General features: G+C 43.9%; 2 protein-coding genes and 3 non-coding genes across 5 annotated transcripts; 1 reads left to right on the top strand and 4 right to left on the bottom strand.

Moving 5' to 3' along the window:
- Positions 1 to 49,044: 49,044 nt before the first annotated feature.
- Positions 49,045 to 49,116, bottom strand: TRNAH-GUG (transfer RNA histidin (anticodon GUG)). Its single transcript has one exon. It is a non-coding gene; the product is annotated as a tRNA-His (tRNA).
- Positions 49,117 to 49,457: 341 nt separating this feature from the next.
- On the bottom strand, positions 49,458 to 49,529 carry TRNAH-GUG (transfer RNA histidin (anticodon GUG)). Its single transcript has one exon. It is a non-coding gene; the product is annotated as a tRNA-His (tRNA).
- Positions 49,530 to 50,062: 533 nt separating this feature from the next.
- TRNAH-GUG (transfer RNA histidin (anticodon GUG)) lies at positions 50,063 to 50,134 on the bottom strand. Its single transcript has one exon. It is a non-coding gene; the product is annotated as a tRNA-His (tRNA).
- Positions 50,135 to 104,228: 54,094 nt separating this feature from the next.
- SLC28A1 (solute carrier family 28 member 1) lies at positions 104,229 to 304,945 on the top strand. The gene is made up of 18 exons (XM_069765557.1): positions 104,229 to 104,466; positions 174,034 to 174,095; positions 176,799 to 176,911; positions 189,724 to 189,815; positions 206,742 to 206,931; positions 208,227 to 208,368; positions 250,168 to 250,281; positions 250,527 to 250,604; positions 252,964 to 253,044; positions 256,639 to 256,719; positions 256,820 to 256,945; positions 257,512 to 257,642; positions 259,317 to 259,485; positions 295,542 to 295,739; positions 301,294 to 301,375; positions 301,605 to 301,703; positions 302,273 to 302,387; positions 304,388 to 304,945. The coding sequence occupies exons 2-18, from the start codon at positions 174,039 to 174,041 to the stop codon at positions 304,515 to 304,517; spliced, it is 1,998 nt and encodes a 665-aa protein (XP_069621658.1). The 5' UTR covers positions 104,229 to 104,466; positions 174,034 to 174,038; the 3' UTR covers positions 304,518 to 304,945.
- A 9,123-nt stretch (positions 304,946 to 314,068) lies between these two features.
- On the bottom strand, positions 314,069 to 497,470 carry ALPK3 (alpha kinase 3). The gene is made up of 15 exons (XM_069765556.1): positions 497,331 to 497,470; positions 476,551 to 476,807; positions 468,586 to 468,707; positions 455,665 to 455,782; positions 454,139 to 455,579; positions 412,335 to 412,463; positions 406,444 to 408,517; positions 392,522 to 392,669; positions 368,996 to 369,123; positions 326,533 to 326,568; positions 324,188 to 324,462; positions 322,100 to 322,188; positions 321,464 to 321,681; positions 321,328 to 321,376; positions 314,069 to 318,812 (listed from the first exon to the last, which is right to left on the bottom strand). Exons 2-15 carry the CDS (start codon positions 476,721 to 476,723, stop codon positions 318,464 to 318,466), a joined length of 5,349 nt encoding a protein of 1,782 aa, XP_069621657.1. The 5' UTR covers positions 476,724 to 476,807; positions 497,331 to 497,470; the 3' UTR covers positions 314,069 to 318,463.
- Between the last annotated feature and the right edge of the window lie 16,126 nt (positions 497,471 to 513,596).

The following is a 513,596-nucleotide window of genomic DNA, read 5'->3' as shown; positions in this document are numbered from 1 at the left end:
AGAGCCCGGCGTTGCCTGGGAATAGTAAATATCTGTGGCTAGTTATAGCACCTCACGTCTCTTATTTTCCCATCATGCCTCTCATTTTCTCCCTTACACCTCTCATTTTCTCCCTTACATCTCTCATTTTCCCCCTCACTCCTCTTATTTTCCCCCTCACTCCTCTCATTCCCCCCTAATACTTGTCATTTCGACCTCACATCTGTCATTTTCCGATCACTCCACTATTTTCCCTCACTCCTCTCATTTTGCACTCACACCTTTTCATTTTCACCTCACACCCCTCATTTTCACCTCAGTATATACATGTTTGTCATCTCCCTTATATATAGTATACACCTGTATGTCTTCTCTTGTATATAGTATATACCTGTATGTCATCTCCCCTGTAAATAGTATATACCTGCTGTATGTCATATCCTCCTGTATATTGTATATACCCATGTGTCATTTCCTCCTGTATATTATACCTGTATGTCCTCTCTTCTGTATATACGATATACCTGTATGTCATCTCCTCCTATATATAGTATATACCTGTATATCATCTCCTGTATATAGTATATACCTGTATGTCTTCTCCCCTGTATATAGTATATACCTGCTGTATGTCATCTCCTCCTCTATATACCTATGTGTCATCTCCTCTTTTATATAGTATATACCTGTATGTCATCTCCTCCTGTATATAGTATATACGTGTGTCATCTCCTCCTGTATATAGTATGTACCTGTAAGTCATCTCCTCCTGTATATAGTATATACCTGTGTATCATCTGCTCCTGTATATAGTATATACCTGTGTGTCATCTCCTCCACTATATAGTATATACCTGTATGTCATCTCCTCCTGTATATAGTATATACCTGTGTGTCATCTCCACTGTATATATTATATACCTGTGTGTCATCGCCCCTGTATATAGTATGTACCTGTATGTCATCTCCCCTGTATATAGTATATACCAGGTTGTCATCTCCTCCTGTATATAGTATATACCTGTGTGTCATCTCCCCTGTATATAGTATATATGTGTGTGTCATCTCCCCTGTATATAGTGTATACCTATGTGTCATCTCCCCTGTATATAGTATATACCTGTGTGTCATCTCCCCTGTATATAGTATATATCTGTATGTCATCTCTTCCTGTATTAGACCGCGTTCACACGTTATTTGGTCAGTATTTTTACCTCAGTATTTGTAAGCTAAATTGGCAGCCTGATAAATCCCCAGCCAACAGGAAGCCCTCCCCCCAGGCAGTATATATTAGCTCACACATACACATAATAGACAGGTCATGTGACTGACAGCTGCCGTATTTCCTATACGGTACATTTGTTGCTCTTGTAGTTTGTCTGCTTATTATTCAGATTTTTATTTTTGAAGGATAATACCAGATTTGTGTGTGTTTTAGGGCGAGTTTCATGAGTCAAGTTGTGTGTGTTGAGTTGCATGTGGCGACATGCATGTAGCGACTTTTGTGAGATGAGTTTTGTGTGGCGACATGCGTGTAGCAACTTTTTGTGTTTCGAGCTGCATGTGACAGGTTAGTGTAGCAAGTTGTGTGCAGCAAGTTTTGCGCATGGCGAGTTTTGCGTGTGGCGAGTTTTATGTGTGGTGCGTTTTGAGTATGTGCAAGTTTTGTGTGAGGCAACTTTTGCATGTGTTGCAACTTTTGTGCATGTAGCAATTTTTCCGCGTGTGCAAGTTTTGCGTGTGGCGAGTTTTCCATGAGGTGAGTTTTGCACGTGTGGCGAGTTTAGCGTGAGCCTAGTTTTGCATGTGGCGAGTTTTGCGCGGTGACTTTTGTGTTTCGACTTTTATGTGGTGAGGTTGGTGTATGTGTGGTGAAATGTGTGCTGAGGGTAGTATATGTGTTCAAGCACGTGGTAGTGTGTGGTGCATTTTGTGTGTGTGTGTTCATATCCCCATGTGTGGTGAGTATCCCATGTCGGGGCCCCACCTTAGCAACTGTATGGTATATACTCTTTGGCGCCATTGCTCTCACTCTTTAAGTCCCCCTTGTTCACATCTGGCAGCTGTCAATTTGCCTCCAACACTTGTCCTTTCATTTTTCCCCCATTATGTAGATAGGGGCAAAATTGTTTGGTGACTTGGAAAGCGCGGGGTTAAAATTTCACGTCACAACATAGCCTATGACCCTCTCGGGGTCCAGATGTGTGACTGTGCAAAATTTTGTGGCTGTAGCTGCGACGGTGCAGATGCCAATCCCGGACATACATACATACATACATACACACATACACACACACATTCAGCTTTATATATTAGATATATATATACTAGCTGAAGAGCCCGGCGTTGCCTGGGCATAGTAAATATCTGTGGTTAATTATAGCACCTCACTTCTCTTATTTTCCCATCACACCTCTCATTTTCCCAATCACATCTTTCATTTTCCCCCTCACACCTCTCATTTTCTCCCTCACTCCTCTCATTCCCCCCTAACACTTGTCATTTCGACCTCACATCTGTAATTTTCCAATCACTCCACTATTTTCCCTCACTCCTCTCATTTTGCAGTCACACTTTTTCATTTTCACCTCACACCTCTCATTTTCACCTCAGTATATACATGTTTGTCATCTCCCTCATACAGTGGGGCAAAAAAGTATTTAGTCAGTCAGCAATAGTGCAAGTTCCACCACTTAAAAAGATGAGAGGCGTCTGTAATTTACATCATAGGTAGACCTCAACTATGGGAGACAAACTGAGAAAAAAAAATCCAGAAAATCACATTGTCTGTTTTTTTATCATTTTTTTTTGCATATTATGGTTGAAAATAAGTATTTGGTCAGAAACAAACAATCAAGATTTCTGGCTCTCACAGACCTGTAACTTCTTCTTTAAGAGTCTCCTCTTTCCTCCACTCATTACCTGTAGTAATGGCACCTGTTTAAACTTATTATCAGTATAAAAAGACACCTGTGCACACCCTCAAACACTCTGACTCCAAACTCCTCTATGGTGAAGACCAAAGAGCTGTCAAAGGACACCAGAAACAAAATTGTAGCCCTGCACCAGGCTGGGAAGACTGAATCTGCAATAGCCAACCAGCTTGGAGTGAAGAAATCAACAGTGGGAGCAATAGTTAGAAAATGGAAGACATACAAGACCACTGATAATCTCCCTCGATCTGGGGCTCCATGCAAAATCCCACCCCGTGGGGTCAGAATGATCACAAGAACGGTGAGCAAAAATCCCAGAACCACGCGGGGGGACTTAGTGAATGAACTGCAGAGAGCTGGGACCAATGTAACAAGGCCTACCATAAGTAACACACTACACCACCATGGACTCAGATCCTGCACTGCCAGACGTGTCCCACTGCTTAAGCCAGTACATGTCCGGGCCAGTCTGAAGTTTGCTAGAGAGCATTTGGATGATCCAGAGGAGTTTTGGGAGAATGTCCTATGGTCTGATGAAACCAAACTAGAACTGCTTGGTAGAAACACAACTTGTCGTGTTTGGAGGAAAAAGAATACTGAGTTGCATCCATCAAACACCATACCTACTGTAAAGCATGGTGGTGGAAACATCATGCTTTGGGGCTGTTTCTCTGCAAAGGGGCCAGGACGACTGATCCGGGTACATGAAAGAATGAATGGGGCCATGTATCGTGAGATTTTGAGTGCAAACCTCCTTCCATCAGCAAGGGCATTGAAGATGAAACGTGGCTGGGTCTTTCAACATGACAATGATCCAAAGCACACAGCCAGGGCAACGAAGGAGTGGCTTCGTAAGAAGCATTTCAAGGTCCTGGAGTGGCCTAGCCAGTCTCCAGATCTCAACCCTATAGAAAACCTTTGGAGGGAGTGTTGCCAAGCAAAAAGCCAAAAACATCACTGCTCTAGGGAGATCTGCATGAAGGAATGGGCCAACATACCAACAACAGTGTGTGGCAACCTTGTGAAGACTTACAGAAAACGTTTGACCTCTGTCATTGCCAACAAAGGATATATTACAAAGTATTGAGATGAAATTTTGTTTCTGACCAAATACTTATTTTCCACCATAATATGCAAATAAAATGTTAAAAAAAACAGACAATGTGATTTTCTGGATTTTTTTTCTCAGTTTGTCTCCCATAGTTGAGGTCTACCTATGTTGTAAATTACAGACGCCTCTCATCTTTTTAAGTGGTGGAACTTGCACTATTGCTGACTGACTAAATACTTTTTTGCCCCACTGTATATAGTATACACCTGTATGTCATCTCCTGTATATAGTATATACCTGTATGTAATTTCCCCTGTATATAGTATATACCTGCTGTGTGTAATCTCCCCTGTATATAGTATATACCTGTATGTCATCTCCTATATATAGTATATACCTGTATGTCATCTCCTATATATAGTATATACCTGTATGTCATCTCCTCCTGTATATAGTGTATACCTGTGTGTCATCTCCCCTGTATATAGTATATATCTGTGTGTAATCTCCTCCTGTATATAGTATATACCTATATGTCATCTTCTATATATAGCATATACCTGTATGTCATCTCCTCCTGTATATAGTATATACCTGTAGGTCATCTGCTCCTGTATATAGTATATACCTGTGTGTCATCTCCTCCTGTATATAGTATATACCTGTATGTCATCTCCTCCTGTATATAGTATGTACCTGTATGTCATCTCCTCCTCTATAGAGTATATACTTGTGTGTCATCTCCCCTGTATATAGTATATACCTGTGTGTCATCTCCTCCTGTATTAGACCTCGTTCACACGTTATTTGCTCAGTATTTTTACTTCAGTATTTGTAAGCTAAATTGGCAGCCTGATGAATCCCCAGCCAACAGGAAGCCCTCCCCCTGGCAGTATATATTTGCTCACACATACACATAATAGACAGGTCATGTGACTGACAGCTGCCGTATTTCCTATATGGTACATTTGTTGCTCTTGTAGTTTGTCTGCTTATTAATCAGATTTTTATTTTTGAAGGATAATACCAGACTTGTGTGTGTTTTAGGGCGAGTTTCGTTTGTCAAGTTGTGCGTGTTGAGTTGCGTGTGGCAACGTGTGTAGCAACTTTTTGTGTCGAGTTGCATGTGACAGGTTAGTGTAGCAAGTTGTGTGCAGCAAGTTTTGCGCATCGCGAGTTTTGCGCGTGGCGAGTTTTATGTGTGGTGCCTTTTGAGTATGTGCAAGTTTTGTGTGAGGCAACTTTTGCATGTGTTGCAACTTTTGTGCATGTGGCAATTTTTCCGCGTGTGCAAGTTTTGCGTGTGGCGAGTTTTCCATGAGGTGAGTTTTGCACTTGTGGCGAGTTTTGCAAGAGCCTAGTTTTTGCATGTGGCGAGTTCTGCGCGTGGCGAGTTTTGAGCGGCGACTTTTGTGTTTCGACTTTTATGTGGCGAGGTTGGTGTATTTGTGGTGAAATGTATGCTGAGGGTAATATGTGTTCAAGCACGTGGTAGTGTGTGGCGCATTTTGTGTGTGTGTTCATATCCCCGTGTGTGGTGAGTATCCCATGTCGGGGCCCCACCTTAGCAACTGTACAGTATATACTCTTTGGCGCCATCGCTCTCATTCTTTAAGTCCCCCTTGTTCACATCTGGCAGCTGTCAATTTGCCTCCTACACTTTTCCTTTCACTTTTTCCCCATTATGTAGATAGGGGAAAAATTGTTTGGTGAATTGGAAAGCGCGGGGTTAAAATTTCACCTCACAACATAGCCTATGACGCTCTCGGGGTCCAGACGTGCGACTGTGCAAAATTTTGTGGCTGTAGCTGCGACGGATCAGATGCCAATCCCGGACATACACACATACATACACACACATACACACACACATTCAGCTTTATATATTATATATATATATATATATACTAGCTATTGAACCCGTTCTACGCCTAGGTGGCGAGGATTTATATTGGTATATGGTCTCCATCCTGGTATTTGCTGCTCCCTCCTGCGTTCCCATCCTGTCATGTGCTGCTCCCATCCTGCTCCCCCATTATGTCATGTGCTGCTGCCATCCTGCGCCCCCATTCTGACATGTGCTGCTCCATCCTGCGCCCCCATTCTGTCATGTGCTGCTCCCATCCTGTGCCCCCGTTCTGTCATGTGCTGCTCCCATCCTGCGCCTCCATTCTGTCATTTGCTGCTCCCATCCTGCTCCTCCATTCTGTCATTTGCTGCTCCCATCCTGCGCCCCCTTCCTGTCATGTGCTGCTTCCATCCTGCGCCCCCATCCTGTCATGTGCTGCTCCCATCCTGCGCCTCGGTTCTGTCATGTGCTGCTCCCATCCTGCGCCACCGTTCTGTCATGTGCTGCTCCCATCCTGCGCCCCTGTTCTGTCATGTGCTGCTCCCATCCTGCGCCTCCATCCTGTCATGTGCTGCTCCCATCCTGCGCCCCCGTTCTGTCATGTGCTTCTCCCATCCTGCGCCTCCGTTCTGTCATGTGCTGCTTCCATCTTGCACCCCCGTTCTGTCATGTGCTGCCCTATTCTGTCATGTGCTGCTCCCATCCTGCGCCCCCGTTCTGCCATGTGCTGCTCCCATCCTGCGCCACGTTCTTTAATTTGCTGCTCCCATCCATATGCCCCATACGCTGCTCCATAATATATGCCCCGTATCAGGTGGCGTAAGTAACAAATAGCTGTGGCATGAAGTGCCACAGCCTCATGCCACAGCAATTTGTTACTTGCGCCACCTGATTTCTTTCCGCCGCCATTTTCTTGGTCCTCCTGCTGGCGGAATCGGCGCCTGCGCAGTCCGCGCTTTCCGGCGCCATTTTCTTGAAGACACACTGCAGGGCGCAGGCGCCGATTCCGGCAGCAGGACAAAGGAATCAGGCGGCGTAAGTAACAAATTGCTGTGGCATGAAGTGCCACAGCTTCATGCCACAGCAATTTGTTACTTACGCCATTCCTTTCCACCCATTTTCTTCGTCCTCCTGCTGGCGGAATCGGCGCCCACGGAGTCCGCGCTTTCCGGCGCCATTTTCTTGAAGACACACTGCAGGGCGCAGGCGCCGATTCCGGCAGCAGGACAAAGGAATCAGGCGGCGTAAGTAACAAATTGCTGTGGCATGAAGTGCCACAGCTTCATGCCACAGCAATTTGTTACTTACACCATTCCTTTTCGCCCATTTTCTTCGTCCTCCTGCTGCCGGAATCGGCGCCTGCGCAGTCCGCGCTTTCCGGCGCCATTTTCTTGAAGACACACCTGCAGTGGAAAGCGCGGACTGCGCAGGCGCCGATTCCGGCAGCAGGAGGACGAAGAAAATGGGCAGGGCGGAAAGGAATGGCGTAAGTAACAAATTGCTGTGGCATGAAGTGCCATAGCATAATCAGGGCGCAAATATGTGCACAGTGTCCCCCTGCTCCCGACCCCCTGCTCCCGGCAGTCCGCGCCTTCCGGCGCCATTTTTTTTCCTGACACTATAATGTAACGCTAGGAGCGTCGCGCCTGCGCAGTCTATAAAGGCTTCAGACAGAGTGACGCTCCCAGTGTTATATTATATATATATATATATATATATATATAGATATATATATATATATATATATATATCTATATCTATATATATATCTATATATAGATATATATAGAGATATATATATATATCTATATATATATCTATATATAGATATATATATATATATATATATATATATATATATATATATATATATATATATATATATATATATATATATATATATATATATATATATATATATACACACACACACACAGTGTATATGAATTTGAGGCCCCTGTATCAAAAATTTGCTTTTGCCCTTGCCGGTCCCGAAGAGGCCTTGGACACATATCTCTATGGATTTTATTTCAGATCTTCCCGTCTCTCAAAAGATGTCAGTCATTTGGGTGGTTTGTGATCGCTTCTCTAAGATGGTCCATTTGGTACCCTTGTCTAAATTACCTTCCTCCTCTGATTTGGTGCCATTGTTCTTCCAGCATGTGGTTCGTTTACATGGCATTCCAGAGAATATCGTGTCTGACAGAGGTTCCCAGTTTGTTTCGAGGTTTTGGCGAGCCTTTTGTGCTAGGATGGGCATTGACTTGTCTTTTTCCTCGGCTTTCCATCCCCAGACTAATGGCCAGACCGAACGAACCAATCAGACCTTGGAAACATATCTGAGATGCTTTGTTTCTGCTGATCAGGATGACTGGGTGTCCTTTTTGCCTTTGGCTGAGTTCGCCCTTAATAATCGGGCCAGCTCGGCTACCTTGGTTTCGCCGTTTTTCTGCAACTCTGGGTTCCATCCTCGTTTTTCTTCAGGGCAGGTTGAGTCTTCGGACTGTCCTGGTGTGGATACTGTGGTGGACAGGTTGCAGCAGATTTGGACTCATGTAGTGGACAATTTGACCTTGTCCCAGGAGAAGGCTCAACGTTTCGCTAATCGCAGACGCTGTGTGGGTCCCCGACTTCGTGTTGGGGATTTGGTTTGGTTATCTTCTCGTCATATTCCTATGAAGGTTTCCTCTCCTAAATTTAAACCTCGTTTCATTGGTCCGTATAGGATTTCTGAGGTTCTTAATCCTGTGTCTTTTCGTCTGACCCTTCCAGATTCTTTTTCCATTCATAACGTATTCCATAGGTCATTGTTGCGGAGATACGTGGCACCTATGGTTCCATCTGTTGATCCTCCTGCCCCGGTTTTGGTGGAGGGGGAGTTGGAGTATATTGTGGAGAAGATTTTGGATTCTCGTGTTTCAAGACGGAAACTCCAGTATCTGGTTAAGTGGAAGGGTTATGCTCAGGAAGATAATTCCTGGGTCTTTGCCTCTGATGTCCATGCTCCCGATCTTGTTCGTGCCTTTCATATGGCTCATCCTGGTCGTCCTGGGGGCTCTGGTGAGGGTTCGGTGACCCCTCCTCAAGGGGGGTACTGTTGTGAATTCTGTGGCAGAGCTCCCTCCTGTGGTCACAAGTGGTACTTCGGCTGATTCTCTCTGTGAGCTTCCGTTGGTGGAGGAGAGTGGTACTGCGGCTTCTGAGTTTCCTTCCTCAGGTAATGTGGTGAAGTCGTTAGGTGCTGCTCTATTTAACTCCACCCAGTGCTTTGATCCTGGCCTCCAGTCAATGTTCTAGTATTGTATCTGTTTCCTCCTGGATCGTTCCTGTGTCCTGCTGCTCTGCATAGCTGAGTTCCGCTTTTGTTATTTTGTTGCTGCTTTTTTCTGTCCAGCTTGCTTATTTTGTTTTTTTCTTGCTTGCTGGAAGCTCTGGGACGCAGAGGGTGTACCTCCGTGCCGTTAGTTCGGTACGGAGGGTCTTTTTGCCCCTTTGCATGGTTGTTTGTAGGGTTTTGTGTTGACCGCAAAGTTACCTTTCCTTTCCTCGCTCTGTTTAGTAAGTCGGGCCTCACTTTGCTAAATCTATTTAATCTCTACGTTTGTATTTTAATCTTAACTCACAGTCATTATATGTGGGGGCTGCCTTTTCCTTTGGGGTATTTCTCTGAGGCAAGGTAGGCTTATTTTCTATCTTCAGACTAGCTAGTTTCTCAGGCTGTGCCGAGTTGCATAGGGAGCGTTAGGCGCAATCCACGGCTGTCTCTAGTGTGGTTGGAGAGGATTAGGGATTGCGGTCTGCAGAGTTCCCACGTCTCAGAGCTCGTTCTATGTTTTTGGGTTATTGTCAGATCACTGTATGTGCTCTGACTTCTATGTCCATTGTGGTACTGAATTACCTCATCATAACACAGGGCTGCAGGCTTACCAGCGCTTGCTCTGAGCAGGCGCTGGTAAGCCACCTCCCTACAGGACCCGGATGCAGCCCCGCGGCCATTTTGGATCCGGGGCCTGCAGGGAGAAGAAGGTAGGAGACCCTCGGAGCAACGCGAGCACAGTGTGCCGGGGGTTAATGTGCCAGGGGCGGTCCGTGACTGCTCCTGGCACATAGTGCTGGATGTCAGCTGCGATAGTCATCTGACACCCGGCCGCGATCGGCCGCGCTCCCCCCGTGAGCGCGGCCGATCGCATATGACGTACTATCCCGTCACTGGGAATTGAGTCCCAGGTCACCTCGACGGGATAGTATGTCATATGGGCTTAAAGGGTTAAGTATTTGTTAAAATATGCAATACAATTTAGGTATATTTTTATTTATTTTTCAATTTTTAAAATGACCAATAATATCACATACAAGAGACTAATACCACTGTACCATGTCCAGACCACATGTTACCACCATATGGTGGCCAATAATACCTTATAAAAGGAACAAATACCACCACACCATAACCAGACCACATATTACCACCACATAGTGACCGAATAATAGCACATACAAGGGACAAATACCACCACACCATAACCAGACCACACATTACTACCACATGGTGACTGAATTCTACAATACTAATCATTAATAAAAAAAACACAATACTAATATCACCATAAGTGCCATTATACACAGGAGATATGTACTTAGTATGCAGTGTCTGTGAACAGGTAATACAGTGATCACCGGTGACATTATACACAGGTGCTCTGTATACAGTATCAGTGTACAGGTAATATAGTGATCAACAGTGACATTATACACCATGTGATTACATACTGCCACCGTGTCTCCCATCCTGCACCATGTGTTTACATCCTGCCCCCGTGTCTCCCATTCTGCACTGTGTGTTTACGTCTTGCCCCTGAGTCCCCCATCCTGCCCCCGTGTCTCCCATCCTTCCCTGTGTCTCCCATCCCGCCCCCGTATCTCCCATCCTGCCCTCGCATCTCCCATCTTGCTCCGTGCCTCCCATCCTCCCCCAGTGTCTCCCATCCTGCCCTTGTGTCTCCCATCCTGCCCCCATGTCTCCGTTCTGCCCCATATCTCCATTCTGCACCATGTATTTATATCCTGCCCCGTGTCTCCCATCCTGCACCATGTGTTTACATCCTGCCCCTGAGTCGCCCGCCAGGGCAGTGGGGTACCTGGTACTGGGTCCGGTGTTCACAGGAGGATGTCATAGTGGCAACCTGGTCCGTGGCCCTGGGCGCCCATGTAAAGGGGAAATTTAAATAAAATTTATGTTCGTGATGCCACCTGTGGTATTCGGTCAGTGGGGACCAATGCTGCATTAAGGGGTCCTCTGGGGTGATGTTATGGCAGCTAGATGTTATAACTTACCACAGGTGAAGTATATCCCCAGGGCTCCCGGTGTGTAGATGGTAGATGGTGAATGGCGCAGTGAAGAACGAGGACACAGGTTTGCAGTCTCTTTACCTGGTTTACTGAAGACTTCAGGCAGCCACAGTCCAGGGTACCGGATCACAGAGCAGACAGGGTCCAGCCGGCTGGAAGCGAATCCAGAGTCCCCTTTACCAGGTGGAGTTAAAAGCCTTCCTCTAGTGCGGTGGTGTTGTAGTCCCTTACTGCCTATGGCTTCAGATAAGTTCCTCACAGTTCTTCTCTCTGTCCCCCATATAGGATAGGACAATACCTGCATGACAGGTAACTCAAGCCTTTTTACAGGGACTCCAGCACGCCCCGGGCCCTATATGTTACTGTGTCTCAGGTGTGTGTGGCGGATAGGTAACTTGCAGTTCAGCTGTCCTGCCGGTTTCTGATGTAAATCTTAGAGTCCCTTACAACCTCAGTGGTCTGGCTACCAGTTATCTGCGCTTTTTCAGGGAGACAGTCTGCTCGCTGCTGTCCTCCCCCTGGTGTCACTCTCCTGAGCTTTGCTCTCCTGCAACAATGTTCGGCTTTCTGTATGTCCCTTTCCAGTGGCTGTAGTACTTCAGACTACACGGCCCCTTCAGACCTTCTGACACTTTGTGTCCATCTGCTCTCTCTTCTGTCTCTCACAGTCATCTAGAAATAAGATCAAAAGCTCCCCCTTGTGGCCTGGAGTGTGAATATGTTGTATATATATTGTGGTTACCTGATAAAAGATATCCTTCATCGCTTCCAAGCGTAACATCACTATCCCTGTGAGGAAAGCAATGCTACTGTGACGACCAGGACCCTGGGGCGCCACACCCTCATGTCTCCCATCCTGCACCATGTGTTTACATCCTGCACCATGTGTTTACATGTCTTTCATCATGTCCCCATGTCTCCCTTCCTGCCCCGTATCTCCATTCTGCACCATGTGTTTACATCCTGCACCTGTGTCTCCATTCTGCCCCGTATCTCCATTCTGCCCCCGTGTCTCCATGCTGCCCCCGTGTCTCCATTCTGCCCCCGTGTCTCCATTCTGCCCCCGTGTCTCAATCCTGCCCCGTGTTTCCATTCTACCCCATGTCTCCATTCTGCTCCATGTCTCCATTCTTCCAAAAAATGTGTCTCCATCATACTGTCAAAACACATTGAGGCTTGCAGCTTTCAATAAAAACAAAAACTTACTCCTTACCTGGCTGCATTCCTGCGGCGATGTTCCCTCCAGACATTTCAAGTGCGGACTCGCCGGTGAATGACAATGACGTCATACGCCGGCGACGTGCTCGCTAACATCAGCTGCCAGCCTCCGATTGGCTGGTGGATTTTAACTATTGCCCTGCGGGCCTGCATGGCAATGGAGTTTAACTGATCCTATGTCTCGGACGCAGGTTCAGTTTCTGCACTGGCAGAATCTTGCCGCTGTGGCCCGATGAGCAGAAGAGACGGGGCCCGATGCGGGCCCCGTACGCCAGTCAGGCAGTAATTGAAATGAAGATTGTTGGTCTGGCTTCTCTTAGTTCCCCAATGATATATTTTATTTATCAACCTCTGATGCCAAATAGTCTGGAACCAACAATGGTCTATCCATATATTTCTTCGTGATTATTCAGATATGTGGCTTTGGTTGATGGAGACACATTGTAGGTTCTCTTGTTTGATGTTAAGTCTAAATTTTCTATAACCAATAGAGAGTTCTTTCAGTTTATGTAGATTAAGCAAATTGCGTCTTCATTATGTGGCTCAATGAGTGTTTCTCAACCGAGTTTGAGAGGCTATGCAAAAAGGGCTCATCATCAACTATAGGGTTTTAAATTCTTACTAGGTGCATCCTCCGTTGAAACAGCTCTATATGATTAGATGAGAGTCTCTCCTTGGGAAGGAACTGTCCCCTCAATGTTGCTAAAGCATATGGGACAAAGCGGCCAAATCTTATATTTGCACTCTTTATAATTAGAATTAGTACAAGATTTTGATGTTTTGCTATCACACTCCTGAGCTCCTTCACAGATTGAACCATCAGTTCTTGAATATATGCTGGCGCTGCCTCTCAGCCAGGGTTCTCAATACCAAATTTTATGGTCCTGTCCGAAGTTGGCTGGATTCTGTGAAGAGGTGAAAGTCTTACACAAAAGGTTCATTTTGTGGAGGTTGGGCTGGATTCTGCTAACTACCTACTAAATGTCTCTCCCAGAGGGATTGGGAAGAACTCAGCCAAATTATTATTGCACATATTAACCGCAGCTATGTGTTTGCTTGCTCTCCAATTGAAACAGACCACTCCTCCCTCTTACCAAAATGTATTAAATAGAATAGCTGATATTCACAGGATGGACTATATGACTTTAATGGACACGAAAGCTTTAATGGACACGAAAGTGGAATGATTTGATGTTGTCTGGCCCGCCTGGGATTATTTTTTAACTCAAAACAATAGCTAGGATTTTTGGGGGGATTCCTGTACTCCTTTTCCTACCCCTTATTGTGTGTGTCTTGTCTTATTTTGTGTTCTTTATTAGTTAAGAACTCTGATATGAATATATGGAAGGGGTTTGTTTATTATGGCATCAAAGTATAACAATTACAAAGACTTATTGGAACTTTTGTCTTTTATTGCTTTAACATACCACTAGAGGGAAATGTTTCCCAACATTTTATCTTTAATGTACTTAACCTTTACTGACTTCCTATTTTGTTTGTCAAAATGTGATTACTTCATTTTTATTTTAATAGTTAAAAATGTTATAAAATTCATTAAAAATTACCATTATAAAAAAAAAGTCCCCGTAGCTCCAACGCAATTCATGGCGCTCCCATGACGTCAACTGATTCTGTACTGCAACCTATGGAGAGCTTTTCTAAGAATGACCCTTCATAGGTCACTACAGGTCATGTGTCACACGTGATGGCGTCCGTAACTCAGTAACGTTATCAATCGAGAAACATGATCGGGAGTTACCTATGGTTGCAATACAAATTCAAGGTTGCCGGTAGAGATGAGCGGTGTTCGAGTCGAACTGTTCGCCAATCTCAAATTCGAGCTGTTTTGGGTGGTGTTCGAGTCGTTCGACGAACCCGAACAATTTGCTTAAAATTCGGCTGTTTGAGTTTCTGTTCGATAACTGTTTGTTCAGCAAAAGCCTCGCTTGATTTGCACATTAAAATTGTTTATCATTGTTTATAGACTGTTTCAGTGTATAGTGGGCAGGGGATAGATCTGTGCTGAAATAATGCCGATCTCCATTTTTTTTTCTTTTCCGCATTTACAGTGGGGCGGTGCAGTCTCTCAGCCTATCAGCAGTGCACACACACACAGCAATGTGCATGTGATGCACACATGCAAGGACATGTCATTGGCTGTGTATGTCACATGTCCTTGCCCTATAAGAACCAGCCATTTGCCCCGTCGCCACCATTTCCTCACTGAAGCAGCTTAGTGTTAGACAGCACCGCTGCTGCTGTGGGCGCTATACAGACTAATAGTGTTTTTGTGGAGCGAATTGTCAGAGAGATAGGTTTAGGGAGTCGGGAGGAGTCGGGACTAGTTGTAATATCAGCCCTTTTCAGGGTAGGTTACAGCAGTTCATAGCACTAATTGCCCGGCAGGTCTGTGCCAGTGCTGTGCAAGTGCTTGTCACAGCATATGGTGCAATCTAACTCAGCCAATCCTTTTGGGCTAGTAGCATTGTCTGATAGTCATCTGAGTAGCCCGCCTGTGAAGCTAGCTACACTGCCTGTGTATCTCAATTTTCACTGCATCTAATCCAGTTGATAGTTTAGGGCCTAGGAGCAGTGTCTGCACGTCAGCAGAGTAGCCTGCCTGTGAAACAAACTATACCGCCTGTGTATCTCAATTTTCACTGCATCTAATCCAGTTGATGGTTTAGGGCCTAGGAGCAATGTCTGCACGTCAGCAGAGTAGCCTGCTTGTGAAACAAACTACACCGCCTGTGTATCTCAATTTTCTCTGCATCTAATGCAGTTGATAGTTTAGGGCCTAGGAGCAGTGTCTGCATGTCAGCAGAGTAGCCTGCCTGTGAAACAAACTATACCGCCTGTGTATCTCAATTTTCACTGCATCTAATCCAGTTATTAGTTTTGGACCTAGTACCACAGTTTGGCCACTCAGTTCTGCTCTGTTTTCATCCATCGGTTGTTGTGCCAACAACTACAGATACAGAGTTGCCAATTAGTTAAGCACTAAAATGAGTGGCAAAAGGCCTGCTGCTGGTGGAAAGGGGAATAGGCGTGTTGGAAAGGGAAAAAAAGGTTGTCAAGCAACAGTAACATCTGAAGAAGAAAGACCATCTTCCAGCCAAAGTAAGATGTCTACTTCTTTTCGTGGACAATCTGATATGATACCTTTCTTACGACCAAAAATTCCAGATGAGGCACAAAAACAGCAGGTGCTTGAACGGATATCAAGTGCTCGTTCAAGTGGGCTCTCCTCCATGTCAACTTCAACATCACAACTACTCAAGTCCTCAGAGTTGTCACCCCAATCGCACTTGCTTCCTCACAGCTCCCAAGTATCCAGCTGCCCGTCTGAGCATGGGGTAACACACATGGTTGAGTCTGTAGAGCTGTTTACGCATACTATAGCCTGGGAATCAGAGGTCTGCTCCAGAGCTTCTGTGAATCCAGACGAGGAAATGATCTGCACTGATGCCCAGAATCTTTGTGAGTCGGATCCAGGCCCAGATGAAGAAGGTTCTGAGCATAATGTAGACCCTCGTTCCCAAACTGTAACTCCTGTTGGTGGAGACAATGAGGAAGATGATGATGAGACTGAGATACCTGATTGGAACAAAAACTTGACTTTTCGGTCGGGGCAGGAAGAGGTTGGCTCTGAGGACAACGGGCGTGAGAACACACAGGATGATGAAGACGAGTTTGTAGACCCCACTTACTGTCAACCCCCAGTCCGCCAGTCCATGAGGTCAGCAGAGGAGGTGGAGGAGGATTCTAGTGACGAGTCTGACGACGAGGTAACGGTGCGCCTTCCTGGACAGAGACGGAGTACTGGAAGCATGTCAACAACTGCATCTTCAACCCCAATTGTGCCTCAGACCAGAAGTCGTGATGGCTCTTCAGGTCATACGGGCTCTAAGCCTTGCATAGCCTGGGCGTTTTTTGACATCGCAAAGGATGACCCAACTCATGTTGTCTGTAAGATTTGTCAACAAAATCTCAGTAGAGGCCAAAAAATCACTAGCTTGAGTACTTCCAGCATGAACCGTCACATGGATATGAGCCATAAGTTGCAGTGGGAAGCTCACTGTGCTACAATGCGGCCTAGTGGGCCGGATCAACCACCATCTGCCCCATTAAGTGCATCCGCGTCCTCTTCATCCTCTGTGACTGTGGGGACAGCAGTCGCACATGGTTTTGGATGCAGACCTTCCACCTCTTTACCTGCAACAGCCAGTGTGATTGGCAGGTCGTCAGGACATTTGCACGTGGAAACACCTGCTGGTGTTGAGCGCTCTCCGACATCGACACCACATTTTGATCAAGGCAACATAACATCTCCACCTGCACCTTCCTCACAGACCAGCAGTTTGCCGGGGACACCCTACTCAACTCCGTCTAAGCACGGCAGCCAGCCCTCAGTCCTTCAGATATGGACAAGTAAAAGACCATTTCCTCCTAGCCATGACAAAGCTAAGAGGTTGAATTTCTCCATCTGTAAGCTGTTGGCTACAAAAATGCTGCCTTTCCGCCTGGTGGACACAGAGGATTTTCGAGACCTTATGTCCGTCGCAGTGCCCCAGTACCAGATGCCCAGTCGCCACTACTTCTCAAAGAAAGCTGTGCCTGCGCTACACCAGCATGTCGCACACAACATCACCACTTCCTTGAGAAACTCTGTGTGTGACAGGGTGCATTTCACCACAGACACTTGGACGAGTAGACATGGACAGGGGCGTTACATGTCGGTGACTGGGCACTGGGTAACTACGGCGACATCAGAAGGGGCTGCTGTCCGAGTCTTGCTCATTGATCCTCTGTATCTAGAAGTTCCTCCACTGCTTCTGCCTCCTCAACCTCCTCTCGGTCCTCCACCTGCACACAAAGCCTGTCTGGTAATGCCACCCACGTTGTAACTGGGCAGAAGGAATCCTGCACACTTCACTATACTGTCACCAGGGCTCAACGGCATCAGGCAGTGTTTACATTGAAATGTCTGGGAAATGTGAGTCACACAGCTCAGGAGTTGTGGTCAGCTCTAGAGACTGAGTTCCATCAATGGTTGTCTCCACTCAACCTGCAGCCAGGGAAGGCTGTGTGCGACAATGTTGCAAACCTGGGTGCGGCCCTTCGCCGAGGCAATGTCACACACGTGTCTTGTATGGCTCACGTTTTGAACCTGGTTGTCCAGCAATTTTTATCCCACTATCCCGGACTAGATGGGCTTCTGCAGAGGGCACGGTCACTGTGTGCTCACTTCCGCCGTTCGCATCCCGCAGCTCGACGACTTGCATCTCTACAGAAGTCATTGGGCCTGCCAGTTCACCGGCTGAAATGCGATGTGCCCACACGGTGGAATTCAACTCTGCACATGTTGCAGCGACTGTGACAGCACCGACGAGCCCTGGTGCAATACGTTATGATGTATAGCCTGGGCCAACGAGATCAAGAGGTGGGGCAAATCACGCTGCAGGAGTGGTCTCAGATCAGGGACCTATGCACCCTTCTGCACAGTTTTGAAATAGCATGAAGATGTTTAGTGCTGACGATGCCATTATCAGCATGACCATTCCGGTGATTTACATGCTGGAGCACAGCTTACACAGTGTTCGGAGTCAGGTGGTGGAAAAAGAGGAGGAGGAGGAGGAACAGGAGGAGTCGTATAGGGAGGGGATCATATCTCCAAGGCCAAGAAGGTTGGCAGCACCAAGGCGGCTGGCATTGGAGGCTGGGGGAGAGGGATTACCGAGGGCGCATGGTAGCAGCCAAACTGTTGAGGAAGGTGCAGGAGGCGAGGAAGAAGTGGAGGACGAACTGGCGCTGGGCATGGAAGACTCATCAGATGAGGGGGACCTTGATCAAATTTCTGTTGTGCGAGGTTGGGGGGAGAGGGCAGACGAAGGAAGCATGATTCTCACCTCACCACCACCAAGACAACAAGGACTTGGTCCTCCTGGATGCGCAAGACACATGAGTGCCTTCTTGCTGCACTACCTGCAACATGACCCTCGGATTGTTAGAATCCGAAGTAATGCCGACTACTGGGTTGCGACACTCTTAGATCCCCGGTACAAAAGCAAATTTGGTGAAATAATTCCTGCCATAGAAAGGGATTCACGCATGCAGGAGTATCAGCAGAGACTGTTACAGAATCTAACATCTGCTTTTCTACAAAACACCAGTGGTGCACAAAGTGAATCTCTGAGTTCTAACTTGCCAACCGTGGGACTATCGAGTCATCACTCAAACCGTAACAGTAACATCGTATCTAGTGGTAACAGCAATTTTTTCCAATCGTTTCAAGATTTTTTTAGACCATTCTTTGCAAGGCCACAGGAGACAAGAAGTCTGATGCGACAGCCAACGCCTAGAGAGGATGGTACAAGGGTATTTCCAAGTTAACATCGATGCCATGACTGTGGAACTGGACCCTTGCTCATTTTGGGCTTTCAATCTTGAAAAATGGCCTGAGCTTGCCACTCACGCCTTGGAGATCTTGTCGTGCCCCGCAGCCAGCGTTCTCTCTGAACGTGTGTTCAGCGCTGCTGGTGGTGTGCTGACAGATAACGTGCACGCGGCTGTCCAGTGACAATGTAGACAGGCTAACGTTCATCAAGATGAACAAATCCTGGATCCACAAGGACTTTTCTACTTCTGTGTCATCTTGGGGAGACTAAAAGCTTGATAATTTTTGAAAATCACCTCACCAACTGTTTTAAAAAAACTCTGGTGAAATTGATGCTACTTAAGTGGTGTCTGTGGCCAATTTTTTTGAAAAAATAGAGACTCTTTATTTAGTCCCCTTGCTGAGTTTTACATGACGTTGCAATCGTCAATTCCAGGTGGGTGGGGTCGTCTGCAGAGTTGTTTCCTCATACTATGGCCTGGGATTCAGAGGTCTGCTCCAAAGTAGCCCAGCCACCCACCGCCTGTTTACCTAAGTGCTGTTTGTAACTGGCCCAAGAAATCCTTTTGGGTCTAGTAGAATTTAGTGCTACTCAGCAGCGTACCCCAACCATGAAGCAAGCTACACCACCTGTTTACCTAACTACTATTTTGTAACGGCATCTAGCCCAGGAAATCCTTTTGGGCCTTGTAGAATTTGGTGCTACTCAGCAGAATACCCCACCCATGAAGCAAGCTACACCGCCTGTTTACCTAACTACTATTTTGTAACGGCATCTAGCACAGGAAATCCTTTTGGGCCTAGTAGAATTTAGAGCTACTCAGCAGCGTACCCCACCCATGAAACAAGCTACACCGCCTGTTTACCTAACTACTATTTTGTAACGGCATCTAGCCCAGGAAATCCTTTTGGGCCTTGTAGAATTTGGTGCTACTCAGCGTACCCCACCCATGAAGCAAGCTACACCGCCTGTTTACCTAAGTACTATTTTTTAACGGCATCTAGCCCAGGAAATCCTTTTGGGCCTAGTAGCAATTTCTGCTACTCAGCAGAGTACCCCACCCATGAAGCAAGCTACACCACCTTCTTCCTTTCTCAATCTAACCCCTCGGCTCTGGGGTGTCCACTCTCCCTCCAGCTCTCTCCTTCTCACAGGTGGACTACCACGTGTTTTCACACTGTGGCGAATCTTTTTGGCCCAGGCATAAGAAGTCGTCGAGGTAATGGATAATATGTGCCGCCTTACAAACGTCCATGACGACACATTCGAGGAAGGAACTAAATGCCAAATACAGTATGGAGCACCCCATGGGCAAACAGCGATCTATGTAGTATGCCCTCTGGAGGGCGGTTCCTTCTTCGTCCTCCACCATCCCAGACCAGGAGGCGGACCTTTTTCGTTGATGGGCATATCTCCCGGACATAGTAGTATCTGTGAAGGGCTGGCTCCACTTTCGTGCCGTTCTTCCAGGCTACGCCCACGATGACACGCCCCACTCCTCCAGCACGCCACATGGTGCTGTAATGGCGGCGGTTTTGACGGGAATTTTGGCGGTAAAGAGCAATACACAGTCTTTAAGCACAAGCAGTTCAAATACGATTCTGGCACAGTCCTTAGGTGCACATGACCCGATTTTCAGGCTTAAGTAGATCCTGTTCGTGACGCCAAAAGATTGCAGCGCCCCCAAGGGCCGTTTGGTACTCGGATCGGGGCCCTTCTGTTCTCAGTGGGGATGTCACAGTGGCTGACCCGGTCCGTGGCCCTAGGGGACGTCCATTAATAAATGGGGAAAGGTCTTTAAAGGTATAATGTTCGTGACGCCACCTGTGATATTCAGACAGGGTGACCGACGCTGCTTAGGGGTCCGCTGGGGTGATGTTATGGCAGCTAGATGGTATAGCTTCCCACAGGTGAAGTATATCCCCAGGGCTTCCCAGAGTGTAGATGGTGGATGATGTAAGGCGCAGTGAATAACGAGGACACAAGGTTGCAGTCTCTTTACCTTTACTGAAGGCTTCAGCATCCACAGTCCAGGGTAGGGACCACAGGGTAGGCAGAGTCCGGCCGGTCTGAAGGCAAATCCAGAGTCCCCTTATCCAGGTGGAATTCAATAGCCTTCCTCTAGTGCCTGGGCGTTGTCGTACCTCCTCGCTGAGCAACTCGGTAAGGTCCTCACAACGATTGTAGATGTTAAGTCTCTTCTCTCTGTCCCCGTTACGGATAGGACAAACCCGTATGACTGGTGGCCTGAGGCTTTTTACAGGGACCCTAGTGATGCCCCGGCCCCTACAAGTTGCCACCCTGCCTCCTGGGTAAGTGGTCGGGCAGCTAACGTGGAATTAACTGTCCTGCCAGTCTCTGAAGTAACAGCATAGAGATCCTTACTCCCTCGGTGTTCTGGCTACCGGTAGTGCGCTTCAGAAGTAGGCAGCCTGCTTCTAGCTGTTCTCCCTCTGATATTCCTCTCCTTTTGCTATGACTTCGTTGCTCACTCACTGCAACACAATTCCTTTCGTGTCCTTTCTTAGGATGCTGCCGCATGGGATGCAGGCGCAGCTCTGTGTACCTTCCTCTTCCACAGGCCGCAGTCTGGAGCTGGCTGGAACCCACTCCAACCAGCCTCTGCCAAACTCGGTCAGGACTCACTGACTATCTCCTACTCCCTCCAGTCAGCTTCTGTCTGGGCCGATGCCCTGTCAGCGTCTGTCTAACTTCCTAACCAACCCACCAGTTTTACCTAAGTGTGAGGAGTGCCCTAATAGATAGAAGCATGGCTCCCCCTGGCGGACTGGAGTGTGAAGTGTGTTTAGTGGTTGTGATACCTGGACAGAAGATCTCCTTCATTGCCCTCAGACGTAACATCACTCCCCCTGGTGGAGGAATAACATTACTGCAACGAACCAGGACTCTGGGGCGCTGCACTCCTTCACAGAAGCAGCCCAATGGGAGGACACTATTCGGAGGCACAGGTAGTAACCGGAACGCCCCCTCAATGTCTGTTTTGGCCATTAGGGTGCCCCTTACCAACTTACTGACCCGCCTGATTGCCTCGTCAAAGGAGGTACAGCACATAGTACTGTACTTGGTTCCGCGTCGATGTTGTTGTTTACTGACCTGCCCCTTGGATATGACAAATGGTGGATTAGTCTGAATGTATTGGGTTCATTTTTTGGCAGAACTCCCAACGGGGGTACCACTACGTCTTCTAAGGAAAGTGTTCTGAATGGACCCGCCGCCATTCTACCTAAAGATATTTATTTTTTTATTTTTTTTGTCAAGACGTCTGGGTGTTGGTAGAGTAATTTTAGATTTTTACTCCAGCCTTTCTTGATTTTAGAAGGGCATGACATGCCTATATTTGTGTCTCCTCCTCCTTTTACTCCTCCACCTCTTTTCTTTTCACATGACTATATGTAGTTGTGACTTTTCCATGTGTTTGTTGTGTCTTCTGAGCAGTTTGTCAGCTTTTGGACACCTTTTAAGGTGTTTTCTATGTGTTTTCCATGTGATTGTATGTGTTTGTGTTTGCCTGCCATTGGTTTCAATGGGGTTTGACGGTGTTCGACGTACAGTTCGGCGAACACCTCCCTGTTCGACGAACTGAACCGAACCCGAACACTAGGGAGATGGCTCAACACTAGTTGCCGACTCCCGCGAGACCGGAGACTCAGAACAGCAGTGAAGTCAGGAACTACACAGCTCATCAAAGTCGCTGAGTCACACTGACTTCATTGCTTGTGAGACATGACCAGGAGTGACCTATGAAGCATCATTCTCTGAACAACGCTACATAGGTTGCAGTGCAGAATCAGTGAACATCGTGGGAAAGCCATGGATTGCGTCGGAGCTGCAGGGATTTTTTTTTTTTATAATAAATTGGTGAATTAGTGACTGTTTCTAGTTTTTATTTCTTTACCTCACTTTTTGTGTTTTAGGTTCCCATGTGTGGTCTACTTCAGATTCGGTGGACTACGTCAGAATCATTAAACTGGATTTTTTTTATTAATAAAATGGTGAAGCAGGGCTAGAGTAGGGGGTGTTTTTGAAATAAATTATTTGTTTGTAGCTTTTTTTAACTTACTGAGTTAGAAATGGAGGTATCTGATAGAGGCCTCTCCATTACTAAGCCCAGGTGTTGATGCCAGCGGACATTATACTGCTGACATCAACCCTGTGAACAGTTACCTTGATTGCCACCGCACCAGGGCAATCGGGAACAGCCAGGCAAAACACCAGAATTGGTGCATCTCATGTGATGCGCAAATTCTGGGGCATATGTGGGCTTGTATTTTTAGTCTGGGAAGGGCCCAATAACCAGGGACCTTCTCAGACTGATAATATAAGCCCACAGCTGTCTGCTTTACCTTGGCTGGTTATCAAAAATAGGGGGGACACCTGGCCAATTTTTTAAAATGTGTTTAATAAGTAAAATAAAGCTAAAAACACCTTGCCATAGGGTTACCACGGCAGAGAAGAGCCAGAAGACCACAGCATCTGATTGCTCCTACTCCTACGATGAATAAAAGCAATTCACCTTCTTTTTAAATGCCGTAAATTTATTTTGGCAGTGAGAGCTCTGTAAGCTAGGGCTCTCAGCTGAGCACAGTTATCCCCTCCTATCCCCTATATAATCTGGTTCCTGACTGACACACATTGTCAGATCTAGTTTATGCTGTATGGCTGGGAGGATAGATGGTGGTTATAAAAGTAGGTGTTTGGTGGATTAATCTGTGACTGTTGCTTGGTTTAGTGAGTGTGATAATTCCTTTTCCTCTTCTACTTTGGTTTTACCCCTATCCTCCACTCCCCAGTGCATTCCTCTGTTATATGTGAGTGTATATTTGTATGCCTGTTTAGTTTTCGTTTCCCCTGTTCATGTTACCTTGTTTGTCTGGTTGGTGTACTACAGTTACTTCTGTTGTAGCGGTTTGCATTCTGACCCAATGTCAGACATGCCAGATCACCAGTGAGGCCAAATCAGGAGGTTACACCCTTCATTTACAAGCGCTTGGAGAAAAAAAGAAATCACACATGTTCTGTGAGCAAAGTCACTTTTATCTGATGTAATGGAGCAAGAGGCAGTATTTTACACCATTTACAACAAATGTAACTCAATGTAATTAATGTAGCCCTCCCACGTTACCCCGGGGTCATACTGACTTTTATTTTTGACATACCCAGAAAATGCTATTTGCTGACTATTGAAAACACGTAAGATAAGAAGTATAAAATCCTTGAATCTTAGACTACAAGACTACTGCATCATAAGAACAAATTCTAAACACATTCTAGCAATTAAAGGCCAAAGGCAATTAAAGGCAAAACATTAACCCTTCTATATCAATTTCCGCTCTTTTGTAAATGGTATAACCTCTGCCACAGGGTCAGCTGATGTCCACAAAGGAGCTATTGTGGTCTAGTACCCATAAGGGGGCTTTCTACCTGCTTCGCCCATCCACCCTCAGTGTGGACACTCACTTTCCTAGTCAGCAGTGGTTATCCGAGGTCTATATACTTTGGATGACACAGCCTTATATTCCTTCCTTAAACATACACTCTTCAATAACTTATGTAATGCATATATTAGTGCTTTTTCAGCTACATAAAGCAATAAACAAAATAAAACAATAAAAATTGCATGCAAGTCTGTAAAATACCAAAAATAATCCATCCCACAAGGCCGCTAAGCCAATTGGCTGGATTTAAAAAGGAGTCTCTATATTGCATTAGTCTAATTAAGAGCCTTAAGGAACCTAGAAAATCTGAGTCTATGTCTCATTGTAAATGCACTGTGGTGTTAATACCTTCCTTGGCTCCTGGGGTAAGGCTAAGTACAGCATAGTCCTTGCAGATACTGGGCTGTGTATACAGATCCAACAGTCCAACAGTTTTTGTCCTTCCGCGTCTTTTATAAGAAAAGCAAGATGTTGAATAAGTTTGTTGTCCATGTCAACATTTAAAAGTTTATCCAGTGTCTCTGTAAGGTGCAATAATCTTGCCACTGCCAGCACGGTGATTAGGAGAACAGTCGTTCTGCTGGTGAAAAGATCTTTTTGCAATGACTGGCATGGATCCAGCTGGGCTTTCCCTCAAATTTCACTGCGGTGAATGTGGTCAGCTGGATTTTAAATCGGGCCGTCAAACTTTGGATATAGGCTCCTTCTCACGTGTCTGTGTATGACCACCCAATCACCTGGATTCAGCTAATGTACGTCTGCACTGGCATTAGGATCTGGAATGGATGAAAACACATTTTTATGCACCACATTAAGTCTTTTCTGTAAGGCCTGGGCATGGGCTGTCATGGCACCGTGCAGCATTTGTAGCACCTGTGGGAGCGATTTACCTGTGGTATAATGTGCACGTGGAGGACCCTGGCATTCCTCTGCCCCAAGTGTTTATATGAAAGGGGACTTGTGATTGTAATACCCTCAGGAGAGTACTCTATGGTGGCCTAGACAGCACCCAACACATCTTCTCCCAGCAAATTCATAGGGGTATTGTCACTAACAATAAGTTTTGTAAGCACCTCTTGGCTGTCTCGTAATTTTAGTCTTATTTGTTTAGTCATAGGGGCTTCAGTCCCTTGCCCCTCTACCCCCACACATTCTACAGTCTCCTCAGTAATCATGTCTGGCATTATCAAGTCTTTGTGTACCATAGTCCCGGCTGCCCCAATGTCAATCAAGAACTCTGCCTCCTTCGCCCCGCCATTGTTATGGTGGTCATCAAGGCAAGACCAAGTCCGGAGGGCACAAGAACAGGGCACACATTTGTCACTGTGTTGCCAGTTTCCTAGTCTGAAGGTGAAGGAGGTGGGGATTGGTCTGCTTAGTCTACTCTGTAGGGTTTTTGCAGTGGTTGGCTTAGTATCCATTTTCGCCACAATTCCAGCACTTCACTGTTTCTAAGTCCTTAGGTCCCTTACAACGTCTCTACTGTTTTCCTTGTGTTCCAGCATACATGACATTGTCCTAGTTTGTTCAACTCCTTTAGCAACCTCCAGGAAGTCTTTTGGATCTACATTTCTCCATTCAGTTCTGGCTGTCTGAACTGCATCTCGTAAGTCTTTGTTCATACCGTCGATAAATGCATTTACCAATATTTTAACATCAAGTGGGTTTATTGGACTGTACCCCATGTCTGCCCATCTCAACTGTAACCGTCCAAAGTACATCTCTACAATCTCTCCTTTTGTCACATCTGTGAAAGACTTAATTTTGCGTCCTAGTACGTCACCTGCCTTTGTGCTCACCAAGTTCTCTAGGTCTGCCCAGGTGCACTTATACGTCCATCATAGTGTCTTTATTTGTCTGTAAAATGGAAAGGTTGGTTCTCAGGGTCAGCCAATTGTTTTAGCGTAGCTAGCTAGTCAGAAGGCCTCCAGGGATAATACTCCTGTATCTGTCTTACGCTACCCACCCTTCTTGGTCCTGATGTGGTTGGTTCTCTGGTAGTGGGTCTAGTGGTGGAGATGATTGGATGATCAGTGGAGGTGACATGCTGTTCTACAGCTTCCTTCCCAAAAGGATTACTGTCAGCTTACTCCCAAAAAGTCAATGTCCCCACTACCCACTAACCACACTCCTGTGTCAGCTTCTTATGTCACTACATGTGATTTTGTCTGGGCAGGATTCAGTGCAATTCACTTAGGTTGGGTTGCAGCACAGGACATACAAGTATTTCTCCCGTCTGGGTTTCTCTGACCACAGTGTTTCAGTCTCTGGTCCTACAAAGGTATGATGGTAGCAGTAATGTGTCGGTTACAGTCGGACTTTTGAGCATGAAAACATTCATAATACACTGTTGTGAATTCTGTTGTCAAGCTCCCTCCTGTGGTCATGAATGGTACTTCGGCTGGTTCTGTCCATGGGCTTCCTTTGGTGGTTGTGAGTGGGGCTGCGGCTTCTGAGTTTCCTTCCACAGGTGACGAGGTTAATTCGTTAGCTGGCTGCTCTATTTAACTCCACTTAGATCATTGCTCCATGCCACCTGTCAATGTTCCAGTATTGGTCTAGTTCACTCCTGGATCGTTTTGGTGACCTGTCTGCTCCAGCAGAAGCTAAGTTCCTGCTTGTTTTTCTCTTGTTTGCTATTTTTCTGTCCAGCTTGCTATTTTGATTTTTGTCTTGATTGCTGGAAGCTCTGGGATGCAGAGGGGCGCCTCCGCACCGTGAGTCGGTGCGAAGGGTCTTTTTGCGCCCTCTGCGTGGTTTTTTGTAGCTTTTGTGCTGACCGCAAAGTTACCTTTCCTATCCTCTGTCTGTTCAGTAAGTCGGGCCTCTCTTTGCTAAAATCTATTTCATCTCTGTGTTTGTGATTTTCATCTTAACTCACAGTCATTATATGTGGGGGGCTGCCTTTTCCTTTGGGGAATTTCTCTGAGGCAAGGTAGGCTTAATTTTTCTATCTTTAGGGCTAGCTAGTTCCTTAGGCTGTGACGAGTTGCATAGGGAGCGTTAGGAGCAATCCACGGCTATTTCTAATGTGTGTGATAGGATTAGGGATTGCGGTCAGCAGAGTTCCCACATCCCAGAGCTTGTCCTGTATTATTAATAACTATCAGGTCTTTCCGTGTGCTCTTAAACCACCAGGTCCATTATTGTCCTAATCACCAGGTCATAACAGTACAGGTGGCCCAAAGTATTAATGCATCTCAATAGAGGGATAAGAGAAGTTCTGAGACCATTTTTTTTTCTTTGCACTGTGTTTTGCCTTTCTTTTCCCCTAGACCTCTGGGTGGTTCAGGATACAGGTGTAGATATGGACATTCAAGGTCTGTCCTCTTGGATGGATAATCTCACTGCAAGGGTACAAAACATTCAAGATTTTGTGGTTCAGAATCCGATGTCAGAGCCTAGGATTCCAATTCCTGATTTGTTTTTTGGGGATAGATCTAAGTTTCTGAATTTCAAAAATAATTGTAAATTGTTTCTTGCTTTGAAACCTCGCTCCTCAGGTGACCCTGTTCAACAAGTGAAAATCATTATTTCTTTGTTACGTGGTGACCCTCAAGACTGGGCATTTTCCCTTGCGCCAGGAGATCCGGCATTGCGTGATGTTGATGCGTTTTTTCTGGCGCTTGGATTGCTTTATGATGAACCAAATTCAGTGGATCAGGCAGAGAAAATCTTGCTGGCTCTGTGTCAGGGTCAGGATGAGGTAGAGATATATTGTCAGAAGTTTAGGAAGTGGTCTGTACTCACTCAGTGGAATGAATGTGCCCTGGCAGCAATTTTCAAAAAGGGTCTCTCTGAAGCCCTTAAGGATGTCATGGTGGGATTTCCCATGCCTGCTGGTCTGAATGAGTCTATGTCTTTGGCCATTCAGATCGATCGACGCTTGCGTGAGCGTAAAGCTGTGCACCATTTGGCGGTATTATCTGAGCATAGACCTGAGCCTATGTAATGTGATAGGACTTTGACCAGAGCTGAACGGCAAGAACACAGACGTCGGAATGGGCTGTGTTTTTACTGTGGTGATTCCACTCATGCTATCTCCGATTGTCCTAAGCGCACTAAGCGGTTCGCTAGGTCTGCCACCATTGGTACGGTACAGTCGAAATTTCTTTTGTCCGTTACTCTGATTTGCTCTTTGTCATCCTATTCTGTTATGGCATTTGTGGATTCAGGCGCTGCCCTGAATTTGATGGACTTGGAGTTTGCTAGGCGCTGTGGTTTTTTCTTGGAGCCCTTGCAGTATCCTATTCCATTGAGAGGAATTGATGCTACGCCTTTGGCCAAGAATAAGCCTCAGTACTGGACCCAATTGACCATGTGCATGGCTCCTGCACATCAGGAGGATATTCGCTTTTTGGTGTTGCATAATCTGCATGATGTGGTCGTTTTGGGGTTGCCATGGCTACAAGTCCATAATCCAGTATTGGATTGGAAATCTATGTCTGTATCCAGCTGGGGTTGTCAGGGGGTACATGGTGATGTTCCATTTTTGTCTATTTCGTCATCCACACTTTCTGAAGTCCCGGAGTTTTTGTCGGATTACCGGGATGTATTTGATGAGCCCAAATCCAGTGCCCTACCTCCTCATAGGGATTGCGATTGTGCTATTAATTTGATTCCTGGTAGTAAGTTTCCTAAGGGCCGACTGTTCAATTTATCTGTGCTAGAACACGCCGCTATGCGGAGTTATATAAAGGAATCCTTGGAGAAAGGTCATATTCGCCCGTCGTCATCACCGTTAGGAGCAGGATTCTTTTTTGTGGCCAAGAAGTATGGTTCTTTGAGACCTTGTATTGATTACCGCCTTCTTAATAAAATTACTGTCAGGTTTCAGTATCCTTTGCCGCTGCTGTCTGATTTGTTTGCTCGTATTAAAGGGGCTAGTTGGTTCACCAAGATAGATCTTCGAGGGGTGTATAATCTTGTGCGTATTAAACAGGGCGATGAATGGAAAACAGCATTTAATACGCCTGAGGCCCATTTTGAGTACCTGGTTATGCCATTCAGGCTTTCCAATGCTCCATCAGTATTTCAGTCCTTTATGCATGACATCTTCCGAGAGTACCTGGATAAATTCCTGATTGTATATTTGGATGATATTTTGGTCTTCTCGGATGATTGGGAGTCTCACGTGAAGCAGGTCAGAATGGTGTTCCAGGTCCTTCGTGCGAATTCTTTGTTTGTGAAGGGGTCAAAGTGTCTCTTTGGAGTTTAGAAGGTTTCATTTTTGGGTTTCATTTTTTCCCCTTCTACTATCGAGATGGACCCTGTTAAAGTCCAGGCCATTTATGATTGGACTCAGCCGACATCTGTGAAGAGTCTGCAAAAGTTCCTGGGCTTTGCTAATTTTTATCGTCGCTTCATCAGTAATTTTTCTAGTGTTGCTAAACCGTTGACTGATTTGACCAAGAAGGGTGCTGATGTGGTCAATTGGTCTTCTGCGGCTGTGGAAGCTTTTCAGGAGTTGAAGCGTCGTTTTTCTTCTGCCCCTGTGTTGTGCCAGCCAGATGTTTCGCTCCCGTTTCAGGTCAAGGTTGATGCTTCTGAGATTGGAGCAGGGGCTGTTTTGTCGCAAAGAAGTTCTGATGGCTCGGTGATGAAACCATGTGCCTTCTTTTCTAGAAAGTTTTCACCTGCTGAGCGCAATTATGATGTTGGCAATCGAGAGTTGTTGGCCATGAAGTGGGCATTCGAGGAGTGGCGTCATTGGCTTGAAGGAGCCAAGCATCGCGTGGTGGTCTTGACGGATCACAAGAATTTGACTTATCTCGAGTCTGCCAAACGGTTGAATCCTAGACAGGCTCGTTGGTCGCTATTTTTCTTCCGTTTTGATTTTGTGGTTTCGTACCTTCCGGGCTCTAAGAATGTGAAGGCTGATGCCCTGTCAAGGAGTTTTGTGCCTGACTCTCCGGGTGTTCCTGAGCCGGCGGGTATTCTCAGAGAGGGGGTAATTTTGTCTGGCATCTCCCCTGATTTGCGGCGGGTGCTGTAAAAATTTCAGGCTCACAGACCTGACCGTAGCCCAGCGGAGAAACTGTTTGTCCCTGATAAATGGACTAGTAGAGTTATCTCTGAGGTTCATTGTTCGGTGTTGGCTGGTCATCCTGGAATCTTTGGTACCAGAGATTTAGTGGCTAGATCCTTTTGGTGGCCGTCTTTGTCACGGGATGTGCATTCTTTTGTGCAGTCCTGTGGGACTTGTGCTCGGGCTAAGCCCTGCTGTTCTCGTGCCAGTGGGTTGCTTTTGCCCTTGCCGGTCCCGAAGAGGCCCTGGACGCATATTTCTATGGATTTTATTTCGGATCTCCCTGTCTCTCAAAAGATGTCGGTCATTTGGGTGGTTTGTGATCGCTTCTCTAAGATGGTCCATTTGGTGCCCTTGTCTAAATTGCCTTCCTCCTCTGATTTGGTGCCATTGTTTTTCCTGCATGTGGTTCGTTTACATGGCATTCCGGAGAACATAGTTTCGGACAGAGGTTCCCAGTTTGTTTCGAGGTTTTGGCGATCCTTTTGTGCTAGGATGGGCATTGATTTGTCTTTTTCCTCGGCTTTCCATCCTCAGACAAATGGCCAAACCCGAACGAACTAATCAGACTTTGGAAACATATCTGAGATGCTTTGTTTCTGCTGATCAGGATGATTGGGTGTCCTTTTTGCCTTTGGCTGAGTTCGCCCTTAATAATCGGGCCAGCTCGGCTACTTTGGTTTCGCCGTTTTTCTGCAATTCTGGTTTCCATCCTCGTTTCTCTTCAGGGCAGGTTGAGTCTTCGGACTGTCCTGGTGTAGATACTGTGGTGGATAGGTTGCAGCAGATTTGGACTCATGTGGTGGACAATCTGACATTGTCCCAGGAGAAGGCTCAACGTTTCGCTAACCGCCGGCGCTGTGTGGGTCCCCGACTTCGTGTTGGGGATTTGGTTTGGTTGTCATCTCGTTATGTTCCTATGAAGGTTTCCTCTCCTAAGTTTAAGCCTCGTTTCATTGGTCCGTATAAGATTTCTGAGGTTCTCAATCCTGTGTCATTTCGTTTGACCCTTCCAGCTTCTTTTGCCATCCATAATGTGTTCCATAGGTCGTTGTTGTGGAGATACGTGGTGCCTGTGGTTCCATCCGTTGATCCTCCTGCCCCAGTGTTGGTTGAGGGGGAGTTGGAGTATGTGGTGGAGAAGATTTTGGATTCTCGTATTTCGAGACGGAAACTCCAGTACCTGGTCAAGTGGAAGGGTTATGGTCAGGAAGATAATTCCTGGGTCTTTGCCTCTGGTGTTCATGCTGCCGATCTGGTTCATGCCTCTCATTTGGCTCGTCCTGGTCGGCCTGGGGGCTCTGGTGAGGGTTCGGTGACCCCTCCTCAAGGTGGGGGGTACTGTTGTGAATTCTGTTGCCAAGCTCCCTCCTGTGGTCATGAATGGTACTTCAGCTGGTTCTGTCCATGGGCTTCCTCTGGTGGTTGTGAGTGGGGCTGCGGCTTCTGAGTTTCCTTCCACAGGTGACGAGGTTAATTCGTTAGCTGGCTGCTCTATTTAACTCCACTTAGATCATTGCTCCATGCCACCTGTCAATGTTCCAGTATTGGTCTAGTTCACTCCTGGATCGTTTTGGTGACCTGTCTGCTCCAGCAGAAGCTAAGTTCCTGCTTGTTTTTCTCTTGTTTGCTATTTTTCTGTCCAGCTTGCTATTTTGATTTTTGTCTTGCTTGCTGGAAGCTCTGGGATGCAGAGGGGCGCCTCCGCACCGTTAGTCGGTGCGGAGGGTCTTTTTGCGCCCTCTGCGTGGTTTTTTGTAGTTTTTGTGCTGACCGCAAAGTTACCTGTCCTATCCTCTGTCTGTTCAGTAAGTCGGGCCTCTCTTTGCTAAAATCTATTTCATCTCTGTGTTTGTGATTTTCATCTTAACTCACAGTCATTATATGTGGGGGGCTGCCTTTTCCTTTGGGGAATTTCTCTGAGGCAAGGTAGGCTTAATTTTTCTATCTTTAGGGCTAGCTAGTTCCTTAGGCTGTGACGAGTTGCATAGGGAGCGTTAGGAGCAATCCACGGCTATTTCTAATGTGTGTGATAGGATTAGGGATTGCGGTCAGCAGAGTTCCCACGTCCCAGAGCTTGTCCTGTATTATTAATAACTATCAGGTCTTTCCATGTGCTCTTAAACCACCAGGTCCATTATTGTCCTAACCACCAGGTCATAACAATACACCTTACTTCCGTACTGCTGCACTCTCTCAGACACCATTTACTCACTTGCTATTTTCCTCCCTTGTCTGTACCTTTTTGTACATCCAAACATCTACACTCTGGCACGTTTGCCTTTTTCAATATTGGTCCCACATCTTTCACTGCTTCCTTTTCTTCTCTGTCTTTTACAATCTGCATAGCGGTTCTGGATCCCATTGGGGCCCTGATTGCACACAGAACAAGTTGCCCATGGCTTCAACTTATTCTTCCAACAGCTCACCTTTGTTCTGCAAATTTCCTTTTTAGTGTGCCTTACCTTATTTACGGGCGGCCACACGTAGCAAGTCAGAGCGAGTGTCAAGATTTAGCGGTAGACCTAAAGGATGTAACGGGAAGGCTTTCTGCCTCTCACCCGTTAGATCAGCTGGCTAGAAAAGGAAGGCCCAGATGTGTTAGGCCTCTAACCCTCTAGCTCAGCTCCATGGAGCGGGAAGGCTTTCTGCCTCTCATTGCAACAAAAACCAGCTGACTGTAGCAAGAAGGCCCTCTCACCTAGTACATCAGCAGTGCCGTTGGCTACCTCCTCCGTTGATCCTCAATTTGCTATATATCAATCACTCAACTTGAAGCAGGTGAATCTTTTTACCAATCTTTCAATCACACTGATAAACAAACAATCTTTCACAAATTTGCTCTAAAGTAGCCACAGTTCTTCTACTTTCAACGTCCAACCTCAACTTACAATATTTCTATTCTACTTCAATACAGTACTATTGTTTTAAACACAAATCTCCCAGCGGGTACTACACCAAGGACTGAATATTCAGAGAATCTTGAGCGCAGCTACATGCTCCCCCCCCCCCCCTTCCTCTGGCACTCAGCGGAGATAAGGGCTCACAGCATCACTCCACACAGAAGGAGAAAGCAATCGCACAGCTGCCCCTCCCATCAGAATTTTAGAAGTTAAGTGTCTTTCACACAGAAACAGAATACAGCAGTTTTTAGACTTAATCTCTACAAAACATTCATCCTCTCGGAATCAAAAACAGTTTCTCTATACAAGCAAATTACTGCACAATTTGAATAAGCTGATTCTGACCGCGTCCGGTCAAAACACATATAGAAACCAATCTAATGTCAAACCATATATAACACGGGTTTCACTGAATCTCAGATGTAAATTAAATGTACATTAAAAAATATCCACAACTCATCCATCCTGGACCCTCAGCAACAATTAGGTAAGTAATGATACTTAATGATTCATTTATACATGCTCATTCAGGGATTGTTTTTTTTTTTTTTCCTTTCACTTTTCAGTTGATTTTTACAAGAAGAAAATCCCTTATCTCAATCACTCCCCTCTCATCTCATTCAGAGGTTCTCGTAGACATACATACAAGGATTCGCACAGCCTGCCTATTTTACATTTTGGAATTAACACAACTTATAAAAAACTGCAGCAGTGTCCACTGACACTCTGAAAGCACTTAAGGCTAAACAACAAAACCACAGCCCTTTACAAAATACTGCTTCGTATGATGTACGGCCAATCCAAAATGACCAAAATAATTTGTGCCAATACGCCAAATATATAGATCAAGTCCACAGAAAAGTAACCACAATACCAACCAGTATCAGGACGCCACTGCCCTGCACACACTAATCCAACGCACGTTTTGCTTTCATCTTCGTCAGGGAGTCCCTATCTATATATTTGGCATATTGGCATAAATTATATTGGTTATGATATTAATTATTGTGGTTTGAGGCAATAATAATCATCCATTATATATGGTTGCACTTTGCAGAAAAAAAACTTTTTATATATATTTTTTGCACTCAATCTTTGTTGGAGAGATTTATTCACTGTATTGTATGAATTTGTGGTTTTATTTTATTTATTAGCACTTTGCACTTTTATTATGGTTATGTAATGAATGTTTGCTAATAGATTATATGTGATTCACAGTATAATTTGTATACATTATTGGCACATTTTATTTTGTGCCAATCAGTTTCAGTATGCCCTGCCCTGTGCATACATAGGTTTTGTGGTGGACCCCCATATTCGGTCATATTTATTTTAATTATTTATGTTATTAATTTTTAATAATAAATGTAATAAAAAAATATTTTAATATATATCAACATCAATCAAGGGAAATTGAGTCTGAGTCATCTGAGGAACCCATGCAGTTGGGTGTGGCATCTCATCATGGAAAGTAGTTTTTTGTTCAGCGCAAAGGGGGATTGTATTTTTACTGTGGTAAAAAGGGACATTTCGTGGGCGCGTGTCCTTCCCTATGTCATGATAAACAGCCTCTGGAAAACTAAGAGTTTTCTGGGTTGCAGGGAGGTTAGCAACCTGGGTTTCCTTATCACCATCATGGGTAGTACACAATTTTTTCTGCCAGCTGAGATTCATCTGGGTGAAATTAAGGTGGTTGTGTCTGCATTTTTTTACAGTGAGGTGGGGTTTAAGTTGATTAACGATAGGTTCGTCCAGTTCCAGGACCTCAATCCTCATACACTGTCTAGACCCATAACCATAATCGCCATCGACTCTGCCCCCTTGAGACAGGGATATTTTACTCAAGCTGTCCAAGGGTTACATCTTCACGTGGGGGCCATACACTCTGAAGTTATTGACTGTTATGTGCTAGAGGGTCTCCACTCTCCTGTGGTTCTTGGACTTCCTTGGCTCACTCTGCACAATCCTGTGGTAGATTGGCAGACTCTGGAAGTGGTAAAGTCGAGTGAGTATTTTCAAGGACACTGCTTGGGTACCCGGCTTGCTAGGGTGGATACCCAGTCTGTGCCTAAATACCTGTCTGACTTTGGGGATGTGTTCTTGAGTAAGTAAGAAAAAAATCCAGCTCCGGAGTAAAAGTCATCAAATTTTATTTCCACAAATTGAAATTAGGAAAAAGCTGCTTGCAAGTAGCTGCACAACTATTCCAGAAAAGAAGCCATAAATTAGCTGAACGCGTTTCGAGCACGCATGGTGCTCTTTGTCCACAGCACCGCATGTGTTCTTGAAGCAGGAGTGCTAAGAACTTGCTCCCCATCGTCCTTATGACTGTGCTGTTAATCTTGTTCCTGGAGCCAAGCTGCCTAACAGCAGACTGTATAATATCCCTGGTCCAGAGAGGCAAGCCATTAAGGACTATATCACGGAAAGTTTGGCAAAGGGTCAAATCAGGCCATCCTTATCCCCTACTTCTGAGGAGTTTTTCTTTGTAAACAAGAAACAGCAGCGTAGCTACCAGGGGGCAGAGGATACAGTCGCCCCGAGCCCTCCGCTCACAAGGGCCCACCTGGCGATACACTACCCTTTATAATATAAGCGTGCACAGCCCACTGATATAGTTAAGCTGCATGGTAGAGCGGGGAGACACGATCTCCCTGCACTACCATGGGCAGTGGCCAGGAAAAGGCAGAGGACGCTTGGTGCTGGCACTGTACTTGTGATGGCTGCCTCCAGGATACTGAAGACACGCCCACATTGCACGCTGTGTGAGCGTGTCTGCTGCAGAGAAGTCAGGACGCACAATGCTTCTTCACAGGGGCTGGCTGGGCCAGGTGCCAGAGAAGCAAATGCCCTCCGGGCCGCTCACCCAGCACACTATTACTCTATTTAACGAAGTGCAAAAAAAATCAACATTCATTTAAAAGTGCAGTTAATATTCAAGTCACTTAATGACATTTTAAACAGCAGCAACAATGTGGGGGACGCGTCATAAACCCCCAACGTTGGGCTTGGGCGGGCTACAAGGCATAGCATCCAGACCTGGTCTTCAGCCACGCCAGACGGTTTTTCTTCAGGTCACTTTAAGATAAACATACTTTAGCACAAACATAAATAGTTTCTTTTGCTCTTAAATTTCTTTCTTCTATGGCCCTGCATCAGAGGTCTTGCTCTCTGTCCTCCTGCTCCTGTTTGAGTGCTTACTACCAGCAGTATTCCTTCTGTCTGATGACCTCTAGACATTCTTCCTTAGCCTGGGCCTCCCAGGGGAACCCCATCAGGTTGGTGCCAGAGTGCTTCCACCGCAAGGTTACCCATTCTCCGTGTGCCTCTTGAGTCCTCCTCGTCGGCTGCAATGGGGAAGTGGAGGCATGTGCGATCTGCCAGGGCTGCTCCCAATCAATTATTCTGCATACTCGGCCGGGTGGTAGGGGTGGCAGAGCATCTACGGACCCTATCAGGGAGTCCTCGGCTACCGGGGCTGGGTCGGTTTTCTTACCTGCCACTGCGGTGTCTCCAGTGCCGGATGTCTCCGGTACAGGCTGGGATCCCGGAAGCTGGCTCCGTCACTGCTCTCAAGTGGCTCCAAACTGCTTTTGCAGCTGCGCGGAACCAGGACTGCCAGAGCTGACAGCACAGGTCTTCCACTTCGGCTCCAAGAACCTCCAGGTTCATGTCTGACGGCAGGTCTTCTTCTTTCTCCCATTGGCAGGGGCAGATTCCTGCTTCCTCCTCTTTCTCTGGGTGACCTCTGCTCACCATCTTGCCGGCTGGGTTCTGGGCTGCACCTTCTTGCAGTTCCTTCCATGTCATCTTCCATCGGTGGTCCCTTCTCCGATTCCCGCCTTCCCAGATCAGGAGGTGGGCTTCTCTTGAGGATGGACAGATCTCTCGGACATAGTAGCATCTATGAGGGGCAGCCATAACTTTCGCGCCGTTCTTCCAAGCTCCGCTCACGACAACACGGCCCACTCCTCCTGCACGCCACATGGTGAGGTAATGGCGGCAGTTTTGGCGGTAATTCACAGTTCACAGTCCTTCAACAAATCACAGTCTCTTAGGCGCACATGACCCACTTCACTGGGTCGGTCCATCCTGTTTGTGATGTCAAAGCTGTGCCCGCCAGGGTCGTGGGGTACTCTGTATCGGGTCAGGTACTTAAAGGGATGTATCATAGCAGCTGTGACCCGGTCCGTGGCCCTGGGCGCCCATGTTAAGGGAAAAGTCTTTAAAGGGGTTTTGAATAAAATTTGTGTTCGTGACGCCACCTGTGGTTCTCGGTCAGAGGTGACCGATGCTGCTTAAAGGGGGTCCACTGGGGTGATGTTATGGCAGCTAAGATGGTATAACTTCCCACAGGTGAAGCTGGGTCTCCAGGGCTCCCGGTGTGTAGATGGAGATGGTGGGTAGAGTAGAAAAAAACGGAGGACACAGGTTTGCAGTCTCTTTACATGGTTTACTGAAGACTTCAGGCAACCACAGTCCATGGCACCAGATCACAGGTACAGGCAGGGTCCGTCCAGCTTGAAAGCGAGTTCAGAGTCCCCTTTACCAGGTGGCGTTAGAAGCCTTCCTACTAGCACTGTGGTGTAGTCCCTTGCTGCCTGTGGCTTCTATCAAGGTCCTCACTGTTCTCTGTCCTCCTTAAAGGTGGGAGACTAACCCGCATGACAGGTGGCTCGAGCCTTTTAACAGGGTCTCTATCATGACCCGGCTCTGCGTCACTGTGTCTCCAGGTGTTGGGGTGGACAGGTGACGTGTAGTCCATCTGTCCTGCCGGTTTCTGCTGTAATTCTTGGAGTCCCTCACAACCTCGGTCTTCCTGCTACCGCTGTCTGCGCTCTGTAAGGAGGTAGCCCAGTCGCAGCTGTCCTCCCTAGTTCTCACTTTCCTGCGCTTCACTTCTCCAACACGCTCTCTGCAATCCATTCGTCTTTCTCTTTCACTAGGAGCTGCAGTAGTTCTCATGGCTGCACGGCTCCTCAACTTCCTTCTCCTCTGTCTCTCTGACAGGATCTCTCTCTCAGACTGGCTGACTTTTCCTCCAGACCAGAATATATATAGGGGAGCCACCCACAAGCTGGATCAGAGCTCCCCCTTCTGGCCTGGCATGTTGCATGCTTGTGATACCTGATAGAGAAGATCTTCCGTCGCTTCCAAGCGTGACATCACTCTCCCGCTGAGGAAAGCAATGCCACTGTAACAACGAGGAACCTGGGGTGTCACACACACGTTTGTGCCGGGACTGTACATGGCTGTCTAACCTTGATGTCTGCACAGCTCCCACTTCCTCCATGTTCTCTGTATTTCTGGGTCATGCAAGTGAGGGTAACTGCAAGTGAAGAAGTGGGGTGTAAGGAGGACTGCACATTATGGAGTTTGGGGGATAAGGGGGACTGCACATGGTGAAGTGGGGGGGAGTAAGGGGGACTGCACATGATGAAGTGGGGGGAGTAAGGGAGACTGCACAGGATGAAGGGGGAGTGGGGATGCACACGATGGAGTTTGGGGGAGTGGGGCTGTACATGATGGAGAGGGGCCGCACATGATGACGTGCGGGGTAAGAGTGATTGCACATGATGAAAGGGGAGTGGGGCTGCACATGAAGTGGGGGATAAGGGGGACTGCACATGATGAAGTGGGGGGAGTAAGGGGGACTGCACATGATGAAGGGGGAGTGGGGCTGCACATGATGAAGTGGGGGGAGTAAGGGAGACTGCACATGATGAAGTGGGAGTGGGGCTGCACATGATGAAGTGGGGGGAGAGGGCCTGCACATGATGAAGTGAGGGGTAAGGGGGACTGCACATGAAGTGGGAGGTAAGGGGGACTGCATATATTGAATTGGGGGTTAAGGGGGACTGCATATGATGAAATGGGGGGTAAGGGGGACTGCACATGATGAAGTGGGGGGTATGAGGGACTGCGCATAATGAATTGGGGGTTATGGGAGACTGCACATGATGAAATGGGGGTAAGGGGGACTGCACATGATGAAGTGGTGGGTTAAGGGGGACTGCGCATGATGAATTGGGGGTAAAGGGGGACTGCACGTGATGAAGTGGGGGGTAAGGGAGACTGGACATGATTATTATTATTATTTATTTATGTAGCACCATTAATTCCATGGTGTTGTACATGAGAAGGGGTTACATCAAAATACAAATATCACTTACAGTAAACAAAACTAACAATGACAGACTGGTACAGAGGGAAGAGAACCATGCCCTTGCGGACATACATTCTACAGGATTATGGGAAAGAGGATGAAGAGGGGGGTTAAGGGGGATGGCACATGATGAAGTGGGTGGGTTAGGGGACTGCACATGATGAAGTGTGTCTGAGGTGGGAATGCACATGTTGAAATGGAAGGTGGATAGGGGGATGCAAATGATGAAGGGGCACTGCAGATGAAGTGAGGGGGTGATAGGGGACTGCAACGAATGAAGTAAGAGGACATCAAATTAATGTATTGGGACTGCAAATGATGAAGTGGGGAGAGGACGGGCAAATGATGAATTCAGTGTTAAGGACGGGTCGGACAGCAATTTAATTGAAGGTGGGGGTGGGGAGAGCAAATAATCAATTGAAGGGGGGAGAGCAAATGATGATCTAGGGAGACAACAAATAATGAATTTTGAGGGTGGGAAATTAAATGATGTATTGAATGTGGGGTAGAGCAATTGACCATGAATAAAGGGTGGATGAGAAAGACATGACAATGAATTGGGGCGGGAGGAGCATGTGAATATAATGAATCGGGGTTAGGGTTAGAGCAGGAGGTACATAGTAGGGGGCATTGAGGATGAAGTGACTGGTAATGAATTGGGGGAAAGAGTACAGATGCTAATTAATTTATATAATGAATGGGGAAAGTGACTATAGTTAGTGGGTGCACAGTGGTAGATTATATTTTACAAATATACGGTTACTGTAAGTTTGTAATTTTGCTCTTTTTAGGTAGCATTTTTTTTAAATTTAGTAGCAGCTTAATGTAACTCTGTCATTATAGTAAAAGGTGTATGGTGGTGTCATTGGTCTTTGTATAGAATGTAGTTTCATGTAGAGGTAATGGAGATATTATAATATGTATTCGCTGTGTAGTGCTGATAGTAGTAGGCACTGTGTAACCGTATTATTGTATGTATGTTTGTAAGTAAGCTCCGTTATGGCACAATATCTAAGCAGTAAGCTTGGTTCCGGTACTGTATTAATGTAGTAATCTAGATTATGGTACAGTATGAATGCTGTAAGCTCGGTTCTGCTCCAGTTTCTATGTAGCAGGCTTGGTTCCATGTAGTAGACTTATTAAGCTCGGTTCTGCTCCCATATCTCTGCAGTAAGCTCAGTTCTGCTCCTATATCTCTGTAGTAAGCTCGGTTCTGCGCCCATATTTCTGTAGTAAGCTCTGTTATGTTCTCATATCTTTGTAGTAAGCTCAGTTGTGCGCCCATATCTCTGTAGTAAGCTCCGTTCAGCTCCCATATCTCCGGAGTAAGCTCGGTCCTGCTCCCATATCTCTGTAGTAAGCTCTTTTCTGCTCCCATATCTCTGTAGTAAGCTCCATTCTGCTCCCATATTTCAGGAGTAAGCTCTTTTCTGCTCCCATATCTCTGTACTAAGCTCTGCTGTGTTCTCATGCCTCTATAGTAAGCTCAGTTCTGCGCCCATATCTCTGTAGTAAGCTCCGTTCTGCTCCCATATCTCCAGAGTAAGCTCGGTTCTGCTCCCATATCTCTGTAGTAAGCTCTGTTGTATTTTCATATCTCTGTAGTGAGCTCAGTTCTGCGCCCATATCTCTGTAGTAAGCTCCGTTCTGCTCCCATATCTCCGGAGTAAGCTCAGTTCTGCTCCCATATCTCTGTAGTAAGCTCTGTTGTGTTCTCATATCTCTGTAGTAAGCTCCGTTCTGCTCCTATATCTCTGTAGTAAGCTCCATTCTGCTCCCATATCTCCGGTGGAAGCTCGGTTCTGCTCCCATATCTCTGCAGTAAGCTCAGTTCTGCTCCCATATCTCTCTAGTAAGCTTGGTTCTGGCCCCATATCTCTGTAGTAACCTCCGTTCTGTTCCCATATCTCTGTAGTAAGCTCGGTTCTATTCCTATATCTGTGTAGTAAGCTCGGATCGGCTCCCATATCTCTGTAATAAGCTCGGTTCTGCTCCCATATCTCCGTAGTAAGCTCGGTTCTGCTCCCATATCTCTGTAGTAAGCTTGGTTATGCACCCATATCTCCAAAGTAAACTCAGTTCTGTTCCCTTATCTCTGTAGTAAGCTCTATTCTGCTCTCATATTTCTGTAGTAAGCTTGGTTCTGCTCCCATATCTCCGGAGTAAGCTCTGTTCTGCTCCCATATCTCTGTAGCAAGTTCCTTTCTGCTCCCATATCTCTGTAGTAAGCTCTGTTCTGTTCTCATATCTCTGTAGTAAGCCTCAGTTCTGCGCCCATATCTCTGTAGCAAGCTCTGTTCTGCTCCCATATCTTTGTAGTAAGCTCCAGTCTGCTCCCATATCTCCGTAGTAAGCTCTGTTGTGTTCTCATATCTCTGTAGTAAGCTCAGTTCTGCACCCATATCTCTGTAGTAAGCTCCGTTCTGCTCCCATATCTTCAGATTAAACTCGGTTCTGCTCCCATATCTCTGTAGTAAGCTCTGTTGTGTTCTCATATCTGTGTAGTAAGCTCAGTTCTGTGCCCATATCTCTTTAGTAAGCTCCGTTCTGCTCCCATATCTCCAGATTAAACTCGGTTCTGCTCCCATATCTCTGTAGTAAGCTCTGTTGTGTTCTCATATCTGTGTAGTAAGCTCAGTTCTGTGCCCATATCTCTTTAGTAAGCTCTGTTGTGTTCTCATATCTCTGTAGTAAGCTCAGTTCTGCTGCCATATCTCTGGAGAAAGCTTGGTTCTGCTCCCATATTTCTGTAGTAAGCTCTGTTCTGCGCCCATATCTCTGGAGTAAGCTCAGTTCTGCTCCCATATCTCTGGAGTAAGCTCGGTTCTGCTCCCATATTTCTGTAGTAAGCTCTGTCCTGCTCCCATATCTATGCAGCAAGCTCCATTCTGTCCTCATATCTATGTACCAGCCTGTTTTTAAAGCTTGTTATCTCTGCTGCTTTAATGCAATTGTAAGGGGGTTACCTTCTCTTCTACGTGCCTGGAACCACTTAGCTGTGCAGCAGGTTTCCCTTGGGGCAGACATAGAGACCGGGACAGGAAGGAAGCCGCATTCCAGGGCTAGAGCAGCATGTACTGGAGAGAGAGAGCAGCATGTGCAGCACAGAGAGCAGCAGGAACAGCGGGAAGAGCAGTGGATGCAGTAGCCAGAACAGCACGCAGCTGCGCTCTGGGGAAGAGAGAGCTCCCGCTCGGAGGACTGATACAGGAAGATTGTCCAGAAAGACTGCATCTTGTGAGTATGTGAAAACGGACTCTGATTTGACTGGAGAGGAGCACCCTGATGTCCGTGCAGAGACAGTGACCCGTGCAGAGACAGTGGCCCTAGTACCCACGGTATTAGTGCAGAGCCCCTGATTGCTGTTGAGAGACCCAATAATAGACTGAGCATCGTTCTCCCGGGATAGGCTGCACTGTTGAAGCAAAGGACTCAGAGCACAGGTGACCCCATTTGCCTAGCATCCTCTCTGCCCACCACAGTAACCCCTTAAACCCCAGGTTGCGGGCTCCTAGAGACTACACAGCACACGGATAACAGAGGGATGAGAAGTGCCGCTGTTTCTCGGTGCCTACATTGGAGAAGATGACCCTACAAGCAAGTTCTCATCAGACTGATGTGTTTTCCCAAGAAATTCCATTTACTACTGTTATACTGTTTGACTGTCTGGGAACTTATACTGCTTCCCATATATTTGCAATATATTTGCACAGTTATTTTATCAGTTTATATTCTACCCCCCTCAACAGTTGGTCTGTCTGTTCTGTGGTGACATACTCTACCCTGCACTCTATTACACTTGGCGTAGTCGGCAGGATGTCACTCGGTAGCGCAGAAAGGGCAGACCAAGCAGTTGGGGAAGCTCCCAAGTCTAGCATTTCCCTGGAAGCCATGTTGAATAATTTGCATGGTTCACTGGGAGCAATGTGATGCTGTGGAGCTTCACAGAACGTATCCGGGGAATGATGCGGATGCACCCCATGACACCAGCCCTGGAGGCAGAAATTGCATTGATGGGAGGGAGGGAGGGCACGGGATTCTGTCAAGCATAGGTCTCCCTGGGAGAGAGATACCCTAGGCAAAGTGCTGCGCATACTGGAGGAGAAGCATGGGGACCCCACTGACTTAGGCGAACTTTGCATGCGACTGTTTCACCGGGTACAAAGAGAGGGGGAGACCATGACCCAATTCATGAATGCCCTACAAGAGCTTCACATTGCTATTAGACGGAAAGACGGTGTAGATGTAGGGTCAGTTGATGTGGTGCTCAGGGATCAGCTGGTGATGGGACTGCGTGACGCAATGATGAAACAGGCACTGCGAGAGCGCATGCAGGTGAAGCCAGACATGACTTTCTCCAAAGTTGGCAGTGAGGCACGTGTGCGAAAACAAGAACAGGGAGTGACAGGGTCAGTGGGGAGGGTATGGAGCGGGGAGGTAACCACCACCGCAGACAATATCCCTCAATGGGTGGAGGACCTGAGAATGGAGATTAAGCAGATCCGTGAAGAAATGGCGGTCTCAAGAAGAACTCTGGCAGTAGGGCCTGGCCCTTTGGTGCGAGGTGGAGAAGCTGCCCACCGAAGGGAGGGTGAAGCTACCAGTAGGAGAAGCCCTCTTAAATGCTACACCTGTGGAGAGCCCGGCCACATCGCACGATGGTGTGCCCGGCGGAGCCGACCATCCCCGCACCCTCCTTAAAACTAGGTGGCTCCGAGCCCGAGGGACGCCGCTCGGAGCGTGGAGAGCAGAAGAGGAGTAGTAAAAGTCCCCCCAGCCTTGTTTCCACATGCCCCCTGGTCTGGGCAGAAATTAATGGAAGAGCGGTGTGGTGCCTGGTGGACACAGGCTCACAAGTGACCACCATGCCTGAGGGATATTTCCGCTGTCACTTCAAGGAGGTGCTACAACCCCAATGGGGCCCTGTGATCAAAGTTATGGTGGCCAATCACTTGCCCATCCCAGTCGCAGGGGTGGTATGAATGAACATAGAGGTCTGCTGTAAAGATGTCGGAGTAGTATTGGTGGATGGAGAAGTAGCTAAAGACCATACCATGACCCTTGGCATGAATGTGTTAAAAGACCTCGGGATTTTTCTTTTCAACGAGTCCCAGGAACAGTTCCTACAACAATGGAGCGACCAAACACCCCAGAAAAGGGTTTTTCAACAACTGTTACGGACAGCCCAGGTCCAGAAAGCATACAGCGACGGAAAGGAACTCGGCAAAATCATCGTCCCCACCTCTGTCAATCGAGTGTTGCCCCCCTGGACAGACAGTCCTTTCCCTGCCTATATGGCAGCATACCCATTGCAAATTAGCAGTATTTATTGGCTGATTATCAAAAAGGGCTGGATCTTTGTAAAATTACAGCATTTGTCCTGCACCTGACTTTTTTTTGCTGATTTCATTATATTGTGTTTTTGAATTTTTTTTTACCATTTTTTTGCTTTTTTCATCTCTGTTCTTATATTATTGTTTTCCCACCTGCATTGTAGGGTGAGATAGGGCAGTGAGGGTTAGTCCACGTTGAGTGGGGGCGCCAAAAAATCGTTATTAGGCTGCCAACCTCCACAGCCAGGCAGGTGACAGGAAAGGTTATTGCAGGGTATGCGCTAGACCTTGATCAATTTTTAGGCAGACTTTTTTGCTGCCATATAGCACTGGATTCGTGTGTGTTTTTAGATATATTGTTATAATAAAGTTTGTTTTAAGGGGATTCATGTTCACTAAGCTTGATTCTAGTTCCCAGTATGATACGTATTTTTTCTAGTACAAGTTCTGAGTGAGCTACAGAAGTACGGCTTGAAAGTGAAACCTCAGAAATGTCACCTCTTCCGGACTGAGATTGAATACTTGGGGCATGTTGTCTCCGCTGAGGGGGTGAGGCCTTCAAAGGAGAAGATCGCTGCGGTACAAGAGTGGCCAACTCAAAAAACTGTGAAGGATGTACGTGCATTCCTGGGACTCACAGGATACTTCAAACGCTTCGTAAAAGACTTTGCTTGCCTTGCTAATCCACTCCAGGAGTTGTTGAGGGGAGTGCCCTCTTGCGCCAAAAACAGGAACATACAGTGGGGGAAGCGTCAGGAAGAGGCATTCTTAGCTCTGAAGAAGGCTCTGACAGAGGCCCCTGTGCTGGCCTACGCCGATTTCACACAGTCGTTCATCTTGCACACTGATGGGAACCTGCAGGGCCTTGGGGCAGTACTATCGCAGATGCAGGACGGAAAAGAGCGCGTCATCGCATATGCCAGTCGGTCTTTGCATGACTCGGAAAGGAATCCAGAAAACTACGGTTCATTTAAGCTGGAGTTGTTGGCACTGGTGTGGGCAATGACTGAGAAGTTCGCGGAATATCTGGCTGTCTCAGAAGTTCATGTACGCACCGATAACAATCCGCTGGCCCATCTCGAGACTGCCAAGTTAGGGGCCCTAGAACAACATTGGGTAGCCTGAATGGCCAAGTTTCGATACAGAATTTTTATAAAAGAGGAGCCGAGAATGTTCATGCAGATGCCCTCTCTTGAGTGGACTATCGCAAACCAGCACCCAGCCAGGATGAAGAACTGGAGGATGTGGAGGTTCCAAGTTTTGGAGAGACTGCCAGGACGGTGGCAGCGGCGCGGGAAATTGAACAGGAAGAGGCCTGTGTGAATTTGCTGGAGCAGCCCCGCGATGAGTGGGTCCGAGTGCAGCAGGAGGAACCAGAGCTTGCTCAGTTGAGAAGGTGGGTCGTGTCTGAACAAATGCCCAATCGGCACGAGAGGAGGTCCATGTCACCTGAAAGACTGAAGATGCTACGCCAGTGGGAGAGGCTCCAGTTGTGGGATGGTATCCTGTACCAGAAGCTATTCCTGCAAACAGAACTCGGTCCTGTATGGCAGACAGTTATTCCCTCATCCCTGATAGATCAGGTGGCTAAGAAAGCGCATGAGAAAGGAGCACACTTTGGTCCGGAAAAGACTTTCCAGTGGTTGCAGCGCCTATTTTATCATCCCCACCTGAGGAACATTGTGGAGAAAGTATGCCAGCAATCCAGGAGTTGTGAGCTGGTCAAACCACCAGAACAGAGACGGTGAGGTCTTCTGGCCCCATGGACCTCCTGGCCATAGATTACTTGACAATTGGACCAGCGCACCAAGGCTATGAGCATTGTTTAGTGATGATAGACCACTTTACTAAATTTGCCGTAGTGACACCCACACGGGACCAGACTGCTGAGTTTGCTGCTCACACAATCTGCAAGCACTTCATACAGGTGTACCGGTGTCCTAAGCGCATTCATTCTAAACAGGGGGCCTTCTTCCTCAGGAGAGTGATGGAGGAGTTGCACCAGCTGTACAAGATTGATAAGTCACGGACCACCCCTTACCATCCACAGGGGAACGGGGCTTGTGAAAGGTTTAACCGCACTCTGATTCAAATGCTGAGGACACTGGAAGAGGACCAGAAGGCAAGGTGGACTGAGTCGGTCCCTTAATTGGTGTGGGCATATAACAATCAGAAACACAGCACCACCGGATTTACTCCCTACTCTTTGTTCTTCGGCCGACCCAGGAAGGGGCTGGCAGAGCTGGAGCCTGAGGAGGACTACCCATGGACGACGGTGTACTCCTGGGTTCAAGACCACCGTCGTCGGCTGCGGACCATTCAATGCCTAGTGCAGAAATGTCTAGAAGAATTGGAACACCCCCAGGTGGCTCCTCAAAGGGGTACCGGTGGGAGAAGAGGCCTTACTGAGTGAAGCGCGGCTCGGCAACGGGAGTCCCGTTTATGAGGTTCAGCCCGAAACGGAAGAGGGGACCCCCACCAGCACACTGCACAGGAATATGTTGCATCCATGTTTGTCTCGAGATCCTGAATCGGTTCAATTGGCCCCAGCGCCGTCACGGCTGCGCCAGTGATCACTGTTGATGAGGAAGACAAGGAAGACTCCCAATTTCGCCTAGGGAACCCGGAAACAGAGCTGGTGCCTGGAATTACCAACGTATCAGAGGAGACCTCGACCCCCACTCCTCCTACAGCAGTTGACATCACCGCCCCTGCTGATTCAACGGCTGGTGTACCCCCCGTTCGCTACAATCAGGACGAGTTCATCTGGCAGCAGATTGTGCAAGGACTGGAAGATTGCCAACAGGAACTTCGGGAACTCTCGCCCATGGAAAAAGAGGGGGGAATGTAAGGGGGTTACCTTCTCTGCTACGTGCCTGGAACCACTTAGCTGTGCAGCAGGTTTCCCTGGGGGCAGACTTAGAGACCGGGACAGGAAGGAAGCCGGGCTGGGGGAGAAAAAGGGCGTGCGTTCCAGGGCTAGAGCAGCGTGTACTGGAGAGAGAGCAGCGTGTGCAGCAGAGAGAGCAGCGGGAACAGCGGGGAGAGCAGCGGATACAGTGGCCAGAACAGCATGCAGCTGCGCTCCGGGGAAGAGAGAGAGAGCTCCCGGTCGGAGGACTGATACAGGGAGATTGTCCAGAAACACTGCATCTTGTGAGTACGTGAAAACGGACTCTGCTGTGACTGGAGAGGTGCACCCTGATGCCCGTGCAGAGACAGTGACCCATAGTACCCACGGTATTATGGAAGAGCCCCTGATTCCTGTTGAGAGACCCAATAATAGACTGAGCATCGTTTTCCCGGGATAGGCTGCATTGTTGAAGCAAAAGACTCAGAGCACAGGGGACCCCGTTTGCCTAGCATTCTCTCTGCCCACCACAGTAACCCCTTAAACCCCAGGTTGCGGGTTCCTAGAGACTACACGGCCCACGGATAACAGAGGGATGACAAGTGCCGCTGTTTCTCGGCGCCTACATTGGTGAAGACGACCCTACAAGCAAGTCCTCATCAGACTGATAAGTGTTTTCCCAAGAGATTCCGTTTACTACTGTTATACTGTTTGACTGTCTGGGAACTTATACTATTTCCCATATATTTGCACAGTTATTTTATCAGTTTATATTCTACTGTTTTCTCCCTGCAAGGGGAATATTGCCCCCGTTAATAAACCCCCCTCAACAGTTGGTCTGTCTGTTCCGTGGTGACATACTCTACCCTGCACTCTATTACACAATGTCCAGAGATAAGCCGGGAAAAGGAGGGCCACCTCAACTCGAGGGCCACTGCCTTGTGATTGCCCCCCAGACTGAAAAGTGCCAGCCAGCCCCTGGGTGCGCCAAACTGAATTCTGGCCCCGGATGGTGGAAAGCCTAGATCCATCTCTGTCGCAATGCTTGGGCCTGCATCCCTATTCCGATGGTCCTTTAGTTTCTTCTTGCACTGTGAGCATGCAGTGTTTACTACTGGACTGTGCGGCGCATGTAATGAAGGACAACTTCCCGACACTGGCCAATGCCAATAGGTAGATGTACTCTGTGGACGGTGCTAGTGTGCAATGCGCATCAGAGCATCAGGAAGGCTGCGTGCCTTGGGATTAGCGCTGACGATGGTGGCGTACAAAATATAATGATGGCAGTTTGGCTTTGCTCCCAACACTGCTCTTCGTGCCCTATGCAGTAGTCCAGATTGCCCTTATTAGCATCTGTCTATGGATCATAGTTGATTGTGTTATTACCAGAATTCTTCTTTATAAAATAGCAAAAGTATAAAGATTCACATATAAATTAACATGAAAACATTTTATTAACATTAAGATGTGAACTCCTTTAAAATTTAAAAAAAAGATGAGCCCACTTGCCGTGCCATTGCTATTACACAATGCCGTGACTCGGATTCGAACCGAGGTTGCTGCGGCCACAACGCAGAGTACTAACCACTATACGATCACGGCGAGCTACTTAGGCTCTTGACTCCTGCCCCTGTCATGCTATTATTAAGCTTCACAAAAATGTGACGTCACCACATTTTTATGGTGCTTCTTATATTTTGATTATTGTCACTCGGATCCCGTTTGAGTGGTGTTTTAGAAGCCATTGCTGATTGCCAAACAGTTAGAAACTCAACAGCTACAGAGTCAGCTGTGCTAGCCTGCAGCAGCATCATATGATAGAGATACATGTGACATCACATACACTTCTTGGTAAAATAATACAGTTAGCAATAATACTATAAAAGTATTCAATATTAAAAAAAAATTAAGAGCCCACCTGCCGTGCCATTGTTATTACACAATGCCGTGACTCGGATTCGAACCGAGGTTGCTGCGGCCACAACGCAGAGTACTAACCACTATACGATCACGGCGAGCTACCGAGGCTCCCATGCCCAGCCCCCTGCAGCACTGCTTGTTACACACAGAACCGAATGACGTCACAATGGGAATCATTCTATTGGCACCGCAGTATCTCTGCTACAGAATTTGCCCTATGTATCTAGTGCTGAGGTTCCCGCACATGCGCACAGCAGTGTCTCATCCAGCAGCTGACTGCCCCTGATGTTACTGCACAGACACACAGCCTGCAACCACACGTATACACAGTATATATATATATATATATATATATATATATATATATACACTGTGAGCATTATCTGTGTATAGATTGCACATACTATATATATACACTTTAGCTCCTTAGCTCTGTCTGTAAGAAGAACTATATGTGGATAACAGATACGTGCCATGCCACTTGAATATATATAATACATATGTCACTTGCAGATATGTCTATACACACATGTATGATTAAGCTGGGAATTAAAAAACAATGAATGCATTTGAATAAAAAAAATATAAAAATACAGAGCCCACCTGCCGTGCCATTGCTATTACACAATGCCGTGACTCGGATTCGAACCGAGGTTGCTGCGGCCACAACGCAGAGTACTAACCACTATACGATCACGGCGAGCTACTCAGGCTCCTGTGCTCAGCTGCTGCCTCTAGGTCTTTTCTGCACACTGCAAAATGACGTCACAGTACGTCTAACACGCATGCGTGAGCTTTCAGCGTCCAGTGTCCTGACCAGGGTTATCAACCTGCCGCCGTGTTCGTGCTCTTTGTTCACCAAACGCGTATTCAGAAAGAATAGAAACAGCAACAAAGAGTCCTAGCGCAAAGCGTCACAGGACTACTGCAGAGCGTCTGGAGCAGTGATCAGTGCAACTGAGCATGCGCCAACATCCTCGGGGTGACAGGAATCCGCGTGCAAGTGAGAGTCTTGTACCAAGGCGCGTATGGCTGTGGTAAATGCTGCGCCCGGCTCGGTGCCCTGCAGTCATGTGTCACTCACCCCGTAATGCCAGGACATTGTCGGCGCCATAGATGGAAGGTTTTTTTTTTGCTTCCGCACTGCAGTTGGTGTTTAGTCTGCTGCACGCGGTTTCTTGTGCGGTTTGTCTGCACTCTGGCTGTGAGAACACTAATGTGCGGTATTATCATGTACATACTTGCTGAGGAATTGGGAGTGGGTGGGTGACAGCACCCCAATGTGCCAGGAACCCCTATTTAAAGGGGATGTCCACGAAATCTGTAGTCACTATGAATTCTCACAGTCTGTCAGGATTTCTGGGGCTGGCGCCTAGACCGGACCGTCGTGTCACCGTAAGTGCCCTGTGTATACATATATCTCTCACCACAGCCCTACATATATCTCTCACCACAGCCCTACATATATCTCTCACCACAGCCCTACATATATCTCTCACCACAGCCCTACATATATCTCTCACCACAGCCCTACATATATCTCTCACCACAGCCCGACTAGACATGTGAGGCCTTTCTCCATACACTTGTATGGTGGGAGGAGACGCGCATGTGAGTCGCCCGCCAGGGCCGTGGGGTACTCGGTATCGGGTCCTGAGTTCACAGGGGGATGTCACGGTGGCCGCGACCCGGTCCGTGGCCCAGGGCGCCCATGTAAAAGGGGAAAGGTCTTTAAAAGGAATAAAGTTTATGTTCGTGACGCCACCTGTGATATTCGGTCAGGGTGACTGACGCTGCTTTAAGGGGTCCTCTGGGGTGATGTTATGGCAGCTAGATGGTATAACTTCCCACAGGTGAAGTATATCCCCAGGGCTCCCGGTGTGTAGATGGTAGATGGTGAATGGCGCAGTAAAGAACGAGGACGCAGGTTTGCAGTCTCTTTACCTGGTTTACTGAAGACTGTAGTCAGCCACAGTCCAGGGTACCAGATCACAGGACAGGCAGGGTCCGGCCGGCTTGTAGGCAAGTTAGGAGTCCCTTCCTCTAGCGCCGTGGTGGTGTAGTCCCTTACTGCCTATGGCTTCAGATATTCTCTCTCTCTGTGGCCAGGAGTATACATATATCTCTCACTACAGCCGACTAGACATGTGAGGCCTTTCTCAATACACTTGTATGGTGCGAGGTCATGCATGTCTAGTGGAAATGTGGCCAGGAGGATACATATATCTCACTACAGACCGACTAGACATGTGAAGCCTTTCTCAATACACTTGTATGGTGCGAGGCCGCGTATGTCTAGTGGGAATGTGGCTAGGAGTAAGGCCGTATTTGCCACTAGGCACGTGCCTAGGGCGCCAGGATGCAGGGGGCGGCAGCAGCAGAGCAAGGGTTTTTTTTTAAGGTCTGGGGTCAACAGCTTGCCTACCTCCGCCGGCCCGCCCATACTCACCCTCCTCCAGCGGTGCCTGCAGCTCCCATGGTCTCAGCGCCGGCAGCTCGTCCTGTTCTCAGCGGTCACATGGTACCGCTCATTAAGGTAATGAATATGGACGCATAATCATGACCTTAATGAGCGGTACCATGTGACCGCTCAGACAGGAAGAAGCTGCCGCGCCGAGAGTCGGGACATAGAATCTGATGCAGGGAGTTCAGCGTGCTGTGAGGAGGGTGAGTATGACGGCCTGCCGCCCGGGGGAGTATGCAGGAGGACGGGGGAATATGCAGGAGGACGGGGGAGTATGCAGAAGGACGGGGGAGTATGCAGGAGGACGGGGGAGTATGCAGGAGGACGGGGGAGGATGCAGGAGTATTCAGGAGAACGGGGGAGTATTCAGGAGGACGGGGGAGTATTCAGGAGGACAGGGGAGTATTCAGGAGGACGGTGGAGGATGCAGGAGGACCGGTGGAGGATACAGGAGGACCGGGGAGGATACAGGAGAACAGGGGAGAATGAAGGAGGACGGGGGAGTATGCAGGAGGACGGGGGAGTATGCAGGAGGACGGGGGAGTATGCAGGAGGAGGGGGGAGTATGAAGGAGGACGGGGGAGGATGCAGGAGGACGGGGGAGTATGAAGGAGGAGGGGGGAGTATGAAGGAGGAGGGGGGAGTATGAAGGAGGACAGGGAGGATGAAGGAGGACGGGGAGGATGAAGGAGGACGGGGGAGGATGCAGGAGGACGGGGGAGTATGAAGGAGGACAGGAGTATGAAGGGGGACGGGGGAGTATGCAGGAGGAGATGGGAGTATTCAGGAGGACGGGGGAGTATTCAGGAGGACGAGGGAGTATTCAGGAGGACTGGTGGAGGATGCAGGAGGACCGGGCAGGATACAGGAGAACGGGGGAGTATGAAGGAGGACGGGGGAGCATGAAGGAGGACGGGGGAGCATGAAGGAGGACGGGGGAGAATGCAGGAGGACGGGGAGAATGAAGGAGGACGGGGGAGTATACAGGAGGACGGGGGAGTATGCAGGAGGATGGGGGAGTATGCCGGAGGATGGGGAGTATGCAGGAGGACGGGGGAGTATGAAGGAGGATGGGGGAGGATGCAGGAGGACGGGGGAGTATGAAGGGGGACGGGAGAGTATGAAGGAGGACGGGGGAGTATGCAGGAGGAGGGTGGAGTATGAAGGAGGCGGGTGGAGTATGAAGGAGGACTGGGAGGATGAAGGAAGACGAGGATGCAGGAGGATGGGGGAGTATGCAGGAGCACGGGGTAGTATGCAGGAGGATGGGGAAGGGTGAAGGAGGACAGGGGAGCCACGCATATAAGGATGGCAGGGGGGAGCAGAGCCACGCATATAAGGATGGGAGGGGGGAGCAGAGCCGCGCATATAAGGGTGGGAGGGGGGAGCAGAGCTACGCATATAAGGATGGGAGGGGGGGAGCAGAGCCACGCATATAAGGATGGGAGGGGGAGCAGAGCCACGCATACAAGATGGGAGGGGGGAGCAGAGCCACGCATACAAGATGGGAGGGGGGAGCCATGCATATAACGGGGAGCCACAAAGAGCAGGACAAGAGGGAGCCACACATGATTGACGGTAATGAGGGAACAATACATACCCGGCTTATACTTGAGTTGATAAGCTTACCCAGTTTTTTGTGGCAAAATTAGGTGCCTCGGCTTATACTCGAGTATATACGGTGTGTAATATATACACATGTATGTGTGTGTGGCTGTATCTATATAGCTTTGTCTCCATAAAAAGAGGGGGGCTTAGGCACAGTTCTTGCACAGGAGCCCCAAGATGTCAGTGTCCGCCCCTGCCCAGGTAACAATTGTACTCGCAACTTACAGAAGTGAGTACAATTGAGGCTCTGACTGCCGTGTCAGAGCGATGTGATCAGATCATGTGATCACGCTGCTGACGTCGCTCACTCGCGCTGCAGAGGCAAACAATGGTGGTTAGTGCTCCAGTGGAGCAGAAGACACCGAAGATTAAGTGCATGGGAGGGGGGGACAATTTGAGTGGGGATGGGGGGATTTATTATGTGTGGGGAGAATTGGAGTGGGGATGGGGGTGCTTAATGTGTGGGGTGAGATTTAAGGGTACAAAATGAAGAGCAAAGAGGGAGATGGGGAAACAGTACTGGGGGAATAAGGGCATATATGAGGAAACAGTATGGGGAGATGGGTGTAGTCAGTATGAGGAGCGACGGGGGAATGTATGCGGACACAGTATGAGTAGCGATGTGAAAAATGTATGTGGAGAGAGTATGGGGAGTGAGGGTGATGGGATGTGTGCAGACACAGTATGGGGAGTCAGGTGAGCAGGCAGTATAGGAAGTGAAGGGTTAAATATATGAGGAGACAGTATGTTGAACAGGGGGATGTGAAAGGAGACAGTATAAGGAGGGAGGGGAATAGTGTGAGGAGAAAATATGGAGAAGAAAAGTGAGTGGGCACAGAATAGAAACTGAGTAGTGGGGGTGTAGCATGAGGGGACAGTGTAAGGGCACAGCCAGGAGGCGACAGTATATCAAGGAGAGGGAGTGTGATGAGAGAGTACAGTATAAATACTGGGCCCTATAGGGGGACACAGTATGAGAGGACAGTGTGAAGAGGGGGCCGGTATGGAAAGGAGAGGTCAGTGTGAAGAACATGTACCATAAGAGTGACAATGTGGGGTCATATTTTGTGCAGACAATATAGTGAGGGGTAATTTTTTATACAGGAGCATTATAATGACACTTGTATCTTTACCCCCAAGGGTGGTTTGCACTTTAATGACCGGGCCAATTTTTACAATTCTGACCACTGTCCCTTTATGAGGTTATAACTCTGGAACGCTTCAACGGATCCCGGTGATTCTGACATAGTTTTCTCGTGACATATTGTACTTCATGATAGTGGTAAAATTTCTTTGATATTACCTGCGTTTATTTGTGAAAAAAACGGAAATTTGGGGAAGATTTTGAAAATTTCGAAATTTTCCAACTTTGAATTTATATGCAATTAAATCACAGAGATATGTCACACAAAATACTTAATAAGTAACATTTCCCACATGTCCACTTTACATCAGCACAATTTTGGAACCAAATTTTTTTTTTGTTAGGGAGTTAAAAGGGTTAAAAGTTGACCAGCAATTTCTCATTTTTACAACACCATTTTTTTTAGGGACCACATCTCATTTGAAATAATTTTTAGGGGTTTATATGATAGAAAATAACCAAGTATGACACCATTCTAAAAACTGCACCCATCAAGGTGCTCAAAACCACAGGAATTTTTGGAATGTTTAAATAAAAATGAACATTTAACTTTTTTTCACAAAAAATTTACTTCAGCTCCAATTTGTTTTATTTTACCAAGGGTAACAGGAGAAAATGGACCCCAAAAGTTGTACAATTTGTCCTGAGTACGCTGATACCCCATATGTGGGGGTAAACCACTGATTGGGCACAAGGGAGAGCTCGGAAGGGAAGGAGCGCCGTTTGACTTTTCAATGCAAAATTGACAGGAATTGAGATGGGATGCCAATTGCGTTTGGAGAGCCACTGATGTGCCTAAACATTGAAACCCCCTTCAAGTGACACCATTTTGGAAAGTAGACCCCCTAAGGAACTTATCTAGATGTGTGGTGAGCACTTTGACCCACCAAGTCCTTCACAGAAGTTTATAATGCAGAGCCGTAAAAATAAAAAATCATATTTTTTCACAAAAATGATCTTTTCGCCCCCAATTTTTTATTTTCCCAAGGGTAAAAGAAGAAACTGGACCCCAAACGTTGTTGTACAATTTGTCCTGAGTACGCTGATACCCCATATGTGGAGGTAAACCACTGTTTGGGCGCATGGCAGAGCTCGGAAGGGAAGGAGCGGCATTTGTCTTTTCAATGCAAAATTTACTGGAATTGAGATGGGACGCCATGTTGCGTTTGGAGAGCCACTGATGTGCCTAAACAATTGAAATCCCCCACAATTGACACCATTTTGGAAAGTAGACCCCTAAGGAACTCATCTAGATGTGTTGTGAGAGCTTTGAACCCCCAAGTGTTTCACGACAGTTTATAACGCAGAGCCGTGAAAATAAAAAATAAAAATTTTTCCCACAAAAATTATTTTTTAGCCCCCAGTTTTGTATTTTCCCAAGGGTAACAGGAGAAATTGGACCCCAAAAGTTGTTGTCCAATTTGTCCTGAGTACGCTGATACCCCATATGTGAGGGGAACCACCGTTTGGGCGCATGGGAGAGTGTTGTGAATTCTGTGGCAGAGCTCCCTCCTGTGGTACAAGTGGTACTTCGGCTGATTCTCTCTGTAAGCTTCCGTTGGTGGAGGGAAGTGGTACTGCGGCTTCTGAGTTTCCTCCCTCAGGTGATGTGGTGAGGTCGTTAGGTGCTGCTCTACTTAAATCCACCTAGAGCTTTGATCCTGGCTTCCTGTCAATGTTCCAGTATTGGACTTGTTTTCCTCCTGGATCGTTCCTGTGGCCTGCTGCTCTGCATAGCTAAGTTTTCCTTTGCTATTTTGTTTGCTTTTCTTCTGTCCAGCTTATCTATTTGTTTGCTGGAAGTTCTGGGACGCAGAGGGTGTACCTCCGTGCCGTTAGTTCGGTACGGAGGGTCTTTTTGCCCCCTTTGCGTGGTTTTTAGGGTTTTGTGTTGACCGCAAAGTTACCTTTCCTATCCTCGCTCTGTTCAGAAAGTCGGGCCTCACTTTGCTAAATCTATTTGTAACACCCCTTTAGGGCTACCACGGTACACTGGGTGTTATGGGGGGTCTCACCTCTCCAGGACGCAGTGCCTCCACCCGAATCTTGATTGGAGTTCTCTCTCTGGGACTGCAGAAGGGCTATTATCTTCTGCCAGGGGCTGATTCGGGAAACCCCTGCCACTCTCAGTACACACTCACAGGGATCAGGAGTAAAACAGTTTAACAGGTTTATTGCTATGCAGCATAAATTAGATGGATTTAAAAGAATAACATGAAATACAAATAACTGTGCTCTGTCAAGGTCATATACACATCTCACTCTAATTCTACTTCAACCCTGCAAGTATAACGTAGTAGGGTTTTTTGTTTGTTTCTTCTAGTTTAACTCAGTCCAAACGTTGGGGCCCAGTTGCCGCAGGTGCAGGCGCGCAAATTAAAACAGTTGGTGCACTTAGACGAATATAACTGGCAATAGTCTGAGCTGTAATGTACTCACTGTAAATAACGCTGGTAGGACCACAAGTCTCAGAAAGTCACTCACGGCACGTCTCTAACGGTCGGATGGTTCTCTGGACACCAGCTGGGGGCGGCCGGATTCAGTCCTTTATACGGTGGGAGTGCAGGCAGAAATCTCCAAGTTTTTGATGCAACTTGCTCCAGAGGGTAACACAAAGTCGCACTCTCTCCAGCAACACGAGTATATCCGGGAGGACAGCAACCCTGCAGCATGGGGCCAGGCAAGTCCCCCGTGCTCCGTCTCTCCCAACAAGATACCACGCTCTTTTCTTCCTGTGAATTCTTAGTTTCACTTTCTCCCCAGCTCCTGCCTCCAAGTCCCTCCTCCAATCCAAGCTGTGTCATCTGACTCAAACAAGGATCCCTGGGAATTGTAGTCCAGGGGTCCTTGGGAATTGTAGTCCACTGCAGCTCAGAGGAAAATCTGCTAATGTCTGTAGGTCCTGGTATAACAGCAGCTGCAAAGCTCTTCTTAGTGTCTGTAAATCCCAGTATACCAGTAGCTGCCCTAACAGTTCCCAGTGCAGGTGTTACACTCTCCCCCTGGTGAGTCATTGAAAGTGTCCCATCACGACATGAGGACTCACCACCTGAAACATGAATGGGGGTTAAAGCATCCTGACTAACACCAAATTTACATGCACGCAAACCACCTCCTGGACACATAGGAGATACTGGGAAATAAGGCCAAACAGATTTTAAATTAAAGTGTATCAGCCGGGGGACCTCAGTGGTATGTCCCATTCTATCATAGGTCAGCATCATGGGTGGCCTAGTGTCCCGTTTGGGACGAGTGTGTACTGAGGGGGCCCCCTCCTCAGCTCCCGACTCTTGTCGGTCAAGAACGGGCTCCTCCAGGTGGATCTCTTCATTTAATAAATGTCCCTCTTCTGAACTCTCCCCCAATGGTGGGCAGAGCGCACTCGCCTCCTGACGAATGTCCTTTTTTTGTGCTTCCACGTCAGAAGTCTGGTTTTCAGGGCCCCCCCCCTATGGGGCATGGGTCCTCAGTCCACCTGTAGCTCCATTGACCTTCAGATCCCCATTCATCCCCAGACTCGCTGTCACTTCCTCCTGAAGCAACTCCAGGCTGGGGTGGTTGTTGACACCTACAACTTCTCCTATTGCATGGAAGGTTTGTATGACCTCCTTGGGTTGGCAATGGCGGTAACAGGATGTTTTTTCCCACAGGCAACAAATGGTGTCGATGATAGGTTTTGACAGCTCCACTCCCTTTCTCGGGCTTCACTCTGTAGGCCGGGACACCAGGCAGCTTCTCCATCACCACATAAGGGTCAGTACACCACCGATCAGCAAGCTTATGCTTCCCAGGAAGACCTAGAAGTTGGATAAGAACTCTATCTCCAGGCAGTAAAACTTGTTCCCGAACTCTACAGTCGTAGCGAGTCTTATTGCGCTTCCCTGACCGACCAGAGGCCTGCTCTGCCAATCTCTACGCTTTTTCCAAATCTTCTTTTAGCTGGGACACATATTTTAAATAGGTCTTCCCATTAGAATTTTCAAAGGATGTCCCAAAACTAATATCCACTGGTAGCCGAGCTTTTCTTCCAAACATGAGAAAATAGGGCGAGTATCCCGTTGACTCATTTGTGGTGCAATTGTAGGCATGAACCAACTGACTCACATGCCTGCTCCATTGTCCCTTCTTCCTGGGATCCAAAGTGCCTAACATGTTCAGAAGGGTACGGTTGAACCTCTCAGGTTGAGGGTCCCCTTGGGGGTGATACGGGGTGGTTCTGGATTTCTTGATCCCACAGATAGCGCATAGCTCCTTGATTATTCTACTTTCGAAATCTCTTCCTTGATCGGTATGGATGCAGGCAGGCAGCCCGTAATGCACGAAGAACTTTTCCCATAGTGTTTTTGCTACAGTAGTTGCCCTTTGATCTTTGGTGGGGTAGGCTTGGGCATATCGGGTGAAATGGTCAGTGACCACTAACACATTACTGACATTGCTTTCATCAGGCTCGATGGAGAGGAAATCAATGCACACTAGCTCAAGTGGGCCATCACTGGTAATGTTCACAAGGGGGGCTGTTCTCAAAGGCAAGGTTTTTCTCAACACACATCGGGAGCATGATTTGCAGTAGTCTTCAATATCCGCTTCCATCCGAGGCCAGTAAAATCGGTCAGCCACAAGACTCGTGGTCTTTTCGATGCCAAGATGTCCATGGTCATCATGCAGGGACTTCATGACCATCCTCCGGAATCGGGTGGGTAACACCAGCTGTCGGTGGACTCCTTCCTTCTGGCGCTTTGCCTCCCGGTATAGTAGTCCATTTCTTACTACCAGAGACTCTAGCTGCCGCGTCAGCAGGACAGATTCCTCTGTTCGTAATGCATTCTTTTCGGGCCTCCAGCCCCTCTTAACCCACCATCTGACCACCCCCACTGATCGATCCTCCTGCTGCGCCTTTTGGACTTGATTACGAGTCAGTTGAGGGAGAAAGTCTGGGGTTACATTTGTCACTTGGCAGTACAACAACGGGAGCGCTTCACTGGATACTCCTAGGAATTCAGCACAACCCTGCATAGGGAGAGCATTAGTTTGATGTCTATGGCACAGAGTCTTCACCTCAGGGGCAGGGACCTCTATCCATCCTCCTTCATTTAAGGGTTCCCTAGGCAGGCGAGAGAGTGTGTCTGCATCGATGTTACTGATCCCCGGTCGATATTTTAAGCTGAAATCGTACAAAGAGAGTGCGGCAAGCCACCGGTACCCCGTGGCATCCAGTTTTGCCGTGGTTCTCACGTAGGTTAATGGATTGTTGTCGGTATGAACCACAAAGGGTACCCCATAGAGGTAGTCATGCAGCGTGTCCTGTTGTGAATTCTGTGGCTGAATTCACTCCTGTGGTCACAAGTGGTACTGCAGCTTCTGAGCTTCCTCCCTCAGGTGTTCTGGTGAGCTTGTTAACTGCTTCATTACTTAACTCCGCCTGATGCTGCTATCCTTGCTCCTTGTCAATGTTTCAGTGTTGGATCTGAGCTTCTGATTGTTCCTGTGACCTGCTGCTCTGTATAGCTAAGTGCTTTTTGCTTTTTTGTTGCTTTTTTTCTGTCCAGCTTGTCTTTTGTTTTGCTGGAAGCTCTGAGACGCAAAGGGTGTACCGCCGTGCCGTTAGTTCGGCACGGTGGTTTTTTTTTACCCCCTTTGCGTGGTTTTGCTTTAGGGTTTTTTGTAGACTGCAAAGTTCGCTTTACTGTCCTCGCTCTGTCCTAGAATATCGGGCCCCACTTTGCTGAATCTATTTCATCCCTACGTTTTGTCTTTTCATCTTACTCACAGTCATTATATGTGGGGGGCTGCCTTTTCCTTTGGGGAATTTCTCTGGGGCAAGTCAGGCCTATTTTTCTATCTTCAGGCTAGCTAGTTTCTTAGGCTGTGCCGAGTTGCCTAGGTAGTTGTTAGGCGCAATCCACAGCCGCTTTTAGTTGTGTTTAGGATAGGATCAGGTGTGCAGTCTACAGAGTTTCCACGTCTCAGAGCTCGTTCTTGTATTTTTGGGTATTTGTCAGATCACTGTGTGCGCTCTGATCGCTAAGCACACTGTGTTTCTGGATTGCCTTCATAACACCTGTCATTAGCAAACATAACAGTACAAGGAGCCAACTAATGATTCTCAATAGAGGGAAAAAAAAAGTTCTGACATCATTTTTTTTTTTTTCTGCTCTGTGTTCATTTTTTTTTTTTTTCCCCCTAGACATTTGGGTGATTCTGGACACAGGTGTGGACATGGATATTCAGGGTCTGTGCTCTTCAATGGATAATCTCGTTATAAATGTACAAAAAATTCAAGATACTATTGATCAGAAATCTATGTTAGAACCAAGAATTCCTATTCCTGATTTGTTTTTTGGAGATAGAACTAAGTTTTTAAGTTTCAAAAATAATTGTAAGCTATTTCTGGCCTTGAAACCTCATTCTTCTGGTAATCCTATTCAACAGGTTTTGATTATTATTTCTTTTTTGCGCGGCGACCCTCAAGACTGGGCATTTTCTCTTGCGCCAGGAGACCCTGCACTGAGTAGTGTCGATGCGTTTTTCCTGGCGCTCGGATTGCTGTACGATGAGCCTAATTCAGTGGATCAGGCTGAGAAAAATTTGCTGGCTTTGTGCCAGGGTCAGGATGATATAGAAGTATATTGTCAGAAATTTAGGAAATGGTCAGTACTCACTCAGTGGAATGAATCTGCGCTGGCAGCTTTGTTCAGAAAGGGTCTCTCTGAGGCTCTTAAGGATGTCATGGTGGGATTTCCTATGCCTGCTGGTTTGAATGAGTCTTTGTCTTTGGCCATTCAGATCGGTCGACGCTTGCGCGAGCGTAAATCTGTGCACCATTTGGCGGTACTGCCTGAGGTTAAACCTGAGCCTATGCAGTGCGATAGGACTATGACTAAAGTTGAACGGCAGGAATACAGACGTCTGAATGGTCTGTGTTTCTACTGTGGTGATTCCACTCATGCTATTTCTGATTGTCCTAAGCGCACTAAGCGGTCCGCTAGGTCTGCCGTCATTGGTACTGTACAGTCCAAATTCCTTCTGTCCATTACCTTGATATGCTCTTTGTCGTCGTTTTCTGTCATGGCGTTTGTGGATTCGGGCGCTGCCCTGAATCTGATGGATTTGGATTATGCTAAACGTTGTGGGTTTTTCTTGGAGCCTTTGCGGTGTCCTATTCCATTGAGAGGAATTGATGCTACACCTTTGGCCAAGAATAAACCTCAATACTGGGCCCAGCTGACCATGTGCATGGCTCCTGCACATCAGGAAGTTATTCGCTTTCTGGTGTTGCATAATCTGCATGATGTGGTCGTGTTGGGGTTGCCATGGCTACAAACCCATAATCCAGTATTGGATTGGAATTCCATGTCGGTATCCAGCTGGGGTTGTCAGGGGGTACATGGTGATGTTCCATTTTTGTCGATTTCGTCATCCACCCCTTCTGAGGTCCCAGAGTTCTTGTCTGATTATCAGGATGTATTTGAAGAGCCCAAGTCCGATGCCCTACCTCCGCATAGGGATTGTGATTGTGCTATCAATTTGATTCCTGGTAGTAAATTCCCTAAAGGTCGATTATTTAATTTATCCGTGCCCGAACACGCCGCTATGCGCAGTTATGTGAAGGAATCCCTGGAGAAGGGACATATTCGCCCATCGTCATCACCACTGGGAGCAGGGTTCTTCTTTGTAGCCAAGAAGGATGGTTCGCTGAGACCGTGTATTGATTACCGCCTTCTTAATAAGATCACTGTTAAATTTCAGTATCCCTTGCCATTGTTATCTGACTTGTTTGCTCGGATTAAGGGAGCTAGTTGGTTCACTAAGATAGATCTTCGTGGTGCGTATCATCTGGTGAGAATCAGGCAAGGAGATGAATGGAAAACTGCATTCAATACGCCCGAGGGTCATTTTGAGTATCTAGTGATGCCGTTCGGACTTGCCAATGCTCCATCTGTGTTTCAGTCTTTTATGCATGACATCTTCCGTGAGTATCTGGATAAATTCCTGATTGTTTACTTGGATGACATTTTGATCTTCTCAGATGATTGGGAGTCTCATGTGAAGCAGGTCAGAATGGTTTTTCAGGTCCTGTGTGCTAACTCTTTGTTTGTGAAGGGATCAAAGTGTCTCTTCGGTGTGCAGAAAGTTTCATTTTTGGGGTTCATCTTTACCCCTTCTACTATCGAGATGGATCCAGTTAAGGTCCAAGCCATCCAGGATTGGATTCAGCCGACATCTCTGAAAAGTCTGCAAAAGTTCCTGGGCTTTGCTAATTTTTATCGTCGCTTCATCTGTAATTTTTCTAGCATTGCCAAACCATTGACCGATTTGACCAAGAAGGGTGCTGATTTGGTTAATTGGTCTTCTGCTGCTGTGGAAGCTTTTCAGGAGTTGAAGCGTCGTTTTTGTTCTGCCCCTGTGTTGTGTCAGCCAGATGTTTCTCTTCCGTTCCAGGTCGAGGTTGATGCTTCTGAGATTGGAGCAGGGGCGGTTTTGTCACAGAGAGGTTGTGATTGCTCAGTGATGAAACCATGTGCTTTCTTTTCCAGGAAGTTTTCGCCCGCTGAGCGTAATTATGATGTGGGCAATCGAGAGTTGCTGGCCATGAAGTGGGCATTCGAGGAGTGGCGTCATTGGCTTGAAGGAGCTAAGCATCGCGTGGTGGTATTGACTGATCATAAGAACTTGACTTATCTCAAGTCTGCCAAGCGCTTGAATCCTAGACAGGCCCGTTGGTCGTTATTTTTTGCCCGCTTCGACTTTGTGATTTCGTACCTTCCGGGCTCTAAAAATGTGAAGGCGGATGCTCTGTCTAGGAGTTTTGTGCCCGACTCTCCGGGTTTATCTGAGCCAGCGGGTATCCTCAAGGAAGGAGTCATTGTGTCTGCCATCTCCCCTGATTTGCGGCGGGTGCTGCAAAAATTTCAGGCTAATAAACCTGATCGTTGTCCAGCAGAGAAACTGTTCGTCCCTGATAGGTGGACTAATAAACTTATCTCTGAACTTCATTGTTCGGTGTTGGCTGGTCATCCTGGAATCTTTGGTACCAGAGAGTTAGTGGCTAGATCCTTCTGGTGGCCATCTCTGTCACGGGATGTACGTACTTTTGTGCAGTCCTGTGGAATTTGTGCTAGGGCAAAGCCCTGCTGTTCTCGTGCCAGTGGGTTGCTTTTGCCCTTGCCGGTCCCAAAGAGGCCTTGGACACATATTTCGATGGATTTCATTTCTGACCTTCCCGTTTCTCAAAAGATGTCAGTCATTTGGGTGGTCTGTGATCGCTTTTCTAAAATGGTCCATCTGGTGCCCATGGCTAAATTGCCTTCCTCCTCTGATTTGGTACCTTTGTTCTTTCAGCATGTGGTTCGGTTGCATGGCATTCCTGAGAATATTGTTTCTGACAGAGGTTCCCAGTTTGTTTCAAGGTTTTGGCGAGCCTTTTGTGGTAGGATGGGCATTGACCTATCCTTTTCCTCGGCTTTCCATCCTCAGACTAATGGCCAGACCGAACGAACCAATCAGACCTTGGAAACATATCTGAGATGTTTTGTTTCTGCAGACCAGGATGATTGGGTGTCCTTTTTGCCGTTGGCTGAGTTCGCCCTTAATAATCGGGCCAGCTCGGCTACCTTGGTTTCTCCATTTTTTTTGCAATTCTGGGTTCCATCCTCGTTTCTCTTCAGAACAGGTTGAGTCTTCGGACTGTCCTGGTGTGGATTCTGTGGTGGATAGGTTGCAGCAGATCTGGACTCAGGTAGTGGACAATTTGATTTTGTCCCAGGAGAAAGCTCAACTTTTCGCTAATCGCAGACGCCGTGTGGGTCCCCGACTTCGTGTTGGGGATCTGGTTTGGTTATCTTCTCGTCATATTCCTATGAAGGTTTCCTCTCCTAAATTTAAACCTCGTTTTATTGGTCCGTATAGGATTTCTGAGTTTCTCAATCCTGTGTCTTTTCGTTTGACCCTCCCAGACTCCTTTTCCATACATAATGTATTCCATAGGTCGTTGTTGCGGAGATACGTGGCACCTATGGTTCCATCTGTTGAGCCTCCTGCCCCGGTTTTGGTGGAGGGGGAATTGGAGTATATTGTGGAGAAGATTTTGGATTCTCGTGTTTCTAGACGGAAACTCCAGTATCTGGTTAAATGGAAGGGTTATGCTCAGGAAGATAATTCCTGGGTTTTTGCCTCTGATGTTCATGCTTCCGATCTTGTTCGTGCCTTTCATGCGGCTCATCCTGGTCGGCCTGGGGGCTCTGGTGAGGGTTCGGTGACCCCTCCTCAAGGGGGGGGTACTGTTGTGAATTCTGTGGCTGAATTCACTCCTGTGGTCACAAGTGGTACTGCAGCTTCTGAGCTTCCTCCCTCAGGTGTTCTGGTGAGCTCGTTAACTGCTTCATTACTTAACTCCGCCTGATGCTGCTATCCTTGCTCCTTGTCAATGTTTCAGTGTTGGATCTGAGCTTCTCCTGATTGTTCCTGTGACCTGCTGCTCTGTATAGCTAAGTGCTTTTTGCTTTTTTGTTGCTTTTTTTCTGTTCAGCTTGTCTTTTGTTTTGCTGGAAGCTCTGAGACGCAAAGGGTGTACCGCCGTGCCGTTAGTTCGGCACGGTGGGTTTTTTTTACCCCCTTTGCGTGGTTTTGCTTTAGGGTTTTTTGTAGACTGCAAAGTTCGCTTTACTGTCCTCGCTCTGTCCTAGAATATCGGGCCCCACTTTGCTGAATCTATTTCATCCCTACGTTTTGTCTTTTCATCTTACTCACAGTCATTATATGTGGGGGGCTGCCTTTTCCTTTGGGGAATTTCTCTGGGGCAAGTCAGGCCTATTTTTCTATCTTCAGGCTAGCTAGTTTCTTAGGCTGTGCCGAGTTGCCTAGGTAGTTGTTAGGCGCAATCCACAGCCGCTTTTAGTTGTGTTTAGGATAGGATCAGGTGTGCAGTCTACAGAGTTTCCACGTCTCAGAGCTCGTTCTTGTATTTTTGGGTATTTGTCAGATCACTGTGTGCGCTCTGATCGCTAAGCACACTGTGTTTCTGGATTGCCTTCATAACACCTGTCATTAGCAAACATAACAGTGTCCACTACAGCCCATTTCAAGGCCAGAAACTCCAGTTTGTGGGCTGGGTAGTTGCGTTCACTGGGAGTCAATCCTCGACTAATGTAGTAGACGGGACGCAGACAGCCTTCATGGTCTTGATAAAGAATCCCTCCTAGCCTGTCAAGAGAAGCATCTACATGTAACACATATGGTTTGCTGGGGTCTGCATAGGCCAACACTGGGGTTTGGGTCAAGCATGACTTCAATTTCTCGAATGCCTCATCGCATGCCGGTGTCCATCTATCCCCAAAAAGTTCATTAACTTTGAAGTAGACCTTCTTTCCTGACCTTGAGGAATGGGCTGTCCTCCCGGAAGGGGGATACCCCTGAGTAAGGGCAGTTAATGGCTTCGCAATCCGAGAGTACTGGGGTACAAATCTTCGGTAGTATCCGCAAAATCCTAAAAAGGACCTAAGCTCCTTCAGTTTGGTGGGTTTTGGCCAGTTTACAACAGCCTCCACTTTGGCGGGGTCGGTGGAAATTCCTTCTCTGCTGACTATGTGCCCCACATATTTCACAGTCGTCTGGCAAATCCGGCACTTATCAAGGGACAACTTCAACCCAGCCTCCTTCAACCGATCCAGCACCTTGAACAACCGCTGGTTGTGTTCTTCCAGAGTCTTCCCAAAAACAATTAGATCATCGAGATAAACCAGGACCTCACGTAAGTGCATGTCCCCCACTACTTTGTCCATACATCTCTGAAAAGTGGCCGGAGCACCTGTCAGTCCTTGAGGCAGTCTCTGAAACTCGAAGAACCCAATGGGGCAGATAAAAGCAGTCTTCTCTTGATCTTCTTTTGACATGGGTATCTGATAGTAGCCACTCCGGAGATCTAACACAGAAAACCATTGGCTCCCTTGCAAGCAATCCAAAGCTTCATCGATTCTGGGCACAGTGTACTGGTCGGGGATCGTACGCTTATTCAAGGTTCGATAATCCACACACATCCGAATAGCTCCATTTTTCTTTCGAGCTATCACAATGGGGGAAGCATAAGGGCTACTAGATTCTATGATGACTCCTGTGTCTAACATACCGCGTAGATGCTGCTTGACATCTTCGATATCTGCTGGAGCCAATCTTCGGGACCTCTCTCGAAAAGGCTTTTGATCCTTCAACCGAATGCGATGCTCCACTCCATGAGCGAGGCCCATGTCCCATTCACCTAGAGAAAAAACTGCACCTCGCATCATCAGGCCATCAATGACTAACCCCCTCTCTTCTCCTTTTAAATCGCTTCCTTCAAAACAAGGGTCAAAGCTTTCAGGCCGTAGTTCCCTCTTCTCCTCCTCCGTTCTCACATAGGCCTCCAGGCAGACTGGGTGGATGGATAGGGTCTGCGAGTAATTTTCTCCCCCAACTTCCCGACACCACTGAGCTAACGTATGGAAGATGTTGGCATTTGTTCCCACTATGACAGGTGTTTGTCTCTCATCTGCCTCGGCCTCTGGGCAGATTAACGCTATGATGGGTATCTCTTTATCCACTCCAACAACAGTCTCTGAGAATCGTAGCGTCACGGACACGTATCCTCTGTAGGGGTAGCTGTGCTCACTCAGTCCCCACACCACGAGTCCAGACAACGGTTTCAGAGGCACTTTGGATAAATATCTCTTATACCATCCTTCAAAGATGATAGATACTTGAGACATGCTATCCAGTAATACTGTGCAAGGTTGACCATTGATATATGCGGGGACATGTGGGGATGGTCCCACTAAACCTTCAGGCAGGGTTTTCGATGATGCACTATTAGATGGGGGGGCGGTAGAGTAGGTCCTAGTTGCTGATGGGGGCTCAGTATGGGGTTCTACTGGCCCCCTTTCCCGTTTCCCGACTGCCTCTGAGGGTGATGGGGAAGCTGTGAAGAGTTCTTTGAGCTCCACCTCTTTGGACACTGACGAGCTATATGGCCTGGACTCCCACAGACGAAGCACCCTTCTGGTTTCCTACTCTCCACTCTACCGAGATCTTCTTTCTCTCTTCCTGAAACCAGTGTTTTCTGCTCGGCTACCTCCACAACACTTTGAAGTTGCTGTATTGTCTTGGCCTGAGCACTTAACAGTTGTGTAATCTGCTCCCCGTTTCTCGATGACTTTCAACAGTTCTATGTGTCGGCATTCGGCTTCTGGCTTCAAGGCAACAGTAGTCACCTGAGGGGATGCCTTCTCTCTTGCGGCCAAAATAACCTCCTCCTTCCGAACTTCCTTAAGCAACTCATGAAAAGATCCAGGAATCTTCTCTCTATCACAAGACCTCATCCGCTGGGCAATTGGATCATGAGTGAGAGCTCCTCTGAGTACTTGTTCCAGGCGACACTGATCAACTTCTTGAGGGCTGATGCCACCTTTAGCTACTATTCTATGAACCAGCTTATCTAGTCGGTATAAATAGTCGGACATCTTCTCATCTGGCTGTTGGTAGGTGGTACGGAGTTTAAAGAGTAGATCAGTAGCATCTTCAGGGGATCCAAAAGCATCTTCTAAAGCACTCATATAATCTTGATAAGTTGCCAGAGGCTTGCTCCGCCAAGCAGCCTGCACCACCTCCATAGCAGTACCCTTCAAGCTCTCTACTATTCTCTGCCTCTTTACAGCATCAGTGCACTGCCACTCTTCTAGGCACTGTAAAGTGACATCCCTCCAAGTATCATATCCTTCTTCTCCAGTAGGGGTGGGGAGGGCACCCTAGAAAATTCTTAGACGACGGTAGTTCCCTTCTGGCTGCATCTTGGCAAACTGACTGACTAACTTTTCCATAGCTGTCATAAGCACATCAGCAGGGGCCGCTGTCTCTTCAGGATGGAATCTAGGTGGAGTAGAAGGTGGAGATATACTAGTCTTTCTAGGCTGAGTGGTTGATTCCTGTTGCCGGGTCTCAACTTCGGACTCAGTAGGCCAAGTGATCTGCCATTGTCGACCATACTCTGAAGACACAACTACCATAGAGGGGAAGTATTCTTTCCTCAAGATCTGCCCGGTTGAAATCAGGGCTGTGGGTAACTGTCCCCCCTTTTCCTTCCGGCGATCAACCACTTTAGGGTGGGCAAGTTCAGTGAGTCAGTTAACTATTTCCAGTATCTCTTCATCAGACGCATCACAGAGCTCACCACTCACTGCAAAGCTTTGTTTGGCGGGAACATCCATCTCTTCACACCATAAATACACTTCTTGTTCTGTTAAAGTCTCCATAGTAAATACTCCTGTGTTAGTTCTAGATCTCAGCAGTGCCTCCACTGTAACACCCCTTTAAGGCTACCACGGTACACTGGGTGTTATGGGGGGTCTCACCTCTCCAGGGCGCAGTGCCTCCACCCGAAACTTGATTGGAGTTCTCTCTCTGGGACTGCAGAAGGGCTATTATCTTCTGCCAGGGGCTGATTCGGGAAACCCCTGCCACTCTCAGTACACACTCACAGGGATCAGGAGTAAAACAGTTTAACAGGTTTATTGCTATGCAGCATAAATTAGATGGATTTAAAAGAATAACATGAAATACAAATAACTGTGCTCTGTCAAGGTCATATACACATCTCACTCTAATTCTACTTCAACCCTGCAAGTATAACGTAGTATGGTTTTTTGTTTGTTTCTTCTAGTTTAACTCAGTTCAAACGTTGGGGCCCAGTTGCCGCGGGTGCAGGCGCGCAAATTAAAACAGTTGGTGCACTTAGACGAATATAACTGGCAATAGTCTGAGCTGTAATGTACTCACTGTAAATAACGCTGGTAGGACCACAAGTCTCAGAAAGTCACTCACGGCACGTCTCTAGACACCAGCTGGGGGCGGCCGGATTCAGTCCTTTATACGGTGGGAGTGCAGGCAGAAATCTCCAAGTTTTTGATGCAACTTGCTCCAGAGGGTAACACAAAGTCGCACTCTCTCCAGCAACACGAGTATATCCGGGAGGACAGCAACCCTGCAGCATGGGGCCAGGCAAGTCCCCCGTGCTCCGTCTCTCCCAACAAGATACCACGCTCTTTTCTTCCTGTGAATTCTTAGTTTTACTTTCTCCCCAGCTCCTGCCTCCAAGTCCCTCCTCCTCCAATCCAAGCTGTGTCATCTGACTCAAACAAGGATCCCTGGGAATTGTAGTCCAGGGGTCCTTGGGAATTGTAGTCCACTGCAGCTCAGAGGAAAATCTGCTAATGTCTGTAGATCCTGGTATAACAGCAGCTGCAAAGCTCTTCTTAGTGTCTGTAAATCCCAGTATACCAGTAGCTGCCCTAACAGTTCCCAGTGCAGGTGTTACATATTTCATCTCTACGTTTGTCTTTTCATCTTACTCACAGTCATTATATGTGGGGGGCTGCCTTTTCCTTTGGGGTATTTCTCTGAGGCAAGGTAGGCTTATTTTCTATCTTCAGGCTAGCTAGTTTCTCAGGCTGTGCCGAGTTGCATAGGTAGCGTTAGGCGCAATCCACGGCTGCCTCTAGTGTTGTTGGATAGGATTAGGGATTGCGGTCAACAGAGTTCCCACGTCTCAGAGCTCGTTCTATGTTTTTGGATTATTGTCAGATCACTGTATGTGCTCTGACCTCTATGTTCACCGTGGTACTGAGTTGCCTAATCATAACAGTACAGGAAGCCAAAGTACTAATGATTCTCAATAGAGGGAAAAACGAAGTTCTGAGACCATTTTTTTTTCTCTGCACTGTGTTTTGCCTTTTTTTTCCCCTAGACATTTGGGTGGTTCAGGACACAGGTGTAGCAATGGACATTAGAAGTCTGTCTTCATGTGTGGATCAGCTCTCGGCAAGAGTACAAAAGATTCAAGACACTATTGATCAGAAATCTATGTTAGAACCAAGAATTCCTGTTCCTGATTTGTTTTTTGGTGATAGAACTAAGTTTCTGAGTTTCAAAAATAATTGTAAACTATTTCTGGCCTTGAAACCTCGCTCCTCTGGTGATCCAGTTCAACAGGTTTTGATCATTATTTCTTTTTTGCGTGGCGACCCTCAGGACTGGGCATTTTCTCTTGCGCCAGGAGATCCTGCATTAAGTAATATCGATGCGTTTTTCCTGGCGCTCGGATTGCTGTACGATGAGCCTAATTCAGTGGATCAGGCAGAAAAAAATTTGCTGGCTCTTTGTCAGGGTCAGGATGAGATAGAGTTATATTGTCAGAAATTTAGAAAGTGGTCCGTGCTCACTCAATGAAATGAATCTGCGCTGGCAGCTATGTTCAGAAAGGGTCTCTCTGAAGCCCTTAAGGATGTCATGGTGGGATTTCCTATGCCTGCTGGTTTGAATGAGTCTATGTCTTTGGCCATTCAGATTGGTCGACGCTTGCGTGAGCGCAAATCTGTGCACCATTTGGCGGTATTACCTGAGCTTAAACCTGAGCCTATGCAGTGCGATAGGACTTTGACCAGAGTTGAACGGCAAGAACACAGACGTCTGAATGGGCTGTGTTTCTACTGTGGTGATTCCACTCATGCTATCTCTGATTGTCTTAAGCGCACTAGGCGGTTCGCTAGGTCTGCCACCATTGTTAACCCCTTCATGACCAGGGGATTTTTTGTTTTTCCGTGTTCGTTTTTCGCTCCCCTCCTTCCCAGAGCCATAACTTTTTTATTTTTCCGTCAATTTGGCCATGTGAGGGCTTATTTTTTGCGAGACGAGTTGTACTTTTGAACGACATCATTGGTTTTAGCATGTCGTGTACTAGAAAACGGGAAAAAAATTCCAAGTGCGGTGAAATTGCAAAAAAAGTGCAATCCCACATTGGTTTTTTGTTTGGCTTTTTTGCTAGGTTCACTAAATGCTAAAAATGACCTGCCATTATGATTCTCCAGGTCATTACGAGTTCATAGACACCAAACATGACAAGGTTATTTTTTATCTAAGTGGTGAAAAAAAATTCCAAACTTTGCTAAAAAAAAAAAAAAAAAAAAATTGCGCCATTTTCCGATACTCGTAGCGTCTCCATTTTTCGTGATCTGGGGTCGGTTGAGGGCTTATTTTTTGCGTGCCGAGATGACGTTTTTAATGATAGCATTTCGGTGCAGATACGTTCTTTTGATCGCCCGTTATTGCATTTTAATGCAATGTCGAGGCGACCAAAAAAACGTAATTATGGCGTTTCGAGTTTTTTTCCCGCTACGCTGTTTAGCGATCAGGTTAATACTTTTTTTTATTTGATAGATCGGGCAATTCTGAGCGCGGCGATACCAAATATGCGTAGATTTGATATTTTTTTTATTGATTTATTTTGATTGGGGCGAAAGGGGGGTGATTTAAACTTTTATGTTTTTTTTATTTTTTTCACATTTTTTTAAACTTTTTTTTTTAACTTTTGCCATGCTTCAATAGCCTCCATGGGAGGCTAGAAGCAGGCACAGCACGATCGGCTCTGCTACATAGCAGCGATCTGCTGATCGCTGCTATGTAGCAGAATTGCACGTGTGCTGTGAGCGCCGACCACAGGGTGGCGCTCACAGCGACGGGCAATCAGTAACCATAGAGGTCTCAAGGACCTCTATGGCTACAATGGAGACGCATCGCCGACCCCCGGACATGTGACGGGGGTCGGCGATGACGTCATTTCCGGCCGCCCGGCCGGAAGCGGTAGTTAAATGCCGCTGTCTGCGTTTGACAGCGGCATTTAACTAGTTAATAGGTGCGGGCAGATCGCGATCGAAGCCTCAGTACTGGACCCAGCTGACCATGTGCATGGCTCCTGCACATCAGGAGGTTATTCGCTTTCTGGTGTGGCATAATCTGCATGATGTGGTCGTGTTGGGGTTGCCATGGCTACAAGTCCATAATCCAGTATTAGATTGGAAATCCATGTCGGTGTCCAGCTGGGGTTGTCAGGGGGTACATGGTGATGTTCCATTTCTGTCAATTTCGTCATCCACCCCTTCTGAGGTTCCAGAGTTCTTGTCTGATTACCGGGATGTATTTGATGAGCCCAAGTCCGATGCCCTACCTCCGCATAGGGATTGTGATTGTGCTATTAATTTGATTCCTGGTAGTAAGTTCCCAAAAGGCCGATTGTTTAATTTATCTGTGCCTGAGCACGCCGCTATGCGCAGTTATGTGAAGGAGTCCCTGGAGAAGGGGCATATTCGCCCGTCATCGTCGCCATTAGGAGCAGGGTTCTTTTTTGTAGCCAAGAAGGATGGTTCACTGAGACCTTGTATAGATTACCGCCTTCTAAATAAGATCACGGTTAAATTTCAGTACCCCTTGCCGTTGTTATGTGATTTGTTTGCTCGGATTAAGGGGGCTAGTTGGTTCACCAAGGTAGATCTTCGTGGTGCGTATAATCTTGTGCGAATTAAGCGAGGCGATGAATGGAAAACTGCATTTAATACGCCCGAGGGTCATTTTGAGTATCTAGTAATGCCATTCGGACTTGCCAATGCTCCATCAGTGTTTCAGTCCTTTATGCATGACATCTTCCGAGAGTACCTGGATAAATTCCTGATTGTGTACTTGGATGACATTTTGATCTTCTCGGATGATTGGGAGTCTCATGTGAAGCAGGTCAGAACGGTTTTTCAGGTCCTGCGTGCTAATTCTTTGTTTGTGAAGGGATCAAAGTGTCTCTTTGGTGTGCAGAAGGTTTCATTTTTGGGGTTCATCTTTTCCCCTTCTACTATCGAGATGGATCCTGTTAAGGTCCAAGCCATCCATGATTGGACTCAGCCGACATCTCTGAAAAGTCTGCAAAAGTTCCTGGGCTTTGCTAATTTTTATCGTCGCTTCATCTGCAATTTTTCTAGTATTGCTAAACCATTGACCGATTTGACCAAGAAGGGTGCTGATGTGGTCAATTGGTCTTCTGCTGCTGTGGAAGCTTTTCAAGAGTTGAAGCGTCATTTTTCTTCTGCCCCTGTGTTGTGTCAACCAGATGTTTCGCTTCCGTTCCAGGTCGAGGTTGATGCTTCTGAGATTGGAGCAGGGGCTGTTTTGTCACAGAGAGGTTCTGATTGCTCAGTGATGAAACCGTGCACCTTCTTTTCCAGGAAGTTTTCGCCTGCTGAGCGAAATTATGATGTGGGCAACCGAGAGTTGCTGGCCATGAAGTGGGCATTCGAGGAGTGGCGTCATTGGCTTGAAGGAGCTAAGCATCGCGTGGTGGTCTTGACTGATCGTAAGAACTTGACTTATCTCGAGTCCGCCAAGCGGTTGAATCCTAGACAAGCTGGTTGGTCGTTGTTTTTTGTCCGTTTTGACTTTGTGATTTCATACCTTCCGGGCTCTAAAAATGTGAAGGCGGATGCTCTGTCTAGGAGTTTTGTGCCCGACTCTCCGGGTGTATCTGAGCCGGCGGGTATCCTCAAAGAGGGATTAAATGTGTCTGCCATCTCCCCTGATTTGCGGCGAGTGCTGCAAAAATTTCAGGCTAATAAACCTGATCGTTGTCCAGCGGAGAAACTGTTTGTCCCTGATAGGTGGACAAATAAAGTTATCTCTGAGGTTCATTGTTCGGTCTTGGCTGGTCATCCTGGAATCTTTGGTACCAGAGAGTTAGTGGCTAGATCCTTTTGGTGGCGATCTCTGTCGCGGGATGTGCGTACTTTTGTGCAGTCCTGTGGGATTTGTGCTAGGGCTAAGCCCTGCTGTTCTTGTGCCAGTGGGTTGCTTTTGCCCTTGCCAGTCCCGAAGAGGCCTTGGACACATATCTCTATGGATTTTATTTCAGATCTTCCCGTTTCTCAAAAGATGTCAGTCATTTGGGTGGTCTGTGATCGCTTTTCTAAGATAGTCCATTTGGTACCCTTGTCTAAATTGCCTTCCTCCTCTGATTTGGTGCCATTGTTCTTCCAGCATGTGGTTCGTTTACATGGCATTCCAGAGAATATAGTTTCTGACAGAGGTTCCCAGTTTGTTTCGAGGTTTTGGCGAGCCTTTTGTGGTAGGATGGGCATTGACTTGTCTTTTTCCTCGGCTTTCCATCCTCAGACTAATGGCCAGACCGAACGAACCAATCAGACCTTGGAAACATATCTGAGATGTTTTGTTTCTGCTGATCAGGATGACTGGGTGTCCTTTTTGCCTTTGGCTGAGTTCGCCCTTAATAATCGGGCTAGCTCGGCTACCTTGGTTTCGCCATTTTTCTGCAACTCTGGGTTCCATCCTCGTTTCTCGTCAGGACAGGTTGAGTCTTCGGACTGTCCTGGTGTGGATACTGTGGTGGACAGGTTGCAGCAGATTTGGACTCAGGTAGTGGACAATTTGACCTTGTCCCAGGAGAAGGCTCAACGTTTCGCTAATCGCAGACGCTGTGTGGGTCCCCGACTTCGTGTTGGGGATTTGGTTTGGTTATCTTCTCGTCATATTCCTATGAAGGTTTCCTCTCCTAAGTTTAAACCTCGTTTCATTGGTCCGTATAGGATTTCTGAGGTTCTTAATCCTGTGTCTTTTCGTCTGACCCTTCCAGATTCTTTTTCCATACATAACGTATTCCATAGGTCATTGTTGCGGAGATACGTGGCACCTATGGTTCCTTCTGTTGACCCTCCTGCCCCGGTTTTGGTGGAGGGGGAGTTGGAGTATATTGTGGAGAAGATTTTGGATTCTCGTGTTTCTAGTCGGAAACTCCAGTATCTGGTTAAGTGGAAGGGTTATGCTCAGGAAGATAATTCCTGGGTCTTTGCCTCTGATGTCCATGCTCCCGATCTTGTTCGTGCCTTTCATGTGGCTCATCCTGGTCGGCCTGGGGGCTCTGGTGAGGGTTTGGTGACCCCTCCTCAAGGGGGGGGGGTTCTGTTGTGAATTCTGTGGCAGAGCTCCCTCCTGTGGTCACAAGTGGTACTTCGGCTGATTCTCTCTGTAAGCTTCCGTTGGTGGAGGGAAGTGGTACTGCGGCTTCTGAGTTTCCTCCCTCAGGTGATGTGGTGAGGTCGTTAGGTGCTGCTCTACTTAACTCCACCTAGTGCTTTGATCCTGGCTTCCTGTCAATGTTCCAGTATTGGACTTGTTTTCCTCCTGGATCATTCCTGTGGCCTGCTGCTCTGCATAGCTAAGTTTTCCTTTGCTATTTTGTTTGCTTTTCTTCTGTCCAGCTTATCTATTTGTTTGCTGGAAGCTCTGGGACGCAGAGGGTGTACCTCCATGCCGTTAGTTCGGTACGGAGGGTCTTTTTGCCCCCTTTGCGTGGTTTTTAGGGTTTTGTGTTGACCGCAAAGTTACCTTTCCTATCCTCGCTCTGTTCAGAAAGTCGGGCCTCACTTTGCTAAATCTATTTCATCTCTACGTTTGTCTTTTCATCTTACTCACAGTCATTATATGTGGGGGGCTGCCTTTTCCTTTGGGGTATTTCTCTGAGGCAAGGTAGGCTTATTTTCTATCTTCAGGCTAGCTAGTTTCTCAGGCTGTGCCGAGTTGCATAGGTAGCGTTAGGCGCAATCCACGGCTGCCTCTAGTGTTGTTGGATAGGATTAGGGATTGCGGTCAACAGAGTTCCCACGTCTCAGAGCTCGTTCTATGTTTTTGGATTATTGTCAGATCACTGTATGTGCTCTGACCTCTATGTTCACTGTGGTACTGAGTTGCCTAATCATAACAGGAGAGCTCGGAAGGGAAGGAGCGCCATTTGGAATGCATACTTAGATGGAATGGTCTGCAGGCATCACATTGCATTTGCAGAGCCCCTAATGTACCTAAACAGTAGAAACCCCCCACAAGTGACCCCATATTGGAAACTAGACCCCCAAGGAACTTATCTAGATGTGTTGTGAGAACTTTGAACCCCCAAGTGTTTCCCTACAGTTTATAACGCAGAGCCGTGAAAATAAAAAATCCTTTTTTTTTCCACAAAAATTATTTTTTAGCCCCCAGTTTTGTATTTTCCCAAGGGTATCAAGAGACATTGGACCCCCCAAAGTTGTTGTCCAATCTGTCCTGATTACGCTTACACCCCATATGTTGAGGTAAACCCCTGTTTGGGCGCACGGGAGAGCTCAGAAGGGAAGGAGCACTGTTTTACTTTTTCAACGCAGAATTGGCTGGAATTGAGATCGGACGCCATGTCGCGTTTGGAGAGCCCCTGATGTGCCTAAACAGTGGAAACCCCCAATTATAACTGAAACCCTTATCCAAACACACCCCTAACCGTAATCTCAACGGTAACCCTAACACACCCCTTACCCTTATCCCAACCCTATTCCCAACCATAAATATAATCCAAACCCTAACTTTAGCCCCAACCCTAACTGTAGCCCTAACCCTAGCCCTAACTCTAACCCTAGCCCTCATCCTAGCCCTAACCCTTTTTATGTCTGGCAGCCATCACACACTAAAAGACGCTTTTTATTGCAAAAAATATTTTTTGCGTTACCACATTTTGAGAGCTATAATTTTTCCATATTTTGGTCCACAGAGTCATGTGAGGTCTTGTTTTTTGCGGGACGAGTTGACGTTTTTATTGGTAACATTTTCGGGCACGTGACATTTTTTGATCGCTTTTTATTCCGATTTTTGTGAGGCAGAATGACCAAAAACCAGCTATTCATGAATTTCTTTTGGGGGGGGGGGGAGTTTATACTGTTCCGCGTTTGGTAAAATGGATAAAGCAGTTTTATTCTTCGGGTCAGTACGATTACAGCGATACCTCATTTATATCTTTTTTTATGTTTTGGTGCATTTATACGATAAAAACTATTTTATAGAGAAAAATAATTATTTTTGCATCGCTTTATTCTGAGGACTATAACTTTTTTATTTTTTCGCTGATCATGCTGTATGGTGGCTCGTTTTTTGCAGGACAAGATGATGTTTTCAGTGGTACCATGGTTATTTATATCCGTCTTTTTGATCGCGTGTTATTCCACTTTTTGTTTGGCGGTATGATAATAAATTGTTGTTTTTTGCCTTTTTTTTAATTTTTTTATGGTGTTCACTGAAGGGGTTAACTAGTGGGACAGTTTTATAGGACGGGTCGTTATGTGTACTTTTATTTTTTTTTTTTTAGATAAAGGAATGTATTTATTGGAACAATATATATTTTTTTATTATTTATTTAGAAAAATTTTTTTTCACACGTTAAAATTTTTTTTTTACTTTGCCCCGGGGTGGGGGGCATCACATTTTATTGACAGATCGCTGATCTGACACTTTGCTGTGCACTGTCAGATCAGCGATCACACAGGCACAGCAGGGAAGTGGCTTACCAGCGCTTGCTCTGAGCAGGCGCTGGTAAGCCACCTCCCTGCAGGACCCAGATGCAGCCTTGCGGCCATTTTGGATCCGGGCCTGCAGGGAGGAGGAGGTAAGAGACCCTCGCAGCAACGCGATCACATCACGTTGCTCCGAGGGTCTCAGAGAAGCACGCAGGGAGCCCCCTCCCTGCGCAATGCTTCCTTATACCACCAAAACACTGCGATCATGTTTGATCGCAGTGTTTCGGGGGTTAATGTGCCAGGGGCTGTCCGTGACCGCTCCTGGCGCATAGTGCCGGATGTCAGCTGCGATAGTCAGCTGACACCCGGCCACGATCGGGACCTCCCCTGGGTGAGTATAATATAACATGTTTTTCTTACCTTTCAGGATACATCGGGGGCTTATCTACAGCATTACAGAATGCATTACAAAATGCTGTAGATAAGCCCCTGATGCTGGTAGCCTTATCTCATATACGATTTTTGGGATGACAGACTCCCTTTAATTGTTTTTCTAAAGCTTTATAGTGTAGTTTTAGGTCAGGGAGGAATAGTTAGGGATGAGCTAGCAAGGTGCAGGGACAGGTAGTGATGGCTACTTGCGGACATGTGCGGCACTTGCGGTGAGACAAAAACACTGCTGGCAGCGTTTTTTCCCATTGCTGCAAGTACCGCATTTGCCGGATCGCGGCAAAACCGCAAGTGCCGCACATGTCCGCAAGTTCCATAGGAAATGAATGGGGCCGAACGCAGTGTTGCCGTAAGTGATCCATTATGCGGCAGATGCAGAAAAACTGCTGGATCTGCTGCAGAAGGCTACTGTGACAACAGCGATTTTTGCCAAAGTCACTGCCTATAGTGTCATACTCAACAATGGGGGAGGCAGCACTAAAAGTGCCTAGGGCAGCAGAAACTTTAAATACGGCCCTGGCCAGGAGTATACATATACCTTTTAATAAAGTCGACTAGACATGGCGAGGCCTTTCTCAATACACTTGTATGGTGTGAGGCCACGCTCTCTCGTGGGAATGTGGCCAGGAGTATGCATATATCTCTCACTGCAGACTGACTAGACTTGCGAGGCCTTTCTCAATACACTTGTATGGTGGGAGGAGACACGCATGTCTAGTGGAAATGTGACCAGGAGCATACATATCGCATACGTGCGGTCACAAGATGGCCCGCTGCTGGCACGGTACAATTCTGTGACAACTCACAAATCTGTTTACTCCTGGACCGATGCCTCCTCTTCACTCTTGCCCGTACCCCCATGTCCCCTGCCAATCTCCTGATATAACCAATGTCATGTCTCCACTGCAGAGGACCAGCAGACAGTTGTCGTGATGCGGCGGCTCCTTGATATCCGTGCCTCGTTAATGAAGGCTATAATGATCGGAGGTGCTGTCAGTGTGCAGGGTTGGAGGCTGGTAAATCTGATGAATTTACCCTCCCACAATCACATACATGTAGATATTGCAAGATTTAAGGCTACATTCCCACAGTGAGTTTTTGATGTTGCAGATTTTACACACCTATCAAGTAGATTAGGTTACTTGCATTTTCCATTGTGTTTTTGAGGAGGTTTTTCTTACATGCAATGTTATCGCAATTTTTACTCTGTTTTTGTCTCTTGTTTGTTTGTCATGTTTTAAGCCCTTTACCACCTTGGGATCTTCTGTTTTTGCACTGTTGTTTTTTGTTCCCCTTTTTTTTTATTTTCCCGTCAATATAGCCGCATGAGGGCTTGTTTTTTTTGCAGGACTAGTAGAACTTTTGAATGACACCATATAGGGTACTAGAAAACAGGAAAAAAATTCAAAGTGTGGTGAAATTGTTAAAAAGTGCAAATCCACAATAGTTTTTTTTTCTACTATGTTCACTAAATGCTAAAACTGACGTGCCATTATGATTCTCCACATCATTACGAATCCACAGACACTAGACACGTATAGGTTTTTTTTCTATTTTTAAGTGGTGAAAAAAAATCCCAAGTTTGTAAAAAAAAAAAAAAAAAATTTTTAAACAATGGCGTTGTTTTCCGAGACCCATAGTGCCTCCATTTTTTGGGATCTGGGGCGGGATGAGGGCTTATTTTTTACCTGCCGAGTTGATATTTTTATCAATACCATTTGGGTGTTGATGATCAGATCAACTGTCATGTGTCTGAATACTTGCATGCTCAGCGCCAGAACCCGCATCAATGAGTGGGAGGTGTCCTATGACGTACCTATACGTCATAGGTCATAAAGGAGTTAAATAAAGCTGCTTTGTTTACGATACTTCCTGGTTTTTGGCTTTGGAAACAGTTTATTGATTTAGTCAGATGCGTATTACATGTGTTTTTGATGTCTTTCTGCCACGGAAGCAAACTAAAATGGATGTCTGTTTTTTACCTGACGATTTTCTGCATCTAATGCAAGTCTATTGGAAATATCTGCCCAGAGCTAAGCGTACTCACAAGAGAAATTGACATGTCGGATTTATAACACTGTAGGTCAGTTTACAGTGATTAAAAAAAAAAGCGCAGTGGACGGGATTTCTATAAATCCCATCCACTTTGCAGAAACTGTAAGCCGAAGCGTTTTTCATGCAACGAAAATACTCAGCGTCAAAAATGCACCAAAAACTCACTCATTGCGGGCACTCATCCTTACAGTATTTTTTAAACTCTAGTAAAGCTTAGGTTATGTGCACACGTTGCGGATTTAGAGCGGATCTGCACTGTTTTTTTTCCATGCAGAAACGCTGCAGATCCGAAGGTGATCTATGCAGCATCTTTGTGTCATTTTTTTCAGTCGTTTCCGGAGCATTTTTCCTTACAGATATGGCCACCAGCTTTATGTGTTTTCCCATGGTTTTAGTGACTTCTTTTATAATTTTGTATTCCAGTCATTTTATTTTCACTCCATTGAATGATAAAGAAACCACTACTTTTTTTTCAGCTAAAACAATGAAAAAAATACTCCTAAAAGACGCACAAGCGTCTTTTGAACTTTCCAATTGATTTGTATTGTAAAGTGAGGTCACTTTTTTTTAACTCCTTGGCGTTTTTTTAGAAACCTGAAGCTGTTAAAAAATATTCAGATGCCTGATGATTTGCAGGTAGTTTTTAAGCAGAAATGCAAATGTTCATTCTTTTGAGAGTTTTCAAACAGGTTTTTCATACAGTTTCCACCTGAAAGAAGCATTGTGTGCAGATCCCTTAAACTTTTGCACATATACTGGTTTGTTTTACATGTGTCTCTTTACTCCTGGTTTCCATATGTGTTCCTTCATGGTTATGCTGCCTTCAGTCTGAATCTACAATGTCCACATTCCAATAACAAGGAAAACAACTGCATGAGTAGGTGTGTCCATACTTTTCACTGGTACTGTATATGAAAACCTACTACGGTACTTCCACTTACCGTATATACTCAAATATAAGCCGAGATTTTCACCCATTTTTTTTAGGCTGAAAGTGCCCCTCTTGTCTTATACTCGAGTCATTGTCCCAGGGGGTCAGCGGGGGAGGGGGGATGGCAGGAGTCGTTAGCTGTCACATCATTCTCACCCCGTGCGTGGTCTCTGCACTTCCCTGCTTTTCAGATGGTGTCCGGCCGGCAGCTCTTCCTGTGTTCAACGGTCACGTGGTACCGCTCATTAAAGTAATGAATATGCACGTGACTCCACTCCCATAAGCGGGGAGAGCATATTCATTTCTATAATGAGCGGTACCATGTGACCGCTCAGCACTGGAAGGAGCTGCCGCCCCAGGACAACGGAGAAGCAAGGAAGTGCAGAGACCGTGCCAGGAGGGTGAGTATGATGGGGGAGGGTGAACCATGCGATATTCACCTGTCCACGTTCCCCCGCCGCTCTGTGTCTTTCGCGTCCTCTGGCTATGACATTCAGGTCAGAGGGCGTGATGACGTGATTAGTGCGCGCCCTTTGCCTGAACAGTCACTGCAGAGAGACAGAAGACACAGTAGTGCGCGGCAGCGGAACGGGACAGGTGAATATCGCAATTGCCGGGGGCCTGAGCCAGCGGCGACACCTCCACCTGGCCCCCATAGCGTGTCGGTGTCCCCGCCTGCTCAGGACACCGGCACCTGGCCCCCAGTGACAAGAGGTATGTTTTTTTTTTTTAATAGCAGCAGCATATGGGGCACATTATTCTATGGAGCAGTATTATACGGGGCATATTATTCTATGGAGCATCTTATGGGGCCATCAACCTTTATGGAGCATTATATGCGGTATATTATTCTATAGAGCATCTTATCGGGCCAACGTTAACCTTTTGTGGAGCATTATATGGGGTATATTTTAATATGGAGCATCTTATGGGGGCCATCATTAACCTTTTGTGCAGCATTATATGGAGCATCTTATGGGTCCATTATTAGCCTTTGTGCAGCATTATATTGGGCATATTTTGTATGGAGCATCTTATGGGGGAGCATCTTAATTTTACGTTCATTGATATCTATTTTTATTTTGGACATTTACCAGTAGCTGCTGCATTTCCCACCCTAGGCTTATACTCGAGTCAATAAGTTTTCCCAGTTTTTTGTGGAAAAATTAGGGGCCTTGGCTTATACTCGGGTCGGCTTATACTCGAGTATATATGGTATTTGCAATATATGAGAAACGCGCATCGGTGTGGTGAACGCCCGGACTTTCTTAACTTAAGGTTATGAATATGTAGCTACTTTATTTATTAGGCATGATACAGGTGTATATATATTTACTTCTATAAGGCTTACCCTTTATTATGGGATCTCTTACATCAGCTTGTATTCTTTAGGGTATAAGTGAGTGGTGTATTATAAAACATTTTGCTGTTACCAGACTTCTCATTATACCTTATGATATATACATAAATTACTGTGTAATGATTTGCTATCTAATTGTTACACCTGAGATATATGCTAATAAGCTAATATTTTGTTTGCCTCTGTATGCTGCTCTTGCCCTTCTATGTTTTTAAAGACAATTTGTATTGTTTAGATCACGATAATTATGTAGTTCACTTTTATACATATTGTCCGTTTTTTTCACCAATTTGCCTCATCTGTGGTCTTTTGCTTTCTTACATGTTTGTATGTTATGCCATTTTATGGCTTGGTTTTATGATTTGTTTAAATAAAATGTTTTATACTTTCCTTGATCTCCATATAAAGTATTCTTTCTTTGGTGTCCCTACATAATATATACTTTATGGCCTAATTTATAGGATTCAGTGATAGGTGTTTCAGAACAATATAGTGGTAAAAAGCTTATCTCACTCATTATTATGTAAAGAAAACATTACTGTGTGGTGAAGTTATATTTGTTTATTATGAGTGTAAAAGAAGCTTCAGCGTAAAATGATCAGGAGTATTATACAAGACACAGGCATGGGCATAAACCCGCAGACTTCTGATTGATGACTGACGAGCCTGAAATGCTCCTTTACAACAGGTGGAAAAATGAATTTTGAACTACTGATAGGCTAGAATATGTATATTGATAAGCAGAAGCAGAGAAACAGCTGATTTCATATAGCATTAGAAAGATAGTACTGTAATAATATGTTTAAAGTTCATTACTGCAATGCTTTATTACTATGTAAACACTACATAACAAGGGCACACATATCTCTATAAGATGTATCTTGTGTAGTTTTGTGACCTTTTCTGTAATATATCACTGTTCACATTTCCAGTGGATGTCAGGTATTTCAGAGTATACACTAGTTTAAAACGTACAGAAAATGGGGGAGCATGATGGGAGGGCAGCACAAAATGCAGCATTTAGCTGCAAGAATGTGTATTTTTAGGTTGTTTTACTCGGGAGTTTAAAGCAAAAATGTCTCCTCCCCAGTTTCATATAGAAAGAACAGGGCTTAAAGGGGATCTGTCATCTCATGGGTTTGCTACCCCATCTGGATGATGTAAGGGCAGAGACCCTGATTAAAGCGACGTGACACTTACTGGCGCATTACTGCAGTTTTGTCACCATGTTTTTGCTACTCCCATTTGAGACCAGCATGATGTTGGCGCAGAGACCTTGATTAAAGGGATGTGGCACTTACTGGGCGGCTTGCTGCAGTTTTGATAAAATCACTGTTTTATCTGAAGCAGATTTACAAGTTCTCTGAATGTTGAGCTCTGTATAACCTCATCCACAATGCTGATTGGCAGCTTTGTGTGTACACTGTTCATAGGCAGAAATCTGCCAATTAGTGGTATGGGAAGGGTTATAGAGAATTCATGAATATGTAGGACTACATGGCAGCAGGTTTACTAGTCCTCTAGTGATAATCTCTTGCTGATAAAACAGTTTTATCAAAACTACAAGCAACCCAGTAACGCGTGAATCAAGGTCTCTGCCTGTACATTATGCTGCTCTCACATTAGGTGGCAAAAACTTGATGAAAGACTTTTTATGGTAGGTGCACATGGTCAGTAATCGCTGCAGGTTGGACACTGTGTACTTCTGCAGCATCCAGATGTTATAGCATAGTGGATGGGATTTCACGAAATCCCATGTCCACTATGCGTGCACAGACGCCTGCAGCTCATCCACGGAGACGGACATGCAGCGCATCTCTCCAGACCACAGCATGTCTATTTATCCTCTACAAGATAAATCTCACCCGTACAATATATTGGATGCAGTGATTTCGCACGGTTCAGTGAACACATACGGATTCACCAGACATGTGCTGCGCCCAAAGCGCTGCCAATTACTGACCGTGTGCACCTACCCTTGAAGGGGGGTCCGAAGGCAGAGACGATGATGTCAGCGCTTATTGGAAAATAGTGTTTCTTGAGTTGACAGGTTCACTTTCAGCGTTAGGATCTTCATAAAATTCTCATTTTTTTAGGTAAGTATAGAAACAGCTTTTTGTGACAGCTTTTGTATGTTTCTTTTGTATGTCCATTGATATTTTCAACGTTTTTATACTTGCCTAATAAACTGAGAATTTTATGAAGATCCTGAGTCTGGAATTCCTGTTCTTCGTTCATTTCTCGTGCGGCACTGTGGGCCTCCGTGCATTGGACTTATGTGGGTGAGATGACTCTTTTACACATTTCTTCACATTTGTTCAGTCTATGTTTCCTGTAATGTAGCATACCAAACTCAGATAGTAATACTAGATATGAAATCCAGGTACTGGGTGCTCCCAAATAATGAGGATCCAAATGATCACCTTGAATGAAGAAAAAAGATTACAATTCATTAAAACTACAACCCGCTTCAGCTAGAAACAGTCTTCTTCAGGTGTCAGCCTTCTTTAGATGGTAAGCACATTCCCGGTCCACCTCCCTGGTCCAGCACTGGTTCTCCAGAGCTGCTCCCAGTGTTTTGGCTGCAATGGTGACATCATGTTGACAGCATGAGCCATTGAGCTCAGTAATTGGCTGGATTAGTGATGTGATCTGTCAACGTGATGTTAGTGTTGCATTCAAAACACTGAGACCGGAGCAGCGATGGACAGCCTGAACTTAACCCAAGGAGGGTGAGTAATACCCGATTTTTCTGTTACTTGACTAGAAATGTTTGCGGCCCACTCTTCTAAAAGTGGTAAACACCTTTAAGTTGAAAAAAAAGCCTACAAAAGTGATCGGTCGCGCACACGGGGGTGTGCGGCCGATTGGGGCCGGGTGTCAGCTGATTCTCACAGCTGACACCCGCCAATAAGTGTCAGGAGCGGTCACGGACCGCTCCCAGCATATTACCCTGGAACACTGCGATCAAACAAGATATTTATATTATTTTTAATGTTTTGCTGATTTAACACAAGAAAAACCATTTTAAAGAAAAAATATATATTTTTGCATGGCCCTATTCTGACAGCTATAGCTTTTTTTATTTTTCAGCATATAGGGGCTTGTTTTTTGTTGAACAAGATAACATTTTTGTCTATACCACTTCTATTTACATATGACTTTTTGATTGCATTTTATTCCACTTTTTTTGGCGGTATGATGAATAACCATAGTTTTTTGTCAAGAACTGCTTTCATTTTGGGAGAGAATTTGTTTTGATCCAGAGGACGTAATAGGGATACATGAAGAGCATTAGAAATTTTTAGCATAGCAGATAGTTTTAGAAAACTGAACGGATTAATTTGCGGAACAATGAACTTTGGAGCCAACTTTTTGCAATGAGTCTTTAAACGGATGTTTTTGGTGGAAAGCCAAAACGTATCTCGAGTAAAGTTGTTGGGAACAAGTCAACGATATCTATCAGCACTCTTTTTTGCTTTAGACTCATCTGCAGTCAAATTGGATTGCACTTCAGTCTAGATGTTATGTATGACACTGTTCACAGCAAGGCTATTTTCACACGTCCTGATATTTCCGGTACCGGAATAAAACGGTATCGGAGATGACAGTGTCCGTGTGTTTAATACCATGTGCCACATTGGTACCACACGGACGGGTGCCAAGGGAAGAACCGCTACAGTAAGCGCTGTTCCCCAGAGACGCGTGCTGAAGATGCTCTTATCATTCTCCCCTGCTCTGCTGGCGATCAGCGTGAGCAGGGGAGACTGATGAGAGTTGTATTCAAGAGATAACAATGACAGCAGGCGGTGGCTGATGTGACTATTAAGGTACTGTCACACTAGACGATATCGCTAGCGATCCGTGACGTTGCAGCGTCCTCGCTAGCGATATCGTCCAGTGTGACAGGCAGCAGCGATCAGGCCCCTGCTGTGCTGTCGCTGGTCGGGGAAGAAAGTCCAGAACTTTATTTCGTCGCTGGACTCCCCGCAGACATCGCTGAATCGGTGTGTGTGACACCGATTCAGCGATGTCTTCACTGGTAACCAGGGTAAACATCGGGTAACTAAGCGCAGGGCCGCGCTTAGTAACCCGATGTTTACCCTGGTTACCATCGTAAAAAAACAAACAGTACATACTTACATTCAGCTGTCTGTCCCTTGCCGTCTATTTCCTGCACTGACTGCTGGCCGCAAAGTGAAAGTGAAAGCACAGCACAGCGGTGAGTCACACAGCGGTGACTCACCGCTGTGGCTGTGCTCTGCTTTCACTTTGCGGCCAGCAGTCAGTGCAGCAAACAGACGGCAAGGGACAGACAGCTGAATGTAAGTATGTACTGTTTGTTTTTTACGATGGTAACCAGGGTAAACATCGGGTTACTAAGCGCGGCCCTGCACTTAGTTACCCGATGTTTACCCTGGTTACCGGGGACCTCGGGATCGTTGGTCGCTGGAGAGCGGTCTGTGTGACAGCTCTCCAGCGACCAAACAGCGACGCTGCAGCGATCCGGATCGTTGTCGGTATCGCTGCAGCGTCGCTAAGTGTGACGGTACCTTTACTCCCGTCAGCCTACACCTGCTGCCGCTAATAACAGCGACAGCAGGAGTCGTTGATGAGAGTATTCCTCACCGGCCACCTGTGCTGTAAATAAATAAATGAAAAATGATCTGTAGATGGGTCTGAATCCCAGAGCTTGGACCAAGCATTTATCCGGGATTTATGGCATACAGTCGTGCATGAACGATTATGAACCCTTCAGAATTTTTTCACATTTCTGCACAAATGTGATCTAAAACCTCATCAGAGTTTCACACAAATCCTAAAATTAAATAATGGAAAACCAAATAAAATAAAATAAATTAGATTTTGTAACTTTTTTGTTGTTGAGGAAAATGATCCAGCATCACATGTCTGTGAGTGGTAAAAGTATATTAACCTTTAGGATTAGCAGATAATTTGAAGGTAGAATTAGAATCTTGTATTTTCAATCAATGTAATGACAATCAGATATGACTGGGTGATCTGTTTTTGAAAGAACAGGGATCTATCAAAGTCAGATTTTCACAACACGTTTGTGGAAGTGTATCATGGCATGAAGAAAGGAAATTTATAAGGACCTCAGAAGAAGAGTTGTTGATTATCATCTGGCTGGAGAAGGTTACAAAACGGTCTCTAAAGGGTTTGTACTTCAGCAATCCACAGTTAGCCCTTCTTCACACGTTCATATTTTTTAATTCAAATAAAGAACTTTATTCGGGCAGTGTGTTTATTTCAGTATTTACTATGGGGTTAGTAATAGGGGCATCTTGTAGCTGCCTGTCCGTTTCTAACCCCTAGGCTTGATGTCATCTGCCAATAAAAATGTGACATCAACCCCAACCCTATTACCCCACTTGCCACCCCCACAGGGCAAGAGAGAAGAGCGAGGCTAAGTGCCAGATTTGGCGCATCTTATGGATGTGCCATTTCTGAGGCGGTTGAGGGCTAATGTTGGTAGCCTGGGGGGCGGCAACACCTTTGACCCCTTCCCAGGCTATTCATATCAACCCACAGCTGTCTGTTTAGCTTTGCAGTGTTGAATTTATAGGGGTACCCTACATCATTTTTTTTCTGAGGTCCCTCATAAATTCACCAGGAAAGAATAAGCAAACAGCTCTGAGCTATTACTAATAGCCTGGTAACCTTATGGTATTTTCCTTTTTCCCAGATTATTAACATCAGCCCCCAGTCATGGGCTTTTCCTCTGCTGGCTATGAGAATTGTATTTTTTTATTAGCTATTTAACACAGGGGTTACACAGCTGCTGCTAAATGCAACTCTCATCCTTGTCTCTTGGTCGCGCTAATCTCAGTACAAGCAGGAGACAATGATGAGAACTGCCTTAAGCAGCTGGCATCTGGGATCCGGGCAAACTGTAATGTTTTTCCCAGGAACTGGTACGTATTGTACGGATGGCACACGGACATGAAATATGGACACATGGACAGCACACGGATGTCATATATGTACATACGGATGGCACATAAACACAGTCCCACGCATCTCACCATACTGTTTTTTCCTGTACAGGAATCACCAGGACTAGTGAAGGAGGCCTTACACAGATTGTGTGCAATATTATATAAGTATATGAGGTTCTTCTCCTGCCCTTATTAGAGTAGCCTAGCTCACAGACTTCAGATATTTGCTTTTGGAACTTGATTTTATGTAGATTTTTGGTTCCTGCTATCCTATTTTGCAAAGGCACATAACCATGGTTGCTTTTCACCTTTCATATAACACTGTTCTGCATATTTACCGATTTTTTTTTTTTTGTTTCAATAGATTTTATTTAGAGATTGATATCATAATCTCCCAACATAGGAGTTTTGAAAGTACAAAAGACAAATAAAAACAACAACTGTACTTATATCAACAGATACATGGTATAACATATGGGGGACTTTTACGAACATTCGTTTAGGACAAGACCAAAACAAGACTGATACAAAAGAGAAAGTGTATTAAGATATGAGCATTACAAATCCACTTTACAGTATTATTTCTCACAGTACTACGCGTCAGGTCGATACCAACATAGATTAGTTTTTGGGTCGTCAACTCACATTGTGTGGAAAAAAAACAAAAAAAAAAAAACATTCAATATCTGCTGCCATTTATACTATCAAGGAGCCACCAATTTGCATCTCACGGAGAGAGTGTTAGTGGTAGCGTCATTTGATTCTCGGGGTTCAAGTCCAGCCACGGGGTCCAGACCTGAAAGAAAGAGCTCCAGCTGTCAGTCCTTGTTGCCTGAATACATTCATACAGCATAATAGTGTTTATTCTTTCCTTGACTTAGGATATCGAGAGCGACGATGTCCTCCATTTTTACGCTATATGTATTTTGGTCGCCATTCCCAACAAGATCACCAGTCTAAATAGGTTTTTGGAAACCCCTGGCAGTTTTAATCCGAGCAGGAATGTCAGTGGGTCTAGTGTTATCTCCCCTCCATACATCCTATCAATCAAAAGTTTTACTTCCTGCCACAGACCAGCAACCACAGGGCATGTCCACCAAATGTGTCTCATATCTCCAGGCGCATTGCAGCCTCTAAAACATATAACAGATATCTGAGGGTAAATGTGCAATTTTGTGGGTACCTGATATGTTCTGTGGAGAACTCTGAGGGAAGATTCTACCATAGATACCTGGTGGGAGCCCCTTGATAGTGCTTCACAACAGCGCTGCCATTCCTCTAGAGAAATTTCGCACTCTAAATCTTCCTCCCATTGACGCATAAATCTAAGTTTTTCCTCCTCTCGCGCTGAAGCAAAAGAAGAGTACAGCAAAGAGATCACTCCCCTCCCCAAGGGATCGCTTGAACACTTCTGATCGAATCCCGTTAGTCTAAAAGAATCTCTGCCTGGTACGCATTTCCTAACAAAATCAAAGATCTGATTCATTCGAAACGCTTCTCTAACTGGGGGTTCATGTTTTTGGATAAACTCTTGTCTAGATAAGGCGATATTAAACGGGGAGCAGAGGTGTTTTAGGGTATGTGTCCACGTTCAGGATTGCATCAGGATTTGGTCAGGATTTTATGTCAGTATTTGTAAGCCAAAACCAGGAGTGGGTGATAAATGCAGAAGTGGTGCATATGTTTCTATTATACTTTTCCTCTAATTGTTCCTCTCCTGGTTTTGGCTTACAAATACTGACATAAAATCCTGACCAAATCCTGATGCAATCCTGAACGTGGACACATACCCTTATTGTAGTTAGTCCTTTCAGGATCCACCAAGAAAAGGGCTGGGGGTCAAGTCCTGGAGGAAACATTGGGTTATTGAATAGCGAATTTAACGGTGTACCTTTTGGTCTGTAGCTTATTCTTGAACCTCTCCTTTCTCCATAGGAGCAGGGACTGTGCTGTGAAGGGCGCTATAATAGAGATTTGTTGTGGAAGTTTTGCCTCGGCCCATAAAAGACCTGCTATACAGTAAGGTTTAAGTAGAAACGACTCTAATTGGACCCATCTTGGCCTATCTATTGTTGAGCAGATTCTGGTCAGCTGGGCAATCTGGGCAGATTTGAAATAGTTAATAAAGTTAGGCAAAGAAAATCCCCCTTTTTTTCTGTGCATGAACATGATTTGTTGTTTAATCCTTGGCTTTCTCCCTTGCCAAATAAATTTGGAGACCATAGAATGTATGTTGCGTAATGCTCCAGAGGGTACTGATATGGGAAGGGAACGGAATAGATATAGGAACCTTGGGAGAGTGACCATTTTTATAGCATTTATTCTGCCTAACCAGGACAGTGTTAGCGACGACCATTTGGACAGGTCCTTTTGGAGGTTCTTTATCAGAGGAGCATAGTTCCATTTATATAGAGTCGATCTGTTAGTCGTAAGATTAATTCCTAGATAGGTTAAGTAGTGCTCCTTTTTTTCAAAGCCAAATTGTGACACTAAGTGTGACTGTACCTTCTCCGGTGTGTTTAAGAATAGGGCTTCCGATTTTTCAATGTTTATTTTAAGCCCTGATATTAATTCGAAGTCATGAAGTAGTGAAAATAAGTTAGGGAGGGTGGTATGGGGATTAGTGAGGGACAAAAGCAAGTCGTCAGCAAATAAACTGACTTTGTATTGCTCTCCTAAATTGGTTGGTCCTAATATATTGGGGGCGCTTCTTATGGCTTCCGCCAGAGGCTCCATCGCTAGTGCAAATAGAGCTGGTGAAAGCTGGTGAGCTTGTCTAGTTCCTCTCATTATATTTATCGGCGTGGGATGTAAAGATGGGAGTTTAAGATATGCAGTTGGTTTATCGTATAATAAGGACAAACAGTTAATTAGTTTATGGGGAAGGCCTAATACTGATAATATCTCCAAGAGATATGGCCAGGAGACTGAATCAAAGGCTTTCTCTATGTCTAAAGCCAGAAGCATAGTGGGTTGTTGGGAGTTGGTTGCTGCATGTATTATATTTAGGTTTCGTCTTATATTATCTGGCCCCTGTCTTCTTGGTATAAAACCTACTTGGTCTCTGTGTATAAGAGAAGGGAGTACCCTATTGACTCTGTCTGTAATGATGGATGTGAATATTTTGAGGTCAACATTGAGTAACGAGATAGGTCTGTAATTATATTTACAGATTTTGACCTCCAAAATTAAAATCTGATAATTAAAATTTTTAGTTGCCACTTGTTTTTGTGATATCAAAGAGATTTCTTTTACTGCTAAATATAATTAACGCATAGAAGTTTCAGTACTTTGAAACATTATTATTTCAATATTATTACTCCAATCTGCTGCAGCCAGGATCATATTCCACGCCAACTATTACACCGATGCCTCTACCTTGTACCAGTCATTGCACTGGCTACCCATCCACTCTAGAGTTCAATATAAACTTATCATTCTAACCCACAAAGCACTCCACGGTTCAGCACCACCCTACATCTCTTCCCTCATCTCAGTACACCACCCTACCCATGCCTTCTGTTCTGCTAATGACCTGTGGTTAACATCCTCAATAATCAGAACCTCCCACTCCCGTCTCCAAGACTTCTCACATGCTGCATCAATTCTTTGGAATGCACTACCCAGGATAATTCAATTAATCCTCAATACCCACAGTTTTAAGCGTGCCCTAAAAATGCATTTCTTCAGACTGGCCTACCACCTCAACACTTTTATCTAACTACCCCTGTGTTGCCCATTCAAAATTTTCACCATAACCAGGTTCCTCGTATCATGTTCTCACACGTTTTATGCATTTAATAACCCTCTGTGTCTGTACTTTTACATATTCTGGCTGATAACTGGATCATGCAGCATTACATGAACACCTGATATCTTACATTATGTCTGGTCAGAACAATGAAAGCAATTGTTACCATCCACCTTTCGTGTGCCCCCTTTTCCTCATAGATTGTAGCTTGTGAGAACAGCCCTCCATCCTCTTGGTATCTGGTGATTTATGTGATTATTTTTATGCTGTAATGTCTTTTAATGTCTGTACAAGTCCCCTCTAAAATGTAAAGTGCTGCAGAATATGTTGGTGCTATAGAAATAAAATTATTATTTTAGCAAATATAAAATATGCAGAATACTTTGTTGTGCCAATTTTCTTATATTTATTTTGAGAAAATGTAGCAACAATTCAAATAACTAAAACATGTCTAAACACTATTGCGAATTGTAAACAGTTACAGAAATTACACAACAAAATCTGGTCCTCATTCAGTGACAACTCTTTTTTTGCTTGTCTCTTGTACTCCTGCATCAGATCATCTTTTACCATTGTCTAACAGTAATTTGCAAGTGTTGATGGATTCCAGTTTCCTATGTATCTTTTTCTACAGCCCCAATATCTTGGTGAAATCTCTCACCCTGCTCTTCCGTCTCAGCTCTGCAGTTTGGTGGAAAAAAAGTCTCTAGATGTGAATATAAGCAATGAATCTACTATATAATTGTCTAAGGGTCACTTCCGTCTTTCTGTCCTTCTGTCACGGTTATTCATTCGCTGATTGGTCTCGCCAGCTGCCTGTCATGGCTGCCGCGACCAATCAGCGACAGGCACAGTCCGACAGAAAATGGCCGCTCCTTACTCCCCGCAGTCAGTGCCTGTCGCCCGCATACTCCCCTCCGGTCACCGCTAACACAGGGTTAATGCCGGCGGTAACGGACCGCGTTATGCCGCGGGTAACGCACTCCGTTACCGCGGGTATTAACCCTGTCTGTCCCCAACTTTTTACTATTGACGCTGCCTACGCGGCATCAATAGTAAAAAAATGTAATATTAAAAATAATAAAAAAAAACCTGCTATACTCACCCTCTGTAGTCCGCTGAGCCGCTCGCCATCTTCCGTTGCAGGTTCCGGTGGCAAAGATGGTATGGGAGAAGGACCTGCCATGACGTCACGGTCATGTGACCGCGACGTCATCACAGGTCCTGCGCTCATATCAACCCTGGGACCGGAAGCTACCGTGGACTACAAGGGGCCCTCGGAAAGGTGAGTATATGTTTATTTTTTATTTTTTAAACTGTGACAAACCTGGCTGGGCAATATACTATGTAGCTGGGCAATGTACTACGTGACTGGGTAATATACTACGTGGCTCTGTGCTGTATACTACTTCGCTGTGCAATATACTGCGTGGCTCTGTGCTGTATACTACGTAACTGGGCAATATACTATGTAACTGGCCAATATACTACGTGGCTCTGTGCTGTATACTACGTCGCTGTGCAATATACTACGTGGCTCTGTGCTGTATACTACGTCACTGGGCAATATACTACGTCACTGGGCAATATACTACATCACTGGGCAATATACTACATCACTGGGCAATATACTACGTGACTGTACAATATACTACGTGACTGGGCAATATACTACGTCGCTGGGCAATATACTACGTGACTGGGCCATATACTACGCAACTGGGCAATATACTACGTGGCTCTGTGCTGTATACTACGTCACTGTGCAATATACTACGTCACTGGGCAATATACTACATGGCTGCGCAATATACTACATCACTGGGCAATATACTACGTGGTTGGGCAATATACTACGTGGCTGGGCAATATACTATGTGACTGCAATATACTACGTGACTGCAATATACTACGTGGCTGGGCAATATACTACGTGGTTGGGCAATATACTACGTTGCTGGGCAATATACTACGTCACTGGGCAATATACTACGTCACTGGGCAATATACTACGTGGCTGGGCAATATACTACGTGGTTGGGCAATATACGTAGCTGGGCAATATATTACGTGGCTGGGCAATATACCACGTCACTGGGCAATATACTACATGGCTGGGCAATATACTACGTGGTTGGGCAATATACTACGTGGCTGGGCAATATACTATGTCACTGGGTAATATACTACGTGGCTGGGCAATATACTGCGTGGCTGGGCAATATACTATGTGGGCTGTGCAATATACTACGTGGACATGCATATTCTGGAATACCCAATGCGTTAGAATCGGGCCACCATCTAGTCTGTAATAACACTTTACAGCCACGATCCTTATATGTTTTGAGGAGATTTTCCACCATTTCTTCATAGTTATCTGCTCTTGACTGTCCCAAAAAATTAGTTGCCACTAATGCAAATGCTAACCCATGCAGCCTTTTCTTTGCCCTGCAACAAATGGAGAAATTCTTCATCTTGAAGAAGCTTACAAATCTGAGGTACAATAAAGACTCCTTCCTTTATGTTTGTTTTACTCAACCTTGGAAATTTATCAATGAGATACTTGAATTCTTTTGCATTTTTATCCATTGCCTTTACAAAGTTCTTCATTAAGCCCAACTTAATATGCAATGGTGGTAACAAAATCTTATGTGGGTCAACAAGTGCTGGATGCAGGCAGGCAGGGTTGGTTTTAGACAAAGTGGATCCCTGGGCAAAAATTTAAAGTGGGGTCCTAAATGCTAACATATTGCACTATCACACAGAAACATTTCAGTTGTATTTACCTGCGCTGAGTTCAAGCCGTTAAATGTGCGTGATCGACAATATTGAAGTTGTTTGATGCTTGTTCCCGAATTTCTTTACACCGGCTGAGGAAAAATGATGGGGACAGATAGTCCTCAATACAGTATAATGCAAGTCCCATATAGTATAATGCACTTCCCATGGTCCTTGATAGAGTATAATGCAGCGCCCGTCAGAGTATAAGCCCCATCAGAGTATAATACTGCGCCCCTCAGAGTATACTGCAGCGTCCATCAGAGTATACAACAGCCCCCTCAGAGTATAATGCAGCCCAATCACAGTATAATACAGCCCCCCTCAGAGTATAATGCAGCTCCCTCAGAGTATAATGCAGCCCCCTCACAGTATACTGCAGCTCCACAGAGACAGTATAATGTAGCCCCCACATAGAGTATAATGCAGCCACGCACACACAGTATAATGCAGTCCCCACACACACAGCATAGTGCAGCCCCCACATAGTGTGACAGTATTAAGCAGCCCCCCGACATACAGTATAATGCAGTCACTCCACACATAGTATAGTGCAGTCCCCCCACACACAGCATAGTGCAGTCCCCGAACACAGTGCGACAGTATTATGCAGCTCCCAACACAGCATAGTGCAGCCTCCCCAGACACACAGTATAGTGCAGCCCGCACACAATATAATGCAGCCCCCCAGACACACACGGTATAGCACAGCCCCTGCACTCACAGTGTAATGCAGCCCCCCCACACACTATAAGGCAGCCCACACACATAATATCATGCAGAGACATACATACTATAATGCAGACACACAGTGTAGGGCAGCTCACACAGTACGCACATATACAGACACACACAATACTCACCTCTCCTCACTGTGCTGCTGCAGGTTCTGCTCCGATCTCAGCACCTCCAAAACTGGCACAGCATGGCGCACGATGATGTGACATCATTGGGTGCCCGCTGACTCACAAGAGGAGCAGCAGTGATAGAAGAGAGAGCTTCAGCTGATGCTCTCTCCTCCATCAGTGCTTTCAACTGTATTGGTGTCTATAATGCTGATAATTTGAATGTGCAATGGGGGAGTGCGGCGCCGGATCCCTCTTATGGACCCCATAGTGGCCATGTGGTGTGCCGCTATTAGCGGCACGCCACTGGCTGGGTGCCCCTGCAGGAGCGGAGGCCCTAGGCAGCTGCTTGGTCTGACTGCCCCTAACACCGGCCCTGGATGTAGGACATTTTCACTCCCTGGCTGAAGTGATTGTCGTAGAGGCCAGTTTATTTTATTGTAGTGATATCTTCTTGCACAACTATCCCATTCACACAGAAAGCAGCAATACTTTGTGTATCCACCCTGGAGACCAACTAAGAGGGCAACCACCTTTAAGTCTACAGAGGAGCCACAAATGTTGGTCATAGTTCATGCATCTCAACAGTGTTTTTCTCACGGTGCTAGTGAAGGTGTCACCGAGTTCACAGCAGTTCAGCCCGGCTGGGAACAGAGCCTCAGTGACCGGAGGTAACCTCGATGACATCACCGCCAGTCACTGACGCTCAGCTGGCAGCAGCTCATTTACCGGTGGTTCTCAGCCCAGACGGTCGCATTTTGGCAACATCCAGGTTGAAAACTGTTTTTCCTCCAGACATGGATTACGGCATGGGACAGAACAACAGACAGGTATGGTATATTGTTGTTTTTTTACTTTAGTTTTATTGCAGGAGAACGAGGGCTTCGGTGGAATTAGGCAAGGTTGTAAGTATGGTTTAATTGAGATTATTAAAGGAGTCTGTGTCATTTTTTCAATTAAAGGACTTTATTCTTGGTGTCTGTGGTTTCATACAGTGTGACTATGGGGTTAGTGGTGAGGAAGTCTTATTGATGCCTCTCCATTACTAACCTCGGGGCTTGATGTCACTGGACAATACAAAGGTGCCATCAACCCCTCCCAGCTATCAACCCACTTGCCACAGCAGTGGGAAGAGCCGGGCAAAACGCCAGAATTGGCACATCTAATAGATGTGTCTTTTCTGGGCAGCTGCGGGTTACTATTTTTAGACCGGGGGGCCAATATTCATGGCCCCTTACCAGCCGGACCCAAACATCCAGTTGTCCGCCCATCTCTAGCAGTGACACAAGAAAATTCAACTTAAATATCTTTATTTTCAAAACTCACAAAATAATCCCAGACCAATTTTCTTCTTCCCTTTTCATCAATTTTTGAGGGACATCTAGATGCAGGTCATGTCACTGTTGGTTAAAGTCACTTGCTGATGACAGTCTTCAAGTGTTTCATGGTATATCTAATGCTTTGTAATTCTGTTATACCCTCCTCACTGTAAAATGCAAATGAAAAACATCAGGAAAGCAGAATCACTGAAAATGAAGACAACTGTGTACTCACTACTATTTAACATGAGTTTAAAAGGGATTAGCTAATTCTGAACACAACCACACCCCCAACTATAAGAGGCTGTTCACACTCATGCATCCACATTATTTTGTTTTGTTATTTTTATTTTTCCCCTGACTAAAAAGATTATGGGTTACATTAAAAGTGAAAAATCTGGGATGATTCTTAGTATAATTTTTTTACATGAGAAAAACCTGGCATTTTAACAGGTGTGTGTAGACTTTTTATCTTTTTATATCCATTGTATGTGTCGTGCTTTATGCTGGTTTACAGCCTACTGGTCATTCACATACTATTAGATTAGACATGTTGTCCAGCATTTATTTAAGTACACCCCACAAGTACAAAGATCCTATTTCCCGCCTCCAACATTACAGGACTTGGCTACATCCTGTTGGGATGAAAACCACATAAGGTATTAATTTGTACATTTTTTTTAATACAGAGTAGGTAATGTGTAACTGTCAGGCATAGAAAGTTATGGATGATTATGTTGCTTTTAATGAGGTGATAGGATATGAGGTTTGAGTAAAGTTTATGTAAACTCTGCAAACATGGGTAATGGTTGAGAGAAGACATAGCGGTCTGCTACAATGGAGGATAAAAGATGCAGCAAATTACCCCAGTTACTTATTTTGGCTGCAGAGCACCTGTGGACAACCACTACCTACTATTATACAGGTACAGGATTTATCACATATGTATTGCAAACCCACAAGTTATGCCCATGTATAAATGATAGATATGGCTTCCTAGTCCCGCATCCTGGATTTGCATCTATTATATCTTTAATACAAGATATTTTAAAGTTGAATATATTTTATTTACTACTGAAACATACTGGTGATGTCAATTCTACAGTAGATGTGATCTCTTTAGGTACCAACATACAGTGCCATTGGATTGTTAACCCCTTCCCGACCTGTGACACAGCGTATGCGTCATGAAAGTCGGTGCCAATCCGACCTGTGACGCATATGCTGTGTCACAGAAAGATCGCGTCCCTGCAGATCGGGTGAAAGGGTTAACTCCCATTTCACCCGATCTGCAGGGACAGGGGGAGTGGTAGTTTAGCCCAGGGGGGGTGGCTTCACCCCCTCGTGGCTACGATCGCTCTGATTGGCTGTTGAAAGTGAAACTGCCAATCAGAGCGATTTGTAATATTTCACCTAAAAAAATGGTGAAATATTACAATCCAGCCATGGCCGATGCTGCAATATCATCGGCCATGGCTGGAAATACTAATGTGCCCCCACCCCACCCCACCGATCGCCCCCCCAGCCCCCTGATCTGTGGCCCGCTCCCCTCCGTCCTGTGCTCCGCTCCCCCGTCCTCCTGTCCGCTCCCCCCGTGCTCCAATCACACCCCCCCGTGCTCCAATCAAACCCCCCCGCACTCCGATCCCCCCCCGTGCTCCGAACCACCCCCCCTGCACACCGATCCACCCCCCCTGCACACCGATCCACCCCCCCGCACAGCGATCCACCCGCCCGCACACCGATCACTCTCCCCCATGCTCCGATCCCTCCCCCCCCGTGCTCCGACGCCCCCCCGTGCCCTGATCTCCCCCCCCTGTGCCCTGATCTCCCCCCCTTATACTTACCGATCCTGGCGGGGTCCGTCCGTCTTCTTCCCCGAGCGCCGCCATGTTCCAAAATGGCGGGCGCATGCGCAGTGCGCCCGCCGAATCTGCCGGCCGGCAGATTCGTTCCAATGTGAATTTTGATCACTGTGATATAATCTATCACAGTGGTCAAAATAAAAAAACAGTAAATGACCCCCCCCATTTGTCCCCCATAGATAGGGACAATAATAAAATAAAGAATTTTTTTTTTTTTCACTAAGGTTGGAGTTAGAACTAGGGTTAGGGTTAGGGTTAGGGGTAGGGGTAGGGTTAGGGGTAGGGTTAGGGTTAGGGGTAGGGGTAGGGGTAGGGTTAGGGTTAGGGTTAGGGCTAGGGTTAGGGTTAGGGTTTCGGTATGTGCACACGTATTCTGGTCCTCTACGGATTTTTCCGCAGCGGATTTGATAAATCCGCAGTGCTAAACCGCTGCGGATTTATGGCAGATTTACCGCGGTTTTTCTGCGCATTTCACTGCGGTTTTACAACTGCGATTTTCTATTGGAGCAGTTGTAAAACCGCTGTGGAATCCGCAGAAAGAAGTGACATGCTGCGGAATGTAAACCGCTGCGTTTCCGTGCAGTTTTTCCACAGCATGTGTACAGCGATTTTTGTTTCCCATAGGTTTACATTGAAATGTAAGCTCATGGGAAACTGCTGCGGATCCGCAGCGTTTTCCGAAGCGTGTGCACATACCTTTAGAATTAGGCTATGTGCACACGGTGCGGATTTGGCTGCGGATCCGCAGCGGATTGGCCGCTGCGGATCCGCAGCAGTGTTCCATCAGGTTTACAGTACCATGTAAACCTATGGAAAACCAAATCCGCTGTGCCCATGGTGCGGAAAATACCGCACGGAAACGCTGCGTTGTATTTTCCGCAGCATGTCAATTCTTTGTGCGGATTCCGCAGCGTTTTACACCTATTCCTCAATAGGAATCCGCAGGTGAAATCCGCAGTAAATCCGCAGGTAAAACGCAGTGCCTTTTACCCGCGGATTTTTCAAAAATGGTGCGGAAAAATCTCACACGAATCCGCAACGTGGGTACATAGCCTTAGGGTTAGGGTTGGGTTGGAATTAGGGTTGTGGTTAGGGTTAGGGGTGTGTTGGGGTTAGGGTTGTGGTTAGGGGTGTGATTAGGGTTACGGCTACAGTTGGGATAAGGGTTAGGGGTGTGTTGGCGTTAGAATTGAGGGGTTTCCACTGTTTAGGCACATCAGGGGGTCTCCAAACGCAACATGGCGCCACCATTGATTCCAGCCAATCTTTTATTCAAAAAGTCAAATGGTGCTCCTTCCCTTCCGAGCCCCGACGTGTGCCCAAACAGTGGTTTACCCCCACATATGGGGTATCAGTGTACTCAGGACAAACTGGGCAACAATTACTGGGGTCCAATTTCTCCTGTTACCCTTGAGAAAATAAAAAATTGCTTGCTAAAACATCATTTTTGAGGAAAGTAAAATGATTTTTTATTTTCACGGCTCTGCGTTGTAAACGTCTGTGAAGCACTTGGGGGTTCAAAGTGCTCACCACATATCTAGATAAGTTCCTTGGGGGGTCTAGTTTCCAAAATGGGGTCACTTGTGGGGGGTTTCTACTGTTTAGGCACACCAGGGGCTCTGCAAACGCAACGTGACGCCCGCAGACCATTCCATCAAAGTCTGCATTTCAAAACGTCACTACTTGACTTCCGAGCCCCGACATGTGCCCAAACAGTGGTTTACCCCCACATATGGGGTATCAGCGTACTCAGGACAAACTGGGCAACAATTACTGGGGTCCAATTTCTCCTGTTACCCTTGAGAAAATAAAAAATTGCTTGCTAAAACATCATTTTTGAGGAAAGAAAAATGATTTTTTATTTTCACGGCTCTGCGTTGTAAACGTCTGTGAAGCACTTGGGGGTTCAAAGTGCTCACCACATATCTAGATAAGTTCCTTGGGGGGTCTAGTTTCCAAAATGGGGTCACTTGTGGGGGGTTTCTACTGTTTAGGCACACCAGGGGCTCTGCAAACGCAACGTGACGCCCGCAGACCATTCCATCAAAGTCTGCATTTCAAAAGTCACTACTTCCCTTCTGAGCCCCGACGTGTGCCCAAACAGTGGTTTACCCCCACATATGGGGTATCAGCGTACTCAGGAGAAACTGGACAACAACTTTTGGGGTCCAATTTCTCCTGTAACCCTTGGGAAAATAAAAAATTCTGGGCTAAAAAATTATTTTTGAGGAAAGAAAACGTATTTATTATTTTCACTGCTCTGTGTTATAAACTTCTGTGAAGCACTTGGGGGTTCAAAGTGCTCACCTCACATCTAGATAAGTTCCTTTCGGGGTCTAGTTTCTAAAATGGGGTCACTTGTGGGGGGTTTCTACTGTTTAGCCACATCAGGGGCTCTGCAAACGCAACGTAACGCCCGCAGAGCATTCCATCAAAGTCTGCATTTCAAAATGTCACTACTTGACTTCCGAGCCCCGACATGTGCCCAAACTGTGGTTTACCCCCACATATGGGGTATCAGCGTACTCAGGAGAAACTGTACAACAACTTTTGGGGTCAAATTTCTCCTTTTACCCTTGGGAAAATAATAAATTGCAGGCTAAAAAATCATTTTAGAGAAAATAAAATTTTTATTTTATTTTCATGGCTCTGCGTTATAAACTTCTGTGAAGCACTTGGAAGTTCAAAGTCCTCACCACACATCTAGATTAGTTCCTTTGGGGGTCTAGTTTCCAAAATGGGGTCATATGTGGGGGATCTCCAATGTTTAGGCACACAGGGGCTCTCCAAACGTGACATGGTGTCCGCTAATGATTGGAGCTAATTTTCCATTTAAAAAGCCAATTGGCGTGCCTTCCCTTCCGAGCCCTGCCGTGCGCCCAAACAGTGGTTTACCCCCACATATGGGGTATCAGCGTACTCAGGACAAACTGGACAACAACATTTGCGGTCCAATTTCTCCTATTACCCTTGGCAAAATAGGAAATTCCAGGCTAAAAATCATTTTTGAGGAAAGAAAAATTATTTTTTATTTTCATGGCTCTGCATTATAAACTTCTGTGAAGCACCTGGGGGTTTAAAGTGCTCAATATGCATCTAGATAAGTTCCTTGGGGGGTCTAGTTTCCAAAATGGGGTCACTTGTGGGGGAGCTCCAATGCATAGGCACACAGGGGCTCTCTAAACGCGACATGGTGTCCGCTAACAATTGGAGCTAATTTTCCATTCAAAAAGTCAAATGGCGCGCCTTCCCTTCCGAGCCCTGCCGTGTGCCCAAACAGTGGTTTACCCCCACATATGAGGTATCGGCGTACTCGGGAGAAATTGCCCAACAAATTTTAGGATTCATTTTATCCTATTGCCCATGTGAAAATGAAAACTGAGGCGAAAAGAATTTTTTTGTGAAAAAAAAAGTACTTTTTCATTTTTACAGATCAATTTGTGAAGCACCTGAGGGTTTAAAGTGCTCAATATGCATCTAGATAAGTTCCTTGGGGGGTCTAGTTTCCAAAATGGGGTCATTTGTGGGGGAGCTCCAATGTTTAGGCACACGGGGGCTCTCCAAACACGACATGGTGTCCGCTAACGATGGAGATAATTTTTCATTCAAAAAGTCAAATGGCGCTCCTTCCCTTCCGAACCTTACCATGTGCCCAAACAGTGGTTTACCCCCACATGTGAGGTATCGGTGTACTCATGAGAAATTGCCCAACAAATTTTAGGATCCATTTTATCCTGTTGCCCATGTGAAAATGAAAAAAATTGAGGCTAAAAGAATTTTTTTGTGAAAAAAAAGTACTTTTTCATTTTTACGGATCAATTTGTGACGCCCCCGGGGGTTCAAAGTTCTCACTATGCATCTAGATAAGTTCCTTGGGGCGTCTAGTTTCCAAAATGGGGTCACGTGTGGGGGAGCTCCAATTTTTAGGCACACGGGGGCTCTCCAAACGTGACATGGTGTCCGCTAAAGAGTGGAGCCAATTTTTCATTCAAAAAATCAAATGGCGCTCCTTCCCTTCCAAGCCCTGCCGTGCGCCCAAACAGTGGTTTACCCCCACATATGAGGTATCAGCGTACTCAGGACAAATTGCACAACAACTTTCGTGGTTCAGTTTCTCCTTGTACCATTGGGAAAATAAAAAAAATGTTGCTAAAAGATAATTTTTGTGACTAAAAAGTTAAATGTTCATTTTTTCCTTCCATGTTGCTTCTGCTGCTGTGAAGCACCTGAAGGGTTAAAAAACTTCTTGAATGTGGTTTTGAGCACCTTGAGGGGTGCATTTTTTAGAATGGTGTCACTTTTGGGTATTTTCAGCCATATAGACCCCTCAAACTGACTTCAAATGTGAGGTGGTCCCTAAAAAAAATGGTTTTGTAAATTTCGTTGTAAAAATGAGAAATCGCTGGTCAAATTTTAACTCTTATAACTTCCTAGCAAAAAAAAATTTTGTTTCCAAAATTGTGCTGGTGTAAAGTAGACATGTGGGAAATGTTATTTATTAACTATTTTGTGTCACATAACTCTCTGGTTTAACAGAATAAAAATTCAAAATGTGAAAATTGCGAAATTTTCAAAATTTTCGCCAAATTTCCGTTTTTATCACAAATAAACGCAGAATTTATTGACCTAAATTTACCACTAACATGAAGCCCAATATGTCACGAAAAAACAATCTCAGAACCGCTAGGATCCGTTGAAGCGTTCCTGAGTTATTACCTCATAAAGGGACACTGGTCAGAATTGCAAAAAACGGCCAGGTCATTAAGGTCAAAATAGGCTGGGTCATGAAGGGGTTAATGGTTATGGTACATCTGTAGAAAAAGAAAATTATTAAGCAAGCTTTATCTGGACGTTTATGGACAACAATTTGAAAATAAGATCAATGATCAACTGGGGTGTGGTTTTACAATTCACAAGAAAGAGTAGATTACATGCAGAAGAGGCTGTTATCTGAGATATTGGTTGCGTAGAACAGTCACAAGAAATTGCTGCTGTAAGAGTGGTTGATAAGCAATTTTAATCATTAGTAGTTATACATAATAAACTAAATAATTAAAACCATCTAGATAATATATGACATTCATTGACAGATAATGTCAGTTATAGAGAAGGTGGCCCCTGTAGTTGGAATGACGGCTTAGTGACTATATATTACTTTATTAAACAAAGTGACCCAATACAGGGAAGTGGGAATCACTAAGGGTTCTTCCCGATCGCTGACACAGCTTTGGACTTTGGTGCTATTTGATATGTGTTCTTCTTCGCTCAACATAAGGCCAAGGAAATAAGTAACTGAAAAGACACATAGCCCAGAGCTCCCGAAGGACAAAAGAAAAACGTGTAAGTAAATATTTTTGCTAATGTATCTTTAAAACCTCAAGAATTCACCTATTTGGCAATGGTAGCAATGCTCTTCATAAGTACAGTACCTATGAACGACTAACATTGACATTTTAATACAATTGCATTTTTAGAATTGGGGTTAACCAATAGCAAGTTTTACTTATTTATTACAACGTTTTTCAATGTGAGACCTCAACAGATCCTAGATCACTCAGCGGAACCTTTCAACGAGACCATGTTTTCTTTTGGGCACTACATGGTGTTACCTTACTAAATGCTAAAATAGTAGATATTATTGCGATGCCATAATGATGTGCATTTTTGCCAGAAAAGATGCCAAAATGACATTTGCAAGTACTTGCCATAATTGGTTGAAGACAAACAGGAAAATGTAGTTAGTTGTTATTGTGATGTTGTTGTACAGTTCCCTAAGTTTCTGGAATTCACACAATAAACATTGTATGCTTTGTCTGTAATTATGCATTGTGACATGAAAATGTACAAGGTGCATAATGTTTTATTTTGATTTTACAGCAAATTACCAGTAGTTATGCACATGACTATAAAATGTGTCTGGGGGGTTCCTATTGTGTGATGTAAAACCATACTTAGTATGTAATTTTTAGGTCCAAGCAGTCCAAACATTAGCTGTTACTTACAGGAAAGGGATCTGTTACCCTCTAGATGCTGTGGAATGTATTTAGAGCATTAAGGCTATGTGCACACGTATTTTTGAGGTCTGCGGATTTTTCCACAGTGGATTTGAGAAATCTGCAGGTAAAAGGCACTGCGTTTTACCTGCAGATTTACCGTGGATTTTATGCGGATTTTGTGCAGATTTTGTGCAGATTTCACCTGAGGTTTTACACCTGCGGATTCCTATTGAAGAGCAGGTGTAAACCGCTTTGGAATCCGCACAAAGAATTAACATGCTGCGGAATGTAAACAGCTGCGTTTCCGTGCGTTTTTTCCGCAGCATGGGCTCAGCGGTTTCTGTTTTCCATAGGTTTACATGGTACTGTAAACTCATGGATGCGCTGTGGATCCACAGCAAAATCCGCAACGTGTGCACATAGCCTTAGGGTATGTTTCCATGGTCAGGAACCGGCAGCACTTTGGTCGCAATGGACTTGTGCTGCGTCCAAAGCTTCTGGCTTTTGAACACAGGTGATTCTGCATGTGTTCACTGAACTGAGCAGAATCACCGCTCCCATTACATTGGACGGGAAATTTAAATTGACATGCTGCGGTCTTGAAAGACTCGCCGCATGTCCGTTTCTGCGGTGAAGCTGGAGGTGTTCCGACACGCATAGTGGAGATGGGATTTCTTCAAATCCCATCCATTATGCTGTAACATCTGGCCGCTGGGGGTTTGGCACTGCGGACGAACGCAGCATCAAACCCGCAGCGTTTACTGACTGTGGAAACACATCCTTATAGAGCAGAAAGAGCTGAAGAAACTGATACATTGTTTGTAAGAAAATATTAAGTATAATTTGCATCTTATTCATTGAAATCCCAGCTCAGTCTGGGGTTTAAGCACCAAATAAGCAATTCTAGTCCGTGACAGACAGCTATTTCGGTATTCACACTGGTACAGAGAACACTGATAACCTCTGTTTAGGACTGCCCTCGTGACTATTAAGTCCAAAATAAGCAGAGATTCAATAAATAAAATACAAATTATACTGAATATTTTCCCTCAAAACTAAACATTTAATCTGTTTAGCATTTGCAATTTAACATGCCTGCCTGTAGATCAGACTGTATTTTCGTTCCATGTGATAGATTCTTTTTAATACGAAAAGTTGAAAAATCTGAGATACTCTCTTGTTAATTTTTCTTTTAAATTCATCTATTTTTAAGTTTAAATCTGTCATGCAAGATTGCTTTTTAGGGGCCTATCAAGATCTGGAGAGATTCCTTTCTCTGGAAGATACTAATGGTGATAGAGGGGGATGATAATATAATATAACGCATCCGAATGGAAAATTGACTCTTTCGCTCAGATCTGTGAGGAATTGGGCAGTTTTGCTATTTTACAAAGTTGCTGTTCTGTTGAATATAATTTGAAATTCAGTTTACTAATCTTTACCTTAGACTCACAAAAAAATCACAAACATGGTGAATTAATTTATGCAGGCCAGATAGTAGGAAAGAATACAGCTGCATAAAAAGGGTTAATCTGCAAGAGGGGAATTTAGTTGCTTATAAAACCTTAATCTGCCTGAGGAGGACATAGCTGCATGTAAAGGGTTAACTTTCTAGAAAAGTATAAAGTTGGAGTTCATCTGGGTCTACCACCATATACTATACATAGAAGTCACAACCACAACACATTGTGGAAAAGGTTGTGACACAGTTTACCACTGCTGCCTTTTCTAGCCTGCTCCTCTGTTCCTGCCGCTGCTGCATAATAGAAAGGAATTCCATCTTACATTTATAACTAAATCCAGCGTGAAGACACCAGCACAGATTTTCTCTGTGTTTCCAAATTGCAGACTATTATCCACACAATGGTATCTATCATCTGTGAAGTAGGACGTCTTACACAGCTGTCAAAATAGTGATACAGTGAAGAGTGCCACTGGAATGTTCTTCAGTCTCCCTTTCTTAAAGGACCAAAGCCTTTTTCACTAAATTGGACAAGTTTTTTTTTAGCTTTTCTAGTTAAATATAGTTGAGAAAAGTTTTACATTTCAGTCTTTCAGTCTCCTTGTGCCTCATGAAGATGTTCAGGTGATGGGTCCACTTTAACCCCTTAACGACAGCCGATATCCCTTTTAACGGTGGCAGTTAAGGGTACTTAAACCACAGCGCCGTTAATTAACGGCGCTGCAGAAAAAGTAAATAGCGCCCCCCAGAGTCCGATTTTTCTCCCGGGTCTCGGCTGCCGGGGGTAGCCGAGACTCCAGAGAACATGATTCGGGTCGGTTTTTACCGACACCGCTTTTGCCATCGCCGGTAATTAACCGTTTACCGGCGATCGCAAAAAAAAAAAATAAAAAACCGCAATTTCCCTTTTAATTTCCCTGTCCTTCGATGTGATCGCACATCAGAGGACAGAGAAAATGGGTCCCAGAAAGCCCCCCGATACTCATCTGTCTCCCTCGGTGCTCCTCGTGGCTCCCAATGGGCGCCACCATCTTTTTCCGGCAAAAAAATGGCGGGCGCATGCGCAGTGCGCCGGCCGGCAGCGGGAGGATCTTTGGGGTCTCGGCTGTCGGGGGTAGCCGAGATGCCAAAGAACATGATCGGGGTCGGTTTTACCAACCCCTGTTTTGCGATCGCCGGTAATTAACTGTTTACCGGCGACCTAAAAAAAAAAAAGCGATGTGTAATTCTCTGTCCTCTGATGTGATCACACATCAGAGGACAGAGAAATAGGGGGATTCAGGGACCCTATTATACTCACCGGTGTCCCTGGGTCCTCCTGCTTCTTCTCCTGGCCGCCGGCGTCTTCTTTGGGAAACAAAATGGCCGGCGCATGCTTAGTGCGCCCGCCATCTGTCGCCATCTGCCGGCCGGCAGGAGAAAGCAGTTGGGGCTAAAGTTAGGGTTAGGGCTTGGGTTAGGGTTAGGGTTGGGGCTAAATTTAGGGTTAAGGTTAGGGCTAGGGTTAGGGTTGGGGCTAATTTTAGGGTTAGGGTTGGGGCTAAATTTAGGGTTAGGGTTGGGGCTAAATTTAGGGTTAGGGTTGGGGCTAAATTTAGGGTTAGGCTTCTTTCACACTTACGTCGGTACGGGGCCGTCGCAATGCGTCGGCCCAACATACCGACGCACGTTGTGAAAATTGTGGACAACGTGGGCAGCGGATGTAGTTTTTCAACGCATCCGCTGCCCAGTCTATGTCCTGGGGAGGAGGGGGCAGAGTTACGGCCACGCATGCTCGGTCGGAAATGGCGGACGCAAACGTACAAAAAAAGTTACATTGAACATTTTTTTGTGCCGATGGTCTGCCAAAACACAACTGATCCAGTGCACGACGGACGCGATGTGTGGCCATCCGTCGCGATCCGTCGGCAATACAAGTCTATGGGCAAAAAACGCATCCATTTGCAGCATCCGTTTTTTGTCCAAAATGACGGATTGCGACGGATGCCAAACGACGCACGTGTGAAAGTAGCCTTAGGGCTAGGGTTAGGGTTGGGGCTAAAGTTAGGGCTAGGGTTAGGGTTGGCGCTAAATTTAGGGTTAGGGCTAGGGTTGGGGCTAAAGTTAGGGCTAGGGTTGCGGCTAAAGTTAGGGTTAGAGTTGGGATTAGGGTTAGGGTTTGGATTAGGGTTAGCATTAGGGTTACGCTTGGGATTAGGGTTAGGTTTGGGATTAGGGTTAAGGTTAGGGTTGGGATTAGGGGTGTATTGGGATTAGGGTTAGGTTTCAGGTTAGGGTTGAGATTAGGATTAGGGTTGTGTTAGATTTAGGGTTTTGATTAGGGTTATGGTTAGGGTTGACATTAGGGTTGTTTTGGGGTAATGGTTGTTATTATCGTTAGGGTTGTGATTAGGATTATGGGTCGGGTTGGGATTAGGGTTAGGGGTGTGTTGGGGTTAGGGTTGGAGCTAGAATTGGGGGGTTTCCACTGTTTAGGTACATGAGGGGGTCTCCAAACACGACAGCCAATTTTGCGCTCAAAAAGTCAAATGGTGCTCCCTCCCTTCTGAGCTCTGCCGTGCGCCCAAACAGTGGGTTACCCCCACATATGGGGCATCAGCGTACTCGGGATAAATTGGACAACAACTTTTGGAGTCCAATTTCTCCTATTACCCTTGTGAAAATAAAAACTTGGGGGCTACAAAATCTTTTTTGTGGAAAAAAAAATATTTTTTATTTTCATGACTCTGCATTATAAACTTCTGTGAAGCACTTGGGCATTCAAAGTTCTCAACACACATCTATATAAGTTCCTTGGGGGGTCTAGTTTCCAAAATGCGGTCACTTGTGGGGGGTTACTACTGTTTAGGTACATCAGAGGCTCTGCAAATGCAACATAACGCCCACAGACCATTCTATCTAAGTCTGCATTCCAAAACGGCGCTCCTTCCCTTCCGAGCTCTGCCGTGCGCCCAAACAGTGGTTTACCCCCAAATATGGTGCATCAGCATACTTGGGATAAATTGGACAACAACTATTGAGGTCCAATTTCTCTTGTTACCCTTGTGAAAATAAAAACTTGGGGGCTACAATATATTTTTTGTGGAAATTTTTTTTTTTTTCACGACTCTGCATTCTAAACTTCTGTGAAGCACTTGGGCATTCAAAGTTCTCACCACACATCTAGATAAGTTCCTTGGGGGGTCTAGTTTCTAAAATGGGGTCACTTGTGGAGGGTTTCTACTGTTTAGGTACATCAGGGGCTCTGCAAACGCAACATAACGCCCACAGACCATTATATCTAAGTCTGCATTCCAAAACGGCGCTCCTTCACCTCCGAGCTCTGCCATGCGCCGAAACAGTGGTGTACCCCCACATATGGGGTATCAGCATACTCAGGACAAATTGGACATCAACTTTTGGGGTCCAATTTCTCTTGTTACCCTTGTCAAAATAAAAACTTAAGGGCTAAAAAATCTTTTTTGTGGAAAAAAAAATATTTTTTCTTTTCACGACTCTGCATCATAAACTTCTGTGAAGCACTTGGGCATTCAAAGTTCTCACCACACATCTAGATAAGTTCCATTGGGGGTCTAGTTTCCAAAATGGGGTCACTTGTGGAGGGTTTCTACTGATTAGGCACATCAGGTGCTCTCCAAACGCGACATGGCATCCGATCTCAATTCCAGCCAATTCTACATTGAAAAAATAAAACGGCACTTCTCTTCCAAGCTCTGCGGTGCGCCCAAACACTGGTTTACCCCCACATATGGGGTATTGACGTACTCAGGAGAAATTGCACAAAAACTTTTGTGGTCTAATTTCTCATGTTACCCTTGTGTAAATAAAAATTTGGGGGCAAAAAGATCATTTTTGTAGAAAAAATGTGATTTTTTTTTTTATTTTCACGGCTCTACGTTATAAACTTCTGTGAAGCACCTGGGGGTTTCAAGTGCTCACCACACATCTAAATAAGTTCCTTAAGGGGTCTAGTTTCCAAAATGGTGTCACTTGTGGGGAGTTTCCACTGTTTAGGCACATCAGGGGCTCTCCAAACGCGACATGGCGTCTGATCTCAATTCCAGCCAATTCTACATTGAAAAAGTAAAACGGCACTCCTTCTCTTCCAAGCTCTGCGGTGCGCCCAAACAGTGGTGTACCCCCACATATTGGGTATTGACGTACTCAGGAGAAATTGCACAACAACTTTTGTGGTCTAATTTCTCCTGTTACCCTTGTGAAAATAAGAATTTGTGGGCGAAAAGATCATTTTTGTGTAAACAAATGCGATTTTTTTATTTTCACGGCTCTACGTTATAAACTTCTGTGAAGCACTTGGGGGTTCAAAGTGCTCACCACACATCTAGATAAGTTCCTTTAGGGGTCTAGTTTCCAAAATGGTGTCACTTGTGGAGAGTTTCCACTGTTTAGGCACATCAGGGGCTCTCTAAACGTGACATGGTGTCCGATCTCAATTCCAGCCAATTCTGCGTTGAAAAAGTCAAACGGCGCTCCTTCACTTCCAAGTTCTGCGGTGCGCCCAAAAAGTGGTTTACCCCTACATATGGGGTATTGGCGTGTTCAGTAGAAATTGCATAACAACATTTATGGTTACATTTCTGTTTTTACACATGTGAAAATAAAAAAATGGTTCTGAATTACAATGTTTGCAAAAAAAAGTTAAATGTTCATTTTTTCCTTCCACATTGTTTCAGTTCCTGTGAAGCACGTAAAGGGTTAATAAACTTCTTGAATGTGGTTTTGAGCACCTTGAGGGGTGCAGTTTTTAGAATGGTGTCACACTTCATTATTTTATATCATATAGACCCCTTAAAATGACTTCAAATGTGATGTGGTCCCTAAAAAAAAATGGTGTTGTAAAAATGAGAAATTGATGGTCAACTTTTAACCCTTTTAACTCCCTAACAAAAAAAAATTTTGTTTCCAAAATTGTGCTGATGTAAAGTAGACATGTGGGAAATGTTATTTATTAACTATTTTTCGTGACACATCTCTCTGATTTAAGGGCATAAAAATACAAAGTTTGAAAATTGTAAAATTTTAAACATTTTCGCCATATTTCCGTTTTTTTCATAAATAATCGCAAGTAATATCAAAGAAATGTTACCACTAACATTAAGTACAATATGTCATGAAAAATCAAACCCAGAATCAGCGGGACCCGTTGAAGCGTTCCAGAGTTATAACCTCATAAAGTGACAGTGGTCAGAATTGTAAAAATTGGCTCGGTCATTAAGTACCAAATTGGCTCTGTCACTAAGGGGTTAATCATATTCACCAATGTATATGTGTGTGTGTATATATATATGTGTATATATATATATATATATATATATATATATATATATATATACTGAATATCTAGATAGATAGATAGATAGATAATACAATGGGTGAAGAAAGTATTCAGACCCCTTTAAATTTTTCACTATTTGTTTCATTGCAGCCATTTGGTAAATTGAAAAAAAATAATTTTTTCACATTAATGTACACTCTGCACCACATGTTGACTGAAAAAAACAGAAATGTAATAATTTTTGCAAATTTAATAAAAAATAAAAACTGAAATATCACATGGTCATAAATATTCAGACCCTTTGCTCAGACGCTCATATTTAAGTCACATGCTGTCCATTTCCTTGTGATCCTCCTTGAGATGGTTCTACTCCTTCATTGGAGCCAGCTGTGTTTAATTAAACTAATAGGACTTGATTTGGAAAGGCACACACCTGTCTATATAAGACCTCACAGCTCACAGTGCATGTCTGACCAAATGAGAATCAGGAAGTCAAAGGAACTGGCCAAGGAGCTCAGAGACAGAATTGTGGCAAGGCACAGATCTGGCCAAGGTTACAACAGAATTTCTGCAGTACTCAAGGTCTTTAAAAGCGCAGTCGCCTCCATAATCCTTAAATGGAAGAAGTTTGGGACCACCAGAAGTCTTCCTAGACCTGACCGTCCAGCCAAACTGAGCAATCGTTGGAGAAGAGCCTTGGTGAGAGAGTTAAAGAAGAACACTAAGATCACTGTGGCTAGGTTCCAGAGATGCAGTAGGAAGATGGGAGAAAGTTCCACAAAGTCAACTATCACTGCAGCCCTCCACTATTTGGGCTTTTATGGCAGAGTGGCCCAAAGGAAGCCTCTCCTCAGTGCAAGGCATATGAAAGCCGCATAGAATTTGCTAAGAAACACATGAAGGACTCTCAGACTATGACAAATAAGATTCTCTGGCCTGATGAAATTAAGATATACCTTTTTGGTGATAATTCTAAGCGGTATGTGTGGAGAATACCAGACACTGCTCATCACCTGCCGAATACAATCCCAACAGCGAAACATGGTGGTGGCAGCATCATGCTATGAGGGTGTTTTTGAGCTGCTGGGACAGGTTGGCTTGTTGTCGTTGAAGGAAAAATGAATGCGGCCAAGTACAGAGATATTCTGAATGAAAACCTCTTCCAGAGTGCTCTGGACCTCAAACTTGGCCGAATGTTCACCTTCCAACAAGACAATGACCCTAAGCACACAGCTAAAATAACAAAGAAGTGGCTTCAGAACAACTCTGTGACCATTCTTGACTGGCCCAGTCAGAGCCCTGACCTAAACCCGTATTGAGCATCTCTGGAGAAACCTGAAAATGGCTGTCCACCAAGTTCACCATCCAACCTGACAGAACAGGAGAGGATCTGCAAGGAAGAATGGCAGAGGATCCCCAAATCCAGGTGTGAAAAACTTGTTGCATCATTCCCAAGAAGACTCATGGCTGTACTAGCTCAAAAGGGTGCTTCTACTCAATACTGAGCAAAGGGTCTGAATACTTATGACCATGTGATATTTCAGTTTTTCTTTTTCAATACATTTGCAAAAATTATTACATTTCTGTTTTTTTCAGTCCAGATGGGGTGCAGAGTGTACATTAATGAGAAAAAAATGAACTTTTTGGAATTCACCAAATGGCTGCAATGAAACAAGGAATGAAAAATTTAAGGGGCTATGAATACGTTCTCTACCCACTGTGTGTGTGTGTATATATATATACAATAATATAATCATGTTGCTCAGGAAGTAGACCATCATGCAGGCGTAGACCTTATTTTCTTGTCCCCACTGCCAAAGACCTGGAGGTTGCATGCCGAAAAATGCGAAAGGATGCATTCCAACAATTATTAGGCCTATTAATACTATATATACAGTATATATATGTTTTCTTTTCCCACTGAGTTCACACTCTTCTAAATCTTTAATTTTTTTATTTATTTTATTCTATTTTTGTGGTAAATTTTTTCAGATTTTGTCAATTTAATCATTGTCCTAAACCAGCGCACAACATTTTTTTGTCCAAGGACTACATTGTCATATGCAATCAATCCCACGGGCCACTAAGAGATTTAAATAGGCACTTAAATGAATATGGAGCGCCCCCAGACGCAGGGCCGCGGGTTACTCGATACCGGTCCTCTCTGTCTCGGTTCTGAGGTTGTCACGGTGGCTGAACCCGGTCCGTGGCCCTGCTAAGTGGCATCCAATGAAAGGTGATGAAAGTCGGCCAAGGTTTCGTGACGCCACCTGTGGTATTCGGTCAGGATGACCGACGCTGCTTGGGGCTCACTGGGGTGGTGTTCTGGCAGCTAGATGGTATACCTTCCCACAGGTGAAGTATATCCCCAGGGCTTCCCAGTGGTGTAGGTGGTGATGATGTGAAGCGTGGTTAATAACGAAGACACAGGGTTGCAGTCTCTTTACCTTTTACTGAAGGCTTCGGGATCCGCAATCCAGAGCACTGCTAACAGGGCTGGCTGAGGCCGGCCGGTCCGAAGGCACATCCAGAGTTCCCTTTGCAGGTGGAAATCAGTGCCTACCACTAGCGCCTGTGTGTTGTAGTTCTTCCCTGCTGAGCATTCGGGATAGTCCTCACAACTTTCGTATTCGTTCTTTCTCTCTCTCTCTCTCCGTCCCCCAAGTTTATCTGGATAGGACGCACCCGTTTGACGGGAAGGCTTGGAGCTATTCTGGGACCCTAGAGATGCCCCTCTCCACGCTTGCCTCCTATGTCTTCTTAGGTGATGTATGGTAGACAGCCAACCTATAATCAACTGTCCTGCCGCTGTTTGAAGTAATGCTTGGAGTCAGTTACCTTCTCTTTGTGTCCTTTCTTAGGATGCCACCACAAGGTAGTGCAGGCGCGGCTCCGTCACTTTCTACTCTTTCTGCTAGGTACCTGCCAGGAACCCACCCCTGACAGGTCCTCCCTGGAGCTCTCCCATGCTGCGTTCTGTCCTAACTTCCTATCCGACCCCCAGTTTTACCAGTGTGAGGAGTGGCCTAATACATAGTGCATTTTGCTCCCCCTGGTGGCCGGAGTGTGAAGTGTAATGTGTGACTATGATACCTGGTCAGGTGAACTCCTTTAGTGCAATCAGACATAACATCACTCCCTTTACTGGCAGAGCGACATTACTGCAACGACCAGGACTCTGGGGCGCTGCACTCTCCCCCGGTTAAATCCAGTACTCCCGGACTGGGAAAAGAAGAACAACAATAGATATTAGAAAAAGACATACAAAATTTTTGAAATGCTTTGAACAATGTAAACATTACAATACTTCCCTTTATGGGAGGTGAGGTCGCTTGAACGTTACAAACAGAAACATGTTTGAGTATCTTAAATAACATTCTAATCTTCTACTATAAGTAATTTCTATTACCCAACCGGGTATTCTACTAAGTGCAAATCTTTGAACAATAATTTAACTTTTCCTTTAAGGGCGTATGAGCTGAACCCAATAAAGGCTTACTATAAAACGTTACAGTACAAATCTAACTTTTTCTTTATTTCTTCTGACGTCACACATATGCAGGACTGCCTGGCTATTCGTCCGGGCCTACTGCCTCTCTTCTTCTAGGTTCACAGCAATGATCTATCAACCATCTCTCTATGGTTCTCAGACTCACTAACCCCTACGGGTTCACTTTCTAGCTCTCTAGCTACATGTCATCTACTATGTAAACATTATTACTATCTTACTACTTAAAGCAACACTATCAAAAGGCAACAAGTAACATTCTCTTTAAGAGGAAAAATCAGTCTTCTTTGAGGTAGTGCAAACAATCGCCAAGTCACTAAGGAACTGCAAGACACAAGAAACTTCCACGTCGTCATCAGGGATCGTTTCTTCGCAAAGTCTTCTTTCCTTGTAAAACCAGTAGAGGGCACCTTAAAGAAGGTGCGAACTATTTACAAAACCAGTTCGTGAATCATTCACCGTCCATGATTCGGCAGTCTTTGGAACACTGATGAACTTGTGCAAAGAAAAATGTAAAACAATAGGGATCCCGGGTCAACAAAGGGATCCACTTAAGAAATAACCCAGGACGGGTTTAACAGCAAAAGAGCAGGAAACAGTTAACTATATACATGTTTGTGGTTTCGGGGTTCATCCTTGCTCTGGTGGTTTCCACCAGGGCCTGACCGGGCAGGAAGGCCTCTGTGGTTTGGGAAGGCCTGCATCAAAGTCTGCTCCCGGCGCCAGGTGCGCCTGGTGAGTCCAGTGGACGATTCCAGGGACGACAGCGGCGGCTGCTGCCGCTTCAGCAAGTTTCTCCTCTAAGGTCTTGACGACGGCTAAGACGGCGGCCCACTAGCCGTGGCCCTTTTGGTATCGGCGGTAGCTTACTGCATCCCCCAGCATCAGGACGGGACCTTTACTGTCACCACGCAGGCAGGACTCCACCTCCTCCCGGGTGATGTGGACCCTTATTGACGACCCGATCTCCTGGACAAAACCCTTTCCCCTCTGGGGCTGGTAGACAATCACCACTCCCCATTTCGGTAGGGACCCATCCAACAGCTCACCGTGGACCTCCCGCTCCACCTCTCCGGCATATTCTGCAATCAGATGCTTCCGATTGACACCCCAGGGGAAGGGACCAAGATCTCACTCACGTGATCCTGGGCCTGATGATGAGGACTCCGGGGCTCCGCCAGCCATGATGAAGGTCGGGTCCAGGGTCGGCGGAATACCGACTCCCTATCGGTCGGGACACCGAGCTCTCTCACAGGTGGGGACTCTGTCGGGGCCACGCCATTCCTCCGGGGTTGCCGCCAGATCTGGTGCAGGCAGCGGAGGCTCCGCGGACAGCCCCCAGGGCTCGATCTGTTCCAACGGCGGCATGCCGGTATAATCCTCCGGTGATGGGGATCTAGGCAGGGCCATCCTCTTTTGTAGGCCTTCTCTGCTCTCCCGTTCCGCTCCATCTGAGTCATAGTTTCGTTTCTTTGGTCTCCGCCCGCCGTACAGAATTAGGTGGCGGACCTCGGCCGCTGACAGACACGTCCTCAAGACAAAAGAATATTTAGACTGGGCGACCATTACTTTTCTTGCTTCTCAGCTCGTTCACGCCCACAACTCCACGCCCTTCTTCTTCTCCTGCGCTCATCGTGGCGCTGTAATGGCGGCGGTTTTGGCGGGAATCTTTGCGGCAATTAGCAATGCACAGTCTTTGCAATAAATCACAGTTCAAGCACAATTCCAACACAGTTCCAAGGCACACATAACCTGATTCCTCAGGCTTAAGTACGATCCTGTTCGTGACGCCAAGTTGGAGCGCCCCCAGACGCAGGGCTGCGGGTTTCTCGATACCGGTCCTCTCTGTCTCGGTTCTGAGGTTGTCACGGTGGCTGAACCCGGTCCGTGACCCTGCTAAGTGGCGTCCAATGAAAAGTGATGAAAGTCGGCCAAGGTTTCGTGACACCACCTGTGGTATTCGGTCAGGATGACCGACGCTGCTTGGGGCTCACTGGGGTGGTGTTATGGCAGCTAGATGGTATACCTTCCCACAGGTGAAGTATATCCCCAGGGCTTCCCAGTGGTGTAGGTGGTGATGATGTGAAGCGCGGTTAATAACGAAGACACAGGGTTGCAGTCTCTTTACCTTTTACTGAAGGCTTCGGGATCCGCAATCCAGAGCACCGCTAACAGGGCTGGCTGAGACTGGCCGGTCCGAAGGCACATCCAGAGTTCCCTTTGCAGGTGGAAATCAGTGCCTACCACTAGCGCCTGTGTGTTGTAGTTCTTCCCTGCTGAGCATTCGGGATAGTCCTCACAACTTTCGTATTCGTTCTTTCTCTCTCTCTCCGTCCCCCAAGTTTATCTGGATAGGACGCACCCGTTTGACGGGAAGGCTCTGAGCTATTCTGGGACCCTAGAGACGCCCCTCTCCACGCTTGCCCCTATGTCTTCTTAGTTGATATATGGTAGACAGCCAACCTATAATTAACTGTCCTGCCGCTGTTTGAAGTAATGCTTGGAGTCAGTTACTTCCTCGGTGTTCCGGCCACCGGCTACGCGCCTCAGTAGGATGTTTGGAGAAAGGGCATATTCGACCATCTTCTTCACCTTTGGGAGCGGGGTTCTTTTTTGTTGCTAAAAAAGATGGTTCCTTGAGACCCTGTATTGATTATCGCCTCTTGAATAAGCTCACGGTCAAGTTTCAATACCCTTTACCTTTGCTTTCCGATTTGTTTGCTAGGATTAGTGGAGCTAGTTGGTTTACGAAGATTGACCTTCGGGGGGCATATAATCTTGTTCGTATTAAGCAGTAGATCTACCTGCATGTGTTGTTCCAGCGTTCTTGATAATAAATCTGTTGAATCATCCCTCGGCCCGTTGTCCCTTCTTGCTCTGCCGTACACCCCGTCACAAACTCGTTGGCAGCAGAGGGATCAGAGCAGAAGGAATGGAGGACAATGGCCCAACATCGGGAACCAACACCGCAGAGTACAAGAACTGGTCTTTGGGGAGCCTACAATCAAAGGCCCGTGAAGTAGGAGTCCGTTTTAAAGGACTCTCCAAGGAGCAGCTAATTGAGGCTTTGGAAGGAGTTCGCCTGCAAGATGACACTGAGGAAGGATCCTCACATCAAATGGAGGAAAGACTGCAGCCGGAGGTAAATACCCCAAAAAGTCAGTGGGTTGTGTGGTACGAGGAGGAGTTGGCATTGCTGGGAGAAGAGGCCACCATAGACGATAAGAGGGAGGCCATTCACAGAGTTCAGGAGAGGGAGGCCATTCACAGAGCCGAGGAGAGGGAGGCCATTCACAGAGCCGAGGAGAGGGAAGCCATTCAAAGAGCCGAGGAGAGGGAGAGGGAGGCCAATCACAGAGCTCAGGAGATGGCACTGCTGGAGAGGCAGATCGCTTTGGAAGCAGCTAGAAGCTCCAGACAGACTCTAACCCCAGCACCCACCATGAGGGAACTCCCTAGAGTGTCCCGCAAAGACTTCAAGCCCTTTAATGAGGCTGCAGGCGACATTGAAGGCTTCTTCCAGGACTTTGAGCATCTGTGTCGATTAATGGAAGTCCCGGAAAGGGACCGAGTCCGACATCTTGTGGGGCTCTTAGAGGGTGGAGCTGCCGCAGCCTATAGAGCTATGGACCCTCAGGGGAACTGTGAGTATGCAGAGATTAAACGGACTATTCTAGAACATTATGCTGTTACCCCAGACACTTACAGAACTCAGTTCCGTACTTTAGCCTGTGATGAGGAAGTGTCTTTCAAGATGTATGCCCACAGACTCAAACAAATATGTCATCGCTGGCTGGAGGCAGAGAAGGCCTTAACCTGGGAGACCTTCCTCCAGGTTATCCTAAAAAAGCAGTTTTACTTCAAGTGCCCTGCTGAGATCCGGGAATGGGTGCGTGAGAGGAGACCAGCCACTGTGGAGGAAGCTGCAGCTCTAGCTGATGAGGCTCTCACCATCAAGCCTCAGTGGAGGGTTCTGTTGGAGGATGGAGAGAGGCCTACCAGCTCCACAACACCGGTGGCCCCCTGTTCTTCTGTCCCTATTGTTCCCCGTTCCTCTAAGCCACCACCTCATGCTGATACCCATGTAAATGTGCCTCCAGTTGCTTCTACTGCGTTTTCTGGAATACGACGAGGAGAGGAAGTAGCAGAGCGCAAGTGTTATGGTTGTGGGCATCCGGGGCATCTGCAGGCCTCATGCCCAGCCAGCCCATGGAGGAGTCGTCCTCAAAACCCTACAGCACCTTCAGGTGGGGACCGGCCTCCAGGTTCCCTTACCCCTCGCCCAAGAGGACGCCTTGGATGGAGTGAGACCCAGCACAGATGCTATCGATGTGGACAGCCGGGGCATCTGCAAGCCTCCTGCCCAGCTGTTCAAATGAGGATTAATCCTGTACCCAGTCGTATTATTAATTATGTACAGCCAAGTGCCATGGAGGACGACGTGTCACCACTACGTGAGGACTGGCCTAGTGCCTCACCCACCCATGTTGCACCACTAGGAGTTTATGGTGTGCGACCCGCAGCTATGACGACTTCTGCTCATCGAGGTAAGCACTTGCAGGAGGTCGTGCTGGATGGACAGAGACTTATTGGATTTTGTGACTCAGGGGCTTTCCTCGCACTGGCTGATCCCCGAGTGGTTCGGCCTGAGGCAATCCATCGAGGACCTGGGATTGTCATTGAACTGGCTGGTGGACAATGGAGGACTATTCCCACAGCCACTGTGGATCTGAACTTTGGTTTTGGGGTCAGGCGATGTGTGGTTGGGTTGATGGGTGGTCTGCCTGCAGATGTTCTCCTGGGCAATGATGTGGGAGAGCTACGATGCCAATTCGTGGCTGCATGAAGCCACATGTAAGTTACGCTCTGCCTGTGTGTACTTAACCAGCGACCTGTAGAGGTCCCTAGTACGTACACAAATTGGGAGGGGAAGGGATTGTCATGATATGTACTTTTGCCCTGTCCTGTATTCGAATAATATGCCATTTGATGTATTTAACTGTTCTCTGGTTTCTATTAGCTGTAATTTATGTATTTTCTTGTGCTGGGAGTTCACCTGTAACAATATGTCTCCTTCCCCCAATACTTGCAGCTCTAAGCTATAATGTAATTAAGCTTTGTCAACATCACTAGTGAAAGAATAGCCATTCTTCATCACAGCAGGTGGCTAGTCAAATGTACATACTACATAGACTATGTGGAGCCCACCAGTCTAGAATCTTCTGGTGGACCCAACCATTGAATAGAAGGTGTGACCCCTACCCCCCTTCATGGGCGGATCCCAGGAGCGCAGACAATCCATTCTTATTTTGAGATCAGATGTGAGTTGATCCTTGAAGGAGAAGGAGTGGGGATTCTTAGCTGAGGCAAGACCCCACGCCCATCTGGGACTGCGGAAGCGAACGGGGCGAGACTTGAGCTGAGGACATATCTCGTCGTTCGTGAGATTGTTTTGGGATCCCTTGGACTCGTGTGGACTATTGCTTTGTTAGCTGGCACAAGGATTATTGGGAGGTGCCCCCGAATCTGTTCTGTTTGACTCGTGGAAGGACTATTGTTTTGTTTATCGGGTGCGGGATTACTGGAAAGCACCTCCAGATCTGTTTCTTTACTTGGACTTATTGTGGACTTCTGGTGGACTTGAAGGACATTATGGATATTTGATGTTGTATGCTCCCTGCTTTAATAAATCTTGTTGGATCGTCCCTCGGCCTGTTGTCCCTTCCTGCTCTGCCGTACACCCCGTCACAGGGTGATGAATGGAAAACTGCGTTTAACACGCCTGAAGGCCATTTTGAATACCTTGTGATGCCATTCGGACTCTCTAATGCTCCATCTGTTTTTCAGTCCTTCATGCATGATATCTTCCGGACTTATCTTGATAAATTCTTGATTGTATATTTGGACGATATTTTGATTTTTTCTGGTGATTGGGACTCTCATATGCAACAGGTCAGGATGGTATTTCAGATCCTTCGTGACAATGCTTTGTTTGTGAAAGGATCTAAGTGTCTCTTTGGGGTGCAGAAGGTTTCTTTTTTGGGCTTTATTTTTTCTCCCTCGTCTATAGAGATGGATCCGGTTAAGGTTCAGGCCATTCATGATTGGATTCAGCCCACATCCGTGAAGAGCCTTCAGAAATTTTTGGGTTTTGCAAATTTTTATCGCCATTTCATTGCTAATTTTTTTTTTTTGCGTGGTTAAACCCTTGACCGATTTGACGAAGAAAGGCGCTGATGTGGCGAATTGGTCCTCTGCGGCTGTCTCTGCCTTTCAGGAGCTTAAACGTCGATTTACTTCTGCTCCGGTGTTGCGCCAACCGGATGTTTCTCTTCCGTTTCAGGTTGAGGTTGATGCTTCTGAGATTGGAGCAGGGGCAGTTTTGTCTGAGAGGGATCCTGTTGGTTCCTTGATGAAACCGTGTGCCTTCTTTTCCCGTAAGTTTTCGCCTGCTGAACCCAATTATGATGTCGGCAATCGGGAGTTGTTGGCTATGAAGTGGGCATTTGAGGAGTGGCGACATTGGCTTGAGGGAGCTAAGCACCGTATTGTGGTCTTGACCGATCATAAGAATTTGATTTACCTCGAGTCTGCCAAATGGCTGAATCCTAGACAGGCTCGATGGTCCTTGTTATTTTCCCATTTTGATTTCGTGGTCTCGTACCATCCGGGTTCTAAGAATATTAAGGCTGATGCCCTCTCTAGGAGTTTTTTGCCTGATTCTCCTGAGGTCTTAGAACCGGTCGGTATTCTGAAAGAAGAGGTGGTCCTTTCTGCCATTTCCCCTGATTTACGACGGGTTCTTCAGGAATTTCAGGCTGACAAACCTGACCGCTGTCCTGTGGGGAAACTGTTTGTTCCTGACAGATGGACTAGTAGAGTGATTTCTGAGGTTCACTGTTCCGTGTTGGCTGGTCATCCTGGCATTTTTGGTACCAGAGACTTGGTTGGTAGGTCCTTTTGGTGGCCTTCTTTGTCATGTGATGTGCGTTCTTTTGTGCAGTCCTGTGGGACTTGTGCGCGGGCCAAGCCTTGTTGTTCCCGTGCTAGTGGGTTGCTTTTGCCATTGCCAGTCCCTGAGAGGCCCTGGACGCATATTTCAATGGATTTTATTTCTGATCTTCCGGTCTCCCAGAAGATGTCTGTTATCTGGGTTGTTTGTGATCGGTTCTCTAAGATGGTTCATTTGGTGCCTTTGCCTAAATTGCCTTCCTCTTCAGATTTGGTTCCGTTGTTTTTTCAGCATGTGGTTCGTTTGCATGGTATTCCGGAGAATATTGTGTCCGACAGAGGTTCCCAGTTTGTTTCTAGGTTTTGGCGGGCCTTTTGTGCTAGGCTGGGCATTGATTTGTCTTTTTCTTCTGCATTTCATCCTCAGACAAATGGCCAGACCGAGCGAACTAATCAGACTTTGGAGACTTATTTGAGATGCTTTGTGTCTGCTGATCAGGATGATTGGGTGGCCTTCTTACCATTGGCCGAGTTTGCCCTTAATAATCGGGCTAGTTCAGCTACTTTGGTTTTGCCTTTCTTTTGTAATTTTGATTTTCATCCTCGTTTTTCTTCTGGGCAGGTTGAGCCTTCTGACTGTCCTGGTGTGGATTCTGTGGTTGACAGGTTGCAGCAGATTTGGGCTCATCTGGTGGACAATTTGGTGTTGTCTCAGGAGGAGGCTCAACGTTTTGCTAACCGTCGTTGGTGTGTTGGTTCCCGGCTTCGGGTTGGGGATCTGGTCTGGTTGTCTTCCCGTCATGTTCCTATGAAGGTTTCTTCCCCTAAGTTTAAGCCTCGGTTTATTGGTCCTTATAAGATTTCTGAGATTATTAATCCGGTGTCTTTTCGTTTGGCGCTTCCGGACCCTTTTGCTATCCATAATGTCTTCCATAGATCTTTATTGCGGAAATATGTGGTGCCCGTTGTTGCCTGTCTTGATCCTCCGGCCCCTGTGTTGGTTGATGGAGGGTTGGAGTATGTGGTTGAGAAGATTTTGGATTCTCGTTTTTCGGAGGCTTCAGTACCTTGTCAAATGGAAGGGTTATGGCCAGGAGGATAATTCTTGGGTTTTTACCTTTGATGTCCATGCTGCTGATTTGGTCCGTGCCTTTCATCTGGCTCATCCTGATCGTCCTGGGGGCCCTGGTGAGGGTTCGGTGACCCCTCCTCAAGGGGGGGGGGTACTGTTGTGAATTCTGCTTTTGGGTTCCCTCCAGTGGTTGTAGGTGGGAATGCAGTTGTCTCTGAGTCGCAGTCCTGGCCAGGTGTATCTGCTAATTGCAGTTCTGACTGGGATATTTAGGTGTGCAGGATTCATTAGTCCTTTCCAGTTGTCAATGTTTCTTGTGAAGTGTTGGATCTCTGTCTGGCTTCTCCTGCTTAGCTGACAATTCAGCAAAGATAAGTGTCTGTTTCTTTTTCTGTGGCACACATGCAGTGTGCTTATATTCTGTGCTATTCATTTGTTTTCTCTTGTCCAGCTTAGACTGTGTCAGTGTTTTCTCAGTCTTGTTGGATTCTCTGGAGTTGCAGATATACGCTCCACATCTTTAGTTAGATGGTGGAGTTTTGTATTTTCTGCTGTGGATATTTTTGGAAGGATTTTAATACTGACCACTTCGTATCCTGTCCTATCCTTTCCTATTTTAGCTAGTGTGGCCTCTTTTGCTAAATCCTGTTTCCTGCCTGCGTGTGTCTTTTCCTCTACTACTCACAGTCATTATTTGTGGGGGGCTGCCTATTCTTTGGGGTTCTGCTCTGAGGCAAGGTAGAATTCCTATTTCCATCTATAGGGGTATATAGTCCTCCGGCTGTGTCGAGGTGTCTAGGTTTTGTTAGGCACTCCCCATGGTTACTTCTAGTTGCGGTGTTAAGATCAGGGTTTGCGGTCAGTATAGTTACCACCTACTCCAGTGAAAGTTTCATGCTGCTCCAAGGTTACCGGATCATAACAGTTGTTGCCGTTCTCGGGGCACGACTCCTACTGGCTCTCCTTTGTGCTTTGTGTTGTGAATTCTGTGGCAGAGCTCCCTCCTGTGGTCACAAGTGGTACTTCGGCTGATTCTCTCTGTGAGCTTCCGTTGGTGGAGGAGAGTGGTACTGCAGCTTCTGAGTTTCCTTCCTCAGGTGATGTGGTGAAGTCGTTAGGTGCTGCTCTATTTAACTCCACCTAGTGCTTTGATCCTGGCCTCCAGGCAATGTTCTAGTATAGGACTTGCTTCCTCCTGGATCGTTCCTGTGGCCTGCTGCTCTGCATAGCTAAGTTCCGCTTTTGTTATTTTGTTTGCTGTTTTTTTCTGTCCAGCTTGCTTATTTGTTTTTTTTCTTGCTTGCTGGAAGCTCTGGGACGCAGAGGGTGTACCTCCGTGCCGTTAGTTCGGTACGGAGGGTCTTTTTCCCCCCTTTGCGTGGTTGTTTGTAGGGTTTTGTGTTGACCGCAAAGTTACCTTTCCTATCCTCGCTCTGTTCAGAAAGTCGGGCCTCACTTTGCTAAATCTATTTCATCTCTACGTTTGTCTTTTCATCTTAACTCACAGTCATTATATGTGGGGGCTGCCTTTTCCTTTGGGGTATTTCTCTGAGGCAAGGTAGGCTTATTTTCTACCTTCAGGCTACCTAGTTTCTCAGGCTGTGCCGAGTTGCATAGGGAGCGTTAGGCGCAATCCACGGCTGCCTCTAGTGTGGTTGGAGAGGATTAGGGATTGCGGTCAGCAGAGTTCCCACGTCTCAGAGCTCGTTCTATGTTTTTGGGTTATTGTCAGGTCACTGTATGTGCTCTGACTTCTATGTCCATTGTGGTACTGAATTACCAGATCATAACAGTACTGGAGGCCCAAAGTACTAATGATTCTCAATAGAGGGAAAAAAGAAGTTCTGAGACCATTTTTTTTCCTCTGCACTGTGTTTTGCCTTTTTTTCCCCTAGACATTTGGGTGGTTCAGGACACAGGTGTAGCGATGGACATTAAAGGTCTGTCTTCATGTGTGGATCAGCTCACGGCAAGAGTTCAAAATATTCAAGACTTTGTGGTTCAGAATTCTATGTTAGAACCAAGAATTCCTATTCCTGATTTGTTTTTGGAGATAGAACTAAATTTCTGAGTTTCAAAAATAATTGTAAACTATTTTTGGCTTTGAAACCTCGCTCCTCTGGTGACCCAGTTCAACAAGTTAGGATCATTATTTCTTTTTTACGTGGTGACCCTCAGGACTGGGCATTTTCTCTTGCGTCAGGAGATCCTGCATTAAGTAATATCGATGCGTTTTTCCTGGCGCTCGGATTGCTGTACGATGAACCTAATTCAGTGGATCAGGCAGAGAAAAATTTGCTAGCTCTGTGTCAGGGTCAGGATGAGATAGAGGTATATTGTCAGAAATTTAGAAAGTGGTCCGTACTCACTCAATGGAATGAAGGTGCGCTCGCAGCTATTTTCAGAAAGGGTCTCTCTGAAGCCCTTAAAGATGTCATGGTGGGATTTCCTATGCCTGCTGGTCTGAATGAGTCTATGTCTTTGGCCATTCAGATCGGTCGCCGCTTGCGTGAGCGTAAATCTGTGCACCATTTGGCGGTATTATCTGAGCATAAACCTGAGCCTATGCAGTGCGATAGGACTTTGACCAGAGTTGAACGGCAAGAACACAGACGTCTGAATGGGCTGTGTTTCTACTGTGGTGATTCCACTCATGCTATCTCTGATTGTCCTAAGCGCACTAAGCGGTTCGCTAGGTCTGCCACCATTGGTACGGTACAGTCAAAATTTCTTTTGTCCGTTACCTTGATCTGCTCTTTGTCATCTTATTCTGTTATGGCATTTGTGGATTCAGGCGCTGCCCTGAATTTTATGGACTTGGAGTATGCTAGGCGTTGTGGGTTTTTCTTGGAGCCCTTGCAGTGTCCTATTCCATTGAGAGGAATTGATGCTACGCCTTTGGCCAAGAATAAGCCTCAGTACTGGGCCCAGCTGACCATGTGCATGGCTCCTGCACATCAGGAGGTTATTCGCTTTCTGGTGTTGCATAATCTGCATGATGTGGTCGTGTTGGGGTTGCCATGGCTACAAGTCCATAATCCAGTATTAGATTGGAAATCCATGTCTGAGTCCAGCTGGGGTTGTCAGGGGGTACATGGTGATGTCCCATTTCTGTCTATTTCGTCATCCACCCCTTCTGAGGTTCCAGAGTTCTTGTCTGATTACCGGGATGTATTTGATGAGCCCAAGTCCGATACCCTACCTCCGCATAGGGATTGTGATTGTGCTATCGATTTGATTCCAGGTAGTAAGTTCCCAAAGGGTCGACTGTTTAATTTGTCTGTGCCTGAGCACGCCGCTATGCGGAGTTACGTGAAGGAGTCCTTGGAGAAGGGGCATATTCGCCCGTCATCGTCGCCATTAGGAGCAGGGTTCTTTTTTGTGGCCAAGAAGGATGGTTCGCTGAGACCTTGTATAGATTACCGCCTTCTAAATAAGATCACGGTTAAATTTCAGTACCCCTTGCCGTTGTTATCTGATTTGTTTGCTCGGATTAAGGGGGCTAGTTGGTTCACCAAGATAGATCTTCGTGGTGCGTATAATCTTGTGCGTATTAAGCGAGGCGATGAATAGAAAACTGCATTTAATATGCCCGAGGGCCATTTTGAGTATCTAGTAATGCCATTCGGACTTGCCAATGCTCCATCAGTGTTTCAGTCCTTTATGCATAACATCTTCCGAGAGTACCTGGATAAATTCCTGATTGTGTACTTGGATGACATTTTGATCTTCTCGGATGATTGGGAGTCTCATGTGAAGCAGGTCAGAACGGTGTTTCAGGTCCTGCGTGCTAATTCTTTGTTTGTGAAGGGATCAAAGTGTCTCTTTGGTGTTCAGAAGGTTTCATTTTTGGGGTTCATCTTTTCCCCTTCTACTATCGAGATGGACCCTGTTAAGGTCCAAGCCATCCATGATTGGACTCAGCCGACATCTCTGAAAAGTCTGCAAAAGTTCCTGGGCTTTGCCAATTTTTATCGTCGCGTCATCTGCAATTTTTCTAGTATTGCTAAACCATTGACCGATTTGACCAAGAAGGGTGCTGATGTGGTCAATTGGTCTTCTGCTGCTGTGGAAGCTTTTCAAGAGTTGAAGCGTCGTTTTTCTTCTGCCCCTGTGTTGTGTCAACCAGATGTTTCGCTTCCATTCCAGGTCGAGGTTGATGCTTCTGAGATTGGAGCAGGGGCTGTTTTGTCGCAGAGAAGTTCTGATTGCTCGGTAATGAAACCATGCGCCTTCTTTTCCAGGAAGTTTTCGCCTGCTGAGCGAAATTATGATGTGGGCAATCGAGAGTTGCTGGCCATGAAGTGGGCATTCGAGGAGTGGCGTCATTGGCTTGAAGGAGCTAAGCATCGCGTGGTGGTCTTGACTGATCATAAGAACTTGACTTATCTCGAGTCTGCCAAGCGGTTGAATCCCAGACAGGCTCGTTGGTCGCTGTTTTTTGCTCGTTTTGATTTTGTGATCTCGTACCTTCCGGGCTCTAAAAATGTGAAGGCGGATGCTCTGTCTAGGAGTTTTGTGCCCAACTCTCCGGGTTTATCTGAGCCGGTGGGTATTCTCAAAGAGGGAGTAATTGTGTCTGCCATCTCCCCTGATTTGCGGCGGGTGCTGCAAAAATTTCAGGCTAATAAACCTGATTGTTGCCCAGCGGAGAAACTGTTTGTCCCTGATAGGTGGACGAATAAAGTTATCTCTGAGGTTCATTGTTCAGTGTTGGCTGGTCATCCTGGAATCTTTGGTACCAGAGAGTTAGTGGCTAGATCCTTTTGGTGGCCATCTCTGTCGCGGGATGTGCGTTCTTTTGTGCAGTCCTGTGGGATTTGTGCTCGGGCTAAGCCCTGCTGTTCTCGTGCCAGTGGGTTGCTTTTGCCCTTGCCGGTCCCGAAGAGGCCTTGGACACATATCTCTATGGATTTTATTTCAGATCTTCCCGTCTCTCAAAAAATGTCAGTCATTTGGGTGGTTTGGGATCGCTTCTCTAAGATGGTCCATTTGGTACCCTTGTCTAAATTACCTTCCTCCTCTGATTTCGTGCCATTGTTCTTCCAGCATGTGGTTCGTTTCCATGGCATTCCAGAGAATATCGTTTCTGACAGAGGTTCCCAGTTTGTTTCGAGGTTTTGGCGAGCCTTTTGTGCTAGGATGGGCATTGACTTGTCTTTTTCCTCGGCTTTCCATCCTCAGACTAATGGCCAGACCGAACGAACCAATCAGACCTTGGAAACATATCTGAGATGTTTTGTTTCTGCTGATCAGGATGACTGGGTGTCCTTTTTGCCTTTGGCTGAGTTCGCCCTTAATAATCGGGCCAGCTCGGCTACCTTGGTTTCGCCGTTTTTCTGCAACTCTGGGTTCCATCCTCGTTTCTCTTCAGGGCAGGTTGAGTCTTCGGACTGTCCTGGTGTGGATACTGTGGTGGATAGGTTGCAGCAGATTTGGACTCATGTAGTGGACAATTTGACCTTGTCCCAGGAGAAGGCTCAACGTTTCGCTAATCGCAGACGCTGTGTGGGTCCCCGACTTCGTGTTGGGGATTTGGTTTGGTTATCTTCTCGTCATATTCCTATGAAGGTTTCCTCTCCTAAGTTTAAACCTCGTTTCATTGGTCCGTATAGGATTTCTAAGTTTCTTAATCCTGTGTCTTTTCGTCTGACCCTTCCAGATTCTTTTTCCATTCATAACGTATTCCATAGGTCATTGTTGCGGAGATACGTGGCACCTATGGTTCCATCTGTTGATCCTCCTGCCCCGGTTTTGGTGGAGGGGGAGTTGGAGTATATTGTGGAGAAGATTTTGGATTCTCGTGTTTCAAGACGGAAACTCCAGTATCTGGTTAAGTGGAAGGGTTATGCTCAGGAAGATAATTCCTGGGTCTTTGCCTCTGATGTCCATGCTCCCGATCTTGTTCGTGCCTTTCATATGGCTCATCCTGGGGGCTCTGGTGAGGGTTCGGTGACCCCTCCTCAAGGGGGGGTACTGTTGTGAATTCTGTGGCAGAGCTCCCTCCTGTGGTCACAAGTGGTACTTCGGCTGATTCTCTCTGTGAGCTTCCGTTGGTGGAGGAGAGTGGTACTGCGGCTTCTGAGTTTCCTTCCTCAGGTGATGTGGTGAAGTCGTTAGGTGCTGCTCTATTTAACTCCACCTAGTGCTTTGATCCTGGCCTCCAGGCAATGTTCTAGTATAGGACTTGCTTCCTCCTGGATCGTTCCTGTGGCCTGCTGCTCTGCATAGCTAAGTTCCGCTTTTGTTATTTTGTTTGCTGTTTTTTTTCTGTCCAGCTTGCTTATTTGTTTTTTTCTTGCTTGCTGGAAGCTCTGGGACGCAGAGGGTGTACCTCCGTGCCGTTAGTTCGGTACGGAGGGTCTTTTTGCCCCCTTTGCGTGGTTGTTTGTAGGGTTTTGTGTTGACCGCAAAGTTACCTTTCCTATCCTCGCTCTGTTCAGAAAGTCGGGCCTCACTTTGCTAAATCTATTTCATCTCTACGTTTGTCTTTTCATCTTAACTCACAGTCATTATATGTGGGGGCTGCCTTTTCCTTTGGGGTATTTCTCTGAGGCAAGGTAGGCTTATTTTCTACCTTCAGGCTAGCTAGTTTCTCAGGCTGTGCCGAGTTGCATAGGGAGCGTTAGGCGCAATCCACGGCTGCCTCTAGTGTGGTTGGAGAGGATTAGGGATTGCGGTCAGCAGAGTTCCCACGTCTCAGAGCTCGTTCTATGTTTTTGGGTTATTGTCAGGTCACTGTATGTGCTCTGACTTCTATGTCCATTGTGGTACTGAATTACCAGATCATAACAGCTTTGATCTCGTTTCTCACTTCTCCACAATATCCTTCTCTTTGTGTCCTTTCTTAGGATGCCGCCGCAAGGTAGTGCAGGCGCGGCTCCGTCACTTTCTACTCTTTCTGCTAGGTACCTGCCAGGAACCCACCCCTGACAGGTCCTCCCTGGAGCTCTCCCAGGCTGTGTTCTTTCCTAACTTCCTATCCGACCCCCAGTTTTACCAGTGTGAGGAGTGGCCTAATACATAGTGCCTTTTGCTCCCCCTGGTGGCCGGAGTGTGAAGTAACATAGTAACATAGTAACATAGTTAGTAAGGCCGAAAAAAGACATTTGTCCATCCAGTTCAGCCTATATTCCACCATAATAAATCCCCAGATCTACGTCCTTCTACAGAACCTAATAATTGTATGATACAATATTGTTCTGCTCCAGGAAGACATACAGGCCTCTCTTGAACCCCTCGACTGAGTTTGCCATCACCACCTCCTCAGGCAAGCAATTCCAGATTCTTACTGCCCTAACAGTAAAGAATCCTCTTCTATGTTGGTGGAAAAACCTTCTCTCCTCCAGACGCAAAGAATGCCCCCTTGTGCCCGTCACCTTCCTTGGTATAAACAGATCCTCAGCGAGATATTTGTATTGTCCCCTTATATACTTATACATGGTTATTAGATCGCCCCTCAGTCGTCTTTTTTCTAGACTAAATAATCCTAATTTCGCTAATCTATCTGGGTATTGTAGTTCTCCCATCCCCTTTATTAATTTTGTTGCCCTCCTTTGTACTCTCTCTAGTTCCATTATATCCTTCCTGAGCACCGGTGCCCAAAACTGGACACAGTACTCCATGTGCGGTCTAACTAGGGATTTGTACAGAGGCAGTATAATGCTCTCATCATGTGTATCCAGACCTCTTTTAATGCACCCCATGATCCTGTTTGCCTTGGCAGCTGCTGCCTGGCACTGGCTGCTCCAGGTAAGTTTATCATTAACTAGGATCCCCAAGTCCTTCTCCCTGTCAGATTTACCCAGGGGTTTCCCATTCAGTGTGTAATGGTGATATTGATTCCTTCTTCCCATGTGTATAACCTTACATTTATCATTGTTAAACCTCATCTGCCACCTTTCAGCCCAAGTTTCCAACTTATCCAGATCCATCTGTAGCAGAATACTATCTTCTCTTGTATTAACTGCTTTACATAGTTTTGTATCATCTGCAAATATCAATATTTTACTGTGTAAACCTTCTACCAGATCATTAATGAATATGTTGAAGAGAACAGGTCCCAATACTGACCCCTGCGGTACCCCACTGGTCACAGCGACCCAGTTAGAGACTATACCATTTATAACCACCCCCTGCTTTCTATCACTTGTAAGTGTAATGTGTGACTGTGATACCTGGTCAGGTGAACTCCTTTAGTGCAATCAGACATAACATCACTCCCTTTACTGGCAGAGCGACATTACTGCAACGACCAGGACTCTGGGGCACTGCATATACATCACCAAAACTGCCATCAGTATATGAATACATCACCAGAACCAAGTTTTGAGAAGTTCTGAAATTATGAAGAAGATTTGGAGAGCTTCTGTTCACCTTCTGCTCCAAAAACTGAGTGTGAAGACACCTTAACTTTTACTAAATTTTTAGAGCAGAAACTGTGCAGAAACTCACCAAATCCTCCTCATAATATTAAAACTCCAAGTTTTGAGATTTAACATGGCCATGCAGAACTACATCTGACCAGTTATGGATTGCTACATATGTATAACATCAGAACCATCATCAGTACATGAATGCAGAACCACAATCAGTACTTTATTGCAGCACCACAACCAAAATCAGTACATGAATACAGAACCAGAACCATCATCAGTATATTAATGCAACCACCATCAGTACATGGATGCAGATTCACAATTAGTGCACGAATAAAAAAAGTACAAAACCATCATCAGTACATGATTGCAGCACTTGTATAGTATGATCTTTCAACTCCCAGTTTGTCCTTAAGAGTAGTGAGGAGATACTGGCCATTTTTGTAAGGGTATGTTTCCATGGTCAGTAAACGCTGCAAATTGGATGCTTCGTACAGCCGCAGTGGCCAGATGTTACAGCACAGTGGATGGGATTTTATGAAATCCCATCTCCACTATGCATGCAGGGATGCCTCCGGTTTCCCTGCATAACCGGACATGCGGTGCGTCTTTGTAGACTGCAGCATGCCTATTTATTTTGCGAAGATAAAGATCCTGTCCAATGTATAGGATGCAGCGATTCCGCATGGTTCAATGAACACATGCGGAATCACCGTGTGTACAAAAGCCGGAAGCGCTTTGGACTGAGCGGGCATGTGCTACGCCCAAAGCGCTGCCTAATACCGACATTTACTGATTGACGTAATTCCAATCCCTTTTGTGTCCTTATAGTACAGATGTTATTATATGTCTTCTACAGCACACACCAAAACGGTGCCCTGAAACATCAATGTCATTATAATGCCCCATGAATAAAAATTTCTGTCTTATGCTTTGCCCCTGAATATATAATTGCCCCCGCACCCATACACACCCACTGCCCCACTCCACAATATCCCCATACACTGACACTCTCTATTATATATATCCAACACTGCCCCTCTTAATAATATCATACCACACTGCCCCTCTGCACATCTCCCTACATTGCCCCTCGCCATAATATCTCCTCACAATGCCCTTCTTCGTAATATTCTCACACTGCCCCTCTCCATAATGTATCCCACACTGTCCCTTTCCATAATATCTCCCCACACTGTCCCTTTCCATAATATCCTCCTACACTACCCCTCTCCATAATGTCCCCCCAAACTTCCCCTCTCCATAATATTCTTCCACAACTGCCATTCTCTATAATATCCTTACACACTGCCATCTCTATAATATCCCCTCACCTTGCCCCTTTCCATAATACCCCTCCACACTTTACCTCTCCATAATATCTTCCCCATAATGTGTCCAAATAGCTGCACCCTCCCTCTTTTATACAATAATAATCCGTACATTGAATCTTCGGCTTCTACATGGAGCGCTTACTGTTCTCTGCTATATCTGCTGCATCCTCATGACTTTTGCGATGACAGCAGCAGTGTGATAAGATCAGCAGCCTGACGACCTCATCATGCCGCAACACGTTGGGGTGGGAGCTGCTCTGCTCCGGTTCCAGTGTTGAAGTGTTCTAGTGTATTCACTTCTGAAAGAATACAATTGATTACAAAAGAAGAGATCTGGATTCTACCCGTTCTCTGCGAGCCTTCAGAAACACTTTGGTGGGCAGCATGGTCCTCATGGGCTATATGTTGTGAAGGCCTTTCCTAACCTAAGGCTAGGGTCACATTGCGTTAGGGCAGTCCGTTTAGCGCATAGCGCTACGGACTGCGCTAACGCAATGTCCCAAAAGGGATCGCGTTAGCCGATCCCGCTAGCGCAGATCCCCGATCTGCGCTAGCGAGGAACAGACCACGAACGCTGCAAGCACTCAAATGTGGGCGTGCACTAGCGATGCGTTCACCATTACAGGCTATGGCGGCGTTAACGGACTATGTTACACCGCGTTATGCCGCGGTGTAACGTAGTCCATTAAATGCGGTCACATAACGCAATGTGACCCCAGCCTAAGCATCAAACCTGGGTGCAACCTCAATGGCTTTTTGTCTTCTCAGTACATTTTTTTGCATACCATCATTCAACCATACTATTGTCTTTATTGGATCAAATGGAATAAAGTACTCAAAATGAGTATTAATATCTTCCACTTTTTCCCAAAAGATTTGAAGCTTAGGATAACGCCATATCACATGTTCTATATCTGCATTTTGAAAATTGGGGGTAAATGTGTTCAATATTTTCAGAAGGGAAGGGAATAAACCTTGTGCGCTCAAGAACTTATTACAGGCTATCCATACAAACCATGTGTTTCTGTGAGAAATATGAACAACTGTCAGCTAAGTAGACTATTATTTTTTTTCTATATTGAATTACCATTTCTCATCACTCCTTATAAACCTTAGATACAATGGGAATGTATGGGAGTGTTATAGTAATAGAGTGTTTTGATAATAAGTTCCAAGTGTTTGATGCTATGGATTGTTTTTGATAAGTTTTATTGTCATTTGCCATAAATTATTTTTTGGGGATAAGAAGCTATATATAAATTTTTAACTTTGTGCTGACAATCTGACTTGTCTTGGTCAGACAGACACTTGCTGAATCAGAATATTATGGTTTCTTACACGTGCATTTTGTACCATTACTCATGAAATCTATGGGAGAATATTTTTCGGTTGCATTTAGCACTTTATCCATTTTGGAAACGTAACTGTGATATCAATTTGTAGTACTTCAAATGGTCCTTTGATTCCACCGACTAGGGTCTAATAGGGCCACAGGGTCAACCATCAGTGAGCACGGGTGCCACTTGAGCAATTGTAGGGGTCAACCTCCGCCGCCAGGCAGCGATATGATAGTGGTTGAGTAGGGCGAGGCACCCCTTCTTCTTTTATTCTGAGTGGTTATTATTAGGGTTGAGCGAAACGGGTCGAACATTTTCAAAAGTCGCCGACTTTTGGCGAAGTCGAGTTTCATGAAACCCGATCCGACCCCTGTGCGTGGTCGGCCATGCGGTACGCGACTTTCGCGCCAAAGTCGCGTTTCAATGACGTGAAAAGCGCCATTTCTCAGCCAATGAAGGTAAACGCAGAGTGTGGGCAGCGTGATGACATAGGTCCTGGTCCCCACCATCTTAGAGAAGGGCATTGCAGTGATTGGCTTGCTGTCTGCGGCGTCACAGGGGCTATAAAGGGGAGTTCCCGCCGACCGCCATGTTACTGCTGCTGATCTGAGCTTAGGGAGAGGTTGCTGCCGCTTCGTCAGAAGCAGGGATAGCGTTAGGCAGGGTCCATTAACCACAAAACCGCTTGTGCTGTAGCGATTTCCACTGCCCAACACCACCTTCGGTGTGCAGGGACAGTGGAAGCTCCTTTTTTTTTTTTTTTCCTCAGCGCTGTAGCTCATTGGGCTGCCCTAGAAGGCTCCCTGATAGCTGCATTGCTGTGTGTACGCCGCTGTGCAAACCAACTGCTTTTTTCAAAGCACAAATCCTCTTGTTCCTTCCTTTCTGCACAGCTATCTTGTTTGTTTGTCCACACTTTTTATTTAATTTGTGCATCAGTCCACTCCTTATTGCTGCCTGCCATACCTGGCTGAGATTACTGCAGGGAGATAGTAATTGAAGGACAGTTCCTTTTTTTTTTTTTGTGGGAGATTAAGATTGACATTTCTGCTAGAGTGCCATCTCTGTCTGTGTCATCTCTCACTCAGTGGGCCATAGAAAGCCTATTTATTTTTTTGCTTGATTTGGGTTCCAAAATCTACCAGAAAAAATCACAACATCAATCAGTGGGAGAAAAATATTGGCCCCAGGGCTTGTGTGCCACTCCTTACTCCTGTGTGTGCCATCTCTCACTCAGTGGGCCATAGAAAGCCTATTAATTTTTTTGCTTGATTTGGGTTCTAAATTCTACCTGAAAAAATCAATAAATCAATCAGTGGGAGATTAATATTGGCCTTTGGGCTTGTGTGCCAGTCCTAAGCGTGCCATCTCTCTCTCTCTCAGATAGTGGGCCATAGAAAGCCTATTTTTTTATTATTTTATTGGGTTTATAAATTTTCCCTGGAAAAAAAAAAAAGTGGGAGATTAATATTGGCCTCTGGGCTTGTGTGCCAGTCCTGAGCGTGCCATCTCTCTCACAAATAGTGGGCCATAGAAAGCCTATTTATTTTTTTGGTTGATTTGGGTTCATAATTCTACCTGAAAAAATCAATCAATCAATCAGTGGGAGATTAATATTGGCCTTTGGGCTTGTGTGCCAGTCCTAAGCGTGCCATCTCTCTCACAAATAGTGGGCCATAGAAAGCCTATTAATTTTTTTGCTTGATTTGGGTTCCAAAATCTACCAAAAAAAATCACTAAATCAATCAGTGGGAGATTAATATTGGCCTCTGGGCTTGTGTGTCACTCCTGACTCCTGTGAGCGTCATCTGTCACTCAGTGGGCCCTAGAAAGCCTATTTTTTGTTTTATTTGTTTTCTAAATTCTCCCTGAAAAAATCATTTTATTTTCTTTGGTTTCTAAATTATTCCTGAAAAAAATCATTTTTTTTTCTCTAAAGTCTCCCTGAAAAAAAAAAAAAAAAAAAAATCTGTGGGAGATTCATATTGCACCTTCTGCTTGTGTGCCAGTCTTGACTCCTGGGTGTGCCATCTCTCTCTCTCTCCCCAATTGTGGGCCATAGAAAGCCTATTAATTTTTTTGCTTGATTTGGGTTCCAAAATCTACCAAAAAAAATAACTAAATCAATCAGTGGGAGATTAATATTGGCCTCTGGGCTTGTGTGCCACTCCTGACTCCTGTGTGCGTCATCTGTCACTCAGTGGGCCCTAGAAAGCCTATTTTTTGTTTTATTTGTTTTCTAAATTCTCCCTGAAAAAATCATTTTATTTTCTTTGGTTTCTAAATTATTCCTGAAAAAAATCATTTTTTTTGTATTTTTTTTTTCTCTAAAGTCTCCCTGAAAAAAAAAAAAAAAATCTGTGGGAGATTCATATTGCCCCTTCTGCTTGTGTGCCAGTCTTGACTCCTGGGTGTGCCATCTCTCTCTCTCTCCCCAATTGTGGGCCATAGAAAGCCTATACATTTTTTTGCTTGATTTGGGTTCCAAAATCTACCAAAAAAAATAACTAAATCAATCAGTGGGAGATTAATATTGGCCTCTGGGCTTGTGTGCCACTCCTGACTCCTGTGTGCGTCAACTGTCACTCAGTGGGCCCTAGAAAGCCTATTTTTTGTTTTATTTGTTTTCTAAATTCTCCCTGAAACAATCATTTTATTTTCTTTGGTTTCTAAATTATTCCTGAAAAAAATCATTTTTTTTGTATTTTTTTTTCTCTCAAGTCTCCCTGAAAAAAAAAAAAAAAAAAAAAATCTGTGGGAGATTCATATTGCCCCTTCTGCTTGTGTGCCAGTCTTGACTCCTGGGTGTGCCATCTCTCTCTCTCTCCCCAATTGTGGGCCATAGAAAGCCTATTAATTTTTTTGCTTGATTTGGGTTCCAAAATCTACCAAAAAAAATAACTAAATCAATCGGTGGGAGATTAATATTGGCCTCTGGGCTTGTGTGCCACTCCTGACTCCTGTGTGCATCCTCTCTCACTCAGTGGGCCCTACAAAGCCTTTTTTTTTTTTTTTTTCCTAAATTCTCCCTGAAACAATCATTTCATTTTATTTGTTTTATAAATTCTTCTGTAAAAAATAATTTTTTTTAAATTTTTTTTTTTCTGAAGTCTCCCTTTTAAAAAAAACAAACACAAATCAGTGGGAGATAAATATTTACATTTGCGCTTCAGTGACAGTCCTGCGTGTGTGCCATCTCATTTGTTGCCAACAACAACAGAGTGTGTAACATTGTGGCTGATTTTCGTTGTGGTCTCACCCACCTGTAAAGGGGTAGCTAAATCATACTGAAGTTATAGCTCACCGTGTAAGTTGTGTGACAGCAACAAATACCGTTCGTTTGGTAACGTTTTTAAAACAATGAGGTAGTCTGGTGGAAGAGGTCGTGGCCAGGGGCGTTCATTGTCAGCTGGTAATGAGGGTAGTGGTAGTGGTGGAGCATCAAGTGGTCGTGGGAAAAAAAAATTGCACCTAAGTCTGGAGCTGTGGAGCCAGGTTCGTCGTCTGGCTACACAAGGCCTCGAACCCTCCCTTTTCTGGGAGTAGGAAAACCGCTTTTAAAGCCGGAGCATCAAGAGCAAGTTTTGGCTTATCTTGCTGACTCAGCCTCTAGCTCTTTTGCCTCCTCTCGTGAAACTGGTAAAAGTAAAAGCAGCGCGTCGTTAGTGGATGTTCACGGTCAGGGACAAGTCGCTTCCTTGTCCTCTTCAGCAAAAACAACAACAGAGAAGAATGCAGCAGGCGACACAACGGGTTACTCCATGGAGCTCTTTACACATACCGTCCCTGGCTTAGAAAGTGAAGCAGTTAACAGTCCATGCCCATTACAAGTTGAATCTGACATGGAGTGCACTGATGCACAGCCACAGCCAGACTACTATGCTGGTCCTTTGACTCAGACCACAACATTGCCCTCGCAGGGTGCTGATCAAGAATCAGACCCTGATGAGACTATGTTGCCCCATCACGAACGCTATACCACCGACCGACACGGTGACACAGACGAAGTTGCACACGAGCTACAAGAAGAGGTAATAGATGACCCAGTTCTTGACCCCGATTGGCAGCCATTGGGGGAACAGGGTGCAGGCGGCAGCAGTTCTGAAGCGGAGGAGGAGGGGCCGCAGCAGGCATCAACATCGCAACAGGTTCCATCTGCCGGGCCTGTATCTTGGCCAAAACGCGTGGCAAAGTCAAAACCTGTTGGAGGACAGCGTGGCCATCCGGTTAAAGCTCAGTCTGCAATGCCTGAAAAGGTATCCGATGCTAGAAAGAGTGCAGTCTGGCATTTTTTTAAACAACATCCAATTGATCAGCACAAAGTAATCTGTCAAAAATGTTCAACTACCTTAAGCAGAGGGCAGAATCTGAAAAGTCTCAATACAAGTTGCATGCATAGACATTTAACCACCATGCATTTGCAAGCTTGGACTAACTACCAAACGTCCCTTAAGGTTGTAGCACCCTCGGCCAATGAAGCTACTCATCAACGCAACATCCCTTCCGGCAGTGTAGGGCCACCATTTTCTGCACCACCTGCAGTATCTGTGCAGGTTTCTTTGCCAGGCCAAAGCAGTCAGGGTCAGGGAATCTCCAGTTTCGTAGTAGGAAACACTGCATCTAGGGCACCGGCGGCAACAATACCATCTCCCACCGTCTCTCAGTCTGCCATGTCCACCGGCACCCCCGCTAGTTCCACGATCTCCAGCTCTCCAGTCCAGCTCACCCTACATGAGACTATGGTTAGAAAAAGGAAGTACTTAGCCTCGCATCCGCGTACACAGGGTTTGAACGCCCACATAGCTAGACTAATCTCGTTAGAGATGATGCCCTACCGGTTAGTTGAAAGCGAAGCTTTCAAAGACCTGATGGACTACGCTGTACCACGCTACGAGCTACCCAGTCGACACTTTTTTTCCAGAAAAGCCATCCCAGCCCTCCACCAGCATGTTAAAGAGCGCATCATCCATGCACTCAGGCAATCTGTGAGCACAAAGGTGCACCTGACAACAGATGCATGGACCAGTAGGCATGGCCAGGGACGTTACGTGTCCATCACGGCTCACTGGGTAAATGTGGTGGATTCAGGGTCCACAGGGGACAGCAAGTTTGGGACAGTTCTGCCTAGCCCACGGTCTAGGAAACAGTTGGCTGTAGCCGTTCACACCCCCTCCTCCTCCTCCTCGTCCTCCTGCAGAAGCGAGAGCTCGTCCACAGACCGCAGTCGCACAACCACTCCATCCGCAGCTGCCACTGTTGCACACCAGGTCTCCCATTATGGGGCAGCTACTGGCAAACGTCAGCAGGCTGTATTGGCTATGAAGTGTTTGGGCGACAACAGACACACCGCGGAAGTTCTGTCCGAGTTCTTGCAGCAAGAAACGCAGTCGTAGCTGGGCACTGTAGATCTTGAGGCAGGCAAGGTAGTGAGTGATAACGGAAGGAATTTCATGGCTGCCATCTCCCTTTCCCAACTGAAACACATTCCTTGCCTGGCTCACACCTTAAACCTGGTGGTGCAGTGCTTCCTGAAAAGTTATCCGGGGTTATCCGACCTGCTCCTCAAAGTGCGTGGACTTTGCGCACATATCCGCCGTTCGCCTGTACACTCCAGCCGTATGCAGACCTATCAGCGTTCTTTGAACCTTCCCCAGCATCGCCTAATCATAGACGTTGTTACAAGGTGAAACTCAACACTGCACATGCTTCAGAGACTGTGCGAACAGAGGCGGGCTGTTATGTTTTTGTGGGAGGATACACATACACGGGCAGGCAGTAGGATGGCAGACATGGAGTTGTCAGGTGTGCAGTGGTCGAAGATTCAAGACATGTGTCAAGTCCTTCAGTGTTTTGAGGAATGCACACGGCTGGTTAGTGCAGACAACGCCATAATAAGCATGAGCATCCCCCTAATGTGTCTGCTGATGCAAAGTTTGACGCACATAAAGGATCAGGCGTCTGCACCAGAGGAAGAGGAAAGCCTTGATGACAGTCAGCCATTGTCTGGTCAGGGCAGTGTACAGGACGAGGTAGCGGGCGAAGAGGAGGTGGAGGATGAGGAGGATGATGGGGATGAGTATATTTTTAATGAGGAAGCTTTCCCGGGGTCATTGGAAATTGGTGGCGTGGCAAGGGCGGGTTCTGGTTTTTTGAGGGACACAAGTGACGTAGATTTGCCTGCAACTGCCCCTCAACCAAGCACAACCGCAGATTTGACAACTGGAACTTTGGCCCACATGGCAGATTATGCCTTGCGTATCCTCAAAAGGGACACATGCATTACAAAAATGATGAACGATGACGATTACTGGTTGGCCTGCCTCCTTGATCCTCGCTATAAAGGCAAATTGCAAAATATTATGCCACATGAGAACTTGGAACTAATATTAGCAACAAAACAATCAACTCTTGTTGACCGTTTGCTTCTGGCATTCCCTGCACACAGCGCCCGTGATCGTTCTCACACGAGCTCCAGGGACCAGCAGACCAGAGGTGTTAGAGGGGCAGAAATCAGAAGTGGCGTTGGCCAGAGGGGTTTTCTGACCAGGTTGTGGAGTGATTTTGCTATGACCGCAGACAGGACAGGTACTGCAGCATCAATTCAAAGTGACAGGAGACAACATTTGTCCAGTATGGTTACAAACTATTTTTCATCCCTTATCGACGTTCTCCCTCAACCGTCATTCCCATTTGATTACTGGGCATCCAAATTAGACACCTGGCCAGAATTGGCAGAATATGCATTGCAGGAGCTTGCTTGCCCGGCAGCTAGTGTCCTATCAGAAAGAGTATTCAGTGCTGCAGGTTCAATACTAACTGAAAAAAGGACTCGTCTGGCTACCCAAAATGTAGATGATCTAACCTTCATTAAAATGAACCACAACTGGATTTCGAAATCTTTTGCCCCACCTTGCCCGGCTGACACCTAACTTTCCTATGAAAAGATCTTGCCTGTGGACTCTTCTGAATGACTTTTCCAATCTCGTAATTTTCTGCACCTGATTGTCCAGCATACGACATATTTACTCCTAACAAAATGGCCAAACTCCCCACACGGGGCCGTGGTATCGCCACTTTGCGCCAGCACCCGTGAGAGTGCTGTTTGTCTGAAGAGGTGGGTGTGCCCGCTTTTGGTCGACGGCACTGCCACTGGGTCCCTCATAGTATAATAAAGTGTCTCTGGCGGTGGTGGTGCGCACCCAACGTCAGACACACCATTGTAATATGAGGGGCCCTGGGCCTGTACCGCCGGCCACAAGACAGTTCCCCCCCCCCAGCTCAAACAGTGCTCTACCACTAGCAAAATTATCTCTCACAGCTTCACCAATGTTTAGTCTATGCGCTGACATCCTTCAATGCCTGGCACTGACAATACCATTGTTTTGACATTTTTGTTATGTTAGGCCTTCGAAGCCTGTCTGCGGTCCGTTCTTTCTACAACTACTACACTGACCAGGCCACTGCTGGCCGTGTTCCCCTGGAACCAATTTAAACTTGCCTACAGCCAGCCCAATTTTGTTATGTTAGGCCTTTTTAGCCTGTCTGCCGTCACTCCTTCCACTAGACTTCCACTGACCAGACCACTGTTGCCCGTGTACCCCTGGAACCAATTTTAAATTGCCAACAGCCAAATGTTATTATGTTAGGCCTTTGATGCCTGTCTGCCGTCACTCCTTCCACTAGACTTCCACTGACCAGACCACTGTTGCCCGTGTACCCCTGGAACCAATTTTAAATTGCCAACAGCCCAATGTTATGATGTTAGGCCTTTGATGCCTGTCTGCCGTCACTCCTTCCACTAGGCCTCCACTGACCTGTCTACTGCTGCCCGTGTTCCCATGGAACCAATTGTAAATTGCCTACAGCCAGCCCATTTTATTACGTTAGGCCTTCGAAGCCTGTCTGCGGTCCCTCCTTCCACTAGGCCTCCACTTACCTGTCTACTGCTGCCCGTGTTCCCCTGGAACCAATTTTAAATTGCCTACAGGCAGCCCAATTTATTATGTTAGGCCTTCGAAGCCTGTCTGCGGTCCCTCCTTCCACTAGGCCTCCACTTACCTGTCTACTGCTGCCCGTGTTCCCCTGGAACCAATTTTAAATTGCCTACAGCCAGCCCATTTTATTATGTTAGGCCTTCGAAGCCTGTCTGCGGTCCCTCCTTCCACTAGGCCTCCACTGACCTGTCTACTGCTGCCCGTGTTCCCCTGGAACCAATTTTAAATTGCCTACAGCCAGCCCATTTTATTATGTTAGGCCTTCGAAGCCTGTCTGCGGTCCCTCCTTCTACTAGGCCTCCACTTACCTGTCTACTGCTGCCCGTGTTGCCCTGGAACCAATTTTAAATTGCCTACAGGCAGCCCAATTTATTATGTTAGGCCTTCGAAGCCTGTCTGCGGTCCCTCCTTCCACTAGGCCTCCACTTACCTGTCTACTGCTGCCCGTGTTCCCCTGGAACCAATTTTAAATTGCCTACAGCCAGCCCATTTTATTATGTTAGGCCTTCGAAGCCTGTCTGCGGTCCCTCCTTCCACTAGGCCTCCACTGACCTGTCTACTGCTGCCCGTGTTCCCCTGGAACCAATTTTAAATTGCCTACAGCCAGCCCATTTTATTATGTTAGGCCTTCGAAGCCTGTCTGCGGTCCCTCCTTCCACTAGGCCTCCACTTACCTGTCTACTGCTGCCCGTGTTGCCCTGGAACCAATTTTAGATTGCCTACAGGCAGCCCAATTTATTATGTTAGGGCTTCGAAGCCTGTCTGCGGTCCCTCCTTCCACTAGGCCTCCACTGACCTGTCTACTGCTGCCCGTGTTCCCCTGGAACCAATTTTAAACTGCCTACAGGCAGCCCAATTTATTATGTTAGGGCTTCGAAGCCTGTCTGCGGTCCCTCCTTCCACTAGGCCTACACTGACCTGTCTACTGCTGCCCGTGTACCCCTTGAACCAACATCATAAAATAAAAAAAAAAGTATTTTGCTTATAAAAAAGAAAATACTGGTGAGATATCAAATGCAGACATTTTAACATTAAAAACAAACACACAACTAAAATCTGGTACAGTACTAAAAATGGCCACCAGCTACAATTACTTTATCCTGCAAGTATTTAACTGAAAGGTTTTTTAAATTGAAAACACAGATATGGCATCCACCGAGTGTTGTCCTGTCGCGTCTTCTTTATATTATTGCCGAGAAGATGCAAAACAATGAAAATAATAAAATCATTAATTACCAAAATAATAGAGAAAGTCAACACCACATTGCAAATAAACATTCATTCCAAATAAAGAAGCAGGGCGCGTCCGAGGGTGAGTATATACCTAATAAGAATATAATCACCCTCGGGGCCATAGAAAGCCTATTAATTTTTTTGCTTGATTTGGGTTCCAAAATCTACCAAAAAAAATAACTAAATCAATCGGTGGGAGATTAATATTGGCCTCTGGGCTTGTGTGCCACTCCTGACTCCTGTGTGCATCCTCTCTCACTCAGTGGGCCCTACAAAGCCTTTTTTTTTTTTTTTTTCCTAAATTCTCCCTGAAACAATCATTTCATTTTATTTGTTTTATAAATTCTTCTGTAAAAAATAATTTTTTTTAAATTTTTTTTTTTTCTGAAGTCTCCCTTTTAAAAAAAACAAACACAAATCAGTGGGAGATAAATATTTACATTTGCGCTTCAGTGACAGTCCTGCGTGTGTGCCATCTCATTTGTTGCCAACAACAACAGAGTGTGTAACATTGTGGCTGATTTTCGTTGTGGTCTCACCCACCTGTAAAGGGGTAGCTAAATCATACTGAAGTTATAGCTCACCGTGTAAGTTGTGTGACAGCAACAAATACCGTTCGTTTGGTAACGTTTTTAAAACAATGAGGTAGTCTGGTGGAAGAGGTCGTGGCCAGGGGCGTTCATTGTCAGCTGGTAATGAGGGTAGTGGTAGTGGTGGAGCATCAGGTGGTCGTGGGAAAAAAAATTGCACCTAAGTCTGGAGCTGTGGAGCCAGGTTCGTCGTCTGGCTACACAAGGCCTCGAACCCTCCCTTTTCTGGGAGTAGGAAAACCGCTTTTAAAGCCGGAGCATCAAGAGCAAGTTTTGGCTTATCTTGCTGACTCAGCCTCTAGCTCTTTTGCCTCCTCTCGTGAAACTGGTAAAAGTAAAAGCAGCGCGTCGTTAGTGGATGTTCACGGTCAGGGACAAGTCGCTTCCTTGTCCTCTTCAGCAAAAACAACAACAGAGAAGAATGCAGCAGGCGACACAACGGGTTACTCCATGGAGCTCTTTACACATACCGTCCCTGGCTTAGAAAGTGAAGCAGTTAACAGTCCATGCCCATTACAAGTTGAATCTGACATGGAGTGCACTGATGCACAGCCACAGCCAGACTACTATGCTGGTCCTTTGACTCAGACCACAACATTGCCCTCGCAGGGTGCTGATCAAGAATCAGACCCTGATGAGACTATGTTGCCCCATCACGAACGCTATACCACCGACCGACACGGTGACACAGACGAAGTTGCACACGAGCTACAAGAAGAGGTAATAGATGACCCAGTTCTTGACCCCGATTGGCAGCCATTGGGGGAACAGGGTGCAGGCGGCAGCAGTTCTGAAGCGGAGGAGGAGGGGCCGCAGCAGGCATCAACATCGCAACAGGTTCCATCTGCCGGGCCCGTATCTTGGCCAAAACGCGTGGCAAAGTCAAAACCTGTTGGAGGACAGCGTGGCCATCCGGTTAAAGCTCAGTCTGCAATGCCTGAAAAGGTATCCGATGCTAGAAAGAGTGCAGTCTGGCATTTTTTTAAACAACATCCAATTGATCAGCACAAAGTAATCTGTCAAAAATGTTCAACTACCTTAAGCAGAGGGCAGAATCTGAAAAGTCTCAATACAAGTTGCATGCATAGACATTTAACCACCATGCATTTGCAAGCTTGGACTAACTACCAAACGTCCCTTAAGGTTGTAGCACCCTCGGCCAATGAAGCTACTCATCAACGCAACATCCCTTCCGGCAGTGTAGGGCCACCATTTTCTGCACCACCTGCAGTATCTGTGCAGGTTTCTTTGCCAGGCCAAAGCAGTCAGGGTCAGGGAATCTCCAGTTTCGTAGTAGGAAACACTGCATCTAGGGCACCGGCGGCAACAATACCATCTCCCACCGTCTCTCAGTCTGCCATGTCCACCGGCACCCCCGCTAGTTCCACGATCTCCAGCTCTCCAGTCCAGCTCACCCTACATGAGACTATGGTTAGAAAAAGGAAGTACTTAGCCTCGCATCCGCGTACACAGGGTTTGAACGCCCACATAGCTAGACTAATCTCGTTAGAGATGATGCCCTACCGGTTAGTTGAAAGCGAAGCTTTCAAAGACCTGATGGACTACGCTGTACCACGCTACGAGCTACCCAGTCGACACTTTTTTTCCAGAAAAGCCATCCCAGCCCTCCACCAGCATGTTAAAGAGCGCATCATCCATGCACTCAGGCAATCTGTGAGCACAAAGGTGCACCTGACAACAGATGCATGGACCAGTAGGCATGGCCAGGGACGTTACGTGTCCATCACGGCTCACTGGGTAAATGTGGTGGATTCAGGGTCCACAGGGGACAGCAAGTTTGGGACAGTTCTGCCTAGCCCACGGTCTAGGAAACAGTTGGCTGTAGCCGTTCGCACCCCCTCCTCCTCCTCCTCGTCCTCCTGCAGAAGCGAGAGCTCGTCCACAGACCGCAGTCGCACAACCACTCCATCCGCAGCTGCCACTGTTGCACACCAGGTCTCCCATTATGGGGCAGCTACTGGCAAACGTCAGCAGGCTGTATTGGCTATGAAGTGTTTGGGCGACAACAGACACACCGCGGAAGTTCTGTCCGAGTTCTTGCAGCAAGAAACGCAGTCGTAGCTGGGCACTGTAGATCTTGAGGCAGGCAAGGTAGTGAGTGATAACGGAAGGAATTTCATGGCTGCCATCTCCCTTTCCCAACTGAAACACATTCCTTGCCTGGCTCACACCTTAAACCTGGTGGTGCAGTGCTTCCTGAAAAGTTATCCGGGGTTATCCGACCTGCTCCTCAAAGTGCGTGGACTTTGCGCACATATCCGCCGTTCGCCTGTACACTCCAGCCGTATGCAGACCTATCAGCGTTCTTTGAACCTTCCCCAGCATCGCCTAATCATAGACGTTGTTACAAGGTGGAACTCAACACTGCACATGCTTCAGAGACTGTGCGAACAGAGGCGGGCTGTTATGTTTTTGTGGGAGGATACACATACACGGGCAGGCAGTAGGATGGCAGACATGGAGTTGTCAGGTGTGCAGTGGTCGAAGATTCAAGACATGTGTCAAGTCCTTCAGTGTTTTGAGGAATGCACACGGCTGGTTAGTGCAGACAACGCCATAATAAGCATGAGCATCCCCCTAATGTGTCTGCTGATGCAAAGTTTGACGCACATAAAGGATCAGGCGTCTGCACCAGAGGAAGAGGAAAGCCTTGATGACAGTCAGCCATTGTCTGGTCAGGGCAGTGTACAGGACGAGGTAGCGGGCGAAGAGGAGGTGGAGGATGAGGAGGATGATGGGGATGAGTATATTTTTAATGAGGAAGCTTTCCCGGGGTCATTGGAAATTGGTGGCGTGGCAAGGGCGGGTTCTGGTTTTTTGAGGGACACAAGTGACGTAGATTTGCCTGCAACTGCCCCTCAACCAAGCACAACCGCAGATTTGACAACTGGAACTTTGGCCCACATGGCAGATTATGCCTTGCGTATCCTCAAAAGGGACACATGCATTACAAAAATGATGAACGATGACGATTACTGGTTGGCCTGCCTCCTTGATCCTCGCTATAAAGGCAAATTGCAAAATATTATGCCACATGAGAACTTGGAACTAATATTAGCAACAAAACAATCAACTCTTGTTGACCGTTTGCTTCTGGCATTCCCTGCACACAGCGCCCGTGATCGTTCTCACACGAGCTCCAGGGACCAGCAGACCAGAGGTGTTAGAGGGGCAGAAATCAGAAGTGGCGTTGGCCAGAGGGGTTTTCTGACCAGGTTGTGGAGTGATTTTGCTATGACCGCAGACAGGACAGGTACTGCAGCATCAATTCAAAGTGACAGGAGACAACATTTGTCCAGTATGGTTACAAACTATTTTTCATCCCTTATCGACGTTCTCCCTCAACCGTCATTCCCATTTGATTACTGGGCATCCAAATTAGACACCTGGCCAGAATTGGCAGAATATGCATTGCAGGAGCTTGCTTGCCCGGCAGCTAGTGTCCTATCAGAAAGAGTATTCAGTGCTGCAGGTTCAATACTAACTGAAAAAAGGACTCGTCTGGCTACCCAAAATGTAGATGATCTAACCTTCATTAAAATGAACCACAACTGGATTTCGAAATCTTTTGCCCCACCTTGCCCGGCTGACACCTAACTTTCCTATGAAAAGATCTTGCCTGTGGACTCTTCTGAATGACTTTTCCAATCTCGTAATTTTCTGCACCTGATTGTCCAGCATACGACATGTTTACTCCTAACAAAATGGCCAAACTCCCCACACGGGGCCGTGGTATCGCCACTTTGCGCCAGCACCCGTGAGAGTGCTGTTTGTCTGAAGAGGTGGGTGTGCCCGCTTTTGGTCGACGGCACTGCCACTGGGTCCCTCATAGTATAATAAAGTGTCTCTGGCGGTGGTGGTGCGCACCCAACGTCAGACACACCATTGTAATATGAGGGGCCCTGGGCCTGTACCGCCGGCCACAAGACAGTTCCCCCCCCCAGCTCAAACAGTGCTCTACCACTAGCAAAATTATCTCTCACAGCTTCACCAATGTTTAGTCTATGCGCTGACATCCTTCAATGCCTGGCACTGACAATACCATTGTTTTGACATTTTTGTTATGTTAGGCCTTCGAAGCCTGTCTGCGGTCCGTTCTTTCTACAACTACTACACTGACCAGGCCACTGCTGGCCGTGTTCCCCTGGAACCAATTTAAACTTGCCTACAGCCAGCCCAATTTTGTTATGTTAGGCCTTCTTAGCCTGTCTGCCGTCACTCCTTCCACTAGACTTCCACTGACCAGACCACTGTTGCCCGTGTACCCCTGGAACCAATTTTAAATTGCCAACAGCCAAATGTTATTATGTTAGGCCTTTGATGCCTGTCTGCCGTCACTCCTTCCACTAGACTTCCACTGACCAGACCACTGTTGCCCGTGTACCCCTGGAACCAATTTTAAATTGCCAACAGCCCAATGTTATGATGTTAGGCCTTTGATGCCTGTCTGCCGTCACTCCTTCCACTAGGCCTCCACTGACCTGTCTACTGCTGCCCGTGTTCCCATGGAACCAATTGTAAATTGCCTACAGCCAGCCCATTTTATTACGTTAGGCCTTCGAAGCCTGTCTGCGGTCCCTCCTTCCACTAGGCCTCCACTTACCTGTCTACTGCTGCCCGTGTTCCCCTGGAACCAATTTTAAATTGCCTACAGGCAGCCCAATTTATTATGTTAGGCCTTCGAAGCCTGTCTGCGGTCCCTCCTTCCACTAGGCCTCCACTTACCTGTCTACTGCTGCCCGTGTTCCCCTGGAACCAATTTTAAATTGCCTACAGCCAGCCCATTTTATTATGTTAGGCCTTCGAAGCCTGTCTGCGGTCCCTCCTTCCACTAGGCCTCCACTGACCTGTCTACTGCTGCCCGTGTTCCCCTGGAACCAATTTTAAATTGCCTACAGCCAGCCCATTTTATTATGTTAGGCCTTCGAAGCCTGTCTGCGGTCCCTCCTTCCACTAGGCCTCCACTTACCTGTCTAATGCTGCCCGTGTTGCCCTGGAACCAATTTTAAATTGCCTACAGGCAGCCCAATTTATTATGTTAGGCCTTCGAAGCCTGTCTGCGGTCCCTCCTTCCACTAGGCCTCCACTTACCTGTCTACTGCTGCCCGTGTTCCCCTGGAACCAATTTTAAATTGCCTACAGGCAGCCCAATTTATTATGTTAGGCCTTCGAAGCCTGTCTGCGGTCCCTCCTTCCACTAGGCCTCCACTTACCTGTCTACTGCTGCCCGTGTTCCCCTGGAACCAATTTTAAATTGCCTACAGCCAGCCCATTTTATTATGTTAGGCCTTCGAAGCCTGTCTGCGGTCCCTCCTTCCACTAGGCCTCCACTGACCTGTCTACTGCTGCCCGTGTTCCCCTGGAACCAATTTTAAATTGCCTACAGCCAGCCCATTTTATTATGTTAGGCCTTCGAAGCCTGTCTGCGGTCCCTCCTTCCACTAGGCCTCCACTTACCTGTCTACTGCTGCCCGTGTTGCCCTGGAACCAATTTTAGATTGCCTACAGGCAGCCCAATTTATTATGTTAGGGCTTCGAAGCCTGTCTGCGGTCCCTCCTTCCACTAGGCCTCCACTGACCTGTCTACTGCTGCCCGTGTTCCCCTGGAACCAATTTTAAACTGCCTACAGGCAGCCCAATTTATTATGTTAGGGCTTCGAAGCCTGTCTGCGGTCCCTCCTTCCACTAGGCCTACACTGACCTGTCTACTGCTGCCCGTGTACCCCTTGAACCAACATCATAAAATAAAAAAAAAAGTATTTTGCTTATAAAAAAGAAAATACTGGTGAGATATCAAATGCAGACATTTTAACATTAAAAACAAACACACAACTAAAATCTGGTACAGTACTAAAAATGGCCACCAGCTACAATTACTTTATCCTGCAAGTATTTAACTGAAAGGTTTTTTAAATTGAAAACACAGATATGGCATCCACCGAGTGTTGTCCTGTCGCGTCTTCTTTATATTATTGCCGAGAAGATGCAAAACAATGAAAATAATAAAATCATTAATTACCAAAATAATAGAGAAAGTCAACACCACATTGCAAATAAACATTCATTCCAAATAAAGAAGCAGGGCGCGTCCGAGGGTGAGTATATACCTAATAAGAATATAATCACCCTCGGACGCGCAATGCTTATTTCCAACAGCCTTCCTTCCTAAGAATCAGCCCTTCCGTGGTGTAGAGAGACGTTGTGTTACACTCCAAGGTGTTCCCCAGGTTGCCTTTCCTGAGCTTCGATCTTCCGGCTCTCGTTTAGTAGTTGTTGGAAACTACGCTGCATTAGGCCTTCAAATTGGGTATGGGGTGTAGAGAGATGGTGTGTTCCACTCCAAGGTGTTCCCCAGGTTGCCTTTCCTGAGCTTCGATCTTCCGCCTCTCGTTTAGTAGTTCTTGGAAACTACACTGCATTAGGCCTTCAAATTGGGTATGGGGTGTAGAGAGAGGGTGTGTTACACTCCAAGGTGTTCCCCAGGTTGCCTTTCCTGAGCTTCGATCTTCATGCTCTCGTTTAGTAGTTGTCGGAAACTACGCTGCATTAGGCCTACAAATTGGGTATGGGGTGTAGAGAGAGGGTTTGTTACACTCCAAGGTGTTCCCCAGGTTGCCTTTCCTGAGCTTCGATCTTCCGGCTCTCGTTTAGTAGTTGTTGGAAACTACGCTGCATTAGGCCTTCAAATTGGGTATGGGGTGTAGAGAGAGGGTGTGTTACACTCCAAGGTGTTCCCCAGGTTGCCTTTCCTGAGCTTCGATCTTCCGGCTCTCGTTTAGTAGTTCTTGGAAACTACACTGCATTAGGCCTTCAAATTGGGTATGGGGTGTAGAGAGAGGGTGTGTTACACTCCAAGGTGTTCCCCAGGTTGCCTTTCCTGAGCTTCGATCTTCCGGCTCTCGTTTAGTAGTTCTTGGAAACTACACTGCATTAGGCCTACAAATTGGGTATGGGGTGGAGAGAGATGGTGTGTTACACTCCAAGGTGTTCCCTGTTATGCTGTGCTATCAGGCAACATAGTGTGCAGTAATCAGCGCACATACAGTGATATGGCAATAACCCAAAAAACAATAGAACAAGCTCTGAGACGTGGAATCTCTGCAGACTGCAATACCTGAACCTATCCTCACACAACTAAAAGCAGCAGTGGATTGCGCCTAACACTACCTATGCAACTCGGCACTGCCTGAGGAGCTGACTAGCCTGAAGATAGAAATACAAGCCTGACTTGCCTCAGAGAAATACCCCAAAGGAATAGGCAGCCCCCCACATATAATGACTGTTAGCAAGATGAAAAGACAAAACGTAGGAATGAAATAGATTCAGCAAAGTGAGGCCCGATATTCTAGACAGAGCGAGGATAGCAAAGAGAACTATGCAGTCTACAAAAAACCCTAAAGCAGAACCACGCAAAGGGGAGCAAAAAGACCCACCGTGCCGAACTAACGGCACGGCGGTGCACCCTTTGCGTCTCAGAGCTTCCAGCAAAAGAGAATAGCACAGCTGGACAGAAAAAACGGAAACAAAAACAAAGTAACACTTATCTAGCAGAGCAGCAGGCCACAGGAAAGATGCAGTAGCTCAGATCCAACACTGGAACATTGACAAGGAGCAAGGAAGACAGACTCAGGTGGAGTTAAATAGCAAGGCAGCCAACGAGCTCACCAAAACACCTGAGGGAGGAAGCCCAGAGGCTGCAATACCACTTGTGACCACAGGAGTGAATTCAGCCACAGAATTCACAACAGTACTTCCCCCTTGAGGAGGGGTCACTGAACCCTCACCAGAACCCCCAGGCCGACCAGGATGAGCCACATGAAAGGCACGAACAAGATCTGGGGCATGGACATCAGAGGCAAAAATCCAGGAATTATCCTCCTGAGCATAACCCTTCCATTTGACCAGATACTGGAGTTTCCGTCTAGAGACACGAGAATCCAAAATTTTCTCCACAATATACTCCAATTCCCCCTCCACCAAAACAGGGGCAGGAGGCTCCACAGATGGAACCATAGGTGCCACGTATCTTCTCAACAACGACCTATGGAATACATTATGTATGGAAAAGGAGTCTGGGAGGGTCAGACGAAAAGACACCGGATTGAGAATCTCAGAAATCCTATACGGACCAATAAAACGAGGTTTAAATTTAGGAGAGGAAACCTTCATAGGAATATGACGAGAAGATAACCAAACCAGATCCCCAACACGAAGTCGGGGACCCACACGGCGTCTACGATTAGCGAAAAGCTGAGCCTTCTCCTGGGACAAGGTCAAATTGTCCACTACCTGAGTCCAGATCTGCTGCAACCTGTCCACCACAGAATCCACACCAGGACAGTCCGAAGACTCAACCTGTCCTGAAGAAAAACGAGGATGGAACCCAGAATTGCAGAAAAATGGAGAGACCAAGGTAGCCGAGCTGGCCCGATTATTAAGGGCGAACTCAGCCAACGGCAAAAATGACACCCAATCATCCTGGTCAGCAGAAACAAAACATCTCAGATATGTTTCCAAGGTCTGATTGGTTCGTTCGGTCTGGCCATTAGTCTGAGGATGGAAGGCCGAGGAAAAAGATAGGTCAATGCCCATCCTACCACAAAAGGCTCGCCAGAACCTCGAGACAAACTGGGAACCTCTGTCAGAAACAATATTCTCAGGAATGCCATGCAAACGAACCACATGCTGGAAGAACAAAGGCACCAAATCAGAGGAGGAAGGCAATTTAACCAAGGGCACCAGATGGACCATTTTAGAAAAGCGATCACAGACCACCCAAATGACCGACATCTTTTGAGAAACGGGAAGGTCAGAAATGAAATCCATCGAAATATGTGTCCAAGGCCTCTTCGGGACCGGCAAGGGCAAAAGCAACCCACTGGCACGTGAACAGCAGGGCTTAGCCCTAGCACAAATCCCACAGGACTGCACAAAAGCACGCACATCCCGTGACAGAGATGGCCACCAGAAGGATCTAGCCACTAACTCTCTGGTACCAAAGATTCCTGGATGACCAGCCAGCACCGAACAATGAAGTTCAGAGATAACTTTACTAGTCCACCTATCAGGGACGAACAGTTTCTCGGCCGGACAACGATCAGGTTTATTAGCCTGAAATTTCTGCAACACTCTCCGCAAATCAGGAGAGATGGCAGACACAATGACTCCTTCCTTGAGGATACTCGCCGGCTCAGATAACCCCGGAGAGTCGGGCACAAAACTCCTAGACAGAGCATCCGCCTTCACATTTTTAGAGCCCGGAAGGTACGAAATCACAAAATCAAAACGAGCAAAAAATAACGACCAACGGGCCTGTCTAGGATTCAAGCGCTTGGCAGACTCGAGATAAGTAAGATTCTTATGATCAGTCAATACCACCACGCGATGCTTAGCTCCCTCAAGCCAATGACGCCACTCCTCGAATGCCCACTTCATGGCCAGCAACTCTCGGTTGCCCACATCATAATTACGCTCAGCAGCAGAAAATTTCCTGGAAAAGAAAGCACATGGTTTCAACACTGAGCAACCAGAACCTCTCTGTGACAAAACCGCCCCTGCTCCAATCTCAGAAGCATCAACCTCGACCTGGAACGGAAGAGAAACATCTGGTTGACACAACACAGGGGCACAGCAAAAACGACGCTTCAACTCCTGAAAAGCTTCCACGGCAGCAGAAGACCAATTAACCAAATCAGCACCCTTCTTGGTCAAATCGGTCAATGGTCTGGCAATGCTAGAAAAATTACAGATGAAGCGACGATAAAAATTAGCAAAGCCCAGGAATTTCTGCAGACTTTTCAGAGATGTCGGCTGAGTCCAATCCTGGATGGCCTGGACCTTAACCGGATCCATCTCGATAGTAGAAGGGGAAAAGATGAACCCCAAAAATGAAACTTTCTGCACACCGAAGAGACACTTTGATCCCTTCACGAACAAGGAATTAGCACGCAGTACCTGGAAAACCATTCTGACTTGCTTCACATGAGACTCCCAATCATCAGAGAAGATCAAAATGTCATCCAAGTAAACAATCAGGAATTTATCCAGATACTCACGGAAAATGTCATGCATAAAGACTGAAAAACAGATGGAGCATTGGCAAGTCCGAACGGCATCACCAGATACTCAAAATGACCCTCGGGCGTATTAAATGCCGTTTTCCATTCATCTCCCTGCCTGATTCTCACCAGATTATACGCACCACGAAGATCAATCTTAGTAAACCAACTAGCCCCCTTAATCCGAGCAAACAAGTCAGATATCAATGGCAAGGGATACTGAAACTTAACAGTGATCTTATTAAGAAGGCGGTAATCAATACACGGTCTTAGCGAACCATCCTTTTTGGCTACAAAAAAGAACCCTGCTCCCAATGGTGATGACGATGGGCGAATATGTCCCTTCTCCAGGGATTCTTTCACATAACTGCGCATAGCGGTGTGTTCAGGCACGGACAAATTAAATAAACGACCCTTAGGGAATTTACTACCAGGAATCAAATTGATAGCACAATCACAATTCCTATGCGGAGGTAGGGCATCAGACTTGGGCTCTTCAAATACATCCTGAAAGTCAGACAAGAACTCTGGGATGTCAGAAGGAATGGATGACGAAATAGACAAAAATGGAACATCACCATGTACTCCCTGACAACCCCAGCTGGTTACCGACATAGAGTTCCAATCTAATACTGGATTATGGGTTTGTAGCCATGGCAACCCCAACACGACCACATCATGCAGATTATGCAGTACCAGAAAGCGAATAACTTCCTGATGTGCAGGAGCCATGCACATTGTCAGCTGGGCCCAGTACTGAGGCTTATTCTTGGCCAAAGGTGTAGCATCAATTCCTCTCAACGGAATAGGACACCGCAAAGGCTCCAAGAAAAATCCACAACGTTTAGCATAATCCAAATCCATCAGATTCAGGGCAGCGCCTGAATCCACAAACGCCATGACAGAATACGATGACAAAGAGCATATCAAGGTAATGGACAGAAGGAATTTGGACTGTACAGTACCAATGACGGCAGAGCTATCGAACCGCCTGACTTGCCTCAGAGAAATACCCCAAAGGAACAGGCAGCCCCCCACATATAATGACTGTTAGCAAGATGAAAAGACAAAACGTAGGAATGAAATAGATTCAGCAAAGTGAGGCCCGATATTCTAGACAGAGCGAGGATAGCAAAGAGAACTATGCAGTCTACAAAAAACCCTAAAGCAGAACCACGCAAAGGGGAGCAAAAAGACCCACCGTGCCGAACTAACGGCACGGCGGTGCACCCTTTGCGTCTCAGAGCTTCCAGCAAAAGAGAATAGCACAGCTGGACAGAAAAAACGGAAACAAAAACAAAGTAACACTTATCTAGCAGAGCAGCAGGCCACAGGAAAGATGCAGTAGCTCAGATCCAACACTGGAACATTGACAAGGAGCAAGGAAGACAGACTCAGGTGGAGTTAAATAGCAAGGCAGCCAACGAGCTCACCAAAACACCTGAGGGAGGAAGCCCAGAGGCTGCAATACCACTTGTGACCACAGGAGTGAATTCAGCCACAGAATTCACAACAGTTCCCCAGGTTTCCTTGCCATTGCTTCGGTCTTCCGACTCTCGTTTAGTAGTTGTAGAAAAGTACACTGCATTAGGCCTACAAAATGGGTATGGGGTGGAGAGAGATGGTGTGTTACACTCCAAGGTGTTCCCCAGGTTGCCTTTCCTGAGCTTCTATCTTCAGGCTCTCATTAAATTGTGGTTAAATGGAACAACTGCATTTGGCGTACTAGTTGGTTTGGGGCCTACTATCGGTGTCTGCCACTCCTTGCTGTTCTCCTGGTTTCCTGTCCTGAAATTCCATTTTCAGGCTCTCGTTAAGTAGTTGTTAATGTTAGACTGCATTTGGCCTACTAGTTGGGTTGGGGCCTACTATCGGTGTCTGCCACTCCTTGCTGTTCTCCTCCACTGAACAAAGCTGTGCCGCCTGTTTACTACGGTTGCCAATTTTGAACTGCATTTCGACTACTTACTGATTTGGCCCTACTCTCTGTGTCAGCCTCTCATTCCAGTTGTCCTCCACTGCAATGCCCCCTGGTTATTCCTGTGTTACCAATTTTGAACTGCATTTAGCCCACTTTATTCTTTGGGCCTATATCTGTGTTTCCACTTCATCGTGCCCATTGCCCAGCCAGTGATAGATGAGTCTGCTGGTACATTGACCCATAACGCAACATTCCCCGTGCATGCTACACAACAACATTGTGACCCTGCTGAAAGTCAGGTTGCTCTTCCCGCATACCATACCACCTTACACGGGGACAAAGAGGAAGGTGCAGATGAAAGTGCAGGTTCCTTCATCAGGTGGGGGGAGGAATACTAGTTGGCGACGTCACTGGCACAGGGCCTCTCATAGTACGCAAAAGTGTTGCTGCCGGTGGGAGGCGCCCCCGCCGTGCAAACACACCGCTGTACTTTGAGGGGCCCTGTGCAAGTGCCAATGCCAACAAGTGGGCCCCCCCCTGCTTGCTCAGGATCACAGCACTTGCAAAGTTGAAATACTTACCTCTCCCTGCTCCACTGCCGTGACGTGGTCCAGATTTCCTGGGCCCACTAATTACTTGAACCAGCCCTACCCCACACAACTTTAGCCAAATGACCCCCAATTTCAAATGCCTTCCAATTATTATAAGGTAAATTACGCTTGACAAGCTTCATTAAGAAGAATGGATGGTTTTGACATTAAAATGGGCACTCTAGGTGTTTTCCTGGCCCCCACTCACTGCCGACTATGCTGCCCCATTGACTTGCATTGGGTTTCGTGTTTCGGTCGATCCCGACTTTTCGCCATAATCGGCCGATTTCACTCGACCCGACTTTTGAGATAGTCGGGTTTCGCGAAACCCGGCTCGACTCTAAAAAGGTCAAGGTCGCTCAACTCTAGTTATTATAGAGTGTTTTACGTAATAAGCTTCAAATGCTTGGTGCTATAGACTGGTTTGATAAGCTTTTGCTAGAGGTTGTCTTTATAAAATGTAGCTATTTATATACAGCTCTGGCAAAAATTAAGAAACCACCACCTCAAAACCCTGTCATGGGCAGCCCAATCTCCAGAACTGAACCCCATTGAAAACCTCTGAAATATAATCAAGAGGATGATGGATAGTCACAAGCCATCAAACAAACAAGAACTGCTTAAATTTGTGCGCCAGGAGCAGTGTGAAAGACTGGTGGAAAGTATGCCAAGACACATGAAAGCTGTGATTAAAAATCATGGTTATTCCACAAAATATTGATTTTTGAACTCTTCTTGAGTTAAAACATTAGTTTCTAAATGATTCACAGGTCTGCGACTAAAAAGCTGTTTGATTATTTTCATCTAATTTCCATGTATTTTGGTGTGCTGAAAACGAAAAAAATATTGAAAAATATCCTGGACGTCAGGATTTGCCACAAAGTGCAAAATTCTCTTCAAATTTAGTATATTTTTCTAAATTTTTTGTATTTTTTTATTTTAGGGCTTTGAAAGTCAAAATTACTATTAATTAATTCAGATCAATGCTTTGAAGATATACAAGACCCTGACTACAAAAAAATCGTCGGACGAATGCTGAAAGCATTTCAAGCTTTAGGTTGCCTGATGAGTTTGAAAGTGCATTTCCTCCATTCCCATAGTTACTTAAATTGTCAGAAAACGTGATGTCCTATGACAAAACGGAGGTCATTTTCGGATTCAGCGCACTTAAAAACATAAAGATTACGTGGAATAACCAAAACAGCTGTTGAAAAAATTTTTTTTGCAGACCTTTGCATTATTTGAGGTCTGAAAGCACTGTTTTTTTTATTTTATTTTGACCACTTCTCCTTTACAGAAAAAAATACAAAATGTATTGCTTGGAAATTCGGAGACATGTTGTTAGAAAAAATGAAAAACTTACATTTTACTCAAAAATATACATATGAAGAGAAAAATCAGACAAACTGAACATTTTGCAGTGGTCTCTTAATTTTTGCCAGTGCTGTATATATATATATATATATATATATATATATATATATATATATATAGTGATGCAGTGACCCATGTTGCAGCTAGGGGGCGCTGTGTGTGCTGCTCAGGATACGCATGGAGGCGTAAGTGTAATGGTGGTAATGAGATAAAGACTGGCATTATTGTAACTGTGTCGCAGAGGGAGTCTGCACTGTAAAAAAGTAATGTTGTTGTTCTGGGACCTATAGTCCAACAAGTATTTGTATAGTTAAAAGGGAGGCTTGCAGCATTATTCGGAGAGCTGGGCGGGTCTGGCTAACCACACACACACCTCCTACCTACAGGAGTGGTTACAGGTACATAATATGACCATGGTGTGGTCACATGGTCTCTGTGATGGAGAGTGTGTAGGTCCTGGATGGCTTGTGTGTTGGGAGGTCCTGTGTCTGGACCGGATCCCTGAACAGCACACTGAGAGGTCATGGACCTGAAGACTTGTGTGTTGGGAGATCCTGGGAGCAGGATCGGATCCCTGAATAGCGCACTGAGAGACTTGTGTGTTGGGAAATCCTGGGAGCAGGATCGGATCTCTGCATAGCACACTGAGAGGCCTGTGTTGGAAGATCCTGGGAGTAGGACTTCCTGAAGAGCACCTGGAGTGTGAACCTGCTTTCATCTGTGAAGACCACAGGGCGCCAGTGGCGAATTTGCCAATCCTGGTGTTCTGTGGCAAATGCCAAGCATCTTGCACAATGTTGGGCTGTGAGCACAACCCCCATCTGTGGACGTCAGGCACTCAGACCATCCTCATGGAGTTGGTTTCTAACTCTGCAGACACATGCACATTTGTGGCCTGCTGGAGGTCATTTTTCAGGGCTCTGGCAGTGCTCCTCCTGTTCCTCCTTGCGCAAAGGCGGAGGTAGCGGTCCTGCTGCTGGGTTGTTGCCCTCCTATGCCCCCCCCTACGTCTCCCGGTGTACTGGCCTGCATCCTGGTAGCACCTCTGGACACTACGCTGACAGACACAGCAAACCTTCTTGCCACAGCTCGCATTGATGTGCCATCCTGGATGAGCTGCACTACCTGAGCCACTTGTGTGGGTTGTAGAGTGCGTTTCATGCTACCACGAGTGTGAAAGCACAACCAACATTCAAAAGTGACCAAAACATCAGACAGAAAGCATTGGTACTGAGATGTGGTCTGTGGTCCCCACCTGCAGAACCACTCCTTTATTGAGGGTGTCTTGATAATTGCCAATGATTTCCATATGTTGTCTATTCCATTTTCACAACAGCATGTGAAATTGATTGTCAATCAGTGTTGTCAATTTGATTTCACAGAAGTTTGATTTCACTTGGAGTTATTTTCTGTTGTTTAAGTGTTCCCTTTATTTTTTTGAGCAGTATATATATATATATATATATATATATATATATATATACATATATATTTCTGCTGCCTATTTGCCTCATTTTGGTCAGATGTTCATTTGCTGAATGAGAGCATTATTGTTTCCTACAAGTGCATTTTTTACCATTGTATGCAAAACGCATTGGGAGAATTTGATCAGTTGCACTGAGCACTTTATCTGTTTTGGAAACATAATTGTGATATCAACTTGTACTCTGATAACTGTGGCTTGGATTCTATTAACTAGGGTCTTGTAGGGCCAGAAGGGTCACCCATCGATGAGCGGGATCGCCACTTGCACTACTTTAGGGTGCCAACCTCTGTGGCAAGGCAGGGATAGGACAGTGGCTAAGTAGGGTGAGATCATTTAAAGGGAAACTGTCACCCTCAAAATCAATGATGAGCTAAGCCCAACAGCATCAGGGGCTTATCTACAGCATTCTGTAATCCTGAAAGATGAGAAAAAGAGGTTATATTATACTCACCCAGGAGCGTTCCCACTGCGGTCCGGTCCGATGGGTGTCGCGGTCCGGTCCGATGGGTGTCGCGGTCCGGTCAGGGGCCACCCATCTTCTTGCGATGATGTCCTCTTCTTGTCTTCACACTGTGGCTCCGGCGCATGCATACTTTGTTGAGCAAAGTACTGCAGTGCACAGGCACAGGGTCTCTCTGACTTTTCCTGGGGCCTGCGCACTGCAATACTTTGCTCAGCCCTCAACAGGGCAGACAAAGTACTCCTGCGCCGGAGCCGCAGCGTGAAGACAAGAAGAGGACGTCATCTTAAGAAGATAGGAGGCCCCGGACCGCGACGACCACTGCAGCGGGACCGCCCCTGGGTGAGTATAATCTAACCTCCTTTTCTTATCTTTCAGGATACATTGGGGGCTTATCTACGTCATTCCAGAATGCTGTAGATAAGCCCCTGATGCTGGTGGGCTTAGCTCACCTTCGATTTTGGGGGTGATAGGTTCCCTTTAATCTTCAACTTGCTTAACTGTTCACAATAACAGTCATTTTGACCAGGGGTGCCCAAACTTTTACATGCCACTGTATGATCTTCTGTGACCCTGCCAAATATTGCTTTTTTTTGGGTGGGGGGCATTTAGGAAATCTTCTTTGGGGCCATATGAATTCTATGTACAGCTCTGCCTGTCACCCTTTAACCCCTTTCTGCCATTAGACGTACTATTCCGTCCATGTGGGGTGGGCCCTACTTCCCAAGGACGGAATAGTACGTCATAGGCGATCGGCCGCGCTCACGGGGGGAGCGCGGCCGATCGCGGCCGGGTGTCAGCTGCTTATCGGACCGCCCCCGGCACATTAACCCCCGGCACACCGCGATCAAACATGATCGCGATGTGTCGGCGGTGCAGGGAAGCATCGCGCCGGGAGGGGGCTCCCTGCGGGCTTCCCTGAGACCCCCGCAGCAACGCGATGTGATCGCGTTGCTCCGGGGGTCTCCTAACTTCCTCCCTGAAGCAAATCCCGGATCCAAGATGGCCGCGGATCCGGGTCCTGCAGGGAGGGAGGTGGCTTACCAAGTGCCTGCTCAGAGCAGGCACAAGGTAACGCTGCAGCGCTCTGAGACAGATCAGTGATCTGCCAGAGTGCTGTGCAAACAGGCAGATCACCGATCTGTGATGTCCCCCCTGGGACAAAGTAAAAAAGTAAAAAAAATTTTTTACAAGTGTGTAGAAAAAAAAAAAAAAAATCCTAAATAATGAAAAAAAAAAAAATTATTATTCCCATTAATACATTTCTTTATCTAAATAAAAAAAACAAAACAATAAAAGTGCACATATTTAGTATCGCCGTGTCCGTAACGACCCGACCTATAAAACTGTCCCACTAGTTAACCCCTTCAGTAAACACCGTAAGAAAAAAAAAAAAAAAACGAGGCAAAAAACAACGCTTTATTATCATACCGCCGAACAAAAAGTGGAATAACACACGATAAAAAACACAGATATAAGTAACCATGGTACCGCTGAAAGCGTCATCTTGTCCCGCAAAAAACGAGCTGCCATACAGCAACATCAGCAAAAAAATAAAAAAGTTATAGTCCTCAGAATAAAGCGATGCAAAAATAATTATTTTTTCTATAAAATAGTTTTTATCGTATAAAAGCGCCAAAACATTAAAAAAATGATATAAATGAGGTGTCGCTGTAATCGTACTGACCCGAAGAATAAAACTGCTTTATCAATTTTACCAAAGGCGGAATGGTATAAACGCCTCCCCCAAAAGAAATTCATGAATAGCTGGTTTTTGGTAATTCTGCCTCACAAAAATCGGAATAAAAAGCGATCAAAAAATGTCACGTGCCCGAAAATGTTACCAATAAAAACGTCAGCTCGTCCCGCAAAAAACAAGACCTCATATGACTCTGTGGACTCAAATATGGAAAAATTATAGCTCTCAAAATGTGGTAACGCAAAAAATATTTTTTGCAATAAAAAGCATCTTTCAGTGTGTGACGGCTGCCAATCATAAAAACCCGCTATAAAAGTAAATCAAACCCCCCTTCATCACCCCCTTAGTTAGGGAAAAATAAAAAAAATAAAAAAATGTATTTATTTCCATTTTCCCATTAGGGTTAGGGCTAGGGTTAGGGCTAGGGTTAGGGCTAGGGTTAGGGCTAGGGTTAGGGTTAGGGTTAGGGCTAGGGTTAGGGTTAGGGCTAGGGTTAGGGTTAGGGCTAGGGCTAGGGTTAGGGTTAGGGTTAGGGCTAGGGTTAGGGCTAGGGTTAGGGTTAGGTCTAGGGTTAGGGTTAGGGTTAGGGCTAGGGCTAGGGTTAAGGCTAGGGTTAGGGTTAGGGCTAGGGTTAGGGCTAGGGCTAGGGTTAGGGTTAGGGCTAGGGTTAGGGCTAGGGTTAGGGTTAGGGCTGGGGCTAGGGTTATGGTTAGGGCTAGGATTAAGGCTACAGTTAGGGTTAAGGCTACAGTTAGGGTTGGGGCTAAAGTTAGGGTTAGGGTTTGGATTACATTTGCGGTTGGGAATAGGGTTGGGATTAGGGTTAGGGGTGTGTCTGGGTTAGATGTGTGGTTAGGGTTACCGTTGGAATTGGGGTTAGGGGTGTGCTTGGATTAGGGTTTCAGTTATAATTGGGGGTTTCCACTGTTTAGACACATCAGGGGCTCTCCAAACGCGACATGGCGTCCGATCTCAATTCCAGCCAATTCTGCGTTGAAAAAGTAAAACAGTGCTCCTTCCCTTCCGAGCTCTCCCGTGTGCCCAAACAGGGGTTTACCCCAACATATGGGGTATCAGCGTACTCAAGACAAATTGGACAACAACTTTTGGGGTCCAATTTCTCCTGTTACCCTTGGGAAAATACAAAACTGGGGGCTAAAAAATAATTTTTGTGGGAAAAAAAAGGATTTTTTATTTTCACAGCTCTGCGTTATAAACTGTAGTGAAACACTTGGGGGCTCAAAGTTCTCACAACACATCTAGATAAGTTCGTGGGGGGTCTAGTTTCCAATATGGGGTCACTTGTGGGGGGTTTCTACTGTTTAGGTACATTACAGGTTCTGCAAACGCAATGTGACGCCTGCAGACCATTCCATCTAAGTCTGTATTCCAAATAGCGCTCCTTCCCTTCCGAGCCCTCCCATGCACCCAAACGGTGGTTCTCCCCCACATATGGGGCATTAGCGCACTCAGGACAAATTGGACAACAAATTTTGGGGTCCAATTTCTCCTGTTACCCTCGAGAAAATACAAAACTGGGGGTTAAAAAATAATTTTGGGGGGAATTTTTTTTTTTTTTTCACGGCTCTGCATTAGAAACTGTAGTGAAACACTTGGGGGCTCAAAGTTCTCACAACCCATCTAGATAAGTTCGTGGGGGGTCTAGTTTCCAATATGGGGTCACTTGTGGGGGGTTTCTACTGTTTAGGTACATTAGGGGCTCTGCAAACGCAATGTGACGCCTGCAGACCATTCCATCTAAGTCTGTATTCCAAATGGCGCTCCTTCCCTTCTGAGCCCTCCCATGCGCCCAAACGGTGGTTCCCCCCACATATGGGGTATCAGCGCACTCAGGACAAATTGCACAACAACTTTTGGAGTCCAATTTCTCCTGTTACCCTCAGGAAAATACAAAACTGGGGGCTAAAAAATAATTTTTATGGGAAAAAATTTTAGTTTTATTTTTACGGCTCTGCATTATAAACTTCTGTGAAGCTCTTGGTGGGTCAAAGTGCTCACCACACATCTAGATAAGTTCCTTAGGGGGTCTACTTTCCAAAATGGTGTCACTTGTGGGGGGTTTCAATGTCTAGGCACATCAGTGGCTCTCCAAATGCAACATGGCGTCCCATCTCAATTCCTGTGAATTTTGCATTGAAAAGTCAAACGGCGCTCCTTCCCTTCCGAGCGTTCCCATGCGCCCAAACAGTGGTTTACCCCCACGTATGGGGTATCAGCGTACTCAGGACAAATTGTACAACAACTTTTTGGTTCCAATTTCTTCTCTTACCATTGGGAAAATAAGAAATTGGGGGCGAAAATATAATTTTTGTGAAAAAAAAATGATTTTTTATTTTTACGGTTCTACATTATAAACTTCTGTGAAGCACTTGGTGGGTCAAAGTGCTCACCACACCTCTAGATAAGTTCCTTAGGGGGTCTACTTTCCAAAATGTTGTCACTTGTGGGGGGTTTCTACTGTTTAGGTACATTAGGGGCTCTGCAAACGCAATGTGACGCCTGCAGACCATTCCATCTAAGTCTATATTCCAAATGGCGCTCCTTCCCTTCCGAGCCCTCCCATGCGCCCAAACAGTGGTTCCCCCCCACATATGGGGTATCAGAGCACTCAGGACAAATTGCACAACAACTTTTGGGGTCCAATTTCTCCTGTTACCCTCAGGAAAATACAAAACTGGGGGCTAAAAAATAATTTTTGTGGAAAAAATTTTTGTTTTATTTTTATGGCTCTGCATTATAAACTTCTGTGAAGCTCTTGGTGGGTCAAAGTGCTCACCACACTTCTAGATAAGTTCCTTAGGGGGTCTACTTTCCAAAATAGTGTCACTTGTGGGGGGTTTCAATGTTTAGGCACATCAGTGGCTCTCCAAACGCAACATGGCGTCCCATCTCAATTCCAGTCAATTTTGCATTGAAAAGTCAAATGGCATTCCTTTGCTTCCAAGCTCTGTCATGCGCCCTAACAGTGGTTTACCTCCACATATGGGGTATCGGCGTACTCAGGACAAGTTGTACAACAAGGTGTGGGGTCTATTTTCTCCTGTAACTCTTGGTAAAATAAAACAAATTGGAGCTGAATTAAATTTTTTGTGAAAAAAAGTTAAATGTTAATTTTTATTTAAACATTCCAAAAATTCCTGTGAAACACCTGAAGGGTTAATAAACTTCTTGAATGTGGTTTTGAGAACCTTGAGGGGTACAGTTTTTAGAATGGTGTCACACTTGGGTATTTTCTATCATATAGACCCCTCAAAATGACTTCAAATGAGATGTGGTCCCTAAAATAAAATGGTGTTGTAAAAATGAGAAATTGCTGGTCAAATTTTAACCCTTATAACTCCCTAACAAAAAAAAATTTTGGTTCCAAAATTGTGCTGATGTAAAGTAGACATGTGGGAAATGTTACTTATTAAGTATTTTGTGTGACATATCTCTGTGATTTAATTGTATAAAAATTCAAAGTTGGAAAATTGCAAAATTTTTAAAATTTTCGCCATATTTCCGTTTTTTTCACAAATAAATGCAGGTAATATCAAAGAAATTTTACCACAACCATGAAGTACAATATGTCACGAGAAAACAATGTCAGAATCACCGGGATCCGTTGAAGCGTTCCAGAGTTATAACCTCATAAAGGGACAGTGGTCAGAATTGTAAAAATTGGCCCGGTCCATAACGTGCAAACCACCCTTGGGGGTAAAGGGGTTAAACAGTTCTTCTCAAGACTAAGTAAATGTGACTCTTTTAATATTTCCTCTTAACCAATATCCTCCAAGCCCATTTTTAAGTTTGGTAGCTCTTCTTCCCCAACTCTGAGGCATTGTTTCTATGAACTGATGCCCAGAGCTAAAGAGCACATTACAGGTAAGGTCACACTAACTCTTTGCAAAATGATAGTATTAACTTCCTGTCTTGCAAATTTTTATACCTTTAATAACACATGACAATATTCTGCTGATCTTAGAAGCTACTGATTGACATTGCATGCTGTTATTTAGTCTGTGATCTACAAGTAGACCTACTGTAGATCCTTCTCTACAAGCTACTCTCCTAGTTTTACTCCCTCTAGAACATATGATGCCAACATATTATTAGTGCCCAGGTGCATGACTTTACATTTTTGCAAATTGAGTGTCATGTTTGCTAAGTTTGTCGAAGTCAGCTCGTAACTTATGACAGTCTTTCAAAGACTGTACTATACAAAATAGCTTAGTGTAATGTGCAAAACCACAACCCTAATTACAGAAAGTTGAGATGCTTGTGTAAAATGTAAGAAAAAACAAAGCATTTTTTAAAAATCTCTTATCTCTTCAGAAGTTGACATTTAGAAATTTAGGGTCAAATAACAGCTAAGTTACCTGAGTGCATAGAAAAAATAGCATATTACAGAGGCACAGTCTCTCAGAAGTAAAGATGGGTCAGAGGTTCACCAATCTGTGAGTAACTCCTGTCTAAAAATTGTGAAACATTAAAAAAAAATGTTCTTCAACATAAAATTGCAAGGACTTTGAGTATCCTACCATCCACTATACATAAGGTTTAGAAATTCTGGAGAAATCAATGTGCACAAAGTACAGTCCGATTTTCAATATTGGATGCGTATTTTTTAGGGGCTTTCAGGAAGAACTGCATTAACACAGGCATGATTCAGTTGTCCAAATATCTGTATGGGCTCAGAAATACTTCCAGAAATCATTGTGAACACAGTTCACTATGCAATCCACAAATGCAAGTTAAAACTCTACAATGGAAAGAAGAAACCATATCACACGTGGACAAAATTGTTGGAGCCCTTCTAGTAAAGTAGGAAAAATCCACCATGGTCACTGACATAACTTGAAACTGACAAAAGTAATTTTCAATATACATTTACTATATGTCAACTAATGAAAATCAGATATTGGTTTTGAATTTTAGCTTAATAGAACAATTAAAAAAACAAACCAATGCAAATTACCTGGACAAAAATGATGTGATCCCTAACTTAATATTACAGCCTTTTGAGGCAATAACTGCAAACAAGTGACTTCTGTAACTCTCAGTGAGACTTCTGCACCTTTCCACAAGTATTTTTGCCCACTCATTGTGACCAAACATCTCCAGATGTTTCAGGTTTGAAAGGTGCCTTTTCTAGACATCTAGCCAGATGAATAAAAATGTTAAGTTCTTATTGGAAACCATTGTCGCCATGTCCTGCAGACTTAAGAGGGCAAGTACTATCCCGCGTGTTAACAGCGCACAGTTGAAAAGCCTTCATCTCTTCATGGTATGGGTTGCATTAGTGCCTATGGCATGGCCAGCTTACACATCTTGAAAGGCACTATCAATGCTGGCATTGTATAGAGGTTTTAGAACAACATATGCTCTGATGCAGATAATGTCTATTTCAGGGAAGGCCTTGCATAATTCTGCAAGACAATACTAAACCAGATACTGCATCTATCACAATAGCATGTCTTCACAGATGAAGAGTTAGTGTGATGAGCTGGTCTACTGCAGTGCAGAGTCATTCACCAATATAAACCATTTGGCACATTATGAAGCAAAAAAATGAAGCAAAAAAGACCCAAGATTGTTGAGCAGCCCAAATCCTACATCAGAAAACAATTGGACAACATTTTCTCCCAAAACTCCAGCAATTGGTCTTCATACTTCCCAGATGCTTAGAGACGTTTGTAAAAAGTGTAGTGGATGCTGCCCAATGATAGATATGGCCCTGTCCCATCTTTAGAGATGGGTTTGCTGGTATCAATTTTAAAATTTTCCATAATTTCTTCAAATGAAATGGAAAAATGTCTATAATTAGCTAGGATTTCCAAATCTTTCTTCTTATGACTCTTACATTAAGGCCCTATTTGGGCAGGTATCTCTGAACAGTATAACAGTTCCAGGGTCCTCTAAATCTTTCTGAAGGTCTTTTACAGTCAGGCAAAGTTTCTGATTTGCCTTTCTAGCAATTCTACAAGTAGCGCTCACAAAAAATGTTTTTGGTCTTCCAAACCTTACCTTTTCCTCCACTGTTCCTGTTAACTACCATTTCTTAATTACATTTCAAACTGAGTAAAGGGTAACTTGAAAATGCTTTGCTAACTTCTCATAACCTTCTCCTGCATCGTTGGCCTCCTCCATTTTCATTTTCAGAGTGCTAGGCAGATGCTTAGAAGAACCCATGGCTGCTTTTTTACACAAGGTTGGAGGAGGTTGGGTTTTTATAAAGCTTGGAAATTTGCATCATCAGGTCATTCTTAATGATGATAATGAACAAGCTATAGCCCTAATAGGCTAATTAAGGTCTGAAATTGTAATCAAAGTTATCTGAGTACACAAATCGTATGGTGACTAAACTTTTGCATTGACCCATTTTCCTTTTTGTAATTTTTAAAATGTAAAATATTATATATATATATACAGTGGGGCAAAAAAGTATTTAGTCAGTCAGCAACAGTGCAATTTCCACCACTTAAAAAGATGAGAGGCGTCTGTAATTTACATCATAGGTAGACCTCAACTATGGGAGACAAACTGAGAAAAAAAAATCCAGAAAATCACATTGTCTGTTTTTTTTAACATTTTATTTGCATATTATGGTGGAAAATAAGTATTTGGTCAGAAACAAAATTTCATCTCAATACTTTGTAATATATCCTTTGTTGGCAATGACAGAGGTCAAACGTTTTCTGTAAGTCTTCACAAGGTTGCCACACACTGTTGTTGGTATGTTGGCCCATTCCTCCATGCAGATCTCCTCTAGAGCAGTGATGTTTTTGGCTTTTCGCTTGGCAACACGGACTTTCAACTCCCTCCAAAGGTTTTCTATAGGGTTGAGATCTGGAGACTGGCTAGGCCACTCCAGGACCTTGAAATGCTTCTTACGAAGCCACTCCTTCGTTGCCCTGGCGGTGTGCTTTGGATCATTGTCATGTTGAAAGACCCAGCCACGTTTCATCTTCAATGCCCTTGCTGATGGAAGGAGGTTTGCACTCAAAATCTCACGATACATGGCCCCATTCATTCTTTCATGTACCCGGATCAGTCGTCCTGGCCCCTTTGCAGGGAAACAGCCCCAAAGCATGATGTTTCCACCACCATGCTTTACAGTAGGTATGGTGTTTGATGGATGCAACTCAGTATTCTTTTTCCTCCAAACACGACAAGTTGTGTTTCTACCAAACAGTTCCAGTTTGGTTTCATCAGACCATAGGACATTCTCCCAAAACTCCTCTGGATCATCCAAATGCTCTCTAGCAAACTTCAGACGGGCCCGGACATGTACTGGCTTAAGCAGTGGGACACGTCTGGCACTGCAGGATCTGAGTCCATGGTGGCGTAGTGTGTTACTTATGGTAGGCCTTGTTACATTGGTCCCAGCTCTCTGCAGTTCATTCACTAGGTCCCCCCGTGTGGTTCTGGGATTTTTGCTCACCGTTCTTGTGATCATTCTGACCCCACGGGGTGGGATTTTGCGTGGAGCCCCAGATCGAGGGAGATTATCAGTGGTCTTGTATGTCTTCCATTTTCTAATTATTGCTCCCACTGTTGATTTCTTCACTCCAAGCTGGTTGGCTATTGCAGATTCAGTCTTCCCAGCCTGGTGCAGGGCTACAATTTTGTTTCTGGTGTCCTTTGACAGCTCTTTGGTCTTCACCATAGTGGAGTTTGGAGTCAGACTGTTTGAGGGTGTGCACAGGTGTCTTTTTATACTGATAACAAGTTTAAACAGGTGCCATTACTACAGGTAATGAGTGGAGGAAAGAGGAGACTCTTAAAGAAGAAGTTACAGGTCTGTGAGAGCCAGAAATCTTGATTGTTTGTTTCTGACCAAATACTTATTTTCCACCATAATATGCAAAAAAAATGATAAAAAAACAGACAATGTGATTTTCTGGATTTTTTTTCTCAGTTTGTCTCCCATAGTTGAGGTCTACCTATGATGTAAATTACAGACGCCTCTCATCTTTTTAAGTGGTGGAACTTGCACTATTGCTGACTGACTAAATACTTTTTTGCCCCACTGTATATATATATATATATATATATATATATATATATATATATAAAGAATTTTTTTGTGTGTGTGTGTGTGCCTAAAATACAAGGAAATGTTTCATCTTTAACTTTAGGCCTTTTAGAGATCATTTAATCTTCATCTTGCTTAACTGTTCACAAAGACAGTCATTTTGACCAGGGGTGCCTAAAGTTTTACATACTCCCTGCTTTGACAGTATTCAGTGTTAGTGTGGCATCGTGCTCTTTCCCTCAATAGGCAAGGATATCTGTCTTATGTTGTAAATTGTTGACATGCCAGGTATAAAATCCTCTGATCTCATTTTAGCATTTGAGGACTAACCCTACAAGCCTTGAGATTATTATTATTATTATTTATTATTATAGCGCCATTTATTCCATGGCGATTTACATGTGAGGAGGGGTATACATATTAAAACAAGTACAATAATCTTGAACAATACAAGTCACAACTGGTACAGGAGGAGAGAGGACCCTGCCCGCGAGGGCTCACAATCTACAAGGGATGGGTGAGGATACAGTAGGTGAGGGTAGAGCTGGCCGTGCAGCGGTTTGGTCAATCGGTGGTTACTGCAGGTTGTAGGCTTGTCGGAAGAGGTGGGTCTTCAGGTTCTTTTTGAAGGTTTCGATGGTAGGCGAGAGTCTGATATGTTGTGGTAGAGAATTCCAGAGTAGGGGGGATGCACGAGAGAAATCTTGTATGCGATTGTGGGAAGAGGAGATAATAGGGGAGTAGAGAAGGAGATCTTGTGAGGATCGGAGGTTGCGTGCAGGAAAGTACCGGGAGACGAGGTCACAGATGTATGGAGGAGACAGGTTGTGGATGGCTTTGTATCTTTGTATGTCATGGTTAGGCCTTTGTACTGGAGTCTCTGGGTGATGGGGAGCCAGTGCAGGGATTGACAGAGGGGAGAGGCCGGGGAATAGCGGGGGGACAGGTGGATTAGTCGGGCAGCAGAGTTTAGAATAGATTGGAGGGGTGCAAGAGTGTTAGAGGGGAGGCCACAGAGCAGGAGGTTACAGTAGTCAAGGCGGGAGATGATGAGGGCATGGACTAGGGTCTTTGCAGATTCTTGGTTTAGGAATGTGCGAATCCTTGAAATATTTTTGAGTTGGAGGTGGCAGGAAGTGGAAAGGGTTTGGATATGTGGTTTAAAGGAGAGATCAGTGTCAAGGATTACCCCAAGACAGCGGGCTTGTGGGACTGGGGAGAGTGGGCAGCCGTTTACTGTAATGGATAGGTTCTTTGGGAGGTCGTGTGAGATGGGGGAAAGATGATGAATTCTGTTTTGTCCATGTTAAGTTTTAGAAATCTAGTGGAGAAGAAGGATGAAATAGCAGACAGACATTGAGGGATTCTGGTTAGTAGGGAGGTGATATCTGGTCCAGAGATATAGATCTGTGTGTCGTCAGCATAGAGATGATGCTGAAAGCCGTGAGATTCTATGAGCTGTCCCAGGCCAAAGGTGTAAATGGAGAAGAGCAGGGGTCCTAGAACTGAACCTTGCGGGACTCCGACAGATAGGGGGCGAGGTGAGGAGGTGGTGTGTGAGTGGGAGACGCTGAATGTATGGTCAGTTAGGTATGATGAGATCCAGGATAGGGCCAATTCTGTGATTCCAAGGGATGAGAGGGTCTGCAGCAGCAGGGAATGGTCCACTGTGTCAAAGGCAGAGGACAGGTCTAGGAGGAGGAGGACAGAGTAGTGTAGCTTGCTCTTGGCGGTTAATAGGTCATTGGTGACCTTAGTTAAGGCAGTTTCAGTGGAGTGGTGTGACCGGAAGCCTGATTGAAAGCGGTCGAAGAAGGAGCAGGAAGATAGATGGGAGGACAGTTCAAGATGGACATGTTGTTCCAGTAGTTTTGAGGCAAAGGGGAGAAGTGATATAGGGCAATAGCTAGATACAGAGGATGGGTCAAGAGAGGGCTTTTTGAGGATAGGTGTGATTGAGGCATGTTTAAAGCTTGAGGGGAAAATGCCAGTTGTTAGTGATAGGTTGAAGAGATGGGTTAGGGTTGGGATGAAGACTGTGGTGAGGTTTGGGATGAAGTGGGATGGGAGTGGGTCAAGTGCACAGGTGATCTCAATATTTAGTTGACTAGCAACATTGGTAATATGGTAATATTGTTTTCTAGCCAAGGTTTGTACAAGTGAAACCTCTCCTGAAGAACACCTCTTTGAGGAGACCACCCTACTTCTAAGCCAGATTTTTCTTAGATGAATTTAAGTTTTCATCTTTGTATGTATTCCTTCATTGGGTAGTCATATACATTAGTGTATATACATAACAACCAACATAAATAGTGAATATCAAAATTGGGTGGGAATAATTTTTTAGCATAAATTTGTGAAGCACCTATGCTTTTTAAAGTCCTGGCCAAAAGTGTAGGCACCCTTGAAATTGTTGCAGAAAATAAGGTATTTATCCAAGAAGATTACTGCAATCACACATGTTTTGTTATACACATTTATTTTCTTTGTGTGTATTGAGACAGCATAAAAAACTGAAAAAAAGGCAAATTGGACATAATTTCACACAAAACCACAAAAATGGACCTGACGAAATTGTTGGCACATTTCCAAAATTGTGGGTATACAACTTTGTTTCAAGAATGTGATGGTCACTCAAACTCACATATGACAAGTAACAGGTGTATGCGATATGAAAATCACACCTGAAACTAGATAAAAAGGCCACACTAAGCATGAAGAAAAGAAAGAGGAGAAGAAAACTGACTGAGGACTTGAGAACAAAAATTGTTGAACAATGTCAACAATCTCAAGGTTACAAGTCCATCTTCAGAGATCGTGATGTTCCTTTATCCACGGAGTGCAGCACAATCAAGAAGTTTACAACCCATGGCACTTTAGCCATCTCCCTGGACATGGACAGCAGAGAAAAATTGATGAAAGGTTGCAACGCAGGATAGTCCAGGTGGTGGAAAAGCAGCCCAAGTTCCAAAGAAATTGAAGCTGTCCTGCAAGCTCAGGGTACATCAGTGTCAGGGCAAAGTATCCGTCGACATTTGAATAAAATTAAATGATATGGCAGGAGACCCAGCTGGACCCCAGTGCGGACACAGAAGAATGAAAAAGTAAGCTAAAATCCTTCTGAGAAAGCATCTTGTGGACAGATAAGACCATTAGTAAAGCACATCATTCTACTGTTTACCAAGAACGAAATGAAGCCTACAAAGAAAAGAGCACAGAACTTACAGTAAAATATGATGAAGATTCAAATATGTTTTGGGGTTGTTTTGATACTTCTGGCACTGAGTGCCTTGACAGAGTGCATGAAATCTGAAGATTACCAAAGGATTTTAGGTCGCATTGTAATGCCCAGTGTCAGAAAGCTGGGTTTGCGTCCTTGGTCATGGATCTTCCAGCAGGACAATGAACCCAAACATACTTCAAAAAGCACCCAGAAATGGATGGAAACAAAGGACTGGAGAGTTCTGAAGTGGCCAGCAATGAGTGTGAATCAAAACTCCATTGAACACCTGTGGAGAGATTTTAAAATTGTTGTTGGGAGAAGGCACCCTTCAAATAAGAGAGACCTGGTGGAATTTGCAACAGAAACGTGGTCAACAATTTCAGTTGAGAGGTGTAAGGAGCTTGTTGATAGTTATAGGATGATTGATTGCAGTTATTTATTAAAAAAGGGTGTATTAAGTATTAAGTTGAGGGTGCCAACAATTTTGTCTGGGCCATTTTGGGGCTTTGTGTGACGCTCTATCCAATTTGCCTTTTTTCCTCTTATTTTTGTATTGTTCCAAAACACATAAAGGAAATAAACATGTATGATAAAACATGTAATTGCAATAATTTTCAATAATTTTCTCCGACAAATAATTCATTTTCTGGAATAATTTCAAGGGTACCATTTGGCCATGACTGTATAGCAGTAATCTTACATTTATCTGTACTATTTGCCTAGCGATTAACCTTAACATTACATCTTTTTGATACCATAAATTCCATTCCTGTTCTTTCATTCCTTTTGCTTGAAACTACAAAGCTTATTTTTATGCGCTTGATATTAATATTTTGTGAATTTTGTTTATTAAATATCTTGCACATCTTTTTATTTCTGTTTGTAGAAGCCATGGAAATGTCACAGAAAAGTGATGATGGATTTTCAAATAAAGCATTTAATGCCGAGGTAAGTGGTATTGACCTTGCTAGCAAACATTACATGGTTACAAGGAATTTCTGTTGTCAAGCAAATAAATCTTAATCATTGTATAATGCCCTTAAAGAGGACCTGTCCCTGTTCATGACATTTTTGCTTTAGTCTTTTCCCCAGAAAGTAACAATTTTTAAGCATCTTTTCATAGACCTTACAGTGTGACATTCCTCTAGTATTCTACTTGAAAATTAGAAATAAATTGACAGTTGGGTGTTACTATTGCCCTTGGTAAAGGAGTGTGTACTTACATAGACTACACTGCCAGCACTGATTGGACTTTGTAGTGGCACACCCACAACTGGTAACACCTAGACTCCTCAACCTTGAAATTGCAACTCTAAGAAGGAAATATCATGGAATGATGGAAATCACAAGATCGATACACATATTAATGGAAACAATATTTTCAAAACTACAAATTTTTTCCAATATTGAGTATAAGCACCACTCACAGTTATATGCCTTGACATGCTCTCAGTGAGGATAGTAATGGTTTTCTGAGAAATGTTCTTCTACTCTGAATGCACTTGGGTAAATCATCAGGCTCCACAGCAGTTCCCTGAGCAATGGCGTCCCTTATGTGCTTGATGGGAAAAATCTGAACACGCTGTGGCTATGGCTATGGTAGCATGGGCTGGTCACCATAGTACAAGCAACATGTGGCCTGGTTGTAAAGTTTCTACACTGTGACATGCACATACTAGTGGTCGGATGGACACAGTGGTTGATTCGCTTTAATCATGAGGGAGGCATTGGGAAACTAGTGAACCTCAGAAGAAAAATCTGTGACCTGACTCAACTGCAATGACTATCGGTTGCTGTTTTTGAATGGTGGCTACACAGCCATTTCACTACGGCCTAAGAGCTTTTCCTCAACATTAAGACAATAGTTCAATAAAAGGCATCATTTAAAAAAAACCTAAAATTCTTTAAAAAAACAACTTTTAACTGTTCATTTTTTAAACCAAATCAAGATTCAACTTTGTGATTAAAAAAATTAATAATAATTTGACTCTAACTTCAAACTCTCTAAATGCAGACTATAAGTGGATGATTTTATAATGGATGTTTTTTTAACTAAACATAGAGAAATGGTAATGTGCCTGAATAATTTGATGTTACTAAGCTCCTAAAGCCTCATTCGGACATTCATGAAACACTGTCCAAGTACAGACCATGATGTATGGACTGGCCACGGGTCTCCTTACCTGAACTCTAGAGCTTCATATAAGTTCAGGTCAGGAGACCCATGGCCAGTCCATGCATCACACTGGGATGGCTGTGGTAGAGGTAAGAAAGTAAAGTTAAGATATTTTATCTGATAATGTTATGTCTTATCCCTGGATATACTATAACATTATAATTGGTGGAGGTCTAACCATACCTGAGCAGGAAAATGTTAATAGGAACCAGCAGAGATCAACTCATCCCCATGCTCTTCAGTCTAAAATTGCCTCTACACTGAAAGATTATCGTGAATGAGCGTTCGTAAGAACACCTGTTGCACTATAATCTTGCAGTCTACACGGGCTGTTGATCATCTGATGAATGAGCAAAACACTTTTTCAACAGGTAAAATGAGCTTTTGGTTTTCATAAAAGATAATCGTTCTTGTTAAAGCATCATCTTGACAAGAACAAGTGACAGCTTATGTGTACTGAGTAGTGTTGAGCATTCCGATACCGCAAGTATCGGGTATCGGCCGATACTTGCGGTATCGGAATTCCGATACCGAGATCCGATATTTTTGTGATATCGGGTATCGGTATCGGAAGTGTAAAATAAAGAATTAAAATAAAAAATATTGTTATATTCACCTCTCCGGCGGCCCCTGGACATCAGCGGGAGGATCCGGCGTCCGGCACGGCTTCTTTCTTCAAAATGCGCGCCTTCAGGACCTGTGGAATGACGTCCCGGCTTCTGATTGGTCGCGTGCCGCCCATGTGACCGCCACGCGACCAATCAGAAGCCGCGACGTCATTCCTCAGCTAAAGTCCTAGAATGAGCGCCTTCTAGGACCTGAGGAATGACGTCGCGGCTTCTGATTGGTCGCGTGGCGGTCACATGGGCGGCACGCGACCAATCAGAAGCCGGGACGTCATTCCACAGGTCCTGAAGGCGCGCATTTTGAAGAAAGAAGCCGTGCCGGACGCCGGATCCTCCCGCTGATGTCCAGGGGCCGCCGGAGAGGTGAATATAACAATATTTTTTATTTTAATTCTTTATTTTACACTTTAATATGGATCCCAGGGCCTGAAGGAGAGTTTCCTCTCCTTCAGACCCTGGGATCCATGAGGATACATTCCGATACTTGATGTCCCATTGACTTGTATTGGTATCGGATATCGGTATCGGCGATATCCGATATTTTTCGGGTATCGGCCGATACTATCCGATACCGATACTTTCAAGTATCGGACGGTATCGCTCAACACTAGTACTGAGCGATTTCTTGCAGATCATTCATTGCACACCGTTAACCGCTGTCTGCCTGTATAAATAGGCTATTAAATGACCACGAATAGGTAAATATCTATCAATCTGAGGTCATATTATCAGGTAATGTAAACCCAGCGTGAGGGCTTGTGATGGTCCAAACCATTAATTTAATTGTATTCCATAACCTGATGCATATGCTTTGTACCTATTTATTTTATTTTGTTTTGTGTTTATAAGGTAAATTATGAAAACCATGATGATGTTGAGATTGGCAAAAATATAAAAGATAAGTTTTATGATGATGTTGGAATCAGCAATAAGAAAAGTAAAAATCAATCAAATTTTTTAAGGTAAGAATACAAGCATAACTTCTATATGTTTCCTATGTAACTATTGAAATCGAATTGCATATTTAACCTCATCACACTGCGGCCATTTGTGTACATATTCAATGTATATATTATTTTCTGCCGTAGCACCTTATCAGTAGCCCTAGTCTATACAACATTTAAACAGTTTTCTCTATTTCAAGTTTTTATGTTGATGTATGTGTGTTTTTTTTAACTAATTATATTAATAAATATACATTTTTACTTTTTAGGCTTAGTACTTCTTTATCCTTGTAGTTCTTTTCGAATTTTTTGAAGTGCCCTATTATCTTCATAGCCTACCCTTTTAGCATTTTGATTGTTAGGGGTAGTTCCTTGCTGTAATGCACAGTCATCCCCTGCCGGGTATGGGGCGTTCTCGCTGCGTAAGACCACTCCATACACTTGCTTCCGACATGCGCTGTAAATAAACAATGCATGTTGTGAAGGGGTTAATAACCAGTATAAGGTAAGCAGACAGCTGTGAACTGATATTAATGGACTGGGAAGATGCATGGATATTGGCCCCTTCCCAGACTATTAAGACCAGTCCCTAGCTGTCTGCTTTCCCTTAGCTAGTTATGAAAAATGAGGGGGATCCCACAACTTTTTTTTCTTTTCTTTATTTATTAGCTAAAATCAAGTACAGAAAACTACACATGCAAAACACTGATGACATATATCACTGGCATCTATCTGTCTATCTAGCTAAAAAAAAACAAAAGCAGCACTCCATTAAATGAATTAAACAAACTGTAGTTTAATAGCCCATTCGGGCTTGGCAACATTTCAGTTCTGTAGAGAACCTTTCTCAAGTTCTCTCCATACGGAAAAGTTGCTGAGCCCCAATAGGCTATTAACCCCTTCACCCACGGAGCTTTTTTTGGTTTTGTGTTTTCATTTTTCGCTCCCCTCCTTCCCAGACCCATAACTTTTTGATTTTTCCATCAATATGTCCATGTGAGGGCTTATTTTTTGCAGGACAAGTTGTACTTTTGAATGACTCCATGGGTTTTACCATGTCGTGTACTAGAAAATGGAAAAAAGTGCGGTGAAATTGCAAAAAAATTGCAATCCCACACTTGTTCTTTGTTTGGCTTTTTTGCTAGGTTCACTAAATGCTCAAACTGACCTGCCATTGTGATTCTCCAGGTCATTATGAGTTCATAGAGTCCAAACATATCTAGGTTCTTTTTTATCTAAGTGGTGAAAAGAAATTCCAAACCTTGCTAAAAAAAAAAATTGTACAATTTTCCGATACCCGTAGCATCTCTATTTTTCGTGATCTTGGGCTATGTGAGGGCTTATTGCTTTTTGCATGCCAAGCTGACAATTTTAATTATACCATTTTGGTGTAGGAACGATCTTTTGATCCCCTGTTATTGCACTTTAATGCAATGTCGCGGCGACCAAAAAAAACGTAATTCTGGCGTTTTGACTTTTTTTTTTATTGCTACACCATTTAATGATCAGGTTAATCCTTTTTTTATTGCTAGAATGGGCAATTCTGAATGTGGCGATACCAAATATGAGTATGTTTAATTTTTTTAATTTTTATTCTGAATGGGGCAAAAGGTGGGTGATTTGAACTGTAAGGGTATGTTTCCGCGTCAAAAACGCAGCGTCCAGATGTTCCAGCATAGTGGAGGGATTTCATGAAATCCCGTCTCCACTATGCATTAAAAAACGCATGCGGCAGACCTGCGGAAATGGACATGCGGCGCATCTTTTCAGAATGCAGCATGTCCTTCCAGTGCAGAAACAACACAAGAACAATGCAGGTGACCTGCCAGTGACCTCAGGTGCAGATTTCGTCAGGATTTTTTTCTGCATAAAATTCTGACCAAATCCTGATGCAATCCTGAATGTGGACACATACCCTTATATTTTTTTATTTTGTTATATTTTTAAAAATATTTTTCTTTAACTTTTGGCATGCTTCAATAGTCTCCATAGGAGACTAGAAGCTGCCATAGCCCGATCGGCTCAATTACATAGAGGCGATGATCAACTCGCCTCTATGTAGCTGAATTGCTGACTTGCTATCAACAGGGTGGCACTCATAGCAATCCGCCACTGACAACCATAGAGGTCTCATGGAGACCTCTGGTTGTCATGCCGACGAACCGATGACCACCGATCACGTGACGGCGGTCATCGGTGCAAGTATTTCCGTCCCGATGGCCGGAAGCGTGATTTAAATGCCGCTGCAAGACTTTGACAGCGCCATTTAACTAGTTAAAAGCCGCAAGTGGATCGTTATTCCACCCGTGGTTCAAAACAGCTGACATGTCCCAGAAAAGATATGGGCTCACTGCCGGAGCCCACATCAAAGCGGGGGATACTGACATTGGCATACTATTATGCCCGATGTCAGTAAGGGGTTAAACAACAATGATTCTAATTCCTTAAACGGTGTGCAGCTTTTACTTTTTGAGCTATCTGGAGGATTGGAAATTGCCTGGAAGATTTGCACCCATTTTAACTTTTTTTCTGCTTGCTTGTGCTGCTTCTTTTTTCTTTTTCTGTCTATCTATCTATCTATCTATCTATCTATCTATCTAACTACCGTATATACTCGAGTATAAGCCGAGATTTTCAGCCCCCAAAAAATGGGCTGAAAGTGCCCCTGTCGGCTTATACTCGAGTCATGGAAGGTGGGGGGGTCGGCGGGTGAGGGGGAGCGACGCCCGTGAAATACACGCCTGCTCCTGGCACGGTCCCCGCATGTCCCATGGTCTTCGGGCAAGGCAGCTTCTTCCCCTGTTCAGCGGTCACTTGTACCGCTCATTAAAGATATGAATATGGATTCCACTCCCATAGGGGTGGAGCCGCATATTCATTACTGTAATGAGTGGTGCCACGTGACCGCTCACTAGAGAAAGAAGCTGCTGCTCCCGGAGATGTGGGACATGCAGGGACCGCTGTTGTGAATTCTGTTATCGAACTCCCTCCTGTGGTCATGAATGGTACTTCGGTGAGTTCTGTCCATGGACTCCCTCTGGTGGCTGTGAGTGGAGCTGCTGCTTCTGAGGTTCCTTCCACAGGTGACGTAGCTTATTCTTTGGCTGGCTGCTCTATTTAACTCCACTCAGATCGTTACTCTATGCCAGCTGTCAATGTTCTTGTACTGGTTCAGTTGCTCTTGGATCTTTCGGGTGACTTGTCTACTCCAGCAGAAGCTAAGTCCCTGCTAGTTTATTATTTGTTCATTGTTTTCTTGTCCAGCTGGCTATCATGATTTTTCCTTGCTAGCTGGAAGCTCTGGGATGCAGAGTGGCACCTCCGCACCGTGAGTCGGTGCGGAGGTCTTTTTGCACACTCTGCGTGGTCTTTTGTAGTTTTTTGTGCTGACCGCAAAGATACCTTTCCTATCCTCAGTCTGTTTAGTTAGTCTGGCCTCCCTTTGCTGAAACTTGTTTCATTCCTGTGTTTGTGACTTTCATCTTAACTCACAGTCAATATATGTGGGGGGCTGCCTTTTCCTTTGGGGAATTTCTCTGAGGCAAGGTAGGCTTTATTTTCTATCTCTAGGGCTAGTTAGCTCTTACGCTGTGAAGAGGCATCTAGGCCTGTTAGGTACGCTCCACGGCTATTTCTAGTGTGTGTGATAGGATTAGGGGTTGCGGTCAGCAGAGCTCCCACTTCCCAGAGCTTGTTCTTGTTAGTTTAACCATCAGGTCATTCCAGGTGCTCCTAACCACCAGGTCCATAACAGTACAGCTGGCCCAAAGTATTAATGCATCTCAATAGAGGGATAAGAGAAGTTCTGAGACCATTTTTTTTTCTCTGCAGTGTGTTTTGTCTTTCTTTTCCCCTTAACATCTGGGTGGTTCAGGACACAGGTGTAGATATGGACATTCAAGGTCTGTCCTCTTGTGTGGATCATCTCACTGCAAGGGTACAAAACATTCAAGATTTTGTGGTTCAGAATCCTATGTTAGAGCCTAGAATTCCAATTCCTGATTTGTTTTCTGGGGATAGATTCATGATTGTATATTTGGATGATATTTTGGTCTTTTCGGATGATTGGGAGTCTCATGTAAAGCAGGTCAGAATGGTGTTCCAGGTCCTTCGTGCGAATTCCTTGTTTGTGAAGGGGTCAAAGTGTCTCTTTGGAGTTCAGAAGGTTTCATTTTTGGGTTTCATTTTTTCCCCTTCTACTATCGAGATGGACCCTGTTAAAGTTCAGGCCATTTATGATTGGACTCAGCCGACATCTGTGAAGAGTCTGCAGAAGTTCCTGGGCTTTGCTAATTTTTACCGTCGCTTCATCGCTAATTTTTCTAGTGTGGCTAAACCGTTGACTGATTTGACCAAGAAAGGTGCTGATGTTGTTAATTGGTCATCTGCGGCTGTAGAAGGCTTTTCAGGAGTTGAAGCGTCGTTTTTCTTCTGCCCCTGTGTTGTGCCAGCCAGATGTTTTGCTCCCGTTTCAGGTCGAGGTTGATGCATCTGAGATTGGAGCAGAGGCTGTTTTGTCGCAAAGAAGTTCTGATGGCTCGGTGATGAAACCATGTGCCTTCTTTTCTAGAAAGTTCTCGCCTGCTGAGCGCAATTATGATGTTGGCAATCGAGAGTTGTTGGCCAAACCGAACGAACTAATCTGACTTTGGAAACATATCTGAGATGCTTTGTTTCTGCCGATCAGGATGATTGGATGTCCTTCTTGCCTTTGGCTGAGTTCGCCCTTAATAATCGGGCCAGCTCGGCTACTTTGGTTTCGCCGTTTTTCTGTAATTCTGGTTTTCATCCTCGTTTCTCTTCAGGGCAGGTTGAGCCTTCGGACTGTCCTGGTGTGGATACTGTGGTGGACAGGTTGCAGCAGATTTGGACTCATGTGGTGGACAATTTGACATTGTCCCAGGAGAAGGCTCAACGTTTCGCTAACCGCCGGCGCTGTGTTGGTCCCCGACTTCGTGTTGGGGATTTGGTTTGGTTGTCGTCTCGTTATGTTCCTATGAAGGTTTCCTCTCCTAAGTTTAAGCCTCGTTTCATTGGTCCGTATAAGATTTCTGAAGTTCTTAATCCTGTGTCATTTCGTTTGGCCCTTCCAGCTTCTTTTGCCATCCATAATGTGTTCCATAGGTCGTTATTGCGGAGATACGTGGCGCCTATGGTTCCCTCCGTTGATCCTCCTGCCCCGGTGTTGGTCGAGGGGGAGTTGGAGTATGTGGTGGAAAAGATTTTGGATTCTCGTATTTCGAGACGGAAACTCCAGTACCTGGTCAAGTGGAAGGGTTATGGTCAGGAAGATAATCCCTGGGTTTTTGCCTCTGATGTTCATGCTGCCGATCTAGTTCGTGCCTTTCATTTGGCTCGTCCTAATCGGCCTGGAGGCTCTGGTGAGGGTTCGGTGACCCCTCCTCAAGGGGGGGTACTGTTGTGAATTCTGTTATTGAACTCCCTCCTGTGGTCATGAATGGTACTTCGGCGAGTTCTGTCCATGGACTCCCTCTGGTGGCTGTGAGTGGAGCTGCTGCTTCTGAGGTTCCTTCCACAGGTGATGTAGCTTATTCTTTGGCTGGCTGCTCTATTTATCTCCACTCAGATCGTTACTCTATGCCAGCTGTCAATGTTCTTGTACTGGTTCAGTTGCTCTTGGATCTTTCAGGTGACCTGTCTACTCCAGCAGAAGCTAAGTCCCTGCTAGTTTATTATTTGTTCATTGTTTTCTTGTCCAGCTGGCTATCATGATTTTTCCTTGCTGGCTGGAAGCTCTGGGATGCAGAGTGGCACCTCCGCACCGTGAGTCGGTGCGGAGGTCTTTTTGCACACTCTGCGTGGTCTTTTGTAGTTTTTTGTGCTGACCGCAAAGATACCTTTCCTATCCTCAGTCTGTTTAGTTAGTCTGGCCTCCCTTTGCTGAAACTTGTTTCATTCCTGTGTTTGTGACTTTCATCTTAACTCACAGTCAATATATGTGGGGGGCTGCCTTTTCCTTTGGGGAATTTCTCTGAGGCAAGGTAGGCTTTATTTTCTATCTCTAGGGCTAGTTAGCTCTTACGCTGTGAAGAGGCATCTAGGCCTGTTAGGTACGCTCCACGGCTATTTCTAGTGTGTGTGATAGGATTAGGGGTTGCGGTCAGCAGAGCTCCCACTTCCCAGAGCTTGTTCTTGTTAGTTTAACCATCAGGTCATTCCAGGTGCTCCTAACCACCAGGTCCATAACAGACCGCGTCCGGAGCGCTGGGAGCAGGTGAGTATTTCATATTCACCTTTCCGCGTTCCACTGCCGCCCCGTCTTACGCGTCATCTGTGCTGACAGTTCAGGTCAGAGGGCGCGATGACGTATTAGTGTGCTTGCCGCCCTCTGCCTGAACAGTCAGTGCAGAGAGACGGGACGCTGAGGAGCAGCGAGCAGCGACAAGAGGTGAGTATGTAATTTATTTTTTTTAGTGCAGCAGCAGCATTACATGTGGCTATATGGAGCATCTATGGGGCCATAAAGAACTGCATGGAGCATTATATGGGGCATCTATGGGGCCTCAACTGCATGGAGCATTATATGGGGCATCTATGGGGCCTTAACTGCATGGAGCATTATATGGAGCATTATATGGGGCCATAAATAACTGCATGGAGCATTATATGGGGTATCTATGGGGCCATAACTGCATGGAGCATTTTATGGGGCATCTATGGAGACATAAAGAACTGAATGGAGCATTATATGGGGCATCTTATGGGGCCATAAAGAACTGCATGAAGCATTATATGGGGTATATTTGTATATGGAGTATCTTATGGGGCCATAATGAACTGTATGGAGCATTATATGGGGCCTATTTTGTATGGAGCATCTTATGAGGCCACAATGAACTGTATGTGGCATTATATGGGGCTCCTGATTCAATATGGATATTCAAAAATACTTAACCTACTGATGTCTCAATTAATTTTACTTTTATTGGAATCTATTTTTATTTTTGACTATTACCGGTAGCTGCTGCATTTTCCACCCTAGGCTTATACTCGAGTCAATAAGTTTTCCCAGTTTTTGTTGCAAAATTAGGGGGGTCGGCTTATACTCGGGTCAAGTTATACTCGAGTATATACGGTATCTATCTATCTATCTATCTATCTATCTACTTAAATACAGTAGGAAAAATAAGTATTTGATACCCTGCCGATTTTTCAAGTTTTCCCACCTACAAAGAATGGAAAGGTCTGTACTTTTTATCGTAGGTACACTTCAACTGTGAGAGACAGAATCTAAAAATAAAACCAGAAAATCACAATGTATGAGTTTTAAATAATTAAATTGCATTTTATTGCATGAAATAAGTATTTGATCACCTATCAGCCAGCAAGAATTCTGGCTCTCACAGGCCTGTTATTTTTTGATTAAGAAACCCTCCAACTCTGCACTCATTACCTGTATTAATGGCATCTGTTTGAACTTGTCACCTGAATAAAAGACACCTGTCCACACACTCAATCAATCACATATCAACTTCTCCACCATAGCCAAGACCAAAGAGCTGTCTAAGGACAACAGTGACAAAATTGAAGACCTGCACAATTCTTGGATGGGCTACAGGACAATAGGCAGGCAGCTTGGTGAGAATGCAACAACTTCTGGCGCAATTATTAGAAAATGGAAGAAATGCAAGATGACTGTCAATCTTCCTCGGAAGCACCTGGTCAATGACCTGAAGAGAGCTGGGACGACAGTCTCAAACATTACTGTTAGTAACACATTACGCCGTCATGAATTAGAATCTTGCAGGGCAAAGTCCTTATGCTCACGCAAAAACATATCCAGGCCCGTTTGAAGATCGCCAATGACCATCTGCATGATCTAGAGAAGACATGGGAGACGGTCATGTGGTCAGATGAGACCAAAATAAAACTTTTTGGTATCAACTCCACTCGCCGTGTTTGGAGGAAGAAGAAGGATAAGTACAACCCCAAGAACACTGTCCCAACCTTGAAGCACGGTGGGAGAAATATCATACTTTGGGGGTGCTTTTCTGCAAAAGGGAGGATGGATGTGGTCATATATCGCAAGATTTTGGCCAACAATCTCTTTTGCTCAGTAAGAGTATTGAAGATGGATTGTGGCTGGGTCATCCAGCATCACAATGACCCTGATGAATGAAACACTGATGAATAGCCGTCCGTATTTTTATATAAGAGAAAATCACTAATGTCTGAAAGAAGCCTTAGGCCGGTGTCACACTACCATGTTTTACGGACGTAAGAGAGGTGCTGAAAATACGGATTGCATACGGTACAATGCTTCTCTATGCCCCAGCTCCTATCAGCCGTATTTTACTGATCCGTATTATACGGTCTTCTACGGCCCTAGAAAATCGCAGCATGCTGCGTTTGTCACTGTATTGCGCAAAAAATACGCCAATGAAAGTCTATGGGGGCCAGAAAAATACGGATTACACACGGACCAGCAGTGTGACTTGCGAGAAATACGCAGCAGTGTTAGAGAGAAAAGCCGGCAATTCAGTGCGGTGCACAGTAAAATCACACTGACAGGTTAGAATAGAATAGGTAGAATAAATGTGTACACATAGAATAGGTGTATATATATATATATATGTCATTGAGACACATATATGTATATATATTAATATTTCATACAGCGCTAGATAGCTTAAAAGCCGGTAATTCAATTGCCGGATTTTGCTATCTCCTTCCTAAACCCGACAAGATATGAGACATGGTTTACATACAGTAAACCATGTCATATCCCCATTTTTTTTTGCATATTCCACACTACTAATGTTAGTAGTGTGTATGTGCAAAATTTGGGCGCTCTAACTATTAAATTAAAGGGTTAAATGGCGGAAAAAATTGGCGTGGGCTCCCGTGCAATTTTCTCCGCCAGAGTAGTAAAGCCAGTGACTGAGGGCAGATATTAATAGCCTGGAGAGGGTCCATGGTTATTGCCCCCCCTGGCTAAAAACATCTGCCCCCAGCCATCCCAGAAAAGGCACATCTGGAAGATGCGCCTATTCTGGCACTTGGCCACTCTCTTCCCATTCCCGTGTAGCGGTGGGATATGGGGTAATGAAGGGTTAATGTCACCTTGCTATTGTAAGGCGACATTAAGCCAGATTAATAATGGAGAGGCGTCAATTATGACACCTATCCATTATAATCCAATAGTCTGAAATGGTTAAAAAAAACACAAACACATTATTAAAAAGTCTTTTAATGAAATAAAAACACAGGTTGTTGGAATATTTTATTATCCTGGTAATCCACCTGAAGACCCTCGCTCTGTAACAAAGGAAAAATAAAAAAACAACAATATATCATACCTTCCGATGATCTGTCACGTCCCACGATGTAAATCCATCTGAAGGGGTTAATTTTTTTTACAGGCAAGAGCTCTGCTATAATGCAGCTGTGCTCCTGCCAGTAAAACCCCAGTGAATGAATGTAAAGTAGGTCAATGACCTGTAGTTACCTTCATTCGTGGTGATGCGCCCTCTGCTGGTTGTCCTCATATGAACTCGAGCCTGGGAACTTTTCTGATTTTTTCCCACGCTCGAGGGCCATCCAGCAGAGGGCGCATCACCGCGAATGAAGGTAACTACAGGTCATTGACCTACTTTACATTCATTCGCTGGGGTTTTACTGGCAGGAGCACAGCTGCATTATAGCAGATATAGCAATTTTTTCCGCAATTTAACCCTTTAATTTAATAGCTAGAGCGCCCAAATTTTGCACATACACACTACTAACATTAGTAGTGTGGAATATGCAAAAAAAATGGGGATATGACATGGTTTACTGTATGTAAACCATGTCTCATATCATGTCGGGTTTAGGAAGGAGATAGCAAAAGCCCGCAATTGAATTACAGGCTTTTAAGCTATCTCGCGCTGGATGAAATATTAATATATATACATATATGTGTCTACTGACATATATATATATACATATATATATATAGAGACAGTATATATGTTGTTACGATTTTTTGAGAACATGGATCCATTGTATGTCCGTATGTCGGTTTTGCAAGCCTGCGAGAAAATCTCGCAGTATGGATGCCATACGGATTACATACGGAGGATGCCATGCGCAAAATACGCTGACACACCCTGCCTACGGAGGAGATATGGACAACTATTTTGGGGACTTTTCTGCATATTACGGCCGTAAATTATGGACCGTATTTTTATACGCTGAGTGTGACGCCGGCCTTAGTCTTAGGCCACATTCAGATGTTCAGTATTTGGTCAGTATGTGTAAGCCAAAGCCAGGAGTGGAACAATCAGAGGAAAAGTATAACAGAAACATATGCACCACTTATGTATTTATCACCCACTCCTAGTTTGGGCTTACAAATAATGATGTATAAAACTGACCAAATACTGAATGTGGGAACGTAGCCTAAAGTTAAATTGTTCACCAATTGTTAAGGATTCCAAGCAGGACCGTGAATGGAGCTTTGGGTTAAAATACACACTCAGTAGCTCAGTAGCCATCCAAAATAAAGAAAGCAACGCAGTTGGAGCGTTATTTTACTTTTTCTGTAGATTAGATTGATATGTAAGCTACAAAATGGTATTAAAAAATGGTCATACAGCAAACTTTATTTATTGTGCAGATTCTTAACCCCTTACCGACCTCCGCCGTACTAGTACAGCGGAGGTCGGATCCCCTGCTTCGATGTTGGCTTCGGCTCTGAGCCCACTTCAAAGCTGGGACATGTCAGCTGTTTTGAACAGCTGACATGAGCCCGCAATAGCGGCAGGTGAAATCGCTATTCACCTGCCGCTATTAGCTAGTTAAATGCCGCTGTCAAATGCTGACAGCGGCATTTAACCAGTGCTTCCGGATGCGCGGCCGGAAATGAGCGCTCCCCTCCTTCCCAGAGCAATAACTTTTTTATTTTTCCATCAATTTGGCCATGTGATGGCTTATTTTTTGCGGGACAAGTTGTACTTTTGAACGACATCATTGTTTTGGCATGTTATGTACTAGAAACCAGGAAAAAAAATTCTAAGTGCGATGAAATTGCAAAAGAAGTGCAATCCCACGCTGGTTTTTTGTTTGGCTTTTCTGTTAGGTTCACTAAATGCTAAAACTGACCTGCCATTTTGATTTTCCAGGTCATTACGAGTTCATAGACACCAAACATGTCTAGGTTTTGTTTTATCTAAGTGGTAAAAAAAAAATCTAAACTTTGCTAAAAAAACAAATAAATAAAACACAATTTTCCGATACCCATAGCGTCTCCATTTTTCGTGATCTGGGGTCAGGTGAGGGCTTATTTTTTGCATGCCGATAAAACTTTTTTAATGATACCATTTTGGTGCAGATACGTTCTTTCAATCGCCCGTTATTACATTTTAATTATGTCATGGCGACCAAAAAAACGTAATTCTGGCGTTTCAAATTTTTTTCACGCTACGCCGTTTAGAGATCAGGTTTATCCTTTTTTTCATTGATAGATCGGGCGATTCTGAACACGGCAATACCAAATATGTGTAGGTTTGATTTTATTTTTGTTTTATTTTCAATGGGGCTAAAGGGGGTGATTTAAACTTTCATATTTTTTTATTTTTTTCATATTTTTTAAAACATTTTTTTTTTACTTTTGCCATGCTTCAATAGCCTCCATGGGAGGCTATAAGCTGGCACAACTCGATTGGCTTTGCTACATAGGAGCGATCGTCAGATCGCCCCTATGTAGTAGATTTACTGCATTGCCATGAGCGCCGACCAGAGGGTGGCGCTCATAGCAATCCGGCATCAACAACCATAGAGTTCTCAAGGAGACCTCAGGTTGTCATGCCAACGCATCGCTGATCCGGGTCGGCGATGCGCTCATTTCCGGCCGGTTGTTAAATGCATTTGACAGTGGCATTTAACTAGTTAATAGCGGCGGGTGAATTGCGATTTACATAGTAACATAGTAACATAGTTAGTAAGGCCGAAAAAAGACATTTGTCCATCCAGTTCAGCCTATATTCCATCATAATAAATCCCCAGATCTACGTCCTTCTACAGAACCTAATAATTGTATGATATGATATTTCACCCGCTGCTATTGCGCGCACATGTCAGCTGTACAAAACAGCTGACATGTCCCAGCTTTGATGCAGGCTCACCGCCGGAGCCCACATCAAAGCAGGGGATCCGACCTCCGCTGTACTAGTACTGCGGAGGTTGTGATCTGCTTTTTTTTCTAAAAAATTAAACAACTGAATGAACATCCTCCAAGGCCGGTGATTCCAAAATTTTTGCCAGGGGTTGTAAAAGTGTTCGTAATGAGACCAAAGCTAAAAGCTGTTTGTTAATCACATTCAGGTCAACTGTGCTCCATGTGAATGTTTGTCCATACATAAGATGTTAATGTGTGCAAAACTGTAAAGCGCTAAAGAATATGTTAGCGCTGTATAAAAATAAAGATTATTATTATTATTATGTCTCACACTGAGCCTGTTCTAAGCTATTGTGGGGGGTGTTCTTTCCCTTGCTTATTATTGTGAGCGTTTGAAAGAGATAGAATTATACACTCACATTGAACTGCCCACTTAGTTGTAACATAAATTACCTGTTTAGGGGCCAAATACTTTGATCACCAACATCTCTGTAACATAGAGGCGAAACACACAAAAGTGTTTCATTCTGCTCTGCATCTACTATTACATTGTGTGTCCAGTTCAACATGAAACATTTGGTGAAAGGTCCTCATTAAATTAAAACTTTCAGCGAGCTCTACATTCTCATCGCTTAAAGTTTAATACAGATTTAGCAATTACCATCACATCTTCATTTTTTAACATACTACTTTTTATTCCATATGTACCTAGCAAAGTAGCTGAACCATATGACAAAGCTGCAGAGTTCAGCAAGAAGCATTCACGTGTTCTGAAATACATTATCATTGGAATCCTTTGTGCAGGTAAGATCTAATTTCGTATACAAGTAAAAATGCTAGGTGTCTCCTGAAATCATTGCACTAAAGATTTATGTAGGTAAGTTTTTTTTGTTCAAGGAGTATATTAACTTTTTAGAAATTTACACTTTTAGTGAATATGGGATTTTGACTCGCAGTCAAAGCCGATTCATCAAACTGTATTTTGCAGAATTTTAGCTCAAAATGTTTGTGAAACTATAGTTGTGCTAAAAGTTTGCAACTTTTGAGATCTTTACACCACATCTGTCCAGCCCCACTATCTTTTTGAAAAGTAGGCAGAAATTAGCAGGGAAGGGACGAAGTCGAGTACTACCAGAAAATTCATCATAATATACACTGTGGCGCCAATCACTACCGAAATATACTCCTTTTGACTGGAATACATTTGTCACTGTGATGCACAGGAGCTGATACCAATACAGTCATGGCCGAAAGTGTTGGCACCCTTGAAGTTGTTTCAGAAAATGAAGAATTTCTCCCAGAGGTTTATTGCAATTACACATGTTTTTTTATACACATTTATTTCCTTTTGTGTGTAGTGCAAAAACACAAAAAAAAACAGAGAGGAAAAAACCGCAAATTGACATAGTTTCACACAAAACTCCAAAAATGGGCTGGACAAAATTGTTGGCACCCTCAACTTAATTTTCTTGCACACCCTTTGGAATTAGGAGTGGGTGCCTCACTCACTGGGAGAACTACACAGGTATAGCGTTCATTTGCTCACAGGCATTATGTGTATCTTGCTGCCACTACCCATTCATTGTGTTGTGTACGTGTTTCCACTATATTATTACCATTAGTATTTACCCTTGCTATGTATTTAAAATTTAGTTAGATACTATATAGAACCACATATGGATGTTATCTCTTTTTATATTTATACCATACATATGGGGACATTATAATACTACTTTTGGACCCATTTGTGACTTTCAGCATTGGTATTTTCTTGCACCGAGGTGCCATACATAGCTGGAATTATCTACTTGAGCATACATTTCAGTGGTGCTACTCTAACCTTATACTGAGATATACGAACATACATACCTTGATGATACATCTGATTTTTGGCACTATAACATTGTTTTGCGATATTTGAACATACATACATGGAGAATGCATTTCACTTTTGGTACTTTATTTCTGTATTGAGGGATATGAACGTACAGACCGTGTGAATGCAATTTTTGGTACTATAAATTGCGACATATATACTTTGAGCATACCTTTTACCTTTCAGCTTAAGGCCGGGATCACACTTGCAAGAAACTCGCACGAGTCTCGCATCTCAATACACGGCGTCGGCACTACCACTGGCACTCGGAACTGGACCCTACGGCTGCATGTATTTCTATGCAGCTGAGCGCTCCGGTCCGAGTGCCGGCGACAGTGCCTTGTATTGAGATACGAGACTTGTGCGAGTTTCTCACAAGTGTGATCCCGGCCTTACACTACAGTACTGCATTGATCCATATCAACCCACTTACCTTGCATACCTGTGTAACATGCTTTGTCCAGTCATACATTTATTTTTAGACATGTGATTTTATTATCTTTTTATAGTTGTCTGTTTACACTTTATGTGATGTTTACGCATTTAATTACGATTGTATAGGTGGGAATCTTTCTTTGATTGGTTTTGGTGTTTTTGCAAAGTTATGTGTCCGTCAGATATATGTATAATTCATGGCACTTTTTGTCTTTGACCTGTTTAGCTAGATCTTACATACAGTATTTTTTGGACGATAAGATGCACTGGACCATAAAATGCACCTAGGTTTTAGAGTTTGAAATTAGGAAAAAAAATTGAAGCAAAAAAATGTGGTCAATTCTGTACTTAATATCCCCTATCCTGGTATGCATGGTTCCTCATCCCTATCCTGGTATGCATGGCCCCCTCATCCCTATCCTGGTATGCATGGCCCCATCCCTATTCTTGTATGCAGGGCCCCTATCTCATCCTAGTATACATGGCACCAGCCCTATCCTGGTATGCATGGCCCCTTCCCTATCCTTGTATGCAGGGCTCCCATCTCATCCTAGCATACATGGCCCCATCCCTATCCTGGTACACAGGTCCCCCATCTTGTCCTAGTATGCAGGCCCCCATCCTTATCCTCCATGCCCAGAGAGGTGAATATTCATTTCTCTTAAGTAGTAGCACACGTGACCGCCTGGCAGCTGCAGTAAGGCTACGGCTGACACTGTGCGTGCTACTGAAGAGCAATGAATACTCACTGCTCTCTGCACACACATTTGCAGCATGCAGAGCAGTAAGTATTCCGGCAGCTGACCTTCAGCTTGCAAGCATATGACATCTCTGCCATGCGCTGCTTACAAGCATAAAGCAGCTGCTGGCATCGGAATAAGATGCTGCGTGGGAGCGTCGGGAAGGTAAGTGTAATGTTTGCTTTTCTAATGTTTTCCAATGGGGCCGTGGGCATGGAATGCAGTGAATATTCATTTCTCCTTAGCAGCGGGCACAGGAAATAGCCGCAGCCGGCTCCTGCCTCTGTGACCTGCTGCTTCGCAGATGCAGATCCCCCACCTCCACCATTGCCAGAGCTGTACATCCAGACTATAAGACGCATCCCCCATTTTCCTACACATTTTTGGAGGAAAAAAGTGTGTCTTATAGTCCAAAAAATGTGGTTTATTATTTACATAGTTCAGGTTTGCTGTGTAACACCCTTTGGAATAAATAACTGCAATCAATCACTTCCTATAACCATCAACAAGTTTTTTATACCTCTCAACTGGAATTTTGGACTATTCTTCTTTTGGAAACTGCTCCAGGTCTCTCATATTTGAAGGGTGCCTTCTCCCAACAGCAATTTTAAAATATCTCCACAAGTGTTCAATGGGATTTAGATCTGTACTCATTGCTGGCCACTTCAGAACTCTCCAGCACTTTATCTGCATCTATTTCTGGGTGTTTCCTGAAGTATGTTTGAGGTCATTGTCCTACTGGAAGACCTATGACCTAGGATAGAAACTAAGCTTTCTGACACTGGGCACTACATTGCGATCCCAAATCCTTTGGTAGCCTTCAGATTTCATGATGCTTTGCACACAGTAAAGGCACCCAGTGCTAGAGGCAGCTAAACAACCCCAAAACATCTTTGAACCTCCAGAATATTTGATTTTAGATACTGTGTTCATTTATTTTGTAGGTCTCATTCAGTTTTCAGTAAGCGGTATCATGTTGTGCTTTGCCAAACAGCTTTATCTTTATCTATCCACAAGATGCTTTCCCAGAAGAATTTTGGCTTACTCAAGTCCATTTTGGAAAACTGCAGTCTAGCTTTTTCATGATTCTTTGTCACCAGAGGTGTTCTCCCGGGTCTTCTGCCATAGCGTTCAATTTCATTCAAATTTTGACAAATAGTTTGTGCTGACATTGATGCACCCTGAACCTGCAGGGCAGCTTGAAAGTCTTTGGTACTTCAATGGGGCTGCTTATCCAACATCCAGACTATCCTACGTTGCAACCTTTCATTAATTTTTCTCTGCCATTCACATCCAGGGAGATTAGCTATAGTGCCATGGGTTGTTATTTTCTTGATTATGTTGCACACCATGGACAAAGAAACAACAATATCACCGGAGATGGACTTGTAACGTTGAGATTGTTGATATTTTTCAATAATGTTGGTTCTCAAGTCCTCAGACAATTTTATTCTCCTCCTTCTGTTCTTTATGCTTAGTGTGTCAAACACAGACAGAAAACACAAACATTAAGTCAACTTCTACCCTTTTTATCCAGTTCCAGATTTTCACATTGCTTACACCTGTTACTTTCCACAGGTGAGTTTGAATGAGCATCACAGTGTTTGACACAAAGTTGTTTACCCACAATTTGGGAAAAGTGCCAAAAAATGTTTTCCATGTTTGTGAAATTACACCGGGGAATATAAGTATTTTATATACTGCTGATTTTGCAAGTTTTCCCACCTACAAATAATTGAAGGGTCTGTAATTTATATCGCAGGTACACTTCAACTGAGAGAAACAGAATCTAAAAATGAAAAAACAGAAAATCATTTAGTATGATTTTTAAATAATAAAATTGCATTTTGTTGCATGAAATAAGTATTTGATTACCTACTAACCAGCTCTGACAGACCTGTTAATATTTCTTTAAGAAGCCCTCCTACTCTGCACAATTTGTTACCTGTATAAATGACACGTGTCCACACACTCAATCACACTCCAACATCTCCTACATGGCCAAGGCCAAAGAGCTGTCTAACGACACCAGGGGCAAAAATGTAGACCTGCACAAGGCTGGGATGAGCTACAGGACAATAGGCAAGCAGCTTGGTGAGACGGTAACAACTATTGACAACTCAGTTATTTGAAAATGGAAGAAACACAAGATGAGTTTTAATCTTCCTGGGTCTGGGGCTCCATGCAAGTAATCAGCACAAAACTACACAGGCAGTATCTGCATCAGAGTGCAGCGGGCAGTATCTGCATCAGAGTGCAGCAGGCAGGATTTGCACCAGAGTGCAGCAGGGACTGGTATGCAACCTTACACAACATAGACTGCAAACAGGAAAGTTGCTCAGGCACCTCCCCAGTGGAGAGGAAGCAATATATACATAATGCCTCTCAACCATTGACTGGGGAGGAAATAGCAAGTGCACACGCTGGCCCTTTAAGAGGGTGGGAGTGCACGCGCGCGTGCCCTAAGGACATGGCTAGAGGACCATCTAGAATCATGCAGAGCATGGGGAAGGGAAGAACTTTCCACAGCACGGGTGAGTGAAGTGACATGCCAGAGACCCTGCCTGTCAGAACAGGGATTCAGCGTGGTGCTAACAGTAACATACTACTTAAAATCCTACTGGGCACACAAGGTCCCTCTGACCATGCCAGCACATGTTCAGGCCCATTTGAAGATCACCAATGACCATCTGGATGATCCAGTGGAGGCATGAGAGAATGTCATGTGGTCAGATGAGACCAAAATAGAACATTTTGGTGTCAACTCCACTCTACTCTCGTGTTTAGAGGAAGAAGAAGGATGAATAGAACCCTAAGAACACCGTCCAATCCATGAAGCATGGTGGGGAAAACGTCATACTTGGGGCTGCTTTTCTGCAAAGAGGACAGGACAACTGCACCATATTGAAGGGAGGATGGATGGGGTCATGCAAGATTTAGGCCAACAACCTCCTTCCCTCAGTAAGAGCATTGAAAATGGGTCGTGGCTGGATCCTCCAGCATGACAATGACCCAAAACACACAGCCCGGGCTCTGTAATAAGCATTTCATGGCCCTAGAGTGGCCTATCCAGTTTTCAGACCTGAACCCAATAGAAAATTTTGGAATGGAGCTGAAACTCAATGTTGCCCAGTGACAACCCCAAAATCTAAAAGATCTGAATAAGATCTGTATGGAGGAGTGGGCCAAAATCCCTGCTGCAGTGTGTGCAAACTTGGTCAAGAACAACAGGTAGCGTCTGACTTCTGTAATTCGAAACAAAGGTTTCTGTACCAAATATTAAGTTCTGTTTTTCCATTGTATCAAATATTTATTTCATGCAATAAAATGCAAATGAATTATGCAAAAATCATACAGCGTAATTTTCAGTATTTTTTTAAGATTCTGTATCTCACAGAATAAAATAAAATAAAAATTACGGACCTCTCCATTCAAAATGACGCATTGTGACGGAAAAAGAAAGACGGAAGTGTGGAAGAGGCCTAACAATACATGTGTAATTACAATAAATTTTCTGGGAGTAATACTTCATTTTCTGTAACAATTTCAAGGGGGCCAACACTTTTGGGCATGCCTGTATATGTTCTTTGTGTGTATTGGAACAATACAAAAAAGCAGAGAGAAAAAAGGCAAATTGGATATCATTTCGCACAAAATCCCCAAAGCGGGCTGGACAAAATTGTTGGCACCCTCAACTTAATATTTGGTTGCATACCTTTGAAATAACTAACAAGCTTCTTAAAAAGAACTCACAACCTTTGGCCTTGACTGTACATTAAGAGGCGCATGCCCCCCTATGACTTGGGCACATCTTACTCCAGTGCATTCTTCATCAACACTGGCATGCTAAATGCCAGCATTGGTGATAAACTATATTGATTTTTTTACTTCTTTTTGAGAATGATATGATCGTCATGAATTAGTAGTTTGGTTCTGGCGTGATTTCTCTCAGCCAATCAACTTGTCAGTAAGTCCATTTTCTCAGAGTTGCCTCCCAAGTAGTTTGGAATTTGATGAGCCTTTCAGTTAGTGCAGTAATATCCACTACACAATATTAACCCCTTAGCGACCGCCGATACGCCTTTTAACGGCGGCCGCTAAGGGTACTTAAACCACAGCGCCGTTAATTAACGGCGATGTGGAAAAAGTCAATAGTGCCCCCCAGAGGCCGATTTTCTCCGGGGTCTCGGTTGCCGGGGGTAGCCGAGACCCCAGAGAACATGATTCGGGGGGTTTTTAACCCACCCCGCATTTGCGATCGCCGGTAATTAACCGTTTACCGGCGATCGCAAAAAAAACAAAAACGCAATTTCTTTTTAATTTCTCTGTCCTCCGATGTGATCGCACATCGGAGGACAGAGAAAAGGGGTCCCAGGTGGCCCCCCAATACTCACCTAGCTCCCCCGATGCTCCTCGTGTCTCCCGGTGGGCGCCGCCATCTTCAAAATGGCGGGCGCATGCGCAGTGCACCCGCCGGCCGGCCCCGGGAGAATCTTTGGGGTCTCGGCTGCCGGGGGTAGCCGAGACCCCAAAGAGCATGATCGGGGTCGGTTTTACCGACCCCTGTTTTGCGATCGCCGGTAATTAACTCTTTACCGGCGACCGCAAAAAAAAAAAGTAAAGTGTAATTCTCTGTCCTCTGATGTGATCGCACATCAGAGGACAGAGAAATAGGGGGATTCGGGGACCCTACAATACTCACCTGTGTCCCTGGATCCTCTTGCTGCTCCTCCTCGCCGCCGGCAGAAGAACATGGCGGACGCATGCCCAGTGCGCCCGCCATCTGTCTCCATCTGCCGGCCGGCAGGAGAACAGCAGTTGGGGCTAAAATTAGGGTTAGGGTTAGGGGTAGGGTTAGGGTTAGGGGTAGGGTTAGGTTAGGGTTAGGGGTAGGGTTAGGGGTAGGGTTAGGGTTAGGGGTAGGGTTAGGGTTAGGGGTAGGGTTAGGGGTAGGGTTAGGGGTAGGGTTAGGGGTAGGGTTAGGGTTAGGGTTAGGGGTAGGGTTAGGGCTAGGGTTAGGGCTAGGGTTAGGGCTAGGGTTGGGGCTAAATTTAGGGTTAGGGTTGGGCCTAAATTTAGGGTTAGGCTTCTTTCACACTTACGTCGGTACGGGGCCGTCACAATGCGTCGGCCCGACATACCGACGCACGTTGTGAAAATTGTGCACAACGTGGGCAGCAGCTGTAGTTTTTCAACGCATCCGCTGCCCAATCTATGTCCTGGGGAGGAGGGGGCGGAGTTACGGCCACGCATGCGTGGTCAGAAATGGCGGATGCGACGTACAAAAAAAACGTTTCATTGAATGTTTTTTTGTGCCGACGGTCCGCCAAAACACAACTGATCCAGTGCACGACGGACGCGACGTGTGGCCATCCGTCACGATCCGTCGGCAATACAAGTCTTTGGGCAAAAAACGCATCCTGCGGGCACATTTGCAGGATCCGTTTCTTGTCCAAAACGGCGGATTGCGACAGAATGCCAAACGACGCAAGTGTGAAAGTAGCCTTAGGGCTAGGGTTAGGGTTGGGGCTAAAGTTAGGGCTAGGGTTGGGGCTAAAGTTAGGGTTAGAGCTGGGATTAGGGTTAGGGTTTGGATTAGGGTTGGTATTACGGTTAGGGTTGGCATTAGGGTTACGCTTGGGATTAGGGTTAGGTTTGGGATTAGGGTTAAGGTTAGGGTTGTGATTAGGGGTGTATTGGGATTAGGGTTAGGTTTGAGGTTAGGGTTGAGATTAGGATTAGGGGTGTGTTGGATTTAGGGTTTTGATTAGGGTTATGGTTAGGGTTGACATTAGGGTTGTTTTGGGGTAAGGGTTGTGATTATGGTTAGGGTTAGTGATTAGGATTATGGATCAGGTTGGGATTAGGGTTAGGGGTGTGTTGGGGTTAGGGTTGGAGCTAGAATTGGGGGGTTTCCACTGTTTAGGTACATCAGGGGGTCTCCAAACACGACAGCCAATTTTGCGCTCAAAAAGTCAAATGGTGCTCCCTCCCTTCTGAGCTCTGCCGTGCGCCCAAACAGTGGGTTACCCCCACAAATGGGGCATCAGCGTACTCGGGATAAATTGGACAACAACTTCTGGGGTCCAATTTCTCTTGTTACCCTTGTGAAAATAAAAACTTGGGGGCTACAATATCTTTTTTGTGAAAAAAAAAATATTTTTTATTTTCACGACTCTGCATTCTAAACTTCTGTGAAGCACTTGGGCATTCAAAGTTCTCACCACACATCTAGATAAGTTCCTTGGGGGGTCTAGTTTCCAAAATGGGGTCACTTATGGGGGGTTACTACAGTTTAGGTACATCAGGGGCTCTGCAATCGCAACATAATGCCCACAGACCATTCTATCAAAGTCTGCATTCCAAAAAGGCGCTCCTTCCCTTCCGAGCTCTGCCGTGCGCCCAAACAGTGGTTTACCCCCACATATGGCACATCAGCGTACTCGGGATAAATTGGACAACAACTATTGCAGTCCAATTTCTCCTGTTACCCTTGTGAAAATAAAAACTTGGGGGCTACAATATCTTTTTTGTGGAAAAAAAAATATTTTTTATTTTCATGACTCTGCATTCTAAACTTCTGTGAAGCACTTGGGCATTCAAAGTTCTCACCACACATCTAGATAAGTTCCTTGGGGGGTCTAGTTTCCAAAATTGGGTCACTTGTGGGGGGTTACTACAGTTTAGGTACATCAGGGGCTCTGCAATCGCAACATAATACCCGCAGACCATTCTATTAAAGTCTGCATTCCAAAAAGGCGCTCCTTCCCTTCCGAGCTCTGCCGTGCGCCCAAACAGTGGTTTACCCCCACATATGGGGTACCAGCATACTCAGGACAAATTGGACAACAACTTTTGGGGTCCAATTTCTCTTGTTACCCTTGTGAAAATAAAAACTTCGGGGCTAAAAAATCTTTTTTGTGGAAAAAAAAATATTTTTTATTTTCACGGCTCTGCATTATAAACTTCTGTGAAGCACTTGGGCATTCAAGGTTCTCACCACACATCTAGATAAGTTCCATGGGGGGTCTAGTTTCCAAAATGGGGTCACTTGTGGGGGATTTCTACTGTTTAGGCACATCAGGGGCTCTCCAAACGCGACATGGCGTCCGATCTCAATTCCAGCGAATTCTACATTGAAAAAGTAAAACGGCACTCTTTCTCTTCCAAGCTCTGCGGTGCGCCCAAACAGTGGTTTACTCCCACATATTGGGTATCGACGTACTCAGGAGAAATTGCACAACAACTTTTGTGGTCTAATTTCTCCTGTTACCCTTGTGAAAATAAAAATTTGTGGGCAAAAAGATCATTTTTGTAGAAAAAATGCGATTTTTTTTTCACGGCTCTGCATTATAAACTTCTGTGAAGCACATGGGGGTTCAAAGTGCTCACCACACATCTAGATATGTTCCTTAAGGGGTCTAGTTTCCAAAATGGGGTCACTTGTGGGGGGTTTCCACTGTTTAGGCACATCAGGGGCTCTCCAAACGCGACATGGCGTCCGATCTCAATTCCAGCGAATTCTACATTGAAAAAGTAAAACGGCACTCTTTCTCTTCCAAGCTCTGCGGTGCGCCCAAACAGTGGTTTACTCCCACATATTGGGTATTGACGTACTCAGGAGAAATTGCACAACAACTATAGTGGTCTAATTTCTCCTGTTACCCTTGTGAAAATAAAAATTTGTGGGCAAAAAGATCATTTTTGTAGAAAAAATGCAAATTTTTTTTTCACGGCTCCACGTTATAAACTTCTGTGAAGCACATGGGGGTTCAAAGTGCTCGCCACACATCTAGATAAGTTCCTTAAGGGGTCTAGTTTCCAAAATGGTGTTACTTGTGGGGGGTTTCCACTGTTTAGGCACATCAGGGGCTCTCCAAACGCGACATGGCGTCCGATCTCAATTCCAGCCAATTCTACATTGAAAAAGTAAAACGGCACTCCTTCTCTTCCAAGCTCTGCGGTGCGCCCTTACAGTGGTTTACCCTCACATATGGGGTATCGACGTATTCAGGAGAAATCGCACAACAACTTTTGTGGTCTAATTTCTCCTGTTACCCTTGTGAAAATAAGAATTTGTGGGCGAAAAGATCATTTTTGTGTAAACAAAAGCGATTTTTTATTTTCACGGCTCTACGTTATAAACTTCTGTGAAGCACTTGGGAGTTCAAAGTGCTCACCACACATCTAGATAAGTTCCTTAAGGGGTCTAGTTTCCAAAATGGTGTCACTTGTGGGGAGTTTCCACTGTTTAGGCACATCAGGGGCTCTCTAAACGTGACATGGCGTCCGATCTCAATTCCAGCCAATTCTGCATTGAAAAAGTCAAACGGCGCTCCTTCACTTCTAAGTTCTGCGGTGCGCCCAAAAAGTGGTTTACCCCCACATATCGGGTATTGGCGTATTCAGGAGAAATTGCATAACAAAATTTATGGTTACATTTCTGTTTTTACACTTGTGAAATTAAAAAAAATGGTTCTGAATTAAGATGTTTGCAAAAAAAAGTTAAATGTTCATTTTTTCCTTCCACATTGTTTCAGTTCCTGTGAAGCACGTAAAGGGTTAATAAACTTCTTGAATGTGGTTTTGAGAACCTTGAGGGGTGTAGTTTTTAGAATGGTGTCACATTTGGGTATTTTCTATCATATAGACCCCTCAAAATGACTTCAAATGTGATGTGGTCCCTAAAAAAAAATGGTGTTGTAAAAATGAGAAATTGCTGGTCAACTTTTAACCCTTATAACTCCCTAACAAAAAAAAATTTTGTTTCCAAAATTGTGCTGATGTAAAGTAGACATGTGGGAAATGTTATTTATTAACTATTTTTCGTGACATATCTCTCTGATTTAAGGGCATAAAAATACAAAGTTTGAAAATTGAAAAATTTTAAAAATTTTCGCCATATTTCCATTTTTTCATAAATAATCGCAAGTAATATCGAAGAAATGTTACCACTAATATGAAGTACAATATGTCACGAAAAAACAATCTCAGAATCAGCGGGATCCGTTGAAGCGTTCCAGAGTTATAACCTCATAAAGTGACAGTGGTCAGAATTGCAAAAATTGGCTCGGTCATTAAGTACCAAATTGGCTCTGTCACTAAGGGGTTAAAAGTTGTATTCTCTAGATGTGGAAATTTGGACATTGTGTTCTATATTCAAGGCAAAATGAATACATTTTGGAGCCTTTGTTTAATTCTTTTCTGTTCTAATTTAGCATTTTCCCGTCTTTGGCTGGTTTCACATTTGCGGTTGTGTCCACAGTGTTTGTGCCACAATTTTCCGCATGCGTCGTGTATTCCTATCTTTAACATTAGGGACGCAGGTGTCTGTGATAGGTTGCGTTTTGCTGCGTTTGATGACGCATGCATCGTTTCGTCGTCTGCGGCTTAGCGTGGTAAATGCTACATGTAGTTATTTCAGAGGACTCAATTTGCCACCTAGAAACATATGCGATTGATAGCGCAAGGAATGAGGGAAAAAACCCATTACCGGCTATGTGAAAGCATGCGTTCACAAGCACATGCGTTTGCTTGCGTTTGTGAACACATGCGTTGTACCACAGAAAAACATGTCTAGACACTGATTAGCCACCCCCCACATGCAAACTGATAAAATGAGGGAGTGGGCATTGGCAGGTCACTACACAGCAGACTGGGAAGCAGACCAGACACAGGAAAGCACCTTGGAGGAAACAAGACTCTGAACCATTTGAGTATATCAAAGCTAATGTCTGTATTTTCTATTTTCTGTCTCTATTTGTCCTAATTTCTGTCATTTTTTTCTGAGGAGCAACGGTTTGGGCATGCACAAGGTGGAAATGTCAGTGAAGTGAGTACTCACCTCTTCAGATTGGTAAGTATTCACTGCCACATCTACACGTGACAATTTTTTTTTTTCCTTCTTTTAGAGCAGTTCTTCCACTGTGGCAGAGGCTGAGCAGGAGCAGCGTGGAGACGCTCGGGTGGCAAGGCGGCAGCATGTAAGTATACCTGGCTGACTGTTTATTGTATCCTGACTGTACTATTCTTGAATGTTCATTTCTTTACTTTCCTCTTTCTTTACCTTATCCTTCTTGACTCCATTTTTTTTCTTGACTTTGAATATTCATGCCAGTTTTCTGTCTCCGTTTTCTTTCTTTTCCTTATGTTAATGTCTCCAACATTAATGTCTTTATTTATTTTTTAGGTTCCAGATTGGGATGAGGACATTTTTGAGACCGGTACTTGCCCAGAGAACATAAGTATTTTTTGTGGTGTAATGGGTTGTGTTGGATTGCCTAATCTGTATTTTTATATTCCACAGGAGTTGACGCTTTACTATTGTAAATGTTTTGTATTAATGTAATTTTTTCTTCTTTTTTCACAGCACATGGAGCAGCACTCTTGACCCTGGTTCTGAAGCGGTCCTTCATCAAACAGCCACGGACCCGTCCCAGCTTTCCAGCAGCGCTGCAGCAAGTGGGCCTGAGACACAGACTGGAGACCAGGAAGCTGGTCCATCAGGTGTTCCCCTGTTCCAGTCCTCTGCCTCTGCCTCTTTTTTGGGGGGCTCTTCCCGGCAGTGGCAGAGGGCCTCGGACAGGTCACTAATGCCCAAGGTTTTGCACTTGAGCTTGGTCTTTCATGATGTTCTCAAGGCGATGGGTGACCGACTGGATAGTGCCTTAAACCATATGAATACACTTATCCAAGAGGTCACCAAAAGCCTTGACCAAGTGAAAACCGACCTCCAGAGGCCAGCACATCATTTTTTCAATCAAATAGAGAAGGGCATGTCGGAACACCTTACTCCTGATCTCCAGCTTAGTGTCATGCAGGCCTGCAATGCTGATTACGTGCAGGCTATGCAGCAGAGTTGGTATTTTCAGCAGACAGTGGCAGCATTTCCACCTGTGCCCACACTGTCATACTTGACCTCAATGGCGAGCTCTGCTGCATACCAATGCATGTCCACCTTCATTCCAAGCACTGCCGGACACCACTACAGCACCACTATCATGCCGAGTGCTTTAGGACAGCCCACCACCACCACCATGACAACTGCTGCTCCTGCTTGGACCTCCTCTACTGCCACCACCACGATGCAGCATGACCCAGGCGTGGCTTTCCCCACAACCATGCAGCAGCAAGACCCTGGCATGGCCTTCCGCTCCACCACCACGATGCAGCATGACCCTGGCATGGACTTCCGCTCCATCACCACGGTGCAGCACCAGCAGGACCCAGGCATGGTCTTCCGCTCCACCACCACGATGCTGCATCAGCAGCAGGACTCTGGCATGGCTGTCCGCTCTATGAGCACAGTGCAGCAGCAAGACCTTGACAGGTCCCCCACCACGACCAGGCTGCAACAAATGAGCCCACCGAAGCTCCCCAGACTTAAATGTAGATCCCAAAAAGGGAAAAAAATTAAAAGCAGCGGACTATCTGTATTCCTCCCCCCTCACCTCCCAATGTGTCTGTAATGTCAGGTTTGTCTCACCCTTCCAGTGTGTCTCAGCCCTCTCATGTGTCAAGCCCCATCCCCGACCTCCCAGACCCCACTACTTTAATTGCCCTTTCTCCTGCCACCCCTGCGTCGTCCACACTTAGCCAGGCCTCACAGCTACAGACCCCACAGTTCCGTCACTCTACCCCAAGCAGGTGCAGTTAAATTTTATTTTTTGTTAAAAAATAAATAATAATGTATTTTGCCCTCAATACTGTTTGGTTATTTGTGTATTTCGCCACCGTCATCACACACCATGTGCCGAATAAAACACTGCGCCGCACACTTTATTTTTTTGCCAACTCATAGCTCCAGTAGTTCGTAGGTACATCACTGCAGCTTTGTGTGTTTGGTATAGAGCTATGAGGTGGCAAAAATTACTTGTATTTTCTCCATAATCTCTTCTGTCTGCTTAATCTGTGTCGCAGACTGAAGAGAAAATGGCGGTAATACGAAGCAGAACTATACTCAACAGGTCATGCTTCAAAAAACTCATTAGTTATGACACCTGACCTGGTGGGTAGAGAACTGCTTGTATGACCTCAATTTTTTCTTCAGTGTACGTAATCTATTTCACACAAACTGAAGAGACGATGGAGGTCATACAAGGCATATCTATACTTACCTGGTCAGGTGTCAGAACTAGTGAATTCATGTGGCTGCGTTTTGTGCTCATGAAGTCATTATTTATGACACATGACCTGATGAGTATAGATCTGCTTTGTATTATACCTCCATCTTCTCTTCAGTCTGCGTCCAATAGATACTGCAGAACAGAATCAGGACGTAAAGACGTCAACTACCTTTATCACTAGCAACCTAAGTGGTTTTTAGTGGAAATACATGGGAGACTTGGTCAAGATACTGTATAAAAACACATAGTTTATCAACAAAAAATATTAGTAACATTTAAAACATAACTGGTACAGACCCAAACCCAACAGGACATTTTACACAATATTGTCTTGCCATGCCACATGTCCAATATCAGAATCAAAATAGGCAGCAAATTGGTCCGGCATGTGGCCATCTTCAACAGTTGACCACAGCGGGTGATGCTGGTAATCTGGCAATGGGTTTGCAACTGGTTCATCCAGTTCAATGTTGGGTCGCTCCTTAGCCATTATGTAATTGTGGAGAACTACACAGACTTTGACCACCTCATCGACTGTCTCCATTTTTAGATTAATGGCTGTCCCAAGAATGCGCCATTTTGAGACAAGAATCCCAAAGGTACAGTACACTTTACTGTTCTCTGGGCCCTGGTCAGTCTGTAGTAATAAATCCTTTTAGTGTGGTTCAATGTTATGACCTGGTGGTTAGGAGCACCAGGAATGACCTGATAGTAAAAACTCAAACAGGACAAGCTCTGGGATGTGGGAGCTCTGCTGATCGCAATCCCTAATCCTATCACACACACTAGAAATAGCCGTGGAGCGCTCCTGACGCTCCCTAGGCGCCTCGTCACAGCCTAAGAGCTAGCTAGCCCTAGAGATAGAAAATAAAGCCTACCTTGCCTCAGAGAAATTCCCCAAAGGAAAAGGCAGCCCCCCACATATATTGACTGTGAGTAAAGATGAAAGTCACAAACGCAGAAATGAAACAGGTTTCAGCAAAGGGAGGCCAGACTTACTAAATAGACAGAGGATAGGAAAGGTAGCTTTGCGATCAGCACAAAAAACTACAAAAGACCACGCAGAGTGTGCAAAAAGACCTCCGCACCGACTAATGGTGCGGAGATGCCACTCTGCATCCCAGAGCTTCCAGCTAGCAAGACAAAATCATGATATCCAGCTGGACAAGAAAACAATGAACGAATTAGATACTATCAGGAACTTAGCTTCTGCTGGAGTAGACAGGTCACCAGAAAGATCCAAGAGCGAACTGAACCAATGCAGGAACATTGACAGCTGGCATGGAGTAACGATCTGAGTGGAGTTAAATAGAGCAGCCAACCAAAGGATAAACCACGTCACCTGTGTAAGGAACCTCAGAAGCAGCAGCTCCACTGACAGCCACCAGAGGGAGCCCACGGACAGAACTCACCGAAGTACCATTCATGACCACAGGAGGGAGCTTGACAACAGAATTCACAACAGTTCAAGTCCCGACTGGAATATGGCTTCAGTAGGTTTTCACACATCTGAAAGGCCATAACAAATGGCATTGGTGGGCCTTGAGTGTTGGGGCGAGGTCGTGGCAGGGGAAAATTAAAATTTTTTCCATACACATGTCGGCCCATATCAGAGTTCTTGAAAGTCTGGAACTCATTGCCACAGCCAAAAGCTCCAATGTCCACGGCGATAAAACGACAGTCCGCATCTGGCATTGCCATCAGCACTACAGAAAAATATTTCTTGTAGTTGAAGAACTCCGATCCAGTTCTGGCGGGTTTGATAATGCATATGTGCTTTCCATCCACCGCTCCCAAACAGTTGGGGAAATCACACACACTCCAGAATTTTTCTGCAATTTCCATCCACATGTCCGCGGTGGGTAGGGGTATAAATTCATCCCGAAGAACGTTCCACAAAGCCCGGCAGGTGTCCGCAACTATTCCAGACAAGGTGGAAGTTCCAAGCTGGTACTGAAAGTGGAGGGATGATAAGCTCTCTCCGGTTGCCAGAAATCTGAAATAAAAGAAAAAAATAAAATTACAATCAATTTGATTTATGGTGGTGTTTAGCTAAAGACATATAGGAAAATACAAATAATACATGGCAGACCAACAATAATTATGACTGCCATTTGTTTAGAAATATTACGCACCTTAATGTAACCAGGAGCTGGGTGTCCTGTCTCTGGATGGCTCCTTGGACATGGCCAAGCAAATCCTGAAAAGAGTCTTGAGACATCCTAGTATATTCCGGGATTTTGTCCGGGTTGGCATTAAGCTCGCCATATAGTGTGTGGTAGGCTCCATGGCTCTCCCGGAGTTCAATAATGGGGTGTCTCCAAAAACGCCTTCGCCGAGTCCTCTGTCGTTCTCTATTTCTTTGTTGCACCCAAGCAAACGCACAGACAAGAAACAGCTTGATACTTAAATCCAGGTATTCCATGCATTTGAGGTTGCGGATTAAACACTGCGGATTCTAATGCAAATGTGAAACTAGCCTTACCACTACACCCTCCTCAGCATAATATATAGAATAAAGAATAATAAGATATTTACTCGTTCTGTTTTTCAGGGTATGCAGCCTACTTTATTGCAGCTTGTATCCTGAACTTCAATCGTACCATTGCCTTACTGGTAATAACATGTGTGGTAGTTTTCTTCTTGGCATATGACCTCTTTGTGGCACATTTTGGCAAACATATTAAACGTTTCTTTAAACCACTTGGTCGATGCTTGGGGAAACACAAAAAATGGATCAAGTGGTGAGTTTCTTTTCTTCAAAATTATATCATGTGGCTTTTTATTGTTACCTGTGAGCTAAACATATGCCAAACTATACCTTTGTGGATGCACTGTATGTGGATTTGGCAGATTTAATCATAAATCTCCTTTTAACATAAGGTAGAGTGAAGGTCTGCTGTTGTTTGATAGAAATTAATGCCATGAGGTGACATTTTTAGTCTGAAGTTTTCAAAATAAAAAGTAAAAACATAATGTTAGACTTAATTTCAGAAGTTATTTCTATGTGACAGATGAGATTCTGGAGTGAGTCAAGATCAATATTTTATAATGCAAATGCACCTTCCTCCTACCACTTACAAATGAATCAAAACAATTTAGAAAATTTGCTTTTCAATGTGGATCTTGTAAAAGATTAAAGGGATGGTTGGGTCCAGATCTATAAGTCTGCAGTCACTCTGTGTGACTGCAGACTTCTGAATGCTACCAGTGCACACACTGTACCCTGCAGGGATTTGCCGGTTTCTGAGTGGACACTGGAGGGTATGTAAAAGTTATACATACTCACTGTCAGTGGTCATGTCCTCACTTCCGTATATTTGCCCTCTAGTTGGCCAAGCCCACTGAACAGCCATTTCACTAGACGGGGTGCAGTCTCGCTCTATACAAGCGTATGAAGCCTGCCGATGCCCACTAGACGGGCCCTGGCCGGGAGTATGTATAACTCATACATACCCTCTGGTCCTGGCTCAGAAACTGTGCGTGCGTGCACTGAAGGGATTCATAAGTCTGCAGTCACACAGAGTGATTGCAGACATTGATTTGGACTGGACAACCCCTTTCAGTAAGGTCACATTCCATAAGTACAAGATTTTATATGTTACATCTCATAGAAATGTAATTTTTTTTGTGTGTTTTTGGGTAGCATTCTTTCTGAAGGTGAAATATTAAAGCTGAATTGCAATGTAATATACAATCAAAATTTCAAATGATCAAACGTTTTAATAAAACTCAGTGGAAAAAAAATAGTTCTACACGTCATGACTTAGCATAAAAATCACATCTAATTAAAATTCTTTTTGCCCAGGAACATCAGATGTAAACATTATTTAGCTTATGTTCATTAAATTACCGGATAGAAACATAGTTTTTCTAATATATACAATAGACATGATAATAATGTTTAGTCTACCGATCCAAAGATTATAATGAATTAGTAACATAAATGTGGCACATCTTACAAAATGACATGGATAAATTAGAAACTATAGTGCTTCTAATTTGTTTGTTTTTTTGTGTGTGTATTTTATGCTTTCAGGGTATTTGCGGTATTGGTTCTTGCTGGTCTGATAGTCTGGTTGGTAGTGGACACGGCTAAGAGACCTGCACAACTGATTTCATTTGGAGGCGTCTGCATGTTTGTCATTTTCCTCTTTATTGTGTCCAAACACCATCGTGCAGTGAGTAAATATTTTATCTTTTCATCCAATTTTTTTTATATAATTAGCAATGTTAAAGGAGTAAACATCTGCCACTGCCCCACAATGGCTGTAACAATAATAACATTTATTATAGTGTGTGATCTTTAGCATCATGCAGTATTAGCTCATTTTAAATCATTCACAGAAAGTAAGTTCACACATTGCGTCTGTGCACCAAAAACCGGAGTGGTGGCAGGAAAAATGATGCATACAATACACACATTTTTGTTGTGTTTTCAGTGCGTTTTTTACAGCATTTATATTGCATTTTTCACCCATTCATTTGAATGCGTTATAAGGCCGGCCTGGGAGCTTTCTAGGAAATTTCCCACGATCTATGAACATCCAGCAGAGGGCGCCTCACCGCAAATGAAGCTAAATATAGCTCATTGATCTATATTTAGACTCATTCCCCGGGGTTTTGCAGCGAGGAGCAGCCTGCATTAGCAAAGCTCCTTGCTGCAAAATGTTTTAACCCCTTCAGAAGGATTTACATCGTTGGACGTTACAGATCTGCGGAGGGTAAGTTTATTGTTGGTTTATTATGTTTTTTCTTTCACAGAACGAGGGTCTTCAGTGATTGGATTGGGCGTAGAATAAAATACTCCAACAACCATTGTTTTTATTTCATTAAAATAATTTTAAATAATGTGTTTGTGTTTTATTTAACCCTTTCATTCAATTGGATTAATAATGGATAGGTGTCATAATTGACGCCTCTCCATTATTAATTAGGCTTAATGTCACCTTACAATAGCAAGGTGGCATTAACCCTTCATTACCCCATATCCCACCGCTACACGGGAATGGGAAGAGAGTTGCCAAGTGCCAGAATAGGCGCATCTTCCAGATGTGCCTTTTCTGGGGTGGCTGGGGGCAGATATTTTTAGCCAGGGGGGGCCAATAACCATGGACCCTCTCCAGGCTATTAATATCTGCCCTCAGTCACTGGCTTTACTACTCTGGCGGAGAAAATTGCGCGGGAGCCCACGCCAATTTTTTCCGCCATTTAACCCTTTATTTTAAGAGCTAGAATGGCCAAATTTTGCAGATACACTCTACTGACATTAGTAGTGTGGAATCTGCAAAAAAAATGGAGAGAAGACATGGTTTACTGTATGTAAACCATGTCTCAAATCATGTCGGCTTTTAGGAAGGAGAAAGAAAAAGCCGGTAATTGAATTACCGGCTTTCAAGCTGTATAGCGCTGGAATAAATATTAATATATATACATATATGTGTCTCACTGACATATATATATATATATATACCTATTCTATGTGTACACATTTATTCTACCTATTGGACTGTAAGCTGTCAGTGTGATTTTACTGTACACCGCACTGAATTACCGGCTTTTCTCTCTAACAGCGCTGCGTATTTCTCGCAAGTCACACTGCTTGTCCGTGTGAAATCCGTATTTTTCACGCTTCCATAGACTTTCATTGGCGTATTTCTTGCGCAGTACGGTGACAAACGCAGCATGCTGCGATTTTGTACAGCCGTAGAAAGCCGTATAATACTGATCAGTAAAATACGGCAGATAGGAGCAGGGGCATAGAGAATAATTGTGCCGTATTTTTTGCGAGTTTTACGGACGTAGTTTCTGCGCTCTTACGTCCGTAAAACTCGCAAGTGTGAAGCCGGCCTAAGCGCTTCACAACTGATGAATGAATTGAAATGCTACGTCTTGGCAAGGGCTCAAAATACATGTGGAAAAAAAACGTATGCATGAGATGTCACATAAATCATTGATTATGCTAAAACTGTAAAATATTGCATATTTTATGGAACATATAACATAGCAAAATGCCACATGCAAACATAGCCTTATAATTGTAATATGTATAACAACTGTATGAAAAATATGTAGAATACAGTGCCTCTTACTGGCGTTTGCTAATACTGTGTAATACTTTAGCTTGCTCAATTAATTAGTTGAATTATTACTAAATGTATAAAGGATACAAAATACTCTGCAGGGTGTCAGTGCCATAATTTCCACTCATTTACTAGTTATAAGAAAACTAATAGATACTGATGAAGTGTAAATAATTCATCTCGAAAATTGATATTCTAATAATTTGCCTTACTCTTGTGTCAAGTTTTAATACTTTCCAAGGACTCGCTCACTCTTGCGTATAAATTGATGAGTGCAATCCGATAAAAAATTTGGATTGCCCTCGGACCAATGCTATTCAATGAGACAGCGCATATCCGCGTATTTTTTCTCAGCTGTATTTGGCATGAGAAAAAAATTGCAGCATGCTGCGATTTCACTCCGAAATCGTTACAGTGCGAGAAAAAAAATTGCATTCCATACGGTATGGCATCCAATTTTTACGGATACAATGCAAGAAACCATAAGATCCTGTAAAAGATTAAGGGTATGTGCACACATTGCGGATTTGCCTGTGGAATTTTCTGCGCGGATCATTCCTCTTTTGGCAGAAAACGCAGTTGAAAATCCGTGCAGATTTGATGTATTTTTTATGCGTTTTGATGCGGATTTTCATGCGGATTTGTATGCGTTTTTGTAAGCTAAATAAAGATATATTATTTAACCCCTTCCCGACCCATGACGCCACGTAGGCGTCATGAAAGTCGGTGCCAATCCGACCCATGACGCCTATGTGGCGTCATGGAAACAGGGCCGGCTCCAGGTTTTTGAGGGCCCCGGGCGAAAGAGTCTCAGTGGGCCCCCTTTTAACACATACCACGATTCATGATCGCATATAAACACAGCCATGTAGTATATAACACAGCCCACGTAGTATATAGCACAGCCCAGCCACGTAGCATATAACACAGCCATGTAGTATATAACAGCCCACATAGCATATAACACAGCCACGTAGTATATAGCACAGCCCACGTAGCATATAACAGCCCATATAGTATATAGCACAGCCACATATTATATAACACAGCCCACTGTTATGATCTGGTGATTAAGGAGCGACATGCGTCAAGCTCTGAGCAGGTGGCAACTAAACTGACCGCAGTCCCTAAGCTCAACACAACACTAGAAGTAGCCGTGGAATGCTCCTAACTCTGCCTAGGCATCTCGTCACAGCCTAAGAGCTAACTACCCCTAAAGATAGAAGCAGTAAAACTATCTTGCCTCAGAGAAAATCCCCCAAGGATAGATTAGCCCCCCACAAATAATGACTGTGAGTGGAGAAGGAAATGACATACGTAGTATGAAACAAGATTAAGCACAGGAGGCCACTTCCAGCTAGATAGAAATAGTACAGGACAGAACGCTGTGCGGTCAGTAATAATAACTAGAAAAAGTCCACCGCAGAGAAATGCAAAAATCTCCACACCTGACTAAAGAGCAGAACTCACAAAAATGCTACTTACAACCACCGGAGGGAGCCCAAGAGCGGAATTCACAACAGTACCCCCCCTTAAGGAGGGGTCACCGAACCCTCACCAGAGCCCCCAGGCCGATCAGGACGAGCCAAATGAAAAGCACGAACCAAATCGGCGGCATGAACATCGGAAGCAACAACCCAAGAATTATCCTCCTGGCCATAACCCTTCCACTTGACAAGATACTGAAGCTTCCGCCTCGAAAAATGAGAATCCAAAATTTTCTCAACCACATATTCCAACTCCCCCTCAACCAACACCGGTGCAGGAGGATCAACAGATGGAACAACGGGCACCACATATCTCCACAACAAAGATCTATGGAAAGCATTGTGGATGGCAAAAGAGGCTGGAAGAGCCAAACGAAAAGACACAGGATTGATAATCTCAGAAATCTCATAAGGACCAATAACCCGAGGCTTGAACTTAGGGGAAGAAACCTTCATAGGAACATGATGAGAGGACAACCAAACCAAATCCCCCACACGAAGCCGAGGACCAACACACCGACGGCGGTTAGCAAAATGCTGAGCCTTTTCCTGGGACAACGTCAAATTGCCTACCACATGAGTCCAAATCTGCTGTAACCTGTCCATCACAGAATCTACACCAGGACTATCAGAAGGCTCAACCTGCCCTGAAGAAAAATGAGGATGGAAACCAAAATTACAAAAGAAAGGCGAAACCAAAGTAGCCGAACTGGCCCGATTATTAAGGGCAAAATCGGCCAACGGCAAGAAAGTCACCCAATCATCCTGATCAGCAGACACAAAGCATCTCAAATAGGTTTCCAAGGTCTGATTAGTTCGCTCAGTTTGGCCATTTGTCTGAGGATGGAACGCCGAAGAAAAAGACAAATCAATACCCATCCTAGCACAAAAGGCCCGCCAAAACCTGGAAACAAACTGGGAACCTCTGTCAGACACAATATTCTCCGGAATGCCATGCAAACGAACCACATGCTGAAAAAACAATGGAACCAAATCAGAGGAAGGTAATTTAGGCAAAGGTACCAAATGGACCATTTTAGAGAAACGGTCACAAACCACCCAGATAACAGACATCCTCTGGGACACAGGAAGATCCGAAATAAAATCCATGGAAATATGCGTCCAAGGCCTCTCCGGGATGGGCAAAGGCAAAAGCAACCCACTAGCGTGGGAACAGCAAGGCTTAGCCCGGGCACAAGTCCCACAGGACTGCACAAAAGAACGCACATCCCGCGACAAGGAAGGCCACCAAAAGGACCTAGCAACCAAATCCCTGGTACCAAAAATCCCAGGATGACCGGCCAACACAGAACAATGGACCTCAGAAATTACCTTACTTGTCCATCTATCAGGAACAAACAGCTTCCCCACAGGACAGCGGTCAGGTTTATCAGCCTGAAATTCCTGAAGCGCCTGCCGCAAATCAGGGGAGATGGCAGACAGAATCACCCCTTCCCTAAGAATGCCAACCGGCTCAAGGACTCCAGGAGAATCCGGCAAAAAACTCCTAGAGAGGGCATCCGCCTTAACATTCTTAGATCCTGGAAGATATGAGACCACAAAATCAAAACGGGAGAAAAACAGGGACCACCGAGCCTGTCTAGGGTTCAGCCGCTTGGCCGACTCAAGGTAAATCAAATTCTTATGATCGGTCAAGACCACAATGCGGTGCTTGGCTCCCTCAAGCCAATGTCGCCACTCCTCAAATGCCCACTTCATAGCCAACAACTCCCGATTGCCGACATCATAATTGCGTTCCACAGGCAAAAACTTTCGGGAAAAGAAGGCACATGGCTTCATCAAGGAACCATCAGAATTCCTCTGTGACAAAACGGCCCCTGCCCCAATCTCAGAAGCGTCAACCTCAACCTGAAAAGGAAGAGAAACATCCGGCTGACGCAACACAGGGGCAGAAGTAAATCGGCGTTTAAGCTCCTGAAAGGCCTCAACAGCCTAAGAGGACCAATTAGTCACATCAGCGCCTTTCTTGGTCAAATCGGTCAGGGGTTTAACCACACTAGAGAAGTTGGCAATGAAACGGCGATAAAAATTTGCAAAGCCCAAAAATTTCTGAAGGCTCTTCACAGATGTGTGTTGAATCCAGTCATGAATGGCTTGGACCTTAACAGGATCCATTTCTATAGACGAAGGAGAAAAAATAAACCCCAAAAAAGAGACCTTCTGAACTCCAAATAGGCACTTAGACCCCTTCACAAATAGAGCATTATCACAAAGGATCTGGAATACCATCCTGACCTGCTTCACATGAGACTCCCAATCATCGGAAAAAATCAAAATATCATCCAAATACACAATCAAGAATTTGTCAAGATAATTGCGGAAAATATCATGCATAAAGGACTGAAATACAGAAGGAGCATTAGAAAGCCCGAAAGGCATCACCAGGTATTCAAAATGGCCTTCGGGCATATTAAATGCAGTCTTCCATTCGTCACCCTGTTTAATACGAACAAGATTATATGCCCCTCGAAGGTCAATCTTGGTAAACCAACTAGCTCCCTTAATCCTAGCAAACAAATCAGAGAGCAAAGGTAAAGGGTATTGGAATTTGACCGTGATCTTATTAAGAAGGCGATAATCAATACAGGAGCCATGCACATAGTCAGCTGAGTCCAATACTGAGGTTTATTCTTGGCCAATGGTGTAGCATCAATACCCCTCAAGGGTATGGGACTCTGCAAAGGCTGCAAAGAAAAACCACAGCGCCTAGCGAATTCTAAGTCCATTAAGTTCAGAGCAGCGCCTGAATCCACAAATGCCATGACAGAAAAAGATGACAATGAGCAAATCAGGGTCACAGACAGGACAAACTTAGGCTGCACAGTACTAATGGTAACAGATCTAGCGACCCTCTTAATACATTTAGGGCAATCAGAAATAGCATGAGCCGAATCACCACAGTAAAAACACAGCCCATTCTGAGTCTGTATCCCCTCTGTTCCGCTCTAGTCAAAATCCTATCACATTGCATGGGCTCAGGACTTTGCTCAGAGGAAACTGTCATATGGTGCACCACTTTGCGTTCGCGCAGGCGCCGATCAATCTGAATGGCCAGAGACAAAGATTCGCTCAAACCAACAGGCGTGGGAAACCCCACCAAAACATCTTTAAGGGCTTCAGAAAGACCCTTTCTGAAAATTGCTGCCAGAGCGTCCTTATTCCATTTAGTGAGCACAGACCATTTTCTAAATTTCTGGCAGTATAATTCTGCCGCTTCCTGACCCTGACACAGGGCCAACAGTGTTTTCTCAGCATGCTCTACAGAGTTAGGTTCGTCATACAATAATCCGAGCGATTGAAAAAATGCATCTACATTAAGCAATGCCGGATTCCCTGACTCAAGTGAGAATGCCTAGTCCTGAGGGTCGCCACGCAGCAGAGAAATAACTATCTTTACTTGCTGAATGGGGACATGTTATGGACCTGGTGGTTAGGAGCACCCGGAACGACCTGATGGTTAAACTCACACAGGACAAGCTCTGGGAAGTGGGAGCTCTGCTGACCGCAACCCCTAATCCTATCACACAACTAGAAATAGCCATGGAGCGTACCTAACTCTGCCTAGACGCCTCTTCACAGCCTAAGAGCTAACTAGCCCTAAAGAAAGAAAATAAAGCCTACCTTGCCTCAGAGAAATTCCCCAAAGGAAAAGGCAGCCCCCCACATATATTGACTGTGAGTTAAGATGAAAGTCACAAACACAGAAATGAAACAGGTTTCAGCAAAGGGAGGCCAGACTTACTAAACAGACTGAGGATAGGAAAGGTATCTTTGCGGTCTGCACAAAAAACTACAAAAAGACCACGCAGAGTGTGCAAAAAGACCTCCGCACCGACTCACGGTGCGGAGGTGCCACTCTGCATCCAAGAGCTTCCAGCTAGCAAGACAGAATCATGATAGCAAGCTGGACAAGGAAACAATGAACAAATAAATAACTAGCAGGGACTTAGCTTCTGCTGGAGTAGACAGGTCACCAGAAAGATCCAAGAGCGAACTGAACCAGTACAAGAACATTGACAGCTGGCAAGGAGTAACGATCTGAGTGGAGTTAAATAGAGCAGCCAGCCAAAGAATAAACTATGTCACCTGTGGAAGGAACCTCAGAAGCAGCAGCTCCACTCACAGCCACCAGAGGGAGTCCATGGACAGAACTCGCCGAAGTACCATTCATGACCACAGGAGGGAGTTCGATAACAGAATTCACAACAGGGTCACCAGAGGAATGGGGTTTCAGAGCAAAAAACAATTTGCAGTTATTTTTAAAGTTCAAAAACTTAGATCTATCCCCGTAAAACAAATCCGGAGTAGGAATTCTAGGCTCTAAGGCCGGAGTCTGAACAACATAATCTTGAATACTCTATACTCTTGCAGCAAGCTGATCCACACGAGAAAACAAACCCTGAACATCCATGCCTGCATCCAAATCCCGAATCACCCAGAGATCAAGAGGAAGGAAAAAGACAAAACAAACTAAAGAAAAAAAATGGCTCAGAACTCTTTTTCTCTTCCTTCTTTTGAGAAGCATTCAGCTCATTTTTGGCCAGTTGTACTGTTATGATCTGGTGATTAAGGAGCGACATGCGTCAAGCTCTGAGCAGGTGGCAACTATACTGACCGCAGTCCCTAAGCTCAACACAACACTAGAAGTAGCTGTGGAATGCTCCTAACTCTGCCTAGGCTGTTATGTATGCTAATGACAGGTGTTATGAAGGCAATCCAGAAACACAGTGTGCTTAGCGATCAGAGCGCACACAGTGATCTGACAAATACCCAAAAATACAAGAACGAGCTCTGAGACGTGGAAACTCTGTAGACTGCACACCTGATCCTATCCTAAACACAACTAAAAGCGGCTGTGGATTGCGCCTAACAACTACCTAGGCAACTCGGCACAGCCTAAGAAACTAGCTAGCCTGAAGATAGAAAAATAGGCCTGACTTGCCCCAAAGAAATTCCCCAAAGGAAAAGGCAGCCCCCCACATACAGTGGGGCAAAAAAGTATTTAGTCAGTCAGCAATAGTGCAAGTTCCACCACTTAAAAAGATGAGAGGCGTCTGTAATTTACATCATAGGTAGACCTCAACTATGGGAGACAAACTGAGAAAAAAAAATCCAGAAAATCTCATTGTCTGTTTTTTTTATCATTTTTTTGCATTTTATGGTGGAAAATAAGTATTTGGTCAGAAACAAACAATCAAGATATCTGGCTCTCACAGACCTGTAACTTCTTCTTTAAGAGTCTCCTCTTTCCTCCACTCATTACCTGTAGTAATGGCACCTGTTTAAACTTGTTATCAGTATAAAAAGACACCTGTGCACACCCTCAAACAGTCTGACTCCAAACTCCACTATGGTGAAGACCAAAGAGCTGTCAAAGGACACCAGAAACAAAATTGTAGCCCTGCACCAGGCTGGGAAGACTCAATCTGCAATAGCCAACCAGCTTGGAGTGAAGAAATCAACAGTGGGAGCAATAATTAGAAAATGGAAGACATACAAGACCACTGATAATCTCCCTCGATCTGGGGCTCCACGCAAAATCCCACCCCGTGGGGTCAGAATGATCACAAGAACGGTGAGCAAAAATCCCAGAACCACGCGGGGGGACCTAGTGAATGAACTGCAGAGAGCTGGGACCAATGTAACAAGGCCTACCATAAGTAACACACTACGCCACCATGGACTCAGATCCTGCAGTGCCAGACGTGTCCCACTGCTTAAGCCAGTACATGTCCGGGCCCGTCTGAAGTTTGCTAGAGAGCATTTGGATGATCCAGAGGAGTTTTGGGAGAATGTCCTATGGTCTGATGAAACCAAACTGGAACTGTTTGGTAGAAACACAACTTGTCGTGTTTGGAGGAAAAAGAATACTGAGTTGCATCCATCAAACACCATACCTACTGTAAAGCATGGTGGTGGAAACATCATGCTTTGGGTCTGTTTCTCTGCAAAGGGGCCAGGACGACTGATCCGGGTACATGAAAGAATGAATGGGGCCATGTATCGTGAGATTTTGAGTGCAAACCTCCTTCCATCAGCAAGGGCATTGAAGATGAAACGTGGCTGGGTCTTTCAACATAACAATGATCCAAAGCACACCGCCAGGGCAACGAAGGAGTGGCTTCGTAAGAAGCATTTCAAGGTCCTGGAGTGGCCTAGCTAGTCTCCAGATCTCAACCCTATAGAAAACCTTTGGAGGGAGTTGAAAGTCCGTGTTGCCAAGCGAAAAGCCAAAAACATCACTGCTCTAGAGGAGATCTGCATGGAGGAATGGGCCAACATACCAACAACAGTGTGTGGCAACCTTGTGAAGACTTACAGAAAACGTTTGACCTCTGTCATTGCCAACAAAGGATATATTACAAAGTATTGAGATGAAATTTTGTTTCTGACCAAATACTTATTTTCCACCATAATATGCAAATAAAATGTTAAAAAAACAGACAATGTGATTTTCTGGATTTTTTTTTCTCAGTTTGTCTCCCATAGTTGAGGTCTACCTATGATGTAAATTACAGACGCCTCTCATCTTTTTAAGTGGTGGAACTTGCACTATTGCTGACTGACTAAATACTTTTTTGCCCCACTGTATAATGACTGTGAGTAAGATGAAAAGACAAAACGTAGGGATGAAATAGATTCAGCAAAGTGGGGCCCGATATTCTAGGACAGAGCGAGGACAGTAAAGCGAACTTTGCAGTCTACAAAAAACCCTAAAGCAAAACCACGCAAAGGGGGCAAAAAAAACCACCGTGCCGAACTAACGGCACGGCGGTACACCCTTTGCGTCTCAGAGCTTCCAGCAAAACAAAAGACAAGCTGGACAGAAAAAAAGCAACAAAAAAGCAAAAAGCACTTAGCTATACAGAGCAGCAGGTCACAGGAACAATCAGGAGAAGCTCAGATCCAACACTGAAACATTGACAAGGAGCAAGGATAGCAGCATCAGGCGGAGTTAAGTAATGAAGCAGTTAACGAGCTCACCAGAACACCTGAGGGAGGAAGCTCAGAAGCTGCAGTACCACTTGTGACCACAGGAGTGAATTCAGCCACAGAATTCACGACAGTACCCCCCCCTTGAGGAGGGGTCACCGAACCCTCACCAGAGCCCCCAGGCCGACCAGGATGAGCCGCATGAAAGGCACGAACAAGATCGGAAGCATGAACATCAGAGGCAAAAACCCAGGAATTATCTTCCTGAGCATAACCCTTCCATTTAACCAGATACTGGAGTTTCCGTCTAGAAACACGAGAATCCAAAATCTTCTCCACAATATACTCCAATTCCCCCTCCACCAAAACCGGGGCAGGAGGCTCAACAGATGGAACCATAGGTGCCACGTATCTCCGCAACAACGACCTATGGAATACATTATGTATGGAAAAGGAGTCTGGGAGGGTCAAACGAAAAGACACAGGATTGAGAACCTCAGAAATCCTATACGGACCAATAAAACGAGGTTTAAATTTAGGAGAGGAAACCTTCATAGGAATATGACGAGAAGATAACCAAACCAGATCCCCAACACGAAGTCGGGGACCCACACGGCGTCTGCGATTAGCGAAAAGTTGAGCTTTCTCCTGGGACAAGATCAAATTGTCCACTACCTGAGTCCAGATCTGCTGCAACCTATCCACCACAGAATCCACACCAGGACAGTCCGAAGACTCAACCTGTCCTGAAGAGAAACGAGGATGGAACCCAGAATTGCAAAAAAATGGAGAAACCAAGGTAGCCGAGCTGGCCCGATTATTAAGGGCGAACTCAGCCAACGGCAAAAAGGACACCCAATCATCCTGGTCTGCAGAAACAAAACATCTCAGATATGTTTCCAAGGTCTGATTGGTTCGTTCGGTCTGGCCATTAGTCTGAGGATGGAAAGCCGAGGAAAAGGATAGGTCAATGCCCATCCTACCACAAAAGGCTCGCCAAAACCTTGAAACAAACTGGGAACTTCTGTCAGAAACAATATTCTCAGGAATGCCATGCAACCGAACCACATGCTGAAAGAACAAAGGTACCAAATCAGAGGAGGAAGGCAATTTAGCCAAGGGCACCAGATGGACCATTTTAGAAAAGCGATCACAGACCACCCAAATGACTGACATCTTTTGAGAAACGGGAAGGTCAGAAATGAAATCCATCGAAATATGTGTCCAAGGCCTCTTTGGGACCGGCAAGGGCAAAAGCAACCCACTGGCACGAGAACAGCAGGGCTTAGCCCTAGCACAAATCCCACAGGACTGCACAAAAGTACGTACATCCCGTGACAGAGATGGCCACCAGAAGGATCTAGCCACTAACTCTCTGGTACCAAAGATTCCAGGATGACCAGCCAACACCGAACAATGAAGTTCAGAGATAAGTTTATTAGTCCACCTATCAGGGACGAACAGTTTCTCTGCTGGACAACGATCAGGTTTATTCGCCTGAAATTTTTGCAGCACCCGCCGCAAATCAGGGGAGATGGCAGACACAATGACTCCTTCCTTGAGGATACCCGCTGGCTCAGATAAACCCGGAGAGTCGGGCACAAAACTCCTAGACAGAGCATCCGCCTTCACATTTTTAGAGCCCGGAAGGTACGAAATCACAAAGTCGAAGCGGGCAAAAAATAACGACCAACGGGCCTGTCTAGGATTCAAGCGCTTGGCAGACTCGAGATAAGTCAAGTTCTTATGATCAGTCAATACCACCACGCGATGCTTAGCTCCTTCAAGCCAATGACGCCACTCCTCGAATGCCCACTTCATGGCCAGCAACTCTCGATTGCCCACATCATAATTACGCTCAGCGGGCGAAAACTTCCTGGAAAAGAAAGCACATGGTTTCATCACTGAGCAATCAGAACCTCTCTGTGACAAAACCGCCCCTGCTCCAATCTCAGAAGCATCAACCTCGACCTGGAACGGAAGAGAAACATCTGGCTGACACAACACAGGGGCAGAACAAAAACGACGCTTCAACTCCTGAAAAGCTTCCACAGCAGCAGAAGACCAATTAACCAAATCAGCACCCTTCTTGGTCAAATCGGTCAATGGTTTGGCAATGCTAGAAAAATTACAGATGAAGCGACGATAAAAATTAGCAAAGCCCAGGAACTTTTGCAGACTTTTCAGAGATGTCGGCTGAATCCAATCCTGGATGGCTTGGACCTTAACTGGATCCATCTCGATAGTAGAAGGGGTAAAGATGAACCCCAAAAATGAAACTTTCTGCACACCGAAGAGACACTTTGATCCCTTCACAAACAAAGAGTTAGCACGCAGGACCTGAAAAACCATTCTGACCTGCTTCAGATGAGACTCCCAATCATCTGAGAAGATCAAAATGTCATCCAAGTAAACAATCAGGAATTTATCCAGATACTCACGGAAGATGTCATGCATAAAAGACTGAAACACAGATGGAGCATTGGCAAGTCCGAACGGCATCACTAGATACTCAAAATGACCCTCGGGCGTATTGAATGCAGTTTTCCATTCATCTCCTTGCCTGATTCTCACCAGATTATACGCACCACGAAGATCTATCTTAGTGAATCAACTAGCCCCCTTAATCCGAGCAAACAAGTCAGATAACAATGGCAAGGGATACTGAAATTTAACAGTGATCTTATTAAGAAGGCGGTAATCAATACACGGTCTCAGCGAACCATCCTTCTTGGCTACAAAGAAGAACCCTGCTCCCAGTGGTGATGACGATGGGCGAATATGTCCCTTCTCCAGGGATTCCTTCACATAACTGCGCATAGCGGCGTGTTCGGGCACGGATAAATTAAATAATCGACCTTTAGGGAATTTACTACCAGGAATCAAATTGATAGCACAATCACAATCCCTATGCGGAGGTAGAGCATCGGACTTGGGCTCTTCAAATACATCCTGATAATCAGACAAGAACTCTGGGACCTCAGAAGGGGTGGATGACGAAATCGACAAAAATGGAACATCACCATGTACCCCCTGACAACCCCAGCTGGATACCGACATGGAATTCCAATCCAATACTGGATTATGGGTTTGTAGCCATGGCAACCCCAACACGACCACATCATGCAGATTATGCAACACCAGAAAGCGAATAACTTCCTGATGTGCAGGAGCCATGCACATGGTCAGCTGGGCCCAGTATTGAGGTTTATTCTTGGCCAAAGGTGTAGCATCAATTCCTCTCAATGGAATAGGACACCGCAAAGGCTCCAAGAAAAACCCACAACGTTTAGCATAATCCAAATCCATCAGATTCAGGGCAGCGCCCGAATCCACAAACGCCATGACAGAAAACGACGACAAAGAGCATATCAAGGTAATGGACAGAAGGAATTTGGACTGTACAGTACCAATGACGGCAGACCTAGCGGACCGCTTAGTGCGCTTAGGACAATCAGAAATAGCATGAGTGGAATCACCACAGTAGAAACACAGACCATTCAGACGTCTGTATTCCTGCCGTTCAACTCTAGTCATAGTCCTATCGCACTGCATAGGCTCAGGTTTAACCTCAGGCAGTACCGCCAAATGGTGCACAGATTTACGCTCGCGCAAGCGTCGACCGATCTGAATGGCCAAAGACAAAGACTCATTCAAACCAGCAGGCATAGGAAATCCCACCATGACATCCTTAAGAGCCTCAGAGAGACCCTTTCTGAACAAAGCTGCCAGCGCAGATTCATTCCACTGAGTGAGTACTGACCATTTCCTAAATTTCTGACAATATACTTCTATATCATCCTGACCCTGGCACAAAGCCAGCAAATTTTTCTCAGCCTGATCCACTGAATTAGGCTCATCGTACAGCAATCCGAGCGCCAGAAAAAACGCATCGACACTACTCAATGCAGGGTCTCCTGGCGCAAGAGAAAATGCCCAGTCTTGAAGGTCGCCGCGCAAAAAAGAAATAATAATCAAAACCTGTTGAATAGGATTACCAGAAGAATGAGGTTTCAAGGCCAGAAATAGCTTACAATTATTTTTGAAACTTAGAAACTTAGTTCTATCTCCAAAAAACAAATCAGGAATAGGAATTCTTGGTTCTAACATAGATTTCTGATCAATAGTATCTTGAATTTTTTGTACATTTATAACGAGATTATCCATTGAAGAGCACAGACCCTGAATATCCATGTCCACACCTGTGTCCAGAATCACTCAAATGTCTAGGGGAAAAAAAAAAAGTGAACACAGAGCAGAAAAAAAAAAAAAATGATGTCAGAACTTTTTCTTTCCCTCTATTGAGAATCATTAGTTTGGCTCCTTGTACTGTTATGTATGCTAATGACAGGTGTTATGAAGGCAATCCAGAAACACAGTGTGCTTAGCGATCAGAGCGCACACAGTGATCTGACAAATACCCAAAAATACAAGAACGAGCTCTGAGACGTGGAAACTCTGTAGACTGCACACCTGATCCTATCCTAAACACAACTAAAAGCGGCTGTGGATTGCGCCTAACAACTACCTAGGCAACTCGGCACAGCCTAAGAAACTAGCTAGCCTGAAGATAGAAAAATAGGCCTGACTTGCCCCAGAGAAATTCCCCAAAGGAAAAGGCAGCCCCCCACATATAATGACTGTGAGTAAGATGAAAAGACAAAACGTAGGGATGAAATAGATTCAGCAAAGTGGAGCCCGATATTCTAGGACAGAGCGAGGACAGTAAAGCGAACTTTGCAGTCTACAAAAAACCCTAAAGCAAAACCACGCAAAGGGGGCAAAAAAAACCCACCGTGCCGAACTAACGGCACGGCGGTACACCCTTTGCGTCTCAGAGCTTCCAGCAAAACAAAAGACAAGCTGGACAGAAAAAAAGCAACAAAAAAGCAAAAAGCACTTAGCTATACAGAGCAGTAGGTCACAGGAACAATCAGGAGAAGCTCAGATCCAACACTGAAACATTGACAAGGAGCAAGGATAGCAGCATCAGGCGGAGTTAAGTAATGAAGCAGTTAACGAGCTCACCAGAACACCTGAGGGAGGAAGCTCAGAAGCTGCAGTACCACTTGTGACCACAGGAGTGAATTCAGCCACAGAATTCACAACACTAGGCATCTCATCACAGCTTAAGAGCTAACTACCCCTAAAGATAGAAGCAGGAAAACTATCTTGCCTCAGAGAAAATCCCCAAAGGATAGATTAGCCCCCACAAATAATGACTGTGAGTGGAGAAGGAAATGACATACGTAGTATGAAACAAGATTAAGCACAGGAGGCCACTTCTTGCTAGATAGAAATAGTACAGGACAGAACGCTGTGCGGTCAGTAATAAAAACTAGAAAAAGTCCACCGCAGAGAAATGCAAAAATCTCCACACCTGACTAAAGGTGTGGAGGGCAAACTCTGCTGCCCAGAGCCTCCAGCTTAGCTGAATAGACCCATACAGAAAAGCTGGACAAATGAACAAAAACAAAGAAAGTGCTGAACAACAAAGTCCACAACAAGTGAACCGCAAAAGGACAAGCAAGGACTTAGCTTTGATGAACTGGTCAGAGTGTCAGGAAAGTCCTAAGAGCAATGACTCCAGGCAGGAACAATTGACAACTGGCATTGAATGAGGGATAAGGCCAGACTAATATAGCCGAACCAGAAAGACGATCAGTGAAAACAGCTGCTGAAGCTAAATCCAAGAAGCAGCCATACCACTCAAAACCACAGGAGGGAGCCCAAGAGCAGAACTCACAAAAATGCTACCTACAACCACCGGAGGGAGCCCAAGAGCGGAATTCACAACAGCCCACGCAGTTTATAGAACAGCCATGTAGTATATAGCACAGCCCACGTAGCATATAACTGCCCATATAGTATATAGCACAGCCACATATTATATAACACAGCCCACGAAGAATATAGAACAGCCATGTAGTATATAGCACAGCCCACGTAGCATATAACAGCCTATATAGATAATAGCACAGCCACATATTATATAACACAGCCCACATAGTATATAGAACAGCCATGTAGTATATAGCACAGCCCACGTAGCATATAACAGCCCACGTAGTATATAACATGGCTCACGTAATATAGAACAGCCATGTAGTATATAGCACAGCCCACGTAGCATATAACAGCCCACGTAGTATATAACATGGCCCACGTAATATAAAACAGCCATGTAGTATATAGCACAGCCCACGTAGCATATAACAGCCCACGTAGTATATAACATGGCCCACTTAATATAGAACAGCCCACGTAGCATATAACAGCCCATATAGTATATAGCATAGCCACAGATATAACACAGCCCACGTAGTACATAGAACAGCCATGTAGTATAAAGCACAGCCCACGTAGCATATAACAGCCCCCGTAGTATATAGAACAGCCATGTAGTATATAGAACAGACATGTAGTATATAGCACAGACATGTAGTATACAGCACAGCCCCCTCCCCCCAAGAATGGCCCCATAGTCCAGTACTCACTGTTAGTTACAGAAAAAAAAAACACTCCTCACCTCTCAACGTTCCGGCACCGCGCTGCTCCCTCCCTGCTCTGGTCTCGACGGCTGCCGCTCCACTGCCTGACACACAGCGAGTGCGTGATGACGTCATCGCGCAACTGCAGTGTCAGAGGCAGAGTGTTGAATGATGGGAGAGGGAGCGTCAGGTGACGCTCTCTCCTCCATCATTTGCTTTGAACTTTACCGGCAGACAGCGGTAAAGTTCAAAGCGGCGGCGGAGGAGTTGGCGCTTGCGACAGGCGGCCCCCCTGCCTCACAGGGGGCCCATAGCAGCTGCATGATGTGCCACTAGCTGAGGGCCCCTGGGGGAGCGGGTGCCCTAGGCACTGGCAGCTGCCTGCCCCTAACACCGGCCCTGAATGGGCCCCCCTGTCTCACCAGTGCCCCGGCATTTGCCTGGGTATGCCGGGTGCTGACGCCGGCCCTGCATGGAAAGATCGCGTCCCTGCAGATCGGGTGAAAGGGTTAACTCCCATTTCACCCAATCTGCAGGGACAGGGGGAGTGGTAGTTTATCCCAGGGGGGATGGCTTCACCCCCCCGTGGCTACGATCGCTCTGATTGGCTGTTGAAAGTGAAACTGCCAATCAGAGCGATTTGTAATATTTCACCTATTATAACTGGTGAAATATTACAATCCAGCCATGGCCGATGCTGCAATATCATCAGCCATGGCTGGAAACACTAATGTGCCCCCACCCCACCCCACCGATCGCCCCCCCAGCCCCCCGATCTGTCCGGTACACTGCTCCAGCTCCCCTCCGTCCTGTGCTCCGCTCCCCCCGTGCTCTTGTCCGCTCCCCCCGTGCTCCAATCACCCCCCGTGCTCCAATCACCCCCCCTGCACTCCGATCCACCCCCCGTGCTCCGTTCCAGCCCCCCCATGCTCCGTTCCAGCCCCCCCGTGCTCCGTTTCATGCCCCCCGTGCTCCGTTTCACGCCTTCCGCGCTCCGATCCCCTCCCCCATGCTCCGATCCCCCCCCCCGTGCTCCCCCACACCCCATCATACTTACCGATCCTGCCGGGCTCCGTCCGTCTTCTCCCTGGGTGCCGCCATCTTCCAAAATGGCCGGCCGGCAGATTCGTTCCAAAGTGCATTTTGATCACTGAGATAGATTATATCTCAGTGATCAAAATAAAAAAAATAATAAATGTTCCCCCCCCCCTTTGTCACCCCCATAGGTAGGGACAATAAAAAAATAAAGAATTTTTTTTTTCCACTAATGTTAGAATAGGGTTAGGGTTAGGGGTAGGGTTAGGGGTAGGGTTAGGGTTAGGGCTAGGGTTAGGGTTAGGGCTTGGGTTAGGGTTAGGGTTAGGGGTAGGGTTAGGGCTAGGGTTAGGGGTAGGGGTAGGGTTAGGGCTAGGGTTAGGGCTAGGGTTAGGGTTTCGGTATGTGCACATGTATTCTGGTCCTCTGCGGATTTTTCCGCTGCGGATTTGATAAATCCGCAGTGCTAAATCGCTGCGGATTTATAGCGGATTTACCGCGTTTTTTTTCTGCGCATTTCACTGCGGTTTTACAATTGCAATTTTCTATTGGAGCATTTGTAAAACCGCTGCGGAATCCGCACAAAGAAGTGACATGCTGCGGAATGTAAACTGCTGCGTTTCCGTGCAGTTTTTCCGCAGCATGTGTACAGCGATTTTTTTTTTCCATAGGTTTACATTGAACTGTAAACTCATGGGAAACTGCTGCGGATCCGCAGCATTTTCCGCAGCGTGTGCACATACCTTTAGAATTAGGCTATGTGCACACGGTGCGGATTTGGCTGCGGATTCGCAGCAGTGTTCCATCAGGTTTTCAGTACCATGTAAACATATGAAAAACCAAATCCGCTGTGCCCATGGTGCGGAAAATACCGCGCGGAAACGCTGCGTTGTATTTTCCGCAGTATGTCAATTCTTTGTGCGGATTGCGCAGCGTTTTACACCTGTTCCTCAATAGGAATCCGCAGGTGAAATCCGCACAAAAAACACTGGAAATCCGCGGAAAATCCGCAGGTAAAACGCAGTGCCTTTTACCCGCGGATTTTTCAAAAATGATGCTGAAAAATCTCACACGAATGCGCAACGTGGGCACATAGCCTTAGGGTTAGGGTTGGAATTAGGGTTGTGGTTAGGGTTGTGATTAGGGTTATGGCTACAGTTGGGATTAGGGTTAGGGGTGTGTTGGGGTTAGTGTTGGAGGTAGAATTGAGGGGTTACCACTGTTTAGGCACATCAGGGGTCTCCAAACGCAACATGGCACCACCATTGATTCCAGCCAATCTCGTATTCAAAAAGTCAAATGGTGCTCCCTCACTTCCGAGCCCCGACGTGTGCCCAAACAGTGGTTTACCCCCACATATGGGGTACCAGCATACTCAGGACAAACTGCACAACAATTACTGGGGTCCAATTTCTCCTGTTACCCTTGTGAATCTAAAAAAATGCTTGCTAAAACATCATTTTTGAGGAAAGAAAAATGATTTTTTATTTTCACGGCTCTGCGTTGTAAACGTCTGTGAAGCACTTGGGGGTTCAAATTGCTCACCACATATCTAGATAAGTTCCTTGGGGGGTCTAGTTTCTAAAATGGGGTCACTTGTGGGGGGTTTCTACTGTTTAGGCACACCAGGGGCTCTGCAAACGCAACGTGACGCCCGCAGACCATTCCATCAAAGTCTGCATTTCAAAAGTCACTACTTCCCTTCTGAGCCCCGACGTGTGCCCAAACAGTGGTTTACCTCCACACATGGGGTATCAGCGTACTCAGGAGAAACTGGACAACAACTTTTGAGGTCCAATTTCTCCTGTAACCCTTGGGAAAATAAAAAATTCTGGGCTATATAATTATTTTTGAGGAAAGAAAACGTATTTATTATTTTCACGGCTCTGCATTATAAACTTCTATGAAGCACTTGGGGGTTCAAAGTGCTCACCACACATCTAGATAAGTTCCTTTCGGGGTCTAGTTTCCAAAATGGGGTCACTTGTGGGGGGTTTCTACTGTTTAGCCACATCAGGGGCTCTGCAAACGCAATGTGACGCCCGCAGAGCATTCCATCAAAGTCTGCATTTCAAAACGTCACTACTTCAATTCCGAGCCCCGGCATGTGCCCAAACAGTAGTTTACCCCCACATATGGGGTATCACCGTACTCAGGAGAAACTGGACAACAAATATTGGGGTCAAATTTCTCCTGTTACCCTTGGGAAAATTAAAAAATTCTGGGCTAAATAATTATTTTTGAGGAAAGAAAACGTATTTATTATTTTCACGGCTCTGCATTATAAACTTCTGTGAAGCACTTGGGGGTTCAAAGTGCTCACCACACATCTAGATAAGTTCCTTTCGGGGTCTAGTTTCCAAAATGGGGTCACTTGTGGGGGGTTTCTACTGTTTAGCCACATCAGCGGCTCTGCAAACGCAACGTGACGCCCACAGAGCATTCCATCAAAGTCTGCATTTCAAAACGTCACTACTTCACTTCCGAGCCCCGGCATGTGCCCAAACAGTGGTTTTCCCCCACATATGGGGTATCAGCGTACTCAGGAGAAACTGGACAACAACTTTTTGGGTCCAATTTCTCCTGTAACCCTTGGGAAAATAAAAAATTCTGGGCTAAATAATTATTTTTGAGGAAAGAAAACGTATTTATTATTTTCACGGCTCTGCATTATAAACTTCTATGAAGCACTTGGAGGTTCAAAGTGCTCACCACACATCTAGATAAGTTCCTTTCGGGGTCTAGTTTCCAAAATGGGGTCACTTGTGGGGGGTTTCTACTGTTAAGCCACATCAGGGGCTCTGCAAACGCAACGTGACGCCCACAGAGCATTCCATCAAAGTCTGCATTTCAAAACATCACTACTTCACTTCCGAGCCCCGGCATGTGCCCAAACAGTGGTTTACCCCCATATATGGGGAATCAGCGTACTCAGGAGAAACTGGACAACAACTTTTGGGGTCAAATTTCTCCTGTTACCCTTGGGAAAATAAAAAATTGCAGGCTAAAAGATCATTTTTGAGAAAATAATTTTTTTTTTTATTTTCATGGCTCTGCGTTATAAACTTCTGTGAAGCACTTGGGGGTTCAAAGTCCTCACCACACATCTAGATTAGTTCCTTTGGGGTCTAGTTTCCAAAATGGGGTCATTTCTGGGGGATCTCCAATGTTTAGGCACACAGGGGCTCTCCAAACGTGACATGGTGTCCGCTAATGATTGGAGCTAATTTTCCATTTAAAAAGCCAAATGGCGTGCCATCCCTTCCAAGCCCTGCCGTGCCCCCAAACAGTGGTTTACCCCCACATATGGGGTATCAGCGTACTCAGGACAAACTGGACAACAACATTTGGGGTCCAATTTCTCCTATTATCCTTGGCAAAATAGGAAATTCCAGGCTAAAAAATCATTTTTGAGAAAATATTTTTATTTTTTATTTTCATGGCTCTGCGTTATAAACTTCTGTGAAGCACTTGGGGTTTCAAAGTCCTCACCACACATCTAGATAAGTTCCTTGGGGGGGTCTAGTTTCCAAAATGGGGTCACTTGTGGGGGAGCTCCAATGTTTAGGCACACAGGGGCTCTCCAAACGCGGCATGGTGTCCACTAACAATTGGAGCTAATTTTCCATTCAAAAAGTCAAATGGCGCGCCTTCCCTTCCGAGCCCTGCCGAGTGCCCAAACAGTGGTTTACCCCCACATATGAGGTATCGGCGTACTCGGGAGAAATTGCCCAACAAATTTTATGATCCATTTTATCCTATTGCCCATGTGAAAATGAAAAAATTGAGGCGAAAAGATTTTTTTTGTGAAAAAAAAGTACTTTTTCATTTTTACGGATCAATTTGTGAAGCACCTGAGGGTTTAAAGTGCTCACTAGGCATCTAAATAAGTTCCTTGGGGGGTCTAGTTTCCAAAATGGGGTCACTTGTGGGGGAGCGCCAATGTTTAGGCACACAGGAGCTATCCAAACGCGACATGGTGTCCGCTAACGATGGAAATAATTTTTCATTCAAAAAGTGATATGGTGCTCCTTCCCTTCCGAGCCTTACCATGTGCCCAAACAGTGGTTTACCCCCACATGTGAGGTATTGGTGTACTCAGGAGAAATTGCCCAACAAATTTTAGGATCCATTTTATCCTGTTGCCCATGTGAAAATGAAAAAATTGAGGCTAAAAGATTTTTTTTGTGAAAAAAAAGTACTTTTTCATTTTTACGGATCAATTTGTGAAGCACCTGGGGGTTCAAAGTGCTCACTATGCATCTAGATAAGTTCCTTGGGGCGTCTAGTTTCCAAAATGGGGTCACTTGTGGGGGAGCTCCAATTTTTAGGCACACGGGGGCTCTCCAAACGTGACTTGGTGTCCGCTAAAGAGGGGAGCCGATTTTTGATTCAAAAAGTCAAATGGCGCTTCTTCCCTTCCAAGCCCTGCCGTGCGCCCAAACAGTGGTTTACCCCCACATATGAGGTATCAGCGTACTCAGGACAAATTGGACAACAACTTTCGTGGTTCAGTTTCTCCTTTTACCATTGGGAAAATAAAAAAATTGTTGCTAAAAGATAATTTTTGTGACTAAAAACTTAAATGTTCATTTTTTCCTTCCATGTTGCTTCTGCTGCTGTGAAGCACCTGAAGGGTTAATAAACTTCTTGAATGTGGTTTTGAGTACCTTGAGGGGTGCAGTTTTTAGAATGGTGTCACTGTTGGGTATTTTCAGCCATATAGACCCCTCAAACTGACTTCAAATGTGAGGTGGTCCCTAAAAAAAATGGTTTTGTAAATTTCGTTGTAAAAATGAGAAATCGCTGGTCAAATTTTAACCCTTATAACTTCCTAACAAAAAAAAATTTTGTTTCCAAAATTGTGCTGATGTAAAGTAAACATGTGGGAAATGTTATTTATTAACTAATTTGTGTCACATATCTCTCTGGTTTAACAGAATAAAAATTCAAAATGTGAAAATTGCGAAATTTTCAAAATTTTCGCCAAATTTCCGTTTTTATCACAAATAAACGCAGAATTTATTGACCTAAATTTACCACTAACATGAAGCCCAATATGTCACGAAAAAACAATCTCAGAACTGCTAGGATCCGTTGAAGCGTTCCTGAGTTATTACCTCATAAAGGGACACTGTTCAGAATTGCAAAAAACGGCAAGGTCTTTAAGGTCAAAATAGGCTGGGTCATGAAGGGGTTAACAAAAAAAATGAATTCTGATGTCATTTCCCATCCAGCCTCTTCATTTACATACTCCATTGAGGAATAATGTTTACACACACAGATAGATAGATAATAGATAGATGATAAATAATACTAAGCCCGATGTTTAGTAATGAACATAATAAAATGGTACAGAAAGAGTTAATTAAAGACACACTCACACAAAATCTGTGTTAGCGTATGTTTCCACGGTCCGTATATGCAGTGCTTTGGACACAGCTGATACCTGCTCTGTCCAAAGCACTGCTGGCTTTTGCATGCTCGTTTTTTCCTCATGTGTTCATTGAACCATGTGGAATCACCGCATCCTATACAGAGATTGAGCATCTCTGCAAGATAAAGAGACATGCTACGGTGTATAAAGATGCACCGCATGTGCGTATACGCAGGTCTGCCACCTGCATCTTTGAACGCATAGTGAAGATGGGATTTAGTAAAATTCCCTCCAATATGCTGTAACATCTGGAAGCTGCAGATTGGACGCTGCAGCTGTACGCAACATCCAATCCGCAGCATTTTCAAACCGCGGAAACATACTCTAAGGCTGGGTCACACTTGCAAGAAACTCGCACGAGTCTCTTGCATCAATACACGGCACTGCCGCCAGCACTCAGGACTGGATAGTGCTGATGCAGGTATTTCTATGCAAGTGTGACCCCAGACTTAAACGGAATATTTGTTTAATTAAAAAAAATGAAAATTTTTTTTGCGTAGGCTCTCGTGCAATTTTCAAAACCAGCAGAGGGAAAGCCAGTGACTGGGGGCCAATGTTTATAGCCTGTGAAGGGGGTAATGCCCATGGAGCTCCCCAGGCTATTAATATCAGCTCACAGCCGTACATTTAGCTTTTATTGGCTATTAAAATAGGGAAAACCGAAAAAAATGACGTCTGGTTTCCCTATAATTAATAACAAGCAAAGGCTATGCAGAAAACTGCAGGCTAATATTAATAACCTAGGAAGGGGCCATGGATATTGCCCCCCAGCTAAAAACATCAGCACTCAGCCACCCCAGAAATGGCGCATCTCTAAGATGCGCCAATTCCAGCACTTAGCCTTGCTCTTCCCACTTACCCTATAGTGGTGGCAAGTGGGGTAATAGTTGTGGGTTTAATGTCACCTTTGTATTGTCCGGTGACATAAAGCCCGGCTTAGTAATGGAGAGGTGTTAATAAGACATCTATCCATTACTAATCCTATAGTTGTTACATGTTAAATTAAGACACAGCCAGAATAGTATTTTAATTAAATAAAACACCACAGAGTTTCCCATATTTATTATACATCTAATTCCTGCGACGCCCTCGATCTCCTGCAAAAAAGTAAAAGTCCCAAACCAACACAAATACTCCCTGTTCCGATGTATTCCATTTAACAATGAGTGTCCCATGATGACCTCCCATGTAGAGCTGTCACATTGGGAGATGTCTATAAAGACACGGATGATTGACCTCGTGGAGACCAAAACATCCAACACCGCAGAGACACCATCACGTGTTTCTCAACGCAGTGATCCAGAACACTGCCCCCAAATATGCAAATGCAAGTAGAGGAGCTGCGGAGACACCATCACGTGTTTCTCAACGCAGGCAGTGAATAGCCAGGCCTTTCCCCGGGAAGGAACAACCAAGGGAAGGGCAGCATCCAATAAAGGAAAACATCCAATAAAGGAAAACCACCTATGCCAAGCATGGTATCCATCCACAGACAGCTGTTTCGGGGTTTTTGCCCCTCATCAGTGTGGAGTAGGAAATTGGCTATCAGGAGCAGTGCTGTTGTGAATTCTGTGGCTGAATTCACTCCTGTGGTCACAAGTGGTATTGCAGCCTCTGGGCTTCCTCCCTCAGGTGTTTTGGTGAGCTCGTTGGCTGCCTTGCTATTTAACTGCACCTGAGTCTGTCTTCCTGGCTCCTTGTCAATGTTCCAGTGTTGGATCTGAGCTACTGCATCTTTCCTGTGGCCTGCTGCTCTGCTAGATAAGTGTTACTTTGTTTTTGTTTCCGTTTTTTCTGTCCAGCTGTGCTATTCTCTTTTGCTGGAAGCTCTGAGACGCAAAGGGTGCACCGCCGTGCCGTTAGTTCGGCACGGTGGGTCTTTTTGCCCCCCTTTGCGTGGTTCTGCTTTAGGGTTTTTTGTAGACTGCATAGTTCTCTTTGCTATCCTCGCTCTGTCTAGAATATCGGGCCTCACTTTGCTGAATCTATTTCATTCCTACGTTTTGTCTTTTCATCTTGCTAACAGTCATTATATGTGGGGGGCTGCCTATTCCTTTGGGGTATTTCTCTGAGGCAAGTCAGGCTTGTATTTCTATCTTCAGGCTAGTCAGCTCCTCAGGCAGTGCCGAGTTGCATAGGTAGTGTTAGGCGCAATCCACTGCTGCTTTTAGTTGTGTGAGGATAGGTTCAGGTATTGCAGTCTGCAGAGATTCCACGTCTCAGAGCTTGTTCTATTGTTTTTGGGTTATTGCCATATCACTGTATGTGCGCTGATTACTGCACACTGTGTTGCCTGATAGCACAGCATAACAGTACAAGGAGCCAAACCAATGATTCTCAATAGAGGGAAAAAAGAAGTCCTGACATCATTATTTTTTCCTCAGCTCTGTCTTCAGTTTTTTTTTTGTTTTTTTTTCCCCTAGACATTAGAGTGCTTCAGGACACAGCTGTGGACATGGATATTCAGGCTCTGTGCTCCTCAATGGATAATCTCGTTATAAATGTACAAAAGATTCAAGATACAATTGATCAGAAATCTATGCTAGAACCAAGAATTCCTATTCCTGATTTGTTTTTTGGTGACAGAACTAAGTTCCTGAGCTTCAAAAATAATTGTAAGCTATTTCTGGCCTTGAAACCTCATTCTTCTGGTAATCCTATTCAACAGGTTTTGATTATTATTTCTTTTTTGCGCGGCGACCCACAGGACTGGGCGTTTTCTCTTGCGCCAGGAGACCCTGCATTGAGTAATGTTGATGCGTTTTTCCAGGCGCTTGGATTGCTTTACGATGAGCCTAATTCAGTGGATCAGGCTGAGAAAAATTTGCTGGCTTTATGCCAGGGTCAGGATGATGTAGAAGTATATTGTCAGAAATTTAGGAAGTGGTCAGTACTCACTCTGTGGAATGAATCTGCACTGGCGGCTTGGTTCAGAAAGGGTCTCTCTGAAGCTCTTAAGGATGTCATGGTGGGATTTCCTATGCCTGCTGGTTTGAATGAGTCTATGTCCTTGGCCATTCAGATCGGTCGTCGCTTGCGCGAGCGTAAATCTGTGCACCATCTGGCGGTATTGTCTGAGAGTAAACCTGAGCCTATGCAGTGCGACAGGACTATGACTAAAGTTGAACGGCAAGAACACAGATGTCTGAACAGGCTGTGTTTCTACTGTGGTGATTCCACTCATGCTATTTCTAATTGTCCTAAGCGCACTAGGCGGTTCGATAGCTCTGCCGTCATTGGTACTGTACAGTCCAAATTCCTTCTGTCCATTACCTTGATATGCTCTTTGTCATCGTATTCTGTCATGGCGTTTGTGGATTCAGGCGCTGCCCTGAATCTGATGGATTTGGATTATGCTAAACGTTGTGGATTTTTCTTGGAGCCTTTGCGGTGTCCTATTCCGTTGAGAGGAATTGATGCTACACCTTTGGCCAAGAATAAGCCTCAGTACTGGGCCCAGCTGACCATGTGCATGGCTCCTGCACATCAGGAAGTTATTCGCTTTCTGGTACTGCATAATCTGCATGATGTGGTCGTGTTGGGGTTGCCATGGCTACAAACCCATAATCCAGTATTAGATTGGAACTCTATGTCGGTAACCAGCTGGGGTTGTCAGGGAGTACATGGTGATGTTCCATTTTTGTCTATTTCGTCATCCATTCCTTCTGACATCCCAGAGTTCTTGTCTGACTTTCAGGATGTATTTGAAGAGCCCAAGTCTGATGCCCTACCTCCGCATAGGAATTGTGATTGTGCTATCAATTTGATTCCTGGTAGTAAATTCCCTAAGGGTCGTTTATTTAATTTGTCCGTGCCTGAACACACCGCTATGCGCAGTTATGTGAAAGAATCCCTGGAGAAGGGACATATTCGCCCATCGTCATCACCATTGGGAGCAGGGTTCTTTTTTGTAGCCAAAAAGGATGGTTCGCTAAGACCGTGTATTGATTACCGCCTTCTTAATAAGATCACTGTTAAGTTTCAGTATCCCTTGCCATTGATATCTGACTTGTTTGCTCGGATTAAGGGGGCTAGTTGGTTTACTAAGATTGATCTTCGTGGTGCGTATAATCTGGTGAGAATCAGGCAGGGAGATGAATGGAAAACGGCATTTAATACGCCCGAGGGTCATTTTGAGTATCTGGTGATGCCGTTCGGACTTGCCAATGCTCCATCTGTTTTTCAGTCTTTTATGCATGACATTTTCTGTGAGTATCTGGATAAATTCCTGATTGTTTACTTGGATGACATTTTGATCTTCTCTGATGATTGGGAGTCTCATGTGAAGCAAGTCAGAATGGTTTTCCAGGTACTGCATGCTAATTCCTTGTTCGTGAAGGGATCAAAGTGTCTCTTCGGTGTGCAGAAAGTTTCATTTTTGGGGTTCATCTTTTCCCCTTCTACTATCGAGATGGATCCGGTTAAGGTCCAGGCCATCCAGGATTGGACTCAGCCGACATCTCTGAAAAGTCTGCAGAAATTCCTGGGCTTTGCTAATTTTTATCGTCGCTTCATCTGTAATTTTTCTAGCATTGCCAGACCATTGACCGATTTGACCAAGAAGGGTGCTGATTTGGTTAATTGGTCTTCTGCTGCCGTGGAAGCTTTTCAGGAGTTGAAGCGTCGTTTTTGCTGTGCCCCTGTGTTGTGTCAACCAGATTTTTCTCTTCCGTTCCAGGTCGAGGTTGATGCTTCTGAGATTGGAGCAGGGGCGGTTTTGTCACAGAGAGGTTCTGGTTGCTCAGTGTAGAAACCATGTGCTTTCTTTTCCAGGAAATTTTCTGCTGCTGAGCGTAATTATGATGTGGGCAACCGAGAGTTGCTGGCCATGAAGTGGGCATTCGAGGAGTGGCGTCATTGGCTTGAGGGAGCTAAGCATCGCGTGGTGGTATTGACTGATCATAAGAATCTTACTTATCTCGAGTCTGCCAAGCGCTTGAATCCTAGACAGGCCCGTTGGTCGTTATTTTTTGCTCGTTTTGATTTTGTGATTTCGTACCTTCCGGGCTCTAAAAATGTGAAGGCGGATGCTCTGTCTAGGAGTTTTGTGCCCGACTCTCCGGGGTTATCTGAGCCGGCGAGTATCCTCAAGGAAGGAGTCATTGTGTCTGCCATCTCTCCTGATTTGCGGAGAGTGTTGCAGAAATTTCAGGCTAATAAACCTGATCATTGTCCGGCCGAGAAACTGTTCGTCCCTGATAGGTGGACTAGTAAAGTTATCTCTGAACTTCATTGTTCGGTGCTGGCTGGTCATCCAGGAATCTTTGGTACCAGAGAGTTAGTGGCTAGATCCTTCTGGTGGCCATCTCTGTCACGGGATGTGCGTGCTTTTGTGCAGTCCTGTGGGATTTGTGCTAGGGCTAAGCCCTGCTGTTCACGTGCCAGTGGGTTGCTTTTGCCCTTGCCGGTCCCGAAGAGGCCTTGGACACATATTTCGATGGATTTCATTTCTGACCTTCCCGTTTCTCAAAAGATGTCGGTCATTTGGGTGGTCTGTGATCGCTTTTCTAAAATGGTCCATCTGGTGCCCTTGGTTAAATTGCCTTCCTCCTCTGATTTGGTGCCTTTGTTCTTCCAGCATGTGGTTCGTTTGCATGGCATTCCTGAGAATATTGTTTCTGACAGAGGTTCCCAGTTTGTCTCGAGGTTCTGGCGAGCCTTTTGTGGTAGGATGGGCATTGACCTATCTTTTTCCTCGGCCTTCCATCCTCAGACTAATGGCCAGACCGAACGAACCAATCAGACCTTGGAAACATATCTGAGATGTTTTGTTTCTGCTGACCAGGATGATTGGGTGTCATTTTTGCCGTTGGCTGAGTTCGCCCTTAATAATCGGGCCAGCTCGGCTACCTTGGTCTCTCCATTTTTCTGCAATTCTGGGTTCCATCCTCGTTTTTCTTCAGGACAGGTTGAGTCTTCGGACTGTCCTGGTGTGGATTCTGTGGTGGACAGGTTGCAGCAGATCTGGACTCAGGTAGTGGACAATTTGACCTTGTCCCAGGAGAAGGCTCAGCTTTTCGCTAATCGTAGACGCCGTGTGGGTCCCCGACTTCGTGTTGGGGATCTGGTTTGGTTATCTTCTCGTCATATTCCTATGAAGGTTTCCTCTCCTAAATTTAAACCTCGTTTTATTGGTCCGTATAGGATTTCTGAGATTCTCAATCCGGTGTCTTTTCGTCTGACCCTCCCAGACTCCTTTTCCATACATAATGTATTCCATAGGTCGTTGTTGAGAAGATACGTGGCGCCTATGGTTCCATCTGTGGAGCCTCCTGCCCCTGTTTTGGTGGAGGGGGAATTGGAGTATATTGTGGAGAAAATTTTGGATTCTCGTGTCTCTAGACGGAAACTCCAGTATCTGGTCAAATGGAAGGGTTATGCTCAGGAGGATAATTCCTGGGTTTTTGCCTCTGATGTCCATGCCCCAGATCTTGTTCGTGCCTTTCATGTGGCTCATCCTGGTCGGCCTGGGGGTTCTGGTGAGGGTTCAGTGACCCCTCCTCAAGGGGGGGGTACTGTTGTGAATTCTGTGGCTGAATTCACTCCTGTGGTCACAAGTGGTATTGCAGCCTCTGGGCTTCCTCCCTCAGGTGTTTTGGTGAGCTCGTTGGCTGCCTTGCTATTTAACTCCACCTGAGTCTGTCTTCCTGGCTCCTTGTCAATGTTCCAGTGTTGGATCTGAGCTACTGCATCTTTCCTGTGGCCTGCTGCTCTGCTAGATAAGTGTTACTTTGTTATTGTTTCCGTTTTTTCTGTCCAGCTGTGCTATTCTCTTTTGCTGGAAGCTCTGAGACGCAAAGGGTGCACCGCCGTGCCGTTAGTTCGGCACGGTGGGTCTTTTTGCCCCCCTTTGCGTGGTTCTGCTTTAGGGTTTTTTGTAGACTGCATAGTTCTCTTTGCTATCCTCGCTCTGTCTAGAATATCGGGCCTCACTTTGCTGAATCTATTTCATTCCTACGTTTTGTCTTTTCATCTTGCTAACAGTCATTATATGTGGGGGGCTGCCTATTCCTTTGGGGTATTTCTCTGAGGCAAGTCAGGCTTGTATTTCTATCTTCAGGCTAGTCAGCTCCTCAGGCAGTGCCGAGTTGCATAGGTAGTGTTAGGCGCAATCCACTGCTGCTTTTAGTTGTGTGAGGATAGGTTCAGGTATTGCAGTCTGCAGAGATTCCACGTCTCAGAGCTTGTTCTATTGTTTTTGGGTTATTGCCATATCACTGTATGTGCGCTGATTACTGCACACTGTGTTGCCTGATAGCACAGCATAACACAGTGCCTAGTAGAAAGTCTATAAAGGCACGGATGATTGACCTCGTGGAGACCAAAACATCCAACACCGCGGAGACACCATCACGTGTTTCTCAACGCAATGATCCAGAACACTGCCCCCAAATATGCAAATGCAAGTAGAGGAGCTGCGGAGACACCATCACGTGTTTCTCAACGCAGGCAGTGAATAGCCAGGCCTTTCCCCGGGAAGGAACAACCAAGGGAAGGGCAGCATCCAATAAAGGAAAACATCCAATAAAGGAAAACCACCTATGCCAAGCATGGTATCCATCCACAGACAGCTGTTTCGGGGTTTTTGCCCCTCATCAGTGTGGAGTAGGAAACACTGATGAGGGGCAAAAACCCCGAAACAGCTGTCTGTGGATGGATACCATGCTTGGCATAGGTGGTTTTCCTTTATTGCATGTTTTCCTTTATTGGATGTTTTCCTTTATTGGATGCTGCCCTTCCCTTGGTTGTTCCTTCCCGGGGAAAGGCCTGGCTATTCACTGCCTGCGTTGAGAAACACGTGATGGTGTCTCCGCAGCTCCTCTACTTGCATTTGCATATTTGGGGGCAGTGTTCTGAATCACTGCGTTGAGAAACACGTGATGGTGTCTCTGCGGTGTTGGATGTTTTGGTCTCCACGAGGTCAATCATCCGTGCCTTTATAGACTTTCTACTAGGCACTGCTCCTGATAGCCAGTTTCCTACTCCACACTGATGAGGGGCAAAAACCCCGAAACAGCTGTCTGTGGATGGATACCATGCTTGGCATAGGTGGTTTTCCTTTATTGGATGTTTTCCTTTATTAGATGCTGCCCTTCCCTTGGTTGTTTCTTCCCGGGGAAAGGCCTGGCTATTCACTGCCTGCGTTGAGAAACACGTGATGGTGTCTCCGCAGCTCCTCTACTTACATTGGGAGATGTGACCGCTCTACAGGGCCTCCTATGATACACTGATTGGAGATAATACTCCCGCAGTGTATCATTGGTGTTCATGCTCTCACTTTACAGCACTTATGCTGCGTGGGTATTTTCTCACGCATCGGTGCCGCAAGTGACCGGACGAACTCCGGCGACCTCTAGATGACAGAGTTATCCACTGTGGGAGGATACCTCCTGTCACTGCACACCAGAGCCCTTGATGTGACCGCTTTACACGGGAGATCGTCGTGGGACACTCGTTATTAAATGGACTATGGTGGAACAGGGAGTATACTGTTGGTTAATTATTTTATTTTTTTGCAGGCGATTGAGGATTAGCTGTTTGGTGAGTATGTACTGTATGTGTATATGTGTTTTTTTTTACACTTGAACACAGTAGCTGGATGATGGGACTACTATCCCATCATCGGCTAATGCTGTCACTGTTCTATGTGACAGCAGACATAGCCAGATGGGACTAGAAGTCTCATTGGACGATGCCTGCCTACACACAGACACCCGCACACACACAGCAGTGCACAAACCCACAGACCCCCACAGACACATACACAGATACCCGCACCCAGACACGCACATCTTCTCCACACACAGTCTCCACCCACACACTCTTCCTCCTGAATTTCTGCAGTTTTTCGCACACAACTTTGCAGTAAATCCGCAAATCTTTTTACACCTGCGGTTTTGCTGTGAATTTGACTGACTCAATGGAAGTCAATGGGTACAAAAACACTGCAGATCTGAAAAAGAATTGACCTGCTGCGGAAAATAAAACGCTGCGAATCCACACAGATTTTTCCGCAGCATCTGCACACCAATTCTGGATTTCCCATTGACTAACATTGCTTGCGCACTACACTGCAGATTTAATGCAATTCCAGCCTTCCAAGAACACTGCGCATACTCATCAAAATCCGCAACATGTGCACATAGCCTTATAGCTGCTGAGAAAAAAAAAACGGATTACTTACGGACAGCATATGGATGACAAGTGAGAAAAAATTGTTCTACTTATCTGGATGAGAGTTTGACCGATTTTTTTATATGCAAGTGTCAGTGAACCCTAATACTGTGTTTCCCCTACTAGACTCCTTTGGTTGTTTGTCATTGACATTCATTTAGACTATACAGAAATTGTTGTTGTTGCTACTGATAATCTGTCAATTGCACCAACAGATTACGCCAAGAAATCTGATGCTGACTTTTGTGCACTACCTGAATACAGGATTGATCGTCTGATTGTGCATGTTTTTTTTATGTCATCCATAGACCATTACACTTTCTAAAGTAGTATTACTACTACTACACTAAATTACTGTTTGAAAGCCAGTGTATGTTTGCTGGCTATAGCCATATTAAGTTAATGACTTTAAATTGGGGGTAAAATTTTCCATACACTTCAATTTCCTTTTTATGGGTGGGAATTAATTCTTACACCTTTGTTACCATCATCTTTTTGGCCAACTAACACAATTTGCTAGAAATGACCGATGTGTCTATTTCCAGTGCAATTGCCGGAAGCACTTGTTAAATGCCGCTGTCAGCGTTTGACAGCGGCGTTTAAGGGGTTAATGGCCGCGGGTGGATTGTGATTCCATTCACGGCTATTCCGGGCACATGTCAGCTGTTCAAAACAGCTGGTATGTGCCAGGAAAGATGTGGACTCACCGCCGGAGCTCACATCAAAGAGAGGGAGTCCGACATCGGCATACTATTACGCCGGATATTGGAAAGGGGTTAAAAAATGAAATCCTACACCATATGTAAATTACTCAAAATTGCCTCTAGGTTTTCTTTTCAGTGGTAAAACCTTCAATCTAGGCTAACATTTCTTCTCTGATGCATCCCGTGTCATGAATTGCTGCTAAGATTGAAGGACACTTACTTGCTGAAAAAAATACTTGAGAGGCACTTTGAGAGTAATTTGCATGTGGTGCATGTTAAGTGGAGTGTGTCATCAGTAAATGACCTATTGTATAAATCAGGTCTTATGTTAAATGTATGTTTTTAAATATTGCTAAAGTTTTTTTTTTTTAATTTTCCAGATCACTTTCTCTATTAAAAAAATGTGCTTTTCACAATGACCACTTTGCCATTTATTCTCCTAAAACTAGACTCCTACTTGTTTTTTTGCAGAGAAAAAATTACAACAGTCTCATTATCACAGACAGGATTTCAATCACCTCTATATACATTAGATAGCAATAGATGCACCATTTTGAATTCCTTCTTTCTCGCTCCAAAGACCTTTGTCCAGATTGACCTTTCTCAGATAATGCGTCTATACAGACAAATAGGGTCTGAGTCAGTATGTTGCTGCTAATGCCTGTGGAAAGAACAGGAAGTATTAGTCTTGTGAGTGACCTTTATAAAAATTGCAAGATTTTCTTTGAATGTAGTGATATATATATATAAAAAAAGTTATAACTATATATAAAAAAAAAATGCATGGAGCATAAAAACCTGATTTAAACAATGGGTCATTCTCTAATCAATCATTCCCTTTTAAATGTCTTTTTCCAAGATATTTTTATTACTGCTGCTATACATGAATATCTTCTGAAATGTTTGTCTCTAGTCACAGTATAAAGATATATATGTTTAGGGTAGTGAAAACAGATAATTGTTTCCACTTATTTCACCTAAATTGTATGCGAAGACACATTTACACTGAAAATTAATCATGAACAAGCATTCTTAAAAACGCTCATTCATTGGGTGAAATGATCTATTGCACAGCTTAAAAATTCAATGTTTTCGGCCGTGCATTGTCCTGTGTGAATAGGACTTGCACATGCATGGCACCATGACAGCCTATGTGTACTGCGTGTATATCGTTTGTTTTGGTATGACTGTGTAAACAGGCATGTAAATAACCGCTTAGCAGTAAAGGTTTACCGATCGATGATCATATGGTGCCGCTGGTCGATCCATATATATGGGCCTTTGATCTCGTGATAATGTTATCGCTGTTTAGGGTAAGAATACAGTTGCATGTCTAGTAGAAAAGTGAAGGAGACAAGAGATCATAGACTCTGAACTTGGCTAGCAAACAGACCTTGAAGCAGATATGATAAACAGCTTTTTTTTAATCAGAAATTGAGGGCATACCAATGGCCCTAAATTATATACGAGCGAATTTATTCGGGTGTAATTAAATTTTCCAAAAATGTATGTTCTCCAATTCTATAAGCTGGGCATTATATTGATGTGGTCTCTCATGTCTGTGTGTCCACTAGTTGGGCTCGGTCCATCTCAGCCCTTGTCACTTGACAAGCGGTAAGGTTTCTAATATTAGAGTTAGGACTGTCCCAATTATGGTCACCGTGAAGAGATGGGATGGTTTTTGCCTTTTTTTTTTATCAAAAAGCATGTTAGCTAAATACCGTATATTATTTTCGTCCACTATGCTATTTATTTATTTACTGTATCGTATTTAATCATTATGTTTTTGTCTTTGGTTTTTTCTATATGCGCAAATCCAGCAATATATAGGCCTGTGTGGCTACCATTTTGCTGAACCAAAGAGAGACAGCAAAAAGCTAAAAGTTAGTAATAATACTCACCTCACCACTTACTTGTCCTGCCGACCTACTGCATGCCATCTGATCCTCCGCGCCCCTTCTCTGTGCCTTCCTGAGTCTCACACATCTTCTTTCACCTGCTTCACTCTGGGCCAGAGCTTCCAGCTCAACCAGGCCTCTGGTATCACTGTGCGTCATGCTATTGCTGTGCACGCTGTGATCGACATGCATGCCCAGAATTGCTGACTATGCCTTTGCTGAGTCACGTCGTAACATCATGACGTCCCAACATGTGAACGATGGCCCACCGTCAAGTGAAGTCTGAGGTGTGGTCAAGCCGAAAGCCCTGGCCAGATTGGAGCATTGGAAGAAGATACATATGGGCACTGTAGGTGAGAAGAAGAGGTGTACCTGACTCGACAACGGGCTTCAGGGATGAAAGGTCAGGGAGCAGTGAGGTGAGAATTTTTGTATTCACATCCTATTTCTTATGCTCTGAGGTCTGGAGAGACTGCAGAGCATAATAAGGAAATTCAATTTGCAGCAAATAACTCTGATGCAAATTTAATTTCCTTGTAAAATCCACATGATTTGGCAAATTTCAAATCTTTGCAGATTCGACCATTTCTACCTTAAACATTTGAGAAAGACTGCATAATGTTACTACAGCTTAAGAATGAAGGAATAAAGTCAAATTTTCACTTTTTTATATCCTTTTTCTCATTATATACTGTACTAGATGGTGGACCGATTCTAACGCATCAGGTATTCTAGACTATGTATGTAGTTTATTTATGAAGTAAACGTGAGTGAACTATGTGGCACTGTGACTGACAGAACTTGTTCAGTAAACGTGACTGAACTACGTGGCACTGTGACTGGCAGAACTCATTCAGTAAACGTGACTGAACTACGTGGCACTGTGACTGACAGAACTTGTTCAGTAAACGTGACTGAACTACGTGGCACTGTGACAAACAGAACCTGTTCAGTAAATGTGAGTGAACTACATCACACTGTGACTGACAGAACTTGTTCAGTAAACGTGAGTGAACTACATCACACTGTGACTGACAGAACTTGATCAGTAAATGTGAGTGAACTACATCACACTGTGACTGACAGAACTTGTTCAGTAAACGTGACTGAACTACGTGGCACTGTGACTGATAGAACTCATTCAGTAAACATGACTGAACTACGTGGCACTGTGACAAACAGAACTTGTTCAGTAAACGTGAGTGAACTACATCACACTGTGACTGATAGAACTTGTTCAGTAAAGGTGACTGAACTACATGGCACTGTGACTGATAGAACTAATTCAGTAAACATGACTGAACTACGTGGCACTGTGACAAACAGAACTTGTTCAGTAAATGTGAGTGAACTACATCACACTGTGACTGACAGAACTTGTTCAGTAAACGTGACTGAACTACATCACACTCTGACTGACAGAACTTGATCAGTAAACGTGAGTGAACTACATCACACTGTGACTGACAGAACTTGTTCAGTAAACGTGAGTGAACTACGTTGCGCTGTGAGTGGGGGTTAAAACCCGCGCCTGTCGCTGATTGGTCACGGGCGGCTGGCGCAACCAATCAGCGATGCGGGATTTATGTTACAGACAAACAGACAGAATTAGACTATTATATAGTAGATAACTATAAAATGTTAAAACTAAAGAATGTAGGTGCAGCGCCCCAGAGTCCTGGTCGTTGCAGTAATGTTGCTCTGCCACTAAGGGGAGTGATGTTATGTCTGATTGCACTAAAGGAGTTCACCTGACCAGGTATCACAGTCACACATTACACTTCACACTCCGGCCACCAGGGGGAGCAAAAGGCACTATGTATTAGGCCACTCCTCACACTTTGGTAAAACTGAGGGTTGGATAGGAAGTTAGACAGAACGCAGCCTGGGAGAGCTCCAGGGAGGACCTGTCAGGGGTGGGTTCCTGGCAGGTGCCTAGCAGAAAGGACAGATCGTTATGGAGCCACGCCTGCACTACCTTGCAGCGGCATCCTAAGGAAGGACACGAAGCGAAGGATATTGTGGAGAAGTGAGAAATGAAATCGCAGCACAAGGAGATAAACCAGTAGGAGTCGTGCCCCAAGATCGGCAACATCCTACTGAGGTGCGTAGCCCGTGGCCGGAACGCCGAGGAAGTAACAGACTTCAAGCATTACTTCAAACAGCGGCAGGACAGTTGATGATAGGTTGGCTGTCTACCCTATATCACCTAAGCAGACATAGGGGGCAAATTTGGAGAGGGGCGACTCTTGGGTCCCAGAATAGCTCCGAGCCTTCCTGTCAAACGGGTGCGTCCTATCCAGATAAACTTGGGGGACGGAGAGAGAGAGAACGAATGAATACGAAAGTTGTGAGGACTATCCCGAATGCTCAGCAGGGGAGGACTACAACACACAGGCGCTAGTTGATAGGCACTGATTTCCACCTGCAAAGGGAACTCTGGATGTGCCTTTGGACCGGCCAGACTCAGCCAGCCCTGTTAGCAGTGCTCTGGATTGCGGATCCCGAAGTCTTCAGTAAAAAGGTAAAGAGACTGCAACCCTGCGTCCTCGTTATTAACTGCACCTCACATCATCGCCACCTACACATTGGGAAGCCCTGGGGACATACTTCACCTGTGGGAAGGTATACCATCTAGCTGCCATTCCATCACCCCAGTGGACCCCTAAGCAGCGTCGGTCACCATGACCGAACACCACAGGTGGCGTCACGAACCCTTGACAAACTTTCATCACCCTTTTATTGGACGCCCCTTAGCAGGGTCACGGACCGGGTCCAGCCACCGTGACAACCCCAGCACCGAGACAGAGAGGATCGGTATCGAGTACCCCGCGGCCCTGCGTCTGGGGACGCTCCAACTTGGCGTAGCGAACAGGATGTACTTAAGCCTGAAGAATCAGGTCATGTGTCCTTGGAACTGTGATTGAATTGTGCTTGAACTGTGATTTATTGCAAAGACTGTGTATTGCTATTTGCCGCCAAGATTCCCGCCAAAAAAACTGCCGCCATTATAGCGCCACGAGGAGTGCAGGAGAAGACGAAGGGCATGGAGTTGTGGGCGTGAGCGAACTGAGAAGCGCGAAAAGTAATGGCCGCCCAGTCTAAATATTTCTGCACCTTGAGGACGTGTCCGTCAGCAGCCGAGATCCGCCTCCTGATTCTCAATGGGGGCAGAGACCAAAGAAACGAAACCGCTCACGGAGGAGAGAGCGGGAAAAGGACAAAGAAGACAGCAGCCATGTGGAGGACGCCATAACAAGTTACCCGGAGCCGGAGTGTGGAGTCGAAGCCGGAGACTTCCCCAGCTACCCGGAGGAGCACCGTGGCAGAGCCTTCACTGCTGATACTGATTCCCTGCAGCTTGGGATGGAGGAGCTGATCGATCAACTCCTGCAGCTGCAGGTGGAGACCAAGTCCTCGTCGCAAGGAGCACCTGCGAAAGATCCATCAACGCTGGTGCCGCCCCCTGTGCCACCACCGAAACCCCTGCTGACCCCGTTTCGGCGCTCACCGTCAGCAGAACCAGCCAACCCCCAGGACATCGTGGTGACGGGTGAGTGCACTGCCCCTGCCCCGGTGATGGAGGACCTGTTGGTGGGCCCGGTCACAGCGCCACCACCCCATGGCACTCACCGCCTCCAGCGCCTCGACCCCTGGGACCAAGCCACGGGTATGGAGCAGTTCCTCAAGGCCCCAATTGCGCCCACTACCCTGTCGGGTGAAGTCTACGCCGAGCGGACTTTATGCCACTGGGTAAACCCCAGGCCAGATTTCATGGGGTTCCCCAGGCCCGGAGGGCAGGAAGGAGAGAAAGTGGAGGTCCTCAGCTGGGAAAGATATCAGGCCCAACTTGCCCGGAAGTGGGAAGAGAAGGAGGCCGAATACCAGGCCCAGCATCAGGCCTATGACCGGAGAGACCTGGCGGTCGAGGCCAAGGCCCGCAAGGACTGCAGCACGCACCTGGCCCCACGGAAGTTGGGCCAAGTCATAACCTTCCAACTCCGTGGAGGTTGGGGCTTTATTAAGGAGCCCAGGCTGTACGCGGAGGTGTTTGTCAACCGCCAGGACGTAGAGTTGCATCTCCTGGAGGGACACCCCGACCGAGATCTTTACCGGGGAGACATCGTCACGTATACCAGACACTTTGGGGAGAAGGGCTGGTTTGCCTTGGATGTGAATAAGAAGAGAGATCCGGTAGTGCACCAGGCCAAGGCGCCAGCTCAACCGTCTCCCGTTGAGACAGTGTCCCCGTGTGGCCAGACCTCTGCGGTCACAACAACCACCGTGATGGCCCCGACAGGTACAATTGTCAAGACCACCACCTGCACTGTCACCACTACTACTACCGTAGTTGCTAAGGAGTTGACTGCCGTGACAACCGGTGCTCCAGCTGCTCCTAAACAAAGAACTGTGGGTACACAGACCCCTGTGTGGAGTGAGGGAGCCCCTTACGTAGCACCTGGTAGCCGCCAGTGTCCAGCTTGGCTACCTCCACCGGAGCTACCCCCTGAGTTACAGTACTAAACCTCAGAGAACCGAAAGATGTAAATAGTTAACTGGTTGTTTCCTGCTCTTTTGCTCCTTAAACCCGTCTAGGGTTAACTCTTAAAGGGATCCCTTTGTTGACCCGGGATCCCTATTGTTTTATGTTTTTGCACAAGTTTATCATTGTTTCAAGAGACTGCCGAATCATGGATGGTGAATGATTCACAAACTGGTTTTGTAAATTGTTTGCACCTTCTTAAAGGTGCTCCCTACTGGTTTTCCAAGGAAAGAAGACTTTGCGAAGAAACTATTCCGGATGACGACGTGAAAGTTTCTCTTGTCTTAAAGTTGATTAGTGACTTGTTGATTGTTGGCATTATCCCAGAGAAGACTGATTTTTCCTCTTAAAGGGAATGTTTATTTGTTGCACTTTGATAATGTTGCCTTAAGTAGTAAGATAGTAAAAATGTTTACATGTAGCTAGAGAGCTAGTAAGTGAACCCGTAGGGGTTAGTGAGTCCTCCTGAAAACCATAAAGAGATGGTTGCTGTGAACCTAGAAGAAGGGATACAGTAGGCCCAGACAAGTAGCTAGGTGGTCCTGCATATGTGAAGTCGAAGAAGGAAAGAAAATGTTAACTTTGTACCATAGTGTTTTGTAGTGAGCCTTTAGTGGGTTCAGCCTATACGCCCTTAAAGGAAAAGTTAAATTATTGTTCAAAGATTTGCACTTAGTAGAATACCCGGCTGGGTAAAGGAAATTATTAATAGTCAGTAATTTAGGATGTTATTTAAAATGTTTCAATATGTTTCTGTTTGTAACGTTCAAGTGACCTCACCTCCCTTAAAGAAAAGCATTGTTATATTTACCTATTCATAGCATTTCAAAATTTTATGTCTTTTTCTAACATGTATTGTTGTTCTTCTTTTCCCTGTCTGGGAGTACTGGATTTAACCTGGGGGGAGTGCAGCACCCCAGAGTCCTGGTCATTGCAGTAATGTTGCTCTGCCACTAAGGGGAGTGATGTTATGTCTGATTGCACTAAAGGAGTTCACCTGACCAGGTATCACAGTCACACATTACACTTCACACTCCGGCCACTAGGGGGAGCAAAAGGCACTATGTATTAGGCCACTCCACACACTTTGGTAAAACTGGGGGTTGGATAGGAAGTTAGACAGAACGCAGCCTGGGAGAGCTCCAGGGAGGACCTGTCAGGGGTGGGTTCCTGGTGGGTGCCTAGCAGAAAGGACAGATCGTTACGGAGCCGCGCCTGCACTACCTTGCGGCGGCATCCTAAGGAAGGACACGAAGCAAAGGATATTGTGGAGAAGTGAGAAACGAAAACACAGCACAAGGAGATAAACCAGTAGGAGTCGTGCCCCGAGATTGGCAACATCCTACTAAGGCATGTAGCCGGTGGCCGGAACGCCGATGAAGTAACAGACTTCAAGCATCACTTCAAACAGCGGCAGGACAGTTGATGATAGGTTGGCTGTCTACCTTACATCACCTAAGCTGACATAGGGGGCAAACATGGAGAGGGGCATCTCTAGGGTCCCAGAATAGCTCCGAGCCTTCCTGTCAAACGGGTGCGTCCTATCCAGATAAACTTGGGGGACGGAGAGAGAGAGAACGAACGAATACGAAAGTTGTGAGGACTATCCCGAATGCTCAGCAGGGGAGGACTACAACACACAGGCGCTAGTTGGCAGGCACTGATTTCCACCTGCAAAGGGAACTCTGGATATGCCTTCGGACCAGCCGGACTCAGCCAGCCCTGTTAGCAGTGCTCTGGATTGCGGATCCCGAAGTCTTCAGTAAAAAGGTAAAGAGACTGCAACCCTGTGTCCTCGTTATTAACTGCGCCTCACATCATCGCCACCTACAATACTGGGAAGCCCTGGGGACATACTTCACCTGTGGGAAGGTATACCATCTAGCTGCCATTCCATCACCCCAGCGGACCCCTAAGCAGCGTCGGTCACCCTGACCGAACACCACAGGTGGCGTCACGAACCCTTGACAAATTTTCATCACCCTTTTATTGGACTCCCCTTAGCAGAGTCACGGACCAGGTCCAGCCACCGTGACAACCCCAGCACTGAGACAGAGAGGACCGGTATCGAGTACCCCGCGGCCCTGCGTCTGGGGGCACGCCTTAGGACTGTTAACTGTTACATACACTGTAACCAAAAAGCAATGCATTCATTGTATTGATCTCCTCTGTAGGTGTCCTGGCGGGCAGTATCTTGGGGTCTTGGACTAGAGTTTGTTTTGGGAATCTTCATTATTCGCACTGAGCCAGGTTACCAAGCTTTTAAGTTTCTTGGTGAACAAATCCAGGTATTGTGTCAACGCTACAATTTCCATTGATCATATTTTAATCTAAAAAATGTATGATAATATCAATACTAATCTTACATCTTTAATTATTTTGCTGGTTATTATTTGTTATCAATTAATGATAAATGATAATTTTGCTGGTTATAAGTAATAGAGAATTGGTTATAAAAGATTTAGATTCATATTGGAGAAACAGAAGATAAACAATAAGCAACCAAATTAACATACCTCTCTCTACTTTCCAGATTTTCCTGAACTATACAACTGCTGGCTCAGGCTTTGTTTTTGGGGAAACATTAATTAAAGAAGTTTTCGCATTTCAGGTTTGTAGACAGAGAACACTAAGCTGTTTCATGTGAAAATATGAAAATCCCACCACTCCATAGGACCCACTGTACTACTATATCCAATATCGTGCAATACAAGTCTATCCAGTAGGTTGCACACAAGAAGTAATTTGGCCCACCATATGTCATCTACTTAGAAAAGGCTACATACCATGTGTTATAGTGAGCTGGCAGATCACTTTTTTGTTACCGTTTACAATGCTGGAAAGTGTGTATAGCAGATAACAATAATTTAACAAACGTTCACGGTTTGTGACATATTTTAATTTAGCTGGACTTAGAGGTTCTTTTTATATCAGTATGTTTAGAAGTGTTGCAGGGCACAAAGTGAGTTATACATAGCAGGATACTCCCTTCCAACCAGCACCAACTTTCTCTCCTCTCTGTAACCTATTCCATTGCAATCTTCTCTATGCAGTAAGTCAAAGTGCATGACCGAAATGTTACCGTATATACTATTTTCTTCAATTTCATAAAAATAACTAAATCAATTGTATTATAGTGCCAAGTTCTTCTTCTATATTTTTGGGGGTAGGCCACTACGTGTGCACCATCTCTCAGGACTGTTGATGTTCCACATATTGATTATATGGCCTGCTCTAGGACAGCAAAAGGTTGGGACTACACGGCGGCATTGGCCACACTATAGGTCGCATTGCCAAAGATTGCAGTGGGCTGCTGCCCCATCATAGGGTAATGCAAGTGAATGAGGTTGCATTGAAATCCCTTTGGAACACGCAAGTAGCAAAAGAATCTGACTGGTTCTGTCATTTAGCAACTTGCATATCATGGTTGCAAAGCAACACAACCTCATTCACCTTCATTATGCTATGATGTTGCAGTGTCACGTAGTAAGGATTGGCCATGAGACCTATCATGCGCCTAAAGTTGTCATATACTGCTAACCTTAAAGTGATGATCAGAAACCAACAAGTGATTGTCTTTTATCAGTTAACTAGATTGTGGCCCGATTCTAACGCATCGGGTATTCTAGAATATGCATGTTCCCGTAGTATATGGACAATGATGATTCCAGAATTCGCGGCAGACTGTGCCCGTCGCTGATTGGTCGAGGCAACCTTTATGACATCATCGTCGCCATGGCAACCATTATGACATCATCGTCGCTGTGCCCGTTGCTGATTGGTCGAGGCCTGGCGGCATCGACCAATCAGATTCGCGGGATGTCTACGTCCTTTATGACATCATCGTCGCTGTGCCCGTTGCTGATTGGTCGAGGCCTGGCGGCATCGACCAATCAGAGACGCGGGATGTCTACGTCCTTTATGACATCATCATCGCTTTGCCCGTCGCTGATTGGTCGAGGCCTGGCGGCCTCGACCAATCAGAGACGCGGGATTTCTACGTCGATACTGTGCCCGTCGCTGATTGGTCGAGGCCTGGCGGCATCGACCAATCAGGGACGTGGGATTTCCAGGACAGACAGACAGACAGACAGACGGAAAAACCCTTAGGCAATTATATATATAGATCAGTGGCTTGTTTGCTCATATAAAAGCTAATTTGTCCAATTACGATCCATGTAAAAGGGCCTGATTAACCTGTAATGCCAATTCTTTATTTTCCGACATTAAGATCACAGCCATTGTGCAAGATAAAGAAAATGTTAGTATCAACAAATTAAATACTAATGTATAAGTATTATATATAATTTTTTAGGGAATGTGGAGATTTCTGTAGGTTTCCATAAATGTACATTGAAAATACAACCTATAGCTAAATCTCAAGTATATGTATTACAGGAAAGATATATATCTTTGTACCGTGTTAGCCAGTAAATAGAAACATATTTAGAATTTAGAGTCCTCAGTGGTTGATACCTTTTTGCAATTTGTTACCACCTTTTCAGTTAGCCATTAAAAGGTATCAACCATTGAGTATATGTATTGTCATCTTTGGAAATATCAGACTCTACGCAGTTATGGTCAAATTAATTCTGCTTTTTATCCAGGGTAGTTCATTATCTACCAATGTCCTTTTTTTGGGACGCCTAATCTTTAGCTTCTAGCAACTAAGATTTTATATATTTTATAATTAGGTCCAATTTTTTGTGTTGTGTTTGTAAAATGAATGTTTTCAAAATTGGAAATCATGTCATTGTCATTTTTAATTGAATATTGGGACACCCTTTTCTGAAAAATCCGTATTTGTAAAAATTTTAATTTGGCAAGTAATGGGTTAATACAGGTGTATTTAAGGAAATTGCTGTTTAGGCACCATGGCAAGAATATTCAGCAGAATTATTTAAAAATGTGTATTACATGTTTCACACTAAGCAATGTAAGACGTGACCTCTGTGTATGGTTTCTTACAGGCTCTTCCCATTGTCGTGTTTTTTAGCTGCGTCATGTCAATCCTTTACTATCTTGGACTAATGCAGTATGTAATTCTTAAGGTAAGTTCCTTGTATTTATATTTCTAAAGAATTAATTTAAAGTCTGATAAAATATTATAAAGTAAATATTGTTATTTTTTTTTTCTCAGATGCCACAATATAATGGAAGTCATTTGTGGCATTTTGAGTTTCAGAAAATATGACCTACACTCCTCAACATTGCAATGGCAAAATCAAGAAGAAAAAGTCATGGAATTATGGAAATCACAGGAGCTGTACACATGATAACCAGGGGCGGACACTGACAGATTGACAGCTTGGGTCCCCCGTGCAAGAAATGTGCCTGTGCTCCCCTCATTTTATGGCGACAAAGCTAATATATATATATATATATATATATATATATATTTATAGCCACACACATATATGTATATATTACAAAGTCTCCTTTATTATATATATTGCCATCTCTAATTACACAGTTCTCTCTTGTTATGTACAGCTCCGTCCCTTACATATCGGATTATATAGAGCTCTGTTCTTTATTGCGTACTATCCTCTCTTGTTAGATGTATAATGCAATGATGGCTGATGGAGCATGGGAAAGCTTCTTTTCTAATGGAGGAGCTGATGGACTGGTAGTCTAGTTACCGGCTCCTCCATCAGCAGTCATTTTATATCTAAAAAGAGAGGGGATGATATAATAAAAGAGGGCGCTGTGAATAAAAAAAAAAATAACAAGAATACACTATGTAAGAGACAGCACTGTATATAACAGCAGAGGATGGTAAGGGGCGGCGTTATGCATAATAAAAGAGCAAACTATGTAACTAAGGACGGCGCTATAGTAAGTGAGTGCCCTATATACTAAAGAACGCTGCTAAACGTAATAAGTTAGTACACTATATACTAAGGAACTCTGCTATACATAATAAGGCTACATCCCTGTATCCGTGTGCAATGTTGGTGTGCTGCCCGCTTTTACAGAGGAATTGAGTATGTTCTATTCTGATCCTCAAAATCCAATCAGAACAGAACATTCTCTGACCCTCACGGATCTCATTTTCAGATTTTCATGTATGTGTGAATAGATCTATAAAACTCTGAGTCCGTGTGTCATCCAATAAAAAACACAGAAGCACACAGACATTTCACGCAAATGTGAGAATGTAGAATAAGGGATTTTACGAAAAAACATTATCACTCCAAATCACACAGTGCAGATACAGAATAATATCTACATCCAGGCACTTACCGCTGACGTCTCGTCTGATTAGAGACGCTTTCTACTGTTTCTTTTCCATCTGGTCAGACCTTCATGTCCATATCTCCCAGCTACGACTCATCACGATGATCTTCGCAGCCCTGAAAACAACAAGGTCACATACATACATGTGTCTCCCCCCTGCATACAGATATGTACCCTTCCATTAATATACTATTAGCCACACACCATTAACAATATAAAGTGATAAGCAGTACTGTGTCCCCCATTAACTATAATCTCTGAATCCCAATAATATAAATTATTCAGTCTGACTCTCCCCAATTACCTGTAAGGCTATGTGAACATGGAAAATATGCAAGCTTTTACAGTCTCATGCACATGCTGCTTATTTTTTCCTTGCAGATTTAAATCTGCATAATTTCAATTCTTGCAGCATATTTCACCTGTACTCATGGGGAAAAATACGTAACAAAAGCAAGACAAAAATGTGGAAAAAAAAGTATTTTACGCAACTTTCTTCCTGCCAAAATATTAAGATATGCAGCAGAAATTTCTTCTGCAAATCCTGCAAATAGCCTAAGTCCCTGTCTTGTGTAACCCCCAGTCATTGTAAGTACTTGATAGCATCAAAATGAATTTGGAAGTTGGAGAAGACATTACCAGGTACTGAGCACTCTTCCCCACCTCACAATTCATTACAAGTCCCTGAAAGTGTCTTCTCTCACCTTACAATTTATTATAAAGTCCCTGATAGCATCACAATTAATTGTGAGATGGGAGAGGACACTATCAGAGGTTTAAGCACCCTCCTCCACCACCCAATTCATTTTATATCCATATCTAATGTCCTCCTCCCCCTCCCCTGTTCGTAAGTCCATTATAAGTCCCCCTTCCTTCCATCCCAATCCCTCACACCCCTTAATGTCCTCCTCCATCTGCATCCCATCATTGTCCTCTCCCCACATCCATCATTGTTCTCTCCATCACCTCCATCTTTGCTTTCTCCACCACCCTCATCATTGCCCTCTCCACCAACTCCATCATTGCCTTCTCCTCCCTCAATCATTGCCCTCTCCACCACCTCCATCAGTGTCCTCTCCACCTTCTTGGTATTGCAATTTCAATCTTGAGGAGTGTAGATACATAGTTAATATATTTGGAAAAATATATGAGTCTATCAACTTCAACTCAGTGACGAGAGAGGATGTGGATGAAGAGAAGAGATGTAGGTAAACTTTCAAAATTTGTTCCCTCCTATTGATCCAAATGAAGATTAAAAGAACAAGCAAACATGATGCAATCCACCTTACAATGAAAAATGTACCCTTTGGTCTCAAGTGGTAATCAGATGGAATCAAGATTCAAAGAAAAATTGTCTAAGCCTGTTCTAAAGCCACTGTAGATCATTACGCAGATTCACACTTCTCATAATAAAGATACCCTGTCCCCTCTGATGCCTGAACCTTTTTTTCTCCAAATGCAGATACTGCACCCCAGTTTCATTGTGTAGTCTATCATTCTGATGGGAAAAATAGAGCTGCGTTCATCACACTTTCTTTTGTGAAATCGGATGGGTTGCAGACAGAGGCTTGCACCTAAAGGTACTGTCACACTAGACGATATCGCTAGCGATCCGTGACGTTGCAGCGTCCTCGTTAGCGATATCGTCCAGTGTGACAGGCAGCAGCGATCAGGCCCCTGCTGGGAGATCGCTGGTCGGGGAAGAAAGTCCAGAACTTTATTTCGTCGCTGGACTCCCCGTAGACATCGCTGAATCGGCGTGTGTGACACCGATTCAGCGATGTCTTCGCTGGTAACCAGGGTAAACATCGGGTAACTAAGCGCAGGGCCGCGCTTAGTAACCCGATGTTTACCCTGGTTACCATCCTAAAAGTAAAAAAACAAACACTACATACTTACCTACCGCTGTCTGTCCCCCGGCGCTGTGCTCTGCACTCCTCCTGCTCTGGCTGTGAGCGTCGGTCAGCCGGAAAGCAGAGCGGTGACGTCACCGCTCTGCTTTCTGGCTGCCCAGCGCTCACAGCCAGACCAGAGAAGCAGAGCGCCGAGGACAGACAGCGGTAGGTAAGTATGTAGCGTTTGTTTTTTTACTTTTTAGGATGGTAACCAGGGTAAACATCGGGTTACTAAGCGCGGCCCTGCGCTTAGTTACCCGATGTTTACCCTAGTTACCGGGGACGTCGGGATCGTTGGTCGCTGGAGAGCGGTCTGTGTGACAGCTCTCCAGCGACCAAACAGCGACGCTGCAGCGATCCGGATCGTTGTCGGTATCGCTGCAGCGTCGCTATGTGTGACGGTACCTTAAGTCTCTGATGACACCAAAATCATACTAGGAAACAAGACATTAAAAAATAGAACACAAAATTATCAAAATCTTTATCAGAAACCATTTATGTATTTTCTAGATTTCCTGGCTCATGCAAGTAACAATGGGAACCACAGCTACAGAAACATTGAGCGTGGCTGGCAATATTTTTGTTGGACAGGTAAGAATAAGAAACATACTACTGCTGACGATCTGTAGACTAGTGTTGTAAATTCATTAAGACAATAGCCTCTGCTGTTTTTCTTGATCTACATTTATAGACAGAAGCTCCATTGCTTATTCGCCCCTACTTACCAGACATGACAAAATCTGAAATTCATGCTGTGATGACTGGGGGCTTCGGAACAATTGCTGGCAGTGTGATGGGTGCATACATCTCATTTGGGGTGAGAGCATTACCACTTCTCTTCTTTTTCTTTTACAGTTTACTTAATTTTCACATTTGGCTTGTTGCATTGTATTGGTACATAGGTATGTTAATTACAAAGAAGGAGAGGATAAGGTGGAATGGAGAGAAAACAAAAAGAGCAAAGTCTTTCTGTCAAAGTTATACATTCACAGCTTATAGATATCAGTAGGTAAAGCTATCATTATCTATAGCACCATACATTTCTGTACGGAACTAGGGTAAAGAAGACCTCTGAGAATACATGCTACAGTAAAAACTGAACATTTACAATCTTAAGGGGTTTAGAATTTTTTTTATAACAGATTATATGCATGCAGGACAACATTCACGAGTCAAGGTGTCAATTTTCCTCAGGTACTACACTTCCCTGACTGCAGGGGACAGAGTTTGGGCATATTCTTTCCCTGCACTTTCCGTTGTCCAATTATGAGGTCAGGGGTAGTGTTTCACAATGTCTGAAGAAATGAGCATTCACTTTGGAGGAAGAAATATAAAGAGAGAAATAAATGAAATATCTTGAATACATTTAAATTATTATTTCAGATTGACCCATCTTCACTTATTGCGGCCTCTGTCATGGCGGCTCCTTGCGCTCTTGCACTTTCCAAGTTGGTTTATCCTGAAACAGAAGAATCAAAGTTCAAAAGCCAGGATGGTGTCAGGATAGAAAAAGGGTAAATGTAGTATGGTATAGTATGTTATTAAAGTATACAGTACTGATCGAACATTTTAGGTATTTAAAAATGCTAGAGTCAGAATTAAAAAATCAGAGTGGAGTTAAAAAATAGAAGTGTTTAATATTAATATTTTATTTTTATCAATTAACAAAATGCTAAGGAAATTAATGCAAAAGAAATCTAAATCTAATCAATATTTGGTGTGACCAGCCTTTGTCTTCAAAACAGCATCAAAAGACCATCAAAGCACCAATTCTCCTAGGAACAGTTGTTCATACTTTTAAAAGCATTCGAAGAAATCTTGGAAAATGAGCCACAGATCTTATGTGAATGTAGGCTTGTGCAAATTCTTCTGTCTCTTCATGTATTCCCAGACAGACTTGATGATGTGATGTAGGCTATGTGGATGATCTCAACATCATCGAGTTTGTGAAGGATTACATAGAGAGACAGTAGGATTTGCATATGCCTATAACCACTGAAAATCTGTTGTTAGTTCTCTAAGATATTTGGAACAACCTCCCTGTCGAGTTCATTCAAAAGTGTGTTTAAGTGTATCTAGAAGAATTTATGCTGTTTTTAAGTCAAAAAGTGCTCATATCAAATATTGATGTAATTTAGACTTTTCCTTTGTTCATTCATCTTGCAATGCAATTTGTTAATTAGTAGAAATAAACTGTTAACACTTCTATTATTGAAAGCATCTTACTTTGCTGCATCTTTTTCACACAAACTTTTGCATTTCAGTGTATCAGTATGTTGTATGTTGAATTTCATGCAGACAGAGTGACTATTTGCATGTACTCTAAATAGTGGAACACACAGTCCCTCTTTGTCTGTATTGGGGACCTGTTGGGACTCTGCATGTTGCCATGTGGTTCCTTTAGACTCACTGTATTACAGGTCCAGGTTGCCCAAAGCTGCAATAAGGCACGCATAAAGGAGAATAGAGACTTACTGCTCTTCCATAGTGCCTTCAATTTGATAAAGAATGCAACAGAAAATAAGTTACTGTATTGTAAACTTTGCTACTAAGCAGATTATCTCCCTCCTACAGCATCTTATATAGCATGTAAATGCGTTATATTAAGTTCTAGCGTTATCGTAGTACAGCTGTACACAAAACTCCACGTAATCCTTTCTACAAATGGCTAATTTTTGGACATCTTTAATGGCTTGTGAAACCAATATTTTGGGGGTCGGAAGTGGGGATTATGTGATAAGAGTTTTTCTAGGGCTCCAAGAAATCTACGAACTTAACAAGTAGCACAACTTTCTGGAGCATCGGATGAGTGGTGTGCACCTCTGCACCATTCAGGAACTGCGTTAAGATTTCTGGCATATGGAAAGCCACAGTTCATCATGAATCCGATAAGCTGTAGCATCACGCCTCAGCTTCTCCCCCAACTCCACCCATTAGGGCGGGGCTAAAAAAATGAATAAAGTGAAAACGGCAAAAAGAGGCAAAAATTTTGGTGCAACCTATGTTAGGTGATCATTTAGTGACTTTTCAAAGCTTTAACACAACTTTTTGAGGTAAAATCTGTGATGATTCGGGGCCTAAGTATGGATCTGATATGCACAATATAACAGGCACATATAGATAATCCGATTTGAACAATCATCATATTTGACAGTCAATGATTTTTGTATGTCTCTTTGCACCTTAAGGGAAGAAAAAACTGTATTGGAAGCTGCCAGCAATGGTGCCTCTACCTCTGTGGGTCTAGTAGCAAACATTGCAGCCAATTTAATTGCATTCATGGCCCTGCTTTCATTTATTAATGCTGCTTTCTCCTGGTTGGGTGGAATGGTGAACTATCCACAACTCACATTACAGGTGAGGAAATGACAATGTGGTAACTTTTATAGTCTTAAAATGATAGTCATCAATGTTTCTAAGTACTATTTACTATGTATCCATAAAAGTTTTATCTCTACAGTGTATCCCAACATTTTTTCTTTTAACCAAAACTTTGTCTGCAAAAGAGTTCATGGGTTGTGTCGATAGGCTGAGTTTAAAGCACGTTTTTAGAATTCCATTGTAACATTCTTACCCTTTTTTGTAATATTTACCTTGAAATGGCCTCTATTTGCCTAAATCATGCTCCCTGCTTGAGTATCAAATTTATTTATATCATTACAGGCTATTCCCGTTCTCTGAGAGCTTTGTAAAACAGGTTAGGAGGAGTGTTCAATAAATTATCTAGTCCAGCATGTTCTGTCAGTATTAAAAAAGAAGTTCAGTCTAATGAAAGCACTGGAAGTGATAGGATGGTAAGTGCAGTACACTGCAGCTCTACAAAAAAAGTGAGGGATTTGGAGCTTCATTCTGTGATTAAATTCCTTACAAAGGAAGAAAAGAAAACTAGAGAAAACCATGAAAGGATGACTACTGTATACGGTGATGATGCCTCTTCCTAATAACAACTAAAGATTTGGGGAAAGCAGTTTAAAAGGGGTAAGGAATCAGTTGAAGATGACTCCTGTTCAGAGCAACCTGACAAAGCATATTTAAAGAAAATGAGCTGTAAAGTGGATGCTGTGATTTCGGAAGATTGTTGGGTCAAAATCACTTTTATAGCTCATGAATTATTCATTTCAGTTGGCACTGTTTTGATTATGATTTATGATGTTTTGATGATGTGAAAAGTCAATTCCCGGTGGGTTTTACAAATGTTGACACCTGAGCAAAAAACATGTCACCAGCAATCAGGGGCGGATTAAGAGTAGCCAGGGCCCCGGGAACCCCCTCCAGGCACCCTTTCTATCATGTGACATGTCATATGATCGCCTTTAATAGATCATGTGATAGCTTAGGTGAGTAACACACAGGTGCTCTGGTGCCCATCTGAGGATGTAAAATGTACAGCACTATACATAACATAGCGCTATACATAATAGAGCAGGGGTGGGAGATTAATTTTCCCAAGGGGCCACATGAGAGACCATGACTGTTCTGGAGGCCGAATCAATAAGCTGAAATTATATCTGCTCAATATTAATAGTAACATATTAATTGCCATATATACTCAAGTATAAGCCGACTCGAGTGTAAGCTGAGCCACCTACCGTAATTTTACCACAAAAACCTGGGAAAGCTTAATGACTCGAGTATAAGCCTGGTATGCACTGTCCGCTCATCTCCATCCTGCTATGCACGGCCTCCTCATTCCCATCTTGGCTTGCATGGCCCCTTCATCCCCATCCTGGTGTGCACACCCTCATCATCCCCATTCTAGTATGCACGGCCTCCTCATCCCCATCCTGGTGTGCATGGCCCCTCATCACTATCCTGGTCTGCATGGTTCCTCATCCCTATCCTGGTATGCATGGCCTCCTTATCCCAATTCTGTAATGCATGGACACCTAATCCCTATCCTGGTATGCATGGCTCCTCATCCCTATCCTGTTATGCTTGTTTCCTCATACCTCTCCTTGTATGCATGGCTTTTCATCCTTATCCTTGTATGCATGGCTCCTCATCCCCATCCTGGTATGCATGGCTCCTCATCCCTATCCTGGTATGCATGGCTCCTCATCCCTATCCTGGTATGCATGACTCCTCATCCCTATCCTGGTATGCATGGTTCCTCATCACTATTCTTGTATGCATGGCTCTTCATTCCTATCCTGGTCTGCACGGCTCCTCATCCCTATCTTGGTATGCATGGTTTCTCATCTGTAACCTCGTATGCATAGCTCTTCATCCCTTGCCTGTATGAATGGCCCCCATCAGAAAAACATAAAAAAATTAAACCATCCTACTTGCTGTCCCTGCGCTCCCTTGCTGCGTCTTGTTCCTGTGCCAGCAGCAGCAGCTGCCGGGCCTGCTACATAAGGGAATTAATTTTCACTGCCCCCCACACCTATGGGAGTGGAGAGAAATGAATATTCATTTCTCTTAAGTAGCGGGCACATGTGATCTGCCAGCCGCTGCTGACACTGTGCATGTTATTACAGAGAAACTAATATTCACTGCCAGCAAAGTGAATATTCATTTTTTAGAAGTGGGCACAGGTTTTAGCTGCAGCAGCCGACTCCTGCCTCCTGTGACTCGCTGCTCTGCCACTGCTGCTCCCCCTCCGTCTTCTGTGACCCTCACTCTAGTATAAGCCAAGGGGGGCTTTTTCAGCACAAAAAAAGTGCTCAAAAACTCGGGTTATACTCAAGTATATATGGTATAGTTATTTTTCTATTGACCCCTTTGCCCCCCAAGGTTTTTTGCACCTTCATGACCAGGCCAAATTTTACAATTCTGACCAGTGTCCCTTTATGTAGTAATAACTCTGAGCCATGAAAATAAAAAAATCACATTTCTCCCACCCCAAACATTTTTTTTTTGTCCAAAATTTTGCATTCTCATAAGGGTAACAGAAGAAATTGCACCATATGTGGAGGAAAACTACTGTTTAGGTGCACAGCAGGGCTTGGAAGGGAAGGAATGCCATTTGACTTTATGAATGGAAAATTTGTTGGAATAATTAGTTGATGCCATGTCGCATTTGGAGAGCCCCTGATGTGCCTAGACAGTGGAAAACCCCCACAAGTGATGCCACTTTGGAAACTAGACCCCTCAGGAAACTTTTATTACTAAATGTCTCTAGAAACAATCTATAGTAGTGCTTCAATGACCACACTCCCATAGCATATAATCAACAACGTCCATGCTAATATAATAGCCCATGGACAAAAAGTGATAAGGCAACGTAGGATATGGATATATAAAAAGTTATATCTTTATTATACACAAAAACACAAGTTTAAAATACGAGACCAAAAACAATAACAGGGCTAAAAAAAAAACCTCCATAGGGAAGGACTAATAGTGTGACGGACGCACATACACTGTTGAATCGCTGGCAGTATATATAGGAATATGCTGATGCTAAAATATTGAAATAACTGCGAGTGATCCAACCACAAGTATAAAACATAAGCGGATACTCAATCTCCTCAATCCACTTGTCGATACAAGACTATGATATAGTATACACATATACAATGTAATAGGTATATAATAAACCAGGGATATAAATCAAAGCCAAACAAACGGTCATATACCAAATACAAACGCGGTGTATAATATACAAAACAGAGGGGAAATACAGATACCACAATGTTAGCACCGCAATAATGTCACAATAATAAATGACCCAGTGGCTATATATATATAAACCTAATCCCTAGACAAAAAATCAGTATAGGCAAATAAATCCGGCTTCAGACTAAGTCCGAGCGCTAGTGCCGGCAAGTAGTCACAAGTATAGGAGAGCTTACCGCTAAAGTAAGATGCGTCCGGTGTCCTTCCCGCCTGCCCGACGGGCGCCGTTTCGCTGCTCGCTTCTTCCGGGGGCGTGTCCGTTTGTTTGGCTTTGATTTATATCCCTGGTTTATTATATACCTATTACATTGTATATGTGTATACTATATCATAGTCTTGTATCGACAAGTGGATTGAGGAGATTGAGTATCCGCTTATGTTTTATACTTGTGGTTGGATCACTCGCAGTTATTTCAATATTTTAGCATCAGCATATTCCTATATATACTGCCAGCGATTCAACAGTGTATGTGCGTCCGTCACACTATTAGTCCTTCCCTATGGAGGTTTTATTTTAGCCCTGTTATTGTTTTTGGTCTTGTATTTTAAACTTGTGTTTTTGTGTATAATAAAGATATAACTTTTTATATATCCATATCCTACGTTGCCTTATCACTTTTTGTCCATGGGCTATTATATTAGCATGGACGTTGTTGATTATACCCTCAGGAAACTTATCTAGATGTATAGTGAGCACCTTGAACCCCCAGGTGCTTCTCAGAAGTTTATAACACTAAGTAGTGAAGATAAGAAAGAAAAAAAATCCCACAAAAATGTTTTTAGCCCCAAATTTTACATTTCCATAGGGGTAACAGGAGACATTACACCATACAATTGTTGTGCAATTTCTCCTGAGTATGCCGATTGTTGTGAATTCTGTGGCCAAGCTCCCTCCTGTGGTCGTGAGTGGTACTTCGGCTGGTTCTGTCTATGAGCTTCCTTTGGTGGATGAGAGTGGTACTGCGGCTTCTGAGTTTCCTTCCTCAGGTGATGAGGTTAAGTCGTTAGGTGCTGCTCTATTTAACTCCACCTGGTGCTTTGATCCTGGCCTCCAGTCAATGTTCTAGTATTGGTCTTGCTTCCTCCTGGATCGTTCCTGTGGCCTGTCTATCCTGCATAAGCTAAGTTCTGCTTGTGTTACTTTTGTTTGCTATATTTTCTGTCCAGCTTGCTATATTGGTTTTTTCTTGCTTGCTGGAAGCTCTGAGATGCAGAGGGAGCACCTCCGTACCGTTAGTCGGTGCGGAGGGTCTTTTTGCCCCTCTGCGTGGTCGTTTGTAGGTTTTTGTGTTGACCGCAAAGCTATCTTTCCTATCCTCGGTCTATTCAGTAAATCGGGCCTCACTTTGCTAAATCTATTTCATCTCTGTGTTTGTATTTTCATCTTTACTCACAGTCATTATATGTGGGGGGCTGCTTTTTCCTTTGGGGTTTTCTCTGAGGCAAGGTAGGCTTTTTTTTCTATCTTCAGGGCTAGTTAGTTTCTCAGGCTGTGCCGAGTTGCATAGGGAGCGTTAGGCGCAATCCACGGCTACCTCTAGTGTGGTGTGATAGGATTAGGGATTGCGGTCAGCAGAGTTTCCACGTCTCAGAGCTCGTCCTATGTTTTTGGTAAATGTCAGGTCACTTTGTGTGCTCTGAACTTCAAGGTCCATTGTGGTTCTGAATTACCTGTTCATAACAGTACTGGAGGCCTAAAGTACTAATGCTTCTCAATAGAGGGAAAAGAGAAGTTCTGAGACCATTTTTTTTTCTTTGCACTGTGTTCTGTCTTTCTTTTCCCCTTTACATCAGGGTGGTTCAGAACACAGGTGTGGACATTCAAGATTTAGTGGTTCAGAATCCTATGTTGGAACCTAAAATTCCTATTCCTGAGTTATTTTCTGGAGATAGAGCTAAGTTTTTGAATTTTAAAAATGATTGTAAACTATTTCTGGCTTTGAAACCCCGCTCCTCTGGTGACCCAGTTCAACAAGTTAAGATCATTATTTCTTTATTACGTGGCGACCCTCAAGACTGGGCATTTTCCCTTGCGCCAGGAGATCCTGCATTATGTAATATTGATGCGTTTTTTCTGGCGCTCGGATTGCTGTACGACGAACCTAATTCAGTGGATCAGGCAGAGAAAAATTTGCTGGCTCTGTGTCAGGGTCAGGATGAGATAGAGATTTATTGTCAGAAGTTTAGAAAGTGGTCCGTGCTCACTCAATGGAATGAATTTGCGCTGGCAGCTATTTTCAGAAAGGGTCTCTCTGAAGCCCTTAAGGATGTCATGGTGGGATTTCCTATGCCTGCTGGTCTGAATGAGTCTATGTCTTTGGCCATTCAGATCGGTCGATGCTTGCGTGAGCGTAAATCTGTGCACCATTTGGCGGTATTATCTGAGCATAAACCTGAGCCTATGCAGTGCGATAGGACTTTGACCAGAGCTGAAAGGCAAGAACACAGACGTCAGAATGGGCTGTGTTTCTACTGTGGTGATTCCACTCATGCTATCTCCGATTGTCCTAAGCGCACTAAGCGGTTCGCTAGGTCCGCCACCATTGGTACGGTACAGTCGAAATTTCTTTTGTCCGTTACTTTGATCTGCTCTTTGTCTTCCTATTCTGTCATGGCATTTGTGGATTCAGGCGCTGCCCTGAATTTGAAGGACTTGGACTTTGCTAGGCGCTGTGGGTTTGTCTTGGAGCCCTTGCAGTGTCTTACTCCATTGAGAGGAATTGATGCTACACCTTTGGCCAAGAATAAGCCTCAGTATTGGACCCAGCTGACCATGTGCATGGCTCCTGCGCACCAGGAGGATATTCGCTTTCTGGTGTTGCATAATCTGCATGATGTGGTCGTGTTGGGGTTGCCATGGCTACAAGTCCATAACCCAGTATTAGATTGGAAATCAATGTCTGTGTCCAGCTGGGGTTGTCAGGGGGTACATGGTGATGTTCCATTTCTGTCTATCTCATCATCCACCCCTTCTGAGGTCCCAGAGTTCTTGTCTGATTACCGGGATGTATTCGATGAGCCCAAGTCCAATGCCCTACCTCCGCATAGGGATTGTGATTGTGCTATCGATTTGATTCCTGGTAGTAAGTTTCCTAAGGGTCGACTGTTTAATTTATCTGTACCTGAGCACGCCGCTATGCGGAGTTACGTGAAGGAGTCTTTGGAGAAGGGTCATATTCGCCCGTCATCGTCGCCATTGGGAGCGGGGTTCTTTTTTGTGGCCAAGAAGGATGGTTCGCTGAGACCTTGAATTGATTACCGCCTTCTAAATAAAATTACGGTCAAATTTCAGTACCCCTTGCCGCTGCTGTCTGATTTGTTTGCTCGGATTAAGGGGGCTAGTTGGTTCACCAAGATAGATCTTTGTGGTGCGTATAATCTTGTGCGTATTAATCGGGGCGATGAATGGAAAACAGCATTTAATACGCCCGAAGGCCATTTTGAGTACCTGGTTATGCCATTCGGGCTTTCTAATGCTCCATCAGTGTTTCAGTCCTTTATGCATGACATCTTCCGAGAGTACCTGGATAAATTCCTGATTGTATACTTGGATGATATTTTGGTCTTCTCGGATGATTGGGAGTCTCATGTGAAGCAGGTCAGAATGGTGTTCCAGGTCCTGCGTGCTAATTCTTTGTTTGTGAAGGGGTCAAAGTGTCTCTTTGGTGTTCAGAAGGTTTCATTTTTGGGGTTCATTTTTTCTCCTTCTACTATCAAGATGGACCCTGTTAAAGTTCAGGCCATTTATGATTGGACTCAGCCAACATCCCTGAAGAGTCTGCAGAAGTTCCTGGGTTTTGCTAATTTTTATCGTCGCTTCATCAATAATTTTTCTAGTATTGCTAAACCGTTGACTGATTTAACCAAGAAGGGTGCTGATGTGGTCAATTGGTCTTCTGCTGCTGTGGAAGCTTTTCAGGAGTTGAAGCGTCGTTTCTCTTCTGCCCCTGTGTTGTGCCAACCAGATGTTTCGCTTCCGTTCCAGGTCGAGGTTGACGCTTCTGAAATTGGTGCAGGGGCTGTTTTGTCGCAGAGAAGTTCTGATTGCTCGGTGATGAAACCATGCGCCTTCTTTTCTAGGAAATTTTCGCCTGCTGAGCGAAATTATGATGTTGGCAATCGAGAGTTGCTAGCCATGAAGTGGGCATTCGAGGAGTGGCGTCATTGGCTTGAAGGAGCTAAGCATCGCGTGGTGGTCTTGACCTATCACAAAAACTTGACTTATCTCGAGTCTGCCAAACGGTTGAATCCTAGACAGGCTCGTTGGTCGCTGTTTTTCTCCCGTTTTGACTTTGTGGTTTCGTACCTTCCGGGCTCTAAAAATGTGAAGGCGGATGCCCTGTCTAGGAGTTTTGTGCCCGATTCTCCGGGTTTGCCTGAGCCGGCGGGTATTCTCAAAGAGGGGGTAATTTTGTCTGCCATCTCCCCTGATTTGCGGCGGGTGCTGCAAAAATTTCAGGCTAATAGACCTGACCGTTGCCCAGCGGAGAAACTGTTTGTCCCTGATAGGTGGACGAATAAAGTTATCTCTGAGGTTCATTGTTCGGTGTTGGCTGGTCATCCTGGAATCTTTGGTACCAGAGATTTGGTGGCTAGATCCTTTTGGTGGCCGTCTCTGTCGCAGGATGTGCGTTCTTTTGTGCAGTCCTGTGGGATTTGTGCTCGGGCTAAGCCCTGCTGTTCTCGTGCCAGTGGGTTGCTTTTGCCCTTGCCGATCCCGAAGAGGCCTTGGACACATATCTCTATGGATTTTATTTCGGATCTCCCCGTCTCTCAAAGAATGTCGGTCATTTGGGTGGTTTGTGATCGCTTCTCTAAGATGGTCCATTTGGTGCCATTGTCTAAATTGCCTTCCTCCTCTGATTTGGGGTCATTGTTTTTCCAGCATGTGGTTCGTTTACATGGCATTCCAGAGAACATCGTTTCTGACAGAGGTTCCCAGTTTGTTTCGAGGTTTTGGCGAGCCTTTTCTGCTAGGATGGGCATTGATTTGTCTTTTTCCTCGGCTTTCCATCCTCAGACAAATGGCCAGACTGAACGAACCAATCAGACCTTGAAAACATATCTGAGATGTTTTGTTTCTGCTGATCAGGATGATTGGGTGTCCTTTTTGCCTTTGGCCGAGTTCGCCCTTAATAATCGGGCCAGCTCGGCTACTTTGGTTTTGCCGTTTTTCTGCAATTCTGGGTTCCACCCTCGTTTCTCTTCAGGGCAGGTTGAGTCTTCGGACTGTCCTGGTGTGGATACTGTGGTGGATAGGTTGCAGCAGATTTGGACTCATGTAGTGGACAATTTGACTTTGTCCCAGGAGAAGGCTCAACGTTTCGCTAACCGTAGGCGCTGTGTGGGTCCCCGACTTCGTGTTGGGGATTTGGTTTGGTTGTCATCTCGTTATATTCCTATGAAGGTTTCCTCTCCTAAATTTAAGCCTCGTGTCATTGGTCCATATAGGATTTCTGAGGTTCTTAATCCTGTGTCTTTTCGTTTGACTCTTCCGGCTTCTTTTTCCATCCATAACGTGTTCCATAGGTCATTGTTGCGGAGATACGTGGCACCTGTGGTTCCATCTATTGATCCTCCTGCTCCGCTTTTGGTTGAAGGGGAATTGGAGTATATTGTGGAGAAGAATTTGGATTCTCGTGTTTCGAGACGGAAGCTCCAGTATCTGGTTAAGTGGAAAGGTTATGGTCAGGAAGATAATTCCTGGGTCTTTGCCTCTGATGTCCATGCTGTCGATCTGGTTCGTGCCTTTCATGTGGCTCATCCTGGTCGGCCTGGGGGCTCTGGTGAGGGTTCGGTGACCCCTCCTCAAGGGGGGGTACTGTTGTGAATTCTGTGGCCAAGCTCCCTCCTGTGGTCGTGAGTGGTACTTCGGCTGGTTCTGTCTATGAGCTTCCTTTGGTGGATGAGAGTGGTACTGCGGCTTCTGAGTTTCCTTCCTCAGGTGATGAGGTTAAGTCGTTAGGTGCTGCTCTATTTAACTCCACCTGGTGCTTTGATTCTGGCCTCCAGTCAATGTTCTAGTATTGGTCTTGCTTCCTCCTGGATCGTTCCTGTGGCCTGTCTATCCTGCATAAGCTAAGTTCTGCTTGTGTTACTTTTGTTTGCTATATTTTCTGTCCAGCTTGCTATATTGGTTTTTTCTTGCTTGCTGGAAGCTCTGAGACGCAGAGGGAGCACCTCCGTACCGTTAGTCGGTGCGGAGGGTCTTTTTGCCCCTCTGCGTGGTTGTTTGTAGGTTTTTGTGTTGACTGCAAAGCTATCTTTCCTATCCTCGGTCTATTCAGTAAATCGGGCCTCACTTTGCTAAATCTATTTCATCTCTGTGTTTGTATTTTCATCTTTACTCACAGTCATTATATGTGGGGGGCTGCTTTTTCCTTTGGGGTTTTCTCTGAGGCAAGGTAGGCTTTTTTTTCTATCTTCAGGGCTAGTTAGTTTCTCAGGCTGTGCCGAGTTGCATAGGGAGCGTTAGGCGCAATCCACGGCTACCTCTAGTGTGGTGTGATAGGATTAGGGATTGCGGTCAGCAGAGTTTCCACGTCTCAGAGCTCGTCCTATGTTTTTGGTAAATGTCAGGTCACTTTGTGTGCTCTGAACTTCAAGGTCCATTGTGGTTCTGAATTACCTGTTCATAACAGTACTGGAGGCCTAAAGTACTAATGCTTGCTTCAACAAGTTAAGATCATTATTTCTTTATTACGTGGCGACCCTCAAGACTGGGCATTTTCCCTTGCGCCAGGAGATCCTGCATTATGTAATATTGATGTGTTTTTTCTGGCGCTCGGATTGCTGTACGACGAACCTAATTCAGTGGATCAGGCAGAGAAAAATTTGCTGGCTCTGTGTCAGGGTCAGGATGAGATAGAGATTTATTGTCAGAAGTTTAGAAAGTGGTCCGTGCTCACTCAATGGAATGAATGTGCGCTGGCAGCTATTTTCAGAATGGGTCTCTCTGAAGCCCTTAAGGATGTCATGGTGGGATTTCCTATGCCTGCTGGTCTGAATGAGTCTATGTCTTTGGCCATTCAGATCGGTCGACGCTTGCGTGAGCGTAAATCTGGATTTCTTTTAGGGTGCAAAGAGCCATAGCACTTTTCCAGAGCCTTTGTGCTACCAGTAACATGGAAGCCCCCTATTACTGTATTTTCATTAACATATGATGAACCTGACTATGCTATTTTTGTGATTGAGTTGAAGCTTTTGTTGGGAACCTTTTACATAACGTTTGGAATAGCATTTATCCTGCGTTCTACACTGAGTTTTCATTTAAATCTCCTAGTAATGTGATTCAGATGAAACCCCTAGGGGAGCCATTCACTCTAATGAGGCAGCAGAGTTACTCTGGACTCTGGCCTCCGTTCAGCTTTTTCCTTCTTTTCAGAAGTGCACAACACTGGTGGACTCTGCTTTTATAAAAAAAAGGAGAAGCCAGTGCTGTTTATGGTCAGAATGCAAGACATAAAGTGCACATGCACATATTGATTTCTAACTGTATTTCAAAATGAGACATTTTTCAAACAATTGATCAATTCTTTGACCCACCCCGCCACTCCAAAGGCATTCTCATAATGGGGCAGTCCTACTCTTCGTTTTTTATATTCGCTGTGCCATTACGGCCTCCTAAATGTATTAAAAGCAAGACCACATTAAATGCAAACTGTACCTGAAGCATTTCTGAATGCTGGCTTCTCCCCTTTTTTACTGTGCTTTTATGCTCGCCTAAAAAGACCGACACTAATAGATAATTGGCGGCCAGACAGCATCCACAGTGCCTTCATCTGCCTCATTATAGTGAATCTTCCGCCGAGGGTTCCGTCTGAATCATGTATTTCAGAGAATTACACATAAAGCGCTCAGCGTAGAGCACAAGATAAATGTGAGCTGAGCTTTACTGTGACCTTTGGGAGGCAGAATGAAATAATCCACAACAGGTGAAGAATAGTTTTTATTTATTTTTTATGCCATTTCTCATGCACTATAAGTGATTAGATGACTTAATTTTTTGGGTCGGTGCGATTACAGCGATACCAGGTTTATATCGGTTTTTATGTTTGGCTACTATCACACACTAAAAGACACTTTTTATTGCAAAAACTTGTTTTTGCATTGCCATATTTTGACAGTTATAATTTTTCCTCATTTCATTCGACAGTCACGTGAGAGCTTGTTTTTTGCGAGGCAAGTTGACATTTTTATTGATACTACTTTCGGTCACATAACATTTTTTGATCGCTTTCGATTCTGATTTTTGAGAGGCAGAATGAACAAAAACCAGCAATTCAGGAATTTTTTTTTAATGTCATTCCATGTGTGCTAAAATTGATAAGGCAGCTTTATTCTTCCGGTCAGTACGATTACAGCAATACCACATTTAGATCATTTTTAATGTTTTGATGCTTTTACACAGTAAAAACTATTTTATTGAAAAAATAATTATTTTTGCATTGCTGTATTCTGAGAGATATAACTTTTTTGTTTTTCCACTGATAGAGCTGTATTGCAGCTTGTTTTTTGCGCGACAAGATAACATTTTCAGAGATACCATTTGTAGTCTTTTTCATCGTGTTTTATTCAGCGATATGATGAAAAACTCCAGACTCCAGAGGCAAGCTTGTATCCCTCAAGCAGGCATTCTCCTCGACCCCTGTGCTGCATCGTCCAAACCATAACAAGAAGTTCTTCCTGCAGCTGGATGCATCTTCCTCTGGAATGGTGCCATCTTACGCAGAAGAGTTTATCCATGGTGTCCTGCGACTTCTCTAAGCTCTTCTCTATTGGCGATAGAGAATTACTTGCGATCAAGCTGCCTATGCAGGAGTGGCAATACTTGGTGGAAGGAGCATTGCACTGTGTGGTTATATACGATAACCACAAGAATCTTGCTTATCTGCATTGCGCACAGTGGCTTAACTCTCGACAAACCAGGTGGTCTTTGTTCTTCGCTCGCTTCATTTTCACTCTCCATTTTCAGCAGGCTGACAAAAATGTCAAGGTGGACGTTCTCTCCAGGTAGTTCCAGGCCTCCGACCAGGAGGAGGAGCTTAAACACATCATCGTGCCCTCCAAAATAATCACGGTTGTTCCACTAGACTTTTCTCATCTTCCCTCCAGTAAGACTTATGTGGCTAATCCCGATAGGAATCGGGTTCTTCTCTGGGGTCATTCAACTAAAGTATTGGGCCATGCCAGAGAGAAGACAGTTCTCCTTATCGCTCAACACTATTGGTGGCCGACCCTGTGCAAACATATTGCTAATTTCTTCTCTGCCTGTCCTTACTGTGCCCAAAAGAAGACTCCCAAACAGCTTCTGACCGGTCAGTTGCTTCCCTTGCCCGTGCCATCTGCTCCCTGGCAGCATATTTGCATGTATTGTATCATGGATCTGCCAGTGTTAACTGGAAGCACTGTCATCTGGGTGGTTGTGGATCATTTCTCCAAGATGGCCCAGTTCACTACTCTATATGGTCTTCCATCTGCACCAGTACTGGCAAAATAGTGTATTTTTCAGATTTTTTTCCCTCCATGGCCTACTCCTTCTCCGATATAGGTGTTCATATTACTTCTTGTTTTTGGAGGGCCTCCTGTAAGCTACTGGATGTTACTTTGGACTTTTCATCATCCTACCATCCTCAGTCCAATGGCCAAGTGGAAGGAGTCAATCAGATCCTAACTAATTTCCTCCGGCACTTTGCAATGCTCACCACAGTGACTGGGCTGAACTCTTGCCTTGGGATGAATTTTCATACAATAACCATGTGAGCGAGTCTTCTGCCAAATCTCCATTTTTTGTGGTCTACGGTCAACACCCCAAAGTCCCTTTTCCTGTGGCTATCACCTCCGATATTTCTGCTGCCGATTCCCTCATCGGGTGCTTTTCAGAAATCTGGGAGGACACCAAGATGTCCTTAGTAAAATCATCTGAGCGGATGAAAAGAAACGCTGACAAGAGATGTCTAGATTTGCCTCTGTTTCATCCCAGAGATAGGGTCATGCTTTCATCTAAGTATGTCCGTCTCAAGATTTCGTCCCATAAACTGGGTCTGTGCTTCATCGGTCCCTTCGACGTGTTGCAACAAATTAATCTAGTAGCCTAAAAACTCAAACTTCCAGCCTGTTTTCAAATCCCCAATTCCTTCCATGTGTCTCTTCTCAAACCTCTTGTCCTCAGTTCTTTCTTCAGGGTTCCTGGCACCACTGCGGCTGCTGAAGCGCTGAGGACATTTTCGAGGTAGAGAACATTCTGGCCACCTAGAGGGTAAGAGGAAAGACCTTCCTTCTTGTGGATGGGAGGAGGATTGCTCCTGAGGAGAGGTTCTGTGAACCCAGGGATAACATCCATGCCCTCTCCTCCTGGAGATATTTCTGTCAGAATTGAAAAAGAGGGGGCGTAAGAGGGGGGTACTTTGGTGCCAGAATCTCTGTGTACGGTCCCTCTCCCCCTGCAGAGATGCCATCGTACTCACCACAGCGGCCTCTGTCCTGCTCAATGTCCCCCTTCTGGGACTGAAGCTGCCCGGGGTGCGTGCACCACACATGTCCTCGGGTATTGTGCTTAGAGTGCGCGAGCACACTTCCCTTTTCTTAAAGGTGCCACATGTTTTCCCCTAAAGTGTCCCAAGCCAATTGCTATTATTTAAGGCACCTACTCCAACATGGGGGTGCCTGTGCAGTTTTGTGAGTTTGTTTCCTAACACTCCTGTGAGTTCAGAGGTCCCTGTACACTGCTCCTGTCAGTGCTTGTCTCAACATCAACCAATCCTGCTGCACCTGCCAGTGCTAATCTATGTCAGCCAGTCCCATTGCACCTGCCAGTGCTTGTCTCAACATCAGCCGCTCCTGCTGCACCTGCCAGTGCTCATCTCAATGTTAGACGGTCCCGTTCCATCTGCCAGTGCTTATCTCAGGAAGAGGTACTTCAGCTAATTTGAGAAGAGCCCAGATTGAGTGACAGATTGGGGCAGGTAGGTGTAGAATTGGACTTTGGCTTCTCTTGATGTAGCTAAGGCCTTTGACTCTGTAGAATTGCCATTTCTAATAAAATTATTGCTTAAATTTGGCTTTTGTAACAAATTTATTAAATGGAATTCTGTAATTTACAAAACCCTAAAGGAGCTTTTCAACTAAATGGTTCAATATCCACGTATTTTTTGCCATGTATCACAAGAACCTCTGATGGTGGGGTTAAGCTTGGCTCCCGATGGACGCCTCTCCAGGACAGACCATGGACGCACAGCAGCTTACCCCCAAGAGACAGGTAGATGGAACGGCACAGTAGTAGAGTACCGCTCATATACAGACTGGTGAAGAACAAGACGTGCACTCTCGCTACTAGTGGTGCAGACTGAACATGGAGGGATCCTCCAGAATATAGTCCTGTACAACAACAGTCGCACTCAAGAAAGAGGTCTTTAGATTTTTTTCAGCCAAAAAAACGTGGTTTTTTATTGTGAACAAAACACCAAAATTATATGGTATCACCGCAGTGTTTCAAGGTTTCAAGGTAACGTTTCGACCCACTGGGTCTTTCTCAAACCTTCCAATAGTAGATACCGTGAAGGGCACAAATCCCAGGAGAGATGCAGGAGTCCCGTTAGGGGCTATAGTTTAGCAGTTGCGGGTGTCACACACCACCACCGCAGACACCCGCAACTGCTAAACTATAGCCCCTAACGGGACTCCTGCATCTCTCCTGGGATTTGTGCCCTTCACGGTATCTACTATTGGAAGGTTTGAGAAAGACCCAGTGGGTCGAAACGTTACCTTGAAACACTGCGGTGATACCATATAATTTTGGTGTTTTGTTCACAATAAAAAACCACGGTTTTTTGGCTGAAAAAAATCTAAAGACCTCATATACAGACTGGCACACCAGGTGCAGGTGGGTCTGGCTGATATACAAATTGGCACAGCAGGTGCAGATGGGTCCGGATGATATACAGGTTGGCATGGCAGGCACAGGCGGGTCCAGCTGATATGTACACTGGCCCGGCAGGGTGCCAGGAGGTCTGGCTTATGCACAAACTGGCATGGCAGTTGCAGGCGGTTCCGGCTGAAATACAGACTGACTAGGCAGGTACTTACGCATGGATGGATGGATTGTAGCAGTACTAGTGGTAATAGCGGACAGGACCTGAGAACTAGCAAGCTCGTAGGGAACAAGCTAACAACGTTGCACAAGCACCTCCATGGAGGTGCAGATGACTTAAATAATAAATGTCTCCCAGCCGTTGACTGGGATCACTTTAGGATGGCGAGCGCAGCCCCTTTAAGAAGGAGGGAGTACGTGCGCCCTAACCACAGTGTACGGACCTTGCAAAGCAGCCTGAGAGAAAAGAGGAAGTGCAGGATTGAGGCAGCAACGGTGAGTGAGTCGGCGTCCCTGCTGTGGGAGAGGGGCAGCATGCAAAGACGTTTGCACTACAATATCTACAAATACATCACGCATTTAATTCACAGTTTTCTGGCAGAAATTTTTTTTTTCTTCTTTTCCTATAATTGGGATTGTTAAATCTCACAGTACAGGTGGATTGATCTCTAGGCTATATTTCTCACTCATACATCCTAAAACCCTGAGTGTTCCACCTGCAGTATGGGATATATGGAAATAAAAGATTCCATCAGTGAACGATGAGATAGCTGTGAATTTATTTAAATCCCATTTATATGTGTCTCCAGCTATAAATAATAAATAAGTTCAGCTATATGTCATACATCAGAGTTATCTCACACAAGGTAAATAAACCTATACATGGGGCACCGGAGGTAGCAAGCTCCGCCATAATATATAATATAGAAACCCAAAAGAGAAATGGACACAAAGAGCTAAAAAAATATAACAACTTTATTGAAAAATATACAAGTAACACTAATAGAAGTAAAAGCCAAATGACACAATGCAGAAAAAGATAAAAGAGGCGACACTAGTGCCACACACGGAACAGGTAATATACTGATGGAGCAGAAGACAATAATACTAATGCCATAAATATAAGTATAACACAGCACTCAGTAGAGTCCAAATAATGAGAGGACAAACCGAAAAATAAAATTAAAGTTAATGAATAAATGGCAACTGCTAATAATCAGTATGTAGTATATGTTCACACGAAGGTGTACTAACGCAGGAAAATACCCAGTATGCAATACAGAACTATGTATGAAGATAAAGTGCCTAGTGCCAATAGATATATACTGGTAACCACCAATATCAGTAGGTGTGCCAACGCAGAGAGATACATATAGATATATACTAATAGCCACCGACATAAAAAGGAGTAAAGCTAAATATATGTAGAAAAGTGACAAGATATGGTATGTGGCACAAAACAGCCAAGGGGTAGGCAAATCAATAATAGTAAATACACTGTTGTAAATAAAGACCAATAGTCTGCCAGTAGAACATATATAACTAGGAGTACGAGTGCATAAAATGGGTACCGACCTGAATCCGTATGTGGGAGAGGGAGCCCAAGGGTAGCCATGTGCCCAAAGTGTGGTTCCCAAAAATGCAGATTTTTAGCACATGACAGGGCAGTGCCCAATTAGATCCTTTTGGGAAGAAATACTAGAATTTTTATCTGTAATTCGAAATACTGATATTTCCATAGAACCTTTGTTATGTTTGTTTGTTATATTGGACAAGGAAATGTGGCCCCATCACTCTTGTATATTTCTCAGACAGCCTTTATTACTAGCTATGAAAACAATAGCACTGTGATGGATGGATAAATGACATTGAAATAATTACATGTGGATATGAACGCTTTATAAATAAGAATAGGAAATGCCCAAAAAAGTGTGGGGAATATGTGTTAGATCTCTGCAAATAGGAGGAACTCCCCACAAGCCCTTCTCGCGCTAATGTTTGAGACCTGTTTGGAATAGTGGCTTGAATGGGAAATCAGGAATTCTGTAAAAAAAAGGCCTGAGCACTAACAGGCAGGTGGCCCTTCCCCGCCAGCAATGACCGCCCCTGCCGGTGATTCAGCTGCTCTCTCAACAGAGCAGCACTTGATCTTCAGGGCTGCTCTGCTGACAGGGCAGGACTACTGGTGGCATTCTTATTAACAGCTGGCTCCCCTAGGTAGGAAGTGGGGATCCCGTTTTCATTCAGCATGATGTCGGCAGTTCTGCCCTGTCAACAGAGCAGAGCGGAAAAGAAAATGCCACTCTGTCAATGTGATGTCATCAGTAGCTGAATCACTGGCAGGAGCAGTCAGTAACTGCTCTGTACCGATGGAATACGGTGCAGGTAGGTAGGTCACAAGCACCTGTTAGTGCTCATGCACTTTTTTTTGCAAAGTAGATATCTGAATATCTCTTTTAAAGGGGACCTATCTATACAAGTAATATGGGCATACAGGTTATAGACTGCGGAGTAGAGTGATGTCTGTATGCCTCATATCAGATGCCTTGTTGTTGAGAAATAATCTTTTATCACTTTATATAAATTACCTCTTCCAGACTCTGCGGAGGATGTTGCCTAGAAGATAACTCTGCCTCCAGAGCATATTTTAAATAAAAGGAGGGGTTCCCAGTGTGAGACACGTAACTAACATAGAGCAGGGAAAATTAAATTTGTCTTCTTGCAAACACATTTTTTACTTCTCTCTTGAGCTCTACTGTATTGTAACAATATTGCAACCCTGTCTGCCTGTGAGCTGGAAGCTGGAGCTGAGAGGAACCTGCAGATGTGTCATAGCCACACACAGCTCTACAGTGTGATCAGAAGAGCAGACAGCAGCCATTACATGTCACACTGGTATCTCCTGAGTAAAATAAGCTTTGGAGTTATCTTCCAGGCAACAGAGGATACTGTATATGGCAAAATTAAATGCATCAGGCCTCATAGAAGGAAAAAAAAAATCATAAGACTAATAATAAATGAAGTTTTATTACATCAACAATAATAACAATGAGTACTATGCCAAAAAGTAAGAGAAATATGGCTAAGAACATACATAGGGAAGATGGAAATACCCTAAGATAAGAGACAAGAAAAATGAACCCTCAGTTTATGCTCAAAAAAAGATTGTAATAGATTGTAATAGTGGCTAATAGATGAACAAAACTAGCATATTTGGCTTGATGCTGAACATGCAATTACGGTATATATGTTGTGAGGCAGTGACTGATGTTATATGCGAGGGTCGCTATGTGTCCCCCAGGATGCCCACAGAGTTGTAGTGAGACCATGGTAGTGCATTGCAGTCACAGGCATAGCTGTGATTGCAATGCAAAATACAAGTAAGTGTTGGTCTTGGGCAAGCTATTTGCCCAAGGCAGATTTAAGCCATGGGCTTTTATTTTTGAAACAGACTACAGGAAGGCAGTGGGGTGGTCTGTTTCCTCCCAGGGCCAGGTCATTCATGTGGATGAAGGCCACAGGTTCCTTGTAAAAACCCTGTATCAGAGGGTTGGGTTTGTCAGTGTGGAGTTTGCAAGGTGCAGAGCAGACTGTTCTGCAAAAGTTCAGCCTGTGTGAGGTAACACAGAGCCAAGCAGAGTGAACTCCTGGCACCCCAAAGCATGATACAGTGGTGCAGTTACCCTCGGCAACTGGATGCATTTACAGACTGTCTTGTTTCCTGGCTGCAATCCGGAGGATACCATTTGTTTTGTTTGTGAGTAGTGTTGAGCGATACCGTCCGATACTTGAAAGTATCGGTATCGGACAGTATCGGCCGATACCTGAAAAGTATCGGATATCGCCGATACCGATATCCGATACCAATACAAGTCAATGGGACACCAAGTATCGGAAGGTATCCTGATGGTTCCCAGGGTCTGAAGGAGAGGAAACTCTCCTTCAGGCCCTGGGATTATTATTATTATTATTATTTATTATTATAGCGCCATTTATTCCATGGCGCTTTACATGTGAGGAGGGGTATACATAATAAAACAAGTACAATAATCTTGAAAAATACAAGTCACAACTGGTACAGGAGGAGAGAGGACCCTGCCCGCGAGGGCTCACAATCTACAAGGGATGGGTGAGGATACAGTAGGTGAGGGTAGAGCTGGCCGTGCAGCGGTTTGGTCAATCGGTGGTTACTGCAGGTTGTAGGCTTGTCGGAAGAGGTGGGTCTTCAGGTTCTTTTTGAAGGTTTCGATGGTAGGCGAGAGTCTGATATGTTGTGGTAGAGCATTCCAGAGTAGGGGGGATGCACGAGAGAAATCTTGTATGCGATTGTGGGAAGAGGAGATAATAGGGGAGTAGAGAAGGAGATCTTGTGAGGATCGGAGGTTGCGTGCAGGAAAGTACCGGGAGACGAGGTCACAGATGTATGGAGGAGACAGGTTGTGGATGGCTTTATATGTCATGGTTAGGCTTTTGTACTGGAGTCTCTGGGTGATGGGGAGCCAGTGCAGGGATTGACAGAGGGGAGAGGCCGGGGAATAGCGGGGGGACAGGTGGATTAGTCGGGCAGCAGAGTTTAGAATAGATTGGAGGGGTGCAAGAGTGTTAGAGGGGAGGCCACAGAGCAGGAGGTTACAGTAGTCAAGGCGGGAGATGATGAGGGCATGGACTAGGGTTTTTGCAGATTCTTGGTTTAGGAATGTGCGGATCCGTGAAATATTTTTGAGTTGGAGGCGGCAGGAAGTGGAAAGGGTTTGGATATGTGGTTTAAAGGAGAGATCAGTGTCAAGGATTACCCCAAGACAGCGGGCTTGTGGGACTGGGGAGAGTGGGCAGCCGTTTACTGTAATGGATAGGTTCGTTGGGGAGATCGCGTGAGATGGGGGAAAGATGATGAATTCTGTTTTGTCCATGTTAAGTTTTAGAAATCTAGTGGAGAAGAAGGATGAAATAGCAGACAGACATTGAGGGATTCTGGTTAGTAGGGAGGTGATATCTGGTCCAGAGATGTAGATCTGTGTGTCGTCAGCATAGAGATGATACTGAAAGCCGTGAGATTCTATGAGCTGTCCCAGGCCAAAGGTGTAGATGGAGAAGAGCAGGGGTCCTAGAACTGAGCCTTGCGGGACTCCGACAGATAGGGGGCGAGGTGAGGAGGTGGTGTGTGAGTGGGAGACGCTGAATGTACGGTCAGTTAGGTATGATGAGATCCAGGATAGGGCCAATTCTGTGATGCCAAGGGATGAGAGGGTCTGCAGCAGCAGGGAATGGTCCACTGTGTCAAAGGCAGAGGACAGGTCCAGGAGGAGGAGGACAGAGTAGTGTCGCTTGCTCTTGGCGGTTAATAGGTCATTGGTGACCTTAGTTAGGGCAGTTTCAGTGGAGTGGTGTGACCGGAAGCCTGATTGAAAGCGGTCGAAGAAGGAGCAGGAAGATAGATGGGAGGACAGTTCAATATGGACATGTTGTTCCAGTAGTTTTGAGGCAAAGGGGAGAAGTGATATAGGGCGATAGCTAGATACAGAGGATGGGTCAAGAGAGGGCTTTTTGAGGATAGGTGTGATTGTGGCATGTTTAAAGCTTGAGGGGAAAATGCCAGTTGTTAGTGATAGGTTAAAGAGATGGGTTAGGGTTGGGATGAAGACTGTGGTGAGGTTTGGGATGAAGTGGGATGGGAGTGGGTCAAGTGCACAGGTGGTGAGATGCGATCTTGAGAGTAGAGTGGAGAGTCCGTCTTCTGTAATGGTGGAGAAGTTGGTTTTGGAGGTGGAGGGCTGGGTAGTTGGGAGGAAGGGTTCTGGGGGTTGTTTACTAAAATTGTCTCTGATGTTCTCAATTTTCTGCTTGAAAAATGAGGCGAAGTCTTCAGCTGAGATGAGTGGGGAGGGAGGAGGTGCTGGGGGACGGAGGAGAGAGTTGAAGGTGTTGAATAACTGTTTGGGGTTGTGAGACAGGGAGGATATGAGAGATGAGAAGTAGGTTTGTTTTGCTGTGGCGAGCATGGTTTTGAAAGCAGTGAGGGACTGTTTGAATGCGATGAAGTGCTCGATGGAGTGGGATCTTTTCCATCTGCGCTCAGCAGCTCTGGAAGCTCGCCTCAGTTCTTTTGTCATGCTGGTGTGCCAGGGTTGTCTGTTGATTTTGCGAGCTTTGGTATGTGTGAGAGGGGCAAGAGATTCCAAAGCTGCAGCTATTGTGGTGTTATATAGAGCGGCAGCATCATCCGCATTGTGTAGGGAGCTTATGTCTGTGAGAGGGAGGAGGGATTCAGAGAGTGAGTGAAGATCAAGGTGTTTAAGATTTCTGCGAGGGTGTGAGAGTTTGTGGGGTGGGGGTTGTAGACAAGGAGTGGAAAGGGAAGAGAATGTAAGTAGGTTGTGGTCAGAGAGTGGAAGAGGTGAGTTTGAGAGGTTAGATAGGGAGCAGAGGCGGGTGAGAATGAGGTCCAGTGTGTGACCATCTTTGTGGGTGGCTGTAGAAGACCATTGAGTGAGGCCAAAGGAGGAAGTGAGAGATAGAAGTTTAGTGGCAGCTGAGAGGGAAGTGTCAATGGGGATGTTGAAGTCGCCCATGATGATAGTGGGGATGTCAGCGGCGAGGAAGTGGAGTAGCCAGGTGGTGAAGTGGTCGAAGAAGGTGGTGGCTGGCCCTGGGGGACGGTAGATGACAGCCAGTTGGAGGTTGGAGGGGGAGTAGATGCGCACAGAGTGCACCTCAAAGGAAGGGAGGATAACAGAGGGTGGCAGTGGGATTGGGGTGAAGGAGCAGTTATCTGACAGGAGAAAACCAACTCCTCCGCCATGCTTGCTGCTGGGGCGGGGTGTGTGAGAAAGGTGGAAGCCACCGTAAGAGAGTGCCGCAGGGGAGGCTGTGTCAGAAGGGGTGAGCCAGGTTTCAGTGATGTCGAGGAAGGAGAGTTTGTTATTGATAAAGAGGTCATGGATAAATGGAAGTTTATTGCAGACAGAGCGTGCGTTCCATAGTGCTCCAGATAGGGAAATTGGGGGAGTGGGGGCAGGATGAATGGGTATGAGGTTACTGTGGCTGCGAGGACGTGTAGAGGATCGTGGCAGGGGATTAGAAATGAGTGTGGGGATGTGATGAGGAGGGCCAGGATTTGGGGATATGTCGCCAGCAATGAGGAGCAGCAGACAGAGCGTTAGAAGGTGTGAGCTGGATAGGTCATGATGTGGCCGTGTGTGCCTGGCGAGAAAGGATTGTATGTGGAGGAAGAGTTCTGTGGAGGAGGTGAGATGACTGGGGAGGATGGAGGGAGAAATGACTAGTTCTTTACTGGGTGGAGGGACTACAGGAGATAGGAAGAAATAGAGTAGTATGGGGGTGAATGTGAAAAGAAACCGAAACATTATAGTGGTTTTCTATTCCTTTACCTTCCAGTCAATTCCAGTCCAATTCTAGTCTAATTCATAGCAATTAAAAAACTGCAATTTAAAAATGCAATTTCTAAGATGGTCAGACACGTCTGGTCAGACTCATGGCTATGAATTTATGGGCACCTAAGGGCTCACAGCTGAGAGGGAGGATGTGGGCGTGTGTGTCTAGAGCACATGTTCACAGTTAAGCCAGGTCATAAAGAGGGGGTGGGGTAGATGGCCACTCAGGTATGCAAGCAAGAAGCAAGGGAAGTGAAATACAAATGGATAGAAAACAATGGGTAAGCAAAGCATACCAGGTGGGAATTATATGCAGTTCACATAAACACACATTGCAGGAAAGGCAGAGTAGATGGACAGCAGCATACCAGGTGGGAATTATATGCAGTTCACATAAACACACATTGCAGGAAAGGCAGAGTAGATGGACAGCAGCATACCAGGTGGGAATTATATGCAGTTCACATAAACACACATTGCAGGAAAGGCAGAGTAGATGGACAGCAGCATACCAGGTGGGAATTATATGCAGTTCACATAAACACACATTGCAGGAAAGGCAGAGTAGATGGACAGCAGCATACCAGGTGGGAATTATATGCAGTTCACATAAACACACATTGCAGGAAAGGCAGAGTAGATGGACAGCAGCATACCAGGTGGGAATTATATGCAGTTCACATAAACACACATTGCAGGAAAGGCAGAGTAGATGGACAGCAGCATACCAGGTGGGAATTATATGCAGTTCACATAAACACACATTGCAGGAAAGGCAGAGTAGATGGACAGCAGCATACCTGTGGGTAGACAAAACAGCTTGATTAGAGGATACAGGTGGTGATGAGGATGATGAAAGTACAGCAGTGATGAATGCTCAAATGCCCCATGGAATTCTAGTCTAATTCATAGCAATTAAAAAACTGCAATTTAAAAATGCAATTTCTAAGATGGTCAGACACGTCTGGTCAGACTCATGGCTATGAATTTCCACGGTGTGGAAAAAATAACACCTGCGGCTGAGTACTCTCGTAGTTTTCCCATGGATACATCCATTGGGGTTGTCCCCAGTAGCAAGGGACCTATGGACCAGAGTCACTAAGCTCCCTGAGTCCAAGAGAGCCTCTTTCTGGTACTCATTGACGAGTTCCTGGTACAGTTGGGATTCACTCCCGACAGTCCCTATAATGGCAGTGCAGACTGGCTGGGCATACATAGACATATGAGTATACCCACAGTCCATGAGTTCAGCTGTCAGGGGACAGTTGGCAGCCACATGTCTGGGGCCCCGGCACTGCCAACACTTGATAGTTGTGGCGCAACTGGACCTTGGGGCCAACTTAGGGGGCACAGGTCTGCTGTCCCTCTCCCTTCGGGATACCCCCTCAGTATGGGCTCGGTCCTGATTGACCCCAGTAGAGGGTCGTGGACTTTTCCCAGCTCCTGGGCTGGTGGGACCCAACATGACAGCCGTAGTGGAGCTGTACCCCGTTTAAAGTCCTGAGTGGCCATGTAGGGCTCAGTCAGTCCAACCTCCTGGTCCAGAGTGCCTGTGTCCCCTTGCCCCACCCAATGCTGTATGGCTGCTGGCAGAGCTCTCACCAGCCGGTCGACTACCACCCTCTTCACCATCTGGGCCGGAGTCACGGTCTCAGGTTGAAGCCACCTTTTCACAAGCTGCAGTAAGTCATAAACCTGAGACCGGGCGGGCTGGGCCTCCACAAAAGTCCATGAATATACCTGTTGGGCTCTCACGTAGTTATTAACCCCTAGTTGGGCAAGGATCTCACCTTTTAGCTTGGCATAGTCCTGGGTATCCTCCCGACTAAGGTCAAAGTAGGCTTTTAGCATGTCACCCCTCAGGAAAAGAACCACCACTTCAGCCCACTGGGAAGTTGGCAGGTTCTCCCACTCTGCAGTGAGCTCATAGACTTTGAGGAAAGCTTCCACAACTTCTTCTGGACTCAGTTTCCTCAAAGCGGAGCGGACCTTGTCCCGGGACTTGCGACGTTCTGGGGTCGGCGCAGGAGGTTCCTCACGCAGGGCTGCAATTTGCTGCAGCAACAGGTTAACAGTCAATCTCCCTTCCCTTCATATTAATGTGTAAAATAAAGAATTAAAATAAAAAATATTGATATATTCACCTCTCCAGCGGCCCCTGGACATCACCGCGGGTAACCGGCAGGCTTCTTTGTTTAAAATGAGCGCGTTTAGGACCTGAGAATGACGTCGCGGCTTCTGATTGGTCGCGTGCCGCTCATGTGACCGCCACGCGACCAATCAGAAGCCGAGACATCATTCGCAGGTCCTAAATTCCTAGAATGAGGAGTTTAGTGCCTGAGAATGACGTCGCGGCTTGTGATTGGTCGCGTGGCGGTCACATGAGCGGCACGTGACCAATCAGAAGCCGCGACGTCATTCTCAGGTCCTAAACGCGCTCATTTTATGGAATTCCGATACCGCAAGTATCGGCCGATACCCAATACTTGCGGTATCGGAATGCTCAACACTATTTGTGAGTTTTTGGACATTAAAACTACGCTTACTTTGAACTTTTCCTGGATCCCTGCCTCATCACTGCACAGTGTGGACACGCACTACATTTGGTTTGAGAATATAAACATACAGACAGAAGCGTATTTTGAACAAAAACTATGAAAATCTTTATTTTTACATTATAAAATGCATAATAATAGATTAAAAAAGTAGCCAATAGTGCTAACAGTTGAGCCAAACAGATTTAGATTGGCACCACCACAGAGCTGGCAATGCTGAAATCACATCAGTATAACAAATAATTATCTAATGCCATGCACCTATGCAGCTGTAACACGTCCAAAGGAAAAAACAACAGACACTACTGATACCATCCCATTAAATCAGATAATTTGAACCATGTTGGGATGTTTATGTTACAAAGCTATATATCATTTATCCATGGCGGTGCATTAACATTGATCAAGGAATGAAACTGGAAGTGAGAGTAGTTGTAACTTACCAATGCCCTGATGATGGTGCCACTACCCCTACGCGCGTTTTGGCGGTGTGCCTTCGTCAGGGGGACTTTGTTGGAGAATGCGGGCAGTGTGAATTGAGGCATACCCCAATGCCAGCTGCATGTCTGTCAATAGACCTGCCACACTGCAACCCAGGACTGCGAACAAGATGGAAGAAACCCGGAGACAGCTGGTCCTCACTTAGCAACAACAGCAACAGACCGATAACCTGTTGCTGCAGCAAATTGCAGCCCTGCGTGAGGAACCTCCTGCGCCGACCCCAGAACGTCGCAAGTCCCGGGACAAGGTCCGCTCCGCTTTGAGGAAACTGAGTCCAGAAGAAGTTGTGGAAGCTTTCCTCAAAGTCTATGAGCTCACTGCAGAGTGGGAGAACCTGCCAACTTCCCAGTGGGCTGAAGTGGTGGTTCTTTTCCTGAGGGGTGACATGCTAAAAGCCTACTTTGACCTTAGTCGGGAGGATACCCAGGACTATGCCAAGCTAAAAGGTGAGATCCTTGCCCAACTAGGGGTTAATAACTACGTGAGAGCCCAACAGGTATATTCATGGACTTTTGTGGAGGCCCAGCCTGCCCGGTCTCAGGTTTATGACTTACTGCAGCTTGTGAAAAGGTGGCTTCAACCTGAGACCGTGACTCCGGCCCAGATGGTGAAGAGGGTGGTAGTCGACCGGCTGGTGAGAGCTCTGCCAGCAGCCATACAGCATTGGGTGGGGCAAGGGGACACAGGCACTCTGGACCAGGAGGTTGGACTGACTGAGCCCTACATGGCCACTCAGGACTTTAAACGGGGTACAGCTCCACTATGGCTGTCATGTTGGGTCCCACCAGCCCAGGAGCTGGGAAAAGTCCACGACCCTCTACTGGGGTCAATCAGGACCGAGCCCATACTGAGGGGGTATCCCGAAGGGAGAGGGACAGCAGACCTGTGCCCCCTAAGTTGGCCCCAAGGTCCAGTTGCGCCACAACTATCAAGTGTTGGCAGTGCCGGGGCCCCAGACATGTGGCTGCCAACTGTCCCCTGACAGCTGAACTCATGGACTGTGGGTATACTCATATGTCTATGTATGCCCAGCCAGTCTGCACTGCCATTATAGGGACTGTCGGGAGTGAATCCCAACTGTACCAGGAACTCGTCAATGAGTACCAGAAAGAGGCTCTCTTGGACTCAGGGAGCTTAGTGACTCTGGTCCATAGGTCCCTTGCTACTGGGGACAACCCCAATGGATGTATCCATGGGAAAACTACGAGAGTACTCAGCCGCAGGTGTTATTTTTTCCACACCGTGTGGAGAAATCAAACATATGGTGGGTGTGGTGAAGACCTTTCCAAATGGGACTGTAGAATTGGGAAGAGACTTGCCCCTATTCCAGTCCCTGTTGAAGACCAGGGTTAACCATCCCAAGGTAATTGATATTCCGGTCATGGAACCCGAAGATCCCGAGTCAGGGATACCTGCCGTAGGGGTCACCAACCTAGGAACAGAGTATAACCCTGATAGGTTTCCCCTAGACGTATTGGCAGGACAGGTTGAGGAGACCCCACCAATCCCCGAGCTGGAGGTATCCCCTGGTAAGTTTGGGACTGCTCAGCTCCAGGATCCCACCCTGGCCCAGGCATGAGAAAGGGTGATAGAGGTTAATAGAGTGGCTCACTAACCAGGTGCAGAAATGTTTTTTCCCCGCATGGTGGACAAGCAAGACATATTGTATAGGGTTGATAAAATTCTGGATGAAGTGATAAAACCACTGGTAATGCCCCAATCCTACCGTCTCACGGTGCTCAAAATGGCTCACACCCACATGCTGGGAGGGCACTTAGGGGCCAAAAAGACGCACACTACAGCATTGTTTTGGGCCTTGGGTCTACGTGGAGATCTAGAGGTACTGTGACACGTGTCTAGGGTGCCAACTAACCTCACCCACCGCGAACTACTGGAGTCCATTGGTACCTCTGCCCATCATAGAGGTTCCTTTTGAGTGGATTGCGATGGATTTAGTGGGGCTGATAGTAAAATCTGCCTGGGGCCACTAACACATATTAGTGGTCGTTGATTATGCCACCTGATACCCGTAGGTAGAGATGAGTGAAAACTTCGATTAATTTTCGAATATTCACCGAACATTATTGACCGAAACACATGCACAACACCTTATAACAGCCTCAAATGCTGCAAAAACACATAAAATGATGGACAGACACCAGTAAAGTGGCCTCAATTCACCCACAGTTCAAATTTTGGCATGGAACTGCAGCAATCAGCCAGGCATGAGGTATCGGGGTCTGGGACAGCATTTACAGCTTTCAATTGAATGTCACAATAAGACGAGGTGGGTGAGGGATCAGTGTAGGCCCCCTTTACTGGGAGCCCTGATACCACAAGGAACACCTCTACCTGCTTTCATGCTGAGCCACACTCAGGTGGCACAAATATCAGTTTTGTAGACTACCATTGTCAGAAAAATTTATGGATAGTAACATGCGCAGTTGAGTCCAAGGTAGTGGAGGCCAGATGGTGTCCGAGGCCTACTACTCCTACTGCTACAGGCAACAGGCATTAAGGAGACCCAATCAGGAGTGTTCACATTTCCAAAATATATTGGCAGACACCAGCAAAGTGGCATCAATTTCACCACAGTATAGATAGTATAATAGGGACCAACAAGTCTTCCACTACACCCAATCCAACAGATGGACACCCAACCAGGAGTGTCCAAAAATTACTGGCAGACACCATAAAAGTGACATCAATTTCACCACTGTAGAAAGAGTATAATAGGGACCGATAGGTCTTCCACTACATACAACACAGCAGATGGACACTCAACCAGTAGTGTTCACATTTCCAAAAATTGTTGGCAGACACCATAAAAGTGACATCAATTTCACCAGTGTAGAAATAGTATAATAGGGACCGATAGGTCTTCCACTACACATAATCCAGCAGATGGACACCCAACCAGGAGTGTTCACATTTAAACAAATGAGGGCCTTACACCACAGAAGTGGCATCAATTTCACCATAGTAGAAATAGTATGATAGGGACAGACAGGTCTTCTACTACTCCCAGTCCAGCAGATAAACCCCCTCCAGGAGTGTTCACATTTCCAAAAATTATTTGCAGACACCACCAACATGGCATCAATTTCACCACAGTAGAAATAGTAGAATAAGGACTGACGGGTCTTCCACTAAACCCAATACAGCAGATGGACACTCATCCAGTAATGTTCACATTTCCAAAAATTGTTGGCAGACAATACCAAAGTGGCATCAATTTTGCAAGAGTAGAAATAGTATAATAGAGGCTGACAGGTCTTCTACTACACCCAATCCAGCAGAAGGACATCCAACCAGTAGTGTTCACATTTCCAAAAATTATTTGCAGACAATACCAAAGTAGCATCAATTTCACAAGAGTAGAAATAGCATAATAGGGACCAACAGGTCTTCCACTACACATAATCCAGCAGATGGACACCCAACCAGGAGTGTTCACATTTTAAAAAATGTGGGCTTGACACCACTGAAGTGGAATAACTGTCATGAGAAAAGAAATAGTATAATTGTGACCGAGACGTCTTCCACTACAGATAACCCAGGAAATGTAGACCAACCATGACTGTTCACATTTCCACAAATTTGTGCTAACATCAGCAGCAGCCACAGCAGGCACAGAAGCCACACTAAAGATGTCACAGAGTGCAGTTACGTGAAATTAATGCATCACAGTAAAATATGCAATATCACCTAGTCTGTACAGTCTGTGATTGTGGTGCAAAAGTCCTTGGAGATCCATGATTTGTTCATCTTGATGAAAGTTATGCAGTCTACACTTTCACGGGATAGCCAGCTGCGCTTATCCATCAGGACACCACCAGCAGTGCTGAAGACACGTTCTGAGAGAATGCTGGCAGCCAGGCACGATAAAACCTCTAAGGCGACCATTTTGGAAGACCAAAATGTGAAAGGGTCCAAACCCTACCTGATGGTATTTATATTCAGTTCTAGATACTCCTGCACCATCTTCTCCATTTGTTCACCACGTGTAAGACTTGGACTCAGTTGTGCTGGTGCACAAGTTGGTCAAAAAAAGTGTCAAAGGACTCACAGAAGTTGCTTCTTCCACTTCCACCACTGCTTCTACTGCTGCTAATGCTTTGGCATTAAGGCATTGACATGCCGGAGGTTGGAAGTGTAGAGCTGCGATGTGAGCTGTGTGCTTCACTGCTGCCTTGGTGAAAAGCTCTCTTAATGTTGTGTAAAAGCGTGTTTCAATACTCCCACATTCGTCACTTTTTAGCACGGGAATCATGTGGCAAAATTTGTTTTTTTAATTTTTGATCTAACAGAGTGGCAACCCAGTAGTCAGCATTATTCATAATTATAACTATATGGGGATCATGTTGCAGATAGTGCAGGAAGAAGTCATATCGAACAAATTTTACCACCATCAATAAGTGCAATGTGCCATGAAAAAACAATCTCAGAATCACTGAGATACATTGAAGTGTTTCAGAATTATTACTGCATAAATTGACACTGGTCAGAATTAAAAAATTTGGTCTGGTCATGAAGATCAAAATTAGCTCAGTCACTAAGGGGTTAATATAAAAATAAAATTCTGAAACTAGTGTGAAGTGAGTCTTGTTCATCTTTAAGTTTTTATTTGTTTGATCTATCTAAATTTCACCCTGAGTGACTTTGTAATTATATAACTCTTAAAATATGTAATGTATGAAGCCTGATTTATCTTCAACTTTTTTGTTATATTTTGGAAGATCAAGAATTGATTTTTAATTATTTAAAATGTCATTATTTGTTGCTCTGTGTGATATTACCTTGTCAATAAAATGAGCTAAAAAAAAGAAATAATAGGAAAATTTGATGAAACTTTTTTCTTTCTCATGAGAGAAAACTGATGAAATTGAGAGCAAACTCTCATGTTGATGAAAATCTGATCAAAAACACTGATGAAACTGGGACCGATTTTCTTGTATTTGAAAATCACTGACGTGTGCATGAGCCCTTGGAGTAATCTATATCATAACATAGTTTAACCACTACGATATCAGAGCTGAACATACTTGATATGTAAAGCGTTAAAATCAATATTCGGTACATCTTTGAACTTGAACTTTGAGTTTTCTTTCTAATCGAAACAGGTACAAAATCCATACTGATAACTTTATTGATATATTGCTATTTGAAATATAATTATAATTCACATGGTAGAGTAAACTATACATGCACATAAATTAAAGTAATGTTAAAATAAAGGGAAAATTATATAATATTGGCAAACTAAAAAACTTCGTATGCTAATATATGTAGCATTTAATCTTGTTTTAGAGTGCCTTTTTCCTTTTTATTTCATGTATGTGAAGGAACGCGGGATGCAGTGACGGACGGGAGGCAGAGCAAGGGTTAACAGGTTTATTTACAGGGGAGATACACCACACAGAGAGGTAAAGAGTCAAACGGAGTTAAAGGTACAGCAAAATGCAACAGTTCAAAGCACAATAATTAGGTGGTAAGAGTATAAGGTAGTCCTCACACTGCAGCTCCTGCTGCATATTAAATAGCAGCGGCAACAGCGGGTGCAGTGCCTCCTCCTAGATGATATTGTAGTCGCTGGTTCCGTCTTTTGGCGGAAGTGGTTGGTCTCCGGTACCTCCCTCTGCCCCTTGTCCATATACTAATGTGGCTATTAAAGGCACAGGCCACAGTCCGGTGTGAGCCCAATGTGACTCTTTAACTATATTAGCTGGAGGTAGTCAGGTAACAGATGGTTAGGACAACTCTTGTGTGTCCACGTTAGGGTTCAAGTGTCAGTCCTATGTGTGATCTCTCTTGGGTAATGCATGTGCGGTACTCACGGTCACATCATGTACAGCACTTGATACTCCCTGGCTGTCACTGGGAACACACCACATGTCCCGCTCTCCCGGCTCCCCGCTGTTGGCAGTGGGCAGCACTGGTTTGTTTGGCTCTAGTGCTCCTGGCCGGAGCACTCCTCTCTGTCTTCTGCGACACCTGTCTCAGCTCCGCTCTGTGTGCATGGCTCTGCACACCTCTGTTCTGCATGGCAGTTGGAACAGTGTCCCGGACCCCTTGTCCAACTGCAGCACAGCCCGTCACAGTGTCAGTACTCTTTCTCAGGATGGGGAGCGGAGCATGCTGCTCACCCGACTGCATGCTACTCTGCCCTGAGGAGCAACTCTCTTCCTACGTGTGCTTTTCCTTCTGTTTCCGCCCGCCCTTTTCTGGCTTTCTCTGCCCCCCTTTTTCAGCAGGAAGCTCCGTCTCACTATTGCTTCCCTCATGCAGCAGGGGAAGGTCCGCCTCTCTCAGGCTTCCCCTGGAAACAGAGGATGCAGCCCTTTCAGTTCCGGACCCGGCATGCAGGTACCGACGGTCCAGTCTACCCCTTTACATTTCCCATCTCTTTTAGCTCGCCATTCCACAGGTAAGAACTCTTTGTACTCCACTACGGTCTTCTGAGGGCCGACAGATGCCCATAATTTTTGCAAATCCTACTGCCTCTCTGGCTCCATCTTCTTCCAGTAAGGCTCGTAGAGGTCATTCCATCCTTTGGGTGAAGTGGTAGAGAACGGGGGTTCATCCAGATCCCATGGAGCAGCAGTCTCCGAAGCCTGTTCATCGAGAGATTCTCCATATTCATCTTTGGCTGCAGAAGAAAATTCTCTGGACAAACTTTGTGTTGAGACATTGGATTTTTCAACTATATCCATCTTCTTCTTTTTCTTCTTCTTAGCTTTGCTGCCAGTAGATTTTTGAGTAGACGGTTCATTCTTTTCTTTGTCATCATTGGAAACCTTAGGGACTTCTTGCTCGGGCTCCTCAGTCTGTGGACTTAGTAGAGGTAATTCTTCTCCATAGCTCCCCTCTCTTTGACAGATGCATTCCCGACAGGACTGGAGTTGTCATCTGCACTATAGTCGCCAGGATCTTGTGAGCTGACGGCTTGCAAACTTTCCTCTTCAGGGGACGATATTAGCGGCTCTTCAATCTCATCGAAGAGAACCATAGGAGCGGGCGTCTTGGGAACACTTGTCACCTTCTCCTCTTTGTCGGGAGCTTGTGGCGAGCATGATGGCGATTTACTCCGATGAACTCGGGTAGTCGTTCCTTTCTCCTCTTTGGGTCGAATCTCACCGTCGGGACCTCTAGACCCAGGTTGGAGTACTACCTCCAGACTTCGGGACTGCGCAGACATTTTACCATAGGCAGATGACACCCTCTCTAACCCTTCTCGGCATCCTATGTCTTGGCACTGTCTTGCTCTGAGTGGGGCTCTTCTCCTCCGGCCGTACCATTTTCCCAATAGGCGACATTAGTAGGACCTTCGGAGGGGTGAGCGAATCTTTGCCGTCGTTTCACTCTGGTAGGGAAATTTCTGGACATATGTCCCACTCTTCCGCACGCCCAGCACTCACATCTGCATCTGTCTGGTGGACGCTTTCTTCCAGATTTCCGGCCTCTGCAGGAAACATATCCTATCTGCGAACGTTCTTTACTCCTTGACCTGGAAGCAAATTTTGGAGCAACTGATGGGGTACCTCTGATGCTCCATACCTCACCTCTAACTTCTTCCTTCCTCCGCCATGAAGTACCTCGAGATATGTTGTTGGGCCTCAAGACGGCAGCAAGGGCTCTCTTCAGGCTGTCATTTTCTTCCCTCATTTCTTGTATTCCTTGACGCAGTTCACGGAACCACTTCAGCTCTTTCTCATTGGGGGTGGGTACTCTGCAACACTGGACCATCGCCGTCAAGCCTGCAACTCTCTGCTTGCCTATGCATGCCTCTGCCCCAATGTCAGCAAAAGTCATATGTGGGTTAACTCGCAGGCACTCAGGCAAAGCCCGCCCAAGCAGTTCATCTCTCAGGCCCATCACCAACTGGTCTCGCAGCACTATGTCAGGGGGTCCAAAGCCTATGCAATCTTTCTTAAGAATTGCAGTGTGTAGCTCCTGTAGCACGTTCATGTACTGCATCACAGTCTCCCCTCTCTTTGGATACGCCTAAAAAAAACTCCTACATCCGTGAGGTCCCCATGCGTCTTTTCAAGTATTTGCAGTACTTTGTCAAAGGTGTCTCGCACCTGGGGGTCATAGCATGACATAATTCCTCACCTCACTATCTAGAGCCATCACAGCATCCTCCGCCTCTAACACAAGAGTCATGGGGTACAGCTTCATCCTCCCCCTGACCTGCTCAGTCCAGCTCCATTGCTCCCTGTGAACTTGGGGAGATTATTCAACATTGTTCCCAATGGCATGGTGGCTCTTGGGGCACCCCCAACCGCTTTGTCTGCCACCCCCACGTCCGTAGACCGCATCCTGCCGACTACCCCAAGTGAAGAGTTCTAGCAGAAACGTGGGATACAGTGACGGACGGGAAACAGAGCGAGGGTTAACAGGTTTATTTCCAAGGGAGATACTCAACGCAGGGAGGTAAAGAGTCAAATGGAGTTAAAGGTACAGCAAAATGCAACAGTTCAAAGCACAATAATTAGGTGGCAAGAGTATAAGGTAGTCCTCACACTGCAGCAGGAGCTTGCACATTAAATAGCGCTGGCAACGGCGGGCACAGTGCCTCCTCCTAGATGATATTGTAGTCGCTGGTTCCAGCATGCAGGTACCCGCGGTCCGGTCTACCCCATTACATATGTAGCAATTTTTTTTTTGTAATTCCATTAATTAGATTACAGAATCATTTTATTTAAAGAGAAATTAGAAAAAGTTATTTTGAAGACTAGAGAGGAAGGAATTCCAAAGTCTTCTAGCTGGTTAGCAAATGTATTATCTATTACCTCTCTTATTATACATTAATGTCAGTCACATTTCTGATGAATTGTTAATTGTTTCCACTGAAATAAGTTGTCAACGTCTATGGAAAGATTAAACTTAATGATCTTTCTAATGGAGATTATTTGTAGCATTTGGATATGTGTAGTATTAAATAATGAGGAGTAGCTTGAGATCCTCATATGCTACACAATTTTACATTTGGGTCACATAGTCTTTGTAAATTACCTTGATCTTTTAGAAATTCTGAGTAATAAAAAAAACAAGTCTTCGCTTATACCTTACTATGTATCCCCCTCCTTAAAGCAGCCAAATCAAAGGGCTTTACTGTGGCATTTACTCTAGATTCTAACTGTAAAGGGCACTAGAATTTTGCCCCATGAACTCCACTATTCTTTTATCTACAAAAAGACCAAAATGTGTGATTAAATCATATAAGTTTGTTGTATTTGCTATAGATATTTTTTAATATTCTAATGTTATTTTTTCATTCCAGGTGATGTAGAATGCTTGTTGTCTGTGTTATACTGTGATATTAGAGGGTTGAGCTAAATTACTCATCATGGTTCAAAATACTACCATTCCTTGTGACAGAGTATAGCAGTATAATATATGAGTATTATATTTTGGTGTTTTAATGAAAGCATGGCATTTTTATTTGAACAGTATTCGGGCACATTTATTCTTCTATAATTCACTGCAAATTTCATAGGGCCCCCTACTACACCATCATCCTCCCCTGCATGTCTTTCCCTCTTATGGCATAGATATTTTCTTCTGTCACAAACACAAGAAAAAGAATAGACTAGAAAACAGGGGCTCCCATATCATTTATTTAAGATTTTGACTAGAAACACATTTTCACACATGTCTGATTGTAGGTTGTACTACCACTGAGACCCTCCAATTCAATCATTAAAATGGAGATTCTGATCACAGTGAGGAGAAGTGTTAATGGTAGTTAAGCATGCACCCTGCCACTCCATTCAAGGTCCCCAATTCTTTTAAGACTGACATTTCATATTCCATTTTTAGTGAGGGGTGTGCAGGAATAGGATGGGCAAATTCATTAAGAGATGCACACCACTTCATCAATTTGGTGCACCTTTTCAGTGGCAGGTGGTTCTGTGTGCCTCGACAGAAATGTTATTTCAGTCGGTGACTGGAGTAACATTACCGGAGAAAAAAACGCTGCTAAATTTCAGGAATCTGACGGCAGGCAGAGCCATGCCCAGTCCCGCTCCTCCCATTTTGGCAAAACTGCCCAAAACTGATGTGAAAGTTCCAAGTCACTAAATTATCATGAAACTATGTGTTATGCAAAATGTTTGCAACTTTTTAATGTCTTATACGGAAGAAGTAGCATGGACACTTTGACAAATTGGGGCCAATGTCTCATAAACAGTTCTCCATGTAGTAGTTTTTATCAGCCTCATAGACATAGAATAGAGTAACAGTGTGTATGCATGACCACCACTACCTCACTCAAGCTTCTCCCCACATCTGTTGTGGAGAGAGGAGAAGTGTGGAATTTGAGACCCCTTTTTATTAATTTGTAGGAGTCAGTGGACAATTTTTAATGGCACAGTCCTTTTCACTCATTTAGTATTTTATTAACCAAAAGATATCACAGAAAATATCTGTTTACATTTTGTGCGTTTTAACAATGCAATCCTTCATCTCCAGCTAATACTTTCCTACATCTTCATGCCTGTGGCCTTTATGATGGGAGTAGAATGGGATGAAGCAGATCTAGTTGGTGAGATGTTGGGGACAAAGATAATTTTGAACGAGTTTGTGGCATATCGAATGCTGGCTGATTATAAGGCTAATCGCATCGAAGGTGTGGAAGAATGGATTGATGGATCCAGACAGTGGATTTCGGTAAGTATAATATAATAAAAACTCTTGTAAAACAAGAGTAAAAATATAATGTTTGGTAGAACTTTAGGTCTTGTGATAATCAATGACTTTGACTGTTTTCTTGCATTTCAATAAAACTCAATAGAGAAAAAAATAATAATTGGCAGTTGTAGGACTATATGGACTTCATTCTCTTATGTTAAAGTGCAAATGTTACAAGTTTGCTGAAGTGGCATTAAATGTTAATATTAGTAAATTACTTCAATGAAGAAATAATAAAAGATAAAAAGAAGAGAAGGGAATTATTTCTGCAATACACTGTATCATTTATACAACTTAAATAAATGTTCTCCCTTTGGATACTTGTAAGACTCATTCAATTTTGATGAAAAGAAGAGTTTTGTCTTGAAACAATATTAATGTAGATGATGAGGCAACAGTATTTTATATACCATATTTTGCAGATTATAAGATGTTTTCCCCAAAATATGGGAAGGGAAATAGGAAAAACTGTTGTTTTTAATAAAACGGTGCATGTCATAATCTGCTTTTGCAGCAGCTTACCTGGGAGGCAGGTGACAGTGTCTCTACTGGCGGAGGCTGGAGATGCTGTGTGCTACAGGCTGGTAGGACGGTGTGTTCAGTGGCGGCAGGAGTTGGGCCATGGCTGCGCACCCCAGGCTGGGGGCTGAGCTGACATTTTGTGACAGTACAGAGCCTCATACCTTTCATATTTTCTAATGTGATGGACCCCGGGACAATGGTCGCCTAATGCGGCGCATGCACAATTGAGATTTTGGGAGCCATGATCGCAGTGCCGAGATCTCAATTTGCGCATCTGCTGCCTCCAGCGCCCACAGCATTAGAAAGTATGGAAGGTGTGGGGTTCCGGGCTGTCACAAAATGTTGACGGAGCCCCCGCTCAAGTCAATCCCTAGCACCGCAAAAGACAGATGGGATACACAAACACAGGGAACACTTAGCTTGAGGAAACTCAGTGAGAAACACCAACATCCTCCAAACACCAGAGAGGAAGATAGCCAACTGCAATAGCTCCAAGCCTCAACATGGTCATAGCAATATCAACCACAACTCCTAGAAGCCAGCTGGGAGTTATAAACACTCGGGTCCAGATATGTCAACTAGTACTTGGGGAGGTTGCCACTGGGTCCTATAGTCAGAAGGACTATAAGTCTGGAAAAAGTCTGCAAAACAAACTACTGATACCTTCTGCAGACAGATGCAGAGCGACGGTCTGCAGCCTCTGACACACCCGTGACAGTACCCCCCTTCTACGAGTGGCCTCTGGACACTCAGGACCAGGTTTCTCAGGAAAAGAGGTATTGAACGAACAAATCAGCCTGGGAGCATTCACGTCTGATGTAGAAACCCACATCCTTTCCTCTGGACCATAATCTCTCCAGTGCACGAAATATTGTAGGGAATGAAGTTGGAGGCGTGAATCTACAATCCTCAAAATTTGAAACTCTAGGTTTCCATCAACCATTATTAGGGGTGAGGGCTCAAGGGGTTCTACATATCTCTTGAGTAAAGACCTGTGAAAAACGTTGTAGATCTTAAGAGCCTGAGGTAGCTCAAGACGAAACGCTGCTGGACCAATAATGACGGTTATCTTATAGGGACCAATGAATCTAGGTCTGACTCCCAACTTCCAGGAAGGAACCCTCAACTTGAGATTCCTGGTAGACAACCACACAAAATCATTCACATTCAGGTGCGGACCTGGCACACATTTACTGACAGCCATACGTATATACCTGTCTCTCCTGACCCTGTTAGGAACAGGTAGTGGTGAAACAGAACCAGATGGATGGGTGTGCAGTACTTTAGAATGTGTGCAAAAATTGCAGGTAGATACTTGTTTAACCACATCCCGATGCAACCTCGGCCACCAAAAATTATGAGATAGGTGGTCCGCGGTTGCCTTACCACCTGGGTGGCCAGCAAGTACAGAGTTAGGCTACGTTCAGACTAGCGTTGTGCGCCGCTGCGTCGGCGATGCGACGCACAACGCAACGAAAAACGCAGCAAAACGCACGCAAAAACGCTGCGTTTTGCGACGCGTGCATCGTTTTTTGCCGAAAATCGGACGCAAGAAAAATGCAACTTGTTGCGTTTTCTTGGTCCGACGCTTGCGGCAAAAAAGACGCATTTGTCGCAAAACGCAACAAGCAAAAACGCATGCGTCCCCCATGTTAAACATAGGGGCGCATGACGCGTGCGTCGCCGCTGCGTCGCCCGACGCGGCGCCGACGCACACTAGCACAACGCTAGTGTGAACGTACCCTTATGATATTCTCCAGTTACTTAGATGGCACAAACAACTTGAAGGGCAGGAAGGAGGGCTGTCCCCCTGAGCCTCCCACACCTCACCCTCCAGGTCGGGTTACAAGGCTAGAATGCCTACCATTCTGTATAATTGGGGCAGGGTCCTCCAAGCCAGACAAAAATGTCAGTAAGATCCCAGTAGATACAACAGAAGGGGAAACATTTAGGCAGTTACCATGACAGTAATCTCCCAACTTTACAATCTCTCTGGACTGCCAATCCACAGTTGGATTATGCTTCACCAATCAGGGCAAACCCTAAACTATTGGAGTGTGGAGACCGTTCAGGACATAACAAGGAATTATTTCATAATGCGAAGACCCCACTTTCAGTCTTATGTTATGAACAATTTGTGTCAGATTTCTCTGTGTAAGTGGTGCTGAGACAATGGAGCAAATAGGAAAGGGTTCAACCAAGTTAGAGCAGACAAAACCATGAGTTCTAGCAAACTCAGCATCCACCATACTGACTCCAGCTCCATTGTCTACAAACACAGAATTTTTTTCAGACCTGCTCTCTAGCACCACCTCTGCTGTTAGGACAAAATGAGAATTGCAGGTTGAAGAAGAAAGCACCCCTTGATTATCAAGCTCAAGACTCCCAAGGGTTAATTGAGTCTGTTTTTGATTTGGAATTACAGGATATGCCCGAATAAAATGTCCCTTCTTCCCACAAGAAAACATACACCCTTTTTCTTGCAAATGTTGGGGGAAACATACAATGTGAAGGCACCCCCCCAACTGCATGGGTGACTGTAACTCTGCAAGTATAGGTTCACCTCAGGACCTTCCCTCCAACACTGAGATCCTGTCTTACCCATCTGTGCCGCAGGCGTCTATCCACCCGAATAGCCAAGGACATGGCAGCCTCTAGTGACACAAGAGTTTCATACACTGCTAATGTGCCCTTTAACCTTTCAGTGAGGCCCTGAAGGAATTGGCTTCTGAGAGCCAGGTTATTCCATTTGATATCAGTTGATCACCTGCGGAATTCGGAGCAATAGGCCTCCACTGAACGACTCCCATACTGAATGCTACGCAGTCTGGATTCTGCCAAGGAAATACAGTCAGGTTCATCATAGATCAGGGCAAGAGCCCTGAAAAAACCCAGGACTGAGGTCCCACCTGCAACAGTGAAATAACAATTTTTACTCATTGCACCTCATCTCCAGAGGAGTAAGGATGAAGTTTAAAGTAGCATTTGAATGCCTCCTTAAATACAAAAAACTTGTCCCTACCCCCAGAAAACCTCTCCAGGAGGGCAATATTGGGTTCAAGCTGGACCGGCCAACCCGCAGTGGCCCCCACAATAGGAGCCTGCAGCCGCTGCCATTGCTGCTGGACCTTAGAACGAAGGTCAGTCACCTCCAGTGACAACCTCTGCAGCTGTTCTGCTAGCACAGCAACGGGATCCATGAACTGGGCAAAAAAAAAAAAACACACAGAAAAAACACACACATAAAAGTGTCAGTTTTTGTCTTTTACAGATGTGAATGGCGGTTGATAATGTCATGCAACATGAATGTAGTGCAGAGGTAGCACACTATGCATTGATGAGGCAGTGACCCAGCAAAGTTCAAAACAAAAGTCTCTTTTAATGTTCAACTCAGAGCAATACACAGTACACAATATCCTCTGATCGCAGCCAGGAACCATATCCTTCAGATTTCAGCCAATAAACACACCAGTCCACCTCCGAGACCAGTTGCTGTGGGCAACTGCACTGCTGTGTACGCTGTGGATGCCAGGTCTTTCAGCTCCGCTTGCCTGTGTTGCCTCACATAGGTGGAGCTCTGCAGAGCCATCTGCTCTGCACAGTTGAGAAACCCAAAATCACTCTGACCCTGACACAACCAACCCTCTGCTTCAGGGTTTTTTACAAGCAACCTGTGGCCACCGGTCACCTGGAAAACCCGGCCAGGAAGGAAATGGGCTGCCCCACTATCATCCGGTAGCCCATTTAAAAAATAAAAGCCCAGCAGGTTTTCTTAAATCTGCCCCAGACAAATAGCTTGTCCAAGACCAATACTCACTTTTATTCTGCATTGCAGAATCACAGCTATATCTGTTACTGCAATGCACTCTCATGGCCTCAATATGCCTCTGTGCGCATCCTGGGGAGAACACACAGTGACCCTCACATGTGACACTGCCTCCCATGTAGGAAAGGCTAAGTGCATCATGTAGGGATAAGGGAAAGGGAACTAAACACTAGGGAAGGGGAGAGTGGAGACCCCTAGGCAGATCTAACATCACCCTTTCTGCCCTATTGTCCTTATATAGGTTCTGCACCTTTCGCCGAGCAGGATACCTAATCCCTGTCTGACCCTGGCGATAAGCCCGGCATAGGGGAGGACAGGATGACCTCTAGTCAATCCCCACTACCACTAAAGACAGATGGGATATACAAACATGGAGAACACTTAGCTTGAGGAGACTCAGAGAGAAACACTGAAGTCCTTCAAACACCAGAGAGGAAGATAGCCAACTATCAGTCCAGGTGTGTCAACTAGAGCCGGGGGATGTTGCCACTGGGTCCTAGAGTCAGAAGGACCAGGAAGAAGTCTGCAAAGCAAACTGCTGAGACCTCCTGCAGACAGATGCAGAGCGACGGTCTGCAGCATCTGACATACCCGTGACAAATGACCATCATTATTGGACCATAGGGGGTCTGGTCTGACGAGTCTTGTTTTTTTTTTTTTTACACCATGTGGATGCTGGATGCATGTGACTTCATGGAGGCCACACTTCTCAATATATAGGACTTGAAATGTTTGCTGCTAATGGCCTGGTACTACAGAACAACTTCACAGGTCTTGTAGAATTCGTGCTTCAAAGCATTGAAACTGTTTTGGTGGCAAGAGGAGGTCAACAGAATACTAGGCAGGTGGTTTTGAACTTATGACTGTTTGGAAATGCATTCACAGGTCTCTTTTGGTTATGCAGAATATGAAGGAGAAGTTGTCATCTAGATTATGACTGATTCAATAGAGAAGGGACAGGTTGTATCACTCAGGTGTTGTGAGCATGGTAAACATGGTAAAATGTGGAGCAAGAAGAGTTAAGATTCCCTAAATTTCATGAAAATGTAATACAAGAAAGTTTTGATGTTAAATTACCAATGAAAATGCCACCTTATTCACAATTAAAGTTTCATGCGTTACTAATGCTTTGATTTATGCTTTATTTTTTAATGAGTGGGATGTAAAACCTGTTGTGTTTTGCAGGAGCGAGCAGAGATCATCACTACATTTGCCCTTTGTGGATTTGCCAATATCAGCTCAATTGGGATCATGCTAGGAGGACTGTGTAAGTTTATCTTACCATAAAATAAAACATTATAGAGTTAAAAATCAAATGTCACTAAAATTCTCTAAGAAGTCCTCACTAACTGATATCCTTATAGTATGGTGATTTGTTTGAGTGATCTGTAAAATTAAGTTTATTATTAATTATTCTTTAGCATTCACTTATTAATTAAACCATTAACATAATCCATTTGTGTCTCATCAATTAACATAATCCTTTTGTATCTCAGCCTCTATGGCTCAGGAGCGTAAAGGTGACCTTGCCAAAGTAGTGGTTCGGGCTTTGATGACTGGAGCGTGTGTATCATTTGTTAATGCAAGCATTGCAGGTATATTTTTTTATGTTATTCTCTTTGATTTTGTAGCACTTAATTAATATTTGCTGCTTTTTATATACATGTAAAAATCAGGATTTTGCAAGACTCGACAAACCCCTCAACAGGTTCATTCCTGAGCTTTCCATGCAAGTGTTGGACTTATTCTCTTCTTTCCATTGAGATAAATACACATAAAAAGAAACACTCACCCAAGTGATTTATGCCCTGTTAACATGCTGCAGCCTCAACGTGGCCACATTGCAGTTTTTCACTGTGGTTTTCTAATGTTATACAAAAAAAGTGCATTTTTTTGGTTTACAGCCAATTTCCACAGAACTGCAGCAAAACTGAAGTGTGTTAGCTGAAATCTACAGCCCCAACATTTGACCCTATCCTGAGCATTGAGTCAGAAGAGAGTTGAGTTATGGATCTTAATAGCCATGTTCTCTAATATTAGAATCAATGTATAATTAATAGTTGTATTTGTGTTTATTAGCACTATTGGAGTGGCCAGGAGATTATCAGAGTTGGTAACTATTCCAATAACTTGTTTACCATCTATAACTTATTTTATGTTGCAGGAATATTGTTCACCCCAAGAGATTCCGTGAATTGCATACCATTTCTCGGAGATATAGATCCTTATGGGAACAAAACCTATCATCTTTATGTCTGTTGTAAGGACATTTATGAAAGGTTAGTGTGACTAACACATACTTTTATGACTGTAATAATGAATTTAATTGCAAGAGAAAAAGGGATTGTCTATTAATCACTTGGTCAAGTGACCTCAGGGAAAACATAGTTGGAAGCACAAGTAAACCACAAGTCAAAGTGCAGTCAATGATTTTGGCTATGCCTCATGTTCCTGTTAAATTTAAAGGGGTGGTTCAAAGCTAGCATTTAGTTTAATCCTAAATGCCTATCTATTTAATGTCATAATCTGATCTAATTTCTAATGTACTTTAATTAAAAAGTCTCTACCATTACCTTACTTACTACTCTAACTGCTTTTATTTTTTATTCACTACTTCCTCTTTGATAATGATTACCCAGTATGGGGGAAGAGATTCAGAAGTCCAGCACCGCCCCTGCAAGTGATGTCACTGCTGAGCTCTCCTTTTCCTGCACATTGGGTAATCTTCTTACAATGTGTACTAACAGTGCGCTCTGTTGCTGTCATGTCACTTCTGATCAGAGCCGGCGAGGGAGCGCACTGTCACTGTCCATATTGCACAGTGATAAGAATCATCTGAACATACGTCGAAAATGACAACTGATTCATGCTCAATAAAGCAGGTACTAGCCCAGTCCATGACGCAGACGTCACCGATGATGTTTCATTTTAGGGAGGGCCAGAGGCTGCAGCGGTGACCATAGCCTGTGCCACCTGATGATGCACTTCAATTCTCAAATTAAGCGTTATCATAGAGGAAGTCCTTTTAATTAAAATATATTAATAAAGAGATTAGATTATGAATTTAAATAAAAAGGCATTTAGGATTAAAATAACTTTTTGCTTTGGACCACTCCTATAACAAAAGCATTACATCTACACTGTAAGTAAATGAATAATAGAGACAAACACACTTAGGAGAAACTGCTGATCTCAATGGTTGCCTGCTGCGGTGATGTGGGATGTCAATGTGACAACTCTGATGCCGCAAAAACGCTGAGACCAGAGCAGCAGCGGAAAGTCAGCACGGGATGTGTGCAGGGTAAGTACCTGCTCTCTTTGCTATGGTACGTATATAAAAGAGTTTGGGGTCCACTTTTCTTGAAGTACAAAACCTATTTTACTTTCTAACAAAAACATACATTTTTTAACTATTGCCCTATAGCATTAAAAGACAACCATAATAATTAATCTATTACTTAATACTCTTGTTTAAATTTCCTTTTGATACAAAAATGTTGATTTTAATCACATGCCCATAACTATCAGCTTGTAGATCACAGGACCTCTTTTCCAGCCTGATTCCACTGCTACAGCCATGGAAATGGGCATAAAAATGTGTGGAAAATGTAATTGCTTACCTACAATCTCCTCCAGCCCCCCCAAAAGAGACTATACATAATTGTTTACAAATGTATATGGTTATTAATTTAATTTAACTGATTAAATTGTTGCTCTTGTATGCTTCCACTGGGTTAAGATTAGGGGCAAAGCACACACGGTGAAGCAAGCCACTTTGCGCCTCGCCTGATTCATTAAAAGTCATCCCCCTCTTAAGATCAGGCGCCTTACACTCCAACCCGTCTCCTCATCAAGAACGGCATAAGACATACTTGATGAATAAAAAAATGTCTTGATGAATCGTTCTGGCATGTACAGTTTGTTTAGTGATCTATGGCTTTTTTCCCTATGACTAAGCTGTGAGCTTTGAGTTCCTCTCCCTATCCAGATTCACTCTTGAAATTGTGTGATCATTTTCTGGCTTATGCATTTTTTACAATATGTGGAATGGAGATAATCATTTCAGGTGATTTGGGCAGAACGAATCATAAATTGTTCAAATTTACAGACTTCTGAGAGTTTTTTAAAATCAGGCTCAAATTTCATCCGCGACTAATCGATTTGCTCATCTATTGAGGTTCCGTGAATCCTGCCATCTAGACAGGCTGAAATACATACTTACCTTTCATCTGCTTGTGAAAATCACTTACACTTCATACATTTTTCTTTCCTTTTACAGCACTGAAAATATAAATGGGACACTGTCATTTGTAAATGGCTGGGAAAATGTATCGCACTCTAATGTGTCTTTGATAAATTGCTGCTCAGTTTACAACAATACAGTTTGTCAAGGTTTGACAGTCTTCTAATTTCTCATGCAAAAATGGGACAGACCAGCACTGAAAAACAACAGCATGCGGAATTACTTGCATGCCGATATAAGAACGTCAGCCATGTGGACTGCGGACTGATGCTTCCAGAACAACAGCCACATCAATTATTTATAAAGTAGTTTCATTCATCATTTATAACATGGAATATTTTAACACAATGGTAAGTTATCTTCTTCACACATCATAAAATGCAGGAAAGTGGAAGTTTACATTCGATCTGCATCATGAAGGACATCTCATCAGACTTCAGAATAACCTGATTGTATTATTTTGCCAAGGTACAATGTTCATCAAACGTTATACTGTCTAATATATTGAAAAACAACCCCCTTGGTTTGTAATGTATGTAATGTATGTTGGATGTGTCATAATCAATAACAATAAAAAAAAAGCCTTAAAGAGTTTGTCCATTGTTATAACGTGTCCAAATCTGTCCCAACAGCTCCAGACAAACATATTTGTGATTATCTGTTTACATTCTTCTAAGTTGATATCTCGTTGCCAGTCACACGATCTAATGTGTCTCTACACTGTGCTCTGATGGTGATTTTTGGTCAGATCTACCCTCTTCCAGGTTCTGAAGATGGTGCCATGCTCTCTCTGGAGGAGAAGAAAGAGTTGGTGATGACAAATGACAGTGTAGAGAAGCACTGGATAGCGTGACTAGCAGCAAGATGCCGGCTTAAAAACATAATAAAATATAAGACAATTACTTGTTTGCTGCTGTTAGGAGAGCCGGGTTATATAGGCTGACATTAGTGCCAAATGCAATCCTGGCTTTTACGGCTTGTGCAATCTACATCAGCATTGCTGCTCAATCTCTTGGTTGGTTGTAGCGACCACACGTACTTTAGTTGTGATATCACCACAGCAGACAGTCAACAAAAACTACTTGGAAAAGATGTGTAATGCTGATTTGATTATTTTTAGTTACTGTAGTCTAAACCTAGGGGTAAAGGTACCTTCACACATAACGATATTGTTAACGATATCGTTGCTTTTTGTGATGTAGCAACGATATCGTTAATGAAATCGTTCTGTGTGACAGCGACCAACGATCAGGCCCCTGCTGGGAGATCGTTGGTCGCTGAATAAAGTCCAGAACTTTATTTCGTCGCTGGACTCCTGCTGACATCGCTGGATCGGCGTGTGTGATGTCTTCACTGGTAACCAGGGTAAACATCGGGTAACTAAGCGCAGGGCCGCGCTTAGTAACCCGATGTTTACCCTGGTTACCATCCTAAAAGTAAAAAAAACCAAACACTACATACTTACCTACAGCCGTCTGTCCTCCAGCGCTGTGCTCTGCACTCCTCCTGTACTGGCTGTGAGCGTCGGTCAGCCGGAAAGCAGAGCGGTGACGTCACCGCTCTGCTTTCCGGCCGCTGTGCTCACAGCCAGTACAGGAGGAGTGCAGAGAAGCACAGCGCTGGAGGACAGACAGCGGTAGGTAAGTATGTAGTGTTTGTTTTTTTTTACTTTTAGGATGGTAACCAGGGTAAACATCGGGTTACTAAGCGCGGCCATGCGCTTAGTAACCCGATGTTTACCCTGGTTACCGGCATCGTTGGTCGCTGGAGAGCTGTCTGTGTGACAGCTCTCCAGCGACCAAACAGCGACGCTGCAGCGATCCGGATCGTTGTCGGTATCGCTGCAGCGTCGCTTAATGTGAAGGGGCCTTACGAGACAGCTAAAATTGGAAAATCCCTTTTGAAGAGTTATGGTTGACGCCACAGCGGGTAATTTGTTATTATACAACTTATGCAACTGACATATTTCTTTAAGGGTGATCTCACCAGAAGGAAGATGGAAATGTTTACTCTTAGGCTGCGTTCACACATCCGTTTGTCATGGTCCATGATTCCCGAGCCAGGTCACCAGACCCAAACTCAACAGACTTACAGGTACATACAGGAGACCCAGGGCCAGTCCGTGCATCGTTGTCTATTACACCCTGGTGTGTGAATCTGACCTTAGAAAAAAATGTTCCCATTTGCTCCACCTGGGAACCAATCAAGTTTTTGGCAAAACTAGGAAAGGGTACACCTAAGAGCTCATTCACATTTATAGTCTAAAAGGCTTGTCACATGTAAGCTTTTTGCATAAAAAAACTGAGACATCCTATTTTGGTCTTACTTTTAGACCGAACTTATCCATATGAATGAACTGGTCTGCAAAAAAATTGACAGCACACAGACTCCATCATAGTTATATCCATGTGCTCTCTATTTTTCACTGCTTGCAAGTTGAAAATTACAAAACCTCCATCAGTTTATTTTGCTTGCTACTGGGATTTTTGCCTATTCCTCAAGGCAAAACTGCTCCAGCTCCTTCAAGTTAGATGGTTTCCTCTGGTGAACAGCAATCTTTTAGACTGACCACAGATTCTCAATTGGGTTAAGGTCTGGGTTTTGACTAGGCCACTCCAAAACATTTACATATTTCTCCTTAAACCACTTGAGTGTTGATTTAGCCTTATGCTTTGGGTCATTGTCTTGTTGGAAGGTGTACCTCTGTCCCAGTCACAAATCACTGATAGACTGAAAGAGGTGTTGCTCAAGAATATTCCTGTATTTCGCACCATCCATCTTCCCCTCGACTCAGACCATTTTCCCTGTCCCAGCTGCCAAAAAACATTGGTGTTATTGGGGTGATGAGCTGTGTTTGTTTGGCGACAAACATAACTTTACCTTGGTGGCCAGAAAGCTCAATTTTTGTCTCATCTGACCACAGCACCTTTCTCCATATGTTTGGGGAGTCTCCCACATGTCTTGGCAAACTCAAAACAAGCCTTACAGTTTTTGTGTGTAAGTAAAGGCTTTTTTCTGCTAACTTTTCCTTAAAGGCCACCTCTATGGAGGTTCCCAGTCTCTGCTTTGGAAATCTGCAGTTCCTTCAGGGTTACCTTTGGTCTCTGTGCTTCCTCTCTGATTAATGCCCTGCTTGCCCAGGCTGAGAGTTTTGTTATGCAGCCCTCTCTTGGTAGGTTTGTTGTGTTACCATGTTCTTTTCATTTGATGATTACGGATTTGATGGTGCCCCAGGAGATCATCCGCGATTGGGATATATTTTTTTTAATAATCCTACCCTGGCTTGTACTTCTCAACAACTTTGTCCCTGACTTTGAAGATCTCCTTGGTCTTCATGGCGTTTTTGCTTAGTGGTGCCTCTTGCTTAATGGTGTTGCAGTGTCTGTCGCCTTTCAGAAAAGATGTATATATACTGACAAGTTATGTGACACTTGGACTGCACACAGATGGACTTCCTTTCACTAAACATGTGACTTATGTATATAATTACTTACACCAGAAATTTTTAAGGGCTTCATCGCAAAAGGGGTGAATACATATGCATATGTCAATTGTTACTTATTTGATCCCATAAATTTGATTTATGTCTATATTTTTTCACTTCACCAAAATGAGATTATTTAGTGCTGATGTATCATACACAAATCAGTTTGCAAAAACCTTTAAAAACAGGTTGTAATGTAACAAAATAGATAAAAAGCCTAGGGGTGAATACTTTTGCAAACCACTGTATGATTATAGCTCCCATGCCTATTATTTCCTGACAGATATACATTTACATTATGTAATCCCTTTTGGTAACTTGAAGTTGCTATCATCTAATTGCTTATAGGATATACTGCAATGCTATGGTTTATAGGACAAAACATGGTCACCTATAGTTGTGCTCAAAAGTTTACATACCCTGGTAGAATTTTTACTTTCTTGGCCTTTTCCAGAGAATATGAATGATAACACCAAAACTTTTTCTCCACTCATGGTTAGTGGTTAGGTGAAGCCATTTATTTTCAAACTACTGTGGTTTCTCTTTTTAAATCATAATGACAACCCAAAACATCCAAATTACCTGATCAAAAGTTTACATACCCTGATGATTTTGGCCTGATAACATGCACAGAAGTTGACACAAATGGATTTGTATGGCTACTAAAGGTAACATCCTCACCTGTGACCTATTTGCTTGTAATCAGTGTATGTGCATAAAAGCTGAGTGAATTTCTGGGAACTACGCTGACTCTTGCATCATTCATCCAGCCACTGACGTCTCTGGATTGTGAGTCATGGGGAAAACAAAAGAATTGTCAACGGATCTATGGGAAAAGGTAGTTGAACTGTATAAAACAGGAAAGGGATACAAAAAGATATCCAAGGAAATGACAATGCCAGTCAGTAGTATTCAAACTGTGAAGATTGGTAGAGCAGCTTAGTATACATTTTTTGCAAAAAACGTATCAACCAAATACCCTGTTTTTTACATCTTTTACTAGCACTTGCGGATTACTGCAACATTTTTTCAAACTGAGTGTTTTTGGTTTTACTATTCTCTTTTGTGTCTTCAGGTTTCTTGGTGGTGTGTGAACATGATCATACAGACTTGTTCACTGTGCAAGTAGCCCATGTGTTCCTGTTTCCATAATTGTTTTCTTGTGTCTACAAGATTGGGGAGTTCCACCACTCCTCTTGGGCTATCTGCACAAAAGCTGTTCTACCCTGTATGCACACATAGATTTTTCCTCTCTGAACCCTGTTCACACAGGTTATATACAGATGATCAGGTTTTTAAATACATCAGATAGCGATTGCATACATTAGTTAGGACTGCTCTGATAAGGGTATACCGTGAAGATTGGTAGAGCAGCTTAGTATACATTTTTTGCAAAAAACGTATCAACCAAATACCCTGTTTTTTACATCTTTTACTAGCACTTGCGGATTACTGCAACATTTTTTCAAACTGAGTGTTTTTGGTTTTACTATTCTCTTTTGTGTCTTCAGGTTTCTTGGTGGTGTGTGAACATGATCATACAGACTTGTTCACTGTGCAAGTAGCCCATGTGTTCCTGTTTCCATAATTGTTCTCTTGTGTCTACAAGATTGGGGAGTTCCACCACTCCTCTTGGGCTATCTGCACAAAAGCTGTTCTACCCTGTATGCACACATGGATTTTTCCTCTCTGAACCCTGTTCACACAGGTTATATACAGATGATCAGGTTTTTAAATACATCAGATAGGGATTGCATACATTAGTTAGGACTGCTCTGATAAGGGTATACCGTGAAGATTGGTAGAGCAGCTTAGTATACATTTTTTGCAAAAAACGTATCAACCAAATACCCTGTTTTTTACATCTTTTACTAGCACTTGCGGATTACTGCAACATTTTTTCAAACTGAGTGTTTTTGGTTTTACTATTCTCTTTTGTGTCTTCAGGTTTCTTGGTGGTGTGTGAACATGATCATACAGACTTGTTCACTGTGCAAGTAGCCCATCTGTTCCTGTTTCCAGTATTCAAACTGTGATTAACAAATGGAAAATCTGGGGTTCTTTAAAAACAAAACCATGGTCAAGTAGACCAACAAAAATGTTGTCCACAACTGTCAGGAAAATTGTTTGGGATGCAAAGAAAAACCTACAAATAACATAAGCTGAAATACAGGACTCTCTGAAAACTAGCAGTGTGGCTGTACTGTGTCCAGTTTTGGGCACCGGTGCTCAGGAAGGATATAATGGAACTAGAGAGAGTACAAAGGAGGGCAACAAAATTAATAAAGGGGATGGGAGAACTACAATACCCAGATAGATTAGCGAAATTAGGATTATTTAGTCTAGAAAAAAGACGACTGAGGGGCGATCTAATAACCATGTATAAGTATATAAGGGGACAATACAAATATCTCGCTGAGGATCTGTTTATACCAAGGTGGGTGACGGGCACAAGGGGGCATTCTTTGCGTCTGGAGGAGAGAAGGTTTTTCCACCAACATAGAAGAGGATTCTTTACTGTTAGGGCAGTGAGAATCTGGAATTGCTTGCCTGAGGAGGTGGTGATGGCGAACTCAGTCGAGGGGTTCAAGAGAGGCCTGGATGTCTTCCTGGAGCAGAACAATATTGTATCATACAATTATTAGGTTCTGTAGAAGGACGTAGATCTGGGTATTTATTATGATGGAATATAGGCTGAACTGGATGGACAAATGTCTTTTTTCGGCCTTACTAACTATGTTACTATGTTACTATGTTACTATGTTTCAAGATGCACAATAAGGAGGCACTTGAAGGAAAATGGGCTGCATGGTCGAGTCACCAGAAGAAAACCATTATTGCGCAAATGCCACAAAGTACCTCGCCTACAATACCCAAAACAGCACAGAGACAAGCCTCAAAACTTCTGAGACAAGGTAATTTGGAGTGATGAGGCTACAATTTAACTTTTTGGCCTCAACCATAAATCTTACATTTGGAGAGAGGTCAAGAAGGCCTGTGATGAAAGGAACACCATTCCTACTGTAAAGTATGGAGGTGGATCACTGATGTTTTGGGGATGTGTGCGCTATAAAGGCACAGGGAACTTGGTCAAAGTTTACGGAAAGATGAATGCATCACGTTGACGTTCCAAGATGACAATGATCCAAAACACAAGGCCAAGTCGACCTGTCATTGGCTACAGCAGAACAAAGTGAAGGTTCTGGAGTGGTCATCTCAGTCTCATGACCTCTATAACATTGAGCCACTCTGGGGAGATCTCAAGCGCGCAGTTCATGCTAGACAGCCCAGGAATTTACAGGAACTGGAGGGCAGCTTTACCATATGACAAAATAAAGAACCTCATCCACAACCACCGCAAAAGACTTCAAGCTGTCATTGATGTTAGAGGGGGAAATACACGATATTAAGAAATAGGGTATGTAAACTTTTGATCAGGGTCATTTGGATGTTTTGGGTTCTCGTTATGATTTAAAAAGAGAAAACACAGTAGTTTGACTAAAAATGACTTCATCCAACCACTAACCATGAGTGGAGAAAAAGTTGTCGTGTTATCATTCATATTCTCTGAAAAAACGCCAAGAAAGCAAAAATTCTGCTGGGGCATGTAAACTTTTGAGCGCAACTGTAGTTGACCATATATGTTCGATAGCTGTTGGCTGAATTAAAGCTGCCCAATCTTTCTCTCCTCCAGCATTAAAGTCTAGTTTAGCTTTACTGGGTAACAGTAACCCTGAGTTTATACTTCTTTTTTTGCTTATTATATTCTTTAAAATGTTGTATTGTACATTTCACAATACTTACAGTACAAAATAAAATTCTGCACATTTTTTTTTTTTTAAAAATTAAAGAAAGCTTGTTGGAGTAAAGTCCACCTTGATGCTCCTCCAGCTATGGGCTGGAATAGATTTCTGCTATAAATTACACAACTTTCTATTGTATTGTAAATTATCGTGAATTTGTTGGGCAGTTACTGACCATGTCTCCTTTCACTAAGCCTCACGCACTTTTTGATAAAGTGATGGCGCTGGTGTAAACACAAAAAATTTACAGCTTTATCTAAGTATTTCACGGAATTTAGAGACTTTTATACACCAGATGACTGGCGTAAATTTTTTGAGAAAATAATCCCAGTACTTTCCAACATATGACTACCTAGCTTAGAGAAGTCAAGAAGGGACACAAGGCATATGGTGGTAATTAGGATACTGGTAAAAAAAAAAATCGATGGTCCTGCAAAAAGAAAAGACATGTTTGAGTTTGGGTTTTTTTGTGGACCAAACTCAACAACTATTTGTTGCATTCGTCTGCTGTCTGTTTAAAACACAGATATGTGCATGAGGCCTTTGATCTTTTTCATCAGCCTAGAAGACATTTTTTCACACTTGACTGGTCATTACTGAGTCCTATAATTGACTTAGGGTATGTTCATATTCATAACTGATACCACTGTATAACATTGCCCAACAATGGCTAACAGTTATATTTTTTAACCTATAATGTGGTCCATCAAGTATGAGTGGTTACCTTCATCCAGACTTCATTGATCACACTGCATGCCATTCTTACTGTGCCTATACATGTCAGACTAATGTCATCCAAACCCACTGCTTTCAATAGTACTAAAAAACTATAAAATATATGAGGCAATCGTAAAGAAAAAAAGCTGACAGCACCACCGCTCAAAGGAAACAGCATGCGCCTGCTCACCTGTGATGGGAGTCTTGACCGCCGGATCTGAGGTGCTCTAGCCACAAAAAACAAGTCCAAGTCCAATCGAAGAAAGAAAGAAGGAGAGGCGGCACTCACCGATCCATGATGAGAGGTAACTTTTATTGATTAAAAGCCATCAGCCGGGGGTACAAAACATGCAGTGCGGCAAGCCTGACGACGGCCGTTTCGCACCCTCCTGGCGCTTTCAATAAAAGTTACCTCTCATCATGGATCTGTGAGTGCCGCCTCTCCTTCTTTCTTTCTTCGATTGGATATAAAATATATGAGTGTGTCTTATGAGATCCCAGGGGAAACAACGATTGAGGGTGTCCTGACAATTTCCCAATAGCAGATGTCAGGGAAAAGAAGTATTGGGTCTATATTCAAGCCATTATCAGTGATCTCAGGGAGCGACTTGACTTATTTCCTTCTTCTTATTGATAACGCATGCTCTGCCTAGCAGACGTATTGTATTTTTTAGAGTTTGGGATGAATTGCTCTACTGTGAATTGAGGCTCTTATCCTCTAAATGCAATGTGAAAAAGGTGAATTGAGTTGAATTTGAAGTGGATAGCAAAAATAACAAAAAAACTCATGCTTTTCAAAAACATATAGTGCATGGGCATGGGAATTGAATGGAGTGAGGGATCATGAAAAACTAGAAAAAAAGTAAGAAATAAAACAGGTTGCATAATGGAATGCTAGTGATGCTGACAAACAGCTAAAGGAAACAAGCAAATGAAAAGCAGATAATAAAAGCGCTATATTTTTTCTACCAATCTAGTTGTTTCAATACCTGAAAAATGTGCTGTCTAACCAGAGTGAGGCCGTGTGCCCACGATTCAGAGCTAGCAGCACTTTGGATGCACGGCTTGTTCGCTGCATCCAAAGCGCTGTCGTTTATTAAACGCAGATGAATCAGCAGGTGTGAATCGTCAAGATTCACCGTATCCAATACATTCCATTGATTAAATTTATCTTTGGGAGACTTTCAACGTATGTGCTAGAGAATTTGTCATGCTGCGGTCTGGAAAGATGTGCCCCATGTCCATCTCCACGGGTGATCCACGGATGTGTCTGGGCGCATAGTGAACATGGGATTTCTTGAAATCCCATCCACTATGCTGAAACATCTGGCCGCTGCGGGTTTGACATTGCACAAGTACGCAGCATCCAACCCGCAGCAACTCTGGATCGCAGGCACATACACTGAATGGCCATTTACCTTTTTTGCAAATCATTTAATGATACTGTTGGATTTTCCACCAGTCACAACTCCCCTGGGTGTAAGAATTGATTGCTGGGGAGTTGGCAATCCCTAGGCCAGCTTCTATTTAAAATGAGCTTACAAGGAATTCAATATTCTGGATATAATTTCCTCTCGACTGTAGAATAAAAGTTTACCCACTCTGTTTTCGTGAATTACCAAAGGCCACTACTTTTTTCAGTGTATCTAGAAATTGCCAGAATTTTGTTTATCTATGAACCTGGATAAGTGTGTGTGAATGTATAATGCAAGATAAAGGATAAAAACATTTTAATGAAGTGCTTCATAGATTCTCATACACCAAAGAAATGTGCAAATAAACATTAACATTTTTCACAAAAAAAAGCAAATACAACTACAATGATGGAAAGCACAGAAACTAAGGCAAAGTGACTTTTTTGTGCACTCTATGGTTAATCAGAGGCAAGGGATTGTGACGCAGAATTTTACAGCCATGACATTTAACAGAAGTTTGGTCACAAATTAAGTGCATGACCACGCTCTGTAAAACATGCATCTCCAATCTTTGACATATTGAAAATTACTTAGAAATATAATGGAATATTTTAAATTACCAACACATTGAAGGAATCACTAAAAGGAGATTTGTTATACATCAACATGTTTTAGCATGATTTACAGATTTACATAAGTTGGCAGTATTTCTGAAGTCACTTTGCCTTCACAGCACCACCAGGTTGCCAACCGTCATAAATTGTAGAAATGTCTATAGGGGATTTTTTTTCCAATGGCGCAAAAAAAAGTAGAAGAGTTCGTAATTTTCATAGGAGCTATAAGCAAATTGTCCCTTCAGAGAGGAAGAGAACTAGAACTCTAGTGCCACCTATTGGAAGTAGAAATCCTAACAGTCAATGTCGACCCTTTACCGAGCCTTGTCACATGACTTAGGATAATAGCCAAACCAGAATCTCAATTTGCAGACACTGTGTTTCAGGGTACTGCCCCTTGTTAGTGCAAAGTGGAGATCTGGTTTGGCTGATTGATAGGAGCTATAAAATGTTATACATAATTATAATTATCATCATTTTTCAATTAATGATTCTAACATATTCGTATCAGTATTCTGGGCTGTAGATATATGTCACTTACAGAGATGAACAGATATTTTGAAACTCATATTCGCCGACTTTGCTGAATTTTCCTCCAAAATTTGATTCATGGCAAATAATGTGCTCAAATCTCAATACGTGATACACAAAGTCACATTGGCGCTTAAACTAAATGCAATGCTGTTGGAAAGCGGCTGGCACCTTGGCAAGTGGTGTCAAGTGATATTTTTCAAATCTCAATACATGAAAGATTGTAATTGCTCGGAAAATGCATGTTGGGAGGGAGGAGAAAACACCGCTGTCCACAAAGCTTACACTTTACAGGCAAGAAAGAGGACTCAACTGACTATAAGAGTTTACATTCTACAGGACAGAGAAAGTAAAGACCCTGCTGACCATAGGAGCTTACGCTCTACAGGAGAAAGAAAGTGAAGACCCACCATTAACCATAAGAGCTTAAACTCTAAAATAGAGACAAAGGACCCTGTTGAGCATAAGAGCTTAGACTCTACAGGAGAAAGAGAGAGAGGACCCTGTTAACTATCAGCGCTTACACTCTATAAAGCAGAGACTTATCTAGTAACTCTGGAGATGGAAGACGACTCTGCCATATAAACTGTACTCCAATGGAACCTGGTGATCTGTGATGGCCCAGGTACTAACCCCCTCCATACAAAGTAAGATGTCATAGCTTCAAAGCATTATGGGGAGGGGCATGTGGCAGTGCAAAGTGATGTTAGCCTCCTCTCTGATGCTCCAACAGTGTAGGAAACGGCATCCCGCAAGTCTTTCCTTTGAAAACCGTGAATTGAGTCTCAAAATGTTAGAATTTGTGTGAAACTGCGAATTTCAGTAAATTCTACTTAAACTCAGTCCTCTGCAGATCAATCGGCAGTCATCTCTAATAATTTATAATCTATTATCATTTTCCAGTTTCATCATAACATTTTTTGCTACCTATGATTTTTTCATTAGTTGCCCAGAAAAAGATAATAATCAGGTTGGCAACCCTGAGCACCACTCAAAATGTTGTAGCAAAATGGGCTTATTTAGACACTTTGTGTAGCTATGGTGAGGCACCAATGAAAAATACTTCAAACCCTGAAATAAAATGTTTCCTATATCATTCCAAAATCTCTGACAAGCAAAAATTAGGTTCTAAAATACAAGTTATAATTTGTCGATAATTCTTGCAGACCACTTTTTATGATTCTAACAGACAATTATGCCCCAAAATGGAGCCTAAATGAGAAGATATTACTTTGTGGCTCTGTTGGGTAGGTACATTTTTTTTACCTTTTAGACTTGAACAAATGTCACATTTGTAACTTTATTCTCAATCTATCCAATTTAAAATAACTTTTCCAAAGACAAATAACACATGACATAAACCAAACATTTTCCTTAGAGAGTAAAATACAATTAACTTGAAAGTTTTGTGGCTCCAATGCAACATAAGTTACAGGACCCTCCACCTACCATGAGCCACTTTATTTCAGTTGTCCTCATATTACAGAGAGGCATTTGACCTGAGGGTTACTGCTACCTCTGCCTATGAATAAAATACTTTTTGGCTTACTCCTTAATCGATTATATAGACCTTAGTTCAGCTTCTAGGAGATTTTCAGTTGAAATATATGTCCTACAAGGCTGGTACTATTAGGGAATACAAATGGTGTTGAGCCAAAAATAGGAATTTAAGGGGAAAACATCTTTTAAAGATCTAACATAGTTAACTTAGCATTAACAGATAATTGGCTTTGACCTTTTTGTTAAGTTTCTTTAACATTATGACACTCCTGGCACTATTAGGCCATAACAGTTGAGTATTTAGAGGTACCACCATTTTGGGAGGTACATGTGGCTCACAACTTAGGCTGGAGGGCACTGCTCTGATGTAATGAAAAGTCATGTAGAGGAGGTTATTCTAGAACTCCCTCTAGAACTCCATTAAAGCCAAATACCTCATATGCAATGGAATAGAGAGCAGGTTGGCACTTTGGAACCATGAAGCAGAAGACCCAACATGTGCAGTGGTTGCTTAGCCTATATATACGGAGTGTAACCTGTAGTTTCCTAACTTCTCTTATATACAGATTGTACTGTACATCAATACTAAATGCAACTTTTGTTCTAATGACATGCTTGCCCTTGTATTTCATCAAAACTTTCTGCTCTCTATTTTTGGTGTCTTTTCTCCCAGTGTATGAAGTTATCAGGAGCTACTTGCTATCTGTTATGATTGGTGGTGGTAGCTGCTACTGCCTCATACACTGTATTCCTATATCTATGGCTGTCATGGGCACTGATAACAGAAGTTATTGACATCCAGGGAGAATGAAGCATCCAAACTCACAGAAGAGGCAATCCGAATGTAGAATGCTACCTCTGGCACAATATCTTATGTTATTAGATTACAGAAACGTAGTTTTGCTAGTGCAGTTAGGCTTCTGTTACACCAAATGCTCAGTTTCATGCAAAGTGAGTAGCAAGTGAGTAGATGGTGTGTTTGCCATCTTCCCGATTTCTTTTGGGCTCAGTTGTCACAGAATTGTCATAACTAATATACTCAACGCATTTTCTGAATTTCTGAAATACATTCATTAGCTAGAAAGTGCTGTGATCACTCTGGAGACTCCAAAAAATAACCAAAACTAGTCCAACGGTTCAGGATTTAGTCAAACGTCCTATGATGTTACTGCCACCAGAATATGATGCCTTTTAGGTCCATAAGGAATTCTCTTATGCAGTACTCTAAATTGCAATAATAACCACATATTTTTGAATCCCAATTAAATAGAGCCTAAAAGACTTGTCCAATAATTGACATTGGAAGAAACACCCTGAGATTTAACAAACTATATGCCAGTGCAAAAACAAGACCACACTATCTCCTGAGAATATCGTTATCGTGCAGTGAGGCACAAGGAGCAACAGTTCAGGATACATTGGTTGTAATAGTTAGATGGCTAGTACCATTGTGGCAGTTTGGAAATTTCCACTTGAAACACTGAAATTTGCTGGGTAAACTTCAGTACACGTCCTACTGTCTGGACTAAAAATCACTTTTGCGTCATTCCTGATGTGCTACGAAACAGACCAAGAAGATGGTATAGTAAATCTGAGTCGTGAAGTAATAAGAAAATACTCTGGATTTTGTACAATTGTGCTCTTTATCCATTAGTCGCACATGATGGTTGCAGAGGAGGTGCATTTAAACTTGTGATTACAGAACAAATCTTTGGAGAGATTTGTAGTCCACCTTCATCTTTTACACTGTATGTTACAATTGTAGTTTTGTCTTGAAACACCATGCTCTTTTAGCAGTAGTGTAGCAAATATAGATAACCTCTTTATAGCACATAGTCTTTGTTTCAAGAGTAAATGCACCTTAATTGCTCACCTTCCATTTCAGATTCACCCCACACAGGTTAGGCTGTCCACAGCCACTCTGTTATGGTATGTAAAACAGAGAAGAACGTTAGTGCATCCCATACGTCTGCTTAGTCTAGTCATTAAAATAGCAGTTGCCGTCAAGTCCAGGAATAGCATGTCGCAAAATGGGATATTTTCAGAGTTTATTGTGATTTTGGAACTGTTAATCCCTCACTTCCTTTGTTTTTGGGAACTAATTGTGGGTCACCGGCATCTATGGCTTTTCGGGTGGCTTTAGGGCTGACACCACCTTTTCTTGCAGTTTGCGGGCTTGACATAGCTTTCTTTTGTATCTGGGGGCTTGACTGAGCAGAACCAGTTTTTCTTCCCATCTGTGGACTCCTTGAGCCCTTTGGCTTGGGGGGAGGTTGCAGACCTTCAGTTGCTTTTAAGGACTTGAGATCTAGCATTTCACAATAACTATTGCATTGGTGAACTGTAGAAAATTCCTCCAGGGCTTCAGGATAGCAGCTCTCTTTTACTCCTTGATATCTGCAAAAGATACAAACACTTAATAGTGTGAAAATAAAGTTTTTGTGTTATCCAGATCAAAAGTTATTAAGAAAAAATAACTACTGTAGTTATGACATATGAAAATATAAAATAAATCAAAACTTCACCAAAATAAAAAAAATCTTTCAAAAAGTTTAAAAAGTATATATTACAGTTCCTGTCTCATTTACGTATACAGTATATTATTTGCATATGTAATACTTATATAAACACATGGTCAAAAGTTCATATTTAATAGATGGTATTCAGTAAATTTATAGGTCCTCTGACGGTTCCCAGTCGCAAGCATAGTGGTATACATGCCAATTCCTGGACTAGCGGTGGATACTGCGTCCGTCACCCACAAACTCTTACGACGTTGCGTCATACCCGGCATATCTGGAGACTTTTTTCTCGTTTACCGTGGGGAATCGCATTCCTTATAATATGACCCCTATACTCAGAAGTATTTAAGTGAGGTACCGTATTTTTCGGACTACAAGATACACTTTCCCCCCCCAAAAAATGTGAGTAAAATGGGGGGTGCGTCTTATAGTCATAATGCAGGCTTACCGGCAGTGGTGTGGTGGCGGCGGCAGAGGTGCAGCGGCAGAGGTGTGGGGATGATGAAGGGAATGGCGTGAGCAGGGTCCCTTCCACAGGTGAGGTGATGCAGCGGCCCGGGATCCAATGTGAGCAGCAGAGCCGGTTTAATCACTGGTGTCTCAGTGGCAGCGGCCATCTTCCTTAGGCTGCGCATGCGCAGATGGAGTGCTCTGCTTCCCGGGGCTTCAGGAAAATGGCCGCAGGAGGCCGCGCGTGCACAGATGGAGATCGCGGCTGCCATTTTCCCCCATGGACACCAGGCCATGGCGTCGCCCATCCAAGCAGGAAGGGACCCTGCTCAGGTGCACGCCATACCGCATCACCCCACCTCTGCCGACACCATGCCTCCTGTGACCCTGCTCTGCCACCGCCAGCCCTCAGGTAAGATACTGTAAATTTGGACAATAAGACGGACCCCCATCTTATAAAAAAATCTTTTTTCTGCAAATTTGGGGTGCGTTTTATGGTCCGGTGCGTCTTATAGTCCGAAAAATATGGTACATTGATGAAGGTCTAAACAGACCGAAACGTCTACTGTATGTACTTTGCCTCATTAAACCTTCACTGCATTTATGCTTTGTGTGTGCCAAGTTTATCGTTAACCTTGTACGGCTTGGGCGCCTACTTGAGCACCACATATTTAGTAGTGCCTACGATATTTGATTCTTGAGCAATATATAACACCTGAGCATGCTCGGAAAAGGCGTTATCGTTATCCATGCATGTTTGCTCATCACTGATTGTATCCTTACGTTAGCACATCAAACACCTTATTAGAGTACAGGAATTGGCATTTATATCTCTACTAGATTGTGGCCCGATTCTAACGCATCGGGTATTCTAGAACATGCATGTCCCCGTAGAATATGGACAATGATAATTCCAGAATTCGCTGCAGACTGTGCCCGTCGCTGATTGGTCGAGGCAACCTTTATGCCATCATCGTCGCCATGGCAACCATTATGACATCTATGTCGATACTGTGCCTGTCACTGATTGGTCGCGGCGAATTCGCAGCAGACTGTGCCCGTCGCTGATTGGTCGAGGCAACCTTTAGGACATCATCGTCGCCATGCTGTGCCTCGACCAATCAGAGACGCGGGATTTCCAGGACAGACAGACGGAAAAACCCTTAGACAATTATATATATAGATACTAGTGGCTGGGAACAGTCAGTGAACCTGAAAGGTTCCCTTTAAGGTCTGAGGCTGCAATATTGAGTCTGATGACATTTCTGTTCTGATTACTATAGGTAGCAGCCGCATCATCATGGAGTTTGTGTGCCTTCAAATCACCATTCTCATTTATTGTGTTTTGTTATTTAAAATTGTAAAAAAAAAAGCACAGGATGGCTGGTAGTTTGGTTGATTTCTTAAAAATTAGGCAACATCAATTTTTATGAAAAAACAGTCCCCAGGAGCTCCAATGTTCTTAGAGGTCATCTGATGTCTTCTCTTCCTCTATTTAATATATATGTTCAATAGACAAGAAGGTACCATCAAAGCTCATTAAAGTACCGTAATATGAAAGTAACCCACTTATCAGCTATTCTTCATTTGGCACAAAACGCTTATGTAAAGAATACAGGAAAATACAGGAAAAATATATCAATATATTTTTGTACTGTGTGAGCCATATTGATAATTCTGCTTTGTGCCACTTGTTTTACTTACTTCACTATTCCTGTGTCCTGTTGTGTATAGCTATATGACTCTTTAGATTTTGTGTTATACTGAGCCTGATAGAGAGACCTGAAGAGTCTCGATAGATCTTTGTTACCATCTTTTGCCATTAAAAGGTATCAACCCCTGAGGATTCTCAAATTGTAATGCTTTTCTATATAAAGAATGTATTTTACATCATTTTAAAACATATATGATGAGAAGCCTATTACATTCTCTTTACTCACCCTTTAGATTTTGTGGCAATCCCTATATTGGTTAGTTTCCACCCCACACCTGGAAAAGCAAATATTCATATAAATGCATGCATTTATAAAAAATGAAAAAAAAAAAAACTTGTTTCGCCTCAGCTCTTCTTTTCACCTTCTAAAGTGGTGGCAAGGAAATTCCCATTTGTCCACTGATACACCCAGTGCTGAAAAGTGCAGCATTTCTGCTCAATTTCTGTGCTGTTTTTCATGTGTAATTTTCCTGAAAGATCTCGGATGCAGTACTTCTCAAATCCGCCTTCCAGGTCCTCTTCTATGGTAGCATAGGGGACATTGTTGGCAGGTCGATAAATCAAGTTCAGAGGTAAGATCCTGGAAGAAATGCAAACCAGTACGGTAAGTGACACATCACTGGAATCAGGGTCTCTTCACCTACATCATGCTGCTCCAATGGGGGACCAAAAAATCTGGTGACAGATTCCTTTTAGCAATAGAAATTAGCTTAAATGTGTTCAATTTGAGTTGCATATGTAATAAACAGCACAAATGCCTATGCAGTTTGTTCCTGGCACCCTGTGGTCTACTGACAGGGTTCTGTCACCAAGTAATATGAGACACCTTTGAACTGGTAAAAATAGGTAAGTGATATACGATCTCTATAAAAATAAGTCTAAATTTTAAAACCGTTTATTGCTTAATAGTTTATTATTAGCAAATCTGCTCCAACTAAATAGATATCAAAAAAGGAGAATAATGATCAATGAGCATGTTTATATTATACCATACTTACTCTGGAAACTTTCCAAAGTTGGGGACCCCTCTGCATTCAGCAGCAAATATCTTGCAATATTCCCTGGTTGTGTTCTGAATTTTACATTCCTTGAAGATAAACATAAAATGTAATGGTACAATTGTGTAGAGGAAATACTATTTATGATAAAGGAACACATATATTCTAGTGGCAGTGTGTAGAACCAACAAAGTAGGAGCTATCTTTATCTCTGAATTGATTATTCTAATTATTACTATTTATCTGAGTTAATTTAAAAAATCCAGTTATCAGAATATCATATTTGGCTGGACTAATAAAATACAAGGAGAACCTCTAGTGGACCCAGGCTCTGATAAAGTAATAAGTTCAAGTAGATGGCTGCCCTATTCAAAGCTAACTTTCTATCCAATAAGGTTATGCTTTCTTTGAATCGAGTACCTATTAAAGGGAATCTATCAGCAGGTTTATGCTATGTTTTCTGAGGTCAGCATGGGTAGGGTTAAAAGACTGAATTCAAGGATGTGCCACTTAGTAGGCTGTGTGGTGCTGTTTACTTACAATGAAGATTTTGTCACTATGTGCCATATTGTCAGAGTGTGCCCCCTCCTGTGATAAGCAGCGCACTGTCAATAAAAAGTGTACATAGAGTGCCAGGTGTACAGGGCCACCATCAGGGAATTACTGACATTAGTGTTGTATGGGGCCCGGTGAGCAGAAGCAAAGAGAACCAGAAAATGGCCTATACTTTTAATCATAGTTTAAAGGTTTGGAAGAATTTACTTTAAAGTTTGTGTCTCCCCTTATATCATAACATAATAAATAAACAGAAACAGTTTTTCTAATAGTCTGACACGTCCAGAAGAGATCACTATTCAGCAGTCACCTCATTATCGTAACAAGCTGGATTACAATGGGAGATAAAAGAGTCCACCATTCGCAGCAGGTGGTATCACAGCTCACCTCTTCCCCCTTCCTGAGCAGTGACATCTGCATGTCAATAAACATGAGAACATGTATAGAAAACTCTCTCAAGGAAGGGAATCCCCTATAATGTCTTGTGATTTATATACATGCATATGTCCAATGTCCATATCTCCAAACAGGCAAGAGAGCACCTTCCATAAATATACAGAAAACAGAATACAATAATCTGCAATCAGAAATACAGATTATAAAAATATTATGACAATCTGGTTGTAATTAGTTTAAAAAAATGTATGCAACAGATTCACAAATAAAGAAAAATATACCTAAAAAGAGTATTGGATAGCTTAAGAAAATCTTTAATAGGTTAGAGTAAAGTGCGGCCTGGCCAAAAGACTCGACCTTGTCGTGGTGGTGGCTGCCAAAACTTTTGGCCAAAATAAAAGCTTCTGGCTATGTATGTTCAATGGGAATTTTTCATGTGTGGTGAGGATGTGGCGCAGAGTGGAAATTTTCCAAGAATGAACAGTGAGACTGTGGAAGGTGCTGGGGTGCAGCCTGGATGGAGTCTTGATAATTTTGCCAGTACGGGCCCCGAAATTCCTGATACATTGCATGACTCAGAGTCTCTTTTCCTGCATTATGCTGCTCTTAGATGAGGTAGCAAAACCCTGGTGACAGATTCCCTTTAATTATTATTGATGTGTTTGGATAAACTAACAAGAAGGTTTACTATTCAATTTAAGCTAAGGTCAGAAGAGGGTATGAAAAAAATCAAAAGATATTCATCCAGAAATCTAGGACTATTTTCACCCGTTTTGTCATTCATCCATGCGCCATCTGTTTGTCTGTAGTTTGTGTCCATGTGACATCCATATTTATAAGTCAACTATTGATTTCAACTCAGACAGCACGTGTCCATATTATACACCTGTCTGAATGAGCACTAAAGGTAAAAGTGGATGCTCAAAATCTTTTCCTTTGACCGGCTTTAGAGTCTCAAGTGCACATTGGAAATGGAAATCACACTGGCAAAACATTACTAACAATTGATGGCCATTTGAAATGCAAGCTCTTTTCATGTAATTTTATAAAAAGTCTTCTTTTTATGTCCATTTTTGAGAAAGTTTGATGTAATGTTTCAGTCTCTGCACAGTTTTTCTCTCATTTTCTGACACTTACCTGAATAGTGATGTCATAATTCTTCTCCACTAAGGTGCTTTCATTTTTGGTCCCAAAAGTGATAAGGTTTTGGATTTTGATAATGCAGGTTTTTCCTGACTCAAAGATTGGTTCCAACCCATAAATCACCTTCACCCTGCAGGACTTCCTCAGAAATCCCTTTCCAGCATGCGGATCTTCCATAACTATCCTTCCAAAAAACTTGTCTCCCCAGTAGCCAGAGTCAGCTAACCCTTTTGCAAAAACCATTGGTGTCATCTCAATTTCTTCTCCAACTGAGAAAATAGAGAAAGTGAAATTCATTGAAGCAGTGAAGAAAGTATAGAACTACAGTGGGGCAAAAAAGTATTTAGTCAGTCAGCAATAGTGCAAGTTCCACCACTTAAAAAGATGAGAGGCGTCTGTAATTTACATCATAGGTAGACCTCAACTATGGGAGACAAACTGAGAAATAAAAATCCAGAAAATCACATTGTCTGTTTTTTTAACAATTTATTTGCATATTATGGTGGAAAATAAGTATTTGGTCAGAAACAAACAATCAAGATTTCTGGCTCTCACAGACCTGTAATTTCTTCTTTAAGAGTCTCCTCTTTCCTCCACTCATTACCTGTAGTAATGGCACCTGTTTAAACTTGTTATCAGTATAAAAAGACACCTGTGCACACCCTCAAACAGTCTGACTCCAAACTCCACTATGGTGAAGACCAAAGAGCTGTCAAAGGACACCAGAAACAAAATTGTAGCCCTGCACCAGGCTGGGAAGACTGAATCTGCAATAGCCAACCAGCTTGGAGTGAAGAAATCAACAGTGGGAGCAATAATTAGAAAATGGAAGACATACAAGACCACTGATAATCTCCCTCGATCTGGGGCTCCACGCAAAATCCCACCCCGTGGGGTCAGAATGATCACAAGAACGGTGAGCAAAAATCCCAGAACCACGCGTGGGGACCTATTGAATGAACTGCAGAGAGCTGGGACCAATGTAACAAGGCCTACCATAAGTAACACACTACGCCACCATGGACTCAGATCCTGCAGTGCCAGACGTGTCCCAATGCTTAAACCAGTACATGTCCGGGCCCGTCTGAAGTTTGCTAGAGAGCATTTGGATGATCCAGAGGAGTTTTGGGAGAATGTCCTATGGTCTGATGAAACCAAACTGGAACTGTTTGGTAGAAACACAACTTGTCGTGTTTGGAGGAAAAAGAATACTGAGTTGCATCCATCAAACACCATACCTACTGTAAAGCAAGGTGGTGGAAACATCATGCTTTGGGGCTGTTTCTCTGCAAAGGGGCCAGGACGACTGATCCGGGTACATGAAAGAATGAATGGGGCCATGTATCGTGAGATTTTGAGTGCAAACCTCCTTCCATCAGCAAGGGCATTGAAGATGAAACGTGGCTGGGTCTTTCAACATGACAATGATCCAAAGCACACCGCCAGGGCAACGAAGGAGTGGCTTCGTAAGAAGCATTTCAAGGTCCTGGAGTGGCCTAGCCAGTCTCCAGATCTCAACCCTATAGAAAACCTTTGGAGGGAGTTGAAAGTCCGTGTTGCCAAGCGAAAAGCCAAAAACATCACTGCTCTAGAGGAGATCTGCATGGAGGAATGGGCCAACATACCAACAACAGTGTGTGGCAATCTTGTGAAGACTTACAGAAAACGTTTGACCTCTGTCATTGCCAACAAAGGATATATTACAAAGTATTGAGATGAAATTTTGTTTCTGACCAAATACTTATTTTCCACCATAATATGCAAATAAAATGTTAAAAAAACAGACAATGTGATTTTCTGGATTTTTTTTTCTCAGTTTGTCTCCCATAGTTGAGGTCTACCTATGATGTAAATTACAGACGCCTCTCATCTTTTTAAGTGGTGGAACTTGCACTATTGCTAACTGACTAAATACTTTTTTGCCCCACTGTATGTAGCTTGTCCTGCTGTATCTACAGAAAACACATTTTGGGGGCTATCTTCACAATTGGGTTAGGATCACTAAAATGAGCCTATGTCAAATATTCCATCTTTTTGTATAATCAAAATGATTGACACCAGGTGAAAACCAACTGACCTCCATTACAAGTCAGTAAGGTCCGTCATATTCTGCTGGGAGCCATGGTATGACAAATTCTTCACGTAGCAATGAGCAAAGCCCAAAATGGAAATAATACTCAAAGCACGCAAACAAATGCGAGTAGTATCCAGCAAATAACACCAAATAGTGACAGTATACTGTATATCACAAATAAAAAACAAAAATCCTCATATTTATTTACTATCTCCAGACATAGTTTTGCTTCCTTTGGTTAAATACTGCAGCTCTCATATATTACCTTCAACTTCCTCTTTAGAAATGAATCCAGCCAAAACTGTAATATAAGCAAAAACACTAATTAACATATTAATAAATGAATGAAAGGCTTTGAATCAAAGTTACTATTGCAAATAATACATATATGCTAGCCACCTTAGGGAGAGACCCAAGTTGGGCTAAATATAGCGGGACGAAAGAGACCGAAAAGCCCTCTACTTAAAGGAAATACATAGTGGATGCTTTCCTGAAACGGAAAGTACTTGCAAGCAGCATGATACAAAGAATAGCAGGTTTACCCAGAATCCTTTGCAGTAGGCGGAGCTATGCAAATCATCTCTTTCCACCCCAGTCTAATCCACAGCGCTTGGAACCGCCAAGCGTGCAATGCTGCGGATTAGTTTCTAAATTTACACAGCCAACCAATTCCTACCTGTGGACACGTGTTTCGGGCTTTAGGCCCTCATCAGCACAGGGCTGGAATTGGTTGGCTGTATGGAGTGGGGCTCGGTGAGCAAGCGATACATATATGCTAGCCACCTTAGGGAGAGACCCAAGTTGGGCTAAATAGTCTCTCCCTAAGGTGGCTAGCATATATGTATCGCTTGCTCACCGAGCCCCACTCCATACAGCCAACCAATTCCAGCCCTGTGCTGATGAGGGCCTAAAGCCCGAAACACGTGTCCACAGGTAGGAATTGGTTGGCTGTGTAAATTTAGAAACTAATCCGCAGCATTGCACGCTTGGCGGTTCCAAGCGCTGTGGATTAGACTGGGGTGGAAAGAGATGATTTGCATAGCTCCGCCTATTGCAAAGGATTCTGGGTAAACCTGCTATTCTTTGTATCATGCTGCTTGCAAGTACTTTCCGTTTCAGGAAAGCATCCACTATGTATTGCAAATAAACCATTCTGAAAATAGTTGCGCTCAATGAATATACAAGCCACAGCTTTACATGTACAGCTATATTTTAAGACCTTTCATATTTTCTTATTAATCTATATATCAGCATCTAGATTTGCCTTTTGCTTATGCGGAAAAAATAAAGATGCCGGAGTGATTTTTATTTGATTCAAAGCTGTTTCCACAATACTCCAAGCCACGGCCATAGGAAGAATACCTAATACTTAATTTTCAATAAAAAAGGAAGACAACATTTCCATCATATTCACATTTTAGGAAACACTTGCCTTTATTTTCTGGACTGCCTTTCCAATGCTGCTGATCGACCACAAATATCCAATGCAAAAAAAGAAGTGGACAGACACATCCAATAATAAAAAAAATCTTCAAGCTTTATTCCAAATACATATCTTTAAAAATTCATACAAGGATGATGTGGTACATGAACTGCTCTGACGCGTTTCTGGCACCTACTGCTCTATAACTAAGGGCACAGAAGGCGCCAGAAACTAGTCAGAGCAGTTCCTGTACCACATCATCATTATATGGATTTTTAAGGATATGTATTTGGAATAAAGCTTGAAGATTTTTTTATTTTTGGATGTGCCTGTCCACCTCTTTTTTTTACATTCAATACTTAATTTTATATATTTGAATGTTATTTTATATGCAATAAACAAATGGGAAATAAATGTGTTTTACATATATAAATGCAATGTAAAATAAGTGGTAAGTAGTTGAATGCTTTAAATTATTCCTTGTTATATTTTCTACCTTATTATATATGTCTCTAAAATGTTTGTCTTCTTTTAACATCTTACACCATCTTACATTACTGATTAAATTTGCTGATGACACAAAGCTAGGAGGGATAGCTAATACTAGAGAAGAGAGAGAGATGATTCAAAAGGATATAAATAAACTGGAGCAGTGGGCAGCAACTAACAGAATGGTTTTTAACAGGGAAAAATGCAAAGTACTACATCTGGGCAATAAAAATGAAAAAACATATACAGAATGGGAGGAATAGGGCTAAGCAACAGCACTTGTGAAAAAGACTTGGGTATACTAATAGATCACAGACTGAACAGGAGTCAACAGTGTGATGCAGCAAAAAAGGCAAATGCAATTCTGCGATGTATTAACATAAGCATACTGTCTAGATCATTATCCCCCTCTACTCCTCTTTGGTCAGACCTCATCTGGAATACTATGTCAAGTTTTGGGCACCACATTTTAAAAAAGACATCAACAAACTGGAGCAAGTTCAGAGAAGAGCGACCAGAATGGTGACCGGTCTGCAAACCATTAAATGTAAAGAAAAGGGAGCAGCATCCAGTCCAGGTGAAAAAAAGTATAGCGTCTTTATTTTGCCATCAAAATCATACAACGTTTCGACCAAACATGATCTTTGTCAAGCGTATACTTAACAAAGACCATGTTTGGTCGAAACGTTGTATGATTTTGATGGCAAAATAAGCTATACTTTTTTTCACCTGGACTGGATACTGTTTGCTTTTCTTTACTTGTGAGCACTTATCCAATTGGATCAATGTATCTTTGAGCGTGCATCCTGATCATCTGATGTGCCGTCAGTTGCTGTTTTCTATACATTACCTGGTCTGCAAACCATGTCCTATGAGGAACGTTTACAGGATTTGGGAATGTTTAGCTTGCAAAAAAGAAGACTTAATAGCTGTCTGCAAATATCTCAATGTAAAAGAAGTTTACATTTTAAATTGAGTTTTGGAAGTGATGGACTCCCTTTAAGGGCTCATTCAAATGTCATGTTTTTTACATACAAGTTCAAACTTGCATATTCAAGTCTATAGGTCCATGAAGAAATCAGACAGCATTCGTATGCCATCTGTGTGTTGTCTGTTTTTCACGGACTGTTTGATATGAGAAGCTTGAGAAACATTGAGCATTTTTATTTTTACATCTGAACAAAAAAACTGATCAAACCCTGATAGTAAAAACTAACATAGTGACTAAACTCTGCTGAAACCCAAATAAGAAAGTCACTGACATCTGAATGAGTCCTGAGGCTTGTGGTTTATTGATTCTTTTCCTGGTACCTGCGTTTAAGGTAAATGGCCATCCCTAGAGAGTCCCCTCCCTCATAAAGCCACACCATTGAACTGCAAAGCGAAGAAATGTCCCTAAAGGTGTGTGTTAATCAGAGCAACAGCACAGTCCTAGGACATAATATGGTAGAGTTACTAAAATGGTCTTAGATTTAGACAATGTGAACGTAGACTTGACAGTCCGAAAATGCACCAAATTTATCACAATGGTTCATACTGTTTGATACATTTTGTGCATCTTTAGTCCAGTCTACGTTTACAAGTCCTATTATTTGGGTTACTTTGTGCCAACAATTTGTGATAAAATGTTGTGCTCCTTTTGCATACAGCCTCACATAATGTGGTAAGTCTTGCCCTTTTTTCACAAAGTCATGTCCCACTCACTGTTGAGCAATACACTGTCTTACACATAATAAATGTGGCGCACGGTTTGTAAGCCAGAATCCTGTCATATTTAGAATATTCCCCTGGTTAGACTTGTTTACCAGTCGGAGTCCAACTACAGTACAGTGGTCCTGATTATACCTCCTGGACAGGTGGGGCGCTGTTCGTAGAAAAGTTCAAAAGGAGCCTTGCCACCTCATTTCATTCTAGAATCAATGTATATAATGGCAGCTGTCATATGTACCTCGAAAAGATAGCCAGTAGGGTGGTGAAACTTGAGTTCTGTGTAGAAGAAGAATCTATGTTTTTTTATGTGATGTGTACATTTTAAAGATACTTTGTAAGCATAATAAATAGTATATTTTCTGCACATAATAGAAATGCTCCCTAATTAGTAATAAGTTGTTTTCTATTTTACATATACTGTATGTGATTATAGAATCCAATAGAGAATTTGATTTGTTATGTTTCTTTCTGGATTAGAATAGCAATAAAATTCAATTTGATGAGTTGGACGTAGTAATGATTGTTTTAAGCCTGCTGAGTAAAGGTACCGTCACACATAGCGACGCTGCAGCGATACCGACAACGATCCAGATCGCTGCAGCGTCGCTGTTTGGTCGCTGGAGAGCTGTCACACAGACAGCTCTCCAGCGACCAACGATCCCGAGGTCCCCGGTAACCAGGGTAAACATCGGGTAACTAAGCGCAGGGCCGAGCTTAGTAACCCGATGTTTACCCTGGTTACCATCCTAAAAAGTAAAAAAACAAACGCTACATACTTACCTACCGCTGTCTGTCCTCGGCGCTCTGCTTCTCTGGTCTGGCTGTGAGCGCCGGGCAGCCAGAAAGCAGAGCGGTGACGTCACCGCTCTGCTTTCCGGCTGACCGACGCTCACAGCCAGAGCAGGAGGAGTGCAGAGCACAGCGCTGGAGGACAGAAGGCTGTAGGTAAGTATGTACTATTTGTTTTTTTACTTTTAGGATGGTAACCAGGGTAAACATCGGGTTACTAAGCGCGGCCCTGCGCTTAGTTACCCGATGTTTACCCTGGTTACCAGCAAAGACATCGCTGAATCGGTGTCACACACGCCGATTCAGCGATGTCTGCGGGGAGTCCAGCGACGAAATAAAGTTCTGGACTTTCTTCCCCGACCAGCGATCTCCCAGCAGGGGCCTGATCGCTGCTGCCTGTCACACTGGACGATATCGCTAGCGAGGACGCTGCAACGTCACGGATCGCTAGCGATATCGTCTAGTGTGACAGTACCTTAAGACACATTTTGGAAATCCATCAAAATGGTTTTTGCCCAGTAGATGTCACTTCTGCTTCATATTTCTTTCCAATATGATAATTTATCTACAAGACACACATTTGTAGCTATGTGGATGACTCTTAGGCCATGTTCACACAATCCTTTTTTTAATGCGGAACCGCCGCGATTTTGCCGCTGCGGGTCCGCAGCTGTTTTCCATGCAGGGTACATTACAATGTACCCTATGGAAAACAGGAACTGCTGTGCCCACATTGCAGAAAATCCCGAAAAAATCCGCACTGAATAGCTGCGGTAAAAAAGAAGTACCATGTCACTTCTTTTTGCGGAACTGCAGCGGTTCTGCACCCATTGACCTCCATTGTGAGGTCAAAACCGCAGTAAAACCCGCAGACAAAAAAAATATCTGCGGGTTTTCTGCGGTTTGTGGTGCAGAACCGCTGCAGCAGGAAGTGCGTGGGCGGAGTGTGGCTGCCCCCCCGTGCCCCAATCCCACCCCACCATGCTCCGATGCCACCCCCCCGTGCTCCGACGCTTCCCCCGTGCCCTAATCTCCCCCCTTATACTTACCGGGCCTCCCGGTGTCCGTCCGGCCGTCTTCTCCCTGGGCGCCGCCATCTTCCAAAATGGCGGGCGCATGCGCAGTGCGCCCGCCGAATCTGCCGGCCGGCAGATTCGTTCCAGGCACATTTTGATCACTGTGATAACCTCACAGTGATCAAAATAAAAAAAAGGTAAATGCCCCCCCCCTTTATCATCCCCATAGGTAGTAACAATAATAAAATAAAGATTTTTTTTTTTCCCCCACTACAGTTAGAATTAGGGGTAGGGGTAGGGTTAGGGGTAGGGTTAGGGGTAGGGTTAGGGGTAGGGTTAGGGTTAGGGTATTTTCAGCCATTTTAACCCTAAAAAAACTTCCTAGAAAACACACAGACTCTGCAGAGAAAACTGCATAAAAAACTGCACTAAAAACAGCATCAAAAAACGCATCAAAAAACGCACCAAAAAGCACCAAAAAACGCACCTGCGTTTTCTGCCAAGAGCTGCGGTTTTTAGTGCAGAAAAAACAGCAGGGAAATCAGGAACGTGTGAACATGGCCTTATACTACAGTTAGGGCCAGAAATATTTGGACAGTGACACAAGTTTTGTTATTTTAGCTGTTTACAAAAACATGTTCAGAAATACAATTATATATATAATATGGGCTGAAAGTGCACACTCCCAGCTGCAATATGATAGTTTCCACATCCAAATCGGAGAAAGGGTTTAGGAATCATAGCTCTGTAATGCATAGCGTCCTCTTTTTCAAGGGATCAAAAGTAATTGGACAATGGACTCTAAGGGCTGCAATTAACTCTGAAGGCGTCTCCCTCGTTAACTTGTAATCAATGAAGTAGTTAAAAGGTCAGGGGTGGATTCCAGGTGTGTGGTTTTGCATTTGGAAGCTGTTGCTGTGAGCAGACAACATGCGGTCAAAGGAACTCTCAATTGAGGTGAAGCAGAACATCCTGAGGCTGAAAAAAAAGAAAAAATCCATCAGAGAGATAGCAGACATGCTTGGAGTAGCAAAATCAACAGTTGGGTACATTCTGAGAAAAAAGGAATTGACTGGTGAGCTTGGGAACTCAAAAAGGCCTGGGCGTCCACGGATGACAACAGTGGTGGATGATCGCCGCATACTTAATTTGGTGAAGAAGAACCCGTTCACAACATCAACTGAAGTCCAGAACACTCTCAGTGAAGTAGGTGTATCTGTCTCTAAGTCAACAGTAAAGAGAAGACTCCATGACAGTAAATACAAAGGGTTCACATCTAGATGCAAACCATTCATCAATACCAAAAATAGACAGGCCAGAGTTAAATTTGCAGAAAAACACCTCAAGAAGCCAGCTCAGTTCTGGAAAAGTATTCTATGGACAGATGAGACAAAGATCAACCTGTACCAGAATGATGGGAAGAAAAAAGTTTGGAGAAGAAAGGGAACGGCACATGATCCAAGGCACACCACATCCTCTGTAAAACATGGTGGAGGCAACGTGATGGCATGGGCATGCATGGCTTTCAATGGCACTGGGTCACTTGTGTTTATTGATGACATAAGAGCAGACAAGAGTAGCCGGATGAATTCTGAAGTGTACCGGGATATACTTTCAGCCCAGATTCAGCCAAATGCTGCAAAGTTGATTGGACGGCGCTTCATAGTACAGATGGACAATGACCCCAAGCATACATCCAAAGCTACCCAGGAGTTCATGAGCGCCAAAAAGTGGAACATTCTGCAATGGCCAAGTCAATCTCCAGATCTAAACCCAATTGAGCATGCATTTCACTTGCTCAAATCCAGACTTAAGACGGAAAGACCCACAAACAAGCAAGACCTGAAGGCTGCGGCTGTAAAGGCCTGGCAAAGCATTAAGAAGGAGGAAACCCAGCGTTTGGTGATGTCCATGGGTTCCAGACTTAAGGCAGTGATTGCCTCCAAAGGATTTGCAACAAAATATTGAAAATAAAAATATTTTGTTTGGGTTATGTTTATTTGTCCAATTACTTTTGACCTCCTAAAATGTGGAGTGTTTGTAAAGAAATGTGTACAATTCCTACATTTTCTATCAGATATTTTTGTTCAACCCTTCAAATTAAACGTTACAATCTGCACTTGAATTCTGTTGTAGAGGTTTCATTTCAAATCCAATGTGGTGGCATGCAGAGCCCAACTCGCGAAAATTGTGTCACTGTCCAAATATTTCTGGCCCTAACTGTATATATTTTTTTCTTTTCCATTTTTTAGTAAAGCAAGTCGCTCTAATATCTGGAACAGATGGGTTATACTGGTTAGTGTACTTAACGTTTATATGAGATGATAGAAATCATGTTTACCAGTTTTTACCTGAAATTGGGACCACCTTATTGTTTATAGGGGTGACTTTCTGAAATTTTGTATGATGAGATTATTATATATTCCCTTGTACTATTGATTTCTTCAATGTATGTTGAAAGACATTTGCCATTTAACAGTGAATCTGTCAGTGACCTTGTCTTACAAATGGGTTTCAAGCCCTTATTACCCTTCTTAGAACCTGGGGCGTATCTGGGGCATGGGGTGGGGTATGCCAGGTATTTGCAGCCCAAGGTGTCTTTCAGGTAGCTGCATTTTGCCACAACTCTGGGAGTCAAGTGGGAGTCAGCCATTTTCTGAGCTGGCTGTTAAGCTGACAGCCAGCTTAGAAAAAATTTAACACCATCTCCTAGCTTTCAATTATACTCGCTCATTAAAGCACAAGTATAATTGAGGCCCAGACCTCCGGCACTTCAAGGTTGGGGAGATATCAGCAGCATGATCATGCCAACTGATCAAGCTGCTAACGTCACAGCTCTGCTGCGTAACAGGCGGACAACGGCAAGGAAAACATTCAAATCGAGCAAAAGACAGGAGTTCTGTTGGAGGGAATGTGAGAAGACAATAGTATGGGGAGGAGAGGGGGTGGATGGGTGAGGAGACAACAGTAGAGTGTAAATGTGTGAGTAGACAACAGTATGGAAGGGAGTGGGTAAATCTGTCAGGAAATGACAATATCTGGGTGAGTGGGTAAATGTGAGAGGAGACAACAGTATGGGTGGAAGTGGGTAAATGTTAGGAGACAACAGTATCAGGAGAATGTGTAAATGTGAGGGGAGATGACAGCATGGACGATGAGTAAATGTGTAAGGAGATGACAATGTGGAGGGAATGGGTAAACATGTGAGGAGACAACAGCATGGGGAGTAGTAGATAAATGTGTGATGAGAGTGGGTAAATGTGTGAGGAGACAGTCAATATCCTTTGCCGCATAGCTGACAAAAGTTGGTATGGTAAGCCCTCCAATGGAGGTGAAGAAAACTAAGTTTTAATGGGGAATCTTGAGAGGGAAAGTACATATGGGAGGAGTTTGAGAAGGTAGTATGAAGAGGGTAAAATGCATGAGGAGACAGTATGGTGGGAGGGGAGAATGTGTGAAGAAACTGTAGCTGGAGCAGAGTGGAATGTGTACAAAGACTGTATGGGGACAGGGGAAAATGTGAGGAGACAGTATAGAGAGTAGAGAGAATGGGTACTTTTGGGGCAGTATAGATAGGTGGAAGCATAGGTGGACAATGAGAGGGCACAGTATGGAGGAGACAGTATGCAAAAGTACAGAAGGGGGAGTGTAAAGAGGGGACACAATATAGAGACTGCACAGCATAAGAGGGACACGGTGTGAGGGGACAGTGTGAAGAAGGGGCCCATTATGGAAAGAAAAGTGTGGACCATAAGAGGGAGTCATATTTTATGCAGGGAGCACAGCAAGTGGCAATTATTTATGGGCATAGCGTATGGCAGAAATGTTTATTTATTCAGGAGCATTACAATACAATACAGTTGTTTATGAGGCTGAGCTGAAATTATGATTGATCACTGAACAAAGCTTGTTAATGTACTCATGTACTAATGGTGATTCTGGTGTTGTATTTATGTACTGATGGGTTTTTTGTGATGCATTCATGTACTGATGGTGGTTCTTGTGCTGTATTCATGTACTGATGGTAGTTCTGGTGATGTATTGGTGGTGTATTGATGATGTATTCATGTACTGATAGTGATTCTGGTGATATATTTCTGTACTAATGGTGGTTCTGCTGATGTATTCATATACTGATGTAGCTCTGGTGATACAGTATATTCCTGTACTGATGGGGGTTGTGATACTGTATTCCTATACTGATGGTGGCTTTGGTGATGTATTTCTGCACTGATGGTGATTCTTGTGATGTATTCCTGTACAGTTGGTGGCTCTGGTTCTGTATTTTTGTACTGCTGGTTGTTTTGGCTATGTATTTGTGTACTCATGGTGGTTCTGGTGCTGTTTTCCTGTGCTGTTATAAGTTTTGGTTCCGTACACATGTAAAAATCCATAACTTGTAAGATTACGTGATACATGGCCAAGTTAATAAAGTATTGTGCTATTTGACAAGTTAAGGGTTACTACATTTGTATTTATCACAACTAATCTCACATAATTATATGCGAGAAGAAGAAGAGATCCCAAATGACATTTAAAACCAATATTAATTGAGAAATGTTAAAAATAACATGATAAAAAAACAAAGAATACCGTAGGGGACACCTAAGTACAAAGATATATATATATATATATATATATATATATATATACAGTACAGACCAAACGTTTGGACACACCTTCTCATTTAAAGATTTTTCTGTATTTTCATGACTATGAAAATTGTACATTCACACTGAAGGCATCAAAACTATGAATTAACACATGTGGAATTATACACTTAACAAAAAAGTGTGAAACAACTGAAATTATGTCTTATATTCTAGGTTCTTCAAAGTAACCACCTTTTGCTTTGATGACTGCTTTGCACACTCTTGGCATTCTCTTGATGAGCTTCAAGAGGTAGTTACCGGGAATGGTTTTTACTTCACATGTGTGCCCTGTCAGGTTTAACAAATGGGATTTCTTGCCTTATAAATGGTGTTGGGACCATCAATTGTGTTGTGCAGAAGTCTGGTGGATACACAGCTGATCCTATTGAATAGACTGTTAGAATTTGTATTATGGCAAGAAAAAAGTAGATAAGTAAAGAAAAACAAGTGGCCATCGTTACTTTAAGAAATTAGGGTCAGTCAGTCCGAAAAATTGGGAAACTTTGAAAGTGTCCCCAAGTGCAGTGGCAAAAACCATCTAGTGCTACAAAGAAACTGGCTTACATGAGGACCGCACCAGGAAAGGAAGACCAAGAGTCACCTCTGCTTCTGAGGATAAGTTTAACCGTGTCACCAGCCTCAGAAATCACAAGTTAACAGGAGCTCAGATTAGAGAGCAGGTCAATGCCACACAGAGTTCTAGCAGCAGACACATCTCTGCAACAACTGTTAAGAGGAAACTTTGTGCAGCAGGCCTTCATGGTAAAATAGCTGCTAGGAAACCATTGCTAAGGACAGGCAACAAGCAAAAGAGACTTGTTTGGGCTAAAGAACACAAGGAATGGACATTAAACGAGTGGAAATCTGTGCTTTGGTCTGATGAGTCCAAATTTGAGATTTTTTGTTCCAACTAGGGTTGAGCGAAACGGGTCGTTCATTTTCAAAAGTCGCCGACTTTTGGCAAAGTCGGGTTTCATGAAACCCGATCCGACCCCTGTGCGGGGTCGGCCATGCGGTACGCGACTTTCGCGCCGAAGTCGCGTTTCAATGACGCGAAAAGCGCCATTTCTCAGCCAATGAAGGTAAACGCAGAGTGTGGGCAGCGTGATGACATAGGTCCTGGTCCCCACCATCTTAGAGAAGGGCATTGCAGTGATTGGCTTGCTGTCCGCGGCGTCACAGGGGCTATAAAGGGGCGTTCCCGCCGACCGCCATGTTACTGCTGCTGATCTGAGCTTAGGGAGAGGTTGCTGCCGCTTCGTCAGAAGCAGGGATAGCGTTAGGCAGGGTCCATTAACCACCAAACCGCTTGTGCTGTAGCGATTTCCACAGCCCAACACCACCTTCGGTGTGCAGGAACAGTGGAAGCTACATTTTTTTTTTTCCTCAGCGCTGTAGCTCATTGGGCTGCCCTAGAAGGCTCCCTGATAGCTGCATTGCTGTGTGTACGCCGCTGTGCAAACCAACTGCTTTTTTCAAAGCACAAATCCTCTTGTTCCTTCCTTTCTGCACAGCTATCTTGTTTGTTTGTCCACACTTTTTATTTAATTTGTGCATCAGTCCACTCCTTATTGCTGCCTGCCATACCTGGCTGAGATTACTGCAGGGAGATAGTAATTGAAGGACAGTTCCTTTTTTTTTTTTTTGTGGGAGATTAAGATTGGCATTTCTGCTAGAGTGCCATCCCTGTCTGTGTCATCTCTCACTCAGTGGGCCATAGAAAGCCTATTTATTTTTTTGCTTGATTTGGGTTCTAAAATCTACCTGAAAAAATCACTACATCAATCAGTGGGAGAAAAATATTGGCCTCAGGGCTTGTGTGCCACTCCTTACTCCTGTGTGTGCCATCTCTCACTCAGTGGGCCATAGAAAGCCTATTTATTTTTTTGCTTGATTTGGGTTCCAAAATCTACCTGAAAAAATCACTACATCAATCAGTGGGAGAAAAATATTGGCCTCAGGGCTTGTGTGCCACTCCTGACTCCTGTGTGTGCCATCTCTCACTCAGTGGGCCATAGAAAGCCTATTAATTTTTTTGCTTGATTTGGGTTCTAAATTCTACCTGAAAAAATCAATAAATCAATCAGTGGGAGATTAATATTGGCCTTTGGGCTTGTGTGCCAGTCCTAAGCGTGCCATCTCTCTCTCTCAGATAGTGGGCCATAGAAAGCCTATTTATTATTTTTTTATTGGGTTTATAAATTTTCCCTGGAAAAAAAAAAAAAAAAGTGGGAGATTAATATTGGCCTCTGGGCTTGTGTGCCAGTCCTGAGCGTGCCATCTCTCTCACAAATAGTGGGCTATAGAAAGCCTATTTATTTTTTTGGTTGATTTGGGTTCTAAATTCTACCTGAAAAAATCAATAAATCAATCAGTGGGAGATTAATATTGGCCTTTGGGCTTGTGTGCCAGTCCTAAGCGTGCCATCTCTCTCTCTCAGATAGTGGGCCATAGAAAGCCTATTTATTATTTTTTTTATTGGGTTTATAAATTTTCCCTGGAAAAAAAAAAAAGTGGGAGATTAATATTGGCCTCTGGGCTTGTGTGCCAGTCCTGAGCGTGCCATCTCTCTCTCACAAATAGTGGGCCATAGAAAGCCTATTTATTTTTTTGGTTGATTTGGGAACTAAATTCTACCTGAAAAAATCAATAAATCAATCAGTGGGAGATAAATATTGGCCTCTGGGCTTGTGTGCCACTCCTGACTCCTGTGTGCGTCCTCTCTCACTCAGTGGGCCCTACAAAGCCTATTTTTTTTTATTTGTTTTCTAAATTCTCCCTGAAACAATCATTTTATTTTATTTGGTTTCTAAATTATCCCTGAAAAAAATCATTTTTTTTGTATTTTTTTTTTCTAAAGTCTCCCTGAAAAAAAAAAAAAATCAGATCAGTGGGAGATTAATATTGCCCTTTCTGCTTGTGTGCCAGTCTTGACTCCTGGGTGTGCCATCTCTCTCTCTCCAATTGTGGGCCATAGAAAGCCTATTAATTTTTTTTCTTGATTTGGGTTCCAAAATCTACCTGAAAATAATCACTAAATCAATCAGTGGGAGATAAATATTGGCCTCTGGGCTTGTGTGCCACTCCTGACTCCTGTGTGCGTCCTCTCTCACTCAGTGGGCCCTACAAAGCCTATTTTTTTTTTATTTGTTTTATAAATTCTCCCTGAAACAATCATTTTATTTTATTTTGTTTCTAAATTCTTCCTGAAAAATTCATTTTTTTGTATTTTTTTTTTCTAAAGTCTCCCTGAAAAAAAAAAAAAAATCAAATCAGTGGGAGATTAATATTGCCCTTTCTGCTTGTGTGCCAGTCTTGACTCCTGGGTGTGCCATCTCTCTCTCTCCAATTGTGGGCCATAGAAAGCCTATTAATTTTTTTGCTTGATTTGGGTTCCAAAATCTACCTGAAAAAATCACTAAATCAATCAGTGGGAGATAAATATTGGCCTCTGGGCTTGTGTGCCACTCCTGACTCCTGTGTGCGTCCTCTCTCACTCAGTGGGCCCTACAAAGCCTATTTTTTTTATTTGTTTTCTAAATTCTCCCTGAAACAATCATTTTATTTTATTTTGTTTCTAAATTCTTCCTGAAAAATTCATTTTTTTGTATTTTTTTTTTCTAAAGTCTCCCTGAAAAAAAAAAAAAAATCAAATCAGTGGGAGATTAATATTGCCCTTTCTGCTTGTGTGCCAGTCTTGACTCCTGGGTGTGCCATCTCTCTCTCTCCAATTGTGGGCCATAGAAAGCCTATTAATTTTTTTGCTTGATTTGGGTTCCAAAATCTACCTGAAAAAAATCACTAAATCAATCAGTGGGAGATAAATATTGGCCTCTGGGCTTGTGTGCCACTCCTGACTCCTGTGTGCGTCCTCTCTCACTCAGTGGGCCCTACAAAGCCTATTTTTTTTTATTTGTTTTCTAAATTCTCCCTGAAACAATCATTTTATTTTATTTGGTTTCTAAATTATCCCTGAAAAAATCATTTTTTTTGTATTTTTTTTTTCTAAAGTCTCCCTGAAAAAAAAAAAAAATCAAATCAGTGGGAGATTAATATTGCCCTTTCTGCTTGTGTGCCAGTCTTGACTCCTGGGTGTGCCATCTCTCTCTCTCCAATTGTGGGCCATAGAAAGCCTATTAATTTTTTTGCTTGATTTGGGTTCCAAAATCTACCTGAAAAAATCACTAAATCAATCAGTGGGAGATAAATATTGGCCTCTGGGCTTGTGTGCCACTCCTGACTCCTGTGTGCGTCGTCTCTCACTCAGTGGGCCCTACAAAGCCTATTTTTTTTTATTTGTTTTCTAAATTCTCCCTGAAACAATCATTTTATTTTATTTTGTTTCTAAATTCTTCCTGAAAAATTCATTTTTTTGTATTTTTTTTTTCTAAAGTCTCCCTGAAAAAAAAAAAAAATCAAATCAGTGGGAGATTAATATTGCCCTTTCTGCTTGTGTGCCAGTCTTGACTCCTGGGTGTGCCATCTCTCTCTCTCTCTCCAATTGTGGGCCATATTTATTTTTTTGCTTGATTTGGGTTCCAAAATCTACCTGAAAAAATCACTAAATCAATCAGTGGGAGATAAATATTGGCCTCTGGGCTTGTGTGCCACTCCTGACTCCTGTGTGCGTCCTCTCTCACTCAGTGGGCCATAGAAAGCCTATTTTTTTTTTTATTTGTTTTCTAAATTCTCCCTGAAACAATCATTTCATTTTATTTGGTTTATAAATTCTTCCTTAAAAAATCATTTTTTTTAATTAATTTTTCTTTCCTAAAGTCTCCCTGAAAAAAAAAAAAAACTCAAATCAGTGGGAGATTAATATTTACATTTGTGCTTCAGTGACAGTCCTGCGTGTGTGGCATCTCTCTCATTTGTTGCCACCAACAACAGAGTGTGTAACATTGTGCCTGATTTTCGTTGTGGTCTCACTCACCTGTAAAGGGGTAGCTAAATCATACTGAAGTTATAGCTCACCGTGTAATTTGTGTGACAGCAACAAATACCGTTAGTTTGTTTACGTTTTTAAAACAATGAGGAAGTCTGGTGGAAGAGGTCGTGGCCGGGGGCGTTCATTGTCAGCTGGTAATGAGGGTAGTGGTAGTGGTGGAGCATCAGGTGGTCGTGGGAAAAAAAATATTGCACCTAAGTCTGGAGCTGTGGAGCCAGGTTCGTCGTCTGGCTACACAAGGCCTCGAACGCTCCCTTTTCTGGGAGTAGGAAAACCGCTTTTAAAGCCGGAGCAGCAAGAGCAAGTTTTGGCTTATCTTGCTGACTCAGCCTCTAGCTCTTTTGCCTCCTCTTGTGAAACTGGTAAAAGTAAAAGCAGCGCGTCGTTAGTGGATGTTCACGGTCAGGGACAAGTCGCTTCCTTGTCCTCTTCAGCAAAAACAACAACAGAGACGAATGCAGCAGGCGACACAACGGGTTACTCCATGGAGCTCTTTACACATACCATCCCTGGCTTAGAAAGTGAAGCAGTTAACAGTCCATGCCCATTACAAGTTGAATCTGACATGGAGTGCATTGATGCACAGCCACAGCCAGACTACTATGCTGGTCCTTTGACTCAGACCACAACATTGCCCTCGCAGGGTGCTGATCAAGAATCAGACCCTGATGAGACTATGTTGCCCCATCACGAACACTATACCACCGACCGACACGGTGACACAGATGAAGTTGCACACGAGCTACAAGAAGAGGTAATAGATGACCCAGTTCTTGACCCCGATTGGCAGCCATTGGGGGAACAGGGTGCAGGAAGCAGCAGTTCTGAAGCGGAGGAGGAGGGGCCGCAGCAGGCATCAACATCGCAACAGGTTCCATCTGCCGGGCCCGTATCTTGCCCAAAACGCGTGGCAAAGTCAAAACCTGTTGGAGGACAGCGTGGCCATCCGGTTAAAGCTCAGTCTGCAATGCCTGAAAAGGTATCCGATGCTAGAAAGAGTGCAGTCTGGCATTTTTTTAAACAACATCCAATTGATCAGCGCAAAGTCATCTGTCAAAAATGTTCAACTACCTTAAGCAGAGGGCAGAATCTGAAAAGTCTCAATACAAGTTGCATGCATAGACATTTAACCACCATGCATTTGCAAGCTTGGACTAACTACCAAACGTCCCTTAAGGTTGTAGCACCCTCGGCCAATGAAGCTAGTCATCAACGCAACATCCCTTCCGGCAGTGTAGGGCCACCATTTTCTGCACCACCTGCAGTATCTGTGCAGGTTTCTTTGCCAGGCCAAAGCAGTCAGGGTCAGGGAATCACCAGTTTTGTAGTAGGAAACACTGCATCTAGGGCACCGGCGGCAACAATACCATCTCCCACCGTCTCTCAGTCTGCCATGTCCACCGGCACCCCCGCTAGTTCCACGATCTCCAGCTCTCCAGTCCAGCTCACCCTACATGAGACTATGGTTAGAAAAAGGAAGTACTTAGCCTCGCATCCGCGTACACAGGGTTTGAACGCCCACATAGCTAGACTAATCTCGTTAGAGATGATGCCCTACCGGTTAGTTGAAAGCGAAGCTTTCAAAGCCCTGATGGACTACGCTGTACCACGCTACGAGCTACCCAGTCGACACTTTTTTTCCAGAAAAGCCATCCCAGCCCTCCACCAGCATGTTAAAGAGCGCATCGTCCATGCATTCAGGCAATCTGTGAGCACAAAGGTGCACCTGACAACAGATGCATGGACCAGTAGGCATGGCCAGGGACGTTACGTGTCCATCACGGCACACTGGGTAAATGTGGTGGATGCAGGGTCCACAGGGGACAGCAAGTTTGGGACAGTTCTGCCTAGCCCACGGTCTAGGAAACAGTTGGCTGTAGCCGTTCGCACCCCCTCCTCCTCCTCGTCCTCCTGCAGAAGCGAGACCTCGTCCACAGACCGCAGTCGCACAACCACTCCATCCGCAGCTGCCACTGTTGCACACCAGGTCTCCCATTATGGGGCAGCTACTGGCAAACGTCAGCAGGCTGTATTGGCTATGAAGTGTTTGGGCGACAACAGACACACCGCTGAAGTTCTGTCCGAGTTCTTGCAGAAAGAAACGCAGTCGTGGCTGGGCACTGTAGATCTTGAGGCAGGCAAGGTAGTGAGTGATAACGGAAGGAATTTCATGGCTGCCATCTCCCTTTCCCAACTGAAACACATTCCTTGCCTGGCTCACACCTTAAACCTGGTGGTGCAGTGCTTCCTGAAAAGTTATCCGGGGTTATCCAACCTGCTCCTCAAAGTGCGTGGACTTTGCTCACATATCCGCCGTTCGCCCGTACACTCCAGCCGTATGCAGACCTATCAGCGTTCTTTGAACCTTCCCCAGCATCGCCTAATCATAGACGTTGCAACAAGGTGGAACTCAACACTGCACATGCTTCAGAGACTGTGTGAACAGAGGCGGGCTGTTATGTTTTTGTGGGAGGATACACATACACGGGCAGGCAGTAGGATGGCAGACATGGAGTTGTCAGGTGTGCAGTGGTCGAAGATTCAAGACATGTGTCAAGTCCTTCAGTGTTTTGAGGAATGCACACGGCTGGTTAGTGCAGACAACGCCATAATAAGCATGAGCATCCCCCTAATGCGTCTGCTGATGCAAAGTTTGACGCACATAAAGGATCAGGCGTCTGCAGCTGAGGAAGAGGAAAGCCTTGATGACAGTCAGCCATTGTCTGGCCAGGGCAGTGTACAGGACGAGGTAGCGGGCGAACAGGAGGAGGAGGACGAGGAGGATGATGGGGATGATTATATTTTTAATGAGGAAGCTTTTCCGGGGCCAGTGGAAATTGTTGGCGCGGCAAGGCCGGGTTCTGGTTTTTGGAGGGACACAAGTGACGTGGATTTGCCTGAAACTGCCCCTCAACCAAGCACAACCACAGATTTGAGAACTGGAACTTTGGGCCACATGGCGGATTATGCCTTACGTATCCTCAAAAGGGACACACGCATAACAAAAATGATGAACGATGACGATTACTGGTTGGCCTGCCTCCTTGATCCTCGCTATAAAGGCAAATTGCAAAATATAATGCCACATGAGAACTTGGAACTAATATTAGCAACCAAACAATCAACTCTTGTTGACCGTTTGCTTCTGGCATTCCCTGCACACAGCGCCCGTGATCATTCTAACACGAGCTGCAGGGGCCAGCAGACCAGAGGTGTTAGAGGGGCAGAAATCAGAAGTGGCGTTGGCCAGAGGGGTTTTCTGACCAGGTTGTGGAGTGATTTTGCTATGACCGCAGACAGGACAGGTACTGCAGCATCAATTCAAAGTGACAGGAGACAACATTTGTCCAGTATGGTTACTAACTATTTTTCATCCCTTATCGACGTTCTCCCTCAACCGTCATTCCCATTTGATTACTGGGCATCAAAATTAGACACCTGGCCAGAATTGGCAGAATATGCATTGCAGGAGCTTGCTTGCCCGGCAGCTAGTGTCCTATCAGAAAGAGTATTCAGTGCTGCAGGTTCAATACTAACAGAAAAAAGGACTCGTCTGGCTACCCAAAATGTAGATGATCTAACCTTCATTAAAATGAACCACAACTGGATTTCGAAATCTTTTGCCCCACCTTGCCCGGCTGACACCTAGCTTTCCTATGTAAAGGTCTTGCCTGTGGACTATTCTGAACGACTTTTCCAATCTCGTAATTTGCAGCACCTGATTGTCCAGCATCCGACATGTTAACACCTCCCTAAATGGCCAAAGTCCCCACACGGGGCCGTGGTATCGCCACTTGGCGCCAGCACCCGTGAGAGTACTGTTTGTCTGAGGAGGTGGGTGTGCCCGCTTTTGGTCGACGGCACTGCCACTAGGTCCCTCATAGTACAATAAAGTGTCTGGCGGTGGTGGTGCGCACCCAACGTCAGACACACCGTTGTAATATGAGGGGCCCTGGGCCTGTACCGCCGGCCACAAGACAGCCCCCCCCCCCCCAGCTCAAACAGTGCTCTACCACTTGCAAAATTTTCTCTCACAGCTCCACCAATGTTTAGTCTATGCGCTGACATCCTTCAATGCCTGGCACTGTCAATACCATTGTATTGACATTTTTCTTATGTTAGGCCTTCGAAGCCTGTCTGCGGTCACTCCTTCCACTAGGCCTCCACTGACCTGTCTACTGCTGCCCGTGTTCCCCTGGAACCAATTTTAAATTGCCTACAGCCAGCCCAATTTATTATGTTAGGCCTTCGAAGCCTGTCTGCGGTCCCTCCTTCCACTAGGCCTCCACTGACCTGTCTACTGCTGCCCGTGTTCCCCTGGAACCAATTTTAAATTGCCTACAGCCAGCCCAATTTATTATGTTAGGGCTTCGAAGCCTGTCTGCGGTCCCTCCTTCCACTAGGCCTCCACTGACCTGTCTACTGCTGCCCGTGTTCCCCTGGAACCAATTTTAAATTGCCTACAGCCCAATTTTTGTTATGTTAGGCCTTCGAAGCCTGTCTGCGGCCCATTCTTTCCACTACTACTACACTGACCTGGCTACTGCCGCCCGTGTTCCCCTGGAACCAATTTTAAATTGCCGACAGCAAGCCCAATTTATTATGTTAGGGCTTCGAAGCCTGTCTGCGGTCCCTCCTTCCACTAGGCCTCCACTGACCTGTCTACTGCTGCCCGTGTTCCCCTGGAACCAATTTTAAATTGCCTACAGCCCAATTTTTGTTATGTTAGGCCTTCGAAGCCTGTCTGCGGCCCGTTCTTTCCACTACTACTACACTGACCAGGCCACTGCTGCCCGTGTTCCCCTGGAACCAATTTTAAATTGCCTACAGCCAGCCCAATTTATTATGTTAGGCCTTCGAAGCCTGTCTGCGGTCCCTCCTTCCACTAGGCCTCCACTGACCTGTCTACTGCTGTCCGTGTTCCCCTGGAACCAATTGTAAATTGCCTACATCCCAATTTTTGTTATGTTAGGCCTTCGAAGCCTGTCTGCGGCCCGTTCTTTCCACTACTACTACACTGACCAGGCCACTGCTGCCCGTGTTCCCCTGGAACCAATTTAAAATTGCCGACAGCAAGCCCAATTTATTATGTTAGGCCTTCGAAGCCTGTCTGCGGTCCCTCCTTCCACTAGGCCTCCACTGACCTGTCTACTGCTGCCCGTGTTCCCCTGGAACCAATTTTAAATTGCCTACAGCCAGCCCAATTTATTATGTTAGGGCTTCGAAGCCTGTCTGCGGTCCCTCCTTCCACTAGGCCTCCACTGACCTGTCTACTGCTGCCCGTGTTCCCCTGGAACCAATTTTAAATTGCCTACAGCCCAATTTTTGTTATGTTAGGCCTTCGAAGCCTGTCTGCGGCCCGTTCTTTCCACTACTACTACACTGACCTGGCTACTGCCGCCCGTGTTCCCCTGGAACCAATTTAAAATTGCCGACAGCAAGCCCAATTTATTATGTTAGGGCTTCGAAGCCTGTCTGCGGTCCCTCCTTCCACTAGGCCTCCACTGACCTGTCTACTGCTGCCCGTGTTCCCCTGGAACCAATTTTAAATTGCCTACAGCCCAATTTTTGTTATGTTAGGCCTTCGAAGCCTGTCTGCGGCCCATTCTTTCCACTACTACTACACTGACCAGGCCACTGCTGCCCGTGTTCCCCTGGAACCAATTTTAAATTGCCTACAGCCAGCCCAATTTATTATGTTAGGCCTTCGAAGCCTGTCTGCGGTCCCTCCTTCCACTAGGCCTCCACTGACCTGTCTACTGCTGTCCGTGTTCCCCTGGAACCAATTTTAAATTGCCTACATCCCAATTTTTGTTATGTTAGGCCTTCGAAGCCTGTCTGCGGCCCGTTCTTTTCACTACTACTACACTGACCAGGCCACTGCTGCCCGTGTTCCCCTGGAACCAATTTAAAATTGCCGACAGCAAGCCCAATTTATTATGTTAGGGCTTCAAAGCCTGTCTGCGGTCCCTCCTTCCACTAGGCCTCCACTGACCTGTCTACTGCTGCCCGTGTTCCCCTGGAACCAATTTTAAATTGCCTACAGCCCAATTTTTGTTATGTTAGGCCTTCGAAGCCTGTCTGCGGCCCGTTCTTTCCACTACTACTACACTGACCTGGCTACTGCCGCCCGTGTTCCCCTGGAACCAATTTAAAATTGCCGACAGCAAGCCCAATTTATTATGTTAGGCCTTCGAAGCCTGTCTGCGGTCCCTCCTTCCACTAGGCCTCCACTGACCTGTCTACTGCTGTCCGTGTTCCCCTGGAACCAATTGTAAATTGCCTACATCCCAATTTTTGTTATGTTAGGCCTTCGAAGCCTGTCTGCGGCCCGTTCTTTCCACTACTACTACTACACAGACCAGGCCACTGCTGCCCATGTTCCCCTGGAACCAATTTTAAATTGCCTACAGCCAGCCCAATTTATTATGTTAGGCCTTCGAAGCCTGTCTGCGGTCCCTCCTTCCACTAGGCCTCCACTGACCTGTCTACTGCTGCCTGTGTACCCCTTGAACCAACATCAGAAAATATAAAAATAAGTATTTTGCTTATAAAAAAGAAAATACTGGAGAGATATCAAATGCAGACATTTTAACATGAAAAACAAACACATACAACAAAAATCTGGTACAGTACTAAAAATGGCCACCAGCTACAATAACTTTCTCCTGCAAGTAGTTAACTGAAAGTTTTTTCAATTTAAAACACAGATATGGCATCCACCGAGTGTTGTCCTGTCGCGTCTTCATTATATTATTGCCAAGAAGATGCAAAACAATGAAAATAATAAAATCATTATTTACCAAAAAAATAGAGTAAGTCAAAACCACATTGCAAATAAACATTCATTACAAATAAAGAAGCAGGGCGCGTCCGAGGGTGAGTATATACCTAATAAGAATATAATCACCCTCGGACGCGCCCTGCTTCTTTCCGACAGCCTTCCTTCCTAAGAATCAGCCCTTCCGTGGTGTAGAGAGAGGGTGTGTTACACTCCAAGGTGTTCCCCAGGTTGCCTTTCCTGAGCTTCGATCTTCATGCTCTCGTTTAGTAGTTGTCGGAAAGTAGGCTGCATTAGGCCTACAAATTGGGTATGGGGTGGAGAGAGATGGTGTGTTACACTCCAAGGTGTTCCCCAGGTATCCTTGCCATTGCTTCGGTCTTCCGACTCTCGTTTAGTAGTTGTAGAAAACTACACTGCATTAGGCCTACAAATTGGGTATGGGGTGGAGAGAGATGGTGTGTTACACTCCAAGGTGTTCCCCAGGTATCCTTGCCATTGCTTCGGTCTTCCGACTCTCGTTTAGTAGTTGTAGAAAACTACACTGCATTAGGCCTACAAAATGGGTATCGGGTGGAGAGAGATGGTGTGTTACACTCCAAGGTGTTCCCCAGGTTTCCTTGCCATTGCTTCGGTCTTCCGACTCTCGTTTAGTAGTTGTAGAAAACTACACTGCATTAGGCCTACAAAATGGGTATCGGGTGGAGAGAGATGGTGTGTTACACTCCAAGGTGTTCCCCAGGTTTCCTTGCCATTGCTTCGGTCTTCAGACTCTCGTTTAGTAGTTGTAGAAAACTACACTGCATTAGGCCTACAAAATGGGTATCGGGTGGAGAGAGATGGTGTGTTACACTCCAAGGTGTTCCCCAGGTTTCCTTGCCATTGCTTCGGTCTTCCGACTCTCGTTCAGTAGTTGTAGAAAACTACACTGCATTAGGCCTACAAAATGGGTATCGGGTGGAGAGAGATGGTGTGTTACACTCCAAGGTGTTCTCCAGGTTGCCTTTCCAGAGCTTCAATCTTAATGCTCTCGTTTAGTAGTTGTTGGAAACTACACTGCATTAGGCCTCCAAATTGGCTATGGGGTGGAGAGAGATGGTGTGTTACACTCCAAGGTGTTCTCCAGGTTTCCTTGCCATTGCTTCGATCTTCCGACTCTCGTTTAGTAGTTGTAGAAAACTACACTGCATTAGGCCTACAAAATGGGTATCGGGTGGAGAGAGATGGTGTGTTATACTCCAAGGTGTTCCCCAGGTTTCCTTGCCATTGCTTCGGTCTTCCGACTCTCGTTTAGTAGTTGTAGAAAACTACACTGCATTAGGCCTACAAATTGGGTATGGGGTGGAGAGAGATGGTGTGTTCCACTCCAAGGTGTTCTCCAGGTTGCCTTTCCTGAGCTTCTATCTTCAGGCTCTCGTTAAATTGTGGTTAAATGGAACAACTGCATTTGGCGTACTAGTTGGTTTGGGGCCTACTAACAGTGTCTGCCGCTCCTTGCTGTTCTCCTGGTTTCCTGTCCTGAAATTCCGTTTTCAGGCGCTCGTTAAGTAGTTGTTAATGTTAGACTGCATTTGGCCTACTAGTTGGGTTGGGGCCTACTATCGGTGTCTGCCACTCCTTGCTGTTCTCCTCCACTGAACAAAGCTGTGCCGCCTGTTTACTACGGTTGCCAATTTTGAACTGCATTTCGACTACTTACTGATTTGGGCCTACTCTCTGTGTCAGCCTCTCATTCCAGTTGTCCTCCACTGCAATGCCCCCTGGTTATTCCTGTGTTACCAATTTTGAACTGCATTTAGCCAACTTTATTCTTTGGGCCTATATCTGTGTTTCCTCCTCATCCTGCCCATTGCCCAGCCAGTGATAGATGAGTCTGCTGGTACATTGACCCATAACGCAACATTCCCCGTGCACGCTACACAACAACATTGTGACCCTGCTGAAAGTCAGGTTGCTCTTCCCGCATACCATACCACCTTACACGGGGACAAAGAGGAAGGTGCAGATGAAAGTGCAGGTTCCTTCATCAGGTGGGGGGAGGAATACTGGTGGTGGGAGACTCACTACTGAGAGGCACAGAAGCAGCCATCTGCAGACCGGACATAACTGCAAGAGAAGTATGCTGCCTTCCAGGTGCGATGATCAAGGATGTGACCGATAGGATACCAAAGCTCTTCAGCTCCAAGGACGTCCACCCATTTCTTCTGATACATGTTGGCACCAATGACACGGCAAGGAAGGACCTACCGACAATCTGCAAGGACTTTGAAGAGTTGGGGAAGAAAGTAAAGGAACTGGATGCACAGGTAGTTTTTTCTTCTATCCTTCCAGTAGACGGGCATGGCACCAGGAGATGGAACAGGATCCTTGATGCAAACAACTGGCTAAGACGATGGTGCAGACAACAAGGATTCGGATTCCTGGACCACGGTGTGAATTACTGGTATGATGGACTCCTCGCCAGAGACGGACTACACCTCAACAAACCTGGGAAACACACATTCGCCAGAAGACTCGCTACACTCATCAGGAGGGCGTTAAACTAGAAGAAGAGGGGACGGGAAGAAAAACATTAGACTCGAACAAAGACGACCCAGGAAAACATACTCTGAAGGGAGGTAAGAACATTTCTAAAACAATCCACAGTGAGGAGATTGGAACAAAACAAAATCCTCTAAACTGCATGCTCGCAAACGCCAGAAGCCTGACAAACAAGATGGAAGAACTAGAAGCAGAAATATCTACAGGTAACTTTGACGTAGTGGGAATAACCGAGACATGGTTAGATGAAAGCTATGACTGGGCAGTCAACTTACGGGGTTACAGTCTGTTTAGAAAGGATCGTAAAAATCGGAGAGGAGGAGGGGTTTGTCTCTATGTAAAGTCTTGTCTAAAGTCCACTTTAAGGGAGGATATTAGCGAAGGGAATGAGGATGTCGAGTCCATAAGGGTTGAAATTCATGGAGGGAAAAATGGTAACAAAATTCTCATTGGGGTCTGTTACAAACCCCCAAATATAACAGAAAGCATGGAAAGTCTACTTCTAAAGCAGATAGATGAAGCTGCAACCCATAATGAGGTCCTGGTTATGGGGGACTTTAACTACCCGGATATTAACTGGGAAACAGAAACCTGTGAAACCCATAAAGGCAACAGGTTTCTGCTAATAACCAAGAAAAATTATCTTTCACAATTGGTGCAGAATCCAACCAGAGGAGCAGCACTTTTAGACCTAATACTATCTAATAGACCTGACAGAATAACAAATCTGCAGGTGGTCGGGCATTTAGGAAATAGCGACCACAATATTGTGCAGTTTCACCTGTCTTTCACTAGGGGGACTTGTCAGGGAGTCACAAAAACATTGAACTTTAGGAAGGCAAAGTTTGAACAGCTTAGAGATGCCCTTAATCTGGTAGACTGGGACAATATCCTCAGAAATAAGAATACAGATAATAAATGGGAAATGTTTAAGAACATCCTAAATAGGCAGTGTAAGCGGTTTATACCTTGTGGGAATAAAAGGACTAGAAATAGGAAAAACCCAATGTGGCTAAACAAAGAAGTAAGACAGGCAATTAACAGTAAAAAGAAAGCATTTGCACTACTAAAGCAGGATGGCACCATTGAAGCTCTAAAAAACTATAGGGAGAAAAATACTTTATCTAAAAAACTAATTAAAGCTGCCAAAAAGGAAACAGAGAAGCACATTGCTAAGGAGAGTAAAACTAATCCCAAACTGTTCTTCAACTATATCAATAGTAAAAGAATAAAAACTGAAAATGTAGGCCCCTTAAAAAATAGTGAGGAAAGAATGGTTGTAGATGACGAGGAAAAAGCTAACATATTAAACACCTTCTTCTCCACGGTATTCACGGTGGAAAATGAAATGCTAGGTGAAATCCCAAGAAACAATGAAAACCCTATATTAAGGGTCACCAATCTAACCCAAGAAGAGGTGCGAAACCGGCTAAATAAGATTAAAATAGATAAATCTCCGGGTCCAGATGGCATACACCCACGAGTACTAAGAGAACTAAGTAATGTAATAGATAAACCATTATTTCTTATTTTTAGTGACTCTATAGCGACAGGGTCTGTTCCGCAGGACTGGCGCATAGCAAATGTGGTGCCAATATTCAAAAAGGGCTCTAAAAGTGAACCTGGAAATTATAGGCCAGTAAGTCTAACCTCTATTGTTGGTAAAATATTTGAAGGGTTTCTGAGGGATGTTATTCTGGATTATCTCAATGAGAATAACTGTTTAACTCCATATCAGCATGGGTTTATGAGAAATCGCTCCTGTCAAACCAATCTAATCAGTTTTTATGAAGAGGTAAGCTATAGGCTGGACCACGGTGAGTCATTGGACGTGGTATATCTCGATTTTTCCAAAGCGTTTGATACCGTGCCGCACAAGAGGTTGGTACACAAAATGAGAATGCTTGGTCTGGGGGAACATGTGTGTAAATGGGTTAGTAACTGGCTTAGTGATAGAAAGCAGAGGGTGGTTATAAATGGTATAGTCTCTAACTGGGTCGCTGTGACCAGTGGGGTACCGCAGGGTCAGTATTGGGACCTGTTCTCTTCAACATATTCATTAATGATCTGGTAAAAGGTTTACACAGTAAAATATCGATATTTGCAGATGATACAAAACTATGTAAAGCAGTTAATACAAGAGAAGATAGTATTCTGCTACAGATGGATCTGGATAAGTTGGAAACTTGGGCTGAAAGGTGGCAGATGAGGTTTAACAATGATAAATGTAAGGTTATACACATGGGAAGAGGGAATCAATATCACCATTACACACTGAACGGGAAACCACTGGGTAAATCTGACAGGGAGAAGGACTTGGGGATCCTAGTTAATGATAAACTTACCTGGAGCAGCCAGTGCCAGGCAGCAGCTGCCAAGGCAAACAGGATCATGGGGTGCATTAAAAGAGGTCTGGATACACATGATGAGAGCATTATACTGCCTCTGTACAAATCCCTAGTTAGACCGCACATGGAGTACTGTGTCCAGTTTTGGGCACCGGTGCTCAGGAAGGATATAATGGAACTAGAGAGAGTACAAAGGAGGGCAACAAAATTAATAAAGGGGATGGGAGAACTACAATACCCAGATAGATTAGCGAAATTAGGATTATTTAGTCTAGAAAAAAGACGACTGAGGGGCGATCTAATAACCATGTATAAGTATATAAGGGGACAATACAAATATCTCGCTGAGGATCTGTTTATACCAAGGAAGGTGACGGGCACAAGGGGGCATTCTTTGCGTCTGGAGGAGAGAAGGTTTTTCCACCAACATAGAAGAGGATTCTTTACTGTTAGGGCAGTGAGAATCTGGAATTGCTTGCCTGAGGAGGTGGTGATGGCGAACTCAGTCGAGGGGTTCAAGAGAGGCCTGGATGTCTTCCTGGAGCAGAACAATATTGTATCATACAATTATTAGGTTCTGTAGAAGGACGTAGATCTGGGGATTTATTATGATGGAATATAGGCTGAACTGGATGGACAAATGTCTTTTTTCGGCCTTACTAACTATGTTAGTTGGCGACGTCACTGGCACAGGGCCTCTCATAGTACGAAAAAGTGTTGCTGCCGGTGGGAGGCGCCCCCGCCGTGCAAACACACCGCTGTACTTTGAGGGGCCCTGTGCCAGTGCCAATGCCAACGAGTGGGCCCCCCCTGCTTGCTCAGGTTCACAGCACTTGCAAAGTTGAAATACTTACCTCTCCCTGCTCCACTGCCGTGACGTGGTCCAGATTTCCTGGGCCCACTAATTACTTGAACCAGCCCTACCCACCACAACTTTAGCCAAATGACCCCCAATTTCAAATGCCTTCCAATTATTATAAGGTAAATTACGCTTGACAAGCTTCATTAAGAAGAATGGATGGTTTTGACATTAAAATGGGCACTCTAGGTGTTTTCCTGGCCCCCACTCACTGCCGACTATGCTGCCCCATTGACTTGCATTGGGTTTCGTGTTTCGGTCGATCCCGACTTTACGTCATAATCGGCCGATTTCACTCGACCCGACTTTTGAGATAGTCGGGTTTCGCGAAACCCGGCTCGACTCTAAAAAGGTCAAGGTCGCTCAACTCTAGTTCCAACCTCTGTGTCTTTGTGCGACGCAGAATAGGTGAACGGATGGACTCTACACGCCTGGTTCCCACCGTGAAGCATGGAGGAGGTGTGATGGTGTGGGGGTGCTTTGCTGGTGACACTGTTGGGGATTTATTCAAAATTGAAGGCATACTGAACCAGCATGGCTACCAGAGTATCTTGCAGCCGCATGCTATTCCATCCGGTTTGCATTTAGTTGGACCATCATTTATTTTTCAACAGGACAATGACCCCAAACACACCTGCAGACTGTGTAAGGGCTATTTGACCAAGAAGGAGAGTGATGGGGTGCTACGCCAGATGACCTGGCCTCCATAGTCACAAGACCTGAACCCAATCGAGATGGTTTGGGGTGAGCTGGACCGCAGGGTGAAGGCAAAAGTGTCAGCAAGTGCTAAGCATCTCTGGGAACTCCTTCAAGATTGTTGGAAGACTATTCCCAGTGACTACCTATTGAAGCTCATCAAGAGAATGCCAAAAGTGGGCAATACATATATGCTAGCCACCTTAGGGAGAGACCCAAGTTGGGCTAAATGTAGCGGGACGAAAGAGACCGAAAAGCCCTCTACTTAATGGAAATACATAGTGGATGCTTTCCTGAAACGGAAAGTACTTGCAAGCAGCATAATACAAAGAATAGCAGGTTTACCAAGAATCCTTTGCAGTAGGCAGAGCTATGCAAATCATCTCTTTCCACCCCAGTCTAATCCCCAGCGCTTGGAACCGCCAAGCGTGCAATGCTGCGGATTAGTTTCTAAATTTACACAGCCAACCAATTCCTACCTGTGGACACGTGTTTCGGGCTTTAGGCCCTCATCAGCACAGGGCTGGAATTGGTTGGCAGTATGGAGTGGGGCTCGGTGAGCAAGTGATACATATATGCTAGCCACCTTGCAAGTACTTTCCGTTTCAGGAAAGCATCCACTATGTATTTCCTTTAAGTAGAGGGCTTTTCGGTCTCTTTTGTCCCGCTACATTTAGCCCAACTTGGGTCTCTCCCTAAGGTGGCTAGCATATATGTATCGCTTGCTCACCGAGCCCCACTCCATACAGCCAACCAATTCCAGCCCTGTGCTGATGAGGGCCTAAAGCCCGAAACACGTGTCCACAGGTAGGAATTGGTTGGCTGTGTAAATTTAGAAACTAATCCGCAGCATTGCACGCTTGGCGGTTCCAAGCGCTGTGGATTAGACTGGGGTGGAAAGAGATGATTTGCATAGCTCCGCCTACTGCAAAGGATTCTTGGTAAACCTGCTATTCTTTGTATTATGCTGCTTGCAAGTACTTTCCGTTTCAGGAAAGCATCCACTACAAAAGTGTGCAAGCAGTCATCAAAGCAAAAGGTGGCTACTTTGAAGAACCTAGAATATAAGACATAATTTCAGTTGTTTTACACTTTTTTTGTTAAGTATATAATTCCACATGTGTTAATTCATAGTTTTGATGCCTTCAGTGTGAATGTACAATTTTCATAGTCATGAAAATACAGAAAAATCTTTAAATAAGAAGGTGTGTCCAAACTTTTGGTGTATACTGTATATATACACATTCAATAAGATATATAATAGTTGGTACTAGAAAATAACTCTACTGTATTCAGAAAATGCCCACAAACACATAACAACTCAATGTGGACCTAATTCCAAAAAGTAACGTCCACAGCAAGGCAGTTTAGCATACAATGGTCACATAATATGGCCGACATTCAATTCCCTGACAATACTATAATAACCTTAGAAGAGGTAATGTTATGCGGCACAGTGGCCTCTATTTCCTCGGACAAATTGCTAATCAAAAACCTGTGATCCAAAACAACCACCTTTAGTGAACAAGTATGGAAACATGATATCCTATAACACAGTAAGCGAGTATATTACCTTGAGCTTATGGTGTCCCCTCACCCCGACGTGCATTTCGTCTCCTGCTTCTTCTGCTTCTGATGCCCCCGGAAGAAGCAGAAGGCGAAACGCGCATCGGGGTGAGAAGCACAAGGTAATATACTCGCTTACTGTGTTATAGGATATCTTGTTTCCACACTTGTCCACTAGAGGTGGTTGTTTTGGATCACAGGTTTTTTGATTAGCAATTTGTCAGAGGAAATAGAGGCCACTGTGCCGCATAACATTACCTCTTCTAAGGTCATTATAGTATTGTCAGGGCATTGAATGTCGGCCATATTATGTGACCATTGTATGCTAAACTGCCTTGCTGTGGACGTTACTTTTTGGAATTAGGTCCATATTGAGTAGTTATGTGTTTGTGGGCATTTTCTGAATACAGTAGAGTTATTTTCTAGTACCAACTATTATATATCTTATTGAATGTATATCTAATATATAACGCTGAATGTGTATGTGTGTATGTATCTATGTATGTATGTATGTATGTGTGTATGTCCGGGATTGGCATCGGCACCGTCGCAGCTACAGCCACAAAATTTTGCACAGTCACATGTCTGGACCCTGAGAGCGTCATAGGCTATGTTGTGAGGCGAAATTTTAACCCCGCACGTTCCAATTCACGAAACAATTTTGCCCCTATCTACATAATGGGGAAAAAGTGAAAGGAAAAGTGTTGGAGCAAATTGACAGCTGCCAGATGTGAATAAGGGGGACTTAAAGAATGAGAGTGATGGCACCAAAGAGTATATACCGTACAGTTGCTAAGATGGGGCCCCGACATGGGATACTCACCACACATGGGGATATGAACACACAAACAAAATGGGCCACACACTACCACGTGCTTGACCACATATACCACCCTCAGCACACATTTCACCACACATACACCAACCTCGCCACATAAAAGTCGAAACACAAAAGTCACAACTCAAAACTCGCCACGCGCAAAATTCGCCACATGCTAAACTCGCCACATGCAAAAGTAGGCTCTCACAAAACTCGCCACACGTGCAAAACTCACCTCATGGAAAACTCACCACTCGCAAAACTTGCACACGCGCAAAAATTCCCACATATACAAAAGTTGCAACACATTCAAAAGTTGCCTCACACAAAACTTGCACATACTCAAAATGCACCACACATAAAACTCGCCACGTGCAAAACTCACCATGCGCAAAACTTGCTGCACACAACTTGCTACACTAACCTGTCACATGCAACTCGACACACAAAAAGTTGCTACACGCATGTCGCCACACAAAACTCATCTCACAAAAGTCGCTACATGCATGTCGCCACACGCAACTAAACACACAACTTGACACATGAAACTCGCCCTAAAACACACACAAGTCTGGTATTATCCTTCAAAAATAAAAATCTGATTAATAAGCAGACAAACTGCAAAAGCAACAAATGTACCATATAGGAATTACGGCAGCTGTCAGTCACATGAACTTTCTATTATGTGTATGTGTGAGCTAATATATACTGCCAGGGGGGAGGGCTTCCTGTTTGCTGGGGATATATCAGGCTGTCAATAGCAACCAATCACAGCTCAGATTCTATTTTGCTACAGTTAATCAATCTGAGCTCTTACTGGTTAATATAGGCAATAACAAAGCTTGTGTGAGGTAATAGCATGTCAGTTAGGGTGTGTTGGTGGAAATACTAATGTCAGTCACATTACCTCTATATGAGAGGATATAGAAACTGCCAGTTACAGACTATTTTTACCACAATAATGCCTCATAAGAAAAGGAATTCCATGGCACAAATGTCAGCTGATGCGAAAAGAAAAGCTGCATTACGGGCCAATGAAAAATGTGAAGACAGAGAAACAAGGCTGACCCACATGAGAAAAGCAGCTGCTTCCTCAAGAGCCAATGAACTTTCTTATCAGTGGGAAGCGAGGCTTGCAGACAAGAGAACAAGAGCTGCTTCCTCAAGGGCCAATGAACTTTCTGAGGAGAGGTAAGCGAGGCTTGCAGACATGAAAACAAGATGAAATATATGTTGTGAAATGTTTCTATTAACTTAGTTTTTGCATTTTAATAATTACATTTCTATCTATTTGTTTTGTGGTTTTTGTGTGCAGAATAAATTTTTGTTAACACATTCTATTTTGCTAACAGCAGTTATTAACCCGGGCGAAGCCGGGTAGTACAGCCAGTATATATATATATATATATATACTGTATATCCTTGTACTTAGGTGTCCCCTACGGTATTCTTTGCTTTTTTATCATGTTATTTTTAACATTTATCAATAAATATTGGTTTTAAATGTCATTTGGGACCTCTTCTTCTTCTCGTGTATAATTATGTGAGATTAGTTGTGATACTGCTGTGAAGTGCCCTGGGATTATAGGAGACATATGTTGAATTAATTACATTTGTATTTATGTTAGGAGCATGAGGCTGCCGTCACACTAGCAGTATTTGGTCAGTATTTTACATCAGTATTTGTAAGCCAAAACCAGGAGTGGAACAATTAGAGGAAAAGTATAATATAAATATATGCACCACTTCTGTATTTATCACCCACTCCTGGTTTTGGCTTACAAATACTGATGTAAAATACTGACCAAATACTGATAGTGTGACGGCAGCCTTAAAGTGGATGTCCAGGTTTGTGATCAAAGTCTGCAGTCACTCTATGTGATTGCAGACTTCTGAATCCTCTCAGAGTGCGCACTGCACGCTCTTAAGATTCTCTGGTTCCTGCAGTGAGAGCGAGAATCATTTAGATCAAGTATTCAATTTACAGATATGTGGTTGGAAGTATGCAAATCGCAAATTAACGGTGATATAACAACTGCTCAAACTGCTTAAGCTGTGTATAGGTGGGGACGGCAAACTGAACTTTTGCCTTGGGTTCCTGGAAAGCCTACATCTATCTCTGCTTAGAAGCGTATTATGAGATTCATCATCAGTTTAATTGGGCATTTTGTAACAGTAGCACAATATGCTAAGTTTACATGAGCGAAATAAAAAAAACTATTTTCATCCACAAAAAAATCTATATTGTCAACCGTTTGCAATCGTTATGGTATCAATATGGCACCTGTGTTTATACATCAGCAGTTATTAAAATTGACAAGACTAAATCTAGTTTCCTATGTTAAAGAATTTCAATGTGTAAGTAAAATTCAGATACTATATGGGTGATCTGTAAGGAATCTGCTTGTTTTTAAGCCATCCATAGATTTGAATAGGCAAGTCTCATCTGAAATGTGAAAGGGACTAGTAAATGCTGTGCTTTTTTTTTATAAACAAACATTTGAACAGACAAATTGAATAATGCTGGGCCAAGTACTGTAAGTTTTTTTAGCCAAATATATATTACTAGATGGCAGCCCGATTCTAAAGAATCGGGAGTCTAGAATCCATATATACTTTATTTATTCAAATGTAAGAATAATACAATTAATAAATAATAGTAAGAAAGAACAAAAAATGGCTGCACTCACCAGCTCTTGACAATTCTTGTTATTTAAGGTACAGTTACACACACATTAGGAAAATAGCCAGTTAATAATAGGCAATAGTTCTTTGCAGGAATGCAGATATTAATAAATAGGCAGTTTATATTGCAGAGAAATTGCTGGGCAATAATGGACAATGTCCTTATGTGGCAAATAATAGAGCAATATACCCAATGTGGCAAAGAAGAGGTTAATAAACGGCAGTCTCTCAGTATAACAGTCAGTGAATAATAGGCAGTATATGGAGAAAACACCAAACAAAAGTTCAAAATTGGTGTGAAAATGTCACTGAACCACTTCACAACTAAATATATATAGTTTTGGTAAATGGTATTATCATTTTTTTGACGAAATTCGGCAGGAGCTTGAAGAGCAACGTCACTGGGCCCGCCTCCACACAGTAGAAACTTGCTGTGAGGTAAAAATTCAAAAATCACACCAAAATGGCGGGCGGAGTGTGTCACAGTACGGCACGTTTCTGATTGGTCGCTCGCAGCAGGCGGCAACCAATCCGACACTGGACACTGTTGACGTCACTTATCTCCGGACATTGGCTCCGGACATTAGCTCCGGACATTAGCTCCGGACAAAGCCACGGAAGTTGGCACAAATTGCAGGAAGTAGTATTCTAGGCAATTAATCTCCGGACATTAGCTCCGGACATTAGCTCCGGACATTAGCTCCGGACAAAGCCACGGAAGTTGGCACAAATTGCAGGAAGTAGTATTCTAGGCAATTATATATTAGATTATGAACAATCATAGCCTTCAATTGAGAAGAGTTAGGGAATGTGCTCACGTTGCAGATTTGTCTGTGGATCCTCAGCGGATTGGATGCTGCGGATTCGCAGCAGTTTTCCATGCGTTGTACAGTACCATGTAAACAGTGGCGTAGGAAGGGGGGTGCGGGGGGGGCGGTCCGCCCCGGGCGGCACAATGCTGGGGGCGGCCGGCGCTGCAGAAGAAGATAAAAAAAAAAAAAAAAAAGACGCCCCTTTAAATCTTCGGGCAGCGCCGTCCGCCGCCACGACCAGGGCCAGCTCCCCCCACCCCCGGGTCCCGCCCCCGCCCCCGCCCCCCGCTCTATACTCACCTCTCCTGGTTCCTGCGGCGCCGGCAGCTGCAGCCTCCTCTGACTCTGCGACGTCTCAGAGCAGAGGGCGCGATGACGTCACTACTGTGCGCGCCGCTCTGCCTCTCTGTCCTGAGCGTCGCAGAGCCGGAGAGACGCTGACTGCACCGGACCTGCGCTGGGAACGGGAGAGGTGAGGATTTTACTTTTTTTTTTTTTCTTTATTTCTGACTGTCTGGGGCTGGGGCAATGCTGGAGACCATGGGGCAGAATGCTGGACACACTGGGGCAATACTGGAGACCATGGGGCAGATTGCTGGACACACTGGGGCAATACAGGAGACCATGGGGCAGATTGCTGGACACACTGGGGCAATACTGGAGACCATGGGGCAGATTGCTGGACACACTGGGGCAATACAGGAGACCATGGGGCAGATTGCTGGACACACTGGGGCAATACAGGAGACTATGGGGCAGATTGCTGGACACACTGGGGCAATACAGGAGACCATGGGGCAGATTGCTGGACACACTGGGGCAATACAGGAGACCATGGGGCAGATTGCTGGACACACTGGGGCAATACAGGAGACTATGGGGCAGATTGCTGGACACACTGGGGCAATACAGGAGACCATGGGGCAGATTGCTGGACACACTGGGGCAATACAGGAGACCATGGGGCAGATTGCTGGACACACTGGGGCAATACTGGAGACCATGGGGCAGAATGCTGGACACACTGGGGCAATACTGGAGACCATGGGGCAGATTGCTGGACACACTGGGGCAATACAGGAGACTATGGGGCAGATTGCTGGACACACTGGGGCAATACTGGAGACCATGGGGCAGAATGCTGGACACACTGGGGCAATACTGGAGACCATGGGGCAGAATGCTGGACACACTGGGGCAATACTGGAGACCATGGGGCAGAATGCTGGACACACTGGGGCAATACTGGAGACCCTGGGGCAGATTGCTGGACACACTGGGGCAATACTGGAGACCCTGGGGCAGATTTCTGGACACATTGAGGCAATGCTGGAGACCCTGGGGCAGACTTCTGGACACACTGGGGCAATGCTGGACACTGGGGCAGATTGCTGGACACACTGGGGGTAATATACTGGACACACTGGGGCAATGCTGGACACTGGGGGTAATATGCTGGACACACTGGGGCAGACTGCTGGACACACTGGGGAAAGGCTGGACACTGGGGCAGATTGCTGGACACACTGAGGGCAGATTGCTGGACACACTGGGGGTAATATGCTGGACATACTGGGGCAGATTGCTGGACACACTGGGGGTAATATGCTGGACACACTGGGGCAGATTGCTGGACAACATGGGGGTAATATGCTGGACACACTGGGGCAGATTGCTGGACAACATGGGGGTAATATGCTGGACACACTGGGGGCAGGACTTGAGGCATGGGCAGAATGTAGATACGGGGCATGATTGGAGACACGGGGCAGGATTGGATCATGGGGCAGGACGGATACGATGGAGGCTGGTGGGGCAGGATGTGGAGATCATATGGGGTAGAATGGATACTCATGAGGGCAGGATACGACAACATATGGCTGGAGCCAGGAATGAGATAAACGGGGCCAGGGTGGGGAATATTATTACCATAGGGGATAATTAAGGGATATTATTACTGCAGTGATGTATTTATTTTATTTTTTGAGTATACTGTTTTAAATGGGGGGGCGGTCCTGTTACTGTGCAGAGTGACACTATATCACCTTTTTTTCTTCATGTGGTGTAATGTAGAAGTTGTGAAAAATTAAGTAATGTGTTCTGCAAGCGGAGCTCGAGATAACTGTGTTATTTCCTGCAGAAACGAGTCCTGGCTGGAAGGAATGATGGCGGTCTGTGCTGGATAAAAGATGAAGGACTTCACCTAGAGACGTCACTGGTGAGTCAGTGTTACCTATACACTGACACTATACACTGTATACTATATAGAGGTCCTGTGTATAATGTCACCAGTGATCTCTGTATTACCTCTACACAGACACTGCATACTAAGTACAGATCTCCTGTGAATACTGGCACTTATGGTGATAGTATTGTGGTTTTTTTTTTTATTACTGATCAGTATTGTAGTATTCAGTCACTATGTGGTGGTAATATGTGGTCTGGAAATGGTGCGGTGGTATTTGTCCCTTGTATGTAGTATTATTCGGTCACTATGTGGCCTGGTCATGGTGTGGTGGTATTAAGTCACAGGTGTGGCATGTGGGGGTGACACCATTAGGCCCAGTTTAAGTTCTACAAAACAGGAAAACCATTTTTGGTAACCTTTGTGTGTATTGAGCTGGAGGGGGAGGGAGGGTGGGGGGGGGGGGGGGCGCCAAACTCGGGATCAGCCCCGGGCGGCAAAAGCTCTAGCTACGCCTCTGCATGTAAACCTATGGAAAACAAAATCCACAGTGCACATGCTGCAAAAAATACCGCGCGTAAATGCTGCGGTTTATTTTGCGCAGCATGTCAATTCTTTGGACGGATTCCACAGCGTTTTACACCTGCTCCTCAATAGGAATCCGCAGGGGTTAAAACATAGGTGAAATCCGCACAAAAAATGCTGGAAATCTGCGGTATATCCAGGGAATTTTTCAAAATCTGCGTGGAAAAATCCTCACACGAATCCGCAACGTGGGCACATAGTCTTAGGTTATGTGCACACGTTGAGGATTTTGATGCGTTTCCACATTTTGGATGCGCAGAATCGCATCAAATCCACAGTGTAGTGCACAGCCAATGATAGTCAATGTGAAATTTGTTGTGCACATGCTGCGGAAAAAAACGCGCTGACTTCCATTGAGTCAGGCACATCTGCAGCAAACCCGCAGATGTAAAAAAGATCTGCGGTTTTGCTGCGGATGAAACGCTGCAGATCAGGAGGAGGGAGTGTGTGAGCAGAGTGTGGGCGGTGACTATGTGCGTGTATAGTGTGCGCGGGGGTCTGTGTGTATGTGTCTGTGTGTGTGTCCCTGTGTGTGTGCGTGTCCGTGTAGGCATCCATTGTCTGATGGGACTACTGCTTCCATCCCGCAATGAATGATCACAATGACAGCATTGCCGATGATCGGAAAGTAGTCCCATCAGACAATGGCTCTGTTTAGTAGTAAAAGAACCAAAACATACAGAACATGCAACAAATAACATACAGTACATACACATATCATACAACACATAACATACAGTACATACTTATCAAACACCTAGTCCCCGAAGCCCTCGATGACCTGTAATAAAAATAACATAATAAACCAACCTATACTTACCTATCCACCGTAGTCCAGTTAATAACGAGTGTCCCACGACGATCTCCCGTGTAGAACAGTGACATCGGGCGATATCAGCATTCTACAGGGGTGCTGCGATGAACGGACAGCGGGGGTAATCCTCCGTGATTTAAATCCCTCCTCCACTGCCGGGAGAGAGGTCACTTAAGTTAATTCTCTCATCAGCAATGCTGTGTGAGAAAATTCCCATGCAACATTGCTGTAAAGCGAGAGAATGAACTCCGGTAACCTCTTCAATGAAGCACTGCAGGATCCATTGTCTCATGTCTGTGTATTACTGGAGGCCCTATAGAGCAGTGACATCTTCTGATGTCACTGTTCTATAGGGGAGATCGCCGTGGGACATTCGTTATTAATTGGACTACGTCAGACAGGGAGTTTACGGTTGGTTTATTATTTTTTTATTTTTTGCAGGAGATCAATGGCTTTGGGGAATTAGGTGTGGTTGTAAGTATGGTGAAATTAAGAATATTAAAATACTTTTTAATGGCTGTCTTTTTTAACTCTTTCACTACTATAGGATTAGTAATGGAGAGGTGTCTTATTGACACCTCTCCATTACTAACCGGGCTTGATGTCACCTTACAATACAAAAGTTACATTAACCCTTTATTACCCCATATGCCACCAATACAGGGCAGTGGGAAGAGAGAGGCTAAGTGCCAGAATTGGCGCATCTTAGCAATCCAAATCCTTGCTGACGGCACCATCGACGTAGCCAGTTGTTTACCTGTAGAATCTTGTTCCATCTCCTTGTTCCATGACCATCCATTGTGTGGATGGATGAGAAGACCACCTGCGCTCCCAATTCTTTCACTTTCTTGCCAAAGTCTTCAATGTCACTACAGATGGTTTCCAGGTCCTTTCTTGCAGTGTCATTTGTCCCCACATGTATTAGCAGGAATGGGTAGTCATCTGTAGGTCTGAAGAGTCCTGATATCCTGTCAGTAGGACTATCAGCTGTGTATCCACCAGACTTCTGCACAACACAACTGATGGTCCCAACACCCTTTATAAGGCAAGAAATCCCATTTATTAAACCTGACAGAGCACACCTGTGAAGTGGAAACCATTCCCGGTGACTACCCCTTGAAGCTCATAAAGAGAATGCCAAGAGTGTGCAAAACAGTCATCAAAGCAAAAGGTGGCTACTTTGAAGAACCTAGAATATAAGACATAATTTCAGTTGTTTCACACTTTTTTGTTATGTATATAATTCCACATGTGTTAATTCATAGTTTTGATGGCTTCACTGTGAATGTACAATTGTCATAGTCATAAAAATACAGAAAAATGTTTAAATGAGAAGGTGTGTCAAAACTTTTGATCTGTACTGTATATCTTTGATTTTTTCACCTGGAAGACAGCACATTTCTCTTGAGGTTATATCCAGTCTGCAGAAAATCAATGCATCTGTGCAGATGTCATTGATTTTTTGCGGACCGTGTCTCCGTGTGCCAAACACGGAGACATGTCAGTGTTCGTGGGAGTGCACGGATTACACAGACCCATTAAAGTCAATTAGTCCATGTAAAACACGTACCGCACACGGACGTTGTCCGTGTGCAGTCCGTGTGCCGTGCAGGAGACAGCGCTACTGTAAACGCTGTCCCCCCCACTGGTGCTGAAGCCGCGATTCATATCTTCTCTGCAGCAGCGTTTGCTGTAAAGAAGATATGAATAATCCTTTTTCTTTGTTTCTTGTGTTTAAAATAAAGGTCCATGTCCCCTCCCTATGGGAGGTGGAGCCGCATACTCATGACTGTAATCGGCGGCCCCACGTGATCGCTCATACACTAGAAGGTGCGGCCAGGACAGGAAGCAGCGCCAGCCAGCGAGGGAGCCGGGTGAGTATTTTAAGAACAGCGGGCGGGCGCACAGGGGGTGGGAGGGGGGTGGGAACATGGACCTTTATTTTAAACACGAGAAACAAAAAAAAAAGGATTATTCATATCTTCTTTACAGCAAACGCTGCTGCAGAGAAGATATGAATTGCGGCTTCAGCACCAGATGCAGGGGACAGCGCTAAACTTTAGCGCTGTCTCCTGCACGGTGCGTGTGGTACCCAGTGGGCACACGGGCAGCACAAGTGTGCCGCACGTGTGCCACACTGATGTGCCACAGAAACGCACGGGCACACGGACACGGATAATTCCGGCACGGATTTTTCCGGTACCGGAATTATCTGGACGTGTGGGACTGCCCTAAGATCTCCTCACCTTCCTTAATAATTTTCAATGTACGTGTACAATGTACAATGTACTCGCAGCTATTCTCTCTTCTAGACTTTGCAACTTTTACTCCAACAAGGTACACTAGCTTGCATTTCTGGCAGGTGAAGTTTGCTTTTCCATTGGCAAGTCTGTGAACATGTAGCATGCACTGCAGCTTGCCAAATGGCTACTAGCCTCTTTCATGTCCTTAATGTTTATATGATGTCAAAGTGGTGAAGATTATAACAAAATGTGCTCGGTTTTATGATGATCATGATGTTGATGATGATGAACAAAAAGGTAATCCACAAGTGGGAAATAAGATTATCAAGTAATTTCGCTACATGTAGTACAATGTTGGACTTAAGCTTAGTAAAAGGATTTCTTGCAACTGTGTTTTAAAATACCACTTCAGCATGTTGAATATTTTCAGCGCTGGAGTGGAGCTTTAAATATAAGCCCTCTTCCCCTGTTATTATACTCACCTTCTCGCGACTTCACTTTTTACTGACGCCGCTCCAGTCCCACGGCGACATCTTGTGCCCCAAACTTCTGACAGAAGCTACGTCACAAGAGTTCAATGCAAGTTAATGAGAGCCAGAACAATGTTCTCTTAGAGATGTATTGAACAGTAAGCTCTGGCGCGCTCCGTGAAGCACTGGAGCTGCGAGAAGGTCACTTTTCGAAGGATGTCAATGGGAACGATGCTGGAAAAGGATGAAGGCAGCAGCAGGTGAGTATTAGAAAGGGGGAAGGGGAATCACATTTAAAGTACCACTCCAGTGGTGCAATAAAAAATGCTGGAGTGGTTCTATGAGGCTACTGGGAACTACAATTATAGACTTGTACCCTTTTAGAAACAAAAGTAAAGTTTTTCTTTAACTCCATCCCAGCATGTGCCATATATGTACAGCACTGCATTCCTGCAAACCGCCGTACATATACTGTATTTCTGCTCGATCGTGCGGGGTCACGCTGAGCTCCACCGCAATCGAGTAAGCATGTCAGCTCTATATGAATGCTGACACCCTGCAGCAACACCCTCATGGACATTTAACCCCATTGATGTCAATAGACAGCGACATTGAGGAGCAAGGTATAGGGAGTGAGCTCCCTGTCTGCTCCCATCGAAACAATGCAATGCGATCTCATTGTGCTGATGATCTCCGCAAGATGGCAGCAGGGTCCTTCAAAGTAGGTGGCTTGTGAGCTCCTGCTCAGAGCAGCAGCTGACATGTCTCCTCCCTGCCTGTCATATGCTGTTCTGATGCCCTGCAGTGCAGAAGCATTGCAGAGTATTAGATCAGCGATCTGTTAGTGTAAAGATGATGTTATTAAAAGTTATTAAAAATTGTAAAAATAGAAAAAAAAACTATTAAAGAACAAAAAAATGAAAAATATTATTGCAACAAATACATTTACTTAGGCTACGTTCACACTAGCGTTGTGCGCCGCTGCGTCGGCGACGTGACGCACAACGCACCGAAAAACGCGTGCAAACGCACGCAAAAACGCTGCGTTTTTCGATGCGTGCGTCGTTTTTTGACGAAAATCGGACGCAAGAAAAATGCAACTTGTTGCGTTTTCTTGGTCCGACGCTAGCGTCAAAAAAGACGCACGTGTCGGAAAACGCAACAAGCAAAAACGCATGCGTCCCCCATGTTAAACATAGGGGCGCATGACGCGTGCGTCGCCGCTGCGTCGCCCGACGCTAGCGCGACGCACACTAGCCGAACGCTAGTGTAAACGTAGCCTTATGTCCAAATTTTTTAAATTTTTTTTTTAAAAGTACACATATTTGGTATTGCAGCATCTGGAACAACCCAATCTATAAAACTGTCCCACTATTTAAATAATTATTGCTATTTTTCTTTTACACATAGGCTTACATTACTTGTAAGTGTTTATGATCATATTTAGTAGCCAAAGGCAATGCATTTCATCCTTCTACCTATCCCACTTCTTAGGCCGGGGTCACACTTGCGAGTGCAATGCGAGAGACTCGCGCGAGTCTCTCGCATCAATACCCGGCACTGCCGCCGGCACTCTGGACCGAAGTGTGTAGATGCATGTATTTCTATGCAGCTGAACGTTCCGGTCCCGAGTGCTGGTGGCAGTACCGGGTATTGATGCGAGAGACTCGCGCGAGTTTCTTGCATTGCACTTGCAAGTGTGACCCCGGCCTAAGACTGTTGATCAAGTGAAGTGATTTTAGCATATGTCGACATTTTCTTCTGATATGCACCTGTTGGGATAATTTTTGTGTCAAATTTTCTCAGACTTCTCATAAGCTTCTACTCAATGTCTGCAATAACAGTGAGTGTTTAAACCCGTGGTTAACTTTTTTTTTTTACACTGGCCAAAGAAACCTTTTTTACGCCACTTCCATAGCAAACAATGTGTATTGATTTTTGATGGAGTGGGAAAGTATAGAAGTTGACTAGCAAAACAGTCCTGTGTTTCTATTTGTGAGCCTTTGTGTACTTAAGCCTTTAATATCACAGTTCTTTGTTATATACCGTAAAATAAGGCATGTGGGACACACTCAAGCACAACACTACTGCCCTCCACAAAATAGATCACCCTACTGACGGGGAAGGATAAAATGGGCTAATTGAGATCTTACTGGTTGGATAGATAGATAGATAGATAGATAGATAGATAGATAGATAGATAGATAGATATTTTAATTGGGTAGACAAATTATCTTCAAGAAATTTATTTAGAATTTCAAACACTCAAATTATATAAAAAGTACAATGTACTTACTTTCTGCACTTAGCAGGCAGTCTGTTGAATCAGATCCATATTCATTCTCTATAGTGCACTGATAGACACCACAATCCTTCACCGATGCTTGTACAATGGCAAGTGCTACCTGTCCTTCATCTCCAGAACTAGAGAATAAAAAGTTAAATTTAACCAAAAAAAGTAAGATTAGACACATCTCGGGTGCATGAGGAAAAGACAAAAGTGGTTTATTACTGCTTTTGTCTTCTCTTTTGCTGTTTACTTGTTTCTAAATGAGCGCTATTTGTCAAAAAGAAACATAAGCAGTGCCAATGCCTCTATTGGACCCAGTGATTGTCTGCCCTTCATAGCAGAGCTGGTTGCCAGTTTTCAGCTATGCCAGGGAATTGTGTCACTGCAATAGGTTGTTTTCCCCTGTAAATGGGAGTCATATATGGATGCCTTAGTTACAGTGCAAAAAAATACATAATAAGTTGATAAAGATTTATCCCCTGGGACAAATAAAAATAAGTGACAAAAAAATGAAAAAAAAAAACATCAACAATAATTTTTTTGTATGTTAAATACAATTTATTATATGGTAGTATAAACAAATCGTACATGAGTTAGTCAACCATACATTTGTAATAACATGAACAATTCTTCCATTCTTTATTTAGTGTGAAACCTTATTTTGAAAACAAATTAAAAAAACTACTTTTTTTCTATAGTTATGTTGCAAAAAATGTATATAAATTAAAGATGAATTTACAGATTGCACTGACAAAAAAATCTAAATTTTTCCATATAAAACAAGGCTTCATATACTTACATCAGTGAAAAAAAAAAAGAAAAACAGCTATTGCTGCTGAAATGTAGAGAGACAAAAAGTAAAAAAAATTAAAATAAATGGCTGACCACTATGACCCTTTCAAGCTTGGTCATTTAAAGGTTAACCCCTTTACCCCCAAGGGTGGTTTGCACGTTAATGACCGGGCCAATTTTTACAATTCTGACCACTGTCCCTTTATGAGGTTATAACTCTGGAACGCTTCAACGGATCCCGGTGATTCTGACATTTTTTTCTCGTGACATATTGTACTTCATGATAGTGGTAAAATTTATTTGATATTACTTGCGTTTATTTGTGAAAAAAATGGAAATTTGGAAAAAAATTTGAAAATTTCACAATATTCTAAATTTGATTTTTCATGCCCTTAAATCACAGAGATACAGTACAGACCAAAAGTTTGGACACATCTTCTCATTTAAAGATTTTTCTGCATTTTCATGACTATGAAAATTGTACATTCACACTGAAGGCATCAAAACTATGAATTAACACATGTGGAATTATATACTTAATAGTGATGGGTGAGCACTAAAATGCTCGGGTGCTCGTTGTTCAGGTCGAGCAAATTGGAATACTCGGGTACTCAGCCAGAACAACGAGCCCAATGTAAGGCTATGGGAGACCCGAGTATTTTTACCGCGATCCCCCGGGGTCCTTTTAAGGTCTAAAAATGTCTGAAAATGATGGAAACACTGCTCAAATGGCATAGGGACATCATGGGGATCGCCCCTGGAAGCATTCCTGACTCCTAGGTCACAGCTTTAATAATTTTTTTCCAAGACTCATGCCATTTTTCCCGGTGCCACAAAAGACACATTAAAACGAAACCAAAATGGGTTTTGCTGGGAAATATGTTAAGGTACATCCTTTGCAGGTTAATGACTTGCCTGTAAGGCCAAATATTTAACCCCAGACCGAAAATGTCCTCGCCCACTTAGGCTTAGTTCAGACGCAGCGTTTTTGAAGCGTTTTTCAACTTTAACATTGCTTTCAACCACTACAAATGCATTCACTGGGAAATGTCATTGTAACATGTAACAATCCTAGCTGGCCATGTGGTGTGTGACACATAAGCAGACCCATTTTGTTTCATTTATGAAGGAGGGACTCTTAAAGTCACAGAGCCTATTTTTACTGGTGCATCAGGCGGCATTAATCTTCTTAAAGGGCCATTATGAAACAGTGGGTATCCTAAGCTGTTGTAGCCTATGCTGTGAGTGGATGGGCTGCCAAGAATTACAACGCACCACAATACCCCTGTCATAAGATGTCTAGGGGGGACTCCTGAAAAAGTGTTGCATTGAATTCAAGGCCTGCCCTGCTACCAATTCATATGCACCCCAATAAGCCTTTGAACCCACATAGTAGATGGGCCCATGAAAATCCACTTCACAATATGCATTTTGAACTCCCGTACTCCTTGGTTTTACATATTAGCAGGAAGGCGAGCCTTGCTGCATAGTCAGTCATATGAACCCCATTAGGCCTTGGAACCGACATAGTGGATGTGCCCATGAAACTCCGCTTCACAATATGCATTTTGTACTCCCGTACTCCTTTGTTTTACACATTGGCGGCAAGGCAAGCCCTGCTGCATAGTCAGTCATATGCACCCTATTAGGCCTTGGAACCCACATACTGGATGTGCCCATGAAAATCCACTTCACAATATGCATTTTGTACTACCGTACTCCGTGGTTTTACACATTGGCGGCAAGTCCAGCTCTGCTGCTTAGTCATATGCACCCCATTAGGCCTTGGAACCCACAAACTGGATGTGCCCTGGAAAATCCACTTCACAATATGCATTTTGAACTCCCGTACTCCTTGGTTTTACATATTAGCAGGAAGGCAAGCCCTGCTGCATAGTCAATCATGTGCACCCCATTAGGCCTTGGAACCCACATAGTGGATGTGCCCATGAAACTCCGCTTCACAATATGCATTTTGTACTCCTGTACTCCTTTGTTTTACACATTGGCAGGAAGGCAAGCCCTGCTGCATAGTCAGTCACATGCACCCCATTAGGCCTTGGAACCCACACAGTGGATGGACCCATGAAAATCCACTTCACAATATGCATTTTGTACTCCCATACTCCTTGGTTTTACACATTGCCAGCAAGGTCAGCCCTGCTGCATAGTCAGTCATATGCACCCCATTAAGCCTTGAAATCCACCTACTGGATGGGCCCATGAAAAACCACTTCACAATATGCATTTTGTACTACATACTCCTTTGTTTTACACATTGGAAGCAAGGCGAGCCCTGCTGCATAGTCAGTCATATGCACCCCATTAGGCCTTGGAACCCACATAGTGGATGGGCCCATGAAAATCCACTTCACAATATACATTTTGTACTCCCATACTCGTTGGTTTTACACATTGCCAGCAAGGCCAGCCCTGCTTCAAAGTGAGTCATATGCACCCCATTAGGCCTTGGAACCCACACAGTGGATGTGCCAATGAAAATCCACTTCACAATATGCATTTTGTACTCCCGTACTCCATGGTTTTACACATTGGTGGCAAGGCCAGCCCTGCTGCATAGTCATATGCACTCCATTAGGCCTTGGAACCCACATAATGGATGTGCCCATGAAAATCTACTTCACAATATACATTTTGTACTCCCATACTCCTTTTTTTTACACATTGGCAGGAAGGCGAGCCATGCTGCATAGTCAGTCATATGACCCCCATTAGGCCTTGGAACCCACATACTGGATGGCCCATGAAAATCCACTTCACAATATGCATTTTGTACTCCCGTACTCCTTTGTTTTACACATTGGCAGGAAGGCGAGCCCTGCTGCATAGTCAGTCATATGACCCCCATTAGGCCTTGGAACCCACATACTGGATGGCCCATGAAAATCCACTTCACAATATGCATTTTGTACTCCCGTACTCCTTGGTTTTACACATTGGCGGCAAGGCCAGCCCTGCTGCATAGTCATATGCACCCCATTAGGCCTTGGAAGCCACATAGTGGATGTGCCTATGAAAATCCACTTCACAATATGCATTTTATGCTCCATACTCCTTTGTTTTATACATTGGCAGGAAGGCGAGCCCTGCTGCATAGTCATATGCACTCCATTACGCCTTGGAACCCACATACTGGATGGGCCCAGGAAAATTCACTTGTATTTTTTATTGGTATGATGGTTCCCTCTTTGCAGAATTATTTACAGGAGAATTTGGCAATTGTGTTTGCCATGTTTTTAACACTAAGGTTTAGATGCGGATTTTAAAAAGGCTAATCCTTGCAATACAAAGCAATTTAATTGCAAACTACAAAATTCAAGGAATATTAAGATTGATTAATGTGAGTGTGTACATTTTTGTATATGTTAACAATAACATACCAAGGTTAATAAGTAAATATAAGGATTACATAAATATACTGATTACGTATATATGAAGATTAACTTCATACAGTCTACTTAGATCATCACCAAGAGGCTTTTAAATATCAACCGTCTGGAATATCCGAGAAGCAACACCAAGACAGAGAACCCCTGGGAGATTACCTACACTGCATGGGCATGTACAGGTACCCCAGTTTTAGCATCTGTCTTAGTCATGTTTCTCTGGTCTTATATAGTGATTTACACTATGTAGTAACTCTAGTTTCACCTAGAGCTTCAAGTGGCCACTTTTCAAGGTTGGATGAAACTGAGATATCATGGACTCATCAGATGAGGGGCCATAAACCCCTAGAAAATAAAAGCCACAAGGATTTAGATCAAACCACCACAGGCAGAGTTTCAGTAAACCTTAATGTTTTACAATCACAAACAGCAAACATATAGAGGCTTCAAACTGTTTGTGAAGTGAGTAAACAAACATACTGTTTGTGAAGTGAGTAAACAAACATTTATCAAGATTGTGTCACTATGAGCAATGTCTGTCACATCTGTAAATGTTTTACAAGACATGCAGCTTTGTGATTGTCTGAACGTATTCGGTGTACAGTATTTCAATCTTTTCTACATTTGTATATTTGCCATTTGTACATTTGAGGCAGCCAAAGTTATGGCTCTCAAGGAGAGAAACTAATATAGTGGACAAAGCTATATTTTTAATGAACTACTGAGCCAAACTAACAGCATTGCTTTATCAAATTTATATGAAGTGTATTGTCTCCAATTTGAGCAACCAGGCAACACAAAAAGGAGGTTTTCAAGTGAGCTCTTTAAGGTACACAAATGTGAAGTGTTTGCCATCAACGATGTGGTTTCACCAATGAGGGGTACCTTTTTCAAAATATACTATTGCCATCATAGCCCCCATTGCCCAAACTTCACGGGCCTATAACAGTACAAAACATTTTCACCCAGGTCATCTCGTCGGAGATAAGGAGGAGACATTGCAGGAGTTAAGAATTAGGGCCAATGTAGTGGTGTGGGTCTCTGAGACTTGTAATGCAGTGCATGATCTGCCAAACAATTCCCCAATGGGGGTATATTTTTTAAAAATACACTAGTGCCATCGCATGCCCCTAGCCCAAACTTCAACGGCCTATAACAGTACTGAGCACGTTCACCCTGGTGATCTACTGGCAGGTATAGGACAGATTGCAGGCGACTGAGGTAAGAAGTAGGCCCAATGTAATGTCATGCCCAATTCCCAAATGTGTTGTCCTTTTTTAAAAAAATAAGAGTGCCATCACAGCCCCCTTGGCCAACATGCACCGTACAGAGCACGTTCACCCTGGTGATCTTCTTGCAGGTACAGAACAGATTGCAGGTGACCAAGTTAAGAAGTAGGCCCAATGTAATGTCATGCCCAATTCCCCAATGTGTTGTCCTTTTTTAAAAAAATAAAAGAGTGCCATCACAGCTCCCTTGGCCAAAATGCACCGTACAGACCACAGTCACCCTGGTGATATACAGGTCCTTCTCAAAAAATTAGCATATAGTGTTAAATTTCATTATTTACCATAATGTAATGATTACAATTAAACTTTCATATATTATAGATTCATTATCCACCAACTGAAATTTGTTTAGGTCTTTTATTGTTTTAATACTGATGATTTTGGCATACAACTCCTGATAACCCAAAAAACCTGTCTCAATAAATTAGCATATTTCACCCATCCAATCAAATAAAAGTGTTTTTTAATAACAAACAAAAAAACCATCAAATAATAATGTTCAGTTATGCACTCAATACTTGGTCGGGAATCCTTTGGCAGAAATGACTGCTTCAATGCGGCGTGGCATGGAGGCAATCAGCCTGTGACACTGCTGAGATGTTATGGAGGCCCAGGATGCTTCAATAGCGGCCTTAAGCTCAACCAGAGTGTTGGGTCTTGCGTCTCTCAACTTTCTCTTCACAATATCCCACAGATTCTCTATGGGGTTCAGGTCAGGAGAGTTGGCAGGCCAATTGAGCACAGTAATACCATGGTCAGTAAACCATTTACCAGTGGTTTTGGCACTGTGAGTAGGTGCCAGGTCGTGCTGAAAAAATGAAATCTTCATCACCATAAAGCATTGACCCTGTCCTTGATGAAACACAGTGGACCAACACCAGCAGCTGACATGGCACCCCACACCATCACTGACTGTGGGTACTTGACACTGGACTTCAGGCATTTTGGCATTTCCTTCTCCCCAGTCTTCCTCCAGACTCTGGCACCTTGATTTCCGAATGACATGCAAAATTTGCTTTCATCAGAAAAAAGTACTTGGGACCACTTAGCAACAGTCCAGTGCTGCTTCTCTGTAGCCCAGGTCAGGCGCTTCTGCCGCTGTTTATGGTTCAAAAGTGGCTTTACCTGGGGAATGCGGCACCTGTAGCCCATTTCCTGCACACGCCTGTGCACGGTGGCTCTGGATGTTTCCACACCAGACTCAGTCCACTGCTTCCTCAGGTTCCCCAAGGTCTGGAATCGGTCCTTCTCCACAATCTTCCTCAGGGTCCGGTCTCCTCTTCTCGTTGTACAGCGTTTTCTGCCACATTGTTTCCTTCCAACAGACTTACCATTGAGGTGCCTTGATACAGCACTCTGGGAACAGCCTATTTGTTGAGAAATTTCTTTCTGGGTCTTACCCTCTTGCTTGAGGGTGTCAATGATGGCCTTCTTGACATCTGTCAGGTCGCTAGTCTTACCCATGATGGGGGTTTTGAGTAATGAACCCGGCAGGGAGTTTATATAAGCCTCAGGTATCTTTTGCATGTGTTTAGAGTTAATTAGTTGATTCAGAAGATTAGGGTAATAGGTCGTTTAGAGAACCTTTTCTTGATATGCTAATTTATTGAGACAGGTTTTTTGGGTTATCAGGAGTTGTATGCCAAAATAATCAGTATTAAAACAATAAAAGACCTGACAAATTTCAGTTGGTGGATAATGAATCTATAATATATGAAAATTTAATTGTAATCATTACATTATGGTAAATAATGAAATTTAACACTATATGCTAATTTTTTGAGAAGGACCTGTAGTGGTTCTGGATGAGGATTAAGATAAGGAGGAGGATAAAAACAAAATGACCAAATATGGAAGTGTATACTCATGTGTGGTTGTGAAGAGGTGCATGAGAATACACCTCCCCCAAAAGAGAGAATGTATTTGAGGTTACGTTTCGCTGTTTTCACTTGGTGGTGTATAGAAGTCTTTCCCAATCCAGGCCTTGTTCATTTTTATAAGAGTCAGCCTGTCAGCATTTTCAGTTGACATGCGGATGCGCTTATCTGTTATAATTCCACCAGCGGCACTAAAAACCCTCTCTGACAGAACGCTAGCAGCAGGGCAGGCCAGGACCTCCAAGGAGCAGAGAGCCAGTTCATGCCACGTGTCCAGCTTGGATACCCAATAATTAAAAGGCACAGAGGAATCACAGAGGATGTTTGTACGATCTGCAAGGTACTCCCTCACCATCTTCTCAAACACTGCACTTCTTGTGACAGCACCCCTTGCCTCTGTGCCGCCACGTTGGGAGGGTCTGAGAAAACTGTCCCAGAACTTGGCCATTATTCCCCTGCCTGAGCTGGATTGTACTTCTGTCTCTCTTGCTTGGAGTCCTTGGCTGTACAACAAACTCTGACATCTGCTGCCAGCATTCTCACATAGGAATTTTCTAAGTAATTCCGCTATAAGGGCCCTGTGGTACTGAAACATTTTAGTACACCTCTCTGCATCAGGCAGAAGAGATTGAAAGTTCTCCTTGTAGCATGGGTCTTGAAGTGTCACCAACCAGTAATGAGTGTCACATAAAATTTTGATAATCCGAGGGTTACGTGAAATGCAGCGCAACATAAAGTTAGCCATGCGTGCTAGACTGCTAACAGGCATGACTTCCGTGTGCTCACCAACAGGATGACTGACGATGCTGTCCTCCTCATCCTCATCCTCCTCCTCCCTTTCCTCAGGCCATCCCCGCTGAACAGAAGTGAATACCGATGTGTTTGTAGTGCCGTCTATAGCACATGAAAGTAGCTCCTGTTCTTCCTCCTCCTCATTGCCTACCAATCCATGTTGAGAAGACATGAGGCTGGGCTGAGTGTAATTCCCCTGTATGTTTCCTTGCTCCATGTCCTCGTGCTCCTCCTGCAATGCATCCTCTTTGATTGTGAGCAGAGAGTTTTTCAGCATGCTGAGAATCGGGATGGTGATGCTAATTATGGCATTATTGCCGCTCACCATCTTGGTGCAGTCCTCAAAGTTTTGGAGAATGTTACATATGTCTGACATCCATGTCCACGCCTGAGGTCTTTTGTGTGGAGTCTGACCAGAAATTCGACGGCCTTGTTGATGTTGGCAGTCAACAACGGCCCTCATCTGCTCACAAATCCTTTCCAACATATGCAGCGTAGAGTTCCAGTGCGTGGGGACATCACACAACAGTCGGTAAGCTGGAAGCTCAAAACGCTGCTGAAGCACGGCAAGGACGGCTGAAGCTGTAGCTGACTTTCTAAAATGGGCAGACATATGGTGTACTTTCACTAGCAGATCCAGCAGCTCCGAGTAGCTTTTCAGAAAATGTTGAACCACGAGGTTAAGCACACAGGCCAAGCAAGGTACAGTATGTGTGTGAGCTCACCTTGCCTCAGAGCCGCCACCAGCTTATGGCCATTGTCACACACGACCATGCCTGGCTGTAGGTTCAGCGGGGTCATCTAAAAATCTGACTGCTCTTTCAGCGCTGTCCACAACTCGTCTGCATTGTGCGGTTTGTCACCTATGCAGATTAGCTTCAGCACTGCCTGTTGCCGCTTGTCTGAGGCAGTACTGCAGTGCTTTCAGCTTCTGACTGATGTGTTAATTTCAGAGATGGAGGATGAAGAGGAGGAGGAGGAGGTGCAGGAGCTGTAGACTGTGGGGAATCCCTGATTGACGTAGGGCCAGCAGTCCTCGGCGTGGGGAGGATGTGTTCCATCCCAAGGTCCTACTGGGTCCCAGCTTCCACTATGTTAACCCAGTGTGCTGTCATTGAGATGTACCATCCCTGCCCACAAGCACTTGTCCGTGGTTAGGTGGACTTTCCTGGTAACAGAATTGTTGAGGGCACGGGTAATGTTGTGGGACACATGCTGGTTTAATGCCGGTACGGCACACCGGGAGAAATAGTGGCTACTGGGGACCGAGTACCTTGGGACGGCCACCGCCATCAGGTTGCGGAAAGCTTCTGTCTCAACAATCCAAAAAGGCAGCATTTCTAGCGCAAGCAGAAGAGAAATATTAGAATTGAAGACTGTGGCCTGCGGGGCGTTGGCTGGGTATTTCCGCTTACATTATAAAGACTGGGTTATGACAACTGAATGCTGTGCTGGGACAAGGACGTGGATGGCTTGCTGATGGTGCTGCTTGACTGTGGGCCACAACAGGTGCAGGGCTAGAGGCATCTTCACATGCATGGTGTACTGGTGATTGGCTTCTACGCAAAACAGTTTAAGAAGCAGTGGTGTGACCAACAGGCAGTGGTGCTGGAGCCTGGGGTTCGGCCCACAAAGTCGGGTGCTTTGCTTGCATGTGCCTGATCATACTCATGGTGGCCAGGCGGGTTATTTTGCTACCCCTGCTGATGCGGGCATGGCAGGTGCTGCAAATGGCCTTCTTCTTGGGAAGATTTCACAGGTGGAATGGCAATTTCACTCATGTTGGTGTTACAGGGAGCGGATGCAATCTTCTGTCTGTGGCCACCACACTGCTTCTCCTGCCTGTTGGGGGGATATGCCTCCTTCCCCATTTGTGCTGCTGTCATCGCTATGCATGTACTCCTGCCAGGTTGGGTCAGTCAATATGTCATTCACCACCTCGTCTTTCACATCAGCACCCTGCTCCTCCTCCTGACTTTCTGGCAATTGTGTCTCATCATCGTCCACCTCTTGTGACATTTTCCCACCATCGCCTTTGTGTGACCCTTCATGCGATCTCATCTTTCCCCACTTCAAGTTGACCGGTAGAGATTTCTGAATCTTGAAATGGAAAACTAAACAGCTCTTCAGAGTGTCCAAGTGTGGGATCAGTTGTCTCAGGGCACTCGGCATGGTGGGGGAAGGAGTGAGAAATATCCTGGCCACACTCATGGCTACTCAGACTTGACCGTGTAGAAGACAAGGTGGTGGTGGTGCCTAAGAGACTAGAAGCATTATCTGCTATCCAACCAACAATCATTTCACATTGTTCTGGCTTCAATAGTGGTGTGCTGTGGTCCCCTAGAAACTGGGACAGGAAGGTCGAGCGAGAAGATGTGGGTCTTTGTTGTTGCCCACTTTCACCTTGCCCACGGCCTCTTCCTCTGGATGCACAATCAGCATCACGTCCACTTCCCCGTCCCTTGCCCCTTGCCTTAGCCATTTTAAATGGACTACTGCACTATTTCAAATGCTCAACACAAATGTCTTTATTAGTAGCGAAATAATATGTGATCAGTATGCCTGCAAATCTACGATTTTTCAAACCCAAACACCAGGCAGGTCTCAGTCTGACCTAACAGATTGTATTCAAAATTTTTTTTAAAGTTAATTTATGCGAAATAGTGCTGTATAGAATTTGAGTATCACACAGGTAAAAAATAAGCACACTGGCCTACAATGTCCAAACTTGGAGCAAAGATATATGAGGGCTCTCACAGAAATACTACACTGGCAAATCTGTGGCCTTTCAATTTTTTTATGCTAAATAGCGCTCTCTAGAATTTGAGTATCACACAGCCAAAAAATAAGTACACTGGCCTCCAATGCCCAAACTTGGAGCACAGAGATATATGACGGCTGTAACGGAAATACCACACTGGCAAATCTGTTGTTAGGACTGGCGGAACGCACCAAGTACAAGATGAAATGGAACTAGGTGCGTTCGCAGTCCGAGGTCCACCGTGCAGGTAAAAACCCTGCTGCTAGTAAGACGGACTATATGGCGGTACTACAAGTATACACGCACGGGTTAACTGCACCCTGCGTGAAGGAAGCGATCCTGTTGCGTCACAGGACCGCGGTACCGCACATAGAGCGCGAGCAATAAGTCAGCGAACTCAACCCCAACTAGGATTGAAGTCCGATTAGACACTTGCTGGCACAACACCGCAACTGGGTGTGTAAGGAAACTAAATAATAATATAAAGGCACAAGAGTGCGTGCGGTGCCGCACAGACGGACGCCACTAACCACCCAGGCTTGGGTCAGGAAAGCGCAGAGCAAGCGCACGGCGCCGTACAGGCGGACACAGCAACTGGTAGCTGTAATGTGTGTTACGTGCTGTTGGATAAGTCGGGCGCTAGATAGCAAACATACACCTTCCGCGAACAGACATTCAATAGGGAGGGTATTTAAAGAGCGACTTTCACTCACAACACACACACATATTTACAAGACAATACTAGCGCATGGCCATGCGGTCATGCGCAGTTTATATAGCTGCAGCAGAGGAAACAGCTATAGAAGTTTTGCCCTTTCAGGACCAGCCAAAAGGACCAATGGGATGTGCTGCAGTACCTGAGCATGTGACCCTCGATCTCCAACAGGAGATCTTGCCCTGGGCATGCTCAGTGTGTGCAAATAAGGACTTAGATCCAGAAACGTCCACTCGCCGCTGCCCAGCACTGGCTTCAATGGCAGAAGCAGGAAAAGCAGCAGTAACTCTTCGCACAGAGTCAGACTGAGCGAGACGCTGGGATCGACATCCCTGCTGAGCAGACTCCACTGCGGCTGGAGGAGAATGGGAGACCGCAGCGGAGACGGATCGAGATTCCCCCTGTGCAGCAGAGGAAACCCGACTCCTAACATCTGTGGCCTTGGAATTTTTTTATGCTAAATAGTGCTGTATAGAATTTGAGTATCACACAGCCAAAAAATAAGTACACCGGCCTCCAATGCCCAAACCTGGAGCACAGAGACATATGACAGCTGTAATGGAAATACCACACAGGCAAATCTGTGGCCTTGGAATTTTTTTGATGCTATATAGTGTTGTATAGAATTTGAATATTACACAGCCAAAAAATAAGTACACCGACCTCCAATGCCCAAACTTGGAGCACAGAGATATATGACGGCTGTAACGGAAATACCACACTGGCAAATCTGTTGTTAGGACTGGCGGAACGCACCAAGTACAAGATGAAATGGAACTAGGTGCGTTCGCAGTCCGAGGTCCACCGTGCAGGTAAAAACCCTGCTGCTAGTAAGACGGACTATATGGCGGTACTACAAGTATACACGCACGGGTTAACTGCACCCTGCGTGAAGGAAGCGATCCTGTTGCGTCACAGGACCGCGGTACCGCACATAGAGCGCGAGCAATAAGTCAGCGAACTCAACCCCAACTAGGATTGAAGTCCGATTAGACACTTGCTGGCACAACACCGCAACTGGGTGTGTAAGGAAACTAAATAATAATATAAAGGCACAAGAGTGCGTGCGGTGCCGCACAGACGGACGCCACTAACCACCCAGGCTTGGGTCAGGAAAGCGCAGAGCAAGCGCACGGCGCCGTACAGGCGGACACAGCAACTGGTAGCTGTAATGTGTGTTACGTGCTGTTGGATAAGTCGGGCGCTAGATAGCAAACATACACCTTCCGCGAACAGACATTCAATAGGGAGGGTATTTAAAGAGCGACTTTCACTCACAACACACACACATATTTACAAGACAATACTAGCGCATGGCCATGCGGTCATGCGCAGTTTATATAGCTGCAGCAGAGGAAACAGCTATAGAAGTTTTGCCCTTTCAGGACCAGCCAAAAGGACCAATGGGATGTGCTGCAGTACCTGAGCATGTGACCCTCGATCTCCAACAGGAGATCTTGCCCTGGGCATGCTCAGTGTGTGCAAATAAGGACTTAGATCCAGAAACGTCCACTCGCCGCTGCCCAGCACTGGCTTCAATGGCAGAAGCAGGAAAAGCAGCAGTAACTCTTCGCACAGAGTCAGACTGAGCGAGACGCTGGGATCGACATCCCTGCTGAGCAGACTCCACTGCGGCTGGAGGAGAATGGGAGACCGCAGCGGAGACGGATCGAGATTCCCCCTGTGCAGCAGAGGAAACCCGACTCCTAACATCTGTGGCCTTGGAATTTTTTTATGCTAAATAGTGCTGTATAGAATTTGAGTATCACACAGCCAAAAAATAAGTACACCGGCCTCCAATGCCCAAACCTGGAGCACAGAGACATATGACAGCTGTAATGGAAATACCACACAGGCAAATCTGTGGCCTTGGAATTTTTTTGATGCTATATAGTGTTGTATAGAATTTGAATATTACACAGCCAAAAAATAAGTACACCGACCTCCAATGCCCAAACTTGGAGCACAGAGATATATGACGGCTGTAACCAAAATACCACACTGGGAAATCTGTGGCCTTGGAATTTTTTTTTATGCGAAATAGTGCTGCATAGAATTTGAGTATCACACAGCTAAAAAATAAGTACACTGGCCTCCAATGACCAATCTTGGAGCACACAGATATATGAGGCCTTTTTCGGTGAATTTAAAACACCAAAAAAAAAAAAAAAATGGGCACAAGGGTAGCACTCACAACTATGCTACGTATGCCTGACAAACTATAACTTTTCAACAGGCCTCAGTCTGACAGAACAGACTGTATATTTTTTGGGGGGGAGATTTTTTGGAAAAAAAGAAAATAGGTATATAGACAGTAAATAAGCTGCAGCAGCAGGCAGTTATGGAGCTTTGGGAAGGATGCAGTGGGACTAATGGACGCACATACAGTGCCTGCAGGCCTTGCACTGATGTGGATATGCTGTGTCCTGTCTACCTAGCGCTGCAATATTGGGACCCACGAATTAGCCTTAAAAAGGACTTTTGATTTCTGAGGAGTTGTGGATGTAAGAGTTGCAGACCTACACTAACTCTAAAACCACGATTCTGACCCTATCTCGGCAGCAGCTCTCCCTACTCTCGCTGAAACAGGAACGAGCAGGGCGGCGCCAGGTTTCTTATACTCGGGATGATGCTGTACGGCCCAGCCAATCACTGCACGACCACAACAAAGATGGCTGCGGCATTTCATGGCCTGGCAGACAATCCCTGCACCATGATTGGGTCTCTAAAGTCTGTCAAAACTGCTGGGTGGAGACTGCAGTTACCGCCGAAAAATACCGGAAATGCTCACTGGTCGCCGAGTACGCCGAGCATAGCGATACTCGGGCGAGTAACGAGTAGTGGTGAGCATGTTCGTTCATCACTAATTCTTAACAAAAAAGTGTGAAACAACTGAAAATATGTCTTATATTCTTGGTTCTTCAAAGTAGCCACCTTTTGCTTTGATGACTGCTTTGCACACTCTTGCCATTCTCTTGATGAGCTTCAAGAGGTAGTCACCGGGAATGTTCTTCCAACAATCTTGAAGGAGTTCCCAAAGATGCTTAGCACTTGTTGGCCCTTTTGCCTTCACTCTGCAGTCTAGCTCACCCCAAACCATCTCAATTGGGTTCAGGTCTGGTGACTGTGGAGGCCAGGTCATCTGGCGTAGCACCCCATCACTCTCCTTCTTGGTCAAATAGCCCTTACACAGCCTGGAGGTGTGTTTGGGGTCATTGTCCTGTTGAAAAATAAATGATGGTCCAACTAAACGCAAACCGGATGGAATAGCATGCCGCTGCAAGATGCTGTGGTAGCCATACTGGTTCAGTATGCCTTCAATTTTGAATATATCCCCAACAGTGTCAACAGCAAAGCACCAACACACCATCACACCTCCTCCTCCATGCTTCACGGTGGGAACCAGGCATGTAGAGTCCATCCGTTCACCTTTTCTGCGTTGCACAAAGACACGGTGGTTGGAACCAAAGATCTCAAATTTGGACTCATCAGACCAAAGCACAGATTTCCACTGGTCTAATGTCCATTCCTTGTGTTCTTTAGCCCAAACAAGTCTCTTCTGCTTGTTGCCTGTCCTTAGCAGTGGTTTCCTAGCAGCTATTTTACCATGAAGGCCTGCTGCACAAAGTCTCCTGTTAGCAGTTGTTGTAGAGATGGGTCAGCTGCTAGAACTCTGTGTGGCATTGACCTGGTCTCTAATCTGAGCTGCTGTTAACCTGCGATTTCTGAGGCTGGTGACTCGGATAAACTTATCCTCAGAAGCAGAGATGATTCTTGGTCTTCCTTTCTTGGGGCAGTCCTCATGTGGGCTAGTTTCTTTGTAGCGCTTTATGGTTTTTGCAACTGCACTTAGAGACACTTTCAAAGTTTTCCCAATTTTTTCGGACTGACTGTCCTTCATTTCTTAAAGTAATGATGGCCACTTGTTTTTCTTTACTTAGCTGTTTTTTTCTTGCCATAAAACAAATTCTATTCAGTAGGACTATCAGCTGTGTATCCACCAGACTTCTGCACAACACAACTGATGGTCCCAACCCCATTTATAAGGCAAGAAATCCCACTTATTAAACCTGACAGGGCACTCCTGTGAAGTGAAAACCATTCCCGGTGACTACCTCTTGAAGCTCATCAAGAGAATGCCAAGAGTGTGCAAAGCAGTCATCAAAGCAAAAGGTGGCTACTTTGAAAAACCTAGAATATAAGACCAAATTTCAGTTGTTTCACACTTTTTTGTTAAGTATATAATTCCACATGTGTTAATTCATAGTTTTGATACCTTCAGTGTGATTGTACAATTTTCATAGTCATGAAAATACAGAAAAATCTTTAAATGAGAAGGTGTGTCCAAACGTTTGGTCTGTACTGTATGTCACACAAAACACTTAATAAATAACATTTCCCACATGTCTACTTTACATCAGCACAATTTTGGAACTAAATTTTTTTTTGTTAGGGAGTTATAAGAATTAAAAGTTGACCAGCGATTTCTCATTTTTACATCACCAATTTTTTAGGGACCACATCACATTTGTAATCACTTTGAGGGGTCTGTATGATAGACAATACTAAAAAGTTAAACAATTCTAAAAACTGCACCCCTCAAGGTTCTCAAAACCACATTTAAGAAGTGTATTAAACCTTCAGGTGCTTCACAGGAATTTTTGGAATGTTTAAAAAAAAACTTTTTTCACAAAAATTTACTTCAGATCCAATTTGTTTTAATTTCCCAAGGGTAACAGGAGAAATTGGACCCCAAAAGTTGTTGTCCAATTTGTCCTGAGTACGCTGATACCCCATAAGTGGGAATAAACCACTGTTTGGGTGCAGGGCAGAGCTTGGAAGGGAAGGAGCACCGTTTGATTTGTTCAACGCAGAATTGGCTGGAATGGAGATCAGACGCCATGTCACGTTTGGAGAGCCCCTGATGTGCCTAAACAGTGGAAACCCCCCACAAGTGACCCATTTTAGAAACCAGAGTACCTAAGGAACTTATCTAGATGTGTGGTGTGCACTTTGAACCCCCAATTGTTTCACTAAAGTTTATAATGTAGGGCCGTGAAAATTGAAAACTCTTTTTTTTCCCAAAAAATGATCTTCTAGCCCCAATTTCATATTTTCCCAAGGGTATTTGGAGAATTTGGATCCCAAAAGTTGTTGTGCAATCTGTCCTGAGTATGCTGATGCCCCATATATGGGAGAAAACCACTGTTTGGGCACATGTTGGGGCTCGGAAGGAAAGAAGTGGCGTTTTGGAATGCAGACTTTGATGGAATTGTCTGCGGGCGTTACGTTGCATTTGTTGAGCCCCTGATGTCCCTAATCAGTAGAAACCCCCCACAGATGACCCCATATTGGAAACTAGACCCCATAAGGAACCTATCTAGATGTGTTATGAGAACTCTGAACCCCCAAGTGTTTCACTAAAGTTTATAAAGCAGAGCCGTGAAAACAAAAAATCTTTTTTTCCCATAAAAATGATTTTTAAGCCCCCAAATTTTTATTTTCCCAAGGGTAACAGGAGAACTTGGACCACAAAAGTTGTTGTGCAATTTTTTCTGAGTAGGCTGATACCCCATTTGTGGGAGTAAACCACTGTTTGGGCGCAGGGCAGAGCTCGGAAGGGAAGGAGCACCGTTTGATTTGTTCAACGCAGAATTGGCTGGAATTAAGATCAGACGCCATGTCGCATTTGGAGAGCCCCTGATGTGCCTAAACAGTGGAAACCCCCCACAAGTGACCCATTTTAGAAATTAGACCACCTAAGGAGCATATCTAGATGTGTGGTGTGCACTTTGAACCCCAAATGTTTCACTAAAGTTTATAATGTAGAGTCATGAAAATTAAAAACTCTTTTTTTTCCCAAGGGTATTTGGAGAATTTGGACCCCAAAAGTTGTTGTGCAATCTGTCCTGAGTATGCTGATACCCCATATATGGGAGAAAACCACTGTTTGGGCACGTCGGTGCTCGGAAGGGAAGAAGTGGCGTTTTGGAATGCAGACTTTGATGGAATTGTCTGCGGTCGTCACGTTGCATTTGCAGAGCCCCTGATGTACCTAAACAGTAGAAACCCCCCACAGGTGACCCCATATCGGAAACTAGACCCCATAAGGAACTTATCTAGATGTGTTATGAGAACTTTGAACCCCAAGTGTTTCACTAAAGTTTATAACGCAGAGCCGTGAAAACAAAAAAAAAAATTTTCCCATTAAAATGATTTTTTAGCCCCCAAATTTTTATTTTCCCAAGGGTAACAGGAGAAATTGGACCACAAAAGCTGTTGTCCAATTTGTCCTGAGTATGCTGATACCCCATATGTGGGGGTAAACCACTGTTTGGGCACACAGCAGAGCTCAGAAGGGAAGGAGCACCGTTTTACTTTTTCAACGCAGAATTTTATGGAATTGAGGTCGGACGTCATGTTGCGTTTGCAGAGCCCCTGATGTGCCTAAACAGTGGAAACCCCCAATTCTAACTCTAACCCCAACACACCCCTATCCCTAATCCCAACTCCCATACACCCCTAACCCCAACAGACCCCATCCCTAATCCCAACCCTAACCATAGCCCTAACTACACCCCTAACCCTGACACACCCCTAACCCAACCGTAAACATAATCCAAACCCTAACCCCAACTTTAGCCCCAACCATAACCCTAACTTTAGCCCCAACCCTAATGGAAAAATGGAAATAATTTTTTTTTTTATTTTATTATTTTTCTCTAACTGAGGCGGTGATAAAGAGGGGTTTGACTTACTATTTATAGCGGGGTTTTATAGCGGGTTTTTATGTTTGTCAGCTGTCACACACTAAAAGACGCTTTTTATTGCAAAAAATAGTTTTTGCATCACCACATTTTGAGAACTATAATTTTTCCATATTTTGGTCCACAGAGTCATGTGAGGTCTTGTTTTTTACAGGACGAGTTGATGTTTTTATTAGCACCATTTTCAGGCACATGACGTTTTTAGATCGCTTTTTATTCCGATTTTTGTTATGTGGAATGAACAAAAACCCACAATTTATTAATTTCTTTTGGGGGGCATTTATACCGTTCCGCGTGTGGTAAAATTGATAAAGCAGTTTTATTCTTCAGGTTAGTATGATTACAGCAATACCTCATTTATATCTTTTTTTATGTTTTGACGCTTTTATACAATAAAAGCTATTTTATATAAAAAATAATTATTTTCGCATCGCTATATTCTGAGGGTTATAACTTTTTAATTTTTTCGCTCATGACACAGCTCGCTTTTTGCGGGACAAGATGACATTTTCCGCGGTACCATCTATATATATAATTGCCTAAGGGTTTTTCCGTCTGTCTGTCTGTCTGTCTGTCTGTCTGTCCTGGAAATCCCGGCTCTCTGATTGGTCGAGGCCGCCAGGCCTCGACCAATCAGCAACGGGCACAGCGACGATGATGTCATAAAGGACGTAGAAATCCCGCGTCTGATTGGTCGAGGCCGCCAGGCCTCGACCAATCAGCAACCGGCACAGCGACGATGATGTCATAAAGGACGTAGACATCTCACGTTTCTGATTCAGCGACGGGCACAGTATCGACGTAGATGTCATAATGGTTGCCATGGCGACGATGATGTCATAAAGGTTGCCTCGACCAATCAGCGACGGGCACAGTGTGCCGCGAATTCTGGAATCATCATTGTCCATATACTACGGGGACATGCATATTCTAGAATACCCGATGCGTTAGAATCGGGCCACAATCTAGTGTTTATTTATATCCGTCTTTTTGATCGCGTGTTATTCCACTTTTTGTTTGGTGGTATGATGATAAAGCATTGTTTTTTGCCTCGTTTTTTTAACGGTGTTCACTGAAGGGGTTAACTAGTGGGACGGTTTAATAGGTCGAGTCGCTACGGACGCGGCAATACTTAATATGTGTACTTTTATGTTTTTTTTAAATTTACATAAAGAAATGTATTTATTGGAACAATATTTATTTTTTTTCTTTATTTAGAAATTAAAAAATATATATTTTTACACAGTGTAATATTTTTTTTTAAACTTTTTTACATTGTCCCAGGGTGGGACATCACTATATAAAGTGAGATCGCTGATCTGAAACTTTGCAGATCAGTGATCTGACAGGCAGTGCTGGAGGCTTGCCAGCGCCTACTCTCAGCAGGCACTGACAAGTCACCTCCCTGCAGGACCTGGAAGGACCCCATGGCCATCTTGGATCCGGGGGCCTGCAGGGAGGAGACGCTCGGAACAACGCGATCACATTGCGTTGTTCTGAGGGTCTCAGGGAAGCACGCAGGGAGCCCCCTCCCTGCGCGATGCTTTACTATGCCACCGAAATGCTGCGATCATGTTTGAGCGCAGTGTTCCAGGGGTTAGAGTGTCGGGAGCGGTCCATGACTGCTCCTGGCACATAGTGCCAGATGGCAGCTGTGATAACCAGCTGACACCCGGCCGCGATCACATATGACGTGCTATACCGTCGATGGTCATACGGGCCCAGGTCACCTCGACGGGATAGTACGTCTAATGTCAGAAAGGGGTTAATAAAACATAAAAAGTTACCAGGACATGAGGCACATTGATGATAATCCATCAATGTGTCACATTAACCTGTATTTCAGCCTACATTACTAATGGATTCATTACATCAGAGTGATCTATTTCAAGTGTTTATTTCTGTTAATGTTGATGATTATGGCTTACAGTCAATGAGAACCCAAAAGTCATTATCTCAGTAAATTAGAAGACTTTATAACATCAGCTTGAAAAATGATTTTAAAATCCGAAATGTTGGCCTACTGAAAAGTATGTTCAGTAAATGCACTCAATACTTAGTTGGGGCGCCTTTTGCATCAATTACTGCATCAATGCGGTGTGGCATGGAGGCGATCAGCCTGTGGCACTGCTGAAGTGTTATGGAAGCCAGGTTGCTTTGATAGCATCCTTCAGCTTGTCTGCATTGTTGGGTCTGGTGTCTCTAGTCTTAAGGTACCGTCACACATAACGATATGGTTAGCGATATCGTTGCAACGTTACGCTTTTGGTGACATTATTATTATTATTATACATTTTTATAGCGCCATTTATTCCATGGCGCTTTACATGTGAATACGGGGCAAATATAGACAAATACATTAAACATGAGCAGATAACAAGGCACACGAGTACATAAGGAGGGAGGACCCTGCCCGCGAGGGCTCACAGTCTGCAGGGGGTGGGTGAGGATACACTAGGAGAGGGAAGAGCTGGCTGTACGGCTGTTCAGTAGGTTGAGGATCACTGCAGGCTGTAGGCTTGTCGGAAGAGATGAGTCTTCAGGTTCTTTTTGAAGGTTTCTATGGTAGGCGCAAGTCTGATGTGTTGGGGTAGAGAGTTCCAGAGTATGGGGGAAGCACGGGAGAAGTCTTGGATGCGATCCCGCTAACGATCTCGTTATGTGTGACAGCGACCAACGATCAGGCCCCTGCTGGGAGATCGTTGGTTGTTGGGGAATGATCAGGACCATTTTTTGGTCGCTGATCACCCGCTGTCATCGCTGGATCGGCGAGTGTGATGCCGATCCAGCGATGTGTTCACTTGTAAATAGGGTAAATATCGGGTTACTAAGCGCAGGGCCGCGCTTAGTAACCCGATATTCACCCTGGGTACCATTGTAAAAGTTAAAAAAAAAAACAGTACATACTCACATTCTGATGTCTGTCACGTCCCCCAGCGTCCACAGGGTTAAAACTGCTTTCTCCAGGAGCGCTGCTAATGCACGTGCTGCTGCCGAGAGTTTCCCTGCACTGACTGTGTCAGCGCCGGCCATAAAGCAGAGCACAGCGGTGACGTCACCGCTGTTACTGCCGGCGCTGACACAGTTAGTGCAGGGAAACTCTCAGCAGCAGCGCGTGCATTAGCAGCGCTCTTGCCGAAAGCAGTTTTAACCCTGTGGATGCTGGCGGGGGATGTGACAGACATCAGAATGTGAGTATGTAGTGTTTTTTTTTATTTTACAATGGTAACCAGGGTAAATATCAGGTTACTAAGTGCGGCCCTACACTTAGTAACCCGATGTTTACCCTATTTACAAGTGAACACATCGCTGGATCGGCATCACACTCGCCGATCCAGCGATGACAGCGGGTGATCAGCGACCAAAAAATGGTCCTGATCATTCCCCAACGACCAACGATCTCCCAGCAGGGGCCTGATCGTTGGTCGCTGTCACACATAACGAGATCGTTAGCGGGATCGTTGCTATGTCACCAAAAGCGTAACGTTGCAACGATATCGCTTACCCGGGTGCTGCAGGGGGACTTCGGCATTGTTGAAGACAGTTTCAACTATGCCGAAGTCGTTCCCCTGATCGTTGGTTGCTGGAGAGAGCTGTCTGTGTGACAGCTCCCCAGCGACCACACAACGACTTACCAACGATCACGGCCAGGTCGTATCGTTGGTCGTGATCGTTGGTAAGTCGTTTAGTGTGACTAAACTTTTACTCTTGATACTCTTGACAATACTCCATAGATTCTCTATGGAGATAAGGTCAGACAAGTTTGCCGGCCAATCAAGCAAAGTGATACTGTTGTTTTAAACCAGGTATTGGTACTTTTGGCAGTGTGGACGAGTGCCAAGTTCTGCTGGAGAATGAAATTTCCATCTCCAAAAAGCTTGTTAGCAAAGGGAAGCATATGCTCTAAAATTTCCTTATAGACGGCTGCACTAACTTTGGTCTTGATAAAACACAGTGGACCTACACCAGCAGATGACATGCCTCCCCAAACCATTACTGATTGTGGAAACTTCACATAGCTTGGATTGTGTGCCTCTCCACTCTTCCTCCAGACTCTATGAGATTCACTTTTTGTCATGAAGAACTGAAATAAATTAACTTTTTGATGATATTCTAATTTAGTGAAAAACACTTGAAAGTACCGTCCGTGATGCGTTAATCATCTGCGGCTCTTCTGACCCTAGCTCAATAGTGTCATAGGTATATATAATGATACCAGTCTTTTATATAGGCATATATGTGGCAGTACAACTTGGGTCAGGAGACCTGCAATTGTGTTGCACATTGTCTCATCTTATGCATTGCTTAAATAGTGCTAACATATTCCACAACACTTTACATACATTATCATCACTGTCACCAATGGGGATAAAAATCTAAAATTCCGTATTCAGTTTTTTTTTATTTTTCTCACTTATTTGTTACCATTAATTCCATAGCACTTTTCAGACATTATTATCACTGTCCGATTGAGCTCACTATCTAGATTCCCAATCAGTATGTCTTTGGAGTGTGGAAGGAAACAGAATACCCAGAGGAAATCCACATATAACATACAAGGCTCTTTGCAGATGTTGTCCTTAGTGGTATTTGAACCAATGACTCTAGTGCTACAAAGCAGCATTGCTAACCACTGAGCCACCCTGCTGCCAAATGAGGTCTGTATTTAAACCGTGAAACATGGATGTATGAATCAACCTAAACATTATTCTGGCGGTAATTCCGACAGAGCCTTTCACATGAATAAAGCTGACTACGTCACTATGGCCACCTTCCTGGGAGTATTGGTTTTGAGCAGCAAAATTCACTTCCCATATTTTCAAAAAATAAAAGCAACTATTGACTTCTTTTACATAATTTATAAAGCATATCATATAACTACAGTTGCAGCAGAGGGAGGATATATCATGGGGGTGGTGGGATTAGGAAAAGAGGGTATATTTCTTTTATATCAGTATCCGCCTCATAGATAAGCTTACATCAGCACAACTTTACTTTTTATATCTATTTACAATTTTATCTATGTTTTGCTTGTTACATTGTATATGATTTGATGTAGCTCAGTACATGAATGGAAGATCATGATGATCAAGATCATGATGCCATAGAGATAACTAAATGATAAACATTACCTTCTCTTTATTTTTGTCATCTGAATTTCATCTTTGTACCAGGTTATGTTTGAGTCACTTAAAATATTGAAGAACTGACACCAGAGTTTTAAATTCCCAGAGGCATCAGAAAATTGCTCTGCCCGGATCTTCCGAATCACCTGTGGAGCTAAACAAGAATATTGAGAAGATTATATAATACTTTTGAAATATATTCATCCAAACATTTAAGCTGGCCATACACAAATTAATAAAGTCTGCTTAACCTTCTGAATTTGCGCATCAGCTGACGATCTGTAAGGGCCTACTAACTCTGGATTTCAATTACAATATATACAGTGAGTATGGAAAGTATTCAGACCCCTTTAAATTTTTCACTCTTTGTTTCATTGCAGCCATTTGGTCAATTTAAAAGTTCATTTTTTCACATTAATGTACACTCTGCACCCCATCTTGACTGAAAAAAAAATAGAAATGTAGAAATTTTTGCAAATTTAATAAAAAAGAAACTGAAATATCACATGGTCATAAGTATTCAGACTCTTTGCTCAGACACTCATAATTAAGTCACATGCTGTCCATTTCCTTGTGATCCTCCTTGAGATGGTTCTACTCCTTCATTGGAGGCCAGCTGTGTTTAATTAAACTGATAGGACTTGATTTGGAAAGGCACACACCTGTCTATATAAGACCTCACAGCTCACAGTGCATGTCAGTCCAAATGAGAATCATGAGGTCAAAGGAACTGGCCAAGGAGCTCAGAGACAGAATTGTGGCAAGGCACAGATCTGGCCAAGGTTGCAACAGAATTTCTGCAATACTGAAGGTTCCTAAAAGCGCAGTGGCCTACATAATCCTTAAATGGGAGAAGTTTAGGACCAACAGAAGTCTTCCTAGACCTGGCCGTCAAGCCAAACTGAGCAATCGTGGGAGAAGAGCCTTGGTGAGAAAGGTAAAGAAGAACCCCAAGATCACTGTGGCTGAGCTCCAGAGATGCAGTAGGGAGTTGGGAGAAAGTTCTACAAAGTAAAATATCACTGCAGCCCTCCCCCAGTCGGGCCTTTATGGCAGAGTGGCCCGACAGAAGCCTCTCCTCAGTGCAAGACATATGAAAGCCCGCACAGAGTTTGCTAAAAAACACATGAAGGACTCCCAGACTATGAGAAATAAGATTCTCTGGTCTGATGAGACAAAGATAGACATACTAGTAGACATACTAGTAGACATACTAAGCGGTATGTGTGGAGAAAACCAGACACTGCTCATCAAGTGCCCAATACAATCCCAACAGTGAAACATGGTGGTGGCAGCATCATGCTTTGGGGGTGTTTTTTTGCAATGAAACAAAGAGTGAAAAATTTAAAGGGGTCTGAATACTTCCCATACCTACTGTATACTGTACGTGATTTTATGCAGTTACATAACTATGCAATGAATTACATTCTTTTGAAATCAATGTCAGAAGATATTTGTCTTCATAATTAAAGGGTTGGTCCGGTAACTAAAATGTCCTTTCAAAATAATTATCTTTACACCCTAACCACCTTGGTAATTATCTTTATTACACAACCATATTACCATACACTTCTCCCTATCTATCTAATCCATAAATGTTTTTTTTTACTTCACTTCGTTTCCCATCATTGCGAATTTTGTGAAACCTATAAGGCTAAATTCCCTCTCCTTTGATCCCCAAATCAGTAGCTCTATCAGAGCTTACTTCTGAAGATCTGTAAAACGAGATTCGGGAGTATGTGCTGACGGGGCCATTGACTGAAATTATGCAGATGAAGTCACAGTGTGCACTGTCAGACAGAATTTTCATCCACATCCATTTATTTGAAGCAGGCATCAAAACACAATCGACCATGCCTTGGTGCCTACCTAATTTAGGCAGATACAGCTGAGAATGATATCCGATAGAGCACACCAGTGTCAGACTGAAGAACATTGGGCCCACCAGAGGACTTGATTCTGAGGGCCCACCTTTCATGTACTTGCTGATTCGATTGGTTATCATGTGATTGCTCAGACACTGCTGAAAACCAGATGGTGAAGCTTGGTTGTCCCCCACTCCAGAGCCCCATAGCAGCTGCAAGGTTTGCACTATAAACTCTCCTGAAGTAGAAGCCATGACCCTCCGGAGGATTCTCCGGTTCTCTGGTGGGCCAGTCCAATCCTGGAGCAAAGACAGACTGTCTGCATTTTGCAGTTAAAGGCACCTGTTAGCACATGCGCCCCAATCCCATTTTCCAGGGATTTGACATAAGCCCTGACAGAGTCACATACATGGGGATCAAGTGCAATGTGAACCAGGCCTTAGACTTACACACTTTTGCACCTATATTGTGCTTGGCCACAAACAAATACTTATCCCAAAAGGAGATTTCAATACCCTGTTTGACAAGTTTCTACATGATTTGAAATTGAATTCAGTTCCTGAAAATTCTGAACATGTCTATTTATAATGGCCAGATAATACACTACACCCAGAGAACATACTTTATTAAGCAGTATGACAAAAAAAGCACAAGGGCAGTAAATTAACTGAAAGGTATGTGTATTTACGTCATATGGTTAGTACTCCAACTTCTCTTATTTCATCAGATGACCACTTCCCTTACTCCTACACTCAATACATATGCTATGTACGGTACATAGCTTTGAAAAGCTTGATGAGCAATAGGCTATATTAACATTACTGTCCTGTTTACATGCCACCCCCATATGTATTCATTTCCTGTTTCACATTTTCAGAAAATTTTGGAACAGATCAATAGCAAGGATAAGGAATATTATTGTAACTATCCAAAAATCTTAAAAAAAAAAAAAAAACCTCAATGAATAAGACCACTAAAGATAGTCATATATATTAGCTTCCAGTTGATGGCTATGTTCCATAGTAAGCACACTGAATTTCCCTAGATATGGACTTGCATATTTTAGAGGGTGACCCAGGGGGAAAAAATCCCAGATTAACAATTTTTAGATACTGTAGCAATTTGAATTACCAGTTTAATGCCTTCTCCCCATATTGTCTATTGACCTCCCATGAAAATCTAATTAAGCTGTTCATAATTAACTTTCACATAGAAGAAAAAGAAGTCAAAGTTTAATAAAGAAGATACTCAATCTTCTTCATTCAAAAATTAGAGGCCGTAATCACATGCTTACTGGTCAAAAGTTTGGACACACCTGTTCATGCCGAGGTTTTCCTTGCTCTTATTGGAATGTACAAATTAAAGAGTCAGACTGAAAGCAGCAAAATATGAAGGAACACATATGAAAACAAGGAGCATAGAATCATGTGAAACAAACCAGACTATATGTTAAACTTTAGATTCCTCAAAATTGCCCCTTTTTTCTGATGACAACTTCATACACCCTTGGCAATATCTCAAGCAGCATTATCAAGTAGTCACCTGAAATGGCTTTCCAACAATCGTGAAGGAGATCCCAGAGGTGCTAAGCAGTTGTTGGCTACTTTGCCTTCACTCTGCAGTCTCACTTATCCCAAACCATTTTACCTGGGTTGAGGTTGGGCATAGGTGATTGCAAAGGCCATGTCATTAGGTGTAACACCTCAACCTTCCCTCCCTCTTAGTCACATAGCCCTTACATTGGACGTGTGTTTTGGTTCATTGTCCTGTTGCAACCCTAATGATAGCACCACTAAGCACAAACCCTATGTGATGGGATACTGTTGCAGAATGCCGTGGTAGCCATGCTGGGTAAATGTGCCTTTGATTTGCAATGGATCATTACAGTGATACCAGCAAAGTACACCCACACCATCACACCTCTCCCTCCATACTTCACAATGTGCGCCACACATTTAAAAATCTATCACTCACCTTATCTATGTCTCACAGACACATGGCAGTTGGTACCAAAAATCTCATATTTTGCCTCATAAGACCACAGTACAGATTTCCACAGATGTAATCTCCAGTCTCTTTTTTTGTGGTCCTCAACAGTGGCTTTTTTGCAACAATTCTACCATAAAGGACTCTTTCAGTCTCTTCTGGACAGTGGATATGAAAAAGTGTCTGATACTAGATGTCTGTGCATCATTTATGTGGGCTTATATATGAGGTCAATTTGAAGTTTATTGGCTGGTAATACACATTAACCTATCCTTTCAAGCAGAAAATTACTGGGTGTCTTTGAAGTATCCAATTTGGACACAGAAAATGAACTGAAGTGAGTGTGATACCCAAGACTACAGAAGAACATCGAGGTGCTAATGGAATTTTGGTATTGTTTATGTTGAATTCAGCTACACTTCACCAGACCGTGGGTGAGAGGTGTATTATCAATAAGCCTTGAGTCACACATAACGTATAAAAAAATTGGTCCGTTTTTCACGGCCGAGATTCGCACAAATGTTCTCCAACAGTGATCCAAATGTCATCTGTGTACAATGCGAGGATGTGATTTTTCTCATTAAAGTATCCATGTGACATCCGTATGACATCTGTACGGTAAGAGTTTCTCTCCGACTTGCAAAATGGACATATAATGGATCCATGGCCTTAAATATTTGTGGAAATATATATACAGTCTATATATACACTCCCTGACAGAAGTTATGTCGCTTATCCATGTTATGTAAATAAAAGCTTATAACCTGACGCTAAATTCATCCATTGTTGTGTAAATTATTCTTTTGAAACCTGAAACCCTCCGAAATGTAGTTTAGGTTATGAAAATAAATTGGCATCAATGCAGAAATATTGATCAGTTAATGGACACAGAATGGACAGATTTTGGCAAGACAAAAGTTTTGTCGCCCACAGAAAGTAATGTGATATTCAAACAAATAATTAAAGGGAACCTGTCACCCCGAAAATCGCGGGTGAGGTAAGCCCACCGGCATCAGGGGCTTATCTGCAGCATTCTGTAATGCTGTAGATAAGCCCCCGATGTTACCTGAAAGAGGAGAAAAAGACGTTATATTATAGTCACCCAGGGGTGGTCCCGCTGCTGGTCCGGTCAGATGGGCGTCTCTGGTCCGCTGCGGCACCTCCTATCTTCATTCCAAAGACGTCCTCTTCTGATCTTCAGCCACGGCTCCGGCGCAGGCGTACTTTGTCTGCCCTGTTGAGGGCAGAACAAAGTACTGCAGTGTGCAGGCGCCGGAAAGGTCAGAGAGGCCCGGCGCCTGCGCACTGCAGTACTTTGCTCTGCCCTCAACAGGGCAGACAAAGTATGCCTGCGCCGGAGCCGTGGCTGAAGATCAGAAGAGGACGTCTTGGAATGAAGATGGGAGGCGCCGCAGCGGACCAGAGACGCCCATTCGACTGAATCAGCAGCAGGACCGCCCCTGGGTGAGTATAATATAACGTCTTTTTCTCCTCTTTCAGGTAACATTGGGGGCTTATCTACAGCATTATAGAATGCTGTAGATAAGCCCCTGATGCCAGTGGGCTTACCTCACCCGCGATTTTCGGGGTGACAGGTTCCCTTTAACTTAAAATACAAATATATGCTGCATAACATTGGTGAATGAAGTTGTGTTGCTATTTGAGTCATATTTAATATTTTGTGTGACTTCGATCAGCTTGAAGGACTGCATCCATGCGGTTGAACAATGATTCATACCACTGGCGGACGCAGTCAGAAAAGGGCCCCTGTGCAAGAACAATATATGGGCCCTTTGCAGCCCGAGAACTCCTAAAAATGCAAAATTGCACTTGCTTTGGAGCGAGAAATTGGCCCCCTTACCTCTTGGGCCCCTGTGCAGCCGCACAGGTTGCACCAGTAGTATGTCCGCCCCTGATTCATACAATTTATTAATTAAGTCATCAGGAATAGCAAAGAATGCAGTCTTACATGCCTCCCAGAGTTCATCTAGATTTTTTAGTTTTGTCTAACAAGCTTCCTCTTTCATCCTACCCCAAACATGCTCAATGATGTTCATGTCTGGTGACTGGGCTGGCCAGTCCTTGGGCACCTTGATCTTTTTTGCCTGGAGGAACTTTGTTGTAGAGATGGATGTATGAGATGGAGCACCATCCTGCTGCAGAATTTGACACCTTTTATGATTTGAATATGAGGTAGCTAATACTTCTTGATATTTTAGGCTATTGATATTGCCTTCCAATTTGCAAATGTTTTGCACACCCCCATACTGAATGTAACCCCAGACCATGATCTTTCCACCACCAAATTTAACTGTTTTCTGGGTGCATTTTGGATCCATACGGGCTCCAGTAGGTCTCCTGTAGTATTTGCGGCAGCTATGCTGTAATTCTACTGAAGATTCATCGGAGAAATCCACCTTTTGCCACTTTTCCAGCGTCCATCTGTTTAGCAAGCTGTGGGACTTTGCAAATGCCACACGGTTTTTAATTTGCCTTTTGTTTAGTGCTGGCTTCTGGGCACTGATTCGACCATGGAGGCCATTTCGAGACAGAATCCTACAAACTGTTCTAGTTGACACAGGGACTTGAGGTGACCAGGCCTGTTGGAGCTCTGCTGCAGTAGAAGAGGGGCTTGCTTTGGATTTTCTAACCAACAAACGTTCCTCCTGAGCAGTTGTCTTGCGGGGTCTGACGGACCTGGGTTTGTCAAACACATCTCCAGTCTCTTCAAATCTTTTTTTAATTCTTTGTACTTGACGCTGAGACAAATTAAAGGTGCCAGCCACCTCTGCAGTGGATCTGGTCTTCAGCCTCTTGATAATCCAGGCTTTGGTCGCAGGGTGGATTTTTGGCATGTTGTCAGAGCTCAAGCTACAGTTCAAGTGAAGGTCTAGGGTGCTGGGTTTCTTTTTATACACACACACTAATTAATTGATCATTTACCGAGCACAGGTGAGGATGTAAACTAGGATTGGGTGCATTATATGACCAGGCGACAAAACATTTGAATTGCCAAAATCTGACCATTAACTGATCAATATTTCTGCATTGTTGCCAATTTATTTTCTTAACCTAAACCACATTTCGGAGGGTTTCAGCTTTCAAAAGAATAACCAATGGATGAATTTAACGTCAGGTTATAAGCTTTTATTCACATAACATGGATAAGTGACATAACGTTTGTCAGGGAGTGTATATATGTCAGTGAGACACACATATATATATCTTTACACTTCATACAGAGCTAGATAGCAGAATAGCTGATAATTCAATTGTCGGCATCTGTAAAATCACTACTGAACCCGACAGGATATGAGACATGGTTTACACACTGTAAACCCTTACATATCCAATAGATTTTCATATGTCCCTGACTAATAATGTTAGTAGTGTGTGTATGTGTAAAATTTTGGAGCTGTAGGTGTTAAATTAAAGGATTAATTCACGGAAACCTGTCACCCCCCACCAAGCTTTTGTAACTAAAAGAGCCACTTTGTGCAGCACTAATGCTGCATTCTGACTAGGTGGCTCTTTTAGTTCTTGTTCCTAGCACTGCTGAAATAATTGTTTTTGAAATTTGTCCCTCATACCTTGAAATCGCCATGGGGGCAGGTCTTTCCCCCCTAATCCAGACGCCTCTGCGCTGTAAGTTCGAAGGACAGTGCAAGTGCGCATGCCCGAAAAACAAACAAACAGCGCAGGCGCCGGGAACGCTAATGAAGGAAGAGGAGGCAGTGCCCGGCACGCAGAGGCCATGAGTGACGGCTGTGAGGCGTCTGGATTGGGGGGGGAAGACCTACCCCCGTGGCGATTTAAAGGTGTGAGGGACAAATTTCAAAAACGATTATTTCAGCAGTGCCAGGAACAAGAAATAAAAGAGTCACCTTGTCAGAATGCAGCATTAGTGCTGCACATGGTGGCTCTTTTAGTTACAAACAACTGGAGGGGTGACAGGTTCCCTTTAATATCTGCCGCGAATGGCAAAAATCGCTGATGTGAAAGTAGCCTAAGTCACTGCCGACAGTGTCTGCATTCGTCATACTCAACAATGGGGGAGGCAGCACTAAAAGTGCCTAGGGCAGCATAAACTCTAAATAAGGCCCTGTATCCTGGTTCCATGGTACGTAATGCACATAAAACTAAGGTCTGCAGTAACGCTCTTGCCAATTTGTTGCTATGCAGCAAGTTGTAATACACTTTATTTTTTTACACTTTTTTATACTCAGTATTAACTTTTCCAACAGCTTGTGCTATAGTAGGTAGCACAGTAAGGCCTTTGCTCCACAAATGCATCAAAGAACCTTTCGTGTCCATGACCTTGCTGGCCATTTACCAGTCAGTTGTCCTTTAGATTATTCATGTAACTCTACTGCCATTTTGTTTTTTTCTGTGACACTTGCGCCTACCATTGCTGCTTTTAATAAGGACTATATAAAGAGTTTTTTTATGAAGATGCGAGTGCTGTCTCTTTCTCATTGTTCCTTAGAACCCACCATGAGCCCTGTATTTGAATATACTATGAAAGCCTATTTAGCACATTTCAGTACCAAACGGGCATTAAAACATTTTGCAAAAAATAGAGATTTAACCCCTTAGCGACCGCCGATACGGCCGCTAAGGGTACTTAAACCACAGCGCCGTTAATTAACGGCGCTGTGGAAAAAGTGAATAGCGCCCCCCAGAGGCCGATTTTCTCCGGGGTCTCGGCTGCCGGGGGTAGCCGAAACCCCAGAGAACATGATTCGGGGTTTTTTTAACCCACCCCGCATTTGCGATCACCGGTAATTAACCGTTTACCGGCGATCGCAAACAAAAAACAAACGCGATCTCTTTTTAATTTCTCTGTCCTCCGATCGCACATCGGGGGACAGAGAAAAGGGGTCCCAGGTAGCCCCTCAATACTCACCTATCTCCCCTGATGCTCCTCGTGTCTCCCGGTGGGCGCCGCCATCTTCAAAATGGCGGGCGCATGCGCAGTGCGCCCGCCGGTCGGCCCCGCAAGAATCTTTGGGGTCTCGGCTGCCGGGGGTAGCCGAGACCCCAAAGAGCATGATTGGGGTCGGTTTCACAGACCCCTGTTTTGCGATCGCCGGTAATTAACTGTTTACCGGCGACCGCAAAAGAATAAAAAAAAAAAAATTAAAGTAAAGTGTAATTCTCTGTCCTCTGATGGTGATCGCACATCAGAGGACAGAGAAATAGGGGGATTCGGGGACCCTACAATACTCACCTGTGTCCCTGGATCCTCTTGCTGCTCCTCCTGGCCGCCGGCAGAAGAAAATGGCGGGCGCATGCGCAGTGCGCCCGCCATCTGTCTCCATCTGCCGGCCGGCAGGAGAATAGCAGTTGGGGCTAAAATTAGGGTTAGGGGTAGGGTTAGGGTTAGGGGTAGGGTTAGGGGTAGGGTTAGGTTTAGGGGTAGGGTTAGGGGTAGGGGTAGGGTTAGGGGTAGGGTTAGGGGTAGGGTTAGGGGTAGGGTTAGGGGTAGGGGTAGGGTTAGGGGTAGGGTTAGGGCTAGGGTTAGGGTTAGGGCTAGGGTTAGGGCTAGGGTTAGGGCTAGGGCTAGGGTTAGGGCTAGGGTTAGGGTTAGGTCTAGGGTTGGGGCTAAATTTAGGGTTAGGGTTGGGGCTAAATTTAGGGTTAGGGTTGGGGCTAAATTTAGGGTTAGGCTTCTTTCACACTTACGTCGGTACGGGGCCGTCGCAATGCGCCGGCCTGACATACCGACGCACGTTGTGAAAATTGTGCACAACGTGGGCAGCAGCTGTAGTTTTTCAACGCATCCGCTGCCCAATCTATGTCCTGGGGAGGAGGGGGCGGAGTTACGGCCACGCATGCGCAGTCAGAAATGGCGGATGCGACGTACAAAAAAACGTTTCATTGAACGTTTTTTTGTGCCGACGGTCCGCCAAAACACAACTGATCCAGTGCACGACGGACGCGACGTGTGGCCATCCGTCACGATCCGTCGGCAATACAAGTCTATGGGCAAAAAACGCATCCTGTGGGCACATTTGCAGGATCTGTTTCTTGTCCAAAACGACGGATTGCGACGGAATGCCAAATGACGCAAGTGTGAAAGTAGCCTTAGGGCTAGGGTTAGGGTTGGGGCTAAAGTTAGGGCTAGGGTTGGGGCTAAAGTTAGGGTTAGAGCTGGGATTAGGGTTAGGGTTTGGATTAGGGTTGGTATTAGGGTTAGGGTTGGCATTAGGGTTACGCTTGGGATTAGGGTTAGGTTTGGGATTAGGGTTAAGGTTAGGGTTGTGATTAGGAGTGTATTGGGATTAGGGTTAGGTTTGAGGTTAGGGTTGAGATTAGGATTAGGGGTGTGTTGGATTTAGGGTTTTGATTAGGGTTATGGTTAGGGTTGACATTAAGGTTGTTTTGGGGTAAGGGTTGTGATTATGGTTAGGGGTAGTGATTAGGATTATGGATCAGGTTGGGATTAGGGTTAGGGGTGTGTTGGGGTTAGGGTTGGAGCTAGAACTGGGGGGTTTCCACTGTTTAGTTACATCAGGGGGTCTCCAAACACGACAGCCAATTTTGCGCTCAAAAAGTCAAATGGTGCTCCCTCCCTTCTGAGCTCTGCCAACAGTGGGTTACCCCCACATATAGGGCATCAGCGTACTCGGGATAAATTGGACAACAACTTTTGGGGTCCAATTTCTCTTGTTACCCTTGTGAAAATAAAAACTTGGGGGCTACAATATCTTTTTTAATAATATTTTTTATTTTCACGACTCTGCATTCTAAACTTCTGTGAAGCACTTGGGCATTCAAAGTTCTCACCACACATCTAGATAAGTTCCTTGGGGGGTCTAGTTTCCAAAATGGGGTCACTTGTGGGGGGTTACTACAGTTTAGGTACATCAGGGGCTCTGCAATCGCAACATAATGCCCACAGACCATTCTATCAAAGTCTGCATCCCAAAAAGGCACTCCTTCCCTTCCGAGCTCTGCCGTGCGCCCAAACAGTGGTTTACCCCCACATATGGCACATCAGCATACTCGGGATAAATTGGACAACAACTATTGCAGTCCAATTTCTCCTGTTACCCTTGTGGAAATAAAAACTTGGGGGCTACAATATCTTTTTTGTGGAAAAAAAAATAATTATATTTTCACGACTCTGCATTCTAAACTTCTGTGAAGCACTTGGGCATTCAAAGTTCTCACCACACATCTAGATAAGTTCCATGGGGGGTCTAGTTTCCAAAATGAGGTCACTTGTGGAGGGTTTCTACTGGTTAAGTACATCAGGGACTCTGCAAACGCAACATAATACCCGCAGACCATTCTATCAAAGTCTGCATTCCAAAACGGCGCTCCTTCCTTCCGAGCTCTGCCGTGCGCCCAAACAGTGGTTTACCCCCACATATGGGGTACCAGCATACTCAGGACAAATTGGACAACAACTTTTGGGGTCCAATTTCTCTTGTTACCCTTGTGAAAATAAAAACTTGAGGGCTAAAAAATCTTTTTTGTGGAAAAAAAAAAAATTTTTTATTTTCACGGCTCTGCATTATAAACTTCTGTGAAGCACTTGGGCATTCAAGGTTCTCACCACACATCTAGATAAGTTTTATGGGGGGTCTAGTTTCCAAAATGGGGTCACTTGTGGGGGATTTCTACTGTTTAGGCACATCAGGGGCTCTCCAAACGAGACATGACGTCCGATCTCAATTCCAGCCAATTCTACATTGAAAAAGGAAAAAAGGCACTCTTTCTCTTCCAAGCTCTGCGGTGCGCCCAAACAGTGGTTTACCCCCACATATTGGGTATCGACGTACTCAGGAGAAATTGCACAACAACTTTAGTGGTCTAATTTCTCCTGTTACCCTTGTGAAAATAAAAATTTGTGGGCAAAAAGATCATTTTTGTAGAAAAAATGCAATTTTTTTTTTCACGGCTCTACGTTATAAACTTCTGTGAAGCACATGGGGGTTCAAAGTGCTCGCCACACATCTAGATAAGTTCCTTAATGGGTCTAGTTTCCAAAATGGTGTCACTTGTGGGGGGTTTCCACTGTTTAGGCACATCAGGGGCTCTCCAAACGCGACATGGCGTCCAATCTCAATTCCAGCCAATTCTACATTGAAAAAGTAAAACGGCACTCCTTCTCTTCCAAGCTCTGCGTTGCGCCCTAACAGTGGTTTACCCCCACATATTGGGTATCAGCGTACTCAGGAGAAATTGTACAACAACTTTTGTGGTCTAATTTCTCCTGTTACCCTTGTGAAAATAAAAATTTGTGGGCAAAAAGATCATTTTTGTAGAAAAAATGCGATTTTTTTTTCACGGCTCTACGTTATAAACTTCTGTGAAGCACATGGGGGTTCAAAGTGCTCACCACACATCTAGATATGTTACTTAAGGGGTCTAGTTTCCAAAATGGGGTCACTTGTGGGGGGTTTCCACTGTTAAGGCACATCAGAGGCTCTCCAAACGCGACATGGCGTCCAATCTCAATTCCAGCCAATTCTACATTGAAAAAGTAAAACGGTGCTCCTTCACTTCCAAGCTCTGCGGTGCGCCCAAAAAGTGGTTTACCCTCACATATGGGGTATTGGCGTATTCAGGAGAAATTGCATTACAAAATTTATGGTTACATTTCTGTTTTTACACTTGTGAAAATAAAAAAAATGGTTCTGAATTAAGATGTTTGCAAAAAAAAGTTAAATGTTCATTTTTTCCTTCCAGTTCCTGTGAAGCACGTAAAGGGTTAATAAACTTCTTGAATGTGGTTTTGAGAACCTTGAGGGGTGTAGTTTTTAGAATGGTGTCACACTTCATTATTTTCTATCATATAGACCCCTCAAAATGACTTCAAATGTGATGTGGTCCCTAAAAATAAATGGTGTTGTAAAAATGAGAAATTGCTGGTCAAGTTTTAACCCTTATAACTCCCTAACAAAAAAAAATTTTGTTTCCAAAATTGTGCTGATGTAAAGTAGACATGTGGGAAATGTTATTTATTAACTATTTTTCATGACATATCTCTCTGATTTAAGGGCATAAAAATACAAAATTTGAAAATTGCAAAATTTTAAAAATTTTCGCCATATGTCCGTTTTTTTCATAAATAATCGCAAGTAATATCGAAGAAATGTTACCACTAACATGAAGTACAATATGTCACGAAAAAACAATCTCAGAATCAGCGGGATCCGTTGAAGCGTTCCAGAGTTATAACCTCATAAAGTGACAGTGGTCAGAATTGCAAAAATTGGCCTGGTCATTAAGTACCAAATTGGCTCTGTCACTAAGGGGTTAAAAGAGTATTCAGATCCTATTCCAATGTGTAGTAGGTGTAAAAATAATAATATCAGCAAATACCTCCAATTAGAAATGGAGTATAGTTCTTCAGATTCGCTATGTCACTTACCTCATGTAGGGCATTGCAATAGCTTAGGTATCCATGGTTTTGACCACTAAGAGCTGTCTAACTGTCATTATATCAGTGGCTGCAACCATGGATGCCTAAGCTACTGCAATGCCATACATGAAGTGACATAGCGAATCTGAAGAACTATACTGCTTTTGTAATTTGGAGGTATTTGATAACATTATAAATATTACACCTACCACATATTGGGATAGAATCTTGGAGATAAGAATACCCCTTTGATCATAATTCCTTAAAGGGAAGCTGTCAACACAAATAGGTTTCATTTGATAAATACTGTATATATATTTGTATTGCACATAAATCTGGTTCCTGAAACATCAAATAATCAATAACTTTTTTTGCATAAGTTTCCATTTTTGTCCAAAAAGTCAATGGAACCGTCAATATAGAAGAAGTGGAGCAAGGTGCTTGTGATGCACAATCCCTCACAATTAATTATCAATTAAGAATGTGTTACCACCATTTTTGCTAAAATGCCACACAAAAATGTGCATTTTTATCTTATTTAAAAAAAATTTATATTTTTCTAGATACAAAATTTCAATTTTTATATAAGATGTGCTGTAACATTCATGGTTTAAAATATATCCCTTAACATAGTATATTCTCTAACCTACATTGCTAATGCCAGTGAAAAACAAATAGGAATAGAGTTTCAATAAACTCACCTTTATAGGGATCATTGACCTTTTTGGTTTCCATAGGCTGTGCCTCATCTTTGGATGTATGACTCATAACTTTCGATTCCTGAGAAGTAGAATCTGTCTTTTCTTTATCTATATCTTCTTCATATATCTTGGGAACTTCCAACATTGCCATTCTTCTTATTGTCCCAGGGGAACGTTTTTCAACAGGGGGAGACTGAGTGCTCAAGAGAGAATTATTCCTTCTAGATAGTCCAGGAGACACATTGGGGCTCTCTTTTCTAGAAGGAGGTGTAAGGGAACTTGTATTTCCAGTCTCTTCATTATCCAGTTGTCTAGTCTTGTTGAGATATATTTTACGACGTGCACCAGAAGCCAGTTCCTCTGGTGTAGCTGAGGGAATCAGACATAAATTTTCAGTAGACCTCCATTTGCGGCTACTATCTCTCTGAGGTTCAGAAAGCATACTTCCTAGGGTTTTTTCTGCTGGTAGACTTCCAACCACAATGGACGGAACAGTTAATGCAACTGTAGGATCTGTACCTGAAGCTATTTTAGCTGCTATTCTCCTTGATGTTGCTGGACTAAAACTTAGATCTTCCTTGCTTAAAATAGTCTTCTCTGGCAAGCCTTTTGAACTCCGCCTAGGGGCTATTGGACTTTGTGGTGCACTCTCAACTTGGGGTATAATGTCTTCTCTTTTTGATAGTTCAGTAATTCGTTTAGGAATGGTTGGACTGGTTTGCAAGGAATCCACATTCTGTACCATATCTTCTTCTGAGGCTGGAGTCATTTTACCTGATGTGGAACTGGAATGCATGCTCTCAGTACTTTTTGGTGAGTCACTATCTTTGCCATATTCATACATCTTTCTGGGGCTTGGTGGACTTAAGCTCATCTGGGGTGAATGCATTTCTACAGGTGAATCTGGCTGAACATCACCCACATTTCTTTGACTTTTTTCATCTATCTTATCTACTTCTGCAGTTTTTAAATGTAATAACATTAGCAGTGAATTCTTAAGAGTAGTAACCAAACCATGATCTTGCTTTTCTTTCTGTTTAGACACATTATCATGTTCAACTTTCTGACTGTCTTGATGGGAAGTAGTGATAAGTGGACTGATAGGTATATGTACCTCAGGTCCTTTCTCTTTTTGGGATGAGGTTGTGGTTTCTGGTACCTCTGGCACCACTAAATCGTGGCTGATTTTGTTTTCTTTTTGTGGTATAATTTGGATTCTTTCTGCTTCATACTCTCCCTCTGCCTGGGGTGAAGTCATTGGAGACTTCTCAGAATTAGGGTCTACAGAACTACCAACATTACTTGCTACTCCAACCTCCAGAGCTTTTTTCACATCACGAAGAAGTGTTACTACAGACTGATCACCTTGCTCTTTTGGTAGCAACTGTGAACTTGGTAGCAACTGTGAACTTTCACCAGAAATATCAATATGTAGGCTCTTATTAGGGATTTGTGAAATATTTACTTCTGTTTGAATCTCTCCCATAACTGTACTAGATAAAGTTGTATTGTTTTCCGTTTTAACAGAGTTTAGATATTCTGACTCCTTTGCTGCTTCACTGAAAGAGCCAACAGGTTGTCCATCTACAATTGATTCAGCCACTCTTTCTGTGGTTTCCTTTGTAACCTGTACCTTCACATCCTCCAACATTTCCACGTCTTTGGTATGTGCAACATGTTCTGTCAACCGGTCACCAGAGATTTCCTTGGCCATGCATGACATTTTTTCACTTACTATACCTCTAAACTCCCTTAAAACTCCTATAGATTCAGTCACTGGTTTCATAACATCCATTTGTTGGATGTCAGCTAAACGTCCATCTTTAACATTTGATCTTTCCTCTACACTACATTCCATGAAAGAGTTTAAGGACTTATCCTCAATTGTTTGTGACTGTCCATTATGTTCCGTCTTATTTAAATCAGGTGTTACTTCTAATTCTGTAGACAGGTCTGTCTCCATATATACTGGAACTGGTGAACCTGAACTTTTCACACTGATATCTTTCTCTGATTTTTCTTGTATTTCTACATTTTTTCCTTCATTGGTGTCTCCATCTGAGAGTTTACTTATCTAAAAGTAATACATTTACATATGAATGTCACACGAAAGTTATGTGAAACTTCCACATTTATACATGGATACTAAAACAACAACAATAAAAAAAATAAATGTTATCCTACACACTTGGTCAAAATTGTTGGTGCCCCTCATTTAATGACAGAACAACCCACAATGGTCACAGAAATAACTTGAATCTGACAAAAGTAATAATAAATAAAAAATCTATGAAAATGAACAAATGAAAGTCAGACATTGCTTTTCAACAATGCTTCGACAGATTTAAAAAAAATAAAATAAAACTCATGAAATAGGCCTGGACAGAAATCATAGTACCCCTAACATAATATTTTGTTGCACAACCTTTTGAGGCAATCTCTGCAATCAAATGATTCCTGTAACTGTCACTGAGACTTCTGCACCTCTCGACAGGTATTTTGGCCCACTCCTTAAGGGCAAACTGCTCCAGTTGTCTCGTGTTTGAAGGTTGCCTTTTCCAGACAGCATGTTTCAGCTCTTTGCAAAGATGTTCAAAAGGATTTAGGTCAGGGCTCAAAGAAGGCCACTTCAGAATAGTCCAGTGTTTTCCTCTTAGTCATTCTTGGGTGTTTTTAGCTGTGTGTTTTGGGTCATTATCCTGTTACAAGACCCATGACCTGTGACTTAGACTAAGCTTTCTGACACTGGGCAGCACATTTCTCTCTAGAATCCCTTGATAGTCTAGAGATTTTATTGTACCCTGCACAGATTCTAGACACCCTGTGCCAGATGCAACAAAGCAGCCCCAGAACAAAACAGAGCCTCCTCCATGTTTCACAGTAGGAACAGTGTTCTTTTCTTGATATGCTTCATTTTTCCATCTGTGAACATAGAGCTGATGTGCCTTGCCAAAAAGTTCCGTTTTTGTCTCATCTGTCCATAGGACATTGTCCCAGAAGCTTTGTGGCTTGTATACATGAAGTTTGGAAAATTCCAGTATGGCTTTTCTATGATTTTTTTCAACAATGGTGTCCTCCTTGGTAGTCTCCCATGAAGTCTACTTTGGCTCAGACAACGATGGATGGTGCGATCTGACACTGATGTTCCTTGAGCTTGAAGTTCACCTTTAATCTGTTTAGAAGTTTTTCTGGGTTCTTTTGTTACCATTCATATTATCCATCTCTTTGATTTGTAATCAATTTTCCTCCTGCGGCCACATCTAGGGAGGTTGGCTACTGTCCCATGGATCTTAAGTTTCTGAATAATATGTGCAACTGTAGTCACAGGAACATCAAGCTGCGTGGAGATGGTCTTATAACATTTACCTTTAACATGTTTATCTATAATTTTCTTTTTCTAATCTCCCGAAACAACTCTTTCCTTCACTTCCTCTGGTCCATGTTGATTGCGATACACACCATGTCACCAAACAGCACAGTGAGCATCTGTAGCCCTATATACAGGCCCACTCACTGATTCCAAGATTGTAGACACCTGTGATGCTAGTTAGGGGACACACCGTGATTTAACATGTCCTTTTTGTCACATTATTTTCAGGGTTACCGTCATTTCTGCCAGGCCTATTTCATGAGTTTTATTTTTTTTTTTTTATTCTGTGGAAGCATGGTTGAAAAGCAATGTCTGACTTTCATTTGTTCATTTTCATAGACTTTAATTTATTTTTACTTTTATCATATTCAAGTTATTTCTGTGACTATTGTGGGCTTTTCTGTTAAATGAAACAACAATTTTGACCACGTGTGTATATAAGTTTAAAAGTGACTGACCAACTTAAGTATAGAACAAGCTCACTGATGGATTTTCTGTTAGAGGCTTCGATGTGAATACTTTTCTGCCCAATGATGAAAAAAGTATTCTCAAAGTGATACCTTTATTGACTAACCAGAAAATAATTATTATTTTCTGTTTAGCCAATAAAGGTATCACTCTGATACTCACAGCAGGAAAGCCCGGAAAAAATGAGCCAGGCGGGAACATCCAAACAGCAGGGGATATGAGTGGGGGACCCTAGAATGACCCCACGCTTATAGCCGTAACCCGTACGGCTTCGTCAAGCCATCACACAGTTGAAAAATTAAAATCTTATGGGTCTCAGAAAATGGCGACACAATCAAAAACATTTTTTTTTTTTTACAATTTTCTGTTTTTTATTCCACCACTAAAATAATAAAAAAAACTGGACAAGTTTAGTATCGCCAAACTGATGAAGATAATCATATTACCAGGTTATTTTTTACCACACAAGGTACACTGTAAAAACAATTCCCAAAAACCAGAGTCAGAATTGTGGGTTGCAATTTCACCGCACTTACAATTTCTTTCCTGTTTTCCAGTCCACTATGTGTCTTGATATAAGGGAGGGAAAAAAACAAAACCCAAAATTGGAAATTGGCCATATCAGGAAGGGTTTAACCCCTTCATGTCGCATCCCATTTTCATTTTTGCTTTTCTGTTTTTTTGCTCCCCTTTTTCCCAGAGCCATAACTTTTTTTATTTTTGTGGGACGAGTTGTACCTTTGAACGATATCATTGCTTTCAACATGTATTGTACAGGATAAATTCCAAGTGTGGTGAAATTGCAAAAAAAAGTGCAATTCCACAATTGTTTTTTGGATTTTTTTTACCATATTCACCAAATGCTAAAACTGACCTGCCATTATGATTCTCCAGTTCCCCAATTGGATTAATTATTTGTATGTATTGATAGATCAGGCTATTCTGAAATGTGTTATTGTATTTTTTAATTGTTTTATTTTGAATGTTGTGAATGGGGGTGATTTAAACTTTTATATACTTTTATTTTTTTATATTTTTAAAAACATTTTTATCTTACTTTTCACTTGCTTCAATGGGAGACTAGAAGGTGCAATCATCTTCAGCCCTGCTCTGTGCGACAGAAATGCTCACTTGCTATGACCGCTCACCGCTGGGTGGTGCTCATAGCAATCTGGCAATGACAACCACAGGGGTCTATTGCAAATCCAGGGTTTTCCTGCCAACCCATTGGCAACCCGCGGTCATGTGACACGCGGGATTAGTGACATGCTTCCGATGCGATCATGTTAAATGCCGCTGTCAGAGATTGACAGTAGCATTTAGCAGGTTAACAGCTGCGGGTGGATCGGGATTCCACCAGCGGCTATTAGGAGCACATGTCACGTGTTCAAATCAGCTGACATGTGCTGGAAAAGATGTGAGCTCAGCGCCAGAGCCCACATCAAAGGGGGAGACCCAACATGCGCCGTACATGTATGGCGCATATCATGAAAGGGTTAAAGAGTATCTGTTGTTTTAATTATCGTTTAAAAAATCAATAGTACAAATGAAAATAAGCAACTATGTAGTATATATTATCAGAAAAATCAACCTTTTTTCCTTAGACTGATGATTCATTGTCAGTTCTTAGGTAAAATCTATGCTCAGTGAAGACACTCTCCCATTACTGAAATAAGGGATCGTAATTACTACTGATAAGATTCTATGTAGATGTCAAGGGAGGAGGAAGAGGAAGGAGCTCTGCCCCTAGCTCCTCCTCCCCTCTCCATAGAACCTCATCAGTAGCAGCCATCATCTCTTATCTCAGTAATAGGAAAATGTCTTCCCTGAGTACAGATTTTACCTCAGAATGAAGAATTTTAACGATGTCCATAATAAGGTCAGGAGGAGAAAGATGCAGATTTCTCTGATAAGATATATTACAAATAAAGTGTCTTATTTTCACGAATACTATTGATTTATGAAATAAAAATAAAAACAACGGTTCCATTAAAACGAATGTAAAAAGTATGTAATTTCTAATAGTGTATTAATTGAAATTGTTACACATCACCTTTTGTTCTTGTTCGGCCTTCTGGCTGAGCTCAAGTTGTTTCTGCAGAAGGGCATATGCTTTCTGTAGTGCCATGTATTCAATTTCTAAATTCTCCAACTTCTTTAGTGTTTCTGTTCTTGTTTTTTCCTGTAAAATTGTCAGAAAAATATGATTTTTTTAAGGTAAAATATGTCAGATGACAATCAATTCGGATAGTGTATATAGTTCAAATCTATGGTGGACATTAGGGTAAACATTTTCTTAGTCTTTGCTTTACATCAATCTTTAGCATTGGCAGTGGTTTTTCCATACCTTCATCAAGTTGTCTGTACCCATCCTGCACCTTTCTATATGACAGCAATCAAGCAAAAGTTCAACACACAATAATTACCAGATCAGAGAAGCAATATCCTCTAGGACAGGGGTCTCAAACTAAAATGAGGTTCAGGGATGCTAAAAAAAATCATGTTAGGGAATGGGCCACATTGTTACATTTAGGCTGGGTCTACATTGTGACGTTGGCAGCAACAGAGACAAAGTTCCCCACATTTCCCCCTTAAATAAAGAAATACTCAATGCCCAGAGGTGCACTGTCAATAGTGCCAAAAAAACTAACAGGAGTCCAAAGCCTCAGGCCCCTTCTGACCCTGGCTATGAGCCATAAAAAAATGGCTTTAAAGGGACTCTGTCATCTGAATTTGGAGGGAACAATTTTCAGCCATAGAGGCGGGGTTTTCGCAGGCTGCATGCTGGCTGTAATATTGGATTGAAGTTCATTCTCTGTCCTCCGTAGTGCATGCCTGCACATTTTGCAAACACACAGCAGTCCGTAACCACGTCCAGTTTGTTGTCCTAGTGCAGTGTTCAGTTGTCCCGTGTCAGCATATATGTATCTTCCCAAGTTATTAGTTAGATAGGACATACATGTTCGTTAGCACTTTACATTGTCCGATGCTGGTCTAAGACCATTCCTGGCTTTTCCAGGCTCCTAAATGAGACTTGTGTCTCTTTATTAAACTGTCGCTTCCCTTAAATTCTCTAAATTTTGGTAAAAAAAACAAAATGGTGGTGGGGTATTGTTGGCAGATATGCAACAGATGCAGACTTATTTGTGTGCAGGAGGAGTTTACACTTTTCTGACAATAGATGGCAATGTTTGGTACTGTTATATGCTTAGTTGAGTGTAATGAATATACTTGTTGTACTTTGGTTTCATTCTCTCTCTGGTAAAAGGTCCTTTCAGATTTCCTGTTATGCTGTATTAAGAAGTTGATGCAGGGACCTCATGTTCTGAGAAGATAAAGTTGAATTACCCCATGTAATCTACTCTTACAAGTTTTTTCTGCGACCAAACTATGCAACAGGTTATGGGCCCAGCAGAGAAGACAAAAAGGACTTGGTGAATGCAAAATAAAACTTCAGAGCAATTCAGAGCAATTCTCTCCAAACAAGTAAGGCAGATAAGTTAAAGATGAGCAGCAGTTCAGAGCTGAGACTCACAGTAGCTAAGCTGAACAATGAGAAATATCAGTTATGGAAGTTCAAAGTGGAGGTGTTATTGTCTAAAGATGATTTATGGGAGGTAATCACTACAGACAGACCCAATGATAATAATCAGACATGGAATAAGAAAAACAAACAAGCAAGAGCTACTATCAGCTTATTAGTGGAGGATGATCAGTTAACCACATAAGGAATGAGAATACAGCAAAGGGAATGTGGGAACCATTGAGAAAGCTACATGAAAGATCCAGCTTAAATCACAAACTACAAAACACGAAGCAGACATTACACTAGAGGTTGTAAAGACCATAAAGACAAGACTTATAGATGAATATCATAGAAGGAAAGAGCAAACAAACAATTCCACTGAAAGGGATAGTGAAAATGCTCTTAAAGCGACAGACAAGAAGCCCCATAATACAGAGACAGGATAATGCTTCAGATGTAAGAAAAAGGGACATTTAAAGAAAGACTGTACTATATGGAAAGCAGAACAACAGAAATTACACCAAAAGGAGAATAAACAGAAAGTAAAAAGCACAATTTCTAACCCCCATGCAGATCACTGGAATGGTACATTTAAAGTAACTGATAAAGAGTCATCGTCAGGCTGGTTTATTGACTCAGAGCAACAAGTCACATGACTAGTGATAAAAGCTTCTTTACTGAACTTGATGAAAATAAGAAGGAAGCATTTTATCTTGCAGATGGGAGTAAAATAACCGCAGAAGGTATTGGACAAGGAATGCTAATCTGTCCTGATAGATTTGGGCATTATTAAAAATAATAGTAAAGGATGTGTTATATGTTCTATGACTAGAAGGGGGATTGGTATCCGTAAAGCGTCTGACAACCAAAGGACTTACTGTAAAATTCAAAGATGATAATTGTACAATCCTAGCGTGAGATAAGGTAATAATTATTGTCAAAGCAGGTGAACAATTATATCATCTAGACACATTAAAGGAACAGATGAAGTTATGTACACATGATCACAAGAATTGTATTCACGTGTGGCATATACATCTAGGACACAGACATTCTGAGAGTATAATGGCATTACAAAAGAAGATATCTGCTCAATTACAGTAAAATGTGCATGTTGTATAAAATCTAAAGCTACAAGAGTAGCTATACCTAAAGAGAGTGAGACTAAAAGCGCAAGACCACTTGACTTTGTACATACTGATGTACTGTATGTGGACTCATGAAAGTGACCACATCAGGAGGTAATAGATACTGTATATGGTGACCTTCACAGATGTTAGGGCTGGAGGAACGCACGGAATAAATAGAGAAATGTTATTTGGTGCGTTTGCAGCCCGGGGTCCACCGTGCAGGAGAGAACCTGCTGCTGGCAAATGGCGGCCCTATATGGCAGTAGAAGTGAACTCTGTTACTTCACAGAGTCGCCTAAAGAAAGCACTGTGTCCTGTTTAACTTCATAGGAGTACACAGCAACTGCCGAAAGCAGTTTGTGGTTACGCAGTCACACAATCTCCTCACCGGAGGAGCCGGTATTCTAGGGGCTTATTTCAGCCAGGGCCCTGAATCCATACACACAATCTCCTCACCGGAGGTGCCGGTATTCTAGGGGCTTATTTCAGCTGGGTCCCTGAACATATACACATGTAACCACAATGGCGCAAAGCACATAACTTAGATTTGATACTAGCGCATGGCCGTGCGGCCATGCAAACCTTTTATAGCTGCAGCAAGAACAGGACCTTCCTAGAAGGACCAATGAGAGGCTGCCACAGAGCCTGAGCAACTTCAGGACCTTCCTGGAGAACCAATGAGTTTTGCTGCAGTATCTTAGCATGTGATCCTCGATCTCCAATGAGAGATTTTACCCCGGGCATGCTCAGAAGTGGAAAAGCAGGACTTAGTCCCAAAAGCATCTGCTCGCCTCTGCCCAGCACTGGCTTCAATGGCAGAAGCTGGAAAAGCAGCAGTAACCCTTTGCACAGAGTGAGACTGAGCAAGATGCTGGGACCAACGTCTCCGCAGAGCAGGCTCCACTGCGGCAGGAGAAGAATGGGAGACTGCAGCGGAGATGGCCCGAGATTCCCCCTGTGCAGAGGCGGGAACTTGACCCCTAACAATAGATGACTACTCAAGATACACAGTCACGTACTTGATAAAGAACAAAAGGGACGTTTTTGAAAAATTAGAAGACTGTGACAAAGTCAAAGAACAAGTTTCAGAAAAAGCCAATCATCATCAGAAGTGATAATGGAGGTGAATTTACAGGACACCAAATAGAAAACTACTAAAGACAGAATGGAAGAGAGCATCAAAAGACTGTTCCACACAAACCTGAACAGAGCGGGGTAGCAGAAAGAAAAAACAGCAATCTGACTGAAATGATAGGATGTATGCTAAAAGACTCCAAACTACCAGAGAAATACTGGGGGTGAAGCTGCAATGACAGCTACTTATCTGCAAAACAGACTTTTTTCAAGAAAACTGAGAAAAAACAATATAAACTGTGGCAAGGTAAGAAACCAAGTGTGAATCATTTAAGAGTTTTTGGTTGCAAAGTTTTTGTGTTTATTCCAGAAGGAAAATGCTCCAAACTTCAAAACAGAGCCATTGAAGGAATATTTGTCGGATATAGTGACAATTGCAAAGGATACAGAATCCTAGATTCCAAGACAGACAGAATCACAGTGAGAAACAGTGTAACATTCAGTGAAGATCTAAATGATGACATAATGACATCACTGGAAATGAAAAATGAGGGAAGCGACAGTGATATAACTGCAGAAACATCTGATGAGAAAGAAGTGGAAATCGATGAAAATAAAAAAACTGAAAGTCAAGAGATACAGCTCCATACAGACACAGAACCAAGACACTCAATAATAGAAAACAAGGGAAGACCACCTCAACGCCTTTCATACAAGGCAAGTACAAATAAAATTTATGAACCTACATTTTGGGAGGACATATCTCTACTTTCAGAAAAAGAAGCGAACAAATGGATAAAGGCTGCAGAAACAGAAATAAAATCCATTCATGATTCAAAGGCATGGACACTGACAGAACTACCAAAGGAAAAAAGGCTATAGGATGCTTTAATTATATTCACAATTCCCCCCCCCCCACTTTGTATTACAGCTCAGGTGTACCTGATCTCTGTCAGTCGTTCTCAAGAGCACAAGATAATGTATGTGATTACAAAATTCTTTTTGTGAATTGCTCTTGTGAGTTTTCTTTTTTATTTTTTTATTTATTTTTTGGTTTTTGCTTAGCATTAGCCTTACGTTCTAAGGGAGATTGGCTCTTGTACTTTGCACAGTGAAATTGTTGATTTGCAGCATGTATTGTGCATCTAAATGTATTTTTCTGCTGACATTAATATATGAAACATTGACTTGTATATATATTGTTTCCTTTATATTGTTAAATGACATATTATGGTCATTCCCTGCATAGTGGATGCATACAGTACTTTGACAATTTTTTGTTTGTTTTTTATTATTTGTAGTTCTGATGAAGGCCTATTTGTGTGGCCGAAACATTAAAGTGTTCATTCAGCGGATGTACCTAAAACACCATTAAAATTGTTTCCTTTTTTCTCGCATGAATTGGGAGTGTTGAATTTATTTCTTACACATATTGGAGCATGGCTATTACCACATTAAGGCATTTACCTGAGCTCTGTAGCACTGCCTGTCACCTGAGTAATACACTCCACAGACCTCGTCACTCTCTTATATCCTGTAATTACTCCATTGTTGCTCTAAACCATGCAAAAGAGAAATTCTGCCTGGTTGTGTAGCTTCCAGAAGAAGTGCGTAGGCTTCTGCAGATTGGTCGATGGCACTCCTGTCTCTTTCCCTTGAGGAGGCTGCTTCCAAGTAAAATGAGGCTTGTACATGTTCCTGACATGGGTTTCCAGGCCTGACAGACTGAGCACAATACAGGCCATTGCTTGCATACACTATATTCAGAATTTAATTCTAATGTTTTTGGTAGAATCCAATTTCTTGACATTGATCATACAGCTCCCCCAACTCCTGTATTGTATTCACCTTACAGCGGCTTCACCCGCTATGACAGTGGCTTCATTGTACACACTAGGAGGAGAAGAAGACCAACACAAAAAATGGTGTGCACACCCGATATAATGCAATCAAAATTCATACAGCTTTATTGATAACATGGAGAAACAACTGATTAAAAACAACTAAAAACATGGAAGCATGATACAATAACCTACCACCACCCCTCAATATTGCATCAAATATATGGGTGAAATGGACATGCCACAGATAGCACTAGTGAGGCAACATAGCTGTTAGTAGCACCAACTAATATATAAATAACCCCAATGAAAAATAATAACATTGCATGGTATAATTGTCAAAATGAGGCAAATTAGCTGAGATCGGAGATTAATTAAAAACAGAAGGGCAAATGGTAAGCAGGAAAACAACAATAATGCTTAAATAATGCCAGCAAGTGAAGGGGAATGTCGAAAATATGCTTACCACAGATGCTACCTCACATGCATAGAAAATGCTCCTAGAACACCACAAGATGCAATGCTAAGCAAAAAAACACAGAAGCCAGGGGTGTGGGGAGAGAACCCCGGCTCGTATCGCTGTTAAACAACAGCTTCGTAATCAAGTGGAGTGGCTTCATTGGGATCCGGTGGCCAAAATGAACTGTGGAGCTCACAAAACTTTCACGGCACCTGCTGTCCCTCTAAAAATGTCAAGCGAGGGCCGCATAATGACATGGTGGTGAACGTGAGGTGGTGGTGGATAAAGTCCAGAATCCAAATGGGCATGTTTTAGCTGGCATTGTAAAGTGATGGGGAATATGTATTCCACTATCTAGCTAACAATTTGGAATGAGGGAGGGACCTCCCAAATGTAGGAGTGAGAGTCCTAACAAATGTTAAAGGAAAATTAAAGGCAAAATGCTCCATGTGAACATAAGCTAAAGGGGAGGTATAATTTTTTTGTTTGTTTTATTTTGCATTATATACATGTTATTATGAAGGAAAACGTTTCTTAGCATTTTTCCCTTTAAAAAAAAAAAAGGTTTGGTAGGTCTTTTTATAAATCTGCAAAACTGGCGCAATAGTCTGACAACATTATTCCCAGATACCATATGTGAGTCAGAAAGGCATGCAGGCATCTTCCCAATGCTGTTCCAATTTAGTTTTAGCTTTTTCCCATACACTTCAGCTTTTTTCCCATGCCTCCGGACCTGTTTGTTGCGTTCAGCAGGAAAATATTCGGCTTTCCCACTGACTTGCATTGGATTTGTTATTCGGTACGAATACACGGATATTAGAAATTATTCGTACCGATTTTCCCGAATTCAAATTTTTTACTATTCGCTCTTCACTACTATTAAGACAAATAGAAAAAGTGCTTAAATTTCTGCAAAAATCTTCAACTTGTCAACATAGATAAAATCATAGAATGTTAGAGTTGCAAAGGACCTCCAGGGTCATTGTGTCCAACCTCTGGTCAATGCAGCGCAGGAATCACTAAACCACCTTAGACAGATGTCTGTCCAGCCTCTGTTTGAAGACTTCCATTGAAGGAGAACTCACCACCTCTCGTGGCAGCCTGTTCCACTCATTGACCACCCTCACTGTCAAAACGTTTATTCTAATAACATACCCCAACCCAGACAGCTCTGTAGAGAAATGTTTTTGTACTAGATTGTGGAATCGCAAGAAATCACGTATCTTATGAAGATCAAATTCCTGGACCACGGTGTGAATTACTTGTACGATGGACTCCTTGCCAGAGACGGACTACACTTCAACAAACCTGGGAAACACACATTCGCCAGAAGACTCGCTACACTCATCAGGAGGGCGTTAAACTAGAAGAAGAGGGGACGGGAAGAAAAACATTAGACTTGAACAAAGAAGATCCAGGAAAACATACTCAGAAGGGAGGTAAGAACATTTCTAAAACAATCCACAGCGAGGAGATTGGAACAAAACAAAATCCTCTAAACTGCATGCTCGCAAACGCCAGAAGCCTGACAAACAAGATGGAAGAACTAGAAGCAGAAATATCTACAGGTAACTTTGACATAGTGGGAATAACCGAGACATGGTTAGATGAAAGCTATGACTGGGCAGTTAACTTACAGGGTTACAGTCTGTTTAGAAAGGATCGTAAAAATCGGAGAGGAGGAGGGGTTTGTCTCTATGTAAAGTCTTGTCTAAAATCCACTTTAAGGGAGGATATTAGCGAAGGAAATGAGGATGTCGAGTCCATATGGGTCGAAATTCATGGAGGGAAAAATGGTAACAAAATTCTCATTGGGGTCTGTTACAAACCCCCAAATATAACAGAAACCATGGAAAGTCTACTTCTAAAGCAGATAGATGAAGCTGCAACCCATAATGAGGTCCTGGTTATGGGGGACTTTAACTACCCGGATATTAACTGGGAAACAGAAACCTGTGAAACCCATAAAGGCAACAGGTTTCTGCTAATAACCAAGAAAAATTATCTTTCACAATTGGTGCAGAATCCAACCAGAGGAGCAGCACTTTTAGACCTAATACTATCTAATAGACCTGACAGAATAACAAATCTGCAGGTGGTCGGGCATCTAGGAAATAGCGACCACAATATTGTACAGTTTCACCTGTCTTTCACTAGGGGGACTTGTCAGGGAGTCACAAAAACACTGAACTTTAGGAAGGCAAAGTTTGACCAGCTTAGAGATGCCCTTAATCTGGTAGACTGGGACAATATCCTCAGAAATAAGAATACAGATAATAAATGGGAAATGTTTAAGAACATCCTAAATAGGCAGTGTAAGCGGTTTATACCTTGTGGGAATAAAAGGACTAGAAATAGGAAAAACCCAATGTGGCTAAACAAAGAAGTAAGACAGGCAATTAACAGTAAAAAGAAAGCATTTGCACTACTAAAGCAGGATGGCACCATTGAAGCTCTAAAAAACTATAGGGAGAAAAATACTTTATCTAAAAAACTAATTAAAGCTGCCAAAAAGGAAACAGAGAAGCACATTGCTAAGGAGAGTAAAACTAATCCCAAACTGTTCTTCAACTATATCAATAGTAAAAGAATAAAAACTGAAAATGTAGGCCCCTTAAAAAATAGTGAGGAAAGAATGGTTGTAGATGACGAGGAAAAAGCTAACATATTAAACACCTTCTTCTCCACGGTATTCACGGTGGAAAATGAAATGCTAGGCGAAATCCCAAGAAACAATGAAAACCCTATATTAAGGATCACCAATCTAACCCAAGAAGAGGTGCGAAACCGGCTAAATAAGATTAAAATAGATAAATCTCCGGGTCCGGATGGCATACACCCACGAGTACTAAGAGAACTAAGTAATGTAATAGATAAACCATTATTTCTTATTTTTAGGGACTCTATAACGACAGGGTCTGTTCTGCAGGATTGGCGCATAGCAAATGTGGTGCCAATATTCAAAAAGGGCTCTAAAAGTGAACCTGGAAATTATAGGCCAGTAAGTCTAACCTCTATTGTTGGTAAAATATTTGAAGGGTTTCTGAGGGATGTTATTCTGGATTATCTCAATGAGAATAACTGTTTAACTCCATATCAGCATGGGTTTATGAGAAATCGCTCCTGTCAAACCAATCTAATCAGTTTTTATGAAGAGGTAAGCTATAGGCTGGACCACGTGAGTCATTGGACGTGGTATATCTCGATTTTTCCAAAGCGTTTGATACCATGCCGCACAAGAGGTTGGTACACAAAATGAGAATGCTTGGTCTGGGGGAAAATGTGTGTAAATGGGTTAGTAACTGGCTTAGTGATAGAAAGCAGAGGGTGGTTATAAATGGTATAGTCTCTAACTGGGTCGCTGTGACCCGTGGGGTACCGCAGGGGTCAGTATTGGGACCTGTTCTCTTCAACATATTCATTAATGATCTGGTAGAAGGTTTACACAGTAAAATATCGATATTTGCAGATGATACAAAACTATGTAAAGCAGTTAATACAAGAGAAGATAGTATTCTGCTACAGATGGATCTGGATAAGTTGGAAACTTGGGCTGAAAGGTGGCAGATGAGGTTTAACAATGATAAATGTAAGGTTATACACATGGGAAGAAGGAATCAATGTCACCATTACACACTGAATGGGAAACCACTGGGTAAATCTGACAGGGAGAAGGACTTGGGGATCCTAGTTAATGATAAACTTACCTGGAGCAGCCAGTGCCAGGCAGCAGCTGCCAAGGCAAACCGGATCATGGGGTGCATTAAAAGAGGTCTGGATACACATGATGAGAGCATTATACTGCCTCTGTACAAATCCCTAGTTAGACCGCACATGGAGTACTGTGTCCAGTTTTGGGCACCGGTGCTCAGGAAGGATATATTGGAACTAGAGAGAGTACAAAGGAGGGCAACAAAATTAATAAAGGGGATGGGAGAACTACAATACCCAGATAGATTAGCGAAATTAGGATTATTTAGTCTAGAAAAAAGACGACTGAGGGGCGATCTAATAACCATGTATAAGTATATAAGGGGACAATACAAATATCTCGCTGAGGATCTGTTTATACCAAGGAAGGTGACGGGCACAAGGGGGCATTCTTTGCGTCTGGAGGAGAGAAGGTTTTTCCACCAACATAGAAGAGGATTCTTTACTGTTAGGGCAGTGAAAATCTGGAATTGCTTGCCTGAGGAGGTGGTGATGGCGAACTCAGTTGAGGGGTTCAAGAGAGGCCTGGATGTCTTCCTGGAGCAGAACAATATTGTATCATACAATTAGGTTCTGTAGAAGGACGTAGATCTGGGGATTTATTATGATGGAATATAGGCTGAACTGGATGGACAAATGTCTTTTTTCGGCCTTACTAACTATGTTACTATGTTACTATGTTACAAATTAATAAACACAAAATTCTTACTAATTTCTGATATTTGCATAAAATTTCCTAGAAAAGAAAACAGTCATAAATACATATCTTTTTTTATGTCATTGACACGAGGTTGCGTTGACGTACAATGATATCTTGTTTTATGACTTGTTCCTACAATTCCTGCCAGATTTCCATGCACGCTCACTGTTTTTCTTCTCTAAAACATGATGAAATCACTTGCTGCTTTTAGTGTGTATCCGTTTTGTAAAGTAATATTTGCAAATCCAAAAATGGGAATGACTAAACAGTGTCAACATTCTGCACAGCTGAGAATGAGGTCACCTTCTGTATATAGAGCCAGCAGAGCACCAAGGCTTTTCAACTTTACTGTCACGCTCTGCTTAGATTTACTCATCATTTGGAAATAATCTCTGCATAAGTAAGAATGTAAAATGTTTTGTTCACTGGTTACTTAATGTATTAAATTGTATAAACACCATGAAGATAAGGTTTCAGTACTACAAGTATGATTCTATCTGACCTGATCCTCTTTATCTAATTGGGACTCAAATGTTTGCCAATGTGCACAAATCAATGATTAGTTAAGTATCAAACTAGTGGAGCGGAATTATTAATAACAACTAACTATAAGGTTATTTATCTATCTGCAATAACATGACCACGTGTGAGCAAAAATAAATAAAGTCAATTATTAACTTTTTCACACTGGCTCATTTTGGTCAGTATTTTGCATCAACATCTATAAGCCAAAATGGGTGTAAAACATAGAAGAGCTGGAAAGAGCTTTCTTTTGAATTGACATATGAAAGTGACCTAAGGGTATAGATTCTTTGGGGAATGTTACATAAGCTGTTTAAATACCCTCAGCAAGAACCTGCTAAATATATATAATAAGGTACGATATCTAATGTAGGAATGAGGCCCGGGTATCTCTGTTGAATAGACCATGATTGTACAATTACACTTTTCCACAGGCAAATTGGTTCAGAGACAAAAACAGTTGACCTCAACTAATTTTGTGGTGCTGATAATGAATATGATGCTTAAATTTGCTGATTGGCTTTAATTTTCAAGATCCTGTGGAGGTTGCAATTACTTTTGCCACCTTTCATGCAGGCTTATAGAAAAATTGTGTCTTTATTTTATTCTCATCATTGCATTGTTAGTAGCTAGTTTATTACATGATTTATTTAGTCTATAGAGCCATAAGTATTCTATCATGTTAGGGTGACCAATAAAAAAACGCCAACTCAGCTCTGATGACTACAGTTGCATTACCTACTTATAAATTCTCTCTGTGTAAGGTATACAGTTTTAGGATTTTTTTAGCTCAGTTTCTTAGCATATTGACATTTTTCTGCATGTTTTTTCAGATATGCCTCATTCTTGCATTAACAAAGCAGATAGTTTTTGCTACATATGGGAAACGTCACTTTTGTACTACAAAGGAAAAATTTGACCACCATGATAAGGAAAGTCACCTGTATTTTGGCACTAGAAGATCAGGACAAAAGTTGGGCTCCACACATATGCTCCAATAGATGTGCATCACATCTTACCAAGTGGTTGCATGGGAAGAGGCAATCTATGCCTTATGCTGTTCCAATGATGTGAAGAAAACCAGTAGATAACACTGAGATCCATTGACAATATGGAAAGGAGTGTGCTTCTCACTGAGTAGACGCTCAATGGGATAAATGAGGGGAAGATGGTAGGATGGAGCTGCAGGACAGTGAAGCAGCAAGCTGGGTGACAGTTAGATGGTCGGGTAGAGGGAAGAGTGCCAGGGAGGCTAGTCCTGATCTGGCACACCCCAATAAGTTTTCTAAGTTGGCAGATGAGGGGGGTGCCAGTACAGGGGTAGCACAGCTGCAGTCAGGCATGTCTTCTGAAAGCCAGAGGAGTGTTTGCTCCAGTAAGGGGGGAAATAGGAGAGCAGTGCAGGCCAGACAGGTGCTGGTAGTGGGGGACTCAATTATTAGGGGAACAGATAGGGCAATCTGTCACAAAGACAGGGATCGTCGAAAAGTCCCTGTGGGTGGAGATAAGGGGAGGGAGAAAAAATAATAAATTACTGATAGGGGTTTGTTATAAGTCTCCAATAATAATGGAAGCAATGGAGAATATCCTCGCAAAGCAAATAGATGAAGCTGCGACTCAAGGAGAAGTAATTATTATGGGGGACTTCAACTACCCTGAAATACATTGGGGAACAGAAACCTGCAGTTCCAGCAAAGGTAACCGGTTTTTGACAACTATGAGAGATAATTACCTTTCACAACTGGTTCAGGACCCAACAAGAAGGGGGGCACTGCTAGACCTAATATTAACAAACAGACCAGACTGCATATCAAATATAAGGGTTGGGGGTCACTTGGGTAATAGTGATCACAAAATAATAAGTTTTCATGTGTCCTATAATAAGATGTGTAGTAGAGGGGTTACAAGGACACTAAACTTCAGGATGGCAAATTTCCAACGGATGAGAGATGATCTTGGTGCAATTAACTGGGATGATATCCTGAGATATAAAAATACACAAAGAAAATGGGAGACGATTATTAGCATCCTGAATAGGGCCTGTGCACAATATATACCCTATGGGAATAAACATGCTAGAATTAGGAGGAATCCAATATGGTTAAAAAGAGCTGTAAGGGGTGCAATAAGTGACAAAAAGAAAGCATTTAGAGAAGTAATAATAATATAATAATAATAATAATTTTATTTATATAGCGCCAACATATTCCGCAGCGCTTTACAAATTATAGAGGGGACTTGTACAGACAATAAACATTACAGCATAACAGAAATACAGTTCAAAACAGATACCAGGAGGAGTGAGGGCCCTGCTCGCAAGCTTACAAACTATGGGGAAAAGGGGAGACACGAGAGGTGGATGGTAACAATTGCTTTAGTTATTCGGACCAGCTATAGTGTAAGGCTCAGGTGTTCATGTAAAGCTGCATGAACCAGTTATCTGCCTAAGTATGTAGCAGTACAGACACAGAGGGCTAATACTGCATAAAGTGTATGAGAACATGATGCGAGGAACCTTTTTTTTTTTTTTTTTTTTTATTATAAATAGGCCACACAGGGATCGTTAGGTTAATGCATTGAGGCGGTAGGCCAGTCTGAACAAATGAGTTTTTAGGGCACGCTTGAAACTGTGGGGATTGGGGATTAATCGTATTAACCTAGGTAGTGCATTCCAAAGAATCGGCGCAGCACGTGTAAAGTCTTGGAGACGGGAGTGGGAGGTTCTGATTATTGAGGATGCTAACCTGAGGTCATTAGCGGAGCGGAGGGCACGGGTAGGGTGGTAGACTGATACCAGGGAGGAGATGTAGGGTGGTGCTGAGCCATGGAGTGCTTTGTGGATGAGGGTAGTAGTTTTGTACTGGATTCTGGAGTGGATGGGTAGCCAGTGTAATGACTGGCACAGGGTAGAGGCATCGGTGTAACGGTTGGTGAGGAATATGATCCTGGCTGCAGCATTCAGGACAGATTGGAGCGGGGAGAGTTTTGCAAGAGGGAGACCGATTAGTAGAGAGTTACAATAGTCCAGACGAGAATGAATAAGTGAAACAGTCAGAGTTTTTGCAGAGTCGAAATTAAGAAAAGGGCGAATTCTAGAAATGTTTTTGAGATGCAGGTAAGAAGAGCGAGCCAGTGATCGGATGTAGGGGGTGAATGAAAGGTCAGAATCAAGGATGACCCCAAGGCAGCGGGCATGTTGCTTTGGAGTAATGGTGGAACCGCACACGGAGATGGCAATGTCAGGCAAAGGTAGGTTAGTAGAGGGAGAGAACACGAGGAGTTCAGTTTTTGACAGGTTTAGTTTCAGATAGAGGGAGGACATGATGTTAGAGACAGCGGTAAGACAATCACTGGTGTTTTCTAAAAAGGTCGGTGTGATATCGGGAGCAGAAGTGTATAATTGGGTGTCGTCAGCATAGAGATGGTACTGGAAACCAAATCTACTGATTGTTTGTCCAATAGGGGCAGTATACAACGAGAAGAGTAGGGGGCCTAGGACTGATCCTTGAGGAACCCCAACAGTAAGGGGAAGGTGAGAGGAGGAGGAACCAGCAAAACATACAGTGAAGGATCGGTCAGAGAGATAGGAGGAGAACCAGGAGAGAACGGTGTCCTTGAGGCCGATGGAGCGGAGCATAGTGAGGAGGAGCTGATGATCCACAGTGTCAAATGCTGCAGAGAGATCCAAGAGAATTAGCATGGAGTAGTGACCATTAGATTTAGCTGTTAGTAGGTCATTAGAGACTTTAATGAGGGCAGTTTCAGTAGAGTGTAAAGAGCGGAAGCCAGATTGAAGAGGGTCGAGAAGAGAGTTATCTCTTCCCCCCTAGAGATATCCCCCCTAGAGATATCTAAAGCAAGTATATAGTGATGAGGCATTAAATACAAAAAATTAAATACATTCTGTAAAAAGCAAATAAGGCAGCAAGGATTGAGACAGAGAGACTCATTGCCAGAGACTAAAAATAATCCCAAAATATTCTTTAAATACATAAATAGTAAGAAACTAAAAAAATATAGTGTTGGCCCCCTTAAAAATAGTCTGGGTGAAATGGTGGATGAGGAAAAAGCCAATATGCTAAATGACTTTTTTTCAACAGTATTTACACAAGAAAATCCCATGGCAGACAAAATAATTAGTGATAACAAAAATTCCCCATTAAATGTCACCTGCTTAACCCAGCAGGAAGCACGGCAGCGTCTAAAAATCACTAAAATTGACAAATCTCCGGACCAAGATAGGATACACCCCCGAGTACTGCAGGAACTAAGTACAGTCATTAATAAACCATTATTTTTAATCTTTAAAGACTCCATAATAACGGGGTCTGTACCACAAGACTGGCGTATAGAAATGTGGTGCCAATATTCAAAAAGGAGACAAAAACTTAACTTGGAATTATAGGCCAGTAAGCTTAACCTCTACTGTGAGTAAAATCCTGGAGGGTATTCTAAGAGATACTATACAGGAATATCTGAAGAGGAATAACTTCATGACCCAGTATCAGCACGGGTTTACTAGAGACTGTTCCTGTCAGACTAATCTGATCAGTTTCTATGAAGAGGTAAGTTCCGAACTGGACCAAGGGAACGCAGTGGACGTAGTGTATATGGACTTTTCAAAAGCTTTTGATACGGTGCCACACAAAAGGTTGATACTAGTGATGAGCGAGTATACTCGTTGCTCGGGTTTTCCCGAGCATGCTCGGGTGACCTCCGAGTATTTGTTATTGCTTGGAGGTCAACCAGATTGCCACATGGGTTTTTTTTGCCTTCCTCTGGATCAACATGTTAGGGCATGTTAGGTTAGGCTATGGGTTGAACTAGATGGACTTAAAGTCTTCCTTCAACCTTAATAACTATGTTACTATGTTACTATTGTATCTCAAGTTGGGCCTAATGAAGAACTTTGTAAAGGCAATGGATAAAAATGCAAAGGCATTCAAGTTTCTCATTGAAAAATTTCCAAGATAAAGTGAGGATTCTTTATTGGACTTCAGATTTGTAAGCTTCTTCAAGATAAGAAGCTTCTCTATATGCTGCACAGAAATGAAAAGCTGCATGGGTAGCATTCGCATTAGTTTAAACTAATGTTTTGGGGAAACTCAACAGCAGATAACTATGAAAAGTTGGAGGAAAATCTCCCTAAAACATATAAGGATCTTGCCTGTAACATGTCCTCAAAGAGGGTATCCTGGACTTTACAAAAAGCAAAAAATTTATCTAAGTACTAGTAGGCAGGTAATTGTGCATTGCGCCGTTCTTCTCCCATTACAGAGCGGTCACAGGGATTCAGTTCTCTTCGCTGACGCAACGGGATGGGACGTCTGAGGTCTGATTGACAGTTAGGCAGCGGGGATCCGGCTGTCAATCAGAATGACCTTGGAAGTCTTGCCCTGTCGACAGAGCAGACTGGAAAAGAAGCCTTTGCTCTGTAGACGTGACGTCAGTAGAGACTTCCAAATCCCTGGCAGGAGCAGTCTGTGACCGCTCTATACCGGGGAAGAATAGTGCCGTGCACAAAATGTAGGTAAGCTGCAACTACCTGCCTGTTAGTGCTTAGATACATTTTTTGTAAAGTTCCGAATATACCCTTTAAAATTTACATCTTACATTCCCATCTAGACTTTTTTCCACCAAACTGTGGAGCAGTGAGTGACAAGCACAGTGAGAGATTTCAAAAAGATATTGCGGCTAAGGAGAAAAGATATCGAAGGAAAATGGAATCCATCAATGCTTGCAGATTACTTTTGAACAATTATAAGAGATGATCTGATGCAGGAGTACAAGAAACAAGCAAAAAGAGATGTCACTAAATGAGGACCAAATTTTGTAGTGTAATTTCTTTAACTGTTTATAATTCGCAATATTGTTTAGACATATTTTAGTTATTAGAATTGCTGCTAAGTTTACTCTAAATAAATATCAGAAAATTGGCAAAACAAAATATTCAGCATCTTTATATTTGCAAAAATTATGCTTCAAAGCATTAACACTTGCATTAATTATGCAGTAAAAGGAAAACTCTTCGAGATCTTAGAAACAAGAGCCAACTAAAAATTTTCATTGTCGGATTCCAATCTGACAATAAAAATTTTCAGGAGGTCAAAATCATTAAGATATAACTTATTTCATAACTGAATCTGACAACTTTTGGAAATATGTAAAACAATGTTATTTTTTCGAAGCAGTTGTAGTCTCTATTTTCTCAGCAATATTCATTAGGAGTTCGAGAAAGAAGTGACTACTGCTTTACAAGTATTTGTTTCTCCCAATGATGACTTATTGGGAATCTGAGCTGTATTTCTCAACAATGGCCATCAAACAGAGTTCGGAGCTATGCTATTCTACTCGATTGCACTGTTTACATCCAACTGCAGTCAGAGCTGATAACAACTAATCAGTAGGGGTGCCAAGTGTTGGATCTCCAACGATCTACTGATAATCTATCCTAAGAATAGTTCATCAGTATCAAAGTAGAGGAAAACCCCTTGAAGCTTGTTATGTAGAGATATTTCCATATTTACAAGTTATCTCCTAACCACAGTATAGGTGCTAACTTGCCAATCAGTGTGCCACCTCAATGGATCCTAAGAACAGGGTTATGAAATACCCCATTGGAATGCAGAGATTTCTGTGCATGCTCTATGACACTGCCATGAGATGGCCGAGCTTTATGCTTGGCTATCTCCAGCAATTTCATTGGCAATTAATGGAGTGGTGCCAGCCGCCACTGTATTTCAACTATGAAAGATAAGCTTGGCACACACTCAGTGGGATGCAGTGAAAAAGATTTTAATGAGAAGAGTACATACAGAGTGACGTTTCGGTCAAACATTGACCTTCATCAATGTACTGTAACAGGAAAAAGGCAATAACAAAAATAAAAAAATTAAATAGATAAATAAAGTATTTACAATATGAGTCCATACATGGGTCAAAGGTAAATGAGCAGGTCTATTTTTCATAAATTTATTCACATATATCTAGCAGTATCCGGTTATAGTGTATACATGGATAGATAACCGTTAATCACAGCATCATAGAACATCCTAGCATAGAATGAGCAATAGTACTGCTAAGTGAGGTCAGTGTGCGTGATATTATATATGGTACACTGATCCTACTAATATAATATCACGCACACTGGCGGGTGCCTTTTTGAGACACGTGCAAATGGTATCTCTTTCAATATTATTGTAGTCTTTATGACACATTATATATACCAGTTCAATGCACTTTACTGATTCTTTTGAAGACATACATCTTTATTTGCATGTTTAACAACTAGAGATCCCCTACAGTTGTGATTTGCATAAGTAATTTAAGTCTTGGATATATACTGGCCTCTATACATTTGATCTCTTTGCTACTTTCACTGGCTGCTGCTATATCTGATATGTTTACTCTTTTGAGATATATGCAATTGGCGTTTTTTCACTATTGTTGCAGTTTTTATGACACATTATATATACCAGCACAATGCACTTTATCTAATTAATCCTTTTGAGGCATATCTTCATTTGCATGTCTAGGATCTCCTACAGTTGTAATTTGTATAAGTAATTGGCGTTTTGTATTACACATATACTGTTTTTTTGAGTAATAAGTGCTTTAATATGCTGCCTCTATGTAATTTGCTACCCAGATTTAGTTAGCCTAATTTTATGTGCTCTATCTGTAGTTGAACCTTTCTGCAAGGACTATGTGTTTGAGATTACTTTTTTGGCAGTGATATGGCAATTTGAGTTTATGGATAAGCTTGTGCAGGCATGTACTACGGAGCGCTCTTCTTTTCCGGCGGGACCCTTCCTCTGAATCCCTTGTAGGTGAGCTTGACCACAGTACCTGTTACCCATGGTGTACTATGCGCTATATATATTATCTATGGCAAAGTGTCACTGGCTGTCATAATGCCTGTAGATAGGCTTAGCCACAGTGCTTGTTACCTTATTATGCACCATATATTACCTTTAGCTTAGTGCCACTATCTGCCATAATACCGCTTCAGATATATGTGTGTTGAGGCTTCCTAGTACTTGTTTATACGGGGTCCTTTTTTTACCCCCTGATTACTACCGTTATATGCAGCATGGGATTTGCAGGGGATGGTTCTCCCCCCCGTGCTTGACTGGATTGCACTTTATATGGAATTGTTCCTGTATTTTATCTTTTTGTATTTAAATAAAGATATGTGTTTATAAAATAATACCTAGATTGTATGCTCCTCCTTTTCTCCATTTTGATAAATGTACTACGGAGGACAGAGAATTAACTTCAATCCAATATTGCAGCCAGCATGCAGCCAGCGGGTAAGGAAAGGGTGAATCAAATACCCGAAAACCCCGCCTCTATGGCTGAAAATTGTTCCCTCCAAATTCAGGTGACAGAGTCCCTTTAACTGATGTGGATGGTGCAAACGATGATCGTGGCTGATTCTTATGCACGGAAGTGCACACTACTTGTCAGATGCTGCCGATTTATTAAGAGGTGTGAGACTGAAGCCAACATTACCCTTCATCAAGAGTCTTGATGAATCAAGGCTATTGTGCTCATATAAACTTATAAAAAGAATAATTTTAGATGTCTGTGTATCATTGACTGAATAGACTGAGATGTACTGACTGGACGTGGATCTTCTGACGTCAAGTTTATAGCCTCATATATGCCTATGAGTAAGGGTGGACATATCACTGGTCAACCTGTGTATCTGCACCCTGGCCCAAGAGATAAAGGGGACCTACTTCTGATACCAAAGCAGGTGGAAATATGCATTGTGACAAACTATTGAACAAAATAAAGGCCCATATAAAGTTCTTGCACAGGGGCCTTTTTCTGTCTGCGTCTGCCAGTGCCTGTGAGGTTGTCCCATTTAAGTAATCAGAAGACCCATGGTCAGTCCATGAATCGCAGTCTGTACTCGGACCAAGATACATGAACATCTGAATTCAACCTTACAATGTGTGACACATTTTATGGTCGTCAACATGCACACCCATTGCAAGTTAAGTTTATTAGCAAAATCTACAACTTTTTTGCGTTTACACTAAAACAATCAATTAAGAACTATTTAAATGCCTCAACATAACTAATATAACAAGTGGGTTCTCCAAATTTAGCACAAAATGTCACTTTTAATGACTGCAGAATTATTCAAACCCTTCAGTAGAATCCTTCCCAACAGTTCACACTTGCAAATCAGATATTGTATCAAGCTGACCTGATGGTAACTAATCAAGGGATTCATTAGTTGCGTCAACTGTGCTTGTGATAAACCTCATCAAAAACTTGCACTGTGAAGATCATTTGATTGCATTTTTGAAATATGACAATCAAGAGAATGGTCCAAAAAGCTAATAGACCATTGCTTTGCACAAATAAAGAAAATAATACAAAAATATAGCAAGGAAAATGAATGTTCCTAGAGAAACATTAGGATACATTGTTCAGAAGTTTAAAGTTAAAAAAATACTGGCTACACTACCAAGATGTGGCAGAAGAGCAACATATCACCAGCTGCCACCAGATTCCTGAGAAGGCTGGTGGTCAAAGTTTCAGTTTGCAAAATAAGTCATATACTAAACATTGAAAGTCTCAATACCTCCAAGATTTACACCTCTACAGACCCAAAGCCCAAGAAAAATTGGCTACTATATAATCAATTCTATTTTATGGAGCAATGAAACTGGAACTTTTGGGGCCTATGGATCAACATTATGTTTGGAGGAGAAAGAATGAACCCATATACTGGACAGAACACCCTGCCTACAGTGAAGCATGCCGGTGGTTTGTTGACGTTCTGGGGCTGCTTTGTTCTGGCACTTTAAATCTGCAGAGCATGGAGGGCAAGATGCATTCAATTAAGTATTAGGAAATGTCAGGAGAAAATGTCATGCCTCTTATGAGGTAGCTGAAGCTTGGGAGTCATTTGACCTTGCAAGAGATTAAAAATCTCAAACATACCTCAAAGTCCACCAATACTTGGTATCAGAAAAAGTCATGGAAGATTTTGCAAAGATTTGAGCCCCATAGAAACTTTTTTTTTATTGGAGAAGGCAGTTGCCCTAATCCCAGGATTACCAGTGAACTTGAGGCCACTGCCTACAAAGAATGGATTAGCATTCCCCAGGAACACTGCCAGAAGCTGGTGTTCTGCTCTGCATCACCTTTGCAGCAGGTAATTGCAGCAAAATCATGTCTACTAAGTACTAAAGATGCTTGTTATTAAGGAATTGAATAATACAGAGACTGGAATTTTTAAACAAACAACATTTTTTTTAAACTTTTTTTAAAATCAGGAAACAAGTTCTATCATGTTCATATGTCAATTAGTTGCCTATGTCATAATTCCTTAATACATTCAGATCTGTAATTAGACTAATTTCCTAAAAGTGCAATAATGAAATAACAGTTCATCAACACAATTCTACAGCCCTCAAAATGATGTAGGAAAAAGTCTATAATGGGAAAAACGTTAATTCTACGATTCATACTGGAGCTTTGGACATTGCTCAAGTCCTCTGCACCTAAAGTAGACGGGCGGTATAATTTATAGGTGCCCTACACAAATGGAAGATACAGTATCTTCTTGACCTTGGACATGTTTATGGAAAATGTTGAAGGACACAAGTGAAACTACTGCAGCAGAAAGCAAAATGAAGTATGGTACCACCTGCTCTGCTTGAAATGCATTTATGTTTCATTTGGTATGAGCATAGCAATCACCCCAAGAGATAGATAGCCTCCACTTTCAAGACTTTAGTTGTCTGGCATTTCAAAATATTGCTGGGAATTAACCCACAGGCTACTATATGTCCTAATTATTAGGTAATCTCATGTAGTGTAGTTCAGAAAATGATGTATAAAATATTAGTATGGATGTTCTACCTTATAATCCAAATATTGCATACATCCTATTAAGAAATTCGGAGTGGTTTTTAATCTTTAATTTTTTTTATTCCTCAGGCTTGAACTGAGTAAATATAACAAAATTGGCATTGCTTACCCCACACTGCTTCATTGATGAGTCTTTGCTATTGGTCCTAGTCTTTGTTGATATGCCTGCATTGGTGATATCAAAACTTCAGCATGAGACTGCTGTAGTCAATCACTGGACTCAACAGTCTTATGCATTCTACATTCCTTTGACTACTGAGCTAAGTGATTGGTTGCAGTACGATTGGTGGTTCTGAAGTCACCGCAGCAGCCATGTGAACAAAGCTCAAGGGGTAGCAGCACAGTGGCAGCGTTGGAGTTGCAGGGTGTAAGTAATAGATTGTGCTCTGTCCTATAAAGGACACTTCTTATTCTGTGGTCTCTAGCACCCATTCCAAAGACAGCCTATCAATTTTTCTGGGAATGCTTAAATTTCCCTGCAGAGGCACTACTGAGAAATTTGCAGCTGGGAATATGGTGGATTACTTGGTGTCAGTAGAGAGGTGCCCTATGATTATCCTTTTGCCTGAGGGTCCTTTCAACAAAAGTTGAAGACTTCATAAAACATTGAAACAAGGCAGGATGGGTGAATGGATGCATGGCAAGGGCGTAACTATCACCGTCGCAAAGGTTGCAACTGGGTCCATGCGAGTGGGGGGCCCGCCGACACCAGCACAAACTTCAACTGGATCTGCGTCCTCAGAAGTGTTTTGCTGCACAGAAACCCACCAGGTCCATGCACTGCAATACACGCTGCTGGCCAATCGGAGGTCAACAACTGATGCAGGCATGCACGTGACTGGGGGTGAATGGCAGTGCCGTCATTAGCTCCCTTCTCTTTCACGCTGAAATAAGATGCCGGCTTCACAAGAGGGTGCTGTCTGGCAGAGGAGTGGATGGAAGGGGACTATAATAATTTATTTTTTTCTATACATTAAAGAACAGTGGCAGAATGGAGGACATATAGCAGGATGTGCCCAGGATGAGGGACATATATTCCAGGATGGGGAACATATATACCAGGATTGGCCCAGGATGGGGAATATGTACTGCATAACAGAATGGGGCACAGGATAAGAGACATATATATATGAGGATGGGGAATATACATACAAGGATGAGGCCCAGGGTAATGGACATATATACCAGGATTGGTAACAAATATACCAGGATAGGATCCAGGATAAGGAACATATATACCAGGATGGGGGATATTTATACCAGGTGGGGAACATATATGCAAGAATGGGGAACATATATTCATGTGTTCCCACAAAGACTCAATGATTGGGGATCTGCAGGGCCATATCATCACTTCCAGAACTCCTTCTTCTTAACGCTGAAGAAAGTTTTTAATGACATTGGCTATATGTTTGGAGTTGTTGTTTTGCTTCATAATAAATTTGGAATCAATAAGACACCTACTTGATGGTATCGCATAATACATAAATATCTGCCTGTATTTCTCAGCATTGAGGACACCAATAATCTTCAGCAAATTTTCAACTCTGTTTGATGAAAAGCAGCCCCGAAACTTGTAAGAGATCTCAAACATGTTTCTCTTTTGCCTTCAGTCATTCATTTAATTATTGCAGCCTCCTCCAGCCTATTGGCCAAAAATCTGCCTTTTATTACAGCCAAATATGTCAAATTTTGACTCATCAATTTGGCGCACCTGCTGCCATTTTCTTGCTCCTTATGTCCTATGTTTTTGTGCATAGTTGAGTCACTTGACCTTGATTCCATGTCGAAAGTATGCTTTTGGACTCAATTCTTTCACAAAGACAACTTTTAGCCAGACTTCTTTGAACAGTAGATAGTTATGGCTAGCAGTGTCTGTTCTAAACTGATGACAATTCTTGACATCTTATGTATTTTGAAGAAAAGTAAGCAGGAAATTATTTTCATTTTCTGAACTAAGTTTCCTTGGCCAAATACACAATCTACAATCTTCAACATTGCCCATTACTTCATGCTTCTTCAAAGCTTAAAATCACATCTGAAATCCAGGTCTGCTTTCAAATCTTTGCTCTTGCCCTGTTGGAAATTGTATACCAGTAGTGGTCCTTGGGCAACATGTGCAACCTTCTGGAAATACAAATCCAATCCTGCAAGTAGAGAGCACTGCAGATGATCTGAAACAGAAGATCTTAGATAAACTAAATACCATCAATACCAGAGATTGACTGCGAAGGTTCAGCAAAGAAACACCACCAGACAGTATGCTAGAAGATATCAATAGAGCAATTGCATCAATACCTACCACTACATAACTCAAACTAACTGATCTATGCTACTGCCTCAGCAATCATAGAAATGCTTGGCTATACAACCAATAAGAACAACAGAATTGCGTGCCCCCCTTGGAAAAGAAGACTGGAGACAAAGATCAAGGTGACACAAAGAGAAGTCAGCCAACCAACAGAAATATAGAAGGGTGAAAGTCCAAGCTGGACATGTACAAAGGCCTGACCCCAACTGAAGCCCTAGAGACTGCTAAACAAAGGCTCACAGCACTCGCTGCAAGACTAGGGAGAAAAATTAGAGAAGCTGAGGCGAAGTAGGTAAATGCCTTGTTCTCCAAAGAACCATCCAAGGTGTACTCCCAAATACAGAGAAACAGCACAAAGGTAGCAACTCCACCAATAGCAGAGACTGAACAATCCCGAAGGAAGGGAGAAGAAAAAAACACACAACACCAGTGCAATGTGGCTACAAGATCTGAGAATGAAAAACAGCAACCACCTACAGCAAGAACCAGTCACCATTACAGAAGCAGACATCCAACGGCGGGTCAAGAACATGAAGAGCTGGACAGCACCTGAACCAGACATGATCCACTCCATACTGGCTAAAGAAATTAACAGCGGTACATGAATGCATGGCAAAGAAGATGAACCAACTGCTAGAAGCAGGCCATAACCCAGCTTGGCTAACACAAGGAAGAACAGTGCTGATCATGGAGGAGTCTCTGAAAGTAACATTTCCATCCAACTACTGCCCAATAACCTGCCCTACAACAACATGGAAACTCCTGTCAGGCATCATTATCACCAAGCTACAGAACAATATGACACAGTACATTAATCCAGCTCAGAAAGGCATTGGGACCAACACCAGAGGCTCTAAGCACCAGCTCCTTATAGATAGAGCAGTCGCTCAAAACTCAAGATCCAGACAGACCAATCTCAGCACAGTCTGGATTGACTACAGGAAAGCCTATGAATCAATGCCACACACATGGATCTGTGAATGCTTGGCTCTCTACAATGTCAACAAGAAATTAAGAACCTTCCTCAGAAACTGATAGGGAAATTACATTGTGAGCCCCATCAGTAAAGAGCTGCGGAATATGTTAGCACTATATAAAAATAAAGATTATTATTATTAAAATTAAATGTGGCATATACCAAGGTGATGCACTGTCCTCATTGCTGTTCTGCCTAGGCTTGAACCCCCTCAGTCAGATAATTACAGAGTCTGGCTATGGATACAAGTTGTGCCTTGTTTTTGCTCATGTTTAATGTATTTGTCTATATTTGCCCCCACATGTAAAGCACCATGGAATAAATGGTGGAATAAAAATGTATAATAATAATAATAATAATAATAATAAAAGATTGGAAGCACCATCAGCCACCTCTCTACGTGGATGACATCAAGCTGTATGCGAAAAATGAACGAGACATCAATTCACTGATCCACCTGACAAGGATCTACAGCGAAGACATTGGGATGTCCTACGGACTAGAGAAGTACGGCCGGTTGGTATTAAAGAGAGGCAAGGTAGTCAAAACTGATGGAGTGGAATTACCAGCAGGGCACATAGCAGATGTACAGATATGCTACAAGTACCTCGGCATCCTACAGAGATACAGTAACCATGATGATGAGGCAAGGAAAGCAGCAACATCCAAATACCATCAAAGGGTAAGACAGGTTCTGAAGAGCCAACTCAATGGGAAGAATAAAATCCACGCCATCAATACATATGCCCTATCAGATAACCTGCTGGCATAGTGTGCTAGCCAAAAGAAGAGAAGGAAGCTGCAGATGTGAAGACACGAAAGCTCCTCACAATGCATGGAGGTCTCCACCCTAAGTGTAACATCCAAAGATTGTATACCAACAGAAAGGAGGGTGGTCGAGGCTTGAAAAGCATCCAAGACACCATCACGGATGAAACAAGGAGTATCCAGGAATACTTCAGAAAATGGCACCAAAAGATGAGATGCTGAGGGAAAGCCTAAGGCAGTAACAACAACAGATCTGGAAGGAAGAACAAAAACATGAAGAGCTATGGCAAGACAAGCATGGGACGTATCATCGACAGATAATGAAGGTCGATGACATGGAGAAATCCTATCAATGGCTGGAGAAAGCTGGAGTCTGAGACAGCACAGAGGCACTGATCATTATTATTATTTATTATTATTATTATTATTATACATTTTTATAGCACCATTTATTCCATGGCGCTTTACATGTGAATGGGGCAAATATAGACAAGTACAATAAGCATGAGTAAAACAAGGCACACACAAGTACAGGAGGAGAGAGGACCCTACCCGCGAGGGCTCACAGTCTACAAGGGATGGGTGAGGATACACTAGGAGAGGGTAGAGCTGGTCATGCAGCGGTACAGTAGACTGGGGATCACTGCAGGTTGTAGGCTTGTCGGAAGAGGTGGGTCTTCAGGTCCCTTTTGAAGGTTTCCGTGGTACGCGAGAGCCTGATGTGTTGGGGTAGAGTTCCAGAGTATAGGGGAAGCACGGGAGAAGTCTTGGATGCGGTTGTGGGAGGAAGAGAAGAGAGAGGAGTAGAGAAAGAGATCATGAGACGATCGACGTTTGCATGTAGGTAGATACCGGGAGACCATGTCACAGATGTATGGAGTCAGGTTGTGAATGGCTTTGTATTTCATTGTTAGTGTTTTGAACTGTAGCCTCTGGGCAATAGGAAGACAGTGAAGGGCTTGGCAGAGAGGAAAGGCTGGGGAGTAGCAGGGAGACAGGGGGATTAGTTGGGCAGCAGAGTTTAGGATGGAATGGAGTGATGTCAGAGTGCAAGAGGAGAGGCCAGAGAGTAGGAGGTTGCAGTAGTCGAGGCGGGAGATGATAAGGGCATGTACTAGTGTTTTTCTGGTTTCTTCGTCAAGGAATGCACGTATCCGGGAAATGTTTTTGAGTTGGAATTGGCAAGAGGAGGCAAGGGCTTGGATATGTGGCTTGAAAGAGAGGGTAGAGTCAAGGATCACCCCGACACTAAGCGTGCGGGACCGGGGAAAGTGAGCAGCCATTGACATTAATGGATATGTCTGGTGGAGTAGTAGAGTGAGGTGGGGTAAAGATGATGAATTCTGTTTTGTCCATGTTCAGTTTTAGAAAACGAGCAGAAAAGAAGGATGGAATAGCAGACAGATAGTGTGGGATTTTGGTCAGTAAGGAAGTGAGGTCAGGTCCAGATAGGTAGATATGCATGTCATCAGCATAGAGATGATATTGTAAACCGTGGGATTCTATGAGCTGTCCCAGGCTGAAGGTGTAGATGGAGAAGAGTAGGGGTCCTAGAACTGAGCCTTGGGGTACACCGACAGATAGGGGGCGAGATGAGGAGGTGGTGTGGGAGAGGGAGACACTGAATGTCCAGTCTGTGAGATATGATGAGATCCAGGATAGGGCCAAATCAGCGATGCCAAGAGATGAGAGAATCTGTAACAGGAGGGAGTGGTCCACAGTGTTGAAGGCAGAAGACAGGTCCAGGAGGAGGAGGACAGAGTAGTGACGCTTGCTCTTGGCAGATAGTAGGTCATTGGTCACTTTAGTTAGGGCAGTCTCAGTTGAGTGATGTGGTCGGAAGCCAGATTGTAACCGGTCAAAGAGGGAGCAGGAGGAGAGGTAGGAGGACAGTTCAAGATGAACATGCTGTTCCAGTAGTTTTGAGGCATAAGGGAGAAGGGATATCGGGCGATAGCTGGACACAGAGGATGGGTCGAGGGAGGGTTTTTTGAGGATAGGTGTGATTTATGCATGTTTGAAGGATGAGGGGAAGACATTGTTTGTAAGTGAGAAGTTGAAGAGTTGTGTTAGGGTTGGGATGAAAACTTTTTTTGCGAGGTTAGGGATGAGGTGGGACGGGAGCGGGTCAAGCGTGCAAGTGGTGAGATGTGATCTTGACAGAAGGATGGAGAGCTGATCATCTGTCATGGTGGAGAAGCTGGCTTTGGAACAGGGCGAGAAGTCAAGAGGAGGGGCATTGGGGGCTGTCATAGCGGCACAAGAGCAAGCACTAAGTACCAGATGCATAGAAGCTGGAATCTACCACACAAGACAAGATCCAAGGTGCAGACTATGAAAAGAAACCTCAGAAACAGTCCAACACACAGTGGCAGGATGAAAAATGCAAGCAGGAACAGGGTATACCGAACACCACAACCAAGTAGCGGGAATTGTGTACAGGTACATCTGCACAGCAAATGGGCCAAGTCCCCTTAAGTCCAGACGGATAAGCAGGTGTTGGCTGACCAACCAGACATTGTCATAGTGGACAAGGTTCAGAAGACGGCAATGATAAAAGATGTGGCAGTGCCAAGTGACAACAACATCAGAAAGAAGGAATATGAAAAGCTGGAGAAATACCACTGCCTCAAAGGAGAACTGGAGAAGATGTGGAAAATGAAGGCAATAGTGATTCAAGTAGCGATAGGAGCACTTGGAGCAATGACCCCTAAGTTGGGAAAATGGCTACAACAGATCTCAGGAGCAACATCTGAACTTTCTGTCCAGAAAAGCACAATGCTGGGAACAACTAAGATCCTGCACAGAACCCTCAAACTCCCAGACTTCTGGTAGAGGACCTGAGAATGAGAAAGGGCAAAAAGACCACCCCCATCGGGGGGTGAGAAGCAAGTTTTCAGATATATATATATATATATATATATACAGCGGGTGAAATAAATATTGGACACGTCACCAATTGACATCAGCTTAAAGTCTATCAATAATTAGAAAGCAATCCTGCCACACAGTGAAAGAATAATTAGAAAGCAATCCTGCCACATAGTGAAAAATAATATCAGCTGGTCCAACTGATGGCATATAAAAGGGTTTCTCATTACCAAGCTGTCACACAAGAAACATCTCATGATAGGTAAAACCATGGGCTGTCTTAAGACTTTTACAACCTTATTGTTACAAAACATACTGATGACTGGTTCCTGTGAGCACTGGTTGGGCCATAATCTGCAAGTGAACGAGATTTCATCATAAACCACAACCAGGTACTCCAGCAAAATTTCAAACAAAGCAGTGAAAATAATTATCAGAAGAGTTGACGAAGAGCCAAGGACCACCTGTAGAGAGCTACAGAAAGACCTGGAATCAACAGGTAAAATTGTTTCAAAGAAAACAATAAGTATACAGTTTAGAATATAGTCTGATCAGATGAGACCAAAATTTAACTGTTTGAACAGCATAATAGACACCACGTTTGGATGCCAAAAGGTACTGCACAGTAGCGTAGCTACCGGGGTGCAGAGGGTGCGAGTGCCCCAGGCCCAGAGCTCAGAGGGGGCCCACCCGGAGCTACGCTACTGTAACTGTATCGGCGTGTGCAGTGCACCGATACAGTTACATTCTGTGGCAGAGCAGGGAGAATCGGTCTCCCTCCTCTGCAGCCCGGCCGCTATAGCGCCCCTGAGCAGGTTGGGGGGCCCAGTGCCAGCAGTGGGCCCCCTGCCCATCATCTCAAGGTCAGCTGTATTGGCGCGCAGCGCTCCTTCTCCCATCACCCCCCTGTGAGCGTCTGACGTCACCGACGCCGACACTGACAGTGGGCGCGGTGACGTCTGCACCCGCTGTCAGGAGATGAGCGGGAGCTTGGAGCAACGCTGAATCAAGGAGGAAGAGAGGTGAGTATTTAATTGTTTGTGTTGATAAAGAATGAAAATCACCACGCTGCAATGTGGAAACATAAATCTGCGGCATACCTGGGGTGTACATATAATAACCACAGGACTTACTTGAGTGAACTTGAAAGGATCCTGGTGTGTTGCCCCGATGGCATGGATAGTGGGTGCGTGGAGAGGCCAAAGTGTGGGGAGCATCCTTTCGTGGTGGCGGCTCTCTCAAGCCTGGGGTCTGGAGGGGGAAGGTGCACTTATACTATGTCCGAGAAAGCTTGCGGTGGGATCCGGCTGGAAGCGCCACCGCAGTAAAGCAAGTCTGCCGGTTGCCGTGGGAACATGACGTCACGTGCCGTTTCCAGGTCCCAACATACTGCTGACCGATCACATTAGCAGTCCATAAAGAAACACACCGATCACATTAGCAGATCATTAGCCTCCAGCTGCATGAATGTGCTGACACTACAGGGTCTTCCTATGGGGTGCTGTCTTATAATTCAGGGTCTGCCTATGGGGTGCTGCCTTATACTACAGAGTCTGCCCATGGGGTGCTGTCTTATACTACAGGGTTTACCTATGGGGTGCTGCCTTGTGCTATGGAGTCTGCCTATGGGTGCTGCCTTGTGCTATAGAGTGTACCTATGGGGAGTGCATTATACTATATTGAGGACTATCTGGTGCCTTATACTATATGGAGGCCATCTAGTGGGCCATTGCACAGTTTGGGGATTACAATGAGGTTGCCATCGTACAGTGTAGAGATTACACTGAAGGGGTCATCATACAGTGCTGGAGCCATCAAACAGTTTGGGGGCTATTAAGGGGTCAGTATACAGTGTGGGGGTGCATTACAGTGAGGAGGCATCATGGTATGTATAAGAGAGCATCGTACTGTGTATAGGGAAGCTGTACAGGGGGACAGATTCGGGACATTATTCAATGTGAAGTGGGTACTTATTGTTATAGGGGAACTCAGTATACTGTTACTATTAAAGGGGTACACAGGGCAATATTACTTTTTAGGGGGCAAAATGTGGGCACTGTTTTCTAGGGCACATGCACCCTGCATTACTATATTATAGATGGGTGCTTTAGAATTTAGATGGCACAGAGAATCACAAAGCAGGTGCAGTAATAGGGACACATACGGCAGCAGCGGCTCAGTATTGGGGTATCAGGTGCAGTAATAGGGACACATACAGCAGCAGCGGCAGCTCAGTATTGGAGTATCAGGTGCAGTAATAGGGACACATATGGCATCAGCGGCTCAGTATTTGGAGTGTCAGCAGGATGAGGAGTTTGTGGAGGTTGGGAATAGATGGTGATGGGGCTGGAATATGAGATGTGAAATGTGTCTTTGTTGTATTCTCTGCAGGTGAGTCGTTGCTGGAAGAAGTTGTCATGTCGGTCTGGGCCAGATGGAAAAGACAGGAAAAGTGAACGATTCCATTAGAAAGGATATCAGCGGTAAGTCATTATCTGTAACTGTGCAGTAATCTCTTATATGTTCTGTAGGGCTGGTATCTACCACTGACCATATGGCGGTAATATCTATGTTGGTCTTCATATAGAGATTATCTTCAGTATTAGCACAGTCATCTGCTGAGGTTCTCTACTATTAGGGTGTGTCACCCAGATGTAATCAAGGTTACCTGGTTAGGGGCCCACTCAGAAGTTTCGCCCCCCTGAACCAAAACTCTAGCTATGCCTCTGGTAATGCATATCACCCGAAAAATACCATACCAACAGTAAAGTTTAGAGGTGGGAACATCATGGTGTGGAGCTGTTTTTCAGCATACGGCTCTGGCAAACTTCATATGATTGTAGAAAGGATGAGTGGACAAATGTACAGAGACATTCTTGATAAAAATCTGCTGCCATCTACCAGGATGATGAACTTGGAACGAGGGTGGACATTTCAGCAAGGCAATGATCCCAAACACATAGCTAAGGAAACTCTCATCTGCTTTCAGAGAAAGAAAATAAAGCTGCTAGAATGGTCCAGCCAATCACCTGACCTGAGTCCCATAGAAAATTTATGGAAGGAACGAAAGCTCAGAGTTCATAGAAGGAGCCCACATGACCTTCAGGATTTGAAGAGTATTTACGTGGACAAACGGGTCTAAAATCACAACTGAGCAATGCATGTGATTAGTGTTTCCATACAGGAGGCATCTGTCATCACCAGCAAAGGCTTTGTACAAAGTATTACTTACATTTCAGTAAATTAATATTCATTTATGGACATCTATGGTTTGATTTCTTTGCTTGGGTTTATTGGTTGGTTTGTTACCGACATCTGGGGAGAATTTCATGTCAATAGCACCTCTCTATTTGCTTAGAAAATTGGTGACGTGTTCAATACTTATTTCACCCGCTGTATATATGGTTGGTTGGTTTTCATGAAGTGCCATAATATAGTATTTAGCAACTGCAGTAACAAAAAACTAAACAATAAACGGAGCCCTGTCACTTCAAATAACCACCATATTAGCAATTACATGTTCTTAGTATATCAGTTTTAACCCCTCAAGGTTCTCAAAACCACATTCAAGAAGTTTATTAACCCTTCAGGTGTTTCACAGGAATTTTTGGAATGTTTAAATAAAAATTAACATTTAACTTTTTTTCACAAAAAATTTACTTCAGCTCCAATTTGTTTTATTTTGCCAAGAGTTACAGGAGAAAATGGACCCCAAACCTTGTTGTACAATTTGTCCTGAGTACGCCGATACCCCATAAGTGGAGGTAAACCACTGTTTGGGCACATGACAGAGCTTGGAAGCGAAGGAGCGCCATTTGACTTTTTAATGCAAAATTGACTGGAATTGAGATGGGACGCCATGTTGCGTTTGGAGAGCCACTGATGTGCCTAAACATTGAAACCCCCACAAGTGACACCATTTTGGAAAGTAGACCCCCTAAGGAACTTATCTAGAGGTGTGGTGAGCACTTTGACCCACCAAGTGCTTCACAGAAGTTTATAATGCAGAACCGTAAAAATAAAAAATAATTTTTGTGAAAAAAAAATGATCTTTTCGCCCCCGATTTTTTATTTTCCCATTGGTAAGAGAAGAAATTGAAACCAAAAAGTTGTTGTACAATTTGTCCTGAGTACGCTGATACCCCATATGTGGGGGTAAACCACTGTTTGGGCGCATGGGAGAGCTCGGAAGGGAAGGAGTGCCGTTTGACTTTTCAATGCAAAATTCACAGGAATTGAGATGAGACGCCATGCAGAGCCGTAAAAATAAAACAAAAATTTTTTCCCACAAATATTATTTTTTAGCCCCCAGTTTTGTATTTTCCCAAGGGTAACAGGAGAAATTGGACCCCAAAATTTGTTTTCCAATTTGTCCTGAGTGCGCTGATACCCCATATGTGGGGGGGAACCACCGTTTGGGCGCATGGGAAGGCTCGGAAGGGAAGGAGCGCCATTTGAAATACACTTAGATGGAATGGTCTGCAGGCGTCACATTGCGTTTGCAGAGCCCCTAATGTACCTAAACAGTAGAAACCCCCCACAAGTGACCCCATATTGGAAACTAGACCCCCAAAGGAACTTATCTAGATGTGTTGTGAGAACTTTGAGCCTCCAAGTGTTTCACTACAGTTTCTAACGCAGAGCCGTGAAAATAAAAAAAAAAATTCCCCCCAAAATTATTTTTTAGCCCCCAGTTTTGTATTTTCTCAAGGGTAACAGGAGAAATTGGACCCCAAAATTTGTTGTGCAATTTGTCCTGAGTGCGCTGATACCCCATATGTGGGGGGGAACCACCGTTTGGGCGCATGGGAAGGCTCAGAAGGGAAGGAGCGCCATTTGAAATACAGACTTAGATGGAATGGTCTGCAGGCGTCACATTGCGTTTGCAGAGCCCCTAATGTACCTAAACAGTAGAAACCCCCCACAAGTGACCCCATATTGGAAACTAGACCCCCAAAGGAACTTATCTAGATGTGTTGTGAGAACTTTGAGCCCCCAAGTGTTTCACTACAGTTTCTAACGCAGAGCCGTGAAAATAAAAAAAAACATTCCCCCCAAAATTATTTTTAGCCCCCAGTTTTGTATTTTCTCGAGGGTAACAGGAAAAATTGGACCCCAAAATTTGTTGTGCAATTTGTCCTGAGTGCGCTGATACCCCATATGTGGGGGGGAACCACCGTTTGGGCGCATGGGAGGGCTCGGAAGGGAAGGAGCGCCATTTGAAATACAGACTTAGATGGAATGGTCTGCAGGCATCACATTGCATTTGCAGAGCCCCTAATGTACCTAAACAGTAGAAACCCCCCACAAGTGACCCCATATTGGAAACTAGACCCCCAAAGGAACTTATCTAGATGTGTTGTGAGAACTTTGAGCCCCCAAGTGTTTCACTACAGTTTCTAACGCAGAGCCGTGAAAATAAAAAAAAATATTCCCCCCCAAATTATTTTTTAGCCTCCAGTTTTGTATTTTCTCGAGGGTAACAGGAGATATTGGACCCCAAAATTTATTGTCCAATTTGTACTGAGTGCGCAGATGCCCCATATGTGGGGGGGAACCACCGTTTGGGCGCATGGGAGGGCTCGGAAGGGAAGGAGCGCCATTTGAAATACAGACTTAGATGGAATGGTCTGCAGGCGTCACATTGCGTTTGCAGAGCCCCTAATGTACCTAAACAGTAGAAACCCCCCACAAGTGACCCCATATTGGAAACTAGACCCCCCACGAACTTATCTAGATGTGTTGTGAGAACTTTGAGCCCCCAAGTGTTTCACTACAGTTTATAACGCAGAGCCGTGAAAATTAAAAAATCTTTTTTTTCCCACAAAACTTATTTTTTAGCCCCCAGTTTTGTATTTTCCCAAGGGTAACAGGAGAAATTGGACCCCAAAAGTTGTTGTCCAATTTGTCCTGAGTACGCTGATACCCCTTATGTTGGGGTAAACTCCTGTCCATGTCGCGTTTGGAGAGCCCCTGATGTGTCTAAACAGTGGAAACCCCCCAATTTTAACTGAAACCCTAATCCAAACACACCCCTAACTCTAATTCCAACGGTAACCCTAACCACACCTCTAACCCAGACACACCCCTAACCCTAATCCCAACCCTATTCCCAACCGCAAATGTAATCCAAACCCTAACCCTAACTTTAGCCCCAACCCTCACTGTAGCCTTAACCCTAACTGTAGCCTTAACCCTAACTGTAGCCTTAACCCTAACTGTAGCCTTTACCCTAACTGTAGCCTTAACCCTAGCCCTAACCCTAGCCCTAACCATAACCCTAGCCCTAACCCTAGCCCTAACCCTAGCCCTAGTCCTAACCCTAACCCTAGCCCTAACCCTAACCCTAGCCCTAACCCTAACCCTAGCCCTAACCCTAGCCCTAACCCTAGCCCTAACCCTAGCACTAGCCCTAACCCTAATGGGAAAATGGAAATAAATACATTTTTTAAAAATTTTTTATTTTTCCCTAACTAAGGGGGTAATGAAGGGGGGTTTGATTTACTTTTATAGCGGGTTTTTTAGCGGATTTTTATGATTGGCAGCCGTCACTCACTGAAAGACGCTTTTTATTGCAAAAAATATTTTTTGCATTACCACATTTTGAGAGCTATAATTTTTCCATATTTGAGTCCACAGAGTCATGTGAGGTCTTGTTTTTTGCGGGACGAGTTGACGTTTTTATTGGTAACACTTTCGGGCACGTGATATTTTTTGATCGCTTTTTATTCCGATTTTTGTGAGGCAGAATTAGCAAAAACCAGCTATTCATGAATTTCTTTTGGGGGAGGCGTTTATACCGTTCCGCGTTTGGTAAAATTGATAAAGCAGTTTTATTCTTCGGGTCAGTACGATTACAGCGACACCTCATTTATATCATTTTTTTTAAGTTTTGGCGCTTTTATACGATAAAAACTATTTTATAGAAAAAATAATTATTTTTGCATCGCTTTATTCTGAGGACTATAACTTTTTTAATTTTTTGCTGATGTTGCTGTATGGCAGCTCGTTTTTTGCGGGACAAGATGACGCTTTCAGCGGTACCATGGTTATTTATATCTGTCTTTTTGATCGCGTGTTATTCCACTTTTTGTTCGGCAGTATGATAATAAAGCGTTGTTTTTTGCCTCGTTTTTTTTTTTTTTTTCTTACGGTGTTTACTGAAGGGGTTAACTAGTGGGCCAGTTTTATAGGTCGGGTCGTTACGGATGCGGTGATACTAAATATGTGTACTTTTATTGTTTTGTTTTTTTTATTTAGATAAAGAAATGTATTTATGGGAATAATATTTTTTTTTTTTTCATTATTTAGGATTTTTTTTTTTTTGCACACTTTTTTTTTTACTTTTTTACTTTGTCCCAGGGGGGGACAATACAGATCGGTGATCTGCCAGTTTGCACAGCACTCTGACAGATCACCGATCTGTCAAACAGCGCTGCAGCGTTACCAAGTGCCTGCTCTGAGCAGGCACTTGGTAAGCCACCTCCCTCCCTGCAGGACCCGGATCCGCGGCCATCTTGGATCCGGGACTTGCTGCAAGGAGGAAGGTAGGAGACCCCCGGAGCAACGCTATCACATTGCGTTGCTGCGGGGGTCTCAGGGAAGCCCGCAGGGAGCCCCCTCCCTGCGCGATGCTTCCCTGCACCGCCGGCACATCGCGATCATGTTTGATCGCGGTGTGCCGGGGGTTAATGTGCCGGGGGCGGTCCGTGACCGCTCCTGGCACATAGTGCCGGATGTCAGCTGCGATAAGCAGCTGACACCCGGCCGCGATCGGCCGCGCTCCCCCCGTGAGCACGGCCGATTGCCTATGACGTACTATTCCGTCCCTGGGAAGTAAAGCCCACCCCACATGGACGGAATAGTACGTCTAATGGCAGAAAGGGGTTAAAATAAGCCTATTTTAGTAACGGTAAATTAATTGTGATTGAAAATAAAAAGGTTATAGAAAAACAAAAGAAATGGATTCAAAGCTTCAGCATCAGAGAGTGAGAGGGACATTTCAAATGTCTTTGAAGTCATATCTGTGTCATGGAATGAAGCCTGTAGATATTTCCATCCAAGAGCAGAAGCTTTACAGTATCTTGGCTGATGACATGATATATGGCAAACGTTGTACCTAACTGATTTAGAAGAAGTAATAAAACTTGTAAGAATGTATCACAGAGCTCAGTGGGATCTGACATCAGTTTTTACCACCTTCAAGCACTTCTACCATGCTCTAGGTCATGTGAAGATATTTCTAAATGTATGCCTCTTCCTAAAATGTCCTGTGTCATATGTAAAGTGTCTGCTGGGAGCACTTAGCTCAGAAGTCTCAAACATTTTCATTTGTAGTCTAACCCCTCTTTCCCTTATTACGGTGGATGACCTTTCCTTCATCATCTAGTTGTTTTCAAGATCAGGATTGGAGCATGAGAATTAGGTACTCTGTTGTGGTTCGAGACATCAAAAACCTTCAGCGCTCGTGTAGGTCTAGATTAGAAGTGGCAAAAAGGATGGTGCAGAAGGAAAATCGGTTGAATTAGAGTTAAAAATGTCAGACATTTCTAGGTATACAATTGATCATCATCTATAGCATGAAGGGGCCACTTTAATCCAGTAAAAACTTATAAAAAGTTCCCTTTAAAATAAGAACTGTACCTAAAAAATTTTGGGATTGTAATGTGACTAAATTTGTTTTCTTATAATAGGATAGTGGCAACCATTCAATGTAATACATGCAGTATACTCACACATAGAGTTAGACCTATCAATCTACGTAAGCAGGGAGAGGAGAAGCTGGTGGGGACATACCTTTGTGACTATTCAACCTAGTAACCTCATCCTCGTCATGCATTTTAAAATATGCTTTCTATGAAACACCCCAACATTTCTGAGTATATGTCTGCAATAATAAAGCCAGTGTCTGATTCATGCTACTTGTGGTTCGAGCAGTATGAACCAGCAGACAAATATAAGGATATGCGCACTCAACATTTTTTTCAAGTGTCTGTTGCATATGCCCGCTCTGTAAAATATCCCATCAAGGTGACCTGGGACTTAATTCCCAGTGATGGGATAGTACGTCCAGCGCGATCAGATGCGCTCAAGGGGGGAGCGCGGCCGATCGCGGCCGGGTGTCAGCTGACTATCGCAGCTGACATCCGGCACTATGATCCAGGAGCGGTCACGGACCGCCCCGGCACATTAACCTCCAGCACACTGCGATCAAACATGATTTGATCTGTTTTTATTATATATACCCCTTCTCACATGTAAAGCGCCATGGAATAAATGGTGCTATAATAATAAATAATAATAATAATATAAAAATAACATATGGGGTATCAGCGTACTCAGGACAAATTGGACATCAACTTTTGGGGTCCAATTTCTCCTGTTACCCTTGGGAAAATACAAAACCGGGGGCTAAAAAATAATTTGTGTGGAAAAAAAAAAGATTTTTTATTTTCACGGCTCTGTGTTATAAACTGTAGTGAAACATTTTGAGGTTCAAAGTTCTCACAACACAACTAGATAAGTTCCTTGAGGGGTCTAGTTTCCAATATGGGGTCACTTGTGGGGGGTCTACTTTCCAAAATGGTGTCACTTGTGGGGGTTTCAATGTTTAGGCACATCAGGGGCTCTCCAAATGCAACATGGCGTCCCATCTTAATTCCACAAATTTTGCATTGAAAAGTCAAAAGGCGCTCCTTCCCTTCTGAGCTGTGCCATACACCCAAACAGTGGTTTACCCCCAAATATGGAGCATCAGCGCAAATTGGGGCAAAAAGTTCATTTTTGTGAAAAAATATTATTTTGTATTTTTACGGATCTACATTATAAACTTCTGTGAAGCATTTTTTGGGTCAAAGTGCTCACCACACATCTAGATAAGTTCCTTACGGGGTCTAATTTCCAAGATGGTGTCACTTGTGGGGGGTTTCAATGTTTAGGCACATTAGTGGCTCTCCAAAAGCAACATGGCATCCCGTCTCAATTCCATTCAATTTTGCATTGAAAAATCAAATTGCACTCCTTCCCTTCCGAGCTTTGCCATGCACCCAAACAGTGGTTTACCCCCACATATGGGGTATTGGGGTACTCAGGACAAATTGTACAACAACTTTTGGGGTCCATTTTCTCCTGTTACCCTTGGTAAATTAAAACAAATTGGAGCTGAAGTAAATTTTTTGTGAAAAAAAATTAATTAAATGTTTCATTTTTTTTAAACATTTCAAAAATTCCTGTGAAGCACCAGAAGGGTTAATAAACTTCTTAAATGTGGTTTTATGCACCTTCGGGGGTGCAGTTTTTAGAATGGTGTCACATTTGGTTATTTTCTATCATATAGACCCCTCAAAATGACTTCAAATGTGATGTGGTCTCTAAAAAAATGGTATTGTAAAAATTAGAAATTGCTGGTCAACTTTTAACCCTTATAACTCCCTAACAAAAAAAATGTTGTTTCCAAAATTGTGCTGTAAAGTAGACATGTGGGAAATGTTACTTATTAAGTATTTTGTGTGACATATCTCTGTGATTTAAGGGCATAAAATTTCAAAGTTGTAAAATTGCAAAATTTTCTAAATTTTTGCCAAATTTCCATTTTTTTCACAAATAAACGCAGGTAATATCAAAGAAATGTTACCACTATCATGAAGTACAATATGTCTCGAGAAAAGAATGTCAGAATCACCAGGATCCGTTGAAGCGTTCCAGAGTTATAACCTCATAAAGGGACAGTGGTCAGAAATGTAACAATTGGCCCGGTCATTAACGTGCAAACCACCCTTGGGGCTTATGGGGTTAAAAACAGCCAAGCAGTTAAAAGAAGTGAGCTGACCACAATTAATTTTTTTGTGCATTGTAGAAGTCTTTAAGGCTTTTTTGCCTAAAAAATCAGTAACATTTTATTCATTGCTTTGTAGATAAAATGAGAGAAAATGCAACATCCCTTAAAAAAAAATGGACAAAAATTATTGAAAAAAAAAAAACATGAAAAACCAAGAAAAATGTTAACAAAATGCTTCCGGTAATGTTGACACAATGATAACGCTTAAGGCCAGAAAAAATGCCAGTGTTTCCTGAAGCTGTTTCTCCTTTAAAACCTTTTGAGTTAACATACCCTAACTACACAACCAATGTAGATGGAATACATTTAAGGTTCCACTTTCGCCTTCGCATTCAACCTTTTTAGTAGTGCAATACATTTAAAATGATGTAACTTTGATAAGAAGCATTTTACTTATTTATGTTTATAGGACATACTATGTCTGTTTGTCTGTATGACTGACCCAGTTTTTTAAAATAAAAGTATTATCATTTAGCATCACCACTTCCACAATGACTCGCATTATAAAATAATTATGTTGTTTATCCCACATGATGAACACCATAATAAAAATCCTGAAAATCAATTAAATTATTGCAATTTTTGTTCTAACTTCCCCTCAAAAAGTGGAATAAAAAGGTATCAAAAATGAGATCAAAATCACCTCAAAATGGTACCAATAATAACCATTGCTCGTCACCAAAACAAACAATTCTTCACGGTCCACCAGAAGAAAAATAAGAAAGTTATGACTATCAGACTATGGCGGAAAATAAAAAAAATATACATTTATATGTATTTATTGTGCAAAAGTACTTTTCTACTTGAAAAAAGAACAAATGTAACTTATTCTTAAATTCACGAGTCCTGTGAGTAAAATAAGAAAAACTGAGGCTACGTGCACACGTTGCGGAAAGTCCAGCGGATTTTTCCGGACTGAATTTGGTACATCCGCAGGTAAACTGTACTGCGGATTACCTGCGGAATTACCGCAGATTACCGAGATTTTTTAACGGATTTTATGCAGATTCCAAGGTCTCCTAGCTCACACCTGACATTGTTAAGTGACGTGAGCACTGCAGCCAATCAGTAGTTGCTGATGATCTACTGCTCATCAATATTCCGTCAGATCAGACGTCCAGTCTGACATAATAGTAAAGGCAGCAGAACAGCGACCTCTGATTGGCTGCAGCGCTTACGTTACGTGACCTAACAATGTCAGGTGAGTGCCAAGAGACCCTGCGATGGCATCATTGGTATGGCAGCAATGTGAGAGGTGAGTCAAAGTTTTTTTTCTATTTTACATGGGGTACTCGTTATTTAAGAAGGGGTTGTCCAAGAAATGGTCGAAGTAGTAGTAGTGAAGAACTGGAAAAAGGATTAAATAAAAAGTTGGAGAAATTGCTTTTTGTCCATTCCAGTAAGTGACATGAACCCCAAAATGAGTGGCAGTGTGCACTTTTTGTAGCTATCTTCTGAAACACTACTAGTTTATTTGAAGATTTGGTTAATGATATGACGATAAGGTCTTATTACTATTAAACAGTTGGACCCTATTTTTAATTATTATACAGAATGTAAAATACCAGTTTTAATAACATTAATAAAAGTGAAGTATTATTATGTATATTGTTGTATGGATAAAGCTTGGCTATTATTGCTGTCCTATAGACTTTTTGCTTCCTTTGACTGTATGCCATATCATCATATTTAGGTCCATTATTTTTATTTTTATGTACCCTAAAATGGCCACAACAGAAAATTCAGCTTATCTTGCAAAAACAAGTCCCATGCAGCTATCTGGAAAGAAAAGTAACAAAACAAACAAACAAAAAAACGTTATAGATCTTGGAATTTGACAGTGAAAGTTCTGGAAAAAAAAATAGCTTGGTTCTGAAGGTCTAAAATAGGCCAGAGCCAAAGGGGTTAATATTCAATATTGTCAAAGCAAATAAGAGCGTGCTAATGGTGGCGAGAAGTCTTCCATCAAATGTATGTACCGTAAATAAATCGTGTGAGGTGGATACTTCAGGACCTCGTGACATGACACTTCAGATGAGACGTGATTTTTTACAAAGGAACACGAGCAGTGGAATGATAGTATTTGGAACAGACAGAAAACATGTCATGATGGGATGGCTTTAGGATTATGTCCAAACATGAGTGTCTCATCTATAATTAGGTGCTGTCTGCAATATTAGTCAAGATGGAAACTCTTTTAGTTATGATGCAAGCAAGCAAGAAAATAAACTTACTTCATTAGGGTCTTCTGAGGATATCCTGTTCTCCTCTGAGCCTTGAAATTCATGTTTTTCTCCTGGACTAGTACTTTCATCTGCACTAGCATTTTGTGATGTGACCTCAGAAGACAAATTACAAGAAGGGACCAGCACTTCTGATTCTATCTTCTTCATATTTTTACGAGCTATACCACAGATTTTTCCAGGTGCAGGTGTAGAAGAACCTGTTAGATTATCTAAAACAGGTTTTGGTGGTTCATTCTTTGACGTGGGTTCAGTTGCGCTTTGATTAAGGTTTGAAATTGGTTTAGTTGAATGTAATTCATTTTTTGCACTTGTTGATGGTGAAGCTTTACGTCCAGCAGATAGTTCTCTTTGCTCTTTTGAACGCCTTGGTGCTACTTTTGGTACTTTTATTTGTCCTTGAACTGATAGATTTTCTGGACTCAAGATATCTGGCTGAACTTCAGCTTTTGTCTTCTTGACTTGGTCAAGAGATGAAACAACTTCCTGTTGTGGTTGTGAGTCCTCAAAATACATATCCCTCAAAGAAAAATTGATCTCATCCTTATTTTGCAGATGACCTGGTTTTGGAATGGAAGAATCATCTGCTTTTTTACTGGGCACAATGGCATCCTTTCCTTTTTTTAGATCTTTTGTTACAGCAGTTTTTACTGACTTATTAGATAAGGTGGAAGGTGCAAATCTTTTATTCACTGAAATTGGGGATGTCTGAACTTCCATCTTTTCTTCCACTGGTGTCTTGGTGACATCTTTACTAAATCGGGATCTTCTAGGAGCAGTACTTATACCTTCTAGTTTCTTGGCAATTCCCTGTTTTGTATCATCTTTTGCTAAGTCTGTTGTACTTAAAGGAGGCTCTTCCTCTTTTTTCTTCTTCTTTGCGTAAGACTCCTTTGGTGTAGACTTTTTTGTTATGACTTCCACTGTTTCATAGACATATGCAAGGAATTCTTTACCATTTTCCTCTATGTTTTCAGGTACACTGTAACCATTGGTGGTTATCTCTTCACTCTGCTGTGTTTCCATAACATGAAAACCATTGACCACATTATGAGGTTGTTCATTTGTGTCTGTCACTTCATTTTGAAGTCTAGAGCTTGGATCTGGAACATGAACCTTAACAGATTCCTCATTTTCTAATGATTCTGTTGCAGTATCTGTATTTTCTGATGAGAATCTCCTCTTTCTTTGAATCCTTTCAGGACTCAATGCCCTCAGTCTTTCACTTTCATCCAAATTCTCTTTAGCTTTTTTTCTACTCTGCTCAATTTCACGCATTTTGGCTTCTGCCTTTCTCTTCAGTTTTGCAAACCACCTTTGGTGAATTTTGTATTCAGTCATGGTTCCAACCTCTAAAACTCCAGAACAGGACACAATACCTTTGGTATTTCTGGCTGATGCTTGATAAATTGCAGCATCTTCTTCACTGCACCTGAAAAATAAAAAAATAGAGAATTATTTGTACTATATTTATATTGTTTGGTAATTGCAAATTTACATTTAGATCTGAAACGCACTTATAAATCAGTAACGTGTGCCGCTTTCCATTTCGTAAAATTTCATATTTAGGTAAACCACAATATCGATCCATTTCTTCATCATCTTTGTACCATGTAACCTCAGGTTCTGGATATCCTGCAAGTAAACCAATAAAATAATCAATCAATTAATGTTAAATTCTCATGTTTCATAAGCAAATGTTTACTTTTCAAAGCGAATTATATAATGTGATGCTATAAATGTTATTTTAATGTTTTGAACTACTACTACAATGTATTTAGGCTTTCTTTTATCCATGGCAATGATGCAGATTGCTGCACTAGCTTTGTATCAAAATACACTGACCAAAGCACAAAGGTTTGTTGGCTTCACCCATATACATGTTCTTACACATGCCATGCCAGCCAGCTCACCCACCAACCTAACCTTTGGTTATGTTTACACAGTCCTTTTTAGCAACTTCTTTTTCCGACATGAAAAGTAGAGTGTTGGAAGGATAAACCCTGTGCACATTAAATGTGCTTTTTAATACTTTTTTATGTGTTTTTTAAGCATTTTTAGTGCATTCAATTATATGTATAAAAAATACCTCAGCAAAAATGCTGAAAGAACTAACATGCTGCATTTAGAAAAAAAAACACAAAAAAAATGCCGAAAAAAAAAACGGTACCGGAGATATCCGTGTCCGTTTGTCCGTGTGCATACTATGGTGTATACTACGTGTGGCAACCGTGTGCCGCATCTGTACCACAGGGACAGCCACGGGGGATGAAGCGCTACAGTAAGTGCTGTTCCCCAGCGGCTGGTGCTGAAGACGGCTGTGATCATTCTCCCCTGCTTTACTGCGAGCAAAGGAGAATGATGAGCATTATATTAAAGTCCAGATGACAGCAGGTGGTGGCTTTTGGGACTGTTACCCCATCATCAAACACTTGCTGCCTCTTATAACAGTGACAGTAGATGCGGATGATTGGGGTATTCCACAGCTGCGATCGTTTGGAAATAAATGAATGAAAAACCCAACGGGGGTTCCACCTTATTTTATTGAACCAACCAGACAAAACTCACAGCTGGGGGCTACACCCCCCATCTGTCAGCTTCTGCAAGGTGGGCTATCAAGAATAGAGGGGACCCAACGCTTTTTTCTAATTATTTTAATAAATAATTTGAAAAAACAGCCTTGCTAAAGCTCACAGCTGGGGGCTGCTATTCTCAGACTGGCAAGCAGCCATTTCTATAGGCCTACAAATAAAAAATGGACCAGAAGGCGCTGCACTGTCACCTGAAGTTAATTGCAGCAAATATAAGGACGAAGCCACTCTTATTCATCCAGAAAATAATGTATATAAGAAAGAATATCTAAAATATTTGCGCTAAAAAACTCAGTTAAAAGCTGACTCCTTCCTCAGGATCCCTTAGGAAGGAATCAGTGACTCCAAAACGCTTAGGATAGCATGGTCCTGTGTGCGCCCTGTAGCCGGTCACGTGAAGGTATCACGTGTCAGTGACGTCACGCAAGGTCCTGTACCTTGCCGGCTTTGTTTTTTCAAACTAAGCCACCACTGCCAGTGCACGGCAGATTTGGAGTTTCTAAGGGGTACGCTAGTCACCGGCCGGGACAGCGTCCCCTGTACTACTATTTACCACTTACTACCACTCTCTGGTATCTGGCATTATTGGGACAGAAATCCAAACAAGAAGCCAGACACACGTTCTACATCATACAATAAAAGGACCTTTCCAGACGCAACAGTCAACATCTGAATACAGTCTTTAGGATCGAGGTAATTACACATTGTCATTTATTTGGACATTAATGTGAGATGGAGACGGTGTTTTCATATATTTTCATTTATTTATGCTTTTAACTGTGTTTTTTAGCGCAAATATTTTAGATATTCTTTCTTATTGCTATAGGCCTCTTCAGCCTAAAACAGCAGCCCGCAGCTGCCCAGAAAAGGGGTATCTATTAGATGCTTCTTTTCTGACTCTTTGCCGAGCTCTTCCCACTTGCCCTGTATAGTTTTCAACCAGGATGGTGCCAAAATGCGACCGTCCAGGCTGAAAACCACTGGTGAATGAGCTGCTGAGAACGCAGCATCATTCACCAGCGGTGACATTATCGAGACCGGGCTGAACTGAAGTGACCTCTGGACCATGAGAAAAAGCCGGTGATGATGTCACAGCTGGTGAATGATGCTGCGCTTTTAGCATCTCATTCACAAGTGGTGTTCAGCCGGGACAGTCGCCTCTTGGCGCCGTCCTGGTTGAAAACTATTTAGCCCCCAGACATGGATTACAGAGTGGGACACAATGACGGACAGGTATGGTATATTGTTGGTGTATTATTTTATTTTATTTTTTATTGGGGAATTAGGTGTTGGAGTAAGTATGGTTTAATTTAAAACAATAAAGGAGTCTGTAATTTTTTAAAATAAAGGACTTTATTCTGGCCATGTCTTGTAACATTACAACTATAGGATTAGTAATGGATAAGTGTCTTATAGACACCTCTTCATTACTAAGCCGTGGGCTTGATGTCACCTAAAAGGTGACATTAACCCCACAAATATTACCTCACTTGCCACCGCTACAGGGCAAGTGGAAAGAACCGGGCAAAGTGCCATAAAAGGCGCATCTATTAGATGCGCCTTTTCTGGGAAGCTGCTGGGTGCTGTTTTTAGGCTGGGGGGCCCTATATCAATGGCCCCTTACCAGTCTGAGAATAGCAGCCGACAGCTGAAAGCTTTAGCAAGGCTTGTTGTCAAAAATGGGGGGGACCCCATGCCTTTTTTTAAATTATTTATTTAAATAATTAAGAAAACAGCATTGGGACCCCTCTATTCTTGATAACCAACCTTGCAGAAGCTGATAGCTGGGGGTTGCAGCCCCCAGCTGTAAATTTTGTCTGGTTGGTTCAATAAAATAGGGGGCAACCCACGTCAGGTTTTTCATTAATTTATTTCGAAATGATCACAGCCGGCAGCTGTGGAATATACCGATCATCCGCACCTACTATCACTGTTATTAGTGGCAGCAGGGTCGGATGATGGGGTAACAGTCCCAAAAGCCACCACCTGCGGTCATTCGAACTTTAATATAACACTCATCATTCTCCTTTGCTCGCTAGCAGAGCAGGGGAGAATGATCACAGCCGGCTTCAGCACCAGCCGCGGGAAACAGCGCTTGCTGTAGCGCTTCTTCCCCGATACCGATGTGTGTCACACAGGGGACATCAATGTGTGTTCTCCGTGTGCACTTGTGTGGGATGTTTTGCCGTCCGTGCTGACGGCAAAAAGCGGACAGGTCAGCATGTTTTGCTGACGGACACATGGTCCATGGAAACACACTGACATGTGCACAGACCTATTCATTTGAATGGGTCTACGTGTGTACGTGTTTTTGGTACGTATGAAAACTGTCACCACATGTACCGGAGGCTTGGACATGTGAAAGGGGCTTGAATAAGATTTTGCTGCTAATGCAAAATGCTCATAAAAAAGTCAGCAAAAATGCTGTGTGTGAACATACTCTAAAGAGCTATTTTTATCTGAGAATTATATGGTAAAGCCACAGTATAAATGAGGGTCTAGATTTTCTGTAAATATCTGAAATGAGATTACTCCTTTAAAAGGGTTGTACGGGACTTTAATGTTGATGTTCTATCCTTAGGACAGATCATCTATATTTGATTGGTAGGGGAGTGACACCCACGGATCAACAGTTCCTGGTGCCAGCAGCCGGATTTGCTCAGATACAGAGCTGCACACCACAGCTCCGTCAACTGTATAGTGGCTACAGCCAGGTACTGCACATTTGCCCACTAACTGAATCAATATGGGGCAGTGCGCAGCAGTAGCCACTATATAGTTGACAGAGCTCTGTAGTTAAGCTCTGCAATTTAGCACATCCGCATGGCGCTACTAGGAATAGTTGATTGCCAGGGATGCTGGGTGTTGCACCCCCAATGATCTGGTATTAATTATCTATCCTAAAGATAGGCCATCGACATAAGAGTTGTGGACATGCCCTTTAAGTTGGTAAGTCATTTTAATAAAAAAAGACAGGAAATTGTATACAAATTATTATGGAATTTACAGTACTTGGGTTCTTCACTTCTACTATCCTTTGCATATATTTTGCCTTACTTTTTGTGTGATAGTAAAGACAAAAAATTACTTCTATAACTTGTAGGTATATTATTATTTACCAAATCATATGCTTTCAAATAAAATTTGTGCAAACACCAATAGCTAATAATAATTTTATTTATATAGTGCCAACAAGTAGCTCAGAGTAGATCAAAGATGCTAAAGTTTGAATGGAATCTGTCACCAGATTTTTGCTACCCCATCTAAGAGCAGCATTATATAGGGGTTGAGACCCTGATTCCAGCGATATATCACTTACGGTGCTGCTTTCTGAAGTTTTGATAAAATTATGGTTTTATCTGCTGAAGATCTAGCAGTTCTCTGAATGCTAAGCTATGTATATAACTCTGCCTACACCACTATTTGGCAGCTTTCTGTGTACACTGTGCATAGGCAGAAAGCTGCCATTCAGTGGTGTGAGCGGGTGTATACAGGAGGTCATGAATTTGGAGGACTACATGGCAGCACGTTTACTAGTCATCTAGCGATAATCTCCTGCTGATAAAACTGTGATTTTATCAAAGCTGCAACAATCAACCCAATAAGTAAAACATTGCTGGAATCAGTGTCTCTGTCTTTACATTATACTACTTTTACATTAGGTGTCAACAATCTAGTGACAGATTCCCTTTAAGGATGTGTTTGCCTTTAAATATCACTTTGGAATTTAAAGTGAACCTGTCACCTGAATTTGGCGGGACCGGTTTTCCGTCATATGGGCGGAGTTTTCGGGTGTTTGATTCACCCTTTCCTTACCCGCTGGCTGCATGCTGGCCGCAATATTGGATTGAAGTTCATTCTCTGTTCTCCGTAGTACACGCATGCGCAAGGCAAGATTGCTTTATGCAGGCGTGTATTACGGAGGACATAGAATAAGCTTTAATCCAATAAGATAAATAGACCTGCTGCTGTCTAGAAAGATGCGCCACATGTCTGGATATGCAAAGCCGCCAGATGCGGTGGTGCGCACATAGTGGAGATGGGATTTCATAAAATCCCCTCCACTATGCTGTAACATCTAGACGCTGCAGCTGTACGCAGCGTCCAATCCGCATCAAATCCTGATATAGTACGCCCAGTGGAAACATACCCTAAGTCTCAATGACAATGGTGATGGTGCAGGTTTAAAGCCGATGACCAAGTGCCACACATATACGGCGTATGGCCATTAACAGGTTAAACATATTTTTATTGTGTAATAGTACAGATATGTAAAAAAAGACACCTAGTTGCACTAGCACAACTTTAGATTTATTTTCCCTCATTGAACACAGTCGGAATCACCGCATCCTATACATAGACATGTTGCGGTCTATAAAGACGCGCCACATGTCCAGTTATGCAGGTCTGCCACCTGTGTGTTTGTACGCATAGTGGAGATGGGATTTCTTAAAATCCCATCCACTATGCCGTAACATCTGGACGCTGCGGATTGGACGCTGCGGCTGTACGCAGTGTCCAATCTGAAGCAAAAACTCAAGCAATACGCCCCGTGGAAACATACCCTAAGATTGTTTGCACATTGGAAGCAGGGGCATACCCAAACATTTCTATGTACCACTACAATATGTCTGTAAAAAAGAATACAATTTAGATCTTAAGACAGAGAAAATCCACTTACAATAATAGTGCACTGGTAGAGTTTCTGCATTCTAGGTAACAAACTGCTCACAAGAAAACTATTTTTTTTAAATCATCTAGTGAGCACTTTCTACAGGGGAAGATGATGAACACGATATCATCTCGTGTAGTTACTCAGAATATGTACTGTGTTTGACATGATCCTGTCTAAGCATTGGCACATGTCAGTATCACTTTGCCTCTGTGCAATTGATTGGTATGTCTACCCCTGATTGGGAGTCCTAGTTGTGCAACAGTTACAAAACCCTGGATTAGGATTGACCACTGGCCTATAGTAATGATATGACCTGTTTTTGTGACAATGGCGCAATTTCTGATGCAGCTGGAAATTGGTTTTGAAGACTAGTACTTCATTCTCAGTGAAGATAAGCTGACAGCATTACTAGTTACATGAAAACTAAAAAGAGATGTGTATAACTCTCTAACATCGAACATAGTAACTGATAACATAAAAAGCTATGATGACCCAAATAGGTTGGTGTGTTTGTCAGTACAGGCAGCAGGTGCCAAGCTGCTCCCGTGGATAGTTTATCTTTGGACGTCAGTGTTTGAAATGTGATCTACCACCTCTTCACACCAGCTTTAAAATCCCTTCTTTACCCCTTGTATCCAGCAGCACCCTTCTATTGCATCACTGCATTCTTCAAAGATTCATTTCATTGTTTCGATCCATATAATCTTTGCTAAGCAGCTATTATCTTACAGGGAAGTATTGGAATCATCTATGTATGATTAAAAACAAGCTTTGGTCATGTGCTAGCGCTTGCCGGGTGGCGAATGATCTGATGGTATTCTAGTAAAGTTTTTGTTTACTGCTTTTACTGTGTAAGTATTTTTGAATGTTTTTTTTTAAAGTGATGAGCAGTGTCAAGTATTGGTCCACCACCAAATGGTTTATGTTTTATATACAAAATATATTTGACTTAAAGGACAAAAGATCAAACTGTTTTGAATGATTTCTGCATTTATATTCCAAAAAAATCCAACATCCACAACATCACCCAAGTGATGCGCTGTTACACTTATAACTGGTTACCCCATCGTTTCCATAATCTGCTGTCAGTCTCTCGTATTACTGCTGAGGAATTTTAATCCACTACAGAACCGCTTTCAGACACACACAGGTTTGAGGTCCTGCCACAGCATCTCTGTTGGGTTCAAGTCAGGACTTTGACTAGACAGATCCAAAATGCTAAAGCGGTTCTCCGATGAAAACAAGTTATCACCTACCAAGGGATAGGTGATAACATAATGATTGGTGGAGGTCCGACCACTGGGACACTCACCAATCAGCAGAATGGGGAACTTTTAACCCCATTACAAAGAACCGGCAATGCTACTTCTTTTCAAATCCCAAACTGTTCTTCAACTATATCAATAGTAAAAGAATAAAAACTGAAAATGTAGGCCCCTTAAAAAATAGTGAGGAAAGAATGGTTGTAGATGACGAGGAAAAAGCTAACATATTAAACACCTTCTTCTCCACGGTATTCACGGTGGAAAATGAAATGCTAGGTGAAATCCCAAGAAACAATGAAAACCCTATATTAAGGGTCACCAATCTAACCCAAGAAGAGGTGCGAAACCGGCTAAATAAGATTAAAATAGATAAATCTCCGGGTCCGGATGGCATACACCCACGAGTACTAAGAGAACTAAGTAATGTAATAGATAAACCATTATTTCTTATTTTTAGTGACTCTATAGCGACAGGGTCTGTTCCGCAGGACTGGCGCATAGCAAATGTGGTGCCAATATTCAAAAAGGGCTCTAAAAGTGAACCTGGAAATTATAGGCCAGTAAGTCTAACCTCTATTGTTGGTAAAATATTTGAAGGGTTTCTGAGGGATGTTATTCTGGATTATCTCAATGAGAATAACTGTTTAACTCCATATCAGCATGGGTTTATGAGAAATCGCTCCTGTCAAACCAATCTAATCAGTTTTTATGAAGAGGTAAGCTATAGACTGGACCACGGTGAGTCATTGGACGTGGTATATCTCGATTTTTCCAAAGCGTTTGATACCGTGCCGCACAAGAGGTTGGTACACAAAATGAGAATGCTTGGTCTGGGGGAAAATGTGTGTAAATGGGTTAGTAACTGGCTTAGTGATAGAAAGCAGAGGGTGGTTATAAATGGTATAGTCTCTAACTGGGTCGCTGTGACCAGTGGGGTACCGCAGGGGTCAGTATTGGGACCTGTTCTCTTCAACATATTCATTAATGATCTGGTAGAAGGTTTACACAGTAAAATATCGATATTTGCAGATGATACAAAACTATGTAAAGCAGTTAATACAAGAGAAGATAGTATTCTGCTACAGATGGATCTGGATAAGTTGGAAACTTGGGCTGAAAGGTGGCAGATGAGGTTTAACAATGATAAATGTAAGGTTATACACATGGGAAGAGGGAATCAATATCACCATTACACACTGAACGGGAAACCACTGGGTAAATCTGACAGGGAGAAGGACTTGGGGATCCTAGTTAATGATAAACTTACCTGGAGCAGCCAGTGCCAGGCAGCAGCTGCCAAGGCAAACAGGATCATGGGGTGCATTAAAAGAGGTCTGGATACACATGATGAGAGCATTATACTGCCTCTGTACAAATCCCTAGTTAGACCGCACATGGAGTACTGTGTCCAGTTTTGGGCACCGGTGCTCAGGAAGGATATAATGGAACTAGAGAGAGTACAAAGGAGGGCAACAAAATTAATAAAGGGGATGGGAGAACTACAATACCCAGATAGATTAGCGAAATTAGGATTATTTAGTCTAGAAAAAAGACGACTGAGGGGCGATCTAATAACCATGTATAAGTATATAAGGGGACAATACAAATATCTCGCTGAGGATCTGTTTATACCAAGGAAGGTGACGGGCACAAGGGGGCATTCTTTGCGTCTGGAGGAGAGAAGGTTTTTCCACCAACATAGAAGAGGATTCTTTACTGTTAGGGCAGTGAGAATCTGGAATTGCTTGCCTGAGGAGGTGGTGATGGCGAACTCAGTCGAGGGGTTCAAGAGAGGCCTGGATGTCTTCCTGGAGCAGAACAATATTGTATCATACAATTATTAGGTTCTGTAGAAGGACGTAGATCTGGGTACTTATTATGATGGAATATAGGCTGAACTGGATGGACAAATGTCTTTTTTCGGCCTTACTAACTATGTTACTTACTAACTATGTAGATAAAACTGCCACGTTAGAGATAAAAGTTCCATGTTCTGCTGATATTTTGGGGTCCCAGTTATCAGACACTTGACGATCACCAATTCATAGAACCATTCTTATTCTTTGAAATTGCTTCAAAATAATCTATCAAGTACTCAAAAACATCAATGTCTGCCTTGATAAAGGCAGTTAGTGGCCAAAAATTCAGTTTTTTATGCCTAATTGATGACTTTGACAACAGAATACATTTCTTGGGGAGCAACTCTGGTGCCTTGGATTGTCATTGAGTGTGGATTTAGGCAGGCGATTTTGTGGGAAGTCGCCCCAAGAAAGCACAGAGATCTGAGAGTTTGGTAGGATAAATTTTTAACTTTGGATTAATTCTTTATCCTCTCATATATAGAGTTGATTTTGTGTTTTGGATCATTGTCTTGATACAAAAAAATATTTACAGATCATCTGAGCAGATAACTGGACATTTTCTGCTGTGTTTATGGCTTTCTGGGAGTTTAGTATTGATGATGAACCTTACAATAGGTCATCAAAATCAGAACGTCTCCCTGCATCCCCACCAATCAGCTGATTGAAGGGCTCTGTGTCACCTCCATATTTACCATGCACAGCGATGTACATGCCTGATATTGTAGCTCACTTGTCCTGGGAGATCTGGGGTTAGAAATTCACTATGTATTATGAATCACAGATCTTCCATTTAGCCTGGGCGTGTTTCATATTAAATGGATTTTGTTTCTTTTGGTGCTGAAGAGGTTAACAACACTTTCTATGCTGGCTAGAAACTTGCCACTCCATCTCACAACTATTTCTGACCTGGTCATTTTCTCTCCCGATAAAATCTAGCCAGACATTCTCTGTTTCGCCATTGAAAGTTTTGTTTCCTACTTCCTTGGAGTCGCTGTGCTGAGTTGGAGATTGCTGTTGCTGCTGGAGATTGCTGTGTGCTGTTTTTGGGTGCATGGTTTCCTCATTGTTCTATTCCCATTTGGTTTGCAAATTACTACCCTTCCCTGTAGACCTCTCTACCTTTGGTGAGTATTAGTTGCTTTTTAGTATCCCTGTTTGTCTTACGTGTTTATACATTAGTATTTCTGTCCTAGGCCTCCTGGGGATTGGGAAGGGACAGCTTAGGGTATAACGGGAGAACAGTAAGGCTGGTGGCCCAAACCTCTTCACCTTTAGAGGTACCTTTGGGAGCAGGGATAGTTAAGGTACTAGCCCTAGGGACAGTGCAGGGCCTGTTTCCCTATTTACGTACAGTCACAGAGTGACATCACTGCTGCTTATACAGATTCAAGTGAAAAGGACAAGGATGCAATACCACGTACATCAATTAATGATGGTGAAATCAATAAAATCAATAAAAATTCCAGAAAGTCCAATAAATTATGGTTCAATCCTTTTAGGATCTGAATGTTGTTTGAGTTGTTGAGGAATGATGAAAAAAATGCAGCCATAAGTTGAAGTCCCTGGGCATAATTGCAAAATCAGGTGAGCAGGATTGTTCTAATGGCTTGAAGATGTGGTGAATTGTATTATCCTCGACCCCAGTGTTTATCTCACTATGTTGTAGAATATATTATTTTTTATTTTCCTTATCTTCAATTCAGTCAACGAAATTGTGAGGCAGTTGCGAAATGTATCATCAATGTCTCTACACAACTATTGGATTAATCAATGAATCTTTTCTTTTAAGAAAGTTTTTATCTTATAATATTGCAATCATCATATTATGTAACCCTGTGTAGTAACAATTGCTCATTTTGCCTTTCTTCTCAGCTAATTCTTCTCTTTTCTCTGCTCCATGTAGGAACAGGAAGTCTCCTGTCCCTGCATTTATCACCCCCCTCTTCAACTCCTGACCCAGCTGCTTTGCTCCTCCCCCTTGCCAGGGATTTTTGCAGTGTCTTATGACTCATACAAGGAAAACTGACCTCCTGTTTCTACATAGAGCTTAGAAGGATTCAGTTAGTCAGTTTTTAATCAGGCGATGTCATAGACCTAATGGAAAAGAGAAGAATTAGCTTGGCAGAGCAATGTAAGTACACAGTGCCGTATAATATGAAGGCTGCAAAATGTTGATTGAGTGTTTCTTTAATTTAAACAGTCACTAGACTTTGATTTTATTTCAGCACTTTTCAGCTGGAAATCTCATGGTTGGGAAGTCCTTAGACTAGATATGGTGTAACGATGCATGCACTTGGGTAGCAAATCTATGCATCTGTTTTCTCTATGGAGGCAAAATAGGATAATTAACCAGTTTAAAATATTTATCCAAGTTACATTTATAGCTTAAGGGTAAGTTCATACTAGGCGTTTTTTCAGCGTTTTTTTTCTGCAGCAAAACCTGATCTCTTGACAGAAAAGAAGATGCAGAAAAAAAGTGTGTTTGTTTTTTTGCAGTGTTTTTCGCAGCGTTTTTTTTAGGTGGTTTTGGCATGCTAGATTTGTCTCTTATGCATGCTGATACAGTTTAGAATTGAAAAAAAAGTTGTAATGCAAAGAATGAGGTTTTGGCACAAAAAAACCTGCAAAAAATGATACCTGCATTTTGGTGCTTTTTTTCAGCGTTGTTTCACCAGTCACCACCCATTCAAGTCAATGGTTGAAAAACGCTGAAAAAAAGCTGAAAGAAGTCATATGCTCTATGTCCAAAAAATCATGCAGAGCACAAAATACTGATGACAAAAAAAAAAATGTGTGTGCATGAGAATTCTGAAATCTCATAGGCTTTACTGGTACTGTAAAACACAACTGAAAATTAGCTAAAAAAAAAAAGAACGCAGCAAAAATGCCAGTGTGAACTTAGCCTTAGGCCTCTTTCGGACGTCCTGATATTTACGGTACCAGAAAAACAGGTACCGGAGATATCTGTGTCTGTGTATGTAATACTTGCGGCACATGTGTGGCAACCGTGTGCCACATCAGTACCACACGGCCGGCCGGCAGGGAAGAAGCGCTACAGTAAGCGCTGTTCCATGGTGGCGGGTGCTGAAGACGGCTCTCATCATTCTCCCCTGCTCTGCCTGCATGAGCGGGGGAGAATGATTAGAGTTATATTAAAGTCAGAACGATGAAAGCAGGTGGGGGATTTTGGGACTATTACTTCCATCAACCTATACCTGCTGCCGCTAAGAACAGTGACAGCAGGAGTGGATGATGGAAGTATTCCTCACCCGCAGCCTGCCCTATAACTAAATAAATGAATAAAAAACCTGATGTGGGTTCCTCCCCTATTTTGATAACAAGCCAGGCAAAACTCACAGCTGGGGGCTGCAACCCTCAGCTGTCAGCTTCAGCAAGGTTGGTTATCAAGAATATAGGGGTCCACACGCTGTTTTTGAATTATTTAAATAAATAATAAAAAAAATGGCATTGGGTCCCCTTCATATTTGACAACCAGCCTTGCTAAAGCTCACAATTGGGGGCTGCTATTCTCAGGCTGGTAAGGGGTCATTGATCTTGGCACCCCCCAGCTTAAAAATAGCAGCCCGCAACTGCCCTTAAAAGTTGCATCTATTAGATGCACCAATTCAGGCGCTTTGCCCAACTCTTCCCACTTGCCCTGCAGCGGTGGAAAGTGGGGTTCATATTTGTGGGGTTGATGTCACCTTTGTATTGTCAGGTGACATCAAGCCAAGAGGTTAGTAATGGAGAGGCGTCAATAAGACGCCCCCGTTATTAACCTCATAGTCACATAAATAAAGTCTTTTAATTAAAAAAAATGACACAGACCCCTTTAATAATCTCAATTAAACCATACTTACGACCTCGCCTAATTCCACTGAAGCCCTTGTTCTCCTGTAATAAAACTAAAATAAAAAAAAAAAAATAATATACCTTACCTGTTGGTCGCTCTGTCCCACGCTGTAATCCATGTCTGGGTGTAAGTTTACTTACTCTTTATTAAGTATATAAAAAAATTGCGGGACATATCCAGTATTTTTCTTACCTGTTACCATGCAGATAAACTTAGCATCTGATCCCTCTGACACAGCTCTGGGTTTCAAAGTTGTTTCAAAACTTGGCTGAGTCTCTTCAGTCAGTTGGGATATTATGCTGCAGAATGTTGTCCTGGTAAGAAAAATGCATGTATTAAAAAAAAAGTCCAATAACAAGCATAGTAACACAGTGTGACACATTCAAAAGTCATTATAGAGCACTAGCCTAAGATGGTCGTAATTGAGAACTATAAAAATATATTCAAGAATGCACATTATAATAGTTACTGTATCTCTGATTCTCAGAGCTTTCAGTTTAAATGTGTTTTCCGGGCTCAAACCTGTAGTAGGTTGTAGTTTGTACTAATAAAAACAAGCTGTGTTTTTCCCCACTTTCTCCGTGTCTACTATTGAGTCTCTGATGCTGCTCCTGACCGCTGTTATTGCCTGCAGCGCTGACGTCACAACGACAGCGCCACAGCCAACAAATCAGCTCTGTCGGAATTGATGGTACAAGCCGCTCAGCGCCACTGACGTCACTGATTGGCTGCAGCACTGTCTGCATCAGGGCTACAGACAGTCACAGACACCGGGAGCAGTGGTAGAGACTCAGTCCTAAGCCTGGAGATGGTGAATAAACCACAGTTTCTTTTTTAAAGGAAAGCCCATTTAAAGTGTTTTATATGGATTATTATATTGATGGCCTATTTTTAATACAGGCCAAGAACTTAAAAACAATTTAACTCCCAGCATCACAGCTGGTTAGCTGACTGACACTTTAAAAACATAAAAATGTTGGTTATGTTGGTTATGTTTTTGTGATTTTAATATAATGACTAATAATGCTTAATGTTTTTAAGGGGATAGTACAATGTTAGAGCAAATGGACTACCAAAGCATAAACCATCAATGGTGTAGTTCCTCAAAATAAACATTAATAATTCAATTTTTAGCAAACATTTTATTCCTGGTCTGTTTAGGTGTACCCATATTCCACAATTAGTCTCTCATCATGCAATTTTTTTTTGTTTTTATGCTTTACAAACGTTACCACCCTGCCAAGCAAATTCATGTACAGTGGCATAAGGCTGAAGTTAGAAGCATTTGTATGAATTGACAATGACTAAATAAAAGCTTTAATACTAATTAATGCTGTACCACAGTTTATCTACCTCCATTAAAATCCAAATGCTAATGCACATAATAATTCTATGTGTATGGTACCCGTATGATAGCAAGCATTGTTACTTCATGCAGTCACATAGACGGCCATCGATGCCACGATTCTCAAAGAATTTTGTATATATACACAATATACAGTTAGGGCCAGAAATATTTGGACAGTGGCACAAGTTTTGTTATTTTAGCTGTTTACAAAAACATGTTCAGAAATACAATTATATATATAATATGGGCTGAAAGTGCACACTCCCAGCTGCAATATGATAGTTTCCACATCCAAATCGGAGAAAGGGTTTAGGAATCATAGCTCTGTAATGCATAGCGTCCTCTTTTTCAAGGGACCAAAAGTAATTGGACAATGGACTCTAAGGGCTGCAATTAACTCTGAAGGCGTCTCCCTCGTTAACCTGTAATCAATGAAGTAGTTAAAAGGTCAGGGGTGGATTCCAGGTGTGTGGTTTTGCATTTGGAAGCTGTTGCTGTGAGCAGACAACATGCGGTCAAAGGAACTCTCAATTGAGGTGAAGCAAAACATCCTGAGGCTGAAAAAAAAGAAAAAATCCATCAGAGAGATAGCAGACATGCTTGGAGTAGCAAAATCAACAGTTGGGTACATTCTGAGAAAAAAGGAATTGACTGGTGAGCTTGGGAACTCAAAAAGGCCTGGGCGTCCACGGATGACAACAGTGGTGGATGATCGCCGCATACTTAATTTGGTGAAGAAGAACCCGTTCACAACATCAACTGAAGTCCAGAACACTCTCAGTGAAGTAGGTGTATCTGTCTCTAAGTCAACAGTAACGAGAAGACTCCATGACAGTAAATACAAAGGGTTCACATCTAGATGCAAACCATTCATCAATACCAAAAATAGACAGGCCAGAGTTAAATTTGCAGAAAAACACCTCAAGAAGCCAGCTCAGTTCTGGAAAAGTATTCTATGGACAGATGAGACAAAGATCAACCTGTACCAGAATGATGGGAAGAAAAAAGTTTGGAGAAGAAAGGGAACGGCACATGATCCAAGGCACACCAAATCCTCTGTAAAACATGGTGGAGGCAACGTGATGGCATGGGCATGCATGGCTTTCAATGGCACTGGGTCACTTGTGTTTATTGATGACATAAGAGCAGACAAGAGTAGCCGGATGAATTCTGAAGTGTACCGGGATATACTTTCAGCCCAGATTCAGCCAAATGCTGCAAAGTTGATTGGACGGCGCTTCATTGTACAGATGGACAATGACCCCAAGCATACAGCCAAAGCTACCCAGGAGTTCATGAGTGCCAAAAAGTGGAACATTGTGCAATGGCCAAGTCAATCTCCAGATCTAAACCCAATTGAGCATGCATTTCACTTGCTCAAATCCAGACTTAAGACGGAAAGACCCACAAACAAGCAAGACCTGAAGGCTGCGGCTGTAAAGGCCTGGCAAAGCATTAAGAAGGAGGAAACCCAGCGTTTGGTGATGTCCATGGGTTCCAGACTTAAGGCAGTGATTGCCTCCAAAGGATTTGCAACAAAATATTGAAAATAAAAATATTTTGTTTGGGTTATGTTTATTTGTCCAATTACTTTTGACCTCCTAAAATGTGGAGTGTTTGTAAAGAAATGTGTACAATTCCTACATTTTCTATCAGATATTTTTGTTCAACCCTTCAAATTAAACGTTAAAAATCTACACTTGAATTCTGTTGTAGAGGTTTCATTTCAAATCCAATGTGGTGGCATGCAGAGCCCAACTCGCGAAAATTGTGTCACTGTCCAAATATTTCTGGCCCTAACTGTATATATTATATATATACATATATATATATATATATATATATATATATATATATAGGTCCTTAAAATTCCAAGGGATGATGTGTTATGGATCCACATAGGCACTAAGAGGGGATTCATGATTTAATTTACCTTACTTTTCTGTTGTATAAAAGTGGCCCCTTGGTTTGCAGGTACCATGGCTTAAAGGGAACTTGTAACCCCCCCAGGGCGTTTTTAAGTAAAAGAGCCACCTGCAGCAGCAGCTCTGAGAGGCGGCTGAAACAGGGAGACGCAATACCTCTGGGACTTAATACAGGTATGGGGCACAATTTATAAAAGTCAATATTTCAGTATAACTAGGGATCAGAAACATAAGAGCCACCTTCACAGAATGCAGCCTTAGTGCTGCTGCAGGTGGCTCTTTTACTTAAAAAACGCCCTGGGGGTGACAAGTTCCCTTTAAATGTTAGGGAACTGCCTATGCACAGCACATTTCCAGTGCTAGAGTGACAAGGGATTTTCAAGGTAGTAAATGTATTATGTTTTATTTTGTTTCTTAATGGCATTTATTGCCTTTCAGCAAATTTTCACTGGTCCTTAAAAATTGTTTTAGTATTTAAGACCCACTGTATAATATTCAATAAGACTTGTCAAGAATAGTGACAGCATGAAGGCATGAATATAACATATAGTCATCCTTATTTCTCATCATCTGAAATACTAGGCATTCTAATAAATGCCATTTATTTTACATACAAAATTCAGATTTTTCTAAACTTGAGCCCATATATATCATATATAATACATTCTGCAACAGCATTACCTTGCAGGTGTGTAATGAGAATACCGACTGACACTGGATCGGCTGCAGCAAGCGAAAACCGTCACATTTAGGAGACATTTAAGCAGAGAAGCATTAGTGGATGAATAACAACCATATGAATGCAATTTAGTAAATTAGACATCTGCTGGCTCTCAAGCACAAATGACAGAATTTACATTGTAGATGTGACATCATGAAATCAACGATGTGTCAGATTTAAATATAGTATTGAAGGTGGAAGAGCAAATCAGAACATGAACAGTGAGGTTTACACAATTTGACGTCATATTCTTTTGATGGATTTACAGGGTAAGGGTGCAGGCAGATGGCCATATAAATTGAAGCAAGATCAGAACATAGTACACGGACTGACCGGCGGCTCTCGTGACCCATGTGTGCCGGCTGCATAGAAACACATGAAGCTGTCATGCTCAGGTCGGGAGAGCCGCTGGCCAGTCTGTGCACTGCGTTCCAAACTCGGAATGATTTATATGGCCGTCTGACTGTGCCCTAATAACAGGAATCTTAAAGGGGTTGGACTTTGGACAATACTTTTGTGTGAGAAGGGTATTTGCTCGGAGCTCTGTCATGTCAACTGTTGTGGGGGAATGGCAGTACCATATCTATCACAATCAGCATCGCCCAATTGATGACGTTGACTGTCATAGTACAAAGCATTATAAAGCACAAAATAGCAAAGCATGCCGCAATATTTTGTCCATTTTTTATAGCAGAGGCTACAAAGGGGCTAAAATACAGATGTGCGCATAGCTTTAAACTGTCAAAAAACTATATTTCAAGACTGGAGTAGTATTATGATAGCCTACTATATGGAATATCTGCAATAGTTGGTAGAGGGAATTAATTTATTTGCTCTTTTGGATCTTTTTGAAAAAAAAAAATTAACTTAGTCCCCCCCAAAAAAAGAAATTAAAAAAATAATTAATTAATGCCCATTGTAGACTTTTAAAAAGAATGTACAAACATGTGGTGAACCTAACTCAACTTGTATTATTTTAGGTATTTTTTCATTCCACTGCAAGTCTTTTCAAATTGTTAATTTTGATTCCATATTAGCCAAGAGGGTGGGCTCTTCCCAACAAATCAGATAACTGCCCGATCTCTTGCTGCAGAAGATGGTAGGGAAAACATAAAGCTGAATTTCCTTTCTCCCAATGTTAAATTTTCAGTTACACTAGTCAGTTTTTTGGGCACTAAAAAAAAGTTTCTGAATATTTACAGTGTCCCTCCTGGAAGAGTAAAACTATAGGCTGCTGGATCAGCATTTTCCCATATAGGATATGCACAAAGTTTGATGTATTTAAATGTTCTACCACTTAAAGGGGTTATCCAGGACTATTTCTTTTACTATCAGCCAAAAAAAGTGCTGACTCAGAGCAGTCACTGACCGGTCCTGCCAGCGATTCAGCTGCTCCACTTCAACAGCGCAGTTTTTCTTCCAGGCTGCTCTATTAATGGGGCGTGACTGACAACACCATGCTGATTGACATCTAGCTTCCCGTAGTTAAAGAACGAGGCTAGCTATCAATCAGCAAGACTTCAGCAGTCACCCCTTGTCAACAGAGCAGAGCGAAAGAGAACTGGAAGCTTTTGAATTGCCAACAAGAGTGGTCAGTGAGCACTGGGCAGAACAGACAGTTAGTTAGCAACTACCTGCCTGTCATTTCTTAGGACCATACTAAAAAAACAGTCCTAGATAACCCCTTTAAATCAATCAGTCACTATTTATTGATAGATTGACAGTTAGCTTTCACATAGCAATCTAATAGTGACAGAAGGTAGAATAACATTCTCACTTCATCAGTATGATTTATATTAATGTGCACTGATGTCTCAAGAAGAGAATTTGGAGAGGTAAGGAGAGCCGCTAACCTAGGAAGAAGGACATATAGCAATGAAAGTGACTTTCTCCGGGACTTGGACTGAATTTGCAGTGTAACCTAGCCCCTTTTCCTGGCTCTGTTGCAAGTTTGTTCTCTTCCCTTTTCGCTGCCAGACCTGACAGAACATTTGCTATTTCTAAATCTTTCACCTCAAGTAACCAAAGACACTGTTAACTTTACCAAAGGCCTCCGCGGTATAAGGAAAGGCTAATATACCTGAAACACTGACTTTATATACAACATATACTGTATATAAAGTGTACATCTTATTATTGGCTTTTGGTTTGATTCTACTAGATGTTGTATTACCTCGGACAAATTGGATAGATCACACAAATTGAAACTGGCAAGGTTAGTAACAGATATTAGTTAGTAATTTGCAAGATCTGTATAAACACATGCATAAGGCTTTTTATCCACATATATCAGAATATTCACTGGGGCAAGTAGATATTTCACAGCAAGCACTGCGCACATTGACAGTCCATCTCGTGGTCAGACATATCCTCTATCCTCTAGACCAGAAGCAGTTGTTCCTATGTGGCAGTCAATACATATTTATAATCTGTCTGTCACTGTAATCAACACATGTAATTATAGGAATCAGCATATGATTACTAAGAACTAGTATTACTATATGATAATTATAGCTTTTAGTTATTGTAAGGATGAAATGCATGTACATACGAGTATATCTACAAGTCCTTGTGCATTCATAGATGTTTGCATCCTTCAACCTCTTGCAAATGTTTTAACTTTACAATAGAGTTATCAATAGCTCCCAAATTGGGCTATGAATTAAAGAAAGTCAAGTATATATTTAATAGGCTAACGAATTATTAATGCCACAACAGACTTATATTAGCAGTTAAAACAGTTTTTGTGTAAATAAAGCTGAAAGGGGTTATACAAAGTTTGCAACTTATCAACTATCCAACTGATTGGTGTTAAGCTGCTGAACACTGAAGATTTCACCGGCTATCTATATTAGTCCCATAGACTTGGAATAAAGAGGCACTGTGCATGCTCAGGTATCATTGTATTCAAACGGAGGACTCAGAAGGGGACCATTGTTCTCATGAATAGTTCGGTTCTCAGTGGTGGATCCACCAACAATCATTAATAATAATAATAATAATAATCTTTATTTTTATATAGCGCTAACATATCCTACAGCCCTTTACAGTTTGCCCACATTATCTTCACTGTCCCTGATGGGGGTCACAATCTAAATTCCCTATCAGTATGTCTTTGGAATGTGGGAGGAAACCGGAGAACTCGGAGGAAATCCACGCAAACACGGGGAGAACATACAAACTCCTTGCAGATATTGTCCTTGGTGGGATTTGAAACCAGGACTCCAGCGCTGCAATGCTAACCACTGAGCCACCGTGCTAACTTTACACCAATTTTGTGAACAGATGATGAATTGCAATCTTGTTAAAACCCCTTTAAAGAGTTTTCTGAAACAATCATATTGAAGTTCAACCCATTGAAGTGTATTGTATCATGTTGCCGAACCGGACACAGACACAACATTAAAGGAGAAGAGGTGCACCCTGGTGCAAATTATTGGCAGTGGTGAGGAGCATCTCAGATACTGAGGAAATACCCTAAGGATTGCCCATCAATATTAAAATTTCAGAAAACCACTTTGAATAATATATAATGAAAAGCTCTACACCTTTCTGATATTCTTAGCACCACTACATTATTATTATCAGGATATCTAGTTTTTTTTATTAGTGAATGAAACTCTTCGAATATTCCATCAGCTGACATAGAACATAGGAGTGTACAGGTTTTCATGTGTCTCCAATCATCACCCAAAAGCAACCATAAAAAGTACACAAATGGAAATTATCTTGGCTGTATGCAAATCACTGTCTCTGCCACTTTATCACCTCCAACGCTTCTGTGATCTTGCTGTAAAAAGTGCAAAACACAATAGTGCAACACAGTCACTATTATCAGTCATTATCCTAGTCACGAGAATAGATTAAAAACAATCTTTCACAGACATGCTCTGCCATCCACCAGACCCAGCTTTGTCACTTATGACTGGCTTCTTCCAATGGAGTAGAGTGGAATGATGACCGGAGACACCTGAAAACCTGTGTACACCTAGGGTTTATGTGTGTTGCAGCCCACCAAATATTCTATGGCTCAGTCCTTATTTACAGTATGTGTGGCACCTCAGAAATAGCAGAATTGTGCCAATCAGGCAATTATAATGAAACACCCTTAACTGCATCCAATGGCTTCAATATCTACATAGCAAGACAAACAATTTACTTACCTGTTCTCGGGCCTCATATTGAGCAGGTAGCTTCTGCTGTCTGCCCGGGGAGTGTAGACTGAACCATTACTGTCTTCACTGTCACTTGTACTCCCATTACTACTTCCATGGGAGTCATAGAACCTTCCATTCCCAGAGGGTATGTGGTTCATTGGTCTCCTTGTGCCCATCATGAATACTCCTTTTCTCGGTGAATTATATTAGCCACCTGCAACCTCCTAGAAAGATGGTTCAAGACTTCCTCCGGAGACTAGAACCTGAGAGAGAATGTAAAATGTTTAGAATTTTTTATCTTAAAGATATACCCATGTGGCTGTAATCACATCTCAGCTGCCTGAACCAAAAGTACAGAAAATGAGTGCTAAACAAACTCATATTGAACTATGGAAGCCCTATCAAAGTAATAATTAATAAACCTAACATATTAAGCTAGGTATTCTCTATTGATTTTGGATGATCTATAAGGCTAAATAAGTCCATTTTCTGCCTCCTGTTGGTGCCATTTCATGACACAAACAAATATGACAGTCATATAACTTTGGAAAGTTATGTGTGATATTTGTACACTGCTCAAAAAATAAAGGGTTTTTAGAAATACCCTGGTTTAGGGAAAGAGGGGAAAAAAAAAAAAAAAAGAGACAAGTGCGGCGCTTCCTCTGAGCGTAATACGTTTTTACCAACAAGTTAAAAACATTTCTTTTATTTGTAGTTATGCTCACCTTCTATCGGTAAGAAATGCACGTTGAGATTCTCAAGGAATCAATTCTTTAGGCAACTCTTCTTCGTATGTTGTTTAAAAAAATTTACAAATATATTTTATTTTGAGAAAATAAATGAATTTTTTAACATTTTTCACTTGAAGTGGATGAATTAAAAAAATCCGTAGGTGCTTAGCGCCACATTTACTTGGAGTTTTTTTTTTTTTTTGTTTTGTTTTTTTTCTCTTCAAAAAATAAAGGGAACACTTAAACAACAGAATATAACTCCTAGTAAATCAAACTTCTGTGAATTCAAACTGTCCACTTAGGAAGCAACACTGTTTGACAATCTATTTCACATGCTGTTGTGCCAGTGGAATAGAAAACAGATGGAAATTATTGTCAATTATCAAGACACACTCAATAAAGGAGTGGCTCTGCAGGTGGGGACCACAGACCACATCTCAGTACCAATGCTTTCTGGCTGATGTTTTGGTCACTTTTGAATGATGGTTGTGCTTTCACACTCGTGGGAGCATGAGATGGACTCTACAACCCACACAAGTGGCTCAGGTAGTGCAGCTCATCCAGGATGGCACATCAATGCGTTGCTGTGGCAAGAAGGTTTGCTTTGTCTGTCAGCGTAGTGTCCAGAGGCTGGAGGCACTACCAGGAGACAGGCCAGTACACCAGGAGATGTGGAGGGGGCCGTAGGAGGGCAACAACCCAGCAGCAGGACCGCTACCTCAGCCTTTGTGCAAGGAGAAACAGGAGTAGCATAGCCAGAGCCCTACAAAATGACCTCCAGCAGGCCACAAATGTGCATAAGTCTGCACAAACGGTTAGAAACTGACTCCATGAGGATGGTATGAGTGCCCAATGTCCACAGATGGGAGTTGTGCTCACAGTCCAACACCATGCAGGACACTTGGCATTAGCCACAGAACACCAGGATTGGCAAGTTCGCCACTGACGCCCTGTGCTCTTCACAGATGAAATCAGGTTCACACTGAGTACATGTGACAGACGTGGCAGAATCTGGAGACGCTGTGGAGAGCGATCTGCTGCCTGCAACATCCTTCAGCATGACCGGTTTGGCAGTGGGTCAGTAATGGTGTGAGGTGGCATTTCGTTGGAGGGCCGCACAGCCCGCCATGTGCCTGCCAGAGGTAGCCTGACTGCCATTAGGTACCGAGATGAGATCCTCAGACCCCTTGTGAGACCATATGCTGGTGCGGTTGGCCCTGGGTTCCTCCTAATGCAGAACAATGCCAGATCTCATGTGGCTGGAGTGTGTCAGCAGTTCCTGCAAGATGAAGGCATTGACTGGCCTGCCCATTTCCCAGACCTGAATCTGATTGAACACATCTGGGACATCATGTCTCGCACCATCCACCAACGTCCTGTTGCACCACAGACTGTCCAGAAGTTGGCGGATGCTTTAGTCCAAGTCTGGGCGGAGATCCCTCAGGAGACCATCTGCTGCCTCATCAGGAGCATGCCCAGGAAGGTCATACAGGCACGTGGAGGCCACACACACTACTGAGCATCATTTCCTTGTATTGAGGCATTTCCACTGAAGATGGATCAGCCTGTAACTTCATTTTCCACTTTGATATTGAGCATCATTCCAACTCCAGACTGCCGTGGGATATTAGTTGTGATTTACGTTGATCATTTTTAGGTTTTATTGTTCTCAACACATTCCACTATGTAATGAATAAAGATTTACAACTGGAATATTTCATTCAGTGATATCTAGCATGTGGGATTTTAGTGTTCCCTTTATTTTTTTGAGCAGTGTATATACTGTTTACTCCACTCTCTGATCAGAAACGTAGGCGCCTAGTAGTTAGCGGTAAGCTATGTGACTCTGATATGTCATTATGACATAGAAATAACTCCTTAAACAGTACCTATGGTTTAATTTTTTTTTAATCATAGGTACTATCTACGTGCAGCAGATTGGTGGGGGTCGATTTTCCGAGACCCCCAATGATTGCTCAGAAAGCTGTTTTGCAGCACTCTGCTCAGCAGGATGAAGCCAATCGTTTTCCCTGCATATGCACACATAGCGGTGTATGGGCTCAATAGAAAGTGTACAACCCTGTACACTTTCACTGTAGACTTTCTATTGAGCCCAAACACCATTTAGTGCATGCACTCAGACACAAGCTAGGCACTTGTTGCTTCTGAGCACAGCAGTTTTTTGAGTGAGCATGGGGGTCTTATAACCCAAACTCATACCGATCTGCTGCACATGTTAAGTAGAATCTATTATTTTAAAATAAAACGTTTAAATTATAGTTGCTCTTTAAGTTTGATCAAGTTTAATTTACCTTAGGTCATTTAAGTTTTTAACTCAATCCAACTAAACATTCTTACATAAACCTAAACTTGGTGCCAAATGGAAGTGTAAAAATTCTCAACAATTATGATGCAACAACGCAAGTAAAAATACCATATTAATCGCTTATAGCAGTTGCCTTTCATTGCTGCCTTGTCTGCGCCTTCCAAGAACTGTACCAGATTTGAACTCTGGAAAGTTTATGCTCTCTGCACCTGTTCCTGCTCTTTACATGTTTTTTTACAATGACACTATGAAAAAGTTCTTGCAACTTTTATACAGTATATCAACATGAGAAACCAAAAGGAGTTTAGCTAAAATAGTACAAGAAAGCCTTTATTAATGACAATACAACAATTAACATATCAAAAGACATATAAAAACCTACAAACAATGTGAACAGATGTGTTGAATAGACACCAAAAAGACAGAGCATGCTGCAAAGCTATTACATCATATCTCAACCATATGTGTGGTAAGTGGTGAGGAACACCTATCTCCCAAAGAAACAAAGACCTCCCTTAAACTATATCATAGCTCCCATGAAGTAAATTGAGCACTGCCCACTGTAGACGTCTATATGCGTGTGCACCATTAACTATCGTATTGTGTCCAATGGGCACAGAAAAAGGGGGGGCAGGAGAGGAAAAGAAAGTAAAAATGAATCCTCACCACATGCAGCACTGCTCACTGAATGTCCCCGACGCGCGTTTCGCCGCTTATCAGCCCTGCCTTTTCAAGGGGAAGTGTGGCTTGGCTCCCTTTGAGGACGTTAAGTATCCTAGGATACTGGTCACGTGTATATCACATGACCTGGCAATTTCATAGCTGCGTATTCACAGCGCATGTGCCGGTCGTCACAGGTAAAAAACGCCCCCTCCCCTCCAGCCCGGGCTCGTCCAGATGCCTGCTGCGAGTGAGTACAAAAAGCCCCAGTTGCGCACACCACAGGACTGTGCCGGACAAGGAGAGGCGGGCACCCGTGACAAACCCGCGCATGCGCACTGCAGTATGAAGTGCATAATGAATAAGCCCAAACTATATGTCCCAAAAGATTTGACCTCTAAAAAACAATTAGTGAATTATAACAAAGCATTTAAAACTTTTGCAAATGTCCAATTGTCCATGGTAGATCAGCAAGATATCAAAATGTCTTCCTCTGATACCGTCTGCTATATAAGCAGTTGAAACAAATACATTAATAAATACATTTGGGCGACAAAAGATGAAAATAAGAATGAGAAGGTGTAGAACAACAAACATTTTTTATAGAAGACGCGTTTCAAAATCGATCTAATTTCTTCCTCAGGGATGATAGCCTGAGGAAGAAATCAGAAATAAATACCACTTTACTCCTACTCATTTCCAACTTGTGCCTGACCTGGACACTCCACCAGTTCAGCAGATTCCATCTACTCTGCCCTGTTTTTTATCACCAGTTCTTCACTATGGAGCACTCCTATTTTGTCTTGCAGAAGTACAAGCAAGTACATATGCATCAAGCAATACCATCATAGAGACATCTGAGTGGCTCCAAATTTATCCTGCAGAAGAATAACAACCTCAAGTATACATCCAATATCATAAAGGACTATCTTCAGTCTACAGAAGAACAAGGAGTACCCCTGCAGAGCCATCATCTCAACATTTATTTTTATTTATTTATTTTTTGGTTTTTCATTATTATTTTTTCACTTGCGGCACTTTATATCCATTAGTGGTATTTTGTATCTTTCCCTGATCCGTTTCTGTGTTCTTTTTCTTTTCTTTCCCCTTTATATTTATTATTAACTTTTATTGTTCAATCTCGGCACGGCATATTCTTTTGGCACGTCTTCCTTTTGTCCTTTCTGGGGGCGGTACGCATGCGCGTAGTATCCATGCTCCGAGCCTTCCTGACTGTGCCAATAGTGAGACCGGTGTATCTAACACACGCGATTCACACGGCGCATGACAGGAAGGAATTGGTATGAATCCGGAGCATTTGGATTCGGCGCATGCGTCAAGGAGCTCCGCAAAAACGACCGGGCAAGTAAGCAAACAATTCCTATCGGCTCTCTCATTGGTCCTTTGTGGACATAAAAAGACCTCCCTAATGTCATCTTGTACGCCCCCGGAAGAAGCTAGTGGGCAAAACGCGCGTCGGGGCACGGAGGGTCACACACCGGCACCGCTCTCTCTATTACGGCACTTTTTGGAGGTAAAGTATGTGGATATATGTTCTTGAACTCATTATTTCTCTCATCGGATCTGAGACACGTATCCTCCTCCTTACTAAGGGATTGAGCACATATGTTTAGGGCATTTTTCCTCTTAATAGCTATATAGCTATATAGGTTTATTAACTTGTGGGGAGGCTATGTAGCACCTGAGATATGTTTAATACTATATAGGAGATATTTGCTCTGGGAAATGCTCTTTATGTTGGGTAGGAAATAACATATGGGAATAATTAAAATATTTATTTGTTATTTACTTTTTTCCTCCATATAAATAGAGAGTGTGGTTACCCTCCTTGGGGTCATATGGTGAGATATGCAATATGTGGCTGTTTTAAATTTTCTGTTATATCTTTAATAAAAGAATTTGAATTGTTATTTTGATGGTTTTTTTGCTTCTTGGGAAGTGACAGTTATTTTACTGTCTCTTGTGTGTGTTGATTGTATATTGATAGTCAGCTGCTAATCAGTGCTGGGGGCATGGCTGGTCCAGGAGGAACGCAGACAGTAATAATGTCCCACTGATATAACACATAGTATTGAAACAACAGCACACAGCCTAGTAAGTGACACATTACTGAAATCAGTATCTCAGCCCCTACCTCATACTGCTGTGATATTAAATAGCAAAAACCTGCTGACAGATTCCCTTTAATTGACAGACATATTGTTAACACTTCTATTTTTTTAAGCCTTTTTACTTTTCAGCATTTTTCCATGCCTACCTAAAACTTTTGCACAGCCCTTTTAAAAACAGTTATCGAATTTAATTTGCGATTCTATAGTATTCCAAAATGTGTCGAAAGATAAATTTTCTGTATTTTTTTATTAAACTGTTTTAAAGAAAACCTGTCACCAGGTCAAAGTGGTCTGTTTTTGCCCTTATTTTGTTTCAGCTGCTCCCTGAATTTTCCATTTTGTTGTTTGTGTTTCAAATCGGTTCCAGAGATAAGGGCTTTTTTTAATTAGTGCTAATTGTTATGGTTTTTACCACAGTTTCATGTCTGTAGGCTGCGCTGCATAATTACCATGTGAGCAACCACCTTTGTAAAATTCATAAAAATTATCATCAAATGTAAAAATAACTCCAAATGAACAGTAATTGATCTATTGTATAATTGCTAGAATTAATAAATGAAGGATGACTCTTTGTAATGTGCTTGCAAATATTTAGCTATTAATCCTGACTTCCTTATATTTAAACACACCTGGCTCGCCCTAGAAAAATAGTACCGTAATATGATCAGTTGCTACAATCACTTTATATCTCTGATTTTTTTCTCACTGCTCTACCTTAAAGAAGTTATCCACTACTTGGACAACTTCTCATACCCCTCGCTTGGCCCAAATAAAATAATAAAGCTTTTACTCACCTCCCATGCTGGCACTGTTCTCGTGGTGTCAGCACTCGCTCTCGCTGGGGCTCTCGTGTAGTGAAGGTGAGTATAAGTTTTATTATTTTACAGGGGCTAAACATTTTGACCAACAAGGGGTTGTCCTAGTAGTGGATAACCCCTTTAACATTATTCTAGTATTGAAAATGTTATTTTCATGGTTAAAGAAATGCTGTATTGGTTTTCCATCTAATGTATTATGCCTTTCTAGCTGGCCTTAAAGGGAACCTGTCAGGTCCAATAACACTATTATATAAGGTTAATCTGCAAGCTAATAGCATTTTGGAGGTGCCCGGTTTCAATGTGAAGCACCTGAGAAAAAAAATAACTTCATTTCTCCAAAACAAGTAAGTATGCGGCACTCACCCTTTTTTTTGCTGTGTATTCGAGCTCTTTATTGGATATAGCTTGTACAAGTTTACATCCATGTTAGGACATCAGGTTCTCAGGAGGGTGCGGTAGTGGAGAGTGGACGACGGCCGTTTCGCACGGAATGTGCTTCAACGGGTCCAGGTTTCAGGAGTACAGGTATGCCCTAAGCAGTTGTAGTCACTGCTCACCACAATAAAAGTGGCGGCTATACGCCAGCTGTCAGTCAGTGCTGAGAGCAGTGATTGTAATTGCTCCGGGTATGCCTGCATGACTGAAAGTTGGCAGCTCCTCGGAGAAATAAAGTAAATTTTCTCCCTGGTGCCGCATTTTCAGTACTGTGGCCAGGCACCTCCATTATGCTATTAACCTGCAGGTTAATAACATTATCGGCCCTGACATGTTCACTTTAATCCTAGGGAAAAACAGTAAACTTAGTTTGCACAAAGCAAGTTTTAGACAGGTCACATGACTGAAATTTTTTTTACAATTTGACTCCGACTTACTGTCAGCCAACAAGTCTAGAATTGCGATTTGAAAAAAAAAGCAGCTAAATCATCTGACAGTACTAACACCAACATCAGAATTAATGTTTTTGGGTTGGTTCTGTCAGAGGTCTGGGAAAGGGAAGGAAACGTGTCTAAGACTTTCTACCAGCACTTTGTACTGCAAAGTTTGAGACAGCAGAGGCCAATTAATGAAGTAGTGGGCTCTGGAATGAAGGAACTATGGCAGACAGTGTCATAAGGGCACCATAGTGGTCCCATGTATAACCAAATTTTTAATTTTGACTGGAGAGTCACTTTAACCACACAGTCTGTGCTTTGCTGAGGTAATAAGATCCTTCCCTGACTCAGCCACCATGGCTATATGAGAAGCAAGAAGGGACAGCTGAATTACTGACAGGAAATATTTGGGTGTGGTCTTTTTAATGATATCGCTTCTTTAGTGATTATCACCATGAGGGACGCCAAAACCTGTATACAAAATAATCAAACATACCGTAAGTGTTGCAGTTAGAGTCCCATAGCTACCTGTGTATAATATAGTGGATGTGAAACAGGAAATAGTGCACAGGGCCACAAATTCACTTTGGGGGAAATCATCCTGACTGCATTTCATATACCATTTTATATGCCAGAAGTCTGCCATTAAAAGTCACACGATTCTAAACAAAATTTGTCAAATCTTTTCGGCCTGCCCATGCCTCAAATTCAGCTACAATTTATGCCACAAAATGTATGACTTTTATACTCTAGTTTTTAAAAATAATTTTCAAGCATAATTGACTAAAATTAATTTATAACAGTTTAAAAGTGGAGAAATTGCTCAAACCAACCAATCTGCTCGCTACTTTCATTTTAGTAAAGGCCGCTGAAGTGAAAGCTGCAACCTGAAGTGTTGCTAATGGCAACAATTTAGTTCTGTTTTTGCGCTAGACAAATCAAGAAATAATTCCTAGATGTAAGGGGGACATCACACTCTTTGTCAAGCCATACCCCCTCAAGGCACTGAATTAAAAAAAAAATGTGCATTTTTGATTTGTAATTCTTTTAAAGCATCACTCCAGCATTTTGATTTTTTCAGAGCTAAAATGATGCTTCTAATCTAAGGTCGCTGCCCACGATCTCATATTTAGTCGTCACTGTCTTCACCTTTTATCAGCGCCACTCCAGTCCTTAGCTGCCATCTTATGACTGCAACTGCTTACTGACCGCAAGTCAGAAATACCGGTCACAAGCTCGCAATGCAAGTCTATGAAAGCCAGAATGAGGCTCTCACAGACTTACATTGAAAAGCGACCTCCGGCTCGCTCCAGCAAACACCGACAGGTCACATCCTGCTGAAGACTGACCGGAGCGGTGCTGATAGAAGCTGAAGGCAGTGCCTCATAAGTGGTGGAGGGGACTTAGAATAAAATGCTGGAGTGGTGCTTTAAGTCAAACTAAAAACTCACTATAAAAGCAGGACCATCAATTAATACAGATATAAGGCTCTGGGGAATTTTGGTTACAGTCTGTCCCCAGAACATAAGCTGGCATTTGGGTGTACCTGTCCTGAAATTGCCATCCAACTACTACTTTGTGTATATCCTATACTTTGCCTATTCTCAGGATTTGTGAGGTAAAAATTGGTTGAACCTACACAGACGACTGATATTTTATGTCTTATTGACAAGATATAAAACAATAGCTTATATAATTGATGTAGAAAGGTTGACCTTGCTAGGCCTATGTCTATTTTCAACCTATGTAACTATGTAATTATGTTACACTGTAACCATGATAGATGCAATTGCTGCATGCTAGACAACACATACAGTACATTCACTACTTAGTTATTTTGAACTATTTTATACCCAGTAGTCCAGAAAACATGGGGTTCTGGCATTCAAATTTTCTTTTTAAATTTAATAAAACTCAAAATTTTTGTAGTAAAAACCGTAAGTAAACACCGTAAAAAAAAAAAACCCGAGGCAAAAAACAACGCTTTATTACCATACCGCCGAACAAAAAGTGGAATAACATGCGATCAAAAATACAGATATAAATTACCATGGTACCGCTGAAAACGCCATCTTGTCCCGCAAAAAACGAGCCATGATACAGCATCATCAGCGAAAAAATAAAAAAGTTATAGTCCTCAGAATAAAGCGATGCAAAAATAATTATTTCTTCTATAAAATAGCTTTTATCATATAAAAGCGCCAAAACATAAAAAAAATATAAATGATGTATCGCTGTTATCATTCTGACCAGAAGAATAAAACTGCTTTATCAATTTTGCCAAACATGGAGCGGTATAAACGTCTCCCCCTCCCCCAAAAGAAATTCATGAGTAGCTGGTTTTTGGTAATTCTGCCTCACAAAAATCAGAATAAAAAGCGATCAAAAAATGTCACATGCCTGAAAATGGTACCAATAAAAACGTCAACTCGTCCCACAAAAAAACAAAACCTCACATGACTCTGTGGACCAAAATATGGAAAAATTATAGCTCTCAAAATATGGAGACGCAAAAACTATTTTTTGCAATAAAATGCGTCTTTCAGTGTGTGACAGCTGCCAATCATAAAAATCCACTAAAACCCTCTATAAAAGTAAATCAAACCCCCCTTCATCAACCCCTTAGTTAGGGAAAAATAATAAAATTTAAAAAAGTATTTATTTTCATTTTTCCATTAGGGTTAGGGTTGGGGCTAGGGTTAAGGTTAGGGCTAGGGTTAGGGTTGGGGCTAGGGTTAGGCTTAGGGTTTGGCTATGGTTAGGGTAGGGCTAGGGTTAGGGTTGGGGCTAGGGTTGGGGTTGGGGCTAGGGTAAGGGTTAGGGCTAGGGTTAGGGCTAGGGTTAGGGTTAGGGCTAGAATTAGGGCTAGGGTTGGGGCTAGAGCTATGGTTAGGGTTAGAGTTAGGGTTAGGGTTGGGGCAAGGGTTAGGGTTGGGGTTAGGGCAACAGTTAGGGTTGGGGCTAAAGTTAGGGTTAGAGTTGGGGCTAAAGTTAGGGTTAGGGTTGGGGCTAAAGTTAGGGTTGCTTTGGATTACATTTACGGTTGGGATTAGGGTTAGGGGTGTGTCAGGGTTAGGGGTGTGGTTTGGGTTATGTTTGAGATTAGGGTTAGGGGTGTGTTGGAGTTAGGGGTGTGGTTGGGTTGGGATTAGGGTTAGGAGTGTGTTGTGGTTAGGGATGTGTTGGGGTTAGGGGTGTGGTTGGGATTAGGGTTGTGGTTGGGATTAGGGTTAGGGGCATGTTCAGGTTAGGGGTGTGGTTTGGATTATGGTTAGAGTTGGGATTAGGGTTAGGGGTGATTTTAGGTTAGGGTTTAGTTAGAATTGGGGGTTTCCACTGTTTAGGCATATCAAGGGCTCTCCAAACGCGACATGGCGTCCGATCTCAATTCTAGCCAATTCTGCGTTGAAAAAGTAAAACAGTGCTCCTTCCCTTCCGAGCTCTCCCGTGCACCTAAACGGGGGTTTACCCCAACATATGGGGTATCAGCGTACTCAGGACAAATTGGACAACAACTTTTGGGGTCCAATTTCTCCTGTTACCCTTGGGAAAATACAAAACTGGGGGCTAAAAAAGAATTTTTGGGAAAAAAAAAGAATTTTTATTTTCACGGCTCTGAGTTATAAACTGTAGTGAAACACTTGGGGGTTCAAAGCTCTCACAACACATCTAGATAAGTTCTTTAGTGGGTCTACTTTCCAAAATCGTGTCACTTGTGGGGGGTTTCAATGTTTAGGCACATCAGGGGCTCTCCAAACGCAACATGGTGTACCATCTCAATTCCAATTTTGCATTGAAAAGACAAACCGCTCTCCTTCCCTTATGAGCTCTGCCATGCCCCCAAACAGTGGTTTACCCCCACATATGGGGTATCAGTGTACTCAGGACAAATTGCACAAGAAGTTTGGGGGTCCAATTTCTTCTCTTACCTTTGGGAAATAAAAAATATGGGGCAAAAATCATTTTTGTGAAAAAATATGATTTTTTATTTTTACGTCTCTGCCTAATAAACTTCTGTGAAGCACTTGGTGTGTCAAAGTGCTCACCACACATCTAGATAAGTTCCTTAGGGGATCTATTTTCCAAAATGGTGTCACATGTGGGGGGTTTCAAGGTTTAGGCACATCAGGGGCTCTCCAAACGCAACATGGTGTCCCATCTCAATTCCAGTCAATTTTGCGTTGAAAAGTCAAACGGCGCTCCTTCCCTTCTAAGCTCTGCCATGCGCCCAAACAGGGGTTTACCCCCACATATGGGGTATTGCAGTACTCAGGACAAATTGTAGAACAACTTTTGGGGTCCAATTTCTCCTGTTACCCTTGGTAAAATAAAACAAATTGGAGCTGAAGTAAATTTTTTGTGAAAAACAGTTAAATGTTGATTTTTTTACAAGAAATTCGAAAAATTCCCGTGAAGCATCTGAAGGGTTAATAAACTTCTTGAATGTGGTTTTGAGCGCCTTGAGGGGTGCAGTTTTTAGAATGGTGTCACACTTGGTTATTTTCTATCATATAGACTCCTCAAAATGACTTGTAATGAGATGTGGTCCCTAAAAAAAGGCGCTACACGGTCATGTGACCGCGACATCATGACAGGTCCTGCACGACAAGGACCTGCCATGACGTCACGGTCATGTGACCACGACACGGTCACGAGACCACGACGTCAGCACACCCTGGGACCGGAAGATGCCGCCTGCACCCCACACAGTCGACAGTGCTACTACGCGCCTGCGGAAGGTGAGTATATGTTTATTTTTTATTTTTTTAACCTGTGTCATAGGTGGCTGGGCAATATACTACATGGGCTGTGCAATATGCTACGTGGCTCTGTGCTGTATACTACGTCACTGGGCAATATACTACGTCACTGGGCAATATACTTTGTGGCTCTGTGCTGTATACTACGTCACTGGGCAATGTACTACGTCACTGGGCAATATACTATGTGGCTGCTGTATACTATGTCACTGGGCAATACACAATGTAACTGGGCAATCTACTACGTGGCTAGACAATATACTACGTGGCTCGGCAATATACTAAGTGGTGAGCAATCTACTACATGGCTGGGCAGTATACTACGTGGACATACATATTCTAGAATACCTGATGCGTTAGAATCGGGCAACCATCTAGTGTTAATATACTCACCTACCTCCTCCTAGTCCGGTATTTTGCTCCTTGTCTCAGTGATGTCACAAATAGGGTTGAGCGATCTTTACTTTTATAGGATCAGGTCGGGTTTCATGAAACCCGACTTTTTCAAAAGTCGGGTCAAGTGAAATCGGCCGATCCTATAAAAAAGTCGGGGTCGGGGTCGGCCGAAACTCGAAACCCAATGCAATGCATTGGGTTTCCATGGTTCCCAGGGTCTGAAGGAGCGGAAACTCTCCTTCAGGCCCTGCGATCCATATTTTAGTGTAAAATAAAGAATTAAAATAAAAAATATCGCAATACTTACCCTCTGACGCACCCTGGTACTAACCGGGAACCTTCCTTCCTTAGAATCAGCCTTCCAGGACCTTGCGGTGACGTCGCGGTGACGTCGCGGCTTGTGATTGGCCGCGCGGCCGCCCATATGACCGCTCGCGCGACCAATCACAAGCCGCGACGTCACCGCGACGTCACCGAAGGTCCTGGAAGGGCTGATTCTAAGGAAGGAAGGTTCCCGGTTAGTACCAGGGCGCGTCAGAGGGTAAGTATTGCGATATTTTTTATTTTAATTCTTTATTTTCCACTTAAATCTGAATTCCAATACCAATTCCCGATATAAACATATCGGGAATCGGTATCGGAATTCCGATTCTAGATTCAAAAGATCGCCGACTTCATGGCCGACCCCACACAGGGGTCGGGTCGGGTTTCATGAAACCCGACCTTGCCAAAAGTCGGCGACTTTTGAAAAATTTCGACCCGTTTCGCTCAACCCTAGTCACAAATCTTCAGAGTCTTTGGCTCATGCTGTGCTCTGTATGAACCAGAAGAGTCTTTTACAATATAGACATATGGAGCGTCAAAACAAGGCTTCATAGGCTTACATTGTAAAAGAGACTTCCAGATCCCACATACAGCATAAAGTGAGTAGTCCGCAGTATGTCCCTGAGAAGAGGTGCAGAATAGCGTTGGATTCCAGATAAGGCGACAATAACGGAATATATTAACACACTCACACTACACTACAAGCATACTGTATATACACTGATTTAATTAAAAAAACTTTGTGGCAGCACTTCTATAATGTCATACATAATCAACAGCTCAAAACAAGTTAATTAAATAGTCCCAATATATTACACACTGTATTTCGTTATTCTCAATTTGTATATTGTACTATAGCTATATGCAGTCACATACAGTTGAGCTCAAGGTTTACATACCCCTGGGAGAATTTTTGCTTTCTTGGCCTTTTTTCAGAGAATATAAATGATAACACCAAAACTTTTTTTCCACTCATGGTTAGTGGTTGCGTGAAGCCATTTATTGTCAAACTACTGTGTTTTCTCTTTTTAAATCATTATGACATCCCAAAATATTTAAATAACCCTGATCAAAAGTTCACATACCTCATTTCTTAATACCTTGTATTGCCCCCTCTAACATCAATGACAGCTTGAAGTCTTTTGTGGTAGTTGTGGATGAAGTTCTTTATTTTCTCAGATGGTAAAGCTGCCCACTCTTCTTGGCAAAAAGCCTCCAGTTCCTGTAAATTCCTGGACTGTCTAGCATGAACTGGGCGCTTGAGATCTCCCCAGAGTGGCTCAATGATATTGAGGTCAGGAGACTGAAATGGCCACTCCAGAACCTTCACTTTATTCTGCTGTAGCCAATGACAGGTCGACTTGGCCTTGTGTTTTGGATCATTGTTATGTTGGAACGTCCAAATACGTCCCATGCACATCTTCCAGGCTGATGAGTGCAAATTTGTCTCCAGTATTTGCTGATAGCATGCTGCATTCATCTTTCTTTCAACTTTGACCAAGTTTCCTGTGCCTTTGTAGTTCACACATCCCGAAAAACATCAGTGACCCTCCATGCTTTACAGTAGGAATGGTGTTCCTTTCATCATAGGCCTTGTTGACCTCTCTCCAAATGTAATGTTTATGGTTGTGGCCAAAAAGTAGAATTTTGGTCTCATCACTCCAAAGTACCTTGCTCCAGAAGTTTTGAGGCTTGTCTCTGTGCTGTTTTGCATATTGTAGGCAAGATACTTTGTAGTATTTGCGCAGTAATGGCTTTCTTCTGGCGACTCGACCGTGCAGGACATTTTTCTTCAAGTGCCTCCTTATTGTGCATCTTGAAACAGCCACACCACTAGTTTTCAGAAAGTCCTGTATTTCAGCTGATGTTTGTTGTGGGTTTTTGTTTTCATCTTGAACAATTTTCCTGGCAGTTGTGGACGACATTTTTGTTGGTCTACCTGACCGTGGTTTTGTTTTTACGGATGCCCTGATTTTCCATTTGATAATCACAGTTTGAATGCTGCTTACTGGCATTATCAATTCCTTGGATATCTTTTTGTATATCTTTCCTGTTTTATACAGTTCAACTACCTTTTCCCGTAGATTTGTTGACAATTCTTTTGCTTTCCCAATGACACACAATACAGAAACCTCAGTGGCTGGATGAAAGATGCAAGAGTCTGTCTGGATTTCTGAAACTCACTCAGTTTTTATGTGTACACACTGATTACAAGCAAACAGGCCACAGGTGAGGATGTTACCTTTAGTAGCCATTCAATCCCATTTGTGCCAACTTCTGTGCATGTTATCAGGCCAAAGTCACCAGGTTAAGTGAATTTTTGATCAGGGTCTTTTGGATGTTTTTGGTTGTCATTATGATTTAAAAAGAGAAAACAGTAGTTTGACTGTAAATGGCTTCACCCAACCACTAACCATGAGCGGAGAAAAAGTTTTGGTGTTATCATTAATATTCTCTGAAAAAAGGCCAAAACAGCAAAAATTCTGCTGGGTATGTACCCTTTTGAGCACAAATGTATGAAGGAAGAGAAGGGGACAGCTGAATAAATAAGTAACTCAATGACTGGACCACTGACTGCTCTATTCTTGAACACTCTTGTGCACTGGCAGGACTATATTTCAGTCAAGGCATGTAAAGACTGCCTTAAGGACTGTTTTGAAAACCTCTAGGTTAAAACTATGAATCATCAATGCGTGGCCTATGAGGTTGGACATTCCAAGAGTTAATTATATCAAGGGCCTTGAAGGGTCAAATCAATTAAGTACAATTTTGATTAATGCTGAACACTATTCTAATCTATGAAAAATTAAAAGTGAAGTCTGATTTAAATGGACAAGGAGTATGAAATAATATCCTGTGTATAATGGTATTCCTGCTACAAAGCAAGGTATCCTTCTTGGGCAAACAAGTGGTCCTGCTTAAAAGTAGGAGGCAATGCTACAATAAAAAATGATGGCTCTCCATCCTGTCTTTTCAATTAAATCTAACAGACTATGTACCCATCAAGATAGCCTAAAATAATAATTTATATACTGATGAGTGATTTTCTGGAGAGCCAGGAACCAGCCGTTTTATAGCTAGCACTCCACCAATGTAAAATTAGAAGTTGGGAATTGCAGAAACACTCTATTTTTCTATCTTATTCTTTCCGTAATGAAGTTCATAATTTTATATTCTTATCTGATGCACACACTTACACTCTAGGGACAATTTTAAAGGGAGTCTGTCACCTTAAAATTTTGTTTTCAAGCTAAAAATATAGGGAGAGGTGGAGCAACAATAAAATATTTTTTTTTTTTGTTTAAAATTTGTTTCTCCATTGCCCCAAAACACAACTTTATTATAAGTGAATAAAGGTGCTCAGTACACCATCATCATAGATAAATGCCTAGGTGCACCATTTAATCCATTTATTTAGATTACTGCCCCTCCCTCTATGCCCAGAACCAGCTCTGCCTGATGACAAGCCTGCGCTATGTGTAGGGGAAAGCCACAAATCACTCTCTCCTCGCTGATGACATTGCTTGGGTATAGCTGTGTAGCGATGTCATCAGCTGCAAAGAAAAAGTAATGTCTGTGCTCTCTTCTAACCAGAAGTAAGGAAAGTCAGCACACTGCAGATAGAAGGGGTCATGCTAGAGGAAAAGGATGATAGTCCTGTAGTACTGTGGCATAAACCTTAGCACCAGAAAGCAAAGTGTAGAAATTCTTGCTGCAACAGTGATTTATTGTGATCCAGCACTAGAGAAGAGACAGACGTTTGTCCAACGTTTCAACCAATTAGTGGTCTTTTTCAAGGACATCGGTACAGGTAAACTCCATGTGTATGAAGGCCATATAGCTGCTCACGTACTCCATACACTCCACACACCCGGCGTGTACCTGTACAAATGTCTTTGAGAAAGACCATTAGTTGGTCGAAACGTTGAACAAAGGTCTATCTCTTGTTTGGTGCCAGATCATAATAAATCACTTTTGCAGCAAGAATTTCTATGTTTTTATTTTCGGTGCTGAGGTTTACGCCATAGTCTCCTAACCAGAAACATTGCACACATATTTTTCTTCAGACAGCGCTGACTCTGGGTATAGAAGGAGTGACAGTAATTTAAGTAAGTGGATAGAACAGTGCACCAACATGTTTAGCCATGCCAAATGTGCACTAAGCATCCTCATTTGATATATTACAATAAGGATGTTTTGGGGACAATGGAAGAAAGGATTCAGAAACAAAAATGATATTTTTTTTAATTTTTGCTCTTTCTCCGACAAGGCTATATAGTTAGTCTGATGTGTAAATTTGGGGTTACAAACTCCTTTTTTTTAAAAAAAAAAAGCCTATTAACCTCGAAGGCAGCAATGCTAACCAATAAGTTGCATCCCAAGTAAGTTTCAATCAGAATTGTTCTGATTTTACAACTAGCTCTGTTCCTTGAAAGTCTCATTATTTCAGGTAGATTGTTACTAGGTGAGTAATTATTTTGACAGCATGGAATGCGATGGTGATTGATATGATTAACATCCTCCTGTCTCTAAATTAGATATCAAGGAACACATATACTGTTTAAATGGACCCTTTATTTTTGGTATCAGCCCTTAAAATTATTCACACCCTGCAGATTGGGTGTAGTATTTTTTTTTGTTTCTGATGCCAAATACAGGATTTGATCCTACAGAGAAGTATTTTCTTTATAGTTTTCATCTGCTGATATTCCCACTTCTACCTCTTTCAATTCCAGCAATGCTAAAAGACGAAAACTTTTACATTGGTCCCAACCACTGTTTTTCTTCTGGTATTACAAGTACACAAGGCATGTTCAAATAAGCACAGAAACACATTTCTTTTTAACAATTCAAGATCTGCTCAGAAATGTCCAGATACTGACATTATTGCACAAGGAAAGACTAGAAGCATTAGGATGAAATGAATGGGAGGAGACACAGATTAGATATTAGAAAAAACTTTTTGACAGTGAGGGTGATCAATGATGGAAAAGGCTACCAAGAGAGGTGGTGAGTTCTCCTTCAATGGAAGTCTTCAAACAGAGGCTGGACAGACATCTGTCTGGGATGATTTAGTGAATCCTGCTTTGAGCAGGGGGTTGGACCAGATGACACAGGAGGTCCATTCTAACTCTACCATTCTATGATTCTATGACACTAAGTCATTAAAGCTTTAACTTAAAAAGATGTAAAAAGTAAAAAAAATTGGCTGTGCCAAAATTTGTTGATTTTTGGCATTTTCACTCCTACAAAGTGGGTGAAACTTGACTGGGACAGGGGCATGATGGGGTGTGGTGACCTCCGCTTATTATTAGCAGTGGTGTACCTTATCCCACAAATCTTACTGACATAGATTTTAATTCTGCTATATAAAATATTACTCCTAATAGGGCTTTATGTATTTTGCTCTATTAGCAGTAGCGCTTTATATAGCAGAATAAAAAAAGCCTATCTTTTAGTAGGTTGCTTTATCAGATTTTATTTAAAGATGTAAAGTCCTACAGGTGCTAAATATATTGAAACTTTCTTCTTTTTGGGGTCATCACAGGTCGCATCTTGCATCAGTTCCACTTTGCCACATTATACTTATTTTTATCCAGACTAGTAAAATAAATGTATGAACTACAATTGAAATCTAAAGCAATGTTTCATCTATACCTTCTTAACATCTTCTACTGGTTCTACATGTCCAGTTATTGCTGTTGATGAAGCATAATTCTACATAAAATAAAACTGCCATAAATTTTGTTGTGATATGGCAATCATATGCCCATTTGGTCATCTGTGAGGATCATTCACACGTCCAAACATCGGACAGCAATGCACAGACTGTCCATGAGTGTCATCACTAAAGCGTGACAGCCTGATAGAAATATATGGAGCTGTCACACTCAGGTCGGGAGAGTTATGGCAAATACGTGGTCAGACTGATTGCCATGGATGTCTGAATGAACCCTTAGGAATCCTATAAAGACATGCCTGAGGGCAACTTATGCTTCAACCATAGAATTTGACGTAAAGTGTTTACATAGCAATTCCATGGTCTACTGTTAAAAAAAACCTCACAATGACCCTTCTCAGGATAATTGATACTGACATTAATACATTCCAATATTCTGAATGTAATGGTCTAATATAAAGTTATGTTTGTGTTGCTTTTACAGAAGTCCCAGAACTACAAATTCCTCTTCCAAGCGACTAGACAACCTGCGGAATAGAACAAATGCTGGAATTTTCACCTCTTAGGCCGGTGGATAGTTCATTGCTGCCTCACTTCAGTAACCTATTGTGCCCTATATAGAAAACATTTGGTGATAAGGGCACAGGAACACATATCAGCTGATGTCTGACTTTACTGACTACAGGAATGTATCACATGTAATCAGCATTAGATTTCAGGAACTGTTCTACAATCGTGTGATGCTTACACGTTCCCAATACTTTTATAATATTTGTATATGTTTATTTCATACTTTCATAATGATTATTTCAATTTGATAGTAACCTTATGTACCGTGAATAGCACAGATATTGGACAGTACACACTGCCGGTATCTCTTAATCAAAGCAGATATTGCTAATGAACAATATTAAATAAACCATAATAAAAAAAACCTTGGTATGATCTGAAATATTATATAGGCTATAATTGCAAGATTAATAATTAAGAAATATTGGTACAGTCATTTAAGCATATAAATAATTTGTCTATGAACAATTTAGAACCAAACACAATAGCAAGGCCAATTCAAATTCTTTCCTCATGTAACAAGAAAATGTTGTCATGTATTTTCAGGTTCAAGCTGTCATAAGCTGCTAATATGGTGCAGTTACAAACATGAAATTAAAACTTCTAAATGAGTCCTGACAAAGCTGACATTTTCTGAATTACCAGTATGGCATATTCATAAAGTTTTTTTTAAAGATTTTACAACATGAAAACAACATAAGACAGAAAATAGCCATTATCAAGTACAACGTGACGTTTTGCATACAGTATCTTGAACACATTTTTTTACATGTCCTTCTAGATTTCTTTTGCAACTTTAAAGATCCGATACAAGCACGGAATTCCATCTTTTTCATTATTTAGCAACCCAGATCATATTTCCAGCTATTATTCATTAACATGACTACCAGCAGCCTCAAAATCTGAGGTTTTCTTGTTCTTCTCCGGCCACTTGTGCTATCACAATCTGTTTCAAATAAGATACCAGCAGGGTGTCCTTAAAGGGACAGGGATAAAAGTAACCGCTCTACAGTATTCAATAGGCTAAAAATAGGTATTACTATTAACCTTTTTATTATAACATATACATTTACAAACCACTATTGCAATCATTCTATAGATCAGACAATTTGGCTATGGTTCTAAATAACATCATAGTAAATGTAACGATATTCTCAGTGCAATGAAAGTACGTCACGCTGAATTAGTGCATCGGATTAAACTGAAATATAAGAATATAATCAGCTCTTCTCGGTCTATATTACATTAGAACAGTCTAAAATCCCATACCGAATAATATTAATAATAAACGAAGGAGGACCTTTAAGTCAGAGCTGCCTAATGTAATACATTGACTATCTCGGAAGACCTAAAAAAAGTTTCTTTCTCCATGTTCCTCAATATTGTAATACAGGAGGATTTTGAATCCATTTGCAAAATCGCAGATACAAGAAGACCACATTTGCCCAAGGTGACTGCCAAATGAACTTTGACTAATCTATTTCACCGTTAGTTAAGAAATTGAAATCAGAACTTACCGTTCAGAGATTTGAGCATTAGCTCTTCAGACAAGATGAGCAGAGGAATTCCAGAGGAAGCAGGTAAATATTGTGCCTTTGCTAAATCGCAACCCTGAAATGATTCTTTCCTACCCCTGGCCAAATCCCCAGCAGCAGCTGTCACTCATGACATGTGCTGCCCACCTTCTATTTATAGACATTCAAGCAAAGGGACGGTCACATTTTCCAGGAGGTCTCAGTAGCTTGGGAAGTGACTGGATATTACTGGGGGAGGGTAAATGCATAGAAGACGCTCCCATACGTAACATGTTTTGGTACATGACTTATGTTTACTGTGTTGAGTAATAATGGGCACCTCAATTTACTTGACATAATGCATAATGTGATATATTTTGCAATATTGTTGTTTGCACACTTTCCATGGGAAGTGTAAAGGATGACAACTACAAACTATCAACACTTAGGTCCCATTGACTTCAAAATCACCCAAAGAAACTGATTTTTCTTTTGAGTAGGAGTTTATCTGCAGTAGACTACGCTGTGGTGTTCTGGTTCTGCCCCTTATCAGCTGATGTGGGGGTGCCAGGTACATCACTTCACTAGTTTAACTTTCCTCAGTGTCTTTCTTTCAACATTTTACCTCAGAACAAAATCCATGTTTTTCAAAAGTAGTCTCCATACTCCATGCACTCATTAGCACGACATACCTTCACTTACACAGATACTGGCTCGTGACTGGTTTATGCAGCTTTACACGTATGCAGAGGTGGATTAAGTGTAGCCAGGGCCCCGGGCTGTTCAGACTCTGTGGGCCCCCCCACAGAGGCAACATTTTTGGGGCCCCCTTGAGACTCTGCCCAGGCTCCACCCCAGCCCTGCCTCCACCCCTCAAACTGTCCACAGTCCCACCACTCTCTCTGGGAAAAACTCCACTTCTCACCTATCACACATTAACAGTTCCCATCACCAGATCCCACATATAGCCGGCAGGTTTTGTTTTGGCCAAAAGATTTTTTAAGCCGCTACCATAACACGGTAGACACTTTTGGCAGGGCCCTACTCTGCTGTAACCTACTAAATATTTGTTAAAATATGCAATACAATTTAGGTATATTTTTATTTATTTTTCAATTTTTAAAATGACCAATAATATCACATACAAGGAACAAATACAGCTACACCATGTCCAGACCACATATTACCACCAGTGACCGAATAATACCCCATACAAGGAACAAATACCACAACACCATTACCAGACCACATATTACCACCAGTGACCGAATAATATCACATACAAGGAACAAATACCACCGCACCATGACCAGACCACATATTACCACCACAAAGTGACCAAATAGCACATACAAGGGACAAATACCGCAACACCATGATCAGATCACATATTACCACCACATAGTGACTGAATACTACAATACTGATCAGTAATAAAAAAAACCACAATACTATCACCATAAGTGCCATTATACACAGGAGATCGGTACTTATTATGCAGTGTCTGTGTACAGGTAATACAGTGATCACTAGTGATATTATACACAGGAGCTCTGTATATAATGTATAGGTAATACAGTGATCACTGCTGACATTATCCACAGGACCTCTGTATATAGTATACAGTGTTTAATGTCAGTGTATAGGTAACACACTGACTCACCAGTGACGTCTCTAGGTGAAGTCTTCATCTTTCATCCAGCACAGATCGCCATCACTTCTCCAGCCAGGGCTCGTCTCTGCAGGAAATAACACAGTTATCTCGAGCTCCGCTTGCAGAACACATTACTTAATTTTTCCCAACTTCTACATTACACCACATGAAGAAAAAAAGGCAACATAGTATCACTCTACACAGTAACAGGACCGCCCCCCCATTTAAAACAGTATACTCAAAAAATAAAATAAATACATCACTGCAGTAATAATATCCCTTAATTAGCCCCTATGGTAATAACATTCCCCATCCTAGCCCCCGTGTGTCTCATTCCTGGCTTCAGCCATATGTTCTCCCATCCTGCCCTCATGAGTATCCATTCTGCCCCATATGATCTCCCCATCCTGCCCCATCTGTCTACATCGTATCCATCCTGCCCCATGATCCTGCATGATCTGTCTCCAACCCTGCCCCATCTGTCTCCAATCCTGCCCCCAGTGTCTCCAATCATGCCCCCATGTCTTTCATCCTGCCCCGTGTCTCCAATCATGCCTTGTATCTCCATTCTGCCCCGTGTCTCCAATCATGCCCGTATATCCATTCTGCCCCATGTCTCCAATCATGCCCCCATGTCTGCAATCCTGCCTTGTGTATCCAATCATGCCCCCTGTGTCTCCATTCTGCCCCATCTGTCTCCAATCCTGCCCCCAGTGTCTCCAGTCATGCCCCCAGTGTCTCCAGTCATGCCCCCATGTCTTTCATTCTGCCCCGTCTCTCCAATCATGCCCTGTATCTCCATTCTGCCCCCTGTGTTTCGCATTCTGCCCCCATGTCCAGCATTCTGCCCCAATGTCCAGCATTCTGCCCCAATGTCCAGCATTCTGTCCCCATGTCCAGCATTCTGCCCCTGTGTCCAACATTCTGCCCGTGTCCAGCATTCTTCCCTTAGTGTCCAGCATTGTGTCCCCGTGTCCAGCATTCTGTCCCCATGTCCAGCATTCTGCCCCCCGTGTCCAGCATTCTGCCCCCTGTGTCCAGCATTCTGTCTCCATGTCCAGCATTCTGCCTCCCTGTGTCTCACAGTCTGTCCCGGGCCCCCCGGATCGCCGCTCTCAATAAAAAAAACAAAAAAAAAACAAGTTCTTCTTACCTGGCCGCGCTCCTGCGGAGAAGTTCCCTCCACACAGCTGAAGCGCGCACTCGCCGGCAACTGACAATGATGTCAGATGCCGGCGATGTGCACGCTGCGGCTGACATCAGCTGCTAGTCTCCGATTGGCTGACGGCTGTTAACTATTGACGTGCAGGCGCGTACAGGAGACAATCCAGCATCTGTCGGTTGTGCACTATAGCTGACAACTTGCTGTATCAGCCACGATCAGCATTTGCACCTTCCAAATCTGTTTAACCCCTTAGATGCTGCTGTCAATAGTGACTACATCATTATAAATGGTTAACAGAGTGTGGGGGCTTCTTCTTTATCCAAACTGGTGCCCTCAGGCCATGATTGTGTGGTCCTGATGTTTGCCATGGCAATTCACGTCCAAATAGCGGCATTAGAGTCTGACGGCTCTAGTAATCTGTTCAGAAGTTAGAGGCATTTAGGTGGCAAAAATACACATTTTCATTTCTGTCATGTCACTTTGCATTAATTCCTGTAAAGCACCTGAAGGGTTAATAAACTACCTGACAGCAGTTTTCAATATGTCAGGGGGTGCTGTTTTTAAAATGGTATCACGTTTGGGGGTTTCCCAATATATGAGACCCCTAAAGTTACTTCAAACATGTATAAGTCCCTAAAAAAATAAATTTTGTAAATTTCCTTGAAAAAAAATGGAAAATTGCTGCTACATTTTTAAACCTCCTAAAATGCTAACAAAATAAAATAACATTTTACAAATGGTGCTGATGTAAAGCAGACGTGAGGGAACTGTTATTTATTAATGGTTTGCTGTGGTATAACTATCTGGATTAAAGGGATAATAATTCAAATTTAGAAAATTGCAAATTTTTTAAACATTTTTCTCAAATTTTTGATATTTTTTATAAATAAATAAAACATATTGACCTAAATTTACCATTATCATAAAGTATAATGTGTCACGAAAAAACAATCTCAAAATCACTGGGATTTGTTGAAGCATTGCAAAGTTATTACAACATAAAGTGACATTGGTCAGATTTCAAAATTTTGGCTCTGTCACTAAGGGGTTAAACTGCCGCAGCGCCGCTAAGGGCCCGGTTTAGCCTGCCTGTAGGTTGCCTGGTGAGCAGATGCGGTTGCCCTCTGCCCTTCGGGCCCCATACGCCAGTCATGCTGGCAAACAGGAGGAGTGCAGTGGTGGCTGAGAGAGACAAAAAAGAGGGAGAGGTGAGGTATATATCTACCTATAATCACAGATGGGACCTAATGAGTTCAATACTTAATCGATATAGGTCTGTCCTCAAAACAGATCCTATTCTACAAAATGTCTTCCACAATGCCCCCTTATGACAGCAAGGAGTATCAATTGAAAAGACATACTAGTGAAGAGTCACTATGTTACCAAAACTCCTAACCTTTTTAAAGCTGGTATATCAAAAATAGATTTCTATCCTTGTGGAGACTGTCTGGCATGCAAAAATATGAGGCGCTCTACATCCTTCACCTCATCTGATGGCCTTAAAGAATATAAGATCAGAGACTACATTACCTGCAACACCACATATGTGATATATTTATATTGGATTAACATAACGCGAATTACGGGTTCGTATTCGTGAACTCGTGAGGGACATTGAGGCCGCTCGCGATGTGGAGGATGTAAATACTTTGAAACCAGTTCCAAAACATTTCCGCCTCAAGCATAAATGCAATCCAGGTGGCCTCCATGCTTGGGGGATTGACAGAATTCGTGCTGGCATAAGGGGGGGTGACACAAAGAATGTGCTTGCTCAGAGGGAATGTCAGTGGATAGCGGTACTTAATACCATGGCACCGGCAGGTCTCAATGAGCAGTTGAGTTATATTTCATATTTATAATTCAGTATCCTTGGTTTTCTATCTGTTTCATGTGTTTTTGTATCTTTGCTGCTCTTAACTAATTTTGTTTTTTATTTTAGTCATTTTAGTTCTTATGTGATCAAGTACTATATAGAATCCTTATGTGTGAAGTGATAAAGATCTATACGGGCCATTCACATTGGAAGTGATGCTTCTCACATCAAATTTAATTAAATGTTGTGGAACACCTATGGACAATGTTTTTATATTATTATATATTATATAGTTTCACATATCCATATACACTATTGTCATATGCTATTATATTTATTATGGTATTTTACATTAGTATGTTTGTTTAATATATTTTGGTATTAATTATATATTTATTCTAATTTAATTTCACTGCACTAGTGTACTTTATACTTAAAGGAACAGTTCATTGAGGGACTCCTGTCCAGCACCTACAGGACACAGCTGCGAATCCTGGCATTGCAAAACCCTGACCTGGACTTTGCACAATTTAAAGACAGGGCCGTCCGGGTGCTGCATGAACCTCAGCCCAGCCACACAGTGCCCTCTAGGCAACCAGCCCTCACGTACCACCAGGAGGTGACATCATATCCTCAGGTCCCCATTGAGGCCGACGCACAGATCCTGGATGATGACCCCTCCACAGGACAACGCCTCCAGGTGCAGGAATTGACTAAAAGCGTAGCAGCACTAGCCCGGACCGTGCAGTCCCTACAGGAATCCCCAAATGAGAAGATCAAGCTGGCTTCCAGACCGGAGGACGTCCCCTGGCGACAGCAGAAGACAATCCCGCCGACCAGAGGAAGAGACGACGACCGTTATCATCTGGGTGGACGACCCATCTGTCACCGCTGCAACCAGGCAGGACATATTGCAAGGTAGTGTCATTTAAACAAGCAACCCCCTGGGGCAGAGGGCCAACCCCAAAGAATAGGACCAGGCCCACAAAACTGGTGAGCCAAGTATGTCAAAGGACGACCAGTCCTCCCTATTGTGATCGACAGCATCCCGATGAATGCTTTGTTGGACACTGGTTCTCAGGTGACGACTATGCCTTACATTATCTATAAACGCAATTGGCCTGACATAGACATTACCCGTGGCTCTTCCTCCTCTATTTGTTCCTCGGATCTTGCACCTTCGATAACAGTTTGTCTGTTATCACCAGCCCCCCTCGATCGCAGTAATCCACTCTCCATTGGCACCTGCATGTGTGACGACATTCTTGAACTTAGAGACAATGTTATCCCTTCTGCATTCTTTTCTGCTTCTTCCTCTTCTTCTGGGACCATATCTCCTCCCGCAGGTTATTCAAAGTCTGCTCCAGCATATAGATGACCGAAATAGTGATGCTGACAATGGCGTTGTCAGCGCTAACCATCTAAGGCTGGTTTCACATTTGCGGATGGAGGGCTGCGTACGTCCTCTGTGAAGCTCCGCCCACCGCCGCACCTCCTCTAATCAGCTCCGCATACGTCGGCATGCGTACCTTATCTTTACTTTTAGGTACGCAGGCCAAACCAATATATGCAGATGCCTCCGCATGTGTCATTTTGACAGTGAGGCGACCTGCGCCGAACGCAACAAGTTGCAAGTTGGTGCGGTTGCCACACCGTCAAAACAACGCATGCGGAGGCATCCGCATGGCCTGCATGCCCAATGTTAAAGATAGGGTACGCAGGATGCATGCAGCTGTAGGCAGAGCTGAATGAAGAGGTGCAGCAATGGGTGGGGCTTCACGGAGGAATTCCACAGCCCTGATGAACGCTAGTGTGAAACTAGCCTTAGTAGCCATTTTGAAACTGTGCCGAAGGGTGCAGAGGTCCTTAATATGTGCCTACTCTGTAAACGTAATATGCGGCACGTCCATACTGCGTTGGCCCAGGCTATACAACATGACATACTGCGTCAGGGCTCGTTGCTGCTGCTACAGTCACTGCAACATGTGCAGAGTGGAAATCCACCATGCCGACTAGTGTTGAGTAGTGTTGAGCGATACCGTCCGATACTTGAAAGTATCGGTATCGGATAGTATCGGCCGATACCCGAAAAGTATCGGATATCGCCGATACCGATATCCGATACCAATACAAGTCAATGGGACACCAAGTATCGGAAGGAATTCTGATGGTTCCCAGGGTCTGAAGGAGAGGAAACTCTCCTTCAGGCCCTGGGATCCATATTAATGTGTAAAATAAAGAATTAAAATAAAAAATATTGATATATTCACCTCTCCGGCGGCCCCTGGACATCACGCGGGTAACCGGCAGGCTTCTTTGTTTAAAATGCGCGCGTTTAGGACCTGAGGAATGATTGGTCGCGTGCCGCCCATGTGACCGCGACGCGACCAATCAGAAGCCGCGACGTCATTCCTCAGGTCCTAAACGCGCTCATTCTAGGAATTTAGGGCCTGAGGAATGACATAGCGGCTTCTGATTGGTCGCGTCGCGGTCACATGGGCGGCATGCGACCAATCAGAAGCCGGACATCATTCCTCAGGTCCTAAACGCGCGCATTTTAAACAAAGAAGCCTGCCGGTTACCCGCGTGATGTCCAGGGGCCGCCGGAGAGATGAATATATCAATATTTTTTATTTTAATTCTTTATTTTACACCTCACTATGGATTCGATACCGATACCCGATACCACAAAAGTATCGGATCTCGGTATCGGAATTCCGATACCCGATACTTGCGGTATCGGAATGCTCAACACTAGTGTTGAGCATTCCGATAACGCAAGTATCGGATATCGGCCGATATTTGCGGTATCGGAATTCCGATACCGAGTTCCGATACTTTCAGTATATCGGATACCGGAATCGGAAGTTCCCATAATTCAAAGAGCCAGTTTCATTTAATTCAGCCAATGAGGAATGATTAGAAGTGTGGGCACATCCTGTTCTGCATGGTAGGCATGTAACTACTGGCATGGCTGTAATTGGCTGCTGAAATGATGTCATCATGCACTATAAAAGTCGCTGCTGGCATTTTGGGTTCACTCTGCTGTGAATTCAGTTAGGGACAGGACGCTGTGTTCTGACTGAGGGCCAGTTTTGAGATAGCGATTTGCTTCATTGTGCTTTACCCAGGCTAATTTAGCAACCGCTGTGTGAGAACCTTGCTTTTGCCTTGCAACGCTGTTCACAGCTGTCTGCAAGGTCTGTGTTGTGACTGCAGCTCACTCTGTAGTCTGCCCACAGCCACTGCCGGTTGTAGCCAGCTCAGGGTGCGTCACTGCCTCATACTGCTGAATCCATTGTCCTTTGTTGCAATTAGTGTAGCCTGCTGCACATTTTTTCAAATTTATCCTATTAGTGGGTTTCCATCCGTATCCTGCTAGATTGTGGAAAAACACTATATAGGATTAGATAGAGGAGCTTTTCTTGGCCTTGCAGCATCATTCACGGCTGTCTGCATGGTCTGTGTGTGAGTGCAGCTCACTCTGTAGTCTGTTCTGCTGCCACAGCCGGTTGTAGTCAGCTCAGGGTGTGTCACTGCCTCATACTGTTCAATTGTCCTATTTTGCATTAGTGCAGCCTGCTGCACATTTTTTCAAATTTATCCTATTAGTGGGTTTCCATCCGTATCCTGCTAGATTGTGGAAAAAAACTATATAGGATTAGATAGAGGAGCTTTTCTTTGCCTTGCAGTGCCGTTCACGGCTGTCTGCACTGTCTCTGTGTGAGTGCAGCTCACTCTGTAGTCTGTTCTGGGAAACAAACAAAAAGTTTATAAAGTTCACCAAACACTCCACTTTACAGTTGTGTAGGTCACATTAGCTCATATTAAAGTGCAGTCCACACTTTATAAAATTAGTGTTTCTTATGCCTGTTAGCAACTGTTCAGGAATAAGCACACTAAGCCCTTAGTACTTTTTTGCCTATCTTTATCAGTCTACCAAGATGAAAAAGGAAGGGAGTAAGGCACGTGGTCGTGGGCGTGGAGGTGGAGCAGGGAGAGGATGTGGGGATTCTGTGCCTGCTGCAGGCACCGGTGACTCATCATCCCCCAGTTTTAGCAGGGAACAGTCCTTCATGCGCAGCTTTGTAGGAGCTTGCCGTACCCCGCTGCTGCGGGAAGAACAAATTGAAGCCGTTGTCGGATGGATGGCAGCTAACGCATCGACTTCAATTAGTGCCACATCCTCTCAGGCACAGAGCACTGAAGAGCACCCATCTGTCTCTTCACCACTTGCCAAATTGCCCAGGCAGTCAGAGAGCCCAGGACAGGAGCCATCTCTACTTCTGTTCTTTGAATCTCTTGGCTTGGAAAGAAAGGGCCAGCCAAGCAGCATTCTAGAATCTGAAGAAGAGGCAGTATGCAGTGATGCCCAACAGCTTTATCTCTCTGAATCTGAAGAGGCAGGTGGGCCAGTGCCTCCGGTCAGCACACCTCAGTACGCACCTGATGATGAGACTCAGGTGCCACTTTCTGGTGCGTACTGTGCTGCCGAGACTACCCAGGAGAAGCAGTTGGTGGAAGAGAGTAGTGTAGATGATGAGGTCCTTGACCCACCATGGTGTGAGGTACAGGAAGGTGGTGGGAGCAGCTCTGAGGAAGAGATTCCCCAAACGGCACAAAGAGGGAGGGGGAAGACTGCGTTGCCTGAAGCCTCCACTTCGGCACCCATTAGGAGCATGCCTCTTCCAAAAGCCAAAGCAGGTGCTCCCAAGACTTGCAGTGCCTGGTCCTTTTTTGACACAGTTGCAGCTGACATTTGCTTAGTCAAATGCAAGCTGTGTCATCAGAAAGTCAAAAGAGGGAAAAGTGTCAGCAACCTTAATACCACAAATATGTGGAAACATGTGCGGACCAAGCACGCAGTGAAGATATAAAAACACACTGAAGACCTAGGCCAACCTACAGTGGCACCTACCACCTCTTCAGCTCGTGTTGGAGCCTCTTCCTCCAGCTCACACACAGCTGGTTCGGCTTCCTCACAGGATCGCCATGGAAGAACCTCTGGCACTCTTGTCCAGAGACCCAGTGTAATTCCACCCACAGCACCACGTTCCCAGTCATCCTCACACTCCCAGTCCACTCTACAGCCATCGGTAGCACAGGCATGGGAGAAAAGGTGGCCATTCTCAGAAAACCACCCCCGAGCACAGGCTCTGAATGCTGGCATTGCAAAACTACTGTCCCTTGAAATGCTGTCATTCAGGCTGGTGGAGACGGACACCTTCCATAACTTGATGGCATTGGCAGTCCCACAATACAACGTGCCCAGCCGCTTTTATTTCAGCAGGCAAGCTGTCCCTGCCCTGCAAAAGCATGTGGAGGGAAACATTAAACATGCGCTACTAAACGCCGTCAGTAGCAAGGTCCACCTCACCACTGATGCGTGAACCAGTCACCATGGACAGGGACGATACCTTTCCCTCACTGCCCATTTGGTAAATGTTGTGGAGCCGGGTACAGATCGTGAGAGTGGCGCTCTACGTGTTCTGCCAACTCCAAGGATTGCAGGAATCCAGTCTGTACACATTGACTCCTCCTCATACTCCCGTTCCTCTGAATCATCGCTGCAGGAGCCGTCACGGTCCACCTCCACATGGACCCGTGAACTCTTACCTGTTCCGACCGATATGAGCACAGCCGTGGCCAAACGTCAACAGGCCGTATTGAAATTAATTTCTTTGGGGAATCAAAGCCACACAGCGCAGGATCTCTGGTATGCCATCAAGCAGGAGAGCGACGTGTGGTTTGTGCCAGCGAATCTCCAGCCAGGCATGGTAGTGTGTGACAATGGCCAAAATCTGGTGGCAGCTCTGGGCCTAGGCAACCTCACTCACATCCCATGTCTGGCACATGTGCTCAACTTGGTCGTGCAGAGTTTTTTGAGGGACTATCCGGATCTTGATGCACTGCTGCATAAGGTCCGCCTAGAGTGTGCTCACTTGCGGCGTTCCAGCATGGCAAGATTGTGCATTGCAGCTCTGCAGCGCCGATTCTGCCTTCCGGAACATATGTCACCTACCCACCAGGTGGAATTCAACGTTACATATGTTGGAGCGGTTGTGTGAGCAGCAGCCAGCAGTAATGGAGTGCCAGCTGCATCAGGCGCAAAGAAGTCGCACTGCGTGCCGTTCAGACTTCACAACCACTGAGTGAGCCACTATGAAGGACATCTGCCAGGTTTTAAGGGCCTTTGATGATTCCACACGGATGGCAAGTGCAGATGATGCACTAGTCAGTATGACTGTCCCCCTTATCTGCCTGCTTGAAAGAATACTGCGAGCGCTAAGGGATGAGGTGGTGGAAGAGGTGGAGGATGAGGAGTCACAAATGCCATCTGCTTCTGGACAGACTGCGCGACGTGGTTCCTCACAAAGGCCTAGGCAGGGGACACTTTGTGAGGAGGATGAGGAGGAGTCAATGGAGGAGGAAGACATCTGTCCAGAGGAGAGAGTTACACAAATCTCCAGTAGTCAGAATGTAGAGCGAGGGTGGGGTGATGCAGAGCAGGCAGAGATCACGCCTCAAGCAGGGGACAGCATTTCTTGGCCAGTTGGCAGTCTTCAGCACATGGTTGATTTCATGCTGCAGTGCCTGAGAAACGACCGCCGCATCGCCCACATTCTCCACACGGCTGATTATTGGGTGCTCACCCTCCTAGATCCGCGCTACCGGGACAACTTACAAAGCCTCATAACACCGTTGCAGCGGGAGCGTAATATGCGGGAGTACCAAGACACACTGGTGCAGTCCATCATCTTCTCCAGTCCAACTGAGAGCAGTGCTGCTAGTGCTTTACAAAGCAGCTCAGTGTTTTGAGGCAGTGGAGGAAGCTCGGCACAAGAAGGGAGCAGAAGCAGTGCCTCAGCACAAGTCATGACCAGAATGGCCCAACAGTGGCAAAGTTTTGTGTGCCCGCCACTAATGTCTACACCATCACAGACGAGTCCAGTCAGCAGGAGGCCACATTTCCGTCAGATGGTGACAGACTACATGTCTTGCCCTCTCAATGGACTCCCAGACGGCTCTTCCCCCTTCAAGTTTTGGGTCTCTAAGCTGGATACATGGCCAAAGCTTAGCCAGTATTGGAGGTGCTGGCTTTCCCTGCTGCTAGTGTATTTTCGGAACGCGTTTTTAGTGCCGCAGGTGGTGTACTAACAGACCGTCGCATGCGACTATCCTCCGATAACGTTGACCGGCTTACTTTTCCCAAAATGAACAAGGCCTGGATCTCCCAGAAATTTGCCACTTCTCTTCCAGATTAAATAATTGGTTGGCAACAGTATCCAGGTCTCCTATTGTGTTCATGTTTCTACCACCGGAACTGTAATCCCTGGGCTCCAACACCGCCAGTTGTGGCTCGGAAGTGCCATCTGCACAGTCAACACATGACCCAGTGTTATTGGGTTTAAGTAACGTCAACTGATCCCCAGCGGTGTATCCGGCAATTGCTCCTGCTACCTCCACACTCACACTACTACAGAAATGAAAGGGAACCTGTCCCCCCAGGAGTTAGTAACTGAAAAAGCCACTTGTGCAGCACTAATGCTGCACAAGGAACAGGTGGCTCTTTTAGTTATGCTCCTTGCACACGCTGAACTTAACACATTAAAATATGTGTCCCCTCATACCGTGAAATCGTCCCGGAGGTGTGACTTTCCTTCGTAATGAGACGCAGCACAACCGACATTCATACCCCCTTGGCGCCGGGCACCACCTCCTCAGTGTTGTTTGAATCTGTCCCGGAGCCTGCGCTGTTATCTTAAACCTTGGTCATGTGCAGTTAGCGCTGCCCATCTTCTGACATCATTTGATGTCAGGCTGACTGCGGCCGTGCTGATCGAGATCCCGCCCCGCAGTGTTAGGGTTAGGGTTAGGATCCCATAGCGTTTGGGTTTGGGTTAGGGTTAGGGTTAGGATCCCTTAGGGCAGGGGTCGGGAACCTATGGCTCGCGAGCCAGATATGGCTCTTTTGATGGCCGTATCTGGCTCGCAGACAGGGGGCCCGGGGCCGGCAAGTCAGACGCCCCTGGTCACCGCACTATGTCCGCCTCCTGCTCCCGCACACTTCCGTCACTTACTTCCAGGGACGGATTATCAGAGGGTCAATATGGGCGGTAGCCCAGGGCCCAGTGGTCTGGGGGGGCCCTGGGCTACCGCAGATTAACCCTCTGATAATCATTTGTGAATGCCGGCCCGTGCCGGCCGCCGCCGCCGGCGTTTATGTGCCCCCCGGACCCGGTGGGCGGAGAGAGGGGGCCGCATCGGGCCCCTTCTCATCTGCTCACCGGGCCCCTTGCAGCGCTGCGGCGGTTTCCTATTGATGTGCGGGCGCGCGCCCGCACATCAATAGTTAACAACAACAGCCGCCAGCCAATTAGAGGCTGGCGGCTGATGTCGGCCGCAGCGCACACGTCGCCGGCGTCTGACGTCATTGTCAGTCGCCGGCGAGTGTGCGCTGCTGCAGGGAGCTCGCCGCCTGGAGCGCGGACAGGTGAGGAGACTGCTTGTTTTTTTTTTGTTTTTTTTGGATCAGTTATCGGTGGACACACTGGGGGAGTGGGGGGCAATGCTGGAGGACACACTGGGGGGCAATGCTGGAGACACTGGGGCAGATTGGAGGACACACTGGGGGCAATGATGGAGACAGTGAGGCAGATTGGAGGACACACTGGGGGGGCAATGCTGGAGGACACAGTGGGGCAGATTGCTGGAGACAGTGGGGCAGATTGCTGGAGACAGTGGGGCAGATTGCTGGAGACAGTGAGGCAGATTGGAGGACACACTGGGGGGGGCAATGCTGGAGACACTGGGGCAGATTGGAGGACACACTGGGGGCAGTGCTGGAGACAGTGGGGCAGACTGGAGGACACACTGGGGGGCAAAGCTGGGAACACTGGGGCAGATTGGAGGACACACTGGGGGCAATGCTGGAGACAGTGGGGCAGATTGCTGGAGGACACACTGGGGGGCAATGCTGGGGGACACACTGGGGGCAATGCTGGAGACAGTGGGGCAGATTGCTGGAGACAGTGGGGCAGATTGCTGGAGACAGTGGGGCAGATTGCTGGAGACAGTGGGGCAGATTGCTGGAGACAGTGGGGCAGAATGCTGGAGACAGTGAGGCAGATTGGAGGACACACTGGGGGGGCAATGCTGGAGACACTGGGGCAGATTGGAGGACACACTGGGGGCAATGCTGGAGACAGTGAGGCAGATTGGAGGACACACTGGGGGCAATGCTGGAGACAGTGGGGCAGATTGGAGGACACACTGGGGGCAGATTGCTGGAGACACTGGGGGCAGATTGCTGGAGACACTGGGGGCAGATTGCTGGAGACACTGGGGCAGATTGCTGGAGACACTGGGGCAGATTGCTGGAGACACTGGGGCAGATTGCTGGAGACACTGGGGCAGATTGCTGGAGACACTGGGGCAGATGATTGCTGGACACACTGGGGCAATGCTGGATACACTGGGGCAATGCTGGAGACACTGGGCCAGATTGCTGGACACACTGGTGGTAATATGCTGGACACACTGGGGCAGATTGCTGGACACACTGTCTGGGGGCAATATGCTGGACATACTGGGGCAGATTGCTGGACACACTGGGGGTAATATGCTGGACACACTGGGGGTAATATGCTGGACACACTGGGGGCAGGACTGGAGGCATGGGCAGAATGTAGACACGGGGCATGATTGGAGACATGGGGCAGGATGGATACAATAATAAAATAGACAATTGACATAACTGACAATGCGTTGTGTGACATGTCCAACATTCCAGCTTCTTTCTTCTGCGAATGCCTCAAAGCTGGCATTCTCTCAACATCAGGTGGGAAGAATGCCAGCTTCCAGTCATGCGCAGGAAAAAGAAGAAGCCAGACTGCTGGACTGATGTCATGCATCGCAAGCTCACAATGTAAGTTATTTATTTAATTTTTTACTGCTAATTACCATTGTTTCAGTCCAGTTGTGGCTTTATACAGCAGTGAGGAGCATTCCTTGCTGTACTAAGTGAACATTGGAGCGATTGATCTGTCAATGGCCCTTTAAACATATTGTACGGCTCTCGCGGAATTATATTTCAAAATATGTGGCGTTTACGGCTCTCTTAGCCAAAAAGGTTCCTGACCCCTGCCTTAGGGTTTGGGTTTGGGTTAGGGTTAGGGTTAGGATCCTTTAGGGTTTGGGTTAGGGTTAGGATCCCTTAGGGTTAGGGTTAGGATCCCTTAGGGTTTGGGTTAGGGTTAGGATCCCTTAGGGTTAGGGTTAAGATCCCTTAGGGTTTGGATTTGGGTTAGGGTTAGGATCCCTTAGGGTTAGGATTAGGATCCCTTAGGGTTAGGGTTAGGATCCTTTAGGGTTTGGGTTAGGGTTAGGATCCCTTAGGGTTACAGTTAGGATCCCTTAGGGTTAGGGTTAGGATCCCTTAGGGTTAGGGTTTGGGTTAGGGTTAGGGTTAGGATCCCTTAGGGTTAGGGTTTGGGTTAGGGTTAGGATCCCTTAGGGTTAGGGTTAGGATCCCTATGGTTACTAGGGATCCTAACCCTAACCCTAACCCTAACCCTAGCTATTTCTGTTTATAGTGGGTTTTCTTGTTGATTTTGATGATTGGCAGCTGTCACACACTTCTCATCATGCATTTAAAACACGCAAACGCGTCAAAACGCCGCGTTTGCATTAAAACATGCAAAAACGCTTGCGTCTAAAAAACGCAGCGTTTAAACGCGTTTAAACACGTTTTTTCACCAAATGCGTTTGCGTTTAAAACACTGCGTTATCTTAAACCTTGACCATGCGCAGTTAGCGCTGCCCATCTTCTGACATCATTTGTTGTCAGGCTGGCTGTGCCTGTGTGGCCGCCCTGCCCGAGATCACGCCCCGCAGTGTCTTATGTATTCACACTGCGGGCCTGGGATTCATGGGCATGCGCAGTGCATATCTTTGCCTCTCACTCATCTCCTTCCGCCTTCTTCTGACTGTGCGGCCTCATGGCCATGGCATGCGATTAGGGATCAGCTGACGCCACACGTTCTGAAGAAGGCAGAAGGAGATGAGAGAGAGGCGCAGATATGCACTGCGCAAGGCCATGAATCCCAGCCCCGCAGTGTCTTTTGATTTATTCACACTGCGGGGCTGGGATTCATGGGCATGCACAGTGCATATCTTCGCCTCTCACTCTTCTCCTTGAGCCTTCTTCTGACTGTGCGGCCTCACGGCCGTGGCATGTGATTAGGGGTCAGCTGACGCCGCACAGTCTCAAGAAGGTGGAAGGAGACAAGTGAGAGGCCAAGATATGCACTGTGCATGCCCATGAATCCCAGGCCCACAGTGTGAATAAATCAGAAGACACTGCGGGGCAGGATCTCTGGCAGGGCGGCCGCACAGGTGCAGCCAGCCTAACAACAAATGATGTCTGAAGATGGGCAGTCGTAACTGTGCATGGTCAAGGGATAACATAACAGCGGAGGCTCCGGGACAAATTCAAACAATGCTGAGGAGGCGGCGCCCGGCGCCAAGGGGGTATGAATGCTGACTGTGCTGCGTCTCATTAAGAAGGAAAGTCCCGCCTCCGCAACGGTTTCAAGGTATGAGGGGACACATTGTATAAGTGTTAACTTCAGCGTG

Source organism: Ranitomeya imitator, chromosome 4 (assembly GCF_032444005.1).
Source record: "Ranitomeya imitator isolate aRanImi1 chromosome 4, aRanImi1.pri, whole genome shotgun sequence".
NCBI classification, from domain to species: domain Eukaryota; kingdom Metazoa; phylum Chordata; class Amphibia; order Anura; family Dendrobatidae; genus Ranitomeya; species Ranitomeya imitator.
This window is presented reverse-complemented; position numbering and strand designations above follow the sequence as displayed.

Bases quoted from the DNA above. Each gene is read 5' to 3' on its own strand.
- SLC28A1 (XM_069765557.1), top strand. From the start codon at position 174,039: ATGGAAATGTCACAGAAAAGTGATGATGGATTTTCAAATAAAGCATTT. The intron at 208,369-250,167 runs GTGAGTAAATAT...TCTCCTCTGTAG, and splicing joins TGTCCAAACACCATCGTGCA to GTGTCCTGGCGGGCAGTATC. The intron at 250,282-250,526 runs GTATTGTGTCAA...TCTACTTTCCAG, and splicing joins TTCTTGGTGAACAAATCCAG to ATTTTCCTGAACTATACAAC.
- ALPK3 (XM_069765556.1), bottom strand. From the start codon at position 476,723: ATGATGGGCACAAGGAGACCAATGAACCACATACCCTCTGGGAATGGA. The intron at 455,580-455,664 runs GTGCGTTTCAGA...TTTATTTTTCAG, and splicing joins CACACGTTACTGATTTATAA to GTGCAGTGAAGAAGATGCTG. The intron at 318,813-321,327 runs GTGAGTAAAGAG...TATCTTTTGCAG, and splicing joins ATTGCCACAAAATCTAAAGG to ATATCAAGGAGTAAAAGAGA.